Below are 487587 nucleotides of genomic sequence, written 5' to 3'. Positions count from 1 at the left end.
GCGAGACCGCACCGCACAACTTACTGGTGGAGCCAGTTAGCCGAGGAAATTGTTGGGACCGATAGAAACCAACCCAACATTGCCTTCGCCTATTTTCTGGCGTCAGAACGGCTCATTTCGATTTAACAAACTCCTCTCACGAACGCACGACACCCCTTCTAAGTTGGCGTGACCGACCAGGTGGAAGGATGGGAAGGAGTGAACTACATCCACCGACCGTTCGACATTGCCGCCAAATGAACATGTGATGTTGGGTAACTTGTAGGACCATCATATATGTAAAATATATGGCATCGAATCAACCAGGTACACCGCAAAATTGGTTTGCTGTAATCAAAAAGTCAACACCATTGGGCAGAATGAAGCAATAAATACCCCTATTCTGACCAATTGACTTGACAAGTGTTTAATGAATTTCTCTGACCACGTTGAAGTGCTAAGATAAGATACCCTTTTCTTGAGGTATATAACCATTTTAACTTTGCATGAAAATATGTGCATAAGGTAACAGAATCAATCAAAGACATATCTGAAGACTTGTCAGATTAATTTGAAATCAATTCAAGTCCAAACTCCCTCCTTAACCGTGCGGTAAGATGCGTGGCTACAAAGCAAGACCTGAGAAGCAAGACCATGCTGAGGGTGGCGGGGTTCGATTCCCGGTGCCGGTCTAGACAATTTTCGTATTGGAAAGTGTCTCGACTTCCCTGGGCATAAAAGTATCATCGTGTTGACCTCATGGTATACGAGTGCAGAAATGGTAACTTGGCTTAGAAACCTCGCAGTTATAAACTGTAGAAATGCTTAATGAATACTAAGCTGCGCGGCGGCAGTGTCTCAATGGGGGATGTAATGCCAAGGAAGAAGAAGAAGAAGTCAAGTTCAAACTCGCATCATAAACTCGTTTCTGTGTGATGTTTGAGTGACTTTCTGTGTTTGCATTATCTGATTGTTGCACTCTTCAATTAGTGCACTCCAGTCACAGAACATAATGCATTGAATCACATAACTGACCATAGCTGTTGCATGTCAGAAAAATATGCTGGCTGTCATTTACATGAGTGCCACTGATAGTACAATAAGGGGACAAATGTACCAAGTGCTTTGTACAAAGGAACATTACTTCACAATTTTCAAAAAGAGAAGTTATTTTTTCAGTACATATAATCAGTGTGTTAATAGTGTTACCGTCGAGTTTGTCACCCTAGAATAACCAATTCTACCGCTTGACTGACTCACTACCAGTGTGTCACATCGATAGGTTGTCAACGGTGGAATGACGAACGAAGATTGAACCAAGCTAAAAGTTATAAATACTGTTAAAATACTTACCTAAAATTTCCTAAACCTAAGTAAAAGCTAGTGAAGGTGAGTTAACTGAATTTGAAGTCAATATTAAAGCTATAGTGAATTATATTCTGACATTATCGATTAGAATTAATTAATAACCTTGAAGTTGGGCAGTAAACAAGGGCCATAAACGTTCAAAGGGGCACTGAAATGTTAGTTCTACTGAAAACCTAATTATCCAACACTATAGCTAACCATTGTTTTGTAGTTTTAAAGCAATAAATAGTTGCTACAGAGATCATTGTGCCGTTTGTTTATGTCGTCAACAAACTTCAAAAATTTCATGGCGAGTCATCAATCTACCGGTAAGAAGGATGGATGTGCTGATTGCAACAGACCAGATGAAGTGGACAATATGGTCCAATGCGATACGTGCGATGTGTGGTGCCACTTCAGTTGTGCTGGTGTATCAGGGTCAATTACCGATCACTCGTGGATGTGTGCCTGGTGCCAGCGGTGGCTCTCTCGTCCCTCATTAAAGGCTAGTGTCGCCAGTCGATCTTCGTCGAACTTAGCGGAAGGTATGCAACGTCTGCAAGAACGACACGAGTTGGAAAGACAGCGAGTAGAAATAGAACAAGAAAAGAAATACATACACGAGCAGCGAAAGCTGTTGGAAGCTTCGATTGCGGCCGAAGAGGAGAGAAGGAGCCAGGTGAGTCGTACAGATAATCGAACGAGGGTCCGAGACTGGATCGAGTGTTCGGATGTGGAAGCATGCGTAGCAGAAAGTCAATTGCCAGCTGCACAAGCGATTCAACAGCAAATCTCCAATCAAAACCAGACGGATTCTAATGCAGTAGGTCAGCGGTTCTCAACCTTTTACTTGAAAGGTACCTACTGCATTTTCTGAGGTACCCCCAATTTTTCGCTGTAAATAAACATAAGCGTACTCTCAAGATATATGCAAATCGGACCTGGAAACTAACGGGATATATGGCTCTTCAAAAAGCTGTCTGAAATGTTTGGTACTCCGTGAAATTTTCAAATTCAAATTACTAAGGCTAACAGCTTCCTACAGGATTTTAGGACTATTGAGAGCTTTAGAGTCTCTTGAAACTAGGCTTCCGGGACGGGAAAGGAAGTTTCCAGGGGGCTTCCGGGCCTCTTGAAAGGAGGCTTCCGGGCCTCTTGAAAGGAGGCTTCCGGGCCTCTTGAAAGGAGGCTTCCGGGCCTCTTGAAAGCAGGCTTCCGGGCCTCTTGAAAGGAGGCTTCCGGGCCTCTAAAAAGGAGGCTTCCGGGCCTCTTGAAAGGAGGCTTCCGGCCTCTTGAAAGGAGGCTTCCAGCCTCTTGAAAGAAGGCTTTCGGGCCTCTTGAAAGGAGGCTTCGGGCCTCTTGAAAGAGAGGCTTCCGGGCCTCTTGAAAGGAGGCTTGGGGCCTCTTGAAAGGAGGCTCTGGGCCTCTTGAAAGGAGGCTTCCAGGCCTCTTGAAAGGAGGCTTCTGGCCTCTTGAAAGGAGGCTTCTGGGCCTCTTGAAAGGAGGCTTCCGGGCCTCTTGAAAGGAGGCCTCAGGGCCTCTGGAAAGGAGGCTTCCGGCCTCTTGAAAGGAGGCTTCCGGGCCTCTTGAAAGGAGGCTTCGGGCCTCTTGAAAGGGAGGCCTGGCCTCTTGAAAGGAGGCTTCCGGGCCTCTTGAAAGGAGGCTCTGGCCTCTTGAAAGGAGGCTTCCGGGCCTCTTGAAAGGAGGCTTCCAGGGCCTCTTGAAAGGAGGCTTCCGGGCCTCTTGAAAGGAGGCTTCGGGCCTCTTGAAAGGAGGCTTCGGGCCTCTTGAAAGGAGGCTTCTGGCCTCTTGAAAGGAGGCTTCCGGGCCTCTTGAAAGGAGGCTTCTGGGCCTCTTGAAAGGAGGGCTTCCGGGCCTCTTGAAAGGAGGGCTCTGGCCTCTTGAAAGGAGGCTTCAGGCCTCTTGAAAGGAGGCTTCCGGGCCTCTTGAAAGGAGGCTTCCGGGCCTCTTGAAAGGAGGCTTCCGGGCCTCTTGAAAGGAGGCTTCAGGGCCTCTTGAAAGGAGGCTTCCTGGGCCTCTTGAAAGGAGGCTTCCGGGCCTCTTGAAAGGAGGCTTCCGGGCCTCTTGAAAGGAGGCTTCCGGGCCTCTTGAAAGGAGGCTTCCGGGCCTCTTGAAAGGAGGCTTGGCCCTCTGAAAGGAGGCTTCCGGGCCTCTTGAAAGGAGGCTTCCTGGCCTCTTGAAAGGAGGCTTCTGGGCCCTCTTGAAAGGAGGCTTGGCCTCTTGAAAGGAGGCTTCCGGGCCTCTTGAAAGGAGGCTTCTGGGCCTCTTGAAAGGAGGCCTGGCCTCTTGAAAGGAGGCTTGGGCCTCTTGAAAGGAGGCTTCCGGGCCTCTTGAAAGGAGGCTTCCGGGCCTCTTGAAAGGAGGCTTCCGGGCCTCTTGAAAGGAGGCTTGGGCCTCTTGAAAGGAGGCCTGGGCCTCTTGAAAGGAGGCTTCCGGGCCTCTTGAAAGGAGGCTTCCTGGCCTCTTGAAAGGAGGCTTCGGGCCTCTTGAAAGGAGGCTTCCGGGCCTCTTGAAAGGAGGCTTCCGGGCCTCTTGAAAGGAGGCTTGGCCTCTTGAAAGGAGGCTTCCGGGCCCTCTTGAAAGGAGGCTTCGGGCCTCTTGAAAGGAGGCTTCAGGGCCTCTTGAAAGGAGGCTTCTGGCCTCTTGAAAGGAGGCTTCCGGGCCTCTTGAAGGAGGCTTCGGGCCTCTTGAAAGGAGGCTTCCGGGCCTCTTGAAAGGAGGTCTCCGGGCCTCCTCAAAAGGAGGCTTCGGGGCCTCTTGAAAGGAGGCTTCCGGGCCTCTTGAAAGGAGGCTTCCGGGCCTCTTGAAAGGAGGCCTGGCCTCTTGAAAGGAGGCTTCCGGGCCCTCTTGAAAGGAGGCTTCCGGGCCTCTTGAAAGGAGGCCTGGCCTCTTTGAAAGGAGGCTTCCTGGCCTCTTGAAAGGAGGCTCTGGCCTCTTGAAAGGAGGCTTCTGGGCCTCTTGAAAGGGGAGGCTTCTGGCCTCTTGAAAGGAGGCTTCCGGGCCTCTTGAAAGGAGGCTTCCGGGCCTCTTGAAAGGAGGCCTGGCCTCTTGAAAGGAGGCTTCCGGGCCTCTTGAAAGGAGGCTTCCGGGCCTCTTGAAAGGAGGCTTCCGGGCCTCTTGAAAGGAGGCTTCCGGGCCTCTTGAAAGGAGGCTTCCGGGCCTCTTGAAAGGAGGCTTCCGGGCCTCTTGAAAGGAGGCTTCCGGGCCTCTTGAAAGGAGGCTTCCGAACCTCTTGAAATGAGTCTTCCGAGCCTTCCGAGGCTTCCTTGAAAGAATGGCTCTTAACCGTTCATCACGCGCGCGGTCCTGGGACGCTCATGCAGGTTTGCTCGTGCTGTGTTCCGCAAGCGAAGTTTTTTCGTTAGTGTTGTATAAAAAAACCTACTTCATACTCCACTTTTTTTGAATCGCAACGAAAAATAAGCGCCAGATTGCCGCCTAAGGAAAACATATCTTCAGAAAAAAAAACCGCCACGTGGTGGATTATGGCGATGAATGCTTTGATAGCACGTGCTATTTGTACTGCGGATAAATTCTACACATCTATGAGACCCTTTAAAAATGATCACAACAGTTGTCATTTTGTTGCAAATTACAATACAAAAAACAACAGCGCGCGTGCTCGAGTGTTAAAAAGAGGCTTCTAAGCAGCTTACAAGGAGGCTTCTTAGAAGCGTAGAAGGAGGATAACAATCCTCGTGCAGTAAAGGAACTGATTTTTTTTTTTAAAAAGCCTTCATGCCTCTCAAATGGTGGCTTCAAAACCTTTAGACTCTAGATTTTAGTTCAGAAGCATATTCTAAACATAACATAAATTATTTTGTTTCGATCATGTAGAAGATTTTTAAAATTTGTTCATTAGACGTTTTATCCTGTTGATCTTTTGTTCCGCAGCCCTTCAAACACTGTGCTGGGCATAATTCAGTTTAATTTACTGAACGCCATACTTATTATGTACAAGACAATAAGATTGAATAATAATTACAATACATCCGCCATTACGCACCTTTGTCCGAGGTACTCCTTGGGGCCAGCGAAGGTACATGTACCCCAGGTTGAGAAGGAACTATCTTCGGGGCTTCCGTCAGATTTGGACATCCAACCACACAGTTCTCCCCTTCGAGACAGAACTTTACCTCCATTTGATACTTTCGTCGATATCAGTGTTCTTCAGCCAGAGTCGTCTGGTGATTCTCAAGGAGATATAGAACATCGAAAAGCCATAAGTATGATCCGGGGGTTGCGAATCAGATTAGATCCGAGCCAACATCGCCTCAGTGAAATTATGCAGGTGCAGTGCCTCAGGTGCAGAAGATGGTGTTCAAACTAGGTCCTTGAGGGTCGGAGATCTTGTACTGGTTGTAGACGATGGCCGGCATAGTGAGTACGAGGCAAGGCATTGCAGGTCTTCGAAGGAGCCGATGGCCGAGTCCGCCAAGCCGGCATTCAAACACGCCAAGGTGTGTTCAGACGTCCAACAACAAGGCTGGCAGTACTCGACGTAGAGGGTCAAGGTGCTGTCCTAGGCTATGTAGGGAAGCACGGGGGGAGACTGTTAACAGTGCTACCGTACAGTTGTTCACCCTAGAACAACCGATTCTACCGTTTGAATGACTCACTATCAATGTGTCACATCGATAGGCTGTCAACGGTGGAATGACGAACGAAGATTAAACCGGGCTAAACGTGGGAGAAAGTTATAAATACTGTTAAAATACTTACCTATTTGTACTTAATCTAATTTGTCACTTAACTAGTTTCCTAAACCTAATTAAATGCTAGTGAAGGTGAGTTTACTGAATTTGAAGTCAATATTAAAGCTATAGTGAAATATATTCCGACATTATCTATTAGGACCAATTAATAACCTTGAAGTTGGGCAGTAAACAAAGGCCATAAATGTTTAAAGGGTCATTGAAATGTTAGTTCTACTAAAAACCTAATTATCCAACACTATAGCTAACAATTGTTTTGCAGTTTTGAAGCAATAAATATTCGCTACAGAAATCAGTGTGCCGCCTTTTGTTTCTGTCGTCAACACAGTGTGTTGAAATGTAGTACTTTTTAGCACACACCATCGTTCTCATCTACGAGTGTTAATAAACATTATTTTTTGAATTCTTTATTAAAGAGAATTTAAACCCAAAGCTGATTCATTCTCTGCAGATTGGGGTGTGTTTGCAGGATGGGTTGAGCAGGGTTGGACAGTTTTTGACAAACCGTCCCCGACCAGAGAGCTTACATTTGAATAATATAAATTTCATTAGAGAGGTCCTTGTTCGATGAGGCGAGGAGGTCGATTTCCGGTCCCGTAGTTTGTATCGTTGTCCGAAGAGTTAGTTGTAGTAGCCAGTAGCCAGGTCGTCAGACTTGCCTAATCTACATCAAAAATGCTATATCTGATGTCGCGTGGCAGGTCCCATTCTGTTACAGTTTGGGACAATCACTTGTTATTTTGTTACTATGTTTATTTATTATCCTGTCATTTACAAGAAAAGACAATATTATTATCATTGGCATTAGTTCAATTTTACATTCGCTTTTCATAATCAATTGTTTGTTTTGTAAACAATTAACTTTGCTTTCTCCCCAATGACCCTCGTATCCTATCTTTAATCGGTAGAGAATTAGGGTAGAGAATAAATGTACCAAATATGGTTGAAATCAATCTTCCTGTAAGGACAGTAAACGGGAATGTAGGTGTCTCAACCAAGCCAAAATCATTTCTGCTTAATCAATCCAACGAAAACCAAGATCGATTTAATACAAGTTCCCTTCCATCGAGATACCATCATACCTGCTGTTATAATGTGCTTTCGCGCTAAGAAATCTACTACTGAAAGCGCAATCGACTCCCACCCTCGCCACGTAGAACGCACTGACCGTACTTGACAGTGAGCCCCCTTCTACACGTATGCTAGGCATGTCTTGGCAAAGGGAAAATCCATTCATATTGTCTATCTCCGTATCAAATCGCACATGTCAGTCGCGCGCGGAGCTTCACAGACAACCCCGCGCAATGTAATTTCCATTCTTATTTCTTTTCTAAAGTTTCCTCGCCACCCGCTGCCTGCCGGCCGTTTTGGTACGGTGGCGCGTTGTTGCGGTGAAATTGTCCATGTGGGACCGCACCGCTTTTTCTCTCTTACTCTGCCATTTTCCACTAGGTATGTGCTTTGTACCTACACATAGCTTACTCTACTACCAATCCCGATTGTTAGGAACAGAAAAAAAAAAATACCCCGACATGGGTTTCAATCTAATACATAGTCAGAGAGAAAATATGAAAACTAAACTGAGCACAACAGAAGCACAGGTGAGTTTTATATACATGTGTATCTGCCATGCAGTGACGAACAGCCGGCAATAATCAAACCATCAAAAAACTAACACAATCATCGCAATAAAACATTTTCTTTTGGCTCGAGGCGTCGCGGGGTGGATCTAGTATTTAAAATCTGACGGAATTATGACAACTTACAGCCGAATACTTCCTGGTTTTGAGGGAGCTTTTGAGCAAATTACCGACCAACTGAGATTAACTATCAGTATCGGTCAATGAAATTTGGATTAATTAAGTTTCGAAAACATGCTGGATATCAATTCACTATATATATTGAACTTGTAAAATTTGAATGTTCATTTAACTTTGTCTCATTGCTCTAAATTTGTAATCAAAAGAGTGAGAGCCGAAATGCATTTCTAATGATACATCACGAGATATTTGAGGAGATTTTGCTCTCGTGGCTCAGATTTTATATTTAGAGAAATGTACAGTCTGACACAACTATTATACCATTCAAGAAGCGTTATAGTTTCATTAAACATAATAAAGTGAATGACGCTTCTGAATAATGTTTTCGACGAACTAGTTAAATGACAGGTGTTTCGCAAGAACCTTTAAAGCATATGTATAAGCCACCTACCACGAGTTTGAATCGGTGGTGACGAAATAGAGGTGGTTGCAGAATTTGTGTGCTTGGGCTCACTGGTAACAACACCAGCAGAATTCAAAGAAGCATCATGGCAGGAAATCGTATGCACTTTGGACTACACAAAACGGTCCGATCGAATAGAATTCGCCGCCGTACCATACTCACTATCTACGAAACGATCGTTGTACCGGTAGTCCTCTACGGACACGAAACCTGGACAATGGTCGTAGAGGACCAACGCGTACTTTTCATACAACGTTTTCGAGAAGAAAGTGTGGCCAACTATCTATGACGGGAGAAGATAGCAGACGGTACATGGAGGTGGCGAATGAACCACGAGTTGCGAAAGCTGTTGGGAGAACCAGAGGCGCATCCACGTTCCGAGTCGTGGGTAGGACAAATAGAAAATGCCAATTTGGGGAAACAGTTCTGGAAAAGAATTCCTAACCTCTTCAAGATAAGCTTCCGAGCTCTTGAATGGAGACTTCCGAGCCTCTTGATGGAAGGATTCCAAGCCTCTTAAAGGGAGGCTTCCAAGCCTGTTAAAGCCGGCTGAGCCCTGAAAGGGGACTTCAGAGCCTCTTAATAGGAGGCTTGATCCTCTTGAGAACAGGCTTCCGAGCCTCTTGAAGGAGGGCTTCAGAGTCTCTTGAAAGCGGATTTCGAGCCTCTTTAAAGGCTTCTAAGTATCATAAAAGTAAGTTTCTAAGCTACTGAACCTCTTGAAAGTAGTCTCCAAGCCTCTTGAAAAAGGCTCCGGAGCCTTTTGAAGGGGGCTTCCCAGTCTCTTGAAAGGAGGCTTCCGAGAAGCGTAGAACGATTCTTCTAATTCTCTTGCAACGAAGCAACTGAACTTTTCGAAAAAAAAAATTCATGCCTCTCAAATGGAGACTTTCGTACCATCAGACTCTAGATTTTAGTTCAGAAGCGAATAGATTGATTGCATTGAAGTTTTTTTTAAATTTGTTCATTCGACGTTTTGTCCTTTTGATCTTTTTATCGCCCTTTATACACTGTGCTCGTTTTGGAGGGCAGGATTCAATAAGCTTTGATTTACTAATCGTCATGCATATTATGTACAAGACTTGGAATAAAAAAATTCACAATTATCAAACTTTATCAATAAGTTTGATTGGAATTGTAATACAGTCGACTCTCTACATCACGATGTTCTATTTCTCGATGTCTCTCCCTATGTCGATGGTTTTATCGGTCCCTTCAATCTACATACATTTGGGATTTCTACATCTCGCTAACTTCTCTATCTCGATATCTTCTGGTCATATTTTGTTCAGGATTCTCACTTCCTATGTCGATATATTCGAATTTCTAGACTACTAGACCAGTTTTGGACAATAACAAACACAACAAAAACAAGAGATGACATTTGTTTTGTTATCGTTTTTCATTGCAACGAGCTTTTATCGATCTAGTAACTCTTTCAATTTTCCTTCCTCTCCTTATATCGATGGTCCCTTCATTATCGAGATGTGGAGATGCGACTGTAGAGCCGCCACTACTCATTCTTGTCCGAGGTACCCCCTGGGACCGGCGAAGGTACTCCCAGGGGTACATGTACCCCAGGTTGAGAACCGCTGATATAGATTACCGAGACTTTCAGCCTGTGGCTGGCTCGTCTCGGAGAATCTGTTTTCGGAGCTCAGAACCCTTTAAGAGCGGTCTTCGGTATGTTTCTAGTTCCTCAGATTTCAATAGACCTTTTGAGGTTTGAAGAAGACCTTTTCCGTGGGCTTTGAATAATCCATTCAATCGTGCTTAATCATAACGTCTAAAATATTTAATTAATCGTATTTGCAGATTTCAGCAACTTCTATTTCACCTCTGTAAAACATAGACATCTTTGAGCGCTTTAGGGATTTTAAAGTGCCTGAAGTCTTAAACAACAATCAATCAGTAGTCTATTGCTTTAGGATACCAAAAACATCTATGATTATTGTTTAGACTCTGATTAACTTTAAAATCATCTTCTAACACACAAATTCTTGCCATCCAATGACTTCATATGTTCTTACCAGAATCATGGGTAGGACAATGCTTTGACTGTCCCACCCAGGAAAATTCATGCGTAGGACATGTCCTACCTGTCCCACCCACTCCCGGCGCCACTGGGGAGAACCATCTATTGTTCACACTGCGAAAATCGAAAGGCTGCGGTAGGCCGGGCACGTAGCCAGCATGTCTAAAAATAGCCCGATGAGAATGGTTCTCGATAGCGATTCGACGGGCACAAGAAGGCAAGGGTGGATCGATCAGGTGTAAGAATCAGGTAAAAAATAATAAATATTTAGCAAGAACCCTCTTTTAATATTAAATATACATTCAGTGACTCCAAATGCAGCAACACATCAATTTTTTTTTTTTTCAAAGCAATTTCTAATATGTTATATATACTATACTTGTGTTATATATATATACTTGTACATGACACACCTCTCCGGAGGTGCAAAATCTTATTGAGCGTTTGTTCTCCATGTCAGGATCGGCTCACAACAGCGTCTGTTCTCCATGTTAGGGCGGCTGATCATCGTCCGAGTGCCAGCGAGGACTCGTGATGAAACTGTGCACCATGGTCCACCGGAAATAAGAAGGAATGGTCCTCCGGAAATTTAGGGGTTTGGTGTCAGGCCCTGCAAGCCAGCCTTTAAAATCATAAGCAACGAACAATCAACAAGAGAGTACGGACCGGAACCATCGGCGAAGACCACTGCGACGAAAAGGGACTAGCGATTGGAGCCTCGGTTCGTGGAACTGCAAATCTCTCAACTTCATCGGGGAGCACACGCATACTCGCCGATGTGCTGAAGGACCGTGGATTCGGCATCGTAGCGCGGCAGGAGGGTTGTTGGAAGGGATCAATGGTGCTAACGTTTAGAGGTAATCATACCATCTACCAGAGCTGCGGCAACACACGTGAGCTGGGATCAGCTTTCATTGTGATGGGCGATATGCAAAGGCGCGTGCTCGGGTGGTGGCCGATAAATGAAAGAATGTGCAGGTTGAGGATCAAAGGCCGGTTCTTCAACTTCAGCATAATCAACGTCCATAGCCCACACTCCGGAAGCACTGATGATGATAAGGACGCATTCTACGCGCAGCTGGAACGTGAGAGTTCGTAGTTGGCCCAAATTCCACAGATGATGCACCTTCCTATTTCACGACTAACATTATTACCAGCCGATAGCAAGGATCCAAGGTAGACGAATTTCTCGCCCACCACGAAAGTATCCCTGTCTATCGTAACTCTGCTTCCCAGACGGACCCCGTCACGCTCGGTTTCGCCTTTATCTTCGATGCATTCACCATCAGTCCAACTTTTGTTGCTTCACGTTTTAGGCGGGTGTACAGTAGGGCGGTTCACATCCCAAAAATGTTCGAAAATTCCAACTCCCATATGTCTATCAACTTCTTTTTGGTTATTTAGGAGAAATTGGAAAAATTTCAAGCAATTTGGAGGTGATTTAAGGGTGGCGCAAAGGCAGTTGGTGTTTATATAGGAATTTAGTGGATTACGACTGTGAAATTTGCAACTTAATTTTCGGATTGTCTTTCAGTCACGAGTAAAAGCGTTGACAGTTTGACTTCATCGCCGACGGTTCGATCCAGATGGGATCTTCTTCAGGTCCTGTGGTTTCATTATGACATAAATTAAAAAACTTAATCTACAATCTTTTTTACAAACTTACTCGATGGCAGTCAATTTGTTAATTACCGCTACTTTTTCACGGAGCTTTGTCCTGTTTGGTTTCATGTAGAATGTGTCTGGCCTCACAGTAGGAATAATAATTATTGCAATAAAATGTTTAGTCTGACTAAAAATGCCTTACTTGACAAAAATATAGATCACTTTTCGAATTCGTTCACTATCTTTTGTCACACACTATAGTGGGTGTTTTGCAGCCGGAGGATGGGCGATTACTGTGGGTTATGTGTATTGGGAGAAGATGCTTCAAACTGGAAACGCATACACCGATCCCCAAATACAAGAACTCAAGGAGAAAACCGCTCTAATAGATCACTGTATCACCCACCAACACTATTTTCATAACGATTTGACATTTGTAGGATACTTTAAACAAATTAAAAAAAAATTCCATATAAATTCCCATATAAACATAAATTGCCTTTGCGCCACCCCTAAATCACCTCCAAATTGCCTGAAATTTTGCCAGGACTCCTAAATCATCAAAAAGAAGCTGATAGACATATGGGAGTTGGAATTTTCGAACATTTTTGAAATTTGAACTACCCTAGTGTCTATTTCTGATTTAGTTACCATCCCAGACCGATCAAAGCAAGGGTGCAAAACTGTGTGAAGATTTCGAGCTCGAATCGCGCCGGGGACTAAGACAAGGTGGTGGACTTAAATGCCTGTTGTTCAACATTGCGCTAGAAGGCCGGGTATAATCAGGGTAGAAATATTTCACAGTCAATGCAGTGAAAAAACATGGATCTCAGTATAATCTGAAGTCGCCTTCATCGCCGCCGTGGTGATTGCGACTGGGTGCGGCCGAAAAATCATTTCCAACGCCAACCATTCAATTTCGCATTCAGCCACTCACAAGTCGCTCTGACAGGCTGCTCAGTTCGCGCCTTACCGTATGACTGTGGAATGGCCCATTTAAACGCGTGGTGATTTTTTTTCAATTTGCTGGGTGAATGTGTACATTTTGCTGTGGTAAATTTAATCTTCGCGGCGCAGTGGGTGATGTGAGTTCTGTTGTTTACTTTTCTGCCTGTCCGGGAATGTGAGGTTGATTTCAAAGCAGGAAGAAAATAAAAAATTAAAAAATATCACCTTCATCCAGTGCTGCTGAATATTTACAACCCTGGGTGTGACAGCCGAGGTACGATTTTCAACAGATCCAGTCAATTTATTTGTTTCGCGGATGACAAGAACATTGTCGGCCAAACATTTGCAACGGTGGCAGAACTGAACACTATTATTTATTCATACTAAGGCCGAAGTGGCCTGTGCGATAGATAAGAGTCTTCTCCATTCGGCTCGGTCCATGGCTACACGTCGCCAACCACGCAGTCTACGAAGGGTCCGCAAGTCATCTTCCACCTGATCGATCCACCTTGCCCGCTGCGCACCTCGCCTTTTTGTGCCCGTCGGATCGTTGTCGAGGACCATTTTCACCGGATTACTGTCCGACATTTTGGCTACGTGCCCGGCCCACCGAAGTCGTCCGATTTTCGCGAAGATGTGAACGATGGATGGTTCTCCCAACAGCTGTTGCAACTCGTGGTTCATCCGCCTCCTCCACGTACCATCCGCCATCTGCACCCCACCACCCCACCCTTCCTTTCGAAAACTCCAAGTGCGCGTTGGTCCTCCACGAGCATCGTCCAGGTCTCGTGTCCGTAGAGGACTACCGGTCTAATGAGCGTTTTGTAGATTGTCTGTTTGATACGGCGGCGAACTCTATTCGATCGGAGCGTCTTGCGGAGTCCAAAGTATATACGATTTCCAGCCACTATGCGTCTCCGAATTTCTCTGCTGGTATAATTTTCGGCAGTCACTAGTGAGCCCAAGTACACAAATTCTTCTACCACCTCGATTTTGTCACCACCGATGCAAACTCGCGGTGGGTGGCTCACATTGTCTTCTCTTGAACCTCTTCCTATCATGTACTTCGTCTTCGACGTGTTGATGACTAGTCCGATCCGCTTGGCTTCCTTCTTCAGTCTGATGTAGGCTTCCTCCATCTTCTCAAAGTTACGTGCCATAATATCTATGTCGTTGGCGAAGCCAAATAGCTGGACGGATTTATTGAAAATTATACTACTCGTGTTAATCCCTGCCCTTCGTATTACCCCTTCCAAAGCGATGTTGAATAGCAGACACGAAAGACCATCACCTTGCCGTAACCCTCTACGCATTTCGAAGGGACTCGAGAATGTCCCTGAAACTTGAACTACGCACATCACCCGATCCATCGTCGCTTTGATCAACCGTGTCAGATTATCCGGAAATCCGTGTTCGTGCATTAGCTGCCATAGCTGGTCCCGATCGATTGTATCATATGCGGCTATGATGTCTATGAATAGATGATGTGTGGGCACGTTGTATTCGCGGAATTTCTGCAGTACCTGGCGAATGGCGAACAACTGGTCTGTAGTGGAGCGTTCGCCAATAAAACCCGCCTGGTACTGCCCCACGAACTCCCTTGCAATTGGTGCTAGTCGACGGCATAAAATTTGGAAGATCTCCTTGTAGGCGGCGTTCAGCAATGTGATTGCGCGGTAGTTGCTACAATCCAGCTTATCGCCCTTTTTGTAGATGGGACACACAACACCTTCCATCCTCTCCTGCGGCAAAACTTCTCCCAAATCTTGGTAATGACCCAGTGTAGCGCTCTAGCCAGTGCCTCACTACCGTGTTTAAATAGCTCTCCTGATAGTTGGTCAACCCCAGGGGCTTTGTTGTTCTTCAGCCGGCCAATCTCATCCTGGATTTCTTGGAGATCCGGAGCCGGTTGAATTATGACCTGCGCGCGTTTCCCCAGGTCCATCACCATACCGCCATCGTCTGCCACATCGCCATTCAGATGCTCTTCGTAGTGCTGCCGCCACCTTTGGATCACCTCACGCTCGTTCGTAAGAAGGTTCCCGTTTATGTCTTTACACATATCAGGCTGTGGCACGTGGCTCTTACGTGAACGGTTCAACTTCTCATAGAACTTTGGTGTGTTATTAGCGCGGTACAGTTGCTCCGTCTCTTCACGGTCTCGATCTTCCTGCTGACGCTTTTTCCTCCGGAAAATCGAGTTTTGTCTGTTCCGCGCCTATTTATATCGTGCCTCGTTCGCCCTCGTGCGGTGTTGCAGCAATCGCGCCCATGCTGCATTCTTCTCTTCTACTAACTGCTCACATTCGCCGTCACACCAGTCGTTTCTCTGATCCGGGGCACCGTGCCAAGTGCAGCGGTAGCGGTGCTACCAATGGCGGATCGATTATATCTCCAGCCATCTTGAAGAGACGCTGCGCCTAGCTGCTCTTCCGTTGGGAGTGTCAATTCCAGCTGCTGCGTGTATTCTTGAGCTAGTCTAGGGTCTTGTAGCCGCCCAATGTGAAACCGCGGCGTCCGACTTGACGCGTGTTGTACATCCTCGAGAGTTTTAGCACAGGCATACTACAACGAGATAGTGGTCGGATTCAATATTCGCGCTGCGATAAGTGCGGACGTTCGTGATGTCGGAGAAGGATTTACCGTCGATTAGAACGTGGTCGATTTGGTTTTCCGTTTCTTGGTTCGGTGATCTCCATGTGGCCTTGTAGATATTTATGCGGGAAAGAAGGTGCTTCGGACTATCATTCTGCGGGAGGCTGCGAAGTTTATGCATCGTTGGCCGTTGTCATTCGATACGGTGTGCAGACTATCCGGTCCGATGACCGGTCTATACATTTCCTCCTTCCTACCTGTGCGTTCATGTCACCGATGACGATTTTGACATCCCGCAGTGGGCATCGCATCGTATGTCTGCTCCAGCTGTGCGTAGAACGCTTCTTTCTCGTCGTCGGGTCTCCTTCGTGTGGGCAGTGCACGTTGATGATGCTATAGTTGATGAAACGGCCTTTAATCCTCAGTTTGCACATCCTTGCATTGATTGGCTGCCACCCAATCACGCGTTGGCGCAACTTGCCCACCACTATGAAGCTGGTTCCCAGCTCGTTGGTGGTGCCACAGCTTTTGTAGAAGGTAGCCGCTCGATGTCCGCTTTTCCACACTTTCTGTCCTGTCCAGCAAATCTCCTGCAGCGCCACGACGTCGAAGTTGCGGGGATGTAATTCATCGTAGATCATCCTGTCGCAACCTGGGAAGCCTAGCGACTTGCAGTTCCATGTTCCAAGCTTCCAATCGTGATCCTTTATTCGTTGCCTAGGCCGTTGCCAATTGTATCGAGTCGTGTTATCTTCTATGTCATTCGTAATGGTTGTTTTAAAGGCGGCTTATTGGGCCTGCGCAAACCACCTGTCTCGTCGGAGGGCCATCGTGTCAGGGCTATTTAGCATCCCATCTAACACCAGGACTTGTGCTTGTGCAGTTTGAGCAGCACACGGTCGCTTTGGTGGGGCCTACTTGCGGATACGTACAGCTTTTTATAGAGGTTTAACAGGGCCCACTGTCAAACCCCACCACATCCTAGGCAAGCCCCACAACTCGCAGATGGCCTGGGGAGGGATCGTCAAGCCCTTGGACATAGTCCCTGCTGCCCGAGTTTGTTCAGGCAAGTGGCTAGCTTTTCCGGGTCCATCTTGGTGAGCTCAGCTCCGATACCATCCTTACCAGCTGCTTTATTTGGTCTTTAACTGTTGGATGGCATCCCTAACTTCCCTCAAGGTGGGGCTTGTTGACTTCCATCATCCGCTGAACTGACGTAATCATCTCCTCCGCTGCCCTGACTTTCACTGCCTGTACTCTCAGCGCCATTCATATGTTCCTCGTAGTGCTGCCTCCACCTTCCGATCACCGCACGTTCGTCCGTCAAGATGCTCCTATCCTTATCCCTGCACATCTCGGCTCGCGCCACGAAGCCTTTGCGGGATGCGTTGAGCTGCTGATAAAACTTGAGTGTTGAGGCACAGCTGTTCCATTTCCTCGCACTCCGCTTCCTTCAGGCAACGTTTCTTCTCCTGAAAAGGGCGGGTCTGCTGTCTCCACTTGCGTCTAACGTTCCACGTCCTGCCGGGTACCTTGCTGCAGCGCGACTGCTGCGCATATGCAGTGGCGACATCAGGTTGCTTCAGTCGCTCCAGGTCGTACCACGGTGGCCGTCGTCGGTAACGAACATTGTTGATGACGGATAGTTTTGGGCGCAGATTCACTATCACCAGATAGTGGTCAGAGTCGATGGTGCACATGGACCATGGTGCACAGTTTCACTTAGAGTCCCTCGCTGGCACTCGGACGATGATCAGCCGCCCCTAACATGGAAAACAGACACTGTGGTGAGCCGATCCTGACATGGAGAACAGACGCCCAGTATGATTTGCAACTCCGGAGAGGAGCAAACCCAACCCAACCAAATTGAGCAGATCGGGCTTCGGAGTTATGGCCATAGCAGCCCTGATATGCGATGATCAAGCAGTGTTGGTGATGAATTATTTGTCTTCCAAACCTCCCTTCCCCTTCCATATTATCACAAACAAACAAACAAAGCCGAAACAAACTCATGATTTGAAAATATTGCCCCTGTCTTTTAAATCAAATAGGTAGATAATAGTTTTTAGGAAAATAAATATACCTGAGGATAGTTGGTATAGTTGGTATAGTATAGTTGGCACAAATTGTAAAATGGCACATGAACTGAGAATTATAAACAATTCGTGAAACCATTGAAAACTTTTTAGCCCAGTTGGGTAGATGAAGTTTCTATATGGAATGATAATTTTCGGCTTGTTTTTACCCATTTTTATCATAAATAATAATAAAGTTTGTAACATTTTTAAGACTTAATTTGACATTTAACAGTTCCACATTTAAAACATTATTTGATTGGTACGATTTGTTTGCTTATGCTCGATAATTGTTAACTACAAAAAAAAATCCTTTTTTTTCGAATTCGTGCCAAAATGACGCTCATCCGCAGCTATCCACAACTGGATTCTCGTTCCGCAGATAATATAGACCCTAAACTAAACTGTGGTGGTGGTCTCTTGAGACAGCTCGGCCCTGCTTGCTAGATATAGGGGAAGTGCACCGGTTTTGGCCAACTTAGTGCCTCCTAGAGATGAGCCAACCTAGTGCTGAAAATCTCTTTAATAAAGATATATAAAAAAAACTTAGTGCCTAATTTGGCCAACCCTGAAAAATACATATTTTTCCAAAATAATCGATCAATTAGAAGCAGCGTTGAATCGTGAGGGATATATTTCTTGTTGGAACTAATGAAACCCTCCCGAAATGCTTTATTTTTGGAGTTATTCGCAAAATTGGCCAAATTAGGAACATGGCCAAAACCGGTACTATTCCCCTAGTCCAACTTAAGCAAAAAAACACATTTTTTTCAATAATTACTCATTCTTCACTTTTCAATCAAGCGTGTGATCTCAACAACATATCTATTTTAAAGTTTAGACAATTATCTTTCCAACGGTGTATTAATTCCCCAAATTGGACCATTATTCGCTGAGAAATTTGCATTTGTTTGAAATGCATTTTTTCTACAATTTTCACAATTTTCTTAAGTCTGATGTCTGTGGCACAATGAGTTTTCATCGCAGAGGGCTGAAAATTTGGGAATCTAGGTTTGAACTATCTGTCTATTAAATGGTATACAAGACAAGTCATTCAAAGCAAGTCAATTTTTCTATTTTTGGCCACCACTTTCCCCATAGTGCATTGAGGTAAGCTCGAAGACATGTGAAGATCGGTCGTTAGTGGCCGGGACTTCAATAAGTGCATTAGGATTCGGATATGATTTACATTGAGACTGAGTCTCATTTCCCGAGTTAACCTCAAAAGATACAATCCAAAAATTAAAAAAATACCCGATGATAATAATGCTTGTGCCTTTTAATAAGATGTCTATCAAAACCGATTCGATATTTGTCAAATTTATACAGCATACACGAGTTTCAATAATATGTAAACTTTCAGTTTAATTTGAATTTAGTTCGGGAAATGAGACAAAGTCTGAGAATATCATTAGAACAGCGTTCAGTCAATCCAAATATCCAAGATCCTATCGGCCCCCGAGTAGCAACTTTTACGTTTACGGTCATACCCCTCATAAATTTGCTAATTGGGTTGTGAGTGCAGTAATTTGAAGTAGGTACTGGCACGAATTACGCAATGCTCGGTAGCGACATCAATTGAGACTGGATCGACACCGGCGAAAATGATCGAGATGATCTTCTTATCATGCTCTGTGTGCGGTTCACATATCTCTCCGACAGATCCACCCCACCGATCATAATTTTGTGCATTTTTCCACCAGAGTGGTTCTCTCACACCAACTCTCCCGCTCCTTTCATCCGGAGGTGGCCACGCGGTGCGCGCCAAAAGAGGTGCTCTTGTTTCGTATTATTTTTTCGCTCTTTGCCCATTGCCTGTGTGTAGGCTCTTGCTGCTTTTTTTTATTATCGTGCCTTCTCCAACCAAACTTCATCACGCGGAGCCCGCGATACATAGGCTAACTTAAATAGTTTTTAGTTGTTCGTTTGTTGTCAAGGATACTACACATCGCGGTTACCGAAGTAACGCAAAATACAAAACAGTTCTAGTCGGTTCGTCCGCCCGTTCGCAAGGATCTGCCCGTTCGCTGCTGCCTTGCAGTACCGTGTGCTTGCCGTGTGTCCTTACCTGTGTCTATATCGGGTGCCGCTAGCGTGTGGCAAGTGTTTAGATACCCTGCCTCTCCCTTTCGGTGAGGGCCTGTGTATCCCATAGGGCTTGATCCTTACACCCCCGGGGAGGTGCCAGTTCGGTGGTTAGGGGTGTACCAGCACCCTTCGAACTCGAGACCCCGACCCAAACGCCCCGACAGAAGTGCTGCAGTGAGCGAATGAACGAGTGAGTGAGTGGGAGACTTTAAACCGAGCTCATGACCAATAATCATTTGATTTTGTGAATTACCAAGATTTGGTTCGGATTCCAGCTTTAAAGGATAACGAGCGCTCAGTGGAGCCACACACGCCGCCAGGACGAACCAGGATCACTGGTGCGCTTTGGAAGAACCTTCGAATGACGACCACTTGGCATTTGTGCGTCTGATATGGAGGACCTCGGTGTTCAGTAGAATATAAGCTCAACGTTTTTGAGTTCTGTTGTGTTAAGTTTCAGTGCTGTTTTCTCAAATCCTTTTGATTTGCGTTGGAATTTTTGGAAGGAAAGTACAAGTTTAGAAAAACGGAATGTTCCAAATAATGTATATGTAACAAAAGCAGAAAAAGTGATACAAAAATTCGAAAAGCTCCCGAACCTTGTGATAAAGTGAATCAAAGTGCTCTTCAGAACAGAACGATCGCCAGAAGGAATAAATCCTTTGGTCACGGTGCTATGAATTTGTAAGTATCTCCATCGACCGCACTTGTGCATTAATAGTCATAAATTACGAATGGCTGTCGAATTAATTTATTATTCCAAGAAGTAAAAAACACTTCATTGTTCTGAATCCGTTTGAAGCAGTGTCCGATACTGACGTGCATTGAGGTTCCAGCTCTGTTGGAAATTCATTCAGATTTAAGCAAGCGAATCGGCGCAAACGAATTCGGAGGATGCCATTATTCACGGACACTGTTGTTGGCTATCAACTACTTGATTTGTACTAGAGGTTTCCATGATGGTTATCATGGAACATCGAAAAAAAATTATTGAGTTGAATTATTTTACAAAATATTGCTATAGGGAAGATCCATTAATTACGTAACGCAAAAAATGACTTTTTTCAACCCCCTCCTCCCTATGTCACACTTTTTGTATGAAGTATCTGAAATTTTTATTTTTTATATGGATTGTCACACTTTGGACAACCCTTCCTCCCCCTCTAAGTGTTACGTAATTTATGAATGCTCCAATGATATATGAGAGCACAAAAAAGCTTTTTTCAAAAAAAAAAACTAATAAAATATAGATTGAAATCAATAATAGAATATTGGAATTTATACTTAGAAATGTTGGCATGCGTAATAATGTATATCATTTTCCTACAGTATTTGCACGAAGATTCAAAAGCTGAAACTTGGGATGAGCCTTCTATTTTCTTTGTATTTTGAGTTCCAAGGTTATGAACAACTCCGATCATATTCTGCGGGGTAGATTAGAACTGGAATGTGGAATGATACTCGAATATCGGAACGTCTATCCTTGAATAAACTATTCTAAAGCGAACATCATACTAATAGACTAGTAGTAAAAATGTTTTTATACATTTTGAAAGCAAATTTACTCCATTTTTGTCACACCGTTATTTTAGAACTTTAGAAAATTGCGCCCTAGAGGTTTAATAATTTTCTGCAATAAACTTCGGAAAAATATGTAAATTTTAATTATTCAATAGAAATAGATTTGCTGAAAGTCGAGAAAAATGTATGCGTTCAAAATCTTCGGCTCTATTTGAATAACAAGTGCATTGTATATATCCCCTCGAATCACTCTCTTACTCTCTCAATGTCGCGAAAAGACCGAGTTAGATGAAAATTTAAAATTATGTTTACTGAAACTTTCAGCGTAGCAAACGTGTTGAATAAGAATTAAGTTATCTCATTATCTCGCGCTTAGTATCATTATGGCGTAACGGCATTGAGGAATTCCTCTTAGTTGATTTTCTATTTCATCAATAACTCCAACTGGATTAGAAGTTAACAGCCGTAATTGTTGGTTCTGGCGCTAGAGGCAATCAATTTTATCACACCAAACCACAAAATTTGCTGACTGACTGCCGCATTTTGTTGATAAATAAAAAGAAAACATTGACATGGACGACAAAAATATATCAATGCAGGTACGCCGTTACTATGCCAAGCGCAAGAGTTATTCATATTATTACAGTCAAACCTCCATGATACAAAATCCATTGAATTCACGCTAAAAATTATGCACATGGATCCTACATTCAGAGATATGCGAAATCGGCCATATTCAGCCAATCGAGCATTGAGCACTGTCAAAATCTGAGCCAAATGAACATCGTAATTGTTGCAGATTGATAGGTATTGCGATTGTAATGGACCAGATTTTTAAAAAAGTTCTATCGAATGATCAATTTGTTTCTCTTCCGCAAGTAGAAGTAGTCTTGTTTATGTATGGTATTTTGTTCTTTTGTACTGGACTTTTATTTTAGTGACAATACACGTTTGGAGAATAGACAACATAATCGAAAAGTGTCATCAACTGCAAAGCCATGTACAAGCTCCAGCATTACAAGATTTAACGTGCATCGTCAATATTACATGCAAGTAAACGCAATCTTGTAAGGAAGAGGAGCATTTCAGCGTAGAATAGCGTAAATTTCCGTAAATCAAGAATTAACGGGCTGACGAACCATCATTGTTTTTTCTTCTGTGAAGCTCGTTGAGTCGAGACAATAAATATTTATCTTATCAGTTAGTCTTCTTCTTCTTATTGGCATTACATCCCCACACTGGGACAGAGCCGCCTCGCAGCTTAGTGTTCATTGAGCACTTCCACAGTTATTAAGGTTTATAAGGTGCGAGGTTTCTAAGCCAAGTTACCATTTTTGCATTTGTATATCATGAGGCTAACACGATGATACTTTTATGCCCAGGGAAGTCGAGACAATTTCCAACCCGAAAATTGCCTAGACCGGCACTGGGAATCGAACCCAGCCGACCTCAGCATGGTCTTGCTTTGTAGCCGCGCGTCTTACCGCACGGCTAAGGAGGGCCCTACGTCAGTCTGATAATGGCAAATACTCGGCGATCTAAGAAAGATTGCAATAAAGACTAAAAGCAAATTATTGTTTGTATTCATTCATTTCAAGAAAATGAAGAAAAATAATCTCCATAATCATTTTGATAAAAAACTTTTTCTGAGCTTTTGGAATGTCTTTACTTGTCATAACTCGAGTTAAAGGTCACGTTTGCGGAAAAGCCATCAGAATCCGAGTACCAACCTCCACAGCGGTTAGCTCTTTTTTGCATATTGAATATCTTTCGGATGCTTGATTTGTCCAATCTCCACATGTGCTTTTCTGTTGTATATCCACAGTCAAGCGAGTGCACATTGTTTATTAAGCGAGAGGATCGCACTTTAAGTGGTCTTGTTGTGTATGGGTTATCACGCCTATCTAAAGAGTAGGAGGTTGAGGGTTCGAGTCCCTCCAAGACACGTGGATTCTTTTTCGCAAATTTCATATCAATTTGTCCATTTCGAAACATGTGCTGTGCATATGCACAGCCAAGATATTTAACAAAAAAAAACAAGTTAAGTTATTGACCATAAGGATCGTCAACTGTATCTAGATTATTTATAAGCGCAGGAAGGATTATTTGCTATTAGACAGCCAGCTTGTTTTTAGGGAAAATGATGACCTACGGTTGAACGGTGGATACAGCAATTTCAACAGAACGTTACACTTTGTCACAGATAGATAGATAATGGACTACGCCGCATTGCTTCAGACATTCCAGCTGGTTAGGTATTCTGTTAGGGCATTCAGGTCTTATTAGAGTTTTACCGATAGCGCTCTGATAGCTCTACACCCAAAAAACAAATCTGACAATTGTTGTATAAAATCTGGGCATATACAATTCTGTAAGCTTTTTATACAAATATTGTATTAAAATAATACAAATCTGTATTGTTTTAATACAATATTTGTATAAAAAGCTTACAGAATTGTATATGCCCAATTATTATACAGTTTCTGTAAGGTTCTTATGCAGAACTGTATTAAAATCTGTCATCCCCTGGTTGGGACCTTTGTACACGAGAGAGGTGTCATCTACAAACAAAGACAAAGTGCCGCCTTCTGCAGGCTCTGGAATGTCGGAGGTGAGCAAGTAAAACAGCAGGGAATTGAAGGTACTACCCTGGTGGAAGCTTGCGATGGAATGACCTGGAGACCTGGAATATCTTTGCCGACAGATAGTTGTTGATGGTTTTCATCTGGTAGCTGGGAAGATTGTAGCAATGTAGTTTACACACCGGAACATGAGTTGTCAAGCGATCCGTAGAACCATTGTTGTCTAATGGGATCAAAGGAGGAATTGGCCTAGGTTTTTATGTTCAAACTTCGATAAAATTCCAGAACGTCTTGGCAGAGTCTGAAAGATCGTGGATCTTATTATAGAAATCACTAGGCCAGGAAAAGTGCCTCTTCCATGACGTGGAGCTGACCAGTCGAGATAGCTGGCGTAGGCTCACCGAAGTTCCAACTTCTGCTACCACCGGATAATAGTCCGAGTTATGGGCCTGGCGGTTGGCGATGTGGTCATCCATGTGGTAAAAAGGATGTCAAGCGTTGCGCGGGCCCAGAACCGTGTCAACTGAGTGGGCGCGTCAGGGCACATGAGGATGTAAAGGCTCTGCAGCTCATCATAGCACCAGATCATGCCATTTGGATTGGAACGAAAGTAGCACTATGTTCGATGTTTGGCGTTGAGGTTTCCTGCGATTATGAACTGCTCCTACCCCCGTGTAAGCTGATCATCCGATGTTCCATCGTCGGCTTTGGCTTGCGTGGGGCAATAAGGGGTCGTACACTTATCACGTCAGCCTTTTTTAGGGGTTTTCGACCCCCTCAATCCCATTAGTTGATTTTGTTCATGTATATGGTGTATGGTGCATAAAAAACAACAGACCCACTCCCCACCATAAGTGCTTACGTAATATGTGTACGGTGCGACAAAAAAGGTACAGAGAGCAGATCTGGCCGAAACGGGAATTCCAGCATCGTAGACGAGCCCTTCTTAGCGGTGCGATAAGACGCGCGGCTACAAAGCAAGACCATTATGAGGATGGCTGAGTTCGATTCCCGGGGCCGGTCTAGGCAATTTTCGGATTGGAAATTGTCTCGACTTCCCTGGGCATAAAAGTATCATCGTGTTAGCCTCATGATATACGAATGCAAAAATGGTAACTTAGCTTAGAAACATCGCAGTTAATAACTGTGGAAGTGCTTAATGAACACTAAGCTGCGAGGCGGCTTCATACCAGTGTGGGGATGTAAGGCCAATAAGAAAAAGAAGACGAGCCCAAAATTGGCTGAAAATCGGAGATTGCTGCTCTGGCGAGTAAACAAATGCAGAATCCTCCGAATGTAGAGATTGCTCATCTTGCTGCCGGTAGAATCCAGGATGGGGGAGGAAGCGGTGGTCATTCGCTGGTGGATGGACCAGATGTTGTTCGACTTATGGCTTCGGATGAGATCGAGGCTGCAGCAGCTGCGAACCTTTTCTTCGCTTGCAGTGGTAGAAGAAATAGAATCAGCCAACAGTGTTTGGTAGAGGCTTTCTTGAGGATGTCACAAAGCACCGCACGATTCGGGCAGGCCTTCGTGGTGGCCCGATGCTTGTCCCCACAGTTTACGCACTTGGAGTCCGCTTCAGCCAACCTCCGCACCATTTGCATCGAGTGTTCATGAAGCAGCTCCGAGTTCCGTGGGCGAAACGGATACGGTTCATACTTTGAGCAATGTCTCGATGCTCCAGTTTATATTTGGTCCACTCGATCACTGAGCTGTTGGTGGTTTTGATGAGCTTTTATCCTTTATCTGTCCATGAGCTAGAACCTAATTGATCCATCATGCTATATTAATGAGCTTGAGATTCTGCTGATCACGGTAGGTCCGCAATGTGCTATGCTCCTCTAGGGTTTCTTTCAGATCCTTCTCATATACGCGACTTTGGAAGGCTTATTGCCGAGGACATCGTGGACATAAAACAAAAATCATGTAACGTACAGGAACTCAAGTACCTTCTCGTAAAGAGACCTCCCCTCGGTCATTAGCTTCATACTTTCAACACAGAGTCGCAGTTGTTATTTTTAGCATTTGTATGTATCCATTGAACCATTGAGTTGACCCCACGAAAAAATCGAAGAAAAATCAGAAGGTTTTAAAAAAGTTGTGAAAATTGAAATTTATAAGATCTAGTTGTGTAAAAACAACAACTGTGTACATATAAATATTCGAGCACTTCTTCTTCCGCTCGGGTATTTTATCTTGAAACAGCGGTTGCAGCTTCTTTCTTTTCTTGATGGTTCCCATTCGCGATTCTCGAATTCAATTCGATTCGATTCGAATCGATTTGTTCTGATTCGCGAATTTGTAAATTTATTTTCATAATGATTTTTATATCGGAAACAAAAACACGTTATGAATAGCAACCCTATAACCAGAGATCGGCGGAGTGAAAAACTGTCGAATTGGCTACGTATGAAAATGCATGAAATCGTGAAAATAATACTGGCAACACTTGAACTTTTTGCTTGCTTCTTATGCTGCGTTATGCAACGAACACACCAGTCAAGCAGTTTGACGAACATTGACTCCACCACCAAGAAAACACTTCGGTTGCTGCTTTGTTTGAACGTGTATGAAGTTGTTCGAACAACCATTTGAGTTGGCGGTTCGGTTGGAAAAAATTAAAACGGTTGGATTTTGGTTTGAGTTGTCAGTTGCATTTGTAGTGAAGTTGCACAAACCCCCATATATTTTTTGATGGCTGGTGCTCAAGTTGGCGCTTCGGTCGTTCGTGTGCGATATTGTTGGTCGAATAAATTGATTGTTCGTGTCGCTGTTGGTAAAACTTGATGGATGTTTGAATAAACGAGAGGTGGAGTCAATGTTGGTCAAACTGCTTGACCGTGTGTACGTTCCATTATGGATGCAAAAAGTAAACAAGTCGAATTGGAATCGTTTTTAACGGTTCGATTGGAAACAATCTCTTATTCTAGTACCCCCGACCCCCGTGGGTCTAGTGGACCCCCGATAATTTGAACGGTACCTCATTCAAATGAACGAGGTTCATTTTTAATTTGAACTTCTGGTTACTCTATTTACATAAGAAAAACTGGTTTCTGGCTGCCCTCATGGCTGGTTTGTTTTGATTCTGCATTCCGTTTCACGATGTTCCATTTTTCTTTTCTCGATTCCACGTGTTAAATGACGTTTGAACAATTTTTAATTTGAACGATGTTCAAACGAACGGGGTTCAAATTAAAAAGTGTTCAGATTAAAAGCGGTCATACTACCGGGGGTCCACGGTATTTCTAGTTATGAACTGTTATGAAGTTTAACAGCTATCTGGCTGATTTTTTGTATACTCTTAAAAGTGAAAAATTCTTGTAGAACAAAAATTATGCAGAATAGTTTATATAGGATACCAATGCTTTCACACAAAAAGCTGCTGGCTGCAACTGAAAGTTCGTAATAGGAGTTGACTGGTAGCAAACTACATAGGGACACGGCAGGTATTTTCGTCTGTTCGTCATAGTCTCGAAAACCAATAAAAGAGTCGCTTTTTTGTAAAACTCATACGTACCAAATCGTAAGCTCAGGAGAAACGTTCTGCTATAGCGGAGTTCTAGCAAATGTACGTTGCTTTCGTTGGTTTTGGCCCCTACGACGATGGACGGAAATACCTGCCGTGTCCCTACGTTACTTTTTTTTTCGTTACTCTTTTTTGCTTGGGAATAAAATGTAAACAGAGGATCAATTCTAATATGAAGCACGACGGCGCCGGTGGTAGAGGAGTATGTGTGACTGCCTCTCACCATAGTGGGCCTGGGTTCAATGCTAATCGGCGCCGCGCCGTTGGCATTTACTACGGCCAAAAATGTTTGGTCACGCCTTCCTTCGGATAGGAAGTAAAGGCGTAGGTTCCGGCCTATCCCTATGTGTTGATGTGTATGATATGTAGGGTCCAGGTGGGGCCGTCTTTCTAGCTGTCGGAGGTTATCTTTGGAAATAGGCCGAAGGAAAATAAATGCATTCAAAAAAAAATTAAAGCACATTATTATGACAACCGTGATCTTCCAGTTGTGACATCATTGTGACCTACGAGGTGAGCGGCTTCATGGACAGCCGCCGATTGACGGGACCAGCAGGCCGAGAGGGCAATCCAAAGCACGACCGCCTGAGGATTCGTCTGGTGAAGGACAACGCATGTCTTTACGATTTATGCGCGGATACCTGACGGCTTCGTTTCTCATAATTCGATTTTTTTGCCCCAATACATTCAATTTACACCTAAAGCAGTGATTCATTGTCACCCCCGACGACGGAACCCCAAATTTGACTTTGTTCGATTCGAACTATGCAGCATTAAACAAAGTTTGTAAATTCAGTGACAGAATGTGAAGAGTTCTATAAATCCGATCAAAATTTCATTATTTTTATATACATACTCAAAAAATGATGCCTACACTGACAGAAATGCAATCAATGTATTCATGTGTGGCAAGCATTAATTTCGATTTCTAATGGCTTCAGTGGAGGGAAGCACTCAGAATCTGAAAACTCATGAACGTGAGTTGAAAAGTAGCGCGCAAACTCATATTTCGAACGCTTAAGGACTTTGTAAGTTTAACACGGGTTAAATACGCGAACTGTTAATCATTTAGTTTCAATCACAGTTTTGGAGCGAAATGATTGTTTGGCAAAAGAATGAACAATGGGATTTGGCAGGAAAAGCTCAGGCGTGATGCATTCCATCAAATTCGACAACGAGTTTACGCACCCGAGAGGGCACGATGATTGTGATTAGTGCAAGGTTTGCAGAAATCGCTCTCAATAGATAACGAACTAGGATAAAAGAGAGGCAAAAACTGTTCCGAATCATAACAAGCCATGATAACAAATTTATCAAACTTGTATACAAGTGCGAAAAAACAGTATCAAATAGGCAGCCCCCATAGAAAAATGGTGATTCTCGCTTTGTTTTCGCTCCTTTCGTGTTGGTTACCGCACATCTGTGTAGAACAAGTTGAAATGCATCATCAGAGCCAGTGCTCCCCACATTTGGAGCTTTCTAAAATAAATTCATCATGGGGTATAACATCCCGAATCAGTTCTCTATCATGACAGCTTGCGAAAAAAAAGTATCTCGCGGTATGCTACATATCGTATATGTAAATAGAGATGATAAGTGAGAGACTTGCTATTTCTCTTTAGGATTCAATCCCTGAATTAGTGAATGATTTTACTAACACTGATGGCTATGAAAATTCGCAAGGTTTCTGGGGAAAATTCCTTTTGTATAATATGTACCCCGTGCAATCGTTCCACCATTTAGGGGAGGACCTTCAGCTGTCCTCTCTGGCTACGCTCTTGCCAGAGAGTCTTGACAGGGTTATAATCTTACGATTGTTTTGCGACCTTGGAAGTGTGTTTTTAGAGCATTCCTTGTTGAAAAATCATCATACACATTTCATCCGTTTTATCACTCATTGATTGCAAATTCTTCTTCAGAATTCGCACAAGGAACTCCCCCTTGAGCTTTCCAGTCATTTTGCCATCAGTTCAGTCACTATAATTATCAAGAGAAACATCCCTCAACCATGAGAAATCCATTGCGAAATATGTCGTTGTAGTCACTTCGTTTTGGAAAAACAAGTTATTTGCTAAGTTATTAGTCGGTTTTACTGAAAGGAATTGTAAAAAACAATATTCCTTTGAAGATGGACTCACGGACAAGTTATTGAAGCAATTAACGAATTATAGAAATGCCTTTTAAAAACTCTAGATAAATTTCTAGATAAACATATGAAATACATAACTCCTACATTTGCCGTAAAAACACTCTTACAACATTTTCTAAATGATTTAATCTATTTTTGTCTGGTGCATCTAGAGCAAGTTACACTTGAATAGTATTTATCTGAAGACATTTAACAAGCACCGTTTAGAGAAATAAGATAGTTTTGGCAGCACGAGTTGCACAAATAAGCTGGCTAAGCATGAGCATGATTGACCGCCCACAGTTGCTACTCCGCTATTGCTAGGTCAGCTGTAATTACACAGAGAACCAACAGATGATGTTTGGGACTAACATCATATCCAATGTGTAAGAACAGGTGACCCAAAAATAAGCAATTCCAGGGTTCATTTGGTAAACGATTTGCAGGGTGTAGCGTGTAGTTTAGTCCAGGTTACACTGACGCACAATTGAACGCGCACATATTAATTAACTTATCGACCGCACATAGCAGAACAAAATATTTCAATGATCACGCGATCGTTCTGCGTACTAAAGTAATCACGATCGAGCACGCACTACACTTCTACTTGGTTATTAATTTACTCAACGCACAAAGCAGAACAAAATATGTCGATGATCGCGCGACTGTTCTGAATGCTAGAGGAAACAAGATCGCACGCGCACTAAACTAACAAAAAAATTTACTCTGGCAAAACAAACACAGTTCAGATCTAATTGTATCTTGAACAACGTTTCAACAGTTTTCTAATCTAATCTAATCTCATACTTGCGCAGCCAATACTTGAAAGCATCCTGGAAAGTCAACTACGCAGTATGTACCGGAGAGATGATTTCTAGATACTGAGCGAATTCAGAATTTATTAACCCTTAAAATCGATCCATACCATAAAATCGAGGAGAAAAGAAGAAAGCGTGGACCTCCCGTACCAAACCCTTCCAGTTAGTATAAATAGTAATCAAATATTATATTAATGAATTTTTCGTTAGGAGTGAAGCTATTTAAAAGTTATGAAATCTCGCGTGATTTTTGAAAACGTCGTAAGTCCAAAAGAAAGACTCTCTTTCATTACGCTCTCTTTTGCTAATATCTAGCCTAGTTTAAAATTTGTTGCAATATTTTCACCACAGCACACTAGACAAAGCTATTTTCTTCAGATCGGTGCTGGAAAATCCAATGTAAATGTTAGTATGGCTTTGTAATAATCGAAAGAGAAAGTAAACAAAGAGAGCCTCTCTTTTGGACTTACCACATTTTCAAAAATCACGCGAGAAATGCTTTATTCGGCAAGTGGTGATTGACGTCGTGTTCAGAATAACTACGTTCACTATACATAAGAAAAGAAGGGAATCATCTTTAGTAGACGGTAACATCAGCTTCTTTCCTCGGTAACAGATGTGATGAGATTTCTGAAAATAAAAGAAGCACTAGCACAACATTAGAATATTGGACACTTTAGTTATATTCATGTTATTTTTAATGGATCTATGGATCTACATTCCAACTGGAACTTGGCCTGCGTTTCAGTTCAAGTTGTCCATATTTTCATTTGTCGATCATTATGTTAATATTTCTGCAATGCTATAAATATGTGACTTCTTTCACACGTTCGTAAATTTAAAACATATTACTTCTTTTTTATTCTTCTTATGTCGAACATATTTATTGTGCTATGCGTGATTTGAGTGAGCCAGTTCGAAAACGAACATCAACTCAATAATTGAATAATTTTCAGACGTTCCTATTTACTAATCCAAATAATAAGTTAATAACAAAAAAATAGTCTCTACATGTTTCTCAGCATTTCATATTAATTAATATTATACAAAGAGCTACTTACTACTGCTACATACCATGATTGATTTTAGTCCATACGATAGGTTTTTTTTTTTAATTAAATTAAATATATGAATGTTTCTATAAAGATTATGAACTGTTATCATGTAATCTTTTAAAGTAAAGGTTGATGTAAATATATTTCTACGCATGAAATGATTTGACCTAGTTACGACAACAATTTGATCTAGTTACGACGACAAATTGGCTCAATCCATGATGTAATACCCTATACAAAGCAACAATATTTTTCCCTGTTACACCTTGAGTATTTCCTGCTAATATTGACTGAAAGTCAATGGAAATAAATGAGATTGTCCCAACTAGCAAATGTGAAATATACATATGTTTTTTTTTACGTTCGTGCAGGGCCAGATTTAGCCGGAATGGGGCCCCGGGGCCGACGGTATGTTATTTTTTTTTTTTTTTTACGAAGGTAATGGAAATCTGCAAACAGACACCTGGGGAGGCGAACCCAGGTAGTGTGGGGATGGGATCACCACTCCCGACCCACTAAAACCAACTCCTTCCTCTCCAGTCATTCCCCCGGCTCGCAATTAAGCAATACTTCGGGGGATGACTATTGGGCATTGCGCCCCCTCCATGACGTACACAAGTGCACGTATGCGCCTCAACTCTTCGACACTCCCCATGCAACACATTTGCACAAGACACACTGGCACCACATGTGCCCCAACACTCACCTGTCTATGCCGCTTGAATGACTGCAAGGAACAAATTTACAGGTACCCTGCAGGGGGTACCCCATGCCGCCATCTCACAACATAGACAGTCCTCACTCAGTGTGGTGTTCACCCCGTCCTGCAACAGGGTGGCACCACTTGTCTACCAAGCCGGAGGCGACCCTAGGTTGGTGGCTCCTATGCCGCTCCTACCTCAGCTACGAGGCAGACCCTTTCATGTCTCCTATTTCTGAGGTGCCGCAGAAGCATCAACCCCCCGACACTCCTGCCAGTCATAACGAGACTTTCGTGTCCCCTACTTCTGAGGTGCCGCAGAGGTATCTGCCCCCGACACTCCTGCCAGGCCTAGCGAGACTTCACTCATTCCGTCCCTGACAGCCGGATCACACTACTGCCTAAGCAGCCACTCTGACCATACGTACCATGCGAGTCTAACTTGTGTGCTCGCTCATACATTCAGTCCCAATCGCTTGCACCACTTGTGCACCACTCTCTTTGACATTCAGTCACTCACTCAGTGGGGGTTGTAATACCCCCATCTCCCATTTTTATCCACTCTGTGCACCTCCTGTGCATCGTTTGGGCGTGGAACACCCGGCACGTCAGCGTGCCTAACACTCACCTACCCAGGCTTTGATACTGCCAGTAGGTCACCGTTAGGTACTTTGCAGGCAGCACCCACCTATTGACATTTCGAAGCCCAGATAGTCCTCAGCCAGTGTGGTGGTCTCCCCATCCTGCAACGGGGGGCTTACCTTACATGTCTCCGATTTCTGAGGTGCCGCAGAAGCATCAACCCCCCGACACTCCTGCCAGACGCAGCGAGACTTTCGTGTCCCCTACTTCTGAGGTGCCGCAGAGGTATCTGCCCCCCGACACTCCTGCCAGGCCTCACCAGACTTCAGTCATTCTAACACTACCGACCATGCGTACCATGCGAGACTTACTTGTGTGCTCACCCATACACTCGGTCCCTCACTCTGTGGGAGTATTACGAGTAATACCCCCAAATCCCATTCGCTTGCACCACATGTGCACCAGTTGGGGGTGTGTGGGTACCACCCACTGCCACCCGCTTGCCGCCGGAGCAGCCCTCACTCTGTGGAACCTCCACAGGCTCCGTTAACGACCTGGCTAATTGTTTCACCCCCCAGGCCATTCATCCCTTCGGCACGGGTCGCCTGACACCTTGGGATTCGGGGTTAGGGGCTTGTATGCTTTAAGCGGCACACGGTCGCTTGATAAGGTTTGCTTGCGGATATGTGGTTTTTGGGAGGGAATTAACATCGCCCCCTGTTAACCCCACCACCTCCTAGGCAGAACCCCCTGACTCACAGACGGCTGGGGAGGGGTCGTCAAGCCCTTGGACATGGTCCCTGCTGCCCCCAAGGGCCGACGGTATGTGGGGGCCCCAAAATGTACAAAAAAGGTTGGTTTTGGTACATAAGATTTGTGGGGGCCCGGGGCCACGGCCCCCGGCCCCCCATAAATCCGGCCCTGCGTTCGTGACTCATTTGAAAACTTCAACATGATATTCATTTCCATTTTCCAAGAGGTTCAATAATATCGGACGCTATGATTCTATACTTCGAGAAAATAAAGCTACAAACCAACAAAGCTTCGTGCTTCGAAAACAACGCACTTTACAATAAACGCGACTTGGCCATGCAATTAGACCAAAAAACGAAAGAAATTATACGATAAATTACTGCACGCAGTTATTTATAACTGTTAAACAGCCAAAAAAACCTCTAAAAACTTTGACATATGAATGTCAAAAGAAAAGTTGATACTAAAATAATCGATCAAATCTTGGAAACTTAAAAACACATCAGCCAAGCCTTTGGACAAAACGATAGAGATTTTATCGCACTCTTCAGAAAAATTCATGTGGCTATATAATGTAGGTTATATTAATTTTAGTTGTACTTATCGGACACCGGCACATCGTTGTTGGAAACCTGAATCTGATTAAGAATGTTCCAAAACTTCAAATTTCAATACTTGAAATTTAAGCATTTTCATGGTGTCATCTTTCGTCGTTCTGCTTGCGAAGTGCTGTAGTCGAATGTTTTTGGGCAAATAGGTACTGAAAAACCTTTACAACGAGTTTTTTTGCTATGACGAAAAATTGACTTTGATTTAATTATCCTGCTCCAGTGAAGTTATTTAAAACAAATCGGCCGAAATTTTAGTTTAACATATGCAAAAATTTCTATTATTCTATGTAAATAAAGCCTATCCGCTATTTTCATCAATGGAGAACACAAAAAAAACTGCAATTTAACGAATAATGAGTTCGGTGAATTTCAACTCACGCTTGATTTGAATCATTAATGTATTTTGAGATTTTAAGTTCTTCCTCAAACTTGTTAGGGTCAAAAATCTTCGGTCTGATTTGCTACACATGATTTTAGGAAACAATTGACTGATAACAGCTTTATCGCAGCTTTAATTGAGATTTGTGCCATGGAAAACGCGTGGTGAGCCATTTATTGCACTTCATCGTGCTCGTATGTAGGTAATGTTCTGATATTCAACAACTTCAAGCTGATCAGCACATACGTGTTTCATCAGATTAGATATTAGAGCACTACATGCTCCGTTACTTTAAAGATAAGCAAGTCCCTGTTTTAGATGATCGCTTTGTACCGAAACACACATGTTAAGCCACGGTTCAGTGATTCAGCCACAGAAAAGCTCAGTATTGTTCACAAAAGCCGGCATACCTACCAAGCATAAAGACAAACTGAACTCCACAAGCGGATACGTATGAGTCAGAACATTTGCACCAAATACACTCCATTAAGCTGGCAAAACAATTCAAAAGTTAGATCATTTAATATTTTCGGAAGTCGTCAGCTAACATCCATTAGAATTAAATAGTCGTTTTGGAAGGCAATGCACAGCTTTAGAATGCGTCATTCTCACTATTAAACATTCAGTGAATTAGGCAGATGATTTAGAAGCATCGAACCTTTCAGCTACAGGACAACATATTCAGAGTTCAATTACTCAACAATCAGCTCTAGTTTTAACAAATAACAGTTTTAGCTCTAAGCAGTGCTGAAGCTGGGATATTCCAATTCATGAACCGAAAGCTTTTTATGCAATGAAGCTGAGTAATCGACAAAACTGCGATTTTCCGGGTCTTATTCCGAACAATCGATCTCATATCGTTTCGACAAACAACTCATCAAATGGAAGTCTCATTTGAAATACACTTCCTTGTGAACTTCTCTACAAGTCAGCGTGACCACAACTTCATGAATAATCAAACATCACAGTTTTACACATACTTTATGTGTGTTCGACTTCGATCGTCGGAAATTTCCTAATCGTCTTGACCTAATCCATAACAGCCAACGCCTCGGAGTTAGTCACAGGCCACATACATTACTGTCATCTTCGGTGACATCTGATTGATTGCTGTTACCAGACCGTCATCGCGCTGCGATGAGAAGGCTCACGTTGAACTGAATCGCACGTATCCCTGATGCCATTTGGAGCAATTCAAAATTCAAGATGAATAAAATATGAGAGGGAACTGATCGGTTTGGTTCATTACTGCTTCGACTCGGTCACGCTGCTGGGTAAACACTGGACATGGTTGGTGCTCTATTTTCGAACGTGAATTATTCCGCGTGAATCCTGAATGGAACATGGTTTTCGATGGCTCCGGGAAACGATCTCCATTTCTGCGCCTCACAAGTTGTTTGGATTCTTCAAAATATTTAGAAGTGTTTTGCGTTATCGTCGAAATATCCTTTATTTCGCATTTCGCCTACAGAACCATTTGAAGCATTTTGAAGAATTTTAACACAAAGACTATAAGGTACATTACACTGAGATTTTTGACGTTATGAACAAAGCGCATAAAAACACAAGTTACACAACCAACCGGTGCCTTATTCACCGTTACAAAGCAAAGCTTTTCAGCCGATAAAACTACATATGAGAAATATGTTGAATGTGACGTCTGTTGCTATGTGGCTTCACTACAGCCTTAGATTATCAATTAATAATTATCTAAGCTACAGCCAATGTGTAAATGATTCAATTAATCAATAATTTTACCATAATTATTGACAATTCGAATAAAAAATCAAAAATTAATATAATATAAAATAAATATATTGGCTTTTTATATACAGTTATGTTCCGTTTTTATCAACACGGTCCGTGCGTTTCAGTTGATAAAATCGGAACAGTGACAAAATCGGAATAATTTTCTTCGACGATTTTTTTTGCTAAAATTTTAGTAAAAATGATATATTGCTGGGAAAATGTTAGATTTGCAGGTTCTAACATTTATAATGCTAAGGGACTGTCTATAAACCACGTGAACATGCTCGTGGGAGACAAGGGTGAAAAGAGACCAAAGTTATTGTATATTGAACATCAATGGTTACTGGTTGAGGGTCCTGGCAAGTAAGGAGTACATCAAGGTAACGTCCTTAAATTATGTCACGCAAAAATTATAAATTTTCAATCTGTCATCCCTTAATCGTTTCCCCTCCCACTGAAAGCGTGACGTAATTTATGGAAGTTCCGTAAGAAAAAATCTTCTTCAGGATGTCGGCTACCCAAATATAAAAAAATGATTCCCCTCCCACTGAAAGCGTGACGTAATTTATGGAAGTTTCGTAAGAAAATCTTCATCAGAATGTCGGCTATCTAGGAATAATACTGGAGGTCAAGTTTGAATGCCGCGAATACAACGTGCCCACACATCATCTATTTATCGACTTCAAAGCCGCATATGATACAATCGATCGGGACCAGCTATGGCAGCTAATGCACGAAAACGGATTTCCGGATAAACTGATACGGTTGATCAAGGCGACGATGGATCGGGTGATGTGCATAGTTCGAGTTTCAGGGGCATTCTCGAGTCCCTTCGAAACCCGTAGAGGGTTACGGCAAGGTGATGGTCTTTCGTGTCTGCTATTCAACATCGCTTTGGAGGGAGTAATACGAAGGGCTGGGATTGACACGAGTGGTACGATTTTCACGAAGTCCGTCCAGTTATTTGGTTTCGCCGACGACATTGATATCATGGCACGTAACTTTGAGAGGATGGAGGAAGCCTACATCAGACTGAAAAGCGAAGCTAAACGGATTGGACTAGTCATCAACACGTCGAAGACGAAGTACATGATAGGAAGAGGCTCAAGAGAGGTCAATGTGAGCCACCCACCACGAGTTTCTATCGGTGGTGACGAAATCGAGGTGGTTGAAGAATTCGTGTACTTGGGCTCACTGGTGACCGCCGATAACGATACCAGCAGAGAAATTCGGAGACGCATAGTGGCTGGAAATCGTACGTACTTTGGACTCCGCAAGACGCTTCGATCGAATAGAGTTCGCCACCGTACCAAACTGACTATCTACAAAACGCTTATAAGACCGGTAGTTCTCTACGGACACGAGACCTGGACGATGCTCGTGGAGGACCAACGCGCACTGGGAGTTTTCGAAAGGAAAGTGTTGCGTACCATCTATGGTGGGTTGCAGATGGCGGACGGTACGTGGAGGAGGCGAATGAACCACGAGTTGCATCAGCTGTTGGGAGAACCATCCATCGTTCACACCGCGAAAATCGGAAGACTGCGGTGGGCCGGGCACGTAGCCAGAATGTCGGACAGTAATCCGGTGAAAATTGTTCTCGACAACGATCCGACGGGAACAAGAAGGCGAGGTGCACAGCGGGCAAGGTGGATCGATCAGGTGGAGGACGACTTGCGGACCCTCCGCAGACTGCGTCGTTGGCGAAGTGCAGCCATGAACCGAGCTGACTGGAGAAGTCTTTTATGTGCAGCACAGGCCACTCCGGCCTTAGTCTGATGATAAATAAATAAACTAGTTTGACTATACCATGAAGACCTAGATATCCAAAACCTTGGAAAAATTTTGCTTCTGACAGCTTGCAGGTTAAACTTAAATATTAGGATCCTGTATCACATTCTTTAATAAATATAAACACTCAATCAAGTTTAGTCATCTTGATCGTAAGGACAGTGATCAATTTTTTAGAATATGAGATGCTCAAGGTCCTCCAAAACGTTCTCGATTTCAGTCTACGGTATCTACCACATGCGCATCAATTTTCTCGAATACGTGATGTTCAAGGTACTCCAAAACGTTACCAAGTTCAACCCAAAATATCTATCGGACAACCAATGGTTTTGCAAAGACCTCAACATCGATATGTACCAGACCTGGTTCAATAAGCATATACGCACCATGCAAATCGAATTTGCTTGAATTTGGGATGTTCAAGGTACTCCAAAACATTCTGGAGTTCAGCTTAAGGAATCTGCCAGGTTAATCAATCAAGGTTTTTGCTATGTTCTTATTTTTGGCATATACTCAATATATCCAATAATGTAAACTCAATTTTCTGGAATACGTATCAAATCCAGTTCAAAAAGCACAGGATTCTAATTTCCATGATCATAAGATGTCTTCAGTTAGCCTTGCGAGCGTAAGTGTAGGATTGTCAATCCGGAGATGGTGAGTAAGGTTCGGTCCGGTCTAGGATGTTTTCAGGTGGGAAACATTCTAGATTCCCTAAGCATAGCATTTCCTTTGTACTTGCCCCACAAGATACATACTCGTGCAATGGCGGGCATAGACAAGTTTTCAATTAATAACTGAGGAAATGCTTATAGCTTGAGCTTGATTGACTGCCCGTAGATGCTACTCCATGAAGACCAGATCAGCTGTTCTTGCACAGGGAACCAACAGATGTTTGCTTGGGACTAGCCACTCATCTTCAATGTACAAGTTCTGGCAAGCCCAAAGCGGAATTTAATTGGAGTTATCGGGTGAGGTTGACGGGCAGAGGTTCCTTTTGGTTTACGAGCTACCAATGTGGTAGTTGGGAGAAAGCAATTGGTAGAATTTCTAATTGGATGTAGGGAACGACCTTTTTTTTTGTTCATTTCCAATTCTAGCGGCTACTGCTAGAATAGTCAAATCAAAGGTATAGAATATAAACGGAAACGGTTTATGGCTCTAGCACGGTTGCATCGTTCAGGACTTGGTTGATCGGGTAGATCACATGTTCTGAACTGTATCGAACTCAAGGATGTTTTGGAGAAATGGTAAGGCCTGTAGCTGCGTGTAAAATTAATGAGTGAAATCATATCCACTCAATGTACCTGCTAAGATGTTCAACAATGCACGAATACGTCGTTCAGGGCTTGGTTGATCTGGTATATCACATGTTCTGAACTCCAGGACGTTTTGGAGACCCTGAAATAGTTTACGTTTCTTCAAAACTCGATCAATTCTTGTCTTATGATTACATAGATATTTTTGGACATATCTTCCAGCTTAGAACCGTTTGTTTGTAGACATATTTTCTTATACATTCGAGGATATGTACTCCAGGACAGTTTGAACGACCTAGAACATCCGAAAAAATATTTCAACGATTTTTCAGTTCTTTCAGAACGCCTGATAACAATGTAATCCTTCATCCTGAAGGAATAAAGTGCAAAAAACCCGCATCTTGTCACTTTTACTTCAATGCGGTGGTGTCGGTGAAAAGAATCCTCTCTTGTTAGTTACGGCCTTAATACCGCTAGTGCTTGAAATATAATTTATTTATTTTGCTTATTTCATCTGACTGTGTTGTCTACATGAAAATTTTAAAGAAAATTGGCCAAAACTAACCAAAGTTATTGTATTTTAAAAGCTAAATCTAAAACAAATAAATTTTCTTGTTGATAAAAACGGAATAATTTTGTTGACGAAATCGGAGCGTGACAAAATCGGAGCGTAAAAAAATCGGAACGTGATAAAGTCGGAACATACCTGTATTGCATATCCAGCTTTCCACGCTCGGTAATGGCGGCTTGTTGGTATGTAAAAATCAATCGGTCACTGTATTTTTCGACACTAGCTGGAGGAAAACTCACTGGCGAAAAGGCTTTTTTTCCCTTCCCTTCACCCAGGAACGCCTGTGAGCTTTCCTCCAGCTAGTGTCAAACAGTACAGTGACCGATTGATTTTTACACAGCGAAAAGCCGCCATTACCAAGCGTGGAAAGCTGGATGGATTAGATATGGATAGGCAACGAAGGGTAAAAAATAAACTGTTAACATTGGAAAGAAACTTTGGATTTAATTAGATTTGAATATGTATTTTGTTACATTGAAGAGTAGGTACATATATCAAATCAGATATGTCGGAACACTTTGTATAAATCGTATAAATGTGAAAATCGTAACTCTCAAAGCTGCGTGATTTGTAAACGAACCCTCAGCGGACAGAATGTGAGAAAGTCCAACGGAAGACAGCAACATGCCGTGAATGACGAGAATCGACTTTTTTTTCGGTTTGGTGCGGCCGCCAACGACGACGCAATCTCCCTCCAAGATAGTAATGAAGATGACCGAAACGCACGCAAGGATGGCTGCTCCAGCAGGGACCATTTCGCTTTCCCATTTGACAACAGCCAACCCAATCACCGCATTCAGCCGTTCCTGCTTCGGTGCTTTATGATCCACGCGTCAGTGATAATGCGTCATTAGTGAGCGTACCTTGATGGTAGTTTGGTATCGGCACCCTTCTGGAATAACGTACGGCGATGATCGCCCAAGCAGTGTTCAACCTGTCCCGCGGACGTTGATGGTAGAGTGGTTGTAGTGGCGGTGGTGGTGGTGGTGGTGGTGGCGGTGATGGTAGGACCAATTATGAACCTTGGCACTGGGAGAATTCACAGGCACTGTATGCTATCATTCTGTGGATCTTTTCGTGCCATCGTTTAAATTTGGTCAAAATCAACGATGCGTGCAAATGTTACCTGTCTTGCCGTTGGCACTGCGCCAGTGAACACACCATGTGGATCCTAAATAATCTACTTGGCGACACGACGCGATGAGAGTGAATGTATAGGAGAATGTGTTGATGGTGACTGACTATGTGTTTCAAGTAGATAGTGGGCTAAGCTGGTGAATGGTGATTCATAAAAAATAATGATTAGGAATGACTGATGCAATGTGTGCATGCGGAAAACTGTAATATGCATGACAAAACATTACTGTAATATAGACAGGAACATCGTCTTTGACCAGAGGTCACTCACACTGAATACTTAAAAACTGGCATCAGGCAATGGACAGAACCTAAAAGTAGGCATGGTTGAAAATTTCACTTCCAATGAAGTGAAAAAAAAAATAGTTTTAGTTACGATACGAAAGATAAAACATTATTGATTAATATTTCTATAAAGTTTTACAGAAAAAAAACAGAAATTCAATGAATTTTCATGTTCCACTTGAAAAATTATCCTGAAGGGATATCTCCAAGGATTAGAACAAATGATCCCCACGCTTTTTTATAGATTATTCAATACATAATTTCTTCTCAGTGTTCTTCTTGAAGTCTATCCCTCAAGGTTTTCTATTGAAACTCTGACAAGAACTCTTGTTTTCATCAACCTGGACAGTGATTGCTTCATATTTTGTTACAATTCTTTCCAAAGATTTGGCCCCACGCTCACTCCCTAGGATTATTTTAGAAGTTACTCTCAAAATGTTTGAATATATTGGCTCAAACGCCCTTCAGGAAATTCAGGACTAATTCTGGCGTTCCCAGATTTATAAGAAGCAATAGGGCAGCGTTTCGTAACACCTGCCCAAATAATGTTAATCCTAATCTAATCTGGTCACTTGTCATAAAAATAATAAAATACATAGAGAATAATCATATATGAATACATAGTTATCTTCCGTGCTCAGAAGAAAAATTGTAAAATCGTTGTCGTAGATTTTGTCAAGTAATTTTGAATTCAAACAAAGCTGAGAATCCTTTACAATTCTGTTATAGCACCATGCATACTATATTTCGTACTCCGGAATGGTAAGCGCAGCAGAAGATTGCTGCGCAACGCTCGTGGAACCGCGTTAATGTTCACTTGACCCAAAGCGGCTGTGCAATCCACACGACTTTGCAATAAATCTGCAACGAACATTGCCCTAGCGGTGTCCCTTCTTACGTGTAGAGGTTCCAATCGAATTAAACGACAGCGGCTTTCGTAACTAGGCAGTTCAAACGGCTTCATCCACGGTAGCTGACGAAGTGTAAAGCGCAGGAAACGGCGCTGTACGGATTCGATTCTCTCAACTCCGTTGTTATAGTTGGGACTCCAAACTTCCGAACAATATTCCAGGGTAGACCGACACAGAGAACAGTATACAGCAACATCCATCCGGTTGATGTAGCACCAATCGTCGAAAGTTTGAAGCTGCTGCTGTAGGCGATAGAGCGAATTTCCAGATATATTTTTAGATCGTCTGCAAAGGACAATCGTGGAGTTCTCAACACAAAATGTACATCGTTGAAGTAGAGCAAAAAATATGACTGGTCCCAAATGACTTCCTTGTGGGATTCCAGATGTAGAGGTGAAAGAAGGTCCAAAAGTATCTCCTATGGCAACCTTAAGCTCTCGCCCTGAAAGGTAGGAGCGGAACCATTGCAGCAAACCACCGTTGACTCCAAACCTTTCCAGTTTTTCTATTGCAATTTTGTGATTCACCTTATCGAAGGCGGCAGACAAATCGGTGTAAACGAGGTCAGTTTGTGTGCGTTTTATCGTACTCTCCGTGATGTATGAAGTTGAGCACAGCGAATTAGATGTAGTGGAACGTCCTTGAAAAAATCCATGTTGGTCGTCACATAGAGATTGCTTGCAGTGAGCCTGTAGGGGTTCCATAACCACCAACTCAAACAGCTTGGAGACGGCACACAGGGATGTAATTTCACGATAGTTGTTGACATCACGTTTACCACCTTTTTTGTGCACTGGGAACATATGAGAAGTATTCCAGCAGGAAGGCAACACCTCGTGGGAAATGGACGCACGAAAGATACGGAGAAGAGGAACCATCAGATCATCGACGTGTCTTTTCAATAGAATTGAAGGAAATCCATCAGGTCTCGGATTGAGAGACGATTTCAGCCGAGAAGCTGCTCCCGATATCATCGTTTCATCGAAATCAATAGCACCGATTGCTTGACCCATAAGTGGAACGTTACTTATTGCGAGCTCAATTTCGTAATCACTAAGCTCCTCGTTAGAAAATACCTTAGCAAACTTGTCCGAGAAAAACGAACAGATTTCCTGGGTGTTATTTGCAGTAGATCCATCAAATACCATGGACGACGGCAATCCAGATTCTTTACGCTGATCTTTGACATACTTCCAGAAACTTTTCGGATGTGATTTTAGGTCCCGTTGAATATTTTGCTGATATCGAGAATAGCAATCCTAACTGACTCGCTTGTAGTCGTGATTGAGCTTAACATAGTAGTTTCTCAGCGAAACAGTTCGATGCTTAGTGAATTTGCGTAGAGCCGCTCGCTTCAGAGATTTCATTCTTCTCAGTGCAAGTGTTTGCCAAGGGGGCCGTTCTTTGTATCGCTCGATCGTTTGGGAACGTATCGATCGATAACGTATGCTAAAACGTTGGAGAACGCTTGTGCAGCATTTTCTATGTTTCCGAGGTCCTGGATAGCTTCCCCGAGAGCTTCCCAGTCGAGAGAAGATAGAAACTGACTGATACGACGATGATCAGCTTCACGAAAATTATAGCAGAAGCAAACAGGTGAGACATCCGTTTAGTTTGGAATACTGCAGTCAATTGAAACAACAAGCGCTGGATGATGCGCCACCCGTTTCACCAGAAGGGATGGAGCTAGATCTACGATTGTAGACTTGGTTGCAAAACACAAATCCAGGTAGCGATTATTTTCATTGACGATAGAATTAAAATGAGATAGCGTTGCTGAGCTGTAGCAGTCTAGAAGCTACGCCGCCCGAGCAGCACAAGTCAGACAAAAATAGTTGCAGCAACATGATTGTGACTGAATCCGGTCATATATGAGTTGCAGTAACCTATGTGGAATATGTGTGCTGCTAGGGCGCTCCAGAGTGAAGAACGGAATTGTCGGTATCCGGGAACGGGAATCCGTTAGGAGATGTTTTCCACGAAACGGTAGCTTGGTTGAAGTCACCCACAACTATAATTTGCTTGGCTGGTCTCAGAGGGTATGTATGACAGAAATGCATTATGATGGATTTTGAATTATAAACGACAAAACTGAGCGATTATTCAAAGTCACCTTGAAAAGTCTCCCCAGTGATAAATAATACCTGGAGGAGATTAAAATTGAAATTTCTCAATTACTTGGATTTTCACCAGTCCAAGAAATTAAGATGAAAAAGAAATCACAAGAATTTAATCAAGAATTTTATTTATTACAAACGTTCAAAATCCGCAATCATTTGCCAGTAGAGAATTTTGCCCCTACCTCTCACCTGGTAACGAAAAATTTGTCGAATTCAAAATTTAACCTATGCAAACATCGCTGCAGGCAGGCAAAATTTCGTTTCTGAAAATTTACCGATGATGAATGATTTTCATACCCATTCTTCAACGGTCGTACTGACGAATCAGGTAGCATGTCTGCTTCCGATTTTGACTTTCTAACTGAACTATTGCATCACACGATGGATGCAAAGTTCAAAGCAAATACCATAACTGAAGCTGTTCAGGTTGGTATCAAATTTACTCAATAAATTGTTATCGTACTTCGTTTTAACGGATCCAAATATTTTTTTTTTGAAAATCTTAAGGTGGAATGCCCGCTCTTTAAAGGGATAGGAAGATGAATTATTCAACTTCCTAACAGTTCATAATATGCACATTGCTATTATAACTGAAACTTATTTAAAACCTGGACTCTTCATAAAAAGAGATTGAGATTTTTTTATTTTCATAAATGATTGTCTTGACAGCGCCTGTGGTCATTAATAGACGTATCAAGCAAAAAAATATATTCTTCATTTGAAACCAAAGTTTTTGAAACCTTAGGAGCTTCTGCTGAAACAAATTTTGAACAATTCTTTTGTATTGTTCCCTAATTGCCTTTCCAGTGCAATGGGCAGCGAAGGAATTTTTTGAGAGCTGATTTTCATATTCTAACTCGCAACAAATCATTTTTTTTTCCAAATTGGTGACTTCAATGCCAAACACCGTTTATGGAACAATGCTCAAATCCATTCCCAAGGAAAACAAATATTTGAAGATTGTTCTGCGGGATATGATACTAGGTATTCAATATCCCAATGAATTAACTTGTTTTTCTTCCAGTCTAAATCCTTCGCCAACTGATTTAGTTTTTACGGATTCAAGTCAGCTGTGTGGCCAATTGGTAACACATGCTGACTTGGACTCTGATCACCTTCCTGTGACGTTTGGAATCTCACAAGAAGCCATTAACAATCCAATCAGCTTACTTTTAATTATCATAGAGCTGATGGGGATTTTTATAATGTTGTTGCTATTCCTCTCGATACCAAAAGTGATATTGATAGTGCTCTCGTATTTTTGACAAATTCAATTGCCAAAGCCAGCGGCATTGCAATTCCTAAAGGCGAGATTTGCAAAATGAAATTCAAAAACGTTTCGCTATTCTGTGACATAGGGTTTCTTACCCCATTCCCGGCCTAACATGCATGCGACTGCATTATTTAATTGATATTTATGACAGGAAGCAACTTTTCCTAAATTTCGTGTGCCGTGCAATACTGCAATGGGGTTAAATTTTGCTTAAAAATAGCTTTTCTTGGTAAACATCGTTTGAAAAAGCTTTTATTTGATTTAAATTAACGAGGTCCAGCACTAATTTCAGTCATAGCCATTTCATTTCCGGCCCATTTCCAAACCGTTCCCGTCCTAAGCAAAATTTTGCTCAATCTCTCAACACCTTACTCTCATTCTCTCTCGGGACGGTAGAAAATGCGACAACAAAAATAAACACGTTCAACGCCGACATGATGCCAGATGGTATTATTTATAATAATTTTTATGTGGTTGAAAAGATATATTCACTCATCCAAATTACTTCCAAACGCCTAAAAACTATATTTTTGTCACTTTTTGAAATCGAGAGAATTACAAATAACATGATAGGCCAACTAATTTCCCTATGAACGTTGAAGGATTTTTTTCATACTAAAAAAGACTCCTGGCCTTCTGGCAGCACGGTGCGGCTAGCAGTTCTTAGGCCGAGGTGAATTTTTGTTCGGTTTGAGGATACATTTTTAAATGTATTCTAATATGTTCATATTAGTTCTAGTGAAACAAACAAATAGAAAAGGTTAAAGTGCGTGAGTTTAGAATTATTGTGTGATGATTAACAGCTTCAAGCAATGGTTGTATCGAGAACTGTGACGATTTTCAGGTAGGTGTTTATATTAAAATACCGTTTTGTAAAAGTGGAAAGATTCACTCCGGCTCAGTGGTGTAGCAACGGAAAGTGATTGTTCGGAATGCACATTTTTATTTTCCATAATTGGACCAATTAGGAGTGAAATAAATGGTTGAAAAATATTGAGAATTGTGCGAAATAAATGGGAGACTTTTTTAAAATTATCAACCATAAACCTACGGCTTCCAAAAAGTGTAAATCCTTAGTTTTCTGTGCAGTGAGCCGGGAATCGGGTCCATAGGCCCAAGTAGTGATTTACCCTATCAACTTTGAAAATAATGTCTCAAAGTTGGATCCCAGTATGAAACCCTTTTGGAAATCAACGAAAATTCTTTAAAAAAAAAACTCAAAAGCTAATTCCATCGCTTAAAGAGGGAAATAAAATTTTATTAACAAATGGCGAAAAGGCTCAAAAGCTTGCTCAGCAGTTTGATAGCAGTGCCCATAATTTTAGTCTAGGTCTCACTAGTCCTATTGAGAATCAAGTCACGCGGTGGTTCGAAGACATTCTCAACAAGAGAATATTTTTGACCCTTCGTTGGGAACTAATAAGGATTTAGTGAGATCCATCACTAGAAAATTTAAAAATATTAAAGCCCCGGGTGATGATGGTATTTTCTACATACTTATCAAAAAAAGCTTTCTGAGAGCTCTTTATTCCCTTTGGTTGATTTATTTAACAAATGTTTTTAATTGGCATACTTCACAGATAAATGGAAAAACGCCAAAGTTGTTCCAATTTTGAAGCCGGACAAAAATCCAGCTGAGGCTTCTAGTTATCGCCCAATCAGTTTGCTTTCTTCAATAAGAAAACTGTTTGAAAATATTGTTTTAAATAGAATGAAGGTTTATATTAATGTCAATTCTATTTATGGTTTTCGCCATGGGCATTCAACTACTCATCAGTTATTAAGAGTTACGAAATTAATTTGACTCAACAAATCTGAATGATATCAGTGTTTGGCATGTTAACTGATCCAAAGTTATTTATCAGATCGCTTACTGCAGATAAACTATCAGAATGATAAATCCCCAAGGCAGTATACTGGGGCCCATATTGTGTAACATTTTTACTTCTGACTTACCTGATTTACCACCAGAGTGTCAAAAATCTGACACAGGCCACTCAGCTAAAGGGCGAAGCCTTCGTGTCATTTGTAGGTTGAAAAAAGTATGGATATTTTCTCCACTTACTTGAAAAAATGGAAAATTTCCCCGAATGCTTCCAAAACTCTGCTTATAATTTTCCTGCATAAGCCAAAAGCTTCTTATTTGAAACCTTCTAGTAGACATATTTTCACTAGAATGGGGTTCCAATTAATTGGTCTAGCAAAGCTAAATATTTAGGATTTCTGCTTGATCAAAAATTAACTTTTAAAAGTCACATTAACCTTTTGTCTGTGCTCTGGGGTCAATATGACCCCAAGCCACTTTGAGTGGCTGCCATTTTTTTAGTTTTCAACCGATTCTCCTAATTTTTGGTAGTTTGGTAAAACTCGCCGAGATCTGTCTCCTAGGTGCAAATTCGCTTGAAAAATCTTGAAAATATGCGCTACAGTGTCCTTTTTCAAAAATTTACGTTGTCTGTGCTCTGGGGTCAAATTATTTAAATTGAAATGCTATAACTTTTTAATGTTTGGCCAATTTCGGATTTTTGGGGCTGTTTCGAAAGATAATTAAAAAGGTCGTTACCAAAGATTGACTATAGGTGGACGGGTACGTCGCGGGGAGGGATTTTTGTAAAAAAGGTACAAAAGCAGTGATTCTATATGCTTATTTACTTATATCTGAAAATCCTACCCATTCTGAACTGCATCTTTGCAAAAAGGTTATGCAGCAAAGCGTGTGCTTTGACATAACGCATTGTTTAGTTTAGCGCTTGATCGCTAGGTGGCGGTATATTTGAATTCATTATTTTAGACTACTCAAGTAACTCCGATATATAGAATTTTCCTCATTGTAAATATTCTAATCGCACAATTTTGACATTTGTAAAGATGACGTCTGTAACAAAGTTCGTCTGATGGGAATAGACTGTCATGCGACGGAATAAATACTAAGGGAATTTACAAATAGGCGGCGCTAGCGTACTTGCAATATTTTTGCATATATGAAATATTGCTTTAGCTTGAGATCCCTCATACTTACACCCAAGTTGTATTCGGCAACATTGTTCAGGATGTCTATCACTACAAAGCGGTGCTCAATATAATGAGCACTTCTTCCCATTTTAAATTTGTGCGATAAGAATATTTACACTGAGGAGAATTCTATACATCGGAATATCTTGAGTAGTCTAAAATAATGAATTCAAATATACCACCACCTGGCGACCGAGTTCTAAACTTATCAACGCCTCATGCCAAAGCACATGCCTTCCTGCACAGACTTTTTAAAAAAGTTGCAGTTCAAAATGGGTAGGATTTTCGGATATAAGTAAAATAATCATGAAAATCACTGTTTTTGTATCCTTGTTCACTAAAACCCCTCCCCGCGATGTACCCGCCCACCTATAGTCAATCTTTGGTAACGATCTGAAAGATGATTAAATTATCTTTCGAAACAGCCCCAAAAATCCAAAATTGGCCGAACATTGAAAAAGTTATAGCAATTTCAATTTGGGGTCAATTTGACCCCAGAGCACAGACAACGTAAGTTTTTTTGAGCACAGACAGAAGGTTAAAGGCATTCAAGACAAATGTAACAAATATATTAAGTAGCCACTTATAATCAGAAAATCAAAAGCTTTATCTTAAGAACAAATGTTTGATTTACAAACAAATTTTTAGACCAGCCATGTTGTATGCTATACCAATATGGACTAGTTGCTGGAATACCAGAAATAAGGCACTTCAGAGGATTCAAAATAAAATTTTGAAAATGATTCTGAAGCTGCCTCCGTGGAACTCCAATGAACTTCTTAGAATTTCTAATATTGAGACATTGCAACAAATGTCTAATAAAATAATTTCCAATTTTAAATTGGATTAGTAAAATTAGGTTAAGCTTTGTTTGAGTTTAAAAGATTGTAATTCCTACATGGTTCAATTCAACCAGAGTAAAAATCCTAACTACCAGAGGCAATTGACATGTATTAATAATAATTAAAAATTTATCATAGCAAATAAGGCCAATACAAATACTTAAAATCTATTTTGTCTCCCCTCCCCCCTCGGATTTTGTTTGCCAAAAAAAAAATATTTTGAGGGGGCAACAAAATAAAATTCGGATAATTTTAGGGATTTTCAAAAAAATCTTTATCAAATCCGAGGATTGTTTTTTTATTACCCAGAGTGCCTATCAAATAAAGGGGGGAATAAAAAAAATAAATAAAAGAAATTATTTATTTATTCTAATAGCCGGGAGGCACTAAAAACTCAGTTCAATCCACCTAGCAGTGATGATGCCTTTCTCACGCATGTGGTAGGATATTGAGAACAATCATATAAGAAAGGTCTAAAAGCGAACGAAGCATCATATAAAAGGCTTGGATATCTATCTTCTTTTCTTCTATATATAAAAATGAGTTTGCATTTCCTTTGAGGCGAACGGGCTGACCGATTTGCAAGATTTACTCACCAATTGAATCGTTTTGGGCTCTTCTGTGTTTATGTATAGAACATTTTGCTGGGAAAGTTGAACAAATGATAAAATAATGCGTTTCCATGAATTCCGAACAAAACCATCAAGCTCGAACTGAAATCGATCTGAAGGGCGACGACTAATCGATTGACATTTAGAACGAAGAAAAAACCATTTATGCCTCCAGAAACCATGACCAATGCCCAAAAATTCGAGAATCAGTCACATGAGTGTTAAGAAGTGTAACGAGAGAAACATTATGATCTCCGTTCAATTACAGTAAAATTATTCAATAAACAATTATTCCTGTGAGCCTGAGCACCTTAGTGGAACCTCGTTTTCTACTTGAACACTTCTAACAACAGTTATTACTTACTGAATAAGTTTTCGGGTAGAAAGCTTAAAACGACGTGTTGATACAAAATGGTATTGTGTAGTGGAAGTAAATGAAAAAATATATTTATCTTATAATCTTGAATGTATCCCCTATGATTGTATTGTATTTTATTTTTCTATTATATGAAATTTGATATTACTTACTTACAATATTTGATATTGGTTAGAAAGCTAGCTTTTACGAAATTTTTGGAATTTCACGAAACGAATACTTCATAATCAAATTCAAAGATATCCCGCAGAATTTCGTTTCGAAACCCCTGAAACGAAATTGTACAAAACACTGATGAATGTCCTTACTAATTCATTGCTTTCGATTGTTATTGATTTTGAATGAAATTTCAGATAAAGTATGAACAAAGTCAACAAATGTATTTGTCATCCATTTAATCTTCACATAGCATTTAAAAACTAACACAATCATATGTCGACATTGTACAGAAGGTATGCTACACAATTTTCCTTTTTCAATTGTTCAAAATTGTTATATTGATTATATGCACTTACGTTTTCTTGGCTGGTTACAGAAAGTTTCACAACTCCTAGAGTATCTATCGAATGGAAATATTCCAAACAGAAAAACCGCACATTTTTACTGCAAGAAATGGATACCTTGATAGCGCAGCTTGACAATATCTTCAACTTTTTGAATACAATATCTTGTACAAACAGATCTTTTCTCAGAGCAACTTTCTTAGTAGCGATTACATTATATGGCTCAACGGCAACCTTAATAGTAACCCATTCGTTCTCCGTAACAGGGACTGAATTTTCGATACCAACAAAAACACCTAATCCATACAAATGAAATGGTTTCTGCACATTGAGGTGCAAACGTGTATCGACAGTATTTTGATATTGGAACCTAGAGTATGAATAAAGCTTTCGACACTTCATGTCCTTTATCTTCGGTTCGAATAATGCATTTGACTTGTTTGCCTTACGCCATTTATCAATCGCTTCACAAAGTTGATCCTTATCACAATTAATTTCTTGTAAACCAGCAATTAAATTCAAAGTCTTTTCGCTTATTTTGAGGAAATTCTGTGATTCAAAACATTGGATAGGATTATCCTGAATTATTTTTAGACAACTATCGTTCACACTACTGAAACCATATTGCTGATTAGCATCAATCACTTCCAGAACATTACTTTCATTAACGGACGTGTTAATGAATTCCTCACAAACATCACTCAGCCCGGTGAGCATATACTTTTGCGATGCGTAAGAAATGTCTAAAATATTAGCGGCGGTAAGGGAGATCTCTTCGCAATAGATGTAACGCAATACCTCCCGAAATGCTGCCGGTTCGATGTCTTCGATTTTAACAGGAATTTCACAACTATCCTGATTTGACTCGGCGAAGCTTCCGTTGAACTGAGCGTAGAACACCTCGCTGGCAACGGTCAGGATCAACTTGTGGGCATGTATCAACTCTTCTGCATTTCCTACACGGAACACCACATCTGAACGATATTCCGAGAATAACAGCACAGAGAACAGACATTGAGGCTCGAACAAAATTTCGAGCAAAACATGTGTAAAAAATCAAACCGAACCTCAACGCCATCGACGTCGACATTGCAACTCACAAACTCTGTTTCACATCACGATGGCGCTGGTGTACTCTTATATGCAAAACGACACTAGCGCACAGCGGCATTTCTTGCTGATGCTAGCGCTGATTTTGCACGGGATAACGGCGACATTCCAAAGTTATTTCAAAATGAACAGTGAAAACTATCACAACATAGCGAGTGCAGCTTCAACGTCTGTTCTCTGTGATAGCAGCTGCTTCTGGCGGTTAATCGGAGATGCCAAGCCGAAAATAAATGACGATCTACAATTACAATTAGAATTAAGTAATACACTTACTGTTAAATGAATGAAAAAGGACAAACTTTTTCATAGTTAGCTTTCGATCTGTGGATGCCACTGGATTACAATACGAAACCGTCGGAACCGTAGACATGATGTCAGCAAAATATGAGCAAAATGAACAAAACGTAGCGATAAGAACTTTAGAGCGGCTTCCTATACAAACCCATTGAAAGAAAGTGCGTCAAACTTGAGGGCCTAGATATATTTATCTCCTATAGGCTGCTGATAAAGGCTTTACGATGTTTATAAATACTGTGCAAATATTGTGCATTGTGCTTTCGTGCTGTGCGGTTCTATTTTCTCTTTGCCGAAGGAAGTTTTTATTACTACACGAAGCTATTTTAATTTCCACAGTGCTTCTCAGCGCTATTTGAAGGGGAAACTGGTCACACATGATCCCCACTTTTTGTTTCTGATGTTTCTCAATGTAAAATGCAGTAATTTATACGATTCAAGATGAACTTGATGAACAATTTATATAATTAGTTATTCAAGAACATCATTGTAAAGAATTATTTTTTCATGAAAGTTATCAAAAAATTGTTTTTTCTAAAACAGTGGTTCTCAACCTGGGGTACCTCCACTGGCCTCAAGAGGTACCTCGGGCAAAAATGCGTAATGGCGGATGTTTCATTTCATTTATTTAGTTTACATCTAAACAGATAACACTGAATCAACAATTTGACGCCACAATACACGGTTCGAGGCCGCATCTCTCCATCCTCGGATTCGCCCCACGCTCGCCAAGTCGTTTTGCACCTGGTCTGCCCATCTCGCTCGCTGCGCTCCACGCCGTCTCGTACCTGCCGGATCGGAAGCGAACACCATCTTTGCAGGGTTGCTGTCCGGCATTCTTGCAACATGTCCTGCCCATCATACCCTTCCGGCTTTAGCTACCTTCTGGATACTGGGTTCGCCGTAGAGTTGGGCGAGCTCATGGTTCATTCTTCGCCGCCACACACCGTCTTCTTGCACACCGCCAAAGATGGTCCTAAGCACCCGTCTCTCGAATATTCCGAGTGCTTGCAAGTCCTCCTCGCGCATTGTCCATGTTTCATGTCCGTAGAGGACAACCGGTCTTATTAGCGTCTTATACATGACACATTTGGTGCGGTGGCGAATCTTTTTCGACCGCAGTTTCTTCTGGAGCCCGTAGTAGGCCCGACTTCCACAAATGATGCGCCTTCGTATTTCACGACTAACGTTGTTGTCAGCCGCTAGCAAGGATCTGAGGTAGACAAATTCCTCGACCACCTCGAAGGTATCCCCGTCTTTTGTAACACTGCTTCCCAGGCGGGCCCTGTCGCGCTCGGTTCCGCCCACAAGCATGTACTTTGTCTTTGACGCATTCACCACCAGTCCAACTTTTGTTGCTTCACGTTTAAGGCGGGTGTACAGTTCTGCCACCTTTGCAAATGTTCGGCCGACAATGTCCATGTCATCCGCGAAGCAAATAAATTGACTGGATCTGTTGAAAATCGTACCCCGGCTGTTACACCCGGCTCTCCGCATGACACCTTCTAGCGCAATGTTGAACAACAGGCACGAAAGTCCATCACCTTGTCTTAGTCCCCGGCGCGATTCGAACGAACTGGAGTGTTCGCCCGAAATCTTCACACAGTTTTGCACACCATCCACCGTTGCTTTGATCAGTCTGGTAAGCATCCCAGGGAAGCTGTTCTCGTCCATAATTTTCCATAGCTCTACGCGGTCTATACTGTCGTATGCCGCCTTGAAATCAACGAACAAATGGTGCGTTGGGACCTGGTATTCACGGCATTTTTGAAGGATTTGCCGTACAGTAAAGATCTGGTCCGTTGTCGAACGGCCGTCAACGAAGCCGGCTTGATAACTTCCCACGAACTCATTCACTAATGGTGACAGACGACGGAAGATGAATATCACTCACACTCCAGCTTGTCACCTTTCTTGTTGATGGGGCCTATAACCCCTTCCTTCTACTCCTCCGGTAGCTGTTCGGTTTCCCAGATTCTGACTATCAGTTTGTGCAGGCAAGTGGCCAGCTTTTCCGGGGCCATCTTGATGAGCTCAGCTCCGATACCATCCTTACCAGCTGCTTTATTGGTCTTTAGCTGTTGAATGGCATCCTTAACTTCCCTCAAGGTGGGGGCTGGTTGGCTTCCATCGTCCGCTGAACTGACGTAGCCATCTCCTCCGCTGCCTTGACTTTCACTGCCTGTACTCTCAGCGCCATTCAGATGTTCCTCGTAGTGCTGCTTCCACCTTTCGATCACCATACGTTCGTCCGTCAAGACGCTCCCATCCTTATCCCGGCACATTTCGGCTCGCGGCACGAAGCCTTTGCGGGATGCGTTGAGCTTCTGATAGAACTTGCGTGTATGTTGAGAACGGATGTATTACAAATATTATTCAATCTAATTGAAAAAGTTTTGACAATTGTGTATTTTTTATTTCAAAACTTTGTCTTGTACATAACATGCATAGCAATCAGTTAATTAAAGCCAATTGAATCCTGTCGTTCACAATTAGCACAGTGTATAAGGACTGTGGAACAAAAGATCAAAAGGACAAATTGTCGAAAAAACAAATATCAAAAATCTCGGATGTCTCCTTTGGAGAGGCTTGGAAACATTCTTTCGAGAGGCCCGGAAGCCTCCTTTCAAGAGGCTCGAATGCATCCTTTCAAGAGGCTCGGAAGCCTCTTTTCAAGAGGCTCGGAAGCCTCCTTTCAAGAGGCTCGGAAGCCTCCTTTCAAGAGGCTCGGAAGCCTTCTTTCAAGAGGCTCGGAAGCCTCCTTTCAAGAGGCTCGGAAGCCTCCATTCAAAAGGCTAAGAAGCCTCTTTTCAAGAGGCTCAGAATCCCTCCTTTCAAGAGGCTCGGAAGCATTCTTTCAAGAGGCTCGGAAGCATCCTTTCACGAGGCTCAGCTTCCACTCAAAAGGCTCGGAAGCCTCCTGTCAAAAGGCTTCAGAAGCCTCCTTCCAGAAGGCTCAGAAGCCTCCTTTCAAGAGCCTCGGCAGCCTTCATTCAAGACTCTCAGAAGCCTCCTTCCAAGAGTCTCAGAAGCCTCTTTTCAAAAGGTTCTAATCCTGCTTTCAAGAGGCTCGGAAGCCTTCTTTCAAGAGGCTCGGAATCCTTCTTTCAAGAGGCTCGGAAGCCTCCTTTCAAGAGGCTCGGAATCCTTCTTTCAAGAGGCTCGGAAGCCTCCTTTCAAGAGGCTCGGAATCCTTCTTTCAAGAGGCTCGGAAGCCTCCTTTCAAGAGGCTCGGGAGCCTTCTTTCAAGAGGTTTGAAAGCCCTCTTTCAAGAGGCTCGGGAGTCTTCTTTCAAGAGGCTCGGGAGCCTTCTTTCAAGAGGCTCGGGAGCCTTCTTTCAAGAGGCTCGGGAGTCTTCTTTCAAGAGGCTCGGAAGCCTCCTTTCAAGAGAAGAAGTCTTAAAAATGTTAGGCAAAGGCAATGACGTAGCCACGGGGGTAGTTTTGGACATAAAACCCCCAGAGACAAAATTTTTAGAAGAAATTTTTTTTACAGGGATTCTAACGGAAGCTCCTCCAGGAATTTCTCCATGAATTAGGAAGTGGCTCCGGGAATTCCTCCGGAAGTTCCTCCAGGAATTCCTCTGGAAGCTCTTCCAGTAATTCCTCCGGAAGCTCCTCCAAGAATTCCTCCGAAAGCTCCTCCATGAATTCCTCCAGAAGTTGCTCCATGAATTCCTGTGGAAGTTCCTCTGGGAATTCCTCCGGAATTTATTCCGGGAACGGACCTCTAATATGCAGAGTAAGCTGAATGACCTGTCCGAAAGCTGCTCTACGGCGTGCGTCATCATCGCGTCCGCGACGTAGTCAAAATGACGCATTCATAAGCTAAAACAAAGTTCCTCCAGGAATTCCTGCGGAAGTTCTTCCAGGAATTCCTGCAAAAGCTCTTCTAGGAATTCCTGCGGAAGTTCCTCCAGTAATTCCTGCGGAAGTTCCTCCGGAAGAAAAAAGGAGCTTCCGAAGGAATTCTTGTAGGAACTTCCGCAGTAATTTCTGGATGAACTTCCGCAGGAATTCCTAGTGGATCTATTGCAAGAATTCCTGGAAGAACTTCCGCAGGAATTTCTGGAGGAACTTTGTTTTAGCTTATGAATGCGTCATTTTGACCACGTCTTAGAATTCGGTGACCTACTCCAGGATAACACGGAGCTTTACAATAATCTTCCATGGCGAAATTCTTTCTGCTGCCGTCGGAGAGTCGGGTCGATCTTCTCCTGTATCCGAATTAGGATAACTTTGCACAGAACATTGAGATCAATGCATAGTACTTAACATGATACCTCGCCAGTTGACGACTCCTTTTTTCAGGACCATGGACTAAGACTTCCTTCATCCAGTCGACTGAAAAAGTTGCGTCGTCCCAAATATTGCAAAATGGTTAATGCAGCATAGCCTGGAGTAAGGTTTGAACATCTCTGCTGATGTACGATCGACTCCGAGAGCCTTGTTTGATTTCTTGCTTCGGATGTCTGTGTCAATCTCCAGTAATAATGGCGCTTCAGAGCTGACGCTTGTAATGCGTCGCACCCTTGGCGTCTCATGCCAAGATGTTGATGGTTGGTCGGGAGCGAAACTTTTGAAAAGTCAGTTGGGTCGGTGAGTAACTAATCTGTCGCGTCTTTAAGACATCGTAGAGAAGGCTAATATCGCCAGTTGTTGAGTTTTCACCCCTCTCTGACCAGGGAGTACATCCACGTTCGCTTGTCCCGGCTGCTTCTTCTCCAATTTCCTTTCAAAAATTTCGTAGCGCTAATAACGCCTGCTGGGTAAAGTAAATGGAGTTGTCACTTTTCTTTACGGAAAAATATTCCGTATGGAAAAGTGACATTTCTCCCTTACTGAATCAGCTGTCAAATTTACTTTGGTAATTTGACCAAATTTTCCGTAAACCCATTTCGTATCAGCAGCGTACTAGGTTTAAAGAGGGAAACGACAAGAAAAGGCCTAACCTTTAACTCTATCAAAATGAAGTACATAGTTGCGATTAAAGGCAATGGTAAAGCTAGTGGTGTTTGTTTAAGGTGTAAGGCTTCACATATCCCCTGCAGTTTCACGACTAATTATACAATAGTAGTAAATATAAACAGTCAGACTGAACTTCGTGCTTTGAACCTCCATAGCTCATCAATGAAACCACTTTTTCATGAGTAATTTGTGTAAAATTACCCTCTCTGCAAACATTTTACGAAATGCGCGAACAACGCATTTCCAAACCATTCTACGCGAATGCAACGAACAACAGCTGTGCATCAAATTCCCACGTGTTGAGACGCGCGCGCGACGCCGTGCCGTTGGTACTCTGGACTGGATAGCCAATGGCGGCGAACTTCGAGCTGCAGCGAGCGAGATTTCTACCCCCGATGCAGCGACGCAACGTCGTCGTCGCTGAGGGCCAGCAGACAATTGTCGCGAGTTGTGCAAATCGCCTTGGCTCCCAGTCAGCCTCATGCTCTTAATGGATCGAAGAATAAACATCCAAATCCCCGGCCAGCAGCCGGCAGCTTTACTCGATTTCTCATGCTTCGCGCATTATTGATGTAACTAATTTCAATCGATTTCAATTGTGCGCGAGCTTTTAATTAAATGCTTCATATGAGATGATTGGAAAATTGTTTGGTTATTTTCTGAGGCAAACGTTTGCATACACAATTAGCATCAATCGCAGCTGTGCCCAGTACTGTTCGGTTCGGATTGGATCCTCGCCTATTGCTGATAGAGGCAATGATACGGATATCATGTAAATATGTGTGAAACAGGGTAATTGCGGGTGCATCTGTTGGATATTTTCTCTTGCTGTTTGCTAAGCGCTCGTGATGCTTGGGAACCGTGCAATCATTTCATAATTTGTTTCAATTTGATTTCATGGTTTTCGCGCGAGCCTTCAATTTTCTCTGGAAATTTGTTTAGCACAAACAAAAAGAGCAAAATGTGTCCAAAGAATGGTAAATTGCGAGATATAAGACAAAGCACATATCACCACAGATACAGCCAGCGAATAGGATTACGCACTTTTTAGTCAGTTAGTCTGCATTGCTATGCTACGACTGCGATTGTAGACTACAATGGCGTATGTAACACTTGAAAATTGCTGACTATTTGTTCTAATGTTGCATTGTCCAGTGCTCCCTATAGGGTCGTTCGTTGGCATAACATGGAAAAACAAATTAGATGTTTGTCAAGAGCATATGTCTGAAGTTAGGGAGCTTATAATGTTAAATGGTTTAAATGATGTTCAACGTACTTCAACAAATTCATACAGAGGGATCATAAACGGCATATTATTTTCAGGATATTCACAAGCACTGTAACTTTGTGCAGTCTAAGTTGAAAAGGATCTTCTGTATTGATGCATCTTCGAATTTCTCTGCTAAGTGTATAATCAACCTTACCAGATGATAATGATGCGGTCCCATACATTCTCAATAACATTCCTAGTTTTGTTTAGCAATCGTCTAAGATGTTAAAAATGTGAGAGATGTGATGCAGCACGGCGCTTCAGATCGATTTTTGAACGCTGATTGTAAATTAGGTACTTTACAATCTATTTTTAAACTTCCCCAGTGAAAATTGTCATCTCTCGCTTAGCTTAGATTGACTGTACCAGTGCCGTGAAATGTCTCAATGTCAATTGAACATTTTGACCCAAATGTGAACTTAGCCTACGAGGATCTCAGTTGAATACAGAGATGTCAATTGAGTAACCCCAATCTATTCAAATGATAGCAGCAAACGCATTCGTTCGATTGACTTTTAGTACATATATTATGTCAGTATGAAAATTTGCCGAGATTCAATTTATGGAGTAATCTTTACCACAATTAGCACAAATATCTATTCGGTTGCCATAATACATTTGAAATCAGAAATAAAGAGTATCCCAATTGACAGAATAGAATTTCAATTGAAAAGAGGCACTGATCAATTGAGAAGGCATGAGAAACGGAAGAGGCAAAAAATGGCTAGATTTACTATTTGGCGTTCAAATGAATGAGACGAAATGTATCAGCACTGGACTGAACACTTCGTAGTTGATAGTCGTAATTGGTCGAGAAACAATAAAATTAATAATAATAATAATAATTAATATTTAATATGCACAGCTCATGGCCTTCTTTGGATTAGAAAACTATTATCACTGTACAATTTTTAAATTTCCAATTATTTAAGACCAATTACCAATGCCGGCCACGTCCTCACTGCCCGGTTAGGTTTAGGAGAGGAAAATTAATTCGACACCAAGGGCCCCTAACGCCTATCACTGGCGAACAAAGCTCGTTTACTATGCATCGAAGCTTAGAACCGGTATTGGGGCGCAACAGTTAATTCGAACATATTTATATTCGGTTAGTTACTGTAAATAAATTCTTTGAGCGAACAATTGATTAACACTACAATATTCGATATTCACTAGCTGCATGTACCAACAACGCCTATTTTTTTAAGTAAAGAACAACCCCACCATTGCCTTATTCTTGGCCAACACCTTTTTTAACACTCTAGTTTAAAATCAATTTTCAAAGTTCTACACATTTATAAAAACATACTGAAAATTGAGCAATGTTTTATTCCTCCGTGTTTTCGCTCGTAGGGTTTCTTACCCCATTCCCGGCCCAACATACGCACGACTGCATTATTTAATTGATATTTATGACAGGAAGCCACTTTTCCAGAATTTTGTGGGCCGTGGAACACTGTAATGGGGTTCACTTCTCCCTAAAAATAGCTATTCTTGCAGGACATCGTTTGAAAAAGCTTTTACTTGATTTAAATTAACGAGGTGTAGCACGTATTTCAGTCACAGCGATTGCTTTTTCGGCATACTTCAGTTCAATTCCCGGCATGAGCGATTTTCACTCAATCTCTCATTCTCTCTCGGGACGGTAGAAAATGCGACATAAACAAAAAGAGGCACGTTCCATGACAACGTGATGCCAGATGGTACTATTCAAATAATTTTTATTTGGCTGAGAAGATATCTTCACACATCCAAATTCCTCCCAAACACTAAAAAACATTTTTTTTTTAATATTTGGAAATCGAGAGAATTATAAATAACATGATAGTGTCAACGTATTAAACGTATTATTCCTCTTTGAAGGATGAAGGATTATTTTCATACTAAAAAAGGCTCCTGGCATTTTGGCAGCACGGTTCTCTTGGGTCGAGGTGATTTTTTGTTCGGTTTGAGGATACATTTTTAAACGTATTCTAATATGTTTATGTATGTTCTAGTGATATGAACAAATAGGATTGAAGTGCGTAAATTTAGCATTATTGTGTGGCACTGGGAAGATTTTCAGGTAGGTGTTTATTCGATGATACCGTTTTGTGAAAGTGGAAAGATTCACTCCGGCTCAGTAGTGGTGTTGCAACGAAGAGCACAGTTTTCACATCTACATTTATATTTTCTACTAGTCGACCCGGCAGACGTTGTCCTGCGTAGTAGGCGAAAATGTTGTTGTGAACTGCCCATGCGAAATTTCCTTACGATTCTTAATTTTAGTTTTTCACGATTTACTCAACCTTAGTCGTGATTTTTGCATGAGGAAATATCATATAAACCTGTCGGAAACGATAACGAACATATTTGCTGAAGGAAAGAAGACAATCCATTTAGTCGTTTTCGAGTTATGCGGATACGAGTTATGCGATGCACAGACCATTTCATATTTATTATATAGAAGATAGAAAAAGATAAGTGGCTCAATTGAGAGTAAAATAAATGGTTAAAAAATGTTAAATATTGTGCGAAATAAATGGAAGAATTTTTAAAATTATCAATCATAAATCTACGGCATTATTCAATAGAAGGCAGGGGGGTAATATGCAGTGCATCGCGCCTCCTCTGCATGTAGTATGAAGCAAATGTAAATAAACAATCCCACAATTTTTTCGTTAGTCAGCAGTAATGTAGGTTAATCAATATCCTACAAGATTCCAGTTCGAAAAATGTTACACTTGCCAAGCGGGGTGGCCCAGGATGGCCCGCCTTTCCCAAGCGGCGAGGCCCGGATAATACATCTTAGGTAGGCTTGATGTGTTCGTGGATGACAGGCTTACTCCCCCCTGATAGAAGGTGAGAGTGATGAATGTTACACTATAAAATATTTATCCAACTCGTTACACGGAAATAAAAAATTAACTATGGAAATTGAAGAATTGAAATAATTCAGCAATTAATAGGAATTTTCAAACTCTAAATATGTTGAAAATCGAAAAAAAATACTAGGTTCAAAAAATTTGATTGAATAAAAAACTTTAAAAATAAAATTCTAAAAAATCAAAGTGTGAAAATAATAAAATCTAAAATTAAAAATTTACAATGCCCAAACCATGTTTAGATCGATTTTAAAAGGCAAAATAGTGATTTTGAGTGAAAACTAAAATTTGGGTTGGAGAGGGTTAAAGTACCAGGATACACATTAATCATTGCTTTTCACTTGACACATTCATCATTGCTTTAAGCTTTCTACGATCGGATTATTAATTTTTAAAAGTATTACCGACCGGAGTTATTTTCACCATTGTAGCTTTATTCCACCACCGTTGAATCAAATAGCTATTTTAGTTAACACAAAAAATACATCAAAAGTCCGTTAATCCAAATGATCATCACTTTTGATGCTGTTCATAATAATGCAAAATGCCCTTCATGCCAAAAAACGTTATGCTAATTGGGCTTATGTGAATGGCTCTATGCTTTCTTCAGAGATGTAATTTTCAGGGAAATGCCATATTCAGGAAAATGTCATTTTAGAAAATAAAAAATCATTTTTGTTTAAGTCATTTTGGGGAGATGTAAAGACCGGGAAAATATTATCGAGGATTTGCTTTTTTTCGGGCAATCAGTTTTCGGAAAATTGTTCAATCCCAAAAACCATCGGATGAACTTAAGGTTAGAGAATTTGAATTATGTCTAAGGGTTTCAGAAGTCAAACTGAATTTTTCGGTTTTCTAACCAATACCCAACCCTCCCGGATTTCAAATGACCCTCCCAACGTCTCTATAATCGTTTTCTTTGGATAATACGTGTGACCCAAGTTATACAAAATTGTTCGTTTCATAAATATGTCCTCCCTCTCATTCATCTGAGACACTCCCACCCAGTTTCATGTCGTCTTCCTCAGAAAGAGAATATGTATTTATGAATTTCTGTTGCTATCGGTCTCTGGTGACAACGACGATGGAGCTCGATCCAGTTGTGAGGCTATCAGGCCAGAATTATATACCGCATGCATCTGTCAATGAACACCTGCAGCCGTTGAGTGTTCTTCACTGATACACACCATGTTTCGCTAGCGTATAACAGCACAGATTTCACGTTAGAATTTGAAAATTCGTATTTTGGTGCGTTCACTTATCTGCCTGTTTTTCCAGATATTTCTTAAACTCGCAAAGGCAGCCCTTGCTTTCTTGATCCGTGCGCCTATGTCGACGCTTCTGTACCTTGATAGTTATTGTACCGCTCCGCTCAAAATAAAATCTACTCATCCGCTTATTTTTAGTCGCAATGAAAATAAGCGCTAGATTGTAGCCAAAGAAAAGCATACCTCCAGAAAGAAAGCTACTTTGGTAGTTTTGACAATTTGGACGCCACTCGGTGGATTCTAACGGTGATTGCTTTGATAGCACGAGCACCTACTTCGAATAAATTTTACACATCTATGAGAGCCTTGGAAAATGATCACGAAAGTTGTCGTTTTGTTGAAAGGCACAAAACGAAATATTTCTTGCAGACGTGCTAAATTTAACATGACAATAAAACGGTATTGTTTCTTTTCTATAGAATAAATAAGATTCATTTGTTTTCATTTTTATTGAGTTTCACTTAATGATACTAATCAAATCTATTCTAATGCAAACGCTGCAAGGAAGAATTACGAAAAATAGATGCATTAGATTATTTTACTTGAGGTGAAACTGTCCAGAATCCAAATAAATTCTACCTCGCGTTTTCAGAGGCACAAATTTCGATAAATAAACAACTGTCATCGTTTTATTTTGCCTTTGCTGCGTCGCAGCAAGCGCATAATAAAAAGACGACAGCTGCTCGTTGCTTCATTATTGCCAGTGCACAGTGTTTTATTTGGCCATTTTTACGATCACAATACAAAAACTCGAAAAGTGTTGATTTTGGATATAGGATTTGTTCACAGAAGATTCAAAACAGTTTGATGATAAATCCCCCTAAAAGTGAGTCGAGAAAATTATTTTTCCGCCAGAATGAGATGGACTCGTGGTGTCTTCCGCAAAGTTTTAGCAAATGTTATTACGAGCAATTTACTGAACATGCCCAGTCTCTATCTCTCATATATAATAATCTGAAGACGTTTTATTAAAAAATCCCGTTTAGAAACTTATTTTTCATTCTAACTGTTTCCAATGATTTTTCCCATCTTCCTTCTCTTCTACAAAGTTGTTAGGCAAGCAAGGTTATGGTGTTGTGTAAAAATGACCAAATAAAACACTGTGCAGTGGTGCCTTTGAAAACGCGAGGTGAGACAAAATTGAATTCCTTAACAAAACACCATTCAACAATCAACATACATTTGTTTCTCAACACCTTTGTAGTTTGCTTACGTTTCGTACCTTAATTCTGATTTATCAAATAAATGTCTCATACGGCATGTTTAAACAATTTCCTCAAAATTTATCATAGCTCAGGAACAGAGAGAAAGTACATTCTAAAAACATAAGTTTTCCGGGAAATATTTACGCGACACAGATTTTTTATTTTTATTTATTCGTATATTTATAAAAACAGGGTGCTGTGAAAAAAGATTCAAGAAAAACCGACACATATCACAGCGGGTCGCTTTCCGGATTTAAAAGATTTTTTGAAGCAGTTTTTTTGTATGCTTCGAAGAATTGTCCATTTAAAGTATTCAGTATGTCAATTTTTTTTTCAACATTGTACAATAGATATGCTACACAATTAGCTTTTTTCGGTGGTTCAACGCTACCAAAAGTAAACTTCTGTACATTCGCGTTTTGACGTGCTATACGTCTGGAGAGAGTAAGTGCATTGTTGTCAGGCACAAGTACTTCGTTATTAATATTAGATGATGATCCACTTTTGCACTCTTGGCTGGTTACGGAAAGATACACATTCCCTAGAGTATCTATCGGTTTGAAATCGTTGAAACAGAAAAACTTTGAAATTGTATTGCTTCCAGTTATGGTTACATTGATCGTGCAGCTTGGATATATTTTCAATTTTTTGAAAACAATATCTTGTACAAATAGATCTTCCCTTAGAGCAACTTTCTTAGTAGCGGTCACGTGATATGGTTCAACGGTGACAGTAATACTAACCCATTCCTCCGATATGGGTTTAGTGGCAAGGATTAGGGAGTTGATACCGACAATAACGCCTAATCCATACAGATGAAATGGTTTCTGAACATTGAGACACAAGCGTGTATCGGCAGTACTCTGGTATTGGAATTCAGAGAAAGAATAAAGCTTCCGGCACTTCATGTTCTTTATCTTCGGCTCGAAAAATGCGGTAGATTCGTTTGCTTTGCACCATTTATCGATCGCTTCACAAAGTTGATCCCTATCACAATTAATTTCTTGCATACCAGCAATTAAATGCAACGTCTTTTCGCTTACTTTGAGGAAATCCTTTGATTCAAAACATTGGATAGGATTATCCTGAATTATCTGCAGGCATCTATCGTTCACATTACTAAAACCATATTGTTGATTGGCATCAAACACTTCCAGAACGTTGATTTCAACAACGGATGTGTTGATAAATTTTTCACAGACATCACTCAGCCCTGTTAGTTCATACTTTTGCGATGCGTAATAAATGCCCAGAATGTTAGCGGCGGTAAGGGAGATCTCTTCGCAATAGATGTAACGCAATACCTCCCGAAATGCTGCCGGTTTGATGTCTTCGATTTTGACAGGAATTTCACAACTATCTTGATTTGACTCGGCGTAGCTTCCGTTGAACTGAGCATAAAACACCTTGCTGGCAATGGTCAGGATCAACTTGTGCGCATGTATCAACTCTTCTGCATTCCCCACCCGGAAGACCACATCTGAACGATATTCCGAGAATAGCAGCTGCTTCTGACGATTAACCGTAGATGCCAAGCCGAACATAAATGGAGACCTACAATTATAATTGGAAATAAGTAATGCAAGTATTGTTAAATGAATGAAACAAGGTCAAACTTTTTCTCAGTTAGTTGTTGATCTGTGGATACTCCTGGATTACTGCAATTAACCGTAGACATGATTTTAGCATATGAATACAAAACTGTAACGATAAGAACTTGAGAGCGGCTTGCTGTACAATCGATTGGAAGAGAATGAGTCAAACTGACTGTTTAATGAATGGCTTATCACATGTGTGTTCGCAGTATGGAGTTGAAATGGTTATCAAATGTTTATGATAGCGCCTGCAACGAGACGTCTCGTTTGTTGGTTCAGTCGAATCCGGTGGGCTGATGTCTTGAACTTATTTCAAACCCAAGCCAAACGAAGTTCAAAGCATCTAGAACATATGTATTCTTATTTCAAATCAATTATGCTAATCGTTTTTATTCAAACCGAAAGCAAATTTTGAATTCTGAAGCGCCAAATAATCATAATGTAATCCGCGAAAACAAAATTATAGTAGTCAAAACTCGAACCCTGCTTAGGCAATACATGTTTTAGATTCAGATTGAAATATTTTTTTCGTGCAATTTCTGTTGCATCTGATTTAATTCTTAGGACATTTTTAGTAATGTTACAGTTTTATATATTTTATAACTCCAAATTATATATTGTATAACTGTACCGAAATATAAAGAAAATCATCGTCAACAGCTGTTGCTGTTGTTATAGCTAAACTATAAGAGTGAAATCAGCAGTGATTCAAATCGTTCGGGGCTGTCAGTTTGAATATGAATCTGAAACATTAATTCTCCCTGCAGCTGCTCTAGATTCATTTTTTATACAAATTTTTTATTCAAATGTCAAAAAAATTAAACTGGTATAACGCTCCGTTCTATTTTCTGCAAATTTGAACCACGATTGAATCACGAGATTCAAATATTTTCCAATTGTTTTGGTTTATGAATGCGTCATTTTATCTACGGATCAATCCACTTTGCAATTACGGTACCTTTCTTGGCGCCAACATGATGATTTAATTTAATTAGAAATTTGAAAAACATGAATAGAACACTGCTGGGGAAACCAGCGAGTTTGTTCTATTTTGCTCCAGATTCAAACTAGAATAGTGGTCGAAAATTTGGAATGAAACTGAATCACAACTGATTTCACTCTAAGAACTTTGCTACACTGAGAAAATTCTTCATATTGAATATATCTGTCGCACACATATTTTTTCGCAATTTGGGGACCCAAATATATGCAATTTGTATCCACACATAAATTCAATAACTGCATATTAGAGACCATACAATACACATACATTTTATTTGATAATAGATTCTATTTGTACTTCGCAGAGAGAGAGGTTATGTGTGCACTAATTAACATCATGAGTTAAACTAATGGTTTCTTCCAATAAAAATGTGTGGAATTTTTGCAGTGTACATTTGTATTACGGCACGTAACTTCGAACGGATGAAGAAAGTCTCCATCAGAGGAGGGGGAGAGGCTCATAGCTTACGAACTTGCATCGGTGGTGGCGAATTGATGAAATCGTTGAATCGTATCCACCTTTACTCGTTTAATCGTATCCACTTAAAACGAGACCAGCATAGAAAATCGGACGCGAATCATGGCAGGGAATTGTACTTTCTTTGGACTTCGAAGAACTGTTCTACCAAATGAAGTTCGGCGTGGACCAAAATCATCTACGGAAACCACACCTGAGCAGTGCTCGACAATCATACATTGACATACAAAAACTGCGTGACGTATGCACCAATTTAAAACATGCATGTTTTTTTATTTTTGTGTTAAAAAGCTCGATGAGTACTTAACTACTTGTTAACACTATTTTTGGAAAATAGCGTATTTGTTACCTTTTCAGATTATGGCAGTGATGTATGTCAACGAACGTTCTGGAATCTGTAACTTCTTGATTACATCATTCGAAATGAAAAGTGTTATAAATATTTTAGACTACCAGGCAAGGTGAAGCAAGCTCAGTCGCTATACCTTTACGGTCGATACTTTCCATAATGAAGCAGGATTGCGTGTCTATGGTTCTGCTATCAACCCCCGCCTATTTCTGTAGTATTTCGCGTTGAATTATCCGGGTGCTATTAAATTGATTACACTCGCATTATGGTAAAATGGATTTTTTTGTGTTCGAGTTGAGCATGGGCCAAGCCACCTTCCTGGGCGGTTCAATCATACCACCATGATGTTCCGTACTTTGAGTTCAAGTACTTTTTCCGTCAGTCCTGGTGAATAAAGGGGGAGGGGGAGTGGCCAGTACACCTGTAATTCCAGCATGAATAATGGGGCAAACTAACAGACCGCCCACGTTTTGACATTTCACCTTGGCTGCTATCAGCACGCGGATAGCAAGTTCGTTTTTTTTTTGCTTGAAGGATTTATGAAATTGTGGCCATGTGAGCGCTTTCCAAGGGGCATTTTCCTAACGGCAGGGGTTTTCCCTGGCAGGAAGTCAAACTACATACCGCGAAATACTTTCCTTTGAACAACGACTACATCGTTTCACGTGGTTATGGTAAAGACTCGAAGAAAGCAGCAAACGATTTCCTCCGCATTGTGTTTTGGGCCTTATCAAAAGCTTTTAATCAGTATTTTTAATTAGTTTCTCGTGCCGTGGAAATTTGCATCGGAGTACAGAGGAAAACACAGAACAAGAACGGAAACAATAACAACATGTGCCGAGGCTCCCATTCTGGAAAAATGCTTTTGGTCCGCACATTCGTTGGTTTATGACGATGTGGAACTATCAAGCATGCTTCATTATACCGGCGCGGTCTATTATGCTAATAACGTTTTGATTACAGGCGAAAATCACTTGTCTGACACAGTAGTTGGTACGGGTTTCCATTCAACCAGGCCGTTCCATCCAGCAAGGCTAGTAGCCAGAAATCTGGTAATAAATCAGCACGGAGGCTCATTTCCTTTTCGGCCCAACCAGCGTTAAACCACGTGTACGGTTATGGGTTGAACTTCTGGCTCTATGGGGTCCGGTTCGCAGTCAGGCGAACGATCGCGGAGCTGCAGAAAGTTTTATCGGTTCGAAGAAATCTAGGCTGGGGTTTCCGTGCCGTATGGGGGGTTCTTCTGTTTGGTGCAGTCAGGTTACAAGTGAAATAGGTACTGAATGATTGTTCGTTGTTTTGTTCGGCTTTTGATGAATGATAGCGATATTTGTTATGTAAGTTAGATCCTGGGTATATATTCTTGGACAAAACGATTGTCTCATTCCAGATTATTCAGTAGTTCATGCAACGAACAACTTCAAGGTGAAATTGAATAATATATTTCTCTATGACACAAATATAGATCCATAAGGTATCTAATGTATTAATCGACTAATAGTATGAAGAAATACAAAAAACTGATGTTTCCACCTAGCGGCGAAAGTGGCTTTCTCGCGCAATTTTCAAAAGGAAACAATAGGACAAACTTCTGCGTCGAATGCAACTTGTTGCGAGTAAATCAGTTAAAGATTCTTCTTCTTCTTCTTATTGGCATTACATCCCCACACTGGGACAGAGCCGCCTCGCAGCTTAGTGTTCATTAAGCACTTCCACAGTTATTAACTGCGAGGTTTCTAAGCCAACTTACCATTTTTGCATTTGCATATCATGAGGCTAACACGATGATACTTTTATGCCCAGGGAAGTCGAGACAATTTCCAATCCGAAAATTGTCTAGACCGGCACCGGAAATCGAACCCAGCCACCCTCAGCATGGTCTTGCTTTGTAGCCGTGCGTCTTACGCCATGCGCTAAGGAGGGCCCCAGTTAAAGATTAGTGCTTGAAAAATGTGTGACATTATTTTACGCAATTTCATGCACACACACAGCTGACTAAAAATTGTATTCTTATGATTAAAATCAAAGGTTCTTACATTAAGGTTCAATCACTTCGTCTGTAGATGAAAGAGAAGAGGGCGGGGGTGAAAAATTAATTTTCTGTGCAAAACGTAAACAAACTCGCACGCAGCACCCTACAAAAATCCAAAATGGCTAAATCGTATCTTGGCTGCCATTGGTTGATCCGATTTTTCTTGTTTAATGCATTATGGGTATGTGATAACATACTTTTTCCTTGCGAAACGAAACGAAATTTGAAATGTCCATGTTGGCTAGAAACGAAACGAAATGTTTTTCAATACGAAATCGCCCTAGTAACATTTTGGCTTTATGCTGGTATTATAACACTCTTGAAGAGTAAATTGTGGTTTTCAAGTGTGTTTTAAAACTTAAAATGTTACTTGGACAAGGTCACATTTCATTCAAAACTTGTCGAAATGAAACAAACTTTTTATTTTTTTATTGAATCGTATTTGCATTATAAACATGCCTACCTGGTTGGCTGCAGCGTCCTATACACCTATGCCTGGCGTATTGTAGAGCGCCATAATCGTCGGTCTTGGGCGACGGTCCTCCAGTTTCCCCGAACGGTTAGGTCCGATTCCACCGCGTGAAGCCAGCGTGTTCGCGACCTTCCATGAAGTTGCCGGCCTTTTTCTGGTTCTTTGTTGAATGTTGTTTTCGCTATTCTTTCTTCCGACATTCACACTAGATGACCAGCCCACTGAAGTTTTCCTTATTTTATATGATTCACAATATTTTCTTCTTTGAATACATAGTACAGCTCATGATTCATTCGTCTGCGTCACACACCATTTTCTAATTTCCCTCCGAGTATTGTACGCAGCACTTTTCTCTCGAAAACCCAAAAGCTCACCGGTCCGCCTCTTTTAAGGTCCATGCTTCATGCCCATAAAGGGCCACTGTTAGAAATGGCACGGCAAATGCTAGGTTAAGCGTACCATTGGTACTTCGCGTACCTGAAGGAATAAAGTAGACCCCATTTTGCGATACTCAGCCTCTTACCCAGCAAGCAACTCCTTTCCCTACCTCTACGTGGCGATGGCCGGGATACGAGCAACATTAGAGTATATCGGGTAACCAACCCCGGTGGGAACTATGGTCGTATGCTGACAGGGATGGGAGGATTTGCTATTTTCTGGAGGTGCAAATCTGATCGAGTGTCTGTTTTCCATGTTATGATCGGCTCACAACAGCGTTTGTTCCCCATGTTCGGGGCACCTGATCATCGTCCAAGTGCCAGCAAGAGACCCTAAACAAAACTGTGCATTTATATACCATCGGGGATAGGACATTCACGTGCTGCTGTCAGTAAACAAAATACATCATACCCTAGTAACACAACTCACGCTTATTTGGTTGCAACAACTTAAATGTGACCAAATTTGGTTGCATTTGAGTTCCTTTAACTGCCCTACAACATGTGTGTTACTCGAGTAACCACAAGGAACTTATCGTGGAGCTTATTTTAAAATAAGTTTGTGATAGATACCTCTACTTGTATACAGAAATGAAAATTGTGAGATCGTCCCAGATCAAAACTCATTACACTTAAAAATGAGGATAGGTTTGATTATGATGATATTTTCTGGGATACAGGGTATAAAACAAAAAAAATCAAATTGGAAACAGTCACGAAATTAGGCGAGATTATCTTTCGATGGATTTCCGAAACTTTTTTATCAATCGACTCGGAACCTTTCCAGCAATTTGATTATCAACGTTAAACCACTGAAAATTTCAATTTTTTTTTCAAATTGACATTTTATGACAAGTGATTTTTATGATATTTCGGTGTAAATTTTTGTTATTTACGCTTGTTATTTTTACTCTTATTTCAAACAAGTTCGTATTACGTTTCGTTATTATTATCACGTTTTACCTCAAACTTAAAACATCTCGATCTCGGTTAATTTTCAACTAAAATTCAAGCGGTTTCAAGGGGTATAGTAGTTCCAACAAGTAGATGGGTAAAATGTTCAGGATGACCCTCCCTCTTTTAGAGGGGTGTTTTGAAGTGTGGCATAAGTCATTTTTTAAGCAAATGTTATATTTTGAAATTTTTACGTCATAACATTTTTTAGTTTAAGTAAACATTGGTCAATGTGAATGTTTGACAACAAAAGCCAAATAGACATATATTGGCTTCCCAATAACCACCGAACAGGTTCCGGAAACCCGGAATATCTAGTGTAAAAGGCCAACATAGAATCACGGAATATATCGTTCTTCCGTTCTTAGAATCTCATACGTAACTTAGAAAACGCCTTAGTTTCTTGGTAGGGTAAAACAGGGCATGCGATGGCCACGGAACAAGTTCCGGAAATCCGGAATTTCCGGTACAAAAGGCCAACATAAAACTACAAAACAAATTAGGCTTCCGACATCTCAAACTTCTCAGAATCTCATGAGTAATCTAGAAAACGCCATAGTTTCTTGGTAGGTTGAAACTGGCCATTCGATGGCTACTGAACAGGTTCTGGAAATCCGGTATTTTCGGCCCAAAAGAAAAATATGAAACTACCAAACATATCAGGCTTCCGACACCTCAATCCTCACAGAATCTCATGAGTAATCTTGAAAACGCCATAGTTTCTTGGTAGGGTAAAACTGGCCATTGGATGGCCATGGAACAGGATCCCGAAATCCAGAACTTCCAGTACAAAAGGGCCAACAATCTCATTGAAGCCCCGCCCCTAATAAATAGGAACTCAATCCTTTCTTGAGAAAACAGAACAGTAATACTGTTATTTGACCATGGATCGGAGCCTTAGCCACATATTGCTTCTACAATATCACCAGTAGAGCTCCACACGTGAAATTCAGCTATATGTACAGAACCATTTCTAGCTAAAAAAAATTGTCCAGCAATGAGAATTTCCGTCATTTGTAGGGAAAAGTTAAGATATTTATACTTCAGATACTGCTATTGGTAACGTAATCCTGAACTACAACAGCTTATTACCCTAGCTCGAAAAATAGATTAAGCTAGGGCTCGATTTGGTAGATCTTACTCCGTGATACACTATAGTAAAAGTGATCTATCCAACGTTACAGGAAAAGGCATACAAAGAGCTTCCAAATAAATCTATCTATCCACCACTCAAACTTCTCATAAACATCGTAAAATGTTTGCATAGTATAAATGGCTATGCGATGGCCGCGGAACTGGTTTCAGAAACCCGGAACTTCCAGTGGACCCCGACGACACGGTACCGTAATGCAATTAAAATCATAAAATCAGTCTGGCATCATTGAGTTGTCCTGCTTTTAATGGAAATTGAGTAAAATTTGCGTGGGAAGAAAAGAGACGCCAATACAATTTTACTCAGTCACACTCAAACTTCGGACGCATCAATTCGTATGGAAAATTTTCTGAGATATTTCATCGAAATGTTTCGTCAAGCTGGATCAAAAGGACTAATAGTTTTAGCTTGTTTTAGTATAATTACGTTGTATTGAGACATGTTAATTCATTGCGGCGAAATGATTAAAAGACAGTCTGAGCTGTGCAGTGAGAATTGTTTTCAATTATTCTTCCCGGTACTGTGTAATCAGGTGTCCGAAGTTTGAATCTTTGTGTCCGAAATATGAATCCAACCCCGCCGGTGTCCGAGGTTTGAATCAAACAGAAGTCGGACATTTTCATTAATTGCAAACATTCTTCGCAATATCTTGCACATATTAGATACGTAGTTCAAAGTTGAATACTATACTTAGTGATTGCTATGGTAATTTGAACGGTATGATTTAAAATATAAGTAAACAGGATGATTGTATATCAGAAAGTGCCTAAGCGTCCGAAGTTTGAGTTTGCACGGTATTTCTTCATGCACAGTCTGACAGTTTCTTATGGGGTTTCACTATGGGGGAACAAAAATACATTTATAATTCATTTATCCTATCTTGATCTTATACTTGACAGTAAGCTTTCTGGTCGTTGAAATGGAAAATATTCTCAGAAATTAAAATATCACAATTGAAAAACAAATCGCCACCCAGAAAACGCAACGTTTCAGGCACCATTTTGTCGCATGCCGGATATAATTGTACCGAAATTGCAAATTGCAATTAATAGAGTAAGATCAGCAGATAAACAATCAACGGGATCGCTTCTCAAGATGCGTATTGAACTATTTACAGTGGTGGTCTGCTTTGAATTAAATATTGGGTTAGAAAAAAGCTTTACGGATTATGATCCTATGATTCGAAATCCATCCACGGTGGATGGATTTCGAATCAGAATGTATTAATTTTTCTTTCGGGCACCTGCATCAATAACAAACGTTCTATTTGAATCCGATTCGTATTTTCAAGAGCCTTTTTTTATAAAAGTAAGTGCTTAGGTGTACGGGTTTCGATGCACCACACGCAAAAAAATGCGCGTTCCCGAATTCGTGAACCAGCAAAAATACACCGTGATTTAATTCATGGATTCGGGAACACCCGTCACGTTTTCCAGAGCGTTCCAGAAAACGTGACTGTATTCCCGAATCCATGACTGTTGTTCACGAAAAAATACACCGTGAACTCGTTAGTTCACGAATTCATGAACGCCTTTTTTTGCGTGCACGGTATACGTATCGTATTCGTGAGAAAAATGACATATTTTATCGTCACATGTTGGAGCACAAAAGTAAGCATGATGAGACCGTAGAGCATCGTCCCGGTTCAGTTTGTTCGAAAAAGGTAGTGAGGTCATATGTTTACACTCAAACTGAAAAAAAATATTTTTGGACACTCTTTTTGGAACTTAGCATTATCCGATTTATGGGTCAAACAAAATTGATACGTTTGCGTGCGTTTTGACAGTTTTCCCATGGGAAAACTGTCAAAACGCACGCAAACGTATCAATTCTGTTTGGCCCATTACTCGCAACAAGTTCCATTCGACAGGGAATGTAGTCCCATTATTTGCTATTGAAAATTGGCTCAATCGGACATTGCATTCCGGAATTATCGAAAAATCATCGTTTCTTCCCAAGGGAGAAAAACAAAACCGATTTTTTTTTTCAGAAATGGTTGCAAACATGCAAAATGATTGAAAAAATGTGATCTATTCCCCTAAAGAGCTTTTTTGACCTTTCTAATTTTGTTTTTTTTTTTCAATGTATTTTATAATGCACGAGAAAGGCATCATTACTGCTAGATGGATTATTCTGTTTTTTTTTTTTCTAATTAAATTGACTCCCTTGTACCTATAGTAGGGCAACTGTACCAATAGTAACGAGTCCCATAAGAAATCAATGGAATACGAAAAAGACAACAATTGTATACCAGAAAAATGAAGATAATAATGCAAATACATATGTTACCTGCTTTTACTAAGCATGCTACAAACTTTTGTGCCAAGCAATCAAGAAATCTTTATCAGCTTTCCATTTAGTAGCAACATGTCTAATGAATCCCACCCAGTTTTACAGAGTTTTACCAAGCTGCACTAATCACGTCATCGAATTTAAAATTCATTTCCAAACTCATTTCAACTCCATTTCACACCGCATCACAATAGCAAATCGAAGCTTTTAAGATTTCAGGAAATGGATTAAACCCATCACACCACTAAATATGCGAATGGGGCGCGCTTTCGTTCATCGCCTGCACGAAAGCGACGAACTTCAGCACATTGGCAACTTTGCTAACAAAACAATCCGCTGCTGCTGCTGCTGCTGCTGCTGCTACTGCCGATGGAGTCCCACAATTCGAAAACCAAAACATGCAATGCATAATCCACTCTCCCGAAAGCGATCTGCGCGCGCTGGTGATCTATCGAACAATATGTAGCCGCAGTCACAGCCAGTCCCGTGGTGAGAGTGTGCGACTGGATGGCAGCTTGTTGGCGGCGTGCTCGACGCCTTACTCATGCAATTATGTTGCTTATCTTTTTGTACGACGAGTGTTGTAGTTGCAAATGATTTATTCATTAGACATTCGGTGATCGTTGGGGGTCTCCGTTCGGGAGGTTTTTCACCGCCAGCCCTTCCAATCATCGGGCGATGGATGGAAAGCTTAGGCACCTCGTGTAACATAGTCATAATAAATAGGCAATCGGTAGGTGGAAGTGACTGAGCAGACATGATGAGGTGTGATGACTCATCAGTAGAGTGGAAGTGAAGCAAAAGAGGCATTTTCCGCTCTAGTTGGTCTGTGGATCACTAGGTGTAGGTGTCGGCTGAAGAACGTGTGAAAATGTGTATGCACCGAGCATGTAGCATATGATTAATCGACGAGCGGTAGTGTGTTGTTCAATCGCTTGTAAGCTGTTGATCAAGGACGTCGCGCAAATCGTCCCTCGTGTGGTTCATATTAGTTAACCGCAGACTGACTACATGTTTTAATTATAAATGGATACAGCTTTATAAGAGGTTTGTTTGCTTATTGCTAATTTGTTGTGGGCAACTATTTGAAAATGATTATTTTGCAATGCTGAAAAAAGCTTACACGTCAATTCACCGGATAGACAGGTACATCCGAAACCAATTGTTTGATTCGTACACTGTTCTATTTGTGTAACATTTCGCTTTTTCTAATCAATCCCTTATCAAGCTGTACCTTATCAGACCGAACGTTTCCGCTTTGGATAAGAAACTTGTTTATGTAAGTGCGCTTGGGCAAAGTTATGGATAGTGAAGGATAGAAGAAACATCTCAATGATATCCAATGAAACAATTATTCGCTGAACGAAAACATCTTATTTCGACCATATTGTTTCTTTCATTTTCTGCGTAATATCATATCATTTTCGGACATTCATGGCCTGTTGGAAAGGCGAAAAATAAATAAATGTTATCTTCTAGTTCTGTCCTGACTTATGATGAGGATTTTTGTGAGCTAATTCCAATCTATCATTTCAGTAGTTTATCATTTTTAACTACATAATAATTGTTAGGGACTGTTAAAATTTCAGGAAATACTGCTTATATTAGGGGTCAATGATGCAAAATTATTGTATTACTATTTGATCAGCCAAGAGTGATCATTCTAATTTATTCTACTTCCCACTGGCCCTTCACACAGAAATTTGACGGAAGTATTGATATTTTGGAATCTAATCGTCCCCAGCGGGGACTTGCCAATTTAATTCTCGTAGAAAAATGAGTAATACGACAAACCAAATAATGGGTTCTTTCACAAATTACGTAACGCAAAATTTGACGATTTTCTTCTCCCTCCCCACGTAACACTTTTTGTATGGAAGGTTAATTTTTTTGTATGGATCGTAACGCTCGGCCTGACCCCCTCCCTCCCCTTGCAGCGTTACGCAATTTCATTCATTCATTTCATTTATTTAATCTACATCTAAACAGATAACACTGAATCAACAATTTGATGCCACAATACACGGTTCGAGGACGCATCTCTCCATCCTTGAATGCGCCCCACGCTCGCCAAGTCGTTTTGCACCTGGTCTACCCCCCTCGCTCGCTGCTCTCTACGAAGTATCGTATCTGCCGGATCGGAAGTGAACACCATCTTTGCAGGGTTGCTGTCCGGCATTCTTGCAACATGTCCTGCCCATCGTACCCTTCCGGCTTTAGCTACCTTCTGGATACTGGGTTCGCCGTAGAGTTGGGCGAGCTCATGATTCATTCTTCGCCACCACACACCGTCTTCTTGTACACCGCCAAAGATGGTCCTAAGCACCGGTCTCTCGAATACTCCGAGTGCTTGCAAGTCCTCCTCGAGCATTGTCCATGTTTCATGTCCGTAGAGGACAACCGGTCTTATTAGCGTCTTGTACATGACACATGTGGTGGGCTGGCGAATCTTTTTTGACCGCAGTTTCTTCTGGAGCCCGTAGTAGGCCCGACTTCCACAGATGATGCACCTTCGTATTTCACGACTAACACTGTTATCTCCCGTTAGCAAGGATCCAAGGTAGACGAATTCCTCGACCACGACCACGGCTCTCCGCATGACACCTTCTAGCGCAATGTTGAACAACAGGCACGAAAGTCCATCACCTTGTCTTAGTCTCCGTCGCGATTCTAACGAACCGAAATCTTCACACAGTTTTGTACACCATCCACCGTTGCTTTAATCAGTCTGGTAAGCTTCACAGGGAAGCTGTTCTCGTCCATAATTTTCCATAGCTCTACGCGGTCTATACGTATGCCGCCTTGAAATCAACGAACAGATGGTGCGTTGGGACCTGGTATTCACGGCATTTTTGAAGGATTTGCCGTACAGTAAAGATCTCGGAAGACGTCGGAAGATGATCTGGATACCACTTTGTAGGCGGTATTAAGGATGGTGATCGCTCGAAAGTGCTCACACTCCAGCTTGTCGCCTTTCTTGTAGATGTGGCATATAACCCCTTCCTTCCACTCCTCCGGTAGCTGTTCAGTTTTCCAGATTCTGACTATCAGTTTGTGCAGGCAAGTGGCTAGCTTTTCCGGGATTTTGATGAGCTCGATACCACCCTTACCAGCTGCTTTATTGGTCTTTAGTTGTTGGACGGCATCCTTAACTTTCCTCAAGGTGGGGGCTGGTTGGCTTCCATCGTCCGCTGAACTGACGTAGTCATCTCCTCCGCTGCCTTGACTTTCACTGCCTGTACTCTCAGTGCCATTCAAATGTTCCTCGTAGTGCTGCTTCCACCTTTCGATCACCACACGTTCGTCCGTCAAGATGCTCCCATCCTTATCCCGGCATATTTCGGCTCGCGGCACGAAGCCTTTGCGGAATGCGTTGAGCTTCTGATAGAACTTGCGTGTTTCTTGAGAACGGCACAGCTGTTCCATCTCCTCGCACTCCGCTTCTTCCAGGCGGCGTTTCTTCTCCTGAGAAAAGCGGGTATGTTGTCTCCGCTTCCGTCTATTACGTTCCACGTTCTGCCGGGTACCTTGCTGTAGCGCGCCCCCCTTCTCCTCCAGAATCTGTCTGCAACGCTGCCTCGAGATGCTGCGCGTATGCAGTGGCGACATCAGGTTGCTTCAGTCGCTCTAGGTCGTACCGCAGCGGTCGTCGGTACCGAACATTGTTGATGACGTATAGTTTTGGGCGCAGTTTAACCATTACCAGATAGTGGTCAGAGTCGAGCGCCACGATATGTCCTGACGTCGACGTTACGTAATTTATGAAATGCTAAATTAATTGTCTCGAAAGAAGGCCATCAAGGATTACTGTTCTTGGAATTTATCACATAGCTCCTTAGTTCATCCCGTCAAAAACAAGACAATAGAAAAGAATTTAATTTGTTTTAAGTTTTTTTTTTTTAATTTTTTCTCAAAAGTTAGTTATAGAGCAATTTTCTGAAGAACTTTCGGAGAAAGACGCAGCAGAAATATCTTTGCATGGATAGCATCAGTAGCAGCCAAGTGAAGTTTCCAAAATTATAATTTTAGTAGGTAGTCTGCTACTTGTTTCAGGTTTTATTTCCATCCATGCGAATACGTGTTTGCACAATTCATTTTCCAGCGGTCTTCCAGACGCGCTTTGTAGTTTTCCAAACCACAATCCAATTTCCAGCGGTCTTCCAGACACGCTTTGTGATTTTCTAAACCACAATCCATTTTCCAGCGGTCTTCCAGGCGCGCTTTGTGATTTTCCAAACCACAATCCATTTTCCAGCGGTCTTCCAGACACGCTTTGTGATTTTCCAAACCACAATCCATTTCCAGCGGTCTTCCAGACGCGCTTTGTGATTTTCTAAACCACAATCCATTTTCCAGCGGTCTTCCAGACGCGCTTTGTGATTTTCCAAACCACAATCCTTTTTGCAGCGCTCTTCCAGGCGCGCTTTGTAGCAATACAAACCCATTGCCTTGTATTTTTTCAATCATCAAATATTTTAACACATTAGCACATAAACAAATTGAATTCAACTCACCTTTTGAAATAAGCGTCAGGATCCAACAAATAACCTGGCAGGATCGCCAAAATGTGTGGCCCCAAATGGTCGGAGCGAACTGTTATGACAGCAGCCCTCCGTGGGTGCGTGTGCACGCCACGGAGCACAGTGGGACCAATTCCAAAAAAGACGGTCAAAAATGTTAAAAGTGAATAAAATGGTCTAGCAGGCCACATATTATGATATTTCATTGAATGGATGGTTCATCTTCTCGGCATCACCGACCCGTAAGCTAGAGATCCACTACCGGATCGAGAGGTGGGGCACTAGTCAACGCAAGCACGCTAACGTTCTCAATGACAACGTGCTTGCACCAAGTGGTGCCTCATCAAATATCAATGGCTGGCGCCGCCAGTGTAGAGTTCTATTTCTATGAGCACTTTCACAGGTATTAACTGCTACCTTTAATTACCAATTTCTGCCGCCTCATTGCAGTGCTTACGGAAAAATGTATTCCATTATTAGAAATTGTAAACATATAGAATGGGTTTTGTTTCGTCCCTAGCTGTAGAGGCGCAAATCGTTTCTTGATATTACGGTTCATGTGAAAAACTCATGATCTTTTTACAGAGTAGGTTTGGAAAATTAGAAGTACGGGATGAAATACAATACTTTCCCTCCATTGCAACTAAACATGACATAACTTGCACTTGATAGTTTGTCCTACTTCCTTTAACAATATTTTCAAAATCTCAGAGTGCAAGTGCCTGTAAAAACTCATGATCACGTGGATTTTCCTTAATTAAAGTATGCGTGAGACAAGAACAAATGATGCTAGGGGGCCGTACACATATTACGTATGCCCTTATGGGGGAGAGGGATCTGTCGTTTTACGTATAAAAAAAAATTATTTGTATGTAATAAATCTTACATAAAGGGAGGGATGTTGAAAAAAACAGAAATAACGCTTACGTAATAAGTGTACGACCCCTAGACAATGTTCAGCTGATGTCGCACCATTGTATTGGGGCAAATGAGAAGTAGAAGGAGAAGAGAAAACATATTGTGCGTTGCTTTTTATCAAAATTGATTGGCAAGACCGAAACGACCACTGTCAGTAAAACCGAAATAACTGAGCGGGCGGAGGGTGGCGGAACCTAATTTCGGCAGGATTGGATTCCTGACAAAAAAATGAAACTACAGTGTGAATTTCAATGATGGGTACCGATGGGAACCTTTATGAATTTAACAATGAATACAGCAAGAAGATAATTCAATAATAATGTTATACATAATAAAGACCGAGTACTTTCTGCGCGATCAAAAATAATTTACGAACGTATATGCGTGGCTTTATTAGTTTTTGGACTACACTTTGTGATGGTGCCAAATATAATAGGTTTGGGTGATGTATACGTCGTGGCCAACATAATGAAGCAGTAAGATAAATGTTACAAGATTTAACAGAATTAAAAATCGACATCATGCTCAACTTGTATTGACTGTAAAGGTAAGATCCCCCCGAATAAAATCACTCAAAACTATGTTTACATCATCGTCAAGTATTCTACTAACAACCCATGACTCAAGTTATCAATTTTGAAAAAAAATGTTTTTTGACCGTCTTTTTGAAGATTGGTCCTTCTGTGCGGAGGTCTGACCAGAAGAGGCCGAGTCATGACTTGCTGCGCACTGATCGACACGCTGAGGTGTTAATGTATAATCACACGCTGATGGTATCTTACTCAAACCCCACAGTCCTGAGAAGAACCGATTGATTTCACCTTCCCAGTTACAAACAGTAACAAAACTAAATCAGAATCTTGAGAAAATTTCACTTGGCTGCCGATGCCATCCATGCGAATAAATATTTGTAGCATTACCCTCCGACGCGCGTTCTTGATTCTGCTACGATTAATTTGATTAAGAACACGTCATTTAGCCGAAAATAGCTTGGCCGATCAGGTCGTATGGTCGAATATGTCGATTGATCGAACAAATGACATGACCAAGAAAAACATCTCATTTCGAGTCGTGTGAAGTACGAGACACTGGATACGGCCTTACTGTGGAAGTCGAAATACGTATCTGTCAAAGGTACAATCAAGTGGTGGAATCAAATGGGATAGTACGAACTCGTCTAATACAAGAGAATTATCTTAATTAATATCGTATTGTAGTATCAATAAAAATTTGCCCACTTTAGTTATGATACACAGTACAAGACATAATAAATTACTCGATATTTTTACTAGATACATTACATTCTAATTTCTAGAGTTCTATTGGCGTCATAGATTCATGCTATTGCAGAATTTATCATTCCCAAGAAATGTGTGTTTTTTCTCCTAAAGCACAATTTCTATATAGGCACACTGCCACTAATTATGCAGCAATAATAAGCGAAATTAGCCTATCATTATCCCCCGTTCTCTACTTTTGCTATTCCTTTTTATGCCAACCAAATGTAGTGTGTATTTATTTTCTTCATCATGAATGATAGATACTAGCTAAGTTCAAAAAAGTCATTAGATTGGATTATGTATTTTCATTTTACATATCTGCATTAGAGCGCAGGCTGATCGACAAATCATACTTTTCGATTTTTTTTCTCGATCATAATAATGCAAATCACGCCAAACACTGGTATTTTTTATTACTATATCCTGCCAAGTTACGTAAAAAATAATGGAGAAAGAGCAAAAAAAAACTTTCTCCTCGACTGCAACATTCTATTGATTAAATATTCCTTTTCTCCCGTTCCCCCGGCAGATCCGCCGTAAAATGGCGCCACAAAACTCAACGCTAATTCACGGAAACGCCGAAGCAACCTCAGCCGTCTCCGCCGACGACATCGAGGAGCTAAGCAGCTACAGCCCAATCCTACCGAGGGTGGAGGCTTTGGCGGCAGCAAGAGCAAGCCAACGGCGTCATGACTCACCCGGTTCCAGTTCCGTTGATGTTGATGCAGCACCAACGCCACCGCCGCCCCCACCCCCGAACGCCACGAAATTGATCGGCTCCTTCGGCCAGTACGGCGGCTTCAGGCCGGATGCACTGGCCTCCTCATCCCGGGCAGCGAGCGGAACTCGCCACCGACCCGAAGGCACCGAAAGGGGTGCGGTGAAACGTCGTGACTCGGTATGTAACAAATCGCAGTTCACTCACGGTAGGGAAAGTAGTCAACAGTGAAACGCTCGTGCTTCGATCAGATCTTTCTTTCTACATGAAATCGGATTTTGAAAAACAAAAATGGACTGAATGTTAGTGATTTTTATAATTGTTATTAAAAACTATTAAAAATATAAATATTCAATATCTTTCGTCTCTTTAGAGTGCATAATCAAGAAAGAAAATATAAGAATAAAATGTTTATTCTTTTATTTAATTATTTCATCGTTGACTATTTCCCCCTATATACAGAAGAAACCTGCAGGTAGTTTCGAAATTCAATGCTATAATTTCCCCGTTGTTTATCGGCAGTCGGCACGTGAGCTCCAAGCTTCCGATTATTAAATAATCCAAAGTTTACTATTTAAAGTTTAAGAACGGTCCGGGAAAAGCAAACAGCACAATTGATTGCTTTTTGCCTTCTGCCCTATCCACCCTATCGAGTAGACGCCATCCGTTTTCCTGCACATAAGGGTTTCCCATACGTTTCGCGAGTTGTTTGATCGATGAAAGCATAAATAAAGCCGATATAAATAAGAACCGATTCACCTTGCACGGACGACAATGAAGTTGCTTGTGTGCTTTCTACCTTCCCTTGCCAGTTACCAACCGCTATTGAATCGTCGATTCATAGCACCATAGTGCCGATTAACGACCGGCTACGGCGCCAACAAATTGGTACCTACCTTACAAACAGTTTCGATTCTTTATAGTGACATCGTCCTAAAGGAAAGGACCACCATCAAATCCACAAATCCCAATAAACATGTCATTGTCACTTTCGCAGCCCCGTGACGTGACGAACCCTACATTTGCCACCATCATCGTCGGCATCACTGACTGCCGCCGTTGTCACCCACTGTAGTGGAGAACAGCCCAAAATGCACCCTTTAAGCTTTTTCGATGTTTTCACCAATAAAAACAAGAATTCTCGCTTAACTTTTCAAAAGGACCTAAGTAACATTTTTTTCATGAATTAATTTGAGTACTGCAATCAAAAGCTTTCATGTTGTTCTGTTGATTGCGCTATTCAAATTAATTCATGAAAAAAATGTTACTTAGGACCTTTTGAAAAGTTAAGCGAGAATTCTTAACCATTTCAACGTGCAGATGCAAAATTTACAAAACCTATCACATTTCTCAATGATCTCCTATTCAAAACAATGCATTTGAAATACGTTTTAAAAACCCAGATTAATCCACCTAGCGGCATTGGTGCCTTTATCATGCAAAAAATACTAAAAAATATATAAAAGAGTATTTTCAGCGTGTTTTGGGCATAAAAAATAGTATTTTGACCATAGCTTTTGATCCCATAGTCCGATCAGGCCAATTTTTAATAGCAAACAATGGAACAAGATTCCCAGTCGAATGAAATGTTGCGTGTAATTCGGACAATGCCAAGCTCCAAAAGTGTGTCTACAAAACTTATACACATACAAACATCACTGCAGTTCATCGAGTTGAGTCGATTGGTATGTAACACTATGGGTCTCCGAGCCTCCTATCAAAAATTCGTTTTTGAAGTGATGATATAGCCTTTCGGTACAACTTTGTTGTACGAAAAAGGCAAAAAGGGGCTGGTGTAAAATGATTCAATTGCATGTGAAATAATGGTGAACGCATGGTTGTTTTTTTTTGTCTTAACGGATTGAACGAAAATCTTACGGGGGTGAGATGAAACAATCGCAAATCGTAATATTTAACTAAATATTAAGGAATTTTGCTCAATTTTTTCATTACGGCTCGATAATGAACAACTAATATTAAATAGCATTGGTAACATTTGTTCAGAAATGTCCTACAAACGATTATATGAGTGAATTAATGAGTGTGGCCATTTTGCCTCGTGGGTGCGCTTTGCACTGTTCTACCCTACTGTATCGTATGATGAATGAACCGGTGAAGGGACATTTCACTTTCAATATGCGCTAAAACCTCAGCAAGATAGAGCAAGGGAGTATTCAAAGATGACGCGTTTAGTAGCAAGAGGGCTCCAAAGAATATGGCGCTCAAAATTTCAGGAAGAGATAACAGAGATAACAAACTTTTCGTGACATAATGTTTGTCATTTCTTTAAGGAAATTTGGATTTTTGTTGTAACTAGGGTACCAAAAGAAATAGATTTTTCTTAATTATGAATTCCCAACGGTTAAAAATAAGTGTAGTTCTTTTAAACTATAACTATTATCGACACCATATTTTCAAACATCATAAGATAAACTCGACGTAAAAAATAGCTTTGATAAAGAAGATCACAAACTAACATTAGTCTACATTAGTTTTGACAAAATGCTTTTTCTAATTACTGAATGCCGAGTTTTATGCGTAGAATTAAAATTAATATTGGAGCCTTCAAAAGCCGCAGAGTGGTTCAAATTCAAACTGCATTATAAATGATATTCAATCTGAACATGCATTTATCCGAAAGGCCATTCGCAAATCATTTTCCAACACTTTAATTCTATACAACATTAAACCACAAATGGATCGTCTGATACAAAAGTTTTGGATAAGTTACCTTCAGCGTATGTTTATAGTTTCACACCTCAGCGTGTCATTCGGTCAGCAGCAAGCCATGACTCGGTCCCTTCTTGTCAGATCTCCGTGACATGCACATGCATCCACGGAGAGCTGCTGCCATCCTATTTCGCTCCATTTGAGGTACCTATAACACATTTTGGCGATCTTGTTAGGTTGATTTTTTTACCCTGACACTGATTTCATAAGATGTGTTGAACGTAAAAAGTTATTATGCGAGAATAACATATTTGGAGGTTTGAAAATGGTTTGTGGTTTGGAAAACCACAAGGAAGTCCGCCGGAAAATGGTTTGTGGCCTGAAAAATTACAAAGCGCGTTTGGAAGATTGTTGGAAAATGTTTTGTAATTTGGACATACACAATGCGAATCTGAAAAATAGCCGAGAAAAAGGTAATCGTATGCTACAAAGTTGTTCTGAAGGCCAAATATATTATATTGAAGTTAATTTTGGAATTCTCTGACATATCATTCATATCGGAATTACCCTTCGGATGAGATATATCAGAAAATAATAACCTAAAAAAGGCAAAAAATATAAACTAGACTGGAAAGTATTCTCTATTTACTCCAATTTACTCCTGCGTTTAAAAAATAGGTCGGTATTTAGAAGAATTTTACGAGGAAAATTAGGAGAATTTAAAAAATATATACTCAGATGAACATTTTAATAATTTACCACAGATTTTCGTAAGAATTTCCCAAAGAAATTCATGAAAATTTCTCAAAATAAATTCAGAAAAAAAAATCCACACAAATTCTGAAGAATTTCTTCAAGAAATTTAGATAAACTTTCCAAAGAAATTCAGAAGAATTTCCTAAAGAACTGTTGAAAAATTACCCGAGGCAATTCAGGAGAAGCTCCCAAGCAAATTCCGAAGAATTTCCAGAGGAAATTCAAAAAAATTACTTTAGGCCATTCAAAAAAAAATCAGAAGGATTTCTCATGAAATTTTAGAAGAATTCACCGAGAATATTCAGAACAATTTCCCGAGAACATTCAGAAGGGTTTCTAGAATCCCGAGGCAACTTCTCAATTCTAGGAGAAATTCCCATGAAAATTTTAAGGGGTTTCAGAAGACATTCAGGAGGATTTCCCATTTTTTCTATACAAAATCACTTTTCAGATTCCCGGTTTTTTTCCCGGTTGGAGGAACTGGCACTAAAATATAATATTTGCGAATCACAACAAAAAAATTTATGTTTGTTTTATTAGATGGAAGATTAGGAAGCTCTGCGACCCGTGCAGTATGAATCAATCCCTGTTTTGTCACATGCGGAATCGAAGGAATTAGAATCCACTATAATTTCTTGTGGACTCTAATTCTAGAACGGAGAATCTCCAAAGATGACCCAGCCAGCCTAGCCAGCCTAAGGACAATCAATCAATTCATTCAAGAAATTCTTTTATAACTTTTGATACAACAGCAAAAGCAGAAGCACAATTTCGTCTTGAATTGACTTAGGCCTGGAAAATCTAGGCCTCTCAATTCCTTAAGACAGGATTAATCTCAACTAATCTTCTAAAAATAACTCTAGAATCCCCTGGAATTACTTTTCAATTTCATTGATGATGTTCTTTTACCCTCGTAAGACCCACTTTTTTTTTACTGTTCAAAAACACTTTCTTAAATCAATCTTACCTATGCGTTTGAATTTAAAAAAAAATATTTTTCGAGATTGTTTATTCAAGCCGATTTTCACCACATCTAAAGTTTGCAATATTAGCATTTTCAAAGTTATGGAACTTATTCTTTATTTTATATTTAAAAAGTTATAGAAATATTCTGGATTAAAAAAACTCAAATTGATTATTTTGTAAATTGTAAATATTGTAAATTATTTTGAAAAAAGTTCTTGATTCCAATGTGAACCCACAGACACAATGAGATGTCCGTCAAAAATAAGTTTGACCTTACAGATCAGGGGGTTAGGGACAAAAGGTCGAAAGACAAAAGGTCGAACGGACAAAATGTCGAAAGACAAAAGGTCGAAAGATAAAACGTCGAAAGACAAAAGGTCGAAGGGACAAATGGTCGAAAAGGACAAAAGGTCGAAAGGGACAAAAGGTCGAAAGGACTAAACGTCGAATGGGACAAAAGGTCGAAAGGGACAAAACGTCGAATGGGACAAAAGGCCGAAAGAAATAAATGATCAATAAGACCAAAAGGCACAAAAGGTCGAAAGAAACTGAAACGGGGAGAATCAATCCCGCACCAGAGTTGCCTTACACAATTGGCAAAAAAATTAAATAAAACTCATTCAATGAGTACAGATAGGGTGACCATATGAAAATTTTCCAAAGGAGGATAACTTACCCAAATCGAAGCGAAAAAGGAGGTCATTTGGTTGGAAACGGAGGACATAGAAAACAAGATACCGAATTCAAAATTTCCTGTGTATAACATGCCATTGATAAATTGCCGTCTTTCATTTTGGTGGAACCGATAAATCACGAAAAAAGCTGAAGTCGTGGAGCAGTAACCCTGTTTGTTACAATTTTGCATACTAAAATCAATTAAAAAAAGTGTTTGTAAATCGAGGAAAATACATCACCTTCTTCGTCAGCATTAAATGACATTGCCTCTCCAACTGGGACATTGCCGACTGACAGCTTGGGGTTTATTGAGCAATTTTATGTTATTTATTTATTTGTAATAAGTTGATTAGCTTCAACTAATTTTAATACGAACAGTGAACAATGTGGAACAATTGTTGAATAATATTAACCTGGATTTTTTAGCGATATTCCACACAAGTTTAGCAAAAAAAATTAAATATCATATTATTTATGATTTGTTATAAACTATGATAAAAACTGAAATAATATTATTTCCAATGTTATTTGCATACAATTCTGAATATTTAGAAAACGATACCTGACTAAGCATTACACATTCCACAGTTTAACTTAGAATCACAAATCAAGATATGCGAATAATAGTGACACCGTTAACTGTAATACTCCGAACTACTCAACTGTTTGAAAAAAAATAAAATGTTAAGGTCGGTTTTAAGTATATCTAATTCATATTTATCATTCATAAGAAATGATGCCTTCTCAAGATTTGAAGATCATCAAAAATGACAGGCATGGCATCACATATTTTTGGGAACTACTTTATTTGCGAATTGATCTCAGTTTTTTCAGTAAACCAGAGTTTCGTAGTCCATGCAACAAATTACTCAAAATATCCAAAAAGGAGGACATTTGAGTGGAAAAGGAGGACATCTGATTTTTATTGAAAAAGGAGGACATGTCCTCCTTTAGGATACCATATGGTCACCCTAAGTACAGATGGATATTTGAGTTTTCAAAATGTCACTTCGGCGCACGCCGAAACAACAAGCTGTCACAATGGCGCACGCCGCACATTAAATACACCAGCATGTATTAAGGTTCTCCCAAACATACGCGACGAGACAATCTTGACGCGATTCTATTGCCTGGCAACTCCGATTCTGTCGCCGTTGGTATGGAAGCGTAAATGGAGCATTGCGAGCATCCACCCAACGATAGAATCGTGACAACAAGCTGTCGCCGTCCCGGCAATAAAATTGCTTAGGCCTGGAGGAGCCTTTACACACCGGTATATTTTTAATGCGCGCACTTGCGTGGCTGCGGCGTGCACTTTTTAGACAGATTGAAGTGACATTCAGGAAATCTAGATCTCCATCTATTATTTGCACTTAAGTATTCAATGATTTTATGTTCAATTGTTAAAAATAGTGGAAAATAAAAAAGCATTTTTTTTTTGCCAACTGTATAGGACAATTCTGTCTCGCGCAATACAAGTTTTATTCATTTCTTAAAATAGAAATCTTTTTTATCTCTAACAGAACTATCTAGATATTCATAATATTAGTTTATAGCAATTACTCCTTCTTTGAAAATTGCTCATTCTTCAACTTTGATTGATGAGATGAGTGTGTTATTTCTGCTTGAAAATAAATGCATTTAACAAATTCCTTTGGAATACACCCAACTTGTTCTTTATCGACCTTTTGTCCCTTTAGACATTTTGTTCTTTTCGACCTTTTGTCCCTTTCGACCTTTTGATCTTTTCGACCTTTTGTCCTTTCGACCTTCTGTCCCTTTCGACGTTTTGCCTTTTCGACCTTTTGTCCTTTCAATCTTTTGACTTTTCGACCTTTTGTCTTTCGACCTTTTGTCCTTTCGACCTTTTGTCTTTCGACCTTTTGTAATAGATTCCAGATCAGGAGGACTATCCATACTCAAGGGCGTAGCCAGGGGAAAAAAATTGTGGAAAGATTGAACGGGTACTGAAATGAATTCCCTCAAACATGTGCACTTTACGATCCAATCATATACAGAAATAGGTGGTTGAAATTTAAAAGATTCCCAAAACTTATCAGGGCATCCAGGATCCATAATATATGAAAATTCAAAACAACTCGAAACATTTCGGGCTCAAAAATTCTCCTTGAAATCCTTCTAGAAGCTTTCCTGGGAACTTCTGAATTCCTCCGGAAAGTTATCCACAAATTCCTCTGAAAATCGTTCGAAAATCCTTCTCATGTAATTGTAATTCCTCCTTATCTAAAAACCCCCCACTATTTTTTTTTAGGAAATTCACGAGGAAATTGCTTGAAGATTTCTTTTCTTCTCTCCAAGATTTTCTTCTAGATATTTCTTCGACTATTCTCTCTTCAGGGAGAATCCGGCATTTCCTTCAGGAATGCATTCGAGAGTTCCGTCAAGAATACATACGGAATTTCATCCCAACATTCTACCAGAAGTTTCTTCAAAAAATTATGACGGAAATCACAAAACAGATAGACATCATAGAACAAACTGCAAATCTCAAAGTAGGCTCTTTGTGTATCAACAATCGACGAACGGCACTCCCGTATATCCAGGGCAACAGAAAGAGAAAGCAAAGCATGCGATGCTGCTCTGTCTAATGTGCGTTGTTCAGTAAAGCTTGACTTCCACCGCTAGGTTCGCTAGCGTTCCAAAATCATCGAAGGACCACATTCCACGGCAAAGATGCCTATATGTTATGTGCGGAAATCCTCCGATTTAGCTCCATAATTTCACTTGCAAATCTATAAGAAATTAAGAACTTTTCCGGGCATTCCTCTCGGAACTCTTCCTTTAATTAATCCGGGATTACTTCCAGGAAAATTTCCGGAAATACCTACAAACATTCAATAACGAAATCATCTAGCATTCCAATCAGGAATTCTTTTCGCAATTACTTAAGACTATCCTTCAAGAAATCCTCTAGAAATATCTTCATGAATTCCTCCTGGAATTCGTCCAAGTATTTCCCCAGAAAATCTTACAGGTATTTTTTCGGGAGTTTATTCAGGTACTTCTCCAGGAATTTCTCCGGGAGATTTTCCGCGGAAGTGTACTAGAATTCCTTCCGGACTTCACTTGGAATTTACTCGGATATCTGCCAAGAGTTCTTCCAGAAATTTCTTCGGAACAATCCGCACGGATTTTCTTCAGCAATTCATCTGGAAATACTTTCAGGATTTCATCTGGGGATTTCTGCATTAATTCTTCCTGGTATTTTTCTGGGAATCCCTTCAGATATTTCTTCGGAAATTCCTTTAGGAACTTCTCTAAGAATTATTTCAGGACTTCCATATGGGAATTCCTCCGGAAGTGCTTGTGGGAGTTCCTCCGGGAGTTCTTCCAGGAGTTTTCCGGTAATACCTCCAAGAACTTAACAGGGAATTCCTGGACGATATTTGGCAGGAATTTCACGGTAAATGGTATTTCGGAAGTTCCTTCAGAAGTATTTTTTCTCTTCCTCTAGGGTATTCCACCGGATGTTTCTCTGAAGTTCCACCAGTAGTTCCTTCGGGAATTCAATCAGGCTTTCTTCCAGGAATTCATTTAGTATTTCTTCAGGCATTTATCTACAAATTCCTCCAGAAGTTCCTCGGAGAATTTCTCTGGGAGTTCTTATGAAAATTCCTCCGGAAGGTTCTTTTAAGAATTCTTCCAGGAGTTCCTCCTGGAATTCTCACGGAAGTTCCTTTGGGAGTTCACCCTAGAATTCTTACGAGAGTTCCTCCAGGATTTCCTCCGGAAATTCTTCCTGCAGTTCTTAAATAAATTCCTCCAGAAGTTCCACCGGCTACTCTGGGAGTTCCTCCGGGAGTTCCTTTTCAGGGAAACACCCGGAGAAACTGCCAGTGAAACTCCCGGAGGGATTCTCGTAGAAACTGCTGGTGGATCTCCCGGAGGAATTCCCGAAGGAACTCCCGTAAGATCTCCCGTAAAAACTCCCGGAGGAATTTCAGGAGGAACTCCTAGAAGAATTCCTAGAGGACCTAAAGAATCCTTGATAGAATTTCGGATAGAATGCCAGGAGAAATTGTCGAAGGAATTCCTGGAGAAAGCTTGCATATTGATTTTTCTGCCTATATATTTATAAATATTATTTCAGAGAGGATTTGTTTAGAAATTCAGATGTATGGTTCTAGTTTTCTTAAACTTATGGAAGAATGCAGGATTTTTATGATAATTGTTATAGCCGATTTTATATTCTTTCTGAATACTAAGTTTGTTAATATTTTTCTCACTTTATTTAAAAATATCTGATGAGCAATAAATCACGCATTTTTAAATCCATTATTGTTTTAATCATTATTGTTTCGATTTGGTTTCATGTGTTAATATTCATGTGTTTTTATAAAACTACTATAAAACTACGATTTAGAAGACCAAAAAAGTTGGCCACTCCCTTCTCGAAATCCTGGCTACGCCCATGTCCATACTTGCTTTTCACCTATCACTTTTATTTTAAGCTTAATATGTAAATAAAAGGTTTCAAATACAACTAACATAGTAGGGAAGCGTGATAAGTCAGTAGCAACTACTAATACTTTTTATCTATACAATTTGTATCATTATTACCGAAATGCGAAAAAAATTTAAGTGACTCACACTATTGCCAGACATATATTTTTTCAAATGGTTAGTTATTTAAGACATTACAAAAAAATAGTTCATAACTTTGGTAATGCATGATTATGATTTGATCGATGGTTCAATGTCCCGATTGATTTCACCATTTCTCGCATTTTTCCCGGTCGGGTTCGATTCCCGGTTTTCGCGACTGGATGGACACTCTTCCAAGGTAATTGAGAAGAATTCTCAAAGAAAATTCCGAAGGATCCCCAAAAGAAATTCTGAAGATATTAATTCAGAACGTTTCCCCGAAACAATGCTAAAGAATTTCTCGATTAAATTAAACTGCCTAGATTACGGGGGATGTATTCTACCGAGTCGTTACGCTACTTTAATCAAGGTGAGGATGATTCGGTTCTTCGCAGCAGGAGTGGTATAAAAACAGATCTGTACGTGAACGATGTCTATGTCGTAGAATGGGCAGAGCTATCACATGTAGAAAAGAGGGGGGGGGAGTGGTTCAGTGATCAAAACAATGACGAGACTTGGTGATCTCTTGGGGGTACGTGCATGCTTTGATGAATTCGGTGTTTTCTGGTAATAAGATGTGCTCGAAACATTTCGGGCTCAAAAATTCTCCTTGAAATCCTTCTAGAAGCTCCCCTGGGAACTTCTGAATTCCTCCGGAAAGTTATCCACAAATTCCTCTGAAAATCGTTCGAAAATCCTTCTCATGTAATTGTAATTCCTCCTTATCTAAAAACCCCCCACTATTTTTTTTTTAGGAAATTCACGAGGAAATTCCTTGAAGATTTCTTTTCTTCTCTCCAAGATTTTCTTCTAGATATTTCTTCGACTATTCTCTCTTCAGGAAGAATCCGGCATTTCCTTCAGGAATGCATTCGAGAGTTCCGTCAAGAATACATACGGAATTTCATCCCAACATTCTACCAGAAGTTTCTTCAAAAAATTATGACGGAAATCCTCCGATTTTGCTCCATAATTTCACTTGCAAATCTATAAGAAATTAAGAACTTTTCCGGGCATTCCTCTCGGAACTCTTCCTTTAATTCCTCCGGGATTACTTCCAGGAAAATTTCCGGAAATACCTACAAACATTCAATAGCGAAATCATCTAGCATTCCAATCAGGAATTCTTTTCGCAATTACTTAAGACTATCCTTCAAGAAATCCTCTAGAAATATCTTCATGAATTCCTCCTGGAATTCGTCCAAGTATTTCCCCAGAAAATCTTACAGGTATTTTTAGATTTTAGATTACGGGGGATGTATTCTACCGAGTCGTTACGCTACTTTAATCAAGGTGAGGATGATTCGGTTCTTCACAGCAGGAGTGGTATAAAAACAGATTTGTACGTGAACGGTGTCTATGTCGTTGAATGGGCAAAGCTATCACATGTAGAAAAAGGGCGGGGCGGATCAGTGATCAAAACAATGACGAGACTTGGTGATCCCTTGGGGGTACGTGCATGCTTTGTTGAATTCGGTGTTTTCTGGTAATGAGATGTGCCATAAGACGAGTTTGTACAATCCCATTTAATTCCACCACTCAATTGTATCTTGACAGATACGTAATTAGACCTCAACAGTAAGGTCGTCTTCTGTGTCTCGTACTTGACTCGACTAAGTCGACTCAAGTCGAGTCAAGTACGAGACACTGAAGACGATCTTACTGTTGAGGTCGAAATACCTATCTGTCAAGGTACAATTAAGTGGTGGAATTAAATCGGATTGTACAAACTCGACTTATGACAAGTGAAGACATTCCACTAAAAAGCTCAAAATAATTTTCTTAATAAAATTAGAAGATGGCGGCCCAACATTACCAGCAATGACGCTGCGTTGTTGAAGTCATAAAAAATTCCAGAAAAATTTTCCTAAGGAATTCAGGATGATTTTCTGATCAAATTCAGAAATAATTTTATTGAGACGATTGAGAAGAAGTTCTCAAGGAAATTTCGAGAGTAAGTAAATTCAGAGGAATATCCCGAAGATATTTAGAAGAATCTCCCTATGGAATTTTAAAAAAAATCCGTGTAAAATCTGAAGGGTTTCCCGAGGAAATCCAGAAGAAATCCACAAGAAAATTCAGAAGAATTTTCCGAGGAAACTCAGAAGAATTTCTAAAAGGAATTGAAAAGTATTCCTCATGGAAATTGAGAATAGTTTTCCGTAGAAGCGCAGAAGATTTTAGAAAAAATCCTGAGAAAATCGGATTTTTTTTCCTTATTCATTGGTGTCAACTAATTGACAAAACATTCCCACAGACGACTCTATTTTAGGGAACTGTACATTTTTTTAAAGGGAAGTTTTCCAAAGTTTGGATAGAACAAAAGTATTGAAGAACCATACACGTTGCAGAAGATTCAATTTACCAAAATTATTCAAGCTTTATCTGTACTTAATATCTGATACTAATTTATCTTAATTCAAATTAATGTTTTCACTCCACGTTCGTTTAGTATTTTCAACTCATCTGCTTCCTGAATAAGCTGCGGTCCAGTATACTACTCGAATATAGCAACATTCACATTACTTGATATTTGAGTAGAAAATAATTGCGTAAATTTTTGATCGATACACAAGGCATACAGCCGACAACATTCGCCGGTGTTACTGTTATGCGGCTACTTTGCTCAATGTTACAAAACAACTTGGTAGTTTTTTCAAGATTTTCAGAACAAACCTTCTGATTTCATATGGAATAATGAGCCTGAAATGTTTCAAAGGGAGATAATTGACCTCCAATGCAACAACGAGATCAAATCCAAATTTCAGAAAGACACATCCCTTATAAGATATTTTCTCTCTTCAGAAGTACATATAGCGTGAACAACTATGTGTGAACAACTCTTATCAAGAATGGCAGCAGTAAAAAGTAATTGTTGATCTTCATTATCTGCTTGCAACATTTGCTTAGCGATTGTGGAATCAATATGCGTCGAGTATTGGAAAGAATCCAACAATTTCATGCCCTGTTAAGTAAAAAGAAAAAGACAATAAGCACACAAAATAAAAGATTGTTCAAACGCAATAATATCGAAACTAAACGCCATTCTGGAAAAAAAATTGCTTTGGGTATTTTTAAAATGATTAAAAAATATGTATCAAATATTTCCCGTGGCTTGAAGAGGTTGGGCAAGCCTGTCCTATATCAAGAACTATCGCAAAACAGGCAACTCAGGTTCAATTTGTGTCGTGTTTTGTTGTTGTCCGGCGTGCTCACTCACAAAAATGATAGATAAAACAATTTGCGCACCAATTCTTTGTTTTTGAATGGTATTGAATTGGGTACATGGTTTGAATTCAAGGAGCGGTAACCCTATATATTCCCGAGGAAATTCTGAACAATTTCTAAAGGAAATTCAGACAAATCTCTCGAAGAAATTTAGAAAATGAAGATTTTTTTTAGAAATTTGTAAGAAATTCGTTGGAAATCGGAAATTTGAAACAGCATAGAAATTCACTAGAAATTCTGTCTGTATGAATTTCTTTTAGAAATAAAGAATTTCCCGCGAAAATTAAGAAAAAGAAATCAGTGGAAATTCAGGGGAATTTTCGAAGAAATTCATAAAAAAAAAATCTATGCCTTGTATTCAGTCATAACATTAGGAACCGTCGATAATGTAGGGGAACTGTTCCGTTTTCCATCTCACTGAACATATATTCATCCCATCGCAAAACAAAGAAATACAGCACCTATCTCGTCGCTTCTTTTTGCTAACAAGCGTGCAAACCGGTGAAAAAAATCACAAAAATAAAAAAACAAACCAAATTCCTTTTCATTGCTTTGTTTTTGATGGGATGGAAATAGGAGCTACGGGATGAAGTGCCGAACAGTTCCCCTATAACTCAATATTGTGTACTTTTACCTTAATTGTAGCATGGAGTGATTTAATTTTAGACTAACATTATCTGAATTTGAGAGAGAAAATTCTTAATGAAATGAAGAAGAGAACTTCACAATATGTCTCGTATTGTATTAGTAAAGCAAAGTAGAAACACTGCAGGTATTTCTGTCTATCGTCGTAGAGGCTGAAACCAACGGAAGCAACGTCCATTTGCTAGAACTCCACTATAGCAGAACGTTTTTCCTGATCTTACGATTTAGTATGAATGAGTTTGGCAAAAAGTGCCTCTTTTATTGGTTCTTGAGACTATGACGAAAAGACGAAAATGCCTGCCTTAACCCTAAATTATATTATCGAAAACGAAATAAATCTGTTTAGCACTCTTCATAATTGACCACTGGCTGACTACTCAACCACGCCCGTACTTTAGTTTTCAGCTGATGATGGAATTAAATATCCCGAGCTCACTGAGATATTGTTGGGTTCTTCATGCAAAGTCTATCCCAACAACTTCATCGCACCCGTCTCTGTCCATCCGCGTGCCGAAAAACCAAGGGAGTAGGAAAAAAGAAAATAAATAGCTTTGATTGTCCAAATGATAACAGACCGACGCGGTGGCATTGCTGGTAAGCTTCACACTCTAATCGCCATCCATCGCGTTCCACGGCTTAACGATTATCGGATTTTATGCTAGCCGGAGAAAAAAAAACGAGATGGTCATGGCCGACGGCCGGAAAAATCATTGGTTTCGCTCCGCTCTGTGGTACCAACCAACTGTAATAGCTGGGCGGATGAAAGCCCAAAAACTTACGCAAGTCGAAGCCTTTTTAAAGTGATTTCCATGATGATGAAACGTGCGGATGGGTATTTGCTGGAGTCTCCTTACAATGGGAGCGTCATTGAATAACGTACAAAAGGTGTTGGTGCTTAATACACGACTCACTAGATCTAAGGAAATTTAGCTATTTTTCGACGTTTGACAATGAATTGAAACGCAAGCATTATATCTGATGTGGCTCACGACTTAACTCAGTTGAATTCATCAAACTTAACAAACGTTAATTTTCTTTAAATGCTTGTTTAAAAGGTCAATTCGCGTCCAAGCTTGCTCATTTTATTTCAACCCGAGCTTCACACTCAACTATATGAGATGTTACGGTTTAAGATTGAGATTTGGGACCTTGTAAACTTAAATCCGTTCTATTAACTGGCTATTAATTGAAGAGTGGTATCCTTGTCCTCAAAAGCATTCCTAAATTCGACTTTGGTGTGCAAAACGGTACGCCCCCTCAATAGACCTCCTCTTGTCCTTTCGTATAATGGCCAGCGTCAGATAAGCAAAATGAATTACTATACACATTCACCGACATCGCATCGTCGTTCAGTTCCACTTATCCAATCAACCGTTTAACAGCTCATATTCCGCAGCGAAGAGTCTTGAGGAGGTAACACATACTTTTTCTCTCGATTGCCATTCTCAGATGAGGGGCACACACATCGCTTAAAAGCACTTCAACATGAGCGTGTTTAAATCTCACCATCATGATCATTGTCGCATAATGGCCGCATCCTATTTGAAGTATGAAAGTATGAAGTATACACCACCCGCCTCTTTTCCAATATCCGAAATTATATGCTTGGGTTTTGATCCAATGTTTCTCAACGCACAATACACGTTCAATCCAGCGAACGAAAAATCGTTGAACCATTTATTCACTAAACATTGATTATAGATTTCTTTTTATCCATTATACTTTTAACATTTCTTGGTATTCCTTGATCAATTATTCCATGTTTTAACTTACGTTTTACATTTTGGCTCAGCCGGATATAACTTACATTTTGGCATACAACTTATGTCAATTAAATATCAACCACTAATCTTTAAGTGGACTTCGTTTGTATTTTTTTTAATCGTCTAGACGCATGTACTAGGACGCCCCGGTAAGGAGGAAACATTTCGTGATCGAAAAATTTTTCCATCGGTCCACTGGGTGTTATGTGCTATGTCCGTTGTCTCATGTTAGGTGTTAAGTGTTTAGTCTGTACGACCTCTGGTCGAAGACGGTGTTTCTGTCTTTTATTTTACGCTGCACTGATTCAGAAGCTTTGATAAGGACTCCAGACTACAGCACAAAAATTAAGGATGGAACAAACTAGAGAACAGCAGATATTTTAGGCAAAGAGGGTCTCGAAAGTTTTCAGATAGTTTGAAAATGAATCCGAGCTGCCGATTAGCTTTTGTGATACTACTTTATACTGCAGCTTGAATGTCATGTTTTAATCATGTGTGATTCCTAAATCTTCTATCCGATTCACTATCTCGAGAATAGTATCAGTGGTACAATATTCAAAAACTATCGGCTTGTGTTTCTGATGAAAGGAAATAAAATTACATTTTTAATAAACAGAACACCAGTCCGACATTCTATCCACACTCGATTGTAATCCTTCACAGCCCTCGATGCTGTTAACAACCATAAAAATTGTAACATCATCCGCATAGAGCAAACGGCAACCAGGGGAGTTTGTTGATAAACAGCGTAATTACCTACTTGCTTGTGATGAAGAAATATTCACACTGCCGCGATCCGATTTTCACGAAAAGTGAACGATTGGTCAGATGGTGAGATGGTGAGAAACTCCAAGCTGTTATAATTCTTCAAGCAATACAATCCGTATAAACTGCATTAACTTGACCGCCAGAGTTCATGGTACGAACACACAGCGAAACAAGCTCTATCAAGTTCGTTACTACTGCAGATCGCTTCGAGTGCAGTATAGATTTGACTGGCCTGATGGCATTGAAAGTATCCAGGAAATGTTGAACGAACAGATTTAACACTTTTCCAACTCGGCACTAACTAATTCTTTTCTAAGATCTACGAAATGATGATTGCGTTCAAAGCACATAACGACAATAAAGGAACCGATTGTATACCCGATATGCAGTACTAAAACGTGTAATTACTCTAACTTGGCAAAAGTACTCGCAAAAATTGTCGATTAATCTCGAAAAAGTTTTTTTTTTTTTGATGAACCACTGCAGAGCGCCCATTTCATTGAACTTTTGTAGTATACCCGTGTCATTTGTTTAGTGCATGTCTTTCTGTTCCATTTCTATTGAGAAGAGTCATTTTTCATTCAGATATTTCTCAAAAATTATGTGAGGCCTTTTTAGATTGAGGTACCGCTATTTATACCCTTCGAGAAATGGCTTATACCAACCCTCAAAGGTGCGCCCCTCAATCAGTTTCGGCTTCAATAATACTGATTTTGACCATGCATCGGTACTGAAAAAGATTATGCCAGAAAATTGACACCGGAAGACTACACCGGACTACAGCATCCGTGCAACTGGTATTTGCCCATATTTTCGGTTACGAACAGCGCTGCAGGAAAGAGATACGGCGGAGGATATGGATATCGCCATCGAGAAAGTGGTCGGAATGTGGTGGTGCACAACGACGGACGAGTTCATGTTCAAAGTAGGTTGAAATCGTTACGACCCACTGTTGTTGACAGGGCAACGGCCAACCACTAAACTAAACAAGAAATGCTTCGGGTCTTAATGACCATTTTCGACCCTCTGGGCACATTTCCTAATATTCCTCAAGGTTTTGCTTCAAGAAGTGTGGCGAGGTAAAGTTCAGTGGGATGAAAGTATTCCAGAATATAGAAAGTGGCAGATATGGACAAAGGTACTAGCCAACGTAGAAACTGTACGCATTCCCTGCTGCTACAGTTCTTCAATAGATTTAAATAGCACCGATATTCACCTCCACACGTTCGTCGATGCCAGCGAGAATGGGTTTGCTGCAGTTGCCTTTCTTCGATTCGAACATAACGGATCCGTGGAGTACTCAATAGTCGCTACCAAAGCTCGAGTGGCTCCACTGAAGTTCCTCTCAATAGAGGAAGAACTGTGATGGGTTCCTACAAGACTCAATGCGGCGGATGATGGAACAAAATGGAACGGAGTTCCAGATCATTCATCTATGGAGCCCACAAACGAAATGGCCCGAGCCCCTTAATTACGCGCACCGACTGCAACAGAACTTCAACCGCACCTATTGGTACACCGCGGTGTTCAGCTCTTCGCTTATTCAGATGCACAATTTCTCCAATTGAAAGGATGTGCACAACACTTTTGCTTTTGTCTTGTGTTATGTGTCCAACTTACGTGAAAGGGAAAAACAGCAGAAAATCAATACAGAACCGCTGCCCATGACGAAGCTTGGGGAGATAGAAGCGTATTTATTCCGTGCAGCACATCGTGATGGATTCCCAGAAGCTATAGCTTCCTTGGAACTAGTGTGCTCAACTGCTTCTGTGAAATCACTTCCAAGAACTAGTACGCTCTACAAACTTATCCCATGGTTAGATGAGAAGGAAGTTATGCCAATTCATCAGTGACGATCCTTAAAATACCAAAATACTTCCTCTTAAGCATCACGTCACCACCAATATCACCATTGTATCCATGAAACCGTAGTTAACGAGCTAAGACGGAGGTTTCACATTGAACGCATCCACGTCGAGTACGCATTAGCTCGTCAAAATGGTCAAAATACTAGAATGAGACAGCAGTTCCTCGACCGCCAGTTATGGCGGACCGTCTAGCAGTTCGACTTGCGGCGTTCGCTCAGCCCTTAACGTACATCAGAGTGCACTATTCTGGTCCTATGGAAGTGGTCGTCAGTGGAAAGACGGAAAAACGATGGGGGATGCTGATTACCTGTTACACCGTTAGTGCTATCCATATCAAGCTGGTTTGTTCTCTTAGCACTAGCTCGTGTATAATGGGCTTGCGGAACTTCATCTCACGCAGGGGCAGTCCACGGAAAATCTATACAGCGACTGCGGTTCAAATTTTATCGGCGCTTCCCTAGAACTGAAAAAAGCCATGGCAGCTGTCAACCAAATAACATTGGCGAAAGAGTTCGTATGCCCTGAAACGGAATGGATTTTATTACCGCACGTGGGCGGGTGTTGGAAAATATTGATCCGAACAGTAAAGACCAATCTTATGGCGATTCGTCCAGAGTCAAAACTTACGGATAAGGTATTACGTAACACACTTATCGAGGTGGAAAACGTCGTCAATTCGCAGCCCTTGACACATGTCCCAATCGATGATGATTCAGCTCCCACGCCTACCCCGAACCATTTCCTGCTCGGGTCATCGAATGGATCAAAGCCACTGACAACCTTGCATGATAGTGGTTCCACAATGAAGCAAAACTACCTTACCCCTCAAGTTCTATACACCTAATTGTTTTCGCCGAAATCTCAGCATTTTTTGTTTATTTCCCGAGGTGGGAACCGCCGAGTTTCAGCAAACATGATTTTTGCTGAGATACGGCAAATATTTTTCCGAAAATCAGTAATAAACCAAATTTTGCCGAATTACCCGCACACAATATGACAAGAATCATTTGCCTTGCATGCTCTGATATCTCCGAAAATACGATGCTAATTATGTAATCATTGTTCGATTCTCGAATATTTCCATAAAAGCAGAAACTTTTTGCTATCATATAAAACCGAAATTTGCTCTAGAAATAATGCGAAATAACGGGATGAAAAGTTAGCAACAAGATTGTCTCCTTTTTATGTATGTTGCTGACAAAAATTTTCGGATCTTTGTCATTATTTCTTCTGATTGGCATTACATCCCCAGACTGGGACAGAGCCGCCTCGCAGCTTAGTGTTCATTAAGCACTTCCACAGTTATTAACTGCGAGGTTTCTTAGCCAGGTTACCATTTTGGCATTCGTATAGCATGAGGCTGACACGATGATACTTTTATGCCCAGGGAAGTCGAGACAATTTCCAATCCGAAAATTGCCTTGACCGGCACCGGGAATCGAACCCAGCCACCCTCAGCATGGTCTTGCTTTGTAGCCGAGCGTCTTACCGTACGGCTAAGGAGGACCTAGGGTGGTCTAATCGGTAGTACCGAAACCGGTAATACCGGTATTACCGGTCAATTTTGAGTACCGAACATACCGGTATTAGTTACGTAAAATACCGGTATTTTCGGTATTTAAAATTTTGATGTCAGTATAAAAAATCTCGAATAGTTGCAGCAACATGTAACAGCTAGAGACTCAAATACTAACAGAATGCGCGCATGAATGAACCTTTGCACAAGTAAGCATTATTGAAGACATTCACGCTACAGCAAAAATCATTCATCATCATCTTTAATCATACGTGATGCTTCATTCTCTTACGTCTTTCAAATTGCCAATGACTTTTTTCTTCAACGAACATTGTTTACATCATCAAGAATATTCGAAATTGTGAAAAAGCTAAATGTTGTAGTTCTCTAACGGAGAACACTTATGAAAAATGATTTGCTGCCAAAATATGCCCGTTCTGAATTCGCTGATACCAACCAAGGCATATTGGAATAGCATGTTATCCTATGAGTTTGGTTCGTTACAAACTCTGATCGATTTGAAGCTTCAATCCAAATTCAACTTCAGTGATGTTGATTTATTCGCGGTAAGTGAAGTAATTCAAGCCTTTGAACTTGTTTAAGCTGCTGTGGAACTGCTCTGCCATGTGTTCTGCACTCTAGATGAAGCCAACGTTGCGCTCCAATTTATATTGGAGCAATTTTCAAACCAAGCCACAGAAATTGCCGTCAACTTATTCTGTGCTCTCAAAGAACGAATCCAAGGGAGATGATGAGAATACGTCGATCTTTTTGCTTTTTTGAATAGTGAATAGTAAAGCAATTGATCAGAAACAATTTGGGCATTTTCTTCAATACATCCAGAGACCCCACGAGAACTTGAAGGGTCTAATTATTCCTGATGCGAACGTTGATGCTGAAACAACGACCACAGCTGAACTAGGTACGAAGAAGATATCTCTATGAACATTAAAGAACAACTCGAACAACAACCCATTCAAAACTGGAGCCACGCATGCCATTTTTATTATTCCAGCTTTGCTGCGTCGCAGCATGCGTGGAATAATAAAAATGACAGTTGTGTGTGGCTTTCTGGGTTCTCTTGAAAACGCGAGTGCGTTTAGTTTTGGATTCCGGGAGGCTTGTCCTTAAGGGTACTTGACAACTCGTCTAACTTCGGTTGATGCGGATTGGGAAATTAATCACATAGTATGTTATGTCTACTTGAATTTCTTTTTTCCCAGCCCAACAAGCAATGACTTTGACATTTAAAGTTTGTCAAAATAGTGTTTTTCACGCAAAAGTCAAAATAAAAAGTTTTTTTTTAAACATTACTGAATTTTTTACAAATACCGGTATTTTACCGGTATTACCGGTATTGACTCTACCAAATACCGAATACCGGTATCTGTCAAAAATAGCCAATACCGACCACCCTAGGAGGACCCCTTGTCATTATTATCTCCGACAAAAACAAAGCTTTGTCCTTGGTTCTCTTTTGTCGCTTGTTTCGCATGCGCATTCCAAAAAATTGATTCCCTGATTACGGATAAGATTAGGCGTAAAAAAGAGGAATGCTAGAAACGGAAAGACAAATTTACAGTGAGCAGAAGAGACAGCCAAGTGCAAATCTTAAGAGCATATGGTTTTGATCTCATATCTAGTACATATTAGTAGTAAATCTTATTGCCTAGTGTTCTGATTACGGTATGGAATCACAATATTATGTATAGTACGATGAATCCATAACATTCAATACTCTATATACCTAAATGAATCTTACCGTCAGTGCAACGAATATGCCTAAATTTGAGCGCGTATTAAACGTGAGCCTATCCAGTTTTCCGCGAGCGGTAATGGCCGCCAGCTTGCCTGCGGGTTAGTCTCTGATTTGACGTTTCTGGAGGTCAACTGCACCCACCATTCCAGCATTTTGGTCAATGTGGTATATAAGAAGGCTTGAATTCACTGAATCAGCACAGTGAAATTGGGAAATGTTATCTGTGAGGGTGAGATATATTAAGAGTTGGAGTGCATTGATGATAGATATGCAAATATCTTATAACGGTTCGGTTGCCAACACTAACTAGCAAATAGCAAGCCATGACTTTGCCTCTTCCCTCGTGGGACAACCAACGCAGTCGCACGCGCGATTAGACAGCACACCCCGTGATAGCTCGTTCGGCAGAACTAGGCCGCACATTTGGCGATCCTGCCAGGTTTATCCTGGTTGGAAATAATTATTTTGTAAGTATTGCGCTTTTTGCACTTTATAAGAGTATTGCGAGTATTTTTTTCTCACAGTCACCTTTTTCTCACACTCAATACACTCAAAAAAGTTTGATTTTCCGTGTATAATATTTGTGTGTGAGTGATCAATCTGAAAACAAATAGACATCAAATCATGGCGGGAATCGATTTAGTGTACACGCTTACATGTGACTAACGAGTAATGGGTTATAATTGGGTAAATTTCAGTAACAAAAATCGATCAACCCGAAATGAGAGTGAGTGTGAGAAAAAGAAGCGGGCAAATCACAATCTACACATAACTCTTCAAATTGGTGAAATCGGCAATATCCTGTGGGCGTGATTGGGACATTTTTTCATCGGTTTCGACTTGTAATGTCGAAGACGCTCTGGAAGCGCGACGGATTGTTAAATTTGCTCATCGGTTTCGACTTGTAGTGCCGAAGACGCTCTGGAAGAGCGTCGGATTAAATTATTTGCTCATCGGTTTCGACTTGTGATATCGAAGACGCTCTGGAAGAGCGTCGGATTGAATGATTTGCACATCGGTTTCGACTTGTGATGTCGAAGACGCCATGGAAGAGCGTTGGATTGATAAATTTGCTCATCGGTTTCGACTTGTAGTGTCGAAGACGCTCTAGAAGAGCGTCGGGTTAAATGATTTGCACATCGGTTTCGGCTTGTGATGTCGAAGACGCTCTGGAAGAGCGTCGGATTGAATGATTTGCACATCGGTTTCGACTTGTGATGTCGAAGACGCTATGGAAGAGCGTTGGATTGATAAATTTGCTCATCGGTTTCGACTTGTAGTGTCGAAGACGCTCTAGAAGAGCGTCGGGTTAAATGATTTGCACATCGGTTTCGGCTTGTGATGTCGAAGACGCTCTGGAAGAGCGTCGGATTGATAAATTTGCTCATCGGTTTCGACTTGTAGTGTCGAAGACGCTCTGGAAGAGCGTCGGTTTAAATGATTTGCACATTGGTTTCGACTTGTGGTGTCGAAGACGCTCTGGAAGAGCGTCGGATTAAATGATTTGCACATCGGTTTCGACTTGTGATGTCGAAGACGCTTTGGAAGAGCGTCGGATTGAATGATTTGCACATCGGTTTCGACTTGTGATGTCGAAGACGCTATGGAAGAGCGTTGGATTGATAAATTTGCTCATCGGTTTCGACTTGTAGTGTCGAGGTTAAATGATTTGCACATCGGTTTCGGCTTGTGATGTCGAAGACGCTCTGGAAGAGCGTCGGATTGATAAATTTGCTCATCGGTTTCGACTTGTGATGTCGAAGTCGCTCTGGAAGAGTGTCGAATTGAATGATTTGCACATCGGTTTCGACTTGTCATGCCGAAGACGCTCTGTAAAAGCGTCGGATTGAATGATTTGTCTATCGGATTCGACTCGTGATGTCGAAGACGCTGTGGGAAGCGTCGGAATGAATGATTTGCTCATCGGTTTGGACTTACGCTTTGGAAGAGCGTCGGATAAAATGATTTGCACATCGGTTTCGACTTCTCAACGGTTTTTACTTAAAAAAAAAGTTGAAGGCGCTTTGGAAGAGCGCCAGCATAAATGATTTATTTTCTCATTTGTTTCGACATGTGATGTCGAATGGATTAAATGTTTTGGCTTGTGACGTCGCAGACGCTTTGGAAAAACGCAAAAAAAAAGTTATTTGTTTTCCCATTGGTTTGACTTAAACGAGTTAAGATGTCGAAAGAATTCTGGAGTAGCGCCGAGGCAAATGATTCGTTTTCTCATCGGTTTCCACTTGTAATATCGAAGGTGTCAGATTAAATGATTTGTTGTTCTTATCGATTTCGACTAAAAATGATTTTTTTTTTCGGAATAAATTATTTGTTTTCCCATCGGTTTTCTGCTTGTGTTGTCGAAGGTGCTCTGGAAGAGTATCGGATTGTTTCAGCTTTTGATGGTGAAGGTTGTGTAAAAGAGGGGCGGATTTTTCGCATCAAACGTTAATGTGGATCAGCAGAACACAACTATTCAAATTTGAATTTCGAAGCTGTTGTGTGAGAGTACCGGACTAATTGGCTTGAGCTTAAAGAGCATAGTATGTTTGGCGAACCACCGATATCGTTTTGATTTTCCCATTGGAAGGCCATCAAATTGTATTGAATATGGACTGCCGGATCGAATTCTATTGGTTTTGGGTTGCAATTCTGGAAATATTTGCACAAAAAAATAGAAGGAATACAGCTGGAGGATCATGAATCTGAAATAGTTGACATTTTCAGAATGTTAATAAAAGGCTGGATTAATTTGCTTAGTAAATATGTATTTGCGTATTTGTATATGGACTTTGATTTGAAATATTGAACTTGGATTGTTTCTAGTATTGGTTTTCAATGAAACATTTGATTTTTGATAATGGGTGAGGTAACATGATTATTAGATTTGAAAATTGGAATTGGCTTGGTTGCAAATATTTAATATTATCTTAGAATCAACTTTTGGTTATAAGCTAGAGGATGTATTTGAAAGATGGAGTTGGATTAGAATATTAGTTTTGAAATTTGGATGGTCAAAATACATAACCATGCAATGGCAGGCATAAAAAGATGAGGAGAATGAAAAAAACTTGATCATTTTATATGAATGTTTGATTTTAGTATTCCATTATAAAAACGTTCCAATGTTGGTCTGGGAATAAAACTTTGTTCATGGAATAGGAATATTGGATTTGCTTTTTGGGTTCATACAATGGATTTGAGTATCAGATTGGTAAATCACATTAAAATATTTGAATTCCAAATTGAATTAGGATGATTTTGAATATAGGAATTGAGTACGGACTGGATACTGGATTGTAAAATTTAAAAAAATGCGATTTAAATAGTTGTTTATGAAAATCCTAAGTCAATGGATTTTTTTTCTCTTTTTTAGTGAGAGTAGAAGGGGAATGTGAGGGTGAGATATATTAAGAGTTGGGCAATCCACGTTTAGAGTGCATTGATGACAGATATGCAAATATCGTATAACGGTTCGGTTGCCAACACTAACTAGCAAATAGCAAGCCATGACTTTGCCTCTTCCCTCGTGGGACAACCAACGCAGTCGCACGCGCGATTAGACAGCACACCCCGTGATAGCTCGTTCGGCAGAACTAGGCCGCACATTATCAAATAACGAATGAAATGTATCAAATAACGAATCGATAATTACTACGACCGGTTGCGACCTAAGAAATTTATAATCCACCCTGAACTCTAAATAAAGGATTATAAACACGGAAACTGCTCTCGTCGTATAGTGGCCAACGAGAAAGGAAGAGATCTAGAAACCGATCATTTCTATTGTGACCTCCATTGAGCTGAGTTACAAGACGATATCATTGAAGTCCAGGTTGAAACGAACGAAACTAATAGAGTTCATTACTCCTATGCTATCCTTAACTATTCCAATGATGTATAAGTACTTTGTCTTCGACGTGTTGATGACTAGTCCAATCTGCTTTGCTTCACTCTTCAGGCTTAAGGCTTCTTTCACCTTCTGATATAGACTTCTTCCATCTTGCCAAAGTTACGTGCCATAATATCAATGTCATCTTCTTCTTCTTATTGGCATTACATCATCCCCCACTGGGGGATTTTTTTCGCTAAGGTCGGTGTAATTTACATTTTCTGCAAAAGGACACTTCGTAGCTGAGACGCGAAAAATAGCTCAAAGCTGTTCTGCTTCAAAACAACGCCTGATTAGCAACTTGCCATTCTTCTGCTGTATATGATTCTGAATTCTTGTCCATTGTTGCGGCCAAAGGTTATTAGATGCAAAAATGTCAAACAGCAACGATAGTGTTCGTTTTGATTGGGATCATAATATAATTTCTTTATTCAGTGGCAAAACGATCTCCATCAATTTTTTCTCGAATAGAATTGGGAACTTCCAAAAACCCCAAACAATCCATTTAGCGAGCCGCTTTTCTCCAAAACATCAACCAGTTAAGCAGCCAAGGCCGTTTATTAATTTCAATTCACAACAATTAAGTGCTTCCAATGTTCGGGGTGGACGCCCGGAATGTGATGGAAGATATTACGCGAGCTATTACCCGCCGTTTTTCGCAGTGCTACACCAGATGAGGCTCTTGTTTCCATCGCGCATTATTGCGCCATCTCATTATACACCTACTGACTGCCAACCGTTTCACTTACGAATTGCACTCCGTCACCGTCATCGTGTGATGTTGAACAAATGGGCGGGTGCGGGTGGAACCAGCTCCGTAATTAATTTTTCGGCTGGTACCTGATTTCCATAGCTTTCTCTACGAAAGGAATTGGTAGGAAAATAAAAAATATTAGATAAATAACCGTCTCTTCTAGGGTATTGTCGAATGGCGTAATGGCCATTGTTTCTAGTGGAGGGCAGTATCATTAAATCACATTTTGGTTTCTTATTACGAGCGCAATGTTGAGTCCAAGACAACACTAAATACTTTTCGCTTTTCGGGCATCAACATATTTTCTCAACTTTGTTACTGTTTTGATTTGTCTTGCAGAGCAACCCAATAACCTACTACCGTGATTCGGCTAACGATACCGATGAGGAAGATGAGATGGCTATGGCAGAACTAGGGAGTGTCATGGCAGATGATTATGGAGCATCTCTCGACGATGAGATTGAGATTCCTATTTGGATCCGCGGTGAGCCGCGCTTCGTGGCGGGAATCAACGATGATACAACATGTGACAACATTATCCAAGCGCTGATAGATGATGAGCTGCAGAATGGGAATTACAACAAAGGTAAGCAATAAATCAACTTAGATTACAGCGCTGTTATGGAAACTTTCCTAACAATCAATAGTAATGATCTCATTGTTGAAAAATACATGAACCGTGAGTCATCAATTCCAATCTAATTACATATCTCCTTTTTTTTTGATTCCTGGTTTGGCAACAAAACTCGCTTCAGATGTCGCAGTGTCACGTGATGTCAGCGATTATGTGATAACGGAACGATGGCGTGAGGTAGAACAAGTACTGTCTGGCGACACACGAATACTCTCGATCTGGAAAGCATGGGGCGACGCCAAGAATGAGGTTGGTTGGTACCAATACTACCTGCACTACACTTGTGCAGCCAAAAACAAAAACGACATCTAGAAAAATCAGCCATTAAAGCTAACCCTACACGCAAGTTCGTCATTGTCGCTACCGCATTATTAGTTCCATTCCTGATTCCACCATACCCTCTACTCTGAACCCTCAAGGACACTGCCCTGCGCAGCCGAATTGACGTGCCAACCAATTTACGGCCAAATGTAGCTCATAAAATATTGTTATATTCCAAATAATAAAAATGTCATTGTTATTTTTCTTCTATGCTGTTCCTTTTTCGTTTTCAGGTTCAATTTCGCCTGAAAATCAATAAAGCCAACATGGAAAGCGCCAAATCGTGCAAGGTGGGATTTTTTAATCGTAACTACTCATGATACGGCTCATATAAATCTGAGAAATAACATTCATTGAATAATCTATTTTGTTTTATTTTCCAGGAATCAAAATCCAAAAAGCAGAAGGAAAAAATTGGCCTTATAAATCGCATGATGAGAAAAGTACTTAAGCAGGGCGAAGCAATCCAGAATCATCTTTCGATGATGAGGTACATTACTAATCCACTTAATCCTTATAGTTTTTATATTAACTACTGTTGGCAACATTTTTTATGGCCTATTTCTTTAGTATTGTTAAATGAATCAACAAATAGTAACATCATTTTCCACGACTACTCAGTCTAGTACGATACAAAACGTGACTACATGATTTGCGTGTTATTTGCGTGTCATTTGAATTTGACGAAAATGTTTTTGCCTTTTTCGTATACTAAGTGTACGTAAAGGCTAGAGAATCACTCCAAAAACAAACTTTTGATAGAAGGCTTGGAGACCCATAGTGTTATATACCAATAGACTCAACTCGACGAATTGAGGTGATGTCTGCATGTATGTATGTACTTCTCACTTCTCACTCTTCATTTCTCACTTCTCGAATGAGCTTTGAAAAGTATGATCAAACGACTTTTTCGATTAAATGACCAGTTCGGCCGTATGCCCACTTCGGCCAAATGACTTTCGTTCGAATGATTTGTTTGGCTAAATTACATATTCTGAAAACTACTACTTTTGGTCTAGTGGCTTTCGGCCAAATGAATCGCAGTGAAATAAGTAAAAATGCGTCTTCATAAGAGCACCTCCACGGGAGTCCCCATCTGGGGCCCTATCGCTATTTCCGGGCCCTTCATAGGGACCCACTTTCACACCGGAGGTATCTAAACGGGAATGTAAAATAAGAACGCAACTCAAAATTAGCCGTGAGTTTCCAAATTTAGCGCCCCATACTGGGTTGCTAAATTTCCATACAGGGTTGCTATTTTGTGAAACGTCACTTTGGTATTGATAAAAAAATGCAGAAAATTTGTTTTTCTTTTTCAGAACAATTTCGACGTAAATTAAATAAGCAAGGGAAATATTATTTTTATGGATCTATTGCCCCAGTTCAATTTCGCGACGTAATTACAGTAATTAATCAACTATAATGAGAAGCGTTTCGCACCAGCGCCCGCTAGAGCCCGAAATATTCATAGATTTTTCGCGAAAGAAAATTCTACTGTTCTTATTTTGCAAGTTAATTCGAGGAGGTCTTCCAGGATTCCCTCAGAAAATTCCTTTTGTAATTATTCTGTATGTCCTTCAAGTAAAAGTAGCTCCTCCAGAAATCTCCAGAAAGTTTTTTTTTGCTGTAGTTTGTTTAAAAATTGTTGTATTGGAAATTCATCTAGGATCCCTAGAAGATTTTTCCGGGAGTTCCCCAGCAATCTTTGTGTTCTTTCAAGAATCTTTAGCAGTTCTCCCAGAAAAGTTTCAGGCTTTCTTCCAGATTCTTTCGGGTATTTTTTTGGTATTGGAATTGCCCTATAATTTTTTTGTGGTTCGTTTGAAAACATAGTTTTTTCAAGAGAATTCTCTGGATTCTTCCGGATGCTGTTACAAATGTTTTCCTTCAAAAACTCTGGAAGAATACCTGCAGGATTTTGTCAAGAGATTCCTGTAGGAAAACTGGTGGAAATTTCAGAAGGACTTCCTTCGACTGGAAGTATAAATTCCCGAAGGAAATTTCCAGGATGAAGGAAATCCAGAAGGAATAATGGTGAAAAAATTTACTATGACGGGTCTCCAGTTAGCCTTGCGAGCAAAAGCGTAGAATTGCCCTCCGGAGATGGCGAGCTCTATTCTCGATTTGACCAAGGATGTTTTCGAGTGGTCTCCTTGGGCATAGTTGTTACTCAAAATACATACTCAAGCAATGGCGGGCACAGGAAAGCTTACAATTAATAACTGAGGAAATGCTAATAGAATACTAAGTTGAGCAGTTAGCCAAGTTCTAGTTTATAGAGCCATTGAAGAAGATGATGACTACTTTTAGCAATGCCCGGTGAGAACTTGATATGTTTACGAAGTCGCTATACCTAAAACAGAAACCACCGGTGGGAAGATGGGGCGCTATCCTAAAATAGCACTCGGGAAGGAGCGCTATTATAAGAATAGCGATGAGGCCTCCCGTGGAGGTGCTCTAACCCGTATCCCCGCAATTAGAACTTGAAAAAATTATCACGGAGTCTACTGTCTGTAATCATATATATGTCTCATATGAAAAGTCAATGCTCCGGTTCGTATTCTCTCTTCGGTTATTCGTTGATTAGTTTTTTAAGGCTGACTTGCAGAGCTTGACACCGAACTCCCTGATTATTTATTGGACCATTCTCCATAATCTCCGGTCCACAATACATAATTTTGCTAAGAGTCCCTCGCTTGCACTCAGACGATGACCTGACCATCCATAGCATGGGGAACAGACGCTATTATAATCCACATCTCCTTGGTAGACAGACGCTCGACTGAAGTATTATTTTTTTTTTGTCTTTATTAATAAGGTTTTCGGCCCTTGACCGGTTCACCTCAAAAACGACTGAAGTAGAAAAAGATACATATCATCGACATTCAAGACATCTTCACAAGTTCTAGGTACCGTTAACCGTAAATCGATCAACATAACACGTTTGTACGTACAGAACTACGGAAACCAAATTCAAATTATATTATTTTGTTGTTGTCAAAATAAGTAAATAATATTTGAACAATCTAAATAAATTATAGTTATAAATTTTTGACTAATTAATCTACATTCTTTGTTCTTATTATCCGCCAGTCAAAAGTCAACTGAGAAGCGCAATCAGGAAAAGTTTCGCAAATACGTAAAAAAGCACTGCGGCAAAACGGTAATCATGGAAAATTTCCTTGAAGATGCTACAACTTTGTACGACATCACCAATCCCAGTGATGAAATCACCGAGCAGTGCAAGTGCAACGATAAAGCACGTCGCAGCACATTTCCCAGCAAACTATTCACCAACAAAAAATACAAAGAAACTAAGGTGCTTAAACCAAAATTGTACGAATCTTCCGATCAAATCGAAGCGTTGAAGAACGAAGACGAGCTTCTGTTGGTAATCGAACACACGTCCGACAGTGACAGCGGTATATTCACCAACAATCAGCTGGGCCGCAAGAACACCCTTCCAAAGAAACCGAACTTCGGTTCCATGATCGAGATCGACAAACTTGCCAAAGAACCGACGTATGAACCGGCGCCAGCGAACGACACTCCGAAGCGAAAGTACCGCCCCAAACGGCGCTATGGTTCGCTCCGAAGCAGGGAAGTCAACCGCCGGAAGCTGGACTACGACAGTGACGACGTTACACCACCCATTGATGACTTCGAAAACATAAATCTCGAGTTGCGCAAAGGAACCTTCAATCGGACCTCGTTTCGGTTCGATCTCATACGCCAGGAAATATCAATCAAAATGGAGGAAATGCAGCAGCTGCTCACCCAAGAGGATGACCTCCTGCGCCGCCTCAAGCTGAAAAGTGCCAAATTTCAGGCGGAGAATCAAATCTATCGGTCGCACATTGGGCTCGATTTCCACGTCGAACGCTTGCAGGAATCGATCGACACATGCGCCAAAGAGATCATCGACATCGAACAGGAGCTGCTGTACACGAAAGCTGAAATAGAGGAAAAATCTCCCCTGATCGATAATCTGAAGGCAATGCTAGAAGCGCAGGAAGCTAAACAGTTTCGCGGATTCTACTCATCATACTCACCATCGGGTTCCACGGCTGACAGCTTGAATGAAAGATCCTCTTCGAACGCCTTAGGGGCGATGGCATTGCCCAAAACGGGCAACTCTTCCAAAACGAGCTTATCTTCCGGATATAATGTTAATGAGACGGAATTTGTTGACAATATATACGAGTTTTGTGATAACAATAATCGAAGTTTCGTTGTCTAGGTGGAAGTATTAGACAGAGCTTATCAATGCGATTTTAGAACGGAAATAAAAATAGATAAGTCAGCCACGTTGAATACAAAATGCTCAAAACTGTTTACGTATATTTAAAAGCATATATATTTTAACTGTTGTTCGATATATTTTTTATGCATACCCAATAAATTGTTTACTTGCATTGTGCAAAATCTATTCTACAGCACATGGAGAAGCAATTAATCAGAAAGAAATGTCATCCAATCAAAATATGATAGTCACTTACTCACCCCATTCAATCTTATATTCTGACTGCAAAACGTTTATTTATTTATTATCAGACTAAGGCCGAAGTGGCCTGTGCAGTGCATAGAAGTCTTCTCCATTCAACTCGGTCCATGGCTACATAAAGCCAACCACGCAGTCTGTGGAGCGTCCGCAAATCGTCCTCTACCTGATCGATCCATCATGCTCGCTATGCACCTGGCCTTTTTGTCCCCGTCGGATCGTTGTCGAGAACCATTTCCGACATTCTGGCATCCACAATCTTCCGATTTTAGCGGCGTGAACGATGGATGGTTTCTCCAACAGCTGATGCAACTCGTGGTTCATTCGCCGCCTCCACGTACCGTTCGCCTTCTGTGCCTCACCATAAATGGTACACAGCACTTCCCTTTCGAAAACTCCCAGTGCGCGTTGGTCCTCCCCGAGAACTACCGGTCTAATACAAGTTTTGTAGATGGTAAGTTTGGTACGACGGCGAACTCTATTCGATCGGAGCGTTTTGCGGAGTCCAAAGTACGTACGATTTCCTGCCGTGATGCGTATTAAAATTTCTCTGCTGGTATCGTTATCGAAGGTCACCACTCATCAGTGAGCCCAAGTACAGGTCACAGTGAGCCCAAGAAACTCGTGGTGGGTGGCTTTCGTTGTCCTCTCTTGAGCCTCTTCTTATCATGTACTTCGTCTCCGACGTGTTGATAATTAGTCCAATCTGTTTGGCTTCGCTTTTCAGTCTGATGTAGGCTTTTTCCGTCCTCTCAAAGTTAGGTGCTATAACATCAATGTCGTCGGCGAAACCAAATTACTGGACGGACTTCGTGAGAATCGTGCCACTCGTATCTATCCCTGACCTTCGTATTACCCCTCCCAAAGTGATATTGATATTAGGACCCTCCTTAGCCGTGCGGTAAGATGTGCGGCTACACAGCAAGACCATGCTGAGGATGGCTGAGTCCGATTCACGGTGCCGGTCTATACAATTTTTGGATTGGAAATTGTCTGGACTTCCCTGGGCATAAAAGTATCATCGTGTTAGCAGAAATGGTAACTTGGCATAGAAACCTCGCGTTTAACAACTGTGGAAGTGCTTAATGAACAAGCTACGAGGCGGCAATGTTTTAGTAGGGGATGTAATGCCAATGAAGAAAAAGAAGAAAGCGATATTGAATAGCAGACACGAAAGACCATCACCTTGCCGTAACGTTTCGAAGGGACTCGAGAATGCCCCTGAAACTCGAACTACGCACATCACCCGATTCATTGTCGCCTCCATCAACCGTATCAGTTTATCCGGAAATCCGTTTTTGTGCATTAGCTACCATAACTGGTCCCGATCGATTGTATCATATGTGGCTTTGAATTCGATAAATAGATGATGTGCTGGTATTTCTGGTATTCTCTCTTGCAATTGGTGTTAGTCGGCGGCATAAAATTTGGGAGAGTACCTTGCAGGCGGCGTTCAGCAATGTGATTGCGCGGTAGTTGCCACAATCCAGCTTATCGCCCTTTTTGTAGATGGGACACACGACACGATCATGCGACAGATCATCCCAACCTTAGTAATTACCCAGCGTGCATCACCACCGTATTTAAACAGCTCTCCTGGTAGTTGGTCAACTCCAGGGGCTTTGTTGTTGTACAACTGTTCCGTCTCTTCACGGTCTCGATCTTCCTGCTGGCGCTTTTTCCTTCAAAAAATCGAGTTTTGTCTGTTCCGCGCCCGTTTGTATCGTACCTCGTTCGCCCTCATGCGGTAATGCAGCAATCTAGCCCATGCTGCATTCTTCTGCTCAACTAACTGCTCACATTCCCGTAACATGGTAGATCACTTTGACGTAGTGTGTTACGGTGTAAGATCTACCAAACAGAGCCCTAGCTTAATCCATTTTCTAGCTACGGCAATAAGTTATGGTAATGAGGGATTCATCGTATTTAGTCCCCGCTACCAACAGCACTCTCAGAAATAATTATCTGCCACCTCGTTTACGTTTCAACAAACATAACGTAATGCTCAGTGCGATATGGCTGAGCAAAGGGGACCCTAATATGTGTTTATTCTTCAAGTACTTTAGCAAGGAGATGAAAAATCTGAGAAATGGTTTAGAAATTGGTGACGAGATATATAAAGTAGTTGTTCTACAGAACTGTTTAGATACAGTGGCCAGATGCAAAGTGCAAGGAACAACACAATTCAATGGTAGATATGGCTGTTCAGTGTGTCTCCACAGCCAAATACTTGTAAATGGGAATCAAATTCGGTATCCCTCCATCGCCACAGAGCAGCGAGATCATGATACAACCCGGAATCTAATGCTAGAGGTGCACAAAACCAAAATTTCGAAACTTGGTATTAAAGCATTGTCAGTATTTCTAGCTGTGCCAGATTTTGATATAGTGTTAGGTATTTATGATTTATACTTTCGATATATAACAAGGGTGGCTCAAATTAGTATGAAGTAACTTATTCCAAATTGTTTGATGGACCGCCCGGTTATTCCGTTCTATTTGATGCTCTGATGCTCAGAACAAAACTTTAGCCAAATCGGTCAACGTTTGGGCGATGCCAAACTTTTTGAAAATTTAGATGAAAAATTAATGGAGAAACATTAAAAACAGTAGTTTGGAGACGATGAAACGATGTTATGCTGAAACCTGCGTCTAGATTGAAGTTTAAACGGCAAAGTTATTAGCATTTCTCAGTTTCTCAGCTACTTGAAGTTTGAGCAAAATTCGTTTATTTTACACTAAAAAAATAATAAATTCACCCATAAAACATTTCATTGTTCCATTATTTTTACCCCTGTTTTGTGAATATTCTCCCAAAATCATTCCTAGATCATTTTATGTTGCTATCCTCATCTATTTTTGAATTATTAGATTTGAATCTAACTCTAGACCAAATCGATACTTGTGAGAAATCCATCAAAAGTTTTATAAAGAAATTCTCTGAATTCTACGGTGTGGAAAATATGGTATTCAATGTTCATTTGTTGACCCATTTATCAGAAAGTGCCAGACACTTTGGTGCTTTGTGGAATTCTTCATTATTTCCATATGAAAATGCAAATGGGGTAATCTTACAATATAGGACTGGAAACAACCATCCTGCTATTCAGATTAGCTCAAAATATGTTCTCAACAGAACATGTCATTTCAGAATATCGACTCATTCTGAAATAATGCAGTGGCATTCTAGGATTTGGAATTCAAAAACATCAACTGAATTGCAGTACGATCACCGGTTGCTTTATATCGTTCCAGAGCATGTTTCAATTGACGCTGATGTACTTGAGAGAGATTTTAGTTATCACGATCGCCTATTTATTAGAAATATCAAATACAGAACAAACAAAGCATGCGAAAAACTTGGCTATGATGATTCATATGTCAATATAAATCAGGAGTTCTTTCGAATCGAGCACATTCTTATCGCGAAAAATAATGCGTCTTTTATCGTTGCAACGAAGCTTAGTACAACACAGCTATTCAAAATATGTTTCTATATTCAGTGACCGACCACGTCGTATTAAAAAAAGTAAATCATAATTTTAGACAATGTGTAAATGTGTCTATCAATAGAAATGGCAAAGTCATGACATTTATTTCTATTTGCAAATATTTAATAGTCAGGTAGATTGAAAGAATAATGGTTATACTTTCGTAAACAAAATGTTACTGATTTTCTCCTTAACCCGAATTAAACAAGACTACTAGATAAATAGTTTTTAAGTTATGAGCATTTTGATTTAGAGTAATAAAATATGTAGAGTTGTAGTGAAATTAACAACTGTCATTAATGTATAGCAAAAAGAAAACAACATTAGTTATCATACTTTACCCTTCATAAACTGATATCAAATTTTGATCTCAATTTGATGTCGATATCATAATATGATTTCAATTTGCTATCATCTTGTTGTTGGACTTTGCTCGGGAAAACACTATTAATGTTACCTTGCAAACAGTTGCAGCGGAAACATTTTTTCAAGCAATTAGTTAAAAAGCATCGGTACCCGGTCCTGGGCAGAACTGACTGCTGGAAAAATCGAGTTAGAGTTTCAATACGTACTAACTCTTCATGACCTAGTGAACAAGGTAGTGAGAGGAACACACGGAAGTTTTTTTTATTTCTTTGTTAAAGAGGCTTGCAGCCCTAGGCTGGCTCACCTCTGGCAACACACGGAAGTTCTTATTACTGAACAAATCTCGCTTAACTTTTCAAAAGGACCTAAGTAACATTTTTTTCATGAAATAATTTGAATAGCGCAATCAACAGAAAAACACGAAAGCTTTTGATTGCAGTATTCAAATTAATTCATGAAAAAAATGTTACTTAGGTCCTTTTGAAAAGTTAAGCGAGAAATTCTTTTGCTTGAAATGGTTTTGTAGACAGAGCTAAATCCCGGGTTTGTAGCTTCACTGGTGATATTCTTTTTTTTTTCTTCCTAAGCAATGGAGGGGGAATCTGCTCAACAGACATCCTGGGTTGTCCAGGAAGTGCGGGGTTAGGGATCACCTCCAACAGCAAACGAGGGAGGCAGGACTACATCCCCGACCCGCTAAACCGTTTCCATTGTCGCCAAGCCCATAGTCCCTTCGGTACAACCAGAAAGTAATACTTCAAAGGGGGGTCAGTGCACAACGCACCCTCGAGGTTAGCTGCGTGTCCTTGCAGCACCGAACATCGTAACTCGCTTTTTTTTAGAAGAACACCATGGTATCGTGCCAGCGCGTTGCCGGCTACCCAGGTGGCCTTACCACGCCCTATGTCCTCGGAAGGTGGGAAGGGTCGACTTCGCGCCTGCTTCCCTCTGCACGACTGGTATCAAGAATGATGATGCCGCGTGCACCCCAAATTGACCTTTCTGCGATAGGGCCTATTCGCCAGCACACAGAGGGACTTGCCGGCACGGTGCCTACGCCTGCCCCAGCCTTGACGAGGACCCCTTTCCTTCTTCGGGTTCGGAACCCGCCCGGTTGACCGACGCCGCGAAAGCGACGATACCACGTTGTTCTTCGCGCGACCACTTGTTCGATTAAAGGATCGAGTTCGACCACAGGGCATGACCACCGGTATGACCCATGAAGCCGACTCCGATCCTTTGGACCACCTCTTATTTGCGCCTGAACTAGCCATCCTTGAGTTCACGCGCCGATAAAACGGCGTTCCAGCTAACTTCATCTTCACACATCCTCCGAACTAGGCCCATGTAACATTTTTAGTTTTATAACGCTCTTGAAGATCATTATTTCCTCTACAAGAGTACCTAAAAACCATTATAAAACCAAAATGTTACTGGGGGGTTGTCCGGGGTAGTGTCCAGACCACAAGTGGTAAGCATGTGGTCACGCATTGCGCGAAAACGTGAGCACACGAACAACACGTGTTCCGCCGTTTCTTCTAAGCCAGCTGTGTTACCTGCACTGTGATTTTGCAGCACGCTTAAACGCCGGGCACATCGAACCCCCCATGGGGTGCTTGCTGTTCACAGCTTTGCTGGAACAAATCAAACAATTGGGAGGGTTCGTGCAGCATTGTGCCTTATGTTCCTCCATTCCGCAGCGTCGGCAGAGATTGCTTCTGTCAGGGCCTTTGCAGTGCCCCGGTTCCAGGCACATGAAGCAAACTTCGGGTTGCTCGTATATGCCCACAGGGCATACCGACCATCCCACCTTGACGCTCCCTAACTTGACTACCTCCGCCAACTTCTTGTAGGCGGCGCCCTTTTGCGAGACGCCCCGCTTCAGCTCGAGGATCATCTCGCCCATCCGGGTACGTCTTATTCGGCGTACGTCGGCGCCGAGTTCACCGAGCTTGACGTACTCCTCATCGCCTTCAAGACGTCCGAGTACTTAGCCTCGTCCGCCGTGATGACTAGGGCATCGCCCCTGGAGCGATTGGCGCCTACCCTAGACTTCTTGCTACCCTCATTCGCCTGGGCCTTCTTTTTGGCCCTTGACGTCTTCGGTTTCCTCTTGTTCTTGACCAGGGTCCAGGAGGCGTCACCCCCCTCTATTTCCCTGGTCTGGTGCGGCTGAGAGCTCTCAGCCTGCCGTAACCCCTTACCACCGTCTTTCCTGGGTGGACGGACCTTTCCAGGTCCTTCCTCCCCCGGTTTTGGAGGTACCTGGCCGGGTTTCAGCTTCCCAGCCCCACTACCCTTGATCGGGGTAGTAACCCTCCGCGTTTTGGAGCGGCCCCCAGGGAGCTCATCCCCTGGAGACTGTCTCCCCCGTTTTGTGTCTGCTCCGTTGGAGCAGTCACCCCCGACGTACTCGCAAATACTTGAGCCTCAGTCTGGGTATTTGGAACAACCGTCTTCGCTGGTACGCCCTCGGTCGATTCGACCTTGCCCGAGTCCGCAAATCCTTGGGCCTCAGTCTGGGTAGACCTCGACTCCACGGATTTCACGGGTTTACACTTGGCCGTCCCGCCCGCCCTCTCCAGCTTGGCGTCCAGCATCGACTTTCGAAGTTTCAGCAAGCTCCTCTTGAGTTCCTTACTGATATTATGCTTCGATGACGCAAAGTCGATGATGGCGTCCAGCTTTTTCGTCGCCACCTCGAAGGCCGAAAGCCCATCGCGTTTGCGGTTCATCGCCTTCACAAGCCATGGGCCGTCTATAACCTCTACCGGCGGAGCCTGGGAGATGGTTAACTGCTTAACCTTAATTGCTCGGAAGATATCTGTAATCTTTTTGGAGATTTCTTCCAAGAAATATACACCACCTTTTCGGAACAAGATCGCGACCTAGATTTTTTTGCGCCCATCCCAGAATTCGCTAGGGATATCGGTGTTAATCAGATCATGGTGAACGATATTCTAAACGCTTTAAAAAACTTAGATGCATCTAAAGGCCCTGGTCCTGATGGTATTCCACCGATATTTATGAAGAGTCTGGCTAAAGAGCTGACTGCACCTTTGTTTTGGCTCTTCAGATTGTCATTGAATCCGGAAATTTTCCCAAGGTATGGAAAAGCTCCTATCTTGTGCCTATCTTCAAATCAGGCAAAAATCTGACATTCGTAATTACCGTGGAATAGCCATTATCTCTTGCATTCCCAAACTTTTGAATCCATTATCGATGACAACCTATTTTCACAACTTAAAAACAGAATTACGAATAAGCAGCATGGATTTTTCAAAGGTCGCTCTACCGCTACAAATTTAATAGAATTCATTGACTATTCTCTTAATGCAATGGATAATGGTAACTACGTGGAAGCTCTATACACTGACTTTAGCAAGGCGTTTGATCGTATTGACATTCCAATGTTACTCTTCAAATTGCAATAAATTGGAATTGAGCCAGGACTCCTTAGATGGCTTGAATTAAGATTCTCTCACAGACCGGCAACAAATAATAAAATTTAACGGAAAGAAATCCAATCCCATTCAAGTCACTTCAGGAGTTCCACAAGGCTCTCATCTTGGCCCTCTTTTATTTATATTATATGTAAATGACATTACCTTCATTCTCAAAAATATAAAGATTTTAATTTATGCCGATGACATAAAGCTATTTATGGAAATAAAAAATGAAGACGACATAATCATATTCCAGAATGAAATACACATGTTCTATACATGGTGCAGAAAAAGCCTATTGCAACTGAATGTTAAGAAATGCAACATAATATCATTCAGCAGAAAAAGAATAACACCAAATACACAAATTATATTAGGGAACAATACTGTAGAAAGACACGAAAGAGTTAGGGATTTAGGAGTGATTTTAGATTCGAAACTAACTCTTGTTGATCACTATAACACAATCATCCACAAAGCTAATAATATGCTAGGCTTTATCAAGCGTTTTTGCTTCAACTTTCAGGATCCCTACACAATCAAAACACTATATATTTCATATGTACGATCTATACTTGAATATTGTAGCATTGTATGGTCGCCTTATACAACCACACATGAAGAAAGAATAGAGTCAGTACAAAAACAATTTCTATTATACGCTCTTCGTAAATTAGGTTGGACGTCATTTCCTCTTCCATCTTATGAAGCACGTTGCATGCTTATAAATATACAAACTTTGAAAGAGCGTCGAGAATGTGCAACGGTTTCATTTGTTAACGATATAGTTTCTCAACGTGTTGATTCAACTGAAATTTTATCGAAATTGAATTTTTACATACCTTCTCAGTTCCTTAGACATAGAACATTATTTTTAACCAACCACTGCCGAACAAATTACGCCAAATTTGGGCCTCTCAACCGAATGATGGCCGTTTACAATCAACACTGCGAAACTATTGACTTAACAATGTCTCGGCATAACATTAGACAGTATTTCCAAAGAACAAACATTACAAATTCAGCAATATAAATTCAAAATCAAAATTATACATCACTTTACTAAAAAAACCTATTATTTAATTATACTATAGCATTACAAAAACAAACATGTATATGTATATGTACTAGTCTACGTTGGTTGACGAAATAAAATAAATAAATAAATAAATAAATAAACTGACCCACGCTGGCGCTGCGCACTGAGCTGCCGACTATTGCCTCTGGCCTGCTAGGCGGAGACCTGAACAACCCACCTCTTGCGAAGGGGTTATCGCCTACACTACTACCACTAATTGAAGAATTGACTTGGATTTCCATTTTGGTCCCACGAGTTGCTCGGGAAAAGAGGTCCACCACGCCAGAGCCCAGCATGACGGGGTAAGGGACAATTACTGTGGAGGGTGCCCAGGTACCCCACAGGCTCCGTTAAAGGCCTAGCTCATTATTTCACCCCCTGGCCATGCATCCCTCGGCACGGGTCGCTTAATGCCTTGGGATTAGGGGTTAGGGACGATGGTCCCGTTGGTCGCACCCACTCACTCTAGCTGATGTCAGAAGGACAACAGTGCCCAGGCTGCACTACCAGCTAAGTACGCAACCCTTAGCTGGTGGTCAATTGTCATCGGAAGACCCGTGGAAGCGTGAGATTGGAACTTGTGAGGACCAGAGCTGTGTAGGTCGCTCCTTCCCAGATGTCAACTCACCATTTCGCAGCCCCGATGTCTGTTTGTGTGTATGTATGTATGTGTGCACGTGTGTACAAAAAAAATTAGGCACTCTTTTTGGTACTGAGCATTATCCGATTTGCTTGCAACAGGTAGTTTTTCATAATTGAAAATTGGTTGGATCGTCCATTGCGTTACGGAGTTAATGAAAAAATATATATGTTTCTCCCTTTTTCCCAAGCTCACCTCTTGGAAGTTTTTTTTTTAAATCTATTTTTTTCAAACGCTGCTGCAATACAATTGAATGAACGCCAAAAATGTGAAATGCTAGAAAGAATTGAATCTATCCCGGTAGGTAAAGTACAATTTTGACCTCTTCTTCTTCATATTCGCATTACATCCCGCACTGGGACATTATTGCCGCTTTACTGCTTAGTGTTCGTTAAGCACTTCCACAATTATTACAAGCAAGGTTTCTAAGCCAAGTTACCATTTTGGTATTCGAGGTTATTACGATGATACATTTTATGCCCAGGGACCCATGGAAATCGAAACAATTTCCAACTCGAAAATTTCATGGTCTTGCTTTGTAGTCACGCATCTTACCGCACGGCTAAGGAGGGCTTTCTCTTATGTTTTTTCTCATCAGTCATTACATACGATATAGGCACCATTCCCGCTAGTGGATTTTTCTAAAAGATATTTTAGTTACTAGATAAAGATTGTCGCTTCGGTTCCCTTTGTTCTGCTGTCCGGAACATGTTGGGTACCAAGCTGTCAAATCGTATGGATTTTCCTTCTTTGACATTTAGCTCCCCTATCCTCGCCAGCAAAAGATGTTCCGGACAGCGACGATAGCGACAACCTTTATCTAGTAACTAAAATATCTTTTATTTTTCTAGATTTTTACTTATGAACTTTATCGATAATAATGATTTCCATTGCGCAGTTCAACAGAAATCATTTGAATTATAAGCACGGTAACACCGGGATACTCATTTTAGGAGTACTTTTTAATCATATTTGAGAATATTGCATATACGTCAAAAAAAGCTTACTTTCAAATCATTAATGGAGAGTATTTTTCACTCCTTTTAGAATATGCAAACGAAATTTAAAAAGTGTAAAAAGTAGTAGTTTTGAAGAAAAGAAAATTCCAAAACCAAGCATAACTAAATTGGTTGACTGACACCAGCAGTGATTGAGACACCATTAAAATCGTTTTAAAAATAAAACACCGCGCTATGAGGACAATTGGACATTGCTAAAAAGGTTAGTTGCTCTTGAATTCGAAAAATACCTCTGGGAATTAATTCCTGAAAATCTATTTTTCATTGATATTTCCTTTTTCAGCTTGCTGTCGACCTCCGTAGATGCGACGAGTCCATTCGTCGAGTCCATACGTCGTCGCATCCAGCTGAAATAGTCCTGGTCGGTGATCCTCGCGGACATAAAGGAACGCATTTGATGGAAGCGAATCCAGTAAAAAGAGCAAAAGGCAGAACAAAAAGCTATCGAGATTCGAGGGCCAAAAGGAGGGAAAGCGGACAGCCCGGTTGGACCGGGAAGTTTTGTGTTGCGAAGTGTTGCGAGACGCGCGACATATATTAGAATACTGCAGGCAGCGATGAGCAAACTGCCAGAAAATGATGCTCGCTATCAGTTGTATAGATTTTGGTTAGAGTCCTATAAGAAGAGTAACGTCATGTGCCACGTTTGACAGGTCTCCTGCTCGTTTGGAACGCGCATTTGTATGGAACTGACAGACGATTCTGTTCCAATTTTGACACTTGACGACACTGTTATTATAGTCACTGTAATTCTGGTATGTTGGTCCCGGACAGCAATAAAATTTTGGTTAATACCAAATTAGATGACAACCGATTTAAATAAATAAATGTGACTAATGCAGCTCTCTTTCATTTTTATTGCTTTGAAATAAAGAAATCGTCTTCACTTTTCAAAACAAATAATTCATAATAATTAGGGGGTAAAAAGTATACATTTTTAATTTTATTAGGAGTAAAATTTATGCATTTTTCACTTCGAGGAAAGGAGTAAAAAGTATGCATCGTTTGACGTATAGGCAATATACTCATAAATGAGTAAACGAAATATACTCCTTTTGGGAGTAGTTCCACTTTTCCATGATTATGCGTACTTTATAGTCCTAAAAGAGTATATTCTGGTTACCGCGAGGAATATTTTTACGGTGAGACATAGGATGCCTTTCAAAAAACTGATACGTTGTGCCACGCATTCCCCGGTTGAGAATAACTGTGTTGCTCCATTCATCTAATTTCATTCAATCTGTCTCTCTGTATGTTCTGTCCGCTCTGCACACGTGCGTTACCTAGCGGCAACTGTGCGAACATGTGAAGACAGCGATTGTCAAAATTTTTCTCACATTCGTAAATAGAAAATTTTTGCATGCACTGTAGCACATTACTTTTACACATAATAAAGAAACATTTAACTTAACTATATTTAAATCCGGAAAAAATTGTGATAATAAACGTAAGTGATGGATTAAGAATCATACCTAACGTTCACAGAATGTAGCATCCCGTGTCAGAGATGACAACACACCTAAATTGTACTTCGTGTGACTAGCGTGTGATAATTTCTAAAGTCATCTGTCGTTCCATGTGCACTGCCCCACATCCTCGGCCCTAATGTTGTACCACATTTCCGAACATTTTTTTACAGGAAAATGGCCCGGGGACACCAGAAAATCCAGTCGCAACAAAAGGCACAAGAAAAGGCCGCCAAAATGAAAAAGCAGCAGGGCCACGGACTTAGCGATCAAATGAAAGCCGCCCAGAAAGCACTTGTCTTCTCCTGCGCCGTGTGTAAGGTAAAATCCCCCACTTTACTTTTTTTTCTATTGCACTCTCCTAATGTAATAGGTTGTAGCTATATCGAGCATAGGCCGAAGAGAGTGGGAGATGTGTCCTCAAAACTTCTGCCACTCACATTGTGGTTCAATTAACTAAGTGTAACGTGAACCGAAGGAATGTTGATTTGGGCTTGTTTTGCGAGAAAGGTAGCGTTGGATTGATCGATTGCAGTGAGAATAGTAGTGTATGCTTAAACTTGTCGATTCACGTGAAAACATCCAAAATTCACCCACCTTATGTCACGCTACTCGTAGAATAAGCTCAACTATCTTTAGTTTTGTTTTGGAAAAGGGTTGATACGGAGATCCTAAATTATATTCCGCGCTAAATCCGCGCCGACTAAAATCAAATCCGCGCCATTTCCGTGCGACATGAAATCTATTTCTCGTGACCCAAAACTGACTTTTCAAATTTACGTGAAATATCAATTTTGGTTACCACAATTAATTGAACATAATCTCAATTATTTAAATTTGTATCAAAAAACAAATAATAAAAAAAATCTGCTGAAATTTCTCCGGGAATTTTGTAGAATAATTAACGCAAACTCCAGCAAATATTAGCCCAGAATTTGTGCCGGAAGTCCTTCTTTAATCCTTGTGACAAGTTTGTCTAGGAGTTCATGCAGGAAATTCCGCCAATATACATTTTTAACAATCATTTTTTCGTAATTCTCCTGAAGAATTCTGTTAATTTCTGTGTCGTTTTTTACTAGAATTTCAACTAAAATCTCCAAGGATATCTGCAAATATTCCTGCAGAAATTCATCATTCGTGCATACATTCTTTCCGGAAATTTCTACGGTGAGTACTCTGGGAATTTTCGCGAAAATTATCCTGGAATTTTTTGCAGAAATCTAACTGCTCTTGGAACTTCTGCAGAAGTCGTTACAAAATTGTCTAGGAAATTTTTCTGAGAACATCTGTGGAAATTCCTCCGGATATTCTTGCAACAGTTCCCCTGGGAATTTAAGCGGAGATTCATTTGGGAATATTGTCATAAATTCAAGAAAACTCGTTAAAAAAAAATCTATGGAACATTTTCAAAGATTGGAAGGAGTCTTACATTGGAATTTCTAGAGAAATTTACAAAGGCCTTTTACGGAAGGATCCCTGGAGGAATATCCAAATGTAGTTTATTCTAGGGAGAATTTTATAAATGTAATGTAGTGGGGGGAATTTTATAAATTATTACTGGAGAAATTTTAGAAGAAGTTTCTGGAGGCATTTTCAAATGTATTTCAGGAAAATTTTCAAAAAACAAACTGAATAGATTTCGGACAAGAATTTCTGGACGAATTTCTGAAGGAATTATTGAAAGAATTTTGTAAGGAATTATTGAAGAAATCCTCGAAAGAATTTCTAATGGAATTTCCAAACAAATTCCTAATGGAATTTCCAAACAAATTCCTAATGGAATTTTCATATTTTTTTTAGATTTCAACGAGAATTCCTTCTAGCACATCTGAAGGAATCCTTCCGGGAATTCTACCAGGAATATCTCAAGGTTAAAAATTCGAACAGCAGTAGAATAAAACCCTGTTTTGAATCTGGAATTTAAAAAAAAAATATCAGGATTTTAGTCGATACATAATCATAATTCTTCAGTTGCTTCAAAAATTTCTTTAGTAATCTCTGGTGATATTTCGTGAATTTATTCAAAAGCTCGTTCGGAAAATCATCCCCCAGGAATAAATCCGTTTAGTTACCCAGAAATTCTTACAGGTATACCTTCGAATATTCCTTCAGAAATTCCATCTTGAGTTTCTTCTCTCCCCTGAAGGAATTTCTTCAAAAATCCTTCGGAAATAAATCTAGAAATAACTTCAAAAACTTCTTGAGAAATTCTTTCCAAAATTTCTTTAAAAATTTGTCTAGGAATTATCCTCCAGAATTTCCGTTAGGAATTCCTGGGCTCTATCTGGGCTTTGCGGACGACATCGACCTTATTGGAATCGATCGCAGAGCAGTAGTGGCTTTTATCCCACTGAAGAGGGAGACGGCAAGGATAGGCTTAACCAAAATATGGGTCATTCCATACCAAGTGACCGAACCACTTGTAATCGACTTTCACCGATTTTAATCAAATTTCGTGGATTTGTTTATCGATTATATATAAAAATCCAAATTTATTTGATGATTGGATAACCCCTCGGCAAATGGGAGCACCCCCCGTTTTTGACAATTTGTAAAAACCATATTTTTGAACAACTCATATCTCGGCCAGTTTTTAAGCTACAAATAACTTCTTTTTATGCATTTTGAAGAGAATTCTTCAAACTTTTTGAGAAAAATATCGATTTTGAGTAGAAGTGTTACCAACTCTATTGTTTTTGCGTTTTAAGTATAAAATCGTATTTTTCTGCCAATGAATATATTTTTATTTGGAAAATAACACCAGCATTGTGTTCTCCAGAAAATTTTGTATAAGAAACACTCGAAACCCCAAGGTACTATGAGCCGTTCTCGAGTTATGGAGTTCTGAATATTATAAGATTCATATATTATTTATTATTTATTCAGACTAAAGAGCCCCGCACATAGGATACGTTTGCGTTGCGTTTGACACATTTCCCATGGGAAAACTGTCAAACGCAACGCAAACGTATGCTATGTGCGGGGCTCTTAAGGCCGAAGTGGCCTGTGCGGTATATAAGAGTCTTCTCCATTCGGCTCGGTCCATGGCTACACGTCGCCAACCACGCAGTCTACGGAGGGTCCGCAAGTCATCTTCCACCTGATCGATCCACCTTGCCCGCTGCGCACCTCGCCTTCTTGTGCCCGTCGGATCGTTGTCGAGAACCATTTTCCAGGGTGGCCACCGAACCGGGAAAAACGGGAAAAGCGGGAAAAAGACGGGAAATTGAAGTCACCGGGAAAAAAAGCGGGAAAAACCGGGAATTCAGAACATTAACCGGGAAAAAAATAATTCTTGACAACTTACATTTACATAACTTATTCAATCGCATTCTAACTGAGTTATTTGATTTTAGTATATAATGGGTAAAAAATTAGTAGTTGTTTTTTTCTAGATCCAATTGTCTTTTGATTATTTTGATTCCAATTTCGAGTAAGCAGCTTTTTGACTGATGTGTGATATTTTGCACGTAAAAGAAAAAAGGAAATTATTTCAAATCAGATCATGCGTACATTTGTTGTACGATATCCTCAGTTATGGGGATGAGAGATATCCTATAGTATAGGACCTATACTATTTGTGATCAATGAATTATTGGCAGTGGCTGATTTGCTACTCGCCGCTTCCACTTCCAGGCGCTATTGTATATGCGCAAATAGCCAGCGAAAGTTAGCCGCTAGAAATTTGTATGGCGAAAGACATCTAACGCGGGTTTTCTCAAAATTAGGAACTTTTCATGAAAAAAATATTTGGTACCGGTTATGTAGGGAGGTGTCCGCTACTACGCCTACCAAATATTTTTTCGATGGAGGTGCTTAATTTTGAGAAATCGAACCTTAGATGCCTTTCGCCATACTGATTCCAGAAAGTTAACTCCTAGTGTGCCGCTGTAATTACGCTCAAAGCAGGCGATTCATTAAACAAAAACTTGGGCAAAAATATGAGTAATTTTTTGGCACTTGGTGTGATTTGGTATATTTGGCCCTCCTTAGCCGTGTGGTAAGTCGCGCGGCTACAAAGCAAGACCATGCTGAGGGTGGCTGGGTTCGATTCCCGGTGCCGGTCTAGGCAATTTTCGGATTGGAAATCGTCTCGACTTCCCTGGGCATAAAAGTATCATCGTGTTAGCCTCATGATATACGTATGCAAAAATGGTAACCTGGCTTAGAAACCTCGCAGTTAATAACTGTGGAAGTGCTTAATGAACACTAAGCTGCGAGGCGGCTCTGTCCCAGTGTGGGGACGTAATGCCAATAAGAGGAGAGGAGTGATTTGGTAGAACCCCGGCCATATATAATAAATATTATTTTATAAGGAAGGTATAAAAGCATAGAATCTAATAACGAAATATTCATTCTTTCGAATCTAATGTCCAAGCTTGCCTTTGTACTTGTGTTATTTGTATGTATTTTCTAATTGCACGCAATTCGAAAAAAATGAAGATTGTAAAAATATATATTTTAACACATGTTCAAGAGTTGTTTGGAATTATATTTGAAAATTCTACAAATAATTGAAAATGGTAATTTTTTAATACTTCGTGAATATATCTGTAATATTCTGAAGAGTAAAATATCCTTAGTTTAGTATTTTTCCACAACTAACCTAATATTATAGAAGGTTATGCTGGTGAAAAAGATATTTCAAGACAGTTTTCTAATATTTTACACGGGGAATAATTAATAGGTTCCAAAGCTTAGAACATTTCAATATACTAATATTGATATAGATTGATACTAATATTAAAAAGATGTCGACTATACTATAACTATAACTTTATTACTTTCTGTGAACTTTATGCTCTAAGAAGGAAGAACCCTAATAGACTGGCATGCAATTTCCATTGGCACTGTTAGAAACTAACAAAAGTTGTGCATCCAAGAAAAACAATACGAATGTTTTGCAAAGTTGCAAGTTCTAAGAAAAAAATTAAATCTTTGTAATTAGGTGCCAATATAGAATTACAATTCGATATTGATTAAATGCCGGTTAACACTAACTACATGGTAACGAAGCGCACAATTTCAGTATGCCTTTTTATAAAAAGGTTCGTTACAAAAAATAAAATATCTAGTTAAAGTATAAAAACTCTTAACATGATTTTTTTTAAGTTAAATCAAAACCGGGAAAATTTGACAAAAATTACCGGGAAAAGCGGGAAAAAACCGGGAATTTGAAAATCGAATCTCAGTGGCCACCCTGATTTTCACCGGGTTACTGTCCGACATTCTGGCTACGTGCCCGGCCCATCGCAGTCGTCCGATTTTCGCGGTGTGAACGATGGATGGTTCTCCCAACAGCTGATGCAATTCGTGGTTCATTCGCCTCCTCCACGTACCGTCCGCCATCTGCACCCCACCATAGATGGTACGCAGCACTTTCCTTTCGAAAACTCCAAGTGCGCGTTGGTCCTCCACGAGCATCGTCCAGGTCTCGTGTCCGTAGAGGACTACCGGTCTAATTAGCGTTTTGTAGATTGTCAGTTTGGTACGGCGGCGAACTCTATTCGATCGGAACGTCTTGCGGAGTCCAAAGTACGTACGATTTCCAGCCACTATGCGTCTCCGAATTTCTCTGCTGGTGTCATTTTCGGCAGTCACCAGTGAGCCCAAGTACACAAATTCTTCTACCACCTCGATTTCGTCACCACCGATGCAAACTCGCGGTAGGTGGCTCACATTGTCTTCTCTTGAACCTCTTCCTATCATGTACTTCGTCTTCGACGTGTTGATGACTAGTCCGATCCGCTTAGCTTCCCTCTTCAGTCTGATGTAGGCTTCCTCCATCTTCTCAAAGTTACGTGCCATAATATCTATGTCGTCGGCGAAACCAAATAGCTGGACGGACTTATTGAAAATTGTACCACTCGTGTTAATCCCTGCTCTTCGTATTACCCCTTCCAAAGCGATGTTGAATAGCAAACACGAGAGACCATCACCTTGCCGTAACCCTCTGCGGGTTTCGAAGGGACTCGAGAATGCCCCTGAAACTCGAACTACGCACATCACCCGATCCATCGTCGCTTTGTTTATCCATCGTCGTGTCAGTTTATCCGGAAAACCGTGTTCGTGCATTAGCTGCCATAGCTGGTCCCGATCGATTGTATCATATGCGGCTTTGAAGTCGATGAATAGATGATGTGTGGGTACGTTGTATTTGCGGCATTTCTGCAGTACTTGGCGAATGGCGAACACCTGGTCCGTGGTGGAGCGTTCGCCCATAAAACCCGCCTGGTACTGCCCCACGAACTCCCTTGCAGTTGGTACTAGTCGACGGCATAAAATTTGGGAGAGTACCTTGTAGGCGGCGTTCAGCAATGTGATTGCGCGGTAGTTGCTACAATCCAGCTTATCGCCCTTTTTGTAGATGGGACACACGACACCTTCCATCCACTCCTGCGGCAAAACTTCCTCCTCCCAAATCAGATATGATATGATTCATATGGAACTTATCAATCACATAAGATTGTGTTATGCATACCGAACCTTTACCTTTTATCGAATTGCCAAGAATGCGAAGATATTGTTTTCTTCAAATAAATTGTAAAACATGTAACTTGAGCCTTTGAATAGAAAATAATGTACTTGGCAACGTAGTCACTTTGGAAGGAATAGCTTTTCTGTATTGTTGTAGAGCGTACTAATAACTATTACTCACATAGATACTATATTATTTCACCTGCTATGAAAGATTTTTTTAATTTTATAAAACATTTATTAATTTCGAAAACTCTCGGCTCATATGCCGTTGAGCGTTACGGAGCCCAAATCTTTATACTATTTTATTCTTACAAAATAACGTTAGATTAAGTGAACCGAAAGACTCGTGTTTCAATCTGGATTAGGGAATACAGTATCACAGTAGGGAAGGAGGAAACGAATAATACTAAATTTATGACGATAAGGAAAAATTGATGAAGTTCTTGTTTCATTACTGTTACGGGACATAGAAATGAAACAAGAATTTCATCACCGTGAAACAAATATTTTCTAAAAAACAACAAAGGAAAGACATACGAGAGGCAATTACGACAAAAGAAACGATATGGTTAACAAAAAAAATCCTGATTAATTTACCTAGCGGTAATGGTGCCTTTCTCGTGCATTATGGAAATAGCATTTTGACCATAATTTTCGAGCCCATAATCCCAACCAGTAAAATTTTAATAGGAAACAATGGGACAGGATTTCCCGTAAAATGCAACATTGTGCGAACAAATCGGTTAAGGAATGGGTTAAAGGAAATAGTGGATGAGACTTTTTCACGCACACACACATACATACACATACACGCACAGACATCACCCCAATTCGTTGAGCTGAGTCGATTGGTATACAACACTATGGGTCTCCCGTCTTCTATAAAATATTGTTTTGGAGCGAACATAAAGCCTTTCAGAAACACTTAGTGTACGAGAGAAGTAAAAATAAATTAGCTCATAAGGAAGTAGACTTTCACTATGTTATTATGGAAAAATAATGTATGAAAAGGCAAATCATTATGTAAATGGTACTTGTACGTACAGAAGGAGAGGGTTAGTGATTTGTGACTATTTGTTACAGGGGACTGAAGAGTAGGCTTTTACGCCTACCCACCATTCATTCAATATGACGTACATTTTGCCTTTCTCGTATACTAAGTATACGGTAAAGGCTATATGATCGCTCCAAAAACAAACTTTTTATAGAAGGCCCGGAGACCCATAGTGTTATATACCAATCGACTCAGTTCGACGAATCGAGGTGATGTCTGTGTGTGTGTGTATGTGTGTGTGTATGTGTGTGTGTGTGTGTGCGCAAAACTACTCAAAAAATGTCACTCATTTTTCGTGCACTTATCCTCAACCGATTTGCTCGCAACAAATTGCATTCGACGCAGAATCCTGTCCCATTGTTTCCTATTTGAAATTGGCCAGATCGAACTATGGGATCAGAAGTTATGGCCAAAATACAAATTCATACGAAAAAATCGCGTAAAAAATGTCACTCATTTTTCGGACACTTATCCTCAACCGATTTGCTTGCAACAAGTTGCATTTGACGCAGAATCCTGTCCCATTGTTTCCTATTTGAAATTGGTCAGATCGGACTATGGGATCAGAAGTTATGGCCAAAATACAAATTCATATGAAAAAATCGTGTAAAAAATGTCACTCATTTTTCGGACACTTATCCTCAACCGATTTGCTTGCAACAAATTGCATTTGACGCAGAATTCTGTCTCATTGTTTCCTATTTGAAATTGGTCATATCGGACTATGGGATCAGAAGTTATGGCCAAAATACAAATTCATACGAAAAAATCGCGTAAAAAATGTCACTCATTTTTCGGACACTTATCCTCAACCGATTTGCTCGCAACAAGTTGCATTTGACGCAGAATCCTGTCCTATTGTTTCCTATTTGAAATTGGTCAGATCGGACTATGGGATCAGAAGTTATGGCCAAAATACAAATTCATATGAAAAAATCGCGTAAAAAATGTCACTCATTTTTCGGACACTTATCTTCAACCGATTTGTTTGCAACAAGTTGCATTTGACGCAGAATCCTGTCCCATTATTTCCTATTTGAAATTGGTCAGATCGGACTATGGGATCAAAAGTTATGGCCAAAATACAAATTCTTACGAAAAAATCGCGTAAAAAATGTCACTCATTTTTCAGGAACTTATTCTCAGCCGATTTGCTCGCAACAAGTTGCATTCGATGCAGAATCATGTCCTATTGTTTTCTATTTGAAATTGGCCAGATCGAACTATGGGATCAGAAGTTATGGCCAAAATACAAATTCATACGAAAAAATCGCGTAAAAAATGTCACTCATTTTTCGGACACTTATCCTCAACCGATTTGCTCGCAACAAGTTGCATTTGACGCAGAATCCTGCCCCATTGTTTCCTATTTGAAATTGGTCAGATCGGACTATGGGATCAGAAGTTATGGCCAAAATACAAATTCATATGAAAAAATCGCGTAAAAAATGTCACTCATTTTTCGGACACTTATCCTCAACCGATTTGCTTGCAACAAGTTGCATTTGACGCAGAATTCTGTCTCATTGTTTCCTATTTGAAATTGGTCATATCGGACTATGAGATCAGAAGTTATGGCCAAAATACAAATCCATTCGAAAAAATCGCGTAAAAAATGTCACTCATTTTTCGGACACTTATCCTCAACCGATTTGCTCGCAACAAGTTGCATTTGACGCAGAATCCTGTCCCATTGTTTCCTATTTGAAATTGGTCAGATCGGACTATGGGATTAGAAGTTATGGCCAAAATACAAATTCATACGAAAAAATCGCGTAAAAAATGTCACTCATTTTTAGAGCACTTATCCTCAACCGATTTGCTCGCATCAAGCTGCATTTGATGCAGAATCCTACCCCATTATTTCCTATTTGAAATTGGCCAGATCGGACTATGGGATCGAAAGTTATGGCCAAAATACAAATTCATACGAAAAAATCGCGTAAAAATGTCACTCATTTTTCGGGCACTTATCCTCAACCGATTTGCTCACAACAAGTTGCATTCGACGTAGAATCCTGTCCCGTTGTTTTCTATTGAAAATTGGCCGTATCGGACTATGGGATCGAAAATTATACCATTTTTGCCTTTCTCGTATACTAAGTATACGGTAAAGGCTATATGATCGCTCCAAAAACAAACTTTTTATAGAAGGCCCGGAGACCCATAGTGTTGTATACCAATCGACTCAGTTCGACGAATTGAGGTGATGTCTGTGTGTGTGTGTGTGTGTGTGTGTGTGTGTGTGTGTGTGTGTGTGTGTGTGTGTGTGTGTGTGTGTGTGTGTGTGTGTGTGTGTGTGTGTGTGTGTGTGTGTGTGTGTGTGTGTGCAAAACTACTCAAAAAATGTCACTCATTTTTCGGGCACTTATCCTCAACCGATTTGCTCGCAACAAATTGCATTCGACGCAGAATCCTGTCTCATTGTTTCCTATTTGAAATTGGCAAGATCGGACTATGGGATCAGAAGTTATGGCCAAAATACAAATTCATACAAAAAAATCGCGTAAAAATGTCACTCATTTTTCGGGCACTTATCCTCAACCGATTTGCTCGCAACAAGTTGCATTCGACGCAGAATCCTGTTCCATTGTTTCTTATTTGATATTGGCCAGATTGGACCATGGGATCGAGAGTTATGGCCAAAATACAAATTCATACAAACAAATCGCGTAAAAAATGTCACTCATTTTTCGGGCACTTATCCTTAACCGATTTGCTCGCAACAAGTTGCATTCGACGCAGAATTCTGTCCCATTGTTTCCTATTTGAAATTGGCTAGATCGGACTATGGGATCAGAAGTTATGGCCAAAATACAAATTCATACAAAAAAATCGCGTAAAAAATGTCACTCATTTTTCGGGCACTTATCCTCAACCGATTTGCTCGCAACAAGTTGCATTCGACGCAGAATTCTGTCCCATTGTTTCCTATTTGAAATTGGCCAGATCGGACTATGGGATCGAGAGTTATGGCCAAAATACAAATTCATACAAAAAAATCGCGTAAAAAATGTCACTCATTTTTCGGGCACGTATCCTTAACCGATTTGCTTGCAACAAGTTGCATTCGACGCAGAATCCTGTCCCATTGTTTCCTATTTGAAATTGGCTAGATCGGACTATGGGATCAGGAGTTATGGCCAAAATACAAATTCATGCAAAAAAATCGCGTAAAAAATGTCACTCATTTTTCGGGCACTTATCCTCAACCGATTTGCTCGCAACAAGTTGCATTCGACGCAGAATCCTGTCCCGTTGTTTCCTATTGAAAATTGGCCATATCGGACTATGGGATCGAAAATTATACCATTTTGCCTTTCTCGTATACTAAGTATACGGTAAAGGCTATATGATCGCTCCAAAAACAAACTTTTTATAGAAGGCCCGGAGACCCATAGTGTTGTATACCAATCGACTCAGTTCGACGAATTGAGGTGATGTCTGTGTGTGTGTGTGTGTGTGTGTGTGTGTGTGTGTGTGTGTGTGTGTGTGTGTGTGTGTGTGTGTGTGTGTGTGTGTGTGTGTGTGTGTGTGTGTGTGTGTGTGTGTGTGTGTGTGTGTGTGTGTGTGTGTGTGTGTGTGTGTGTGTGTGTCTTTTTTTTTTATAGGGGGATGAAGGCAAATCTGCTTACAGACACCTGAAATTATCACTCAGGGAGTGGGGTTGGCGCGGAAGATAGAATGCCAGCCCGCCGAACCCACTAAACCCACCCAAGCAACAGAAGGTTACTTGAGTTACCCTCTCTTCTAATGCCCTGGTCCCCCAGGACTTACTAGATGTCAATACTTCGGAGAGGGCTGTGCTCATGCACTTCACTTGTCCAGCCTCTAGCAAGCATTGCTAGTTCGCTGCATTCTCCTCATCATTACTGATGCAAGTATGACTGCGTATCTCCACTACGATACGTTTTGCATTTGGCGCTCGTACAATTGCTCTCACTTCTTAATTACGACACGATTACATCGATCATTGGGCGTACCGATTGAGTGCCGAGGTCGGTCCAGTGATTCCGGTTGAAGGATGGCTTCCGGTTCACTGGCGCCCCGACGACTCCGAACCGGTCGTTTTCCCACGATCGGCTACTATTCATCTCGCATCTTCGCTCACTATCCAGTGCTCTCTGGTCTTCACGCCATTTTCGCTGCAACGACAGCATGATCTGCGTTACTGCTCTGTTCACCATGTTCCACGTATTTTCATTTTCGCACATTTCCTGAACGATGTTGTCGGGATTTATGCTTCGAGTGCTGACCGTTGAGATCCAACTCCGTTCTGCCCTGAATCGTGGACAGTCGAATATCACGTGCTCCGGTGTTTCTTCACAGTTCGGACAGGCCGGACAAAGTGGAGACTCTGCGTGTCCGAATCTATGCAAATACTTCCTGAAGCATCCATGGCCTGACAGGAACTGCGTCAGAAAGAAGTTGACTTCTCCGTGTTTTCTGTGCTCCCACGACTGCAGGTTCGGAATGAGCCGATAGGTCCACCTTCCTTTCGAACTACTGTCCCAATCCTGCTGCCACTTTCGCATCGAATCGACTCTCGCAATCTTGCGTGCTCCCATCGTTCCACGTAGTCCATAGCAGACACAATCTTCCTCCAATAAGATTTTGATGGGAATCATGCCTACTATGACGCAGACCGCATCCATCGAAATGGTCCGGTACGCACTTGCCACCCGCATAGCCATTAACCTGTATGTGCTGTTGAGCCGTGTCAGGTTCCTTTTCGTGATTCCTCCTGCCGCCCAGACGGGAGCACCGTATCTGAGTACAGAAGTAGAAACGCTGGCTAGGAGTCTCCTCTTTCTGCTACTAATTGCAGAGCTATTCGCCATTACTCTGGTTAATGCTGTGGTGGCTTTTGCTGCCTTATCGCAAGCGTAATCGACGTGGCTGTTGTAGTTGAGCTGGTCATCGATCATCACCCCCAGATGCTTCACTTCTCGCTTCGACTCGATGGTGACCTCCCCGACCGTGATTGTAGTCTGCTGAACTGCTTTTCGATTGCTGATTATCATCACTTCGGTTTTATGGCTAGCTAATGCCAGCTTTTTCCGCACATCCAATTCTTCACTATTCCTGTGGCCTCCATAGCACGTACTTCCACCTCATCTACTGTTTCTCCGATTACCAGGAGTACCACGTCGTCCGCAAACCCAACTATCTTCACGCCTCTTGGTAGTCTAAGCTGCAATAACTCGTCGTACATAGCATTCCACAACGTCGGTCCCAGGATAGAACCTTGTGGAACACCAGCAGTTATTCGTACTCTCTTTAGTCCCTCATGTGTTTCGTAAACTAGTGTCCGATTCTCGAAATAGCTCTTTAGAATTCTGCAAAGGTATCCCGGAACTCTCATCCTGTGTAGAGAGTTAGCTATTGCTTCCCAACTCGCACTGTTGAACGCATTTTTCACGTCTAAGGTAACCACCGCGCAGTAGCGGTTACCTCTTCTCTTTTGCTTCTTGGCTGCTTCAGCTGCTTCTACGACTTCCCGGATAGCGTCAACTGTGGATCTGCTCTTTCGGAACCCAAACTGCTTGCACGATAATCCGTTGTCGCCTTCTGTGTAGATAGTTAATCTGTTGAGGATGACCTTCTCCAGGAGTTTTCCGACCGTGTCTAGCAGACAAATAGGTCTGTAGGACGATGGGTCTCCGGGTGGCTTACCCGGCTTCGGCAGCAATACTTCCAGCAATCGGGAAAGTTTCCTTCATCGATGCACTTCTGCAACGTGCTACGGAACATATCCGGGTTCGCCTGGATCGCTGCTTTCAAGACCAGGTTGGGGATACCATCTAGTCCAGGAGCTTTGTTTGCTTTTAGGCTTTTCGCAGCAGTGATGAGTTCCTGATTCGTAAGCAGGGGTTCATTCGTACTGGTGTTATTTTCGCCATACGGTGTGGGTGGCCAGACCGTTGGCTCGTGGCGTGGAAACAGCCCTTCGATAATTGTCCTAAGCTTTTCTGGGCACCTCTCTGGCGGTATCGATGGACCTCTAATCTTTGCCATAGCGACCCTGTATGCATCCCCCCATGGGTTAGCATCTGCGTTACGACAGAGCTCTTGCATGCAGGCTGCCTTGCTGAGCCTAATTTCCTTTTTGAAAGCAGCTCTTGCTGCACTGAACACAGGTCTACGCTCTTCCCTTTCGACATTGTTGCGGGCTCTCTGCATTCTCCTCCTTGCTCTAAGACAGTTGCGACGGAGTTCGGCGATCGTTCCATTCCACCAGTAGACTGGACGGCGAACATGTCGTGGCTGTACTTTTCTCGGCATAGTTGCATCGCAGGCTCGAGTCAATGCTGCAACCAGCTCGTCTGGACTCAGGTTTACCAGGTTGCGCTCGAATCTAATTGCCTCTGCTAGCACCTCCTTGTTAAAGGTTTCTGTCTTCCACCTAAGCTCTTTGGTACCACACTCACGTGCTTGTATCGCTACTTTCTCTCCGACGCAGTATCGGACCGCCTGATGATCGCTATGTGTATAGCCTTCGCAGACTCTCCAGTTTATGTTCCTCGTTAATGCAGGACTGCAAAAGGTAACATCAATTATGGACTCTGTGCCATCTCTCCGGTAGGTACTCGTCGATCCTTCGTTAACCAGATCTACATTTAGCCTAGCAAGTGCTTCCAGCAGACTCCAACCTCTTTGGTTAGTGAGACGGCTGCCCCACTCTAACGCCCAGGCATTAAAGTCACCAGCGATGACGACTGGCCTCCTGTCGGTAAGCTCCGCTACTAACGTATCCAGCATCTGATTAAACTGATCACTTGTCCAACGTGGAGGTGCGTAGCAGCTACATATATGAACTCCGTTAACTTTGGCGATAACGAAGCCTTCAGCTGCACGGTACACGATGTCTTGGAAAGGATATCTCCCTACTGTACATATTGCGGCGGTTCCAGCGTCATCTGCTACCCAATTCCGTCTCCTGATGGAATACGGTATGGATCCGAAATGATCGCAATGTCGCACCTCGATTCTCTTGCGGATTGCCACAGCAGTTGCTGTGCGGTATCACAGTGGTTGAGATTAATTTGTACTACCTCCACTGTGATTTACCAGACATCGCCTGTTTATACGCTGGACATTTCTGACCGCCAGTAACGTGGTCTCTACATCCATCATTCCTACAGATTAGGCATTTTGGTGGCTTTTTGCAGCTTTGCGCTTTGTGGCCATCCTCTCCACACCTTCTACAAAGTTTCGATCTATCTGGACCTTTGCAATTTCGTGCCAGATGGCCAAATGTGTGTGTGTGTGTGTGTGTGTGTGTGTATGTGTGTGTGTGTGTGTGTGCGCAAAACTACTCAAAAAATGTCACTCATTTTTCGGGCACTTATCCTCAACCGATTTGCTCGCAACAAATTGCATTCGACGCAGAATCCTGTCCCATTGTTTCCTATTTGAAATTGGCAAGATCGGACTATGGGATCAGAAGTTATGGCCAAAATACAAATTCATACAAAAAAATCGCGTAAAAATGTCACTCATTTTTCGGGCACTTATCCTCAACCGATTTGCTCGCAACAAGTTGCATTCGACGCAGAATCCTGTTCCATTGTTTCTTATTTGATATTGGCCAGATTGGACCATGGGATCGAGAGTTATGGCCAAAATACAAATTCATACAAACAAATCGCGTAAAAAATGTCACTCATTTTTCGGGCACTTATCCTTAACCGATTTGCTCGCAACAAGTTGCATTCGACGCAGAATTCTGTCCCATTGTTTCCTATTTGAAATTGGCTAGATCGGACTATGGGATCAGAAGTTATGGCCAAAATACAAATTCATACAAAAAAATCGCGTAAAAAATGTCACTCATTTTTCGGGCACTTATCGGACTATGGGATCGAGAGTTATGGCCAAAATACAAATTCATACAAAAAAATCGCGTAAAAAATGTCACTCATTTTTCGGGCACGTATCCTTAACCGATTTGCTTGCAACAAGTTGCATTCGACGCAGAATCCTGTCCCATTGTTTCCTATTTGAAATTGGCTAGATCGGACTATGGGATCAGGAGTTATGGCCAAAATACAAATTCATGCAAAAAAATCGCGTAAAAAATGTCACTCATTTTTCGGGCACTTATCCTCAACCGATTTGCTCGCAACAAGTTGCATTCGACGCAGAATCCTGTCCCGTTGTTTCCTATTGAAAATTGGCCATATCGGACTATGGGATCGAAAATTATACCATTTTTTATGGAAAATCGCTAAAAAAAAACTCATCCATTTTTCAGGCACTTTTCCTCAACCGATTTACTCGCATTAAATTACAATCGACGCGGAGTGTCTCATATTTTCTTATTAAAAATTGGCCAGATCGGACTATGGGCTTAGATGTTATGGTCAAATTACTATTTATTGCGAAAAAGAGTTCAAAAAAGTCTAGCTCACTTTTTTAGCACTTAGACTTCATATATTCCCCAAGCAACACAAGTTTAACAAATCTGGTTGCAGTAACCGTATTGTGATTGAATCCGGTCATATATAAGTTACTGTGATTGATGTGCAATATGTGTGCTTCTCAGGTCGCTCGCAACAGATTGCATTTGACGCAGAATCTTGTCCCATTGTTTCCTATAGAAACTTGGCCGGATCGTACAATTGGGTCAAAAGTTATGGCGAAAATACTAATTTTAAAACTACTAAATAAAATGCCATTTTTTGTTCTTATGCTCATCCGATTTGTTTGCAACAAATTGCGTTTGGCGAGAATTTTTTTTATGCATATAAACAAATATGAAAAAAAACACTCGGCATCGTTTAAAACGGAAGCATTTTTTCTCGCGTGTGACATTTTGTCTTGTTCAAGTTTTGAAAATTGTTGGTGTACAAATATTAACTTCCGCGGGTAAGAATGGTCGACTTAACCCAACTTAACCTACACCCCCGAGGGAGACCATACGGCCCTGAAGGCGTCCGTTAGCCGATCGTGTTTACTTCGGATCAATGAGATAGATCGTAATAGCTGACAATAGTGCTCAAGTGAAAATGGTAGCAGCTCACTGGTCGGTGGGAAACTGGTAACCAGTGCCGCCGGCATCGCTGGAGATCTTTCAGGATTACCACCTCTCGGAAGCGAAGAGCTGCCAAGTCTTTAAATTGTGGGTACAGTAGTCAGCCTGAGAAAATTATTTTGAGCTTTTCAGTGGAATATTTTCACTTGTCATAAGACGATTTTGTACGGTCCCATTTGGTTCCAACACTTGATTGTGCCTTGACAGATGCGTGTTTCGACTTCAGCGGTGGGGTCGTCTTCGGCGTCTCGAAGTCGAGTCTAGTGAGACACTGAAGACGGCTTTACTGTTAGGGTCGAGGTACGTATCTGTCGGGGTACAGTTGAGTGGTGGAATTGAGTGGGATTGTGCAGACTCGTCTTATGACAAGTGAAGTTTTTATTGTTAATTCATTACCTTATTATAATTAATATTTTCAGAATATTTATTGATTTTATTATTCTTATCATATTCTTTACATTTGTTTCATTCCTATTTTTTTAACACATAATGTCCATCACCTCTAATATAGTCATTTCAATTTTATTAAATTTCTTTCAAGTGTATATGAATTAAACTCTTTGAGCTCAAATAGCAAATTATTTGGAATATTTTCATCATATGGCAGTGTATTCAACAGTATTTTCATAAAATAAACTGTATATTGTGTACAACAGCTAAAGGGTTATTTTTTACCAACGGAAATATCCAAACTCATTGTCTCCGTATTGGTTATCATATATTACATACATCGTAACGTTTTATTCAATTATTTTACTTTTTATAATCGTTTTACTCCTTCTAAACATGTTTATAATATTCGTAATACTTATTACGAGACTCCCTATGAATAAATATTCTGTTGTTATAGGAATACATTTAATTTGTGATTATTAAATTACATTTATGAAATCGAATCCTACCATACAAAATAACTTGTTTTCGGGTTTCCGTTTTGACTAATGGAGGTTCGACTACTTTGTCGGGCCGGTTGACACCAATAAAAATATTCAATGATTACGATACCAGAGCCACCATTTTTCAGAACCTACTTTTTTTTCTAGTGATCCCATAGTAGAATTACCTTTTTTCAGAACCAGGTGAACAAAATGTTCGATCAGATGACAGCAAGCTTCGGTATCAATCGGTTGTGCTTCATTCATTGTTTTCAATAATTTACTACGTTCATCAAATTTCTTGCAATTATACTCAATAAATGTTTATATTTCATCATATAATATTATATCATGTTATATTATATATCATGATATTAATTTCATTAATCTAAACAACCTGGATCGAACCAAAATCAAATTCATCTTCTTCGGATTGGTATTTCTGAACCATTTCTCTCAAGGTCGACTAATGCTTAACAAAGCAAACCCTGCCGTACAAAACATGTAAAGTAAATAATATATGGTATGGGTTCTTTGACACTGTAGCAAAGGGTTTGTAGTATGTAGTAAACGTAGTATGATTCACCTGTGATTTTTAGCTCGTAATTTATTGATATTTTTTTAATGTATTAATCTATTACAGATTAAATGTCTTCTGTTATAGCCTATTCAGAGCACGATTTTACTCACATGATGAAGAGTAGCTTGATATCAAGGATTGCTCATCGTATTTTCATTTCATATGAAATTTATCACTGTAAATGCCTCGTAAATGCTTGTAATATGAATATGCCATTATTGAGTTGAAAAACATTTGTGATCAATAAGAATCACTACATGAAAACTTTTGTTGCATTTCATCAGTGCTCAATAAAACTTAGCAAAACTCCGACCATATTACCTCGATTTAATTGATCATTTCTAACTTTCAAATACATTTCTGACATAAAAAAGACAGGAAGAAAACAAACAAATAAAAACAAATAATGTAATAATGTTTCATCATATACATATTTATTTTGCTTCATCAAATGATTTGTAACATTCATATTTTTTTTTCATGACATATATTTTATTGTGAAATCAAATATATTGCCAACAATCAAACTCATTCGAATGGCTATATGATATTTTGTTCGCAAATCTATTGAGAACATTATATTGTAAATATGTATTATCATTATTTTATACTCATTACATTGGTTATTATCATGCATATATTTCATTTTAGTTATAATACATATGCTATATTATTTTTATGCCATCAGGGATATTTTTTTCAGATCAGGCCCAAGGTCCAGGGATAACGGTATTCATCAGCCGAAACACCACCTTATTTCCTCTACAATATTACTGATTTGACTGTAAATATATGAAATGGGACTGGGAGGGTGCATCAGGGCATCAATGAAGTTACAATTGGACAATGAAGTGGTAGCCAATCGGAGTCAAGGAAGGAAAGTATCAGTCGTTCGCGTCTATTACTTTAATCTCCAACAGTTGTTAACCAGTTGACGCGCCCTTCTTCAAACAAACCATCCCGTGGAAAGCTTAACAAGAATTGCAAATTTCATTATTATTTTTGTTGGATCATTTTGCTTGATTCTTATTTTCCCGTGGGTTTAGTGTCTCTGCTTACAGGTCCACCACCCCCATTTTTGGCCTTTCATACAGCAATATGTTGAATTCAAAATTATATTGAAATTTGACCTTACTGTTAAGTGGAACCGCATGCAGAGCAAGACTCCAGCCAGGATGGTGGCTAACTACATACATACATACATACATAAACAAATATGAAAAATAAGACCAATCCACATATTTCTTCCAAATTTTTCCAAACCTTTTGAACGAACGAGAAAGGCACCATCACCGCTAGGTGGATTAATCTGGGTTTTTATGGAAAAATCGCTAAAAAAAAAATGTCATTAATTTTTCAGGCACTTTTCTTCAACCGATTTGCTCGCATTAAATTGCATTCGATGCGACGAAATTTTGTTATGCCTATGAACAAATATGAAAAATAAGGCCAATCCACATATTGGTGTTATTTTAGATTATTTCAAACCTTTTGAACGAACGAGAAAGGCACCATCACCGCTAGGTGGATTAATCTGGGTTTTTTTGTATTAATTTCGTTTAATTCATGATAACAAAACTTCGGAAGTATCGACGAGCTATTTTTCGACATAAATAAGCCATACAAACACAAAAGACTTAATGTACCTCAACTAATTGCAAGTTTTCGCCAGGAGAAGTTAATCGCCGATAATTAGCACTAACTGCGTACGAACCAATCACCCAAAATGAGCACTGAATTCGGGTATACTACCCAGAAACTGGGTACCAAAAACAGAAGTACCAAAAACGATGTTGGGTAGAGTGCCATTGTATCGCGGATGACAGGCGTTTCACCCTCCTGATTTGTGAGGGTAAGGGTAAGAGGGTTGAAAATGGCGAAAAACGTTGGATGCAATTTTTAAACGTATTTTGTAGCTATATAAAAGGGAGAAGAAGACCTTAATGTCAATACTAGTCCACTAGAGCAGATTTATCCACGAAAAGTTTTTATCTTACTACTACTTTATCAAACCCACACTTCACAGCACGCAAATGTGATTTGACGATAGCCATGAGTTCTCTCTCACTCACCATGTAATCAAAAATTGTCAATTGTGTGTGTATATTATCAAAGTATGCAAATAGTAGACCAATAACAAACATCATAAAAATGGTCTTCTTTGAGATAATGATTTTATTTGCTGTATTTTGAAAATAAATGGATAATATTTGCTGTTTGACGGCCAATATACTTTCGCTATATTTTTTGCATTTTTTACTCCTAGAGAATTCAGATTTTCGTAAACCATGTGACATATTGTTTTAATTTTTAATAGTTAACCCTAAGGATGCCGAAAATCTTTGAAGAAGAAAGAGCCTTGCAGGAACGACGACCAAAATTGTTTATTCTACCAGAACTGCCAAACTACGTGTACCAATAATTCAACTGAGTGTTATTTCAAAAATTTCAAACTTTTAGTGCTGAGGAACAAATTGTAGTCATTCAGATTAATTTTTAATGGAAAATTCTGGAAAAAAAATGGTTTTTCCGTCTAACAAGGACAGTGGGATCAAAGCCCACAGGAGGGGCAATTACTTGGGCGATTACCCTCCAATACCTTTTCCGAACTAAATCTATCACTTACTATGTCTGAAATTCAATTATGCATATGTGCAACATATGCATAATTGAAATTCAGACATAGTAAGGACAGTTGATCAGATAGTGCTGGCAGAAACATTGATTTCTTGCATATGATTCCAACAATCAATCTGCAAAGCGTTGTAATATTTTCAGCAATGCTTATTCTTCAGAAAACTCTTTCAGCATCTCTCAGTATTGAGTCAGATGATTGAATTAACGATAAAATAAAGCCGCTAGGAGCAAAAATGCTAAAAAATACATTTTTCCATACTAATCTCCATATAAATTTCTAACACAATGATGTAAATGGGGAAGCAGACAATCGAGCTGTGTATGTGTGTTATGTATGTGTCAATGCGTATATGTGTGTATGTTCGGAAATCAGTAAAAAAATCTACAATGTTCACAGTGAAAAAAGGACTTTTCATTTTTAAAATCCTGTATCTCAAAATCGGAACATAGTACCTCGGGGTTTTAAGCGTTCCCAATGTAAAAATGGTCAAGGAACACGCTGGTGAGGTTATTTCCTGAATAAAAATATACTCTTTGGGTAAAAAATGCATTTTTCACACAAAAACTTAAAAATTGTTCGTTTGGCAACACTGCACATCAAACAAATATTTTTTTATAAATTCCTTGAAAAATCTTCTTTCGAATGGTTACCTTAGATTCATTATAGACCTCACAGTTCCAGAGATATTAACAAATCAAAATGATGGGTTTCATACATTTGTCCGAAAAGGGGGATGGTCGTTTTAATCGTGGGGAGGTCCAATCACTTCGTAATTTTGGATTTTGAGGTATAACCGATACATAAACAATTGGTCAAAATTTCATTTAATTCTAAGAAAGTCGATTGCACGTTTGCATTTTTTCTCGGTCACTTCATATGGAATGACCCATACGTAAATAGTTATATTATAACAGCAGATCAAGATTACATGAAAAACCATTCGAAATCTACAAAATTTCAGCTAAAACAAAAATCGCACCGTTTACTCGCATAATCGGCAACACATTTGGTTTTTAAGCCGTTTGCTCAAAGCTGCTAGGGTAAAACGACCTATTATGGAGGGGTTAAGCACCGTGTCAAATTAAAATTCATTACAAAAATTCTTCAAAAATTACCTGTTGGTCGATTTCCACATTGAAGTAGTTGAATAGGATGCTCGTTAACTATAGTTTCGTAAATATTACGTCAATTGTGCTGAACTTATGTTGTTTTGTTTTTATCACAATAAAATCAAACTACCGCAACAATAGGACGCAGTCGTTGCGATATTTGTTGAAGGTCAGTCCAGTCCTATTGTTGCGGTATTGCATGTAATTCTTATGGAGAGCGATACCGCGACAATAGGACCTTAGCACTACCGTAATAATAGGCTCAAAGGATTCAAATTTTAACGAAAAATGTTGATTTTTCATCATTTTGAACGGAATTTTGTCAAACAAAAGCTGTTCTAGTTGTTAATCCGGAGAGTTTTAGCGTACCCACAATTGTTTTTAATGGTATTATATCCAGAATGGACTATTTTAACACTACCGCAACATTAGGGCATACCACAACGATAGGACGTTTTACCCTAACACCATCGGATTTGTTTAGATTTGTTAGCCAGAGTAGTTCTGCTATGCGATATATCGATAACCTAGTAAGAATATACATTTGAGAATAACTTGAAGCTAGTTTTTCTAAATAAACAATATAAAGTGAACGGCCTAAAAACCAAAGCAAACATTACGCATGGTAGTTGAGGGCGCCAACAAAGGACTTAAAAACCACTATGGTGCAAATTATTCATGAGACGTTCACTCAAAATAGCAATTAATGTGTTTCTAAAGAGATATCAAGTACGGAGTTTTAACTAGCATGAAGAATAATTTACAAAGCAATCGTTTATGCCAGAAAATCGAAAATCATGGTTTTGGTTTATAAGCCGTAATCATATGTTACGCGAGATTTGTTTTATTGATTTTAAAATTTAAGTAAAGTATTATTAGCGTGCGTGTTTTATGCGACTTTTTTTATTATACCAGAAAGCTGCAGAAACGTTATATGGCGTTATGCGTCGTAACTTGCATGCAATCAAAGCTTGCGTTGCAATTTTTGTACTAAAGTCGTGTACAAAATCGAATAAAAGAGCTTGCATGGGTTGATACTTCAATTCATTTTATGGCATACTATAACTTAATAAGGCAAAGACAAAGGTGTTGTTTGAACGAGATGGCGCCACAACATTTAAAGTAAAATAAATTTCCTTGTATGGACAAATCATCCGTTCTCATTAACTACGCATCGCATCAATATGAAACCTAGGTCAAAAAGCAACAAATAATTTTTAGATTTTTTGTTCCCACGACTTATTTTACAGTTCTAAACAATAAAAGAGATTTCATTGTATCTCCATACTAAATTCTAGCTGTATACTTTCAATTTCTTCAAGACTGTTCTCCACCTCGTGTGTGTGGAAGGAACATTGAAAGCTTACGATATCGAACAGCAGATGTCACTAGTGTATATGCAATATTACGTTGATACAAACACACAGCAACACCACCTGTCGCCTGATAATGGAAATATTGCAATTATACCATCAGGTGTAGTGGCTGTTGTTAAAATATTTAGGAAGGGCCTCAAGCGGAATTTTTGCTAGAATGCAACTGACGATCTCCTATTACTATGTTTCATAACAATAAGGCAAAGACAAAGGTGCTGTTTGAACGAGATGGCGCCACAGCATTTAAAGTAAAATAAATTTCCTTGTATGGACAAATCATCCGTTCTCATTAACTACGCATCGCATCAATATGAAACCTAGGTAAAAAAGCAACAAATAATTTTTAGATTTTTTGTTCCCACGACTTGTTTTACAGTTCTAAACAATAAAAGAGATTTCATTGTACCTCCATACTAAATTCTAGCTGTATACTTTCAATTTTTTCAAGACTGTTCTCCACCTCTCCTGTTGTTAAAATATTTAGGAAGGGCCTCAAGCGGAATTTTTGCTAGAATGCAACTGACGATCTCCTATTTCTTCAAGACTGTTTTCCACCTCGTGTGTGTGGAAGGAACATTGAAAGCTTACGATATCGAACAGCAGATGTCACTAGTGTATATGCAATATTACATTGATACAAACACACAGCAACACCACCTGTCGCCTGATAATGGAAATATTGCAATAAGGCAAAGACAAAGGTGTTGTTTGAACGAGATGGCGCCACAACATTTAAAGTAAAATGAATTTCCTTGTATGGACAAATCATCCGTTCTCATTAACTACGCATCGCATCAATATGAAACCTAGGTCAAAAAGCAACAAATAATTTTTAGATTTTTTGTTCCCACGACTAGTTTTACAGTTCTAAACAATAAAAGAGATTTCCTTGTACCTCCATACTAAATTCTAGCTGTATACTTTCAATTTCTTCAAGACTGTTCTCCACCTCGTGTGTGTGGAAGGAACATTGAAAGCTTACGATATCGAACAGCAGATGTCACTAGTGTATATGCAATATTACATTGATACAAACACACAGCAACACCACCTGTCGCCTGATAATGGAAATATTGCAATTATACCGTCAGGTGTAGTGGCTGTTGTTAAAATATTTAGGAAGGGCCTCAAGCGGAATTTTTGTTAGAACGCAACTGACGATCTCCTATTATACTAGCTGTTGGTAAACTCTCGCGTGATTTTTGAAAACGTCGTAAGTCCAAAAGAGAGGCTCTCTTTGTTTACTTTCTCTTTCGATTATTACGAAGCCATACTAACATTTACATTGGAATTTTTAACAGAGATCTGAAGGTAATAGGAGATCGTCAGTTGCGTTCTAGCAAAAAATCCGCTTGAGGCCCTCCCTAAATATTTTAACAACAGCCACTACACCTGACGGTTTAATTGCAATATTTCCATTATCAGGCGACAGGTGGTGTTGCTGTGTGTTTGTATCAATGTAATATTGCATATACCCTAGTGACATCTGCTGTTCGATATCATAAGCTTTCAATGTTCCTTCCACACACACGAGGTGGAGAACAGTCTTGAAGAAATTGAAAGTATACAGCTAGAATTTAGTATGGAGGTACAATGAAATCTCTTCTATTGCTTAGAACTGTAAAACAAGTCGTGGGAACAAAAAATCTAAAAATTATTTGTTGCTTTTTGACCTAGGTTTCATATTGATGCGATGCGTAGTTAATGAGAACGAATGATTTGTCCATACAAGGAAATTCATTTTACTTTAAATGTTGTGGCGCCATCTCGTTCAAACAGCACCTTTGTCTTTGCCTTATTGCTTTGTCTAGCGTGTTGAGGTGAAAACATTGCAATAAATGCAAAACTAGCCTAGATATTAGTGAAAGAGAGCGTAATGAAAGAGAGTCTCTCATTTGGACATACGACGTTTTCAAAAATCACGCGAGAACTATTTAGGAAGGGCCTCAAGCGGAATTTTTGCTAGAATGCAACTGACGATCTCCTATTAAAAAAAAATATATTATTTAGATTTTTTTGGAATGCTCAATCGTTATGAAATTCAATAGTGATCAACTAGGGTTTGTACCCCGTCGAATGCAACTTGTTGCGAGAAAATCGGTTACGAATTACTATATGAAAAAGTGGCTAATGTTTTTCGGTTTTCGTGTGCACACACACACATCCACACATACACATGGACAGACAGACATTTTTCAGTTTGACGAGCTGAGTCGATTGGTAAATAACATGATGGATCTCCGAGACTTCTATAAAAAGTTCGATTTTGAAGTGAAATGATAACCTTCCGGTACAACTTTGTTGTACGAGAAAGGCAAAAAGGCGGACCGGAGAGCTTTCGGGGTTTTCGAGCAAAACGAGCTGCGTACAATACTCGGAGGAAAACTAGAAAATGGTGTGTGGCGCAGACGCATGAATCATGACCTGTTTCAAGTATACAAAGAAAAAATATTGTGAATCATATAAAATACGGCAGACTTCAGTGGGCTGGTCACTTGGGGCGAATGTCGGAAGAAAGAATAGCGAAAACAATATTCAAAAAAGAACCAGATAGTGGCCAGCGACTTCGTGGAAGGCCACGAACACGCTGGCTGCACGCGGTGGAATCGGACCTGGGGACCTTGAATGTTCGGGGAAACTGGAGGAACATCGCCCAAGACCGACGATTATGGAGCTCTACAATACGCCAGGCATAGGTGTATCGACGCTGTAGCTAACCAGGTATCCAGGTATCAGATAGGTAACGGCGATGGGAAGGATTATTAGTCCGACTCTCGTTGCTATCAGATACCGAGTTTACCTCTGCATCTCCACAATTGTTCTGGAATAGGATGTAGTGTTAGCTACAAAGGATATTTTATCAGAATTTACATCGGTAAGCAATGCCGTCTATGGGATGGGATATAATTCTTCTCCAGGTTCCTCCCATCGAACCAGCATGCTGAACTAAAACACAATCAAACGCACTAATTTATTTATTTACCTGTCGAACAAAGCAAAACTAATTATTTCGGATAATCTCGTGATCGTTCTGCGTTTCTGAAACTTTTTCCATTCCATTTCATTCCGATGCACTTGTTTGAAGTATGATAAATAGGTAAATATCCTAAATACCTAAAAACAAACCGCGTAAAAAGCGACCCAGTGTAAAGAAAAATAGACGTTGGTGCTGGAAACGCAAATGATTACTGTGATGTTAACGGACTACCTAAAAACCATCATTTTTTTTGTCATTTCAGTCGCAAATGCCGGATCCCAAAACCTACAAACAGCACTTCGAGAACAAACATCCCAAATCGGAACTGCCAGCTGATCTGAAGGACATATAACGCAACGGTCGCTGCCGTGTCGTCAGAGCGCAAGGAAACTAACAGCCAACATGCTAATCATTCTTGTTCATTTACACAATTCCTAATTTACACGATTCTATGCGGAGCCGAAACTGCGAAAAATTTCTCGGCATAAATTAGGACAACGTTTTCTCAGCGTACATATACAGTGAACGGGAAAAATTGTTTTTCAAAGGTGATTGACGATGGATATTAGCGAAGCATAAATTATCAATACAGTGTTGACCCGATTTTGTCACTCCCCGATTTTGTCTACCCCCGATTTTGTCTACCCCCGATTTTATCACGTTTTCGACCCGATTTTATCACGTCCCGATTTTGTCACGTTTTCGACCCGATTTTGTCACCCCAAAAAAATTTGTCATTCTTTTTATTTTCGTAAATAATACCACAAACAACATTGACTTTCATGAAATAACTTTCACCGCCTGTAGTTTACTACGAACGACTTCTGAGTACCTGGGAAATATTCTGAAAGCAATTTCGACAAGAAATAACGGGTACCGTTTACGCATTTGGCCTTTCTAAGGCATAAAATGATTCATATTTGTGGAATTAATTTAAAAAATTGGAAATATTTTTTTTCCAATTTTGTCACATACCCTGTTTTATCACCCCAAAATTCACCAGGGGGGTGATAAAATCGGGATATTACTGTATTATCTAATAGCATTAATAAATATATTATCCACTACACATAACCAATGGATAATGGTTGTTCTTGTTGGCAAGCAGTTTTCCATAGAGGTTAAAATTATTTCGATAACAGCTAATAAAGTCAAATAAAATGAGGATTTATCCAAAATGTTACAAGCAATGTGTAGCAAAACTTTTTTAAACTCTGTATCTCTTATTTTTGTTCAATAAAGAATAAATTAAAGCTTGCGGTTTATATTATATTCTTTTTGAGAGAAACACAATTAATCAACCTAAATGCTGGTTTATCACGGATGGGCTTGGACGTCTACTTCGAAACACATGTGTATTAATTTTTGACCTATTTGAATTCGGAGTTTGTTGAAAATGCTTTCCAGAATCTGTTTGCAATCACATATAAAATTTATTGAATACTCATTGTACAGTAATTTCAATGCTTCCAACCAAAAAACTCATTCGTGATTTTGAAATATGTATCAGGCTATCGTTTCAGATTATTGTTCTAAAACTTGCTACACTCTATCGGTTGGAATTATTTACAAGTACATACAAATTATTGCAAACACTAGAGATTAAATAAAATTAGGCGAAAAAATCTTGTGGAATTATTCATCTCGGCTCAGCATCTGTTCCATTGTCGTGTTGTCTCGGTATCTCTCTCCGCCTTCGGATCATCACCGTGGGCCCCCGCTGCTCAGCTGTCGTATGTCAACCGTCTTCACTGTTTATGTTCACCCCGACTTCATGCCGTGGTGTTCCGGTTAAATGTCCTTCAGCTCGGCCGGCAGTTCCGATTTGGGATGTTTGTTTTCAAAGTGCTGCTTGTAGGTTTTCGGATCGGGCATTTGGGACTTGCAAACCGCGCAGGAAAACACGAGTGCCTTCTGGGCGGCTTTCATTTGGTCACTCAGCCCGTGGCCCTGTTGCTTTTTCATCTTGGCTGCCTTTTCCTGCGCCTTCTGCTGGGATTGGATTTTCTGGTGACCACGGGCCATCTCGCTGTAAAATGTGAAGGGGAAAGTTGAAAAACATGGCAGATTGTGTTTAGAGTTGAGCTTATTCTGTATGACTAATCTAAACGGAAAATGCTTCCGAAGACACATATGAAAGTAAACAATGATACAGTAATATTTTACTTACATTTAAAGTAAATATGGCTAATAAAATATAGGATTTAAACTAGAAAAGCGTCAAAATATCCACTTTTTCTATCTTTTGGAAGCTTGGCGACTTGCTACGATGCTGATGATCAATCAGTAGATAATGAAGAATGATGACGCCCACAGTGAATGTGTGAGTGAGCAGTGAACGGAGACGTCAAAAATGTCAGTTAGGCACGACAGTGAAGCCAATCTGGGTAGATTTTAAAAATTTATAGGCCTTTTCATGTGACACTGCCGAGCTTGTCCGATACACGCTTAGATTGGTTTACATATTTATGGGTACTATATTCACTCATATGTGGGTAAATGCAATTATACCAATATTATTAGTAAAACTTACCCAAAATATTGGTGAAATTTACTGATATTCTGAAGAAATAGACTTTACCTATATTTGGGTAATCGCATTTACCCATATTTGGATGAAAAAATGAACATAAATAAATAAAGCAGAACTAATGGCCGCCTCGTGAAAGTCGCCGTCGTCACAACAGTTTATAAATTCATCCCTTTCTTTCATTGTTCAACCCAGTCAAAGCCGGTATCTATCAACGTACCTAGTTCCGAGTGTTCTTCATATGAGGTAGATATTTTTTGTATTTTATTGGGTAGGATTGCTATTATTCTTATCTTATATATTATTGATACACCACTTTCAGATTGGAACTTCTCGAAGATCTCCAGTTCCGACCAAACAGCACCATATCGACCTCCATGCATGCGGCCAAAACGGATACTAGTTCCTAATCGATCGGCGGAGATTTCATTGTCGAAGCTGTGAGCCCCTGACCCCAAACGGTTCCACATTCTTAGGAAGTGCCAGTGCTTCGGATTGTTTCGCAACAGTTCCAGTGAGCTAATTGATTTTGCAACAGAAAGGTCTTGACGATGTTGTTCCGACATGCATGCTACCTACCGTCTTGGTCTCAGTTTTGGTGTTCCCGATCATCAATTTGGAAGTGGCCGTGATGGCATCAAGAAGCACAGATCCAGTTAATTCGAAAAGGAAATGGAACGTGAGTGCGAAAGGGGTGCGGGTACGGGTGCAGTAGTTCCTGTTTGTACCAAAAATTTTGTTTGCTATTATCCGATGCTGCTCCTGAAGAAACCTCCGGATTGATAGGATTGGTAGGTTATTTGGTTTTTTAAATTATAGTTTATTCATATAATTGATGGTTTGGTTTTTATTTTCCAGATCACCAATTCCGCATTGGCATGCCGTAAAACATCCACACCGGCATTGCGTTTATGTTGTCAGCTAACTTATGTTTCGGTGTTCCGTTCGTTCCACTCGAGGTTCCACCATACTGATACGACGCTGCTACTAAGGGATGTCCTGTCCTGGGATCTGTTCCTGCGGTTCCTGCTGATGATTATACAGTAGCAGTCAAGCATCCGGCAACATAAAGGTTTGAAAATAATCATACCTTATATATGTACTATATAATGAGTCATAAATTCAGATAAATAAAATATTTTACTTTATATTCATATAACCAATCAATTATTATGCTTCATTTTTATTTATATTTTGAACATAAATGTCATCCAAAACAATTTTAGAAATGAAAACATAAAAAAATCACCCATATATGAGTGAATTTCACCTAGAATAGAGTACCCATAAATAGGTAAACATTACAAATATTTCTATGAACCACTTGTACTCAAATATGAGTAAATGGCACTTCACCCATAAATAGGTATGTGCACTTTTTCACGATTATAGGTACAGTTCACCCATATTTGGGTGAACTGAACTAAGCGTGTAGACTGCACTTGTTTATAAGGTAGCCTCACCCGAATAGAATGAGATTGTACAACTGTTTTTCTAGTTATCGTTTTTTAATTTTAAAGAATTGTTCTTGTTTGTTCTTGTTCTAAAACGTTCTATTTTTTAATCCACATTGCCGCTGCTTCATGACAAAAACTTATGTGGCGGTTGGCCAAAACAACTTCGCCATAAACGAATAAATTGTCACTAATACACTAAAAAAGAAAACACTCAATTTTTGTGTTGGGTAAAAGCTAGCTAAATCATTTATGATATGATACGTTTACAATAAAATTGTATCAGGTAATCCTTACTAAGACCTGTATAATCTGTAAATCATTGTATATGATTCAGTCATTATTTTTATTAATCGTTCAAATGTACATGTATCATACAGTTTATAATGATTATAAGTGAAATGGAAAGTTAATAATACAGTCGCGATTCGCTGGTTGGGCCACGACCTCGGCCCAACTAACGAATTCGGTTTTTTAGTTGGGTCAACTGACAGCCATTTGAACACGTGTATTTCGACTTGAACATCACAAATGATGTCCAGTGACGCCCAATCCCGTTTTCCGTGTTTACATTGAATTTTGACGTACGGTTGCTTTTTAGTTGGGCCACTGCCCAACAAGCGGAGGCCCAATTAAAAAGTGACCCAAGTATTAAGATCCCAACCAGCGAATCCCGACTGTATTAACTATTCGGCGTACAATTTATTTTTATTCGGGCTATCAGTTTATTTCTTATACACTAGCGCCGCTAAGCGATTGTGTTTAAAACTAAACTTGCTTGCATCATGACGGTTTTCACCACCCGAACAACTTTGTGGAATATGGCAATATTCTAAAAATGTCAGTTTTCGAAATATCTAACCTAGCAGGTTATTTCTTATACATTAGCGCCACCAAGCGGTTATATCTTAATCTATATCTGCGTTGGTCATAATGGTTTTGACCACTCGAACAACTTTGTAGAAGGCGGCAATATTCTAAAAATTACATATTTTGAGATACCTGACCTATCAGGTTATTTCCAATACACTAGCGCCGCCAAGCGGTTGTATTATTAACTAAACTTGCTTTCGTCATGATGGTTTTAATCAGGAACTAATAACCGGGACATGACACTAGGATTTTTTTCGTGTTGCGCTTGAAGTCTCCATCGGTGTGTAGAGTTCTAGGTATACAGTTGAAAAGACACTAAGTCACACGCTATAATCTGTCAACTTTTGAGCATATCTTTTTCACCGTGCATAACTGACAAATGAATTTGTTTTTGTTTTTCTCGACCTTTGTCAAAAGTTTTGTTTTTCTTTTCCGTTTTTCAATAATTAAATTATTTTGGTTAGCGTTTTAATTTTATTGATCTGTTTATTTACACTATGCATCAGGTCAAGGAAAAGTGTTGAAATTTACAGGTAGAATTAACAAAACAATAAGATAGAAAAATAAATTGTATATATCTGGAGCACTTGATTTACAGCCATCTCCTCACGGCGTATGTCCGACATTCCCGCTTCACTTCCATTGGCAGCATATTCCAACACGATGGTTCATACACTAGCACACTTTTCCTGCTAGATGTACTAGAGATGTTGAAACCTCTTGTGCTTTCCAGCTGCGATCGTATCCGGGTAGTGTTCCGTCGATAGGATTTTTCATAAAGCCACAAATCCGGAATCGGTATAGTTGTGCGGTAGATCGTGCCCAAGAATTTCTTTCCGTTATGCTGCAGTCGTGTCTCGATGACGAAGGCGGTGGATGAAACGGATAGCTGACGATGGAGGTGCTCTTTAAGCGCAGCAGACAGACCCGGGTAGTATACATTACATAGCAGCAGGTGAAGAATGGCACTATTACGGCTTGCACTAGCTTTCGTTTTGTTTGTATCGAGAGCACAGAGACAAATCGCCTGAATGTCCTCAGAGTGTTATACATCTTCTTCACCACGTCATTCACCTGCTGTGCCCAACTTAATTTGCAGTCGAGTTGCAAGCCAAGGTTTGTTACACTGTTACTTAGTGGAATCCTTGAACCACTGAAAAAGATGTTCTCATCCGGAACAACTGTTCCTGACTTACAGAAAATAAACGCTTGAAAAATCGACGAGCACCAAGACAATGCAGCGGTGATTTTCGAAATTACTATATGTATAATGGACTACCTTTGTAAGAGCTGTAGTCGTGCTAAATCCCTTTCGATAACCAGATTGATTATACACGCAAGCAGTGGCGGGTTAGGATAATTGAGGTACTCGGTAATTTGTTCAAGTAGAACCTTCTCAAGAACCTTGGAGATGGCTGGTAAGACGGCGATCTTGCGGAAGTCTTTTGGCTAAGATGGATTGGATGATTTGGCAATAGGGGTTTTGGCTTTTTTCTTCAGATATTCGGGAAGATTTTGAAGTCGATGATGTTATTGAAGAGATATGATAGTAGCGGAAGGATGAAAGGACATAGTAACTTGATGAAGGAAATTGGGATGTTATCTGAACCGGTGGCATTGGTTTGGATTTCATAAAGCTTCAAGCAGACAGCATTAACATCGGTATGACGAAAGGAAAATCCAGTAGCCCTATGGCTATGGTCAATAGCCATGCAATGGCGGGCCTCCGCAGTTGCATCAATAGGATTATCTGTCTGTAGCTGGTGATGGCCTTTGACGAAGATGTTAATATTCTCCCTTCGCAGATTACACACAGATGTTGAGTTCTCTGATTTTGGCTTGAAAAGCTAGGTATTCGGTGCGTGTGGTGATTGGGAGATCAGGATTATGCGTGGACTTCATGATCACATTAGTCTTTCTGTACGTACATTCCAACTCCTCAACATGCTCTTGTCCCTCGGCCACGTCCGGAATGTAATGTATGTTTGAAAAAGTTAAATCCTGGTACATGAATTGAACCACTGGGAGAAGAGGATTTGAGGTTGGTTTCGGATGTAGCGAAAAAGTCATAATGATTTTTATCTAAAATAATTTTCACACCATCATTGGTTATTGGTTCCTGTTCCGAAGGTAATCATTTCGGGATTCCAAAAACACTTTCTGAGATTTCAAAGGGACACCTTCTGGGATTCCAAAGGAAATCCTTCCTGGATTCTGGAAGGAAGCGTTCCAGGACCCCGATAGGAATAGTTCCAGGATACCGAAAGGATTCGTTCTATGAATACGAATGGATGCAATCCGTGATTCATGAAGAATTCGTTCCGAGATCATGAGGAGAATCCTTCCTTGATTACGAAGGGAATTCTGTGATTCCAAAGGAAACATTTCCCGGATTCCGAAGAGAACCCTCCTGAAATTCCGAAGAAACCCATTCTGGAATTACAAACGCAACCCTTATGGGATGGCATCGAGAATCATTATGAGATTCCAAAGAAAATTATTGCTGGAAATCGAGGAGAATCCTTGCTGCATTCCGAAGGGAATGGTTTCAGGATTCCGAAAAAAATCGTTCCGTGATTTCAAAGAAAATTGCCCAAGATTACGGTGGGAATCCCTAAAGAATTCCCTTTGGTATCCCTGAAGGTTTCCCTTTGAAATCCCAAAAGGATTCACTTTGGAATTACTTAACCTTCCGGGACTCGCACCGTTGTAAAAAGTACAACACATTGAGTAAAAATGAGATAACTTTTTAGTCAGTTGACTAATTTGCACCAAACCATTATGTATTCCTCAAAAAAATAGTTCTTCATCAATTGAAAAGATAATGAAAATGATTCGATAGAAGGCTCGGGTAAATATAACTAAATAAAAGGCTCAGGTGCACTGGGAAAAGTGACCAGTAATGAATTATTTATTTATTTCATTAACAATTCATCCTAAAGTAACGCGGTTTTTTCTATATCATTTCTATAACCTTGGAGTTAATTCGCAATTCTCACTCACCTATGACCGCAGGTGGCCACCGGAAATCCCGGAACGTTCGTAAAAATAGTCATTTTGGAAAGTCCGTCCGTGAGCAGCGCAATTTTTTCTAAACCATTTCTGATGGTGATTTTGGAGATATTCCACAGTTCTTATTCTGCTATAACCGTAGGTGGCCACCAGACGGCCTTCCTTATAATTCGGAACGTCCGTAAAAATGATCATTCGGGAAAGTTCGTCCGAGAGCAGCGCATTTTTTTTCTAAACCATTTATGATGGGCATGAATAAGCTAAAACACATTTCTCACACTGCTATGACCACAGGTGGCTACCAGGCGGCCTTCCGGAAAACCCGAAACGTCCGTAAAATGGTCATTTTGTGAAGTTCGTCCTAGAGCAGCGCAATTTTTTCTAAACCATTTCTGACGGTCATTTTAGAGAAATTCCACAGTTCTTATTCTGCTATAACCGTAGGTGGCCATCAGACGGCCTTCCTTATAATCCGGAACGTCCGTAAAAATTGTCATTTTGGAAAGTTTGTCGTAGAGCAGCGTATTTTTTTTCTAAACCATTTCGTCCGTAAAAATGGTAATTTTGAAAAGTTTATCCTAGTGCAGCGCAATTTTTTGTAAACCATTTCTGACGGCGATATTCGAGTTAATACACAGCTCCTACTCTGCTACGACCGCAGTGGCCACCAGGCGGCCTTCCGGAAAATCCGGAACATCCGTAAAAATGGTAATTTTGTGAAGTTCGTCCTAGAGCAGCGCAATTTTCTCTAAACCATTTCTGACGGTGATATTAGATGAAATTCTTAGTCATTACTCTGCTATGACCGCAGATGACCACCAGATGGCCTTCTGGATAATCCGGAACGACCGTAGAAATGATGATTTTGGAAAGTTTTTCCTGAAGCAGCTCATTTTTTTTCTAAACCTTTTCTGACGGTGATCTTGTAGATATTTCAAAGACGTGGCCACCAGGCGGCCGAATAATTTGGAAAACCCGTAAAATGGTCATTTTAGATGATTCGTCCTAGAGTAGCGCATTTTTTTCTAAGACATATAGATGGTGATTTTAGTGTTAATTCGCAGAACTTACGACCGCAGGTGGCCACCAGACGGCCATTTCCGCAAATCAGGAACGTCCGTGAATGGTCGTATTATACAGTTCGTCCTAGACGATTTTTTCTAAACCATTTCTGATAATGACCAGAAAGTTAGTCAATGCTCTTTACCATCAAATATTGTATACCTTCGCCAAAGATATAATAATAGCCCAAAAATATGGTTTAGGGTCATTTGGCCGAATGTCGTTTGGCCGAATGCCATTTGGCCGAAAGGGTCATTTGGCCGAACGCCATCTGACCGAATGCCGTTTGGCCGAATAGTTGAAATTCTCTGAATGAAGAATAAACGAATAAGAAGGAAAGAGAAAGAAGAAAGAACCATAGAAGAAGAAAGAATAAAGAAAGAGAAAAGAAAAACAAAAGAAGTAGAAAAAATAGAGCAGAAAGAAGGAAGAAGGAAGAAAGAAGACGGAAGAAGGAGGAAAAAGGAGAAAGAAGGAAGTAGAAAGAAAGAAGACGGAAGAAGGAAGAAGAAGGAAGGAAGAAGAAAGAAGAAAGGAGAAAGAAGGAAGTAGAAAGAAGGAAGCAGAAAGAAGGAAGAAGGAAGAAGGAAAAAGGAAGAAGGAAGAAGAATGAAGGAAGAAGGAAGAAGGAAGAAGGAGGAAGGAAGAAGGAAGAAGGAAGAAAAAAGAAGGAAAAAGAAAGAAGGAAAGGAAGAAGGAAGAAAGAAGAAGGAAGAAGGAAGAAAGAAGAAGGAAGAAAGAAGAAGGAAGAAGAAAGAAGAAAGAAGGAAAAAGGAAGAAGGAACAAGGAATAAAGAAGGAGGAAGGAAGAAAGAAGGAGGAAGGAAGAAAGAAGAAGGAGGAAGGAAGAAAGAAGAAAAAAGGAAGAAGGGGGAAGGAAGAAGGAATTAGAAAGAAGGAAGAAGAAAGAAGATTGAAAGGGGAATGAAGAAGGAAGAAAGGAAAAGGAAGGAAAAAGTAAGACGGAAGAAGTAAGAAGGAGAAGGGAAAAAGAGAAGGTCAATTTTTATTAACTGTTCGGCCAAACGACCCGTTCGGCCAAACGGCATTCGGCCAAATGGCGTTCGGCCAAACAGCGTTCAGCCAAACGGCCGGGCACCCAAAAATATGAATAATGAATTCTATCATGAAACAAATGAATATCATGAAACAAATGAATAATGAATTCTATCATAATAATACCTAAAAAGTAGTCATTGATGATAATAACCACACTAGAAATTCGAGAGATATTGGTCTTATTTGGCTAAAAAGAAGCTATTTCAGCTTAAAAACTTTGTTGGGATGTGATAGGAACGCAAAATACGGAATTCTAATTGGATGTAAGAAATAAGTTTTTTTTTGCATTTCCAATACTAACAGTTACTAAAACAGAACGCTCTCGAGATTACGAAATTTTTGTTCTATTTAGTGCGGTCAGTAATTGAACTAATTAGTGCGCGATAGTTAAACTACACGTTATACACAGCATGCCGTTTACCAAGACGAACCCCGCTACATTCCCTACCCCATATTTTTCAACATCCCAGTGATTTCTCGTGGAAGTGCAGATGACTCGTCAGCTTCCATCAAAGCGAGTATCACGTCAACATTTTCCTACCCATTCCTTAATTGACCTGCATCCGGACACGGCCGGCGCTGGTATTACTTTATATTAGGTCACCAGTTTTTACACATTGAAAGCTAGTTCCAAACATCATCTGTTGGTTCTCTGTGTAATTACAGCTGGCCTGGCAATAACGGAGTAGCAACCGTGGGCGGTCAATCATGCATGCATGCATGCATGCATTTCCAATACTAACAGTTACTGTTAGACTAGTCAAGTTGAAGGTACAGGATTGAAATGGAAACGCTACGGAAATCCATTTCCTGTTCTAGCGATTGCTGTAACATGAGAAGTATACAAAAAGATACAAAGTAGGTGAATGAAATGGGCCTGAGATTGAACCCAAGGCATCATATGTATGAGGCAGTAACGATAGTTATAAGACACACTTTTCTGAACATATTGGTTTTCAAATCCCAAATAACTGTAAATGAGGGTACTTTTAAATATCCTGCGACATCTAACAATACCGTTTGATCCATATATCACCACCCAGCGGATGTAATCCAAACTAAACAGAATAATGGTTTTCATCCTCGAGCAGCTGTGAAGAAGACGGCCACTCTCTTTAATATCACAGCTCCGGGGTTATATAATCAAACTGGTGGTCTCACATGTACTATCACTACTCTACGGATGAATTTTAAACTTCACAATATTTCAACATATTGGTTTCCAATGCTCGAACAACTTTATAGAAGATAGCAACTTTCCAAAACCAATAGATCCCGAAATATCGAACCAAACTGATTTCTCATATACAGTAGCGCCACCTTGCGGGTGAATTCTAAACTAATTAGCTTCTCAACATATTGATTTCCAATTGTCGAACAACTTTGTAGAAGACTGCAACTTTCTAAATCCTACAGATCCCGAGATATCGAAGAACTAATCTCTCATATACAGTAACGCCTCCTTGCGGATGAATTGTAAATTATTCAATTTCTCAACATATTGGTTCTCTGTACTCGTTGTAGAAAACGGCAATTTACTAAATCCCACAGATCCCGAGATATCAAACTATACACTATATATCTCATATACACTAGCGCCGCCCTACGGCTCAATTCTGAACTAAACAGTTTCTCAACATATGGGTTTCCAATGCTTGAACAAGTTTATAGAAAATGGAACTTTCCAAAACCAATAGATCCTAAGATATCAAACCAAACTGATCTCTCATATACAGTAGCGCCACATTGCCGATGAATTTCAAACTAATTAGCTTCTCAACATATTGGATTCCAATCTTCGAACAACTTTGTAGAATACGGCAACTTTCTAATTCCCACAGATCCCGAGATATCTAACCAAACTAATAACTCATATACACTAGCGCCGCCTTACAGCTGAATTCTGAACTTAACAGTTTCTCAACATATTGGTTTCCAATCCTTGATCATCTTTGTAGAAGACGGAAATTTCCTAAATCCCATAGATCTCGAGATATCAAACCAAACTGGTATTTTCATGTACACTAGCGCCGCTCAGTGGGAGAATTCTAAATCATTTTTTTCTTGACTCAGGGCCGCATGGGATTATAGATGGATTTAGATTTTTTTTCAGAGTTTTTAGAGTTTTTAGAATTCTTATAAGAAACATTGCGCTATTTATTGTGAAGATGGACTATTTTCACCGGTGTTCCGTTGGTTCCGGATCTTCCGGAGGACCAGCAGAAGATTCATTGGACTTAAAAAATGTCCTCAATGAGAGAATATATCCCCTTTATTATTTTCCCGAAAAAATCACGTTCATATCATTTGAATTGGCTTCATTATAACGGATTTTAGGACTGTTGTACTTTTTACAACACGCGAGTTCTCGTCTTATGAAAGTTGAAGCGAGTTGCGGAAGGCCCAAAAATATTCACTTTGGCATTCAGAAACTATCACCTTTGTAATCCCGAAAGGAATTCGTTTGGAATCCCAGAATGATTCCTTTGATAAATCTTCCACTCAGTTAATCCAAAATTCAATTACCTACTTATGTCGATATATTTGTTCAAATTTTCTATTGATATCTACCTATCTAGCTAAATTCAAGCGCGTAGCTACTTACTACTCATCAGGGAACGTATGAGAAGAGTAATGCTGAAAAAAGAGATCTCACATCATCCAATCTCCGAGGAACAAGCAAGGCCTGCTTTATTGGACTACCGTTCAAGGCTAAAATACACGGTATATATTAGATCACATCCGTGAAATCAGTACCAGATGATATGTGATGCGGCTCTAAACAAAAATAGTCAACATGTGCTACCACCACGACAGGATGTCTTTGGTTGCCATCTCAGTGCTAATGGCGTAAGGAAGCCGATCCATCACGACAACATATCCGAGGGAGAAAGTGTATGCACAAATGGATATTAAAATAAAATACCTACCTATATTTTTCTGTGTTTAACCATTTTGTATGTCACCCAAAAAAATTGGAAACTCTTGAATAAAAAGAGTTTCTGGTAATCTGGTAATATCAACGCACCCTGTGACCGCAGCCTATCTGCGTTGATATAATTACCGCTAAGCGATACGTCTAGGGATCGTTCAAAAATTACGTCCAAGGTTTGAGAGGGGAGGGGGTTCTAGAATTTGTGAAAGTTTGTGACAGGGGGAGAGTGGGGGGGTCTAGTAGTGTGCAAAGAAGACGAAACATTATATATTTTAGAATTGTACGTACAAGGGGAGGTCAGTGATTTGTGACAGGAGGGGAGAGGGGGGTTCAAAATGCCAAATAAACGATGGACATAATTTTTGAACAATCCCCTACCTGGCAACTAAAAAGTTAGTTTGAGATAATATTCTTCTACCAGAGAGTGGCCCTAAAATTCGAATCGTTTTTCTGGCCCGAGTTGTTTCATTACGATTAGGGAAGATTCATGATTTACGTAACGCAAAAATTGCCCATTTTCGACCCCCCGCCCTCACACTTTGTATGAAGCATCTGAAATTTTTGTATGGGTTGTCACACTTCGAGCAACCCCCTCTCCCCCTCCAAACGTTACGTAATTTATGGATGCTTCATTAGGGTATTTTAGACGTCTTCCAACTACTTTTTCATCATAAGGCCCAATGTCCACGTAACGTCTACTCAACACTGCGTGTAAGTGGCGTTAGAAGGACGCAAGTGTGCATCGTGAAAAAGCGATAACGCAGCGTCGCCGCGCCGAAGCCACTTGCATTATTTTCATGCTGCTATATATGGTTATGGCGTAAAGTATTTTTGAAAAGGGCCAACTTACAAAACGAATAGTTGAAAATCTTCTCAAGCCGCAATACAAAAAATAGTTATCCAAAATTTGATTTTATACTCTTGTCTCTCATTATTGGTAAGTATAAAAAATTCTTATCACCATATTTAATACTAAATACAATCAGTCAACAAATAACTCTCTACCGATAAAATTCTATCATCACCTTATCATCCGTGCCCCGGATGTGGTATGTGGAAGTTGGCAATGTATTCCGTATTGATCCGCTGCAGGCTGATTGCAAACGGCTCCGTGAGGTGGAACGCGAACGCCACCAGCCGTCGCGATCCAGAGCTCGGCAGTTGAATTTGAACTCCAGCGTAGATTCGGAACTTGAGCAAGCCAGAGTCTCTGGCAAAGAATCGAATGGGAAACTCGGCGCACGCTTTAGGTCGCTCCATTGCCGAAACCCATTTGTCGTCGAAGCTGAACAAAATAAGGTGCAGGTATGGAGAGCTGCTGTAGCTTTGTGCACTAATTGGCAGGGTGGCCAGGATCCGTTTGGTGGCCATTTGAACTCCTCCGCCACGTGCCCCGATTATCGTTTGTTTAAAACGCTGATGAAGCAGATTGCTGTAGATGTTGTTCGTTAACGAGCTGATAACTTGCGTTTGATGTGCCAGGTCGGCATTCCTGAAACTGTCACAGAAGTTCTCATACAGATACAAAAGCTCCGGGTATTGATTGCCGTAAATTCCTATTATCGTATTCTTCCAGATGTTGTTGATCACAAACGGGCTGTTGCGAATATTTGGTTCTTGAATCTCCAGCCTAACTTCGTCCTCGCTAGAATATTTGATCAACAGATGATCATCATCCAGTAATTCCATTTTCCACATTCGGAGGTTTCGAAACTCATCGAAGCGACGATAGAATTTTCTCAACGCAAATCTATCTTCGCCAATCGACTGCTGAATATGCGCTTGTCTGAATACCAACCAACATACGATGCTTAACACTATTGATCGTTCGCTCACGAAGCGCTCGCAAGTTTAAAATGTTCCCCGTTGTTCTACCTCCGGACGTTCACATACTGTACAGCATTGCTTCATCTCGACAACAAAACCTACCTATCGTTCGTTCAAGTTTGAAGGTGCCTTCAGCTATCGAAAAGATATGAGCCGTTGGGTGTTGAATCGACAGAATGGCTAACGCGACGCTGTAAAGGTAAACGCCTTGTATTTGGTCGACATTAAAGTCCATCGAGTCGGAAATACGTTCATACGTCTGGCAGTGTTTGTGTACAATTCGTAAAGCCAAGGATGATTATCTTCTGGGATGAATGATCCAGCTCCAATCACGTATTTCCCATCGTTGGTAAACAGGCTGCATTCGCGGTTCAGTTGATTTTGTTGAATTTCCATGTTAGCTGTGTGCCTTAGCTAAAATAAGCAACATTGGTCATTGGTCTGTCTTTACCAGCCTCGCAAAATCTCACCTTTTTTTTCTTTGTGATGTCTGTTGACCAATCATGGTCCATCTCGCCAAAATCTCACCTTCAAAGCTCATAAATTTGATAAATTTGACTCCGAATCTCGTAGCTTCGGCCTCCGGTTCCATCGTTGAGAAAAACAAAGACTGATGCTAGAAAACGTAAACATAAACAAAAACTGACAGGAATAAAGTCTACACTTCTCAAAACACTTTCAAATAAATTTACCATAATATGAGTAAAATACACTAGCGCCTCTGGCGGTGCTGGTCTCGTGAGCTCATCTGGGTTGCACGAATTTTTAATCGGTTCTTCGGGACTCACACGTCCCGGTTATTAGTTCCTGGTTTTAATCGTCCGAACAACTTTGTAGAAGACGGCAATATTCTTAAGATTTCAACTATCGAAATATCTATCCTTTAAGGTTATTTCCAATTCACTAGCGCCGCCAAGCGGTTGTATTTCAAATTAAACTTGTTTTCGTCATGATGGTTTTGACCACCCGACCAACTTTGCAGAAGACGCCAATATTCTAAAAATTCCAGATTTCGAGATATCTAACCTATCAGGTTATTTCATATGCACTAGCGCCGCCAATCAGTTGAAATCCAAACTAAACTGACCTCCATCACAATGGTTTTGATGATGAATAACCGAACAATTTTTCAGAAATCGGCACATTTTTTATTTATGCGTTACTCTATATTTCCGTGTGATGGTTTGGCAACGGTTGGAGCGGGTCGCCAAATTTGCCAACTCGCTATTCACCGAAGGTTGCGTTTACATTTCCCAAACCCGTTTACCAACGACCGGTGCGAGTTCGCGTCATGATAGATGTTGCTATTTTGGCTTTATTTACGCACTGGTGGGGATCGTCTAAACAAAGTTGAAGAAAAACCTTCACACCAGAAGTCCACCATACAACACATTTTGAAATTCAGCTTCTGGAATGTGTTATTGACAAACTACTAAATGATCGAACGCACATTACTGAATGATCGTTTACATCATTGCAAGAAAGAGCTGTTTGGGGTGTGAGAAAGGTGCAAGAATGATGTTTTGGAATGTGCTTTCGCTAATTTCTATAGAATTGGACGTGTGAGCATTTGTTTTGGTACTTCGACAAATTTGCACGGTAGTCTATTCTTCGGTGAGAAAAGCAATATGCGTCTCGAGAAAAACACAAATATTGCGGATTTCCGCTGGTTGCCTCTCAGGTACAGTCGGGATTCACTGGTTGGGATTTTGAATACTTGGGTCACTTTTTAGTTGGGCCTCCGCTGGTTGGCCATGGCCCAACTAAAAAGCAACCGTACGTCAAAATTCAATGTAAACACGGAAAATGGGATTGGGCGTCACTGGACATCATTTGTGATGTTCAAGTCGAAATACACGTGTTCAAATGGCTGTCAGTTGACCCAACGAAAAAACCGAATTCGTTAGTTGGGCCGAAGTCGTGGCCCACCCAGGGTTCATATATCAGGGTTCACTCATTTCGACAGTATGTGGGAGAGACTAGCGCGGGGGTGAAAAATTCATTTTCAGTGCAAAACATAAACAAACTCGTTGGCTGCCCCATATAAAAATCCAAGATGGCTGAATCATGAAATTGGCATACACGCTTAGATTGGTTTACATATTTATGGGTACTATATTCACTCATATGTGGGTAAATGCAATTATACCAATATTATTAGTAAAACTTACCCAAAATATTGGTGAAATTTACTGATATTCTGAAGAAATAGACTTTACCTATATTTGGGTAATCGCATTCACCCATATTTGGATGAAAAAATGAACATAAATAAATAAAGCAGAACTAATGGCCGCCTCGTGAATGTCGCCGTCGTCACAGCAGTTTATAAATTCATCCCTTTCTTTCATTGTTCAACCCAGTCAAAGCCGGTATCTATCAACGTACCTAGTTCCGAGTGTTCTTCATATGAGGTAGATATTTTTTGTATTTTATTGGGTAGGATTGCTATTTTTCTTATCTTATATATTATTGATACACCACTTTCAGATTGGAACTTCTCGAAGATCTCCAGTTCCGACCAAACAGCACCATATCGACCTCCATGCATGCGGCCAAAACGGATACTAGTTCCTAATCGATCAGCGGAGATTCCATTGTCGAAACTGTGAGCCCCTGACCCCAAACGGTTCCACATTCTTAGGAAGTGCCAGTGCTTCGGATTGTTTCGCAACAGTTCCAGTGAGCTAATTGATTTTGCAACAGAAAGGTCTTGACGATGTTGTTCCGACATGCATGCTACCTACCGTCTTGGTCTCAGTTTTGGTGTTCCCGATCATCAATTTGGAAGTGGCCGTGATGGCATCAAGAAGCACAGATCCAGTTAATTCGAAAAGGAAATGGAACGTGAGTGCGAAAGGGTGCGGGTACGGGTGCAGTAGTTCCTGTTTGTACCAAAAATTTTGTTTGCTATTATCCGATGCTGCTCCTGAAGAAACCTCCGGATTGATAGGATTGGTAGGTTATTTGGTTTTTTAAATTATAGTTTATTCATATAATTGATGGTTTGGTTTTTATTTTCCAGATCACCAATTCCGCATTGGCATGCCGTAAAACATCCACACCGGCATTGCGTTTATGTTGTCAGCTAACTTATGTTTCGGTGTTCCGTTCGTTCCACTCGAGGTTCCACCATACTGATACGACGCTGCTACTAAGGGATGTCCTGTCCTGGGATCTGTTCCTGCGGTTCCTGCTGATGATTATACAGTACACTGCCAAAAATATCTATATAAGATATATGTGTCGCCGTTATACATTTTTGCAATAGCTCCACCCTAATATAATCGATATAGAACCACACATAAATTAAAGAATTGCTAATTTGGAACCACACATAAAGTTTATTTAGATATATATTTCATTAGTAGTTCGCGTGGTGAATGGTTATGTGTGCGCTAATATACATCATAAGTTAAATCTATGGATTTTTGCCAATAAATATGTGTGGATTTTTAGTAGTGTAGCAGTCAAGCATCCGGCAACATAAAGGTTTGAAAATAATCATACCTTATATATGTACTATATAATGAGTCATAAATTCAGATAAATAAAATATTTTACTTTATATTCATATAACCAATCAATTATTATGCTTCATTTTTATTTATATTTTGAACATAAATGTCATCCAAAACAATTTTAGAAATGAAAACATAAAAAAATCACCCATATATGAGTGAATTTCACCTAGAATAGAGTACCCATAAATAGGTAAACATTACAAATATTTCTATGAACCACTTGTACTCAAATATGAGTAAATGGCACTTCACCCATAAATAGGTACACTATAAAAAAAATACACGAGAGGACCGTGTGTTCTACACATGAATTTGCGCATGTTGTCAAAGCAAATCAATATCACGTGTAAAACATATGACATCGCTCATTCGAAACTCTGCATTTGTTTATAAACAAACCACACGGTATTAACGTGTAAAACAAATAGAATTCTGTTGCTTGACTTGCCAGAGTCACTTGTTTGATATGTGATATCGAAATGTATTCGTGTTGAATTTCGTTTGTTATAACAAGTGAATTTCATGTTTTCTTTCATATTTAAATGATAATGATGATTGCATATCCGTCCGGAATCCGATTTCCGTCAGCGGATCGAAATCCATTTCGAAAAACAGTTTTCATAACTTCAACTATTACTTGATTAGAAAAACCGTCTCTCGTTGGTTTTCGAAACCATGACGGAAATCGCATTCCGAACAGATAAAATAAAATTCGAACAAGTTAGATTAAAATGTAGGTGATTGTATTTATTATTTTTAGAAATGCTGAACCACACCAACCAGCATTAACGAACTGAGGCCGAAGAGTTTGTTCTAGGACAGGTAAGTGCTTTCATCTTCCGGAATCTGCAACCAATGAATAAGATTCTCATCATCTACACAGATCACCAAGAAATTCAAAGGATTGCTGCCGGAAAACGTGATTGGTTCGGTGCTGATGCCTACCAATAACAGGAAGCCGCCTTGAAGTACGTACGTCGCAAAGGATATTCCGAAGAACCGATACTGAGGATTCGTCGTTGTTTTTATGAAAAACAAATGCAGCAGCAGCAGGAGGAGAACATGCAATAAATAAGAAAATGCACCAAGTTAGTATGTTCCGATTAGATTCAACACCAACGAGGAGCCACAGCAGGTCAGCCAGTTTTCCCAGAGCAAGAAATTCAATTTTGAAATATTTATATAAGTATATATTCAAATAAAATATTCAACTTACTTCTGTATTGTTTTTGTTTTTCAACCGTATAATAGAAATCGCATTCCGAATGGATCAAATGAAATAAAAATAAATTATTATTTTAAAAAAAATCTACATTTTTTACAGTTTTCAACTATATAGTATAAAAAGATTTCGAGAACTTTATTGTACATAGATTTGTAGGCGTATACTCATATTTACCTAAGACAGCAGTTTAGTTCAAATTTGGTAAACTTCACTTCGTCTTTTTATGTGCGAAGTTGTTTGTTCCACACATGCCGCAATGTCTTCTGCCACTGAACAGTGAAATGCCTCTTCCTTCCACCACCGCTTTATAACCATAATGGAAACACGAATATATTTCTTCATAAATAATATTCAAACATAGTATTTTTCTTCTTTATTAAAGCGGTGTTGAACTTAATCTAGAATTAAAAAAACACCTAAATAAAGAAAAAAAAAAAAAAAAAAAAAAAATTCTTTATTGAAGTGGTATTTAATATAAAAGTATAGTTCACTATCACCGTGCTGCCATGGACCGAGCCGAATGGAGAAGACTCTTACATACCGCACAGGCCACTTCGGCCTTAGTCTGAATAAATAATAATAATAATAGTTCACTATCACTGATAGCTGAAAATTGTTACAACCTTTTCGAAACATGTATGAACATGTGCGATTTTATTGGAATGATGACAATTGTCTCATCAGAATCCATACCTAAATTCGTTTCAATTGATTCATAACATATTTAAGATAAACATATGACATCGTGGTGTATCAAGTATGATTTTTTTATAAACATTGTCATTTGAACTGAGTTTGTAAAGAACATCGCAGTGATGTGAAATACATTAGACTTGATGGTGTAACTTGGAATGAAATATCATCATTTTGAAACATATGAGTGGAACGTGTATTTGTTATGGGTATTCATGGATATGCATATCATATCGTGGTGTATCAATAATGAATTCGGATACTAACTTTGTCATTTGAAATAAGAATGTCAAGAACATCATAGTGATGTGGATTACACCAGAGTTCATGGTGTCAGCTGATTGAAAATATCCATATTCCGAAAAACATGAATCGAACGTGTATTTTTTTATCAGTGTATGTGCACTTTTTCACGATTATAGGTACAGTTCACCCATATTTGGGTGAACTGAACTAAGCGTGTACTGCTACACCTGTTTGTATTCACCTTGGGCCCACCCAGCGAATCGCGACTGTAATCGCAACATCCACTAAATACAACAGAGTCAACGTGAATCTTCCCCGTATACGGACACGCAACGGAAGAATGTCGATCAGCTCACGAGACGTTTAAAAACAGCTGATTTTATCGTCAATTGACAGTTCTCGCGTAACATTTGAAAAGGGCCTACAGCCAAAACGTAAACATTAAGAAAATACTGTTCGAAAAAATGCATCACAATTTCTATTCCTATTTCCCAGGTTTATGTTATTTTAAGCAGCAAAAACTCCCGAAAGCACATAATAAACACTATCTATCCATCCATAACCTTAATTGCATCGAAAACATGCAAAAATGTGTCGAAATCGTTAAAATAAAATTTTAAGTCTATTTTCATATTTTTCTTCGGAATAGGCCCTCTTGATAAGTCATTCTGCATTTGCTTGTCATTCATAGACCCTTTGTTTATGGCATTTTTCGAAAGTAAACACGGGATAAGGCTTTTCGGGAGGGGAAATTTTCTCTCTCCGAGGTCGGGCCGATGACGGTTCGGAAAAAATACCCGTTATCGGCCCGAAATTGGAGAAGGCTTATCCCAGACAGAAAAAAAAAACGAGTGGCTTGGCCGTTTTTTAGGGTGGACCTACACATATTTTGAAAATAACACGTTGTGGGCCCAATCAAAAATTAGTTTTTTCTAAGTAATTTAATTGAAGATGCGGAATATTTTTATACTATTAGTAGCTATTAGAGGATACAAAAGATATTTTAGTTACTAGATAAAGATTGTCGCTGTCGTCGCTGTCCGGAACATCTTTTGCTGGCGAGGATAGGGGAGCTAAATGTCAAAGAAGGAAAATCCATACGATTTGACAGGTATGTACCACACATGTTTCGGACAGCAGAACAAAGGGAACAGTAGCGACAATCTTTATCTAGTAACTAAAATATCTTTTGAGGATACTATCGAAGGGTGTTAAAATTGAATTTGTTTACTTTTCATTGTAGGCCCTAATCAATTGTTAAGCGAGAATTCTTCTATGAAAGTCGAGATGAAAGTGACAGCTTCGGGTTTGCGGGCCTGTTCAGCAGTTGTAAATCACCCCCTGAAATGAGATGTAGTTCTTGAAGCCGTCTACTGATTGGGTGGCGCTAGTGTTGTCTTTCCCAGCCGTTTCATGGGGGTGTTGTAAACAAGTCTCGGCAATGTCACATGAAAAGTCCTTTTCCGAAAAACATGAATCGATCGTGTTTTTTTATGAGTGTACATTTGGGTTTCAGTGTATATAATTTGTCATCATCGTCATTGAAAAATTGGAAACAAAAACAAAAAAGCCAAAAAAGCAATTTTCATTCATCAGTTTCTTTTTCTACAGATTTTTACTAAAGTCCACCTTTTAATAGGTATGAAAATTAGGGAATATGGATTTCGATGAATTGTGGACAAACGACGATAGAGATTTCAACAATGAACGGCGAACAGATCAACGGCCTGTGGAGGTCGTGCCAGAAGAACTGGATGATGCCTATGCTCATGAATATTTCCATAAATTCGAAACGAATCCAAACTACGACAGAAATGGTAAGTGACGCGGATTTAATCGTAAAAGGCACTATTTATCAAACATTTGTTTTGAAAACTAGAATACGATGCATCGTACAAATCTATCCGAGCGGTTCGGAAATATTGCCAAGAGAGAGGTTTGCCGTACGTGCGCCACAACGGGCACCAAAAAGCTGGTCGACAAATAAAAGAAGCTTGCGGCTGCCGGAAGCTGTGCCACCTCAAATTTCCAGATGATTTACGCACAAAGCTGCTGAACAATCTATTGGAACTGTCTGCATCAGCGCAGAAGGCGTTCCTGATATGCCACATCGAATCCCTTCCACCGAATCACGTAAGTACCAGTTACGATGCCCCAGTTATCAAAGTAAGATGTTGCTTGGCTAACTTAACTGACATGATCATTCTACAGGAGAATCAGAGGAAATTCTATCGGCATTACTATTTTCCATCCAACTCTGGACGTGTAAAAATATGCAGATTGATGTTCACAAACACCTATGACTTGACCGACAAAAGTCTTAGAACGTTAAACCGAAAGGCAGAGTCCGGGGCCTTCGATAATATGATAAAGGAGTTAATGCCAAAGGCTTCAGCCGCATTATCGGAACAAGAGGAATCAGGTGAGTTAGTTGGCAAATGTTATGAACACCTGAGAAAAACTCAGGGTGTTTTATGTAACTTTTCATATTTTACAATGGTTTAATAAACATACTTCGTTTGCAGGCTCCGAAGTTGATCCAAATGAAACGAGTTCAAACCGTTACTCAAATCCTAATGAGTACTCTAGCGGGACGGACGTTAATGAAACAGTTTCCACTGATCCAGATCCAGATGAATCAGAACAAAACATTTTCACAGAAAAAACAGCAGAGAATGGTTTAGACGTCGATCTTATTCGATCACAAGGCCACGCAGATGGCCAATCAGAGCCATTTTCAAACGAGGATTTTTTGGAGCGCTACTTCTATCAGTTGTATGGAGTTGGTGCTAGTGAGGAAGAGAAGCCTAGCAGCTCGCGTTATATCAGCGATACTCCTTCAGAACCATGCTCATGCGTCATGTTCCATTGTTTCCGATGGTTCACCGAAGATTTACGCCAGAAGGTTTACAATTACTACAACAGGATGCCGCATGCGAAACAGATTCAATTTTTAAAAGATCACACACAAAGGGTTTCCAGGAAGGTTCAGTATTTATTATCCTACCATGAAAAAGCGTTTTGATATTGACAATGAACATCATTCCGTTTCAGCGACCAAAAAAGGAAACTTCAAGACGTAATTTCAGCCAACTCTATTTAATACCTACGCCAAATGGGAAAGTAAAAGTTTGTAGAGTGATGTTTCTGAACACGCTTAGAATCAACGAGTATAAAGTTAGAAGTGTGATGAATGAAGATTTGTCAGAGTCACCATTAAAAACAAATGAAGCAACTCAAAATGATGATACTTCAAAGCGGAAGACCAGTATTTTTGCATTTGACCCGTCATTGAAAGGTAAGTCTCAGATGATGCAATACGTCACTCTAATTTAAAATTGACAATTTTCTATTTTTGAAACATTTCTGTGGTAAAAAGCGAACCTAAAGGTCTCAGTTTGTTAGTCATGTCGATGCATTACATTGCACATACTTTATATTGTCTAATCAATCAACATGTTTACTCTTAAACATTTAGATCCTTTATCCTTAACTGACACGGATGTTTCCACTAGTAAGAGACAGAAATTATGCACCCAGACTGGCGAATCAAACAGCGCGAAAGGTGAGCTTGTACTTATTCAAAAGCAACAATCAATCAAACTTCTTCGATTTTTTAGCACCGACCATTCCAAAAACAAAACCAAAGAAAAGTTTTCCAAAAGAAGAGACAAGCAGCCATTCCGATAAAGGTAGCCAGATGAAGAGCATCAATGAAGACGAAGGTGCCCCTTCGAACGCTGCTTGCGGAAGATATAAACCCCTACAGCCACCTGAGGCGGAACTCGATGATACTTTCCTCAACGAATACTTTATTCGATATGAGACTAGCGATGACCAAGCGGTAACTATACCCCCCAATGTTAGGAGAACTTGGGTGCAGGTCGATGAAAGTGGACCGGCCCCGGTCCCTTGTGCTTGCTACAGGAACTGTTCCATGGCATATCCGGATGATGCTCGGATGAAGTTGTTCTCCCGCTTTGTCAAACTAACTTCAATCAACCAACAACGATTTCTATACCGTCACATCCGAGTTCATCGAAAACTTAACGCTTCGGTAAATATCCCATCTTTTATATATGTAAGTTTGACAACAAATTGACCTCCATCATACATTCCAGACAAGAGTGCAGAAGACGTGGTTCTATTATCTCCCTTCCAAGCAGGGGTTGGTGAAGGTTTGCGTTGTGATGTTCACAAATCTTTTCAAAGTGACGGAGAAAAAGTTACGAGGATTGGTTAAGCGTAAGTTTTTGAGGAACTTTCCCGATGAGAGCAACCAAGCGATGGAGGAAGAAGATGAGTTGATGGCAGGTTGCAGCAAACCCCGTAATGCAAGAGGTATGTATGTTTTTAGCAATATTAGCTTCTCAAGGCTTTGTTCCGATACTTCAGATGTAGAAACGAGTAAAAAGAACGATTCGAGGCACTTCCATCGAACACCTAACAGATTAAATCAAAATCGAATGAATATCCTGCGAAAATTACATCTGATTGAATGCCGTTTGGCCAAATGTAGTTGAAAAAACTCAAAGGTGCAACCCAATCGGGTGGTACAGAAAGGTGACGTAGGACTACGTAACTATTCGAAATGGATGGCATTTGCCATCATAACTTGTGTCTCTTTATTAACATTGAGCAACTGCTCGGAGGTCAACTGAATCAAGAATCCGAATAGTAGCTCCCAGTTAGATGGACTTTGAGTCTCCAACCGTGGAAAAGGGATTAAAACGAATCATTGTCCGCGTCGCTGCTGAAGCCACTCGACTGGCTTTCAGTGAAGGACATGGAAGACACCATCCTTAAAAATGTCCGAAATAAAGGAAAAATAAGCAGAATTGGAAGTGGCGCGAAACCAAACGCAAATATATTTATTTGCAACGTTTGGTTTCCACCCGCGATGGAAGCGTACGTGTATCGTTTTCTATGGCGCCGGTGACAAAGTGAGAGGAACTTCAAAAATTAATTTTACACAGACCTCGCAACTCAGGTTCAGTTCAATCAATGTTAATTGCCTATATTCCTAGATTGCGAAGGCCGACGGAGGTCCTTCGTAGCTTAGTTGGTTAAAGCACCAGTCTAGCGTGCTGAGGGTCGTGGGTTCGAGTCCCATCAATTACCTCCAATATTTTTTTTAATCAATATCTTCCACATAATGTACATATTCACATATGAGTTTTCAGAACATTGTAAGATTATTTGGTTTTATTTCTGTTAGTCATTGGAAATGAAATCGATTTTTTTCCGGTCCGCCATTTTATACAAAAGAAGGTTGTTCCGAGATTAATGTTCTTCAAAGTGCAATAAATTTGTTCGAATGGATGAAATCACTAACAGCGACCAAGCTTCACGGCAATGTCACCGAAACAGGGCATTTTTGCATAGAACCTTTTCTGTTCAGAAAATGCTGGTCCTGAGGAGATCCAATTTTCTCCCCCCAAGCCGCTTTTCCAATAACTAACTGCGACCAAACTGGATGACTTTTCGGTAAGACGCCACCATTTGGAATAAATTTTCAGCATCGCCACTGCATCACGCGGAGCAGAATGATATGCGGAGGTTTTATGAGCCTGTCAATTGAGTGACGTTTAGCGCTCGCACATTAATGTGCACTTCGGCATGTATAAATACATCTAGGAACTTTTTTCAAATGGGCCTAATTGATTCTGACCTTGATTTTTGAAATGGCGATTGTGCTCTGAATTTAAACTATTTTGCACAACTAATGCACCAAACAGAAAGAATAGATTGCGATCTATCAGGTAGTAATGTGAATTGAAAAAAATATGGAGAATAGAGAGAGTATGCGTCGTTTAAAATTTCAAGGTCAAATACAGTTACGCCTATTTGAAAAAAGTTCCTAGACATGTTTGTTTTCCTTCTGCTCATAACCTCAAAATTGATTGGGTCATCACAATGGTTGCAAAGGAGTCAAAAAATATATGGATATATACTCAGTTTAACCACAGATAACAGATATTGAGGCTGGCATCCCATACGTGTGTAAACATCCGCAACTGTTAATTCAAATGTATTTTAAATTGGTACCGCGTTTGGCAATCGATTGGAGATGGCGCAAGGATCATTGTTATTGAATACGCAGCCCGATTCCAGCTGTCAAATGCATTGGCTGCGTTCGTCGGTTGTAATTCAGCTGCATCCTTAGGTACTGCCGCAATCAGTTGAGTAGATGGCAGTAGTGGGCCAACGTATATCAATTCAAAAGTTTACACAGGATTTTCAATAAAATTTGTTCTAGCTTCAATATCTGTTATCTGTGGTTTAACCCAACCATTGCTGAGTTGCATCATCTAGGAGTGTTTGTTTTCCTTTTATCGCCACTCACACATTCCGACGTGAGAATCTCTATGGCGTGCGGAGAAAGACAGCGCCACCTCCCGTCATGTGCAACGACCAACAAGGGAATTCGTTGACAGATAAAACCGAAATAGCTGCCAGGTGGAAGCAACACTGCGAGACTTTGTTGAATAGATGATTGCAAGAGCCAAAAACTCCATATAAAAAATGTAAACATTGCTCTCATGAAACTTCACTCGCCATTTTGAACACGGGTAAAAAAAAATTGTCAATGACGTTATGATGCAAAGCTTCATAGTGGAAGTGACGGTGCATCTAGATGAGGTTAAACACGCTGTTAAAGAGCTGAAAAACAATAAGGCTGCGGGAAAGGACCAGCTCCCGGCTGAACTTCTCAAACATGGCAGTGAGCAGCTTTATGAAGTTCTGCACCATATTATGTCGAAAATATGGGAAGACGAGGAAATGCCTGCTAGGTGGTTGGACGGCCTCATTTGCCCTCTCTTTAAGAAAGGGCACAGACTGGAGTGTGCCAATTACAGAGGAATATCCCTCCTTAATTCGGCGTATAAAATTATGTCCCGTATTCTGTTCAACAGATTGAGACAGCTTGAAAAGTCCTTCGTCGGCGAATAACAAGCAGGTTTTCGTGAGGGCCCATCAACGACGGATCAAATGTTTACCCTGACACAAATCCTTGTTAAATTCCGGGAGTATTTGCAGACACATCATCTGTTTATTGATTTCAAGGCGGCGTACGATTCAGTGAAATGGAATGAATTATGGCAAATCATGCTTGAACATGGTTTTCCGGCGAAACTGATACGGCTGATTGGTATAACGTTGGACGGATTGGAATCAAGTGTATCTTGGAACATTATCAGGTATCAGGTATCAGAACGTCGGCTCCAGGGGCACGTTCACCTCAATTTGGCAGATTTGTGCCATCGCCTTCAGAGCCTTTTTCATCACACACCTGACGGAAAGGAATGTGGATGGGAGAACCAAGGGAAAGTTTGGAAAAGGGCCCTTGAAGAGGGCATACAACGCATAAGCGTACAAGAACTTATAGCTCCTTACCACAACGGGTTATGAACAACAAAATACTCTGAAGGTTCAGGTTTATGAAGTCAATTTCACTAAGTAAGTGTTTACCAAATATTTGGAAGCACAATTGTGCAATGTGCATAGACTGGGCAGTTACATATTAGATGATAAGTAGTTCCATAATCGTATTCACAACTATCACAAACAGATGATTCAACGCGTTGAATATTTGCCATGTTATAGTTCAGTCGGCAGTGACCTGTCAAGGCCTTGACTAAGACACTGCAATTCTGTTTAGACAGATTAGTTAAATAACTTGCCGGAGATGGCTCCCGGATGTACAATTTTGTTTGATGACATGAATCCAGACTACTCCGATGCCATTTGTGCTGAGTGACAGCCCAAGAGTTGATCAAAAGCTTCACCCAACACTTGGATATTGGAATGGCTGGATCCGGACCAATAAAGTCATGTGATGTTCCATTACGAGCTAACTCATCAACCAATTCGTTTCCAGCTATGAAAGAATGGCCCTTATAAGGTGTAAAGTATTAACTGAATTCAGTTCCTCAATTTGAGTTCGACATGCGATTACTAACTTCGACCTTGAGTTGGCCGAGGCGAGAGCTTTAATAGCTGCTTGGCTATCTGAACAGAAGTATATTACTTTGCCCATAATGCGTTGCTGCAGTGCAGATTGCACTCCACGCATGATGGCAAATATTTCCGCTTGAAAGACAGTGCAGTGTGTACCCAGTGAGTGTGGCTGTTCCAATATCAGCTCACGCGAATGGACGTCTGCACCTGCTCTACCTTCGAGGAGGGAGCCGTCAGTGTAACTAACAATGCTGTCCGACATACTTCTCTCCAAATAGCCAGATATCCACTCATCCCGCCAGGGGAATTGTGTTGAAAATGTCCTATAAGGAAAACTACTTCACTTGGAGCAAGGAATATTTTGTCCCAATTAACCATAAGCGGTAACAACAAAGTGTGTGTAGAACTGCGGTGTAAAGGATTCTCTTCCATAAAACCGAGTACCTTGTACGAGTAAGTACAAGAAAATGCTTCTTGTTTGAGATGTATGTGTAGTGAGGCCACGTCGAAGAGAACTTCGAGAGCAGCCGTGGGAGTTGAAGAGAACGCACCAGTCATTGCCATTAGGCACATCCTTTGAAGATGACCTAATTTAGACTAAATTGTCCTCACTTCCCCCTTTTGCCACCATACAAGACATCCATAAGCCAAAATTGGTCGTACAACTGTTATGTAAATCCATTTGGGTTTAAGACCCCAATTTTACCAAAGGTTCGTCGGCATTGGCCGAAAGCCATACACGCCTTTTTGATTCTGAACTCAATGTTAGGATCCAGGAAAGCTTTGAATACATAATTAGACCCACATGCTTGATCAGTTACATTGATTTCAGAACCAAAAAGATGTAATGGACGAATACCATTACGGTAACGTTTTTCCGTGAAAAGAACACTAGATGCTTTATTCATCAGGAGAAAAAAGAAAAACAAACCGTCAAACAACATTATTTTCCGTGCATCAAAAAATTTGACGTTTGCGGAACCACTCTCCGATGGTCGACCGTCGGACCCTCGTTCGAAATTTTTTATCTTCTCACAATAAAGGGCTAGATATTATTAAGCTTATACAACACGGCAGACTACGGTGGGCTGGACACGTTGTTCGTATGCCGCAAGAACGTCAAACTAAGATAATGTTCGAGAACCCGGAAGAGGCCGCAGGCTTCGTGGAAGGCCGCGTACACCCGTACACGATTGCTTTGTGCAATCTGAGGGCGCTCAATGTTCAGGGCAACTGGAAGCGATTGGCCCAGGATCGAGTCCAGTGGAGAAGGATACTCCATTCGGCGTAGGTTCATCGAAGAGCTATAGCCCATCAAGTATCAAGTAAGTAAGTAAGTATGCTACCAGTGCCATCGTGCTGATGGTTCCGCTCCGCTGCGTCCGCTTTGCGTGAAATCTTGTTTGAACTGAGGATTAGATCCAAACTCGCAAGTTGCTTGATTTTGATGTTTGTGCTTGCGATGCGGGATTGGTTGTTTTACGATTTCTAAATAGTTTGCCAATTTTCAATAATAAATAGTCAAAAGTCTGTAGTTTTAGAACTGCATTTTTAGGGCGTTAACTCATCCTCGATCGAATCCTCCAAAAATATTGGAAATCCATCGAGAAACGGCCGAGATTGTTCAAAGTCTATCATATTTTCAAAAATCCCCAGCATGCTTACTTTTGAGGGCCGCATTGCAATTTAGAGCTGTCGAAGCGGGCCGCAGTACATTTGCACTAAATATTTGTTTTGCCTTTCTCGTATACTAAGTATACGTAATTGTTATATGTTCGCTCCAAAAACAAACTTTTTATAAAAGGCTCGGAGACCCATAGTGTTATATACCCAGGGTGTCTACTACCTGGAAAAACCTGGAAAACCTGGAATTATCAGGGAATTTCTCCTCACCTGGAAAAAACCTGGAATTATCAGGGAATTCCTGACATAATCAGGGAAATTTCAATACCCGGTGATCATGAGTGAAATTCTATCAAAAGATGAAAAAAATCCTTACAAATATTTGAATGAATATTCCAATCGAATCTATTAAAAATGTAGTGAACATTAATGGATCGTTGTTCCGCAAAAAACGTTTTGCCATCTTCAAAATAATTCCTTGAGAATTTCCGAAGCTATTTTTGGTTTTATAGATCATTATAGATCATTAATTAACGGCTACGCAGTCTCATATGATTAAAACGAGTTTTTATTCGTCCGACGTTTCGACACGGGATTAGTGTCTTCTTCAGGGGAAGAAGAAGAACGAACAAATCATTCTTCCCCTGAAGAAGACACTAATCCCGTGTCGAAACATCGGACTAATAAAAAGCTATTTTTGGTGAAATCTAGGAATTTATTCGGGGAATCCATTAAACATTGCTTTGTAAATTCTTTTGAGTATTCCCTCGGAAATTCTTTAGGAAGAAATAAAAAAAATACTAAATTAGTTAGGATTTTTCAAAGCAATTCCTGGAGGAACTTCGGGATCAGTTTTTCAAGGAATATCCGGAGGAATTTTCAAAGAAATCACCTGAAGAGATTTTTGAAAAAAAAGTGTAAGTGATTTGTGAAGAATTTTTGCTAAAGGAATTCTTGAAATAATAGCCGAAGGAATCCCGAATGGATTTTTCAACGGAGTTTCTAAAGGTATTCTCGTCGAATTTCCAAAGAATTTGTAAAAAGCAAAATATCCGGAAAAACTCCTCCAGGTGTTTTCTAAAGTTTTCCTCAAGGTACTTCTGCATGAGTTCCTAAAAAATCGCAAGGAATTTCAAAAGAATACCCGAAGCATTTTCCGAAGGTTTTTACAGTAAAGCCATAAGTAATAGAACGCTGGTGGCGCTTTGTAACCATTAAAATTTTTCTGCCAAAGCCTACTTAATAACCTACTCAGATTACGATTAGATTATTTATCGTAACAAATATCGCGTTAAAGTGGAAAAACAGAATTGAATGTATGGGGATGGCATCAGGTTGTTGTTTATCATGATATTTATGATCATAAATGGCGTTATATAAATAGGCTATAAATTGACCGGGACCGCTTGACACTTATAATACCGGTACCTTGGCTGCTAGGTCTAAACAAACTAGATGTTGGTCACAAACAAAAACAAACTAGATGTTGGCCACGCGAACAAGAGCCACAATAGTAATCTCGGGTATACCCCGTGTCAGGTATAAGGACGTTAGGCATAAAGGATGTTAAGCATAAATGCCCAAAAACAGCCCACGACATAAAAAGGTAGTATTACGCCTAACGTCCTTATGCCTAACGTCATGGACCCCACCCAATCTCATATTTTGCATCAACACATTTACTGAAGGAGTTTTCGCAAGAAGTTCTGAAGGAATTTCTGAGGAAATTCCCAAACATATTTCCGGAACAATTCCTTAAGAGAATTTCTACCTAAGCTACCTACCTAAGCATTTTCCGGAACCATTCCTTGAGATGTTTTCTAAAGTTTTTGCAAAGAAATATTCAAATGAAATCCTGTACGAAGTTCTAGGGGAAATTATGAAGCAATTCTTAATGTTCCCTCTTTGAAGGAATTTCTGTAATCATTTCCGGAGGATTTTCCGATGGTATCTATGGAGAAATTTTCGAAGGAATCCTGGAGGAATTTCCTATGCGATTCCTGTAGGTATTTTTGATTGAATGGCTGAAGTAATTTCTGGGTGAATTTGCGAAGGCATTCCTGGAAGAATTTCTTAAATGATTTATAACATTGTTTTTGTAAGGCAACTAAATTTCGCAATATTCACTTGTTTAAATCGATTTTTTCGCTGCTAAAATCTATATATGGAAAGTTTGTTTTTACCTGGAAATTAATGTAAAACACCTGGAGAAAACCTGGAAAAATCAGGGAATTTTGTTTTTGCAGATGAGTAGACACCCTGATACCAATCAACTCAGCTCGACGAATTGAGGTGATGTCTGTGAGTGTGCGCGCGTGTGTGTGTGTGTGTGTGTGTGTGTGTGTGTGTGTGTGTGTGCCACCAAAATAGCAAAAAGTTTAGCTCACTTTTTTTGTACTTATCCTTGAACGATTTCTTCGCAACAGGTTGCATTCGACGCAGTATTCTGCCCCATTATTTCCTATTGATAATTGGCCGGATCAGAGAATGGACTTGGAAGTTATGGCCAAAATACTTTTTCTCATAAAAAAGCGCGTAAAAAAGTCTCGCTCACTTTTTTGTACTTACCCTGGACCGATTTCTTCGCAACAGGTTGCATTCGACGCAATATACTGCCCCATTGTTTCCTATTGAAAATTGGCCGGATCGGACAATGGGCTTGGTAGTTATGGCCAAAATACTTTTTCTCATAAAAAAAAGCGCGTGAAAAAGTCTAGCTCACGTTTAATGCACTTACCCTAAACCGATTTTCTCCCAACAGGTTGCATTCGACGCAGAATCTTGTCTCATTATTTCCTATTGAACATTGGCTGGATCTTACGATGGACTCAGAAGAAATGCCCAAAACACTATTTTTTTACCGCAAGAGAAAGGCATCATCACCGCTAGGTGGATCTGGTTTTTTATTTCAAATTGAATTTTAAAACAGCATGAATTTTTTATAAGTAAAATAAAATTTATTTCTGCAGATTGTATCGCCGTAGCTTTGGCAATTTCCTAATTTTTAAGGAAAATTTTCAAATTCTTCATGGAAATTTGATTTTGCTGCCAATAACGACAGCATGTTTCAAAAGTGTTTTTGAAGCTAAGGTGATCATACCAGCATTGTTGAATAGAAATCGAATAAACCTGCATCCGAGCCTTGCTATCATGTTTTCCTATCAATTGAGTTTTCTAAAACCATTCTTTAACAATATCGTAGATTGGAAAAAATCATAAAATAAAACCCAGATTAATCCACATACAGTGAGATTTTGACCCTTCCTTAGTCATAAGGAAATATTGTCAGACTCCAATATTGAAAACGAGATGAAACAACTGAGCTTCCCACGGTGATTGAACGTATAAAGTGACAAAATAATTGCCTACCGAAAGGCAGATTTCATGGGTTGAGTGACAACAAAATGAACGAAAGCGCACTGTACGTCATGCTGCCTATCTATTAGGCGCTCGTCGGATTGAATAGCTATTGTAACATGGTTAGTAACTAGCGTAACGCTGGTGGAATATACACATACTCGTAATTTCCAGAGACCTCGATATTAATTAATCCAGAACTAACTAAATCAGTCATTGATCTGAACGAAACTTAATAGCGTTCAATATTAACATATATTTCGCCTTATGGATGTCTAATTTTGTAATACTAATCATGTTTAATACCTTAAAAATGAGTGAGATTTTTATGTTAGTAAATTTCAGAATTTGCACACATACGCACACATACATGCATATCAGTGGTCTATTAGCGTCTCAAAACATGCTCACATTTGCTATCTATCTATCTATCCTCAGAAGAAATTTTTGAAATCCCTTTAAATTTTTACGTTTTTGCTTTTCTGCGAAGATTGTTTGGTACATGCTTCTATATGTTGCTCAATTAAAATCAATTGTTTCTTTGAAACAAATCAGAAAAATATGCATATTTCCATATCATATCATTTGTCATAATTATATTTTCAATATTAAAGTGAATTTGTTCCAAATACCATACATTTTACTTCATAATTTAAGAGATTTATTGATAGACTAATACGTAACACGCCTGCGTAACGCATACAAAACGAAATTATATACACTTCCGAAGGATGGGGCAAAAACATAAAATACGTTGGTGTGACAAGTGATATTTAGTTTGTTTTCTTGAGTTAATAATCCAGCAATTTTCCAGTTGAACTGGCCAAACCCTACACACTTATTCTCGACTTTATTGTTCGGTAATTTTTTTTACGGTTTTGCACCGTAAACCATAAAAATTACCGAGAAAATCAGCAATTCCACTGGAAATTACTGATTTTCTGTAATTGTTTTCATAAACTATATAGTAAACAGTAATTTTTAGTACTGAGTTTTCGGTAATGCCCGATGTTTACAGGCGCTGCGCCATAAGTCAGTAAAAATAATTACTGAGTTTTCTTCAAAAAAGAATGACAACTGAAATATGTCAAATCACTTTCCGCACATTTTCAAGTTTATCGCGACGACATCATGGCTCATATTTTATCCTTCGCTTCTGCAACAAGCAAATTTAGCCAATATTTGGGCCTTTTCATTTGTTCTTCATTGCTTGCGAACAAAGCAGGAAAAATTAAATGTGCCTGTTGAACCTGCCAAAATAGCCTACTGGAAAATTGACACGAAGATGTTTTTGGGAGAAGTTTTTCGTTTTTCCAGGACTCCAGATTGGGGCCCAGAACTTAGAACTAATTTGTCCATAACGTGAATGGCTCAGTGACAAAGATGATAAGTGCCGAGAACAACACTTGTAAACATGATATAAAAAGCATTTCTTTACAAAATGTACGTGAAAACCGAGGAATCGCAAATTGAAATTTCTTGAAAACTATTATAAAAAAAGGAATGCAACTGTTCAATATCATACATAAAAAGAAACATTCATTTCATTGCGATGCGTAGCCCATTTCGCATCGGCAGAAAGGTTCCATGAATTTCGAATTTTGCAAAAAGTTTTTTTTTTTTATCTTGGATTTTGGATCATAATTTAAAAAAATATTTTTACTGGAAAACTCAGCAAATAAAAAGTAAATAAAAAGTTTACCGAACAACTCAGTAATAACAAGTACTGATTCGATCGGTATTTTTTTGACAATTCAGGAGCATTTCGTATTACCGAGTTTTCAGTTACTGAACTAATTACCGACTTTAGTCAGCTGTTCAAAAAGTCAGTAAAATTTTACTGAGTTCGGTAATCGAAAGTTACTGTGTAAACTATTTTAAGAGTAAAATCATTCTTCTTACGGAGCAGTGTTAGTCAACATTATTCTTACAAGAAGTTTAGCTCGTTTAAATCTGCGAAAAAACACACATTTGCAATTTTTATAGCCCGGGGCAATAACAACGAAATTTGTTTGCTGTTGGGCTTGGCCAATACATAATATTGATGTAGTGATCAATCATGATAATAACACGATTCAAGCTTCATATATCAACAATGGTGCCGGGCCGCAGGAAATGACTTGAAGTAAAAAGTAAAGCATGCAAAGTAAGTAAAGCAGCAATAAATGATAAAAAGATCCATTATTCCTTCTTTCCCTTCCATACTTAGTCGGGGCTTAGTAAAACCCGATTTGTGCTCATTTTGGTTTGTTTACAAAATAATAAAAAATGTTATGATAAAAATGTCGAAAAAATGAAAAATTATTTTGAATAAACGGTTTGTATTTTTAGATAAATTCTCGCTTAATTTTTCAAAAGGACCTAAGTCACATTTTTTTCATGAATTAATTTGAGTACTGCAATCAAAAGCTTTCATGTTTTTCTGTTGATTGCGCTATTCAAATTAATTCATGAAAAAAAAATGTTACTTAGGTCCTTTTGAAAAGTTAAGCGAGAATTGTGTACCCACGCAAAAAAATATATCAGAAAATTGATCAGTTTTTGGCGAGACAGAGTTCGCCGGGTCAGCCAGTTTGTCATATATAAAATTATTTTCGCCTTTCTCGTATACTAAGTATACGTAAAGGCTATATGATCACTCCAAAACCAAACTTTTGATAGAAGGCTCGGAGACCCTTAGTGTTATACATATACCAATCGACTCAACTCGACGAATTGGGGTGATGTCTGTTTGTGTGTATGTATGTATGTGTGTGAGTGTATGTGTGTATGTGTACGAAATTTTGTAGACACACTTTTTGTAGACGCATTAGCCGAATTACTCGCATTCGACTGAGAATCCTGTCTCATTGTTTGCTATTGAAAATTGGCCAGATTGGGCACCAACACCGCCAGGTGGATTAATCAGGTTTTTTTTATATAAAAAAATAAATTTTGTTTATTTGAATTTTTGTCCTTCCTATTTAAGAAACTTTTAAAAAAAATCTATGGACAGTAGCGATTTCTTCCAGGTAACCATATGATCGTCAATTGGTCATTTGGGGAGCTCAGAACCCCTAGCGGGTCATGTGAGCTTAAAGATGTTTGTAATTTCATAGATGTCAATAAATCCTTGGACTCCTAATAATTCATTTAAACTAATGATACGTTAAACTGCATATTTGATGATATTTTTGTAAACCTAGACATCAGGTCTGCAACTATAATAATTACTTGGATGATGTCTTCTCATCAGCATCATGGGTAGGACAATGCCTTGGCTGTCCAACCCACTTCCGGCACCACGGGCTGCGAATGTTGATTATAGATTATAGAAGCAGTTTCCTGTTAACATTCCAAAAAAATTAAGTACGTTACACACTAATAATGACTTGTGAAATCATATGTTTCAGGCATCGATTTGAGCGACACTGATGTACATCAACCGTTCGCCACAAATCCGTCAAATTTGATCCCAAACATAGAGTACAGCGATGACGAAGACGTGGAAGTAAATTACTCCTACGACTTTCTTAAAATAGAACCTCAGGACGAATCAGAAGACAATAACGGTATGAGCCCACGTTTCAAAATTCCAAACATATGGATACGGTCGTGAAAGAATGATTGATTTCATTACAGCACACGGAGAAAGTTTTAGTTATTCGGCTTTGAGTTCTATTTTGGAGCATGATGGTCAGCATCAATCTATGAGTGAGTCGATGCTGACTGGACCAGTCATCGACGACGATTTCCTTGATGAGTATTTCATTCAGTTTGAAATCAACAGCGATCAGCGCGAGGTAAACGGAAGGAAAATGAAGCCGATGACAAGCACAATGGCGGCCGATGAAAATATAGTCATGGAGCCATGCACATGCGTGAACTTCAAATGTTTCACTTGGTTGACGGACGATTTACGGGCCAAAATCTACAGCAGATTTTTTCGTCTCCTTCCGATCAGTCAGAAACGATTCCTCATCCAGCTTATCAGAAAAGAACCCACAAAGGTAATTAAAAATAGCTTTCTGTTTTTTCGGGCACCAAATAAGTTTTTTTTACAATTCCAGCGCTTCAAAAAAGTTTCGAGGCGAAGCTTTAGCATGTTTTACTACATGCCCACGAGGAAAGGTCAAATCAAAGTCTGTAAGGTGATGTTCATGAACACATTTAAAGTAACCGATAAAAAACTACGAACTCTTCTTATGAGTGACACTTCAAACCTGCATGCAGAAGAACCTGGCAATATCACTGAAACTGGCGAAAGCAGCTACTTGCACGCTCCACAGAGTGCTCTGGAACCGCCTTCAGGCATACCAGATCCGGTCGTTGATCCGATCATTACTGATGTTAAAGTGGAGCCTGCCTTTACCTTCGATGATTGCAATGAAAACGATATCTCCGAACAGACAGAACCTACTGAAACAACCGATGACTATTCTACTCATTCATCGTCTATCGCGGAATATTTCTCGAGCGGAGAAACTGGCCAAAATCGGTCGATTGTTTACTTCGACGATGCTTTTATTGATGAATATTTTGCTCCCTACGAAGTCGCCATGGACAAAGTAATCTACAAAGCAAGGAAAAAATGGATCAGAGCAGATGCCAACTCGTCTCTTCTACAGCCATGCCAATGTATAAGAATATGTAATAAAATATACCCAGAGGATCTGCGTATCAAAATTTTCGAACGGTTCTCAAAATTGCCAGCAATGAATCAACGGCGTTTCCTATATCATCACATCAAGAGCAAAACTCCGGACAAACGGAAAGAAGTGAGTTTTCATCAACTTTGCAATTGATTTTAAGAATTGTTATGTATTTTAATCGTTTGTTCCATGTTATAGGATTCGAGAAAAAGGAAAGTATGCGTACATTTTTTGCCCGCCAATCCAGTTCCGGTGCGAGTCTGTAGAAAACTTTTCATAAATACCTTCCAAGTTACGGAGAAAAAGTTGCGATTGCTGATGGAAGAGCAATATAAACATATCTTTGAGAATGATATTGACCACGCGGAAATAATGCCGGATGATGACTCGAATTTCTTTGCAATGCCCTCCGATGATGATGACGAACAGAAGAAAGGTAAAGTTTTCATATACCTACCTAATTCAATTTTTTAATTTACCTCAAATAATCAATGAACGGCTTTGTAGATTGGATAATTATTCAATTACTACCCAATTAACTTTTTTTTTTATTCAACTATTTTTACTGCTTAACACCTATTTTCATTCACTCACAGACTTGAACGATCTAACGCCGAGCACTGAAATGCCGAACGACTTGCCGCCATCCTCAACCATAGGCTCCAGCATGGAAGATCCCAAGCAACCAACCGTTACCGCCGTAGAGTTGGATGAAGCCTTTCTGAATGGATATTTTCAGGGTTTCCTGAACAATTCCGTCGATGATGAGTCTGAAAGCCGTCGGCCCACAAAAAAAGACGCAGCAAACTATCAGCCACTGGCGTGTAATCAGTGTCCACAACAGTGCGATGTGAAATACCCGGTCCATCTGCGCCAAATGATTTATAAAAAGTATGCAGAATTGTCCGACATTGATCAAATTCATTTTGTAGAAAGTCTCATAAAAGTCAATATTCCACAGCGTAAACAGGTGAGTAAAAAAATCATTGATTCCTATACTATATAATAACTATATAATAATATATTCACCAATGTTTTATTCAAGATTCACACAAATCAACCAGTATGCCATTCATACACCTGTTACCTACCAAGCAACGCTGGTCGTATTAAGGTATGTGTGGATATGTTTAAGAACACGTTCAACTTGAAAGAGAAAATAGTTCAGGATATTGTATACAAAAAACTTCCCGAACTCAGAAGTACTTCGGCAGAATTTAACTTGCCTGGCGATGTGAAGAAATGTGAATCATCAGTCATCGAACTGCATAATGATTCTCCAGTTGAGGTAAAGTTGGAAAATCCCACAGAAGAATTGAATGAAATGATTGTGGGAGAATGAAGAGCGTTCCGTAGCATCTCAAGAGTAATGCCAATATTATGAATATTTATTATCAGTCAGGATGGTATAAATAAGGTACGTACCTATCAATACAATGAAAATGCTGTTAAAAGATGATTCTATTTTTTGTGAAAGCCGTGCTGGTGTCCTCTGTTCGTTGATCGTAGTTGTTGATCTTTGGACATGCAACAAGCGTAATTGCGATCTTCCACGAAAACATCGTTGCGCATTTCATTACCTTGCGACTTTGGACTTCTATATAATCCGTGTGGGGCTGTTATACCACGTGGGCAGGTTTTGATTTTCGTTACCCCCAACGTAGACAATTGCTCATATAAGTTTTCAAACATTTGTTGTATGAACCGTCCAAATTCCCCTATCTGTAAATTGTTCACGTGGTCTGCCGCCACTCGCATATCAGTCCCATACCGTTTTTTCGCATACTGAGATAATAGCCATTGAAGTTCCAAATTGCATCTTCCATATGAAATTTCAAAAAAATCTAAATCTAAAATTGAAACATCATCGTATCTTGTTGAAATCTAGCTGAGTTGTTCATCATTCGATATATTACCATCAAGCGATTTAGTATGACCGAAACATTTAGTTTTGTGCAATCAGCAGCCGAATTCCGAAGGTTCAAGATAAAATTGGAAAAAATCTTTGTAAATAGAGATTTATAAATTCTCTTTCTCTTTCCAAAAATTTCTTCTCTTCATACCGGATTCCGATAGACTGAAGAGACAGAGAAAACTTAAATTTCTTGCGAAGAAAAATATTAGTTCACATATTTTCCACCAGATGTCTTTTGACAACTATTTACATACTGATTGTATCAGTATCCTCATATCGAAAATAAGACTTGCTTTCGCCTTAGATTAATAATACCTTAGATAATTTTCAAAACGACGGCGGTACCCCGTTTGGCATAATGCCATATGGCATAATGCCGTTTGGCATAACGCCGTTTGGCATAATGGCCATTTGGCACAAGGGCCGTTTGGCATAATGGCCATTTGGCATAATATAAATGCGGTGTCAAATTGAAGGTCATTTGGCATAATGGCCATTTGGCATAACGACCATTTCGCATAATTTGTATGCGGTGTCAAATTGATGGCCGTTTGGCATAAAGGCCATTTGGCATAATTGATATACGGTTCCAAATTAATTGCCGTTTGCAACAATTCATATGCAATAAAGAAGGGTAAATTACAAAAAAAGTGAATAAAAGTTTTTCTATCAAGGGGTTCCCAGAAATGGAAAATGATAAAGTGTTGAAGTAAATAATCTTCAGCGGGATATACAGTGAACCCTTCAAGAGACGATGTTCTATGACTCGATAACGAGTCATGGAAGCAAGTTATGGCATATTATAAAATATGTTATGGATTACGGCGATGGTCCCTTGAAAAACCCTAGCAGCACATGTTTCACGTAGGTTCACATAGGTTTGACTGTCTCAACAATTTTATAGTATACCGTTTCGTGATGCACGTGTTTGGCTGTTATAAGGCAAAATGTGTTATTTTGCCTTCTATAACTGCTCGCATTTGCCCGGTATAAGGCCAAATGTGTTATTTTGCCTTCTTTGAATACTCAAATTTGCTCGGGTATTGGCAGCAAAACGATTCACTGCAAAATAATTCTAACTGCGGAATGATACAAAACGCAGAATGGAATATTGCGCAATGGTAATGATCGCGATGTGGTACATCATGAAATAGATTACCGCGGAATGTTGTACCTTAAATTGTCGTATAATCTTTAGAGCTTTAAAGTCTACTTAGCATCATCGGAGTAATTCACCTCCGATGATGCTATGTGGATTCCTGGGCAATTAATTTGAAAAAAAAAACACATTAATAAAGTTGAAAAAAAAATTAATTTGGAACAGTATGTAAATTATGCCAAATGGCTATTATGCCAAACGGCCCTCAATTTGACACCGCATACAAATTATGCCAAATGGCTATTATGCCAAACGGCCCTTATGCCAAATGACCATTATGCCAAACGGCCCTCAATTTGACACCGCATACAAATTATGCCAAATGGCCATTATGCCAAACGGCGTTATGCCAAACGGCCGTTCAATTCCTCCTAGTCCAAATCCGTTGCCCGTACAAATGGCCTCCTCTCAGATGTTTGAATGGCAACCTCTCCAGCACATGCGCCTGCACAAGTGGCTGGACTCCGAAACTTGCACAGCGCCTCTCGATGCTCTGCCGACCAGCTCCTGAATTTTCCGATCCAAAGCTCCTCCTGGATTCCTGCTGAGCAGCCAAGATTATTATTTATTCTGACTAAGGCCGAAGTGGCCTGTGCGGTATATAAGAGTCTTCTCCATTCGGCTCGGTCCATGGCTACACGTCTCCAACCACGCAGCCTACGGAGGGTCCGCAAGTCATCTTCTACCTGATCGATCCACCTTGCCCGCTGCACACCTCGCCTTCTTGTGTCCCTCGTATCGTTGTCGAGAACCATTTTCACCGTGTTACTGTCCGACATTCTGGCTACGTTTCCGACCCACCACAGTCGTCCGATTTTAGCGGTGTGAACGATGGATGGTTCTCCCAGCAGCTCATGCATCTCATTTGCCTCCTCCACGTACCGTCCGCCATCTGTACCCCACCATAGATGATACGCAACACTTTCCTTTCGAAAACTCCAAGTGCGCGTTGGTCCTCCTCGAGCATCGTCCAGGTCTCGTGCCCGTAAAGGACTACCGGTCTAATGAGCGTTTTGTAGATTGTCGGTTTGGTACGGCGGCGAACTCTATTCGATCGGAGCGTCTTGCGGAGTCCAAAGTACGTACGATTTCCAGCCAATATGCGTCTCCGAATTTCTCTGCTGGTATCATTTTCGGCAGTCACCAGTGAGCCCAAGTACACAAATTCTTTTACCACCTCGATTTCGTCACCACCGATGAAAACTCGAGGTGGGTGGCTCACATTGTCTTCTCTTGAACCTCTTCCTATCATGTACTTTGTCTTCGACGTGTTGATGACTAGTCCGATCCGCTTGGCTGTAACATTCAACATGATTGTTGCAGAAACTCACAAGGATCAAGCTTTGCAACAAGTCATGTTTTTCTTGAGAGAAGGTTGGCCAGCAAACTGTAAGAATATTTCTGATCCTACTGTTAAAAAATTTTATGCTCGACGTAACGGATTACAGTTAATCGATAATTGTTTGATGTTTGGTGACCGCATTGTTGTTCCTTATAAATTTCGCAAACAAGTCATTCGCCAACTCCATAAAGGGCACCCCGGCACAGATCGTATGAAATCTCTGGCAAGAAGTTATGTTTATTGGCCAAACATTGATGAGGATGTTCAACAGTTTGTTCGTGAATGCAGATCCTGTGCTCAAGCAGCGAAAGCACCGACAAAATCTATTTTGCAATCCTGGCAAATGTGTTCAAGGCCAATGCAGCGTGTCCACATAGACTATGTCCAATCGACGGATATTATTACCTGGTTATTGTAGATTAGGGTGGCTCAAAAAACACTTTTTTTTAATTTTTTGATGGGCCGCCCTCTTATTCGGTTCCATTTGATGCCCTGATGCTCTGGACAAAATTTCAGCCAAATCGGTCAACGTTTGGGCGGTGCTAAACTTGTTGGAAGTTTATATGAAAAAATGTATGCAGAAACATCAAAAAACAGTGATTTGCAGTTGAAAGGCACAATTTACGATCAAGAACCATGATACTCATTCAGTTCTTGTAGAATTAAATACAGAATGTTATGCTGAAAATCGCGGGAAGATTAGAGTTTATTACGCAAAGATATTAGCATTTTACTGAAGTGTTGTAGGGTAGAATTTATTTCTTTTCAAAGGTAAAAGAAACGAAATTTGCTCAAACCCCACTTCAAAGAAATGCTAATAACTTAGCCGGGCAAACTCTAATCTTCTCGCGGTTTCCTGCATAACATTCTGTATTAAATTCTTCAAGATCTGAACTGCCGCTAACCGCAAGTCGAGCACATCTGTATATGGGCGTCCATATACAGATGTGCTCGACTTGCGGTTAGCGGCAGTGAATGAGTATCATAGTTCTTCATCGTAAGTTGTGTAGTCCAGCTGTAATTTACTGTTTTTGGATGTTTCTGCTTACATGTTTGCATCTAAACTTCCAACGAGTTTAGCACCGCCCAAACGTTGTCCGATTTGGCTGAAATTTTGTCCAGAGCATCAGGGCATCAAATAGAACCGAACAAGAGGGCGGCCCATCAAAAAAATTGAAAAAAGTTTTTTCCATACTAATTTGAGCCACCCTATTGTAGATGCTTATTCAAAGTGGCCAGAAATACTTCGATACTTCGTGAAACCTTTGCCAGGTACGGAAACCCAGAAACCTTAGTTTCAGATAATGGAACTCAATTCACCAGTGAAAAGTTCCAACACTTCTGTCAAGTAAATGGAATTAGTCACATACAAACAGCTCCATACCATCCCCAATCTAATGGCCAAGCGGAGCGGTTTGTTGATACACCAAGCGTGGCCTCAAGAAGTTAAGTGGAGGGGAAAACACAGCAACTCTTGAGCATCTTCAAACATTTCTATTTGCCTACCGAAATATACCACACAAATGTACTCCACAAGCGAAAATTCCTGCACAAATGTTTCTAGGCAGATCAGTTCGAACAACTATGGATCTTTTGAAGAAACCTGAAAGTGAAGAACGTGGAATTAGTTGCAGCAACGAAAAGCAAAATTTGCAATTCAATAAACGCCATGGAGCAATTAAACGTGAATTCCAGCCTGGAGATAAGGTTTATGCTGAGTACCACAACCACAACAATAAGTCATGGATTCCTGGACGAATTGTAGAACGGAAAGGTGCTGTTAGTTATAACGTGTTCCTGCATCTTGAAGCACGAGAAAAGTTGATACGGTCACATACAAATCAGCTGCTTCCCCGGTTCGATACTAAAAATTCATCTGCCAGTCTATCACTGAAGCTACCATGGCAAATAGTGGGCCCTCCTTAGCCGTGCGGTAAGACGCACGGCTACAAAGCAAGACCATGCTGAGGGTGGCTGGGTTCGATTCCCGGTGCGGTCTAGGCAATTTTCGGATTGGAAATTGTCTCGACTTCCCTGGGCATAAAAGTATCATCGTGCTAGCCTCATGACATACGAATGCAAAAATGGTAACCTGGCTTAGAAACCTCGCAGTTAATAACTGTGGAAGTGCTCAATGAACACTAAGCTGCGAGGCGGCTCTGTCCCAGTGTGGGGATGTAATGCCAATAAGAAGAAGAAGAAGAATATGAACATGTCAATTGCAACAACAGATATTTCACTGATGGTTCTCGCATTAACGGATCCACTGGCTTCGGTGTTTTCAATGAAAATTCAACCACATTCCGAGAACTTCAGGAACCGTGTTCGGTTTATGTTGCTGAGCTGGCAGCAATTAACTTCGCTTTGGAGATAATTTCCGATCAGCCCGTAGACCATTATTTCATCTTCTCGGATAGTCTCCAGTCGATGAAACCTGTTAAGCACGCATCTTACTTGCAGATGCGTGATTTGGTCATTCATCAAGATCATTCAAGATTACCTTTGTATGGGTTCTGTCGGGAACGAATTTCCGGAAGAATTCCTTACGGAACTGTCGGAGTTTCATTTTTTTGTACCAGATAAAACACACGAATTATTTAATTTTCACTAACATTTATATGAACTAAACCACGATGACGTCACGCGTCGATTTTCAGTAAGAAGAAAACCTCATCTGAGGGCAAAGTTTACAAAAAATGAACATCAACGTGAACATCCGGTGAACTAAAAGCTTCGAATTCACTCAAATGTTCATCGGCCCGCAGCAGATGTCATTTTTTTCGAGCGAAAAGAAGAAGAATCGTGAAAAAAGAAGACGCTCGTGGTTAAGTCCATTTACTTTTTTTCTTCAAATTCTGTTTATTTTATTTTTTTGTCACACACATGGTCGAGTATACCCGGAGAACTACGACGAGAAGAGGTGGTGCAACGGATCCCGGATGGCGCACTTCACAGTCCAATCAAGAGCTGTTGGTGGAGGCGCTGCGCTGGGAGAGTAGGACTACAGGACTAAGCGGTAACAACCTGACGGAAGTACTTACACGTGCTTGCGACGTGGCGATGCCAAGGAAGACCCAGCCCCCAGGAAATCGACAACCAGTGTACTGGTGGTCTGACACGATTGCAGATCTTCGTAGAACCTGTCTTAAAGCTAAAAGAAGGTTGCGACGTGCTAGAACAGACGCTGAGCGACTCGATAGACGAGGGGTATTCCGGACAGCGAGCAGAGCCCTGAACTACGAGATTAAATGTAGCAAGCGAGCCTGCTTCGAATAGCTGTGCAGGATGGCGAATGACACCACGTGGGGTGATGCATACAGGATAGTGATGTCTAGGACCAATAGCACACCTCCTGAAAGATCCCCAGAGCTGTTAGCCAGTATAGTAGAGGGATTGTTTCCGACAAATGAACCATCGGACTGGCCCGCTACACCATACGAGTCAGTCGACGTGGTACCGCTAGTGACTAACGAAGAGCTTATCGTAGCCGCAAGAAAACTTAAGCTCAATAAGGCGCCAGGCCCGGATGGTATTCCAAACCTGGCCCTTAAACACGCCATTCTTGCCAATCCAGATATGTTCAGGAGCTGCCTCCAGAGATGCATGGACGAAGGAAACTTCCCAGATCGATGGAAACGGCAGAAATTGGTGCTATTACCGAAGCCTGGCAAACAGCCGGGGGATCCTTCGGCATACAGACCAATTTGCCTACTCGACACAGCTGGAAAGCTGCTAGAGAGGGTCATTCTGAATAGATTGTCGGCTTATACAGAGTGTGCTGGTGGCTTATCTAGCAACCAGTATGGCTTCCGTAAGGGCCGTTCTACCATCGAAGCAATTCGAGCGGTAACGGATATGGCCAAGATAGCGAAGATAGGTTTAAACAGAAGAGGTATTAGGTACTGCGCGTTGATTACACTCGATGTAAAAAACGCGTTCAACAATGCTAGCTGGGCAGCAATTGCTGACTCCCTGCACCGATTGAGAGTTCCGGATTACCTGTGCAGGATACTGAAAAGCTATTTTCAGAAAAGGGTGCTGTTATACGACACTGATGCTGGTCAAAAGTCGATCGTAGTGTCCGCGGGTGTTCCACAGGGATCGATCCTCGGACCGGTTCTGTGGAATATTATGTCCGATGGAGTATTACGCCTAAGTCTCCCGGCCGGAGTGAAGATAGAAGGCTTCGCGGATGACGTAATGCTAGAAGTAGCAGGTGACACTCTCGACGAAGTTAGATTGAAGGCTTCATACGCGATTGGCAGAGTGGAGGAATGGCTCAACTCGAGACGGTTATCCCTTGCACACCACAAGACGGAAGTCGTGGTAGTGCATAACCGTCATGGGTTGCAACAGGCTAGGATAAGAGTAGGGACCTGCACAGTTAACTCCGTGAGGTCTCTCAAGCATCTGGGCGTGATGATCGATGATAAGCTCAATTTTACGAGCCACGTCGATTATGCATGTCAGCGGGCTTCATTGGCGATAAAATCTTTACCACAAATGATGTCCAACAGATCGGCGGTGCATAGTCAAGTGCGTAGGCTGATAGCTGGCGTAGCATTGTCTATCATCCGTTATGGCGTGCCGGCATGGGCCGTAGCACTAAAAGCCGAGTACAATGTAAAGAAATTGATCAGAGTACACCGGCTGATGTGCTTACGTGTCGCGAGCGCATATCGCACCATATCATATGAGGCGGTGTGCGTTATAGCTGGAATGATGCCGATCGACACACTCTTAGAGGAGGATGTGGAGTGCTACAACGAAAGGGACTCGGTGCAAGTGCGACGCGTCAAGAGAGCAGCTTCGTTGCTCAAATGGCAAAGAGCATGGGACACCGCAGTCAAAGGTCGTTTTACCCACAGACTGATTCCAGATGTGTCCAACTGGGTTGATAGGAAACATGGTCAAGTCAACTTCCACCTAACACAGGTGTTGTCTGAACATGGCTGCTTTAAGAAATTCCTACACAGGTTTGGCTTCGCAGATTCTGCGGAGTGTCCTGAATGTGTAGGTGAGGTAGAATCGGCAGAGCATGTGATGTTCGCATGCCCACGATTCGAGATAGAACGCAATGCCATGCTGCTTATTAGTGGTATGGATACAACCCCGGACAACCTCGTCGAGAGGATGTGCCGGGAGGAAGCTATATGGAATGCGGTGAACACAGCATCTCAACAGATTATGTCGAAACTGCAGCGGTGGTGGCGTCTTGAACAAAACCAACGTGTGCAGTAAGGGCACCTGTGATGCAGTGAACACTTTGCTCACCCCGACAACCAACATGTCGCGGGTGGGCTGCGGGGACCTCAGTATGTAGATATAGAGGTCATTGCGGTTCACGCGCGGTGGTTGTTGTCGTGGTGCTCGTCTCCAACGTGAGATTATGATACGGACCGTTAGGTTACTATCATAGCTTGCGATCGACGGGTGGTGAGGTAACTACCCTTGAAGTCGATGTTGTGTGTATTGACGTCAAGTGCGTTAGCATAGGAGTGAGCGTTCTCAATAGTCCCCCCCTGATGTATTGCTTAATTGCGGTCCGGGGGTACGGACTGGCGAAAGGGTTTTGGTTTTAGTGGGTCGGGTAAGAGTTTCATGACATACCCATCCCCACACTACCTGAGTACCTCCTCAGGTGTCTGGTTGCAGATTTCCGTTTACCCTTGCTCAAGAAAAAAAAAATATGTTCAGGTTCTGACAAAGGCTTGTTACAAGGTGCGTTTGTCAGTAACAAAATCTGTTGATGACAAAGAGTATGTTGTTAGGCGTTGCCCGAATATTGATTTCCTGCTCAAACCTAAATCCCAACCCCGTCCATCATCAAATTACGCAATCTAACCTTGAGTCGCCACGAGTATCTTGGTCTTTGTCCCTTTCCCTTAAATACTAACTGCTGATAATAAGATGATTTTGATTGTAAATATCATTAAGAGTCTCGGCTCCGTTAAGTGTTATACACGCCTGAGCCTGTAAAATAAATACAATAGATAAAAAAAAACTGTATGTGTAGCCTCGAATCAGCAATTATTTATTTTATGTGTGGTTCGATATCGATTATATTAGGGTGGAGCAAATGCAAAAAATTATAACGACGACATATAGGGGAACTGTTCCGTTTTCAATCTCACTGTACATATATTCATCTCATCGCGAAACAAAGAAATACGGCACCAATTTCGTCGTTTCTTTTTGCTAACATGCATGCTCACTGCTGAAAAAAATCACAAAAATAATAAACAAATCAAATACCTTTTCATTGCTTTGTTTTTCGTAGGACCAATATCGGAGCTATGAGATGAAGTCCAGGAGCAGTAACCCTATATCCAGTTTTCCGCAAAGGGTAATGGCCGCCAGCTAGCCTGCGAGTTAGTCTCTGATTTGACGTTTCTGGAGGTCAACTTCACCCACCGCTCCGAGCATTCTGACCAATGTGCATATACGAAGGTGCTGATTAAGTGAATCCAAGCCTTCTTATATACCACATTGATCAAAATGCTCGAACGGTGGGTGCAGTTGACCTCCACAAACGTCGAATCAGAGACTAATCCGCAGGCAAGCTGGCGGCCATTACTGCTCGCGAAAAACTGGATAAATAGTTTTTGGCTGTGTAAATCACGCATCTGTCCGGAATAAGGGTAAATGAGTTCCTCTTTTTAAGCGCGCGTTTTCCCGGAATAATGCGACAGAGTAAATGCCTCCTTTTAAAGCACGCATTTGCCCGTTATAAGGTGGAAGAGCAAATGGCTCCTTTTAAAGCTCACATTTGCTCGGAATGAGGCAAAGAATGTAATGCGTCCTTCTTTTAAACTAAGTGGTAGAATAAGACGGGAAAGTAAATTACTCCTATACTCCAGTTATTTTAAATTATTCTATTTTTGACAGATAGGTAGAATTAATGTTTATTTTCAAGTCATTATTTATTAAAATACAGTTTAATAAAATGATAAAGTGAGTACATACATGTTTTTTTTTTCATTTTTTGACAAGTTCGGAGTAATAGCCATTCGGGGTAATGTGTTATTCGGGGCAACGACTCTTCGCGGTAGTGACATTCGGCGCAATGTCATAGAATCAGTGATACAAACAATGCCGTCAATTCAACTTTTCAAAAATTCGCATTCCATTCCACTGGTATCGAATTTTTCCACATGTTGGCACTCAAAACACGAGGTTGGAAATTTCGGATCGTTGGCCCGTTCTGTCTGCAGCAAACTATTGTACACCTTACTGGTCACCGGTTCTCGACCAGCAGTGACACATTGGTTTATGTACGCAAGGTACATTCCGGTGACGTCCATGAAACATGCCAGATACTTTACTTTGCTGACCGCCTTGCAGAAATGGGCAGTTACTCGAGGGAAGCTGCAGATATGTTCTTTTGCGAAACAATTGGCTTCTTTTGGGGTCGGGTTGCTAGAGTCAACTTCATTCATCTGACAATTTTTGGAGGATATCTTCAATTGCTTCGGCGATGTACAATGATTGCTATCGTCGTGATCATCATCGCCTTCATGTTTGTTTTCCCCGAGCTTTTCGGCATCGTTTGTTGATACTTCTTTAGTTTTGATCAATACGTTTTCAAATGAAACATTATTTGAGATTGGATTGTTTGATGAGGGTACTGTTGCAACATTTCTCACTGATTTGGCGGGAACCAAAATGTTTTTGTAAATGTATGATAAAATTTTATCCTCGTGACTTAGATGATTCGCTGATTCTGTGAGGTACATATTTATTTTTGAAGGACCTAACATTTGCAGTGTGGTCTCCAGAATGTTTTGTGGAATTTGTATACGTTCCTTTTCTTTTTCTCGTTCATCTTCAGAGTCACCATCTTCAATTGATAAGAATTGTTCAATGAACGTTCCGTTGTCACAGCTTTTCGAATAATCAATTGTGTTTGGATCAAACGGGTATAATCCACGAATGGAGAAACCTTGTTTAATGATAGATTCGCTGAAAGATGTTTCAACAGCATTTGCAAAAAGTGGTCCGAAAACCGATATTTTAATTTTCTGATTTCTGTTTTTGGAGTGCCATGTGGCAGTAGATTGGTCCCATGTTTTTTTTAATACTTTGTATGCTGCTGTATCAGCATTCTGAAACATCTGCCTTGCATAGGGGAACGTCGATATTAGAATTATTCCGTACTGTTGACACATTTCTGCAGCCTCCACTGCTGCACCTCCACTTATGAAGTATAAGACTGGTAATTCAGTGCCTTTCTTCAGAATGGCTGGTCGTAGTGTTTTTGTAATGTATGATTCTAAATTCCGGCCATCAACCCAGGGATTTTTTGATGATCCAATATCCCAATCATCAGGAAACCATTTCCGTACATTTCGAGTGAGTATTGCTTCCTGGGCAGACAACATTGTTGGAAAGTAACTACCATCAGCAGAAAATGAAAACAGGACGGTCATGGTGGGCATTGCATTGGCGATATCAGGCGTGGAATCTTTTACTCGACACAATCCCTTATAGTTGAGCATGAAGGACATTATCTCTCCGTTTAAGACCCGCGATGGATCACTCAGAATGTGAGTTAGACCTTTCTTTTTTAGAAAACGAGTAACGTTTTGGAACCACGATCGAGTAACTGCCTCTGATAATTTGCTATCAGTTGTCTGGGTTTGCAGCTTCAGATCCGGATTCCGTTTCAAAAACGCCTTTACCCAGCTATTGCCTGCAAAAAAAATACGATTATTCATCGAAATGTAGGAGATCTTATTATGCACATACCGGGCAGGTTATCCTTGAATGGATTGTTTCTAGGGTGGATTTTTAAATAATCTCTAACTTTGAGCCTTAGATTACGATGAGTAAGCGGGAAACCCCGTTGCTCAAGTTCTTGCAACGATTTTATTATTTCGTCTTCTTCCTGCTGGTTGAATACTGCGTACGGCCCGGGAGACCCTTTATTTTTGTATGTATTACCATTACGGTATTGCAGCGTGGTTCGGGGAATTCCGGAAACTTTTGCGGCCTGGTTAACTGTCAATAACCCGCATCTGACCTGGTTCAGGATCACTTCTATAGATGACGCATCATAGGTCACTCTTTTCGCAAACGTACGCTTACGCTTAGATGTTTCCGGTTTTGGTTCTACCAAGTTCGATGATTGTGTTTCTATTGGATGTACATTTAATTTAAATAGATCTTTATTATCCGATCAACGATTGGTAGGAAAAATCTATTTTGATAGCCCCCATATTTCCGTATTTTTTTGGTTGAAAATTTTACCGACATTAGAGCAAAAAAGTATAATCGTGTTGGCCTTATCCGAAATGCCGTTGCACAAATAATAACTTGGCTTAGAAACCTCACACTTTATAACTGTGCTAGTACTAAAATGAACAATCCATGAGCCAGCAATGTGCCAATGGAAGAAGAAAGAAAGAAGACGATACTAACGTTCCAAAATTCAAGTGATTTTATTTAAAAGAGATCAAAAACCCGAAAAATCATATGTTTAGCGTAGTTCAAACAGTTAAATGTTAAAAAATGTCAAACTATTTATTTGAAAAATTACTTTTTTAAACGGTGAACATTCCTAACCCGTTGGTCATTCCAATCTGCAAATACCACATCCAACCAAGGTGTCTTCTTAAATGGTCTAGGTACCTGGAAAACTCTTATACGACCAAAACGTTATCGAACTGCAGCAGTGCGTTATGCTTCGGTAACTATTCTTCAGTCATTTGCTATGGTGATATATGCGGGTATAATAAGCGTCATAAGGAACAAGGGCTGATGTCCAAATAGATCTTCCACGTAACTTTGTGGTGCAGATATTTATTTTATGTGTAGGTATATCCAACTCACCTTCTGATTCATTGGAAGAAAGTGTTGGCCCTTCGTCTGAATCTACATCCGGTAATTCTTCCTTGATATCAATCATTGATTGCCCATCAGACTGTTCACTAGAAGCTGTCCACATGTTTCAGCCTTCAACAAACCATGAAAAGATCAAATGAAAATTTGTTATATTTCATTACTAAAATAATGTTTGTTAGGTACACACCTTTCTATATACATAAAATACAGAAAAAAGTTCAAATTTTCCGAATTTTCCTAAAAAAGGTTTAGAGAGTTTATCTATCGATGTTTGTTTATTAAATACAATAATTCAAGCTCTATCTGGTAAAAGGGCGAATGTCGCAAGAGAGGATTCTCTTCGTCGACTTCCCCTCTTTTAAATAAAAGTGACAAGCAGAGGATTTCATCGCGGTTTATCACCTCATAATGCAAGTTTTCATTGTTTTCTTTAGTTCTGTAGGGAAAAACCGCAACGAAATCATCTGCTTGTCACTTTAATTTAAAGAGGGAAGTCGGCGAAGAGAATTCTATCTTGCGACATTCGCCCTTATTCCAGATAGAGCTTGAATTATTAGGTTTATGGTTTATTACTTTATTATGGTTCCCAGCCGTCAAATTGACAAGTGACAACACAAACAAAAAAGGTTTTGTTTTGTTCTTCTGACGATGGAAGGGCTCCCAGCAGCTTATTTTTTGATAAATCGGTAATTATTAACTGCAGAAAAATCGGTAGTTCTCGGTAAATATATCGGTGAATCTGATTGATGTATGCACTGCCACTGCCGCAAGTAAGGGAACGTACAAAAATTACGTCCATCGTTTTTCGGCATTTTCAACCCCCCTCCCTCCCTCGTGTCACAATCTGTCACAAATCACTGACCCCCCCTCCCCCCTGTACGTACAACTGAATAAAATATAATGATTCGTCTTCTTTGTACACAACTTTTACAAGAAATTTAGTGAGCATTAACTCGCTTAACAGCAAATTAGAATATTTTTTAGCCAATAATTTTTTTTTCTAAAATGTAATAAGGTATTTTTTCTTGTTGGACGTAACACAAGACGAGACCCCCCCTCTCCCCCTGTCACAAACTGTCACAAATTCTAGAACCCCCTCCGCCCCTCAAACCTTGGACGTAATTTTTGAACGATCCCTAAGTCCCATCTGTATAGAGCTTGCTGACGTTCATCATCTTTCTCTTGCACGCGCACGGAGGGGATAGGATTTGTTTTCATCGGGAAACGCTTCCGAAGCGTTAATCAAAGGGTAAAATCAGCAGTGATTCAAATCGTTCGGGGCTGTCAGTTTGAATATGAATCTGAATCATGCACTTTCCCAGCAGTGGCTCAAGATTCATTTTTTATAACAGTCGAGATTCAAAAGCTTAAAACTGTTATACCGCTCAGTTCTATTTTCTGCAGATTTGAACCACGAATGAATCACGAGATTCAAATATTTTTTAATTGTTTTGGTGTATGAATGCGTCATTTTATGTACGGATCAATCCACTTTGCATTTACCGCACCTTCCTCAGCAGCAACATAATCATTTCATTTAATGGAAAAAAAAATCAAACATGAATAGAACACTGCTGTGGAAGCCTGTTAGTTTGTTCTATTTTGGCTCATATTCAAACTAGAATAGTATTCGAAAATTTGCAACCAAACTGAATCACTACTGATTTCACTCTTAACTGGCCTTGTTGTTTTCTAATTTCTTTGCAGTGAGTCCGTGCAGTGCCCCGAGCAGTGCTGTATACAGATAGGACTGACTTACGGTTAGCGACAGTAATACCTTGCTAGAAAATATACAAAACAAATTAAATACCCAAGTAACCATTAAGCCACAGACAAACAGACGTAACACTAGAGAAATTACCATCGTCCATGACTTCAACGATCAATATTTGAATTTCATTGATTGCGCGTTTCATAACTAGAAGCGCTAGCGTCGAAATCCTTCGAGTTTGGCATTTCATTTCAACGCCTTCTGGTGACAATGTCATACACTCAACTAAACTATCTAAGGGTCGATGTCCACGTAGCGGTTTTTCAAGCTGCGTTGACGCAGCGTTACTCGGCGTTGAATCAGGCTGGGAATGCACACGACAAGCGGTAATTTGCCGCAAAACTTCTAACGTCAAACCTATCTGTCAAGCCAAATGTTGTCAGTCTGTCATTTTCCATTCTCTTTCAATATGAATTGAGTACTCGATTCACATAAAGACATCAAACGTGAAATATTTAAAGCAAAGTAATTACAAATATAAATATTTAATTTGGGTAATGCTATTCAAAACATTTCATGAGCATTTACATACCTATATGATGACAGACTAGAGAAAGTAACTCAGTATTATTCCAAAATAAAAAGTTCCATTAATGCTTTTTAGTAGAGTAGAAAAATGAACTCACTGTAGATTTAAAAGTCAACCATTACTTCTAAAATGGAAAGTTTGAACTTTCGAAATTAATTGTAGAGCTGTGAAATTGAAATCGTGCCGCACAATTCGATTGTTTGAATAAACACGTTTTCAATACAGAGAGACAGAAATTTGGCATCGCTTTGCTTAATTTCATATATTTTCCGAGATATTTTTTACAATCATAATAAATAAATATTGTTACAATTTCATAATGTTGCTTATTCTTTAGTTCCAACTTAAATTTATTATTTTGTTTTGTTCCGGAATATACAGCCATTAAACATTTTGGTCAGATACTGCAGCCGCTCCTATCCAGCGCTCCTATACAAATTTGGTATTAAAAATCCTCCCTCAAGGTTGGTATCGTGTTCAAAAGAAATTCCTTTTTCTATCCCAATCCCATGTTAAATTCCGTTTACTGAATCGGAAAAGTAAAAAGTTGAAAAGAAATTTGTTCAACAGTATCCACCTGAAAAGAACAAAAATCAAAAAGGGAATTTGTAAGGTTCCCACGCTAACTAATAGGAGCTGTCACTTTACTTTCGGAAAAACAGTCTGCTCGATTATTCCGCAAGTAAAAGTGACATTTTGCTCCATGCAGATCAGTTGTCAAAATTCCGCTTGGTAATATTGAACAAAATTCCGTAACCTCTCTACTTTTTAAGTGGATACTGGGCTTCAGAAAGCATCACAAGCGTTGCATCACAGACAAACAGACGTAATACTTCAATTCAATTCATCGTACATGAATTATTTTGTGCGATTCCCTCACTAGAGGCGCTAGTAGTCAACCACTCTAGTATTTGACGCTCGAAATAAAAACCGCACTAGGCGATGCTTTATCCTGCATCACAGCAAGCGTCTCTCGGTGAGTTTCTAATGAGAAGAACCAGCTGCAGCAGATCAAACCGTTGTGAAAAAAGGTTTTGGATATGTGTTAACCGAGATCCGCCAAAAACTTTACCGAATATCAACATCTATGCATCTCTTGCATCACATAAATTTTGCTAAGGGCCAATTTCTTCACCTGCGCTCTACTCTTGAGCGGTCTCACCCGTACGTTTAAACATGGCGAAGGTGAAGAAATTGACCCTGAGGGTTGATTTCTTGACTTCAAAGACTCAACCTTCAGAAATTGAATTCAAACAAAGGAGTGAAGGTCATGAAATTGTCCCTAAACAAAATCTTTCTTATTCCAATACTTTTGTAGGTGTTTTAACGCGAAATATTTTACTATTTCTGTTATCAATCCGGACAAATGGCATTGAGTATCATCACTTGACACTTTACCGGTCGCTACTAAACGCGCTGCTATAACAGTAGCGCGACTGACAGGTGACCAAATTTGGTAGCGCGGTAAGAACGCTGCTATTTGATAAACTGTCAACTGTCAAACGTTACCGGTACAGAATACAGCAACCAAATTGAGAGCCGAAAATAGTGACCGATGCGGAAACGAGTGACGAAACTAAAATGACAGCGCTGCGCGGGTGATTAAAATGCTCGCGACCGATAATGATGCTCTTAGAGTATAATCAGTATAATTTTCGAAATGTATGTGGCTAATGCAATGTATAAGTTTTTTTCTTATCCACGTAAAAAAAGTAATTATTTATTCAATTTGATTCATATTCCTCATAACGTCACACTTAATTTTTTTTCGCCGAGGCCGGCAAAATAAATTGCCGAGAATCCAACAGCTGATATCTCGATAAAAATCTCGGTGAAAGTTCAAATTGCCGATCGGTCGTTAAATGTTCAACATCACCCAGTTGTCAAAATTTGCCGTTCCGTAATGTGCTGCCGAACTGATCGGTAATGTTCTTTGCCGAAATTCAGTAAATAATTATTTTTGTTCATTTTCAGATGAACCAAAACAAAAATCAAACGCATCAATAATATTAACGTGGGATTTATTGAAGGTCGTATTTCTGGTGTTATACAAATAGCTTATTGAATGCAAAACGAAGTGCTTGAGATTCATATACGCTCTGGCAGCCGTCTATTCACATTCAAACTGAATGAATGGATTAATTAGCTAACTCTGCTGTAAACGTTCTGGCTGGAACCGGAATGCTGCCCAAATAGTTCTTTTTCTATATAGGTTCCTAGTTTCTCCAACGATGTGCATCATGTTTATGTTGGCTTCTTCGCGCGGGAAAAGCGATGACCATATACTTAGCTTGGTGTGTTTGTAGAAAATTTTCGCTGTGAAATACAGCTGGAGCTGGAATTAAATACGTATATGTTTAATGTTGAAGTCAACTTTTAATGTTGAAGTCAACGTAAAATATAGTGGGATTTTTCAACAGATTTGACTAAGATTGAATGCTTACCAAAAAATGCACAGACGAAGTTTTTATTTTTTAATTACTTTGTGTTTCTTCACAAGTTTTTAAACAGCGATAGAACACGCTAGAGGTAATGCGTTTGACAGATGGGTTTGCCGAAACTCGGTGAAATTACGAACTACCGATCACTATAGCAAACTTGACTGCCGATTTTCAGTAACTTATCATTAAGCGCCTGCTTGGCAAAAAAGTATTGAAATCTTAATAATAAATAACATTATTTTTTTTAATAATAATAAGCTGTACATGTTTTATACTGGAAAACAAAAAAAAAAACCTTCCGAGGCCAATTCAAATGTCAAACTGGTGATAAAACAGTATTTTTTGTAGCTGATGACGTCATCTTCTATTGTTTGAACCGAGGGGCGGATCACTTTTAAATTTGACTGAATCCAAAATACGTATTGATAAAAATGTGTCAAAAATGTAACAATTAATCTAATGCGTTGAAAAATGCATAAAATAACAAATGCGTTGAAAAATGCGAATAAAAGCTCAATGCATTCAAAAATGCGTTTAAATACAAAGTGCGCTAAGAAATGTTTGATGGTATAAAATACATAATGCTTTACAAATGCATTAATTCCTTGGATAATGCGTTGTTTTCAGGAATGCACGTGACAGATTTGACAGATATAGACGTCATATTTTTACATTGTTGTTGACATTGACTTTAGTCATTAATTTCAAGAAAACTTGGTACAATAGACGGTGCTTCCTCTTCCAATCGATAAAAGTCACCGAACTCTAGCTGTTCCCGCTGGTAGTTGGCAAAGGGCGGTTCTACTCAGCAATTTGCGGGAATATCACGAAATGGAGGTTCACGGGAGAAAAAGCTACTGTTGGATCATTTTTGGGCAAAGTGTTAAAATATTTTATTGTATGTATTCTACATAAAAGGCACTGATCTCTGATAACAATCAGTGGTAGTTAACAGGGAGCAAGGGGAAAAATACAGCTTTATCCTATAGGAGACCTGGCGTCTACTTTATCCAAACCGAAAAATCTCGAAAAAGACTGTATATCTAGCAAAAAACATGACAAACTCACTCAACTCATGATGACAAAATCCGCACAAAATAGATAGCCTTTTTTTGCGGGATATGCAGTCTTTTTCTAAATTACTCGACTTGGGAAAACTTGTGTCGTTTCTCTTGGCAGCAGGTAATTCGCGGGAGAAGTCAATGGTTACATTATTTAACTTCGCCAACTTTCCATCTTTTCAAATATCAATGTCCATTAATCAATAAAAAAAATCATTCGATCAATAATCCATGAAAAAAAAACATTTTTGTCGAGCCGCAATCTAAGATCTTTTACGTAATGATACTTCATCATGCAAACTATTTGCCTCGCAATTTGCTATATTTTAAAATAATAAATAAATATTTCAATAAAATTAAACCATGATGGAAGCCATGTTTTCAATATACGGAATAATGAACGGAATAATCAATAGAGGTAATAAACTATCCAGCTTTTTACGCTAGCTATAAATAAACAAGGGGTGAATCAATTTTGACGTATGCTGTGTACAAACTTATGGCGACATCTCAGTAGCCATAGATTTGTATTCATCAACAAATATCGTATTTGTCAGCTATGTTTCAAAAACATGAACGAAGCTCTAGGACTGATTAGCTTTTCTGTGTAAAATAAATTACTCATTTTCTTTCTATTTCTAGGATCAATACAGTCAGGTAAAGAAATTCAGAAAACCAACTGCCAAATTCTAGAGATATAAAATAATGCGTCTATTATCAGGACTTGGATAAGACAAACTGTCTGTCTGATTTATATTCATGTTCCAAGCGTTATTATCTTCTGAATGAATTGACACGTCCCAATAGTTCTGAATGTTCGTGATGAGAAAATATGCAGGTCCTGGTGTTCAAAGCCCAAAGCAGAAAACGAACTCTGTCGTTAGACGAGAACTGTTTTTTTTACAAATGTCACGCAGCTCAATTTGAAAACGGTATCTAAATCGTACATTAAATCTTCTTCAGTTTTTCCCATTTTAGATCGATTCTTTTCTCCAAACAAACTGAAACTGACACAACTATCTAAAATTAAGGGAAATTTGCCTCTGACCGGATGTTCTGATCGGTATTTAAGTTCTGCCATGTAGGTATATAAATTTGCTAGTATACCTAGTTTTTTTTACCAAATGGTTTGAAGAAAATAAACAGGTCATCAAGCAGGAAAAGCCTAGTTGTGAGCTATCGAGCACTTTTTGCATGTGAAGGATCTTGAGCATAAAGAAGAGATATACTTATATAGGAAAAAAAGGGAGAGTAGTTCAGTCTTTTTTTTTAAATTGAATAAAACTGTTTTTTCTACGAACAATAGTGTAGGAGAGCCGAGACGGTTGTTCGAGTTTGATTCTCAGTTTGGCCTAAGATGTCCAACTCACTTGAAGAGAAAATCTTCAAAACAACACTTATCGTTTGTCGTTGGAATCGTTGGAATTCCCACACATTTAGTAGGAGATAGATAAGTGGTCAGAACAATTGACGCTGCGGCGGGATTGTGCTGAAAAGGATTTTAGCATGTTTAGCAGCGATTAGCAGCATAATTCCTGTATTTCACCTTTATTGGCCGTTCTGGCACCTCTATATTTATCATCAGGTTATTGGGGCATAGGCCATAATTGTATCAGATCTCGTTCTCTTCATGGCTATTCCTGTCTACAGAATTGAGTGTGATGTATCTTGTTAAACGCGTACGAACAAACATCCTTCAGCAACTCTTGAACCGCCTAAAAATAATCCAAATATGTATAAATAACAATAGCTAAAATCTAGGGAAAACCATTTAAAAAATCATAAACAAATATGGTTGGTGTTGTTACGTTTCCATGGACTTGATGATTTTTTCTCAACATAGCAAAGCATACTTTGATTGTATTATATGAATTATGGTGGACACAGGAAATGTCAAAAGGGGTGATGCAAAATTTATAGCATGGCCTGCGTAAAAAGCTTGATAGAGGACTATTGTCGCTGCGGTTCCCATTGTTATCGTCCCCAAACATGTTGGGTACCTATCTGTCAAAACGTACTGTTTTTTCCTTTGTTGACATTTAGTGCCCTATCCTCGCCAGCAAAAGATGTTTCGCCAGTGACGACAGCGACAGTCTTCCTCTATAGTTTATTACCTCTATTGAATAATCATGTCCCAATCGAAAGCACAACAAACGCACGTCAAACTTGAAGTACAAAATAATGTGTATATTACAAATGCATGGTAAAATATTGAAATGCGTACACTAATGCGTCAATACACTGTGAAATGCATGAATGCGTACTCCAATGCAAAAATGCTCAAGAAATACGCCAATGCATTTATCAATACGTATGACTGCTTCGAAAATGCGTGAGTGATCCGCCCCTCGGTTTGAACGAAATAAAACTCGAGTAAACTCTGTTCCAAATTCGTGCAAAAATACAACTGAGCAGTATTCAAGTTATAAATTTTCCAACCTGAAACTATTTACAGTATCACCCCGCTTATCCGGACCTCACTAATCCGACGACTCGTTAGTCCGGATCTAGCTATAGTTCGGAATTTTCCGGATTAAAAAGTATCAACAACCATTTAAACGCATTAGGCTGTCAGTTTTTAAATTTGTGCTGTAATTTTGTTTTGGTTCATTTTTATGGATTTAACAGTCGGATTAACGAGAGAAACCTCGATAGTCCGGCCATACATTTGTCGGATCAGCGGGGGTATACTGTACAACTGTAACGTCTGGCATTTTACAGTTCTAATTTCATTTACTAACTCCCATACAATTTATAACTCTACTAAAGATGCCCTTATATGAAGCAAGAAGAAAAGTCAAACTCTTGGTCCAACTTCGTCGGTATGGATCAACCCCGTACTGCTTACTGTTTTTTATTAAATTGCTTTTATAGAATTTTCGAGAAGAGTTTCAAAAATTTCTCCGTACACTCAGCGAACTGGACTATCGAAATTCATTACTGGCGCCTTATGAATCTTCGACTGATTATTCCACCAACAGTGATTCTTATACGCAGTTACCTTCCTGAGTAAACAAGCGTCGATGGGCGTGTGGTCTACATACCGGCCTCCCGACCCCGACGTCCATGGTTCGAACCCAGTCTGCCGCACTTCACTTTTTTTCAAATGAAAATCCTCATTCATAACACACTTAGAAAAAATCACCGAAGTCGGCTGAACGTTCGGTAATGAGTTCGGTAATTGAAAAAATTACAGAACGGTCGGTAAACTGCTTCGAAGAGCACAATTGTCAAATTTACCGACTTTTCGGTAAATTGTCTTTGCTGATTTTTCGGTAGTACGTTACCGAAAAACTGTAAATTAGAAAAACACGTGGTAGGAAAGCGATTTTAGTTTTGTTTGTTTTTTTTTGCAGAAAGGTAAAGAAAACACTATTTGATATGAAATGAACATTTTTATTCTCACCATATGGAATGCATTTGGATTCATTTGAGAAAGAATTTAATTTATTTTAGAAAGCGTAATCACCTCTTCTGTTGCATTTTAAAATGCGGCACTGAATTAGAGCACTTGCTTCCAGCAAGTAACTCTCATGGATGCTGAAGAAAATCGTGTAATGCCTTTGTCCGTTCAACTCTGCCAGTGGTCATCAGGTCACCAACTGAAAATGAAGGATGTTTATATATAAGCTTGTACTTGTTAATTGTACTATCTTTTTTCATTTTATTATATTTACCTCTCCATTGTACGCAATGTGCAATTAAAAAAAGCGCGGTGTCCACACTTCTAATTCCTCGAGCAACAAGACTGCGAAAAAATGGTAGATGTCACGTTCAACATTACCGAACTGACCAGCAATTTATGGAGTAAATTACCGAAACATCTGTTAATTGAAAATTTACATTATTTTTCGGTAATATTTTTGACAGCTCGTGAAGGGGAGAATGCCAATTACCGAAGTTCAGTTCAAACCTATGTCAACAAACGAGAAATTACCGAAACAACGGTGAATTTTAAAATTACCGAACTGAACAGTGAAAAAAGTTACCGAAGTCAGAAGGCCTGTTTAAGTGAAGGCAACTTATTGAAATTCATACCGATTCCTTGTGGCAAATTTTCATTAGGCGTTTGATTGAAAATCATACGTCCATTTTCCTCAGTGTATGGTTTCCCGCGCGAATATTTTTCAACACCATCTTCCTGCTTCTTGATGTTCTTATTCATGCAACATCAAAGCGCCAATAAAATCGTAGGATCTAGAATCGGTCGATCTTACCGACGTAGACCAATTTTGCCGAAAAATCAATTTTGGGTTAATTTTTCACCGTTTTGAGTAGATCGAAAAATAGTGTATTATGTTGTAAATAAAATTAAATTTGTTTTTTGCTGCTGTGCTGCGATCTCAATCTCATCAGGTTTTCGTAAAATTTCAATAAATTCAGTAAAGTTTCAAAGTTTATAAAAACAAACTTTAGTAAATACAAGAAAGGCAAAAAAACAATTTGCAGTTTTGTTTCCTGTGTACAAAAAATGGGTGTAACCATTCTACAACCGTACCCAGTCGAAAATAAATCCGGCGCGCAAACAATCGAGTTTCTAGTTAAACGCGTCCTTGCTCTTGGTGCCATTCAGACTGGCCATTTCCTGGTGGACTGTGAAACCTACACTTCCATTCCGCAGATCGGTGCCACCAAAACTGTACACATTCTACACAACTCCGAGCAACCGGCATCGGTATTTTCCATCCTGGACACCGGCACCAAGCAGATTCCGCTCGTAACGGATGGGTTGTTCGATCTGCTGATGACACGAATCTCGCCGGTGTACACCTCGAAGAAGCAAACCAAAATCGAATCCAAAGGACCTCGCTTCGAGTTTGGTGACTTTCTCATCAAGTTGGGAAGCGTTACCATGAGCCAAAACTTCAAGGGAGTTCTGGTCGAGGTTGAGTACCGGCCTTGCCTGGTGGCATCGAGCTGCTGGCAATTGATGCTGGAGTTTCTTCAGGGCTTCCTGGGTTCGAACGTCTCAAACACAATTCCTTCCTATTTCTCCCAGCGGATCAATATCAACTCCAATCACACGAAAGCGAACGACATTTACCAGCCGATCGATACCATCAATCAGTATTTGGAGCATTTTACCAACTATCGGAAGCAGACCACGCCAGTTGTGGCACCGAGAGTGTGAGTTGGTAAGTTTGCGCTACATCTTAATGTAAGTTTTGGATATTTTTGCTCATAATATAAGTACAAAATAGGCACAAAAGAGAGAACTTAATTACGATGACTTTCTTCCGTTTCCGTCTACTGTTATAACGCAGGAATGTGAACATATCTAGGCTATGGCCAGTGTTCTTTTCAGATTGTTCTATTTTCATTTCAATGAAACTGAATTAAATTCATCTGAAAACAAAAAAAAAATCTATCTATTTCTCTTCTTTATAACAAATAACTGTTTTTCTTTATTAATATATGAATTATCTCGCAAAACTATCAAAATTTTGATAAACCGATCAATAATAGCCCAAATTTATTGAATTTATATGCTTTGACTAATTGTTGCTTGCACATTCTTATCGATGGATCAAAAATATTCTCGTTTTCTATTTGTACCTACTGCATGATGATTATTGTTCGTGCATGCATGATGTTTATTGGAAAGACTGTCCCGACCGCGTTGTTCAGACTGTCGATTTTGTTTCATTCTACTAAATTTTGTTATTTTATGCTTCGTAACTGTAATGAAGTTCAAAAAAATTATAATTTTCTATGAATTTTCACATTTTTTATAAACATCGTACAAACTATATCACCATATTGCCACAAAGTTCGTGAATCAAAGCATTTTTTGCTGAAGCCAACTCAATTTTGACTAAAATGCCACACCCCTCTGATGCTATCCCGCTCAAGTAATTGGGGATGGTTTGTGAATAAAAAATTTATTAATTTCGACTCTGACAATGTCCAGGAATTGAATCCTAAGAGAAATAAAAAATCTCCTACTAAGTCTTATCATCTTTGTAATCGAAGATTAGGTATCTGGAGGCGATTCTCCAGATTCTGTTTTCTTTGCATTTGCATCAGGTTGCGATAAATTTGCTTTTTGTCACTTGTAACTATTGTACCAATATTATGCCTTTATTGTATCGTATATTATTGCCAATTGAGAGCAATTTCTGCATATCCTGCTTACCACATGCTACAACAACGAGCTAGCAGAAGACGAATCATATTATTGATACATGTTCAGAAGATGATCGAAAAGGTTTTCCTACACACTACAGCATGTACTATAACACCAGGCATGTGAAACGGAGTGGACGTAGAATGATCAATATATTTTGTATTCATATCAAGTGATACTCAACGCCCCTGTCTGTGGATACTCTTTCTTTCTAATAATGTTGACTGGAATTCATTTTTATAAAAATATTGTTCATCGCAAACAAATTTATACATCACAACGCCCTTCTATTTACTCTGATGTTACCTGACTTCATCCAGAGTTTCATTACATGATTCCGGAATATTGAATTTAAGGAACTCAAATTCTTCTGGTCCTGGAAATCCATCGATAACAGTGACATAATCACCATTTTCAGCACAGTCAGCAATCATGTCTAGGTATCCAAACCAGTAAATTACAATTCCACTGCCAAATCTAAAAAGAGGATTAATTTAGTTGAATCATTTCTGGGATTTTTGGGGTATCTGCACTCACCTATTGCCATAACTTATTAACTGATCTCGAACATACTTCAGGTGTGAATCCATGTCCCCAAAGGAAGCTTTACTCTCGATCCAGTTGACTACCCTGCCTTTATACATACAAGGAATTGCCAACTTTAGGTCTGGCGTTTTATCGTAGCCCGTCCTTCGTAGGTCCCCCTCGTCGTAGAACACCATTCCCATGTCCCTGGCCAGTTGCTTCAGTTTGACCTCATATTCTTCTCCGATGCAGCGCCGGATGGTATCCGTGATGGGACCTTCCATGTTCTCGTTGTACAAGCAGTAGCTAACGTTTGCCCCCAGTATGGAGTCCGGTATTAGGTCTGGATTTTTAATCATGCCACTGATGTTAGATCGAGTTTTGTCGGAGTACTTTTTGAGCAGGATAATGCGGCACAGCGTCAGGGGCGGTATTCGCAATGAAACAGACATCCGTAGTAAGATGTCCAACTCACCGGTGGATTTGACTTTCTTATTAAAGTCCGCTAGTAGATCGTCTGCACGAGCGCTGATTTTTCCGTGACTTTGCTTCAATCGCTGTTGGACTTCTCGAGATAGTATACTGCCGAGCATTTCGGGCGAATGCTGAGGAAACTTTTTAAGAAGCTCACGATTGCACTCCATAGACAGACCTCTAAATTTGTGAATGAACTGCTGGATCTCACTATATTGTTCATAGTTTAAAATCACCATGTTTAATGAATAAACGCTAGTGTTTTACAAGCTTTAAAATAACCTTTTTAACAACAATTAGGTAATTTTTTTGAATTCATGACTAAAAACAAAAATCGTATAAGAACAGTGAATGGTGTATGAAAAATAAATAAAAATACCGCGAGGTACTAGATATGACAGCAGTGTTGCCAACAAGTCATGCTGAAAAAAACACGGAAAATTTAAAGCCCATTATCTAGATTGCAGAGGGGCGACACAGCTGTCAAAATCCATACACAGAAAAAATAAAGAACCTAAAAAAAAAGTTTAAAGCACTCATTTTTGAGTACGAAGTTCAAATTTTTAATTAAATATTAGGTAGTTTTCTCACTCCCTCTCATGAATGATATTATAAACAAACAGAGCTGCATCGACCCAACGTGTGCTGCTCCGTGGAAGAAGCTAAATTTGAGTTGTTTTCATCATTTTTTTTCCTCGTTTGTCGGGTGAAGATCACTGCGTCCAGATTTTAGGACTATTGTGATATACCCTTTTGCTGTGAAATACGCAAGTTATCTCAGTAACATGTTTGTCATTGAGATACCTTGGTATCGACTGAACTCAAGACCATCTATTATTGATGAATAGAGATCCTGAGTTACAGTATGTGACTCCCCCATTCTGGCGAGACTAGCTTTATGAAGCCAACCACGTCCTTGGGGGATAAGATCCATATGTCAGCAGGCCCTAAAAAGGGCTTGCTGAGAACTTTGAACCTACGTTGAGTGAGTGCACTGCAATAGCAGAGGATGTGTTCTGATGTTTCTCTCTCCTCGTCACAGAAGCGGCAATTTGAGGTTTGGATTGCTCCGATCTTTTGTAGATGGTATCTGCAGGGGCAGTGTCCAGTTATTAGACCGGTGTAGATGTTGAGATCCCTTTTGTTGAGACCTAATAGTTGTTGGGTTTTCTTGGGGTTAATCGTTAGGAGCCTTTTGGATTGGCTCGTATGGGGAAGTGCATTCCAGTTTGATGTGATTTGACTGACCATATATTTGTTCAGTTCCATTTTTACAGAGCAGTCTGAGATCCCGCAGAAGGGCTCAGGGCCAATGAACCTTTCATTAGATCCATTCCTGGCTAGCTCATCAGCAATCTCGTTTCCCTCTAGACCCGTATGTCCTGGGATCCAATATAGGTAGACTCGATTGCGTATGGATAAGTTTTTCAAAGCCAGAATGCATTCCCACATTCCCACACAGCTTTGAGTTACAAGTGTAGTTATTAAGCGACTTAAGTGCCGCTTGGCTGTCAGAGAAAATACATATTTTTGCAAATCTATACTTTCTCCTCAGGCATAATAACACGCATTCTAATATTGCATATATTTCCGCCTGAAATACTGTGGGCCACTGTCCTAAGTGGACAGAAATTTTTGTTGTAGATTCCGGATCCTGTCAGATTATTCATTTTCGAACCATCTGTGAAGAAATTTATAGAGCCTGTTGGAACGCTGGGTCCACCTCCTTCCCACTCCTGGCGGGAAGGAATGAACACATCGTAAGGTAAGTCATAATTGACTACCGTTTCCATCCAGTCACTACAAATTCCTATTGCGGGATTTATGGCAAATTCATTTAATATGCTGAGGTGACCCGTAAGGTCTCCCGACAGCAGTGTTTTTGTTCTCTTTAACCTTAGAGCACTTTTTTCCGCTTCCAGCTTTATGAATTGATCTAACCGGGGCAGGTGAAGCATTGCGTCTAGGGCCAAAGTGGGTGTACTACGAACTGTACCAGTGATGGCTATGCAAGCGGTGCGTTGGATTTTGTTGAGCTTAGCCCTTGCAGCAGCCTCATTAGTTTTAGGCCACCAGACAAGGGAAGCGTAAGTTGTCCTGGGACGGACAATGGTTTTATATATCCACATGATCATACTTGGTTTTAGGCCCATCTTTTACCAAGGGTTTTGAACAAACCCAAAGTGTATTGAGACCTTTCTGCACAACTGATTGGAGATGAGAGTTCCAATTAAGCTTTGCGTCGAGTATGACACCTAGATATTTTACTTCACTTGAATAAACTAATTGTGTTTGATTCAAGAAAAGGGGTTTCAGTTGTACCTTTCTCCGTTTGGTGAAAGGGATAATGGAAGTTTTTGTAGGATTTATGCCTAGTTGATACTTTTGACACCAGGAAAAAGTGTGATTTAGGGCAGATTGCATTCTTTCCACGATAACACTTTCGAATTTGCCTCGTACAATAATGACAACGTCATCAGCATATCCAACCACTTCGAAGCCTCTTCTCTCTAAGCTGTCTAGAAGCTCATCCACCACCAGTGACCACAACAAAGGAGAAAGCACTCCGCCTTGCGGACACCCCCTTGTTGCTTTAACAGTGATGTATGAACCGCTAAGCTCAGAGGAGATTTTCCGATTAGCTAGCATAGCATGTACCCAGGTAACAATGCATGGGTCGAATTTTCTCTTCAACATTGCTGACCCTATAGACGAATAAGAAGCGTTATCGAATGCGCCCTCAATATCAAGAAATGCTACAAGAGCAATTTCTTTTGCATTAAGTGTTTTTTCGATTTTTTGAACTACCGTATGTAGTGCCGAGATCGTAGATTTTCCACTTTGATAAGCGAATTGGTTTTTTGACAAAGGCATTGCTTTCATAAATTTGTGATTTATGTACTCGCATAGTACCTTTTCCATAATTTTGAGCATTACAGAGGATAAACTTATCGGCCTGAATGCTTTGGGGTTGGTTTTATCTCTCTTGCCTGCCTTCGGAATGAAGACAGCCCGGATTTGACGCCAATCGTTAGGTATGTGCCCCAAAATCAGACTCGCCTTAAAAATCTCAACCAAGGGTGGAACCAGTGTTTTCTCCTCTTTTTGGATCAACGCTGGAAATATTCCATCCATGCCAGGAGACTTAAATGGCTCGAAAGATCTCACAGCCCTCTCAACCCTGGCCCGAGTGAAAGCTTCCTTTGCAACCTTCATTGCGTCTTTTTTAGATCCAGAAACCCATGATTGGATCTCTTGTGGATCTGAGACAGCAATTCCAGTGCCTTGGTCGCCGATGCTCGACTCAGGGATTGAATCAGGGAAGTGGATCTTTAACAATTCGCTCAGTGTATCGCTAGGCTCTACAGTGAGCGAACCATCCGTCTTTCGGAGGCTACCCACACCATTGGAGTGGTCTTTTGAAAGAGTTTTTTGGAGTCTGGCCACTACGGGTGTATTCTCTATGCTTTCACACATTAGAATCCACGATTTCCGTTTGGCTGACCTTATTTCTTTGTTGTAGTTCGTCAGGGCCTTTCTGTATAGGCTCCAATCGCTGGTTTGCTTAGCACGATTGAACTCCCTACGCGCAGTTTTCCTAAGCTTCTCAAGAGTTTTATTCCACCATGGAACGTCTCTACTCGAACTAGTTGATTTAGTTGGACAGCTCTCTTGGTAGGCGTTAAGGATTTTGTTTTTAATGGATTTGGACGCATCTTCCAATTGTGTTATGGACTTGATGTGACAGCTTTCTTAGGATCTTTAAACGTTTTTTCCATCGTTAGACCCCCTTCCCATTCGAAGATGATGTGTTTATGGTCTGACATTGATATTTCTTCAGAAACATGCCAGTTTTTTATTTTATCAGAGATAGACCGACTACATAGAGTCAAGTCCAAAACTTCCTGACGAATGGAGTTTTCAAACGTGGGCTTGTCACCAACATTACAAATGTCAATGTTCTTGGAAGAGAGAAACTGTAACAGGTACTCACCTCTGGTGTTTATATTGGTACTTCCCCATACGGTGTGATGTGCATTTGCGTCGCACCCTATGACGAAGGGGATGTTGTGTCGGTGGCTGTAGGCTACGAGCGCAGCTATTTCTGGAGGAGGGATTTCGTCCACGTCACCTGGGAAGTATGCCGAGACCACCAAGATCTCTCTACTCCCTCTGGCGGAAGGTACCTCCATCCTGACCGCTACGATGTCCCTTTTTATGAATTCTGAAATTGGAAAGTATTTACAGTTGTTATGTAATAAAATAGCCGCTCTAGGAGAAAGCTGGCTGTCATCATATACCAACTTACATGAGTGTTGTGGAATACCTTGTATTCTGGATTTATTGACCCATGGCTCTTGAATGAGGGCCACGGTTAAATTCTCTTTGGTGAACCTCCGACAGAGCACACCCGTGGCGCTCTCAGCATGGTGGTTCACTTGCAGAACTTTAGTCGCCATTTCCGGGGTTCCCGCTTTTTTCCGGACGACGACTGTCCGGCTTTGGATGTTGCGGATCATCAGGATGTCGTTTGGTATTACAGTCTGGGTTTTCTCTCTTCCCTGTAGCAACCTGGCCCGCCAGTTTCGCCTCTGTGGTCAAACTGTCGCTTTTGCACCTTTGCCCTGTTTAGATACCTTTGGTTTGGTACCACTAGAGCAGGGGTCGCATGTAAGCTTCGAGCTTTTCCTTTAGAGGCGGACAGACTAGCCTTTATGGTGCTTTTGGGGTGAGATTTACTAACCTCGCCCGAACCGGAGGCTTCCTCAGATTTCTCTTGGGTCGGCCTTCCAGTTAGCCGAACCTCGCTTGAACAGGAGGCCTCCTCAGATTGCTCTTGGGTCGGCCTTCCAGTCGGATTGGCGGTAGCGGCAGTCGGTTGATCTGTAATCTTCCTTAGTTGGATTTCACCAAATCGGTAGTTGAGGGTGTATTTGGACTTCTTCAACTTTTCCATCGACGCACCCTCTACTGTGAAGATCCATTCAACATGAATATCTTTCAGAATGGATCGTTTCACAATACGCCAATTAGTTGTTGTGATGTCATTTTGGCTTTCTATGAGAGCCTTTATTCGGTCGTCATCATAGCTGGAGCTTTGTGGGAAGAATGCTCGGATCATCTCTGGACGTGGAATCGCCACTTCGTCCATTGCCATCAGCTCTGCACCTTCCCAGGGTTTCATGGATGGGGATATTCTCTTTAACCACTCAGCAGTCTTTTGATCCTTACAGATTAGAACCATGTAACCGGACTTGTAGATGAGGTTGTTGAATTTGGGTTTTATTGGCTCGTTTCGCTGTTGAACTACTCTGAGCAGGAGTGTTTCTTGTAGAAGGTCTAGCTGGGCTGTAGTGAGTTGGACGGTGGGAAAGTCTTTGGGTATTACCCGACCTTCACGCTTTTGGCCATATCACTGTAGCTGATACCAGCTGTTTTCCTCATGGGTGGGTTTTGTTGTCCAGACACGTTTTTCTGAGGCGCGCGGTTTGAGGACTGTTGGGCGCGCTCTCTCGGATCCAGATGGTGCTTCACCCTTTTTTGTTTGGGGTCCTCTGTGGCGGATTTGTATAGGTCGTTTCTCGAGCGTTTTGAGGAAGTGGGCTCGCTCTCCTTATTCAGGATTATGGACAAGGCCTCATTCCGGTCTTTTCCCTTCTCCCGGAGAGTTCTAAGCTGCTTCCTCTGCGAGCGTGTGAGTGTGGGGATTTTCTTTCTCGGAGCACCCTTGGCTTCCGTAGAACCCTTGTTATCTTCGGATCCTTTGCTACTTGCTAAAGATTTTTGGGGGTTGATGATGATCCTTATACCATCATCTTCGTTATCTTCCATGTCCAACAGGTTGGAGCCGGTCGATGAGGGGGGTTGTAGATCTGGATCAGCTTTGTCGAAACATGTGCTGCTCCGGGAGATAGGCGTTGAGGGGCAGGATATTTCCATCTTCTCCTGCGAACTACACACTTAAATCAAATCGCCGAATTCGGTAAAATTTTACCGAAATCTCAACAGCAGAACTGTTCGGTAAATAATTTAACTGATTTTCGGTGATTTTGACAGCTGAGCAATGGAGAAAATTACAAAAAATCTGTAAAATAAATTACCGAACAGTTCAGCTGTTGAGATTTCGGTAAAATTTACCGAATACGGTGAAATGAGGTAAGTGTGTACTGAGTAGCTGGTCTTCGGTAAGGCCAAGCTGACTCAGAGTATTCTCCACTTCGCTCTCACACGACTGAGAGAGGCAGTCGTCACCTTGAGGGTTGTTTGTAGAATTTGTACTCATTTTTGGTCCCACGAGTAGCTAGGGAAATAAATGTCCGCTGCACCAGTGCCCCGCCGTAGTGCAGTAAGGGCTGCTTACTGGGGTGTTCGCCCTGGTGCACCCCAGGCTCCGTTCGCGGTTGAGCATGTTTAGAACCCCCTCAACCATTCAGCCCTCGGCACGGTCGCATGACACCTTGGCATTGGGGTTTATCCATTTTTGCTTTACACGATGGCCATGAATAACAGCCATCGCAACCTTCCTCCTTTACCAGGGCTTAGGACCTGTAGCTCAAGTTCTCAATAGTTTCACAATCTTTCGGACATGCAACTACAGCGAACCATCATTGCTAGCGGAGTTAATAAATTTGAGTTGTTTTCATCATAGTCTCGAGTGAGTGAAAATAACATAAATTTGAGTTGGTGAAACTTCATAGTGGGTGAAAATTCAACACGGGAGTAAAGGCAAAGTACACTACTAAAAATCCACACATATTTATTGGCAAAAATCCATAGATTTAACTTATGATGTATATCTGCGCACACATAATCATTCTCCACGCAAACTACTAATAAAATATATATCCAAATAAACTTTATGTGTGGTCTCGAATTAACAATTATTTAATTTATGTTTGGTTCTATATCGATTATATTAGGGTGGAACTATTGCAAAAATTTATAACGGCGACACATATATCTTATATAGATATTTTTGGCAGTGTACTCACCGGTTTACTTATTTTTGGCTTCTTCCACGCTAGGGCAGATTTGAGTGAAAGGAATATACCGTAAGGCGAGTTGTTTCGCGGTTCCGTGTAGATAACCCATCTACCCCACGCCCACATGTGGTTTGGTACTTTGGATTTTGGTACCCACTTTTTGTAACGTTTACCCTAAAAAATGTTTATTAGAGTAAGCGGATTAGTGTTCCATTTAACGTATTTCCGTTAATTGAATGTGTTTCGACCAGGCCTATGCTAAGAGCTCATGTTTAGCGTAGCCAACACCAACACCAACGCCGAACAACGTACGTCAAATCTAAAAAAGCTTAACATCATAAAACATGCAAATTCCACTTTCTTCAATATGCAACTTTAATCGGGAATATTCATTAAATATGACTAATGAGTTTAATTGATTCAAAACTTATCTACATGATCAATTTTGATTTTACTTACATGGAGAACAACCATTTGTCTTTTATTTCACCGTGAAAAGCTTGAGCAGAATTTAAAAATAAATCTTGCTCTTTTATTGTTGTGGATATTTTTAATTATCAAGCTACAATCATTGGTATTGTTGACGATTGTTGACATCTCATGCAACTGACAGTGGTCTATCTGCACACTGTGCCCAGGACATGGTGGCTATTTCTAGGCTAAGGGAGTTAGATAGGGATGTCTATAGCCTGGTTTCGACGAAAACTTGCAAATATTCCGTTATATTTAATTGTTTTAAACGTAGTAGTGATCAAATCAATTCGGCATCATTTCATACGGACGCTCACTTTGGAGATTCGGCAGGTTTTTTCCTCCATATTCAAATCAATCTTTTCATTGGGATTTTGTGTCATTGTCGTCCATGCACTTTTCCTTAGATTTTGGTACGCAGCAGCCGAAGCTAAGGCTGAGATAAGTGAACTTATAGCAGTATAGAATAAAATACAAAAAGAAAAATCAGTAGGTATCGGATAAAATTCAATGAAATACTGTAAATGCTTTTAAGCGAGGGGAGGGTTAGCTAATCCAGAAGTAATAAATCACTTCTCTGTTATGTTTTTCGATGTGCTACAGCAATGTTACCATTAAAATATTCGTTTGTCGTTGACTATCACGGGTACTAGAGTTTTTAAGAATTACTTGCAGTAGTACAATTGTAAATCTTTGGTGACATACATATTTTTATTTCCCAAACAAAAAAGCTCACATTATTGTTTTTTCAATTAATTGAACAAACTGTTTAGTGAAACAAGCTTAGAGAACATGTTGCAATGCAAGGAGTTTGCCTCAGCGTAAAAAATGCCGTGGTAGGTATCAGATTCCTTTCCTCTTTGTCTTTGACCAACACGAAATCACTGCCGTAGAAACGTTTTGGACATATTTCTGCATTCTGGCAGATCCAAACAATCTGTCCATGATAGTATCGGCATGCAATAACGGCCCGCATAATAAAAATCAACATGTTATATGGTCAGAATCATTATTACGCTGTAAGATATAGCTTCACAGTTTACGTTGCGGTTATCGAATACTTTTCGATCGATTCAACCATAACTGCTCGACATCATCACTAAATGTCAACATATAACATGCTGTCTCTAAAATGTTCTTTATTTCCTGCATTATATGTCAACATTTTATCATACAGTTGAGCGAAAATTTTGCACGCGAAAACAGATGATTTTTTATGGTGACATAACTTAACAACCCATTCAACATATTGTTATTTGTCAAATAACCGTACCACAAACTGTTAAAACTTTATATGAGATTGTTCATTTACAGTTGTCAACAGTAAAGGAAACTGTTGTCGACCGCACAGGAAAATATCCATGTACAGTTTGTAATTATGCGGGGGGCGTTCTATCCGATTTTCTGGAAACCTGCAATGATAAAATAAAAGAATGCTGAGGAGAGCAGATCATTTTAGAGAATGAAGTTTAAACTTACCTGCGTTGCGAAACCAAGATTTTCCATGCACGAATGTCTATAGTTTGCATTGCCTGACGTATTTATTTTTCGTAAAAATGCTTTACATCCTAAAATCTGCATAAAAACACTTATTTTATGCAAGAATCATGTTTAATTTGATTCGGTTGACTTTGTTTTTTTACTGCTCTTGTCGGAGATCAAAACAAAAACAAATGACGTCATGTTATTTCGATGTTGAGTAGGCAAAATTATGACAGTAGCATCAGATTGCTTTGAGAATAGGGTAACCAACTTGATTTGGACCCCTACACATTTTGGACCCTCCTGGCTACATTTTTCTGATTTCTGAACTAAAAACAATGCCGCTGCTAATTCCCCCATTGGCTTCAGGAAATTAACAATGTTCAGCATCTATTTCACTGGTTTTGCGTGCGAAAAAGCGATATTTGGATGAAATTTCGAGGAAATTAGTTTGTTCAAGAAGGCGAGCGTTACAATGCGTTACGCTTAAAATTATACATCACTGAAAATCTCAGAACGTACACAATAATTTTTTGTCGAAATTGTAAATTTAAAACGCAGGAATCTTCTCATTGATGCATGCCAATCGAAAGATAAGACTTGGCTTCGACTCAATTGACTAGGGTAAATCATAAATTCGACTTTGAAGAGACTAAATTGGGGGTGTCCAAAATGTGTACATTTGGGGGTCCAAAATATATTGCACTGTCCAAAACGAAGAATATTTTCATTTCAGAAAATGGCAAATTTCACAGATTTATCAATAACTGAAGCTCATTTCAAATTTCTATTTCATAAATAAGACTTTCATCTTTGAAATGGTGTCATTTCCGCCCATATCGAATCTGTATTTAATAATAATAGTTCATTTATTTATCTTCAGATAATTAAAATTAATTCATACAGTTTTCACCTTAACATAAACATAGTTTTTACAAATTCAGAGCACTTTCTTTTAAATTCAATAATAGTTCTTGCATTTTTTATATCTAAAGGTAATTCATTAAAAATTCGTATTCCTCTATAATACATTGACTTTTGATTTGTCGTCATTGTAAATGGTACAACGCGTAAATCGTCAATTTGCCTAGTTCTATGCTGATGTAAATTTCGTCCTCTAACAATAATGTTTGTTAAATATTCTGGCATGAGGTTATTCTTTAGTTTAAAAATTAGCACCAGCACATTAAATGTAATTCGTTGTTTGACTGTTTGCCATTGTAGTGCATCCAACATAATATTGATTGGAGTATACCTATTGCAATTCAAAATGAATCTCATAAACTTATTCTGCAGTTTTTGTAGCCTTTTGAGATGCGTGTCGCCAGCCAGAAACAAAACCGACGAACAGTAATCCATATGCGGTGCAACTAGAGACTTATACAAAAAGATTTTACTCCAAAAAGTTAACTGACTTCTCAGACGAGCTAACATACCATACTTTCTTGCTACTTTTTTAACAATATTATCTATATGCTCTTTAAAATTTAATTCCTGATCAATATGCACACCTAAATATTTAAATACCGTTACTCTATCGATTTCTGTTCCGTCAATCCAAAGCTTTAATTCGTCATAGTTTATTTGTTTTTTGTTGGTTACAACCATTGATTTCGTTTTTTGTATATTTAGTTTCAACTTTTTGAATTTCAACCATTTAGTCAGTGTTACAATATCATCTTTCATTTTTTCAACTGCTAACAAAGGATCTTTTTCACCAATAAATAATACCGTATCATCAGCAAAGAGATTAACATCGCAATATTTAATACATTGCTTCATATCATTGATGTACAGAATGATAAGCAATGGTCCTAAAACACTGCCCTGAGGTACTCCTAAAGGTACTAATTTGGGGGCTGAAGTTGCATCATTGTATTTACAAATTTGCGTCCGATTCGACAAATATGTCTCAAACCAACTAAGGACTTTTCCTCCAATACCGTATTTACGCAGAGTATTTACCATTACAGGACGAGAAATTGTTTCGAAAGCTCGTTTAAGATCCAAAAACAATACAATAATTGTCTTTTTTTCTTCAATCATTCTTTTCCACTTATACAAGAGTAAGTTTAGGGCTGATTCGCAGGAATGAATTTGTCTGAATCCGGACTGCTCCTCAATTAAAATGTTTCTATCATTTAGATATTCCAACAGTTGATCTTTTACAATTATTTCCAACACCTTCTCATATATCGGTAGCATATTAATTGGCCTGTATTCTTCTGCTTTCGTTGTCCTCATTACTTTTGGAATTGGTATAACAACTGATTGCTTCCAAACACTCGGAAACTCTCCAGTGAGAAGAGATTCGTTAATAATTTCTAGTAAAAGTTCACCAGTTACTTCTAATGAGTCTTTCAGTACTTGTAGATTCACATTATCAATACCCGACGAACTACTTATTTTATCAATTGCACGCATTAGCGTTTCTAACGTTATTTGACGAAATCCACTCCAATTTACAGGTAATTGCACATCATTATTGCTGAAATTATCAACAACATCTTCAATACTGTTATGAATATCATGAACGCTATCAATGAAGTACCCAGGTAACCATAAGCATTAAAATAAGCCATACGTGCGACTATAAGGCTACCACAGAGCCAACAAACTTCATACTGGCTCTATAATAGCCCTATATAGCCGAAAAGGCGAAATAAAGTGCTAATGGTTACCTGGGTAGGTATTGAAGTTTTCACAAATTTCTTTACTATCTTCCGTGTTTGTCCCATCAAAACTAATACAGTTCGCAGACTTTTCCTTATTTTTCCATAATGTTTTTAACGTTTTCCACAGTTGCTTACTATTTCCTTTATTCTGGTCTATTTTCCTCTGAGTATACTCAGCCTTTGCATTCCTAATTGAGTATGAGTACTCATTTCTAAGTATTTTATAATGTTGCCAATCCGACTCATCCCAACTCGAACTAGCTGTACTATATGCATTATCTCTTGATATTTTCAGATTTTTGAGTTCTAATGTGTACCATTTTTTGAGAAAGCGACATTTAATATTTCTAACTGTTACAAGTTGATTTACACTTTCTTTCAGTATTTGTGCTAAAATATCTGCTTTTTCGCTCAACAATCTGCTACTATCATTTGGTATCTTATTCCTCAAAAGAGCCACTAGAGCATCTTTTGTATATTTTTTCCAGCATTTTACTGTCACGTAATCCTTCACCTCTTCAGTTCTTTCTTTAAAATTGATTTCCAGAGTTTCATGATCAGATACTTTGTGTTCTTTTGCAGTTAAAACTTGAATATCGTCCTCGTTACAAAAAACTAAATCTATCATTGTTTGCGACAGTCTGGTACGCCTTGTTACTTCTCTAACTTTTTGATCTAGATTAAAACATTGTGCAACATTTCGCAGATTATCACTTTCTCTTGTATTTTTCCAATTTATGTTGAAGTCTCCTGCAATCAAGCTCATCTGATTTCCATCTATAACGTTCTCAAACCAAGTGTGTTCCAAAAAATCTAAAAACTCATTATTACTAGCGTTTGGTGAATGATATAGCAAACCATATAATCCCGATTTTAGTCCTTTGACAATTTTTACTGCTAAAAACCAATTTTGGCCAGATGTAGTATTACTAGTTTCAGTGTATTTTATAGAGTCATGTATATACATCATTACTCCCCCAGTATGTCTTGAGTTCGAAAAGCAACAACAAATACTATATTTTTGTATACTATATTCATTAACATCAACATCTGACGTAAGATGTGTTTCCGTTAGCATTATGACTTTTGGGGTTGTTGCAGCAGCGATAATCTCGATCTCTTCAAAATGACTAGATATTCCAGCAATATTGAGGAAAAGAATGTCCGCTGTATTAATTGATTGCTATTTATCATAACCAATATATTGCTTTGAGATTTTACGCTTTTTTAAATAAATCGGACATTCAAAACTCCAAGAAGTGTGATTAACATCCAATATCGTCTTTCTCTCTTTATTCGATACTATACAATTTACACACTTCACCTGTTCAGACGAACACATTTTTACATCATGATCTCCAGCACATTTCGCACAATGAGGATCATTAATACATTTAGTTGATTTGTGACCATATCCACAACATTTAAAGCAACGCAAAACATCAACGCATTCAGTCACTCTACATCTATCTAGATCGATGAAAACTTTTCCTTTGGTCATAACCTGCTCAAATGTTACTGAGTCTATTTCACAAATAATTGTAAACTCAGTAAAAACACCCCGGCGGTGTTTAATCGTCTTCACAATTTGTAAATGTTGAATATTTTTTATATCATTCTGAGATTTCAGTATTTCTTTCAAATCATCAGATTCGTACTCATCCCCAACATTGAGAATCTTAATTTTTGGTCTTTTGGGTTTTTCAATTATTGCCTCATAACTTCGACCTAGCTCCTCTCTAACTTTGTGCAAAAGCCCTTCGGCTTCCACTTTTGTTCCACATTCCACCACAATTGAACCATTCATACCATTTCGCACATTTTTTATTCCCATTTGGGATGGATTGATTTTATTTCTTACCTCTCTTTTTGTCTGTTGATTTGTTTTCTCTGTGACTGGTTTGATGCGCACCGTGCACTCAAGTGTTGGTTTCAAACCATTTCTTTTTTGTTCGACTTCTCTATTCTTTTCACTGTCACCGTTTTGTACGTTATCATACGTTTGACCATTGCCAACAGATTTAGAAGTTGACACACTTTTATTTCGGATTCGACCCGAACGCAATACAGAATCATTCACAATAGCTTGTTTACCACTAACGATTCTGGCATAGCTGGTTGATGGATTTCCATTCATACGCGCTAAACCTTCGTCTACACCAGGGGCATTATTTTTCAAATTCTGTTTTTCAGCACTTAGACATTGATCTACATAGCTTTTCACTTTAATCATTTGCTCTTCAATACATTTTTGGATAAATGTTTTCAAAATGTTCTCACTATTCTTTATCATTTCGCACGCACTATTTTTTTCACAATTATACTCAATCTTCTCAATGCGACCCTCAATGCATTTAATTGCTTCCAAAATTTCATCACATTTACCCATCATTGTATTCAAGCAGATTTGTTTCTTTCGGCAGTCATGACACATATACTTCATGCACACATTTTCACGCAGAGCTGTTGCTCCCGCACTGGTTAATTCCGCACATTTCGCATGCAAAACTTGTCCACAGCCACCGAAACAGAAAACTCTATCGTTGACTGCATTTATTGGTTTAGTGCAAACATCACACTGTACCGACATATTGGCCAGCTTGTTGTCGGTATTGTTCTCACAACGGCACGGCCGTAGGCCGCTTTGTTCTTTAGCTTCCAATTAGAAGTAAATAGTAAATGGTGATTTCGCGAATGAATTATATTTACTATATTTTATCAACCGTTGATTATACTACGATATACTATACACAGTTTGGTAGGAAATTTATTCCCCCGTCGAATAATATATCGTTTGTCATTAACTTTGTAATATTACACCTTCCTATTTTTATTTTAAAACTCTGCTCGCGATCTTCACATCTGTTTCTATTTCACTTTGACTTTTTTTTTTTTTTTTTTTATTTTTCAATAGATATAAGCATATATTAGGATGCACTTCCTCTAGGGGTCCAAAATAGGACAGTTACCCTATGGTCGTATGTGCAAACGAGAGTTTCTCTTTGCTTCCGCTCTCTTTCGCTAATTGATAGGCATCATTATCGGTCGCGAGCATTTCAAATCACCCGCGCAGCGCTTTCATTTTAGTTTCGTCACTCGTTTCCGTATCGGTCACTATTTTCGGCTCTCCATTTGGTTGCTGTATTCCGTACCGGTGACGTTTGACAGTTGACAGTTCATCAAATAGCAGCGCTCTTATCGCGCTACCAAATATGATCACCTGTCAATCGCGCTACTGTTATAGCAGCGCGTTTAGTAGCGACCGGTAAAGTGTCAAGTAATGATACTGCGCTGCCAAATGGCTTAAACTCATCACCGGTAATCTTGCTCTAATTCTTAACCATAATTGAATCATTTCCCGGAAGGTTCATGATCATATATATAAAACATTATCCCAACCAAGTGAATGCGCCACTAGGTGTTCCAATCTGCCAAATTCACGGTTCAGCCATTTTGGATTTTAGTACGGGAGAGCCAGCCGATTTGTTTTCGTTTTGTACTGAATCTTCCACAAACTAGGCGGATTGGAGCACCTATACACCGAGGAAAATTTCCGTTCACCTATTATGTGTGAAACCACATAGATTTTTGCAATTAGCTTTTATAAATAAATAATGTGTTTGGGAACATAAACATTATTGGATCTCGGTCAAATAACCCCTAAGTTTAAAATTGCATGAAATTTATTAGCCTTGCTAAATAAAATTTATGTGTGCGGTGTTTAGTAACTACAGTATCCCCCCGCTGATCCGACAAATGTATGGCCGGACTATCGAGGTTTCTCTCGTTAATCCGACTGTCAAATCCATACAAATGAATCAAAACAAAATCACAGCACAAATTTGAAAACTGTCAGCATAATGTGTTCAAATGGGTGTTGATACTTTTTAATCCGGAAAATTCCGAATTAGCGAGATCCGGACTAACGAGTCCGAAGCGAGACGAGTCTAACGGATTAGCGAGGTCCGGATAAGCGGGGGGATACTGTAAAATAATATCTTTTGTTGAACTTAATTTCGAGTTGTTAAACTTCATTTTTGGTAGATGGATCTTATCGTGTATACAATTATTTTCGTGTAATCTAGTACTACTTAACGTCACGAACGTCAAAGTTCGGGCACACATCGTCGTCGTTTTGGATTTCCCCGAATCTGCTCATTCTTTCATTTCAGTTTGTAACGAGTAGAACCAAATCTGCGCGACGGAAGTTTCTTTTTGATCAGAAATTTAATTTTTCTTCGCAAAATCGTCCATCGGTATATCGTGTGCTCCGCAGACTATTAACAAGTGAAAAGGTGAATACTGCAGGAAAAACCACTGAAAGCAAAGAATAATCTCACTTGCGTGTTGTCATATTCAAATTCGTTCGTCCATTTGTGTCCGGGTGGCTGAGCTGCTGGGGCTACTGCTGCTGCTGCTGCAAAATTCGAATGTTTGTGAGCGATGATGGAAGAAAATAGTCGCTTAGAAATGGATGTCTTGTCTGGTGTAGTAAATTGCTCTTATTTTGTGAAGCGGTCTGCGTCGTACCTATTTTTGTCGGAAGAGACGTGTGGGGTTTGCACATACGAAGAAAAAATAGTGAAGTCTTTCGAAATTGAGGAAAAGATGTGAAACCCCACCCGTTACCTAGCTGAAGGGTTGTGCCTCGAGTGGAAATATGCCACTAAAGGAAGAAAATACAAAGAAAAGATTGTGAATTAATAAGAGTCCTGTGCACTTCGATATGGTTTAAAACGTTATAATGAAAATATTACTCATATCTATTTTTCAACCTCTGGAAGTGCAGTACGGAGGGGGGTTGTTTTGTGAAGTGTTGAGTGTATAAACGCAATGCAGGAGATTGTGAAGGTGTTGGAAAAGCTAACGAAGTGAACAAGTTAAGCAAGTTTTATATTTTTTCAAGTGCCGCAAAATCTGAGGGTAATGAAGAAGGAGCATGACTCAGGCCGAGGCTTTTGTCGTTTGGCTTATTATTTTCTTTTCCCTTTTGGGGCTGGGCTGTTCGTGCTATCAGCTTTATTGTTGTTGTTATTGTGTATCTCAGCCTGCCTCCTGCCTGCCGATGGTGAGGCATTGCTAACTTCTTATGTTCAGTAAAGATAGACGATACGGTAAGATCTGGGATTTGAATTAGGACATCAGAGATGATTAGTTGACAAAACGCTTTTTTGAATCATGTAAAAGCAAAATATTTAATCTATTATTGACTACCAATTGTCTCGCCAGAAGTAGAAAAGCAGGCCATGATCCAGTTGGAATGTAGAGCCATAAAAGATTTTAAAACCTTTATAAAAATATCCTGACGATTGTAGTAATAATAGTAGTAATAAAAACTGTAGGATTTGTGAGAACATTTATGCACCATCCGGTTGGAATTGAAAACCCTTAAAGTAATCTGTTTTGAATATCGGTTCGATATGTGGCGTTAAATGCTGTCACGTCACTTCCATTTGTGAAGCTGCGAATTGGTTTCCCAAACCTTCGCGTTGCATCATGAGATCCGCCATAAATTCAGAAAGGCAAGCATGTGTACGGCACAGTAAATGCCTCGGTCACGTCGTGCACACCTTCAGGCCAGGCCATCATATGATGTGATGCAAGCCCGTCGCGGAAATCGCTTATTCATGGGCTCCCCATTTAGCACGTAATTCCACTCTTTTAATTTTCCTTTGCGTAGCCGCTTTTTTTCTATAATCAATAAACATTTTGAATGCGTGATTATTTTTCTATTTCCTATTGAAAGCGGGGTACGCTCTCTGTCATACATAAAAATATTTTCTTTATTGTGCTACTTACCGAATGATCCACAATTTGCGGTGCCTGTGTTGTTAAACACAAAACTAAAAAAGCATAACACGCCATTACTTGTATATATGCTATGCATATATTTACTCTATACATTGGCCCTATTGGGACTTTGTGTGAGCAAGAAGCATGGCTGTTTTTGTGACTTTGGTCCAGTTTTTTTACGCTGGTAAATCGGGTACCGATAGTGAAAATGATATCATACCTTTTGTATTCGTTTATCGATGATTTCACATTTTAGTCTTTTAAAGATTATCGCACCCATATTCAGGATGTCAAAATCTATACAATTCTTTTTATCTTTCTCGAATATACTAAGTATATTTTTGATGTTTCAGGTAGGATTTTTCCGTCCTTCGTGTATAGGACTTGTTAAGCAGATCTCTTCCGAATTATCTCTACGAGAGATTGATTGCACTAATACACATTTTGCCGAAACCAATGTGACACCCTTTGACGGTTTTCATTATTTCATATATAACAATTTTAATGGTATTCGAAATGCGTTACTCCAACAGTGGTACAATTGAATATTATTGAGCTTTGACTGACGACAAAAGAAGGTGCGCAGCTCGAATATGGGTGGGTGTGTGATTGACCAATTCGGCAAAAGTAATGCCAAGCAAGGTTGGCTGTTGTGTGATGATTCTTTCATGTTGTTTTATTTATTTTAACGGAAGTAAATGCCAGTACGTAGACAAATTAAGACGCAATGCTGCAGCAGGTGTACAAATAGTACTCCATGTATGATATCGGACTCTCAATGAATAAATAAATGACAAGTAGCATATCCATAGGAAGTTAACTGAAAATGAAAGTCAGGGCGGTAAACAATTGTATATATAGAAATATAACTTATTATAAAGTTTCGCTGGGTTCGATTCCCGGTGCCGGTCTAGACAACTTTCGGATTGGAAATTGTCTCGACTTCCCTGGGCATAAAAGTATCATCATGTTAGCCTTATGATATACGAATGCAGAAATGGTAACTTGGCTTAGAAACCTCGCAGTTAATAACTGTGGAAGTGCTTAATGAACACTAAGCTGCAAGGCGGCAATGTCGGCAATGAAGAAGAAGAATTAATGGATCTTCTCCTATTTTAATTATGTTTATAAGGAGTAGAGTGGGGCGCAGTTGTATGGAAAAACGCAAACTTCGTCCGATCAAATGAGATCAAGGTTTTTCTGAATCGTTTTGGGACCCTAATCAACTGTGCAAAATATGGGCTCGATTGATTGCAACCTCGCATGCCGCATCGCGTTTTAAATTTACATGGAGATTAGTATGGAAAAACGTACTTTTTTACATTTTTGCTCTTAGCAGCTTCAATTTCTCATCAATCACGTGACTCAATACGTTATCATCTAGTCTGGAAGATGCTGAAAGACTTTGCCGAAGAAGGTACGTAGCTGGTAGGTCTACAAAAAAATGTTATTACGTTTCGAAAATTGATTATGAAAACCATATGCAAGAAATCAATGTTTCTGCCAGCACTACCGGACAACCTATGGTTCTCGAAGGGCAAAATCCATCTTCTTTCTCGTCGGATTTTTTTCTTTGTGAAATGATTCCGGATAGCTCCCATTAGCTCTAAAGCCCTATAAGATCAATTATTTTGAAATAGCACTCAATTAAATTATTGGTCTACGTAGTACGGCAGTGCTGGCAGAATAAACGATTTTTTGCATATGGTTTGAACAATCAATGTTCTAAGCGTTATAACTTTTTTCGTGGACGTTCCAGCTACGTGCCTTCTTCAGCAAAGTTTTTCGGCATCCTTTGGGTTATACTTTAACGCAATGTGCCACTTGGTTTACGATGAACTGAAGCCTTTAGTAGTAGAAATGCAAAAATATACATTCTCCCATACTAATTTCCATACAAAATTCAAACGCGATGCGGAAAGCGAGGAAGCAATCAATCGGTCCCAAATTCTGCACAGTTGTTCAGGACCCAGAATGGCTCCGAAAAACTATTGATTTGAAAAAATGACCAAGACGCCCTACTCTAATAAGGAGGCTTCCGAGCTTCTTGAAAGGAGGCTTCCGAGCCTCTTGAAAGTAGACTTCCGAACCTCTTGAAAGGGACTTTCAAGTTTTTTTTAAAGGGACTTTCGGGTTTCTTGAAAGAAGACTTCCGAGCCTCTTGAAAGGAGCCCTCTGAGGCGTTTGGATGGGACTTTCGAGCTTCTTGCAAGAAAGCTAAAGCTACCGTCCATTTTGAAAAGAGGCTTCCGAGCCTTGAGGTCAAGCCTTTTTAAAGGAGGGTTCCGAGTCTTTTGAAAGAAGGCTTACGAGCCTTTTGAAAAGGGGTTTTGACCCTTTTAAAGAAAGGCTTTTGATACATTTGAAAGGAGGCTTCCGAGTCGTTTGAAAGGAGTTTACCGAGGCTCTTGAAATGAGGTTTCAGACCCCTAAATTCATTCTCAGTAATTATTTGTTATTTGTATTGCATTCACATTTTTTATATTCAGCAGATTAACGGAGTCCATGACAACTTTTCAACTACATGCATATTTTTATATTGTGAAACATACATAAAATTGTTGACTAATTGTAATCTATAATTTTTAATTATCTCAACGAAATCGTTTGAAACTTGACGCTCCATGCCCCTAATATGCGCATTGAACCAAGGAGAATACACCACTAGGTGTTTCAATCTGCCGAATTCACGATTCAGCCATCTTGGATTTTAGTATAGACCTGTGCAGCGGTTCATCAAATTCACTCACCCGATGGATTTTGACATTTGAGCGGGTCGTCTTCTCGAACAAAAGTTCATTTTGCGTTCATTATGCGACCCAATGAACGCAAAATGAACTTTTGTTCGAGAAGACGACCCGCTCAAATGTCAAAATCCATCGAGTGAGTGAATTTGATGAACTCCTGCACAGGTCTATGGGAGAGCCAGCCGGGTTTGTTTTCGTTTTTCACTGAAAATGAATTTTTCAGCCCCGCCTTCTTCTCTTCCACAAACTTGGCAGATGGACTTAACCACGAGCGTCTTAGTCCTCCACGATTCTTCTTCTTATCGGTTGGAAAAGTGACATCCGCTGCGGGCCGATGAATATTTCAGTGAACTTGGCGCATTTAGCTCACCGGATGTTCATGTCGAGGTTCATTTTTTGTCAACATTACCCGCAGCGGATGTTTTCTTCTTACTGAAAAATGACGCGTGACGTCATCATGGTTTAGTCAAAATGACAAATAAGTGATGGATGCTTCATTGACAAAAAGACTGACTTATTCGACTCATATAACTTTAGCATTAGACGTTACTTGGATATATCGACATTGTTGTTTTATAAGGGCGAAAGTCGCAAACGTAAACATTGACTTCTTCTGCTGATTTCAGGATGATTAGAGACTTCTGGCGGTATTTTCCACTTCCATTCGATAGAAGGCGCGGAGCTTCGCCAGTTCCAAGTGGTTGTTAGCTAGGAGCGGTCCTAGTTGTTGAGGAATTTGCAGGAAAAGGCATTGTTTACGTTTGCGACATTCGCCATTATGAAACAACAGTGTCGATATGAGTTCTGTGTGAGGATGACTTGAAAACTTGAAGAAATACACATTATTTTATCCGAAACCCCGTTTCTATCAGAGTCTATTATATATAGAGTTGCGCAAAGAGTGAAGCCAAATCTACCCATAAAACCGTCTATCTATCGAGCAAAGTAAACAAATGCTTGTTGGTGAGGCGGAAGTATTGTTATCGCCTAATGATTATTATGGCGAATTAAAACGCATGAATTGAAATGTATTAGATTTGATCTAGAAACAGCTTCAAAAAACATTAATACATTCCCTAATAAAGTAGCAACAAGAAACTTACGTGTTTGCACTCTGTGGGTGACTAGGTTATCGAATTAAAAAGCTTTAGAAGTGAACGCTCCCGTGAAGTCACTTAAAGGGTTGAACAAAAGTGAAAGTTGGCAACAGAATAACAAGAGCATCATTCAGAATAAGTGTAAGAAGATCCTCTTTGCGTAACTCTATATAATAGACTCTGGTTTCTAGCTGTAAAACATAACGAAAGTTCTTAAGGACATAGTTGGAAGAGTACCACGATGGCAGTCCTCTCCCACCAACATTCGAATGCATCGAACAGCACCGAACAAAAGTTTGATATTCAAATTACTAACCTGTTCACAGCATATTTATTTACTTCCCGTGATAATAAACATGTTTTTTCAAAGAGTCCTATGCATTTCGGCACGAATTTTAGCATAAATCAGCAGTTTCGTGCCAATTTAATAGCCGTTCGCGATTTGGAGGGCTTATCACTGCACTTCACTTCTTCTCAAAGGGCATTGAAAAAATCAAATTTTCACACACTTCTCCACATATGAGCAGCCCGAAATGTCGATGGAATGCAAATTAAACATCATTCTTTGAAATGAGTCACTTGTTTGAAGCGAAAACTTAATAAATGTAAACACCGGGACCGGAAGCGGCAAACTAATATTTAGGGTGGCTCAACAATTATTTTGCTTCGCCACGCTCAGTCGAATATGTTTCATATTCTGGGTGTCTTCCGATGGTTTGGGCTGGTTTGAATAGGGGCTTACCGTGCACAGGTCGTTTCAGGTTTGTATGAGAGTTGATATGACGAGTTTTAATTTTACATTATTCTGATTGTGGCGCTTCGTCATTGGGCCCTGGCGAGGGGGGAGACCATATAACTGGATGAAATATTCAAGAGCTTTGACTCCATAGACAATGCATATTGAATTGTCGTTCCGATAGTTGGGAGTCGCTTCTAATCGAGGTTGCGAATCCTTAGCATGATAATTAGGCTTCTCAGAAAGCATCAGTGAAACGTGTAATTTAACAAAATAGCCAGAATTTGTCTGTGATATCTATCGCACCAGGAGCAGATACTTCATACAAAAAGTGTGACATAGGATGGAGCGGGGCAGCGTTTAGAGGAGAGGCACTGTAGCCACTGTAATGAAAGGTTTAGTTTCCCATACTAGCTTTCATACAAACTTTATCCGGCTTGTGCTCAATCAGTTTTTGTTCAAATCGGCTTTTGGAGGACATTCGGAGCATGGGACGGAATCGATTGATCTTGGTGGAGCTGGGTCGTTTTTTGAACCACCCTACTAATATCCTTTGTTTTTTTTTTTATAAATACGACACCAATACTACTACAGAATATGACAGTTTTTATTGTACTAACACTTTCAAAGCTTTGTTTTGGTAATCAACCCACCTTCATCTTAAGCGAATATGTCATATTACCATAACAGAATTTGCAGAATTTCGCTAATATGATAACAATCCAAAGTATTCCATTACATTTTTATTTAAGACTAGCAGACCCGACAAACTTCGTTTCGCCTAAAATTGATTTATTCTCTGATTAATTCTCGAGCTATGAAGAATTTGATGTTTTATTTGTATGGGAGCCCCCTTTTTCCAAGGGGGAGGGGTCTCGAACCATCTTAAGAACCTTCCCCGACCCCAAAAACCGCAGCATACAAATTTTTACGCTGATCGGTTCAGTAGTTTCGGAGTCTATAGGTTTCAGACAGACAGAAATTCATTTTTATGTGTATATGGATTGGTTACTTGGAGATGACAACATTACCATCCGTTGTCAAGATAGGCTGCTTTTAGGTATCAAATATCATATCCAAGAAACCCTATGTTGTACTCCACGTTGAACTAATTCACTTTCGTTGCAACTATTTATTTATCCGGAAAAAATATAAACAATAACAGAAATTTTCATATTATGCTACAACGCGATACTCAATACAAACAGTGTTCATGCGGTGAACATAGACTAATGCTCCTAAATATTGGTACTGGTAACGGTAAAACTTATGTTCGGGTGCAGTCTTGTGTTTTGCCTTTCTCGTACAACAAAGTTGTACCGAAAGGCTATCATTTCACTCCAAATTCGAACTTTTTATAGAAGTCTCGGAGACCCATGATGTTATATACCAATCGACTCAGCTCGTTGAACTGAACAAATGTCTGTCTGTCCGTGTGTATGTGTGTGTGTGTGTGCACACGAAAACCGAAAAACATTAGCCACTTTTTCATACAGTAATTCTTAACCGATTTTCTCGCAACAAGTTGCATTCGACAGGGGACAAAGCCTTGTTGATCACTATTGAATTTGATAACGATCGATCATTGTGTTTAAAAGTTTATAAGAAAATGGAATCGAACTATATAAGCGCCATATAAGGTTGGTGTCTTGGCTAAATGAGAGAAAGGCAGTATCACCACTCGGTGAATTAAGTTGGGTTTTTTTTAAATAATGTTGATATAATCAATATCATAATATCTCATATCCCTTTTCAACAAGTGTTACTTGAGCTTGAGCTTGAGCTTGAGCTTGATTGACTGCTCGTAGTTGCTACTCCATTATGACCAGATCAGCTGCTCTTGCACAGGGAACCAACAGATGTTTGCTTGGGACTAGCACACATCTTCAATGTACAAGTACTGGTGATCTCATTTGTTAGGTCATACTGGCGCCTGCCACGTCAGAATGCAAGTCAATGTAGGGAAGGGGGAGGAAATGATGATGCAATCACACGCCCACTGCAAGCCGAATATACCTCTGCACTTGCCACGAGTTCATGCGGAATTTATTGGAAGTTTTGGGTTAGGTTCAAGAGGAAGAGGTCCGTCTTGGTTAACGAGCTGCCAATGTGATAGATAGGAGAAGGTAACTGATGGAATTTCTAATTGGATGTAGGAAACGAGCTATATAAGCTCATTTCCAATTCTAGCAGATTACTGTTAGAATACTCAAGTTAGGTATAGGAATAGTAATGGAAACGGTATGGAAGTCCATTTCCAGTTCTAGCGATTGTTAGAACATGAGAAATAAAGAGAAAGATACAAAGTAGGAGAATGGAACGGACCTGGGATTTAACCCACGACCTCCTGCGTATGAGGCAGAAGCAGTAGCCATATGACTACCAAGCCTGCTTCCCTTTTCAACAAGTGTTACTTGGAGGAGAAACTCTTAAACTAAATTTGGTTTGGCCTTTAATCTTTTGCCCTTCCTGCACTGTGCTGGTTGTGGTAGGCAAGATTAACTACGATTTGATGTACGATACAAAGTTTTTAAACCAAAATTTAATAATTATCAAAACTTTATCAATCAAGGAATTTTATTACTACCGCCATCACGCATTTTTGTCCAAGGTACCCCCAGGGGTACATGTACCCCAGGCTGGGAACCGCTGCCTTACATGACTAAACTACAGGGTGTTCAATAAGTTCGAATACAAATGTTTGATCATTGTGTTTGTTAGCCCAATGTACTGTATTAGTATTGGTGTCAACGTTAGCGGTATATATACGCTATCGGATGTGTGTGGTGTTGACATTCTGTCACTTGTTGTTTGTTTATAACGCGCGTTGAAAATAGATTGAAGGTTTTTGAAGGTCAAAATCATAGCGGCGTACTACAAAACTGAGGTTTTGGGGACGATTGATGCCCCCACTGGCCCGGTGTTAAGAAGGAGATGAGCCCTACGTGTTCTAATAGGGCGATAACCCTTTATACACGGAAAAGCCACATTAAAGCCTAATATGGGGACAATTTCATCGACTTTTTGGACAAAACTTTGCGACCTTCCAGCTTCCCGGATTTTAACCCTTTTAACTTTTTGTTTTTGTTTTTACCAGTTCAAGGCGTAATTCTCAAAATCTGGAACGAAATGCCCATGCAGACCGTGCGTGTCGCTTGCGATGGGTTTTAGAAACGTTTGAAGCTTGTGAAGAAGTAAATACAAAATAGAGCTCATTCCAAAAGAAAGGTTACAAACGTTCCTTATAAACAATACTTCCAATAAAATGCATCTGGGAAAAGAAATAATTCAATTTTAATTTTTAAACATTTTTTGAAAGTGTATTCGAACTTATTGAACACCCTGTATATAATTTAATGTGTAAATGAGAACAATTTAATTTCATTTAAATAATGTTCGTCGATTGGTAAAAATTTGCCCTTTTCAAAACACATGACAACAACCTCCATGGATAATATATCCGAGCTCTGAGGCTACCTTGAAACGGGAATTAAAAACAAAAACGGAACTTCAGGGTGGGCAAACCTTTCGTGTAGTTTATTCGGTGCATTAGAGCAGTGGTCCCCAGTCTGCTTACTATTGAGGGCCACACAGCAATTTTGAACTGTTGGAGCGAGCCGCGGTATATTTGCAATATTTGTTCATCATTCCAAATTTAATTTTGAAGTATAATACAAAGAAAACAAAGAATGTGTTCAAAAACAAATTTTTTTAAGGGCGTTACATTGTATAGCGTAGCTGAGTTTTAGTTCATATTATTACACACTTCTGCGATAGCGGACTTAACGTGAAATTTTACTTTCGCAACAAAATGTCCTCGGCTTAGTTTGCAAAACTATTTTACCATTTAAACATCTGTCGACCAATTCTAAGAGTTTAAACTGTTTTTATCCTCGATGATTATTGTTCAATGAAAGTTGTTGCAAATTACGACAGTATGTTTGAAACGTGTTTTTGAAGCAAGGTAAACTTACCAGCAGTACTTATTTTCTGACGTTTTTGATCTGAGGTATTCAAACGGAATTAAACCTGCAGTACCCGACGTGTCGACTCGTTTATTAGATCTTTTTTCAAGGAAAATGCTTATCAGGAAAAATACTTAATAGCGGGACGAAACGTCGGACTCTGCAAATGTAAACTCGTTTGAATATCTCAAACTAACAAATTCAGAAAATAAGAACAATTATCCCAGTCGAACTACAACCACTTACCAGCAGTATTGAATAGAAAATTGAGTAAATCTGAACTCTGAACTGTTTACCGCGTTTCCATTATTTCCAAGTAATTGAATTTTCCGGAAACCTTTTCTTCATCATCCCAACTAATCGCAGCATGACAAAATCTTGATTTCGTTGAACATTTTTCTTAGTGTGAAGTACGTTAACATGACGCATTTTCAGGAATTATAAATCAAGCAATTTTCAATCGAATGTTGCCACAACTTAACTTATTTTGAAGAATGAAAGAATTCATATCAGAGTGCAATGTATGACAACATTATTTTTACCTAAGAACGTTATATATTCAGCTTGCTAAAAGCGCCAAAAATACCATCAAAGTATGTTGCCGTTAGCCTACATAGCATGTATGAAGTGAGAAATTTATTTAATCATGATGATAAAAAGATTCTTGGTTTATATGTTTCTTGAACATCATAATGATGTGAACTTGACATATGCCCAGCCAGAGTACAACGAAAAACTGGACATGTGATGTTTGTCAATGGGCCAATGTAGTTTATATTCTGAAAACCTTCGCGGGCAGCAGGAAAAGCCTTCGGGGGCCGCACTTTGGGGATCACTGCATTAGAGCCTGGATTATTCATACTCTGATGTCACACCCTTGCTTTAGTGTAAAAAAAACACTTCTGACTGATGCACCACTCTTTTAGCTTTGGAACGCCTTTTCGCAATCATATGATGGCAATGTTTGGATTGCATCTCAATGAAAATATCTCCAATTACAATTGGCTAGCGCAGTATCATCCCATGTTTGGCTTGGGCTGTATTGCAGCAGCTCATGTCACACCTCACATCAAACAGTGCTCTAACGATATCCAATCCATGCATGTAGCAAAGCGCAATAATCCCAGTTAGTCATCACTGCTGGTCGATGGCTCCGTTACATCGGCCATCAACTACGATGACTCTACTTTTACTGGATTATAGTGCTTTTGCTATGAAATCCTTGGAAACAATTTTAAAACTCCACTGGTCTCATGGTGGTGTCTCGTTTTTGACAAAATTATGAATAAATTTATTCATTGATCGGGGGCTTTACCAGAATTTTGCTTTGTAGCGATTTTTTAGGATCACAATAAACTGATTTTTATTTTCAAATAATGCTAAGTACCAAAATAATGCAGGAAGTGCAAGACCAAAGCATATTCGATTTAGGACACATTCGTACAACCAAAGAATTGATTTATTCTATTGTTTCGAGATGAGATGGAACGGTTCCCGCTATATGGAGATTGATTAATTGATTTTGATTCAAAAGGTATGACGAGAGCGGTGTACCGAATCAGAAAGGATCATTACAAAAAAATGTATCACCAATAGAATAATCAATTTGGGTGTTCTAAGCCACGATCATTCTGTAAACGATGATTCAAAAGTAAACTTTCATTAGAGTTCATGAATCTTTTTAGTCGGTTTCTCGAAACCCTCATATCCCCAACCCCTCTAATTGTACAGAATTTGGAAAGTTATTGAAAAGATCTGATGTTCAAACTTTTAATATGGTGAAAAATAGGCCTGTAGCATAATCGAAATTTTACTAATAATATTAGTAGAGTAGCTTGTAACTTGTATTTTTCTGTTGCATAATGAATCTACAAGTATCAATTTACAAGTCTAATATTACAAGTAAAGCGCACTAATAATATTAGTAGAATTTACAAGTAACTGTTGCATAAAGAAAATACAAGTACAAGTTATTAGCGTTGGTTGGCTTGTAGTTTCATTTACAAGTATGAATGGTGCTGTAATTTAATTTACAAGTAGCTTTTATTTTATTATTTCAGCTGTGCAAAGTAAATATTTATTGTTTTATTGTTTTAAAAATTTAAAGGAGAAAGAAATTATTATTCAAAGTGCTTTAAATTACCATACAGTGAAATACTATGCACTAAGAATAAATTTCTTGTTCCAATACAAAACTGAGAATTAAGAAAGACATAAGGAATTCAAATGGTGGGGCGCTAACTAATTAAAAGTGGGTTGTTTTCGCTCAAAACCGTTCTATGTACCAATAAACCAATTTTTTTGTAAAATGACTCTTCTAACACCACGTAGTTTACCTTAATCCACGTACAAACATATTACATTATATATTAGCAAAGTTTAATAACTTTTTACCTAAAGTTGACTTTATTCAACTCAAAAATGTGACTTGTTGTACTGAACAATCTCGGGTGGGGCCATGCATCTTGCCTTATTTTTGACAACAATTATAGGAAAGAAAGGAAAAATTACTTAAATTTTTCCTTACTTGTCAGTAAGTATTTTGTACATAAATTTTGCAATGAATTATCTTTCAAGAAATCGCCTAAATTTGATTTATTATTATATAATTTCAACAATTTCAATTATAGGACTTAAAACAAAATCCAAACCCGCATAAGTTCCCCAAAACACGTAAATTGAAACCCGCAAGTACAAATCGCAATAATTAAAACCTATGTCAATCCTAAAATCCGCATATAAAAACCACGTAAAAAATCACTCCAGTTTGCATTACTTTTTCTTTGTAAAAATGCCAATACCACAAAATCGGATTGAACCGCGGAATCAATAAATTAAAGAGAGAAGGTTAATAAATTCGTGTTCCGTGTATACCTATCGCAGTATTCTATGTACAAACTTGCAGCAAAACATAAACAAATCATTGACAGCCGCATTGACAGTGAACTGTCGGATGAATTTTGACAGGTAAATGAACCTGACGGACTTGTCATTTCAGCCTTACTAATAATACAAGTACTAATATTATTAGTTGGAGAATCACTTTTATGCAACACAAATTACAAGTACTTGTAATTTTTTGACTTGTAACTTGTAACTTGTAGCTAATATTATTAGTCTGATTATGCTACAGGGCCCTGGTCGCATAAGAAATACGTCTTATCGATTGATGCAGCTGCTTACTCCTATGTGAAGCTTGATTGTGTTTCGTTTTTCTCATTTTCAGATACTTTACTGTTTTTAGTTCTGATAGGGCCTTCTCAACCTTCTCTCGCGTTGGTGGTTTCTCAGCAACAATGCAATGATACATGTCCGACCTGGGCCAGGACACAATCTTAACCAAAACCGAAAAAAAACAAAGCTTATAGGGGAAACCGCCAAATGTTGACCGGCTAATTTTGTCGCCTATTGTTGAACTCCCATAAGAAATGCACGTGCGTTCAACAATAGGCGAAGAAATTAACCGTTCAACATTTGGCGAATTACCCTATTTAGAAAAATATTTTGAGCTTTTTAGTGCATTTCTGCACTTGTCATAAGACCAGTTTGTACAATCCCATTTAATTCCACCACTTAATTGTACCTTGACAGATACGTATTTCGACCTCAACAGTAAGGTCGTCTTCAGTGTCTCGTACTTGACTCGACTGCTCGTCGTTGCGTGGTCTCTTTCTGAATCTCTGACTGTTGGCTTACCTTACACCAGCTCAGTCACATGACCGACCGACGACAGCAATGTGAACGCAAAAGATGAACGAATAGATTGTTCTCGCGTTTCATTTGTGTCCGCTGTTTATAGGCACAGCACATGTACACGTCTATGGCCGACCGGGACCAATCGGGTGCAATCGGAAGCAAATTGGTAAAATTATGTGTAAAATCGCAGCATGAAGAGGATGCGCATCTATAGTGGGAACCTTTCGCTCAGCCCACGACGGATTGGTGTGTTTCGTAGTACATCACGCCGTTTGTGCACAGTGGGTTAAATATCCCTAAATGAGGGGACGAGTATCACTTTTTTCAAAGCGTTGTTTTAAATATTGTATAATATATTCGTCTGTATTTAATCAATAAATTTACCGGAACTACGTTATAACATTTGGGTCTGAGAAAAAGCGTAGGATTGCCAATCCGGAATGGCGAGTTCGATTCTCGGTCCGGTCTAGGATGTTTTCGGGTTGGAAACATTCTCGACTTCCTGGGCATAGTGTATCCATTGTACTTGCCACACAAGATACATACTGATGCAATGGCGGGCATAGAAAAGCTATTAGCTGAGGAAATGCTAATAGAACACTAAGTTGAAAAACCAGGCCAAGTTCCAGCTGGAATGTAGAGCCATTGAAGAAAGAGGAAAGAAGACGTTATAACATTACGCCCGTGCTGTGCTGCACAAAAAGTGAGTATTTTTTTCTGAAATGGTCCCACAGTGCGTTGCGCCACGTGCATTGGAGTGCCAGTGCAAAGCCAATCTGCTGAGATGAATGAATGTGATGAAACTCGTTCGTGAGAAGTTGTGGAAGTTCGTAGACAGTCATCAACGTTAACATGTTTCTTGATGGTTTACGATCGCATTTGTGGCAGGTCTGAAACCCATAGAGACTAGATTTCGTTGGCGTGTTTTTGGTGAAACTGTGCAGCACGAAACGATTTCTCTGTCACCGCTTCGAGATAGATGTGGCATCTCTATCGGAAGTGTAATTGGAACTTTTGCGATATTAATTAGCTGTAAATTTTAGATATCTGCGATTATAAAAAATAAACTTGGGAACAATATTTTATAAATGAATTAATAATACGATATACACAGATGTTTGTTATTGTTTATCGATAAGTGTTTATAGTGTTATGTCTGATTGTTTGTGATAATTTCTTTAGCCGAAAGAAGCGGAAAGAAGGAAATATGACAGACGAAATAGCATCAATAACTTTTTTCGCTCCCTTCCACCATTGTCTATGTATGCATTAGATTTTCTTACGCTGCAGCGCGCTGTATTCAGATTTTCTGTGACAAACTATACAAACTATTGTGAGTTTAATTCCGTTTTTCACAACAATTGTACGTGCCAAATAGAATTCAACAACGCAATTCAACAAATGTAAATCATACCAAAGCCGTGCAGAATTGCAATATTGAATGCCATAAAGATATGTGAACTTAGTTCTGCCTAGCAACTGCCTAGCAGAAGACGCGGCAAGCTCTATTTTTTTTTTGTTTTTCTATTAAATTTTGTTGGGATGCACATTAAATGCACAAGTAAGTTGATGAATGAATGCATCTAGAACTGGGTGTCAAAATTAGTCGAAACCTTGGTGACGAAGTAATGATGATTATGAGGGTTCTTTTTTTAATTTCGAGTAAGTTGATATCAAAATGCTAGAGATAAGCGTAATCAAGCACGGCGGTCCATAACTAACTTTCCAGCTTGATATTGCAGCGACTCACAGCTCTACTGAGCTGACTAAAACAAGATTTTCAGGGAAAAATACAAGCATGCCCTAATTTCTTAGAAAACCTTTGTGTAGTAATTGGTCGTTTCTTTTAGAAAATTTAATCAAACTCAGCTATCACTTCAACATCTAATAATCGCATTGAACCACCACGGGAATGACATTTATATTCCACTAATACTGCTCGTTTCGTAACCAACATTGAAGGCTTCCGTGAGAGTAATAACGGGAAGGAAAGAGATATATGCGATACCATACCGGTTCGCCAAGACCAATCATTTTGATATCTCTGATGTCTCGTTTCCAGTCGAGCGATTAGAAGAATAACGGAACATAGCAAAACTATAGCCAATGGAAAGTGGATAATACATTTTGAGATAATTTCGATGATAAAAAATGCAAACTAGAATGTAAATAAACTGGTTCCACAATGAAGCGCAGTGGGAGAGATGCGTGTTATATTTGGTTAGGGGTTTGCCAAATCGCACCAAGCGCCAATGAAAAATTACCCATTTTCTTGCACAAGTTTTCGTGGAGCAGATCTTATTGATCACAAATCGTATCGGATATCCTTCTACCCTATTACTGAGGATACCCAACAATAAATGTACGAACGAGTTATTATGAATTAATTTCCGTTTTCATAAGTTTATCTCATTTGCTTGCAACAGGTTGAATTCGACGCGGAATCCTGCCTGAAAATTGGCCCAATCGTTCATTGCGTCCCGGAGTTATTAAAAAAACATTATTTTTTGCCCTATTTTTCCCAAGGGTCTCTCCTTTAAAAAAAAAACCCTGATTGATCCACCTTGTAGTGTTTGTGCCTTTCTCGTACATTAGATATACTAAAAAAAAATAGTGAGAATTTCTTAGCGTGTTTTTTTGTATATAAATCGTATTTTGGCCATAACTTTTGATCCCATAGTCCGATCTGGCCAATTTTCAATAGGAAACAATGGTACAGGATTCCTCGTCGAATGCAACGTATTGCATACAAATCGGATCAAGATAAGTACCTAAAAGATGAGTGAGTTTTATTTTGCGCACATACATACACACACGCACACACATACACACAGTCCGACATCGTCTCAATTCGTCGAGCTGAGTCGATTGATATATAACACTATGGGTCTCCGGACCTTCTATCACAAAATCGTATTGTAAGCGAATATATATATAGCCTTTTCGTTACACATTGGTGTACGAGAAAGGCAAAAATGTCAAAATCGAAAAAAAAATGTTTTTCTACAACTGTAATGAATTCAAATGAATGCAAATAAATGTGAATTGATGGAAATAACTAAATGCATCTCTCTAAACTGCAATTTTGACCTCTCTTATATGCTTTCCTCGTTACATTTTATAATATACGAGGAAGACACCGTCACCGCTAGGTGGATTATTTTGGATTTTTCATCTAATTATAACAACTGTGTCATGGTTTGATAACCAGTAATTTATATATCTACCGCATTGATTTGTTTGCAGAGTTCACAGTTTGAACTATGCATGGTTTTGAATCTAGACTCAATTTTCATTTCCATCATTTACACAATTTTAATCAATTTCTGTTCATCTAAGGTAATGCAATACACCCAGGTTTTTTTTTACACGGTTTGGTTTTACTCGTTTAAGACCTTAAGCGTCAATGAAACAATGAGTTAACCCCACGAAAAAATTCACAAAAAATCAAAGAAAATTCAGGGGGTATTTAAAAAGCTGTGAAAGTTTAGGTTAACCGGGAAATTGATGAATTTCAACCGTGTAAAAAAAAACCTGGGTGTATGTATAAAATATTCGTTTGGTATTTTGAAGCTGTAATTACACTAAACACTTATACAATGTGCACAATGTTTAAATAAAATATGTGTTCCAATAGTAAATACAAACTACAGTCTTTGTTGCTTATTCCGTTCAATCGCGTTCGGAATTCCAACCACCCAAAAAAATGTCTACTTTATTCTTTTTCTCTGTTTTTTTATGCTTTTCAATTTATTTATCCACAATGTAAGCTTGACGGGTCAAACGACCTTTACCTGTACGAGGTGAACCGGCCCAGGACCGAAAACCTCACAAGTAAAGATAATAATAATAATAACCTTTACCTGCAATTTTCTGTGAAGTCACTGGAGAGGGAAACCATTTTAGATCGGGGAAACAATTTTTAAATAGGTTAGGCTGAAGGGATGCTTTAATGTGATGCGCCACGCGTCGTTTTATTTGTAGGGGAGAATGGTCCAAAATGCACCCCTGGGGCAAAATGGCCACACTCATAAAATCACTCATATAATCTGTTGTAGTACATTTATGAACGAATATTACCATTACAATTCATAATTAGTTATCCATTATTGAGCTCCATTGGAAAAATTAAGCAGAATCCCTTCATATTCACTCAAGTTTAACGATTTGCTATTCTTCCACCACATCCGTAAGATTGTAGGTCAATCCATTAAGAAAAAACAAACAACCATGCGTCCATCATTTTACATGCAATTGAGTCATTTTAGACCACCATTCGGGCGTTTTGCCCCAGGTCTATTTTTAAAACATTTTTTAAATGCGTTCCCGCATAATAAAAAACAACATGTTATATGGTCAGAATCATTATTACGATGTAAGATATAGCTTCACAGTTTACGTTGCGGTTATCAAATACTTTTCGTTCGATTCAACCATAACTGCTCGACATCATCACTAAATGTCAACATATTACATGTTGTCTCTAAAATGTTCTTTATTTCCTGCATTATATGTCAACATTTTATCATACTGTTGAGCGAAAATTTTGCACGCGAAAACAGACGATTTTTTATGGTGACATAACATAACAACCCATTCAACATATTGTTATTTGTCAAATAACCGTACCACAAACTGTTAAAACTTTATATGAGATTGTTCATTTACAGTTGTCAACAGTAAAGGATACTGTTGTCGACCGCACGGGAAAATATCCATGTACAGTTTGTAATTATGCGGGTTAGAAAGTCATGAAAACCTTATTGTTTTGAATAGGAGATCATTGTGAAATGTAGCTGGGTTTGTAAATTTTGCACCTATACGTTGAAATGGTTCGTTATTTTTGTTTATATGGGCGAAAACATCGAAAAAGCTTAAGGGGTGCATTTTGGACCGTTCTCCCCTACTCACCGCAAATCCTTGCCATAAAATACTTTCCTCCTTCTATCGCAATATCGTAGTAAAATAAAAAGCATTTATGTAACATATGGGGTGTCATCCTATGTTTGGTCTTATTGGAATGTATCATAATGTCAGAACCAAATAATTTTTTTTATACTTAAGGGAGCATCCATAAATTACATAACGCTTGGTGGGGAAGGGGGGTTGAGCGAAGTGTGACGATCCATACAAAATTTTCAGATGTTTCATACAAAAAGTATGACATAGGGGGGAGGGGGGTTGAAAATGGTTGATTTTAGCGTTACGTAATTAATGGATCTTCCTTAAGCATGTAAATGTATTATACATGTTTTGAAAACTGCAATTGCAAAAAGGCTATATAATCTAGCCATCATTTGCCTTCAAACAAATAGCATATACCATTTCATTTTTATTATATAGATTGTTGTTTCATAACGGCGAAAGGCAAACGTAAACAATGACTTTTTTTCGCAAATGCTGCCGTTGTTTGTTTCGTTGGCTGCTGCCAGCCAACTACAATCGGAAACTGATATGAAATAGAAGTAGAACATATCGTGTGAAATCTGCGAAAAAGTCATTGTTTACGTTTGCGACTTTCGCCCTTATGACAATGTCGATATCTCCTCTAACTGATAGAAGTTTAGTCCAAAGCAAGGGAAAACTGCAGTAATAAAAGCTGTTTTTCTTACTCACTTACTTACATTTGTATAAAGCTGACGAATTTCCCGCCATACTGTGGATGAAAAGTGAAAGCAAGGGGCCGTACACATATTACGTAAGCACTTATGGAGGGAGGGGGTCCGTCATTTTCTTACGCATTACGCACCATATAAATAAAAAATCATTTGTGTGAAAAAAATCTCACATGAGTGGAGGGGGGGGGGGTTGGTTAAGAAAAAATGCTTACGTAATATGTGTACCGACCCCCAAGTAGTGAGGAACATTACACATTTTTCTCAGTGACTTATGTAACTTATGGAAATTTGGAAATAAAACTTTAGAAGTGAGCCTTCTCGCTTATCGTTTCATATTTCTCACTGTTAGATCAAAATAAAGCTCATTGCGTAAGAAAGCAAAATCAATCACCACACTAAGATGCCAACATCAGGCGTATCCGCAATGTTGCACTGCAGTGCTAATCGAAATGCTTTGTTGAAACATTGGATCCAAATGTTTTGCTTATCTATAAAGGTAATTAGTTGATTTGAATCAAATGAAACAAACGCGTCGAATTTATCGATTGAAGAATAAGAATAGTGTGTTCTTGTTATTTTTTTTCGCATTTAAGCAAAGCATAGCATGAGGCACTTTTTGCCTTTCTCGTACAACAAAGTTGTACCGAAAGGCTATCATTTCACTCCGAAAACGAACTTTTTATAGAAGCCTCTGAGACCCATAGTATTATATACCAATCAACTCAGCTGGACGAGCTGAGCACATGTCTGTCTGTCCGTGTGTATGTATGTGTGTATGTGTGTGTGTATGTGTGTGCACAAAAGCTATAAAAAAACATTAGACAACTTTTCGTATAGTAATCTTTAACCGATTTTCTCGCAACAAATTTCATTCGACAGAGGACAAAGCCTTGTTGATCACTATTGAATTTTATAACAATCGGTCATTGCCTTTAAAAATTATGAAGAAAATGGTACATCGGATCATAAACCCCATATAAGGTTGGTGTCTCAACTAAATGCGAGAAAGGCACCAACAACGCTAGGTGGATTAATCTGGGTTTTTCAAATAAAACCAGACATGAAAGCTATCAATATACAGATCTGAGATTGTATGTCAACAATTTATTATAAGTAAATAAGTTTTATATTTTTACAAGTTTACCCGACCGATTTTGTTCTGCATAGTATAGGCGAAAATGCGCGTTGTAAAATCGTTTAAAATCCCCGTAATTAAATTGAAAACTTTGTCTTGGGGTAACTTTTTAGGCGGCTTTTGGGATTAATTCGTTTTTACGTGGATTTTTTGTTGGAAGTTTTGTTAATAAAAAGTCAAGAAAATTGCAAAAAATCGCAATAAATTGGTTTTCGATTAGCCCGTTGTTTACGCGGTTCATGAGATGTACATATACAGATGTTTTAAGCCGTTGTCATAACGTGCCCCGCGTAAAAACAACTTCAGTGCAGTTCATACGCATATTTATTACTAGTGAGTAGTCAAACGCAAAGGGGTGTAAGTAATAAAAAGTTAGTTTTGAGAAAAAAAATTTCGCTTCATACAAATTATATGAAAATTCAAAAAATGAATCGTTCGTATGAACGTATGAACATCGTACAAACTATACCAACATATTGCCGCAAAGCTTGAGAATCAAAGCATTTTTTGCTGTAGTCAACTCAATTTTGACCAAAATGTCACTTACACCCCTCTGCATCTAACCCCCTCAATTGATTTGATTAACACTTTTTCTAGTAGGGCCACTTCCTTTTTCATATTGTTGTTTTTCTCTTGTCTTGTCTTGTCTTAGCACGTAACGGGCTTGGTGGGTATATGGCTACCATTTCTGCCTCATACCTGCCCAAGATTCCAATAAAGGTCAGTAGGAACAACTGGCGAGTGCAGTGCAGACTGCAGAGGTGTTCTCGGCTTGCAGTGGGCGAGTGATTGCATCATCAAAGAACATTGAACATTAATGAATGAACATAAAACACCTAGACAACGGACAGGACACATAACACCCAGTGGACCGGTGGAGAATTTTTCGATCACGTAAAGTTTTTTTTTCTTACCGGGGCGGGAATCGAACCCACGCTTCATAGCCCATGCGTCTAGCTAGACGATTGATGTCGCTAACCGCACGGCCACAAAGCCCAGATTTGTTTAACAAATGGGGACATTTTTCTAGTAGGGCCCCATTATTGTTGTAATGGGAGACCAGTGTCCGACGCGAAAGCAGTACATAATTGGCGAAAACAGATATCTCGGGTACTTATTCAAAAGGACGTATGTGATTTTGTAAACAAAGATTCAAACGTCGATTTGTCCAATCTGATGGCACTCCCACGCAAACCAAAACCACCAAGAGGTAGCCGAAGGCTTCCCCTACCTGTCTGTGGTGATGTTTTGCGTGGGAGTGCTATCAGATTGGACAAATCGACGTTTGAATCTTTGTTTACAAAATCACATACGTCCTTTTTGAATAAGTACCCGAGATATCTATGCGATCATTATCTAATGATTCTACTAAGAATCACGCAAACAGGATTGGCAGAAACAGCAGCAACAGCAAGCCCGAACTAACGCAGCATTGATGTGATTGTGGAACATCTATCTCGTGTTGATTCAATCGAGTGATTCATGATTGATGGGTTGATTGATTGAAGGTAATGTTCGTGTTTGTTTTATTGAACCCATTCAACAGGAAGAAATTGCACAGCGAAAAGTGAAGGAAAAATCGGGCTTGATGTAGGTGCGATAGCACGGTGTAGTGAATCTGCGAAGTAAAGCAGCCAATTGTGTGTTTTGCCGAATTCGAGTGCGGATCCCCGCCGTGCTGACTGGCAACATCGGCCTAGCAAATGGATATCATTGACGTCGAGGAGGTGCTCGGAGATGATTCATTCATTTGGTAAGTTTCAATCGGTTTTTATTTTGTTGACATATGTATCCTTCAGAGCAGTTTGAAGTTGATGTTGATGCCAAGTTCTCTTATGGGTTTTCTTTGGGTTTCTTTTAGAAACAGTTATTTCTGTCAGGGGTTCAAAACATCCTATAGGCACTAGCTCTGAATTTAATTACAGCAATATTATCACACCTACGCTTGTTTAATTGAATTCCGTTCTTTTCCCTTTGAAGTAGATAAGTTATCGTTGCTCCATATTTTTACTGCATCAATGATTGTGTATCTGTATGGTTTTCAACACATTCCTATGATGCTTTCCGAATAAGAGAAATCAGGAAACTTTTGTTGTTTTCCCAAAAAAAGTTTAAGATATTGAAAAAGAAAAACTTCTATGCGTTGGTATTTATTTTTGTAGAAAAATGTTTGAATAAACATTTTTAAACATGTTCACAAAACGCTACGTTTCACACGAGTGTAATATTTCGTCAATATCCATTCTCTGTTCTACCTTGAACGGTCGAAGAGGTGGTGCTGGTAATTTTCAACACTTTCGGCTTATTTGCATTTGAATGCTCGCTAATCTCCTTTTCAGGCGATCGATTTTTGCTATCCTCGGCAAGCACTGCGCTTATGGCATTAATTCCTATGTACACTAGTGCTGTCCAATGAGCAGCTCGAAGTAGCTCGAAGTTGTTCCCGTCCTGCTCGTTCTTTTTTGTAAACAAATGGGCATGAGCAGGACAGGGAGAAACTTCGAGCTACTTCAAGCTCTCATTGGACAGCACTACTATCTTCGCTGCAGTGCCTTCCAGTCCAGCCGAGCCGATGGATACACAGGGAGAATCGAGCTTAGTTTACCGGTCATCTACATGGCTCATTTATGCCTTCCACAAACGGCTTCAATTATGCCAGCCCGCTAAACGAACTACAGTATACCGTGTAACGTCATTGTTTTAATATTGTCTAAGTACGATTTTTTTTTCTCTGTACCATCTCGATTTCGCAACATCTGCAGCGACACGGAACGATTGGATGATGAAGTGGTGGAAATTTTCAAACAATGGAAATCATGCAGCACAACAATCCCGTCCGGCGCTGGTGGTGCCATTTTACCAGCACCGGTACCACCAGCCTCCGCCAGTGGTAACAGCAGCAACAGCAGTTTCAGTTCTAGCGGCATCAATCACCGTCATCTCCTTCAGCACACAGCCAACATCAGCCCTCATAATGCAACCTTCAATAGCAGCGACAGTAAAGGTGAGTTTCGTGGTTTCGAAATAGGCATATCATTTAGAAAGACAGTTATTACGGTTTCAGGTTAAGATTACTTGTGGCTGTAGGAAGAAAAGATAATCTGAATTATTTTAAGCAGCTCATCTTTGATCTCTTGGGAGAAATATACCTTGCGTATCTTAGATGTGGTTGCTTTCTATGCAGTTGCCTGCTTTCAATAACGGAGTCTGTTAATGTGTCCCGTTGAAGTGAGCTTAACTCTTTTGCAAATTTGCCAACGACTTCGACCGGATCTTTTTAGATTGGCATAAAAAAATTTAGAAAAGAAGTGCAGATGTCACTCGCGATGTTCTGATATGATGGCATCTGCGAAAAGATTAGTGTATGAGAGATAGTGATGAAAAACGTATGGAAGGGAAATAAACTTTCAAATGCTTCTATTTTTTGTTCGGTGTGAACCACTATGTAAACGGACAGATAAATCAACCCAAACTTTGAGTTCAATATATACACTGATGAGAATATCGCAGTATATCGTCAAAACTAGAGCAAGATGCAAACACCTCACCGGGGTTGCTTAGCCCAGTAACCCAAATTTGATTAAATTCAATATTCTCAATTTTGAGTTGATCAAGGTCCGCTTTGGACAAATTAAACTCAGCTTTGGCTAAATTGTTTACATAGGATTGAAAGCAAACTACCTAGTGCTAGATAAATCATTTTACTTAAATTTGGGTTATTTGCCCCAACTACGATTTTCAGTGCAAACAACCCACTTTTGGGTAGTTTTGGTTTTCAGTGTAGTGCACTGCGTCCATTACTTTGCAGTTTTGTAGTAGTGCATGTTATTCTACTTCATTACTTTTGAGAAGAAATGAAGCAGTCAAATATTCTGCAGACTTGATGTGGGGCCACTTAAGAGCTACCTTTATATTTTCAGTATTACAGGTCGGACTCGATTATCCGGAGTATCGATTTTTTTTTCATTCCGCATAATCGAATCCTCCAGATAATCGAATCACTAGAAAAAAATCAAATCTGCAATTAAATGACGAAAAAGTTATGTTTTATTGTATTTGCAGTGATGTAGTCAGAAATTATTTTGGAAAAACCCTGATTAATCCACCTAACGGTATCGGTGACTTTCTGGTATATAATGGAAATTAGTATTTTTGCCATAACTTTTGAGTCTATAGTATGATCCAGCCAATTTTCAATATGAAATGATGAGACAGGATTCCCATTCGAATCGAACTTGATGGTTAAGAATAGATTAAAAATAACTAGACTATTTACGCACTTTCTGTACAAAAATAGTATTTTGGCTATTATTTCTGAACCCAAAGTTGTATCTAGTCAATTTTCAACAAAAAGCTATGAAAGGTGAAAACTAGTCGCCGCGATTTTATCGTTGGGTCGCTGTAGACAATGTTCCAGTTACTCTTCCCCTCCAACGACGACAGAATCGCATTTGCCAAGCGTTAGAATCGCGTCGCATTTTTTGGGTCACGTGTGTTAGGGGGGACCTTGATAAGATTTCCCATTAAATGCAACCAGTCGTAAGAAAATTTGATAAGGATAAGTGCCAAAAATGGGCCCCAATTCGCCGACCAATAGCCTTTCGGTACACTTTGTGTCCGAGGGAGACAAAAAGGGGTCTTTTGAATCAAATATTAGGCAATGATCCGCGCATCAAATAACCATTTACAGGTCCTTGCAATCTCTTCTTGGTAACGTGTTTCCGTTTGTTGCTGAAGATTTTCTCGTGGAAATTCACGATTTTTGCGTTACGTAATTAATGGATTATTCCTTAAAGGGTGATATTCTGCAAAATAAATTCCTTTAGAAAAACTCCAATTGAAAGGACATTATTGGTGCTGATGGAGCATTTTGACTTGTTTTGCACATGATCCTCAATGGCAATTGTACTAGAACGAAGCGTTTTATCACAACGTCGGTGGGGGAAATATTTCTCTGTCCCTTTTCTCGCATTTGTATCAGGTGACGAGCAATTTGTTTTGTCTTGTTATGATAAAAAAAAGCTTTATGCTTTATGTCCATCGTTCATATTTCTTCATACACACCTAAAATAAATCGCCGAATTCGGTAAAATTTTACAGAAATCTCAACAGCAGAACTGTTCGGTAAAATAATTTTACTGATTTTCGGTTATTTTGACAGTTGAACAATGGAAAAAAATACAAAAAATTTGTAAAATAATTACCAAACAGATCTGCTGGTGAGATTTCGGTAAAATTTACCGAATACTGTGAAATAAGTTAAGTGTAATCCTATTTTGTATGAATATAACAGTAATATAATCATTTGAATTTATGAATTTGATATACAAGCATATAGTCAAATTTCAATATACAAAACTTTTTTAACCCCCTCCCACAGCATAGATACGTCACATTGCAAAATTTTTCATAACGACGTATGTAACAAAAGTAAACAAAACGAGGTTTTTAATACAACGTGACAATTACACGCGGCTTTATATAATACGCATCGATTTTACTGATTTCAGATCCTAAAATTCTTTAATTCAATCTTTTTACGAATCGACGTATGTCAAAAATCAATTTTTGAAGTCTCATTGTTACATACGTCGCTTTAACATATGGGAACTAAGAGCGACCTATGTACCAAAAAAGCAAAACAAAACAAAACTGCAGTTGCGTCAATCGTGCACTATGGAAAACCGACCAATGTACACCGACGTGCGTGCAGCATACCGGTGTATGTATAATTTTATCGTTTTTCACAGTGAATTTGAATGAACTGAGATTTGATGTGAAGCACGCTTATTACGTGTCATGTAATGACGCATGCCAGCGGAAAAAAAGTATTGAAAAAAGATTTAGTTTTAAAACAGTTTTAGAAAAAGTTTTGCCAACTTTCTGCAAAGGATTTCTCGAATCCTCATAATTGTTACATACGTCGTTATGAAAAATTATGCTTGATATTATCTTATTGAAAATAAAAATTTTAATAAAAAAAAAATTGAAGAAAAAAATATTCCGGATGATCGAGTCTAAAATTCCGGATAATCGAACACCGGATAATCGAGTCCCCGGATAATCGAGTCCGACCTGTACCATCTGCTGGCGGGCGACGTTCGCGAAGATTTTTTTTTCATTTTAGGGATAATTTCAAGACATCAACGGGAGCATCTTTTCCAGAAAGTTTTATTGGAAATTATTTTTGAATTTTAGATAGGAACTACTTTGAAGCTCTTCGTAATTCCCAAGGAAATTTCTTTGGAATTTCAGCGAAAAATTATTCATAATTTACGTGAGAAACTTTTCAGATTTTTTACGAGAAATTGTTCCACATTTTGAACAAGAAATTGTTTGGAAAATTCTCGGAACTTATAGTACCGGTTTTTTGGCTGCTATTTTTGAGTACACTAGATGTTGGTCACACGAACTGGAGCGACATTAGCAGTTTTATACTTTTGCATCAACTGTATTTCCCAACGATTTTCTAAAGGCATTCCTTAAAACATTTCCGAGGAAAGATCTAAAGGAATTCATAAAAGAATCTACAAAGGAATTGTCAAATGGTTTTCTGAAGGTTCTTACGAAGAACTTTTAAAAGCATTTTGAAAAGTCGTCGTCCCGGCCCTACGATCGAGTTGGGAGACGGGACCTTCCGACCTCCTATCGAAGGCAAGTATCTTTCATCATCGAACTCTTCGTACCCTGATTCCTCCGACGTTTCCAGTGATTTTCCTGCAATCCGTCGTCATCGCCATTCCTTCAAAATCGTAGTCGAGTCCCCGATGCCACCGGGACGCACTATTACCACCAGTTTTGAGGAAGCCCCTATTCCACTCATCGCAGTCGAGCCATTGCCACCTCCAACCTACAGCCGTCCCAGTCCTGCGTTTGAGTTGGAAGACGGGGTCTTCCGGACTCCATTGTTTGGCAAGTATGATCGATTACGAACTGTGGCCTCGCCTGAAAGAATTCTGAATTACAGTGGACCCGCCCAAACACACTGCGTTGATGCACAACTACGACAACGACGTGTTTTTTCACCCATTTCTTCAACGGGACGCACTTCTGCCATCAGCCCTGAGGAAGCCCCTGTCCCTCTCGTCGCAGTCGAGCCATTCCCGCCAGCGGCCTGCAGTCGTCCCGGTCCTGCGTACGAGTTGAGAGACAGGGTCTTCCGGACTCCAATGTTTGGCAAGTATGGACAGCCTTCAACAATTGCTTCACCTAACAGTGTTCCTATTCCCAGTGGATTAGCCCAATCGTCTGGCGCAGCAGCACGACCACCTCAATCTCAAAACACTCACCGTAGGCACAATGTAGGCTCTCCCTCGACAGACTTCCGTAAAGATAACCTTCAAATTTATTACCAAAATGCAGGCGGCATAAATTCCAATGTCCTGGATTACCACCTGGCCACTTCGGCCCAATGTTATGACGTGATCGTGTTAACGGAAACCTGGCTCGATAGTCGCACACTCTCTAATCAAGTATTCGATTCCGGTTACGAGGTACACCGCTGCGATCGTAGTTCACGAAACAGCAGAAAGTCTTCCGGTGGTGGTGTTTTAATCGCAGTAAGATGTGGTTTGAAGACTAGAGTCATCGAAAATTCTGAATGGGAACGCTTGGAGCAGATCTGGGTGACCATCGTCCTGCAAGATCGCCTCCTTCATATTTGCGCTGTTTACATTCCTCCTGACAGAACTAGAGATCTGGTTTACATCGATACTCATTGCCTCTCCGTTTCATCTATAGTGGAAAACATGGCCTCAAGCGACGAAGTTATTGTTCTAGGAGATTTCAATTTACCCGGTGTCTCATGGAAACCATCTCACAATGGGTTTCATTATCCCGACGGCGAACATTCCACATTCCATTCCGGGGCATTGAAGTTAATCGACAGCTACAGCGCGGCGACGCTAGTTCAAGTTAATCACGTCGTAAACGAAAATCTACGCAGTTTGGACCTATGTTTTGTGAGTGCCAGAGACGTCGCTCCATGCATCTACATGACGCTTGCTCCTTTGGTCAAAATCGTCCCGCATCATCCACCTTTAGTTGTCTCTTTTCCGGAGAACTTGGAAAACGACTTCTACGATTTTCCTGTTCCCGTAGCGTACGACTACCAGAAAGCTGACCACGAAAGTATCGTTGAAGTGTTGGGAAGTATGGACTGGAGTTCGATATTCTCCAACGACATCGAGAATGCTGCTCTTACTTTTTCGCACGTCTTGGCCTACGTAATCGAAAGGCACGTTCCTAAAAAGATCAACAATAGAGATTCTCATCCCTCCTGGCAAACAAAGGAGCTTAGAAAACTGAAATCCACCAAAAGAGCTGCTCTTAGGAAATACACGAAACATCGTACACTTCTACTTAAATCCTACTATGTGAGATTGAACTACGATTATAAGCGACTCAGTCGTTTATGCTACTCGCAATACCTAAGAAACGTGCAATCGAAGCTTAAAACCCATCCGAAGACTTTTTGGAATTTTGTGAACAAACAACGGAAAGAATCTGGTCTTCCTTCGACAATGACGTTACACGGTGAGACCGCTTCAACTCCTAAGGACATTTGTCGTCTTTTTTCGTTGAAGTTCTCGGACGTTTTCATCGATGAGCAGCTGTCCGACGCTGAAGTTACTCTCGCAGCGAATAACGTCCCACTGTTCGGCCAAGCACTGAGCAATATCGACATCTACGCCGAAATGATCTCGACTGCAGCTTCACGACTCAAGCTTTCATTTAACCCCGGGCCCGATGGTGTCCCCTCTGCATTCCTGAAGAAACACATTTCTAGTTTGCTAACACCTCTGTTTGCTCTGTTTAGGCTATCTATCTCCAATGGTCACTTTCCTTCATGCTGAAAGACTGCTAACATGTTTCCTGTTCACAAAAAGGGAAATGGACGAGACGTGGATAACTATAGAGGAATAACGTCTCTGAGCTCCATTTCTAAGCTGTTCGAACTTGTAATCATGGAACCTCTGCTTTCTCACTGCAAACATTATTTGTCCGAAGACCAACATGGGTTTACGATCGGCCGCTCCACAACTTCTAACTTGTTGTGCCTCACTTCATATATTACGGAATGCATGAATGACAGGGCGCAAACGGACGTAATATATACCGACTTATCCGCCGCCTTCGACAAGCTGAACCACTCTACCGCTATAGCAAAACTCCAAAGGCTTGGATTATGTGGTTCTTTCTTAGAATGGCTCCGTACATACATGACTGGACGCCGGCTGTCAGTCTCCGTCGGCGAATGCACATCTGACAATTTCCCGGCTTCATCGGGAATACCACAAGGAAGCCACCTAGGACCGCTGATTTCCTTATTATACTTCAATGACGTGAACTTCATAATTAAATGTCCAAGGCTTTCATATGCTGACGATTTGAAGATGTTCCTCCGGATCAACTCGATAAACGATTGTCGTTTCTTGCAGAATCAACTACTATTATTTTCTGGCTGGTGTTCCATCAGCCAAATGGTGGTCAACCCGATAAAATGCTCTGTGATTACGTTCTCCCGAAAAAAAGAACCAATTAATTTCGATTATAAGCTACTTGACTCCACGATCGAACGGAGGACTCAGGTGAAAGATTTGGGGGTTATCCTCGACTCCCAACTCACGTACAAGCTGCACATCTCATATGTCGTGGACAAGGCTTCCAGAGCGTTAGGATTTATCCTTCGCACTACAAAGGACTTTTCCGATATTTATTGTCTGAAGTCCTTGTACTCCTCGCTGGTACGTTCTATATTGGAATACGGCTCCGCAGTTTGGAACCCGAACTATAACAACGGTTCCGACAGAATCGAATCGGTGCAACGCCGGTTTTTACGTTTCGCACCACGTAAACTTCCATGGAGGGATCCACAACGCCTTCCGAGCTATGAATCGCGATGTCAGTTGATAAATTTGGAACCGCTTCGACACCGTAGGGAGACAACTCGAGCTCTTCTAATTGCTGACATCTTGTAAGGCCGATTCGACTGTAGCTCTATCTTGAATCAAATTAGCATCAACGTCCGTCCCAGAGCACTACGAATCAGCGCAATGCTAAGAATGCCTTTCAGCCGAACTAACTACAGCATGCATGGTGCTATCAGCGGGTTGCACACTGTAAACAGCATTGTGGTAAAAAATACCATATTGATAATTTAATTTAAATGTACAACACCAATTGATTTGTGCCGACTACATACCGCATTTATTTCAAACGAAGTGTGTATTGTTTTTTACCATGGATGCATAATACACAAACGAATGTCAAAATTACTAAGAAACATGGTTATCTAAACCGAATTATATAGTTAAAAAATTAACCATTTGTTACATTCAAAATAACAATAATTGTGTAGTAAATTCAACTGCATCATGTAGCATTTTTCTTGACGGAAATTTTTGTGGTACACACGGTTAGATCAGACAACCCAAAATGAAGTTCAAACAACTCAAAATTAAGTTCATTTCACTTAATTTGGACCGTTAGTGGGGGAAGCCAATTTTGAGTTGGATGGCCCAACTCGGATTTGAGTAGTTTCCGTTTGATCCCATGTGAAAAAGTACCTAAATATTAAGTTGTTTCCACCTAATGTTAAGTTCAAATAGGTTTAAACAACCTAAATTTGAGTTCAACCCCTTTAACCTAGCGTTGGCTTCCTCCATCGAACTGCTATCGTTGGGTGGTTTTCTTTCTCTGTTTTTGACATCAGATGATGGAATGAAAGAGATGCCAGATCGAAAACAACTCAAAATTCGGGTTGTTTGATCTACCCGTGCAGTATTCGGCAATAAATAATGCTAAAGCATGATTATTTAATGTACAAAATATTTTATTTACTTTTTGAAGTGTTTCAGTAATACATTGCAAAAACCAGGATGTATCTAGTATTGCCATTCGCTATGCAATAGTCAAGCCCGGAGTGATCGACGACCTTGCTTAGCGCTGGTGATGTAAAAGTGTGTCACAATCTTCCCCTTTTCCTTCGTTGTTGCGTCATCTAAAAATCATACTGACTGAAGAGGGTAAGGGTTGGGGTAAAGCTGTTCTTGGGAGATAACTTGTCGGATGCCATGATGGATGAATGGCCGATCACCTATGGGGCTATTTCCTGATGACAGAGAAAATATCTTTGTGTGAATTCAATAAACACCTACAACAAATATTCTTACCGATAAAACAGAATAAATTGACGATTCCGGTTGGGAATATAATCGACCATTTTCAGGAGCTCCGGGTTATCATAACAGCCTGAAGAAAGAAATAGTGTTCAGCGATAAATTTTATTCAATAAATTATCATACATACCAGCAATTAACTCTGCATCGTCAACTAAACCCTTGGAGAGCAATTTGTACAACTCGATTGTCATTTTGCGCTTTTTTGTATTATTATATTACAAAAATTACTCCAAAACTTTAATTTCCAATAATTCTAGAGAGAACAAAATTATGCGTTTTGATGAAAAATAAGGAATCGATTTACGGGAGCTGGTGTTGTTATTTTTACTATAAATGTGGTAAAATATACCCCGGCAAATATTTATTTTGACAGTACGCAGAAATTGTTATTTTTACTACACGACCATACTGCCCTTCACGCATAATTGTCCCATGTTACCCTTGATGAAAAATCTTAAACTCGAGTCAATTTGTCTCTTCTCTTCTTCGTTGGCATTGCATCCCCCACTGGGACATTGCCGCCTCGCAGCTTAGTGTTCATTCAGCACTTCCACAGTTATTAACCGCGAGGTTTCTAAGTCAAGTTACCATTTCTGCATTCGTAAATCATGAGACTAGCACGATGATACATTTATGCCCAGGGAAGTCGAGACAATTTCCAAGCCGAAAATTATCTAGACCGGCACCGGGAATCGAACCCAGCCACCCTCAGCATGGTCTTGCTTTGTAGCCGCGCATTTTACCACACGGCTAAGGAGTCAATTTGTCCCACTGAAAAAATAAAGTTGTTGTTTAATGATAATAGAGGCTGAAAACCGTTGAAATAAGTAGGGATTCGTTTTATGTCCTGGAAAAGTGTTGACTACGCTCATATAATCCAAAAAATATTTGTTAAATTTCAAGGTCGAAACGATTCTTAAATTGGTGGGACAAATTGACTCGAGTTTGGATTTTTTCATCAAATGTAACATGGGACAATTATGCGTAGAACGGCAGCATAGTAAAAATTACTTCACACTTAGTTTCAGTGCAGAGAAACTTCAATCGTGTCTCAGCTTTGTTTGACTTTAACATTCCTCGACAGACGCTGCGCCGCCAGTTCTTTTCAGCACAGTAGACTACGTAAAGACTGATATGTTTTTGTAAAATGTTTTACTTTTAGTTTTGTTTTATATTCGCCCAAATTTTTTTTTTTATCACACCATCATTGGGACAAATTAGTCTGTTGATGTAGCAACAATAAATAAATAAATAAATGAGAAAAGAATATCTGGAGAAATCGCCAATGTATTTTACGAAGGAGACCCTAAAGGAATTTCTGAATAAAATTCTGGAGGAAGTTCCGAAAGAATTTCTGAAGTAAATTATGAAGCAACTCTTAGAATGCCCTCTTTGAAGGAATTTCGAATTTCCTTTTCTGGAGGAATTTTCGAAGAAATTTTTGATTGTATAATTAAAGCAACTTCTGGATGAACTTGCGAAAGAATTCTTTGAGAAATTGGTGGTTGGGTTCGATTCCTGATCAGGTCTAGGAATTTTTTTGGACTTCCCTGGGCATATAAATGTATCATTGTGTTAGCCTCGTGGTATACGAATGCAAAAATGGTAACTCGGCTTAGAAACCTCTAAACCTAAGATGCGAGGCGGCAATGTAGGCGGCTGCCAATAAGAAGAAATAGAAGACGAGAAAAAATGTTGTGAGGAAAACGTGTTTTAAAATATTTCGACGGGGGACAAACCCTAGTTGATCACTATTGAATATAATCACGATCGGTCATTGCGTTCAAAAGTTATGAAGGAAATGGTGTGTTGATCCATATAAGCTTGGTTGGTTGATTCTCTATACAGCGTTTGCAAGAGCCGTAATGTAGGCAATTATTCATGATTTTCATCACACTACGGCAAAACCAAACGATTGAATCGAGAAAAGTATCGTCACCACTAGGCTGTTTAAACTGGGTTTTTGGTTTAAAATTCAATGAAATTGAAAAAAACTACTCTCAAATAATCAACGCATATTGTTTTCGCAATCGACTCTGACAACTATCTGGTGATGGTTAAACAGCGCCCAAAACTATCCGTCATCAACAATGTTCGGTACCGACGACCGCCGCGGTACGACCTAGAGCGACTGAAGCAACCTGATGTCGCCACTGCATACGCGCAGCATCTCGAGGCAGCGTTGCCGGAAGAGGGTGAGCTCGATGGGGCCCCTCTTGAGGACTGCTGGAATACAGTTAAAGCAGCCATTAACGACGCAGCGAAGAACAACGTCGGGTATGTGGGACGAAGTCGACGTAACGATTGGTTCGACGAAGAGTGCAGACAGATTCTGGAGGAGAAGGACGCAGCGCGGGCGGTCGCGTTTCAGCAAGGTACCCGGCAGAACGTGGAACGTTCTAGACGGAAGCGGAGACAGCAGACTGGCCTTTTTCAGGAGAAGAAACGCCGCCTGGAAGAAGCGGAGTGCAAGGAGAAAGAACAGCTGTGCCGTTCTCAAGAAACACGCAAGTTCTACCAGAAGCTCAACGCATCCCGCAAAGGCTTCGTGCCGCGAGCCGAAATGTGCCGGGATAAGGATGGGAGCATCTTGACGGACGAACGTGTGGTGATCGAAAGGTGGAAGCAGCACTACGAGGAACATTTGAATGGCGCTGAGAGTACAGGCAGTGAAAGTCAAGGCAGCGGAGGAGATGACTATGTCAGTTCAGCTGACGATGGAAGCCAACCAGCCCCCACCTTGAGGGAAGTTAAGGATGCCATCCAACAGCTAAAGACCAATAAATCAGCTGGTAAGGATGGTATCGGAGCTGAGCTTATCAAGATGGGCCCGGAAAAGCTAGCCACTTGCCTGCACAAATTAATAGTCAGAATCTGGGAAACTGAACAGTTACCGGAGGAGTAGAAGGAAGGGGTTATATGCCCCATCCACAAGAAAGGCGACAAGCTGGAGTGTGAGAACTTTCGAGCGATCACCATCCTTAATGCCGCCTACAAAGTGATATCCCAGATCATCTTCCGTCGTCTGTCACCATTAGTGAATAAGTTCGTGGGAAGTTATCAAGCCGGCTTCGTTGACGGCCGCTCGACCGGACCAGTACTTTACTGTACGGCAAATCCTTCAAAAATGCCGTGAATACCAGGTCCCAACGCGTCATTCGTTCGTTGATTTCAAGGCGGCATACGACAGTATAGAACGCGTAGAGCTATGGAAAATTATGGACGACAACAGCTTCTCTGGGAAGCTTACCAGACTGATCAAAGCAACGGTGGATGGTGTGCAAAACTGTGTGAAGAATTCGGGCGAACACTCCAGTTCGGATGAATCGCGCCGGGGACTAAGACAAGGTGATGGACTTTCGTGCCTGTTGTTCAACATTGCGCTAGAAGGTGTCATGCGGAGAGCCGGGTGTAACAGTCGGGATACGATTCTCAACAGATCCAGTCAATTTATTTGTTTCGCGGATGACATGGACATTGTCGGCCGAACATTTGCAATGGTGGCAGAACTGTACACCCGCCTGAAACGTGAAGCAGCAAAAGTTGGACTGGTGGTGAATGCGTCAAAGACAAAGTACATGCTTGTGGGCGGAACCGAGCGCGACAGGGCCCGCCTGGGAAGCAGTGTTACGATAGACGGGGATACCTTCGAGGTGGTCGAGGAATTCGTCTACCTCGGATCCTTGCTAAAGGCTGATAACAATGTTAGTCGTGAAATACGAAGGCGCATCATCTGTGGAAGTCGGGCCTACTACGGGCTCCAGAAGAAACTGCGGTCAAAAAAGATTCGCCACCGCACCAAATGTGTCATGTACAAGACGTTAATAAGACCGGTAGTCCTCTACGGACATGAAACATGGACAATGCTCGAGGAGGACTTGCAAGCACTCGGAGTATTCGAGAGACGGGTGCTTAGGACCATCTTTGGCGGTGTGCAAGAAGACGGTGTGTGGTGGCGAAGAATGAACCATGAGCTCGCCCAGCTCTACGACGAACCCAGTATCCAGAAGGTAGCTAAAGCCGGAAGGGTACGATGGGCAGGGCATGTTGCAAGAATGTCGGACAGCAACCCTGTAAAGATGGTGTTCGCTTCCGATCCGGCAGGGACGAGACGACGTGGAGCGCAGCGAGCGAGATGGGCAGTCCAGGTGCAAAACGACTTGGCGTGCGTGGGGCGTATTCGAGGATGGAGAGATGCGGCCTCGAACCGTGCATTGTGGCGTCAAATTGTTGATTCAGTGTTATCTGTTTAGATGTAGACTAAATAAATGAAAGGAACGCACGCACCAGTTGTGGCACTATTCTTAATTTTGGTTCCTTATTTGGCAAATCCCATTGTTTTCTTATGGGACTGGCCAAATTGGGACCACTAGTGCGACAACTGGTGCAAAGGACGTTAAAAATAAGGCAAAATCAATTTTCACAATTATGCTTTGCTTGTTTTGGAGGAAATCAACGGTGTTATCGTGTCATATGAATATGCCTTATCGATATGAACTTGGTTTGCGGTGATTTGATTGGTCATTTGGCATATAAAGCATTAGTGCGACAACTGGTGCTATAGCCACAACTGGTACACCTAGCCTACTTCAAAATCATTCAGAAAGAAAAAAATCGCGTATTTTTAAAATTACTAAAGAGGCTTCCGAATGAATTCTTGGGGAATTTGCGAAGGCGTTCATTACTTACACATATTCAGGAAATTATTTAGGAATTGCCCCGTAATTTCATCGGAAAATCTTCAGGAATGTATTGAAAAAGCCATTTTTGAATCCATTTTGAACGAAATTTCCTCTGGAGAATTTTTCAAATAAATCACTAAAGGAGTGTCCGTAGGAATTATTAGCGTAATTTTCTAACATATTCCCGGAGGAATTTCCGAATTCCTAAAAGAGAACTTGAAAATTAAAGTAATTTGTTAAGAATTTTTGCTAAAGGAATTTTTGGAAGAATTCCGAATCCGAAAAGAAAATCCAAATAGGTTTTCCAAAGAAATTCCTAGAGGAGTCTTCAAGATAAAAAAAATTCTGAAGGTATTCTAGAACGAATTCCTAAGAGAATTTTCGAATAATTCCACAAAGGGATTCCAAAACGAAATTCCGAATAAATTTCTAATTAGATTCCCGAAAAAATTTCTAAAGCAATTTCGATAGAAGAAATTTCTGGAAGAGTTGCCAAAAGAAATTTCTTAGGAATGTTAAATGTTAAAGTTAAACTCAGGGTTACAAGAATTTATTTGCAATCTTATTTGAAAAGTATAATTATTTCGAACATATCAAATCAACACTGCCCATATGTCTATCACATTTCCTGTTGCAACGAAAGATAAACATTTCAATGATATTGTACTACATCACATGGTGCTTTTTGCTTTGCTTGGAACAACTTAAGCTATTTCTTTCCCAACCCCATTTGGAAAGGGGAAGGACAACAACTTTAGAATGCCGTTTATCCGGTATACCTATTCCGTTTTTGCGAATGATGTGATTGAGGTTCTGCAGACGTAGGCTGGAAAGTATATCTGCTACCCAATACCCCTCCCGGTTTTACGATGCCTACTCAAGCGGGTCGCCGTCATCGGTTTGGCATTGTCGCCAGCATCAATGCCACTATTCACGATCTGCCCACTTACAGTTATTGCACTCCTTGGAGGCTGTTGTTTTTTTCTTTCTTGCTGCGTTTATGACTTACACAAAGCATTCAGAACTGTGTGAGCTCAGTCATGCGTATGGCTGAGCTCGCCGCACCGTTACCAATATGGTAAAGACGGTTTCGTTGGAGCGTGTGCTGGCGCGCACATTATAAAATCGAGTTGAAGACTTGGCTTCAATGTTTGCACTGTGTTATGCTGAGTCGTATAGTTTTATCTAATAGAAACCTTAGGATTGCATTTCCGTAAACTTCAATTCGTTAATGATAAGGAAATAGCATAAACGTATCATTTGGAAACAAAACAAAAAAAGCTTTTAAAACTTGTACTCGCTTATTCGTTTTGGTCATAATTACTGATTTTACTAAATAATTATTATTTTTTTCGTATTATAATTACGAATACTTATTAAGTAAATTATTAATTTACTAATTACGTTACTATTTTTTAGAAGTGTATTTTCAGTGCGCGCGCTCCTGTGACTCTGTCGTGCATTTTTTTGATAGTTTGACATGACATTTAGAAAATCAAAATATCCCTTTATTAATTGCACTTACTAAATTGATAAGATTATAAAATCGTTTAGCTGGTGTAAATCAAAGAGCAGATAGTGCAGGACAACACTGCTTGCATGTATCATTTTCCACCGATCCATTTGATTCATTTATGGCGTTGGTGGCATTATCGAATTGATTGGAGGTGTAAATGGGTAGGGATGAAAGACCTTTAGCTAATGTGACTAGACGTCCAGTTCCGCATTATCACTATTTGTCTATTTGAACTTTTTTTTGTCACACAAAATTTATCCGGTTGCTTTACCTTTAGCGCACTTGCAGGGTAAAATGACCAAACACGTAGGTAATTTGTCAAAAAATCTTTATACATAAGAAAATCAACAAATGGCAGCTATAGCAGCAGTTTGAAATTTTAAGTTAAGTCACAAAGGGCGAGTTGTTTCGAGTGAAAGATCAATATGATATGTAGCCGGTGTTCCCTGTCCATGGATAAGGGGCTTGACGTTGATATTTCAAGTGTCTTAAAAAGATTTTTATTTTATTTTTATTTTTGTTGTTTAATAGAGTGCTTTTTTCATACAAAGGTTAAGTTCAACACTAAATTAAAAAATTAAGATATTTTTTTCATTTTTTTTTTATATCTCCTTCACAAGAATATCGTTATTTTAATGGTAATTATTTGAAAATAAGCTCCGTAGAGAAACTTTTATCACATCTTACTTAAATAAGGTCAACAGTTATACCAAACACTTGAGGTACCATGCCTCCAAGTTAACTAATGGTTAGTGTCGCACGATCTAACAACAACTGCCTATTGGCAAATTTGGAGGTGCCGGCAGGGCTCAGTAGGGGTCTAACTAACATAACTCTAATACTAACAAGACCCTGAAACAAACGCTTATCCAAATAGCATACATCTATTTATACTTGTAGTAGTAGCTAACAATAATTCATTTTGTACCCGTATACTGCCGTCATACGTATATTTGTCCCATGTTTGCTGTGATTCCCTATATACATGGGACAGTTATGCGTTTAACGGCAGTATAGCTGAAGTAGAATTTTAGTAGTGAAAAGTAGAATTTGTAGATTTACTAATTTGGTATTGGAGATAGTGAATGTATCTATTATATCTTCTCGATAATCTTTTTATTTTAGTCTCTCTAGCTGCATGGATCAACGCAAAAAAACTGTTTCTCTCTTCCTTCTATTAGGTTAGTTAGAAAAATTAGCGGATATATAGGGGACATGACTTAGTGTTTCTCGTATTAAGACAAATTCGCTGACCTTTACCTTATAATAAAATAAATGACCGATTGTAAAATAAATGACTGAAATTTAATGATATCAAATAAATAATAAAAAACGAAAATAAATACATGACCATCGGTGGACAGAAAGACAAGAGACAGAGTTCTGTTTAGAATAGTTAATTGAGACCATTGCACTCACAAGATAGAGAATAACTAGTACCACTATTATTGCTACAAGACTAATAACTTGACCACTTACGGAAATGAGGATAGACCATATGATGCGTTCATCCACTATTATATTGAATATTGTATACCCTGAATCTGAATAACTGAATTTTAGACCTCATTATTTTAATAAATAATAAAGGTTTGAATATTAGAAAAGGGAATAGAACTTGACCAAAAAAAAGCAATTACGGAACAACTGGACAGAAATTTTGTATAATGATCACTATTAGACTACTGAAACTTTAACATATGACATTACTGTGACTGATAGGATACAATTAACTCGACGACGTATTGACAAACATCCGATACTCAACCGTGTTAAAATAAGGGAAGCTCTTCAATGTGTCCATTTATTACAATAGTACTTAAATTAATCTATTTTGAAACTACCCTACCAGAATGATATCATTACATCTTTATTCGAAATTGTTACTTGGAAATGGCAACAGTACCACCCGTTGTCAACATAGACTACTATTAGGTATTGAATGTCGGCTCCAAGTAACTAATAATTAAATTTACATGTTAACTACTTATTCAGAAAACATCTATGTACATGTTGAGCTTCCATTATTTGTTCGGTTTATAATTGACAGACTGTAGATAGAAAGAATAATGTATCGGTGTGATCACAATACAAACCCAGGCCGCAGTGACCTAGTGAGCAACATAGCTTGAGTCGTCTGAGTATTGTGTATCACATGGAGAGCCCAGCCGAGAAACCAGTCTATAAAGCCAACAACTGGTCAACTCTCGAAAAAAAAAAAAAAAAAAAAAATATGATATGTAGCCAGTGTTGTAAATTTGAAGTGGAGTACATTCTTAGAAGTGACGGGTTCTACTTTAATCTACGTAGTCATACGTCTACAGTTCGTACTGCTGATCATAGGGCTGTTCCTTGTACCGTGAAGTACCCTAATTTCGCGCACTTAAGATCTGACAAAGTTAAAACGTCCATTAAAAATCATATAGTGGCCATTTGGAAACATTTGCTTCTGCATCACGTAGTAGAAGGATTCTAGGTTCTCAAAAAAATGTTACTTGCAAATTTTGCTGCTATTTAAAAAAAATTGGAGTATGAATCTGAGACCGTTGTATGCTCCTTATTTCGCGCATGAAAATAGGATAGTTCCTAATTTCGCGCAAAAGTGTTCCTAACTTCGCTCATGTTTGGAACTGAATATCGTTATTGGTTTGATGAAATATAATCAATTGACCAATAGAATGCATGCATCCATTGATCAAAATATGCAGATAACGATATCAGACGGCTTCAGTGACCCATTCTTCAGTCGAAATGGTATGTACCTATATTTCGACCCTGGAGATTTGCTTAGATTTTATTTCATGAATTTTAGTTGACACAAGTCATAATTCATATAATATCGTTTTCTTCTGAAATATAAACCATATTTTAAGAAAAAAGGCATTGTATGAGCAATGTTTAGCTGGTGTATAAAAAAAAAGTTTTAATTTTCGAGACGTCATGAAAGAAAGTCTTAAATTCCGCTATCTCTTACATATGACATCTTCAAATATTTGTTTTATACAAGACATCTTCAATATTATATACATTATTGCTGTAGTTTTATCTTAAGTTTAGCATCATTTTACACATCGCACATTTTAGCATCATTTTACACATCGGATTTTGCAGGCACCGATCTATAAGATTTTTCAAGTCAACATTAGTCGATGTCGGTGGTTATCCGCCTCGAAATTAGATAAAAATCGTATGGGAATGAACTCTTCGGGTTCTATTCAGTGTAAAACTGTCCCGTGCATTATACTGCTTTTGTTTCATTAGAATGTTGCAAATGAAACTACGCAACAACAATAAACGAAATTAGGCACCATAATTACTCTCATATACCTAATTTCGCGCAGAAAGCGAAAGTCTAAATAATTATAAAATACATAAAATTTCACACTTTTCAATAGTAATGACGAATAAACATATCCAACAGAGCATAATGGATACAAATATTTCCGAAAAGTAGCCAGTTTTGTACAGTAAAATCATTTGTTTACTTGGGTCATGTTCTTCGTCGCTGTGCTAAGCACAAGCAAATATGGCGGTCGATGGGAGGACCAAATTGAAATAATTTTATTTGGTGTACTAAACCAAGTTTGTTTTTCAAATTTTTTCGTGAAAAACATTCAACAACAATGATATTTTGTAATCCTCCAGATTTTTCAATTTTGACTGGCCCATAAAAATTGAAAAAAATAAATGATTTTATAATGCGCGAAGTTACGGCGCGCGCGAAATTATGGCACATCACGGTAGTTTTTTCTCAAACCTTTTATTTGAGGTTCTACCGCATCAATTATTTTTTATAAGGACCCTTCTGCCAAATGTTATTGAATTTCGAGAGATCGTAATAACTGTTTTTCCTGGACTAGCTATGTTCTAATGCTGTACATTTATTTCCACAATAACATCTATAGGTTTAAAATATATCGATACACGAACATTCACGAGACCGAAAAAGAGATTGGACTCAACATTCAATGCATCCAACACATCAGCGGATCTTACGCCTTCCCTGCAAGAAGTAAGTGCCAATTCATGATATCTAATTGATAAAAATTCACTCAATCTCACCGTTTTTTCTTCTTCAAGACCTCCATGAAAGTGGCCTCCCCGCTTCTAAATCTTCAAATAGGTGGTATGGTAACGATGACATCCGGAAATAGTTCTCTCAACACCAGCCAAATGATGCAAAGGAGCTGGTTGAACGACGTTTCACCGCCGGGGTCCATCATGTCATCGATGGAGTTTTCTATCAACGATAAGATGGGCAGTAGCCTCATAACTAGTGGGGATTTTACCAACGTTAGCTACCTACTGAATGCCAACGGTGTTGATGAAACCCAGCAGCTCAACGCGCACAGTAATTACGGTGGCTACAAGTTGGCAGATGTGATAAAAGATCGCAAGTTCTTAGAAAATTTGTCGTGTTTCGATGACAATTCTATGGCAAAAGATCTGGCGATATCGAAGACAGATTTGAATGGCATTGAGGAGAATCTGTCCGGGCTTAGCACAATGCAGAATTCATTGGAAAGCGTTACAAAGAGCGCGGAAGGGCGGTTATCTGATGTAACAATGGTGCTAGAAAATGGAAAGTCGGATGCAACGTTTGAACTGGAGCCTGCCGAAGTGGCTCCAGTAGTAGTAACGAAGCTAAACGGTACATTCGAGAGGCGGCGCAATTTTGATACATATAGGAAACCAAAATCTAGTCTAAACAGTACGTTCGATGCCCTACCAAAAGTTGACGCCGGTAGGCCATTATTGGTTGCAAACGGGACGTTTGACGCCGGTAGCGATGATAAAGTGTTGGATGACTCACCTGAAACAGCTGATGCCACTTTCTCACTCAATCGAACAGCTAAGGTTAATGGAGAAGATAAACAGCTTAACCAAACCTATGAGTACTGTGAGAAAAACTCACCAAGCGTTGCCCAATTAAACCAAACCTTTGAAAGGCCTAAAAATGGAACCTACGTTGAAAATGAGACTAGTCTGAATCAAAATGTTGGTGCTGGTAACAGCACGCCAAATGGAACCTTTGAAATTCCAACGAAGGGTGAAACGAGCAGAGATTCGATGGGTTTGGCTCAATCAACACCATTTGTGCAAGTGCCTAGAGCGAAACGTATCAGTGACATGAGTCAGTACGAAGTTAATGTTTCGCCTATTGCTGCCGTTCGCGGTAGGAGGTCAGAAGGACCAAGACTTAGTCGGAATCTAGAAAGCGAAATTGCGATGGAAACTGATGATTTCGATGTGGAGTTCCGCAGGCTTCCGGCAACTCCGAATTCAAAGACTGAAAATGGTTCCCATTTACTGGAAACCGAAAAAAGAATATCGCTGCAACAATTTGAAGAATTCGAAAAATCTGTAATGGAAAGCGAACAAAATGGTGTAGATTTTGATGAGATGCTCAATTCCCTCACCGATGTAAAACGATCGATGGATAGTGTCAAATTGCGCCAATCGTTGGACAATATCAAAAAACGTCATTCGCGTATCAATTCGGAGAAACAACAAGACGAACTGAGAAAACGAGGTGACATGAATGATTCCTTATCTTCCCCTATGGACAACAAGCTGGCAGATTCGATGATAAAAAGTATGTCGTCGTCTAGTGGTAGTGAGCGATTGTTGAACCGTAGGAGCCGTTACAACGATGACGTTCATCTGACTTTGTCCCCTCAACAGCAAACTCCGCAATCGAGCAGAATTACAGATGCATCTTTACATGTATCGGAGCTGCAAACGAACGAACCCCATGCGACGGAAAGCGTAGATCCTCTTCCTACACCGAACGAGGTAGGAGGTAGTGATAGAAAGAACCGCGATCGATTCAAAACGATACGTATCAATAAAAGACGCGAAGAAGGAATGGTCATTGTACCGGATCCCGACGAGATGGATGACAGTCTGCCCGAATCGTGTTCTCTTCCGTTGGAGGAAGAGATGTTCGATTCGCCGACAGTTACGAACAGTGCCTTTAGCCGTGTGGATTACAATTCTCCGAAGGATTCGCGACTTTCTTCCACTACAAGCAATGAACAGAATAAGACTGAAGAGGTGGTATTCAAGCGACCGCAGGGTATCCCGAAACCCGAAAGCAAAGTACGATCACTATCGAAACCACGGTATTATGGTGCCGCTCCAGCAGGAAGCGGCATTGGTTTGACTAGGAAAGAATTGTCGCTTCCACTTGGTACGAAATCAAGCTCCAGCGATAATCTGGAAAATGATCGGCCGAGTTATCACCAGCAGCAGTCTCCCTCCCAGCTGCAAAGATTATCGCTAGGGGGTAACAGGATAGGAGCGGTTGAAAGTGGTCGAAAATTCGGAGCACCCAGTTCGGTCCAGTCGAATCTGAAATCGCCCATGGGCACCAAATCAAAATCGCATCATAATCTATATTACAACCAAAGCAATCTTGGCGGATCGAATAGTAATCTAAACCGAATACCAACTCCGTTAGGCCTGTCCGCACAGAAACTTTCGCACAATAATAGCAACACTGAGGTAAGTGAACAAAGCACTTTATTTAAATTAGGAGTTGATTTGAATTGCATTTATGTAGCGTTGCGTTTGAATAATCATAAGACAAAGCATGACGTTTTTCGGAATTGCATTAATTGGAATCTCTTAAGGGCGTTATTTCCCAGTAAAAGTCGTTTTATGAATGACAAATTACAAAATGAATTTCAAAACATCACAAGAGATGCTTAAAAGATTATTGATTACAATTATTATTCTTCTATCTAACAAATGCGAAAAAGTTTAGTATATTATGATGAGGAGATTCCCAATTCTTAGAGTTGATGATAACTATGCTTTGGTATTTCGGATTTATTTTCGCCTAATTGCATATATGTTCCATTTAAATATGAAATCCAGTAGCGATGGGATAGTTTAGCGATTATAGGCAGTATACGTACTCGAACATTATGATGATTAGGAAACAGGAGGGATTTTCAATATCCGGGATACACTAATGTACAATTAGACACCATCAATATGTTTGTAAACTCGAGCAATTGTTTCATTGCATCAAAAACTAGGAACTTTATCATTTGGAGTGGATTTTTTTCTCAAACTCTAAATTTTGTTGAGAGATTAAACATTATTTTTCAATTGTTTGAAAATTATGAATTTCATCTTTCATAGAGTAATTTTTATGATGATTCACAGTTAGTAATCAAGGGATCAGTACACAAGGCCGAATCACAAAAGGCCGAACCACAGAAGGCCGAATCACAAAAGGCCGAAAATGTTCTAGCATACCACAAAAGGCCGAAAACCCAGAAGGCCGAACCACGAAAGGCCGAATGATACAAAAGGCCGAATCTCAAACGGCCGAATATCACAAAAGGCCGAATCATTACAAATGTTTCAATCTTCCAACCAAGATAACTTGGAATACTCAAAAATTAACGTTTACTTTTATTATGCTGCCCCATAAAGAAAAACTTGTCTACTAGCAGCGATGTAATTAATCTTATTCAGTTAAGGTATTTAACGTCAGTTCAACGTCAACGTAAAGTAATGCAACGTAAAGTAATGCAAGAGCCCGAGTTAAAATCCACCGGATTCATGGCTCACAAAACCACATAATCGAATCTCCGATTCGCATAAATGTAGGAGTTGTGCGCTTCATGATGCACACTACTCACTATCTAATTGCAACATCAGAGACTAAACAAAATCAACTTTTCTCCAAATATTACGTTTTTAACTAAAAGTTGTATTTCATTTTTTCCTAATTTAAGAGAAACTGACTTTTGGCAAGAAATCACAAAATAATCTGAATAATCTATATTAAGTAATTAAGTAATTATTATTAAGAAATTAGCCGTGCAACATTTGGCGGATTACTCTATTTGAATAAAAAAAAGTCCGAATAAACTCGGCAGACCAACAAAGTGGACCGGAGCGAGCGCGCGCTTGCTCCGGTCCACTTTGTTGGTCTGCCGAGTTTATTCGGCCTTATGTGGTTTCGGCCTTTTGTGCTTTCGGCCTTTTGTGGTTTCGGCCTTTTGTGCATTCGGCCTTTTTTGCTTTCGGCCTTTTGTAATTCGGCCATTCGTGATTCGGCCTTTCGTAGTAGACCCTCCAAATAGGGAAAAATGTGCCTCTTTTAAAATGAGGTTCTAGTTAAAAGATATTCGTCAATGTCAATAACTCAAAAAATGTATTACATGTTTGTACAAGTAAAGCATGTAATTTTCTTTCAATGATTTGATATGTTGTTACAATTCATTTTGCTGTTGGTTGTCATATCTGTGTGCTGAATGATGTAGTGTTAAAAATGATATCTAACTCAAGAGATCACTCATCCAATCAATATAAGTCCATAATTTTTCACCTGCAAACACATTGTGCATTTACAGTACTGAACCTTCATTCATTCGACTTTGACTAACCCTCAATGTATTGTTTTTATAGCTGAAAAATAACAATTCCAAGTTGCAGTTGCACCTGCGACCACCACGTGCCAGCTCGCTGGTACGGCCCGGCACAACTCTACCAGCGCCGTTGAAAAATTCTGCGCCCGAAATCAATACCCGGAGCAGAGAACTGACCCCAAGCAGTATTACCACTACGAGTTCTTCTAATGTATGTTTTTTTGTTTCATTTCGACGACATAATTATCATTTCTATCTTTGTTCCATTAGTGTCACTAATGTTTGTTGTATAATTTAGTATGTTCTTTGTTTCTCTGCCTTGTTCAAAATTTTAGACATTTTATTGACCAGTCAAACTGTTTCTAAGAACTAACAAGAATTGTGTTTCTAGCTATCCGGCGTGCAGATGCGGGCACCGAAAGCGGGTTCGCGGCTTGGGCTAGTACGACCGTCATCCGGTTACTTTAGCTACAGCTCACAGAAGAAACCATTAGATTCAGACACCGAATCAATCAACGTAAGTATCAGCTAGATCTTGATGTTCTTAGTTTAAGTTACCTTTTAATTATCTGTGGGTACCAAGCAATGAGTACCTACAACATTTGTGTTCGATTATTGATTCACTTTAGAACTTTAGAACAAGAGAGGAAAAACTTTTTTTTTCTACATCTTAGTATCTTTGAGGTTATTTTTCAGAAGAATAACATTTACCTGGGGAACTGTTTACGATTGAATAAATACCTGTCAGGATTAGGGTTGTATATTAGAGTGGGGCGTCATGGTCATTTTTTCAAATCAAGCTTTTTCGAAACAATTTGGGATCCTGAATGGGACTGTGGAACCTTTGGGACTGTGCAGAATTTGGTCCCGATTGGTTGCTTCCTCGCTTTCCGCATCGCGTTTGAAGTTTGTATGGAAATTAGTATGGGAAAACGTATATTTTTTGCATTTTTTACTTCTAGAGGTTTCAGTTCATCGAAAACTAAGTGGCACATTGTGTTGAAGTATAACCCAAAGGATGCCAAAAAACTTTGCTGAAGAAGGTACGTTGCTGGAACGTTCACAAAAATTGATTGTTCAAACCATATGCCATATGCAAATCATTTATTTAACTAAATTATTGATTGTAGAGGGCTAATAGAGCTTATGGGAGTTATTCGGAATCATTTTACAAAGTACAAATTCCGACAAGGAAGAAGATGGGTTTTGCCCTCTGACAACCATATGTTGTCCGGTAGTACTGGCAGAAACATTGATTTCCTGCATATGTTTTGAACAATCAATATTCGAAGCGTAATAACATTTTGTGTAGGTCTTCCAGCTACGTACCTTCTTCAGCAAAGTCTTTAGGCATCTTTCAGGCTGTATGCTAACGTATTGAGTTACGTGATAGACGATAAATTGCACAGTTGATTAGGGTCCCAAAACGATTCAGAAAAACCTTGATCTTACTTGTTTGGATGAAGTTTGCGTTTTTCCATACAACTGCGCCCCACTCTATTGTATATAGCGTCATTATAGGGGTGATCGGGGCAATATGGGCCACCTAAGGAAATCGTTCCGAAAAGCGCTGAAAAGCTAAAAAAACATCGTTCAAATGTAGTTGACTTATACTAGAGAATGTTACCTTTCATATTACGTCGATGAATGACGAAAAATGCGTTTGGAAATTGTTGGAATGCACTTTTGAAAATGTATTGATTTCAATGTGTGTTCCCGACTATACGGGGTAATATGAGCCACCATTTGGGGCAGTATGGACCACCCTTCCAAAACCTTTATTTAGGCGAAAAAAGTATCGTAATATGAAAGAATATGATATTCCTACAACAGTTGTGAGTATTCCATACCAAATAAAATGAAAAAAACTGCACAACAGCGGACTAAACTGATTTGCCACTCTTCACCGTTTGAACAGCCAGATTTCAATTGGTCAATGGTCATTTTTTCTGTTTCTATCGCAGTAATGCGCTGTTGTAATTTTTCCGTAATGAATCTTACATATATGATAATATTTTTGCATTTGACTACTGAAATTTGAACTTGTTAGCATTTTAAGGCCAGATATCTTGTTCTATGCAGGTATGCCCATATTGCCCCATAGATACTGGTTTTGGGAAAAAAAAGTTTTATGATAAATTCAGATTTGTATCAATATAAACATGTGTGCACAATATTCAATTTTAATATATCTTTTGATTGTGGTGTATTTTTCACCTGTATTTTAATCAGTTTTGTGTCAAAACCTTATTTATAAACTTGAAATCTTATAATAATTTTGCCTATGCAGCGAGAATTTACATTTTCAAGTGTATTTTCATGTTTGAATTGAATTTTAATGCGGTTTTCACGTTGATGCATATGTGGAGCATCCTCTTAAAGATCATATAACTTTTACATGATAAAACTTGTCAATAAGCTCAAAATGAGGGTGGCTCATATTGCCCCTACTGCCCCTACCTATGTCTTGCGTATTGTAGAGCTTCAGAATCGTAGGACTTGGGAGATGTTCTTTCTGATTTCACCGCATGCAGTCTGCGTGTTCATGGCCTTTCATGATGTCACCGGCCTATGTCCGGTTCTCTATTTAATATTGTTTTTGCTGTTCCTTATTACGACATTCACACTAAGTGACGAGCCTGCTAAAGTCTGCCGTATTTTATACGGTTTACAATATTTTCTCTGACACTTGATACACCTCGTGATCCATGTGTCTGTGTCACACACCAAGTATTATACGCAGCTCTTTTAGCTCGGAAACCATGAAAGTTTTCCTAATAATTTCTTTAACGTCGACGTAAAGGATAACTGGCAGAATCTATTTTTTTTATAGAGCAAAGCTCGTTTCCATCTGCAAAGCTCGTTTCTACCTGCAATCCAAAGTTTTGCTTGGTAGAGTAAATTGTTAAGCTGATCCTCCCTGTTTGATTGTGCCGTACCTCTGGACGTCAGATCTCCTAATCGCCTCCTCGTGCACAATGTTGAACAATAATTTCGAAAGCGTATCGCCCTGCTTCATTGCATCTAAGGTTACCAATGAGATTGACACTTCGTCTGCAATCCGAATTCTTGATTTCGAGCCATCAAGCATTGCATTGTACGTATACTGACAGGCTGATCAGCCTTATGAGTTTCGCCAGAAAACCATGTTCAGACATCTGCCACATCTTTTTCCTTTTCACTGAGTCATACGCTGGTTTGCTGGCTCACAAAAAAAAGAAACGGTTGACATTTTGTCAACCGAGGCAGAACTGTTGCCACTGTGCACTGCCACCTGTCACAAGTTATGGTTAAACCGACGTTTTCTTGTTGGGCCTAAGAAAAACCACTTCAGAGTGAAGTGTTAGTAGGGATGGTATCTACCACTCGGAATTCAAGTTCCCCGTTTTTGGGCCACCCTATTTCTTGAATTGCTGCCACGCTGACGCTGACCTTCTGCAGCTCACGAGCCAAGGACCCAAATTTGCGGGGTTATTCAATGCTCCGATGTTCCGACTTTCCAATAGTTGTCCTCTATTTGTTGCCGAGTCTGTTGCTGTTGAGTCCATCCGTTTACTCTTCTTTTACCTTCCTTGATAACTGTAGAAAATCCGGTGACTACCTTATCAAGGTTGCGTTACCTACACAGTGTTAAAGGGGCTGCCTTCTCGAAACAGCTCAGTGTTCACAGTTTTTGGTTGAGTTCTTTGCTGGTACTCGGACGATGACCAGCCGCCCCCAACATGGGAATCTGGCGCTCGATCCAATGTGCACCCCCCCCCCATTTTTCTTTGTCAATTTCCACCAGGATTGGTTACCTGATCTTCCCTAACGTTGCTCGTACCCCGACCGGAACCACGGGGAATGTATAGGAGTTGCTGGGTAAGAAGCTAGGGAACGCACAATGGGGTTTATTTTATTACTTCAGGTACGCATTACCCAGCATTTACCAATAAAAAAATAAACAAATATAGTGGCAGCAAAAGCACGGTGCATCAAGGCAATTCTAGCAATAGAGGTAATAAACCATAGAGGAAGATTGTCGCTGCGGTTCCTTTTTTTAAACTGTTGGATATACATAACTGTCAAAACATTGACATTCATTTCCCAGCCTACTTCTTCTTCTTCTTCGTTGGCATTACATCCCCCACTGGGACATTGCCGCCTCGCAGCTTAGTGTTCATTAAGCACTTCCACAGTTATTAACCGCGAGGTTTCTAAGCAAAGTTACCATTTCTGTATTCGTATATCATGAGGCTAGCACGATGATACTTTTATGCCCAGGGAAGTCGAGACAATTTCCAAGCCGAAAATTGTCTAGACCGGCACCGGGAATCGAACCCAGCCACCCTCAGCATGGTCTTGCTTTGTAGCCGCGCATCTTACCGCACGACTAAGGAGGGCCCCAGCCTACCCTCACCAACAAAAGATGTTTCATCAGTGCATAACGACAGCAATAACCTTCCCATACCCGTTTAGAGGTGAATAACAAACAAATAACATAATAATATATAAACTAAACAAACTAACATCAGCTTTTGCTATTCAGTTATTCATATATTAATGGTAAAATGTATTATTCCTTCGCTATTTTCTTCTGCTTGGGTATAGTTTCTTACCTCTATTGTTTTAGCTTGAACAAAAAAGTGTATTGCAATCGTAACTGTATAAAAATGTGTATTTGACCGAATAGGGTTTTGCAATTAAATATACCTAATTATTAGTTTTTCTTCTAGATAGAGTACAATCCTTTATTTGTTACAATATTTTAACTCAACTTTTAATTATACTTGCATAAAACAGATCAAATTAGTAATCCCCATTCCACCAATATTTCTTGTTTTCCATTTCCTTTGTCCAGAGTTTATCATCGTCATCAGCTAGCTCTAGAGGAAGCTTGTATCGTGTAGATAGTCAAATTATTGCTAATAATGTTCAAAATTCCGCGACCCATAGTATTGAAGACATCAGCGGCAGTGTGAATAACGTTGGGAGCCTAGGGTTAAGGCCCAGTCAACCGGTAGAAACAAATCGAACGGCAGCGAACCTTCCGGCCAAGAATAGTATAGCGACATCCGGTTTAAGCGGCGCCAAACCATCAGGCTTGAGGCCTCCTTCGAATCTGCGGCCGCCAACCGCGCGCAGCGGGCTCCCCCGACCGACCAGCTACGTGAGGCGATAGGTGGCGCTAGTTGTAAGTCAGTTTTGTAAAAATTTTAACCTGTCAGTTCATTTAGTATCAGCGTGCTCTGAACCAAATGTAATTTCTATCGATGAGTGTCCCTTTCGAAGGATAATTTCGAACAGGATTTATGGTCTTCGTAGCGAAACGTTTATTATTATTAATATTATTACTATTTTAATTGGTGTAGAAAGGTGAAAATGCTATATCAAAATTATGTTACTGCAGTTGTCGTCATTGGTACAAATGAAGCACTTCGAATTGTTTCGACCATCACAATATGACAACTGAATAAAATCCTTTTGTCATCGTGAATGGGTGTTTCTGCAGTTTCACTGTCAGAGTATTTTGCATTTGCCGTTGTTATACGTTTTGTACAATCGAGTTTATTTTATAAGTTTAGTATTTCAAATATACTTTCAGCTTTTTCGCATTTTTAACATGAATCTATATCTTTGGGCCATAAACATTAATCATGATTTTATTTCTAATATGGTTTGAATTTACTGTATTCATATATACATAATAATTGGAATTATACATAACAGAGTACGGCGCCTTTAGTTTTCTATTAATTTTGGTCTATACTGCCAACGCACACATACTAGTCCCATAAATATCATTGGGTGCTGCCTATTGATAACTATGTTACTATTAAAATATTAAAAAGTTTAAATCCTAATTTTAGAGACTTTTGATCTGCCACTATTTGCATAACAGTCCCATTTTGTTGGAGAAACAATCATAATATTGGACAATTTTCTGTGGATTGTTCTGCATATTTTACTTAGCAAATCAACAAATTTTTCGAAGCTTAAGAATTGCAAAAAATCATATGGGACCGTACACTAATTACGTAGGGGATGATCTGACGATAAGGAGTTTGCCATTTTCTTACGTCCCATACAGAAAAAAATATGTTTGAACAAAATGAGGGGGGGTTGAAATCCCGGAAAAACCTCTTACGTAATTAATGTTGGAACATCTATGCTAGAGCGGGCAGTTTATCTCTTTTTATCATTTTGCAATGTAATGTTTATTAACATTCTTCATTTTATGTGAAACCTCGTTTTGGTATTTTTATTACTATCGTACAAAATGATGTCGAAGAATGTCAACCATTCCTACAGTTGTTTTCGAAATAAAATGAAAAAATACGTACCTATTTACCGTGTTTAGTGGAATGTGTTTTAACTTTTGAGCGACAAGTTTACAAATATCTATATAATTTTATCTCGAGTCGATCATTTACGACGACCGTATAGTTCTTGTCGAAAAACGTGTATCTAAGCAAATAAAGAGGTTCTAATCAGTATATCACAAATATGTCTTGTCAAGCACGTTCAAAAGTTTCAAAACACACTTTTTTACGACTTTATCAAATGATATTTTTACCTGAAAAACTGAATAATGATTGTAAGTGTTGTAACTGTTGAAATATCTAAGTGAAATTTTATACGGAACAAGATTTTACAAAATTTTAAACGTTTCGACTCATTCTCGTACGATAGTAAGTAAGAAAACCGCTCTACTAACATTTACTCCTATAATCAAGCTAGAGCAGTTTCCTCTGCATAATTTTACGCCAAACCAAGATATACGTTAAAGTCGCTGCCGTTCACAATCGTTACACAAATTTACGTTTACAAACTACTACGGACTGTACACCGTGAACAACCATTTTGATATTCTATACGATAAAAAAAGTATCCGTTAACACAATTGTGAGGTCGTTAAATATTCCTGACAATGCATTTCTAACTACCCAATTTGTCGTCGAATTCTATGTTGAATCGTTGTGAATCGATCGTCTTATCCTTGTGATATAATCAGCGAGCTCTCCTTCTTTTACAACTATGCCGTTAATTACAATTCAGAGCTGTTAAGTTAGAATAAGTTATAAGAAACGAAATCAAACATACGCGTTACTAGTTTTCGTTCGATCATTGGAACTTTTTTTTACACAAAATGGCGCTATCGTGTTGGTGCAGAATAAGAATGCAATCGATGAGGAATTGGTACAATAAAAGACTAAAATTACACGCAAACCAAGATGTTGCAGAAAAAGAGATACAAGCGAAACATTGACATTACAACATTTAACGAATAATAGTGATACTGAATTACCTATGAATAAAACAAAAAATGATCTATGAGCGAATTAACTGGCTTTACTCCACACAACACGCGGATGTTGATCGCAGTCAGTAAGAATAGAACCGCTTATTAAGCTATTCGTAAATACATAAACAAAATAGTGAACTTATAGCATAAGTACCAGCTATCGTTGGATCACTATCATGTTCGATGTATAAATATATATCTTGTACAAGAAGTATATATTTATAGACTAGATATCAGTTTACCATTATTTCAAAAGTGATAATTTCACATCCCTATATTCGTAACTCTGCCTTCCATCGCATGACAATATTTATAGAAACGAAACAAAAAGATAATAATTTTTGACGAAGACGTTTTTTACGCGCTACGGCGAGAAAACACTATTTGCAAAGGCGCAAAACCCAGCAAAGTGCAGGCCCATACTGAAATTTATTATCTATGTGAAAAACACTAAACTGCTAATCCGAAAGAACTACGACAACGAAGCTATCTCTACCAGGCTTTCAAATTTGGGTACATTCAGGGCCCCCAAAATTGTTTGGCCCCGGGCCGCCACAAGCCTAAATCTGGCCGTGCTGATCGTTATTCTAGATATAAAGTGTGAGGCATGAATGAACATAGGGACGGTTCAAATATGACGTCCACTATCTTTTGAGTTTTCAAACACTAATCTGCACCGCAGCCACCCCCGGTAATATTGATGGGATGCTTATCAAACTTTTTTTTTTTTTTAATTAGTCGCTCTTATTGAAGTAAAAGCTTAATATTACTCACGATTCTTGCCCGAAAGAAATACAAAAAATTCTGTCACACAGCGAATGTAAACAGCGACACAGATGGCAGCAAACAGCCAATTCTGTTTCATATTCTAGTAGTCCTCCGATTGTTCCCGAGCAAGAGCGACTACCTCGATACCATACTCTGTTATTAACTAGCCTTGCATAAAAGGTAAAATATACCCAAAAATAATACCAAAAATTAATATGCAGCATACTTTAGACATAACATACTTAGGTATTTCAATATCAAAAGAATAATAATTTGTGATGCGTTTGGTATTGTAATAACAGAGTATGTTATGCCTGAAGTATTCTGCATATTAATTTTTGGTATTTTACCTCTTATGCAAGGCTGGTTCATAACAGAGTAAGGTATCAATAACAGAATGAGGTATCATTGAGGTAATTACAGGTTGCAAAACTTTGATCATGGTCAAAATACATAGGTATCCTTAATTTGTATTTGCTATTTTTCACACGAGGAGTAGCATTGTTGCATGTTTAGACATTTTAATCCAGTAGAATGATTTTGAAATAGGGGGAAATGCTTATCTAATCTTCCGGTCAATGTCATCATATAGTGCATATACTCCTGTATATATACGATTGTGATGCATCACCAGTGCTACGATGTGCACGTATTAGCTGGCAATCTAACTGCATCGATTGTCTGCCTTTTCAGAATTCCCCATAAATCCGTTGAAATATCACAAATGATGGTAATTGTTTGTTGAAAGGGAAAGAAAAGTGCAGTGGGTACCGGCCAAGTTCCCCCTGGCGGTGCTAAAATGATAAGCGGGAACAATACATAATTCCATTTAAATCTTTTAGTATCATTAGTGATTAGCACACGTTATTATTTTATGTGGGGGGCACGCATGGAACATATTTTTCAACGCGGTGTCAGGCAGCTGACCCATGCTCGACCAAAATATTAAAATTTAGCTAGAATATTTTAATTTTGTTTGATTGTTTTTATTTATTTTTTGCCATCAAATGATTAGGAGCTTATTTTCAGCATCACATAACGCAAGAGAGGGTAAAACTTTACGTTGCATTTGCATAGAACAGTTTAGGAGGTCCTCGATTCGGTGCATTGTGGCACTGTCGTGTGGAGCAGGTGGAGCATGGTTTTCCGTGTCGTTTATGGCGATGTCGTTCCCGCATCTATGATGCCTTTGCTTGAACAAATCATTTTATATAATGGTTGGACATGTTAATAATTCATTCTAGTTCTCAAATCTTGTGGTAGATACTTCTGCAGACTGTCAAGGCGGTGGGAGGGACATTGCCTATGAGTGGCAGAGGCGGCTATGCTCGGGGCGGCAGTATGGTGAAAGCAGTTTCGAGACAGTTAGGATTCAGTTTTCATACTTAAGTAGGGGTTCCATTTTTCCCGGGAATTAACTTATCGGGAAACGGGAAATAAAATGTTAACATCCCGGGATCCCGGGAAATAAAACAATTTTGCGAAACTCAAAATCGTAACTTGAAATAATAACTAGGATAATAAGGATAAAAATATACTCTCGACCTCAAGGGATTGATAATTGGTACATTGTGCAAAAATGATTAACGAGTTGTTGAAAAGTCTGAAAATTTTTCTTTGTTTAGTTTGATAAGCGTTACCTAGGTCTATATCTAAGTCTGCAAAACGCTCGCTATATCATGAGCATCAGATGGCGAAGTTTCAGCATCTACTCTCGTTAGAGAGTAAGATTTGTTATGTCCAGATGATTCCTTGATTCTTCCTTGATATGGACGAGAAGACGGCTTTGACAGGATTTGTTCTGTTATTGCCGGAAGATTTCTAACATCAACCATTCTGGTACTCGTCCGTATATATTATTAATGCAAACAATATTTTGGTCATATTTGATTTATAATACGAACCTTGATTTACACTTGAGCACATTTTGCCTTTGCATTTGAAGTATGTAAGCAACAAATGTTTTTTTTTCAAAAGCGAAAAAATACGTTCGGACGATCGTTTTATGGTCGTACTTTACAAATCATAACTATCAATATTAAATGAATCTTTCTGTCAAACTTTGTTTTAAATTACGAGCAGCACCAAAAACGCATAAAATTGCATAAGTTTGGCGAGTTTTTTGTTATTAGACTGTTGTAATGGCCTTATAGTAAAGACCTGAAATATGTTAACTTTCGTACTCTGACATATCCAGACAGTAAATTCTCAATAGTTCACTATAATTTAGAGAAAGAAAGCAATATCTCAAAACAAAAACGATTGTTCAGAACATGAATCTGCTTGGAACACGTATCGGGGTCTGAATCAATATACTATGAAAACAGTAACTTTTGTGAAAAACCGTTCCCCATCATTGCCCATTAAGCTGTAAAAATGTATGAATACGTTAGCAACATGGGAAATTTAACAAGGGAAAATATCGTCGTTGTTGCTAAACGATTTGATGCTGGCAACAAAAGTTATTGGGGAAATATTGAATTGTGGGAAATTCAATTTGACACGTAAAAGAATAACATCAATATCAATAATGAGCATTTCTGTTATATAATTTTGCTCACAAAAGTCAGATTGCTTCGCAACAACAACTGACTTTCAACTTAGGATCTATTATATGATAGCGATGTGTTAAATATATTCAAATAGATTCTGGGCTACTTCACGAAACGATCGTTTACATAAAAGGCCATTCTCATAGTAATTTTCATATAACCTTCAAATGGCACGTGCACAATCATATTACGTCCAAATCAGCTAAAAATTTGGGAGGACTATTAAAATAACAAAACAATCGTTTAAGCACAGGGGAGCGAAAAAGTCAAAATTTGAATCACTCTACTGTTCCATATTCCATCTCACTGAACATATATTCATCTAATCGCAAAACAAAGCATCGATCTCGTCGCTTCTTTTTTGCTAACATGCGTGCTGAAAAAAATCACGATAGCATACTTCAAAGTCTTTTGTGTGTAAACTTTTTTAGCAGTGCATAAAACCGAAATTTGCTTTGTCCAAAATAACGAGATGAAAAGTTGTCTTCTTTTTTGTTGCTGACAAAAAAATTCGGATCTTTGTCATTTACCTCCGACTTGTAGTGGGTTTTCTTTTGTCGCTTGTTTCGCATACGCATGGTATCCGTTCGAAAGTTTTGTCATCGGAGATCGGAAACAAGAATAAGGTTGTCCGATCAGGAATAGAGTCGCAATTGAGTGCATATTAGATTCAAATAGATTTATTCCTCGAATAGCAGAGTAATACAATAGTTTTTGAACGATTTAATCAGATAGGTATGTACCAAACAGTCTTACAAATTACTACACATTGTCAATATTCGTTTACTGATTCGTCGGCAAAAAGTATGAAAATGCAACAAAACGTTTATCCTGGAATAGTTGCCAGCTACATTTGGCTGTGTTGTGCTCATAAGCATTGCACAAATTTAATTGTAGTTTGATATCTCAAAGAGTTGAAAATCTGTAGATCTTCAGATACAATTTAGTTAGATACTATCGGAAAGCAGAGATTTCTCTTTGAGTAGTCAAGTAGAAGTAATCACGAAGTCCGAACTCCTAGGGTTTCTGCTGCTGTTGTTGTGGTTGCACGGAAGCCGATTGTTGCTGCGTTTGGCCAGCTGGTAGTTGGCTGTTGGGCACATTTGGCTGAGCTGCCTGTGGTTGCTGTTGAGGAGGAGGAGGTGGAGGTGCTTGATTGTTGGTTATCGGTTGTTGTGGTCGCTGAACAGGAGGAGGAGGTGGCTGATTTTGTTGTTGGGCAACTGGCTGTGCCTGATTTCCGGACGGTTGATTGTTAGCTTGAGGATTTTGGTGAACAGCAGCACCGTTCTGAGTTGATTGTTGTTTAGGTTGAGGGGGAGGTTGTTGGTATTGTGGTTGGGGTGGTTGCTGCTGATACTGTGGTTGGGGTGGTTGCTGCTGATACTGCGGAGGGTGTTGATACACGTTTGATTGTTGTCCCGTTTGCTGTTGATAGTTTGGATCTTGGTGGTGTTGATAGACTTGATTCGGATGCAGATTCACCTGCTGTGGATAGCCTTGTTGGGGGTGGGCTTGATATTGCGGTATTTGGTTGGGATGTCCTGGCTGCGGTGGTTGATTGTAAGGTTGATTTTGCGGAATAGCATTGGGATGAACTTGATAAGGTCCGGCCTACAATGAAAAGAGGGTGAACAATAACGACGGAATATATTAACAATGTCCATTAATAATCAATTTTGAGGATACAATTTTGCAGTCATCATAGTTAACTTTTACCCGTTGAGCGTAGCATGTAGTCCGTTAGGGACCAATTTCATCAGCTACGCGTAACTCTTTAGCGGTGCTTATCCATACATACGGTTGAATTTAACCTGGTTTAAGCTTTTAGCGGAGGTGAAGAATTTGGTCCAAGTGAAAGATTCGATAATGGAATAACGCTGAGAGAAGAAGGTATTTTCTGACTGCAGAAGTCATTTTTTGACGCCTTTGTTTTTTTATTCTTTATTTGAGTGATGGTGACGCCTTCGTAAAAATTGGGCTATACAGGGTCCGTGACGAGGCCCTCCTTAGCCGTGAGGTAAGACGCGCGGCTACAAAGCAAGACCATGCTGAGGGTGGCTGGGTTCGATTCCCCGTGCCGGTCTAGGCAATTTTCGGATTGGAAATTATCTCGGTATAAGGGTATCATCGTGTTAGCCTCATGATTAGGGTGGCTCAAATTAGTATGGGAAAAACTTTGTTCATACATTTGCATACATTTTTCCATATAAACTTCCAACGAGTTTAGCACTGCCCAAACGTTGACCGATTTGGCTGAAATTTTGTCCAGAGCATCAGGGCATCAAATAGAACCGAATAAGAGGGCGGCCCATCAAAAAATTTGAAAAAGTGTTTTTTGAGCCACCCTACTCATGATATACGAATGCAAAAATGGTAACCTGGCTTAGAAACCTCGCAGTTAATAACTGTGGAAGTGCTTAATGAACACTAAGCTGCGAGGCGGCTCTGTCCCAGTGTGGGGATGTAATGCCAATAAGAAGAAGAAGAAGAAGGATCCGTGACGAATTTTTGCAGTTCATTTCTAAACGGTTAAACAGCATAACAAGATTCAGACATATCTAGCATCAATAGATATTTTCGCAGTAAATTTCAAATATTTTTTTTCTTTTTTTCTATGATTGCAGAAAAAAGATTAAGATGTATCTGGAAACACTGGATATTTATAACTGGTGTAAATTTGCTAAAATTAGGCCATCCTTAGCTGTGCGGTAAATTGAGCAACTACAAAGCAAGACCATGCTGAAGGTGGGTGGGTTTGATTCCCAGTCCGATCTAGGGGATTTTCGGGCTGGAAATTTTCTCGACTTCCGAGGGCGTAAAAGTATAATATCATCGTGTCAGTCTCATGATATACGAATGCAAAAATGGCCTGAAGCTAGGAATAAACTCCTCAATTTAAACCTCCGTGCTACTTATGAGGGTGTCGCTAAGTCAGTGGCTTGTCTTAAGCAGGTACCAGAGTCTATTATATAGAGTTGGGTAGAGTGAAAACAAATCTACCTTTTGATCTGCTAAACCACCCACTTATCGTGCAAAGTAAGTAAATGCTTCTTGGTAGTAGGAAGTAGGGAAGTAGGAAGAGGGGTCTCCAGTAGCCTTGCGAGCAAAGACGTAGGATTGCCAATCCGGAGATGGCGAGTTTGATTTTCGGTCCGGTCTAGGATGTTTTCGGGTGGGAAACATTTTCGACTCCCTGAAGGAGGTCCTTCGCTTCCTAGCTTAGTAGGGAAAGCACCTGTCTAGCGTACTGGTGTCGAGGGATCAAACCCCACCGAAGGAAATGGTCGAACTAAATCTTTCACATGTTGTGCAACTGCACAAATCGAGTTTCAGACATAGTAATTAATTTCCACTCCGGGTGGCTAATACCCGGAATATAGGCAATTGACTTTGATTGTATTGAAAAGCAGGCCAAGTTCCAGTTTGAATGTAGAGCCATTGAAGAAGAAGAAGTAGGAAGTATTGTTATCGCCTGAAAATTATTATGGCGAATCAAAATGCAAGACCTAAAATTTATGAGATTTGTTATAGAAAAAGCTATTGAAAGCAATGCACCTCCCAATTAAGTAGCAACATGAAACTCACTTGTTTGCAGTTTGTGGATTTGGGAGGAGATTAAAAAGCTTCAGAACTGAACTCTCACATGAAGTCACTTGCAGGGTTGATAAGAAATGAAAGTTGCCAAATTAATAAGATGATTATCATCCAGAATTTAGTGTTGGCAGATCCTCTTTACGTTACTTTACTAACAGAAACTTTGGTAGGTACCAAATCAATATTATCTTCCTCTTGCTAGTTACGGTAAAGACGGGCGTGACTGTCAATTCACATGCTTTTAAAATTCTAAATAGAGCTCCAAAAACAACATGATTACACCGTAACAATGCTAAAGCACTCTGTCATTGTCAAAATCCAATTGTACTGCAAAAAACATTGTACTGTTTAAACATTCCTCTTAGAGAATGTCTAAACAACATCAATGCTACTGGCAGCAGCTGATCTTAAAACTCACATTAGGTCCGGGGTAGTACCCCTGTGGCATGTTGGGATGCGGTGGGAGCTGTAAAATATATTCAAAATTAGATATCACAATAAGCATGATTATGTTCTATCTTGTTACCTTTCCCTCTGCAATCAATCGCTGAATTTGCTCCTGATTCCGCCGTTCATATTCTAAGTATTCCTCATGGGTAAACTGAGGCTGGTGGTCAACTGTGTCCCATTCTGGGTCTTTCTGGAACTCATCTCGTTTGGTCTGTTCGATAAATTCTTCGTAGCTAATTAGTCCGTCCTTGTTTGTATCCGCTTCCTGAAATACATGCTCGCGCATTCGTTCCATTTCTTCGGCACGTTCTTTCATATCGTCTTCAGGATGTCCCGCTTGGTACATTTTATTCAGCTCATTGATGAACAGTACCTTCACTTCGTTTTCATCCCAGTACCCATTTCCATCGAGGTCATGCAGCATGAAGAACGTTTTTGGATCGAAGTCCTGTCCATCCATATGATCTTGCTTCTCCCAAACCTCTTCTAGTTGAGCTTTGTTTCCGGGATGATGGATCTTTTCGTGATTCTCGTGCGTTTCCTTTTGTTTCTTTAAATCTTCTTCGTATTGTTTTCGATGTTCTTCATCCAACTCGCGAAGCTTTTCCTGTTTTTCAAATTCCTTCTGAAGTTCGTACTCTTTGAATTCCTGTCGCCGCCGGCGATCATTTTCGGACAAATCCTGGGACGTTTTCAAAATTAACTTTTTCAAATCATCGATTTCAAAAGTGTGCTGATTCTCGTGGTCCAGATGTTCAGCAATTTTTAGGTGATCTCGATCAATGTGATTGGAAAGTTCGAATTGCCGAGTGGCCAGTTCACGCAAACGCTGAAGCTCGATTCGCTTCAGCTCATCTAACTGTGAACGCACATTGTGATTCACATATTCTAATTCCAATGCAATTTTTCCAGACTGCAAACAATTGTTGTTATAAAAATTTAAAAATGAATATTTAATAAGCAATAAGACGTACTCTGATATCATTTTCTGGTGCTTTGTCTAGTTTTTCTCTGAATACAGGATCGCTTTCCAGAACTTTGACTACTTCCTGCAAATACTTATTATACTCTATCACATTCTGAAAAAGAAAAGAAAATCATTTTAGCTTTATCATTACATCGATGAAATTTCGGTACAAGTTGACTTACATTTCGGCATTTCGATTCGATTATGGTAAATTACCTACCCGATTCTTGTTAGGACCGATAGGTAGGGTAAGACACCCAGAAATTGCCCTAACCCAGGTATCGCCCAACTATTTTAAAATATTCCTTTCTCGAAAGCTAGTTGTTGGAAACAGTTAAAGTTAAAGTTTTTTTTTTCATAATTATTTGATAATTGTATGGAAAAACTTGGACTATAACTGTTTTCCACAATCAGTTTCGAGAAATGAAGATTTTAAAATATGTGGGCAAAACTGGCGTGAAGATGATTCCAGAGTGTCTTACCCTACAAGGACAGGTACTTTCGAAATCATTCGATTCAAATTAAATTTTCAAATGAAACTATCAATGACAAATATCGTGTACCTAATTATCCCGAGCAAAGCTTGAGAACAAATCGATAATTAATTTTGTTGTTGTAAAGCCGCCTAATTTTGATAGCTCAGGTTGATATCCTTTTGGTCTTTTTAACGGTAAAAAAAATCGAAATCTATAGCAGACATATCTTACTGTGACATCATATCGAAAACTATTCCTGCTGTTGATGAAACAAATTGAAAACTAATTTTAATATCAATGTTTGTTAGAAAAAAAAGTAATAAGTTTGATGTCATATCATACAATTTAGAAATCTACAGCAATATGAAATCGATAACGAAAATTAGAATTTGATAACAAATCATGATTTCAATTTGATGTCGACATCGAAATATGTTTTCAATTTACTCTATTTATGATATCAGACATTGCTCGGGATGTCTCAGAATTGGTTATTCAATGATTTATGGAATTAATCGATTCGAAGTAGATATTTTCGCATATTTAATAGATAGTACGTAAAAATCCAATCATGTTATATTGTCTTGTCGACAATATGTGACTTTTTTCTTCAGTGTACTTACCTCAATATGTTCCACGTTGCTGTCCTTGACCTCCTCATCTTTCTTATCGGTTTTCGGTGGTTGCGTTACAACCGGAAGACTGAGAACATTGTCCAGGAGTACCACTACCAGGAGAAAAGCTCCCACGAAGGAGACCTTGCCACTTTCGAGCATAATTCGAAAGGGACTGTGGGGCTCACGAGACACTGCGAAAGAAAGATGATATGACCAGCTGTGCAAAGTTGAAACTTAAACGCTATCTTATGAATCAATCAAATTGTATATTCTATATGTTTTAATTACCACTAATTTTAGGAAGAAACAAAAGTCCAGAATAAAAGTTCGGAGAAAACCCGAAATTGGAAAAATTGCGACGCGCTGATGTGATGACTGATGTTTTGTTATTATGAGAGTTCTTACTGACACTGACATTATCACTTTTGGTTGCTTGACGTGGTGTTCGTTATGCATGGGCGTCGAGTTGAGGAGGTCCCTCTGAGAGGCACAGAAACTGAACAGAGAATTGAACTTTCCCGTTAAAATGTTTTATTCGCTTATTTAAGGTCAACTTTCCAAAAGAACCCATATTTATATTTGAAGCTTCTAACTAACTAAAATTCACCCGATGTTCGTTCAAAATCGGGCCAATCTATAAAAAAACCAGAGTTACTTTATTCTCATGCGTACACAAATGTGCTACTGAGACTCTTACTATACCAGCTTATAGCACATAAGAATCGAAGTATGCTGAGCAATCAAGGGACGTATCAATCAAAATTTTTAGCGTGCTTTGGATGTGACACCTCAGAAAACTTAAGTGCGCGTGCCCCGCGCTCGTCGCCGCGCGCTTTCTCAAGCACTTTCTCAATTTTCAAAGATTATTCCATTTGTATTCCTTTTTTTTCCACTAACAAAAGCGAATGATGAAAATTAATGGCAATGTGCAGCGTCGCATATTGAAATATGTGAATGTCCTAAATTTGGAAACAGATTACAATTCCTATATATTGGATAATTGTGGTCAATGTTTAAAATTGTTTTTTCCTGGATAATAAGGAAAAGTACATCAAATTTCCCAACCGTGTATCCACTGAAACTAACTTAAATAAAGGAGAAGAGATGTTAATATTATTTGCAAACTAAGAATTTTCATGATAGAATTAGATGCAAAATATAGACCACGTGGACAGGTTTTGGTCAGTTTTAGATACCCTCCCCTGCGTGGACATTTGTTCATATAATTTTTCAAAAAAATATTTGGACCTAAAATGCTCACGTGATATATGGACAACCTCTAGAATGCAACTGAACAGTAACTTTCCCATTAAAAGAGGTTTTTGAAGTCATTCTTATGTTTTTATTGAAAACTAATTCAAACAATTATGTAACTCATATAAATACTTAATCGAAGATGAATGTTAGTAATAAAAATTTCGCTTGGAAAAACCGCTTAAATGTTCTTAAAATCATATTTTTTTTTGGAAATTTCGCAATTCAATCGAATAAGTAGTATATCGGCTAATGTGTCCTCTCCAAGCAAAGACCTTTGCTTCGTTAGCACAAGTGCTAATGACCTTTCGACACTTACTTGTGTGCAAGGAATTCCCAAGAAAACAGCAGCCTTGAAAAGATCAGGTTTAGAAGATTTCATGCTTTGCCAGTGATCTAGAATACTTTGTGCCTCTGGTCCTGTTGAGTATAGCTTTAAACGTCCCGAATAGAATGATATTATACATCTATTTTTCTAGTTATCGTTTTTTGATTACAGCGAATTGTAATGGAATTTTTAATGGAATCATAAAAAGTATCAAACAATAATTATACTACGAATAATATTCATGATAGCGTCTATAATAATTTGATTTTAGATGATACACTCAATGGGTCGTTAAGTATCGTTACCATTCAAAAAGGCCAATTTTTTCATATATTTTATTGGGCGATTTTACCAGATATCATTAGTTTATCATCATTTCTTTTTCTTGCAATGATTCGGAGTATAATCGATTTTAACAAAGAAGATTAGTAGTATGAGATTTCGTAAAACGAATTCCGGACCAAATAATTATTCAGTGTTTAATCCAGATTGAAAAGCGTGTAATAATTATTTAATTATATGATAACCGTATTATAGGTTGTATAATATTATTCTACGAACTACGATACTGGATATGATAGTTAAGAAGGTTTTTTCTCAGTTTATAATAAATAAATGATCATCAAACAAGTTTTATTTATATTTAATTTACCATCTTCTTATATAATTATTATTTACCATCTTATATTATATTGAAATTTTGATATTATCATCAGTGCCTCTTCGCAGATTTCGATGGTGCTGCATGTTCCTGTAAGAAATCAAAGAAAACAATGAATACCAGCTTGAAATCAGTCCTGGATGTGCATTTTTCATGCCCCAATTTCTTGATAAGCATGCCCCATGGAATAATTAGAACGCCAGCGCTGATTTTTATATTACATGGTTATTAAGCCCATCATAAACTATTCTCACCTTCGTTTTTTCGCTGCTCAACCACATCCGCTCGCGCAATGGCGTACTGTTTCCCGGTATGAGGTTGATATTTCTGGAAATAAACAATAAAGATATATTATTCAAGTTTTGTATAATATAGTTTATACTTACATGCATTATAATCCGTTTAATTTTAGGTTTTCTTTCGCACAAACACATTGCACACCGCCATTAACTTCGAAAAAAAAACTTGAATGGCAGTTGGATCTGTTGCCGATGCGTTTGTCACTATCACACTGAAAAAGAAACAACTTCATTTCTGTGTTGCTGAGACGATCCCCACCAGTGCGTAAATAAAGCCAAAATAGCAACCTCTATCATGACGCGAACGCGCACCGGTCGTTGGTAAACGGGTTTGGGAAATGTAAACGCAACCTTCGGTGAATAGCGAGTTGGCAAATTTGGCGACCCGCTCCAACCGTTGCCAAACCATCACACGGAAATATAAAGTAACCCATAAATAAAAAATCTGCCGTCTGCTGAAAAATTGTTCGGGTACTCATCATCAAAACCATTGTGATGGAGGTCAGTTTAGTTTGGATTTCAACTGATTGGCGGCGCTAGTGCATATGAAATAACCTGATAGGTTAGATATCTCGAAATCTGGAATTTTTAGAATATTGGCGTCTTCTACAAAGTTGTTCGGGTGGTCAAAACCATCATGACGAAAACAAGTTTAATTTGAAATAAAACCGCTTGGCGGCGCTAGTGAATTGGAAATAACCTAAAAGGTTAGATATTTCGATAGTTGAAATCTTAAGAATATTGTCGTCTTCTACAAAATTGTTCGGATGATTAAAACTATCATGACGAAAGCAAGTTTAGTTAATAATACAACCGCTTGGCGGCGCTAGTGTATTGGAAATAACCTGATAGGTCAGGTATCTCAAAATATGTAATTTTTAGAATATTGCCGCCTTCTACAAAGTTGTTCGGGTGGTCAAAATCATTATGACCAACGCAGGTTTAGATTAAGATATAACCGCTTGGTGGCGCTAGTGTATAAGAAATAACCTGCTAGGTTAGATATTTCGAAAATTGAAATTTTTAGAATATTGCCGTATTCCACAAAGTTTAGTTTCAAACACAATCGCTTAGCGGCGTTAGTGTATGAGAAATAAACTGATAGGTTAAATATTTCAAAATCTGGAATTTTCAGAATATTGCCGTATTTTACAAAGTAACTTGCCATAAGACGAGTTCGTACAATTCCATTTAATTCCACCACTTGGTTGTACCTTTGACAGATACTACAGTAAGATCATCTTCAGTGTCTCGTACTTGACTCGATTCGACTCAACTCGTGCGCCAACGAGTATTGCGGTTTCAAACTAAACTTCTGGTTTTGACTCCCCTTTTAAATCTTACATAATAACCAACCTAACAGATAATTCGGATAACTTTGTAGAAGATGGCCACTTTCTAACTCTAACGTATTTAAAAATATTTAACCTAACAGGTTATTTCTCATACACTAGCGCCGCTATGCGTATGAATTCCAAACTAAACTAGTCTCCATCATAAATGTTATGGTTACCCGAACAACTTTGTAGAAGACAAAATCTTATAGTCTTATAGATCTCGAGATATCTACCTCACTAAATTATTGCATATAAGCTAGCGCCACCTAGCAGATGTGTGTCTAGCTAATCTGATAATGACAAAATGCATTACGCACATATTTATATTACAAAAGTTGGAGCGCGTTCTGAAATATTTGAAAATAAATAATATTTTTTCCTGATTTTATTTATTTCCGTGTTTGCCTCAATAGCAACCGGATATTCACCACCGGTGCGAAGCATGATTGCACTTCAACAACCTTGATAGAAACAACCGGTGCGAGAACAAGTGCATAAATAAAATATAAACGCATTTCGTTCCTATACTAGACACTCATTTGGATACACATCGGTGGGGATCGTCTGAATAGCTAAATTATTTATGGTGAGATACGTATACAATAATATGATATCAGGTAATCCTAATTATAACATGTATAATCTGCAAATTATTATATATGATCGTGGTTTTATTTCTGTCAATCATATAATTGTACAAGTATCATACAGTTTAAAATGATTACAAGTGGAATGGAATGCCAATTGTTAAGTTTAGTTCCAAAATCACACGATGAATTCGATGGTGCCGCAGTTTCTCATCGTAATAACGCATCAATCAAAATACTGCTCGAACCTTTGTGCGCCGCATATACCGTTACGGATGTATTGGAAACTGCTACCCACCAAACACAATCCGTTTTGTTTATGTGCGTATCGGGTGAAAAAATTGAATTTGAACCGGTAGGTCAAGTGCTGCAAAGCAGTACTAATGCAGCGACGACAATCGTGCACCGTCCTGATCATCGCACACGCTCGGATGAATTCATCAGTTTGTGCACCGACGCACAGAATAAGAGCAGAAAGAAATCCATTCACACAGGGGCTAAGACCGATTTGGTGTGCAATCAGAAGCTAAGCGATTTGTTTGATGTAAAGGAGAAAAATGTTAGAGAAATTGTGGATCGTTCTGTGAAAACCATATTCGATCCAGGTGGGACTAGTTGGGGAACATTTTTTGAGAAGGTGCAGTTTAGAAATGCGTAATGTACCAGTTTGTTACTAGTTTCACGGGTGGGAGTGTTAAGTTTAGTTCCAAAAATGTTGTGAAACTGGTAACACTGGCAATTAAATGCATATTATATTTCAATACAGAGGCAATAGGGTTCGATTAGAATGGTTTAGAGTGGCGATGGAGCCTGTTGCTTGTAAATTTGGTGAAACTAGTTTGTAAGTTACTTTATACATATGATGAATTTAATAATAATTAGATAATAAATTACAGCTTTGAAGCTGTGTGAAATGGACACTGCTGTCAAAAACGTTTCTATCAAGCCAGGAAAAATCCGTCGCAACACAATAATATTAACCATTCGGCGTACCATTTATTTCTATTCGGGGTGGACCACGCGACAAGTTAACCAATTCATCACGATTATCCGTAGTAATTGCTGTATTGTTTGCCTCATCAAGAGTTGCCAAATATGCTTCGAACGAGTCTCCGTTGATTGATTTTTCAGATGATCCGCCATTAATAACATTATTCGGATTGAAAATTATTCCCATCTGATTCCATATATCTACCAAGTAGTCCTACAAATATGAATAAAAATAAAACTTATTGTCTCCCTGAGATCAATATAAATAAAACCTACCACAGCAGTTTCCCTTTCTTCTTTACTTATAAAAGGGCTATTTTTGAAATTTATCCTTTGGTCCATATATATGACTGCCAAAAATAAAGGATTTTTCATTAATTTCTTTCGTCGTTCGTCCATTTTTTGAGCGATTTTAATAGCAAAATCATGTTGCGAGTTTTTCAGTTCAAATGTGCATTTTTCCCAAATAAGGAAAAAATCTCCAAATGTAACCTGCGTCCCTTGCAATTTTATAGTTGCTTCCGCCACAGGACAGAATGCTGTACAAAAATCTTTGATGAACTTCCACAATGCTTCGTCTATTATTTTATCATCATCTCCTTCTACTAATGAGCGAATGAACTCCTTCTCCGTATGTAAGCTTTTGAGCATTAGGTAAGTGCTATTCCACCTCGTCACGCAGTCGAGTTTCGGCCTGTTCTTCTTATTCAGACTGAACATTCCCTTGTACGGTCGCTTTCTCAGAGTTTTCACGGCTTTGTGTACTTTTATCAGTTGAGTTTTCATCTCTGCTTCTTTAAAAGTGTCATTAACAGCAAGTTGAATGACTTGACAGCACATCGCACTCCTTGTAGAATTGGTTCTAGTATTTCCATTTTCTTCTCACTTTGATCTTCTATTTGATTCGATTTCCCAGGGTCATCATCATTCGGCTCTAAATTATCCGGATAATCAGTATCTTCCTCTGAATTTCCGTCATCCATTAGACCAAACAAAGCATCGTATTCATTCAAAGCTTCTTGTTGCACAAGTTTAAGTCGATTGACAGTTGCAATCATGTTGCTGGCATTATCGGTAGTCACCGACAAGATTCTCCGTACATCAATACCATATGGGTGTAGAATTCTCAATATTTCGTAGGTTTAATTTGCAGGAGTATGATAAACATGCATTTCTATCATGCCAAGGGTTCGGATTACAATACGGTTATTCTTGACATACTGGATATTTATACAGATGAATTCCCTTTCCATTCGGGTTGCCAAATCGATCTTGACACTGATAAACATACCGTCGATGTCAGAGATAATGTGTTTTTTAATCTGAGAGCTGACTTGATGGAGTACATGCTTCATTGCCTCGGGGCTCATATGTCGCGATGTTTTGAGACCATCCTCGATTGGTCTTATGATTCGTTGAAAAGCAGGATAGCGAAGCAGGAAGTCCATTCACGGTGAGAAGTTCCACTAATGACGAAGTTAGTGTACATGAATCGATTCAAACTTCAACTTTTGGAATTTTTTTCGCTGGTTCACCATTGATTTCATCATCTTCGTTATGCAACAATCCAAATTTTCGCGCTACTTCTTTGTGCATACTTCTATAGTGTCGATAATAACTATACTTGCGTAAATCGGTTATTTTTCTGTCACATTGCACACAGATAGCCTCTTTCGTCAGAAGATTTACTTTGAATAATTCCTCATCCGCGACTGTCTGTTTTTGAGTCATTCTCTGGTGAACGAATACGACATTTACTTAGTTTTAAATTTTTATTTATCATTTGATTTGCTGTAAATATGAGATCGTATGTGATTCACATCCTAAAATTTAATCACTTTCTAGTAGTCCAAAATAGTTGAAAAATAGTTGACTGTAATCTTTAAGATAATATTTGGACGGGACTCAAAAGCAATAAAATTTTAAATGTTTCAAATTTTCGATCCCGACGTTTTTATACGTACCAGTGAAATGCAATTAGCACAGAATCTCTTAAATCCAATTAAATAGTACGGCGAACGAAAGCTATAAAAAATATTTTAATTGGTTATTTATTATACTAAAAAAAATATTTCTAATGCACACCTTTTAATAATGCCTTGAGTAACGCAACGTATATTCAGTAACGGTCGGCAATTTCATCTGATTGTGCACCAAGTACCATCAACTAAACTGCACCAGTGCATTTTACTTGACTTTGTTTATTCTTCCTAACGCTCGTTCACAAGGTGATCAGCCCATGCGACGAGGGCATGAGATGGATCGCATGCGCTGCACATGAGGCGCATGGCAACTACACGGAGGCGCGCAATTTAGAAGCGCATCACCTACTTCGTTCGTACGAGAAGGCTTAAAACGCGTCTTATGCACCACCAACTAAAGCACGTGCACGGTAACTCTGAAAAAAAAACAGCACTTTTTCGATTTTTGTCCTCGCTTTCAAAATTTTTTAAATATTGTTTAAATAAGCCAGAGAATCGACTGAGACAATAAAACGACATACAATTTTTGACAGGAAAGGTCAATTGCAAAAATTACACTATAGTTTTACAATGTTTAACTATATTTGAATTATATATTTTTTTTAAATTTTATTGTCAAATTAAGATATCAGAATGGGGTCAACTTTTTTGGGGATATTATTTCGACTTGTTTAATGCATATTCCATTATACTTTTTAATACCCCTCGGAATGCCTCTTCATTACATTGCTTTGTGACCCGCGTCGCTACTGTGAAGACCGTTGGAATTTGGAATCAGCTAGAGTGAACTATATTGTTATTCTATATAGATAAAAATGAATTTCTGTCTATCTGAACCTGTAATCTGAATCTGGCATTTGGAGTTTTTGGAAGGGGAGATATGTTTCTGTGATGGTTCGAAGCCCCTCCCCCTTCTGGAAAGGGGGGATCCCATACAAATGGAAGAGAATAAATCAATTTTAGGCGAAACGAAGTTTGTCGGGTCTGCTAGGCTTAATTCTGATAACTCGGATTGGTATCTGTTTGGTTGTTTTTATTGATTAGGCAGTGGTAATGAAAACACGTCTGGATTTGTTAAGTGTTACATTGGAAGTGGTGAAAATATTTTATTGAAGAAAACTTATGCCTACTATAATTTGTTATTCTAGGTTGCTATGCTGCTACTCTTCGGTTGCTATCCAACACCCCTGCTCAACCGAATAATCCTAGCTTAGTTCTCAGCACTTCGAATTGTCCGCGAGCCAATCCTTTGGTGAACAAGTCCGCCAATTGATCTTTTGTTGGAATGTACTGGATTTTGAACTTGCAGCTTCTCGCGAATGAAATTATAGCGGATATCCACGTGCTTCATCCTTTTGTGGTCACGTGGCTCTTGGGCAATGCATATGCAAGATTGATTATCTTCATACAGAATCACTGGATGATCAAGTGGGATACCGAATTCGAGTATAAGATTTCTTAGATAAATTGCTTCACAAACGGCATGACTGAGCGAAAAATACTCAGCTTTAGTTGAGGACAGTGCAACGATGCTTTGCTTGCGGGTTGGTTATCCAAGAAACTGTCCCATCAAACACTTGAAACACGTTACCTTAGATTGGTCGCCGGTCACCCGAGTCGTTACCCCAGTCAGCGTCAGCATATCCTGCTAATGGTTTCGATCCTTCTTTTCTGCAAAAGTGCAAACCGTAGTTCGTAGTTCCTTTCAGATACCGGAGAATCCGTTTCAGATGACTCCAGTGCTCTCTGGTTGGGGCTGATTGGTATCGGCTAAAGAAATTAACCGCAACACTGATATCCGGTCTTATTGTAAATGCCAGGTAACTTAAGCACCCTATAAGTTCACGATACGGTTCGGTGGTGATTGCAGCTTTATCTTCACATCGTTGAAGTTTAAGATTTGGTTCCAACGGCGTCGTTATGGGTTTGCAGTCTGCCATACCGAAACGTTTGAGTAAATCGCAAACATATTTAGGCTGGCTAATTTTCATTGTTCCATTCGCTTGATTTCGTTCGATCTTGAGTCCTAGGAACACCTTCAGTTCACCAACATCCGTCATCTCGAACCTGGCTGATAACCTTTTCTTTATATCGGCGATTATATCCAAACTGTTGGACACTAAGATAATGTCGTCAACATAGAGTAGCAGATATACTACATTCTCATTCTTACGCCACCAGTAGAGACAGCTATCCACATTCGAACGTCGAAAGCCAAGCTGAAGGATGAAATTATGGAACTCCGAATTCCAGCTCCGTGAGGCCTGCTTCAATCCATAAAGTGCCTTCTTGAGACGACACACTAGCCTGGGATCACCTTGAATGAAGCCTTCAGGTTGTCGCATGAAAATTTCTTCCTGCAGCTGTCCATTTAGAAACGCGGTCTTTACGTCCATTTGGTGGACGTGATATTGCTTTTGTTTCGCTACTGCCAGCAGAACTCTTACCGTGGTCCCCTTTGCTACGGGTGCATACGTTTCATCGTAATCATATCCCTTTTTCTGCGAATAACCCTTGGCGACCAGGCGAGCTTTATATTTGTCGACGTTTCCAGCTTCATCTCTTTTTATCTTGAACACCCATTTGCATTCAACGATGTTCCTGCCTTGTGGTTTCGGGACAAGTTCCCACGTTCCGTTTTATTAAGCGACTCAACTCGCTTGTGATGGCTTCTTTCCAGTTTATCCAATCGCTTCGTCGTCGCAACCCGTCGATTGTAGTCGGCAGGTTTTCTACAAAAGTTTCAGCGTTCAATGCAAACGCCAGCGTCGAATCATCTTGGTCCTCAGAAATACCTGTAGAACAATCAGCCGCAGTAGATGCTCTCAAACCGGTAATAAAGTTAAGAAACTTACCGGGAAGTTTGCGCTCCCGTTCGCTGCGCCTCGTGTTGCATACTGTTGGGCTGTCAACACGTTCTGGTTGCGAAGGGAGCGCGGTGTCATCAGCTTCATCGTTCTCATCAGATGTCGGATAATCTTCATTTGCGTCCGACGTTGCGTCCTCATGTGGCTCGATGGTGACTTGCTGTTCCAGTTCGGAGCCATTTCGTTCCAAGTTAACTTCTGGATCTTCTGTTTCTGCATTTCTGTATCCAGCTTTCCACGCTTAGCCATAATGGCGACTGATATAAATAAATCTGACAGTAACTGCTTCCGACGCTGAACTGTTTTCGACGCTCGTCGTAACTTAGCAACTTCATTGTTTGTTTATTAAGAAAAATAATGTGACTCGAGGAAAATAGGGATTTTTTCAGTAACTTGTAACATGTTTCTAATAATTAAAAACTTATCCTCCATATCATCAATTCACAAATATAATACGTTTTCTTATGTTGTAGGTCGAAGTCCTTTTTCAGGCAACAAAAATTTCAGTATACACCTGGATATGAAGTTTTTTTTTACATGATGGTCCCCATCTAATACATGTGTGAAAGCAGCATTCAGATTCGAGTTATTGCGAATTATTCAGATTTAAATTAGACAAGCTGTATGTTTTGAATATATATCGGATTTTTTTTTACAGCTTAGATCGGAATGACAAATACTGGTGCTGTTTCGTCTTGTTTTTGTAAATATTTTATATTAACATAACAACGTTAACGATACGAAAAATGCTTCAAGGATTTTACAGTGTTTTTATGTGTTTAATTCAAAAATATTATTTGTTAAATTCTCTAATACTAAAATTTGCTTTGTTGAACCACAAGTGTGATATTATAATGCGGAATATCATCTTCTAATACTAGCTGTGCATGTGCTTATATAATACAATACAATAATACGGAATATTGTGTTCTGTGTAGATTTATTTTCCCTTGGTTTGATTGGTTCCGCGAGTGTCGACAATTGCTAATTTACTTTTTGGGCCTTCAATTGAATAAAGACGGAGGCTTTTGATCGAAATCATCGAATGAATATATTATTCAGCGGCGGTGAATCGATGTGGAGGATCTGTTTCATCTCTTCGGATGTTAGTATAGTGTTTTTGTGCAGATTGCCTATCGGTCTAGAACTATCGGCTACTCGCTGCAGCTCGAGCACGTTCTCCTTTACCGATGATGCGCAAACCTATGAACTCAGAGCCGTATGTTCCAACATTCCAACGGTTATAGTTGTCGATCACATAAGGTCAGCGGTTTATGATGCGCCTAGAGCAAAATGATCATAAGTTAACGGAGGAACGCTTTCCATATGCGAAAAAAAAACAATTAGAATAAAGCAATATTAATGAGGCTGACCCAGCACACAGGTAGTACACGTTTGATACGCAATCCAACGAACAAATCAATTTTTGTCACTTGTACTGAACATTAGTGTAGGATTGAGATGAAATAGATTAAAATTAAATTGTAATATTTGGGTAATGAACCCAAAGCTCTACTTCTTATTACTCAGAATTAGTTAAACATGTTTAACAGTGTATTGTGTGTGTCAAATAAAAAAATATGAGCGTCAGAAAGAGAGAAAGAGAGGAATAAAAAGAATAGGGAGTCTGCTAGCATCGGGTAACAGAAGAAGGGTCAGTTTTAAGACGGATGTTGTTGATGGTGGAAGTGAAGAAAAAGTGAGTGGTGAAAAATTCGAAAATATAAAAATACATATATTTAAAAAAGAAAAATGTGTTGTGATTTATTTCAAGTATAAAAGACTCCGACAATTAGTACTGAGTATTTTCGATTTCAGCATTGATTTTCAGAGAAACAAATTAGCATTTGCCGAAGTCCGATAGAGGCAAATAGAGGATTGTGAATGAAATATTAAAAAAACAACTTCATCGAAACCAGAACTCACATCCTAATAGTGTAGCTGTTTGTCTAATTTAAATCTAAATGCTAGGAACTAGTCGGGTCGGAGTGATAAAATCTGCGCTGCATTCAGGTATTTCTTGGTTGGGAATCATCATGCTATAGGCCTTTATATCAATAGTATTAGTTGCCTCCTGGAAGAATAACTTCTACCTAAAACATAAAACGTTATATCATATTGAGGATACACAGAATATATTTTGAAATATTAAAAGCTTATTACAAAAAAAATCGATTTGGTTCGAGTCGCTCCATTTTTTTACAATAAATAAACAATGTGAAACAGTTGCTTAGATACGACCACCGTGCGTCGGAAAAAGTTCGGCGTCGGAAACAATTCGGCGTCGGAAGCAGTTACTGTCAGATTTATTTATAGCAGCCGCCATTATGGCGAATGTGGAAAGCTGGATAGAACATTTTTGACGCAATTTGGTGCGACAGCACTATCTTCTTGCTGTTCATCGAATACCACATCTCGTGCAATGGTAATTTTCCGCTTCCGTGGATCCCATACTCGATAACCGTTCGTCGTATAACCAACCATAATATTCTTTACTGCGTTTTTCTTTTGGCACCCAAGTGTAAGCTGCAGAACTGAATACTCGCATTTTATCGATGTTGGGTTTCCTTCCATACCATACCTCATACGGTGTTTTCTTCTCTTTCAGCGCTGATGTAGGACTTCGGTTACTTACGTAAGCTGATGTCAATACGGCCTCACCCCACATGGATTTGTCCATTCCTGCCTCGTGCACCATCGATCGCGATTTTTCCAACAGTGTACGGTTCATCCTTTCTGCCACTTCGTTCTGCTGTGGACTGTACGGAACGGTGGCCTCCACGCTGATACCCTGAGTGCGACAAAACTTGCGAAATATTTTTCCGGTATATTCTCCTCCGTTGTCGCACCTCAGACGTGACACTCGACTCCCAAAGAACGCCGTAACTCTGGCGCAGTACTCCTCTAACTTTGATTGAACCTCATTGTAGCATACTCAATCTTGTTGATTAATTTATTCATCTCGAAATTCCTCTGAAACAACTTCAACATGTTTGGATCAGACCTCACATGTACATTTCATTTAACAAGTCATAAATTGCAATTGGATACAACTGCCTTTAGCAACATTACACTCAAGTGCATGTGTAGTCAAATTTATTAACAGACCTACTTTCGTAGCGACCTCCTTTGAATTTATTACATGCACATGTTTTCCTTACTTGAACCATAATATGTTTTGGACACTTTTAAACAAAAGCTCAAATTACCATCCAATTCAAGCTACGTGTTCTCATTCTTTCTTGACATACATTCTATGTTATGAGCAGTCATCAATATGCCACCTGAGTAGAAAAGGCATATGTTGTTTTCAAAACATATGTCGCATGGATAGCCAACTCGAAAGTGATTGGTTCAAATAGAATTTGTTATGTACATACACGCACCTCCCATAATTATATTGTAGTGTAGAAATGTAATAATTGTGTAGAGTTTAAGTTTCAATTGTACAAATCTGAAATCTGAAATATAGTTCTAGAGTAACAGTCAAACTGGAAAGTTCATCAAATATCACGTGCTCCTAACCCCAAGTACCAGCGTATTATATGGCGACGAGTGACTTTCGGACGTGCAATGTTCGGACTTTAAAAAATCAGTGATAGTAAAAAGTGCTAAGTGCATTAGTGAAAACATTTTCTTAAAATGCAGTAAATGAGATGCAAATAAAATGGGCAAAGGAGCATCTAAAGAAGAAAGTGCTAAAACTATCGGCGATCAAACAGTCACCATAGTTGAAAATCAGGAAGTTCATACAGGCTTCCACGAAGACCATAGTGCGAAGTTGAATATTATTTTGTGCTTATTAATTATCCAAACTCTTTGGATAATAATTAAAAAATGTGGCGAAGTTGGCTAAGAAAATGATGGTAAAAGCCGCCAAAAGGCTGTATTTGCGCAAACAGTATAGAGCGCGGAGTGAAAATTATTGCGCCCCAGTTGACACAGTTCTCAATAAACAAAACAATTAACAGTGAGATGCGACGGTGCAGTGCATGGACACAAAAAAAAATAACTGCTTTTTACACATGGCTCCTACTAAATAACTGTGCGTAACCTTTGTACATGCATTGGCGAAAGAAGAATCAAAACAAACACTAATTGATGATGAAGTGACCCACCGAGTGACGATACAAGTGAAAAAAAAAAATGCATATTTCTGCCTTTGGTGCGAAGTGAACAACGAAAATAAACATTCAACTGCAGGCGAGACCACTGTCGGCGGGAGTCGGCAGGCGGGTTTTCTGAAGGAAGAGGAGAAAGGTGACGGAGGAACGTAACAGCTTATGAATGCAACAAGGAGCACCAGCGTAAAATAATGTAAGTCAGCTGATGGATTTCAATTACATGATAAACATAATTGTGGAATATCTATTCTTATTGAAGTGTTAGATTATTGTGGAATATCTATTATGATTGATTTTTCTTATGTTATCAAAAATTTCTGAGCCTTGTAAATTAAATTAAATCGCAAAATGGAAACAAAAATGAACGGATCCGCCAGAGTTGTGGCAGAGCTAAATAATTGGCACAATGTTGATTATGTGCGCGCCTTAGAAGTTGATAGGAAAAACAATGAATTAAGGATAAATGGTACATTTGATAAGGAATTATTTGCTGAAATTTCATATATGAGTGAAAATGGCAACCAGAATTTACTAAGGAATCTAAAAATACCCCTAGAACTTGGAAGGAATTAGTAAAATTAGAATAAGCATATCAACTTAATTGAGATCTTAACAATCAATGAATCAATTGCGCGAAATTGAGCAATTAATTTCTAAAGAGCATTTAAATTTGCAGAAAAGTAAATACAGAGCAAGATCATTGGAGAATATTTTGAATAAAAAGGAAAATTTGAATCAAAATATTGAACGTTATAGAAAAATCCTGAAAAGTTATGAACATAGAATTAGTGCAAAAGAGTGGAATTCAGAAGTTGAAACTTATTCTGCGGTAAAATTGAGATACAATCAATGCATTACATTACTGGATACTAGTGAAGTAATTTTGAATGATGGTCAGACAGAAACAATTCAGGAAGACGACCAAAATAAATTTTCATTAGAAGGTTTAAAGCAACCTAAAGTTAAAATTAGGGTAAAAACTATTGCTAAAATAATTATTTGGTACTCCAGAGTGAAACATAATCGTATACTAAACATGGCTATGGATAAAAACAGCTTCCGAGCTAGCGACGCTAATTCCATCATACAATGGGAACGTCGAGGGAGTAAAATCTTTTACTGATGCGGTAGCATTGGTCAAAACAATTATACCAGCTGGACAAAAGGAGGCTGCGATTAAAATAATATTAACTAAATTAAGTGGCAAGGCGCGAAACCTCTTCGTGGCCGTACCACTGGAATTCGATGAGATAATCGATAAAATTAAATCAGAATGTTCTGATAAAAGTAATTCAGATTTAGCGCAATCAAGTCTGAAAAATTTGAAACTCAAAAATATCGATGACCTACAGAACTTTACAAAACAAATAGAATTTCTTTCTGACAAGCTGACTGGAGCTTATATCAGAGAAGAAATTGCTGCTGACGTAGCAAAGAAAATGGCTATTAAACTTGCCATACAGACCATGGCAAGGGAATCTTATAGCAGCGAAACAAAAATGATGCTGAAAATAGGGAAATTTGACACCCTGAAGGATGCAATCAATGTCTTGATTGAGAATGTTCCCGATGCAACTCAAACTTCTGCAATTCTGCAAACCAAAAATATACAAACTCGTAAATTTGATACCATTCCAAGAAATTTTAGACCGAATTTCTCGCGAGATGCATATTCTAACCGAAATCAATCGTATGATCGAACACGGTTTTCCAGAACTTTCAATAATAGACAACCAAACAGAAGTTTTAATCCCACTCCAAATCAAAGAAATAGAAATATCCATTTCCGAAATAGAGATGTTGGTTACAATCGTTTTCAGAATTTTGGAAACCATAACAGCAACAGATTCTCTCGTGTTTATTTCTCTAATTTAAACCCACAAGTTGGAAATGTTACAACTTATCAAGACAATACATTCGAAATGCAAACAGCTAACCAATCTGTAAATCGTTCTATTCATCCGAGCCAAGCCACCCAAACGTATGCGCAAGTTGTGCAAAACCAGCAACCCCAACAAACGCAACAACATTTTTTAGACCGGCGAATGTAAATACAAATAGGAATAAAATGCAAATGACCGTCTTTACCATTAATTTAAACGCATCAAATTTCATAACAGCTGAGGTTCACATGGCAAATCGCAAGTGTACTTTTATAATCGATTGTGGAGCTGACGTATCGCTCTTTAAAGCTGACAAAATTAATCCAACACAAATTATTGATACAGCAGTTAAAACAAGGTTAACGGGTATAACCAGTGGAACTGTTTATACACTAGCAACTACGGTAACTGACCTACATTTTGAACATGGTTTATCAATACGGCATACCTTTCATGTGGTGCCTAGCAACTTTCCTATTGCGACAGATGGCATTTTAGGAAGAGATTTTCTAACCAATAATAAATGCATAATTGATTATGAAACATGGTTATTACATTTTAATGTTGGTAATATAAAAATTTCAATTCCAATTGAGGATAACGTAAACAATGGATTTATTCTGCCTAACAGAAGTGAAGTAATTCGAAAAATTTCAAATTTGCATATTCAAGAAGATGTGGTGGTACATTCACAAGAAATTCTACCAGGAATTTTTGTGGAAATACTATCATATCGCCAGAAATGCCATATGTAAAATTTATAAATACTACTGATAATCCGGTATATATTTCAAATTTATCATTTAATCCAATTTTAGAACCACTGAAGGATTATTGCATAATGAAATATTCCAAAAATAAACAAGTTTTTACAGAGAGAGTACAGAATATTTTGAAGGAGTTAGATGTCTGCAATTTACCAGAAAGTTCACAGAAAAATTTCAATAAACTCATTACAGATTATGCAGATATATTCTGTTTACCAGAGGAAAAGTTAACTACCAATAATTTTTATTCACAGAACATTGTGTTAAACGATGCTGTTCCAACGTATATACCCAATTACAAGACAATACATGCTCAGCATGATGAAATACAAAGTCAAGTGAAGAAGATGCTTCAAAATAAAACTATTGAACCATCTGTGTCATCTTACAATTCACCCATACTTTTGGTCCCGAAAAAATCAGATAATGGAGAAAAGAAGTGGCGTTTAGTTGTTGATTTCAGACAACTTAACAAAAAAATAATGGCTGATAAATTCCCATTACCAAGAATTGATACGATTCTTGATCAACTTGGTAGAGCGAAGTATTTTACAACTTTAGATTTGATGTCTGGATTTCATCAAATTCCTTTGGAAAATGATTCCAGAAAATATACTGCTTTTTCAACACAGTCTGGTCATTATCAGTTTACGCGACTACCGTTTGGATTGAATGTAAGTCCAAATAGTTTCCAGCGTATGATGACAATAGCTATGGCTGGATTATCTCCCGAATGTGCTTTTGTATACATCGATGATATTGTAGTCATCGGTTGTTCAATCAAACACCATTTATCAAATTTAGAAACAGTTTTTAATCGTTTAAGAAAATACAATCTTAAACTTAATGTAAAGAAGTGCAAATTTTTCCGCTCTGAAGTAACATATTTAGGGCATCACATAACTGATAAAGGTATTTTACCTGACAGTTCTAAATTCTATGTAATCATAAATTACCCAACACCTACGAACGCAGATGAAGTTCGAAGATTTGTGGCATTTTGTAATTACTATCGTAAATTTGTTCCGCATTTTGCGACTATAGCACAACCTTTAAATAAGCTTTTAAGGAAAAATATTCAATTTAAATGGACTTCAGAATGTGAAACAGCATTTAATAGTTTGAGAAATTATCTAATATCTCCAACAATTCTCCAATACCCAGATTTTTCAAATGAATTTATACTTACAACAGACGCTTCAGACGTTGGATGTGGAGCAGTCTTATCCCAGAAGTTTGGAAATGAAGATTTACCCATTGCATTTTGCAAGTAAATCATTTACCCAAGGTGAAAAGAATAAACCTGTTATACTTAAGGAATTAACTGCCATACACTGGGCTATAAACTATTTTAAAGCGTATTTGTATGGACGTCAATTCAGAATAAGAACAGATCATAGACCACTTGCTTACTTGTATGGAATGAAAAATCCTACTTCAAAACTAACAAGAATGCGTATTGATTTAGAAGATTACAATTATGTAGTAGAATACATTAAAGGAAAAATAATACTGGTGCAGATGCATTATCAAGAATTATAATTTCATCTGATGACTTAAAAAGAGACAGTGTTCTAGTAGTTAACACTAGATCAATGACTCGAAATAAACAAAATTCTAATGTAAAACACAATGATAACAACGGATCTTTACATTTACCAGAATGTAATCAAAAGATTGATCACCTTTTGACTTATGTTACTGAGAACCCAACTGAGACAAAACGATTATGGAAACTTCGTGTACACGTTGATAATAAAATATGGACTTTTATTATGGAAAATAGAGCAAAGAAAATTATTGTAGCACACGTGAAACAAAGAAATGAAAGTGGAAGTCAAATTCTTGAATTTGTTCTTCCAATACTTGAAAAATAATGCAAAATTGTTGAATATTAAAGAAATGGCAATATCATTACTAGAAGATATATTCAAATACATACCCTTGAATTCGTTCAAGACTGTAGTAAATCAAGCGTTAAAAAGCATGCGCATTATAATCTATCAACCGCCAAAGTTTCTTACTGATTTAAATGAAATTCAGTCAATTTTAGAAAATTATCATAATACACCCACAGGAGGACACATAGGACAACATCGCTTGTACCTTAAAGTTCGTGAAAAGTATACCTGGAGAGATATGAAAGGTTCGATTTCTAGATTCGTAAGGGCCTGCGAATCGTGTAAAAAGAACAAAACAATAAGACACACAAAAGAAAAAATGGTGATTACCACAACACCATCTTCACCATTTGAAGTTATATCTATAGATACTGTAGGACCTTTACCTATAAGTATTAAGGGAAACAGATATGCCATAAGCATACAATGTGACCTTACAAAATATATAGTTTTAATTCCTATACCGACTAAAGAAGCAACCGTTATTGCTAAGGCTTTAGTAGAAAATTTTATACTTATTTATGGTACATTTTTGATTTAAAATCCGACCAAGGAACAGAATACAAGAATGAAGTTCTTGACCGAATTTGTAAATTATTAGGTATAAAACAAACATTTGCAACAGCTTATCATCCACAGACAATTGGATCATTAGAGAGGAATCATAGATGCTTAAACGAGTATCTAAGATCTTTCATCAATGATCAGAAAGATGATTGGGATAACTGGATGAAGTTTTATTCTTTTACATATAATACTACTCCTCATACTGACCATGGTTTTACACCTTATGAGTTAGTTTTGGAAGAAAATGCAGTTTACCTAATGAAATTCACAAACTTGGAATAGAACCCGTATATAATATCAATGAATACTACTATGAATTGAAATATAAACTACAAAAATCTAACGAAATCGCAAAAAAGAATTTAAATAAACACAAAATATCCCGAACGAATAAATATGAACCAATTAGCAACCCAATCCATATTCAAATAAATGATAGAGTATATTTAACGAATGAAAATAGAAGTAAACTAGATGCAAAATATATTGGACCATTTAAAGTGATTGACATAACAGGAACAAATTGTACAATTCAAGATATGGCGTCAAATAAAACAATGGTAGTGCATAAAAATAGATTGATAAAATAATAAGAAATATAATATATATATATATTTTTTCCCAATATTCAATCGGTATTCGGTAAGTAAAATGAAGAAAAAAAAATGAGATAGGTATAATCTTAGGTATATTCTATAAAGCTTAAAATTCAATTCGATCTAAATTAAATTTTTTTTTGTAAAGGTGTGTATAATATACGAATGATTTCTCTTCGTTACATCATTCTCTTTAAGAGGGAAGGTGTAGCATACTCAATCTTGTTGATTAATTTATTCATCTCGAAATTCATCTGAAACAACTTCAACATGTTTGGATCAGACCTCACATGTACATTTCATTTAACAAGTCATAAATTGCAATTGGATACAACTGCCTTTAGCAACATTACACTCAAGTGCATGTGTAGTCAAATTTATTAACAGACCTACTTTCGTAGCGACCTCCTTTGAATTTATTACATGCACATGTTTTCCTTACTTGAACCATAATATGTTTTGGACACTTTTAAACAAAAGCTCAAATTACCATCCAATTCAAGCTACGTGTTCTCATTCTTTCTTGACATACATTCTATGTTATGAGCAGTCATCAATATGCCACCGGAGTAGAAAAGGCATATGTTGTTTTCAAAACATATGTCGCATGGATAGCCAACTCGAAAGTGATTGGTTCAAATAGAATTTGTTATGTACATACACGCACCTCCCATAATTATATTGTAGTGTAGAAATGTAATAATTGTGTAGAGTTTAAGTTTCAATTGTACAAATCTGAAATCTGAAATATAGTTCTAGAGTAACAGTCAAACTGGAAAGTTCATCAAATATCACGTGCTCCCTAACCCCAAGTACCAGCGTATTATATCATCTTTGGACTCCAGTAGATAAACTACCGTGAAATGACTGAAGTCATCGATAAACGTGACGAAGAAGCGCTTATTGTCCCATGTTCTTGGCGTAAACGGACCACAAACGTCCGAATGTATTAATTCAAGTGGACGACTTGCCCGTCGCTCTCCAACGTCTTCGAATGGTTGCCTTGTCTGCTTCCCTTGAAGACATACTTCACAGATGCATTTTTCAGGCCACTTGGTGATCTTCGTCATCGTTTGCACCATCCCAGCTTTCCACAGAGTCTTCATACTCGCCATTCCCAGATGGCCAAACCGTCGATGCCACAAATCAAACATGTCTTGCTTCGAAGTCATAGCATTAACTTTGCACAATCCATCAGCGTCCGAATCAGATTCTTGACGAAACTCGATGTTTAACTTATATAGTTGGCCAGTTCTTCTACCAGTGGCAACCACACGACCGTTCTTTAAAACTGACACACTTCCGTTCGAAATCTTCACCGTCATTCCGTTATCTTCAATGCGCCGTACCGAAACAAGTTGCATTCCAATTGCGGTACATAGAGAACGTTTTTCACTACCGCCGGAACCTTTTTATCGCCAATCAGCATATTCACCTTCACGGACCCCGCGTACTCTGCAACGAGTGCTTGACCAGACTTGGCAACAGAAATGCGCACTTTGTTCGCCAACGGATGCAGCTCCTCAAAGAATTCCTTGTTCTTCATCATATGGTCCGTTGCACCAGAGTCAAGGATCCAATCAATATTTTTTGTCGTCACCATGGCAACTGGTAAACAGTTAGTCGTTGTCGTCGTAGCAATGAACGTCATCTCCTCGGCAACATTTGCTCCAAACTTTGGTTTTCGGTGAAATTTCACTATGCTTTTTCGGGCCCGGGTCGAGCCAGATCGCTCGGCGGAACTATTTTCAGGGCACTCTGCTCGTTTGTGACCCAACTTTCCACATCCGAAACATTTTATTCCACCCTTTTTACCGGCGAACGCCGATTCACTAGAACCTTCCACATCGCCTACAGGACTTGAATGGACCCGCTTAACCTGCTCATTCAGTAGCCGCTTCCTTACGTACTCCAATGTCAGCTGTTGTGGTTGTATCGTCTCCAGGGCCGTAATAAGCGCTTCGTAGGACTTGGGAAGTGCTAGTAACAACTGGCACACTACATCTTCTTCCTGCATATTAACGTCCGCTGCACGTAGTTCTCGCATAACCTTGTCGAATCGTAGCAAAAAAGCCTTCACATCGCCACCCTCAGCCAGCCATAGTTCTTGGAATTGCTTCTTTAGAAATAACTTGCCTGCAATCCCAACGCGCTCAAAAGCATTCTTCAGGGCATCCCACACGTCTTTGGCTGTCTTCTTGTCCTTAACATACTCCAGCTGGTCTTCCGAAATCCGGTGAATCAGGAGATTCTTGCATTTTCTATCTAGGGCCCACCGTTCTTTAAGCTTCTTTTCCTTGTCGGCACGGACTTCCGCAGAATCCGTTGCAAGGGTTACCGCATACTCTTCATCTTCGATGGCCTTTTTCACGCAGTCAAGTAGGTTCCGATCTTCAAGCAGGACTTCGATCCGGAATTTCCAATTCCCAAAATTGCTTCCGTCGAATAACCACAGCTTCTCTTCGGACATCTTGATATCTACTTCGTTCTTAAAAATGCAAAGAAAAACTTAACTTCCGTTATGTCCTGGGCCCACAACCTATTGATTAGGCAGTGGTAATGAAAACACGTCTGGATTTGTTAAGTGTTACATTGGAAGTGGTGAAAATATTTTATTGAAGAAAACTTATGCCTACTATAATTTGTTATTCTAGGTTGCTATGCTGCTACTCTTCGGTTGCTATCCAACAGTTTTTACGTTTGAAATATCCAAATCTATAGCAGAAAAATCTTACTGTGACATCAAATCGAAAACTATTCCTGCTGTCGATAAAAGCAAATTGAAAACTAATTTTGATGTTGGTTTTCGTAAAATTATAGTGATTATCACGATTCACGATTAATGGTGATTACTTATTGATTAATAAGAGCTAGGGGCAGATCACTTGCACATTTTCGAAGCAGCCATCAGTATCCCCCGCTTATCTGAACCTCGTAAATCCGACGACTCGTTAGTCTGGATCTCGCTAGTTCAGAATTTTCCGAATTAAAAAGTATCAACACCCATTTAAACACATTATGCCAGAATACAGAAATCACAGTGGAATCAAATTTCTGTTCAGGCTACCCGAATAAAAAATATTATAGAAAAACAATACAATTTATTGTAACATCATAATAAAACACAATAAATTTACAATAGATTTTATTGTAGATGAAATAATAGAAATACATTAGAATGTATTGTTATGAACCATTCATTAAATTGTAAATGAAGTTTTCGCATTAGAACGTACGGGTTGTTAAGTATCGTAACTATACAAAATCTGAGATTTTTTCATACACTTTTTTTGTCAACAAATAGTGTGTATCGTAAATATATTGTTGAAATATCCTAAGAAAACCGTTCAAATAACATTAGATTGAATTGTATTTTTATAGTAAAACAATACGATATTGGATTTCTTAATTATGACGGCTTTACCACAGACAAGCAGACATAACACTCGTCAAATTTCCATCGTTCACTGAATTACTGGTCGATTCAAATAATCATTAGTTGGCCAATCGATCACTCGTGGCGCGCGCATCGGATTTGCTCGAGTTTGACATTTGCTCTCTACCGCCATCTGGTTCGTGATTTGCCCAACTAACTGAAATCAACAGATGTCGTTAGTGTTTCAACGACGATGTATTTGATAAGTAAATGTTCAATGTGTTATGTCTGTTTGTCTGTGGCTTTACCGTTCAACAATGAAATTTTATGAAAAATAATGCATATTTGCGGCAATGGAATAAATATTGTTATATTGCTTATATGCAATTTGAACAAAATTTTCAGAAGTTATCAATGATTAAAATTTATGCACTAATGGCGGTAAGCACCAACGAGGATAATACTCGATTTAATACGGATTTTCATTAGTCCGGTATTAAAGTTAATACCGCGAGCGGTATTAACCAAGTTCGTATTAAGTACGCAGCCATATTTTGCTAAGAAGGCTTTTGAGGTGGTGTGCGTATGAGAATGATGGAATCATAAAAAATGCGGGATGACTTCTGTTGTTTGTTTTTACTCATATTTCGCTTCAAAATGTATTGTGTATCCGGAATAAATTTATACCGCTTTTTATACCGAAGTTGGATTTTTCTCCAGATACAGGCAACTTTCCCAACTTCGGAAGTAGTGCGCTGGATTCCCCTGAAGATGCGCTAAACAACGCATCCATTAGTTTGACAGATAAAACTTCGGAAGAAAGTTCGGTTCGGAAGTCCGGACTTCCGAATTCTAAGTTGGTGCTACGCCGACAATATATCAAAACATCCTTCAGTAATTTCCTTTGAAATTTATTTAGGTAATTCCACCGGGAATGAATTCAGCAATTCCACCGATATTTCTGTAGTTCCAGCGCAAATTCTAAAAGTGAATATATCAGACATTCCTCCAAGAATTGCAGCAATAATTATACATATAATTCGTTCAAGAATTTCTCTAGCAGCTCCACCAGTGATTTTTCAAAAAAAAAAAAATACCCCGAATTCCTCCAGGAACTTTATGAGACCTCCACAAGGTATGCCTCCAGGATCTTCAAAACCAATTCCTCCAGAAACTTCACCGGCAATTCCTTCAAGAATCCTAATAGGAAATCCTCTAGCAACGTCACTAGGAATTCCTCCAGAAACTTTATGGACCTCAATTTAAAACTCATCAAAAATATCAGAAGGAAATCCTCCCAGAATCTCCACCAACAATTTTTCCAGGAACTCCTAATAGGAAATTCTCCAGCAACATCACCAGGAATTCCTCCAACAACTTCAACAAAAATGCCTCCAAAAACACCACAAATAATTGATCCAGGATCTTGATCAGGTTTTCTTCCAGCATTCCCAACTCCACCATGAATTCCTCTATCAGTTCCACCAGCAATTTCTTCAGGAATTTCCCCATCAGTTCCTCCGACAGCTTCAACAGCAATTTCCACAGGAACTCCGCCAGTAATTCATCAAGGAACTTAACCATGAACTCCCTCATATGCTTCATACTCATTTTCTTCTGGAACACCAGGAATTTCTCCAGCAACTCCACAAGAAGTTCTTCCAGCAGCTGCACCAGCAATTCCCTCTGGAACTCTATCAGGACTTCATCCAGCAGCTTAAACACCAGGAACTTCTTTTGCAACCTTGCTGCGAAATCCTCCAGTAACTCCACCGGAAATTTCTCCAGCAAATCCATTAAGGGTTCCTCCGTTCGTCCATTAGCAACTCTTCCATGAACGCCACAAGAACTCCAGGATCACCATAAGCAACTTCCACAGGAACCGCTTAATCAGCAGTTTCTCAAGGAGCATTAACAGGAATTCCTCCATAAACTCCACTAGCAATTTTAGCAGGAACTTTGCCAGAAATGCTTCCTTCCCCGCCAGGAATTCCTCTTCCCAACAGGAACTTCGTCAGTAATTCGTCCAGTAACTCTGGAAGCATTTTTTTTCTCTGAAAGCAGGAACTCCACCTGCAAATCTCTCGGAAATTCCACCAGGAATTCCTCCAGGAACACCACCAAGAATTCCTGCCACAACTCCAGCAGCACCTCCAGAAATTTCTTCATGAACTAAACTAGAATTTCCTCCAGCCGCTCAATCAGCTACTCTTACCAAAACGCCACCGGGAATTCTTTCATTAACTCCACTAGAAACTCCTTAAAGAACTCCACAAGGACATCCTCCACGAACTCCACCAGAAATTCCTTCAAGAACACCACCAGGAATTCATGCAGGCACAACAACACCCCCACCAGCAATTTCTCCAGCAGCAGGAGGAACTTCCGGAAGAATACCTAGCGGAACTTTCGGGAAAATTCCTGGCGGAGCTTCCGGAGTTCCTCCAGGAATTTCTCCTTAAGTGCCTCCAGGAATTCCTCCGGAAGTTCCTCCAGGGATTCCTCTGGAAGTTCCTCCAGGAATTCCTCTGGAAGTTCCTCCAGGAATTCCTCCGGAAGTTCCTCCAGGAATTCCTCCGGAAGTTCCTCCAGGAATTCCTCCGGAAGTTCCTCCAGGAATTCATCCGGAAGTTCCTCCAGGAATTCCTCCGGAAGATCTTCCAGGAATTCCTCCGGAAGTTCCTCCAGGAATTCCTCCGGAAGTTCCTCCAGGAATTCCTCCGGAAGTTCCTCCAGGAATTCCTCCAGAAGTTCCTCCAGGAATTCCTCCGGAAGTTCCTCCAGGAATTCCTCCGGAAGTTCCTCCAGGAATTCCTCCGGAAGTTCCTCCAGGAATTCCTCCGGAAGTTCCTCCAGGAATTCCTCCGGAAGTTCCTCCAGGAATTCCTCGGGAAGTTCCTCCAGGAATTCCTCCGGAAGTTCCTCCAGGAATTCCTCCGGAAGTTCCTCCAGGAATTCCTCCGGAAGTTCCTCCAGGAATTCCTCCGGAAGTTCCTCCAGGAATTCCTCCGGAAGTTCCTCCAGGAATTCCTCCGGAAGTTCCCCCAGTAATTCCTCCGGAAGTTCCTCCAGGAATTCCTCCGGAAGTTCCTCCAGGAATTCCTCCGGAAGTTCCCCCAGTAATTCCTCCGGAAGTTCCCCCAGTAATTCCTCCGGAAGTTCCTCCAGGAATTCCTCCGGAAGTTCCTCCAGGAATTCCTCCGGAAGTTCCTCCAGGAATTCCTCCGGAAGTTCCTCCGGAAGTTCCTCTAGGAATTCCTCCGGAAGTTCCTCCAGGAATTCCTCCGGAAGTTCCTCCGGAAGTTCCTCTAGGAATTCCTCCGGAAGTTCCTCCAGGAATTCCTCCGGAAGTTCCTCCAGGAATTCCTCCGGAAGTTCCTCCAGGAATTCCTCCGGAAGTTCCTCCAGGAATTCCTCCGGAAGTTCCTCCAGGAATTATTCCGGAAGTTCCTCCAGGAATTCCTCCGGAAGTTCCTCCAGGAATTCCTCCGGAAGTTCCTCCAGGAATTCCTCCGGAAGTTCCTCCAGGAATTCCTCCGGAAGTTCCTCCAGGAATTCCTCCGGAAGTTCCTCCAGGAATTCCTCCGGAAGTTCCTCCAGGAATTCCTCCGGAAGTTCCTCCAGGAATTTCTCCGGAAGTTCCTCCAGGAATTTCTCCGGAAGTTCCTCCAGGAATTCCTCCGGAAGTTCCTTCAGGAATTCCTCCGGAAGTTCTTTCAGGAATTCCTTCGGAAGTTCCTCCAGGAATTCCTCCGGAAGTTCCTCCAGGAATTCCTCCGGAAGTTGCTGGAGGAATTTTCGAAGGAATTCCAATAGTAAATCCTAAACAAATTTTCATAAAAATTCCTGAAGTAAATTTCGATTGCACTCTTGCAGAAGTTTTCGAAGGAATTCCTGATGGAATTTTTGGAGGAAATCCCGAATAAATTTCTGGAGGAATTCCCGAAGGAATTCCTGAATTAATGCCCTTGAGAAATTCCTGCGGGAAATCTTTAAAAAATTACATCAGTAATTTCTCCGAGAATCCTTCCAAGAATGCCTTCGAAAATTTCTCCAGGAATTCCTATGGGAATTATTTCAGGATTTCCTGTTGGAATACCTCTGAAAATTCTTCCGGAAATTCCTCTAGGGATTCCTCCGAGATTTCCTCAGGGAAGGTCTCCAACAATTCTTCTGGGAAGTCATCCAGGATTTCCTTCAGAAAATCGTTCAGCCCCCAGGAATTTCTCCAAGAGGTATTCCAGGAAGTTCTCCGGGAAATACTCCAGGAATTCCTATCGGAATTCCTCCTGTAATTGCTCCTGGAATTTCTCTAGGAAGTCCTCCGGGAGTTTCTCTGTAAATTCCTGGAGGAATTAATGGGAGATTTACCTGAGGCACTCCTGGAAGAATTTCCTGAGGACTTCCTAGAGGCATTTCCGAAGTAATCCATGGAGAAATTTTCGGAGGATTCGCGAAAGAAATTCTTTGAGGAGTTTGTGAAGCAATTCCTGGAGCAGTTTCGGGAGGAGTTCCTGGAGGGATTTACGAAGAAATTTCTAGAGGACTTCCTTTACGTCATTCCTGGAAGACTTTACGGATGACTTCCTGGAGCAGTAATTGATGGATTTCTTGGAGTAATGTTTGAAGGACATGTCGGAGGAATTCCCGGAAGAATTGCTGGAGAACTTCCCGAAGGAAACCCCTAAGGATTTTCCGTGGAAATTCCTGGAGGACTTCTGGAGGAATTTCTGGATAAATTTCCGGCGAAACTTTTGAAAGAATTACCGAAAAAATTCCAGGAGGAATTCCCGAGGGAATGCTTGAATTAATTCCCTGCAGAAATTCCTTCAGGCCTTCAAAAATTGCATCAGGAATTCGTCCGGGAATCCCTCCAAGAATGCCTTCAAAATTTCTTCAGGAATTTCTATGGGAATTTGTTCAGGATTTCCTCTTGGAATTCTTCCGGGATCTCCTCCAGTAAATCCTGTAGAAAGTTCTCCAAAACTTCCTCAGGAAGTCGGCCAGGAATTTCCCCAGAAAGTCCTCCGGCATTTCCTTCGGCAAGTTCTCCAGTAATTCTTCCGGGAAGTGTTCCAGAAATTCCTCCGGTCCTTAAGTAATTACTCCAAGAATTCCACCAAAAACTGCTCCGAGAAGTCCTCCATGAATCCCTTCGTAGAGTCTTCCAGGTATTTCTCCGGAAATTCCTAAAGGAATTCCTCCAGGAATTTCTCCGTGAATCCCTCCTGGTGGAATTTTTGGAGAAATATATTCTTATATAAATTCTTGGTAGACTTCCCGGAGGAATTCCTGGAGGACCTTCCGGAGGAAATCTTGAACGAACTCATATAGAAATTTCAGGAGGAATTTTTAAAGACACTCGTGGAGGAATTTCCAGAGGAATTCATAGAGAAATTCCTGTTGGAATTTTTCGAGGAATTCCCGAAGAAATTCCTGGAGGAATTCCCGAAGGAATTCTTGGATTAATTCCCGGAGGATTTCTTAAAGGAATTCATGGAGGAATTCACGGAGGACTTCCTGGAAAAGTTTCTGGAGAACTTCCCGGAGAAATTTCTGGAGGAATTCTAGAAGGAATTACTGGAGGACTTCCTGGAGGAATTCCTTGAGGACATCATGGAGGAGTTCCTGAAGAACTTCTGGAGAAAATCTTGTAGAAATTTTCGGAGGAATTCTGGGAATACCTGGAGTAGTTCTGGGAATTCTTGGAAAAATTCAGCGAGGAAATTCCTGGAGTAAAATATGGATGAATTTCGGCATGAGTTTGCCATAACTCCCATATGAATTCCTGGAGGAATGTTGTAAAAATATACTGGGAATTCATTACGGTATTCTTGGCATTCCTAGAGGAAGTATGGGAATTCTCATGGTATTTTGGGAAATTCTGTAGGAATTCTTGGATATTTTGGGAAATCCATGGTGTCACACAGATTTCAGGAGAAATTTTATGATTGGTATTCTAAGAATTCTGTGGAAAACATTTGGAAATTTATTCTTTCTTTTTATACAGAAACTTTAAGAAGAATTATCGGAGATATTTATAGAGACATACTCGGAAAATTATTTCTAGGATTTCGGGAGAAATTGCGAAGGAAATCGTTAATGAATGAATTATTGGCAGTGGCTGATTTTCTACTCGCCGCTACCACATCCAGGCGCTATAGTATATGCGTAAAATAGCCAGCAGGAGTTATCCGCCAGAAATTTGTATGGCGAAAGACATCTAATGCGGGTTTTCTTGAAATTAGGAACTTTTCATTTAGTACCGGTTATGCAGAAAGGTGTCCGCTACTACGCCTACCAAATATTTTTTCGATGAAGGTGCTTAATTTTGAGAAATCGAACCTTAGATGCCTTTCGCCATACTGATTTCAGAAAGTTAACTCCTAGTGTGCCGCTGTAAGCACGCTCAAAGCAGGCGATTCATTGGTGGCTCATTTACCCTTAGAAGATTTTTCAAGGAACCTGTTAGTGGAATTCACAAAAAATATATGGAGTAGCTTCCAGTTAAAATCCCAATTATGTGCTTATTTTGGAGGGGCTTTCAAGAATTTTCGTAAGAAATTTCAGGGAATCCCTAAGATGTATTCCCACAAAAATTTTGAGCAAGAAAAATCCAAAATTCCTACGATAAATTCAATGATTTTCTCCACGCATTTCAAAAGAATTTCTTATTTCTTTCCTTTGAACATATCCTCCAGGAATTGCAAGAATACCGCCCGGAACTTCTTGAGGTTCGTTTCAGAAATGCCAACTAAATTCCTAAATTATTTAGGTTATATTTGAGAATTTCAATACTTTTTAGGAACGACAGTCTAACACATTTTTACAGGAATTATTTATAGCGGCCATGAAAAAAAATGAATTACCGTGGAGGCACCATATTTGACGCAGTTAAGAAAATTTTAAAAAGAATCATTATTTAAAAAATAATTCCAATATGGATTCGCTTAATATTCTGCATAACGAGCTTACTACTATTATAGAATGTGTAGAAATAATGAAACTTCGAAATATAAGTTTATTTCTTAGTTTTTTTTATCTGTTTTTATGTAGTACTTGAGGTGCCCAACTTGACGCACTAATTTTACTATGTTCCTTATTTGACGCAAAGTTGTTCCTAATTTGACGCACTTTAAAACTATGTTAAAACTCAATCAATTAAATGCTTTATTTTTTAATTATATAAAGACAGTGACAGTCAGTGTAATAGAACTTGGTACGATATAAAATAAAAAGTTAATTAATTATACAAAGAGGCATTTTTTTAAATTGTTCAGTTGTTCTGCAAGTTATATGCTCTGCGGCAAGTAAGTGTTTTGTTAGTTTCATGAACCCTGCACATCATTCAAAATGCTTCTTATTTAGGTGTTAGAATCATGTCAAAATATATATTTACGGAAAAATTAACTTTTACATTTCATTACATAACCAGCCTACCATGGTCTGTTGTTGTTGTAATAAAAACATAACTTTCTTTGGTAATCTGCAATTTTGAATCTATAAACTGAGAAGTTCATATAGCTTCTGTATAAACTGAGAAGGATACAGGAAACGCAACTTGTATATAAACGCTTTTAGAACCACATTGAAGCTACCAATCTGCAAGTGTTACGTGACCGGCAGATATATCTAAAAACATATGAGCTGCCCATCTATATACATTTTTTCAATAAACTATTAACATAAACTGAAGCTTATATGAGAAAGGCAGCCATATTTTTGTTTGATTTCATATTCAGGGTTGCACGACTAGTAGCGACAGGAAAGCGACAGAGTAACAAATTGAAAATGTATTCATTGTTTTGGTTTGTTAGAATTTCGTACAAAGAAAGTAAATTGAATTATATGATACTAATTTATATTAAAATATTGTTTTCCCGCAAGAATTCTAGCACTAGCATATAAAAACAGCATAATTACCAAATACATGTAAGAAACGCGTCAAATAAACGCATCAAAATCGAAGGCAGCATAAGGCATACTATCATGGGCTGGACACTTAGTGGAATGATCCAATGTTGACTAATATTTAAAGTAGTTGAGAGTTAGTTAAAGCTTAATGAATACATATTGCTTTTCCTAATACTATTATTGAGGTTTATTAGCACTGCCTTGTCTATTCGTATAAGATTAATTAGGAACATCACAATGCATTGTGAGCCTAATTTGACGCAGAACATTTTGGGTTGAAAAATGCGTTCGAATGTTTCAATGTTCAACGTAAAAGGTAAAGCTTACTCATAATGCTCAGCTGTTTGTAGGTAGGGGTAAAAGATTCTCACAAAAGTTATTTTGCGTGAAAAAATGATCATTCGATCCTTAGCATTGTGGCTAAGAAAGAAAAAAATTGACGCATTATGAGTATGACTTCCATATATTTTATTCGGGTACGTTGATTCTTCATCAATAATATGCTTTTTATGCCATATATGCAAAGAAGAAGAGCAAATAAAGCCATCTAGCTTGATTCGTTGATATATTTTTGGCGAAAATAGGTTTTCTGCATCATTTGATTTGAGAGTGCGCCAAGTTTGGACCTGCGTCAAATATGGTGCTTCCACGGTACTATCCGTAACATTGAATGTTAATAATGTTTTCTATAGCAATCTCAAAACCTCATTATCTGTATTGACTATAAATACAATTTATAGAATTTTAGAATATTGAGATTGTAATAGGTTAGACAATATTTATGGAGTTGTCCTTCATTAGTCACCCATGCAAAAATTAGGCGAGAATTCAAACCATTATAACATTATAAATTTGTTCTATTTTAAGATTACCTGCACCCAAGACCCAGCACCGTAGAATGACCGAAGTACATATATAATTACTAAAGTCGATTGTCCTCACTCATTATAACTCGGGGTCGAATGGTGGCATTCACGGGGATAGTGCAAATTCTAATCAAATAGTTTCAAATCCCATTCAAATAATCACATGGCAAATCAAAAATTACTTCAAAGAGAACAAGGCCACCAGTTACCCTTGTAAGCAAACGCGTAGGATTACTAATCCGGAAATGGCGAGCTTAAGAACATGTTAATGTAATTAAATGCCAATGCCAATAAAAACAGTCTCCTAATATTTCAAAAAAACGTTTATTCTATGTTTCGAATTAAAATATCATAAAAAGTTTATAACATAAGTATCATCTAAACCGCGCATGAGTAGCAAATTGGGCGCGTTTCGAACCATGGCAAAAATCTCGTTTGATGTAGCAAGGTCCTTCTCAAAGCGTACATATACATATTTCATTCCTGGGAGGTACATCTCTGGAACCATTCACGAGAATGAAAAATTCCTGAAACTGTTGGATCTCCACTAATCCGAGTAGAGCAGAAATCATTCCAGAAATGCATTCCATTCTCCCGGTGTGCTTCCAATGTAAGAAATCGTTGTTATCCAGTGTGTCGTTGACCTATCGCTGCAATAAGATTTTGATAGTGATCGTGCAGTTTCAGCAGCAGAGCACATAGCTGAAAAATAGAATAACGATACAGTTTCAAGGTGTTGATACTAATAATCAATAATTGATGTAGGTAGATGATAAAGATAACTAATCAAAATTGATGTAGGTAAAGTGCGACTTATACAAACCTACAATGAGTGTTCCCGCATCTTCGAAAATCTCCATCGATTTGTTCATATTTCCGAAATAGCCTCACATTATGAGGATACATTCGTATTTCTTTTTTAAGCTCATCAGCGACTTTTGCACCAGATAGTTCCGCGTCTCTCACCCGTTGGAACGCAAGCAACTTGACCTTCTTGCAATTGCACTGGCAGTTTCTCATTTTTTGAAACTTCAATCACTCTGGACGACTCTTCCGCCAATTTATCACCTCCTGGTTCAGACCTGAGATTTCACGAAAACGAAGACGGGAATCAATGAAGTCCTGGTATTACGGATCACGATTTCCTGGTCAAATACAATTGTTAACTCGGAGAAACTTGCTCGTACGGATTTGGTGCCGACGTGCCGACGTAATGTACACGCCCGTTTGAAACCACTCAAAATTGAGTGGAAAACCACTCATTTTCAGTAAAAGTGGAACAACTCAAAAATTGAGTAAACCAATGTTCACTCATTTTTGAGTAAAGACCGAAAGATGTCAAAAAATGACTAAAATCTACTCAAATTCGTCATCAAAGAAAAGTGTAATATTGATTACTTTTCACTCAAATTGCGCAATTTTTTTTTTAATTTTTGCGATTTTACCTGATTGAATAATATTCAAATTGTGTTTAGAAAAAGAATAATCTTTGTATTTTATTTAAACAAAAAATATAAAAAAAAATTCATCTACCTACGATTGTTGAGGATTACATAAAGTACATATTCAATTTTATACTTGGTGTATTTGTCGGAGCTGTATCCATTCTTTGTTCTTCAGTCCCGTCGTCCAGCGTAAAGATCTGAGAACTCCTGGTTAAGGCTGCCTCACACCTCGGGAAAATTTTCCAGCGGATTTTGAGCCCCGTGTATTTTAAATGGGGCCGGGATTTTGATTTTCCGTGTCCAAATTCCGAAAACATCGCATATGTAAAAATGCATGGGGAAAAAATCCGCGAACCAAATTCCCGAGGTGTGAGGCTAGCTTAAGGTAACCTCACACCTCGGGAATATGGTTCGCGGATTTTTTCCCCATGTATTTTTGCATATGCGATGTTTTCGGGATTTGGGCATGGAAAATCAAAATCCCGGCCCCATTTAAAATGCACGGGGACCAAAATCCGGCGGAAAATTTTCCCGAGGTGTAAGGTAGCCTTTACGACTCCGGTTTCACGCCAGAACTCGATCACGTTGCCGTACTGGTTACTGGCGATCAGTGGTGATACGCCGGCCTCCGGAAATTGTCACAATCAATTGATTGATTATGGGAGTAGTGGCTGGTCGACCGCGGTGCTGCTGGCGTTGATTGATCTTGGGTTTCCTTCCACTATTGATTTTTTGTCGTTGATCATATTGTAGGACCAGTTTTTATCGGATTCGTTGTGCTATGTATTATTTCAGCGTAAAAATCCGGAATTGAAGAAGTTGGGATAAGAAATCGTATACTATAGCAGGTAAAGATTACACAAACTGGTCCTCAATAAACTGATTTCTATGCTCCTTTGGGCTGCAATATCAAGAGATTAAAACATGTTTAAACATTATGAGGATATTTCTAGCTTATTCTTGATACAACTTACCTTTGATATCCACGACGATCTCCGGTTAATGCCTTGGTCATTTCAGATTCATTCAAAATTGTAGGAATTTTGAAACTATTTCTTTATTTCCTCGCTTCAACGACAACTTGAAATTTTTCACTCAATTTATCTTTTCTGCATTAATTTACAATATGACTATATATTACTCAATTCATAAAATTAATTTACTCATTTTTTGACATATGACGCGAATTTACAAAATTGAGTAAAAGTTAAACATGAATTGAGTGGAATCAAATGGGCGTGTAAACAGGAAACGCATAAACATCAAGCTGTCATTTTTTGGTCGTGTCTGTGTGCGTAAGCGCAAAATTGATTTGGCTGCGTACCTATACAGAAAATCTCGTATTATCCTAATACTCCGAAATCGGCGTATTAAGATAAAATCCGGGATTAAATTTGAGTATAATACGGCTTGAAGCTTACTGAAATCGAGGATAATGCTAGATTTGCGTATTATCCTCGTTGGAGCTTACCGCCATAAATGTTCTAATAACAATTGGAAGTATAGTTACATTAGAGCACTATGTTGACGTATTATATCCACGGTGTTGATATAATATGGACAACCATCAAGAAACAATTGTTTACACTGTTGAGCCTATAGTACACTTTTATCCGGGTAAAATTTAAAAAAATACGCTAGAGCACATGCATTATAGAATCATCTCATCTGTACCGAGTATCTATGGTATCGGAAGCGCCGATTACTTTTCCACGCTGACGAAAGACGTCATAAAGTGTCACGTCAAGCTGTCAAACAGCCAGGTCTGCGTTCGAAAAAAGGCACTGTGGCGATAAGTGGAAAATATTTCCCTGTGATAATCTCTACTTTTTCAAGGAAAATCATTTTCCAATTAGTTTTTCCTTGCTTTGGTTTTGTGCCTGCTGTTATCAGCTATCATAGTTCAGTGCTTTCGTGTTTTAATTTCCGACGAATTTGAACAAAGATTTAATATAGTTCGACGTTGATTCTGGGCTGAGCAGGAATTTATCGAAAACAGGAGAGATGGCAGGGGCGCCAGGAAAAGCTGACATCGATGCAATTTTCAACAGACTTCGTTCGATACCAACTAACAAGGTAGGTGTCCGGGTGTGGAACGGATTCCCAGGTCACAACCTCAACCCGCCAATTGCATTTTGATTGTTTTTTTTTACTTCGTAGAGCTGTTTCGATTGTGGGGCAAAAAATCCCACCTGGTCATCGGTGACGTATGGAGTTTTTATTTGCATTGATTGCTCTGCAGTGCATCGGAGCTTGGGTGTGCACTTGACCTTCGTGCGGTCCAGCAATCTGGACACCAACTGGACGTGGATTCAAATTCGTCAGATGCAAGTCGGTGGCAATGCCAAGGCGGTAAGGTTTTTTTTGTTATCTCTCTTGTATAAAGTGTTTCCCAAAACATGTATCGCGACCCATTGTTCTAGTTTTTTACTGGCATTAGATCAACCACCTGCATAATGTCGATTCGCAATGTTGATTTTATTAATGCTTCGGTTGGGCTTGACATTAAAATCTAGGAAAGTATGCGGCAGGTCTTTTTTAACTTTATTGTTTATAGTTTCTGTTTTGAAAAATTTGGCTCAGGTAGAAAAGTTCCTGGTGAAAAGTTCCTAATTTTGAGAAAACCCGCGTTAGATGTCTTTCGCCATACAAATTTTTGGCGGTTAACTCATGCTGGCTATTTTGCGCATATACTATAGCGCCTGGATGGGGCAGCGGTGGGTAGAAAATCAGGCACTGTCAATAATTTATTAGAAATTACTTTTTCAAATATAGTTTTTTTTAAATAATTTTCTTGTCACTAATCTTGAATAAAATTCAGTTATGACAATCACAAATCACAAAGTTTATTTTATTGAACACAAACGTACACACAAACACAAATTGATGTTCATATTTTAAAATAACTAAAATCATAAATTCACGTTGAATGTCATTAGGACCACCAAATTTTATCTCCGATCATCAACATCCATTTTGGACATTATATTAAACATGACAGTTAGAGTATGGCGAAAATGTATTTCATTTCTGAACGTAAACTGTTGGAAAACAATATTTAGAAATCATAACTTTTAAAATGTGATAGCACTCAAGACACTTCAAACTGATTTAGGACCAATTCAATATGAGATTTATGCATGTTTAAATACAAGTTCATTACAATGCTATCCAAATAACGCTTTTCTTTAATTTTCATTTAGATGAAGAGCAATATTACCGGTTTAACTCTATAGGTAGATCAACATTTTGAAGATTTCATAAATTTGTTTTTAATGAATTCCATTCATTGGATTTTAGTCAACATTGATCAGTGGGAATTTCTTTTAGTATCTACTACTTGTAGTAGTAAATGTTGAATTAAAATGATCTTGTAGTTCTGTGTAGTTGTTTTGTGAATGGGTCGCAGCAACTTAGAATTGCGAACACCTCTGGTGCATTGTATGTAGAATTCAATAATGACGTGTACTTTTTTTTGTTACTTCATGATTATTGTAGGCTCAGTTTTTCCGTCAACATAACTGCAACACCACCGATGCACAGCAAAAATATAATTCACGTGCTGCGCAGCTCTATAAGGATAAATTGAACCATTTGGCTCAGCAGTCTCTACAGTTGCATGGAACAACGGTTTGTATCAATATTCGTTTTTTATTTCTCTTGGAAGTTTTGTTGAAGTTTGATATGTTTTAACCCAATACTGACCTGTTTGAATGATCACAACCATTTCGTTTTACGTTTGATTTGCATTCACATTTACTCGACCTTGGAAATAAATCCAGTTGCACATCGATCATCCAGCCGAGCATCATGCCGAAAGTAACAAGCAGGAGGAAGTCGACTTTTTTGCAGATTGTGTTAATTTTGAGGCTAGTACTACGTCGGACAGTCACAATAATAATCTGAAGCAACAGGAATCTGTCCAGAACGACGTAAGTATTATTTTGTCTTGTTGAATTGATTGTTGCTAAGCCCTTAAAACTAATGAGAATTATGTAGCTGAATTTCTGCTATGTTAACATCTATTTTCATCATTCTAGATCCCAAAACTTGCTTCTCTGAGCAATGCGACATCCGATAGCGCGGGGAATTTGCAGGGGCCTAGTGTTGATTTTCTGAATTCCACAGTCCCCGTGGAACCACCCAGGTCAACAATCGGAGTCAGAAAAATTCAGCCTAAAAAGGCAGGCCTTGGTGGAAAGAAAGGTGGCCTCGGAGCAACACGTGTCAAAACAAACTTCGCCGAAATCGAAGAAAAAGCGAATCTGGCGGACAAACTGAAGATGACCCCAGCAGCTCAAGAGAAACCGGTCAGTGAAGAGGATCAAGCACAGGCACTTGCAAGTGTTCGCCTGGCCTATCAGGACCTTTCGATCAAGCAACACAAGGAAGAAGAAAAGCTCAAGGCTATCGATCCTAACAAGGCTAAACAGATAGAACGTCTCGGCATGGGGATAGGTTCCCGAAGCGGAGTGTCACACTCAGCCATTGCGGACATGAAAACTCTAACGCAGGATTCAAGCAGCAAGGTGCAAGGGTCTTCGTTATCGAAGGCATTCGATACTAACAATGATTTTTTCGATGATTATGCAACGTCGATGTATGGTAGCAGCGGCAGCAACAGTAACAAGAATTCGACATCTATGAAAGACTACAGTGATGCCACGTTGATGGGATTCGAGACTATTGAGCCTTTCGATACCAAGCATAACATTCAGACTATGTTTTCGCCAGCTTCCAGTGCGAAAAATATGAGCATTAGCGGTAAGTATCGTGTGGGATTGATGAATGTGCTAAATATAAGAACAACCCCATATGGCATAATGCAGTTTGGGATAAGGAGTCAAATGTCTAAGGGCAATTTTGCTTAATGTGTTAGGTACCTTAAGGTTATTTGGTACAACGACTGATTGACATGATGTACACAACAACAAAAAAGCGTATCATCGTTACTTGTCATACATGTCATATGCGTCTATTTCTACAGTTTAGCCTTTTGGAGGCATCGATTTGTTTGTGAAATTTAATAACCTATCTACTATGTACACTAATATTTACAATAAAAATTTGATAACCTAGATTTTAACTAGCGAAAGCGCTTCTTCGGACCTAAGCGCTTCTTGGTCCGAGTGCAAGCAACGGACCCTAAACTTTTCTTTACACTCACCAAAGCGTTCATGTAAGGTTTTTCTTCCGGCCAGACGGTGGACCTCGGATGTTCTTGTCCTGGGAGGTGTGTTGAGGATCATCCTCAGGAATTTGTTTTGGACCCGTTTGGGGCCCGAGGATACTGCCGTGGGGAACGCCTGCGACGATGTTGTGCGCATTGAACTCGCTCCGCTGATAGAGACTCGGAATATCATTGCCGACAGGTTATTGTTGATGATTTTCACCAGGTAGCTGGGAAGATTGAAGTGTTGCAGTTTGTACACCAGGCCATCATGCCATATATTGTCAAATGGACATCGAGTAAGGCCATGGCGGATGTTTTTGAGACAAACTTGTTCCATCTGATCACGTTGGTAACTCGAGTCAGTTGATGTACAGTTTACCGACCGCGTCGTAAACCAAACTGTTCCTCGAGAAAGATGTTGAGATTTTCGGCAGACTCAAGTAACCGGTGATGAATAGCTTTTTCGAATAGCTTGGATAATCCTGAGAGAAGGCTGATGGAAGGATTCTTCCTCCCCCAAAAGTTATCGTCTTTTGGGGGAGGAAGTATCCTTCCCAGGCTTCCGGATGGGGATGACTTTCGCTGACTTCCAGGACGATAGGAAGTAGCTGAGCCGGAGACACTGATTAAAGATCAGCGAGAGGTGCTCAAAGAACGGAGCACTCATGTGTTTGAGCTCGAGATTCAGGATGCTGTCGAAGCCTGGGGCCTTCATCTTCTTCGATGATTTGATATAGGCCGTCAATTCGCCAGCTGAGATCTCCAACTCCTCCGAGAAGTCGTTGGGAATCAAATGGATGTTAATAGCATGCTTGTCGGCTGCTTCGTGTGGACTGACGATGTTCTGCCCAAGATTGTGTGAGCTGACGAAGTAACGACCTATTTCAGCGACCTTCTCTGCAGGAGTTATCAAGCGATCCTTAGAGCCATTATTGTCTAGTGGGATTAAAGGTGGAATGGGCCGAGACTTGGATTTTAGTATTTTGGTCATTTTCCAGAACGGCGTAGCATAATCTGGGAGAGTGCGGATCTTATTCGAGAAGTCATTATTTTTGAGGTCCACCATTCTGGGCTTGATAATTTTTGTGATTCGATTGCAGCGTGCCTTACGCTCAGGCAGTCCAGTACGCTGAATCTGCCTGCGAGTGACATTCCGCAATCGAATCAAATCTTTGGTGAGTGTATCGATCTTTAAGGAGTTGCTTACCTGCCGAGCCGTCGGGATATGCTGCTCTCTGGCCACCGAGATTGCCTCTTCGATGGCGCACAGCTGGCGGTCGATACCTTCCGGCGTCTCCGGACGCACCTCGTAATCGACGGAGTTGTCGACGCACTGCTGGAATCGCTGCCAGTTCACTCGATGGTAGTTTCGCCGTAACAGCTGGTGCCGATTGGCCGAGGAGTCTACTTCCGCCACCACCGGATAGTGATCCGAACTAAGCTCCTGGTGGACAACCGGCTGCGAGACGTGATCATTTATGTTCGATATGTATATGTCGAGGGTTGCGTGGATATCGGACCGACTCAGCCGAGTGGGGGAATCCGGGCTCAAGATCGTGTAGTGGCCTTCCTCCATATCGTTGCTCCAGATGGTGCCGTTCCGATTGCCGCGACTGTTGCCCCAGGCTTGATGTTTGGCATTCAAGTCGCCGGCAATGATATACTGGCCTTGCCTCCGCGTCAGCTTGACGATGTCCTTCCGAAGAACAGCCGGCTTTGGCTTGCGTTGGACAGTACGGCCGCGATGAGCGCGATCGTTCCGACCGAAGTGGTGATTTCGACACCGATGGCCTCGATGACACTGAGCTGGAAGCTTGGAAGCAGACGACAGTTGATGTTGTAGCGAAGAGCGATGGCCACACCGCCTCCCCTGGTCGGCCGGTCGAGTCGTACGATGCGGAAGTCCGGGATGTTGACGTTCACCTCCGGTTTTAGGTGCGTTTCGGTGATGAACGCCACGTCTATTTCCTTCTCCTCAAGGAAATCCTTCAGTTCAATTATTTTGCTCTTGAGCGAGCAAGCGTTCCAGTTGACCAGGCCCACCCTAGCAGCCATTTCCAATGATGGACATGCCAAGAGTGAAGACCTGGTCGAAGCGGGTTTTGCAGCTGCGCAGCCGAGTGGCGAGCTGCGCGAAGATCGGCATCAGTTGCTCCGGAGTGTACAGCGGGGCAGATTCTTCCGGTGGGACGGCTTCGTTCTCCGACTGCCGACGGAACCCAGGAGGAAGGAGCGGGGGCCATTCGCTTATGGATGGTGCCGACGATACTGGAGCTTGGACCGATGCAGCTACCATTGCCAGTCGCTTGTGCGGCTGTAGCGGTGGGAGTATTGGAATCACACGACGGGGAGCCGGGATGGCTGGAATGTTCACCTCGTTGATTACAGGAACGGTTCTTCTTCGGAATGGTCTTGGTGGAAGCCTTCTTCCGGATTTCCAGGAACTCGGCTCGCTTTGGGCAGCCCTTTGTGGTGGCCCGATGTTTGTCGCCACAGTTGGCGCACTTGGGATCGGCCACCTCCATTTTGTCGCACTCGTCAGTCGGATGGGGTTCGCCACGCTTGTTGCAGCGCGGCTTCATGCGGCAGTTCCTGGTGCCGTGCCCGAAATTGAAGCAGTTGGTGCATTGCGTGACATCGCGGTGCATTGGCCGTTATCGCTCCCAGTCAGCGACGGTGTAATTTATAACGCCAACCAGCTTCAGGTCCTTCCAGGTAGTGGAGCTGTGCTCCAGATGGATCAGGTAAAGCTGGTCGCGATATCTCTTCACCTTGTCGTGACGAGCGATCTTGTGCACGGCCACTGGCTTCAGTCCGCAACTTTCAAGCTCTGCTTGGAGCTCTTCCTCCTTCATGTCGTGAAGTCCTCGCAGTAAAGCCTGGAGCGGCTTCGTGCCGGGGTGGTCGTGAGTGTAGTATTCATACTTGTGAACCTCGAGGAACTCTACGACGGATTGATGATGGTCCTTGTTTGCCGGCATCACTTTCACCCTCTCGCTGCAGAGCCGAAAAGTACATTTCAGCCCCTTAGCGATCAGCTGGCGAATTTTTGGGCGTAAATCCGGTGGATCGCCTTTCACAAACACGGGCGGCACTTCTCCTTCCGCTCCGGTTGCACCTGCGGCAGCTGCGATTGCTGCTTCTTCCTCTTTTTCGGCGGATTGCCGGCGTCATCAAGCGGCAACGGCGAGAACACGTTGCTCTGCAAAATCTGCTTGGAGGGGTTACCCGTGCCTCCAAGAGCAGTGCGCTTAGGCACTTGTCCAGCGACCGAATCGGCCACCGAGTCTCCCATGACGGGTCCGGGATAAAATAACGCCAACGCGACGAAGCGAAAACGTAAACATCGAGCGAACGAGAAAAAACACTCGGAAAAAAAGCGCGAGCAAAAAACACGTCCGTACGTGCTGCTGTCTCGGCGTTGACATGCTGATGCTCAAAGTAATTTTCTTATCCGTACCATTGTGTTAGCTTTATGGTATACTAATGCAAAAATGATAACTTAGCCTAGAAACCTCGTAGTTAATAACTGTGGAAGTGCTGAATGAACACTGCGAGGCAGCAATGCCCCAGTGGGGAATTTAATGCCAATAAGAAGAAAAAGATAGGAAAGTAGACGATGCCTTCTTCAATAGTAGTCTTATTTGTCTTCTTTGTCCTAGGACGAGAATCGAACCCACACTCCACAGCACGCAAATGCGCTTAGACGACTGACGCCCCTTACCGCACGGCCGTGAAGCGTATTTGTCCTTTTTTGTCTTATTTGTCTTTTTTTGGTTTAGGGGTCGTTCAACAATGATGTCACAGGGGGGAGGGGGTCTAAGATTTTGTGACACTGCCTATACTACGTATACAAAAAAGCGTGACAGAGGGGGGAGGGGGGTCTAGAAATCTCAAAAAGTAGTGGACGTCATATTTGAATCGTCCCTTATTTGTCTTTGCTCAGAATAAGGCAAAAGAATAGATGACCTATTCTTAAAAATAATGCATTTGTCCGGAATAAGGCAAAAGAGTAAACGACACCTTATTTAAACAACAGAGTAATGACTCCTTTTTGCCTTTTTCGTACCGAAAGGCTATCATTTCACTCCAAAATCGAACTTTTTGTAGAAGTCCATGATGTTATATACTTATCGACTCAGCTCGTCGAACTAAACAAATGTCTGTCAGTCCGTGTGTATGTGTGTGTGTACACGAAAACCTAAAAACATTGGGGCTTATTGAATGAAATTTATCACGGGTTGTAGCCCCTCCGAATCAGTTCATTATCGTAACAGCTACCGAAAATCGTCTCTCACGGTATGCTGCCTATCGAGCGTGTACAGACATGATAAGTGAGTGATTCTCTCTTTCTCCTTTGGATTCAAACCCTGGCTACGGTGATGTTCCTTTTAAACAGCTTCCCAAAGATTTCCTATTCCACATCTCGATATTTCCATGAGTCGATAATCCCTTCAATATCGACTCATGGATGTTTGACTGTAAAAACATCACTTAATCAATTCGCGAAGCAAATTCTGCTCTTCCCTTCTATGGGAAATCCCATTGCAATTTGTCAGAGTTTGAGTGAAACATGGCCGCCATCTCCTCCTCTCTTTTTTTTTCTATTACGTTTATTTAAAGGCTCACTCGCCGTAACCACCTTTACAGAGCCAACATCTTGATTACCAATTTCTGGTATAACCCGTCCCGCTTTTATTTTTCTTCAATAATATTCTTTCTTTGCGTGCAACATAAACAACCCTGTCGTTGTGTTCCGTGCTTGAGGAACACTGATCACCGCAAACTTTTTTGGATTCATTTTCTTCCTTCCTTTTTGAACGCCGTCGCTTGTGTGTAACCTCAGTGTAGTCGGCAGATGAGCTCGATGTGTGTTCGTCTATGTCAGTCCATTCGTCTTCCTTCTCTTGTCGTCGTTCTTCAACAATAGATTCGTTCGGCGGCGATAATGTTTGTAGTTCATTGTTCACGGGAGGAGATCTCCTCCTCTCTGTTGCTCTACTGTAAAAACCCATAAAGAACTGTCATTGTTTGTGTGAAGAATTTTGCTTCGACTTCGCGAATAAAGTTACGCATTTGACCGGAATAAAAAAGCAGATTTTTTTGCCACATTTGTAGAACCAACAAAGCCCTTAAATCAAGACAAAATTTTCAAAACGACTTATCTGCTTTTGTAAATAAATATTCAAACGACGATTTGACGAATCTGATAGCTCTCACACGCAAACCAGCACCATCAACAGGTAGCGGAAACGTGGTTTGCGTGGGAGAGCTATCAGATTCGTCAAATCGTTGTTTGAATCCTTGTTTACAAAAGCAGATAAGTCGTTTTGAAAATTTTGTCTTGAAATATGATGTGCTTATTCCAGGCATAGAGCAACATTTATTTATATGTAAGCACTGTGGAAAGATCTGCTTCGCACCTTTGCATCGTCTCTGGTCTAAATATTTTTTTTAATAGGACGAGATATGGACGGTGGTGCAAATCTCTTTGGTGGAACATTCTTCTTTAACTGTTTTGTTAATTAGTTATTATTGTAGTTACCATACTAGTTTTAAATCATCATTAGGATTACGAACAATCTGTTGATGTACACCATAAATAAACAAATAAACTTCTCCTAAGACAAACTTATTTATAATGATTACCAAATCGACAACAAATCCATTTAATGATCGTTACGGTTCATTCTGTTTTAGATCAACCGACATACAGCCGAAACGCCAGCAAGAAACCACCGAACAGCGCAAGCAACGACTTCGAGTCCACCGATGTGGCGCAGAAGAAGTTCGGCACAGCAAAGGGCATCTCGTCGCAGCAGTTTTTCGGTGATGAAACGTCCACGTATGAGCGATCTGCAAATTTGGCCAAGTTCCAGGGGTCCAATAGTATTTCCTCGTCTGATTACTTCGGTCACGGAAGCCCCAGTGGTAGCGGAGGTAGGATGCGATTCTGTTACCGCGAAACTCCCATTTATCAATTAACCCGTATGCTTTTCCATTATTATAGGTCGAGGGGCAAACTTGCAATACAACGGACCAGACTTGGATGACGTCAAAGAGAGCGTTCGGCAAAGTGTGACCAAGGTTGCGGGACGGTTAAGCTCATTAGCGAACGATGTGATGTCGTCAATTCAAGACAAATATGGCTATTAGAATAAAGTATATAGCAAGGTATTTAGAATTTTACGAAATCTGTTTTCCATAGTTTATTGTCTTAAAATGGAGGATAATATCAAATTTAAAATCTTTATTTTTACACAATGCACTTTGAATTATTTAGTTAAAATATTTTACTATCTTCCATTAAGTTTCGTTCAAATCTTGGTTTTATTTTTTTGTCTTTGAATTAATTTATAATAGATATAATTTTGATGTAATCTTTGTACAGGTCAATTTATGTATTGTTGCAGCAACTTGAATGTAAAGCTCGTTTTTGCGAAAACAATTGCCTGCTACTTGTAAGATTCCATGTATAATGCTTAAACAGAAGTACCATAGAAAGCCTTCAGTCTTCATATAACATTCTTCTAGAAATTACCTGACCGATAGAAAAAAAAAACTACAATCATGAAAAACCGTTGTTTGAAATACATAATTGTTCCACAGATTATTCTATTGATATTTTACCATAAAAATAATACAAATCGAAATTTATATAGAAACCTTGATCACACTTGTAAATTTCTAAAAGGGCAGTATAACTAGACACTTGTTGAATACACGTATGTTAGCGAAAACTCGGAAATAGTGAATGTATAACGGTTTAACCAGTATAAAAGGGTGACATTCAATTCTGAAGAATATAAACAAATCGGTCTTATAAAAAAACTTTGCGATTGCGACAAAACGTACTCTGTATGTAAATTATAATCTATACAAAAGGAAATAAAGTATATTATTCTTAGGTAAACAATCTGTTTTTATATAAAAAAGACTGAAATTTTCTGTGCGCCACATACTGAAAACAACACAGCATCAGATCTGAACTGTTTAAATACAGAGATATACCTAGCTACGACAGCGCCGGTGGTTGAGTGGTAAGTGTGGCTTTATCTCACCATCAATGGACCTATTTAAAACCTACGAAAAATGTTACAGGCTCTCAATGAGCTTGTGGTCTTCATTGTCGACTAATACTACCTTCGTTACAACTAGGGTGAACCATCTTTATCTCTTCTTCTCTTCTTCTCTATATTCTTCTTCTTCTATATTCTCTCTTTTGAGCCCTTCAAATAAAATACTGTTGAAGATATGTGTTTTTTTTTCATTTTTGAAACATATTTGGCTTAGAATAGTGTATGAAATCAAGGAACTGACGTTGCAGTATCATATTAATTATAAAAATAATGTTCTTTGGTCAGATAAATCTTATATACCGTCGTCGGGGGTGACAATGGGTCAAATGGGGGTGAGAATGGGTCACTGTTTCAAGTACTTACACTCTGAAAAATCTTCACGTCATATTTACCTGAAAACAAATGTGGTTCTCATCCACTCTACTTTTCACGTAACAGTGACCTGAATGACAAGTAACCTGAACAAAATTTAGTTTCCTTGAGTTACGTGATTTATCCGGTGACTCTGACTGGATCTTCCAGTAGTAATCACGTGAAGTTTGAAAGAAGTTATGTGTTTGATCAGGTGAACCTGACGTGATTTGTACGTACTGATTACGTGAATTTTAAGTGAAAGCTACAAGACAGCTGGTAACCACTGCATGTTTTGAAAGGTATTGATATAAAATGATTTTGGAATGAATGCAAAAATGGACAGGAACTGCCCATAAAAGAGAATCTTTTTCGCGTTGTTGATGCATTGATACAGGGAATGCCGTCATTTTGTCATTGCGCTTTGGAGTTATAGCAACGAGAATTATCAATAAGAATCGCTGAGAAATTGAAACCAGCTGCTTGCTCGAAAATTGCTTATATCCAGCTTTCCACGCTAGCCATAATGGCGACTGCTAAAAACTTATCTGACAGTAACTGCTTCCGACGCTGAACTGTTTTCGACGTAGGTTGTACCTTAGAGCAACCATTTTCACATTGTTTATTTATTGTGAAAAATGGAATTAGTCGAAGGAAATGGAGAACAATTTTTGTAACAAGTTTTCAACACTTAAAAACTTATTGTTTATAAAAAGAAATACAAATAAATACAATTTTTATATTTTAGGTCGAAGTCATGTTTTCCGGCAACAATAATTCTAGCAACTCAGATGATGTTCTTCAACTCAGAGTTTTTCTTAACAATTGAATAATCAGATTCCAATAGCTCCGAGAAATTCAAAATAAACTTGGGCGAGCTGTGTGTTCTGGTTCCTCAAAGTTGGCGCTAAAATTGAACCGACGAGAGAGAGACGAATACTAGCTGGTTCCACTGAAAATCTAGGAGAGGTATTTTATACAGTTACAACAGTGTTCAGTCCAAGGTTCTGAAATCGGATATCCAAGTAATTCTTTGTGACAAAGCCTGACGTGTTTCATTTATATTTAGTGTTTAATTGCTAACGAAATGAAAAAAAAAGTTCTAAGCTCAGAATTATGTATCTAATTCAAAGTTTTTTTTTTCGCTAAAAAATATTAATTGAAAAACACTGACCAATTAAAGTTTATTCTTACGATGGATCACAACCAAATCTTCGGTGTAGGTTTATTTTTCCTATGTTGATTAGTTCCGCAGGCGAGGACGAGGTTGACAATGTGTCACTTTCTGGAACTTATCAAATGGAATTGGAGGCTTATAATCGAATATCATCGTCTGAATGTATTGTTGAGCGGCAGCGTGCCGAAGTGGAGAACCTGCCGGCTACTCGCTGCAGGTCGAGCACGTTTTGCTCTGTATGGTGAGTGAACATATGAACTTTGAGTCGTGAGCTCTCACTTTTCAATGTTAATAATTGTCCTAAAGTAGAATGAATGTAAGTTAGCGAGGAAACGCTTCGTAGGAGACATAACCAATTAGAAAAATAAATACTATTGAGTTTGAACCAGCACAGACACTTCATGCTCAATACGCAACCCAATAAACGAGTTAGCGCCAGGTTTTGTTACCTGGGTTGAGCATTCATAACAATACTGCGGATTTTAAATAAATATATTCTCGAGGCTTCTTCTGAATATATTTATTTTCGGAAAAACAAACTAGCATTGATCTTTACTCTTTGGTCCAGTGAAGGCTAATTAGTTGTGCATGAAATATGTGAAAATCATTGTCGAATAAAGCAGAACTTACACCTCGGAGTACAGGAACTAAGATAATTTATGGAAAGCATTGGAATTGAAGGCTGGTTCACAGCTCGGAAAACGTGTCACGGGATTTGGTCCCCCACGCATTTCTGAAGGGGTTTGGGGATTCACGGGATTTGGGCATGCAAGCGAAATACTTGTCTTCAATCTAAATATTTATTATTCCTATACGCTGACGTCGTTCAGACATCTTGACTGGAAATCATCATGCAATAGAGCTTCACATCAATAGTATATATATATGGGTCTCCAAGTGTGTACTGGAATTGTTGACTCCTGGAAAAAATACTTCGACCTAAAACATAAAGCTGCGTATTATATTTGTAGGTAAAAAATAGGCTTTGAACATTAAAAGCTTGTTACATAAAAAAAATATTTTTCTTCAAGTTGTTCCATTTTCATAACGATAAATAAACAATGGAAAATGGTTGCTCTGAGTTACGACCAGCGTCGAAAACAGTTCAGCGTCGGAAGAAGGTACTGTCAGATTTATTTATAGCAGTCGCCATTATGGCTAGCGTGGAAAGCTGGAAGCCGCTGTTAATTAACCAAAAGTAGTGGAACCTAGACTATAAACTTTATACTAACGTGACCAGAAAACTGTAGCTCTAGACTTCCATGGAGCTTCCTTTTCTTTCACATCATTTTTCAACGAATCTAAAATATTTTATCCTACCTCCGTTGCTTATTTTTCCTAAAGAGTAGAATTGCAGGCACGGAAAATATCCACCTAGATGCACCTTTCAGGTGAGCATTACTAACTTCACGTAACAATCGTCGTTTGTTCAAGACAGATCAGTTACGTGATTTTTCACGTGAATATGACGTGATGATTTTTTGTGTAGAATTCTTGTAGAATAGATTGAATGCAGAGGCGCATCCACGTTCTAAGTCGTGGGTAGGACAAATAGGAAAAATGTCAGTTTGTGCAACATTTCTGGTGTTGAGAAATCGATGCACATATTACAAATAAAAAATTTAAAAAATAAAAAATCTTCACATAATTTATGAAATTTGCATTGATTTTCAGAATAGCTTCTTCAATAAGCATGATTGTACTAGTAGTAGCTAGTTGCTCTTTTAATCAAAACGATGATCAATGTAGGATAAGGAGAAGAAAATTATTTCGACAATCATTGCTACAAGACGGATAGTAATGTATGGGGAGTCGACTAAATACTTCAGTTCTTTTCCACACGGTTTATGAGATTGAGTTCGAAACAGCTAGTTAAAAGAAAAACGCCCGACGGCTGCTGAACACTTTATAAATTAAATTAAATAAGGAAAGAGAAACTCTGGGCAATTATAAGTTACTGTTGTGAATATTGTTCCAGTCATCATGTATATGAAATTGAAGATTTCTATGTTTTGTTCATTCAATCTTTTGAACCTTCTACCTTTGACATTTTTATGGATCGTCGCTTATCCAGGAAATCATATGATCGTCGAATAATCTTTCGGGGAGTACAGGACCCGTCGCAGACCAGATTTTATGCGGACTTAAGGATATTTGTGATTACTTAGTCCTTCCAGATTCCTACAAAGCTTCTTTCCATATGTTTCTAATAATTCATTTAAACTAAAAATAAGTTAGACTGCTCAATATCTGATGATATTATATAGACCTAGAAATCAGACCTATCACACTTAATTTAAATCAGTTCACAGATTTCAGTGAATTCACGGTGCTCTGTGGGAAAATATTATTTCATTGAAATACTTATTACGCGAAAGTATAAACTCTCTCATATCATGGGTAAATTAAAATGTTGCATCCGAGGACCTAGAACATTTTCAAGTCCTTCTGCCGAAGACACCGCGAATTTCGTTGAAATTCACCGAAATCCCAACAACAGAATTGCTCGGTAGTTATTTCACTGATTTTCTATGATATTTTCCTTTGTTCTACTGTCAAAGCCAAGGAAAATCTGTAAAATTAGTTACCAAACAGTTATGCTGTTGACAATTCGGTGATTTTAGGTGTGCAGACAGTATTGCACCTAGCGATTTTAGGTGTGCAGGCAGTATTGCAACAAGAGCTTAAAATAATCGAATGTTTTTGATGAAGCCTCTTCGACACTCTCACTTCGTAACATATTCATATTCGGCTGAACATATTAGAATTTATTCAGACTTCGAAAACTATTAAATGTCTGTAAAACTGAACACTTATATAATGTTTTGAACAATTACTCACATAGATCTGACCCCGACGTTCAACTGATGGACACTTTGTTGAAATTCGGGCCGAAGTTGCTTCGTGAAGGTGAATATTTTATGCTCTGCTCGGCATAATCATGGGTAGGACAATGCCTTGACTGTCCCACCCACGAAAATTCGTGCGTAGGACATGTCCTACTTGTCCTACCCACTCCCGGCGCCACTGATTGAATGTATCTGAGGGCAAGAAGACTATAAGATAAGAGAGACCTATATAAGAGACCTTTTTGAACGATTTTGCTATCCGACCTCCAGGATGCCGGTGAGAGCGATGACCCATTCTCACCCCCCAGACTTATTGTCACCCCCGATGGCGGTAAAAAAAATCGATAAATCAGAAAAATCATCCTTCTATAGGCTTCTTATTCGTACCTATCTTCAGGTGATGTCGTTGTCTCAGTAAGGTCGATGAATTATTCAACTTTCTATCAGTTCATAATGTGCATATTGTCATTATAACTGAAACATATTTAAAACCTGGTCTTTTCATCAAAAGAGATACAAATTATTTTATTTACCGAAATAATCGTCTTGACAGCGCTTGTGGTGGGGTCGCCATTGTCATTAATAGACGTAAATTATATTCTTCCTTTGAAACCAAAGTTTTCGAAACCTTTCTGGGAGTTTCTGTTGAAACAAATTTTGTACAATTCTCTTTTACTGCTGCCTACTTCCTTTCCAGTGCAATGGGCAGCAAAGGAATTTGTTGAGAGCTGATCTTCAAATTCTAACTCGCAACAAATCCAAATTTTTTAAAGTTGGTGACTGCAATGCCAAACATCGTTCATGGAATAATGCTCAAAGCAATTCCAATGGTAAAATTTTATTTGGAGATTGTTCTGCGGCATATTATACTATTCAATATCCCAATAGAGCAACTTGTTTTTCTTCCAGTCGAAATCCTTCTACAATTGATTTAGTTTTAACGGATGCAAGTCAGCTGTGTGGCCAATTGGTAGTTCATGCTGACTCACCTTCCTGTGACGTTTGAAATCTCACAGCACTGCGTTTACGGACTTGGATGATTACATCAAAGAATAAAACAACCAGGATATTTAAGCCAACCATAAAAGTCTGCAATGGCTAGGACAAGTGATAACTATAATCATATAAGCTCAATGGACCTACAAGGATATCATATCTAACATCATTCATAAGTTGGATCACTAGGTAGGTCAATTGATCTGAGCTCCAGGACGTTTTGAAAAACCAAAAAGGGTCTGCAACACACTGCCGTAATCTGGCAAAGTGACGTATACGCCATTTTCCAAAAATGGTGTTAACGAGTAGTATTCACCGTACTCTTTAACAGAAAAATGGAAAACATGTATGTTGTAAAATGGCGCATACGTCACTTTTTCAGATTACGGCAGTACAGTCGACCCTTCATCTTCTTCTTATTGGCATTACATCCCCACCATCCCCACACTGGGACAGAGCCGCCTCGCAGCTCAGTGTTCATTAAGCACTTCCACAGTTATTAACCGCGAGGTTTCTAAGCCAGGTTACCATTTTTGCATTTGTATATCATGAGGCTAGCACGATGATACTTTTATGCCCATTATTCCAATCCGAAAATTGCCTAGACCGGCACCGGGAATCGAACCCAGCCACCCTCAGCATGGTCTTGCATTGTAGCCGCGCGTCTTCCGGACGGCTAAGGAGGGCCCCAGTCGACCCTCGAGATGTACTACAGCTGATATCGAGATGTGGAGCCTCAGAGTAAACTAGAAAATATTTTAGTATGGCATCATTTGCTTCCATGAGTCGACATTGAGTCTTAGAACATCGACTTATGGAGGGTCCACTGTAACTTGTAAAAGAAACTAGTGAAATCCTACTAGCTCGATGGAACTGCTGGAATGTTTGGTGATGCACGGATATATCATTTAGGACTTGGTTGATCGGGTAGGTCGCATGTTCTGAACTCCAGGACGTTTTGGAGAACCAAAAAGATCTGTAGTATCTTGAGTTGAATCCTATCAGCTCAATGCACAGTGGCGGGCTCTCATACAAATTCCGGACAAAACTATGCAGCAGCTATGCACAATTCACCACACTAACCACCGGAAAGTAGACAAATAGATTTTAATACATAATGCCAGATCTTTTCGAATCTTTCCTAAAAAAGTTTAGCCAAATTTCATTTACCCATACATATTTGTTCGGGAGACACTTAACGGAATGAACTTCAACAAGACATCAAGAATTTAATTTACAACCAACAATCAAAATTTTTTGGAACTAGCTCATCTATATATATAAAAACCAATCTATGTATGTATGTTCGCCAACTACTTCTGAACCACTTGGCCGAATTCAACCAAATTTGGTACACACGTTCTCTATCCTCAGGGGAAGTTAACAAAGGGGGTGGAAGGGTCATCTGGAAAAGGGGGAGGGGTTTTGTTTGTTTTTTTTTGTCTGGAGGGAGGGGTATTGTTCAGAAAACGGGCAATTCAGAGTAAATTATGAACCTCTGGATCGATTTGAACCAAATCTGGTACATACATTCCATATCCTAAGGAAAGGATAACAAAGGGGGTGGGATGGTCATTGGAAAAAAGGGGAGGGTATAGAGGGAGGGGTTGTCTTTGGAAAACGAACAATTCAGTGTAACTCCTAACCCCCATGACTACTTCCAACCAGATTTGGTACACATATTCTCTATTTTTGAAAGCTGTTTATTAAAAAGAAAAAAAGAAATCTATATATCAGAGCGTTGATGAATAAAGCTTCCAATAAATGATTAAATCATTCAACTCTATGATTGAAGATTATGATTCATGATTTATTCATTTTTGACAATGATGACTGATAATGATTAACGATTTTTTTGCCTTCTTTTAGCCTTCTTTTTGCTTTTAAGGAATCATCTTTGTGAAAAATGCTAGAACAAAAGTTATTTAGCATTGCTAAAATAAGTGGAAAACAAAAAAAAAAGTTTTGATTGTAAATCAGTAGTGTACTCAAAATTGATTATATTTGCAGTCTAATGGAACCATAAAGATGTACCAAATATTGCTTTTTGTTGTTGAAACAATTCGATGATCAATCAAATGATGAAGTACCAATAAAAAAATACAAATATCCTGTTGAGCAATTTGTTTATTCATTTTCCCATTGTGAAATAACTGCGAATCAAACTGGCAACTCCGAGCAAGGCCGGGTACATACAGCTAGTTCAATATATATGTTAAGTTAAAAAAATATGGGCTTCACGAGAATCACGAATTTTTTTTTGAGGTTTTGTCCGGCTTTTTGCCGCAGTGCAATGTAGCTGCTGGGATGTTCAGCGATGCACGAATACATCATTCAGGACTTGGTTGATCAGATCTACCATGTTCTGCATGTTCTGAACTACAGGACGTTTTGGAGGCCCTGAAATAGTTTGCGTTTATTCAAAATGATCGAGTTTTTTGTCTTATGATCACATAGATATTGTTGGACACATATCTCAGCTTAGGAAATTTCGGTTCTAGACACATTTCCAGATACTTTCGAGAATATGTACTCCACAATAATTTGAATGGCCTAGGACATCCGAAAAAATTATTTATTACTAGTTTTGGCAGGATCCAGTGAAAACCCCAAATTTGACCGTTAAATCTTCGTAAAAAAAGTCGTCCTGAAAAGGTTAAAATAAGACAGCGGGAAAGCTGGAATGGTAAGGGTGAGATACAATCAGCATTGGCTATCATGGAGTTGTCATTTTCCCGTTGAACCATATGTTCAAATGATTCTTATTTACTGCCAATCATGAGCCCCGGTAGCACAAATCCGAGGCTGATGCTAAATGTGATAATCGAATCGAAACAAAGGGCCATTAAATTGAATTCCGAAACAAAAATAATCCTGTGAAGATGATGAAGAGCACAAGGTCGTTATTATGGAGAACGAATCTATTTTAAGTACCGGTATGCAATAAATGATGGATGGTTGCGGTTGAATGAATCATTTGCTGATTGTAATTCTGCGATATTGTTTTCATTGCAAGTTCTTCTATATTTTGTTGTGTCTACTTAAATTGATGATTCGTATCCATATTTCTTAACTGGTGCAGGTACCTGATTCTACTATCGTATGATTTGAGCATAAAAGATTATTGACACATTGACAGTACATTAATGCATTGTATGATTTTCATCAAAGTGCTTATTCAAGTACCTGTCTTCCTTTCCTCTTCTCTGACATTACTGGCCATCTTGTAGCTTAGTGTTCATTACGCAGTTCCACAGTTATTCCATGCGAGGCATTAAAGTCAAGTGATCATTGTTGCATTTATAGCCATTTTTGAACTTTTAACTTGAAATCTAGTTAGGACCTCAGTAGGTACGGACGTGTTTCCTGAGACCCCTCGCCGGACAAAAAGCTTAGGAAGCAGCAATCGCAGCTACCGTAGGTGCAACCAGAGCGGAAGGATAAGTGTCGGCCTGTGTTCGTGTAGGGCAGCAGTTCTCAACCTGGGGTACATGAACCCCTGGGGGTACCTTCGCTGGGTACCGTGGACAAAAAATGCGAAATGGCGGATGAATTACATTTTTAACCAAAACTTATTGATGAAGTTTTGATAATTTGGTATTTTTTTTTTATTTCAAAACTTTGTCTTGTACGTAATATGCAAGGCGATCAGTAAACCATATGGCCTATTGAATCCTGCCCTCAGTACAATAGATGAAGGGATGCATGACAAAAGATCAAAAGGGCAAAACCTCGAACGATTTTTTTAAATCTTCTGTGCAATCTACCTGATCAAAACAGAATTTTGAGTAATATGTTAAGAATAAGATTCTTGACTAAAATCTAGAGTCTACAGATTCGGAAGCCTCTATTTGAGAGACATGAAAACTTTTTCCCGAAAAGCTCAGTTGCTTCGTTGCCAGAGAATTGGAAGCATTTTTCTTCGTTTTTCGGAAGCCTCCTTCCAAGCAGCTCGGAGGACTTGTTTCAAGAAGATCGGAAGCCTTTTTACAAGGATTCGGAAGCCACCTTTCAAGAGGAAGCCTTCTTTAACTTTTTTTTCTATAAACTTCCTTTTTTATGCTTCCTTGGAAGGATCTTTTCAAGGGACTAGGAAGGCATTTTTCAACAGACTCGAAAGGCCTCTTTTAAAAGGCTTCCGCTTTTCTAGAGGCCTGGAAGTTTTTTTAGCTTTCTTATTAAAACTTCCTTTTTCATTTCTCCTCGGAAAGGCTCGGAAAGCTCTTTTCAGAAGGCTCATTTCAAGTGGCTCGGAATTCTTCTTTCAAGAGGCTTGGAACCGTACTCTCGAAAGTCTCAGAAGCGTCCTTTCAAGATACTCAGAAGCCTCATTTTAAGTAGCTCGAAAGCCTTCTTTCAAGAGGCTCAGAAACCTCTTTTAAAGTGGCATCGTTTCATCCAAAAGGCTCGGAAGGCTCTCTTAAAAAAACGCGGAAGGCTTCTTCCAAGAGGCTCGGAAGCCTCCTTTCGAGTGGTTCGGTAGCCTTTTTTCAAAAGGCTCGAAGCCTTCCTTTAAGAGGCTCGGAAATCCTTTTTCAAGAGGCTTGGAAGCGTCCATTCAAGATACTCCGAAGCCTCCTTTCAAATGGCTTGGAAGCCTTCTTTTAAAACCTCGGAAGACTTATCTTACTGCTTTGGTTGCAGCAGCACTCATGTGACTCGATTTGATCGTATATGCGTTACAGAAACTCGTGTATGACAAGTGTGATACTCGGGCTCTTTAAAAAGCTCGAAAGCCTTTTTAAAGAGGCTCGAAAGCCTCCTTTCAACAGGGTTGGAAGCCTTCTTTTAAAAGGCTCGGAGGACTCTTTTCGAGTGGTTCGGAAGTCTCCTTTCAAAAAGCTTGAAGCCTCCCTTTAGGAGGCTCGGAGTTTTTTTCTTCAATAGGCTTGGAAGCGTCCTTTCAAGATACTCCAATACAGTGGCTAAAAAGCCGCCATTCAAGAGGTTTGGAATGCTCAAAAGTGTTTATTCAAGATACTCCGAAGTCTCCTTTCAGAGGGGTCAAAAGCCGCCATACAATAGGCTCGGAAGACTCCTTAAAGAGATCGAAAACCTCCCATCAAGATGCTCGGAATTCTTATTTTAAGAGGCTTGTATTTTCAAGAGTCTCATAAGCTTACTTTCAAGATATTCAGAAGCCTCATTTCAAGTGGCTCGGGAGCCTTCCATAAAATGGCTCGTAAGGTCTTTCAAGAGGCTCGGAAGCCTCCTTTCAAGAAACTCGAAAGCCTCCTTTCGAGAGGTTCGAAAGTCTACAACCTTTGAAGGGGTTTAGAAGCCTTCTTTCAAGAGTCTCTTGAAGGGGCTTGGAATTCTATTTCCAAGAGGCTTGGAAGCATACTTTTAAAACATCCACTCTACCAGTCGCAATCTCCTACAATCAGCTTTACTTGACTCATCTGGAGCATGGCTTGATCAGCTAAAAGGACCTAAAGCTGGTCAGTCTAATAAATTACTCAGTTAAGATGGAGGTAGCTGATTCCAAATATGCCAACTGTGGCGATAACCATCAAGCCATCACTAAAGCTTGTCCAAAACACGCAGAGTTCTTGAAAATCCAGTAGAAGGCTTCCACTAGGACTTTTCCGAAAAAAAAAAAACGTTTTCCTGCACTCAACGATGTAAACTATACGGCCATTTACGATTCTGTATTTTTGCATTGTTTCAACATCAATTATCACTGCCTGCTGCCAAGCTTCTAGTTGAGTGTCATCGAAGCAATCGATGGAAAAGTTACCACTTCTATCGGCACAATCTCGATAACCGCGGCGTACTGTCCAAATCAAGCCAAAGCCGGCGATGGTACATCGGCCGCCTTTCGAATGGAGATCGTCGAACTATCGCCGGCGAGTTGAATGCCAAACATCAAGCCTGGAGGCAACAGTCGCGGCAATCGGAACTGCATCATCTGGAACAATGAGATGGAGCTTTTGCTCGGCTACTCACAGCGTTGATCCCATTAGACAACTTGATAACTCCTGGTCGCCAGAGATGCATCCAGAACATATTAGTGACCCAAGAGCGTGCCTTGATGTGCTGAGTTTTGAACTTTGAACACAGTTCAGTGTGCAGTGGGTTGGTACGCAAGCAAAAGCGATCATGGTAACGAATGTTCCCTAGATTTGAAACTGTCGTGACCTTGTAACGAGCGGCTAGCTCAGGGGTTCAGGGTCGGCGTACTCGGGAAGACACACTCTCTCTAAAACCAACAAATTTGCACAAAGTGGACCAACACAGGATGACCAAGAACTTCTTCCAAGACTAATTAGGAAAAACGCACAAATACTTTTAACATACATATAATCTAGTAAGCGATACATCAATCAAAAAGTGGGGGGGGGGGGGGTTTCGTTGCGGCCTTTGGCTTGTTGGAGCTCATGACGTAACATGCAGGAGAAGAAGGATGGCGTGCAGATGGTTTACCTCGGTATCGGCTACTCGGAGTGATAAAGGTGTGGCGGGAAACGGGGTCCATATTTGGCAATTGTGGAAATTTTGTCCGACGTTCCGCGTACTCACTGCCGGGGCAATGACGCATCGGATATCAGGTTTTGACAAGCGGGGACTAACCCATCAGACCTAGCCAAAACCCTCACCTCCTAAACTTTGGTCATTGCGGTCCGTAGCGTGTGGCGTGGCAATTGCGGTAGGCTCAACGTCCACCAGTACGGGACTCGCCGAACTTCCACGGCAAAAGGTCTTCCAGGAACACTCCGGAGCTGCGACTTGTCGCCGTCCTTTCTTCTGGATCCCAACAATCCTGTTCTGCTTCCACTCCCGTTTTTTTTGTCCACCACTATCTCTTCTCGACCATCCCTCTCCTTCTCCACCACCATCTCCTCTCGACCATCCGTACTCTTTCCTTTTCCTCTCATCCCCATCATTCTACTCCGATGACCTTGACATAATATTTTTGTCAGTTAACGAGTCTGAGTCCGAAGTAAGTTATGAGATGTGAGTCGCTTTAAACAATTAGCCTAATATTTGAAATGCTAGTTTACAATGTGCGTAAATATTATTAATAATTTAATTCAATTAATTTTCGTTAAATTATATTTAGGAAAATTCAATACTTCTAACAATAAGTTCACTATCTAACTTAGTTCTACTAATGATAATTACAATTTTAGACAATCTAACAGTTAACTCTAGCCTCAGTCGAATTTCCAGGCACAGCCAGTTTGATTCCAAACTATTGTTAACAAGCTGTTGGTAACAACTTCACGTCCGTCTGTCAACGCAACCGTTTCAAAACTGACTTGATTCGTTTTCACTTTTTGCATACACGCTCAAGTACGAATACTCATTCATTCAAATCTATTCAGACCAACTCCCAAAATGAGCTGCATACATTTTTTGTTCTACATCATACAATCTCTACAGAAACTATGCAAATACATACGAGCATACTTGGTTGGGGTTCTGCCAAATCACACTAAGCGCCAATGAAAAATTTCCATTTTTTTGCCAAAGTTTTCGCATTGAACATCGTTCAACGCCATAACTTAGGATATCCTGCAACCAATGTACGCATGAATTGACAAAAAAATACTTTCCGTTTTCCTTTTGCGAACAAAATATCACAAGTCAGTAAAAAATCCGCTTGGTGCGGTTTGGCTGAACCCCGACCACTTGAATTCTATCCATTAGATGTCCACGTGTTCCATTACCTACTAGACGAAAAATATGTAGCATGCCGTATCTTGAATTTGTTTCCTAGGATACAAGTTGCTATGTTAGGTCAGTGCTCTTGAACAGTGTGTTGTGTTCAGAACGTTTTGAATGAATCTCATTGCCACTTCGTCAGCTCATACAATCTTGGGTAGAACACCATCAGTCCACATAAACCAGCCGTAAACGAGCATGCGAACAACATTCAGTTGAATCTCAACAACTTCTCGGAGAAGGTGAAGCTGGCGAATTAACTGCCTATATGAAACCATAGAAAATCATGAAGACCCTGGCTTCGATAACATCCTGAATCATGACCTCAAACACATGAGTGCTCCGTTTTCGAGCACCTTTCGCTGATCTTTAATCAGTCTCTCCTTCTCAGTTATTTCCCATCATTCTGAAAGTCGGTGGAAGTCATCCCCATTCGGAAGCGTGAGAAAGATCCTTCCTCTCCCAAAAGTTATCGTTCCATCAGCCTTCTCTCATGGTTATTCAAACTATTTGGGTCTGCCAAACATCAAAACATCTTGCTCGAGAAACAGTTTGGTTGCCGTCGCTGCCCAACTGGCCCAAACTAGGTACCAACCACCTCAGATGGGACAAGTTTGTCTCCAAAACCCCGGACCATGGACTTACTAACGGGCTTGGTGGCATATGGCTACCACCAGGGTTTGCAGAAATCGCTCTCAATAGATAACGAACAACGATAAAAGAGAGGTTCCGAATCATAACAAGCCATGATAACAAATTTATCAAACTTGTATACAAGTGCGAAAAAACAGAATCGAATAGGCAGTCCCCACAGAAAAATGGTGATTCTCGCTTTGTTTCCGCTCCTTTCGTGTTGGTTACTGCACAGCTGTGTAGAACAAGTTGAAATGTATCATCGGAGCCATTGCTTCCCAGATTTGGAGCTTTCTAAAAGAAATTTATCATGGGGTATAGCATACCGAATCAGTTCTCTATCATGACAGCTTGCGAAAAAAAGTCTCTCGTGGTATGCTACATATCGTATATGTATAAAAAGATGATATGTGAGGAACTTGTTCTTTCTCTTTAGGATTCAATCCCTGGATACCACTTCTGCCTCATACGCAGAAGGTCGTGGGTTCAATCCAGGCTCGTTCCATTCCTCTCACTTTGTATCTTTCCATCTATTATCATATTCTAGCAATCGCTAGAACTGAAAACAGGGACAGAAAAAGTCATTTCAACACACTCAAACAGCTGACATCCAACACACCATCAAGTTGCTAGTCCTTTCCGAATTTGAATATGCGAATGAATAGGACGGCATGTGCACGAACAGCAGCAAGCGTCGACTCTCGGTGTCAGCGTTGTTTTGTGCGGTGTCAAAATGAATCTTGGCACATTGATATTCAATTTGAAATCTCAAAATATGAATATCATTTCATACTGCGGTGCATGGATTCAACATTTTGAAGTCAGCTTCCTAAAATATATGCATGTTTAGTACGTAAAGTAAAATAGGGTAGAGAACCATTTGGACAGTACCCGCTATTCCCGTCCGCAACGTTTATTTCTCGAGCGCATTAAAACCTAATTACTTGTTTTTTGGTACATGGTTAGTTTCTGTCGATATCTAGTGATGTACAAACAATCAAGCCATTTGGTTGGAACGCGGTCGAGTTATTAACGTTGCGGACGGGAATAGGGGGTGCTGCCCAAATGGTCCCGCTCCCTAATCATCATTTTTCAGTGCAAATCAACCGCAATTCAAAATATTCATTTTAGCCCCGGTAGATATTCATTTTTTACACTCGATTATCAATCGGCTGTTGAGCATCGGGCGGTAAATTTGGTATGGAAGTTTGACTTTGACAGCATGCTGCGAGATGTTCGTGCCTGCATTGCCGAGCGTCTGATCGATATCGAAACAAACACGAATCAATGACGAAGCTGCCTACTGAGCATCGATGCAACTGAGCGTAAAACGAAGATTTCCGTCCTTGACTATTCTACATGCCTCTTCACATATCAGGCTGTGGAACGTGACTCTTACGTGAACGATCTATCTTCTCGAAGAAAGTCCGTTTTTTCGGAAAATCAAGATTGTATGTTCCACGCGAGTACAATTGTGCCTCTACCACCCTCGTGCAATGTTTTAGCAAGCTTGCCCATACCACTCATTTCTCCGATACGGGGACTTCGTACCAGTACACGGTTGTGGTTTTACCAACGGCGGTTTGAATTTCTCTCCAGCAGTCTTTAAAATAAGTTGCTCTTCGGTTGGACATGCTGCTTCCGTTGGAAGTGCCTCTTCCAACTGTTGCGCGTAGTATTGGACTTCGTAGTATTGGGTCGTCTACTGGTTTGTAGCTACTCAATGTTTAGTCGCGGTGTTCAACGTGGATGCGTGTTGTACATTATTCAGACCTTTGAGCGCAGGCATACTGCAACAAGGTAGTGGATGGATATTTTATTTAATCTGCAGTATTGAGAGCGGACGTCCGTGCTGTCGGAGAACAATTTATCTTCGATTAGAACGTGGTTGATTTGGTATTCCGTTTCTTGATTACGTGATCTTCATGTGACCATATGGATATTATTGCGGGGAAAATTGAAAACCCTGCAAAGGCCATCCATCGTATGTCTGCTTCAGTCGAGAATAGAATGTTTCTTTCTTCGTGTGGGTAGCTGATGTTGCAATAGTTGAAGGAACGGCATTTTGTCATCAGTTTGCATATTCTTGCGGCGATTCAATTTAGCACATCTTTTCCAGCACTAGAGATCCAGTTTTCCTGTTCGTTGGTAGGGCTACAGCTCGGGTGGAATGCAGTCATTCGATGCTCGCTCTACCATTCTGTTCTGTCCAGCAAATTTCTTTCTGTGCCAAGACGTCAAAGTTGCGGGGATGTAATTCATGCTAGATCATGCTGACGCAAAGCGCATTGTACCGCGTTTCAAGCTCTCAATCGTAATCCATTTCCAAATCTAATTGGGAACAAATCTTATTTTTTCTAATCAACCTCAGACTATTCTAGGAATGTTCCACTATTACTAGGGGACAAAAAAATGAGGACGTCAACAAAAACCCTTTTTTATATCTTACATATAAATACCAGTATTATAGTATCAAATTACCACAAAAGTTCAACTCAATGGACGCAGTGGTTCTACGCCCCAAAAAAAAAAAATAGTATCAAATTGAAACGATATAGGGTGGGTCTACCAATTGTGGCCATACATAAGAACAACTGTTTTTTAAAAAATAAGTAAAAGGCATGCGGGTCGACTTTATATATCAAGCGAAAGGTTTTACTTCCTGCTCCTTAGAACAGCTGTGAAAACCAAAATAAAATTTATTATAATCCTCAAGATAGATTAATCCATAATAGGAACGCATGCACCAGTTGTGGCACTATTTTTAATTTTGGTTCCTTATTTGCCAAATCCCATTGTTTTCTTATGGGATTGGTCAAATAGGCACCACTAGTGCGACAACTGGTGCAAAGGACGTCAACAATTAAGCAAAATCAATTTTTACAATTATGCTTTGCTTGTTTTGGAGGAGATCAATGGTGTTATCGTATCATATGAATATGCTTTATCGATCTGAACTTGTTTTGTGGTGATTTGATTGGCCATTTCGCATATAAAGCACTAGTGCGACAATTGGTGCTATAGCCACGACTAGTACATGTAGCCTAGCATGAAATAGGGTCGGTGTACCAATTGTCGCCATACATAAGAACAACTATCTTTTAAAAAAATAAGTAACAGCCATGTGGGTGGACTTTATATATCAAGCGAAAGGTTTTACTTCCTGCTCCTTAGAACAGCTGTGAAAACCACAATAAAATTTGTTATCATCCTCAAAATTGATTAATTCATAATAGGAACGCATGCACCAGTTATTTGGCAAATACCATTGTTTTCTTATGGGACTGGCCAAATTGGGACCACTAGTGCGACAACTGGTGCAAAGGACGTTGAAAATTAAGCAAAATAAATTTTTACAATTATGCTTTGCTTGTTTTGGAGAAAATCAAAGGTGTTATCGTGTCATATGAATATACTTTATCGATATGAACTTGGTTTGCGGTGATTTGATTGGTCACTTGACATATAAAGCACTAGTGCGACAACTGGTGCTATAGCCACAACTGGTACACCTAGCCTAGTCTCCAAAGGAAAGACTGTATGATTGGTAAAAAATAGGTAGATAAGCTATGTTATTGCTCCTAAGCCAGATCAAGTAGTAAAACATCAGTGCACTTATAGATCAATTCTCATAAGAAGTCCGAGATGTTCTAATCTAATGACAACAACAATATTGGGATTTCCCGATTATGCCACCAGCTTATAATTAGTATCAACAGACCAGCGTTGCTGACCGATCGGCACTTGATGCCAGTTAAGGACACAGCCATTAAATGTGATTGGTAAGCCTTCGTGCTCGGATCGTACGTGCAAACCGATACTATGACGATATCGGATATTGATCGATTGTCAGGCGTACGTGTACTTATTTGAGAATGAATTCAATCAATCCATTAGCGAAAGATAAGCCTTCCTGATCGGAATAAGAGGGGAGGAAGTTAGCAATGTTTCAACCCGTGCAATTCGTGCACAGTTCCGTTAGTGAATTTCGATCTATCGAGTAAAACGGAACTTCAGTACAGAACGAGAAAACTTTCAAGGGCCTAGGCGGCAAAGCTATACTGTGTGAAATTGTGTTGTTGATGAAAATGAAGTGTATTCTAACTTATTCATTGGTGCTACTGTTCAGTGGTCTGCATTTTATGATCGTGCAAAGTAGTCCTGTAAGATTTGTCGATTCTGATGACGATCTGGATGAAGCTATCGTTCGTGGAGCTGTTCACATAGGACGTGAAATCGGTGGAATCTTTTTTGGGTAGTTATTGATTGGATTGGTTATGAAAATAATAATGTTATAAAATATCTTCTTTTTATATAGTCGCCCATCTCGACGAAAACCCATGAGAACAACAACTACTACAAGACGTCCTGAGAATACAGATCAAATTTATTTTCCAAGCGGAAATGGAGGGTAAGTGGTTGTACACCAAAATTATTCAGTTAAAAATACCGCCAGTGCGGGTGATATTGGGCCATAATGTGATATTTTCCAAGTAAATGTTATAAAGCTCTGGTAGTTAACCTTGGAAGAAAGTTTTTAATAGTTTGGTACAAGGATGTTAACGATCATTCAGTAATTTGCGTTCGATCATTTAGTAGTTTGTCAATAACACATTCCAGAAGCTGAATTTCAAATTATGTTGTATGGTGGACTTCTAGTGCGAAGGTTTTTCTACAACTCTGCCTAATGATTCGTTGTTTGAATTCCACTAGTAATGGAGTTATAGCTATAGTTTCAGTAACTTAGACTAAATGATAACAAAATTCCAATCATTTAGTTTAAGTTACTGCAACTAGCCCTCTAACTCCGTTATTAGTTGAATTCTAATAACGAAACATTAGGCAAAGTTGTAGAAAAACCTTCGCACTAGAAGTCCACCATTCAACATAATTTAAAATTCAGCTTCTGCAATGTGTTATTGACAAACTACTAAATGATCGAAAGTAAATTACTGAATGATCGTTAACATCCTTGGTTTGGTAAGATCTTAAATAATAAATTTACTACTCTGTGAAGAAAAAATAACAAATATGATAGCTCAGGTGCCGACTAACAGTTAGCCAGTTAGCAGTCAAACGTGTAGACAACAACTTTCCGTGCACCATGTCTACGGTACTCGTCACTGAGTGGCGGTACCGGCGTTACTATCTGTTTTGTTAAACCTGCTACTGTACACCCAACCGGCGGTTGTTAGATTTTCTAGCAATTCTGGATAAGAATCTACCAAAACCTGTATAAGAACTGGGCATATGCGAAATTGTCAGATTCTTATACAAAAAATGTGAGAAAAGCTTACAAAATTGTTAGATTCTTATACAATATTTGTATAAGAATCTAGCAATTTCGCATATGCCCAGTTCTTATACAAGTGTTGGTAGATTCTTATACAGAATTGTTAGAAAATCTAACAACCGCCTTGTTGGGTGTATGTTTCGAAATTTTCACCATGAACTCATGGAAGAATGGTAGTTGGAAATCGATAAAATTTATGGGAAAATAAGGTATTATGTAAATTAATGGAAAATGGTGGTGTTTAAGAACAGCGGTTCTCAACCTGGGGTACCTTTGACGATCGCTGGGGGTACCTGAGACAAAAAAATCGTAATGGCGGATGTTGTACTATAATTGCAAAAAATACAATTTTTTGGGAATTTTCTATAAATAATCGTAATTGAATTTGACCTTAAATTCCTAATAATCTCTTCATTCAACATATATCGTCCAATAGACGTTACTACTGGATTAAATGGAATCTTTACTTTTTATTGAGCACACTTGTTGTTTTTAAATAGTTAGATTTGAATATAAAGCCTAAGGTCAAAATCATTAAGGTCAAATTTTGAAAAAAAGCAAAGAATTTTAAAAGTGAAAATTAGTTTTCAAACTATTACACTTAATAATGCTCACTAATTCATAATCTCTACTTTGAAATTGTCAAAGACTAGTTCCGTTTAGTAAAGTTTGGACAAGTTCTATAACTTGAACTACGCCGTTTTTCAGCTTTTGAATTATAAGTCTGGCATAAGGAATACTTAATACTTAACCACCAGTGCCGTTAATTTCAAACTATCAGAAAGCTTTATATCATAGGTATAGTGCTAGTATGCTTAAAGTCATATCTTAATCTAGAATTTAAAAAACTTAAAGCCATATCGGTTAGTGAATAACAATAAGTAATCAATACACAGACATAAAAAAATGACTATCCCGAACCAATTCACCTTCAGCATGATCTACTTTGCAGCAAAACATATTCCCGCTGGGCAATGGAAAGCCTAGAGTTATCAACGCAGTATTATAATTTCATTTTCATTAAATATCTAGGCTGAGCGTATACACAGCACATGTTTCTGAAATGAACAACATGATATCAATTTGGCGAAATAGAATGCACGTGTCTTATTGTAACTTGAACCTAACCTCCTTCTAGCTACATAGTCGTGATAACCTTTTGCGCAACATCATATAGGTCACGAATTAAATATCATCGTCACATATACTTTACTGTTGTATATCAAAAGCAATCAAGTTCACATTGTGTGTTATCGAGAAGGAGGATGTAATGGATTAGAGTCCCACCATGACACGTGGATTATTTGCCCAAAACAATATCAATATGTTCCTTTCGGAAACATGTGCTGTGCATATGCGCAATCAGAATATTTAACAAAAATGATTGTTCATACGGCCGATGTGTTGAACAATAGGCAATTAATTTAAATAAAAATTTTCATAAAATTCCCTGATTCTTGAGCACTTCTACGGCTCCTAACTCTGATGTTACAAAACCAAGTAGTATTTAAGAATTCATATTTCATGAGGCCAACACGATGAAACTTTTATGCTTAGGGAAGTTTGGATTTGTTTTAGCTGGACCATCAAACGTCTTTATTTCTTTTGTCTAAATTACAAAGAATTTATCGAAATTCAAATTCCAAATTTTAAGTGCTAAGTAGAAGTACATAAATCCTCGATGTTTTGTCAGAAGCCTGAGTTTAATTTTTGAAATATTTTATTTATTATCAGACTAAGGCCGGAGTGGCCTGTGCTGCACATAAAAGTCTTCACCATTCAGCTCGGTCCATGGCTGCACTTCGCCAAACACGCAGTTTGCGGAGGGTCCGCAAATCGTCCTCCACCTGATCGATCCACCTTGCCCGCTGTGCACCTCGCCTCTTGTTCCCGTCAGATCGTTGTCGAGAACCATTTTCACCGGATTACTGTCCGACATTCTGGCTACGTGCCCGGCCCACCGCAGTCTTCTGATTTTCACGGTGTGAACGATGGATGGTTCTCCCAACAGCTGATGCAACTCGTGGTTCATTCGCCTCCTCCACGTACCGTCCGCCATCTGCACCCCACCATAGATGGTACGCAACACTTTCCTTTCAAAAACTCCAAGTGCGCGTTGGTCCTCCACGAGCATCGTCCAGGTCTCGTGTCCGTAGAGAACTACCGGTCTTATAAGCGTTTTGTAGATAGTCAGTTTGGTACGGCGGCGAACTCTATTCGAACGGAGTCCAAAGTACGTACGATTTCCAGCCATTATGCACCTCCGAATTTCTCTGCTGGTATCGTTATCGGCGGTCACCAGTGAGCCCAAGTACACGAATTCTTCACCCACCTCGATTTCGTCACCACCGATAGAAACTCGTGGTGGGTGGCTTACATTGACCTAACTTGAGCCTCTTCCTATCATGTACTTCGTCTTCGACGTGTTGATGACTAGTCCAATCCGTTTAGCTTCGCTTTTTCGTCTGATGTAGGCTTCCTCCATCCTCTCAAAGTTGCATGCCATGATATCAATGTCCTCGGCGAAACCAAATAACTGGACGGACTTCGTGAAAATCGTACCACTCGTGTCAATCCCTGCCCTTCGTATTACTCCACGAGCAGACACGAGAGACCATCACCTTGATGTAACCCTCTACGCGTTTCGAAGGGACCCGAGAATGCTCCTGAAACTCAAACTACGCACATCACCCGATACATCGTCGCCTTGATTAAACTTATCAGTTTATCCGGAAATCCGTTATCGTGCATAAGCTGCCATAGCTGGTCCCGATCGATTGTACCATATGCGGCTTTGAAGTCGATAAATAGATGATGTGTGGGCATGTTGTATTCGCGGCATTTCTGCAATACCTGACGTATGGCGAACACCTGGTCTGTGGTAGAGCGTTCACCCATAAATCCCGCTTGGTACTGCCCCACGAACTCTCTTGCAATTGGTGTTAGTCGGCGGCATAAAATTTGGGAGAGTACCTTGTAGGCGGCGTTCAGCAATGTGATTGCGCGGTAGTTGCTACAATCCAGCTTATCGCCCTTTTTGTAGATGGGACACACGACACCTTCCATCCACTCCTGCGGTAGAACCTCATCCTCCCAAACCTTGGTAATCACCCAGTGCAGCGCTCTAGCCAGTGCCTCACCACCGTGTTTAAACAGCTCTCCTGGTAGTTGGTCAACTCCAGGGGCTTTGTTGTTCTTCAGCCGGCCGATCTCCTCCTGGATTTCCTGGAGATTCGGAGCCGGAGGTCGCATGTCCTGCGCGCGTGCTCCTAGGTTCATTACCATACCGCCACCGTTGTCTGCCATATCGCCATTCAGGTGCTCTTCGTAGTGCTGCCACCACCTTTGGATCACCTCACGCTCGTTTGTAAGAAGGTTCCCGTTTATGTCTTTACACATATCGGGCTGTGACACGTGGCCCTTACGTGAACGGTTCAACTTCTCATAGAACTTTCGTGCGTTAGTGCGGCGGTACAGTTCCTCCGTCTCCTCACGGTCTCGATCTTCCTGCTGGCGCTTTTTCCTCCGGAAAACCGAGTTTTGTCTGTTCCGCGCCCGTTTGTATCGTGCCTCGTTCGCCCTTATGCGGTGTTGCAGCAATCTCGCCCATGCTGCATTCTTCTCCTCAACTAACTGCTCACATTCGCCGCCATACCAGTCGTTTCTCTGATTCGGAGCCACCGTGCCTAGTGCAGCGGTTGCGGTGTTTCCAATGGCGGATCGAATATCTCTCCAGCCATCTTCAAGAGATGCTGCGCCTAGCTGCTCTTCCGTTGGGAGTGCCACTTCCAGCTGCTGCGCGTAGTCTTGGGCTAGTCTACCGTATTGTAGCCGCCCAATGTTTAGCCGCGGCGGACGCTTCCGACGCGTGTTGATCACCGTCGAGAGTTTTGAGCGCAGACATACTGCAACGAGGTAGTGGTCGATTAGAACGTGGTCGATTTGGTTTTCCGTTACTTGATCAGGTGATTTCCATGTGGCCTTGTGGATATTCTTGCGGGGGAAAAAAGTGCTTCAGACTACCATTCCGCGGGAGGCTGCAAAGTTTATGCATCGTTGGCCGTTGTCGTTGGATACGGTATGCAGACTATCTGGTCCGATGACCGGTCTATACATTTCCTCCCTGTCTACCTGAGCGTTCATGACACCGATGACGATTTTGACGTCCCGCAGTGGGCATCCATCGTATGTCTGCTCCAGCTGCGCATATATCGCTTCTTTCTCGTCGTCGGATCTCCCTTCGTGTGGGCAGTGCACGTTGATGATACTATAGTTGAAGAAACGGCCTTTTATCCTCAGCTTGCACATCCTTGCGTTGATTGGCTGCCACCCAATCACGCGTTGGCGCATCTTTCCCAGCACTATGAAGCCGGTTCCCAGCTCGTTGGTGATGCCACAGCTTTGGTAGAAGGTAGCCGCTCGATGCCCGCTTTTCCACACTTTCTGTCCTGTCCAGCAGATTTCCTGCAGCGCTACGACATCGAAGTTGCGGGGATGTAATTCATCGTAGATTATCCTGTCGCAATCTGCGAAGCCTAGCGACTTGCAGTTCCATGTTCCAAGCTTCCAATCGTGATCCTTTATTCTTCGCCTTGGTCGTTGCCGATTATATGTATTATCTTCTATGTCGTTCGTAATATTTTTATTTTTAAAGGCGGCTTATTGGGCCTGCGCAAACCTCCTGTCTCGTCGGAGGGCCGTCGTGTCAGGGCTGTTTACCGTCCCATCTAACACCAGGACTTGGGCTTGTGCGCTTTGAGCGGCACGGCGGAGCCTACTTGCGGATTCATGCAGCTTTTTATAGAGGTTTAACAGGGCCCACTGTCAAACTCCACCACATCCTAGGCAGGCGCCACAACTCGCACAACTTTGAAATATGGCATAATCGAATGGTCCGGTTTCATAGAAGTCAAGTGAAAAGCGATTACCCACTTTTACATGTGAGCCTAAAACGGACCTGGGGGTACCTCAAGCTATGCAAAGGTCTCAAGGGATACCACCGCTGTTTTAGAAGAAAGTAGTGATAAGGAATGAAGTATGTGTGTGTAAAAAATAACCCCCACTGCCTGGCAGTGATGCTATGGAAGAAAGCTGTATGTTAGAACAGCCAGATTTAATCCAGGAGTTAGAAAGTGCTAGCTCTACTGCAGCTCTAGCGACCCATTTCAGAATGCCTGGTATGTCATATTTATTCCGAGGTCACTGTCACTAACAGTAAGGCCGTCCCGTTACGCTGGGATATGGATACTCTGAAGTAGTGCGTAACGGTGTAAATCCGGTCATATCGCCAGGCTCGGTACAACACTGAAGCTGAAAATATGACGTCCCTAACCCCGAATCCCAAGGTGTCAGGCGACCCGTGCTGAGGGGATGAATGGCCTGGGAGGTGAAACAATTAGCCAGGCAGTTAACGGAGCCTGTAATGTTGGGTAGACACTCTTCGTGTTGCATTACGGAGTAAGATCTACCACACTGTGCTCTAGTTCTTACTATTCTTGTTTATCCAGTATTTTGCGCTCGATAATGGCGGCCTAGTGAGTGCCTTTTTGACATTCAAAGGGTAGAAAATATTTACATTTTTTTATCAATGTAGGCCATGATTCAATGAAAAACATTAGCACTCATGCGGTATCTACAAACAACCCAGTGTCAAAAAATTTCCGTTTTGTTATTCAAAGATTTGTGTTTTTCTCATGTATTTTCGACAAATAATCATTTGATTTTTTTCTTTCTAGGAATTTGAAAGCCACAAGAAATCGAAGAATCTACAATGATATGATCAGTATTTTTGGGACAGGAAATCTTGGTGAGGCCTGATACTTTTGATGATACCTGGTAGAATAATTGGATTCACTAACATCGACTTATTGAAATCCTCTAAAATCAACTTCCTCTGTACTAGTCAGTTTTTTCTCCGGCATTAGTGCAAGTAGTAGCTGTTTTAGGATTGCGCTTACTGCTTTGCGTGCCCGCCGCCGCCCAAAATGCCGCCTTATCTAGAAGACCTCTTATACCGTTTGAGACTTACAGACCTTTAGGCTTATTCGAATTGCGGGCCGGAGGGAATTGGCTATTGCAAAGGGAGTTGGTTGACTAATGATCTAGAAAATCTCGAGTCCCATCGAAGGGAAAGTGGTTACCCTCAATCCATTTTTCAAATCAAAATCTTCCACATAATGTAGGTACATATTCACATCTGAGTTTTCAGAACATTGCAAATCAATGTCCAAATCGGTTGTTTAATACCCGGAACATAGGCAATTAACTTTGATTGAACTGAACCTGAGTGTTCTTGCCTCCGCAATGCGGTCAGGTCTGAGCTTGAGGATCGACTGGCAAATAGCACACACAATCTTACTTGATCAGTACAATTGCTGATGAAGCATTTGTGTAGCCACCAAACATTCTTATTACTCACGCTTGACAAATGGATTGTGAGTGATTTGACTATGCGTTTAGCGTTTAATTTGGGAATCTCGGGCTCATTCAGTAGCCGCTAAGTTCCGACGGAGGTACTTCGTAGCTTAGTTGGTTAAAGCAGTCTAGCGTACGTGGGTCGAGTCCCATCGAAGGGAAAGTGATTACCTCCAATACATTTTTCAAATCAAAATCTTCCACATAATGTACATATTCACTTCTGAGTTTTCAAAACATTGTAAATTAATGTTCAAATCGGTTGGCTTAATACCCGGAACATATGCAATTGACTTTGATTGAAATGAGGCAGGCAGACCTTTGCCGCTAGGTGGTGGTGTATATGAAATCATTATTTTAGACTAACTCAAGATATTCCGATGTATGGAATTTTCTACATTGCAAATATTCCTATCGTACAAATTTGAAATTTGAAAAAAAAAATGTGTTTAGCGAAGTTCATCTGCTATTGTTGAATGTTTGAAAAAAATGTTGGAGGGGGGGGGGGTTTAGTGAGGCGTTTTGGGGCCTCTTCCCTATCAGTACTAAGGCTCATGGAAAATAATTCTGTAAAAAGCACTCCACCGTTTTTATCGGTTTTGTTATCGGTGGTAGCCTCCAGCATCGTACTCTTGTCCACTTCCGCCAAAACATGACTTTCGAAGTTTTGAGGCTCAGGCTCAGCTTATTTGCCTAAATTCTGATCACGCGTACTCGTAGGCGTAACTAGAGTCTCGGTCAAGGGAGGGGGGGGGGCAATGGCCCCAGCTGGTGAGATGTTTTTTTCTATGTCTATGTAAGGCGCATGGGTTGCAAATTGCAAATTGTTTGAATAAATGTATCGCTCATTCGTCCTGGAGCTAACATTACGAAATTTGCGAAAAATGCAACTGATTTCCAATGATGCTGTGATTGCTTCAAAACGCTGTGTCTGTGTCAACTTGTCTTCTTCATATAACTAAATCTCGCGCTTAATTTCATAGGGGCGTAACTGTATTGATCGATTTCTCGTAATCGATTTTATATTTTGGTAATAACTCAATTGTTTCAAAAGCTACAATCGTGATTATTGGTTCTGGTGCAAGATACAATCATCCTTTATCACACCGAACCATTAAATCATCGACAAACTAGCGCAATTCGGTACAATAATAAAAATAAAACGAAGAGAAATCGATCAATACAGTTACGCCCCTATGAAACTAAGCGCGACATTTTGGAAAATTAAGCGGCAGTTCCGTGAAATTCCGTCGTAAGCAATATAAGTATTCATGCATTTCCAATATGTATTGGAATCCTGAGAATAACATTCGAAAATGTTTTGAGATACTTAAATACCGATGAACAAAAATTTGGAATCGTAAAGCATTTTTTATGAGTCATATAAAAAAGTTAAATTCGTGACTAACGGCTAAAAATCCGCTTCAAAATGTTCTAAAATAAAATTGCCTCGATTTTGATTATGGTTTTTTAAATAGGTGAGAGATTTCTGTGCAAAACTAACCCAGCCACTTGAAATGTGAGAATATTAAATATTATGTTTGTGAAAAAAATATTTATTAATGAACATTATCATTGGCTATATATTTCATAGTATTCAATATGAAAACATCATGAGGGTGTTCACCTGAAGTAATCGGGCGTTATCTAGTTTGCCGGTATTTCAAAAGAAGCAATTTCCAGTTCCATTTGGATTTGATGTGATAAAAATCCTACATCACAGTACTAAAAGAACCGTTACACGTGTACGTCAATACCAAATACCGCTACCAGAACCCTAATTGGTATGGAAAATCATGCCTGTTATCTGTGATCTCTACAAATTCAAATTTGCTCAACAAAATTTGTGTCAACTACATATCAGTATTAGGCTGCAGTAGAGACTTCTGACGTCTAGTTCAAAGCAGTTCCTAATCAGTTGGGTTTTATAACTTCTTTTACATCTTCCGAGAAATTTAAACTTCATTTAAAATTACTGTCCTATCCCATTTTCCATTTCATAGATCTTCAGTGTCGGCAGCCGGTGCTGGGGCCCACACAGTTCAGCAGCATGGTCAGTCGGGAGCAAGTGGCGCGGCGGCAAATGCTCAATCTGTCACGGTGACCGGTGGTGGTCAGCCAGGGTAAGCCATGAAGCAACATCACCGTATCACGTATCACTTTTAATCCCACACCACAGACAAACGGAGGTGTATAGATACGCAAACTGTTTGTGAATAAATTATTTCCTTTATTGTGTACCAGAAATGTAGCGATAACTACAACGCACAATGATTAACCAAGGATCGATTATACCGGATGTTATGTCTGCTGGTCTATGTCTAAACCCTGTACGTTCCATGTACTGATTTCAAATTTTGCACTCACCAGATTCGGAGGGTCTGCTGCGGGCGCTAATGCAAATTCATTGACGACGACACACGGTGGCGGCAACAGCGGCCATAATGGATTTTATGGAGGCGCGTCTGGAGCTGCTGCCAACTCGCAAAGTTTCAATGGAGGATTCCCAGGGTAATTAAAGCCTTAACTAACCAAACATAAAAGAGTGCCCGTTTGTTCTATCCTCTTGATCACAAAGTAAGAAGCCGGACATGATATTCTAGTCATGTCTGGGTTTTTACGTCGTCTCAGGAGAGCCGTTGAATCCACTGAGCTGCTTGCAGTATTTGATTAGTTTAAGGTTGATCAACGTCACAGCTGCCTGATTGGAATAGGAAATTTGGTAGTCTATTGCACGTAGCACGATTAGTGGGTTGGAGTATTGATATTTTAGTATAAACATATATGACATCAATAACGATAGTGATATGTTCTTTTTGTTTTAGGGCTAGCATATCTGCTTCTGGTGCCAATGCCAACTCTGTAAATTCAGCGAATGGTAATGGAGTAGGTTCAGCCTCGGCAGCAAATGCTCAATCGACTAGCTTTAATTCCAAATATCCCGGGTAAGTCTATGTTAAATTTCTTCCCTATTTTTACTCACTTTCATAATTTCCATTACTCGTGTTTTTATAATTGTATACATCTCATTAAATAATAACTGATATTGTTAACCCTATAAATCTTTTCTTACACTCACCAAAGTGTTCATGTGTTCAGTTCAACATAGAGGGAGCTTTTGACACAACTGCTCATAATTCCATAAAAAAGGCAATATCGAATCGTTGCTTCGATGAATGCATTATTAATTAAGTTAAATAAATGTTAACAAAAAGAGAAATATCAGCTAACGCTAACGATATTGTCAAGGAATAGTACAAGGAAAATACAACGATATTATCGCCAACAGACTGCAAACTGTTTTTAGTTATGTCTCCACGTGGGGCGATAGTGAAGGTAAATGTGTAAGCGTAAATCCTCCTAAAACCGCTATTGTGACTTTTACGCGCAGGAGAAAATTCTCACTAAACAACATGTTCTTGAAAGGCACACGTTCGAAGCTTTCAAATACAGTCAATTACCTTGGCGTAGTTCTTGATAGCAATCTTAATAGGAACAAGCATTCAGAACACGCTATTAATAAAATTACAAATACTCTATGGATTGGTAGACAAAATCTTGGTAGGCAATGGGGACTTAAGTCAAAAATGATCCATTCAGCGATAGTAAAACCAAAAATTACCTATGGTTCGTTTGCCTGGTGGAGAAAGACGAAAGATAAAAATGCTCAGATGAAGCTCGAAAAACATCTCAATTACAGGCGCAATGAGCAGTACTCTACCAAATGCACTAAATGCTTAACTGTACATCCTTCGTCTACATCAAATTTTTCAATTCGAATCTAAAAAGAGTGCTTTGGGTCATCTTAGCATTCTGGAAAGCTTCAGTATTCCCTAGTAATAAACAATTAAGACAATTTCAATCGACTGTTCGACTGTTCAACGTAATTGGCCCTGGGTGCAGTACATGGTTAAATGGAGGACCGAAACTTCGCTCAGGATCGATAACGATTTATACTGACGATTTCAAATTGAACAACTAATTGGTTAAAGGAGTTACTGGTCCTAGGAATCCTAGGCTAGGATAGATATATCGATTCCCATGGGAAGTTGGCCATCCGTATTTCAACCGAAAGTTCACGCAATTCTAGAGTGTTCTATAATATGTTTGCGTAGAAATTACAGACACTCAAATACATGCATAATATCCAACAGCCTAGCAGCTTTGAATGCTTTAAAGTCGGCAACATGCACTTCAAAACAAGTTTGTGGATGCATTCAGTCACTCCAAAAATTGTCTTGCCGCAATGAAGTCAACCTATATTGGGTTCCAGGACACTGTGGAATAGACGGTAACGAAAAAGCCGATATGCTGGCGTGACTCGGATCATCAAGGCAACTCCCGGGTAGAGGTGAAAAATAAACTACAGTCGACTCTCTACATCTCGATGTTCTATATCTCGATATCTCTCCCTATGTCGATGGTTTCTTCAGTCCCTTCAATCTACATACATTGCAGCTTTCTACATCTCGATAACCTCCCTATCTCGATATCTCTCTATCTCGATGGGTTCTGATCATATTTTGTTCAGGATTCACTCTCCTTATGTCGATATGGTCAAATTTTTTGGCTACTATACCATCTTTGGACAATAACAATCACATCAACAACAGCAAATGACATTCGTTTTGTTGTCGTTTTTCATAGCAACAAGCTTTTTTGGATCTAGTACCCATTCCAATTTTCCTTCCATTCCTTGATCTCTCCCTATCTCGATGGTCCCTTCAATATCGAGATGTGGAGAGGCGACTGTATTAACATAATATTAACAAATTTTGCTGTCATATCAAGTTTTGTTATTTTTATGCTTTTCACAAATAACACAAAATAACATCCCCATAACATTGCGGGCCCTCCTTAGCCGTGCGGTAAGACGCGCGGCTACAAAGCAAGACCATGCTGAGGGTGGCTGGGTTCGATTCCCGGTGCCGGTCTAGGCAATTTTCGGATTGGAAATTGTCTCTACTTCCCTGGGCATAAAAGTATTATCGTGCTACCCCCATGATATACGAATGCAAAAATGGTAACCTGGCTTAGAAACCTCGCAGTTAATAACTGTGGAAGTGCTTAATGAACACTAAGCTGCAAGGCGGCTCTGTCCCAGTGTGGGGATGTAATACCAATAAGAAGAAGAAGAAGAAGAAGAAGAACATCCCAACATCACATATATGACAGCATAATTTGTTATTTATATGTTGTTGTAAGGAGGAGTAAAACAGTAGGGTTCAAATGCTTTTTCCTGCAGTGTTCTGGATATAACCGGAAGTTGGTTGTAAGTAGTTGGGCTAGGGCGTTTGCAACCAGAGCTATGGTCGCGCTCTGCTACTCCGTGGATGTTTGGGGTGATGCAGTTGGAGCTGATTTACTTGACACTTAAGGACAATTCTCACGGAATCCAAACTAAATGTACTGGCGTTTTTAAGGGCACAAAACACAACACGGAAGCGACGCACAGGCACTTCTGTGTCATTTCGGCACCAAGATTTCAAAAGGGCGAAACTGTTTTTTTTTGTAAATAAGAGCTTCTCACGTCGCTGGTGTGCTAATTTGTAACCACCCACGCAATACAGCGCCATATAATGAAAGAAGAGGATTCGCTGCTTTCATCAGTGGTGTTGGATTGCATGGGTGGGCTCAAATTAACCCAATAGCGATGTGAGAAGCTCTTGTTTACAAAAGCAGTTTCGCCCTTTTGAAATGTTGGTGCCGATTTTTATTATTTCAGCTTTGCTCCGTCGCAGCATTAGTGGAATAATAAAAAAGGCAGTTGTGCGTGGCTTCTGTTTCGAATGGAGTACCTTTGAAACGCGAGTGCTTTTTTTATCTATCTTTTATCTTATTTGACAGGCTCAGGCGTGTATAACACCTAACGGAGCCGAGATTCTTTTTGATATTTACAATTGATATCATTATTATTTACAGTTAGTACGAGGAAGGGACATATACCAAGATACTCGTGGCGACTCAAGGTTAGATTACGTAATTTAAGGACGGACGGGGTTGGGATTTAGGTTTGAGGTATTTCAGCTGCTCATCTGGGTATTTGACATGACTGGTGTAGCGTAGCGTCGTGCTCGAGGTATGGTTCTTTAGGGAGCATCTTCCGGATGGCCAGAGCTTCATGGTACACGGAACAATAAGACAGAGGCAAGAAAAAAACTGAGAAAGGAAAAAAATAAGTTATTAGACTTTGATGTCAGACAAGCAAAGAAAGGCATAGATGGCCTGCATATAAACCGCATCGCGATCTCTGAAACGCGAGTGCTTTCAGTTTTGGGTTCCGTGAGGATGGTCCTTAAAATTATCTCAAGCATTAGTTAGCAACAGGTTACTTTCGATGGAGAATTAGGTTTATTCGGCCTGTAAAGTTGTAGTCTAATCATAAACAATTTTGTAAAAAATATAGGAAAAATGTTTATTTTCCAGGTGCGTGGGTACAGCAAGCAAAAAAATAGCTGTACATGGCATATTTAACCCTATAATGTCCAAAGCCGCCTTTAGATGGATTACTTTGATTTTTTTGCTATATATCCCTTATGCTTCTTCGCACTGTTAAAACTGATCGTTATTTTTTTTTGGAAAATATGCATTTTTCATGGTTGGCCAAATTAGGCACTAAGGTGCCCTAATTTCGAACCCTGTAAATAAAAATAAGGCTCTATAAATTAAAATTACGATATATTTGCATTGTTGGGGATTTTAATTTTTTTCTTACTAATAGTATGATTACTAATAGTATGATAAAAATGAATAGATTTAAGAAGTTTTTTTTTATTGATGAAAACTAGAAGAACATTTTTTTTTTAAATTTTAATGGAATTGAAGGAATCGAAAATAAAAACTTTTAATTGTCCAAAAGATGCATACACAGCAAAAAGTATTGGAAATTCAATGGCACGAAAATAAATAACTAGGAACACAAACAAATAAATATTCGGTTATTCGGTTGTCAGTTGAATGAGATTGATTTCCACAAGCTAGCATAGTTTGAATTTATTCCGATTTAAAATAGCAGTAAGTTCTACCGAAACTTGTGTTTGTTTGTATGCTCTAAATATGTGTATGAAAGTATTTTTAAAATCGCAAAATAGAAAGCTAAATAGTGCTTTTGAGCGAAATCAAAAAATTGGGTCTTAGAGGTTTAATCAGAAATTGAGCTCGTCGCTTAAGCAATATTCTTTCATTGAAGTCTCTTGATTTCTCTTAACGGTTCATTAGATATAGCCTGATTTACACCCGGCTTGCTCAAAATTGAGGAACAATGCAGTTTAATCATAGATTGTGTTGCGTGTGTAGAAATTGACATAGGGTATCAAATTTGACGAGTCGTCAAAACTAAGTTCAGTAAGAACTAAAGCACAGTGTGCTAGATCTTACTCCGTAATGCACCATTAAAAGGTGTCTACCCAGCATTACAGGCTCCGTGAGCTGCCTGGCTAATTGTTCCACCCCCAGGCCATTCAATCCCTTGGCACGAGTCGCCTTGACACCTTGGGATTCGGGGTTAGGGACGTTATATTGTCAGCTTCAGTGTTGTACCGAGCCTGGCGATATGACCGGATTTACACCGTTTCAAACTACTTCAGAGTGTACATATTCCAGCGTAACAGGAAATATGGAAGTTTAGTTCATTTTCTTTCTAAAAACATCCTAGATTCACAATTTTATTCTTAACTAGCTGACCCGGCGAACTTTGTCTCGCCAAAAATTGATCAATTGATGCAATCTTTTGCGTCCACAATTTATCTAGAAAACAAATCGGTTCTTCAGAATGATCTCACATGTTTTTTACAACTTTGTTTCATATGGTCGGGGCTCAGTCGAACCGCACCAAGCGGCTTTTTGGCTGACTTGTGATATTTTGTTCATAATTCATATCTATTAGAGCGTACATTTATTGTAGGATACCGTCAGTTATAGTGCTAAGGGATACCCGATACGATTTGTGAATAATTGAATCTGCTACATGAAAGCTTGGGCAAAAAATGGTTAATTTGTAAATTGTACGAAATACCATTTCATCGAAAAGATTGAGTTTTGTTTTTCAAAGTATTCCAGTTTCATCATAACATTTTTCCTCTTAAAAAGAAGAATAAAACGTATATAAATTAGCAAAAATTGGGCTGTCTGTTCTTGAGTGATGCGCGGTCGTACAAATGCCAACTTTGTTTTATATAGGGTAAAAGTTCCGATAGTCGTGGGTGCTCCTATAGTTGCGGTAGTGTTGTTTTTACACAATCTACATATTTAACGCAGCAACCCATATAGTCTATCAATTTGTTGACCTGTCATTACACGAAATACAGGAAAACAGGTTGAGAATTGCATCAAAATTGGTAAAGTATCACTAAAATACCTTTTCCTTTTCTCTGCTTTGCACCAATAGTTGCGGTAGTGTTCCTATAGTTGCGAGTCCCATATGTAAACAATGGGATTCGCAACTATAGGAACACGAATTAAAAAATACCGCAACTATTGGAACACTGCACCAATAATTGGAGGTACCATTTTAGGTAACAATGATGGATGCTACTGCAATCAGGACCCCTTTCGCATCAAATATAATTAATAATCTTCCATGTGCACCCTTGAGGTAAGTGAAATGAAGTATAGGCTTGGTGTGAACCAACAAATAGTGGTGGAACATGCTTAGTTCCTCCACTATTGGGTCTTTTACCCTATATAAAATAGAATAGAAGAAGATAGATAGAAGATAGAATAGAATAGAAGAAGAATTCATAGAAAAACTTGATTATTGCAGAAACGCAAGTTTGATTACTTATTCATCATCTCACATTAGTTTAGTAATTCGAAACGTGAAATAGTCGTCTAAATCAGCGGTTCTCAGCCTATTTCTTGAGAGGTACTCCTTCGTACTTTTGCATTCATTGAGGTATCCCCTATTTTTATAGCCGTTAATGAAAATAAGCGTTAAAGCCTCGCCGCTTGAAAAAAGGCTTCCAAGCCTCTTGAAAGGGGGCCTCTGAGCCGTTTGGAAGTGCTAACCCAAGTAACATTTTGAGTTTTATAACGCTCTTGAAGACCATAATTTACTCTTCAAGAGTGTTATAAAACCACCATAAAACCAAATTATTACTAGGAAAGCCTTATGGAAGGAGGCCCCTGAGCATCTTAAAAGAAGGTTTTCGGGACTATTTGAAAGAATATTCTCGAGTCTCTTAAAAGGAGGCTCCCACACCTCTCGAAAGTCTGAGATACTCTGAAGAAGGCTTCTGAGACTATTGAACGGTGGCTTCCGAGACGCTTGAAAGGAAGCCTCCGAGTCTCTTGATAGGAGGCTTTCGAGCCTCTTGAAAGAAGACTTTCGAGCCTCTTGAAAGGAGGCTTTCAAGTCTTTTGAAAGGAGGCTTTCAAGTGTTTTGAAAGGAGGCTTTCAAGTCTTTTGAAAGGAGGCTTTCAAGCATCTTGAAAGGAGGCTTTCGAGTCTCTTGAAAGGAGACTTTCGAGCCTTTCGAAAGGAGGCTTCCAAGCGTCTTAAAAGAAACTTATTAGCCTCTTGAAAAAAGACTTCCGAGCCTCTTGAAAGGAGGAATCCGAGACTCTTGGAAAAAGGCTTCCGAGCCTCTGGGAAAAAGGCTTCCGAGCCTCTTGAAAGGAGGCTTGCGAGCCTCTGAAAGGAAACTTACGAGTCTCTTGAAAGGAGGCTTCCGAGCCTCTTGGAAAAAGGCTTCCGAGCTTCTTGAAAGGATTTTTGAAAGCAGGATTTCTTGATTGATGGAATCGGATCCTTTTGTCTTACGAGCCACTTTGAAGAGGGCTTCCAAGCCTTTGGCACCGAAGCTTCTCAGCTTTTCGAAAAAAAGTCCTTTAAGCTTCTCAAATGGGGGCTTAGATTCTAGATTTTAGGTCAAAAGCATATTCTTAATATATTATTCACGATGTCTCATTTTTCTTTTCTCGATTCCACGTTCAATTTGAACGATGTTCAAACGAACGGGGTTCAAATTATAAAGTGTTCAAATTAAAAACGGTCATATTACCGGGGGTCCACGGTATACGTATTATGGTCCCCCATTAATTTACATGTTCCCTTCCCACATGTTCCTTGTGCCTATTATGGACCCCCCCTTATGTGATAGCAATGGACCCTTTAGTATATTTACATTTACAGATTAGTTAATATGACTAAATTCCTGCTTCCCTGTCCATAACAAATGTATGGAACTGCTGTCCTGTTAAATGAAACAACTCCACCCGATAGAAGTTTTCAGAAAATAGTCGATTCCAGCGTTTAATGTGGGGATTTGTTCAGGGGGTCCATTATACGCACGGGATCCATTAAATGATGTTACCGATCATTTAGAAATCTGCGTTTTATCATATAATAGTTTGCTAAAAATTTAAAATGTGTTGTATGGTTAACTTCTAGTGCGAAGATTTTTCTACAACTTTGTCTAACAGTTCGTTCTTTCAATTTCACTAATAAAGGAGCTATAGCGCTAGTAGCAGTAACTTATACTAAATGATTGAAATTTTGTTTAATGTTTTGTTTAAATTTTGTTTAAACATCGACCTGTTAGGCAGAGTTGTGGAAACACCTTCGCACTAGAAGTTCACCATACAACACATTTTAAAATTTAGCCTCTGGATTGAGTTATTGACAAACTACTAAATAATCGAACGCAGACTACTAAATGGTCGATAACATTCTTGGGTCCACTCACTCCCTAGCTAGTATGCCTATTATGGCCACCCCCGGGTTCATTATACGCAACATCGAGTTTGTTTATATACCTATATTTGTTTGTTTGACAAATTAATTAGTATTGGGAGTGAGTGCTAGTAATTGACCCCGTGCGTATAATGGACCCCTTGAACAAATTCCCAAATTAAATGTTAAAATCGATGATTTCCTACAAACTTCCGACGGATGATGTTGCTTCCTATATCAGGACAGCAGTTCTATACAATTGTTATGGACTGGGAAACAGACATTTAGTTATATTAATCACTTCTTCTTCTTATTGGCATGACATCCCCACACTGGGACAGAGCCGCCTCGCAGCTTAATGTTCATTAAGCACTTCCACAGTTATTAACTGCGAGGTTTCTAAGCCAGGTTACCATTTTTGCATTCGTATATCATGAGGCTAACACGATGATACTTTTATGCCCAGAGAAGTCGAGATAATTTCCAATCCAATTTCCAATTTCCAAAATTGCCTAGACCGGCACCGGGAATCGAACACAACCACCCTCAGCATGGTCTTGCTTTGTAGCCGCGCGTCTTACCACACGGCTAAGGAGGGCCCCTTCTACATCACTACTTAAATGTAAATACGGTCCATAATAGGCAGAAGTAACATGTGGAAATGGTACATGTAAATCAAATGGAGGGACCATAATACATACATATATAAACAAACTCGATGTTGCGTATCGTGGACCCGGGGGTGCCCATAAAAGGCATACTAGCTTCGACACTTTTAAATGTTTGCTTCAGTATTGAAAATGTATGTTCTGGCAAATGTACGAAACACGTTGCTGATATTTGTTGCTTGTCATCTGGTGCAGTAGAACAACAATTTGTTATCACTCCAACAACCAAGGGATCGTTCAAAACTGATGTCACAGGTTTTGGGGGTGGGGAATCCACTTGAATCACTCCCAACCAAAAGTAGCCTCTTGAACAACTCTGGGACTCACAAATTTTCCCGTCCTTCAAGATTTGTCTAAGACATTGAGATCTCTGATAGGACCTTTCGGAATCTCTCGGGACCTCAAAACGTAGGAGCAAGCCGAAATTTTCAAGCAAATTGTGGATGAGTTTCAAAATATTATGATCTGCAACATTTTTATTTTGACCTCTTAAGCAAATTCGTAGAAGACGGCAGATTTCCAAATCTTGCGGATTCCTAAATATTTTATCCAACGTGTATTTCTATATACACTAGCGCCGCCAAACGGATTAGTTCCGACATATCATGATTTGCGATAGGTTTGTTTTTGACCTTCTAAATATATTTGTAGAAAACGACAAATTTCTAAATTATACGGATTCCAAAATATCTCATCCAACGAGTATTCCCATAAACACCAGCGCCGCCAAGCCAAAGATCCCGAAAGGTCCGATCAACGTCTCAGACAAATCTTGGAGGACGAGAAAATTTGTAAGTGCAAAATGTTTCAAACCATGATACGCTTTTGTACTAGTTCCAGAATACCCTATTAAAATAACAAAAACGGTTTGTTAATCTACGGCGATATTGTCAGCGTAGCACCAAATTAGAATTTGGAAGTAAGGACTTCCGAAGCGTACTTTCTTCCGAAGTTTTGTATATCTGTCAAACTGAATGATGCGTTGTTTAGCACATCTTTTGGCGAATCCAGCGCACTACTTCCGAAGTTGCCTGTATCTTGAGAAAATCCATCTTCTGTAGAACAAGAACAAGAACAACTAAAAGGTTCTATCGGGGGTTCTAGAACAATTTTTATTTTTTTCACTATTTTTGCTACAAAATCCATAGAAATCTCAAATGATAGTCGATTCCCAAGTAACATTTTCGGTTTTATAATGATCATGAAAACCATTATTTACTCTACAATACTTTTATAAAACCGTTATAAAACCCGAATATTACTGGGGTTTAACCAAACCAACCCCCTCCCCCCCGTCCAAAATGTATGGAAAAACGACCCCCGATAGAACATTTTTAAAATGCACTGAAAATACTGATTTTTTTTTTTGAAAATAAGCCTCTTCGGACAAAGACACCGTGACGCTATTTTGCAAAATAAAAAAAAAAGTTTATTCATTTTATAGGGAGCATGCAGCTATCATTTTTACATGTCGTTAATTTTTTCATTTCTTTATGCTGCACAGCAAATAGACTTAAATTTCAGGATTTGAATATCAAACGACGCGACGTGTAAAATTGCAGCTCATCATAACAAACGAATTAACATTCAATTTTTAAAAAAATAATGAATTTTAGAAGTAAACATATAATTTTTTAAGATGTTATAAGAAGAATTTTATGATTTTTTTATAAAGTTAAAAAAATAAGAATTATAAGAAGAACAATAAGATCAATTGAATGTTGCGTTTGTATCCATGTCCTAAATATGTACTGGAAAATACATTGAAAATCACAACATATCTGTGCAGACAAGGCAGTAGAACCAACCCGCGTATCCGCTGCCAGTGGGTCATAATTAGTACCTAGTCACACGTATAAACACCTTTTTGATACAAATTTCAGATTCAGCTTTACTGGTTCAAGCTCCAATGCCAACTCGCAAAGTCACGGCTACGGATCATCGATTGGCTCTGGTGCTGGCGCGGGAGCAGGAAACAGCAATGGTATTGCAGGAGGATCCGCAGCAGCGGCTAATGCTCAGACAGCTAACATAAATTCCGGCGGAAACGGCTTCGGCGTATCCGCATCAAATGCCAATGCTAACTCCATAAGTCAACAGATTGGGTATGAAAATTGAAATTCGTAACATAATTGGTGGCACATTGAATATGATTTTATTTTTCCCCAGGGGATTCGGTTCGTCTAGTTCCAACGCGAATGCCAATAGCTTCACCCATGGGTTTGGGTCGAATGGTTTCGGCAGCAGTGCAGCGAATGCTCAGTCCAATGCGTTTCAAAGCAGCGGTCCGCTAGGTTCATTTGGAGCTTCGAATTCGGCTTCTCAATCGCATGGATTCACAGTTGGATCTGGAGGTATTTCGGGATCAGCGGCTCTTTCCGGCAGCCAGACTTATAGAGTTCCCTACCACAAGGACATAACGCTTTCATATTCGACTGGATTTTCTACAGCAGCGAAAGAAGACGGCAACAATTCATTTGCAAATGGGAATTCTTTTACGATCAATTGAATAAAGGTGATTTTGACGTGACTCCTCACAAATGTATAAAATTCGTTTTAATAAACTTCACAGCCAAGAACAATAGGAATTGTAAGTAATTTCCACATGACTGTAAACACCAAAATAAAAACCATATTAGATTTCCATTTGAAACAATTGGATTTTCGTTCGATTTTGCGTTAATTTGTAATCACGGCATAGTGCGAGCATGGCAATTACAATGACCGACATACCCTCAACTCTTCGTTTTTGGTGGCATCAATCTTAAATAACACACCCAATTAACAAATTTGACAATTATTGGATAAAATCTTGGCATATATTCAATTTTGTAACCTTTTTATACAGATATTGTATTAAAATAATACAAATCTATAAGATTTCAATACAGAACTTATACATACTAAAATCTTCCAAAATTGTATATGTCACCAACCGCGGGACCTTTCATTGGCGAATTTTGATTTAAATAAGCTTAATACTAATTACAAATAATGTGATGATTTCCTTGAGTGTTTGGTGAGCTCCAAATTATTGATAACGTACGAGTTGATTGTGCGAGATGGATAGCAGGATAGCAGTAGTAAGATTTGATTCTGGTTATAGTTAGAAGGTACGTGCCTTGGAGATTAACTGTGGAACTAAAATGTAAGTCGTCTTTATGTACACCCGGTTTTTTTTACACGGGTGGGTTTTATTTGATTACGACCTTTAGCGTTGATGAAACTATGAGTTAACCCCATGAAAAAATTCACAAAAAATCAAAGAAAATTTAGAAGGTATTTAAAAAGCTGTGAACGATCAGGGTAACCGGGAAATTAAAGAATACCAACCGTGTAAAAAAAATATTTGGTGCAAATTAAAATTTTAAATAAATTTACAGTCTTAAAACTGCTAAGACAGTCAGCTGCTGTTGAGAGGTTCTTATTCCCCAAGGAAATTTCTTCCCTAACAACTAACATTTTAAAACTTAATTCCAACACTTTAAAATTTGAGTAGAGCTGGTTAGTAAATAAAAATGGTCGACAAAACGGAAACTATAACGTAACACAACAAACAATAAGGTTAAAACTCCATCTCCAGGAAAGTAGTACGGGAAATCCAGGTAAACTTTGGTAGTATTAATTCAGGTCCAGGTGTCGTTAGGTGCGCTACTCTCAGAAGATAATTGAAACGGGCTATGGCAGGAAACATACCCCAATTGTAGCGATCAAGTATCTTGTTCCCTCTGGTCATGAGAGTTCAGAACGGAAATAAAATTTCCTAAGTGGAGCATAATGCCATGCTCCGCATAACTCTGAAAAGTCAACAAGTTCCAGAGTCCTTTTATTTGAATTTTGTTTTGTTCAATTCCATTCGTGTCGTAGCTTCAGAACGAATGAATCATACATGCCCAGCATTTTAGTTTCAAGATGTTATAGGCAAAATATCGGAGGTCATGTTTGACTATACCAAGGTGTGTGTGTTGAAAAATTGGAAAATTGGATCGCAGCAATCGACGGGCGCGGTTGGCTTCAATAGTTTTTCCTGTCACGAATTTATCCATTTACTCGAATTTTCAATAAAAAAAAATCCGATGCGTGTAGTGCGACAGTGAACGGTATTTTAGATAGGTACAACAAGCCTCCGTTCGGGTTGGCCTCGCCGGGCGGACGTGGGTTCCTGGAGATTCTGCTAAGAATGACGAATCCCTAGTGAAAGAGTGTTTTAATTGAGGAATTAGGGCGGACGTGGGTTCCTGGAGATTCTGCTAAGAATGACGAATCCCTAGTGAAAGAGTGTTTTAATTGAGGAATTACCACGAGGGAGGAATAAGTAAAGTAACTCTATTTCTTTTTTACTTTAACACGAGTGAGTTGTTGAAGAAAGTCTAAGAAAGGGATTCCTCCGAATACGGAGAGAATAGTGAGTGAATAAATAAGATGAGACGAGTGTACTCCATTTTGAAAAATTTGAATAAAAGATATAGATATGGGAAACATTCGCGAGTGGTAAACAGCAAAGGTTGGAAAGGGTGTTGAGATGTTCTATTTCTATTTAACAGTGAAAATCGTTTCGAAAGATCTAATCTTTTTTGAATTGGAAGTGTTTTTAAGGAAATATAACAGATGTGTGGATATGTGGGAGTATACTGACATCCAAATTCCAATCAAACACAATTAATGAATATCTATTTGTGTGGATGGAAACGAATAATTGTATTTTGGCTTTAACAACGTAAGCGATTCATCATTAATTATATAATTCATATGAAATGGAGGACAAAAACGATCTGAGATGTAATAATGTAAAATAAAATACAACACAAAAAAATAGAGTAACGAACTAATCTGTAATGCGATTTTATAATCTTATTCCTTTTAATTTATTATTACAATCTTCCGAACAGTGCATATAGACCGGAATAATGAAAAAAATAAAACAATCGCTTGCGGAAATTATAATTAGGAAAGTCAAAGGAGAAAGGAGAAAACTAGTAAACAAAATAAGGAGAGCCAAGAGCAAAACACAAAGGAAACAGGGGAAAAGTTAGTCAAGATTGCTTCACTAAATGTAAGAGGATGTTGTACGCTAAATAAGAGAGAAGAAATAGATGACTGCCTCAACTCGTACCACCTAGCTGTTGAGCAATTCTCTGTGAAATCATGATTTTTTTTCGAGATTTCAATTTTGTATTTTTTTATTTCTCTGAAATTTTGCACATACATTCTTTGTGATCGAAAAAACAAAGCCCCTGGAGTTGACCAACTACCAGGAGAGCTGTTTAAACACGGTGGTGAAGCACTGGCTAGAGCGCTGCACTGGGTGATTACCAAGGTTTGGGAGGATGAGGTTCTGCCGCAGGAGTGGATGGAAGGTGTCGTGTGTCCCATCTACAAAAAGGGCGATAAGCTGGATTGTAGCAACTACTGCGCAATCACATTGCTGAACGGCACAAGGTACGGCACAAGGTACTCTCCCAAATTTTATGTCGTCGACTAACACCAATTGCAAGAGAGTTCGTGGGGCAGTACCAGGCGGGATTTATGGGTGAACGCTCTACCACAGACCAGGTGTTCGCCATACGTCAGGTATTGCAGAAATGCCGCGAATACAACGTGCCCACACATCATCTATTTATCGACTTCAAAGCCGCATATGATACAATCGATCGGGACCAGCTATGGCAGCTAATGCACGAAAACGGATTTCCGGATAAACTGATACGGTTGATCAAGGCGACGATGGATCGGGTGATGTGCGTAGATCGAGTTTCAGGGGCATTCTCGAGTCCCTTCGAAACCCGTAGAGGGTTACGGCAAGGTGATGGTCTTTCGTGTCTGCTATTCAACATCGCTTTGGAGGGAGTAATACGAAGGGCAGGGGTTGACACGAGTGGTACGATTTTCTCGAAGTCCGTCCAGTTATTTGGTTTCGCCGACGACATTGATATCATGGCACGTAACTTTGAGAGGATGGAGGAAGCCTACATCAGACTGAAAAGCGAAGCTAAACGGATTGGACTAGTCATCAACACGTCGAAGACGAAGTACATGATAGGAAGAGGCTCAAGAGAGATCAATGTGAGCCACCCACCACGAGTTTCTATCGGTGGTGACGAAATCGAGGTGGTTGAATAAAAAAACTTGTACTCGTGTACTCGTGTACTTGGGCTCACTGGTGACCGCCGATAACGATACCAGCAGAGAAATTCGGAGACGCATAGTGGCTGGAAATCGTACGTACTTTGGACTCCGCAAGACGCTCCGATCGAATAGAGTTCGCCGCCGTACCAAACTGACTATTTACAAAACGCTTATAAGACCGGTAGTTCTCTACGGACACGAGACCTGGACGATGCTCGTGGAGGACCAACGCGCACTGGGAGTTTTCGAAAGGAAAGTGCTGCGTACCATCTATGGTGGGGGCAGATGGCGCACATTACGTGGAAGAGGCGAATGAACCACGATTTGCATCAGCTGCTGGGAGAACCATCCATCCGAAAATCGGAAGACTGCGGTGGGCCGGGCACGTAGCCAAAATGTCGGAAAGTAATCCGGTGAAAATGGTTCTCGACAACGATCCGACGGGAACAAGAAGGCGAGGTGCACAGCGGGCAAGGTGGATCGATCAGATGGAGGACGACTTGCGGACCCTCCGCAGACTGCGTGGTTGGCGAAGTGCAGCCATGGACCGAGCTGAATGGAGAAGTCTTTTATGTGCAGCACAGGCCACTCCGGCCTTAGTCTGATGATAAATAAATAAATAAATTCTTTGTGATCGAAAAATATAATTTGCATCATTGGTTTGCCATTTTAACTCTAGCCTAACTTTTGACAAGGGCCTAAGTAAAACCACCTTGAACACTTTCAAAAAAAATTTACTTGAAAAGCGCTTGTCCAATGTATATTTTTTTTCTCATAGCCCCAATGATTACCTGAAACTTTGTCGAAGACATCAAAACGATCGGACAAGCCGTTTTCAAGTTTTTTTTTTTGAAAGTGTTCAAGGTGTTTTTGCATCCCACTGCTCAATCTACGGCAATGAGAAGGCAGACTCGCTGGCAAAGGTGGGCGCATAGGAAGGTGAGGTTTATGGTAGACAATTCTCGAGCAACGAGTTTTTCCCATTAGTCCGTCAGAGTACTCTTCAAAGTTGGCAAAGAAATTGGACACATAACGAACTTGGACGGTGGCTATTTTCTATAGTTCCAAAAGTTTCTGGCCGAGCGTGATTCAGAGGTGGGGACTTAAGCCGAGGCTTCATTCGCACGATGTCGAGGCTTATGTCCACTCACTATTCACTAAACGCACATCTGTACAGAATAAACCTTGTCGATAGCAACTTATGTAAGTGCGGAGCCGGATATGATGACATCGATCACGTAGTTTGATCCTGCTCGGAAAATGACGCCTCCAGAGAGCAATTATTGGATAACCTAGTGGTCCGAAGTAAACAACTCCTTAGGGAAGTTCGAATTGTTTTGGGAGATCGTGGTGTGGTCTATATGCAGGCCATTTATAGTTTTCTTTGTGCTTCTGACATCAAAATCTAATAGTTTGTTTTATTTTTTCTCTAAAGTTTTTTTTTTGTGTTTAGTCTCTGCTTTTTGTTCCGTAGAGCACCATAGCTCTTGTCATCCGGAAGATGCTCCCAGTTGAACCATTCCTCGAGCACGACGACACCCCACATCGTCCCTGACGCCAAATGCCCGGATGATAAGCTGAAATTCCCTGATCCCAAATCCTTAGCCTCGTCCATCCTTAAACATTGTAAACTAACATCGAGTCACCACGAGTACGCTGGCTTCTACCCCTCTCTTACTAACTGACAAATTAAATGATATTGATTGTGTATATCACAAAGAACCATGGCTCCGTAAAGTGTTGCACACGCCTGAGCCTACCAAATAAACGAACTTGGAAAAAAGATGTTTTTGCTTAGGCCTTTGTCAAAAATTAGGCTAGAATCAAAATGGCACACCAATGATACAAATTATATTTTTTGATCACAAAGAATAGTTTTAAGCTTCAGACTTCAGACTTTTACTTTAGTGAAATTCATTAGATTTTTATGGAGAAATGCAAGAGATTATTTCGGTAAAGTCTTGCAAGAGAAATAAAAACCGGAACATCTTAAAAAAATCAAACAAGTGAACTTCGCACGAAGCTGCTGTATAAATAGTTTTTTCGTCCCCCTTCGTAGACTATCGTAGACTTTTTCGAAACCCCTCTCCCCTCAACAGTCTACGTAGTTTATTGACAGCCCCTAAGAGCGTCTATGCGATGATTTGCTGCACCTGTTACGAACCCCTAGTCCATCCCAATCCCTAAACTTGATGAGACTTCTTGCCTCTAAAGTGATCCTTCAAGTAGCATTAAATTTGATCAAATTATTCATAGTACACTGACCCCACAATCATGGGTCACACACTAATATGGATCATTTCCATTTAACCAACATGTAAAATGGAGTGACTAATAATTGATACAAAGTGACCCATATATGTGGGATCAGATATTCACTTTTTATCCAACGCCCCCGGATGGGTGAGGGATAGAGGATGACACACACAGCACTACGAGAAACATTTAAATGGCGCTGAGAGTACAAGCAGTGAAAGTCAAGGCGGCGGAGGAGATGACTACGTCAGTTCAGCGAACGATGGAAGCCAACCAACCCCTACCTTAAGGGAAGTTAAGGATGCCATTCAACTGTCTGTTACCAATAGGGAATGAGTTCGTGGGAAGTTATTAAGCCGGCTTCGTTAACGGACTAGATCTTTACGGTAAATCCTTCAAAATGCCGTGAATACCAGGGCCCAACGCACCATCTGTTCATCGATTTTAAGGCGGCATACGACAGTACAGACCGCGTAGAGCTATGGAAAATTATGGACGAGAACAACTTCCCTGGAAAGCTTGCCAGACTGATCAAAGCAACGGTGGATGGTGTGCAAAACTGTGTGACGATTTCGGGCGAGTGACTGGAGTGTGTTCGTTCGAATCGCGCCGGGAACTAAGACAAGGTGATGAAAAAGGTTTACTACCGCACCAAATGTGTCAGGTGATAAGACCGGTAGTCCTCTACGGAAATGAAACTTGGACTATGCTCGAAAAGGATTTGCAAGCGCTCGGAGCGGTGTGTAAGAAGACGGTGTGTGGCGGTAAAGGGTGAACCACGAGCTCGCCCAGCTCTATGGTGAACCCAGTATCCAGAAGGTACCTGAAGCCGGAAGGGTACGATGAGCAGGGTATGTTGCAAGAATGCCGTACAGCAACCCTACACCATTTTGTTTGTTTCCGATCCGGCAGGTACAACACGGCGCATTGAAGGATGGCGGAATGCGGCCTCGAATCTCGTATTGTGGTGTCAAATTGTTGATTAAGTGTTATCTGTTTAGATGTAAGATAAATAAATTAATAAAGTGAACGGTTACAGGAGACAGGAAAATGCCCTAGCAGATATTTTAATTGATCTTGATGAAATAAATGATGATTTTGTTGGAGATGTTTATGTAGGTACATAATACATAAATAAGTACATATTGTTGCAGTACACTTGTACATCTGGAAGCCTTTTTAACATGCAGTTCGTGTAGCTTTAATGTATTTCTTTTATTTATTTAAAGGGTTAAGAGTTAAAACCAATTTAAAACATTTCCAAAGACAACATTTACGCTTGTAAATGTCGTGGGCTGTATTCCATGGAGTCCTGAATATCTGTACAACTCAGAATCAAACACCTAGGTTTTTTTTTACATGGTTTGATTTTAGTCGATTAAGACTTTTAGCGTCAATGAAACAATGAGTTAACCCCACGAAAAAATTCACAAAAGAAATCAAAGAAAATACAGGTGCTATTCAGAAACCTGTGAAAGATTAGGTTAGTCGAGAAATTAATAAATTCCCCCCAGGTTTTTTACGCGGTTAGAATTTATTAATTTTTCCGTTAACCTGAACTTTCACTGCTTTTTAATGCCACCTGAATTTTCTTTGTTTTTTTTTGTAATTTTTCATTGCCTGATTGACGCTAATTAAAGGTTTTGATCGACTAAAATCAAACCGCGTAGAAAAAACCTCGTCTCATGTAACAAGGAAATGCATTCCCTAATCAAGCTCTTATTAATTTCTATTGGAAAATGATAATTTATCGATCAACAAGATAAATGTCATCTAGAAAGACGAAAACACAAGAAAAGCTTATGTGAATAAATAAAACCTAATTCCCACTCAGTTTTGAGTGGGTTTTTCTTCTTTTAGGAACGCTTGTTTATTAAATCGAAGCTTATTTGAGTCCGCATAGATTTTTTTATAAACAAGAATAACAACATCATACAAAAACTAAACAGAGATTCACCGCCGTTCCCATAGGATTTTGCCTCCCACAGTTACGGATAATTTGCATTTCGTTCGGAGTGACACGTCCGGCGCGCAAGTCGTTCTAAACATCAAACAAGTTGATTACCGGTCTGTTTCTTCGATGCTACCTACGGAATGATTTATGTGAGATTCAAAACTGAATTCTGGGCGTTTACAGTTTGTTGCCGGGTCCCATTTACCGGTTTTTGTTTGTAGAAAGCTCGTTGCTCTGCCTTCGAAGCCCCATTATTGAAGCCTTTATCCAAAAACGATTGGATGAAATTGTCGTTGGTCAGCTTGCTGGCAGCAGGATTTAGTGCATTTGACCTCAAGTTTGAATTTGCATGATCAGTTGAATGACTGGAAAAAAAATCGAAGCACGTTACATAACGCGCATGTTGTATGTTGCTTCTACGCTAAGGCAGACCTGATATCGCGCTTCACGCGGGAGCTCCCATCCTCCAGGGCTCTCAGCTGTTGTCGTCGTAGCACTGTACTTGGTCTCCTTACATAGAGTGATGTTTCGACAACCACTTCTTCGAAAGCTGATCCATTGGATGGTGTTTGCAGTTTCGAATCCGTTTGACCATACACGGTTAATACTCCAAAAACCAAAATCACTAACACAATTGGCGTAGTTATGTTTTTCATTGTCTAAAACAGCGCTTAGTACAGTACAACAATAAGCTCAAGAGTTACTTTCCTAGTGATAGAGTTTAACTGCTATTAGATTAATCGTCCGTGTCCGACTGACTCAATTCAAACAAATGTGCATATTAATCTGCTTCGGAGACGTGAATGTATTCCAGCGAACACTTACTACTAGGTAACATTTTTTAACGAGAGGTGGTTAAATCGTACAGCTGACGTAGTTGAAGAAAGGCAGTAGGGGTAAGTATATGCGATAATGCGATTGGGCCCTGAACCTCTAGTGCTGGTTCTGTTTGTTCAGTCGACGTAAAGTGTATAACCGCATGTTTACTAATCGGATTACATTCGAGATTTTAGAATTTTCATGTAGGTAATGAATGATTGATAGAGTAACACAAATCGTAATTTGAAACCTAATTTTCATTTCGGGGGTTAAACGAAGAAAAAAAAACCTTGCGATTACTTTGAAAGGAAATAGATTTTAATATGAATACCAGGAAGTCGTCTTATCCAGCTAATAAGATTAGTCATAAATTACTAGCCCAGAAATTACGCGAAGCAGTAGTTTATGTAGCACAACAACTCCATTCTGATTAATATTGGTTCTTGAAATATCAGAGAGATCGAAATATAAAACGTCATTTTTATTTACTTAGTTTGACCCGAACTTTCATTTTAGAAACTGTACATCAGGATATTGACTTTCCAAAAGAAACTTTGAATGTTAATTTTAACTATAACCTGAATGTCTAGTAAACCATTTTTTTGTTGTAAAAGTTCGTATCTCAGAACATGCCAAGGAATCAGAAGTGATTCAACTCCATATCATACTGTTTAGTAATTCTGAACATTCAATAATGTATAGTAACTAGTAAGCCATAGGTTTCATCATTAATTAATTTCTATGTATATGACAGGGCAACATATTTATTTGATATTACTGTGATGGCAAGTAACTAGTTTCAAGCGAATTTCACGTTATCTATCAATTGAAAACAAATTTTTAATTGGGGAATTGGATTCAAAATTTCGATATTTTTCTTCACTACGAACTCACTTCAGAGAATTTCGAATTTAGAGAATATTGTGAATAGCAGTCACTTGCCTGACGTAACATCTATCAATCAGACATTTCATCGTAATCTTGGCAGTAATATCCTGTCACCGGCCACCGATCAAGTTTTACCTCCTAATTCTATCTCCAACACGGCCAACTTTGATCCTAGTCTCGTGCTTGTCGGACGCTTCCATCTTCCGCAATTTTGACTTCCTTGACCTTTTCTCGCGTCCATTCACTTCGCCAAGATTCAACCACAACTCGTATTAGATCTCCTTCTGCTACGGGTTACAATTCGCCGAACCACTCCACTGGTAAGTATTGCCAGATATTCTCATATCCAGCGCTTCCAGAAGATGTCTAGTTTGTTTGTGTTGTATCAGGTTCCAAAAAATCTTTATAGCAAAGGCAGGGTTGTTGAGCTGCACAGCAGGCTGATGGACGGTAGTTGACTATGCCCTCGGCTACTTCGAACCACATCTCTAGTCCTTCGTCGTTTAGCTTTCTGTCGCTGTTGTAAGCTATTTCCATTGCTGGCTTTACCGATCCGCCGATCGAAAGGTAAGATGAAGATCCATTTGGTGTCGATATTGTTGAATGTCGTTGACAATTCGCCGTGTATCTTTCCAACTGTATCAGGAACAGATGCTCGGCACCTTTGCAGTTGGTGCTGTGGTCTGTGTAAATCACGAAGCATTGAATATGTTTTACTATTTAAAAAAAAAAAAGACAGGTGCGCACCTCATCTTTTTGTGGCCGTCGAACCGTTGTCGAGAACCATTTTCACCGGGTTACTGTTTGATATTCTGGCAACGTGCTCGACCCCGCGCAGTCATCAGATATTCGTGGTGTGAAGGATGAATGGTTCTTCCAACAGCTGATGCAATTCGTGGTTCATTCGCCTCCTCCACGTACCGTCCACCATCTACACCCCAACACAGATAGCACGCAACACTCTCCTTTAGAAATCTCCAAATGTGCGTTGGTCCTCCAGTGCCTAGGTCTCGTACCCATAGAGGACTACCGGTCAAATTTTCGTTTTGTAATCAGTATGGTACGGCAGTGATCATCTATTCGATCGGAGCGTTATGTGGAGACGAATGTACGTACGATTTCTTGCCATGATGCGCCTTCAAATATCGCTGCTGGTCCTTTCGGCGATCGCCAGTGATTCCAAGTACAGGAATTCTTCAGCCACCATGATTACGTCATCATCAGAGGCGCATACATACCCTAAATGTCTAGTAAACCAAAATTTGGGTTAAATTTCGTATCTGAGAGCATACGAAAGAATCAGAAGTGATTCAACTCCAATAATCTGGGAAGGTTCCTTCGTCCAGGCAACGTTGGAGGCGCCTTCTGAACATGTCTGGAGTAGAAATACTAGAATAAGAGATCGGCGAAGACACCATCTTGTTTCCAATCGAACCGTCAAAAGCGGTTCCATTTCGACTTGTTTACTTTTTGCGCCCATAAAGCCCTCTGTACACCTCCCGTGAACATGAACATGAACAAGAGGTGAGAAAGAGCGATAATTTCACAGTGAACATCGTCGTGGACAATCGAGTCTAGTTGGAAGTGTTGAATTATTGCCCACGAATGCAGGCAGCAAGTAAGTGTGCAGTAGTAAACGAAGAAAATAAAAATGAAACATATTGTCGCATATATGTATATGAATTATTTGAGTGGGTAATCTAAGGAACGATGTTGATCAAGTTATTTAAATTTAATAGTAATTTTCGTTGAAATATTCGGGAATTTTGTTATAAAAAGTCAGTAGTTACATATACTTAATGATTTTTGAATGGCAAATTTTCAACTGTGCTATCAAATGTATACATTTTGCAACGTTCAAAATTGAATTAACAAGTTCCGGTGGTCAATTAACCTGAATCCAAATATTATCTTTCGACTGGTATGCATCAAAGGAGAGAACAACACATTTTGTTAAATTATCTATATAATTCTGTACAGGATCATTACAAAATGTATAAACAAATTTCTATGTACAAGAATGTTGGCCTATATTTTTAATGATTTTCTTCGAAATGTATAAATATTAATTTATCAAATATTCGTTGAATGAAATAAGGCCGTTACAAATATTTATTTGAAATTATGTCCTACTGGTCTTCGAAAGGTTAAGGGGGGATAATAAAAAATAAATATTAAAATGGAAAAAATCAATAAAACTCCTCGGATTTGTTAAAGAATGTTTTGAAAATCCTCAAAATTGCCCGAATTTTTTTTGTTGCCCCCTCAAAATATTATTTTTGGGCAAAAAAAACCGAGGGGGGGAGACATAATTGATTTTAAATATTTGTATCGGCCTAATATTAGATAAATAAATTGATAAAGCAATTGAAATATGAAGCAATTTGTAATGTTGCAAGAAGCAAATCTACTGAACAGAGAGATACGAAAATAAAAATAAATGAGATGGAAAGTAATCACTCACGAGCTCGTGAGGATGCGAACGCAGCGTTTTGTCGATGATGGTTTTATTTAACTCTAGCGAGTTTGAGTAGTTCTGGTAAACCTACCCACGAAGCATGTAATTCACATGATCACAAAAAAAAACGAATGTACGAAAAGAGAAGTAATTTCTTCAAATTCTAGTGACTCATTCTAGTGCTCAATATCTAGTGACTTCTATCCCATTTGAACGATTGATTTTGACATGTAGTAACAAGTTTAATTTGATGAGGAATTTTTTTTTTTTTTTACTTTTGCTAGGTATAATTTTTGGCTTTCTCTTTTGGCTTACATTTGTTAAATACTTTTCTTTATCACATTTTTTTTTTAAATTTATTATTCATTTGTTCGAATAGTGTTAATTAATGGTTGAATATTTGACCAGAGTTCGCCAATAAAAAATCCCAATTTTTGCTCAAGCTTTGGTGTATAAAATTCAATTGATCACATATCGTATCGTATATAATTGTTGTGCTTACTATTGAAAGTCTTAATATGCATTTAATAACTTTTGCTGTGATAAGATTTTGTTGATAGTCATTATCTAAGTTATGTAAATAAGTCACAATAAGTCACTTTCTTGAGTTTCTGATTTTCAAATAAACACCTTTATTGAATAAATTCATATAGGGGAACTGCTCCTTAAATTCATACCATGTACCCAAATCAATACCATTCGAAAACAAAGAATCGGAGCTCAAATTGTTTTATTATTCATTTTTGTGATTTTTTCAGCAGCAGGATTACAACAAAACACGACACAAATTGAGCCTAAATTGCCTGTTTCGCGAATGTTATTGATATAGGAGCATGTTATGATTAATGGAACAGATACCCTATACCTAATCACAAACATTTTGAATAATAATTTTTATTAATATTTGTACCTTGTGGACGGTCATAACGCAAAGAGCATACGAGCATGTGTGTACAAAAAAAAACAAGGGCGGACTGACAGGCAGGATGAAAACGTCAGAGAGGCAATCTACACATCTTGTTAGATTCTTCATTCTCCCTGTATCGCTGTGGTGTATATGGCGTATATGGTGTAAATATCAGAGAGGAGAGAAGCTTTCTCTGGTGAATTCAGGTAAAAAAATTCCACGGAGCTCGTTCACGTTCGAATGGCAAAAGCATTCTGAAAATCTGTTCACCGTGAACGACAGAGACGATGCGCAAGCATTCAGAAGCATATCAAATGATTCAGCAGTAGCCTAATAGGCAAAGTAGAAAAAGTATGCCCAAGCATTTATATCTAATATAGCTAAGACTTTGAATAAACAATAAACAATAAATAAATAAATAACTTGAAATTAATAGGTTGATAAATTTAAAAATGAACAATCGATTAAATTACAAAATTATTGATTTGAAAAACTAATAAATGGGTAAATTTTTATATTAATAAATTCAGAAATAAATAAATTAATAAATTATTGAATCATTAAAAAATAATAAATAATAAATATAATAGAATAATAAAAAATTAAATAGTAGAATTATAAATATATATATAAATATAAATAAATAAGTTTATAAACTTATACTAATAAATTATTTAATTAGCAAATTGATAAATAAACAAATTAATAAATTCATAAATCAATGAAATAATAAATTAATAAATGGATGAATAAAAAAAAAGATGAAATAATCAATTAATAATTAAAAAATTACTAAACTTCCGCTGCAAGCATAACTGTCCAATATTTACAAGATTTGCTATCTATATGGGAAAGTTATGCTTTTATGAGCAGTGAATTAATAAATTAAAAAAAACTAATAAATCAAAAATCTAATATATCAACAACAAAAAATAATAAATCAATAAATTAATTTTAAAAACCTAGTAAATCAGTGACTCAATAAATAAGCAAATGTGCAAATTATAATTAATGAACAATAATAATGGTGTTGTAAAAACACACGAAGAAAAATGATATTTTTCCTTCATTGCACACAAGGTTTCAAAAGAGGAAAAAAATAACATTTTTTACGGACAACTTACAGAAGAGATGAAGCGCTTATTCAAAAGGGAATTTTCCAAAGAATTTAAGAATCAAAGACGTGGAATACTTCTGTATGTAGTTATGAGGCTCGATTTGCCCCAATATCCCATACATCACGAGTTTACATATTTTTGTCATTTTGTCTTTAGGACATTGCTCTTAATTGTGTTTATCTCTTCACTGTGGATCGACAGAAGGGTACTACCTACATATATTTTGCTGGTAAAAGTTGAAAATTAAAGGGATTTTGTTGTTTAATAAGCGTCAATATGCATTTTATTTGAATTTTTCGGCCGCGTCGATTTAAGATCGTCGCAAAGCAAATTGTCGCCGAAATCGTCGCCAGCAAACATGGCCATAAGATCTGTTAGATAAACTGTGAACAAAATTGTTTGATTTTAATAATCAGATTATTTCCAGAAATTGAGTACTTTTTTTGCATGTTTTAATGATTTGGCTTTGCATTAACACACATTTAAATTAAAGATATTGGCGGGCGACGATTTTAAAGGTGCAAAAAAGTGATCGATGCGTTTTGTTACCAGCGAAACTGACAATACAATTAATTCAAATGATATTTGCCAATGATATAATGAAAATAACGAATAATCATATATTTCATTGAATGTATTGAATTATAGGGGACTTTGGGGTCATACAAGTCTCAAAGATCATTAAATTTTTTTTTTACAAAATAGAATAACTTTTTCACGGACGACTCACAGAGGAGAATAAGGGCTTATTCAAAAGGAAATTTTCAAAGAAATTTGGTGAGTGATTTTTTATAGACGCGGGATACTACTGTATGTAGTTATTGAGCTCGTTTTACTTCAATGTCCCATAAATCAAAATTTTTCATTTTTTCGTCCTTTTATCTATAAAATATTGTACTAAAATTGTATTTTCCTCTTCATCGTGGATCCTCAAAAAGTACTATATTTTATTGGTAAAAGTTGGAAATTAAAGTGATTTTGGGGTAAAATAATCATCAAAGCGCATTTTTGAGAATTTATTTTTAATATAAAATAAGCTTCTGAGCTTGTGTGACCTCAAAAACCCCCTGGAATCAATTTTTTCAATGAATATACGAACATTTGTTATTTTCATAGTATAATTGACAAATTATCATTGAATTAATATTAATCCATAATTTTTTAACTCACAGTTACTGAGCTTTATAATTTCATACAGGAATTTGGGCGAAAAGGCATAAGAAAAGAATATTTCCGATCTCATCCTATCTATTGTCACATCGACCCTCAAATAATATGATAACTCTTGTCTAGTTGTGCAATCGGGTATGGTTTGGAAATGTTCGGCATCGGCTCTATTCAAAAGTATTTAAAAATCGTGTTTCATGCAATAAATCACAAAACAAAACATTTGCGAAATGATTTAGTTCTTGTGTTATTGTTTCACAAACATTTATCAATATCTGTATAACATTTTTAGACAATTATATCAACAATTATTTGTAAATATGATTCATTTTTACAGAATACATGAAAGCTCGCATAAAATGCACTTTGATGCCTATTTGACCTCTAAATTCCATGAATTTCTAACTTTTACCATATTTAGTGCCCCTCTATGGATCCACAGTGAAGAGATGAACACAATTTTAGAGTAATTTCCTAAAGATAAAATGACAAAAAAATATGAAAACTCGTGATATATGGAAAATTGGGGCAAAACATGCACAATATCTACATACAGAAGTGTTCCACGTTCAATGAAACAGCACTCACTGAATTTTCTTGGAAAATTCCCTTTCGAATAAGCCCTTGATTTCTTCTATAAATTGCTCGTAAAGAAAGTTAAAAAAAAAGTTCGAAATCGGGTTTTCGCAGTGTGCATTGGCTCTACATTCCACTGAAACTTGGCTGTTCCCTTAACTTAGTGTTCTATTGGCATTTCTGTCAATCGCATAATAGAAATAGAAATAGAAACATCAAATAATAACTGTGGAAATGTTTATGGAACATTGAGTAAAGGAACTAGAAAAAGAAAAATAATGATTTTTTTATGAATGAAGTAAACTATCTATGAAAATATAAATTTTTCGATTGAATATACGAATGATTGAAGTATTAAAATAAAACATATTAAAAAAAAATAATATTAACAAATAATAAAAAAGAAACACAATTCATTTATGAGAAACTACTGAGTTAGTTTCCTTTCGACCAAACCGATACGAGGGCGACAGCGACACACAAAAGCAGGAACCCACCCGAAACCGATTCAACGAGAACAGTAAACACTCTCGGTCGATGTGAACTCCCAATCAAAATCAATCTCTTCTCCTTGTATTTTTGAATTCACCACAGCTTCACGTTCATGTTCACCGTCGCGTTTACACTTGCGGTGAGTTCACCGCAGATACGATTTCACGATGATTTCACAGGCATGACCGTGGAATGCTCATAAATCTGATATTATTGATATTTTTAATGTTTGTATGCATCTCACTACTAAATGTAGCATCTGCCTTTCATTTGAACATGATTCCCTCACGATTTGAGTATGTATCAAGAAGTTATTATCGAAAAACAGTTTGTTCACGTTCACGTTCACGGGAGGTGTAAAATGCGCTTAAGAAGCAAGCAAAAAGTTCAAGTGCTGCCAGTATAATTTTCACGATTTCATGCATTTTCATACGTTGCCATTTCGACAGTTTTTCACTCCGCCGGTCTCTGGTTATAGGGTTGCTAGTCTGGAGCATCAAGAATCGCGTGCTAAAGGACCAGGTTAGGAATACAACCCGGACCTGGTTCCTTATTTAGATTCATTTATTTACCACGTCCACTGACTCTTACGGGCCCTCCTTAGCCGTGCGGTAAGACGCGCGTCTACAAACCAAGACCATGCTGAGGGTGGCTGGGTTCGATTAGGCAATTTTCGTATTGGAAATTGTCTCGACTTCCCTGGGCATAAAAGTATCATCGTGCCAGCCTCATGATATACATGGTAACCTGGTTTAGAAACCTGGCTTAGAAACCTCGCAGTTAATAACTGTGGAAGTGCTTAGTGAACACTAAGCTGCGAGGCGTCTCTGTCCCAGTGTGGGGATGTAATGCCAATAAGAAGAAGAAGACTGACTCTTACGGTGTAGCGGACACACGCGGCTCTCGCATAACTTCGGTGGGTGCCCGTTCCATGGGCAGGCCGTGAGGCTGCGCAGATGAGGCGATAGAAATGGGATTAAGGAAATGCGAGTCCCCCCAGCTGACCTTGATGAAAACGATGGTTGATGATGTGAGGGACTTAGAACCCGGTTTACTGGACATTTAGGGTATAATCGAAATAAACGAGTTGATCTTTTAATTGAAATAATGGTGATTAGAGTCAATATGTAGAGTAGGGTGAGACGATGAAATTTAATTCGACAGTTATAGTATAGCTACACAAGGGATGGAAATGTATAGGAAGGCGCCATGGAGAGCGAACAAATATTTCGTTTTACGACGCTACTTCAAGACATAAAGGCGAAAACAGTGTTCCAATTAAACGCGGTTTGAATTTGCATTAAATGTTTTTTTTCTTCCTTTATTCATGTGAGTTTTTTAAGTTCTTCACTCAGATCCAACTGCGGGACCTTCCATTGACAAATTTTGATTGGAATAAACTTAATATCAATACTTTAAAATTTGAGTAGAACTGGTTAATGAATAAAATGTCTATGCAACGGATACGTTACGTATTGACGTAACATAACAAACAATAAAGTTAAAATAACTCCTACTACAGAACGCCAAAAAAACGAAATCAGAAAGCTGATGATATTCAGAGGTCTGAAATTGTTGAAATCAGCATTTTCGTTCTTGCTGCAGTAAAAGTACAGGGAATTTGTGGCTGTGCAGATGAGGCGACAGAAATGGGATTGAGGAAATGCGAGGCCCCCCAGCTGACCTCGACGAAATCGGCGGTTGATGATGTGAGGGACTTAGAACTCGGGTTGAGACTCCCGGGTTGCCCGATCACTTGGGGGTGGTAGCCTTGGAGTTAACCAAGGAATGCCCGAAAGCTTTGTGCTGTGTAGCCGTTTATGTTAAGTTAGTTCATTACCCTGATATTTGGGACATAGACAGGCATAATGTTCTATGGTGCTGAGAACATCACAGACGTCGCAATTTATATGGAACGGGCTCCCACCGGAGTTATGTGAGAGTCGCGTGTGTCCGCTACATCTTACGAGTCAGTGGACGTGGTAAATAAATTAAGCTACATAAGGAACCGGGTTGTATTCCTAACCTGGCCCTAAGCACGCGATTCTTGGCGCTCCAGATATACTCAGATGCTGACTTAAACGTTGGCTGGACGAAGGAAACTTCCCAGACTATTGGAAACGGCAGAAGTTGATTCTATTGCCTAAGCCTAGGAAATCCCTATTTTTTGCTGTAAATGATTTAATTGATTACAAATCTTATTGTATATCTCTAAACCCAATAACTGAGGATATCCTACATCAAATGTACGTATGAATTTATACGAAAAGATCTCCGTTTTCCTTGAATGAACAAAATACCACAAGTCAGTTAAAAAGCCGCTTGGTGCAGTTTGGCAGAACCCCAACGATATCCAAAGCGGACCCGAAAACTAACGGGATATAAGGCTCTCCAAAAAGTTGTTTGAAATTTTCATTATTCCGTAAAACTTTCCAATTAAAATTGAGTGCTTCTGTAAGACTTTTGAAGGCTTGCGAGCCTCTTGAAAGGTGGCTTCCAAACATCTTGAAAGGTGGCTTCCGAACCTCTTGAAAGGTGGCTTCCGAGCCTCTTGAAAGGATGCTTCTAAGCGTTTTGAAATGAGGCTTCCGAGCCGCTTGAAAAGAGGTTTACGAGCCCTTTGAAATGATGTTTCCGAGCCTCTTGGAAGGAGGCTTCCGACCCTCCTGAAAGCATGTTTCCGAGCCTCTTTAAAGAAGGCTACCAAGCCTCTTGAAATGTGGCTTCCGAGCCTATTGAAAGGAGCCTTCCAGGCCTGTTGAAAGGAGGCTTCCAAGCCTCTTGAAAGGATGCTTCCAGCCTCTCGAAAGAATGCTTCCGAGCCTCTTGAAAGGAGGCTTCCGAGCCTCTTGAAAGGAGGCTTCCGAGCCTCTTGAAAGGAGGCTTCCGACCCTCTTGAAAGGAGGCTTCCGAGCCTCTTGAAAGGAGGCTTCCGAGCCTCTTGAAAGGAGGCTTCCAGGCCTCTTGAAGGAGGCTTCGAGCCTCTTGAAAGGAGGCGTCCGAGTCTCTTGAAAGGAGGCTGGAGGCCTCTTGAAAGGAGGCTTCCAGGCCTCTTGAAAGGAGGCCTGAGCCTCTTGAAGGGAGGCTCTGAGCCTCTTGAAAGGAGGCTTCCGGGCCTCTTGAAAGAGGCTTCCGGGCCCCCTTGAGAGGCGGCTGCCGGGCCTCTGGAAAGGAGGCTTCCGGGCCTCTTGAAAGGAGGTTTCCGGGCCTCTTGAAAGGAGGCTTCCGGGCCTCTTGAAAGGAGGCTTCCAGGCCTCTTAAAAGGAGGCTTCCGAGCCTCTTGAAAAGAGGCTTCCGAGCCTCTTGAAAGGAGGCTTCTGAGCCTCTTGAAAGGAGGCTTGAGGCCTCTTGAAAGGAGGCTTCTGAGCCTCTTGAAAGGAGGCTTCTGAGCCTCTTGAAAGGAGGCTTTCGAGCCTCTTGAAAGGTGGCTTTCGAGCCTCTTGAAAGGAGGCTTCTGAGCCTCTTGAAAGGAGGCTTCTGAGCCTCTTGAAAGGAGGCTTCCGAGCCTCTTGAAAGGAGGCTTCCGAGCCTCTTGAAGGGAATCTTCCGACCCTCTTGAAAGGAGGCTTTCGAGTCTCTTGAAAGGAGGCTTCCGAGACTCTTGAAAGGAGGCTTCCGAGCCTCTTGAAAGGAGGCTTCCGAGCCTCTTGAAGGGAATCTTCCGAGCCTCTTGAAAGGAGGTTTCCGAGCCTCTTGAAAGGAGGCTTCCGAGCCTCTTGAAAGGAGGCTTCCGAGCCTCTTGAAAGGAGACTTCCAAGCCCTTTGTAAGGAGACTTCCGAGCTCCTTGAAAGGAGGCTTCCAAACCCCTTGAAAGGAGGCTTCCAAGCCTCTTGAAAGGAGGTTTCCAAGCATCTTGATGGGAGGTTTCCAAGCATCTTGATGGGAGGCTTCCGAGCCTCTTGAAAGGAGACTTCCTAGACTTCTGAAAGGAAGCCTTCAAGCATCTTGAAAGAAAGCTTCCGAGCCTCTTGAAAGTAGGTTTCCAAGCCCCTTGAAAGGATTCTACCGAGTCTGTTGAAAGTAGACTCCCGAGTATTTTGAAAGGTGAATTCGGATCATCTTGAAAAGCGGCTTCTTGAAACGAGGCTTCGAAGCCTTTTGAAAGGAGTCTTCGGTGCCTCTTGAAAGGATACTTTGGAGAAGGCTTCCAAGCCTCTTACAATGGAGCTACTATGCTTTTAAGAAAAAGGGCCTTCATGTATATCAAATTAAGGCTTACTTTCTTACTTTCTTATTCAACATTTTGACACAATAAGGTAGAATACATAGAAGATTTTTGAAATTTGTTTTTTCGACATTTTATCCTTTTGATCTTTTGTCCCACATACTAAAATCTTCGATTTACTGATCACCTTGCATTTACAATACAAAGTTTTAGAATAAAAAAATATGCAATTACCAAAACTGTGTCAATAATTTTTAATGGAACTGTTATACAACCGCCATTACGCATACCAAGGTACTCATTGGAACCAGCGAAAGTACTCCCAGGGGTACATGTACCCCAGGCTGAGGACCGTTGCACTAGATGTAAAGAATGCATTCAATAACGCTAGCTTGGCAGCTATAGCTGATTGCTTGCATCGCTTGAAAATCCCGGATTATCTGTGCATTAGAGTAGAGTGGGGTAAGAGTACGCACTTAGTTTTCAATCGATCATGTGGCCCTTATGAAGCAAGCTTCTGCATATCAAATCAGTGTCGATGATTCATATACTCTTCCTTTATGTTACCCAGTGGAAAAAATATTGAAATTATTGAGATTCGTTTTAGTAGAACCCTTATTGCAAGACAAGTGAAAAACGCACTCTTACCCCACCGGTGGGGTAAAAGTGCGCATCGGGTGGGGTAAGAGTACGCATTTATCCAATCATGTGCTTTAAGTATATATTAACACAAATAAGAGTTAATAACATTTAATTGATGTTTAATGAACATATATTAGGGAATGTTTAAAGATTACGTAACTCTTAAGGGGGGGGGGTCCTAAAAATGTGCACTTTCATACGAAAAACCATTGTTCTTTATATATACAAAAAACTACAGAGGTAAAAATATATATCAGGTTTCGCGTGGCGTATACAAAGGCATTTTCCTTAAAGAAAATCCACCAATCACGTAACGTAAAATTTGGCTATTTCATCACCCCTCCCCCTATCTTACACTATTTGTATGAATCCTCTAAAAAATATATGGATCGTCACACCGAGCGTCACACATCTCGCAACCCCTCCCAGCTAAACGTTGCGTAATTTATGAATGTTTCTTTTGATGAAATGAAATTATCATTTAGATGAAATTGTGTTTTCGTACTATGTTTAGTCCTAACAAGTCCTAATGCAATTTCATTATTTCGCTTCAGTGCTTTGATCGCTAAGTCCTTTCTAACACCGAATTACTTCAACTTATCCTAAAAACTTGTGATAATTTCGAATTCTGTCCCTTTTTTCTTAGTTGTGGATCTTTACGCTTTGGAAGAAGTCTTATTTCGGCCGGAGATACGGGTTTGACATCATAACTTGAAAATTCATATGCGTACTCTTGCCCCACCGGTTCCTGCGTACTTTTACCCCACAGTCCCAAAAATTATTCAAGTAATGGTTTTGACTTCTTGGAAAACCAACCGGATTGGTGTTCTGTACCATAAAGTACTCTATACAATAGGTTATCGAAATGGTATAATGTTCACCTGATTGGACGTATATATGGTAATGAAAAACTAGTTGCGGAAACCCAATTATTTTTAGCAAAATGACCAAAAAGTTATCTAACTCCATATCTCCCTTGTTGTTTATTTAAATCGTTTACAATTACACATGATAATAGTTGGCCAGAATACCTGTCAAACTGATGCAGTGCTGCTAGTTTATCTTTTTTTATTACTTCAAAAAATCAAAAACGTACTCTTACCCCACGCGCACTCTACTCTATTCTGAAAGCGTCAGCGTGTGTTTCTCAGGGATCGATCCTCGGACAAATTCTGTAGAATATCATGTATAATGAAGTGTTACGCTTAAATCTCCATGCCGGTGTGAAAAAAGAAGGCTTTACGGATGATGTAATGTTAGACGTTACAGGCGACACTCTCGACGTTGTTGAACTAAAAGCTTCATACGCGATTAGCAGAGTCGAAGAATGACTCAACTCAAGGAGGTTGGCTTCAGCACATCTGATGTTGTTGTGGTGCTTAACCACCATGGGTTGCAGCAAGCGAAGGACCTGAACAGTTAACTCCGTGAGCTCATCTCGACGTGATGGTCGACGATAAGCTCAATTTTACAAGTCACGTCGATTATGCTGCTAAAGGGTTTCATTGGCGATAAAATCTTTATCGCGAATGATGTTCACGTATCTGCGGTGCAATGGCAGGTGCTTAAGCTTATAGCGGGTGTAGTATTGTCTATTACCGATACAGTGTACCAGCATGGTCCAAGGCCGTAGAGGCCGGGTACAATGTCATCATAATGCCGATAGACATACTCGTGGTGTAAGATGTGAAGCGTTTCAACGACAGGGACTCGATGCAAGTGCGAAGTTTCAAGAGAGTAGCCTCGTTGCTCAAATGGCAAAGAGCATATGGGATACCGCAGTCAAAGGTCGATGAACCCACAGACGGATTCCGAATATGTCGAGTTGATCAAAGAAAGATCAACTTTCACCTTACACAGGTGTTGTCTGAACATGGCTGTTTTTAAAAGTTCTTGCATAGGTTCGGGTTCGTAGAATTCTGCAGGGTTCCTAAAATGCATGGTCGTCGAGCCCTTGCTACACATTGAATTACATTGCTTGCTAGCCCCACTTGCATTTAGTGGAATTGGTCACATTTCAAAGGCTAATGTTCGAAATACGAACAAAAAACAAGTTGGTCCTTTTTTACGTGTGCACGTTGTGTTGAAAACACGGATTAAACGCATACTGGATAGGCGCGTATTCATAAGCGCGAAAATATTTTAAGTTATTTGATCGGTTTGAGTTCCTGGGCAAAAGATTTAATGGATTTAAGAGCACGAACAGAAAATCGCTTTAATAAATTTTACTATGGAACCCTTTTGCCTTCATCTATATCAGGAAATTTTTAAAGGATTTTCACTCATATAAACCAGCGATTATCTACTTTACAAATATACGACTTACTAACTATTCATAAATTGTTCAACCTTATTTCAGTTCAGCCGAATAGAGGTCTTGATTTACTTAAAACGTCCACTCGAGAAGGATGGACAAATGTATGATTCACGAGCACAAGAGGCGTTTTGCCAATCATCAAATTAGCTGGCAATTACATGTACGCGTACGGCCAGAGCCGTAGCGTGAACTCTCAGCGCCCTTGGCGAAATCTTTTTGGGCGCCCCTTACTAAGGAAAAATGTGCAATATTTAACAATCCAATAACATTTTGATTCACACCTTAATGTTTTATGAATTTTTATTATGGCGGTATGTCCCTGGAAAGTTTTTAAATGTTGTGAGCTTTTACACTAATTTGCAAAATATGGTGAGATATGTTAGGACTTGGTAGAGTCGTGGGCATTTCTGGATCCTCGTATGGAATCTGTTGGACACCAAGGCTGAAAGACCATTAAAATTGCTAAACTTGCAGCTCATAGTGCCCTAACGGCTGTTTCTTGCTTTTAGTGGAAGAAACTGACGTACTTGCCAGTACATAGCAGAGAAAAGAGATTTGAAAATGGCAGCCCAAAAAATGTCCAATTAAACAGATGAACTTGAAAAATTGAAAAATGCTCCTTAAGAGCCAGTTCACGAGAAGCGCGACCCCCTTTCCAAGGGAGGTTGCAACGATGTTCTCCGATTTGGATGAAATTTTCAGGGTTTGTTCATATATGTAAGAGAAGACATTTTGCAAATTTTCATTTTTTTTCATTGAGGGGAAGTGGGGTAAAACGGCCCTTCGAAAATTATTGTTCAAAAATCGCCAAAACCAAAAAAATGCAATAACTTTGGCTATAACTGACCGATTTTGTTTAAATTTTGCACGCTTTTTCTACTCAATGAGTACTTTATACCAAGAGGTTAATATGGTTATAAAGTTGTTTACTTTAGGAGAAAATGGACTTTTTCGATAAAAAATGGTCGTTTTCCAAAGGGAATATTTTTTACCAACAGATCTAGGATAAAAAACTAAACCCGCAAGGCAATTAAGGAACTAAAGAGCTTTCATCTCATATATAATTCAGAAGCGCCAACTCAAGAATTTCTAAGAAAATCGCAATTTTCTGCAACACTGTTTATTCAAAAGAAAGTTCGCACAAATTTCGCCCCTACTTATGTTGATGTTTAATAAATTTAATAAACTCTAGGGGCTATACAATTGTGCATGAGAATCTAATTCATGATAACCAATTTTAAGGTACCTTTTGAACTATTTTATAATAATTCTTTTGTCAATATACTGCGCAATTATCATTAATTACGTAGCAAATCTTTGCTTTTTTAAGGAGCATTTTTAATTGTTTACGGTACATTTTTTTCGTTTTTACGGTACGCTTTTCGAATGTTTACGGAGCATTTTATATATTTCAAGGTAATTTGTTAGCTAATTTAAGGAAAAATGATCACTTTTTTAAGGAGCACTTTTCAATTTTTCAAGGGTAATCATGAATCTTTCATGATGCATTTACCATTTTGCCTTTGAAAATCGTGACAAATCATATACTAATGTCAAATGGTTGGAACAAGGATATCCAACCCTGAAGTGGATCGATCTATGATCGAAATCGCTATCGGAGTTCGGATCAAGAAAGATACAACATAAGAATGGATCTGTCAGTGGGCTGGAAGTGGATAACATCCAACTTTGAAGTGGTCGGAATCGACATCGGAAGCAGGACGGCCATGTGGTGAAATTAGGCTATGACTGCCAAGGGGCAACTAACTCTAAACTTTCGACAGTATCTAAAAATACATCAACTAACTTGACAAATGCCATAACAACCGAACTATAGCAACCGTTTCATTGTTTGACGAAAATCGTGGATACTAGAAATATCACGAAATACTATTGTGAGACAATGAGTGATATTATCGCAAAGCTTAGAGTTACTTGCCCCTTGGGGCAACTAACTCTAAACTTTCGACAGTATCCCAAAATACTAACAAATACTAGCGACAAACTACGTCGTATCTACGGTAAATTGATCAAAGAGCCCTGGTTGGGAAAGCATGAAACACAACGCCACCAAGTCAATACAGTCCGCACAGTTTTAGGCAACATATGATTTCAGTCTCCTTTAAATTCTTAAAAAAAAAACACTGAACAACTATTTCTATTACTGTTACTCGTTGAGCAACCTTTGGGGCCCAAGTTTTGGGTTGATGGTATTAGAAACATAAAATGTGGTTTGAAAGTTTTCTAGAATCTGTGGAAGGTAGAAATCAGGTGTTTTCTATACGGGGGAGTACTGTTTTTCATCAACTACATAACTTGACAAATGCCATAACAATCGAACTAGCAACCGTTTCATTGTTTGACGAAAATCGTGGAGAAATATCAGGAAATACTAATGAAATGAGCAAATTTGTCTTAAATCTACACCATATTTACCCTTACCCCAACCCGATATAAGTCATTAGCGCAAAAGGTCTTTTACAATTTTGGTCAACACTTGTGGCAGTAATTGTGCCCGAAAATGGTAACAATCCGATATACAATTTTCAAATAACTTTTTGAATATAAGTTTTCTAAACTTTTTCTTAGCCCCTTGTAGACGGTTCCGAAAGGCTCAGAGAAACCGAAAGGGAAGTCAAAGTTAGGACCAAATCATTCGACTTGTTTATTTGAGATAGAAGAAAGATTAGATTTCTTGAAATATCTCCGCCATAGACCTTTGGACTTTATGGTCGGTTTGTTATTATTTGGCCATGTAACGAATAAAATTCTTCTGTCTCCCATACCGTAATTCTTGATTCCGGCGCCCCCTGAGGGCTGGGGCCAACACGGCCAACCCCACGCTACGGCGCTGTGAACGGATAACAAAATTATGCAAATATTAATGTACAAACAAAAGATTTTTGCTCTCGTATGAATATCGATCTCCAAACCGTCGACAAATCAGTTTACAGCTGGTGATCTTTGTGGTAGCTTGTATTGTCTGAAGAATGGATCTTTCGGTCTTATGTGTAGTGATGTTAGTTATTTTACAACAATTTTGGCGTTCATCTGGTAAGTATAATACAGAAACTTGTTTGTTTTTTGAAATTATGTTGAAAGTTGGTTTACACCTAGGGTTTCCGTTATATGAAACGAATTCAGTCTTACCAGTTCTACATAGTCGGAGGAACATGATGAATTTAATCCGGCAAAAGCGCCAATTTGGGCAAGTTAAATGTGTTATTAGTTATTACCATCGTTTATAATGATCATAGATTATATGCACCTTAGCATCGATTTTTCTAGTGCTTTGGCTAACGCAGGCACAAAAACAGGATCCGGCGGAGCGGAAGCACTTGCGGAGGCACAGGCAGCTAATTCTGATTCTGGGTATGTATTCTTGAATCGCTAATATACGAAAATAAGACGTACGTTTATTTTTGGATATTCGCAGTTATGGATTCTCTGGAGCCAACGCCAATGCCAACTCGTTCAACCAAAACTACGGGTAGGTAATTGTATTTTTTATAGTTTAAGCGAAAACCAATCAAAATGCTAATGAGATGTATTCTATTTTGGACAGGGGATTGGATTTCTCCAGTGCCAACGCGAATGCTAATGCGTTCAGCCAAGGATTTGGCCCTAATGGATTCGGCAGCAGCGCAGCGAATGCACAAGCTCAGTCATTCGAAAGTAGCGGACCGCTCGGATCGTTCGGAGCGTCTGCAGCCAATGCGGCATCGCAGGGGATCGCCTTTGGGCCTGGTGGCCTGTCCGGATCGGCATCTTTTGCTGGCAGTCAAACCTATGATCTGCCGGGGGGCAAAGACATATCGATATCGTACTCGCAAGGAATTTCAATTGGGGAGGATGGTCTGCCGACGTACTCCGGGGGACATGCAGTAAGTGTAAGCTAATTGATGTTGTCTGGTTCGTGTTTCAAATTCGAATAAAAAATTCACAACGCTTATATAGTGAAGAATAGAAAATTAATAAAACATTCTACATTTTTATTTTATTCGAGGGGTAAGCTCAGGTTGATTTATGTAATCGCCTTTGCATCAATTCAGTGTGAATATTTTTTCTTGGTGGTTTATTGTGCTAAATAACAAACAGAATTTAATACTCCTTCAGTTATATCTTTTTTTACGTGATTAGCAAAAAATACCTAAATTAACCCTCTAGTGCCCAAGACCGGTTAGACGGGGTATTTTGATATTTTTTTTGTAATTTTTAATTGATCATTCATGTTTAAATGTGGTTTAAAGTCAATTTTAGACGAAAAATAAAAAAATACCTCTGAAAATTAAAAATAAGCCCGCATTGGATAGGGATTTTCGAACTCTAAATATGTTGAAAAATCAAAAAAGGTCAATAGATTCAAGAAACCATTTGATTGGATAAAAAACTTGAAAAACAAAATTCTAAAAAATCAAAGTGTGAAATTGATAAAACCGCGAATTAAAAATTTTTAATGCCCAAACCGTGTTTAGATCGATTTTAGAAAGCAAAATAGTGATTTTGAGCGGAAACAAAAATTTGGGTTGTAGAGGGTTAATTACTTTTTACTCGAATGGGGGGTTTTGTGGGCTTCATGGCCGTGCGGTCCACTACGTCATTCGTCTAGACGCATGGGCTAATTCATTTGAACTTTGAGAAACATAGAAAACATGGTCAGCCATTTTTGGCCATGTCATTTACTATGGATTTAACAGATTCACTGTAAAATGAGAGTTTTCAAACGGGTCAATAGACTGACGACTCGACGATAGTTCGGGAAACTGGAGAAATTGTAGGAATATAATTTTTACTACTGTTGATTAATTTGTACTGTTAATATCTTGTGCTTAAGACCATATAGGCATAAGTGTTTATAGATTTCTGCTTATCATTTTTTCTTTCTTTCTCAACTGGATTAAAACCGTGATTGTTGTTTCTGGTACAAGATGCAACAATCCTTTATCACCCCAAACTATGAAATCTACGACAAGCTGCCGAAATTCCCTGAACTGATAAGAAAATGATAATCGACGAGGAGAAATCGATCAATGCAGTTATTACAGATGTAGAGTTGGTGCTGAGGCAAATTGTAATCGTTGCCAGATTTAGAACACGGGTCCGAAACCTTACTATAATCCAATGTTATGCGCTATCCGATGCTGCCGATCTGCAATCCAAAGAGAACTTTTATAGCCAACTCAATGTCGTCGTAGATAGAATTCCAAAGGGGGATTTTTTTTAGCTTTATTTGTCCCGTTGGGCTTTCCCGTTAGATCTTTGCTACCTATTCTATTCTATTATTAGATGCCGATTGTATTTCACTTCTCGCGCTTAGTTTCATAGGGGCGTAACTGTATTGAACGATTTCTATTCGTCGATGTTTTCTTTTTATCATTGTTCCAAATTGCGCTAGTTTGTCGATGATTTAATGGTTTGGTGTGCTAAAGGATGATTGTATCTTGCACCAGAATCAATAATCACGGTTGTAGCTTTTAAAAAATTGAGTTATTAACAAAATATAAAATCGATTAAGAGAAATCGATCAATACTGTTACGCCCCTATGAAACTAAGCGCGAGACTTATACTTTATCGATTAAGCAGTGGCCAACACATGTTGTTTGGCGTTGGTCAGTTTCCATTGTCCGAGTCGTTGGAGATACACCTCCGAGAAATGCAGTGTCAGTCGCTGTCCGACAGTCGTGATAAGCAGGTGTTCCCCAATACACTGTCGACCATGTGATTATCTTTCAGCGGCATGACGAAGATTGTTTTGGAGTGGTTGGGAATCAAACCCATGATCATCCGCTTGTGAAAGCGAACGTGTGGTCAACTACGCCACGAGACCCCCATTCCAAAGGGTGATATGAAGATCGGTATGGGCGACTTCCTTAGCCTAGCGGCAAGATGCGCGGGGGTGGCTGGGTTCGATTTCCGGTGCCGGTCTAGGCAATTTTCGGTTTGGAAATTGGCTTGACTTCTCTGGGCGTAAAAGTATCATCGTGTTAGCCTAATGATATATAAATACAAAAATTGTAACTTGACTTAGAAACCTCGCGATTAATAACTGTGGAAGTGATGAATGAACACTAAGCAGCGAGGCGGTAATGTCCCAGTGGGGGATGTAATGCCAATAACAAGAAAAAGAAGAAGATGGGGGATTTCAATGCGAATCGGATCCGACAACTCGTACCTTGAGCGCATTATGGGACGCCATGGTCTCGGAGATATAAGTAAAAACGGAGAGCTGTTCGCAGAATTTTGTGGTAATAACGACATGGTGATCGCGGGATCGCTCTTCCCTCATCGACCGGTTCACAAGGTCACGTGGGTCTCCCGTGACGGCTTTTCAGAAAATCAAATCGACCACATCTATATCAGCCGAAAATTGAAACGGAGCCTTCTTGATGTACGGAATAAACGTAGTGCCGATATCGCGTCTGATCATCGCCTGCGCATTGCGAGGATTCGTCGCCAGGATGAGAGAGTTGGACGACGGTTCAACACACGCCGACTGGAAGATGTCTTAGGTAAATAAAGTAGGCAAATAAGATTAGATTAGGTACCTAGCGTAGTATAAATATTGTAAGCTGCAATTGTTTTCTTCAAGTCAAGTCAAGTACGAGACACTGAAGACGGCCTACCAGTTGAGGTCAAAATACGTATCTGCAAAGATAACAAAACGTAGCTGAATTAAATGGAAAGTACTAAACTCGTCTTAGACGGCCATACTGTAACGCTTCGCATTATTCTGGAGCAGGTCAACGAATTCCAAGAGTTCCTTTACTTGGTATTCATTGACTACGAAAAAGCTTCGACCGTCTCAATCTCGAGAATATATGGGGCGCCCTGAGACGCAAGGGGGTTTCTGAGAAAATCACTGAGAAGGCACAGTACGAGGCTTTTCGTGTAGAGTGCAGCACAATGGGGTCTTGTCCAACCCTATCCAGGTCGTAGCTGGTGTCAGGCAAGGGTGTATTCTACCACCGTTACTGTTCCTCATCGTAATCGGTGCTCTGATATGCAGTAAGCTCAACGACCTTGCCGAGCGCTCCTCTTCGACAGGTTTTGTCATCAACGTCTATAAAACCAAATCGGTGAACACGGCGACCCCTTTCAGTTTCACAGTAGCCGGGTAATCAGTGTAGAATGTTGAAAGCTTCCAATATCTTGGTAGTAAAATGGCATTGACATAGGCACACTTATCAATAAAGCAAGAGTTACAGGCAGATACGCGAACGCACCAAAATACGAATGTTCAACTCGAACGTGAAATCTATGCTGTTATATGCTAGTGAAACATGGTGTGTATCAGTGGAGAACAACCAACGGCTGCAGGTGATCATCAACCGAAATCTAACCTGGCATCAGGTTAAAGCGAGCTGAGCAGATGGAGATCGTTCAAGTCGGCCCTTTGCACCACCGGAGGTGTACACGACCCATAAGTAAGTAAGTAAGTATCTTGCGTCTAAGGGCGCTCCACAGATTTTCGTGATTCAGGCGATTGAAATATTTGTCGTAGTCAATGAATATATATACACAGACAAACAGACGTAACACAAGAAAAATTACCATCGACCATGACTTCAACGATCAACTTGAATTTGATTGATTGCGCGTTTCACAACTAGAGGCGCTAGCGTCGTAATCCTTCGAGTTTGACATTTCACCCCGGCGCCTTCTGGTGACGATGTCATACGAAACATTGTTTCGTGTAACATGCTCGCAAGGTGGTGGTAGAGGAGTTGAGCGATGGATTTTCAGAAAAACGTTCAAGCTGTTACGTCTGTTTGTCTGTGATATATAGTTTAGTATAGTATATAGTAATTAGGTTCAGGTTTCCCTTAATACAAGTTGCTATACATAAGCAATGGACACACTTGTACATTTTATTTAATTAAACGAATTAGGTGAAAATTGCATAAAAAGTTCCGTCTCAAGACGAATTATTGCACAGAAGTACCATGCGTCTCCATATGCTGTTATGCTTGTATGCTGCTGAACAGTTCTCAACATCGCTACCTACCATTTCCCCAGGGAGGCCCATTTTTGCCTGAAAAACACTTATGGGCAGGGTTTGCAGAAATCGCTCTCAATAGATAACGAACAACGATAAAAGAGAGCCAAAAACTGTTCCGAATCATAACAAGCCATGATTACAAATTTATCAAACTTGTATACGAGTGGGAAAAAGCAAAATCGCATAGGCAGCCCCTACAGAAAAATGGTGATTCTCGCTTTGTTTTCACTCATTTCGTGTTGGTTATTGCACATCTGTGTAGAACAAGTTGAAATGCATCATCAGAGCCAGGGCTCCCCGCATTTGGAGCTTTCTAAAAGAAATTCACCATGAGGTATAGCCTCCCGAATAAGTTTTCTATCATGACAGGTTGTGAAAAAAGTCTCTCGCGGTATGCTACATATCGTATATATATACAGAGATGATAAGTCCTTGCTTATGGGGGCATACAGATATCGTAATAACTTAGATTATCGTATTAACTTAGTATTTTAACGTCTATGAATATATAATCATGCAAACGCCATTAAAGCGACAAACCTTCAAATTTTGTGATCAAATAATCTCGGAATTTTCCCAATCAATCAACTAACGCCGCACGCCGCAATCAACTTTGCCAATCTAGCCGGAATAAAGTTGATTTTAAAAAAATGGCGTTTTCGTAGTGTAAAAATATTTAAAAAATGAGACCTGCTATCTGTATAAATTTTCTTGTTTACAATTATATTTTGACAGCTACGCTCTTCGAAACTTTGCGATTTTTAACTAACTTTTTAATTTTTGCGGCTTGCTTTTTCATTGCATGCAATTAATTATTTCGGTGTTCATTCTGTTAACCTTAATTCACATTATTACCACGGACGGTGATAATGGTGGTAATATAGTAGTCTATACTTATTTAATTCATAGAAAAAATCGATTGTTGTGAGATATATGGAGCAATCAATAGTTGTTACTTTTGAGTAAAACAAAGATGAAAAACTCACAATTTCGTTGGTATGGCATTTCGTTATTCGGCGAAATTCGGTAATAATTCAGTACATAGCCGCTAGATATACATTCATATTTTGTAATCCGCAATTAAATCTTGCGCAAATTTGCGCCATTTTGAAATCGGGGTCTCGAAAGTTGTGATACAATTTGAGATTTTTCTGTGAAATTCAAGTTATTTCCAGATGCGATAAACTTACCATCCCACTTTCTAAGCGTATAGTTGTCGACTAACTATATGATAGTATATAACAAAACATTTCTCATATTTACGAGATTTTTATCACCCGTATTACGCTTGGGGAACATGGGATAAAACGACTCATAATTTATAACGACTGGAAGGAATGTATCTGTGACTGTCGGTTATTCACAACTTTAATGTTAAATTCACTTTATAAATCCAATACAATACAAGTCTTTCTGTTACTATTTGGAAAGTTGCTAAAGGGTATCCAGGAAAGTTGTGATTTTTGAATGACTCCAAAACAATAATATAAAATAAAAGGATAAAAACAAAATTATCATACAATGTACTGAGACGCTAAGCAAAACATGATTGAATTGATAATAAAGTACACTCAAGTCCTTCTTCCTTCTTCCATCTTCCTCCTTTTTTCTATTTTCTTCTTCCATTCTAGTTCTTCTTCACTTCGCACTACTCACTTATCACTCCACAGTTCTCATTCGTCCTAATGACCGTTCGGCCTTATGACCATTCGACCTAATGACCTCCGGCCTAACGGCTTTCGACCTAATGCCCCAGCATCCTTACACACATATTATCTCGCATACTCACTCACTCACTTTGTCGCCTTTTAATCAATTCGTCCGTTTTTTTTATTCTTACTCAAATAATCATTAATTTGTTTTCTCGCTTACTCACTTCCCACTCAATCACTCACCTTCTCACTAATTCATTTGCTCACTCACCCAATCAGTCACTCACGGCTTCACACGCTTATTTCCTCACTAACTTATTAATTCCCAAGCAGCACGCGCAACATCTTTCAAATAGGTGTTTGTTCCTAATAAATTGCATTGAAGACACTGGCAATACATCGAGTCACATTAAAGCCACTTCCCTGTTTCAGAAAATCACAATGTCTCATTTCCGTTTAAGTGGCGTCGCAATATTCTACCCATCTGACTTCTTGGGTGGTTTAAAATTCGATGTGAATTCGATATCAATTCGATATCAGAAACAAAACAGATAAGTTGCAGAATTAATAACACTTCGGTTCATTGCTGTTACGACAATGTTTCTGATATGTTGCAAAACACTTCGAGCTCAGCTGAGCAGTATTTTATTTTTGACAGTTCTGCATGTTCCGTATAAGGTACAATAAAGTTACAAATGACTTTGTTGTTTATGTAGTGCACTTGTAGCAGAATCTCCAAATAGAATTGTTGGTGTGATGGTTATAGTAGACGGTTGCAGATCTCAAGGTCCATGGTTCGATTCCCGGTTGGTTTTTGTGTTTTTATTTTCATTGTAGCCGCAAGATGTTGCCAATAAACTCCACCTCTTGCGCTTTTTGTGTCACAAAGGAGTTCCAAATACGACGCGTTGTGCATAAGTCAGACCTTTAGTAAGTCACACCACAGTTGTTGTTACTCACTGAGAAACAAGAGGTGTTACTTGGGTTAGTCCTTTTACTAACACACTTAATCCCTCGTTCCCCTTGTTCATTCAATAATTGAAAATTATTTTTCTCACTCTCAAGTTTTCCACATCATCTGATTAACTCTTCACTCACTCACTTATTCACTGACTTACTTCACTCACTTACTCATTCACTCACTTACTCTCTTACTAACTTACTTATTTATACACTTACTTATTCACTCACTTATTAACTTACTCAATCACTTACTGACTCACTCACTCACATTTACTCACTCACTTACTCATTCACCCAGTTTCTCTTAATTACCTCCCCATTCACTCACTTACTCACTCTCTCATTAACTCACTCGCTCACTTACTCACTCGCTTACTCACTCACTCACTAACTTAAACAGTCACTCATTCACTCATACGATAATATCTTCATTTATTGGTCTATTGCGTTTGTTTACTTTTTTATTCACACGCTAATGAACGATAGCCTTCCATTCACTTGTTCACATACTCACTTACTTGCTCATTCACCTATTCACTCACTCACTCACTTGCTCAATCACCTTCTTACTCACTCACCAACGCACGGGAAATCTGCACACCCTCATCAACTAGCATTTTGATCGGATTCTACATACAGTCACTATACGGTGCACTGAACTAATAAAGCTTTACGTTTATCGCTCGAAAAATCAAGGAAAAATTAGATGAAATTGAAAAAGTCGTGGATGAGGTGACCGAAAAATTGATGAAAATCAACTGCGTAAAAAGTGAGCTCGGTGTATATGAAGGTCATGTTATCCTTAAAACTGTTATATCACAATAACCAAAACGCAAAGTAATTTGAGTGGTTTAAACAAATAGAAAAAAATATTCCGGCTAGATTGGCAAAATACCCCTATGTGCAAAATACCCCTATCCCCTTTCTGAGTCCTTCACTAAGGTGCCTTGCATCCAATCGATCGGAAAAGTTGCAGTGTCTCAGATGCTGCACAATAGCTGATGCAGTATTTGTGCAGTTAATTTGGAATCAGTTTTGAGCATATCTGCTGATATGTGAGGCGGCTCTGTCCCTGTGTCTCATCCCTCTGTGTAGAATATATAGATATAGAAGAAGAAAAAGAAGAAGAAGGGGCGTGGGTATTTAGAATGTCTGGCGGCTACACACACCTCTTATGTGAACGTGTCACATGTGAAAGTGTTGGTTTGACGCACAAGTTGTCAGTCGTCATCAGGCAGCCGTGATGGTAAGGCGCGTACCCTAAAAAACGCCACCGTATGGGCTGCGAATCCGGCGATTGACGAGGGTTTGGTGAAGGGGCTGGGAATCGAACCCATGACCATCCGCTTATAAGGCGAACGTGTAGCCAACTACGCTACGGGACCCCCCTTTAGTACTTAAGGTCACTCCTGACAGAATCAAAGTTTCAAAGTGCTCGCTTTTTCGGGGGCGCACCACTCGATACGGAAGCAACGCACAACTGTCATTTTTATTTTTTCACGCATGCTACGACACAGCAAAGCTGAATCAACAAAAATGACATTTGTCCGCCGCCTCCGTATTGAGTGTGCCCCGAAAGTGTGCTCCGTGGTGTGCGCCGAAAACGCGAGCACTTTGAAACTTGGAGTGACCTCAAGTGTCAAAGTGTCAAAATAGGAAACAGATTTTTTTCCACTTTTCGATAGAACTTCATAACATTTCGGTGAGGTAAAACGCCCTAGTGGGAATAACCTATACTTAGGGTGGTTCAAAAAATCGATTTTGCTCCACAGTGCTCATCTGATTCTTTAGCATGTTCTGAGTGTCCTCTGAAAATTTGAGCTCATTTGGATTAAAACTGTTTTAGCACAAGCCGTTTCAAATTTGCATGCAAATTAGTATGGGGAAATTTATGTTTTCGTTATACTGTTATTGACGTTTCCCCATTAAGCGCAGGTTAAAAGAAAACCTGCATAGCTAAAAGGGATACTCAACAGCTTTCACCCAACGAAAACCGCATGTTGATTAATCGTCCCAATAATTAGTGATTGGGGCCCTCCTTTGCCGTGCGGTAAGACGCGCGGCTACAAAGCAAGACCATGCTGAGGGTGGCTGGGTTCGATTCCCAGTCTAGGCAATTTTCGGATTGAAAATTGTTTCGACTTCCCTGGGCATACAAGTATCATCGTGTTAGCCTCATGATATAGGGACACGGCAGGTATTTTCGTCTGTTCGTCATAGTCTCGAAAACCAATAAAAAATACGCTTTTTTGTAAAACTAATACGTACCAAATCGTAAGCTCAGGAGAAACGTTCTACTATAGTGGAGTTCTAGCAAATGTACGTTGCTTTCGTTGCACGAAGGACGGAAATACCTGCCGTGTCCCTACGAATGCAAAAATGGTAACCTGTGGAAGTGCTTAATGAACACTACGCTGCGAGGCGGCTCTGTCCCAGTGTGGGGATGTAATGCCAATAAGAAGAAGAAGAATTAGTAATCGATTTTAAGACAGGTTGCGAATCTTCAGTCATGATCGTTAAACTTCTTTGAGGGCATCACTGAAATGTGCAGTGCAACATAGTAGCCTGAATTTGTGTGTGCTATCTTTCGCGTCACGAGCAGCAATGTTGCCTGTTGATGAGTTATGCTCTTAGCTCCAAAAAACCACGGTATAGATTAAATTCGATTACTAATTATTGGAACGATTAATTGAGATGCGGTTTTCACTGAGTGAAAGCTGTTGAGTATTCCTTTTAGCTATGTAGGTTTTCTTTTAACATGCGCTTGATGGCGAAGCGTCATTAACAGTATAATGAAAAAATAAATTTCCCCATACTAATTTGCATGCAAACTTGAAACGGCTTGTGCTAAATCAGTTTTAATCCAAATGAGCTCAAATTTTCAGAGGACACTCAGAACATGGTAAACAATCATGGCACTGTGGAGCAATATCGATTTTTTGAACCACCCTACTATACATACAATGTACGGCGCGTCGCCATGTACTGTTTATACCAGAATGCTGATTCGCCGACGCGTTGTGCGTTGTTCCCTAAGAGCTGCCAGCTAAAGGTTCCCCCAAACACACGCGACGCGACAATCGCGACGCGATTCTATCGCCTGGCGACAGCGATTCTGTCGCTGTTGGTATGGAAGCGTAAATAGAACATTGCCTGCAGCGACCCAACGATAGAATCGCGGCGACTAGTTGTCGCCGTCGCGGCGATGGAATCGCTTAGGTCTGGGGGAGCCTTAAAAGGCGTTTTGCCGCATGAGTTTTCCGGCAATGAAATATATATATATATATCCACTTGTTTTTAATGTGAATATTTTCAATATGATTGAGATTTTCTACAGTTTCAAGATGGCATCGGTAAGACTATGCTGAAGGTGGCTGAGATCGACTTCCCTGTGTCATCGTGTTAGCCTCATGAATCATGATATACGTATGCAATGTAACTCGGATTAGAAACCTCGCCGTTAATAACTGTGGAAGTGTCTCATGGACACTAAGCTGCGAGGCGGTAATGTCCCAGTGGGGGATGTAATGCAAATAAGAAGAATAAGATCATAAGATCATAAGAAAAATAAGATCAGCTAGCTATATTGTTTAATTGTTGCATTGGGTGAGGATACTCTTGAAAATTGTTACAGTGTCTTAAGGACAAGCATCCCGGAATCCAAAACTAATTTCACTCGCGTTTTCGAGGGACAATTAGTTTTGGATTCCGGAAGGCTTGTCCTTAAAGTAGTCTTTGCTTAGCTTGAGAATATTGTCCCCTTTACTATTATACCTGTACGAAGACGCAAACCTATACAATTTTATTTAGCAAGTTTAATCCACTGCTTATCCAATTTCTCAGTGTTTCGTAATCGATTTGACTATTCCATACAACAACAAAAGTATTTAAACTTGAACATTAATTTGTATTTGATTGGAAAAATCCAGCTTGAGTTTCTCCATAATCGAACATTCAACCTATCATCGAAGCGGGTATTCCTGAGTCACCGTCCTGAGGATTGTAACGCTGCGACTACTCGCCACTCGTTGGATTACATGGGAAATCCAAATTAGAAACATTCACACAAAAGCAACTGCGAGAGAAGATTTGGCTTGAAATTTTGATTGAAACTTGTTTCTCGAATGCTACAACTGGAGCAATCGTGCACCATGGGGAAATCTGCTAAACCGGAATTAATTTTTTCCAAATTTAACCGGCTATACGCTTAATACGTAAAATTTATAATATGTATTGATCTGGCACGATTTTGTGTTAGCAAGCCCGGAGAGTATTTTTTGGATCGTAGTATTGGTTTACTTGCAACAATTTGCATTCAACGGGACATTTGAACTTATTGTTTGGTGTTGAACAAATGCTCGATTGGTTATTGCATTACCAAAAGATTTTTCTAATTCTTTTATTGAATTTTTAAAGGTTGTCATAAATGTGACATAAATGTTAGTATGTTCTTATAATTATAGCCAAACCGGGTATGCTTTTCTAAAAGTGATACATTTTTTCTTCTTATTTCCTTTTCTTTATTAACCGTTATCTAAAATACAGGAGAAAGTTATTATCACCGCTAAGTGATTCAAATTGTTTTTTTGTTGTGGCTACTACTACGTTATCGCCATGTACAGTGTCGACAGTACGCACCTCGGGTTTAGTCCCGATGCTCGTCATAAATTAATAATACAGGAACTTACTAAAGGAATTACTTTTTACTATATAAGGTTACTGACTGATATAGAAGCACACATCATGCATCTCTGGGGATCCCTCTTTTTGAATTCTTCGGTATCTTCCTTCCGTGGGCTAGTTCAGTTCAGTTGTATGCAAACACATGAGCCAAAACCGGCTGCTGAGCACAAGGCATCTCTTGTGGGCAGGTACAACCGCTTGCTTGGGCAAGATGGGGAATCCACACTATCGGACCATCAATAACAACATGTTATTCCGTAGGCCGCAAGGTCGGGATTGTATTTTATATACAACTATCATCATTTTATTCATACCATTTGTCTAAAACGTCACTGATATAGTACCGTTTGGAAACTGAGTCAGTCCTAGTTCACGTAAACCGCCCTATCAATTTACATACATGTTGTATGATTTTGTCGCCTTCACTGTTTTGTTGTGTTTCGTCTGGATGCTGCGAAGATAATTGAGACAATCATTAATACATATATTGATCGCGAGAAAGAAAAAAAGCAGGAATTCAGGTTTTTACGGAAGAAGTGATAATACAATGGGATCGCAAAATATTACTTTAGTTTCGTTTTGACTGTGACCGCGATCGGACGGAATTATTAGAAAAAAAAGACTTTGCTGTGTTCATTATTTAAACGATTTCGTGCGTTAGTAGATTAATAATATTTATAAATTTTGATAACAAAATGAAGCAATATCTATGTGTATTAGCACTAGTTGCACTAGTAGCCGTTGGCAGCGCTCACAGTACGGATAAAGGTATGTTTTGGTTTATGCTTTCGCCTTTAAAGTCAGTTCCTGTTCAAAGAGATCATCCCTAGATATCCACGATTATCACAGGAGCTGTTTTTTTTATAGAAAAAAGAATAAATGAAACGTGATATTAGAAGCTTTTAATTAGTGTAACTGGCGTATTTTTGATCAGGGATTTTTTAATAATCTTTATGATAGCGACTTTAAGCCCGAAGTTGGTTCGTCTTTACAAATCAGTGATTGGTTTTGTGTCGTTTACTAAATTTTCCACAAAATGAAAATTAAAATTTTATATGAAGACCATATGCATGTATGTTTATATTCAACCGGAATATGCAGGATTATGATACGTTTCTTCATTGTGCAGCAACAGGAAAAATCATCGTTTTCGAACAGCAAAACATTTGGTATCGATTTGATTTGCTTTTTCCATCTATTTCGAAAATACAAATTTTCTAATGATTACGGACTATAATTATATGTAAAGAACTTTACACTTTTAAATTGATTGTATGTAGAAATCATACAATCAAGTTAAAAAAATAAAATAAAAATTGATTGTATGTAGAAATCTTGATGGGCCCTCCTTAGCCGGCTACAAAGCAAGACCATGCTGAGGGTGGCTGGGTTCGATTCCCGATGCCGGTCTAGGCAATTTTCGGATTGGAAATTGTCTCGACTCCCCTGGGCATAAAAGTATTATCGTGTTAGCCTAATGATATACGAATGCAAAAATGGTAACCTGGTTGATGGACATTCACTCACCTCCGGGCCCATGCCGACTGACTTGAAGTCTATGTTTGAAGGTTGCAGCAGATGTGTTGAAGTCGAAGAGCTCGTAGAATTCGTTGAAGCTCCTTGACATAAATCTAATTGGGTCATGTAATCCATATTCAGTGTTCCTGACATCAAGTCTTAGGAACTCTCGTTGTCGAGGGACCCGCTCCAGAGCATATAGGCACAATTGATACCAGATGGTTGGCGAATCAATCTCTCCTAACAGTATTTTTGCAACGAGTACAGCTTGTGAGCATTTACTTCTTCGCTCAAGGGTTTCGATTCCAAGAAGTTTACAGCGATCTTCATATCGTGACAAATTTAAAGGATCACGCCATGGAAGACCACGTAAAGCAAATCTGACGAATTTGTATTGAATTGCTTCGATCCTACCGATCCAAGCAGATTGATACGGGCACCACACAACGGCATTCGATTCGAGTGTTAACCTCACTAAGGCACAGTACAGGGATCAAAGGCATAGCGGGTCACGAAATTCTGTAGTTATTTTGAAAATAAACCCGAGCTGCTGGTAGGCTCTAGAGATCATGTCGTTATAGTGTATACGGAATGTGAGTGCCTGCAAATTCAAAGATTGTATGTTCGAGACTTGGTGCTGGTGAGTTTTTTTTAAATATATTAATGTTTATTCGTAATATTGTTCTCTTGTTGTCGGGAAAAAATCGTAAAATAAAACTCGCAGATGCGGAAAGCGAGGAAGCAACCAATCGGGCCCAAATTCTGCACAGTTGTTTGGGACCTAGAATGGTTTCGAAAAACCATTAATTTAAATATATCGGGACCGCTTTGCGATTTGGGCGTAACTTATTTTGTAAACAAACATTGGAAGGCGAATTCCTACCAAAACAAGCATTTCATGAGGAAACCACGGTATGGATCCGATAGATTAAGCTTTCCTCTACCAGATAAGGGAATTAGTTTAGGATGAAAACGCTTGCATTCTCCGGAATTCATGAAGCAATGTTTGTTTACAAAATAAGTTACGCCCAAATCGCAAATCAGTCCCGATATGACATATGATTTTCATTACTTTTATTTATTTTTAATAGCCATGAGATGAGAAACTGGAACAGCAGCACTACAGTTTTTCTTCCTTCGCTACGCGAGACTGGACACAACATTTATGGTTCTTACAAACGAAAAGGGATTTTTATAATTTACCTTTTTGTTGACCGGTTTCGGGCTCGATGCTGCCCACAGTTGGACCACGTCCTGTACACGACCATAAGTGTTGTGTCTAGTCTCGCGTCGTGTTTTTTTGTGTGTGTGTGATACAGTTCTTACGTTAAAACAAATCTCAAAAAATTTAATATTTTGGAGAGGCAAACGTCTTAGTAGGACTAACCTTCAATGTAGGGAAGAACATTGAGCATGCACCCTTTAAGCATTTTCTTTGTTTTCATCAATATAAACAAGAATACCGAAATTGTGTATCAATAACAACAATAATTTAAGGACCGTCATACATCAGTAAAGTTGAATTTTACTTTTCTTAGAGAGTCTGTGTGGAAATCGCGTATGTTCATTTACTTTTGACTGTGATACATCGGAAATCAGGAAAAGGAATCAAGTCTACTCAGTCTCCCCTATATATTTCAAATTGTAAATATTTCACAAATGTAATCGCAAAGTGTTTACGGCAGCAGTTTGCCAGGTATTAAGAAATAGTTTTTCCTTTCTCATACAAAAAGTTGTATTAAAAGGCTTTCATTTCCTTCCAAATTAAAACTTTTTATAGGACACTCGGAGACCAATTGTCCAACATACGGGAACAGTTCCGATCTCCATCTCACTGAACATATATTCATCTCATCGCTAAACAAGGAAATACGGCACCAATTTCGTTGCTTCTTTTTGTCAACATGCGTGCCCACTGCTGAAAAAAAATCACAAAAATAATAAACAAATCAAATTCCTTTTCATTGCTTTGTTTGTGATGGGATGGAAATGGGAGCTATGAGACGAAGTGCCGAACCGTTTCCCTGAAATCAGCTCGACGAACTGAGCAATTGTCTGTTTGTCCTTGTATATGTGTTTGAGCATATGAGACATGCAAACGTTTGTTGCCAAATTTTCATCATCAACCGACTTCAATTAAGTGCAAGAAACAACTGTTATGGTCAGTATAAGCTAAAAGCAATCAGTAAAGTAAAGAACTTTCAGCAATTTTAATGATATTTCAACCCGTTTTGATTATTTTTGCATATTCCATGCTAAGATCTAGAAATGCTTACGACTCTGCAATGTTCCTTATATATTGTGCAACTAGTCAAATTATAGCTGTACACATCTCAGTTGCTAATCATGATTGGGCGAGAAACAGCAAACATGCACAGCTCACCAATTGAATAATCTTCTTGGGATAAAAAAAAATCATAGTACTTGCTTCGGAGTTTCCAATTCATGACCAACACCGGACACGTCCTTACAGTCAATTTAGGATTAGGAGAGGAAAAGTAGTTTGACACTCATTGTAATAAGAGACCGAGGAATGCTCTGCACCTCCGTGAGCGCCACGGGAAAGAAATCGTTGGTTAGTTTTAAAAGTAATTCATGTGATCCACCTTGGTAAGCAACTAAATATTTATTGTAAATGAAGTTATTTTGAAAACACGAAAACGTAAACCGTGTTTCAAATCAATCGAACGCAACATCTTTGTGCTTAGTTTAATAAGCTTCTACCCAACACGATCGATTCTGCACTACATAATTTTCTGCTCTTCGATGCAGACATTAATTTTTTATCTCGAGTGGCATGACCAGCATCAACATGATCGTTCGCACACTGATTAAACAAATTTCTGCTTACCGCAGAGAAGTAAGATAGTAAAGCATATTTTAGTATTGTTGGATTAGATGCAGTAAATAGAGCTTTCTTAATGATTCACAGGCTTTCTCAAATCGATCAAAAACGCGAGTGTTACAAATAAATATGTGATCATGAGCAGTACTGGTTTATATCTCATTACATTTGAACCGTTTGTTTGAGAAACTGCATATGTAATTCATTAAATTTTGTTAGAAGCTATTTTTTTTCTAGCGTATTTTTTGTAATTTTACGATACGAAACGAAATTAGAAAATCAGATTTCACTACGTTTAATTTCCGCGAAAATTCCGCGGAATTTCATTTGGAACCACCTGAAACGATTTTTTATTCAAAATACTGCATATACCTACTCACTCAATCTACTCAGCGGCTGAGCTTAATATATTTTTCTTAAAACTGTATTGTCATCTCTTTTTTTCCAAGGAAATTCTACAAGCTTCTTGATAAAGTGGGACAAGTACAAATTCAAGTGTTATCAAAAAAAGGCTAAAGTGACAGAAAATAGACGGCAATATATACTCAGTCGGCGAGTAGATAAAAGTTGGCGTGTAATCAGAGCCGTAGCGTGAGCTCCCAGCGCCCTTGGCGAACCCTTTATCGGGCGCCCCTCTATGATAAAGGGGAAATAAAATGCTCTAATATCATATGTATTTGAAGAACTGAATGAATCTCACCAAAAATAAGTAAAATAAGAAGGTTTATATGGGAGTTCATAATCACTATTTTTTACGTAGTGCAATAAATGAATATTTCCTATGTTTTTTTTAATGATTTTATAATCTATTATCAAAAACGATTAAAGCGGTAAGGATTGCTTGTTTTATTTGGAAAATACTGGAAATTTTACCAAAAAAACCAAGATCAATCCACCTACAGTGAGAATTTGACCCTTCCTTAATTAAAAGGAAATATTTTCAAACTCCAGTATTTAAAACGAGATAAAACTACTCAACCTCCCACGGCGATTGAAAGTGTAAATGACAAATTAATTGCCTACCAAAAGGCGGATTCCATGGGTTGAGTGACAACAAAACGAATGTTTCCGCACTGTACGTCAGGTTGCCTATCTATCAGGCGCTCGTCGGATTGAATAGCTATTGTAACATGTGGTAACATGGTTGGTTAGATACTATCGTAACGCTGGCAGCATGTATACTCGCAATTTCCAAAGACCTTGATATTAATTAATCCAGAACTCACTTAATCACTCATTGATCTGAACGAAACTCAATAGCGTTCAATAATAACATATATTTTGCCTTATGGCTGCCTAATTTTGTAAAACTAATGATGCTTAATACCTTAAACATGAGCGAGATTTATATGGTAGTAAATTCTAGAATTTGCACACATACGCACATATACATGCATATAAGTGGTCTATTAGTATCTCAAAACATGCTCACATTTGTTATCTAGCTTCCACTAAAGAAATTTGTGAAATTCCTTAAAAATTTTACGTTTTTGCTTTTCTGAGAAGGTTTTGTGGTACATGCTTCCATCTGTTCCTCAATTAAAATCAAATGTTTCTTTGAAACAAATCCGAAAAATAAGCATATTTTCATATCATATCACTTGTTGTAATTATATTTTCAATATTGAAGTGGATTTGCTTCAATTGCCATACATTTTATTTCATAATTCAAGAGGTTTATTGATAGATTAATACATAACACGCCTGCGTAACGCATACAAAGTGAAATTATAGACACTTCCGAAGGAAGGGTCAAAAACGTACGCTAATAAAAAACAGATGTTTTTCAGAACCCACGCGCTGCAAGACCTTGTTGGGTCAATAATATTTAACTTTGGAGTGAATTAAGAAAAATCTACCTCTATAGTGGGTCTGACGATGATTTCGAACCACTACTGAACCTGTTTGGAATCATAAAATCCCATTCTGGGGTGAGTAGGTTGCTTGCCAGAATTGCTATTGGACCTAGTCTTAATCATAAAAATCCTACTTTGCTACTACTAAGTGGAATCGTGATATGACCTATACGGATCAAGAATATTCAACTCTGGATTAAGTCTTCGGAAGGCTTGTTTAACGAAATTCGAATCATAAGCAAGATGAATGTTCGGAATCGCAATAGGATCTAGTCTGATAAAAAAATCAAAATCTGGCGTGGCTAGGTCAGTGGTTTGACGGAACAAACGGATTTTTTTGGGTCATTTCGACCAAATCTGTAATCGAAATGGCTATTAGACCTGGTTGGATCAAGTGGATTGGTTAGTTGGTGGATAAAATCACCCTCGGATCTATTCGGATCACGGAAAATCCAACTCTGGTATTGGGCCTGTTGGTGTACATAGTTGAGTCAACCAAATGCATCTATAATGTGGTTTAATCAATCGTCTAAAACGTCATTGGAAGCAGAAGGTTAAAGAAAAAAATAAGTTTGGTTTTGGAGCGAATATATAACCTTAGTGTACGAAATAGGCAAAAAATCCAACTCTAGTTTTGGTTGAAACATATTAGAAGAAAAGAAGGAAAATCCGCAATGATGTGGAAATAAAGAAAGACATAGTTGGAAGAGTACCACGATGGCCGCCAATATGGCACCGGACCCTCCACGGGCCAACTCCACACCTCCCGCACTCCTCTCCTACCAACATTCGAATGCATCGAACAGCATCGAACAAAAGTTTAATATTCAAATTACTAACCTGCTCACAGCATATTTATTCACTTCCCGTGATAATGAACATGTTTATCCAAAGTGTCTTATGCATTTCGGCTCGAATAATATTATGAATCAGCAGTTTCGTGCCAATTTATTAGCCGTTCGCGATTTGGTGGGCTCATCACTGCACTTCACTTCTTCTCAAAGGGCACTGAAAAAATCAAGTTTTCACTCACTTCTCCGCACATGAGGAGCCCGAAATGTTGATGGAATGCAAATTAAACATCACTTTTCGAAATCAGTCACTTGTTTAAACCGAAAACTTAATATAAACTGCTATTTTTGCCCGAAAAAAACGATTAAAAACTGATCGCGGAGCGAATGTAAACAACGGCACCGGCAGCAGCAAACTAATAATTAGGGTGGCTCAAAAAATAATTTTGCTCCGCCACGCTCAGTCGATTGTGATTTATAATTTGTGTGTCATCCGATGGTTTGGGCTGGTTTGAATAGAGGCTTACACTACTAAAAATCCACACATATTTATTGGCAAAAATCCATAGATTTAACTTATGATGTATATCAGCGCACACATAACCATTCTCCACGCGAACTACTAATTAAATATATGTCCAAATAAACTTTATGTGTGGTCTCGAATTAGCAATTATTTAATTTATGTGTGGTTCTATATCAATTATATTAGGGTGACGCTATTGCAAAAATCTATAACGGCGACACATATATCTTATATAGATATTTTTGGCAGTGTACCGTGCACAAGTCGTTTCGGGTTTGTATGACAGTTTATATGGCGAGGTTGAATGTAACATTATTCTGATTGTGGTGCTTCGTCATTGGACCCTGGCGAGGGGGGAGACCATATGACTGGATGAAATATTCAAGGGCTTCAGCTCCATAGACAATCCATATTGAATGGTCGTTCCAATAGTTGCGAGTCGATTTTAATCGAGTTGGCGAATCTTTAGCATGATAATTAGGCTTCTCAGAAGGCATCAGTGAAACGTGCAATTCAACAAAATACCCAGAATTTGTCTGTGATATCTATCGCACCAGGGGCAGATACTGCTAGTCTAGTCTAGTCTACACTATCGCACCAGTGCAGTGGCAGATGCTTCATACAAAAAGTGTGACATGGGGGTGAGTGGGGTATAAAATGCTATTTTTGCGTTAGGGGCCATACACATATTACGTAAGCACTTATGGGGGGAGGGGGGTCGGTCAATATCTTACGATCCATATAAATAAAAAATCATTTGTATGAAAAAAATCTTACAAGGGAGGAGGGGGGGTCGAAAAACCCAGAAAAATTGCTTACGTAATAAGTGTACGACCCCTTACGTAATTAATGGATCTTTCCTGCGGTGCGGTTTTCTTTCAGTAAAGTCCCTGGAATGTTGCTTTCAGCTATGTGGGTTCTCTTTTCGCCAGCGTATGGAGGGGAGGCACTGTAGCCAGTGTAATAAAAGGTTTAGTTTCCATACTAGTTTTCATACAAACTTGAACCGGCATGCGCTCAACCACTTTTTGTTCAAATCGGTTTTTGGAGGACACTCGAAGCATGGGACGGAATCGAGTGAGCGTGGTGGTGCTGAGTCGTTTTTTGAACCACCCTAGTAATATTCTTTGTTTTTTTTTAATACGACACCAATACTACTACAGTATTTGACAGTTTTTATTGTACAAATACTTTCAAAGCTTTGTTTTGGTACTCAACCCACCTTCACCTTAAAAAAAATCTTGTGGCGCAAATATTCATTTTGGCGCTCCCTGAAGACTGGCGCCCTTGGCGGGGGCCAACCGCACGCTACGGCGGCGCTGCGTGTAATCAAAGGTGGCTGTGACACGCATTCAACCAAATAAATTCCGAAGTGTACAAGCTAACGCTAAATGGATCAGCCGAAAACTAATCAAACATCGTACAACTTTCTGTGGAATTGATCCTTCATCGACAGTTTTTTTTGCGATTCTGGTGCAATCGGGCTTGTCGAACCATTTGCTTAAACGAAAGAGTGACGGTAATGTATTTTTCCATAATTTTGGCTGAAACCCCCAAATTAAACCTCAAACGCCAGCTTTATGCAAGGACTGATTCCCGTAGGTAGAATGCGAAAAGTTTCTTGGGCCAGTCTAACCTGTAACACCGAGATTCAAACTTTCAAAGCCAATGTTTTACGATTCACCAATCGTAGACGTGCGAATGAACTTGAATAGGGGTAAAATGCAGTTTACGTAAAACACCAAAAACTGCCGTTAAAGCGTAAAAACCTCTCCACGCCTCACATATTATGTATTATTATTATTTTTTATATCTTTTTATTAAAGAGAATTTTTGGCTAAGGCTGGACCATCTCTTAATAATAAGCATATTGAATGTCGTAGGTTGTGCCAAATAAGTTAACATGATAATGTGAATTAATTTTTTTTTTTTGAAAGCATTGATCATTGGGTTCGAAATGTGCTGGGATAAATTGGGATCGAATGCCCAAAATGCATTATTAGCTACCACAACAAATAGAAGAATAATTAAATTATTATTGTTCCTCTATAGTAGTTTTGAGAATAGAACACGGGATATCCATCACGAGGGTGTAAAGTTCAGAGTAATTAATACGATTTAATCGTAGGAGTGCGAACGAAGGCAGGATAACAAATACCAGATGATATTCATTCAACTTTTATTTAACTTTCTTTTAATTTTACAAATTATTTATACAAAACAATTTAAATTTTACAATTAATATCATGTTTATCAAACAGGGCTCTGACCCGGTGGAGAGCGTTAAACCTCCTTACCCTTCACCGATACAATCTACTGCTTAGTGTTTTGTTTCATTGATGGTGACGGAACCGGTTCGTTTAAGCGTTGTATTTGGGATTCCCCTCGTTTGATAGATGCGATCGCTGTTAGGCTGGTCATTATTTCCTTAATCTGGTAAATGGTGAAGCAACCGTAGACGCATAATTAATTTCAAATCGCCGCACGGCAAAATTGAAAATTTGAGATAATATTCATTGTTCTTGTTGTATTTTTGATGGAATTTGGTAAACACAGGACCATAAGACGAACAAAGATATGGTCATTTTAACCATTGTTCAAGATAAAATTGTGTTTCGGGACCAGCCTTGTAGGGGCCTCCGGGGTAATTTGTTATTTAAAGACATCATTTAGAATTATTTTTGTGAGATATCAGCATATCAGCATATTCTGCGTTTAGAGTGAGAAAATATTATCTAAGTACAAATACTATATTTAAGAAATACCAATAGTTTTTAATGCATTTCTAATATGTTTTGCTCCCGTGGGGGCATTTGGAGCAACTTTCCCTCCATTTGTATGCACTGGACGCTCGGACACGCTCTTTTTTCGGTGCGAAGTCTTGGTCGTGCGTGTTTGTTGCCAACACGCTTTCCGAACCAAACTGGTTTTAGGTAATAACTAGATTCTGCGACGGTACTGAAACCGCTTTTCCCAAAATCCATGCAGAGACATAAAACCAGAAAAATAGCAGTCATGAATAAAACTCCATTATTGAATAATGAATGGGTGTTATTTTATGGCAGTTATAAAAATGTTTCGTGCATTTTGCATTCCTAAAATCGCATATTTTTTATTAACGGAAAAAGCCGTATGAATAAATGATTTTCACGTTTATTGTAGATGTGGCAGCGAAAGGCAATTCAGATGCAGGAGCGTACGAGGAGATTCGTGTTGAATCGTCCCTAAACGTGCGGAAGACCAATCCAGCTGCGAAACGGCACGTGAGAAGCGTCGTGGATATCCTGGTGCCTAGTAATGCACGTGTGAAGCGGCAATTTGGGTAAGTTTGAACAAAGTTTGAAAAAGGGCTTGTTAACAGGTGGAATTGCTAGGAGTTCGTTGGTTGGGATGATGCTTTAGGTGTGAGTTGTCGCGTCACGCTTCACGTCATCAATTCAAATTACATGGGGAGATTGATCCTGAATTGGAATTTGAGACATGCATTTCCTCAACATGCCGTTCCCGGGAATGTTTACAACAGTCATAATTCAAAAACTAAACACTTGATATTTTATTCAGATTTGAATCTGTAGTCCAGCAATTCTCAACCTGGGGTACATGTACCCCTGGGGATACCCTCGATGGCTCCAGGGGGTTCCTCAGACAAAAATGCGTGATGGCGAATGAATTTCAATTCCAATAAAAACTTGTTACAGGGTGGCCATTGAAAATCGATTTTCAAAATCCCGTTTTTTTTTCCAAAAAAATTTGTCAAATTTTCCCGTTTTTTATTTAACTTAAATTTTAATTTGGGTAAGATTTTTTTAACCTCAACTAGGTGTTTTATTTTCTGACCAAACCGGAGGTCAGTTTTATATCGAAGCAACTGATAATTTGTAACGAAACTTTTGAAATACAGGGGTTAGACAAAAAGGTTGAGATAGGCAAAAATTTGTCGATGTTCAAATCATCATAACTTTGCGTAGAATGATCCGATTTTGATGAAACTGGGACCATCGGACGCGGAAACTCTTCTAGTATACTGTCCCCATGCAAAACCTCTGATCGGCGCTTGGCCACCGGAGATGTTCCGGGTTTTCCGAGGGTATGTTAAAAATGCATTTTTTCTTCTGCTTGTCATTTTATATGACGTTTATTGCCATCATGTTTTATGCTTTCCCCAGAAACTAGTACTAATATTCTGACCAATGCTCGCTGCAGATTGAAAATTCGTTAGATATACGCAGAGATATGGCCATTTTCGTGAAAACGGTACGGGATTGGCTAAACTCCCTCAACAAATGTCACTTTCGCAGAACACCCGGAACCTGTTACAAATTGGCCAGAGAATCTTACAGTCCTCAAAATGTATCTTTAATAAAGATCCTACATTCAGCGTCTTGGGAAAACATGAATTTTGGCACCAATATATGCATGGTTCCAGATGGCGCCAAACCCGCCCCTTCTGGAAGGCCCATGGAACCTGCTGTAAGGGTGGCAGTGGACATTATCATTCTGGAAATGTTTCTGTAGTCATCGTCTCGCAAAGCCATGAAGACAGATACTCATATTTGTATTATTCCGATCTGTTATCATTTCATCATGTTCCCGGTACCGTTTTTACGGAAATGGCCATATCTCTGCGTAGTTTAGATGGATTCTCGATCTACAGCCACCATTGGTCGGCATATTAGTTCTAGTTTTTGGATAAAGCACAAAACATGATGAAAGTAAATGGTACATAAAATGAAAAGCAGTGGAAAAAATGCATCTTGAACATACTCTCGAAAAACCCGGAACATCTCCGGTGGCCAAGAACCAATCCTCGTTTTTGCAGGGGGACAGTAAACTAGAAGAGTGTCTGCTTCTGATGGTCCTGGTTTTATCAAAATCGGATTGTTATACGCAAAGTTATGCTGATTTGAATTTTGACATAATTTTACCTATCTCAACCTTTTTGTCTAACCCCTGTAGATACATTAAATTACTAACAACGTGTTATGTGAAATGCTTTAATCAACAGGTACACTGAAATATGGTAATTCCACATTAGCATCTAATTACAATGGTTTGATTCTTAGTTGCAAAACTTTCGTAATTTTTATTTTCTTTATTGCAAAGTTTCGTAAGTTCCTGACATTGCCAATGAACATTGCATGCCCGTCTGTTTATTCTTTCTCAGAGCAAAATGTTCACAGAAAGCAGTGAAAACGTATGGTACCGTCGTCGGGGGTGACAATGTGTCAAATGGGGGTGAGAATGGGACACTGTTTCAACTACTTAGAATGCTTGTGGAATGGATTGAATGTATCTGAGGACAAGAAGACTAAAATATAAGATACCTTTTTGAACGATTTTGCTCTACGACCTCCAGGCTGTCGGTGAGAGCGATGACCCATTCTCAATTAGAGTATTTAGCAATAGTAAAGCAAAACTTCTTCATAGTTTTTAGTACTGCTGTTCTAAAAATCGACCCAAATCTTCGTTTCTGATCAAAATATTTATTTTGTTTTCTAAAATAGATATCAGCGCATTTTGGGAAATCAAAACATTCAATTCGTAATTTAATCAATTCAACAGTTTCAAAATTTTGAAACATTCTTTTCTTTTATCCATTAAAATAAAATGTTGATCATAACCTTATATTGTATGATATTATTTGTGGAATAATACTTAACTAAAGATATTTTACTCTTTAGAATAGAATAACAAAAACAAGATTAATCCACCTACAGTGAGATTTTGACCCTTCCTTAATTAAGGAAATATTTTCAGACTCCAGTATTTAAAACGAGATAAAACTACACAACCTCCCACGGCGATTGAAAGTGTAAATGACAAATAATTGCCTACCAAAAGGCGGATTCCATGGGTTGAGTAACAACAAAACGAATGTTTCCGCACTGTACGTCAGGTTGCCTATCTATCTGGCGCTCGTCGGATTGAATAGCTATTGTAACATGTGGTAACATGGTTGGTTAGATACTATCGTAACGCTGGCAGCATGTATACTCGTAATTTCCAAAGACCTTGATATTAGGGGCTGTACACTAATTACGTAAGCAATTTTTTTGGGTTTTTCAACCCCCCCTCTCCCCATGTAAGATTTTTCCCATACAAACCATTTTTTATTTATATGGAGCGTAAGAAAATGGCAGACCCCCCCTCCCCCTATAAGTGCTTACGTAATTAGTGTACGACCCCTTAGTTAATCCAGAACTAACTTAAGGTGATTATACAATCCGACCTTAAGGTGAAGGTGGGTTGAGTACCAAAACAAAGCTTTGATAGTATTGGTACAGTAAAAACTTTCATATACTGTAGTAGTATTGGTGTTGTATTTATAAAAAAACAAAGAATATTAGTAGGGTGGTTCAAAAAACGACCCAGCACCATCACGCTCACTCAATTCCGTCCCATGCTCCGAGTGTCCTACACAAACCGATACGAACAAAAACAGGTTGAGCGCAAGCCGGTTCAAGTTTGAATGAAAACTAGAATGGGAAACTAAACCTTTTATTACACTGACTACGGCGCTTTCCCTCCAAACGCTGGCGAAAAGAGAACCCACATAGCTGAAAGCAACATTCCAGAGACTTCAGTGAACGAAAACCGCACCGCAGGAAAGATCCATTGATTACGTAACGCAAATATAGCATTTTATACTCCACTCACCCTTATGTCACACTTTTTGTATGAAGTATCTGCCCCTGGTACGATAGTGTACACTAGACTAGACTAGAAGTATCTGCCCCTGGTGCGATAGATATCACATACAAATTCTGGGTATTTTGTTGAATTGCACGTTTCACTGAAGCCTTCTGAGAAGCCTAATTATCATGCGAAAGAATCGCAACCTCGATTAAAATCGACTCCCAACTATTGGAACGACCATTCAATATGGATTGTCTATGGAGTTGAAGCTCTTAAATATTTCATCCCGTCATATGGTCTCCCCCCTCGCCATCGCCCAATGACGGAGTGCCAGAATCAGAATAATGTTAAATTCAACCTCGCCATATCAACTGTCATACAAACCTGAAACGACCTGCACACGGTAAGCCTATTCAAACCAGCCGAAACCATTGGATGACACCCAATTTAAAAATCATAATCAACTGAGCGTGGCGAAGCAAAACTATTTTTTGAGCCACCCTACTTATTAGTTTGCTGCTGCCGGTGCCGGTGCACCGCGGTGTTTACATTCGCTCCGCGATCAATTTTTAATCGTTTTTTTCGGGCAAATCCAGCAGTTTATACTAAGTTTTCGGTTCAAATAAGTGACTGATATCAAAAAGTGGTGTTTAATTTGCATTCTATCAACATTTCGGGCTGCTCATGTGCGGAGAAGTGAGTAAAAACTTGAATTTTTCGATGCCCTTTGAGAAGAAGTGAAGTGCAGTGATGAACCCAACAAATCGCGAACGGCTATTAAATTGGCACGAAACTGCTAATTTATGCTACAATTCGAGCCGGAATACATAGGATTCATTGAAGAAACATGTTCATTATCACGGGAAGTAAGGAAATATGCTGTGAACAGGTTAGTAATTTGAATATTAAACTTTTGTTCGATGCTGTTCGATGCATTCGAATGTTGGTGGGAGAGGAGTGCGGGAGGTGTGGGGTTGGCCCGTGGAAGGTCCGGTGCCATATTGGCTGCCATTGTGGTACTCTTCCAACTATGTCCTTAATCAGTCATTGATCTGAACGAAACTCAATAGCGTTCAATAATAACATATATTTTGCCTTATGGCTGCCTAATTTTGTAAAACTAATGATGTTTAATACCTTAAAAATGAGCGAGATTTATATGGTAGTAGATTTTGGAATTTGCACACATACGCACACATACATGCGGTGGTCTATTAGTATATCAAAACATGTTCACATTTGTTATCTAGCTTCCACTAAAGACATTTTTGAAATCCCTTCAAATTTTTACGTTTTTGCTTTTCTGAGAAGGTTTTGTGGTACATGCTTCTATCTGTTCCTCAATTAAAATTGTGTGGGGCGAGACAGCCCTGTTGAATACCACTCTATATTATATGCTGTTTATGCCGTCTTGGTGTTGGTGACGAGCAAGCAGCCAAGCATCGTTCTCCCTCAGTCAGAGTCCAACAGTGATCCGAGTAAGGCGATACCTTCGCCGAGTGCAATAATGCGCAATGGGTGATTTCCTGGCGCAGCAGCAAGCTACACATTTGGCGACAGTGGCAGGTTTTACTGCTCATTTTTTGTTAGTATCAAGTGGAATAATGTTAAAACTAATGTGCCTGATAAAAATACTGCGTCATGGAAATCACCCACTGCGCAATCTCAGAAGAAAAGGTAAATTCCTGAACCAAGAAGGATGTTTGCTTTTGCAGTGTTTACGTGGGGACCGGTACTCCAAATTGGGAGAGACGCGGTTGCGTAAGTAAGTAAAACGGAGAAGATTCGAAATTGTTTGCGTGTCTTGAGTACCGCAATGGCGTTTGGCCAAAAAAAAAAAAAGATGAAATGATTGGCGAGTTTGGAGGACCGCCAAGAAAAGATTAATTGTTTTGCGAGTTTTGAGGACCGCAATGGCGAGTTTGGAGGACCGCCAAGAAAAAATGAATTGTTTTGCGAGTTTTGAGGACCGCAATGGCGTGTTTGGAGGACCGCCAAGAAAATATGAAAGGATGGCGAGTTTTGAGGACCGCAATGGCGAGTTTGGAGGACCGCCAAGAAAAGATGAATTGTTTTGCGGGTTTTGAGGACCGCAATGGCGTGTTTGGAGGACCGCCAAGAAAAAATGAAATGATTTGAGGACCGCAATGGCGTGTTTGGAGGACCGCCAAGCAAAAATTAATTGTTTTGCGAGTTTTGAGGACCGCAATGGATGGCGTGTTTGGAGGACCGCCAAGAAAAGATGAAATGATAGACGAGTTTTGAGGACCGCAATGGCGAGTTTGGAGAACCGCCAAGAAAAGATTAATTGTTTCGCGTGTTTTGAGGACCGCAATGGCGAATTTGGAGGACCGCCAAGTAAAGATGAAAGAATTTGCGTGTTTTAGTACCGCAATGGCGTGTTTAGTGAACAGCCAAGTAAAGATTAAATGACTTGCGTGTTTTGAAGACCGCCAAGCAAAGTAAAAATGATTAGCGTCGTCGAGTCAAGTACGAGACACTGAAGACGACCACACAGTTGTGGTCGAAATACGTATCTGCAAAGATATCGAAATATTTGGTGGAATTAAATGGAGTTACTTAACTCGTCTTAGACGGTTGATGATTGGCGTGTTTTGAGGACCATAATGGCGTATTGGTAAGCTCGCTAAGTGAAGCTTGAATGATTTGCGTGTGAAAGAACTGAAATGTCGTGTTAGGTGGACCGCCAAGAAAAGTTGAGATTTTTTATGTGTTTTGAGAACCGTAATGGCGTGTTGGGAAGACCGCCAAGTAAAGTTGGAATGTTATGCGAGTTATGATGACAGCCAGAAAAATTGAATAGCTGACGGTTTGCGAGTTGGAACACAGTTCAAAGCATGTCGTGGGCGATTTGAAAGGTCCGTTCATAGTTGAAATGGTTTGATGACGAAAAACACAATGGTGTGTTAATAGCACTAGAAAACACAAAGCAAGTTTCTGAGGAAACAACAATGGGGCGTTGATCCTAAAGTATCATGCTATGTTTTAACCGAGGTTTTGACAAGGCAAGTAATTTCATCATTTCAGTAAAATTCATTTGACTTTCCAAAGGTTGAACATGTTCAACTTTCTTTTCGTGCAAGTGAGTTGAACGGAGGAGTTTAGATGTTCAAGTCAAGCGACTTGCTCAATTCACTTGCGTAATCTAAGCTTAGTTCAAGATTACCAATGACTCACCTGGTCACGTATCAAATATCTAGTTTACCTCAGCCTAGCAGCTAAAGTACCAGTACCATAAGTGCCAAATCGATGTTGGTGATCAAACAAAACACACACTACAACATAATGCATAATAATCTGCCAAATTCAGCTTATTGTAGCATGGTTCTACTAAACCACCGAATAAAAAAATGCGAATTAAAAAAAACTACAAAGGCACGTTGTAAGAAAGTAATATTGAAGTTGTGGATGCCGCAATGACGCTTGTGAAAAGCCTTGATTTCAAATTGCAAAATAAAATAATGTTTAGCAATTGTGATATCCCATCTATGGCTCTGAATTTCAACTTCTTATTCTATAAGCAGTGACAATCCTACGTTTTTGCTCACAAGGCTAACTGGAGACCCCAACTTGGTGCAGCTAATATCGAATGTCAGGAATAATATTGGATGTATCTCCAACCATGGTGGTTAAATAATATCCAGAGCCCTGCCCAGATCTTAATATTGGAGTCCTAATGTTGTGGAAAACTTGCTCGCAAATTTGAAGAAATGGATTATGCTTGAGTTTTAATTCATGCGAAATCACGATGTTTCGCTCCAAAAGCGATTAGAATTAGTCGAGGCTCTTGTCTTATGAGAAGAACACTGCATTTACAAAGTAGAACATGAGCATGATAACTTTACATTTTGTAGTTGCTACTCCGTGTTTTACCAGAACAAACGGCGCTGGCCACGTCCTTTCGGGCTACCGTAGATGTAAAGGAATTGATAAAGATGCAGTCACTCGCCACATTGTAAACCAAGAACATTTCTGCACTCGCCACGAGAATATTATTGGAATCTAGGAGATAGGTTCTATGGAAGAGGCTCATCTTGATTAACAGGTTGCAATGGATGCCAAAACGAGCTTCCTTTCGCTCTTTTCGATTTATAACAGTTACGGCTAGAATTAGTCAAGTTGTAGAAAAAGAATAGAAGATGGAACCGGTATTCAGTCTATTTCTAATCTTAGCGATTGCTAAAACATGAGAAATATATGGAGAGAAAAAAGTAGGAGAATTGAACTTGGGATTGATCCCACGACTAGCTGCGTATGTGGCAGAAGTAATTATCATATGATCATATGACCTTCCCTTACATGTTATGAGCACACTACAGAATAGAATACTAAAAATAAATCTGTATCGTTTTGTTATGTTCGTTTGCTATGGCATTTAATGCACGAATGTGAACTTTCGGATAAACTAACAAGATTAGTTAAGGCGACGTTGGAGAGGGGAAAAACGAGTATTTCAAATTACACGAACGGTTTCGATCCTTTCGGGAACATTCAGAGAGTTACGCTTTGGTATGGAATAACTCTATTAGTATGATTTGTATAAGGACCGTTTAGCAATGTCGGAATTGGTGCTTTGACACGGAACGACAAGATAGAGGAAATCTGCTACAGTCATGACCACCTGGAAAACGATGAACTGACAGGAAAAGACATAAAAGAAGACAATGTAACTGCACCATGAGTTTGCATCGATGGTGATCAGTCTTGTCTTGAGATGTATTTATCATTCAGATACAGTTTCATATCAAAAAGAATTTGATATTTTGCTAGCTCTGATGCTCCCTAAAATATCGTGTCAAATTTGATCAGTACTCGGAATATGGCCATATAGTGATGTCGATCACTATTTTTAGAGAATGTGCGTGTGATTGAATAACAAAAAAAGAGCGGATAATAAATGCAGAATTTGCTTAACTGCTATATGTGGCCGATAATTTTGCTTGTGTGAGAAATGAAGGCTTTTGAACGAATGCGAAGATGCACAAGATAGTGGTGCACTGCTAGCGTGTTTTGTCGATGCGAGATAGCTGGTGTTTATGCCATCATAGCATGCAAGATATAGGCTAGAAACCCAACTTCGGACGAAATGCGTATTATCATAAAATTGCACAAAAAACGCATCATTTAGTTTGACAGATCAAACTCCAAGAGAAAGTTCGTTTTAGAAAAAGTTCGGAGCTGAAACTAGGGCGGTTATTGTGTTCGCGTACTTTCTAGGGAATCAATACCAGCGACGACAGATCCAGTCAATTTATTTGTTTCGCGGGTGACATGGACATTGTCGGCCGAACATTTGCAAAGGTGGCAGAACTGTACACCTACCTGAAACGTAAAGCAACAAAAGTTGGACTGGTGGTGAATGCATCGTAGACAAAGTACATGCTAGTGTGCGTAACCGAGTGCGACAGGTCCCGCCTGGGAAGCAGTGTTACGATAGACGGGGATACCTTCGAGGTGGTTCCTTGGATCCTTGCTAACGGCTGATAACAATGTTAGTCGTGAAATACGAAGACGCATCATCTGTGGAAGTCGGGCCTACTACGGGCTCCAGAAGAAACTGCGGTCAAAAAATATTCACCACCGCACCACCATGTGACATGTACAAGACGCTGATAAGACCGGTAGTTCTCTACGGACATGAAACATGGACATTGCTCGAGGAGGACTTGCAAGCACTCTGATTATTCGAGAGACGGGTGCTTAGGACCATCTTTGACGGTGTGCAAGAAGACGTTGTGTGGCGGCGAAGAATGAATGAAGGGTACGATGGCAGGACATGTTGCAAGAATGCCGGACAGCAACCCTGCAAAGATGGTGTTCGCTTCCGATCCGGCAGGAATGAGACGGCGTGGAGCACAGCGGCGAGGTGGGCAGACCAGGTGCAGGCCTCAAACCGTGTATTGTCTGTTTAGAAGTAAACTGAATAAATGAAATGAATGAACCAGCGACGAAATTCGGAGACGCATCTGTAGGGATTGAGACGGGTATGGTAAATAACATAAACCGAATAAAGGGCATATATATTAGCCATTAGCATTAGCCCTAGATGGGAAAGTGACAGATGAGAGAGTGGAATATTTGGTAGGAGGTTGTGGTGTTGAGTTGTGCTTCGCTCAGCAGCTGGATATTGACGCGCCAAAATTGTAGTAGAAAATCGTACATTCAACCACCTACAAAGTGCGATGGCCCTCTATGGGTTGAAGACCAGGAAGACCAACGTACAAATTGAATCTTGGAGCATATGAATGAGGTGAATGAACAACCGTTGGAGGAAACTTCATCTATTCAAACCGGAAATATCTGTTCGTTGCCTGAATATAAGACAATATTCCGTAGAAAATGGTTTTCGATTGCCTTGGCCTTTGAATGGTGCCTTCAGCAAATAAATCTTTAAAGTGGTATTTTTACCGAGTGTTTAATTAAATATAAGCTCAATAATACATTGGCAATAAAAGAGAAAGCCAAGGATAAGTTATAATTGCAAGAGACTAATAAAAAAGCCGGAGAGAAAGGGGGATGTGTGGGGCGAGACAGCCCTGTTGAATACCACTCTATATTATATGCTGTTTATGCCGTCTTGGTGTTGGTGACGAGCAAGCAGCCAAGCATCGTTCTCCCTCAGTCAGAGTCCAACAGTGATCCGAGTAAGGCGATACCTTCGCCGAGTGCAATAATGCGCAATGGGTGATTTCCTGGCGCAGCAGCAAGCTACACAAAAATCTAATGTGTCTTTGAAACAAATCCGAAAAATAAGCATATTTTCATATCATATCACTTGTTGGAATTATATTTTCAATATTAAAGTGAATTTGTTTCAATTGCCATACATTTCATTTCATAATTCAAGAGGTTTATTGATAGATTAATACTTAACACGCCTGCGTAACGCATACAAAGTGAAATTATAGACACTTCCGAAGGAAGGCTCAAAAATATTTTCAATAACTTGTAGAATTTTAGAATATAATTCTATATTATTCGCCATATTTTTTTCCTAATTCTGTGTGATTGTAACTTTTAACAATCAAATAATAGAAGTCTAGACACTAGAGAAATAATTAAAAGTTAAAATACATTCATTCCAAAGAATGAATATTTTGATATTCGATTCTATGCGTGCCTCATAATACAATATTCATGATGTCACTCTAAGCTGAAATCAAAGTGATCTAGTAATAACACAAATTGGATCTGAGTAAGATCTACTTAATGTTTGCACCTCACATATGGTACCGCCACGTGATGGTTTGTAGCAGTGAATTCTTTGATAGCACGCGCTATTTGTACTACGCATATTTTTTCAGATCTGTGGAAGCCTTGAGAAATGATCACGAAGTTGTCATACCATGTACTAATATTCAGTGGCGCTTCGTAACCTCACTTTTTACCTGTTAAACGATACAAATATGGAAAATTTCGATATTTCGACAAGCCAAAAAGGAAAAAAAAATATCAGATTCGATTAAGCTAATCCAAATTTATTTATTCTTAGCTTAGCTTAGCTTGATTGACTGTACCCATCGTAGTTGCTAGTCGTGATTGGCTGAGAAACAACAAATAACTTTGTATTGTACATTATATGCATGGTGATCAGCACCTCTTTTCAAGAGGTTCTCGGAAGCCTCCTTTCAAGTGGTTCTCGGAAGCTTCCTTTCAAGAGGTTCTCAGAAGCCTCCTTTCAAGAGGTTCTCGGAAGCCTCCTTTCAAGAGGTTCTCGGAAGCCTCCTTTCAAGAGGTTCTCGGAAGCCTCCTTTCAAGAGGTTCTCGGAAGCCTCCTTTCAAGAGGTTCTCGGAAGCCTCCTTTCAAGAGGTTCTCGGAAGCGTCCTTTCAAGAGGTTCTCGGAAGCCTCCTTTCAAGAGGTTCTCGGAAGCCTCCTTTCAAGAGGTTCTCGGAAGCCTCCTTACAAGAGGTTCTCGGAAGCCTCCTTTCAAGAGGTTCTCGGAAGCGTCCTTTCAAGAGGTTCTCGGAAGCCTCCTTTCAAGAGGTTCTCGGAAGCCTCCTTTCAAGAGGTTCTCGGAAGCCTCCTTTCAAGAGGTTCTCGGAAGCCTCCTTACAAGAGGTTCTCGGAAGCCTCCTTTCAAGAGGTTCTCGGAAGCGTCCTTTCAAGAGCTTCTCGGAAGCCTCCTTTCAAGAGGTTCTCAGGAAGCCTCCTTTCAAGAGGTTCTCAGAAGCGTCCTTTCAAGAGGTTCTCAGAAGCCTCCTTTCAAGAGGTTCTCAGAAGCCTCCTTTCAAGAGGTTCCGGAAGCCTCCTTACAAGAGGTTCTCAGAGCCTCCTTTCAAGAGGTTCTCAGGAAGCGTCCTTTCAAGAGGTTCTCAGAAGCCTCCTTTCAAGAGGTTCTCGGAAGCCTCCTTTCAAGAGGTTCTCGGAAGCCTCCTTTCAAGAGGTTCTCGGAAGCCTCCTTTCAAGAGGTTCTCGGAAGCCTCCTTTCAAGAGGTTCTCGGAAGCCTCCTTTCAAGAGGTTCTCGGAAGCCTCCTTTCAAGAGGTTCTCGGAAGCCTCCTTTCAAGAGGTTCTCGGAAGCCTCCTTTCAAGAGGTTCTCGGAAGCCTCCTTTCAAGAGGTTCTCGGAAGCCTCCTTTCAAGTGGTTCTCGGAAGCCTCCTTTCAAGAGGTTCTTGGAAGCCTCCTTTCAAGAGGTTCTCGGAAGCCTCCTTTCAAGAGGTTCTAGGAAGCCTCCTTTCAAGAGGTTCTCGGAAGCCTCCTTTCAAGAGGTTCTCGGAAGCCTCCTTTCAAGAGGCTGGAAAGCCTCCTTTCAAGAGGCTCGAAAGCCTCCTTTCAAGTAGCTCGGAAGCCTCCTTTCAAGAGGCTCGAAAGCCTCCTTTCAAGAGGCTCGAAAGCCTCCTTTCAAGAGGTTCTAAAGCCTCCTTTCAAGAGGTTCTAAAGCCTCCTTTCAAGAGGTTCTCAGAGCCTCCTTTCAAGAGGTTCTCAGAAGCCTCCTTTCAAGAGGCTCAGAGCCTCATTTAAGAGGCTCAGAAGCCTCCTTTCAAGAGGCTCTCAGAAGCCTCCTTTCAAGAGGCTCTCAGAAGCCTCCTTTCAAGAGGCTCAGCCTCCTTTCAAGAGGCTCAAAGCCTCCTTTCAAGAGGCTCAAAGCCTCCTTTCAAGAGGCTCAAGCCTCCTTTCAAGAGGCTCAAAGCCTCCTTTCAAGAGGCTCAAGCCTCCTTTCAAGAGGCTCAGAAGCCTCCTTTCAAGAGGCTCAGAAGCCTCCTTTCAAAAGGCTCAGAAGCCTCCTTTCAAGAGGCTCAGAAGCCTCCTTTCAAGAGGCTCAGGAAGCCTCTTTCAAGAGGCTCAAGCCTCCTTTCAAGAGGCTCAGGAAGCCTCCTTCAGAGGCTCAGAGCCTCCTTTCAAGGCTCTCAGAGCCTCCTTTCAAGAGGCTCTCAGAGCCTCCTTTCAAGAGGCTCTCAGAGCCTCCTTTCAAGAGGCTCTCAAGCCTCCTTTCAAGAGGCTCTCAGAGCCTCCTTTCAAGAGGCTCTCAGAGCCTCCTTTCAAGAGGCTCTCAGAGCCTCCTTTCAAGAGCTCTCAAGCCTCCTTTCAAGAGGCTCAAGCCTCCTTTCAAGAGGCTCAAGCCTCCTTTCAAGAGGCTCGTAAGCCTCCTTTCAAGAGGCTCAGAAGCCTCCTTTCAAGAGGCTCAGAGCCTCCTTTCAAGAGGCTCAGAAGCCTCCTTTCAAGAGGCTCAGAGCCTCCTTTCCAAGAGGCACAGCCTCCTTTCAAGTAGCTCGGAAGCCTCCTTTCAAGAGGCTCGGAAGCCTCCTTTCAAGAGGCTCGTAAGCCTCCTTTCAAGAGGCTCGTAAGCCTCCTTTCAAGAGGCTCGTAAGCCTCCTTTCAAGAGGCTCGTAAGCCTCCTTTCAAGAGGCTCGTAAGCCTCCTTTCAAGGGGCTCAGGCCTCCTTTCAAGAGGCTCCAGCCTCCTTTCCAAGAGGCTCAGCCTCCTTTCAAGAGGCTCGAAAGCCTCCTTTCAAGAGGCTCAGCCTCTCCTTTCAAGAGGCTCAGAAGCCTCCTTTCAAGAGGCTCAAAGCCTCCTTTCAAGAGGCACAAGCCTCCTTTCAAGAGGCACGAAAGCCTCCTTTCAAGAGGCTCAGAGCCTCCTTTCAAGAGGCTCAGAAGCCTCCTTTCAAGAGGCTCAAGCCTCCTTTCAAGAGGCTCAGAAGCCTCCTTTCAAGAGGCTCAGAGCCTCCTTTCAAGAGGCTCAGAAGCCTCCTTTCAAGAGGCTCGTAAGCCTCCTTTCAAGAGCTCGTAAGCCTCCTTTCAAGAGGCTCGTAAGCCTCCTTTCAAGAGGCTCAAGCCTCCTTTCAAGAGGCTCAGAAGCCTCCCTTTCAAGAGGCTCAGAAGCCTCCTTTCAAGAGGCTCAGAAGCCTCCTTTCAAGAGGCTCAAAGCCTCCTTTCAAGAGGCTCAAGCCTCCTTTCAAGAGGCTCAAAGCCTCCTTTCAAGAGCTCAAGCCTCCTTTCAAGAGGCTCAAGCCTCCTTTCAAGAGGCTCAGCCTCCTTTCAAGAGGCTCAAGCCTCCTTTCAAGAGGCTCAAAGCCTCCTTTCAAGAGGCTCGAAAGCCTCCTTTCAAGAGGCTCAAAGCCTCCTTTCAAGAGGCTCAGGCCTCCTTTCAAGAGCTCAGGAAGCCTCCTTTCAAGAGGCTCAGAGCCTCCTTTCAAGAGGCTCAGAAGCCTCCTTTCAAGAGGCTCAGAAGCCTCCTTTCAAGAGGCTCAGAGCCTCCTTTCAAGAGGCTCCAGAAGCCTCCTTTCAAGAGGCTCAGAAGCCTCCTTTCAAGAGGCTCAGAAGCCTCCTTTCAAGAGGCTCAGGCCTCCTTTCAAGAGGCTCAAGCCTCCTTTCAAGAGGCTCAGAAGCCTCCTTTCAAGAGGCTCAGGAAGCCTCCTTTCAAGAGGCTCAGAAGCCTCCTTTCAAGAGCTCAGGAAGCCTCCTTTCAAGAGGCTCAGAAGCCTCCTTTCAAGAGCTCAGAGCCTCCTTTCAAGAGGCTCAGAAGCCTCCTTTCAAGAGGCTCAGAAGCCTCCTTTCAAGAGGCTCAGAGCCTCCTTTCAAGAGGCTCAGAAGCCTCCTTTCAAGAGGCTCAGAAGCCTCCTTTCAAGAGGCTCAGAAGCCTCCTTTCAAGAGGCTCGGAAGCCTCCTTTCAAGAGGCTCAAGCCTCCTTTCAAGAGGCTCAAGCCTCCTTTCAAGAGGCTCAGAAGCCTCCTTTCAAGAGGCTCAAGCCTCCTTTCAAGAGGCTCAAGCCTCCTTTCAAGAGGCTCAGAAGCCTCCTTTCAAGAGCTCAGAAGCCTCCTTTCAAGAGGCTCAGAAGCCTCCTTTCAAGAGGCTCAGAAGCCTCCTTTCAAGAGGCTCAAGCCTCCTTTCAAGAGGCTCAGGAAGCCTCCTTTCAAGAGGCTCAAGCCTCCTTTCAAGAGGCTCAGAAGCCTCCTTTCAAGAGCTCAAGCCTCCTTTCAAGAGGCTCAAGCCTCCTTTCAAGAGGCTCAGAGCCTCCTTTCAAGAGGCTCAGAGCCTCCTTTCAAGAGGCTCAGAGCCTCCTTTCAAGAGGCTCAGAGCCTCCTTTCAAGAGGCTCAGAGCCTCCTTTCAAGAGGCTCAGAAGCCTCCTTTCAAGAGGCTCAGGCCTCCTTTCAAGAGGCTCAAGCCTCCTTTCAAGAGGCTCAGAAGCCTCCTTTCAAGAGGCTCGGAAGCCTCCTTTCAAGAGGCTCAGGAAGCCTCCTTTCAAGAGGCTCAGAAGCCTCCTTTCAAGAGGCTCAGAAGCCTCCTTTCAAGAGGCTCAAGCCTCCTTTCAAGAGGCTCAGAAGCCTCCTTTCAAGAGGCTCAGAAGCCTCCTTTCAAGAGGCTCAGAGCCTCCTTTCAAGAGGCTCAGCCTCCTTTCAAGAGGCTCAGAGCCTCCTTTCAAGAGGCTCAGAAGCCTTCTTTCAATGAGCTCAGGAGCCTCCTTTCAAGAGGCTCGGAGCCTCCTTTCAAGAGCTCAGAGCCTCCTTTCAAGAGGCTCAGAGCCTCCTTTCAAGAGGCTCGGAAGCCTCCTTTCAAGAGGCTCGGAAGCCTCCTTTCAAGAGGCTCGGAAGCCTCCTTTCAAGAGGCTCGGAAGCTTTAAAATTTTCTCAGGAGTTCAGATATTCCATAGGAGTTATGTATTACGAAATTTCAACGTGAACTAGCAAATTACCTGCGGGTTATTTATATTTTTAACGGATATTCCTCTAGAATGTCCACCAGTTTTTCCTCCAGAAATTCCTCCAAGAACTGTCCATCTTCTTCTTCTTCTTCAATGGCTCTACATTGCAACTGGGACTTAGCCTGCTTTTCAGCTTAGTTTTCTATTAGCATTTCCTCAGTTATTGCTTACATAAGTGCTTACGTAATATGTGTATGACCCCAAACTGAGGATTATAGTTTTGGTTATAAAATAAATTTTCATGATCAAAGTATCAATTCGACCTTAGATTGTGACGTGATGAATAATGAGTCACATTTAAAAGGTGAGATGTTGCAGCTATTATTTTTTTATTCCAAATATAGCATTATTCGATGTCTCTTTAAAACCCTCCAACATTAATTTATTAATGATGTTGAATTTTTCTATGAGCGCGGGTTTTAAGTAGAAATTAAAAACAAACCTTTTCCGAGCCTCAGAGTACGAACGGAAACGTATGCCATTCGGAACAACGCTTCCCTACCCTCCAACCGACTGAGATATGAGCGTTCAAAATCAATCATATTTTCGTGATGCTCTTCGATTTTCGCACCAAAAATTGTAGCTCGGTATAGAAAACACAGACGTAGCCCTATGTCAAAATAAGTGTGTAGTATGTGAAATGCGAAAAAAACCCCAAAAAACTCAAAGATATATTTCTAGACGATGAAATACAATCAAAATTTTGAAATATAAATATACTGAAAATGAAATATACTGTTTGCAAATGCTATATGAATTGATTAATCGCTTAACTAATTAACACCTTTAATCATAGTTTTTACTGCAGACACCAAATTATCAATGAACCGATTACGCCAAAACTGCCATCATCAGAAACCATTACCAGAACTCTGACTCCGCCAGGGATTACCATAACAATAAGACAAAACTGAGAGTATGTTTCAACATAATCAAGCATATCCTCATTTTTAGATGATATAAGATTTTGATAAGAATTTCAATGCGATTTAAAAAAATCACTTTTAATTTTTGATTGATTGATTGATTGTCCTTATTACCAAGATTTTCGGCCCTAGGCCGGTTCATCTTATAAACGCTTTAAATTTTGGTAACACACACATAAGTAGCGCTTCTAGCGAGAAGCATCTATCACAAACTGATTTAAAAATAATCAGATTTGATTTCGTTTCTTTTCTAAGCTATCTGAACCAAACGGGACTTTGATTTTGTATCGTTTCGAAGTCTCCAAAGTCGAAAGTATATCTAATATCTATATTCAATATCGTAACAAATCACCGAACAAATTTCAAATATAGTTCCGTTTCGTTCCGACAGGAATAAAGTGTGTTATGGCATGTATGCCCGGCCCATAATAGTTGAAGCAATGCTTGGGCACATAGCATGGGGTCAGCTTTCAGCATCTCTGTTGACATGCGATTTTTCCGTTGGTAATTCGGAAGAACTTGTTGAAGAATTTATTTGAAGTTCGGTAAAATTTCTATTGCGATTTCGAAACAATTTCCATTTTCATTTGACTTGACATCATGCACCAAAGATTGTACGAACAAAATTAATATTATAAATCAAACTAGCTAAAAGTTTAGTTCCTTTTGATTGTTGTCCTCTATATAATTTATGAACCACCAGATGTCACTCGATGCATCTACGATTTGGACACTCCTAATGAACTAATGACTATTTATGCAGTATTGCATTCAACGGACGTTTGTATCGATCTTACTGAATCCAGTAGATCAACACAATTGCTTCTGGCGAGAACCGCGATGCCTGCTTCCAAAAATGGTTTCATGAAGATTTATGCACCCCTACGGGGATTGCCCCCTTGCGAAGGTCAAATATGGATAGTGGCGCATCTAAATCTTAATGTTAGGAAACCATTTTTTTTTATATTACCTCTGATACTTTCGTATAGTACTGACAACATTTTATTTTGAAGAAAAATTTCCATTATGTCATATTGTAATTAAACTTCGAACAACCTGAAAAATAAATAAATCATTCAACCCGATTGCATAATCGAGACAAGCAATTTAGCAGTGTTCATTCTTGTACCATCAAGATTGATTGTGTCTTGGATATTGCAACGGTTTCTATCTTGATTCAACCACGCGCTTCCAGTCGCCCAGCCATATTGCTCATTTAGCATTCCGGTGGTCATGTGATTGAGCCTGATCAAATTCGAAACAGCACTGGGTACGTTTTTATGACAGATTTGACCCTGAAACTTTGAAGATCGCCCCAACGCGCTTGATTTCAACGCATGTACGTTCCCAGGTGACTGCTACCCAGATTAGATTAGGAAATCATCAATCTCGTGTCACCAATTTCTTTGCACCATCTCGAAAGACGGGATTGCTTTGCAACACTCATCCAAATGAGCAAGTGAACACGAGCAGAATTCGAGATGTTTTCCGGTGGTTAAATTAAAATTGCAATGGACATCCACCCCTATTGGGGACATAGATATGGTCATTTTATTAACCTGGGATGTCTGGTGAAGCGTCAGAAAGTTACCTCTTGAAAACCAATAAAATTAGCAACATTTGCCACCTGGTTTTAATCGATTGTATCGAACTGATAGCAGTATAATAATAGATCTTTCTTCTTCCTTTTCCGGCATTTTTCACAGTGGCTTCGGAGCATCGAGTTCGCAGGCCAATGCGAACGCATTCAATCAACAATTTGGACCAAGTGGATTCGGATCCAGCGCTGCCAACGCTGGTGCACAATCATTCTTTAACCAGGGCCCAGGAGGTGGCTTTGGAGCTTCCGCAGCAAATTCTGCGTCCCAAGGATTCCAAGCAGGTCCCGGTGGAATAACCGTAAGGATGTCCATCGTATAAGAAATGTTTCCATATACTAATCATATGAATTTCGTAGGGCTCCGCTGGTCAATCTGGAAGTCAGACATACCATCTTCCCGGAAACCGTGACATAAGCCTGGCGTACACCGGGGGATTCTCTGTAGCGGATGGTAAACCAAGCGTCTCACAAGGAAACTCTATCAGTTTCAGCGGGTAATCAGTTGGACAACGGAAACACCGAGCGAATTTCAATCAACGAAGAACGTGTTATAATATATGTCGAAATTTTTTCGGAAGGCTTGTCGTTTCTTTTTTGTTTTTTTTTTTAAATTCAGATCCTTTTGGTTGTGGGTTTTTGTCCATTTGTAATATCGATTGGCAATTGATGTGCGCAGGAATGTTTGCAAAAACTGCTCCTCGTATACTTACCTGAGCTGTGGATCGTCTGGTTGGAATTGGATTTATCTCTTGATGTGATTAGTATGCAAAAAGTGCTGCTGAAGTTGTACTTTTCTTAATACCGCGTTAATTTAAATAATCGGTTCATTTTATCTTTTTGGCATTTTCGTTAGCCTCGCAAATTTTTGCCACCGATTTACCTTCTCAGTTCGAGAACGATCTAGAATAACTCTTGATAATGTTAGCAATGATTTGCGTGGAAGAAACTAATCGCAGACGTTGTAGATCTTAATCTACAACACGAGCATCGTATTTTGATTGGTTTAAATTTGTTCAGGAATAATATGTGTTCAGATTAGGCATGATGATTTACATGACCACCCATCATTTGAACCTGACTTTGCCTCAGTAGCACGTAAAATCATCTTGCAAAGTAGGGAATAGAGGTAGTCTAGCTGATAATTATTACATTTCATTGCTTTCGGACTAGACTGCGTTTTGTAACATTTGCACTGCGTTTCGATGGGGTCGATGTTCTTTCTTAGGACAATTGTTTGTTATTCGGTTGTGGCACAGTGAGGTGGCAACATGGAGGAATCGTCATACAAAATACCGGTCTTCGCAAGTTTTTATCTCATCACGCCCGAGAACGTGATTAATCGACAAAAGTGTCCATCATCTCTGCACATGGCATTCAAAAGACATTGTTATTCGAGCAATCGTTTATTGACATTCCAATGATCAAGGGAGAGAATCTGTGGAAAGATTTTAGCCTTTAGATAATTTCAAAGGTGTTTTCACCTGTTAGGAATTTGCGTCTACTACAGAATATCATCAATTGACATCAATCACAAATTTGCTGCGCATTGATTTTCAGCAACATATTCTAAAAATTTGAATAAATTTCGTTTGGGCCGCCATACCCTAGTAACATTTTGGTTTTATGTTGGTTTTATAGCACTCTTGTAGAGTAAATTATGGTCTTCAAGAGCGTTATAAAACTTTTAATGTTACTTGGGTAGTTTATATTTTCTCACGCCCTGGTAATTTCAAGGCATATTATAGCATAAATGAGTATGAGCATAAATCGTAATTACTACTCCGTGATTGACTAGAACTTGAAATTTTTTACAGAGACAGAGATTGAAGGAAATGTGGCAGGAATTCACAGCTATCCATTCGCAATGTACAATTCTGGAGGCTAATGCACTTTCAATCAATAGCGGCACCGAATATGTTTGTCTTTCGTTGCTACAAGAGACTTGTGATGGATTTTGTGTTAAGTTGTTATAACGGATGTTTTATATGGATTCACAGTTGTTATTATTTTATGCGTTAAATGTAATTTCCAACAATTCTTCATGCCGTATCCTAACGGAACTATCAAATACATTCGCCTCTAATTCTATCATGAACATGTACGTCTAAGTTTGGAAGATGATATTAGCATTTCCATATCATTACCAATTGTTTGTTTTCTTAAGCACTTTGGGCAATGTTACTGAATGTATTTTCACGGAAGGAACCTCTATCAAAGTCGTTTTCATGCAATCTTCAAATAGTGTGTGCAAAATACTATACGAATTGAATAAGTTACTCAATTCATAGTTTGAAATTTTAAAAGGTTTCGAATTCATTGGACATAGGAGGGTAAAACGACCTGGTTTTTGTAAGGGTAATGGACCTTCTTGTGAAGTGCATTGCGTTCATTTTAGGAAATTATCGATGTTTATAGAAGTTTGCATCCCTACAACCAGTCCGTTTTCATTAAATTTTATATATAAACACCTATTAAAACCTGTATAAGAACTGGGTATATGCAAAATGGTCCTATTCTTAGGCCAATTTTTGGCTTGATTTCTTGCCTTTCGAAGGGTGATTTTAGAAATGCTCATGAATTTGCGTAGCATTAATCCCAATAGTATGTAGCCATTGTGCATGTCCGTGGATCAACACAATTCCTGATTATTTCACGGTCCGGTGTCCCCCTGGAAGACCCGGAACGTCCGTAAAAGTGGTCAAATCATAAAACTTATCATAGAAAAGCGCGCCAACCAACCTGGCAGCACCATCTCAGAATCGAATGAAACTTGGAGGGCATAAAGATATTGTATTTCTAAGCCACTCTGCATGGAAAAAAGGTGTTTCTAACAAAAAGTTTTTTCATGTCCATATTGAGTGAAAATTTATCAGCGTGTTTTATGCCTACACTGTGCCACCAAAGTACTCTTTAATGGGTAAAAAAGTACCCATTATGAAGTTAAATAGTTCAACTCATTAAAAGAGTAAATGGCCTTTACTCATTAATGAGTAAAACGCATATACGTCAAATCAAAGTATAATTTTTACCCATTCTCAAATTTAAAAAGAATGCCTTGATGGGTGAATTTTACTCATTTCCTAATTTGTGTTTTTCATGCAGATTAAGTACAATTTTCAATTCATGATAATAATGTTTAAAAAACGTGGAAAATGACTGACCAAACAAATTTTATTTATTTACTTAAAGGAAAAACAAAAGAATAATGACTTAAATAATGAAGATTGTAGTTGACCACAGTTGGCGACGACAATTTGTTTTGATGCCAAAGGATTCAACTTTCCAGTTCCAGATGAGGTTCATGCTTTCGACGACGCTGTCGGAAACGCTGGTGGTCATCGAGATACGGTGGTGATGAAGTACTGGGATCTGTTTGTCCAACGTTTGCATGAACACAAATTCGGGACCGGTGTGTCGCAGGATAAAGCTCCATCCCGGTGCCGTTGCGTGTGAGAATTCTGTTTTGGCGTATGTGCTATAAGAAACACCAACAGAAAACGACGAGTTACACATCCATTTCCACAAACGATCCGCTCCAGCTCTTCGTTTATTCCGTACAGATCCCTTCTTTTCCACAAACGTCGTCCACCGACAAAATTGCATTTTGTGGCCAGGATAATTCTTCTAGCGCAAACTAAAATTTAAGATGAATATTTTTCCATAATCATTCAGTTAAAACGAACGGTATTTAAGTTCAAAACTTACCGTATTTGAATATTATTTACTTTAAAGCTCTCATGATGTTGTTTTAGAATTTTAAAATGAAGCAACGCACGGCCCACTCGACCAAAACTTAAATGAACACTGTGACTTCTAAGATGTTTTTCACCCATTAATGGGTAAATGCTTTGTACAGGAAAATGGATAGAAAATCCCCATTATTGAAAAAAATAAAATACCCATTTTTTTGACAGCTCCATATATCGCAAAATTATGTATACTTTTTACTCATTAAAGAGTATTGTCAGGTTTACAGTGTATAGCGCCAAAACATTCAGCAGCCTATTATCAACCAACGACACATTTTGGACGTGTAAAAATTTGTTTAGGAGGCAATTTAACATAATCTAACATTAATGTGGACCATCATTTGAAAAGGGTTTATATTTTATTTGACTTTTTGTATCGAAGTAACTAAAAACAGTTGGGTTCACAAAAAAACAAATAATTGCTTTGAAAACGAGCAACATTAGAAACGAAACTGAAGTGATATTTAAACGTACCCAGTCATTGTTATTCTCAGCGTTTGTTTTATTCAATTAAATCACCGTTGAATTACCTGAAGATGTCGTACGGTGCAAAATTTGAAAAAGTCTTGTTTATTAATTGCTGCTGACTACCCATTAGTACCTGTATATAAACTACAGTCGACTCTCTACATCTCGATATCTCTCCCAATGTCGATGGTTTCATCGGTCCCTTCTATCTACATACATTTGGGCATTCTACATCTCGATAACCTCCCTATCTCGACATTTCTCTATCTCGATGTGTTCTGAACATATTTTGTTCTGGATTCACTCTCCTTATGTCGATATGTTCAAATTTTTAGGTTACTAGATTATCTTTGGACACAAACAAACACATCAACAGCAAGAAATGACAGTTGTTCTGTTGTCGTTTTCCATAGCAATGAGTTTTTTGGATCTAGTAGGGTTATGCGTTAATTCGTCCATGGCGCTAGTATCCGTCATATCAAATTCTAAATCACTAAATACTCGCGAATCGTAAACTAACATAATAAACTAATCATCTGGCGAGATAGAAAAAAGTGTACACTACGATCTGCATTCATTTAAATTACATTCCGGTGTTACTTACTCTCTCCCTCTCTCCCTATATCGATGGTTCCTTCAAAATCGAGATGCGGAGAGGCGACTGTATATAGTTGATATGAAAAGACTGTTGTCTATGAGAATATAGGGTATCTGGCCCTATATCCATCTCATTAAGCGAGCGTTTATGTTATAAACATCAATAGCTCAAGGGAAATGCATTTGATCCTGAAATAAATATAATAATCCTGCTTGCTCACATTTAAAAATCATCCTAATCGCATTAAATATCGCATTTCATTCCAATAATTAATCTCATTAATTGATTAAGATTCCACCGAATTGTACCGATATCCATCTAATTGCTGAATTTTCATTTTATTGCATGTCCCGATATCCAGCTTATTTTTTATTCACTCAATATTGCATCTCACACCACCGCAATTATGCCCGCCCAGCATAGATTTCTTTATGATTACGACACACATATGCTCGTTGCATTGCAGATGACAGCTCCGATGTAGATGTTTTTCTTGTGTTTAATGGATAATCAATATCAACACTCTTTGTGACGTAATGTAAAGATTTGTCTATTCGTCAAAATGTACAGCATCATTGCCAGCTAGCGCATGCGCATCGTGGTGCTATGGAAACGATGGAAACATGCGTGCTGTGATGCCAAATGCGTGGAATTCGGAGCAGTGCAGTAGAATAGATAATTTTTGATCTTCTTCAAATTCATTATTAGAACATAAATTTGAAGCTGAATTTTCAATCATTTATTGTTTCCAGTATTATGTGATGGAGCAAAAATATATTCATTGTCATTTGGCTTTTAGAAGTAGCGAATTACTAAGTATTTTTTTCCAATTTCGTTTATTTGGTAGGCTCAAGCATGTATAACACTTTACGGAGCCATTGTTCTTTGTGATATATACAATCAGGCTTGTAAAATGTCATCTGCATGTCATTTGACTAATTTGTTCATAACTTTCTTTAGAAGCCAAATTTATTCCATAATTTTAGATGAACTCATAACGCTTGAGTAGGGCTATATTTTTGTCCAAGGGTACATTGCTCTAAATATAACATCTGAGGCTGGAGAGTGAAAACTCTCCAAAATGTCACGTGTCATTTGACATAATGTCATTTGAATGACATTTTGCCTCCCACGCCACAGATTACAAATTTACAGCAATGTCTTGTTAGACAAAGTTGTAGGCACATTTAAGCGCTATAAGTTCGTCATACATCATGATTTGATAGCTACCTTCTGGAAAAAGTTCTGGGAAAATTATACAAACGAATGCAAATGACATTTTACAACACTGTATACAATCAATATCATTTTATTATACGGTTAGTAAGAGGGGGGTAGAAGCCAGCGTACTCGTAGTGTCTCGAGGTTAGTTTTCCAATGTTCAAGGATGGGCGGGGCTTAGGATTTGGGATAAGGAAATTTCAGCTTCTCATCCGGGCATTTGGCGGCAGTGACGATGTGGCGTGCCGTCGTGCTCGAGGAATGGTTCGACTGGGAGCATCTTCCGGATGGCAAGAGCTACGGAGCTCTACGGAACAAAAAGGCAGATACTAAACAAAAAAACTCTGAAGAAAGAAAAAAAATTGATGTCAGAAGCACAAAGAAAACTATAAATGGCCTGCATATAGACCACATCACGATCTCCCAAAACACCTCGAACTTCCCTGAAGGGCTGTTTACCTCGGGACTTAATTGCTCTCTGGAGGCGTCATTTTCCGAGCAGGACCAAACTACGTGATCGATGTCATCATAATCGGCTCCGCACCTACATAAGTTGCTATCGACAAGGTTTATTCTGTACAGATGTGCGTTTAGTGAGTAGTGATTAGACATAAGTCTCGACATCACGCGAATGAAGTTTCGACTTAAGTCCATACCTCTGAACCACGCTCGCCCAGAAACTTGTGTGTCCAATTTCTTTGCCAACTTTGAAGAGTACTCTGACGGACTAATAGGAAAAACTCGTTGCTCGAGTAGTCTACCATAAACTTCACCTTCCTGTGCGCCCACCTTTGCCAGTGAGTTTGCCTTCTCATTGCCGTAGATTGAGCAGTGAGATGGGACCCAAACAACGGTAATCTTGAATGACCTTTCGACCAAAACACGCATTTCTCTCTTATGTTTATAAGAAGGTAAGATGCGTGCTTAACCGGTTTCATCGACCGGAATGCCTCGATGTAACTAAGACTATCCGAGAAGATGAAAAAATGGTCTATGGGATGATTGGAAATTATCCCCAAAGCGAAGGTTATTGCTGCCAGCTCAGCAACATAAACCGAAAACGGTTCCTGAAAGTGGTTGAAGCTACATTGAAAACACTGAAGCCAGTAGATCCGTTGAAGCGAGAACCATCAGTGAAATATCTGTTGTCGCAATTGACATGTTCATATTTTCTGAAAAAATGGGAGGAAATAGATGTTTGTCGAAGACAGTGGCGTAGCCAGAAAATTGGTCGGGGGGGGAATTTCCGAACATTTTTTTTCTTATAAAAAAAATTTTCTTCTAAAATTTTCGTCTCTTGGGGGGGGGGTGTGTTTATGTCCAAAGCGCCACTGGTCGAAGATGATCTGGTATTCCTTGAATAGAGTGTATCATGGACAGATAGTATTCAATGGAGGAACTGTCGTTGGTGAAGTGAACTCGAGGTAGATTATAACACGGAAGCCAAAGATCTGAAGAAATGTAGTTGAGATAGACTCTAAGGAATCTTGAACGACAAGTCAGTTCAAGCATTTTATCGAAGCTATCTAAGACAAGTGTGTTACTTGTTCCACATATGCATACACTGAAAAAAAATCCGTGGTAAAAACTACTTTTTTGTAGACTACGCTCTGTTTTTAAAACAACCGTGAAATTTCAGTAAATTTTACCAAGGTTCCAGAAAAATACACCACCAGTTCATGTGACAACATTCCGCAGTTGATTTTTACTGCGCACATGGTATAATCAAATGGGCTTGTTATCTGCTGAAAATCGTTGGTGCATGTTCTTAAAATAACCCTCGGAATGGTAGTTTCGACTGCAATATCTTTTTGCGTGTATATATGGTACGCATTCTTAGTGAGAGCTCCCAGAAACGGTGCTTTAAAGTAGTGACTCTACCAAGCACGTCCAGGCTCATGTTATGCGTTGAATGCATACAGCCAAGGGCAATACGCAAACAACGATGCTGAATTCGTTCCAATTTGATCAGGTGCCATGTTGAAATTTCCCTTCGTTGTGATAAAAACACATGGAATAGGTTTGAGAACTGATAGCTATATTGAATTTCATCGTCCGTATTGTTATGGTTGTGAAACATAAAATATTATTTATTAAACAAGTTGCTTTTCAGCTGAACTGGCTACACTGCCCGTGCAGCCATTTGGATAATTCGAAATTTAAACTCTACAAATGTCATGTGAAATACACCCTACCACAGTTGACTATTACTTGTATATTAAGGGAACGGGTGAAAAGAGAATTGTTTACAAAACAATCGTAATGGCCTCACGAGAGTTGTTATTGTTTATCAAGTTGTTTTCTACTCTCGTGAATCGATGGATATTTCAACATGCCATACTCTAGAACAGAGAGAATAGTCGTTTTATAGAGTTTTAAAGATTTTAAGAAGATTGAATGTGATGTTATCGCATCCCGGAGCAGAGTTAAACGATGAAAGAAGAGACATGGAAAATTCCAGCATTGAGAATACTCGAAATAGCGGTTCTGCTGGTACGGAATCTGGACAGACCTTTTTTGCGAAGTTTAATATCCATCGATTGGAGTATTCTTCACTCACGTTGGTGGAAATGCGGTTCCGCATGTTTCGGGCTGTATTCCAAAGTGTTGTCATTGAGGTTTCTCGTGATAGTCCCTCGACAAAACGTCGCCAGTAGCTGCGTTTTTTTGCCTTGAGAAGATTTTTGAGCTTTCTTTCAAGCCTCAAATACTCTTCGAAAAGCTCAGACCTTCCGTGTTTACGGAAGGCTTTGAAGGCATCAAATTTCTCAGAATACAACTTAGTACATTCATCATCCCATCCAGGAGCGGCTGGCCTTCTTATGACAGATGTACTTGGAACGCGTCGTTTCTGAGCTTCTGGTGCGCTTGTTTGAATCACTTGGTAAGAAATCGATAATCATCCAGCGGTGGAAGAATATCAGTTGATTCAATACCAATTTTTACCGCCCATGCTAATTTTTGCCAGTAAATGTTCTTCGTTAGGTCAAGAGGGACATTAGCTGGCTCAGATCGTTGATAGCCACCTATAATTGTGGTAACTATCAGCATATGGTCACTACCATGGGGATCTTGAATTACCTTCCACGTGCAATCTAATAATAGTGAATTTGAACATAAAGACAGATCAATACGGCTTTGTTGACCATTTGGTCCTATTCGAGTCACTTCACCAGTGTTCAAAATATTCGACCCTATCCGGGTCGTAGCTGATGTGAGGCAACCCGAGTAGCACAGTTCAGCTCGATTTGGTTGTAGCAACGCCAATGTTACTGTATTTGGTCGCACATGAGTCACAGTGACTGATATGTGACAAGTGTGCTACTCGGGAAGGATGTATTCTATCATCGTTACTGTTCCTCGTCGTAATCGACGAGATTCTGGTAGATGCGATTGACCGTGAACAAAACCGCGGGCTGTTATGGTAGCCTATAACCATGGAGCAACTAAACGACTTCGAATTGGCTGATGACGTTGCACTCCTCGCGCAACGGCGCTCTGATATGCAGAGTAAGCTCAACGACCTTGCCGAGCGCTCCTCTTCGGCAGGTTTACTCATCAACGTCAACAAAACCAAATCGTTGGATGTAAACACGGTGACTCCTTCCAGTTTCACAGTAGCCGGGCAGTGGAGAATTTTGAAAGCTTCCAATATCTTGGTAGCCAAATGGCGTCAGACGGCGGTACCAAGATCGACATAGGCGCACGGATCATGAAAGCAAGGGCTGCCTTTGCGAGTTTAAAAAATATCTGGAAAACAGGCAGATAAGTGAACGCACCAAAATACGAATTTTCAAGTCAAACGTGAAATCTGTGCTGTTATACGCTAGCGAAACATGGTGTGTATCAGTGGAGAACACTCAAAGGCTGCAGGTGTTCATCAACAGATGCTTGCGGTATATAATTCGGGCCTGGTGGCCTCACAACTGGATCTCAAACAACGAGCTCCATCGTCGTTGTCACCAGAGGCCGATAGCAACAGAAATTCGGAATCGGAAGTGGGGCTGGGTCTGCCACACTCTACGTAGGGGCGGAAACGAAATCTGTAAACAAGCATTAGAATGGAACCCAGCGGGATATCGCAGAAGAGGCAGACCCAGAGGCTCATGGCGGCGAAGCCTCAATAAAGAAATAAAAGAAGTCGACCGAAATCTAATCTGGCAACAGGTTAAAGCGATAGCTGGGCAACGCTCAGGATGGAGATCTTCCAAGTTGGCCCTTTGCACCACCGGAGGTGTACAGGATCCATAAGTAAGTAAAAATTCTCCTAGCCGGATCGGATTTAGGCAATGGCGGGAATGTCTTACTGCAACTAGGATCAAAAGAAGCAGTAGGGATAGGGACAGGTTGTTTCGGAATTTTAAATAAACCCCCATTACCTTCAGATTTTGGCAAGCTTTTATGAATGATTTTTGTTCTCTTACGGCGCGATCCCGGGAAAACGGTTGTTTCCTCTTTTCGGGCACGGCTGCGTCAGAGTCCAATTCGTCAATTGATATGGAATCATAATTATCACTTACACGAACGGTGGCTGGAATAGCAGTCGATGCAGTGGCTGTGGCGAATGTGTCTTGCGACTTAACCATTTCCGCATACGACCGCATACTATACCAACGAGCGCTTCACTTTTTAGATGCGCTTTTTGTACACCGGGCATTTTTGCAAACCATGGGGAGGGTTCAAACCACAATAAGCACATTTTGTAGCTTGTTGCTGGCAGGACTCCTCCCGATGTCTTTCTGACCATTTGCCACAACGTGGTTTGTTGTTACAAAACTCGGCAGGGTGACCAAGTTGTTTGCACCAACTATTAAATACCCTTGGCACAAAAAGACGCACCGGAAACAACATATTCTCTATATCGACATATTTTGGAAGCATCGAACCAGCGAACATCACCCGAAGCGAACTTGCCTCGGAATATACCTTTTTGCCATCTACCGTGGCTGCTGAATGCAATTCCTTGCAGTCAAGAATATCCACGGTAGATTGCAGGGCATTCTCTGCCTCCATTCTCACCCCATAAGATGAAAGGATAATTATTGCTTATACTAACTTAAGACTAATAGCTAATTAGAAAAAAAAACCTTAGAAAACTAATTTGATTAATAAGAAAATTATTTTGAGCTTTTTTAGCTTTTTTAGTCGAGTCAAGTACGAGACACTGAAGATGGCCTTGAGGTCGAAATACGTATCTGTCAAGATACAATTAAGTGGTGGAATTCAATGGGATTGTATTAACTCGTCTTATGACAAGTGAATTTGATTAATACTAATCAGTCCCACAATACAAATCTTTGCCACTTATCTGCCCCTGCTGCTATTGGTAGCAGCAGTAACAATAGCCTGCTACAAACAGCTACTTTACTCGCCGACAGCGATCGCCTTGGATCCGTAGGTAGGAGCGCACCACACAATGGCTTTTTCACTACCGAATACAATCCGCGATGAGACATCTGGCTCGTTCGAACTATCGGTGTTGCGAACTGGGTGCACTGCTTTTTAAGTTGATGTTCACTTACTACCTGTCAACGAGATATGTCATCCAAGGTGTCACCCATCGGCATAAATGATATTGACGGACTGTGCTGTTAATCCCATCGAAGTGCTCGGTTCGTCAAAACGTGTAATGAACTAGAATTTAGTAAACTTAATACTGAACTTATTATTCTGCTAGTATCACAGTGTATATCACAGCAAAGTAAGCTTATCTATTCTTATGTAAAACTATTCCTAACCTCTAAATATGATCACAGCTAGCAGCTTACGTGCATTAATTTGAACTACAACGAAGAATCATTGTAAAGCTCTAAACCGAATTATGTAAGTCATCCAATCATCTAATGTGAAAACATATTTTAAGCAAATACATTATTCCAGCTTGAAGCTGTATCAGCATAAAACTGTCTTTGCTATCAGCTCGTAGACTCGGTGAAAAGGGCTCTTGTTCTTCGGAACAATTCTTCAGGATAATTCGTCATGGCTTCGGCAGATGACGGAGCACCGAAAGAAATCGGTGATAATATCAAGCAGGGTAGTTGCGCTAATTGTGACAGACCGGATTCATATGACAACTACGTGCAATGCGATCGTTGTCAAGCGTGGTGGCATTTCTTATGTGCAGGAGTTACCGAATCCATTGCTGATGAATCGTTCACATGTGAGGCCTGCTCACCACTCAGCGTATCATCTCGTGCGTCTTCAAGATCCAGCAGTAGAGTTGCTGCGATGCAGCTTCGTTTGAAAGAAATGGAAGCGCAATGCAAGTTGGTAAGGCAAGAGCTCGAAAAGGAGCGAAAGGCGTTTGCAGAGGAAAGGAAATTGCTACAACAACGAGACGATCCATCACAACAACAACAACAAGATAAACAACGAACCGAGGAGTGGGTTGATCAACATACGGGCAAGGTAGATAGCGCCGAAGGCCAACAAAAGGACCAGGAAGCAGCTGCAATCGTCAACTCACGCCAACAGGTAAATTGGCATCAAGAACGGACTCCTCTACCGGAAGGGCAACTGTCTCCTACGATGCAGGCGGCTATTAATGCAGCGGTACAGGCAGCAGTGAAAGCTGCGCTTCAAGCAACAAACCCATCACGGCTACCACAAGAAGCGACAGGAGGTGAAGTTCGAGCCACAGGTGCAATCCCTAAAACAGCACCGAAAGATCTCTCATCTACCAGGATTGGGATCAACAGAATCAGTAGCGGGGCGCAGAAAGGTAAACAGGATCATTCCCTCCCCCCACACTATCTCCTCAAATTATAATCAATGGATCCAAGAGCTAACCAAGAAGTTTGGTAACGTAAAACTGGATCAAACGTTGGCTTCTACCAAGCCACTTAGTTTCCACAAAAGCAAATTTCTGTTCTGATTTTCAAACGAAAAATATATCGTCCAACTTTGATACCGCACTACAGTCCGGTGAAAATGTCAACCATTCGTACAACCATATACGAACAAGCATGTCTTCGATACCAGATAATGTCTTGGGATTCTCGGGAGTGCCCACCTATGTCCCCTCCCCCTCGCAGTTAGCCGCCCGGCAAGTAATGCCGCGCGATTTACCATCTTTCAATGGCGACCCCGCGGATTGGCCTATTTTTATTAGTAGCTTTGTCAATTCAACGCTCGCGTGTGGTTATACCAGTGCTGAAAATCTCGCGCGATTGCAACGTTGTCTAAAAGGTGATGCTTACGAATCGGTCAGGAGTCGTCTATTGCTTCCAGACACGGTTCCCCAAGTGATGAATACACTGCAATTGCTATATGGTCGCTGGAGCTCCTGATAAACGCCCTGCTCCAGAAAGTTCGGTCGGTTCCAGCTCCGAAGGCTGAGAAGCTGGAAACTCTGGTAGAGTTCGGGATAGCATTTAGAGGTGGCGGGTCAACACACTTACCTTTCAAACCCAACATTACTAATGGAATTAGTAGATAAACTTCCTGTCCATACCAAGATGGAATGGGCGGCCTTCTTACAGAAATATCCCGAGGTCAATCTGCAAAGTTTCGGCGTTTGTGTCAGCTAGCAAGGTAACTGCAAGCATACCCGGAGGGTGTAAATTAATTTCGTCGGATAAATCTAAAGGCAAGCAAAAAGGATTCATCAATGCTCACAACGAAGATGGAGAAGAAAACGTGCGCTATGTGTGTGAAGAACCAGGTCATCGTGTTTCAAGTTGTGAATTATTTAAATCGTTTTCGGTCGACGGACGTTGGAAGTGTGTGCAGTCCAACGGACTGTGCCGAAATTGTTTGAATGCCCATGGGAAAAGGAGTTGTCGCTACCTTCGACGCTGCGGTGTGGGGGGATGTGAATTTCGGCATCACCCTCTACTACACTCGAACCGGAACAATCGGCTGTCCTTCAAGGAGACATCGCCGGAAATCGTTAGCAGTAATACTCATCGCCCAAAGATGCAATCCACTCTGTTTCGCATTGTTCCTGTTACATTGTATGGACCCAGAGCAATTGTGAAGACATATGCATTCCTTGATGATGGATCATCGTTCACTTTAATCGAAGAAGACTTGGTCGAAGAACTTGGAATCCGTGGATCCCCAATGCCCTTTGTCTGGCCTGGGCAGCGAACATGACCCGAACGGAATCCATTTCTATGGAAGTGCAGTTATCGATAGCAGGTGCGGGTGATAAGAAACGGATGGAGATGGTAGCACATACCTACAGTGAAAAAGTTGAGCCTTGCTAGACAGACATTGATATATGATGACATCATAAGAAAATTCCAACATTTGAAAGGTCTTCTGATCAGTTATAAGGATGCAGTGCCGCGTTTATTAGTCAGCGTCGACAACTTAAGCTTAACAATTCCTCTGAACACGAAGGAAGGTGGACAGTACGAACCGGTGGCGGTAAAGACACGACTAGGCTGGTGTATATATGGAGGAAGAGACTACAGAACATCGGGAATTCCACTCAACCTACATGGCTGTGTTTGTATGTGTGACCGTACACTACACAATACGGTGAAGAACTACTTCACCATCGAAGACATAGGAACGACGAATGAGACTGTGTTGGAATCAGCGGAAAACAGAAGAGCGCGGAAAATTCTTCAAGAAACCACTAAGCGAGTAGGAGGGAGGTACCAAACTGGCTTGTTGTGGCGATATGATTGTATTGAATTTCCCGACAGCTATCATATGGCCTTGAAAAGACTAGAATGCCTCGAAAGAAGGATGAGCCGTGATTCCACATTAAAAGAAAGCATTCATCGGCAGCTTGTGGAATACCAGGAAAAAGGGTATGCAAAACCAGCAACGCGAGGTGAACTCGACGAAGCTGACCTGAAACGAGTCTGGTATTTGCCATTAGGAGCGGTGGTGAATCCCAAAAAACCAGGAAAGGTGCGGTTAATATGGGACGCTGCGGCAACTGTGGACGGGATATCGCTGAACTCCTTACTTCTGAAAGGTCCGGATCAATTGACGTCATTACCAGCAGTTCTATCGCGCTTCCGACAGTTTACGGTAGGAGTCTCAGCAGATTTGAAGGAGATGTTCCACCAGATTGAAATACGTGAAACTGATAGACTTTCCCAGCGATTTCTCTGGCGCAGCGATCCATCCGAGAAACCTACCGTGTATTTCATGAACGTAGCCGCGTTCGGCTCGTCCTGTTCCCCAGCGTCCGCACAGTACGTAAAAACAAAAATGCTGGAGAATTCGCCGAAAGATACCCCCAGGCCTCGCAAGCAATTGTACATAACCATTACGTAGATGACTACTTGGATAGCTTTCAAACCGTTGAAGAAGCCTTACGAGTTTCGCAAGAGGTGAAGATGATTCACAGTGAGGGAGGATTCCTTTTGAGGAATTGGTTATCCAATACAGTACGTGTGATAGAAGGCATGGGAGAAATCAACGCAAGTGACACCAAAAGTCTAGCGCCTAACAAAGGATCGGACTGCGATCCAGTGTGAGGGATGTTATGGAACACGAAAGATGACGTACTTTGTTACTCCACCCAACAGAAGGATTAAGCGCAGTATGAATGGACTAAGTGCCCTATTGGACGATAACGCACGACTAACCAAACGACAAATGCTGAGATGTCTGATGAGTTTTTTTTCGACCCGCTCGGTTTACTCAGCTCTGACCTGGTGCATGGAAAGATTCTGCTTCTGCAGGATGTTTGGCGTGCCGGAACACAATGTGATGCACAAGTCGATGACAGTATTTGGGAACGGTGGATCAAGTGGAGTGATGCTGTAAGGAAGATAAACCAAATACAAATATCTCGCTGCTACTTCAGAAAGGCGACACTTAGAAGTTACAAGGATTTACAGCTCCACATTTTCGTCGATGCGAGTGAGCTTGCCTATTCAGCTGTTGCCTACTTTCGCATAGTTAAAACAGATAAAACATCAGAGTGTGCACTTGTTGCGGCGAAGGCCAAGGTTGCGCCTTTAAAACCGCTTTCGATTCCCAGACTGGAACTGCAAGCGGCATTGTTAGAGCTAGATTAATGCAATGTGTTATCGAGAGTCATACCGTAGCTGTAACGAAACGATATTTGTGGAGTGATTCATCTACTGTACTGGCGTGGATACGAGCTGACCATAGGAGATACAAGCAGTACGTAGCCTGTAGAATCGGGGAGATTCTCACATTAACTGATGCTAAAGAGTGGAGATGGGTGCCGACTAAATCAAATCCGGCCGACTCAGCAACAAAGTGGGGAAACGGACCATCTTTTGAAGCAACAAGCTACTGGTTTAGAGGTCCGGAATTTCTTCATTGGGCCGAAGAAGAATGGCCCCGTCCTAGGAGTATGCATTTAACTGCAGCGGTAGAAGAAGAATTGCGGCCTTGTCATACACATCGAGCTGCAACTGTATCAGAAGCGATAATAGATTATCAACGGTTCTCCAAGTGGGAACGTTTACTGAGAACTATGGCGTACGTGTGCCGGTTCATCGAGAACCTGAAGCTGAAGCGAACGGGTAATAATATTCTTCAAGGGATACTCACTGCAGATGAACTGAAGCTGGCGCAGACAACACTCTTCCGATCAGTACAATGGGAAGTGTACCCTGATGAGATGGCGCTTTTGTCTGTCAATAAAACGACTCCACTTGAGAATACATGCATTGAATCCGTTTATTGACGAACAAGGAATTTTGCGAGTTGACAGCCGGATCAAAGCAGCTAGTATCGCAGTAGCGTCGATGAAGTATCCGATCATTCTTCCACGTGAACATAAGCTTACATTGCTGCTAATTGACGAGTACCACCGCCGATTTCGTCACGCTAACTTCGAAACAGTTGTGAATGAGATTCGTCAGCGGTATCGTGTATCTCAACTGCGCCCAGCCGTTAAAAAAGTTATCAAAAACTGCCAACGGTGCAAAATAGACAAAGCAAAACCTTACGTACCTCGAATGGCCCCATTGCCTCCGGCGCGACTTGCGACATGCGTCCGACCATTTTCCTACGTGGGAATAGATTTCTTCGGACCGTTTCAGGTCAAGGTTGGCCGCTGCTATGTGAAAAGGTGGATAGCTCTATTCACCTGCCTCACAATTCGAGCTGTTCATGTAGAAGTGGTATTCAGCCTCACAACCAAATCCTGTATAGAATGTGTACGCCGTTTTATCTGTAGACGAGGTATTCCAATAGAAATCTATAGCGATAACGGAACAAACTTTAGAGGGGCTGCTAGGTTGCTGAAGGAACAACAAGAAGCGATTCGAGAAATAAATGAAAATCTGGCCGGTACTTTCACTAGTACAAAAACAAAGTGGATTTTCATACCACCTGCGGCACCCCATATGGGTGGAGCCTGGGAGCGCATGGTGCGCTCCGTAAAACGGCTATGTTTGCTGCATATGAAAATAATCGTAAATTATCCGACGAAGGTCTTCAAACTCTAATAACGGAAGCGGAGGCTATAGTGAATAGTAGACCCTTGACATACTTACCTCTGGAGTCAGCAGAATGTGAGGCAATTACGCCGAACCATTTCTTGCTACCATTGGGGAGTATCGGCGATACTCGTCAGACGGTGACTGGCCAGGACACGACAACAGAGGAACACAGACAAGCAGCGGCAATCGTTGAGGCAACATGGAACGCAACGCAACTACACCTTAACATATTTTGGAAACGTTGGATTGTGGAATACCTGCCGATTTTGACGAAACGCACAAAGTGGTTCGGAGAACAAAAACCTATTGCGGAGGGGGACCTAGTCATAGTGATAGATTGAAACGCACTTTGGAACGAATGGATCCGCGGGCGTATAAAAGAGGTTGTTGTAGGAAGAGACCGAAGAATTCGCCAAGCTGTCATACAAACTGCGAGGGGTTGATGAGAAGACCGGTATCTAAGCTCGCGGTATTGGACGTAAAGGAGAGTGGTTAGGATTGGTAAAACTGAACCGTTGGTCAGAATTACGGGGAGGATGTTGCGAACTGGGTGCACTGCTTTTAAGTTGATGTTCACTTACTACCTGTCAACGAGATATGTCATCCAAGGTGTCACCCATCGGCATAAATGATATTGACGGACTGTGCTGTTTATCACATCGAAGTGCTCGGTTCGTCAAAACGTGTAATGAACTAGAATTTAGTAAACTTAATACTGAACTTATTATTCTATATTCTATCTCTACAGTGCAAACTACCTTAATCGAAATCTATTATACTACCTTAAATGCTAGTATCACAGTGTATATCACAGCAAAGTAAGCTTATCTATTTTTTTTTTTTTTTTTATCTTTCGTTTATTTGGAAGGCTCATTTGCCGTGAAGCGTTACGGAGCCGAAATCAAGTTTAACAATACATTTCTTGATTCTTATACATAGTGTTAGTTTTGGGGAACCGAAAGACTCGCGGTTTAGTCGAGGTTAGGGAATACAATAATACAGTAGGAAAGGAAAGGATTTTAGGGTGCTTAAGTAATTACTATGCTGATGTTCACAAAGTTGACATTCCTCGCATTTTTACATCTGTAACAGGACAAACAAACTTTTTTGGGAGACAACGACGAGAGGAAGACATACGGAAGGGATTAACGACAGACATTGAAATGTACAACAAGAGGAAGACATTCGTAATGGGGTACGACAGACAAGGGAATGGGCAGACAATGATTACAGTCTTACATCTGCAACTTTCAAAAATTGGTGGACCAGGAACATGTACTCGAGATCAAGGTCCGACAACACTTCCGTAATAGGCTTTGGTTGTTTACCTCGGACCCGGAGATGTTCAGTTAGCGCAGATCTGGGGCCACGATGCCCCTCGCACGCCCACACGACCTGATCGATGTCCTGATAATCCTCGCCGCAAACACAGAGATTTCCTTCCGAGAGCCCCGCTCTGAAAAAATGTGCATTTAAAGTGTAGTGATTCGACATTAGACGACACATGGTTCGAATGAAGTCTCGTCCCATATTCAATTTTTGAACCATGGACGCTTCGACACCTGCGGGCGAATTGAATACAGCCATCTACCCAACTCCCCATTTGTCCATTTCTGTTGCCAGCTGTTCAAGGTTTCCTGACGAACTAATGTGAAAAATTCATCGAAGGTGATTTTCCGATCGTAAATATCACCTTCCATAGCGCCCACCTTAGCCAAAGAGTCCGCTTTCTCATTTCCCGGGATCGAGCAATGAGAAGGGACCCAAGCCATGGTGATTGTGTAAGACCGTTGTGATAAGGCACTCAAAGCTTTCCGTATCCCATTTAGAAGATACGCTGAGTGCTTAACCGGTTTCATTGACCGAACAGCCTCCAAGGAACTTAGACTGTCGGTGAAGATGAAAAAGTGGTCAGGAGGTAGGGATGCGATTTGCTCGAGTGAATAGTGTATAGCTGCTAGCTCAGCAGTATACACGGAACAAGGCTCTTTGAGCTTAAAGTAGGCGCTATGAAAAACGTTGAAAACACCGAAGCCAGTGAAGTCATCAATTTTTGACCCGTCTGTAAAAAAGCTTCTCTGCTCACTGGCGTGCCCGTATTTGCTTGCAAATAATGGAGGTATGACCTCCGCACACAGAAAGTCTGGTATTCCATGAACCTCCTGCTTCATGGACAGATCAAAAGTAACAGAGGAACTGTAAGAGTCTAAGAAGTTAGCACGATTGGTATCTACCGAAGAAGGGCTTACCTCCAGCGTTATGTACCAGTGGTAAATACTCATGAATCGAAATTGAGGGTTTTGTTCGAGCAGCTTCTCGAAGTTATCAATGACCAATGGATTGAAAACCTCACAGCGGATGAGGAACCGGAGCGATAATTCCGCGAAACGATCTGTTAGTGGCAGTACTCCCGCAAGTACTTCCAAGCTCATTGTATGTGTCGAATTCATACATCCTAACGCGATACGGAGACAGCGGTACTGAATTCTTTGAAGCTTCAGCATGTGTGTTTTAGCCGCGGACTGGAAGCAGAAACTACCGTATTCGAGGACCGACAAAATGGTTGTTCTATACAACGTCATAAGATCTTCGGGATGCGCTTCCCACCATGTTCCGGTTATTGATCGCATGAAGTTGATCCGTTTCTGGCATTTTTGTGTCAGATACACAATGTGCTTCCCGAAGGTGCGTTTCGAGTCGATCCAGACCCGGAGGTATTTAAAAGACATGCTATGAGTGATTGTCTTACTCATCAGTTGGAGCGGGAACTTAGCCGGCTTACGTTTTTTTGAAAAGATAACCATCTCAGTTTTCCCCGGAGAGAATTCGACACCCAGCTTCGTAGTCCAAGTGGACAAATTGTCCAGAGTATCTTGCAACGGTCCTTGCAGATCAACCGATGTTGGCCCTGAAACGGATACAACACAATCATCTGCAAGCTGTCTCAACGAGCAATTTGGCATGAGACATTCATCAATGTCTCTGACGTAAAAATTGTAAAGAAGGGGGCTCAAACATGAGCCCTGGGGGAGACCCATGTAGCTAATTCGTGAAGTTGCCGAGTCACCATGAGAAAAACTCATACGCTTCTCTGACAACAAATTGTACAAATAGTTGTTCAAAATTGGTGAAAGTCCACACTCGTGGAGTTTGTCAGATAAGACATCGACGCAAACTGAATCAAAAGCCCCCTTAATGTCCAAAAATACTGAGCCCATTTGCTCTTTTTTAGCGAAAGTAAGCTGAATTTCTGAAGAAAGCAACGCAAGACAGTCGTTCGTTCCCTTGCCCCTGCGGAAACCAAATTGTGTATCTGACAACAAACTATTCGATTCAACCCATTTGTCTAGCCGGAAGAGAATCATCTTCTCCAACAGCTTCCGAAGACATGACAGCATCGCGATGGGGCGATACGAGTTACAATCCGACGCGGGTTTTCCGGGCTTCTGGATGGCTATCACCCTCACTTCCCTCCAATCATCCGGAACAATGTTGCACTCCAGTAACTGATTGAACAAGTTCAATAAGCGCCTCTTCGCAACGTCTGGGAGGTTTTTAAGCAAATTGAACCTGATTCTATCCATCCCTGGAGCGGAATTGTTACATGAAAGGAGAGCAAGTGAGAATTCAATCATCGAAAAGGGACGATCCATATCATCCCTGTCTGCAAAAGCATCACGTAGCTCTTGCCTCACCGGTACCGAATCCGGACAAACTTTCTTTGCGAAGTCGAGTATCCACCGCGACGAGCTTTCACGATCTTCGTTTACGGACGACGCGTTGCGCATTCTTCTCCCGACGGTCCACAGAGTTTTCATTGAAGTCTCGCGCGATAAACCTTCAACAAAAGTGCGCCAATATCCGCGCTTCTTCACTTTGACCAGTTTCTTGAACTGGATTTCGAGCGCAATGTATCGTTTGTGAAGAACGATCGCCCCGTGTTTCCGAAATTCTTTGAACGCGGCGGATTTCTCGCGATAAAGTTGCGTACACTCGATGTCCCACCACGGACTGTAGGGTTTCCTACGAACCGAAGCTCCTGGCACCGGCCGACGTTGTGCCTGAAGAGCGCTTTCAAGGATCAACTGCGATAGAAACTTGTACTCTTCCCGCGGGGAAGTGCTTCTATCGACTGTATGCCATCGCTGATGGCGTCCGCATATTGCCCCAATCGATGTGCTTCGTGAGGTCATATGAAAGATCGATGGAAGCAGATTGCTTATGTCCATTGGAAATCGAAACTTCGATCGGCAAATGATCACTACCATGGGGATCTTGGACCACCTTCCAAGTACAGTCCAACGATAATGAGCTCGAACAAATGGAAAGATCTAGACGGCTATCTCTTGCCGGAGGAGCCACTCGTGTAACTTCTCCTGTATTCAAAATTGACATATTGAAGTCGTCGCAGAGGTCGTATATCATTGATGAACGGTTGTCGTCGTACAGTTCCCCCCAGCCTGTTCCGCGGGAGTTAAAATCTCCCAAGAGCAACCGTGGCTCGGGGATAACCGAGTAGATGTGCGAGAGATCTCTACAAGATATCGCGGTGTTTGGAGGAAGATATATCGAGACGATACTGAGGTCTTTTCCTCGAATAGTCACCTGACATGCGAAAGCTTCGGTGCCAGACATCGGAGCAAGATCGACTCTATGCTGTGTTTTGATCCCTAAAAGCACCCCTCCATATCGATTTGCCCGATCACGGCGGATTATGTTGAAATCAGAAATATGAAGGTTCACGTCTTGTGTTAGCCATGTTTCACATAAAGCAAAACCTTCGCATCAAATGTTAACTAAAGATTTTAAAATATCTAATATGGAAGGAATACTTCGACAGTTCCTCTGTAGAATCAAAATCATGTTACTCTTATTGACTAAGTTAGCCATCGAAGGATACAAATGACTCGAGGAGGGGCATTTTCGAAGCCAGCTGCTTCAGGAGAGGAGTCAGAATAGGAAGAACAGTTTTGACCATGTTCTTCACGGGGTCGGAAGCATCAAAGAAGTTGAGGATGAGCTCCACGATGCCAGAAAGTGTGAACATTGGAGCGCTCGGGAGTTCTTCTGCTCGCTCTGTATGCTCTCTATCTGGCTGAGAAATCGCAAAAAATGGGGCATCTGGGATTTTAGATGTTCCCGGAAGCGGTGGAAACTCTCGATCATCCCGATGTGAAACCACAAAAGTTGATCGTTTTTGAGTATTTCCTCCCGCTTTGAATTTGACCATGTTGGATTGGGGCTCACTTTGAGGCTGTTTTCTAGGCTTTTTCGAGGGTCGCTGGCTCTGTTTTATTCTCTTCCTCGTTGAGCCATTGAAAACAAAGGGAACCCCATTTCCAACCTCGGAGTCAGAGCTACCTTGATCGTCCAAGGGAAGAGACGAGTAGATGGTGTCAGAAACGAGTGGAGGAGCGGCCTTCCTCAACATTTCGGCGTAACTTCGCCGAGAACGTTGCTGAAGAGACCGCTTCTGGTGGATTCGCTGCTGAATGTACGTTGGGCAAGCTTCAAGAGCATGTGGAGGGCTTTCGTTACAATAGACACATTTCGGTGCCGTCTTGCACGCGCCCTCCACATGCTTCTCTCCGCATGATGCACAGCGAGGTTTATTGCAACAGTACTGAGCGGTGTGGCCCAGCTGCTTGCAATTAACACAATTCATCACCTTCGGTACATACAGCCGAACAGGTAGACGAAGTTTGCCAATCACTACGTAGTCAGGCAGTGCGGACCCGGAAAACGTGACGCAGAAAGAGTCAGCCGGGGAATAACTCCGCTTCTCTCCCTCCTGCGACACCGAATACATTTGTTTGCAATCCAGTATCGCAACAGGAGGCAAAGAAACGTTCTTGAAACGACCGAAACCTTGTTTCAAATCGTCGCATGTCATACTTCCTCCGTCACCACCCCGCGATCTCTCTCACACACTGCTGACGGTAAATACACCCTATATTCGAGAGTGAAAAGCTCACAGGTGACAATCTCGTTGGCCTGTTTGCGATCACTGACCGTGACACGGAGTTTACTGGACCCAACCATGTCAATGGTCGTGACAGACGAAAATCGCTTTTCCAGATCTTTGCTAATCTGGCTGATATTCAAACGTTTGCCTTTGGGTCGAAAGAAAACAACATACGGCCCACTAGAGTCGTGAGGGTAGACCTTGGGACGGGGGCTCGTAGAGGAAATTTTAGCGTTGCTGGTGTCCATTTCGTTTTGGTTTGGAACACCCGAATGCAACGAAACATCTGACATGGAATACGAAGTACCCCCGCCAACTTCGCCTTCGCGCATTGCGGACACGAAATGCGCCGCTGCAGCGAGGCACAATCTCTTTTAAAACTAAACAATTATCACAAGGGCAGAAAAAAAAAACACACACTAAAAAAAATAAAGATTTGGGACAGAGGGGAAGACGAGTAAAAAAGAAAGAAAAAAACTATTCCAATAAGATGGAGAAGAGAGGGGAACAATGAGAGGGAGCTCAATTAAATACTTGCGTTCACACTGCTGTGTTGCCGGCTAACAGTTCTGGCAGCACACACTAGCTCGATGGACACTCGCCGGTGGTGCGGTCGAAGCGAACTACGCTATTGTTGGTGTTCTCGCCGCACCCAACGCTGCAACTGGGTGGATGGATGGTGGCAGGACGGCAGCGTCTGTGTTGGTGGAGACGCACGATGAATGATAATTGTCGGCGTGGGGCAATGATGCCTGCGCCTGCGATGGACGCCGAATAAACTGCAAAGTTTTGCGTAGTTGCAAAAGCAACTAAATGGCTACTTAACTGCTTCAGCTAAGCACCACTTCCACTCATGCACTATGCTTCAAAACACTTTCGGAAAAAAACCTGCTACCTGTACTTCAGGAAAAAAACCGAATGAGAAGCAGACCGTACGCGGACTTACAACCGTCTCGCACGGATGCTCGACGTGGAATGAAGCTTATCTATTCTTATGTAAAACTATTCCTAACCTCTAAATATGATCACAGCTAGCAGCTTACGTGCATTAATTTGAACTACAACGAAGAATCATTGTAAAGCTCTAAACCGAATTATGTAAGTCATCCAATCATCTAATGTGAAAACATATTTTAAGCAAATACATTATTCCAGCTTGAAGCTGTATCAGCATAAAACTGTTGCTATCAGCTCGTAGACTCGGTGAAAAGACCTCTTGTTCTTCGGAACAATCGGAATGATAGTAAGTCGAGTCAAGTACGAGACACTGAAGACGACCACACAGTTGTGGTCGAAATACGTATCTGCAAAGATATCGAAAATTAATTGGTGGAATTAAATGGAGAGTACTTCATTCGTCTTAGACGGTTGATAGTAGAGCGTTAAGCACAAAAAGAACAAGATAGGAATACAAAGTAGGAAAGGAACGAGCCTGGAACTGATCCCACGAGCTCCTGCCGTTAAGGCAGAAGCGGTAGCCACTAGACCACCGAGCACGTCATTATTCGTTGTTTCAATCAATAATGTAAATAAATAATTTTAAAACCCAGCATAAAAAATCCTCAAAATAAGTTAGTTGATAACTACAGCGGTATTGAACTATTTGTCGATAATACGAGGGTGACTATAATCGAACCAGTTAGTATAATGAACTCTAGGCCTAAGAAGAATCACTCACTAATCACAGATTGATCAACCTAGCAGTGATTGTGCCTTTCTCGTGCATTATTAAACAACCCAACTAAACAATCAAATGCATTATCGGGAAGTTTGTTGAAATGCTGAATAATTTGTGATAATAATTTTAAAATCACTAAGTAAAGTATTATTAGCGAGCGCTTTTTTATTATACCAGAAAGCTGCAGAAACGTTATGGCGTTATGCGTCGTAACTTGCATGCAATCAAAGCTTGCGTTTCAATTGTTGAACTAAAGTCGTGTACTAAAACGAGTAGAACAGCTTGCATGGGTTGATACTTCAAGACATTTCATGGCATGTTATAACTTAATTACTATGTTTCAAAACTATTTTTATATTTAGATTTTTTTGGAATGCGCAATCGTTATGAAATTCAATAGTGATCAACTACGCTTTATTCTCTGTCAAATATAACTTGATATGCATGTGAAAAACTATGTGAAAAATTGGCAAATGTTTTTTATGGCACATGTGCAGAGAAAGAGAGAAAGAAGACCACGTCAACTCCAGGAGCTCGGACGATCTTCCAGTTAGGTATGGCCTCAATGCCGAGTTTTATTGATGGCCTCGCAAGTTGGCGAAGACCACTAAAAATGGCGGCGTTCATGGTGAAGCCATGGTATACGTATGTGGCCCTTCGATGATGGATGGCACTCACCGCAGTCTGCGTCTTCATTCTGGTCTGATTATAATAACTTTGAATTGTATTTAAATTTTGTTATTATTTAATACAAGTTACTACAACCAGCGCAATAACTCCGATATTAGTAAAATTCAAATAATAAACTAATAGGCAGAGTTGTAGAAAAACCTTCACACTAGATGTCCACCATACAACACATTTTGAAATGAACCTCTTAATTAAATTAATAACTTACTACTCAATGACCGAATCCAAATTACTAATAGATCGAAAACATCTTTGATTATAGTCAATTCCAATACCCTTGTATTAATAATATGAATATGATACTTACTGATACTATAGTAACTGGAGACCTGATCAATAGAGGGGTTAGGGACAAAACGTCGAAAGACAAATGGTCGAAGGGACAAATGGTCGAAGGACAAAAGGTCGAAAGACAAAAGGTCGAAGGGACAAATGGTCGAAAACGACAAAAAACTGAAACGGAGAGAATCAATCTCACATAATAAAAATTTTATTCATTTCTCAAATCAACAGTCTTTTGTATCTCTAATAGAACGGGTCCGCGACGTTAGGAATAAGTACTTTAGGCATAGTTGACATAAGGCATAACGGACGTTAGACACAATGCACGTTAGGCATAATTGACGTTTGGCATAATTCTGCCTTTTTTTATGTCGGAGGCTGTTCTTTGGGTAATTTTATGCCTAACGTCCATTATGCCTACCGTACATCATGCCTAACGTCCATTATGCATAACGTCTTTACGTCGGGCTATACCCAATAGAACTATCTAGATATTCATGATATTGTTTCATAAAATTACTCCTTCTTTGAAAATTGCTCATTTTTCAACTTTGATTGATGAGATGAGTATATTTTTCTGCTTGAAGTCAAATGCATTTAATAAATTCCTTTACACCCTATCCTGATTATTTACAACCAAGTTGTTCTTGATTGACTTTTTGTCCTTTTTGATCTTTTGTCCTTCTCGACCTTTGGTCTCTTTCGACCTTTTGTCTCTTTCGACCTTTTGTCCTTTCGACCTTCTGTCCTTTTCGACGTTTTGTCTTTTCGACCTTTTGTCCTTTTGGCCTTTTGTACTTTCGACCTTTTGTCTTTCGACCTTTTGTATTTCGACCTTTTGTCATAGATTCCAATAGAGGTCAAGAGCAGCAATGTTACCTGTTAAGTGGTAAGTAAATATTGGTAAGTGAATAGTCCCAAAAAATGCGTTTTCATTTATTGTTATGATTAACCGAGATGCGGTTGTCGCTCAGTGATAGGTCTTGAGTACTACTATAAACTAAACGTGGTCTCTTTTCGCTAGCACTTATAGTGTTTGTCAATAAATAAAAAATAATAATGATGCCCTCATACTAATTATCATACAAACTAGAAACGTGTGCTTAATCAATTTTTGTTCAAATTGGTTTTATGGATGACGCTCGGATCACTGGCTACTATCGTATAGTGTGGAACAAAATCATTTTTTTTTAATTACCCTGTTATGCCACTTTATTTGATATTTTAAGTTTATAATCCACACAAAAAACACCAAATAATGTTTTCCGTTTAAAGACATACTTGATAGAATCTATAATGGCCGATTTTGCCCTCACCTGGTGTTTTTGGATGTACAAATCGCAACTTACTCACTTTTCCACGCATGCTGTGCATTGATTTTTCTTTGTTAAGATGTGTGCGTCTGAAGTTTTAAAAGCAAATTTTGAAATGGATTCTGTCGGGGTTTTCATTAATTTATTATCAAGTATGGTTTACCTACACATTTTTTTAAATCTTTATTTGTGAGGTTTTTAGCCCTAGGCTAGTTCACCTCAAGAACCTATACACATTGTTCCCATTACATCCGTACACCTATGTAACGACAAATTTTCGCTATCCAATAAAGCATAACAAATTATTAACCTTATCTCAGCTATTTATCAAGAATTGTTCCCTCAAAAATACGGGTTAAGTATATATTTCGATTTCTTCATCCACAAATTTGACATTTACATCGCTTATTCCACTCCGTTCATATGCTTAGCTTATTTGACTCAATCTTTTGATCTAAAACTTCAATGAACTCTTAAAAAATCAGGAATACGGTTATGAATATGAGCAGGATCCTCGAGGTAGTCACGTGAACCATTCCGAATATTTTTTCATTGCTTTTAAAAGCTGGCGTGCTACTCGAATGCAAACAGGTCATTGATATTTGATGACCACAGGCTTAGCAGAAATAAAAATTTACTTCGAAAAGACAGTGATTTAAATCTTTACGGTTTGTGTGGAACTTTGTCGCAAAGGTCCGGTTCGGCTTGAACTTCAACTACTATGATTTTACTGATCTATGCACATTTGTCGTATGTCAACTTCCTCTAAATCATTCGAACTCACGTTGCTTCGCTAAACCTCGGGTAAGATAATTTGCTTGAAAAAGTTTATTTTTAATGAGTCGTGGTAAACCAATGCTTTTATACAGTCTTCAGTATATGTGCTTACTGTATAGAACATTAATTTGTAGTGAAACAATTTGATTTGAATTTCTTTCTGTCGCAAAAGCAGTATGAGACAATTATGCATTGAATGGCTTCCTGCCATCAGATTCAAGATCCGCAAACAGCTACCGATTCAAAATTCAGACAACGTTCGTCCCTGACTAGTAAAAAGCTCTTCTATTAACGTACTCTCGTCCCTAAATCAACAGTATGTTATAGTGGATCTGTCTGAAGAACTCAAACTTTCCACTTCTACGAACTCGTATATCATACGTCTGATACAATTATGTATGCAAACCCTATTCCTTCTGACGTAAATCTACATCCAGTGAGTCACGCCCAAGCCCGACCATGAGCCATGCCCTCCCGGATTAACGGTTGGGATAGATTTGGCTGATTTTACCTTTTGGTCAATTGGTTTTGCATAACACGTGCATCATTCGATGGACAGCAACATTATCTACATAAAATTGGGCGGTAATCATTCTTGGTACGTGCCCGAACCTATTCTTCTTAACCGCCATTCTGTGTTGTCTGTCCCTTCGTGCTTTATAGGGAGTCTGGGTCGCTGTTTGTCGGGGAGTCGTACGATGTTGTTCGACGTGATTGATACTCAGCAAACAATCAATCAATCCACTTGCTTAGCATGCACCTCACTTCGCAAAGATTTGAATGTTTCGCCCCTACCGATTGTATCCGCGTTGGTTCGATTCTATTAGTTGTGTTCCACCGTCTACATATGCTTCTAAATGGCTTACTATGATTGGACGACTCTTCGTATGACTTCTCAGGTACGACTCATAGATTTTCAACGAAATGCGCAGCAATTTTTGCGACAAAACAACATTTATTCAAGGCTTATGTAAACTTGAAAGATGCAAAGAATGTTTAATATGAGATAGGTTCCCACAATTTGTAGGTTTTGTCAGACACAGTGGCAGCACTTTCAATTCCAGGAAAATCCACTACAAGCACTTTAGGGTTTTAAAAATGGGTTGGAATGGCAATGCGGTCCAGTTTGTGCATGGAATTCATAATGCCTAATAATGATCCGCTGCACAGGTTAGACATGCGATAGACAAAAGATTTATAATTATTATGCGAATGTTTCTCAGACAGGTGTGAATTTATTTTCGTGTTTTTTGTGATATATGCCATGTTATAAGGGGTGGCTGCTTTATTTCTTCATCTTGTAATTTCCATATCAATTGTATGGTCCGTTATGCTTAGTAAATCACTTTTATGTGTGTCAGGGAGTGTGATCTATCAATGGAGCACACAATCGAGCTTCAGAGTGCGTTATATCAAAGCTTCAGTATTAGAGCTATAAATGCTAGCCCTGTTTTTGAACGCTAGGGCAATATGTTCAAGTAATTTGTGGGCTCATGGTAGTTCTTTTGCCATCGGTCACAGTTTCTGAATAAAAACATAAATAACTTGTCTTGTTATAAAACGAGTTAGTGCTATCCCATTGGTTTTGTAACAAGATGCAACCAAAAGTAACCCGAAATTTGGGATTCAATATGATCGTTATTAAAGATTTTTTTTTGGAAAAAATGAGCGAGGCTTCACTTTCAAAACTAAAGTTTGTATGGAGTCCTGGAGATGTTTAGATTAGAAGTAATTGGTCAGTTTTAAAAATTGTAATTCTTTTCTTCACTAGACCGTACTTCAAGATGCAAACAAAAATCAATCGAAATTTGGAATTCAAGATGATCGTTAGTGAAGCTATTTTTAAAAAGAAAATTAAGCGTGGCTTTACAATCCAAAAACAAACCAAAGCCAAAGTTTGTAAGGAGTTCTGGAGTTCCTCAGAGAAATAATAGGGGGATTCAGTTAACGGCGTAGGTTGCTGTGTATCTGTTTATGGAAATGTTTCATAGGCGATTTGAAATATGTCCCTAGTGATTGAGTGTGAAACATTTCTATAATCAGATACGCAGCAACCTACGCCGTTAAGTGTATACCCCTAATATATTATGACAAGGTCCTGCTATTTAGACCTTTCGCTGAGAATTATCTCATTGAAAGTTCGCCCCTAATCAATCAAAACTTTATCCTTAAATGAGAAAATAACAGTAATAATGTTATAATGTTATTTGGCCATGCATCGGAGCCCTATCCGTATCTTTGTCTTACTTCTAAAATATCACCAGTAGGTAAAGATTAAAATTCAGGATTTAGCTCTATCTACAAGACCGTTTCCATGCAGAGATTTTGTTGAGTAACAAGAATTACCGTGTGTTCCTCGAACAACCATTGTTTGCCAATTCATGAAGAGTTAGTACGTATTTACCCCTTAGGGTTAGGGGAGGAGGGGGTAAACCGGACTGGGGTCCCGTTTGAGTTAATTGCACTCTATAAAGTGCATCTTATTGCTTTCTTTAAATTATGAGTGTGACATGTTTTACTACATTCAAATAATGAAAACCATTCGATTTATTAATGATTTAATGTAAACTATGGCCGAAATGCCATGCTGATGAAATTTTTGATGGGCCTTATTTAAGCTTTTAAACCAGAAATCAGCAAAACTAATGCGCATGATCCTCGAGGATCTCAAACTTAGTCTACACAAAGATTCTATCTGGATTGAACTGATGAGTGCAACCCCTTATCATTTTCCCTTTTCGCCTTGCTTACTTTCGCCATATGCTCCTTGAACCTTACATCATCCCCCGCAAGAATATCCACAAGGCCACATGGAAATCACCTAATCAAGTAACGGAAAACCAAATCGACCACGTTCTAATCGACGGTAAATTCTTCTCCGACATCACGAACGTACGCACTTACCGCAGTGCGAATATTGAATCCGACCACTACCTCGTCGCAGTATGTCTGCGCTCAAAACTCTCGACGGTGATCAACACGCGTCGGAGTCGTCCGCCGCGGCTTAACATTGGGCGGCTACAAGACGGTAGACTAGCCCAAGACTATGCGCAGCAGCTGGAAGTGGCACTCCCAACGGAAGAGCAGCTAGGCGCAGCATCTCTTGAAGATGGCTGGAGAGATATTCGATCCGCCATTGGAAGCACCGCAACCGCTGCACTAGGCACGGTGGCTCCGGATCAGAGAAACGACTGGTATGACGGCGAATGTGAGCAGTTAGTTGAGGAGAAGAATGCAGCATGGGCGAGATTGCTGCAACACCGCACGAGGGCGAACGAGGCACGATACAAACGGGCGCGGAACAGACAAAACTCGATTTTCCGGAGGAAAAAGCGCCAGCAGGAAGATCGAGACCGTGAAGAGACGGAGGAACTGTACCGCGCTAATAACGCACCAAAGTTCTATGAGAAGTTGAACCGTTCACGTAAGAGCCACGTGCCACAGCCCGATATGTGTAAGAACATAAACGGGAACCTTCTTACGAACGAGCGTGAGGTGATCCAAAGGTGGCGGCAGCACTACGAAGAGCACCTGAATGGCGATATGACAGACAACGGTGGCGATATGGTAATGAGCCTAGGAGCACGCGCGCAGGACAGGCGACTTCCAGCTCCGAATCTCTAGGAAATCCAGGAGGAGATCGGCCGGCTGAAAAACAACAAAGCCCCTGGAGTTAACCAACTACCAGGAGAGCAGTTTAAACACGGTGGTGAAACACTGGCTAGAGCGCTGCACTGGATAATTACCAAGGTTTGGGAGGATGAGGTTCTGCCGCAGGAGTGGATGGAAGGTGTCGTGTGTCCCATCTGCAAAAGGGCGATAAGCTGGATTGTAGCAACTACCGCGCAATCACATTGCTGAACGCCGCCTACAAGGTACTCTCCCAAATTTTATGCCGCCGACTAACACCAATTGCAAGAAAGTTCGTGGGGCAGTACCAGGCGGGATTTATGGGTGAACGCTCTACCACATATCAGGTGTTCGCCGTACGTCAGATATTGCAGAAATGCCGCGATTACAACGTGCCCACACATCATCTATTTATCGACTTCAAAGCCGCATATGATACAATCGATCGGGACCAGCTATGGCAGCTAATGCACGAAAACGGATTTCCGGATAAACTGATACGGTTGATCAAGGCGACGATGGATCGGATGATGTGCGTAGTTCGAGTTTCAGGGGCATTCTCGAGTCCCTTCGAAACCCGTAGAGGGTTACGGCAAGGTGATGGTCTTTCGTGTCTGCTATTCAACATCGCTTTGGAGGGAGTAATACGAAGGGCAGGGATTGACACGAGTGGTACGATTTTCACGAAGTCCGTCCAGTTATTTGGTTTCGCCGACGACATTGATATCATGGCACGTAACTTTGAGAGGATGGAGGAAGCCTACATCAGACTGAAAAGCGAAGCTAAACGGATTGGACTAGTCATCAACACGTCGAAGACGAAGTACATGATAGGAAGAGGCTCAAGAGAGGTCAATGTGAGCCACCCACCACGAGTATCTATCGGTGGTGACGAAATCGAGGTGGTTGAAGAATTCGTGTACTTGGGCTCACTGGTGACCGCCGATAACGATACCAGCAGAGAAATTCGGAGACGCATAGTGGCTGGAAATCGTACGTACTTTGGACTCCGCAAGACGCTCCGATCGAATAGAGTTCGCCGCCGTACCAAACTGACTATCTACAAAACGCTTATAAGACCGGTAGTTCTCTACGGACACGAGACCTGGACGATGCTCGTGGAGGACCAACGCGCACTGGGAGTTTTCGAAAGGAAAGTGTTGCGTACCATCTATGGTGGGGTGCAGATGGCGGACGGTACGTGGAGGAGGCGAATGAACCACGAGTTGCATCAGCTGTTGGGAGAACCATCCATCGTTCACACCGCGAAAATCGGAAGACTGTGGTGGGCCGGGCACGTAGCCAGAATGTCGGACAGTAATCCGGTGAAAATGGTTCTCGACAACGATCCGACGGGAACAAGAAGGCGAGGTGCACAGCGGGCAAGGTGGATCGATCAGGTGGAGGACGACTTGCGGACCCTCCGCAGACAGCGTGGTTGGCGAAGTGCAGCCATGAACCGAGCTGAATGGAGAAGTCTTTTATGTGCAGCACAGGCCACTCTGGCCTTAGTCTGATGATAAATAAATAAATCAATAACATCAATAATTTAAGGACTGTCGTACATCAGTAAAATTAAATACTTTATTTCTTAGAGAGTCTGTGTGAAAATCGCGTATGTTTATTTATTTTTGGTTGTGATACATCGGAAACTAGAAAAAAAAATCAAGTCTCCCCAGTCTCCCCTATATAACACTGGATGATCATGGTGTTTTATACATACATCTCAAAAATAAAAAATATTTATGAAATATGCAAAAATGTCCACTAGAGTGGCCCAGCCTAGTAGGGACACGGCAGGTATTTCCGTCTATCGTCATAGGGGCTAAAATCGATGAAAGCAACGTCATTTTACTAGAACTCCACTATAGCAGAACGTTTCGCCTAAGCTTACGATTGGGTACGGATGAATTTGGCAAAAAAGCTTCTATTTTATTGATATTTGAGACTATGACGATACGACGAAAATGCCTGCCTTAACCCTATGGGGAGAAAAAAAGTCGTCGGATTCTACGGGGCACCTTCTAGGATTTTGCCTTTAGGTAGGAAAATCATTCTCTGAAAATTTCAGTCTGATTGGTTATTGCATAAGCTGGCGCAATTGATTTGAAGTTAATATGGGGGTTTCAGCCGAAATATATGGGAAAATACGCCTCTGTTATTATTTCGTAAAGAAAATTGCATGGAATAGTCCGATTGAGCCCATATTTGCAGGAAATGAAGTTACCCAGGCAGCACAAATCAGACCAAAATGGTTACAGCAACTTGATTGTGACTGAATCTGGTCACATATAAGTTGCAGTAACCTGTGTGGAACATGCGTGCTGCTAGGGTAACATGCCCATGAACAATTCGACATAAAATTCTACTATTACTAAATAAACTTTAAATCAGTTTTTGGCTGATTTAGTTGGATTTGGGTTGAGCACTTTGAAATTCATTAATTGCCATGAAAAAATACGCATGCAATCAAAGGTGCCTGCGATGCGTGATTTCGCGCGCACTGAAACATAAGTAACTGCACGCGCGCCACAACACATATCGCAGCTACCTTCAATTACATGCGCTTGTTTTCAAGGCAATTAATGAATTTCAAAGTGCTCAACCAAACTCCAAATAAATCAGCTAAAAACTAATTTAAAGTTTATTTAATCATAGTAGAATTTTATGTGGAATTGTTCATTGGCATGTTAACTTCATTTCCTGGGCTCAATCGGACTATTCCATGCAATTTCCTGTACGAAATAGTAACAGAGGTGTATTTTCCCATATATTATGCTGAAACCCCCATATTAACTTCAAATCAATTGCGCCAGCTTATGCAATAACCGATCAGGCTGAAATTTTCAGAGAATGATTTTCTTACCCAAAGGCAAAATCCTGGAGGGTGCCCCATAGAATCGGACGACTTTTTGTATCCTGGGCCAGTCTATTGTCCACTGCCTACCGGTGGGAATCTCACCCACATCGTTAACGTTACGTTTTTGAAGATGAAAGCAATTTTAAATCATATTAACCACTAAGAAAATTCGTGGAAACTATTGGTCATAACAAGTGGCGAGACGCGCAAACTATTTGTTTCTATCAGATCGAAATTTTGAATTGCAGAAATGTTAGATTGCGCGTAATAAAAATATTTGTCATTTTATAAGCGTGGTACATTTAATTTTTGGCGCATTCCCATTTTTTGAAACGAGGCAATAAAAATATATAGGGGTGGTGGGGTAAATTGGACACCCTAAGAACTGCTGATGTTTATCATGTGGCTATCAAGAAATTGCATGGTCCAATACAGGTGTGTCGAAGCTTATCTTATTGGTCAACATAGCCTGCAGTGAAAAAAAATTGAAAAAATATTTAAATATGTTATTTTCAACATTTAAAATTAGTCCAAAATAGTTCAATTTTGTTTTCGGCGGGGTAAAATGGTCAGGTGGTGGGGTAAAGTGAACAATATTGTAAATAAAGCAAATAAGTTGATCAAAATATTTTAAACTAAATACATATTTTTAATAATATTCAAATAGTTACCTGACAGGTATAAACCCTTTGTTTTATCACAGACAAGCAGACGTACCGGGCTTGGTCAAAATGATAGTGCGGGATTTTTTTTTCAATATTCAATTGACCATTGCTCAGTGAAATATTACCAGGTTCCTTTGGTTTTGGCATGGTTCGGCAGGAAATTTATCTAGTTTTGTAAAATGGGTTAAAAATCATGCTCTGGCCTCAGGAGAAATTCCGGATTATTTGAGAGCATGTCAAAAATGCTAGATTTTGTGCGCCTATATTATTAAAATGGATGAAATGCTGGCCCTTGTTATACTATTTTACAGAAACTAGAGCTTTTACTGAGTTGATTGATACATGGATATCACATATCGGATGACAAACATCTGAAATATGGATGTTTCCATGAACGAGGTGTGTTGTATGGAAATACTCGGTCAGGAATGTAGAAATAGTACGAAAATGTATGTGTGGAGCGTAAATGACCATATCCCCCTTTTCTTCACCTCCTGATTGATGATCCCACTATCAATCGAACCGATTAAGGTTGAAATTTGAGCTAGTTTATCTTCATTTCTCTGTCAGAACATTGCTCACTTTACCCCCAGGCAACATGACCAATTTACCCCCACAGCTACATGTTTTTCAAATAACACCTAAACTAAGAAAAAAGTTAAAAAACTATCTTCCATCAACCAGTTCCGCTTCATAACAAGCAAAATGAACGATGTGAACGATATTTTGGTTTAGAACTACTAACTCAGAGTTTTCATGGCTTAAATGCAACAGTGCCAAAATTACATCAAACTAGCATTTTGCGAAAGCGCGCAGAATTTTGCTAAAATCTAGCTGTTAAATAGATATTTCATGATTTGAAATAGCTCGGAGAGCATGAAATGCTTAATTTATGATGTAGCATGGAAAATAATACGAAAAATCCATAAACAGGGGATAAACAAGCCGTTACCCACTTTACCCCGCCTGTTCACTTTACCCCCGCTACCCCTAGTAAACAAATGTTTATTAATGATGATGATGATGATACCAGCATCTATGGTATCCAAGTATAAGAATGACAAGAAATCTATTGAGATTCGAGAGTTTAAATGGGACAAAATTGCTACCTGTGCAGTGCACAGGTTGCACATGCGGACGCCTCTGGTTGCCTCTGGTTGGATCCCAAGGAGAGTTTAGTGGATGAGAGTCCCACACTACGGTACACTGCCATGTGGTAGATTGGCAACTACTACGTGTGTGCTGGGTCAGTGCATAAAACATTAATCCTCGTAAAAATAAACATCTTTCTCGATTGCACACAGATTGAAGGTTTTCTGCTCAACATCAGATTTGCTGGTCTCTCTTCCAGCATGCACACTACATATCTGCCGTATTTTGTCAGCCTGCCAATGTCTGCATTTCTGTACACTTGGTACCACTCGTGATTCATGCGTCTGCGTCATTCACCATTTTTCACCACGCCGCCAAGTATTGGGCGTAGTATTCTTCGCTCAATCACTCCGAGAATTCGATAGTCTGCATTTTTTTACGTCCATGCTTTGTGGCCTGGACTGGACTGGACGAATCAACGATGCATGTAAGACTTGTTTAAGATGGTTTCTTTTCTTTCCACACCAGATCTTCATATTGTACCTTCATGAGCTATGTTGAATGGCAGAAAAATCCATCTAAAGTCACGAACTAATCTGATATCTCGCTAGATATTCTGACGCTCGATTTAGATCCATCCAGCGTTGCAGAGCGACTTGTGAATGGCTAAAAGCGAAAGTGAATGGTCAGTGCTGGAAAGGATTTTTCGGCTGCACCCAGTCGCACTTACCATGGCGGCGATGAAGGTGACCGCAGATTATACTGAGATCCATGTTTTTCACTGCCATTGACTGTAAAATATTTCTACCCTGGTTGCCCGAAACAATCTAGCCAGAAAGTCATGTTCTAGCACAGGCCTGCCCAACCTTTTCAAGTCACGGGCCAATTTTCAGAATTAACATCTGCTGGCGGGCCAAAAATTCGGCAAATTTTTTAAATATTTTTTTTAAATTTTCAAACATTATTTTTCCAAAAGCGTATAAAACTTCAGAGAAAAACTTAACACGATTGAATTGCATTCAAAAATTCATTTTTTTTACTGCTTCAATTCTTGATGAGATTAGGATGAGATATGAGTAGATAATATCGAGATGTGAGTAAATAATATCTTGTCATAAGACGAGTTTGTACAATGACAAGTGAAGACATTCCACTAAAAAGCTCAAAATAATTTTCTTAAGATAAAATCTATTTGAAACATTTCGGATGCATTTTATAATTCACATCATAAAACGGTGTTAAGAAAATTAACAATTTGTAACTGTGTTCTTTAAAATCAACAAGATGAGGGAAATGTATCGGTTATCAGAAACAAACTGTGCCAAATGTTTCGCGCCAATTTCGTTTCAAAATCTTTATTGTTGGATAATAAAAGTTCAACGTGTTGATCCGTGCCTTGCCGCTCTATGTTCAAGTCATTGAAATGATTGCTAATATCTACTCGCCCATGCAGTTCGAACATTGGGTTTTCTTTATCTTGTAGAAATAATGCGACTTCGTTTCGAAAAGAATAAAATCTTCTATGGTCAAAGAAATTCGCAATAATACAGCAAATCTCCGTATTCTGGTTCCATTTCCGACAACATCATTTAGAGCTGGTGGTTGTGAATCCCTCGCGTTGATAAAGTTTATAAACTTAATGACAAACGTCAGTACTTCAGGAATATTAATCGTTTTCACTCTTAGACTCTCATGGTGAGTAATGCAATGTGCGGAGAAGTATAACCATACCACTTTGATTGTTTTTTCTTTCTTAGAAGTGTCGCAATGCCATTGTTCTTTTCCGTCATTGCCAGTGCCGGCCCGTCAGATGTAAGGCCACTTGTAGGTATTTAGAGGAGTATACAAGCCCCTTCATACAGGTTTGAACAGCTCCTCTCAGGTCTCAGGTCAGGATTTCTCTGTAATTTAAAGATGATCATCCACTCCCTTTATGAAATATGTTTTCAACATCAGTATTGACATCGATTGCGAGAGAGTAGAATTTGAAGCAGGTGGCTTTTCCACGTAACGTAGTTTTCAAATTATTTGCAAACTAATGCTACTGATGTAGATATTTTCCTTAGAGCACACGATGCCGATGAGCATTCCTTAACAAGTTCTCCGTCCTAGAATAGTTTTATTCGCTTTGCCAGAATTTCACTAACAGCAAAACTGGCCCGTATTGCATTTTCCTGACTTCATTCAGTAAACCGGCTTTCAACGTGAAATTTTGTTTCAAATACGAAGAAAAGAAACTATTGTATCACATAAAGTGAAGGGCTCGATTACCAGACTTATTTTTTTAACCCAGTAATATCCTAAGTATGTATTAATTTTCTTCTTCTTATCTATATATCTATATACATAAAAATGAATTTCTGTCTGTCTGAACCTTATAGACTCCGAAACTACCCGAGCAGCAGAAATTGGCTCAATAATACTTAATTCTGTTATTGATACCATACTCTGTTATGAACTAGCCCTGGATAAGAGGTAAAATACCAAAGGAATAATACCAAAAACTAATATGCACAATACTTAAGCCATAACAAACTCAGTTATTAAATTGAATTTCAATACCAAATGCATAACCAATTATTATTCGTTTGGTATTGAAATACCTAAGTATGGTATGCCTCAAGTATTCTGCAATTCTGCATATAATTTTTTGTGGTATTATTTTTAGGTATTTTACCTCTTATGCAAGGCTAAATCATACCAATTTCTGTTATCGAGGTCATCGCTCCTGCTCGGGTACTGAACCGATCAGCGTGAAAATTTGTATGCAGAGGTTTTTGGGACCGGGGAAGGTTCTTAAGATGGTTTGAGACCCCTCCCTCTTTTGGATAGGGGAGCTCCCATACAAATGAAACAGAAATTTCAGCATAACGCGAGAACTAATCGAAGGAGAAATCAATTTTAGGCGAAACGAAGTTCTGCGGGTCTGCTAGTAAATTATTTAAAAAAAACAGCTCCTCGAGCCACATAGCTAAGCTTGTGGGACTATTATGAAGCATATTCTACCACGGTGCGCGGGCCACAAAAAATGGAGCCGAGAGCCGCATCCGGCCCTGTTCTAGCATTATATACCTCAGCTCGTTCCGTACGTGTTGGAGTCGTAATGGGGGAGGTTAGTAGTAGTAAAATTCTTCTTTATTTAATCATTTTCTGTTCTACACCTTCATCATTGCTGCCACCTGGAAAAGTTTAGAGAAAAAGTAGAACCATTTGACATGGCATGATATAGAAAATGAGAATTAAAATGTCTCTAAAACGTTATAGAATTTTTTTTGTCAAACAATTTTTAGTTTGTGGGGTTAGAAATTCAACAATCTTAAGCATTAACTGCTTTTTCGAAAAAAATATAAAAATCGAGATATCATGTCTATTTTGTGTGCTTTTAAAATTCTAACCCCGTAAATCAAGATTTTTTTGAGAAACTTCCTTAATTTTTGTTTTATAACAAAAATATACTTCATTTCCTATACCACACCGTGTGAAATTTCAATGATTCTACTTTTT

General features: G+C 39.8%; 16 protein-coding genes, 6 long non-coding RNA genes and 2 pseudogenes across 28 annotated transcripts; 14 read left to right on the top strand and 10 right to left on the bottom strand.

Moving 5' to 3' along the window:
• The first annotated feature begins 19463 nt into the window (after positions 1-19463).
• Positions 19464-113166, top strand: LOC134211031 (uncharacterized). Its single transcript, XM_062687559.1, has 7 exons — positions 19464-20315; positions 81719-82087; positions 108112-108358; positions 108528-108655; positions 108961-109017; positions 109111-109217; positions 111821-113166. The coding sequence occupies exons 2-7, from the start codon at positions 81731-81733 to the stop codon at positions 112965-112967; spliced, it is 2043 nt and encodes a 680-aa protein (XP_062543543.1). The 5' UTR covers positions 19464-20315; positions 81719-81730; the 3' UTR covers positions 112968-113166.
• LOC134215299 (uncharacterized) lies at positions 50752-52374 on the bottom strand. The gene is made up of 4 exons (XM_062694518.1): positions 52139-52374; positions 52025-52077; positions 51528-51724; positions 50752-51472 (listed from the first exon to the last, which is right to left on the bottom strand). Exons 1-4 carry the CDS (start codon positions 52207-52209, stop codon positions 51431-51433), a joined length of 363 nt encoding a protein of 120 aa, XP_062550502.1. The 5' UTR covers positions 52210-52374; the 3' UTR covers positions 50752-51430.
• On the bottom strand, positions 63829-65591 carry LOC134215298 (uncharacterized). The gene is made up of 2 exons (XM_062694517.1): positions 65324-65591; positions 63829-65261 (listed from the first exon to the last, which is right to left on the bottom strand). Exons 1-2 carry the CDS (start codon positions 65383-65385, stop codon positions 63938-63940), a joined length of 1386 nt encoding a protein of 461 aa, XP_062550501.1. The 5' UTR covers positions 65386-65591; the 3' UTR covers positions 63829-63937.
• Positions 113167-124562: 11396 nt separating the features above from the next.
• LOC134211029 (zinc finger protein 706-like) lies at positions 124563-151479 on the top strand. Its single transcript, XM_062687558.1, has 3 exons — positions 124563-124715; positions 124908-125055; positions 151123-151479. The coding sequence occupies exons 2-3, from the start codon at positions 124912-124914 to the stop codon at positions 151210-151212; spliced, it is 234 nt and encodes a 77-aa protein (XP_062543542.1). The 5' UTR covers positions 124563-124715; positions 124908-124911; the 3' UTR covers positions 151213-151479.
• Positions 151480-152269: 790 nt separating this feature from the next.
• On the bottom strand, positions 152270-153185 carry LOC134211028 (zinc finger protein 706-like). Its single transcript, XM_062687557.1, has 2 exons — positions 153031-153185; positions 152270-152889 (listed from the first exon to the last, which is right to left on the bottom strand). Exon 2 carries the CDS (start codon positions 152883-152885, stop codon positions 152652-152654), a length of 234 nt encoding a protein of 77 aa, XP_062543541.1. The 5' UTR covers positions 152886-152889; positions 153031-153185; the 3' UTR covers positions 152270-152651.
• A 133-nt stretch (positions 153186-153318) lies between these two features.
• LOC134211030 (uncharacterized) lies at positions 153319-154559 on the top strand. Its single transcript, XR_009978912.1, has 3 exons — positions 153319-153636; positions 153713-154181; positions 154249-154559. It is a non-coding gene; the product is annotated as an uncharacterized LOC134211030 (long non-coding RNA).
• A 10240-nt stretch (positions 154560-164799) lies between these two features.
• On the bottom strand, positions 164800-166999 carry LOC134211027 (DET1 homolog; annotated as a pseudogene).
• A 387-nt stretch (positions 167000-167386) lies between these two features.
• Positions 167387-169098, top strand: LOC134215296 (uncharacterized). The gene is made up of 3 exons (XR_009980105.1): positions 167387-168026; positions 168103-168570; positions 168638-169098. It is a non-coding gene; the product is annotated as an uncharacterized LOC134215296 (long non-coding RNA).
• A 310-nt stretch (positions 169099-169408) lies between these two features.
• On the top strand, positions 169409-170675 carry LOC134215297 (uncharacterized). The gene is made up of 3 exons (XR_009980106.1): positions 169409-169649; positions 169897-169958; positions 170020-170675. It is a non-coding gene; the product is annotated as an uncharacterized LOC134215297 (long non-coding RNA).
• Positions 170676-172850: 2175 nt separating this feature from the next.
• LOC134211026 (uncharacterized) lies at positions 172851-190327 on the top strand. The gene is made up of 14 exons (XM_062687556.1): positions 172851-173117; positions 173180-173433; positions 173512-173722; positions 173826-174286; positions 174355-174598; positions 174779-174865; positions 174921-175357; positions 175422-175641; positions 187635-187793; positions 187864-188231; positions 188292-188999; positions 189072-189309; positions 189470-189843; positions 189919-190327. Exons 1-14 carry the CDS (start codon positions 172958-172960, stop codon positions 190213-190215), a joined length of 4218 nt encoding a protein of 1405 aa, XP_062543540.1. The 5' UTR covers positions 172851-172957; the 3' UTR covers positions 190216-190327.
• A 9832-nt stretch (positions 190328-200159) lies between these two features.
• LOC134211025 (uncharacterized) lies at positions 200160-203425 on the bottom strand. The gene is made up of 4 exons (XM_062687555.1): positions 203320-203425; positions 203121-203243; positions 202038-202424; positions 200160-201981 (listed from the first exon to the last, which is right to left on the bottom strand). Exons 2-4 carry the CDS (start codon positions 203233-203235, stop codon positions 200393-200395), a joined length of 2091 nt encoding a protein of 696 aa, XP_062543539.1. The 5' UTR covers positions 203236-203243; positions 203320-203425; the 3' UTR covers positions 200160-200392.
• A 9816-nt stretch (positions 203426-213241) lies between these two features.
• Positions 213242-214241, top strand: LOC134215295 (mediator of RNA polymerase II transcription subunit 20). The gene has a single exon (XM_062694516.1). It carries the CDS (start codon positions 213406-213408, stop codon positions 214063-214065), a length of 660 nt encoding a protein of 219 aa, XP_062550500.1. The 5' UTR covers positions 213242-213405; the 3' UTR covers positions 214066-214241.
• A 1050-nt stretch (positions 214242-215291) lies between these two features.
• On the bottom strand, positions 215292-216422 carry LOC134215294 (CDAN1-interacting nuclease 1). Of its 2 annotated transcripts, XM_062694515.1 has the most exons (3): positions 216062-216422; positions 215599-215929; positions 215292-215538 (listed from the first exon to the last, which is right to left on the bottom strand). In XM_062694515.1, exons 1-3 carry the CDS (start codon positions 216297-216299, stop codon positions 215364-215366), a joined length of 744 nt encoding a protein of 247 aa, XP_062550499.1. In that variant the 5' UTR covers positions 216300-216422; the 3' UTR covers positions 215292-215363. The 2 variants fall into 2 exon arrangements, with proteins under 2 accessions (XP_062550499.1, XP_062550498.1); XM_062694514.1 differs by having other exon boundaries at positions 215599-216421.
• A 15386-nt stretch (positions 216423-231808) lies between these two features.
• On the top strand, positions 231809-285745 carry LOC134211024 (uncharacterized). Of its 4 annotated transcripts, none has more exons than XM_062687552.1 (8): positions 231809-231966; positions 254005-254211; positions 255221-255462; positions 273745-273851; positions 273920-276346; positions 278270-278440; positions 278621-278746; positions 283165-283303. In XM_062687552.1, the coding sequence occupies exons 2-8, from the start codon at positions 254162-254164 to the stop codon at positions 283168-283170; spliced, it is 3129 nt and encodes a 1042-aa protein (XP_062543536.1). In that variant the 5' UTR covers positions 231809-231966; positions 254005-254161; the 3' UTR covers positions 283171-283303. The 4 variants fall into 4 exon arrangements, with proteins under 4 accessions (XP_062543536.1, XP_062543537.1, XP_062543534.1 ...); XM_062687550.1 differs by having other exon boundaries at positions 231810-231966; positions 283070-285745; XM_062687553.1 differs by lacking the exon at positions 278270-278440.
• Positions 285746-289498: 3753 nt separating this feature from the next.
• Positions 289499-295386, bottom strand: LOC134211023 (nucleobindin-2). Of its 2 annotated transcripts, none has more exons than XM_062687548.1 (6): positions 295230-295386; positions 294948-295158; positions 293856-293960; positions 292958-293794; positions 292850-292897; positions 289499-290448 (listed from the first exon to the last, which is right to left on the bottom strand). In XM_062687548.1, exons 2-6 carry the CDS (start codon positions 295098-295100, stop codon positions 289852-289854), a joined length of 1740 nt encoding a protein of 579 aa, XP_062543532.1. In that variant the 5' UTR covers positions 295101-295158; positions 295230-295386; the 3' UTR covers positions 289499-289851. The 2 variants fall into 2 exon arrangements, with proteins under 2 accessions (XP_062543532.1, XP_062543533.1); XM_062687549.1 differs by having other exon boundaries at positions 294948-295132; positions 295230-295383.
• A 1767-nt stretch (positions 295387-297153) lies between these two features.
• On the bottom strand, positions 297154-297698 carry LOC134215293 (uncharacterized). The gene is made up of 3 exons (XR_009980104.1): positions 297571-297698; positions 297439-297511; positions 297154-297274 (listed from the first exon to the last, which is right to left on the bottom strand). It is a non-coding gene; the product is annotated as an uncharacterized LOC134215293 (long non-coding RNA).
• A 9225-nt stretch (positions 297699-306923) lies between these two features.
• Positions 306924-308522, top strand: LOC134215292 (uncharacterized). Its single transcript, XR_009980103.1, has 3 exons — positions 306924-306945; positions 307065-307259; positions 307855-308522. It is a non-coding gene; the product is annotated as an uncharacterized LOC134215292 (long non-coding RNA).
• Positions 308523-327545: 19023 nt separating this feature from the next.
• LOC134215291 (uncharacterized) lies at positions 327546-328445 on the bottom strand. The gene is made up of 2 exons (XR_009980102.1): positions 328064-328445; positions 327546-327942 (listed from the first exon to the last, which is right to left on the bottom strand). It is a non-coding gene; the product is annotated as an uncharacterized LOC134215291 (long non-coding RNA).
• A 1973-nt stretch (positions 328446-330418) lies between these two features.
• LOC134211022 (ADP-ribosylation factor GTPase-activating protein 2) lies at positions 330419-340774 on the top strand. The gene is made up of 7 exons (XM_062687547.1): positions 330419-330761; positions 330846-331037; positions 332184-332315; positions 332468-332617; positions 332726-333449; positions 339559-339798; positions 339869-340774. The coding sequence occupies exons 1-7, from the start codon at positions 330690-330692 to the stop codon at positions 340012-340014; spliced, it is 1656 nt and encodes a 551-aa protein (XP_062543531.1). The 5' UTR covers positions 330419-330689; the 3' UTR covers positions 340015-340774.
• A 17728-nt stretch (positions 340775-358502) lies between these two features.
• On the top strand, positions 358503-380189 carry LOC134215290 (glycine, alanine and asparagine-rich protein-like). Its single transcript, XM_062694512.1, has 7 exons — positions 358503-358866; positions 358930-359022; positions 368322-368441; positions 368689-368829; positions 369144-369263; positions 379542-379763; positions 379828-380189. The coding sequence occupies exons 1-7, from the start codon at positions 358694-358696 to the stop codon at positions 380165-380167; spliced, it is 1209 nt and encodes a 402-aa protein (XP_062550496.1). The 5' UTR covers positions 358503-358693; the 3' UTR covers positions 380168-380189.
• Positions 380190-387885: 7696 nt separating this feature from the next.
• Positions 387886-388781, bottom strand: LOC134215288 (uncharacterized). Of its 2 annotated transcripts, none has more exons than XM_062694510.1 (3): positions 388427-388781; positions 388200-388359; positions 387886-388123 (listed from the first exon to the last, which is right to left on the bottom strand). In XM_062694510.1, the coding sequence occupies exons 1-3, from the start codon at positions 388648-388650 to the stop codon at positions 388082-388084; spliced, it is 426 nt and encodes a 141-aa protein (XP_062550494.1). In that variant the 5' UTR covers positions 388651-388781; the 3' UTR covers positions 387886-388081. The 2 variants fall into 2 exon arrangements, with proteins under 2 accessions (XP_062550494.1, XP_062550495.1); XM_062694511.1 differs by having other exon boundaries at positions 387886-388127; positions 388427-388776.
• A 17980-nt stretch (positions 388782-406761) lies between these two features.
• On the top strand, positions 406762-407585 carry LOC134209309 (uncharacterized). Its single transcript, XM_062685300.1, has 4 exons — positions 406762-406765; positions 406818-406916; positions 406981-407034; positions 407110-407585. Exons 1-4 carry the CDS (start codon positions 406762-406764, stop codon positions 407430-407432), a joined length of 480 nt encoding a protein of 159 aa, XP_062541284.1. The 3' UTR covers positions 407433-407585.
• An 11664-nt stretch (positions 407586-419249) lies between these two features.
• Positions 419250-448282, top strand: LOC134215287 (uncharacterized). Its single transcript, XM_062694509.1, has 4 exons — positions 419250-419610; positions 429541-429700; positions 447812-448004; positions 448063-448282. The coding sequence occupies exons 1-4, from the start codon at positions 419538-419540 to the stop codon at positions 448201-448203; spliced, it is 567 nt and encodes a 188-aa protein (XP_062550493.1). The 5' UTR covers positions 419250-419537; the 3' UTR covers positions 448204-448282.
• Positions 448283-459720: 11438 nt separating this feature from the next.
• LOC134209308 (uncharacterized) lies at positions 459721-461030 on the top strand (annotated as a pseudogene).
• Positions 461031-487587: the final 26557 nt, after the last annotated feature.

The sequence above is a fragment of the Armigeres subalbatus genome, chromosome 2 (genome assembly GCF_024139115.2).
Source record: "Armigeres subalbatus isolate Guangzhou_Male chromosome 2, GZ_Asu_2, whole genome shotgun sequence".
Taxonomy (NCBI): domain Eukaryota; kingdom Metazoa; phylum Arthropoda; class Insecta; order Diptera; family Culicidae; genus Armigeres; species Armigeres subalbatus.
The sequence above is the reverse complement of the archived record's forward strand: the minus strand, read 5'-3'. Positions and strand labels throughout refer to the sequence as shown.

Coding starts and splice junctions, on each gene's coding strand:
- LOC134215299 (XM_062694518.1), bottom strand. CDS start 52,209: ATGTCTACGGTTCCGACGGTTTCGTATTGTAATCCAGTGGCATCCACA. Junction 52,078..52,138: donor CGAAAGCTAACTATGAAAAA/GTTTGTCCTTTT, acceptor TTGTAATTGTAG/ATCGTCATTTATTTTCGGCT. Junction 51,473..51,527: donor AACCGGCAGCATTTCGGGAG/GTATTGCGTTAC, acceptor CTAATATTTTAG/ACATTTCTTACGCATCGCAA.
- LOC134215298 (XM_062694517.1), bottom strand. CDS start 65,385: ATGTCTACGGTTAATTGCAGTAATCCAGGAGTATCCACAGATCAACAA. Junction 65,262..65,323: donor CAACAACTAACTGAGAAAAA/GTTTGACCTTGT, acceptor TTATAATTGTAG/GTCTCCATTTATGTTCGGCT.
- LOC134211031 (XM_062687559.1), top strand. CDS start 81,731: ATGGCGCCACAAAACTCAACGCTAATTCACGGAAACGCCGAAGCAACC. Junction 108,656..108,960: donor GGGGCGACGCCAAGAATGAG/GTTGGTTGGTAC, acceptor TTTCGTTTTCAG/GTTCAATTTCGCCTGAAAAT. Junction 109,018..109,110: donor AAAGCGCCAAATCGTGCAAG/GTGGGATTTTTT, acceptor TTTATTTTCCAG/GAATCAAAATCCAAAAAGCA.
- LOC134211029 (XM_062687558.1), top strand. CDS start 124,912: ATGGCCCGGGGACACCAGAAAATCCAGTCGCAACAAAAGGCACAAGAA. Junction 125,056..151,122: donor TCTCCTGCGCCGTGTGTAAG/GTAAAATCCCCC, acceptor TTGTCATTTCAG/TCGCAAATGCCGGATCCCAA.
- LOC134211028 (XM_062687557.1), bottom strand. CDS start 152,885: ATGGCCCGTGGTCACCAGAAAATCCAATCCCAGCAGAAGGCGCAGGAA.
- LOC134211026 (XM_062687556.1), top strand. CDS start 172,958: ATGGATTTCGATGAATTGTGGACAAACGACGATAGAGATTTCAACAAT. Junction 188,232..188,291: donor TCAGAAAAGAACCCACAAAG/GTAATTAAAAAT, acceptor TTACAATTCCAG/CGCTTCAAAAAAGTTTCGAG. Junction 189,310..189,469: donor TGATGACGAACAGAAGAAAG/GTAAAGTTTTCA, acceptor ATTCACTCACAG/ACTTGAACGATCTAACGCCG.
- LOC134211025 (XM_062687555.1), bottom strand. CDS start 203,235: ATGTGGACAGCTTCTAGTGAACAGTCTGATGGGCAATCAATGATTGAT. Junction 202,425..203,120: donor TTCTTCCAATGAATCAGAAG/GTGAGTTGGATA, acceptor TACATCCAATAG/AAACACAATCATCGAACTTG. Junction 201,982..202,037: donor ATTCAAGGATAACCTGCCCG/GTATGTGCATAA, acceptor TTTTTTTTGCAG/GCAATAGCTGGGTAAAGGCG.
- LOC134215295 (XM_062694516.1), top strand. CDS start 213,406: ATGGGTGTAACCATTCTACAACCGTACCCAGTCGAAAATAAATCCGGC.
- LOC134215294 (XM_062694514.1), bottom strand. CDS start 216,299: ATGGTGATTTTAAACTATGAACAATATAGTGAGATCCAGCAGTTCATT. Junction 215,539..215,598: donor TTAATAAGTTATGGCAATAG/GTGAGTGCAGAT, acceptor TCCTCTTTTTAG/ATTTGGCAGTGGAATTGTAA.
- LOC134211024 (XM_062687550.1), top strand. CDS start 254,162: ATGGATATCATTGACGTCGAGGAGGTGCTCGGAGATGATTCATTCATT. Junction 255,463..273,744: donor CAATAGCAGCGACAGTAAAG/GTGAGTTTCGTG, acceptor TAACATCTATAG/GTTTAAAATATATCGATACA. Junction 276,347..278,269: donor ACAATAATAGCAACACTGAG/GTAAGTGAACAA, acceptor TTGTTTTTATAG/CTGAAAAATAACAATTCCAA.
- LOC134211023 (XM_062687548.1), bottom strand. CDS start 295,100: ATGCTCGAAAGTGGCAAGGTCTCCTTCGTGGGAGCTTTTCTCCTGGTA. Junction 293,961..294,947: donor GCAACGTGGAACATATTGAG/GTAAGTACACTG, acceptor TTTCTTTTTCAG/AATGTGATAGAGTATAATAA. Junction 292,898..292,957: donor GATTGATTGCAGAGGGAAAG/GTAACAAGATAG, acceptor TATATTTTACAG/CTCCCACCGCATCCCAACAT.
- LOC134211022 (XM_062687547.1), top strand. CDS start 330,690: ATGGCAGGGGCGCCAGGAAAAGCTGACATCGATGCAATTTTCAACAGA. Junction 330,762..330,845: donor GTTCGATACCAACTAACAAG/GTAGGTGTCCGG, acceptor TTTACTTCGTAG/AGCTGTTTCGATTGTGGGGC. Junction 331,038..332,183: donor TCGGTGGCAATGCCAAGGCG/GTAAGGTTTTTT, acceptor TGATTATTGTAG/GCTCAGTTTTTCCGTCAACA.
- LOC134215290 (XM_062694512.1), top strand. CDS start 358,694: ATGAAAATGAAGTGTATTCTAACTTATTCATTGGTGCTACTGTTCAGT. Junction 359,023..368,321: donor TTTCCAAGCGGAAATGGAGG/GTAAGTGGTTGT, acceptor TCCATTTCATAG/ATCTTCAGTGTCGGCAGCCG. Junction 379,764..379,827: donor TCCATAAGTCAACAGATTGG/GTATGAAAATTG, acceptor ATTTTTCCCCAG/GGGATTCGGTTCGTCTAGTT.
- LOC134215288 (XM_062694510.1), bottom strand. CDS start 388,650: ATGAAAAACATAACTACGCCAATTGTGTTAGTGATTTTGGTTTTTGGA. Junction 388,360..388,426: donor CGCGTGAAGCGCGATATCAG/GTCTGCCTTAGC, acceptor TTTTTTTTCCAG/TCATTCAACTGATCATGCAA. Junction 388,124..388,199: donor CTTTCTACAAACAAAAACCG/GTAAATGGGACC, acceptor TTCCGTAGGTAG/CATCGAAGAAACAGACCGGT.
- LOC134209309 (XM_062685300.1), top strand. Junction 406,917..406,980: donor GCAGCTAATTCTGATTCTGG/GTATGTATTCTT, acceptor GGATATTCGCAG/TTATGGATTCTCTGGAGCCA. Junction 407,035..407,109: donor TCGTTCAACCAAAACTACGG/GTAGGTAATTGT, acceptor TATTTTGGACAG/GGGATTGGATTTCTCCAGTG.
- LOC134215287 (XM_062694509.1), top strand. CDS start 419,538: ATGAAGCAATATCTATGTGTATTAGCACTAGTTGCACTAGTAGCCGTT. Junction 429,701..447,811: donor CGTGTGAAGCGGCAATTTGG/GTAAGTTTGAAC, acceptor CATTTTTCACAG/TGGCTTCGGAGCATCGAGTT. Junction 448,005..448,062: donor CAGGTCCCGGTGGAATAACC/GTAAGGATGTCC, acceptor TGAATTTCGTAG/GGCTCCGCTGGTCAATCTGG.